General features: G+C 40.1%; 1 protein-coding gene across 3 annotated transcripts; it reads left to right on the top strand.

Annotated features, from left to right (window-relative positions):
• The first annotated feature begins 152,304 nt into the window (after window positions 1-152,304).
• Window positions 152,305-550,704, top strand: FHOD3 (formin homology 2 domain containing 3). Of its 3 annotated transcripts, XM_074146889.1 has the most exons (30): window positions 152,305-152,469; window positions 188,105-188,211; window positions 208,089-208,153; window positions 335,290-335,357; window positions 350,821-350,926; window positions 388,489-388,583; window positions 417,301-417,412; window positions 423,710-423,804; window positions 430,426-430,569; window positions 432,877-433,108; window positions 450,160-450,259; window positions 450,392-450,409; window positions 452,583-452,888; window positions 453,726-453,806; window positions 456,322-456,447; window positions 468,919-469,053; window positions 472,408-472,458; window positions 477,331-477,545; window positions 484,337-484,636; window positions 489,228-490,117; window positions 496,868-497,026; window positions 505,369-505,551; window positions 510,076-510,195; window positions 510,665-510,826; window positions 522,425-522,615; window positions 524,362-524,554; window positions 529,861-529,884; window positions 532,449-532,620; window positions 534,866-535,027; window positions 550,622-550,704. In XM_074146889.1, exons 1-30 carry the CDS (start codon window positions 152,305-152,307, stop codon window positions 550,702-550,704), a joined length of 4,860 nt encoding a protein of 1,619 aa, XP_074002990.1. The 3 variants fall into 3 exon arrangements, with proteins under 3 accessions (XP_074002990.1, XP_074002991.1, XP_074002992.1); XM_074146890.1 differs by lacking the exons at window positions 450,160-450,259; window positions 450,392-450,409; window positions 452,583-452,888; window positions 453,726-453,806; window positions 529,861-529,884 and having other exon boundaries at window positions 432,877-433,115; XM_074146891.1 differs by lacking the exons at window positions 450,160-450,259; window positions 450,392-450,409; window positions 452,583-452,888; ... (1 more) ...; window positions 472,408-472,458; window positions 529,861-529,884 and having other exon boundaries at window positions 432,877-433,115.
• Window positions 550,705-576,716: the final 26,012 nt, after the last annotated feature.

Here is a 576,716-nt window from a genome sequence, read left to right as displayed (position 1 = left end):
AATATCTCTTTCAAGCTAATCAATGAAAGATGCATGTCACATCAAATTCCCTTCATTTTTATACCCTCATTCCCTCAAAGGCAAACATTTGGCATGAAGGCACAAGCATGACTTCACTAATTATAATAAAAAATTGACTTGTGAAAACTTTGTGTTTACACCATAAATAAAGTATAAACATAGGAGATCTGAGTCAAGCTTACCAAATGCTTTGAATTTGTGGCATTTACAAGTAAGATTAAAGTGTGTGGGTTTTTTGTTTCAAGTTCAGTACATAAAGCTTATATTCTAGTACAGTATTAATTGCAGTAAACACAGTGTATGCAACAAAATATGTGGACACAGGTCTTGCCATTCCAATTCTCACAACCTGTCTTTTGTATTGCCATATAGAGTATGTAAAAAAGGCTTAATTTAGAAGTGGTTTTTACTACAATCAGCATACTACAATGTTTCATACTCTTACAATTAAAACAGTACTAAATGGCAAATTTTACAACTAAAGTAAGAAATATTGAATAACAAACTTCACAATTAAATTATCAATTTCAATATGGAGAAAAGAAAGACAACGAACATTTATCACACTTTTCCAATAATTTGCAATCACTTCATTATTTCCTGGTTTAAAAATAAAACGCTTTCAAAGTTATGTTTCTGTCAGCTTATCCACACATGTATGTAACTTCCGAAGAAGCTAAAGCATCCAAACATGTTGTTTTGAAAGTGTTCAGATTGTATAAAATTTCTAAAATTTGGCAAAATGAACTGATTCTGCTGTACAATACAGCTCCACAGAGATGAGCATCACAAATGTCCCGTTAATCTCTCTCCTTTCCGACAGAAGTATTCAGTAGAGATTATTCAAATCATAGGAGAAAAAGAATTATTTAACAGCGGAGAAGTAGTTAGCAAGGAGGCAGGCAGATGTATATGTAATATTAATAGCAGCTGTGCCTGTACCACTTACGCATTCACCATCCTCATTCCTGAGTACATCCTTTGCACCTCCTAAATGTATAAGGGCATAAGTGCACATCTTATATAAGCCAGTTTCCTTTGGGAGGAAATCCAGCTGCATGGACAAAGGAGCCATCATTTTCTATATCTTCTAAGCTAAGGAAATTGGTGAACTGTCTGTACAGGACACCAGGTGGTAGGCAGTCACATTACAGAACAGAGGTTGTCCTTAGCATGTATAGAAACTTATACCCATCAAGCTCAGTGCTCAGAGCAAACAAAAACTCTTGCCACCTTGCAGCATGTTCCACAAGTGACAGAGGAAGTAGTGTACCGCAGGGAGGGATCTGTCAGCTCCAGCTGAATTACTGGAAGCTGCAATTAACTTCTCAGAGTAGGGCTGAGCCAGAGAACTTTACATTCATTCAAGTGGGCTCAGAATGTAACAGGCAATTATAACAGGAGACACGTTTAGGAAAGCTTCTTCAATTTGGCATTACCTGCAGAAAAGTAATGACCAGCAATCTTGCAGGCAATCCAGGTGAATGGAGGGCAGCAGAACTCGAGTGAAAAGCAAGTGACCAGATTAAAAATAATTACTTCTGTATTTCAACTTGCTTACCAATTGCTAACATCAATATATTAAAAAAAAAAAAAAGAAAGAAAGAAAGAAAAAATCTTTCCCTAAAATGATGCACAAAAACTATATTCCAATAAATAATAAATGATCATTTATTACTCGAAGAGGTACCCATACTAGCTTCAATTCACAATTACACTGTGCTCAGATCTGTCAAAGACCAATAGCCTTTCAGTGTATTATTAGCGTTTACACGTTCATCTCTGCCTTCTGAAATCTCTCTACAATTAGAATTATCACTGCTAGACTTGATGCAACATCCCAAGGAAGAAATTTTTACTCTCCCTTCATTTAACACTTGACAGCTCTCTGTCACTGGGACACTGGGTGAGTCTACCTGAACAAGTGTACACTAAGTTCTCTTTTTAGGTATGTGTTTGCCTTGCACCTACGCTACTTCAGTGCTCCCCTCTTCACACTGCACCAGTTGTTAACATACATATACCTTCTCTGACCAGAGATATACCTTTTCAAGTAGGAAATTTTCTATCTTCCCTTGATTTCAGCGGTCTTTAGAGGTTTCTTCTGTGCTTCTCGTAATAAAAGAACACAGGCATTATCATACTCATATACATTGTTCCATTTAACAGATTTATGTTTTCATGTTAAAAGGGAAGCTACAGATAAATTATAAAAGAATATTGGTAAAGCAAATTCTTATATTTTTTTTTAAAGTTTAATTACTTGGAGAGAAACATTTTAAATAAAAAAACCTAAATGATCAGTTCAAAGCAAATTGTAAGTAGCAGAGCTGCATATAATGGGAATATGCAGGAAAAAGAGTAAACTTTATTATATCATCAGTTATAGAAGACCTCAGATTTCTTAGCATCTTACTTCAACAGCAGTAGCATCATCAATACACTGACTAACCACTTCACTAACTCCCCAAAAATAGCTTCATTGGAGAATGGTGTCTGACATCACCTCCCATTTATTTCTGAAATCAAATGGCAGTTTAATGAACAATTGCTTCAGGTAGAAGTTTGGTTTTAAAATGAACAAAGTCACAGCAGCTGTGAAGTTGTTGCACAGAGATTTTAGAAACACAAATTGTTTCAAAAGTTCAAACAACCTAGCCTCCTCAGGCTGTGTCTAGTCTGATAGTTTTTAGCATTATTTGTTAATGCTTTAATTTCAGTCATAATACAATTGGTATAGGCTAAAATTATATATGCGTAAATGTAGGCTACAATTGCCAGTACTCTTAATTGTGAAAATAAGAGAGACCAAATGAAATCATAAATGCAATATAATTGGAAAAAGTAGAAAAACCTGACAGACTTTTCCTTTAAAGCTCAAAGAACACGAGGGAATAGTAATTTAATCAGATGCTCTGTCTCAAAGAAAAACTAATCGCATATGCAAGTCAAATTTGGCAAAGTAGCTTAGCCTTAATGAAAGAGGAAATTTGACAATATTGACACATTTTACAGCAACATTTTCAAAATAGGGCATTTCACTCTGAAAAGTCCAAATGTTTCATTTTTGACATTTTCTATATAAAACATTTCAACTTTTCAAAAGGTATGTCAGCAGGCTGAATTCCTCCCATGAGGTTTTTAGAAGTCAGTCATACAGGAAGGAAAAAATATTATCCAATCCCTCATCCTATATTCAAGTCAAACCCAATGAACACTTATAGAGGGAACGGAACATGAGGAGAATATAACCCTCAGGACACAGTTCTTACATTACCAAAAATATCAATTCAGAGCCCTGTGGCCTTTTTTGGAAGTCAATTCCCACTCTCACAGTGTGCCTCCTTTCGAAGCTATCACTTTTGTGATGAAAATCTTCTGGTCTTAGTAAAGAAGTATAGAAATCCCAAATTATAGGCTGTAGAGAGGAAGGGAAGAAAGAAAGTTTTTGTTTTTTTTTTTTTTTTTTTTTTACTATTTTTCAACATATATGACCAAGAGCACAAGCAAAAAAAATTGGATTTTGGTTCACCTCCTGAACCAAAAAAATAGATCTTGAAAATTGTTTCCCTTTGTTTCTCAAATAAATTTGCATCTGTTTTGATTCAGAAAAAACTACGGCCAAAATACACTGTTTGTTTTGGGAAGCAAAAAACTGGCACACTGTAACAAAGCTGAAAACTTTCATTTTCAGGAATTTGTACTAAAAATCAAAGGAACCCAGAGTTTGGATTAACAAAACTGCCAGAGGCAGTAACAGCAGTGGTAATAGCTCTCTTTTACACTGTAAAGCCTGATGTTTCATGCCACATGGACAAGCTAAATATCACCAACAGGAAAACACTGCCAACAGATACTGGGAGCAACACATTCTACGACACCTGTGTTGGTTGTACCCGAAAAGACCCCACAAAACATCTACTACATGATTAAAATTATACAGTATCACTCCGAAGGCATAGAACATCTGCTGGAAATTAAGCTTTATCAAGGAGAGGAAATATAGGACAAAACTACCCATGCATCAGATTCCTTACTAACAGGAATATAATTATTTTCATCCACCAACTCTTCCCTAGTGGAAAAACACACAACAAAATACAAGTTACTGCTAATCACCTGCTAAGCTGATGCTATAACTGTTGTGTGAGAAAATGGATGTGGAGATGTGTGCAAGTCTAGTGGAAAACACAGCTTAAAATATTTTCTTCAAATATGTTCTGTTTGGAACCAGACCATGTTATTAAAATCTCACTAAAGATAAGTCAGTTTTGATTTAAGTGACAGGATGTAATCTGATGGAAATGAGATAAAGGAGATCTCGCACTGAAGCAAAACACTATAGGAATAAAATGAATGGAAAAGAGATCATGTTTGGGATTATCCATTCACATCAACACAACGAGGGGCAAAGTGTACAAAATGCAGTATGAGTGGATGAAAATGTTCCAGTACATGGCCTATTACTCATTCCCTACTTATTGTGGGAGAATGGCTAGCTGAGAAGGGTTACGTAGACATGATCCAGCTGGCCGAGCAAAAGCTTGAGAAACATCGGATTCAGCCCCCGTAACTACTGGGCTGGTAAAGACACCTTGTCCTTGACTATAATTGTTGTATGATAACAGGGAGGTTGCAGCTGCTCAGGCATGGGAAAAGAGGATGAAAGTAACTGTAAAGAAGGAACCAAGGGTGGAGTTGATCTTTCTAAGAACTAACCAATCATGAGCTTAACTTTTGTAATATGTATGAGCTAATTATGTTAGAACATAAAAGGCTACTGTGTGAATCAATAAACGAAGCTTGCTGATCACTCATATTGAGTGGCCCTGTCTTCCCTCCGTCGCGACAACTTATCATCAAAAAATAAGAACAGTTCCAACAATACACAGACATGTTAATGTTTTTATATATACCACTCAAACGCTGACTCTAATTTACAAATAGATATTGAGATAGAACACAAATATCACATTTAGTATTTAGAAAGCCTGAATACATTTTCTCCTTAAAAACAGAGAGTTCCTATTATCTTCCTGTCATTAGAAGCAATCAATTCAAAGACTCCTTAAGGGACTACTACTTCTTGGGTGACACGCTGTAACTGGCATGCTCCAGTTTGCATGTTTGCGCAGTAATGTCTTTTTGAGGGGCAGAGATTTCTTAAGACAGACATCAATGCAGTTACTTTTAATCCTGAGAACACATGCTAAAACAGCTTTACTTTGCCTACACACAGTCGGTGGGCCAAGACAGACATTACTAATTCTCACAAACAATTGCACAAGAGGAGGAAAAAAAAAAACACAACACAAAAACACTGAGAAGAGAGTCCTAGAGGATGTCCACTGAAAAGCTATTTCATCATCCAGGTCCAAAATCCTACCGCACTGAAAATGAGGGGGAAAAAAAAAAAAAAAAAGGGAAAGCAAACCACAGACCTTAGACTGTAAAGAGATTATAAGTGATGTGGGGAACAAAGGACAGAATTATTTGTAGACTGAGTTGCTCATGAGAGAATCAGTATGGAGGTTTTGCATGGTTTAGATATTCCTTGTACTTGCAAATATATTTTCAGTTTGCTCTGATGCTTTTTCTGTTGGATCCTTTAAAACCTCCTATATAGGTTTTATTTAATGCAGCCAGGACAGCTGATTCAAATTGACCGGAGAGATGTTCCATACCATATAACATAATGCTCAGCTATGAAACTGGCAGAGGCCAGTTTCTCCAAGGTAGTCGTTACTCAGAGACTGGTTGGGCATTGGTCTGCTGATGGGAGGTGGTGAGTGACTGCCTTTGCATCATTTGGTTTGTTGGGGGTTTTTTCTTGATTTACTAAGTTGTCTTTATCTTGACCAAAAAGTTTTTTCTTGCTTTTGTTCATCCTGCTGTAATAGAGTGAGCAAGTGACTGAGTGAGGGCTTAGCTGCTGGCCAGGGTCAATCCACCACATTTTCAAATGGCAAGAATGCATTCTTTCCAGAGATCAAACCTGTAAAACTTCATGGAAATATCAGCTTGACAGACATTAATAATTCATAAATCAGTATTTGCTAGTATTAATTTTTCTGTAACACCCTGGCACAGATTTAGGGTGAAAATACAAAAGTTTATTTTAGCAGACATCTGATCCTGATCTGCACAGCTGTCTACTGTAAATGACTCGAACTACTGCTGTGACAAAGTCAGCAAATAGACATCAAACCCTGGAATAAGTGGGGCATAACACCAGCTCTAATCTTTGGAGTTTCTGCTGCTTAAACCCAGGTTGAATTTAAACAATTTCATTAAAGGACTTCTCCCCTGAAGTCATGTCATGCAACACTGTCACCAAAAAGACTCAAGCTAGACAAAGAAACCAGTTCAAGACTACCTACCTAAGGCTCTGTGATTAATAAAATATTTTCCATGTTTTCTGCAGTATGAAACCTCCTCACTTCAAATGTGAATATTTGAGAAACATTTGCTGTGTCATTCCTTAAAACATCAAAAACATACAGAGCATTAGGGTGATTATATCAGTATCAATACTGTTTTCAAGTTAGCATACATTATTCATACAGACTTCACTTCAATATAAAAGGATACACTACATGCAGTGCTTATCTTACTAATGTTTCCAAGAAGAGATCAAAACAGGATATTAGCTTGTGTTCTAGGGAAAAAAAAAAAAAGAAAAAAGAAATCCCATAATTGTCTGGTATGTCAACATGACTTATTTTTGACTTCACCATCTCTGCATTCTTAATGCAAAACTTATCAGGTTTTCCATCCAAAACTGCACTCCTCTGGGCAGTGAAGAGTTCAAGAGCTTTTTGGATTTATAGGTATACACGCACCAACCCTTACCTGAGCAATCTCTCGTAGCAACATAGGGGTTTTTTTGTTGGGTTTTTTTTTTAACACCACCACACAAAATATATTACGGGCAGCTTTTTACTTATATTATTTTTACACCTCTGTTATTGATGATGGGAAGATGTTTAAGAATAAGCTCACTTGTCTTCATCATACACCAAGCTTTTAGTCTGCTGCAAAATGAGAATGCTTGACAGGAATATACAGTTTACTGAATGACACATCTACAGCATGACGAAAGGAATTATTTGGCATTTATAGTTATATTTACCCCAGAAAGCCAAATGCATCTCGCCAGACCATCCATCACCATTTGTGCACTTGTCCACAGTGCAGAGATTGGTCTTCCTATTGCTCCATCTCTAGGTCAATAAAAACATCCCTTCCTGTAAAATAATCCAGAAAATCCTCAGGATTGGAAGTCATACTTTAAATGCAATAAATTCCATTAGACCCTTGTCATCTTTTGCAAAGTATGTACTCCCATTTCATAATAAGAGTGTTAATACTACTGAGCTATGTAAAAATTAATTTTGTATTTTAAAGTGTTTGGTTGAAACAAACATACATAATGAACCATATTTCATCCTTCATCAGCTGATAAGGAACTATTTCTGGCATTGGGGATAAACAAGCTAAGCAGTACCTGTTTAAATACCTGTGATCCTGTTTGGTGCACATACTTCATCCTTTATTTACAAAAAATTCAGACATCAAATTAACTCTGGTTCATGATACACTGCACAAGTTAAATATGTAGAATATAAACACATATACATAGGTTGTTGTTTTGATGTTCCTCTATACATATATTTAACTACTCAGACATGAATGAAATATAAAAATGTAATATAGCTTTAAACTAGCAAATAATTCTACTTTAATTAGCCTTTCTGGTAACTCCTAGTGGTTTAGTATCACATAAATATTGTTCCACAGGGTTGTTTTTGAAAACTGGCAAAGCCTGACTGATTAAATTTCCCATAAAACCTCCCAGTATCAATTAAGTACAGAAAAATATGTTCAAGTCATTTAAAGTGAGAAAGAGCTAGCCCAAGTGTGCTACATCATCTGATCTCCAGTGACTTTAAAAATACTTGTTTCTTCTGCAACCATGACATATGGTTGCTTTATGCACGTCAATCATTTCCAACAGCTATGCAGCTTTAAATCATAAGATTTTCAGAACAGAAAAATCACACAGGAAGGTCAAAAGGAGCATCTGATCCATAGCAGCATTACTATGGGTTACCGATGGGGAATTTGTAAAGAGGCAGCAAGTCTCTCAACAAACAGCTAATGGATTCTACGTGGTGTTTCACAAAATCACAGAAGGGTTGAGGCTGGAAGGGACCTCTGCAGGTCATCTGCTCCAAATCTCGCTCAAGAAAGGATACCTAGAGTTGCCTGCCCAAGACTATTTCCAGATGGCTTTGGAGTATCTCCAAGAACGGAGACTCCACAACATCCCCAACCTTGGTCATCCTCACAGTGAAAAAGTGTTTCCTGATGTTTTTCAGTTTATGCCTGTTGCTTCTGGGCACCCACTGAAAAGACCATGGCTCTGTCCTCCTTGGACCCTGCCGTCAGGTATTTATATACGTTAACAAGATTCCCCTGAGCCTTCTCTTCTCCAGGCTGAACAATCCCAGCTCTCTCAGCCTTTCCTCCTATGTGAGATGCTCCAATCCCTTAATCATCTTCATGGCCCTTCGCTGGACTCTCTCCAGTATGTCCATGTCTCTTGTACTGGGGAGCCCAGAACAGGACCCAGTGTTCCAGGTGTGGACTCATCAGCACTGAGCAGAGGAGAAAGATCACTTCCCTTGACTTGCTGCCATCCCAGGATGCCATCAGCCTTCTTTGCAGCAACGGCGCGTTGCCACCCACGTTCCACTTGGTGTCCACCAGGGCCCCCAGGTCCTTTTCTGCAAAGCTGCTTTCCAGCTCGGGGGCCTCCAGCATGTACTGGTGCATGGGCTTGTTCCTCCCTGGGTGCAGGACTTGGCACTTGCCCCTGTTGAACTTCATGAGGTTCCTGTCAGTCCATCTCTCCAATCTGTCTTCACCTCTCTCAAAAATTACCTTGCCTGGGGATTTCTTCTTACTTGCAATAAAAATGCCTGCCTGCCAGAACTACAAGGAGAGCACATGCTCACGCATACAGCTAATGCATGCACCAGGTTACCTTTGGAGAATCAGCTCCTCCAAATTTTGGGATAAGTCTTTAAGGGTGTTTTCACATCTAGTCGTCACAGATTTCAAGGAAGTTAAACACCTACAGATTCAGTGATCTGAGGCCCTAACCAGTTCTGATGTTTGTCAGTAAGTTAAAGTGTTATCTTCAATTTCCTTCTAAAAACTGCTGGAGTTATTTGCAGTCTAGCTATTGTATGCTTATTGTAAATTTTACAATAGTCTGATACCTTAGAGTTTTTCACAGACATTCTCTCCTAAACATGTCTAAAACAATAGAATACTGAATAATGGGAACTAAAGCAGGACCAAAAAAATTAGCATCACAGTAGAGCACTTGCTAAGGTAATCCTTAGAATACTATGTGAAGGGGAAAACAATATATTTCTGTATACACTTACAAAGGAGTAGAAAAATACAAAATGCATTGCCATAAAACACACTAATAAACCACATTAAAGAACACTCCCTAATTTGCACCCACAGGCAAAGTGTTCAAGTATTTGAAAGCTAAGTACTTATTTCAACCCAAATGTCTGGAGCAAGAATACAGAAGTCAGTCCTAAACACACATGCATATTCTAATGTCTGGTAACATTTTTAGATGCAGTATTTAGTTTTCTTCATTAAACTAAACAGTTACATAATAACAAGCAACTATGAGAACGGTGAAATAAATATTCTGTTCCCTAATACTTAAAGACATAATTCATGTTAAAAAGACTGTGGTATATCAATGATGTAATAAACCAGGATAACGAAAACTCCATTTTGGGAAAAAAAACCACTGTGACACTAACTAGTATATATACATTTTACCTCATTTTAACCATATTTAGTGATCTACAGGGATTTCAGCTGTTATGGTGATGCTGTATGAACAACAGGATTCCAAGAAAAACATACATGTATGTTGCATCAGAGGTAACTCAAAGTTCTTTTTTGCTGAAGAACAATCAGGAAACATATTCAACTCGTTATTTCCACAATAGGTTGACACCTTGCAACTTACATACAAACTCCAGCATCAGTGTCTCAAATTTCTTAGTTGTGTTCTTGTAGTTTTAAACTATATATGAAAGAAGAGGTGTACTTATAAAAGGCTACTAAGCATATAATACATTAAGCAAGTTAGATACCAGATGCTGAGCTCAAATGTTATTTCATTCCTTGGGTAACTCAAGGATCTAAAATTCAAAGTGATTTCCGAGCTGTTCTCCTATTCCCTTCTCATATCTAAAATAGTACCTGTTTCCAACAGTTCACATGTCCACCTTGTTTATACATCCTTTATAAAGACCTTCCTTTTCAAGTTTTAAAAGTGGATGAAAATAGTTCTGACTCTATACCCTATATTCATCATAGGTAGCTCTTCCATTAATGTTGTGAGTCCCATTTCACCTCAATCCATAACATTTGTTGTTTCCGTGAAACATTATGAACATATATTCTTTTGCAAGCAACTACGGCCATAACACACGTTCACTTAGTTGGATAAGCTCAACCACAACTTACAATTTCAGTATTACTGACTAAATTTAGATCAGGCACTAAAATAATCAACCACCCTGAAGTAGGAAATCAAATTCTGATCCTTTTAAATCATTAAGAATGTGACAACCAGTTTCTCCGTAAGACATTTACCTTAAGTCCTTGTTTTTCCCATAAATTCCTTTAATTCTATTATAGAAAATCAGATGAGGTGTTGAACCCTGAGATACTGTAATATGATGTCAGTTATTTAAGGTAAATTTGTCACACAAAGTCTGACTCTCAAGCTAATTAAACAACAAATAATACCAGTAAAGCAAGATGCTCAGGAAACTGCATCGCTTACGAGCTTCTTCTGCACCACAAGTATTTTCATCCATTGATTTCCATCCATTAGACCATGTCACACCAAGTAGAGAGTTAGAGCAGTAATATAATAGCTGAGGACTGGGCACAGAGGGAAGATGATTTTAACTGGGCAATCCTTGCTTTCAAATCTACTAATGGTTTTCTCAGGCATTTACTATTGTTTCTGCATCCAGCAAAGTTATAGATTACAAATTAAAGTGATGGCCCAATTTTACCACTCTTCCTCTTGGCACAAAGCAGTGGTATTTCTAATCTATAAAGAAAACGTTGGTCTAAATTTGAAGTATTTTTGCAACTCACTTGCAAAATAGACCATGTTCTGAAGCCCTCTTCTGAAAAGCAGTATTTCGTCCTTGAGAGGGCTGAAGATTTTCATTTTCATCTCCTCTGTTAATTAAGCACTAATGAAAGTAAGTAGTAAAAAGCCAGTTTTTGAGAGCTATTCAGGAGCAATCACACTTTGAACAGTTGATTAATGAAGCATTAATAATCTCTTTTAGTATAAAGCAGTAAGAAAAAAAAAAAAAAGCAACAAAAAACTACCAGATACTGTTTTATAAAATGTCAACAGACCCAACAAATACAACTATATAGTTGCATATACATACTGAAATCAACAGTTTTGAGAAACCAGGAAAAGGCTTGAAAAGACATCTAAAAATATGTAAATGTCAGGCTGCAAATAAAGATAAATCTCCAATGACTCTGTACATGGTAGACTAACAAAGGCACTACAGTGTTACATGTGGTACAACTGAGAAGCATAAGAATGGAACTTGGAAAGTACAGAGGTTGTATGCAGAGAAAGCCACCATGTAGTCTGACACGTTGTCCATTAGAGGATTAGCTGCAAGTATTTATCTGCTGCTACAACAGTTTCTCATCTCAAGATTGCCATGTCTCTCCTCTTGATTTCATGCCCTTTAAGTCTGATTAATGCTACTAACTTGCTTTTTCTGTACATTATCAACTTGCCCTGGAGTTTCACTGAGACACTTATCCATCTTAATCGCAGGAATCAAGTATGAGTCCCTGCCATCTCCTGGCAGAGACACTGACTCAGCCATAATGACTAAGCAGTGATACGTACCCTGGTCCAGGGATACGTGTAGCCACTCCAGTGGTAGCAGTGGCAAGTACAGCGGGCACTCAGGTAGAAGCATATGATCTGTGCAGCGTCATGGTGCCTACAAGCAGGTTTATAAGGAGGAATTTTGGTTTTTTCTGTTAACATCTCTCTCTTTTCATTCATGTGCTTTAAATTAGAAGTAGAGTGCACTGGGCTGACCAAAGGACAGATTGTGTGTCTACAAATGCAAAGAACATGCACAACCACTTGGATTATCATCCCTCATTTTCTATTTCAGTCAACCAGAAATGTTTAAACGGAGAGTTTCAGTTCATGTTTAAACGATTAAGCACACCTGACATTTATAGCACTTTCCTACCGGACAATTGTTACTAGCACTGCCTGGCCTAAAGGAGAGAAAAATTCAAACAATGCCACTATTGTGAGTTTGTCTAAAAGATGCAGCCTGATGATGATAGTACAGAGAGGCAGGTGCATTGACAGAACCTCTCTTTTCTGTCTCTCTCCTTGCATGGAAAAAAAAAAGGAAGATGTAACAATACAGGCAACAAATGCTAAGACCACAAAAATGCAGTTATCGAGGATGAAGTGTGAGACTTGCTGAACAGCCTGGATTAATTTAGCCACGATCTCTCTGCAGGCATTGCTAGATATACTTCTACTTCAAAAAGTGAGAAAAGATTTAGAGTTTACTTAAAAATTTAGACTTGACTCAAAAAAAAAAAAAAAAATCATCACCCCGTACTCTCTTCAGAGTTACGATCCTAATGGCTCTTCTTTGGTATTCTTTCCATTAAAAGATTTTAGGTCACGTAATCACAGACCACAAACACCATTACATTTGCTCCAGCCTTAACTACAGAATTGGAAGAGCAAAACACAAAATAATTAGATCTTAGACTTTATGAAACTAATCTTTGTGTTTAAAGATTCTAAATACCAGGAAAATATTGGCTTTTGGGTTTCTCTTTTAACTAACACCAGACAAGATGAGTCAAAAACATCATGTGAAGACAGGTCATTCACCAGAAGAAAAAGGCAATTCACAGAAAATTTCACAAGTATTTGGGCTAACATATGCTTCCATAGCCACAAAGAGTAAAAAAAGATGTACATACCATTGAGCATTTGACTACTAATATTTTTGGCTAATAATACTTTGACAAAAATAAATTTGGCTGTCTTCAGAGAACTGCAAATGTTTAAGTCCATGTGCAACTGTGCAGCAAAGTGAAGCCCAAAAGCCTGTAAATGATAAAGAAAAATACGTAACTGACAAGCTTTCTTAAAGAAAGAGAGCCTTTGATGAAACACTTAGTCAATCTTTGCCTTATGGAAGAACTTTAAAAATAAACACAACACCGTGACATGTTGTGCTATGTACAGAGTGCTTTGTTTCTCTCTGAAGGTAAAAAGGTTTCAAGGTCAAAAATGACAGAACTGTTCTTTGCTTGCCAGTCAAACACAATATGTGCAAAACAAAGGTGTAAAAAAAACTACACGGGGATCAGGAAGTGATGTTGAATCATTCCGTGTAATTGCAGTTTTAAGTTATTGAGTTATTCTCTCAATTTCCCAAAAAAACATTTTTTTTTCTCATTCACTCTTCTATTTTCATTAATAATTATCATTTTCCAGGACAGGGAGAACAATTCATGTTCAGATTGTCTCCCTTGTTTTAAACCACAGTCATTTTATGTTACAAAAACCTTTTCCAACGGATTGATAATGTTCCATAGAACAGTATGATTTCTCCCACTGATCCCAGTGAACAAAAGCATGGTCTATAAATGATCTAATGATCCTGGAAACTGTATTTTAAGGAGTGTCTCAACTGTGAAATAGTCAACAAGCCATAAAGAAATCACTTTTATAAGGTTAGAACATCATGAAACTGATGAAAGAATCCTCAGTAGACTATGTGCAAACATATTCAGTGAGTTTCACATGATATTAAACTCCAATCCTAAGCTTCAGTTATTTCAAGGGACTACACAATTTCAACATTGTTTAACATTTGAACAAAACAGAAACAAGCTCTTTTCATATGAAACTTTCGCCCAATAGAACCATATTTTTTAAGGAAGTCCATAAAGCGCAAGAGGTGCTTCACAACAATTACTAAAGCACAAACCTGGCATAATTTCTTTTCCACACTGCGTTTCTTCTTTACTCAATCTGTCATCTTTACGGCTATTCTCACTCCCACACTCCACAGCACTTTAGCAGGTATGACTTATAACCCACCTTAATCGCTTTCACCACAATACATTTTTAGACATTCTTATCCTTATACTATTTACTAGCCATGAAGAGAGTTGTAAAACTGGAATTTCTAAGTTCCAGTGTGACATTTCATCTTAAAATGGAATGCCTCAGTAGATCACACTACCTCCTAAGTGGCCTAAATATCATTATTAATTTTTAGAGGAAGGGAAGTTAACAAATCAAGGAAAAAAAAACCTCCCAGTCCAGTATGACATTGCTTTTGCCGTCAGCCTTCATTGCCTTCACACTGAATTCTTTAAGCTATCAAAAATCTCCATCTCCTGTGTGTTCACTTGGTCAAGCACAAGTGACATTCCATAGTATGAAGAAGTGCAACAGCCTCAAGACTACCTCTGGAAATATCACCTATAAAAGGTACAGGAAAGAAAACATAGGATTCCATTTCTTTATCATCATCAGACACAGGATAGCTGAGATACAAGGGCACATTTTTTATTACAGAAGTATTGAAATGGTGATGTCGCTATGAAAGAGAAAGAATGATGCTTACCCCACTTTTCAGAAAGTTAACTGTTCCACTACAGCCAGATGGCAAAACAATAATCGTCAGTACTAAAACACTGGTTTACATTTTCAGAACCATTTATAGATCAACATTTCTAAACAGGGAACTAGCACATTCTCAATAGTTAGTGATATTTTTTTTACAAATCCATAAATATTTTTATAGATATCCACAGACAGGTAGTGTCAGAACAGTACAGCAGTAGATTTACTGTAAAGACAACAATAGTTTTTAAACTTCACTTGACAATATGAGAGAAAAATCAATGGACTAGAATTCACAGAAGTGGTAGCATTAACTTCCAATACCAATGGCAGATCACTGCTTTTCCATATAACTACAAGGAAATTAGCCAAGACAGATGTTACTACTGGAAAAAATACACAACAAAGCTTCACATCTACATCTGCTTCCTGGCAAGCTGCTTCTACTTTTTGGCCTTGGATGCTAGACTTTCAGGTTGAGTTTTCTTCAGAGCTTGTGGGGAAAGCATTTAGGCATAGATAGTGAAAGGACAGAATACTTCAATATCTAACAATTTCCTTACTTAAGACAGAGGGTGCAGATCGACCAGAACACCCAACCCCAAAACAAAAAATGGTTGCTTTCACCTTAAGCCATTCTTTAGAATATCACACCTCCAAGGAAACCATCAAAAAGCATAAATTTATTAGAAACCATTATATATTTTTCACATTGCAATCAAAAAAATATTTACAATGGAAATCTATTCATTTTAAGCACCAGAAACAGAAATGTGGTTATTTATAAATAGCAAGCTGTGACTATTTTATTTAGAAAACAAGTTCCTACAGCTGGAGAAAAGTTATACAAATTCCATCATGTAGCTCCAGCTTAATAAATACCTACTACATAGGCAACTACAAACAAAAATTCCCTCTTATTTTAGTGTTTAAAGTACAATTAGAGTTTGCAGGAGAATGGCCAAGAGTTGGAAGATAAATAGGAGAAGGAGCATAAGTATACAAGGGCCCTAAAACAAAAAAGTTATCTAAACAAAGAACAGCAAAACTAGTAACATGAGGATTTCCCTGGGTTTTTTCCCCTCTGTCAGCTATGGGATTAATATCATACAACATACAGGGTTATTTTTATTATGATTTACTGGATACTGTTGCTTTCCTAGCCACAGTATCTACAGAAAAATACTTGTTCTCTTTAGGAGAAATACACATATACATCCTCACACATGTATATATTTGTAAAGGTCATAAACCATATCATCTTGCTAAAACTCACTGGTACATTGACAACATTAGTCATTTCTCTGAATCCCTCAAAGTTCTCATCCCAGTCTCCATGATAATCCTGAAAAATTACATTTTATTAAAAAAAAAATAAAAAAAAAAGTTGTTCCAAGCCATTTGGAATCCATAACCAGATTTCATTCTTTCACCTTGTCTCCAGGGCCCAAGCTGGGGAAGGACTCTATGACGGAGTGCAGTGATAGGATGATGGGTAAGGGTTTTAAATTGGAAGAGGGTAGATTTAGATTAGATATTAGGAGGAAATTCTTTACTGTGAGGGTGGTGAGGCACTGGAACAGGTTGCCCAGGGAAGCTGTGGATGCCCCATCCCTGGAAGTGTTCAAGACCAGGCTGGATGGGGCTTTGAGTAACCTGGTCTAGTGGGAGGTGTCCCTGCCCATGGCACAGGGCGTTGGAACTCGATCTTTAAGGTTCCTTCCAACCTAAACAATTCTATGATTCTGTAACAGGTTCAGTCCACTGAAGAGACAAGGTGCTGACACAAAATTCAATTCAGAATCCCAACAAAGATTTCTTCTAGCACATCAGTATCCATGACCCTTAGATATTCAAATAAACCCTCGTTGACCACCTACATGGCATTTGATTTCAACAAATGCATGCACATACAAAACTGAAACAGATACAACGGAGAGTTTCTAGTGTGAATTCACAGGAATTCAAGCCTGGCCTTTAAAGACCTGTGATGTAGCCTCACCATCAAGCAGACAGGATTGAGTTTTATGCAGTTAATGAATTTGGACAGTTGGTACATCAAAGCATTCCCTCCTCCCTAAGCATTCCTTCCACTGGCAGCTATTGACAAAGTTATTTCAGAGATTAGAACCATGCATTAATGAAGACACCATTACCTGATAACAAAGCCATTAACATGTTTTAGTGCTAATTACTTTTGTCATTAGAAAAAAATGGTCTACAACTAAAAGTTTAACAGGAAGATATCAGCAAAGATGACTACCATCTTGTATTAAGTGTACATCAAATGGAAAATTTTCACAGCGTTTCATAGGGTTTAGACCCTGCGATAGGATTCCAGCAGGGACTATTTTACAGAAAGCAGAGATGAATAGCGAGTAACCTGTCTCCTTGCTATAGTTTTAGAGACTAGTTAATAAACTTACCTAAAGGAACTGCATATATACATTTTGTAGGATTTTTTTCATAATCATAACTTCATATCATAGAATAAAGACTTCTAATGGGAAATTATTTTAACAAGTAATTATTTTGGTGGTGCATAATGTATTGACAGGTGTGCTGATTGGGAGTCTTTTAAATGACTTCTGTGAACTTTGGAATAGATCCTTAATTGTTTTGCTGACAACATTGTGTCTTTTATTTAACATGGCCTTGCTATGGGCCAAGCACATTTAGAATGTATACATGGGACTATACCACAATGCAAATGGACACAAACAATAACCAAAGTTAAGCGTTCAATTCAAAACACGTCAAACCAATAACAGAATCTCATCTTTTCAAGAAGCAGAACTGACAAAGTACAATACTCAATAATTAGAGATTGAGAGGAAAATAAACCCTTCAATTTCTGTTTCTATAACATGATCAATACTGTAAAGTCAAAATCACACACTTTAAGCTTACATTAAGTGTGCAGAAAATCACCAGCATGTCACTTAGTTGAATTTGGTCAAAAAAAAAAAAAAAGAAAAATTTAAAAAGACAAAATGGCTATACTGTGTAACCTTGGGGTTTATAACTACTTTTGGGGAAAAACATTCAGAATGAAAATTCCTACAACCACTCTATCACATACTCTGAAACTAAGGGAACATTTATTTAAGAGCAAGAAAATCTCCAATATGCTTTTAATACAACTCCATATTTTTTTCCCATCTGATTTGTATGTTTAGTTTTCAGGATCACCCCACTCTCTTGTATTTATTTTTTTTTTCCCCCCTTTTGACTTCATGGCAGTTCTGGAGCTCCTGTTCTTTTCCCACAGGTTATCCATATACCGATACATCCATTCCCCAAAGTGCCTCAGAAACATATATTCTGCAGGGGAAGAGTAAAGCCAGCATTTTAACACGCTAGCATCAGTCCCTTAAGACAGATTTGACAAGGCTTTGCACCCAGAGCATTCATTTGCTTCCAGGCATTATCAGCATGAAACACACTGGCATGATCTATTTGCCTGTCCCAGCCCTTTTGAAAAACTACAAATGAAAAAAAAAAAAATAGATTTCAACAGACCTCATCAGTCTGTAGGATTTTAACAAAGGTCACAAATCCCCAATATCCACATCTTTAATGTACGGTAAAGACCAAAATTAAGAATGTGCTGGAGGCGACAGACTAGGTGAATCCTCTAACTAGAGGGCAGTGCATTTTTGATAACAATCATGAGGCTTTGCAGCCTGAACTTCAGACCAGAGGAAAGTGAAGATAGAATCGGCTAACCTGTAGTCCAGAGATGGTAAAGGGGAAGATATATCTTTTGCCTAGAGGCACAAGAAGTCTTGTTTTTTACTTCCTTCTGAAGTGGAGCACAGTACAAGAGAACTCTTTAAAGACAAAACCAGTATAAAAAAGAAAGGGAAAAGAAAACAAAACAGAGCTGAGATGGCAAGTGCTACTCCTAGTCTCCATGCTAGCATCAAAACTGTTTTGGCCAAAACCTTCCCTAAAATTACACTTTGGGCAGACACATATCATGGAAAGGCTTTGCCTGTGTCAATTCAACATGAAATACACATTTCTGTGCATTTCATATATATCAAGTATCAAAAAAACCCACAAAACAAAAAAAAATTAGTGGCACCAAAGTGCCATTATTTTGCTTTAATGTCAAAACCATGTCAGTAGCAGTGTGCATACCTGTGAAAACAAACATCATACTGCATTTCAGCTATGTGATCAACCTGTTACTCATTAGTTGGGAAAAGACATTCTCTCCTCTTATGATCTCAAGTTTTCCTTCATTTTCTCAAGACCAGGCTAGCCGCTAACTTCGTAAGAAGCTTTTTTCTTTTTTCTTTTATTGTAAGAATCTAAGTTTTGTTCATTACACTGTCAATTTATGTCATATTGACATTCAGGAAATCTTAGTGCCCTTCAGAACTTTAAAAAGCAAGAGCTCTGTCATCTTTCTAGCAGGGTTATAGGCTCTATTTCAGATGTTCAAAAGACTGGAACAACCACTGTAAATAAAACTGTAACACTAGAGAGGGTAGTAGGGTTGTTTTTTTTTTTCTATCATCTGACATCATCTTACCCACTTTTCCTCTGCTTGAAAAGTCAAGTTCTCAATTGTCTTTCCAATCTCTCAACATTTCAAGCTCTTAACCTTCCCTTATATTTTGTTAGTCAGCTCTGCAATCTCCAGGCAAATCTACAATTTCTGCAAGCAATTTGAAGCCGTTTCCCTGACTTCAGGACAAATGCAGGGACTTGGGAAAGTTTATTAAAGAGCCCTAATTCACAAAGTAGGGGTTGAACCTTAGTACAGAGGGTTTTGGCTGAACTTTAAACCTTTAGCTCATATACAGAACCAAGACACATAACAGAACAATAATAGTAGTGGGTTGTTGTTTTTTTTTAATTCCTGCCATGTTACTCTTTCCTAATTGATGAAAACTGTTTCACTGACATTGAACCACCTCATTGTTTCAATAAATAAAAATGGTTCATAGTCACCAGTTAACAGTTACTATCCAAATGCTTAGTACATTAAACAGAAAAACAACAAAAAAACAAGAAAAAAAAAGAAATATCTACCAAGATTATAAGTACTAACAGCTCTCTTAGTGTTCTTGTTTATTGTCCAAATGCCTAATGGTCATATTACATACATATCACAGAACAAAACCTACTTTATTTGCTAATCTAATTTGGCACCACAAACTATCTTTCCCAGATCTCATGGAGCTTTAAGTCTTTTTCCACCAGTCCCTTCCTTTGCAGCTATTCTGGCCTTTATCCTATCTCTCTTTTACCACTTTAACTACACTTTCTATTTTTAGCTCATTATTTTGAAGCTAGCCCTTCCTTGCCATATAGCTACGCCCAGTGGAGAGTTTCCCTTTCTTCCAACAAATCTTTATTCCAGACACACAAGTAGTCCTTCAACACAGATAAACGTAGTACCATATACTGAAAGGTATATTTCTGAAAAGAATTATTTCTGAAAAGAATTTAACAAAACAAATGCTCAGAAGAACGCACATTTTTGACAGCATAATTCAGTCAATGGACAATATCAACATTCTGTATAAGAGGTACTGCAAAATGAAACCTGATTGCTTCAAAAGACATTGCGTCTGTTTAAAAATTCATTTGTCCCAGAAAAAATTGTCTTGTTTCATAGCATAACATGAAAATGGACTGACAGTATGGTAAAGGAGCCAATAATGCATCTTCCTGCACAGCACCTACACTGTACAGATTCAATACCTGGGGTGTTCTGTTGGTCTGTCTTCATGAATACTAGCGATTTACTCACCTCCACTCTTCCAAGCACACTAACAGCTACTTTTCACCATTACTCTTCTGGAGAAGAATGGATAAAGTCAGTACGGAAAAGAGATTTCTTTCAGCTGCAGCATTTATGTCTATATTTGAATGGAAAAAAAATGATGTCACTGGAAAACACACAAGGCAAAATTACAGGTCTTCCAGTAAGATCCATTAAGAAGAGAGTGTTTAACCAGAAGAAATGTAAAGAAATCTAAGAAAAAGGCCATGGAAGCATTCAGTGAACACCTGCAACACACACAGGTGAGAAATCACCTGAAAACTCCCATGTTATGACCCAAATTCAGTTAAAATTCTCAGCATAACAACATTCCAACTCTCCCAGTCCTCAGAGAAAGAGATAATTAAGCTAATTACAAGAATGACTAACAATATCCATTCTATAGTATGGTTGCATTAGTTCTTATCATGACAGAATTAAAATCCCTACCTGCGGTAGTTCACACTGCTCACTGGGACAGTGGTGATTCTGAAACTATTTCCTGCTGAATGATGGACTATAACGCAAAGGACCAATCCAAGCTTTGCTATCTACTGCATCTATAATATTTCACAGTAGAAAATCAGATCAGTTTCATAGGCAAAAACAGATCCTGGACACAACTTTTTATCAGGAAGCGAGTCATAGCTTCATGTTTAATACACTAAACATTCATAATAGAGCAGCCATTAAAAAGAAGGAAAAATATCTTTTTTTTATTACCTTATCCTAAGTAAGATTTAAAATTTTATAAGGCTAAATAAGGTGCCTGAACAGGAAGAAATTGCTTCCACTGAGATGACTGAGTAACTAAAGGAAACAAACAACATGATTTTTTAACCATAAAACTGCTACCAGTTCTCATTATTTCGAAAACTGAAAGCATTCTGTTATAAAATTTTAAGCATCTTCTTCTGTAAAATTTTACAATTTGGGTATTGTATTTAGAAGTGGTCTTTTAAGATTTTCCTTTGCGGTTTGCTTGCTCTTTAACACTAGTGCATCCGTTTTAGTAGAAGATGAGTTTGGAGCTCCACCTACAGGTACAAATAGAAAGTTCTCCTTGAGAAACGTGACTCGGGCCAACTAACCGGTTTCGCTTTAGGCAAAAAAGAAAGGGGAAAAGTTTATTGACTGCAGCGAAGACAGAGCAAAGGGAGAGAAAAAAAAAAAAAAAAAAATCACAGTAAGTCCAGAGCCAGAGACAGGATAGCTCTGGCTCTACCACATTGCACTTGAGGTAATTACAGCCCCAGGTTTATTTTCCTGGGCTTGGTGCTACACTAACACAGCTACAGAGCTGTACCTGTATAGCAGGGTTTTGTGTACGGATGGACCTATCCTGGCTATCTCTCTATGTAATCCCACTGCTGCCCAGCAGCAGCCTCAGATGTCTCCAAAAAGGAGGAGCACAAGTGAGACTTACTTTTTCCTCTATACTGCAGCTGTCTTTTGAGCTTTTAGAACCCAGTAAATCTAAAGAGTCACAACTAAATGGTGTAATTTTACCTTGGGCATTGAGCCTAGATCATTTCAGTGGAGAGTAGAACATGTCAACATTCCTGCTCAGCTCACATGCTGCAAACCTCAATATTACAGTTTTGCCATTTGATCAAATATTTGCTTTGTAATTCCTCAAAATAAATCTATTTTTATTCATTTAACTTATATTCTTTTTGCCCATGCAGCCCATGCTTCAGTTAATTTGATACATAACACTAGTTCTGTTGGATAGAAACCATAAAACCAAACTGGATATTTATACTATTGAACGGTTTTGGTGCATGTTTCACAGTTGTGCTGCCTAAAAGCAGATCTAAAGTGTTCTGTTACCCATTTTTTGAACTTTCTGATGGTGTGCTCATAGTAGGATACTATTCCAGGTACAAGACACTGTTCACTTGTGCAGCTGAGTACTGCATGGACTTGAGCAGGAGTGGCTGCAGCTTAAGAGGTCTGAGACTCAGAATTTGTCATGATTGAGACCGCTATTAGCGGAAGTATTGACTCTTCTCATGGGTTTGCTAAAGAAATGCAGTTATTGAGAAAGGACACATGCCAGCTGCCTTGCTCTATGGAATTTAACAAAAATGGCATGAAATTTTATTTTTTTTAGCCTTTTATTATGCTACTGATAGAGCAGACAGACAAATTTGGGCCCTTGGCAAGACTGGCTAGGCCTTAGCACCATCTGTAATATGCTAGAACCTGTGTGCAGAGCCTCTTCACCTTCCCACTGTTTGCTCTACTTTCTTGCACCATTTCAGAAAGGAAGTCCACATGTACATGAAAAATACCCAGGTGAAAAATATGGCATCTTGCTAGTTTCACTCTCCCTGAACACATTTTATACACAATTCAGAGATGTTAAATTCAAAAGGGTGATCTAGTTCTTGATGTTAAGCTCTTTCTTCTGTTAAGATCTTATGCTTTAGAACAGCAAGTTTCTAAACTTAGAGACTATAAAAAGACAGAAAAGTGAACAGACACAAAGAAGACTAAAGGAAGGATGTGATCAAACACCCAACAGAACGTTAACAAAGCAATAGAAGGAGGCTTCAACTGGCCATGGGCTGAGGCTTGACAGATGAATTTTTAAAAAGTGTGATTTCAAATTGCAGTGGCAGGTGATGAGAGCAGAGCAAAGACTCCTCTTCACCACGCTGAAAATGATGACGTCCATTTCAATTCTATACCTTGGTACTCAACTGGCAAAGGAAGGAGAAAAATTTAGGCACCCCTCACCAGCCCAAGGGAAACATACTGTTGAGTGAAAAATGTTAGAGTGAAACAGGAAGTGTCTTCTCAGCTAAATCATATTACCTCTACACAGCTGCTTTAATTTACTTAAGCCAATTAATTAATGAGGTATTCAAAGATATGTCATTGAGCTGATGTATCCTAGGGATGCACCTGTGGTTTTTCATCATAAAGTAATCTGAATACCTGAGCATTGTTACTTATTAAATATCACAAAAGGAATGAACAATGGAGATGGAAGATGAGAACTGTAAGACATGATGAAAGCTGCTGGAACCTGTGTCAGAAAAGTGACCAGCATATTGAATGGAAAAATAGCCTAAAGTGAGGGAAGACCAAACCAGCTGGGACTACTTAAAGGAAAAACACAAAACTAGGAGACTAGCAAAGAAAAGGAAATCAGACTGAAGTGGTAAAAGAATCAGTGAAAATTCTAATACTGACACAACCCAATGACCTTTGAAGGAAATTACACCCAAAAATTTTTAAAAAAAAAAAAAAAAAAAGAGTCAGTAATGAAATTACAGTAAGGACAAAGCAAGAGGAGGGATAGGGCAATCAACAGCCAACTGGGAGTGCAGTAGGCATTCAGTATGGGACCAGGAAAAACAGCAAGCTAAGGCAGGGTGGCAAAGTTGCAATAGAGAACAAGACAACAGTAGAAATAGATCATTATGTATAGAAGACTTAGAATTGTAGTTCTCTTCAATTTCTAAATTGTAGATTAAATATGTTAAAAATTTGGAGACAAAACTTCTGTCAGGTACAGAATAAAGCCCGTGAAGAAGCTAGTCTTTTTTACTTATATGAAGTGATGGATAAGAACTGTAGAACTAGAAGCAGAATGTTGCACATTGAGGTTAATTCCCTCTTTTCAATCTTCCCTTCTTTTCCACATTTAGTGTAAAGTACAGGTCCTCATAATTAATTACAAATTGCTTCCTAAATTACAGTGTACATATCTTGGTGACAGATAACAGGTAAGATATTTAACTGATATGCAGGAAAAAAAAACCAAACCTTACATATCCTAGAATCACAGCTCCTTCTTTCATGTGCTAAAATACAAACTCTTTCCACATTAGTGTTGAGTGCAGCAACAGATTCAGTGTTCTGAAAACAAGTTGGAAGACGTTGGCCCAACTGAACTAGAATTGTATGTGATAATCAGCCCCTATGTCAGTAAATGTCTAAAATCATAATCAAATAGCTTTCTTACTGCAAATATGAAACATCTTCAAATATCCTGAAGACTCAACAAACAGATCATAACAATTCTGGAGCCAAATTGGGATAATAAAAACAACAGAGAAATCTGTGTGTATTTCATCTTACAAGTTTCTTTAGATATTATTATTTAGACCTTGTGGGGAATCACACATGTATTCCTTTTTGCTTTGTATGGTCTTCAACAAATGTACTTTTAATTGACAAGTATAGCTCATTCAACTTCTTTCAAAGTTGAATGGCTTCCAAAATAAGCATTTAGCAGTTTTATTTATGAAGGCAATTATATTATACAATGCACCATTGCTCAAAAATACGCTCTATTGTATAGCTGAGTATTTCTTTTGAAATCTGTGCAGAATCTTCCTACCTGCTGTACTTCATTACAGAATCTAAGATTAGCATGGAAACAAACAAAAACCAAGTTGCCTTTTCAACTGTGCAAAAGTTTTCATCAAAAGTTGCAAGGATTTTTTCATTTTTCTCCCCGCTTTGCAAATATTTTATCAGTTTACATACCAATCCTGAATCACAATGTAACACTGAAGGAGCATGTAATGTCTGGAAGGTATGAAAACTCTGTAGCATACCAACATAAGTAATGGGACTGTAATGAATCATTAGAGGCCATACTGAATAAACACAGCAGATCATGCCAAAGTATCAACTACTCCATCTGGGCACAACATAGCAGTCCAGCTGGGTCTACCAGATGCTCTCTGCTGGATTCACTGGAAGCAGTATCACTGTTCTTTCACTGGTCAAAGCCAGTGGCTCCTTCCTGTCTTACCCCTCTTCATTTCCAATACTAATACAAAAATCATCTGAGATCCTTCCATGCAAAGCAGCTATTCTATACAGGTAAAACATTCTCCCAGACTACCAGGTCTGGGAAAAACAAATTCATCCTGACTGTGGACCAGATGTATCAAATCTGCATCACCAACTAACTGTTTCATACAGAGAGTAACCATTAACAAGGAACAACGGAGGATAGCAGGAATCAGATTTGATGCCAAAACTCCATTTGACAAGGCCTTTGTTCATGGACTTGTCAATAATTTAAGACATCTCTCATTCCAACAGAGCTTTATGCCTCACTATGGTTCTGAACACGCAGTTACTGAATGTATCACACTGAGACACCAGAAAAGCCACTTTCCCCTAGAAAGTGAAAACTACCTGTCAGTCATGTCTGAGAGCTGGTGGCTGGAAATGCCTTCCAGCCAGCCCATTGCAATGAAACATTTGGTTTAGACATCCGAAGAAACAGCAGGCATGCCCTTAAAGCAACTGCCAGTGATAATATATACACAAGAAAAACAGTTTACAGATTTCATACATTTGTATTTCATCAGGTCTATGAGTGGTACACCTCCGTAGCGTAGCCCGTTTGAATAGAAAATCCTTGGCAGAAGTAGTCAACATCAGCCCTGTTCACCTTCCATAAGCTGTTTATCCACATACCTTTACTAAACAGCCCCAAACCTATAGTCCTATATGGCTAACAGCAGTGAAAACTCCTATCAGGAGGCTAACTCCAAACAGAAACACTGTGTAAACATAAGCAATGTATTGGGAGACTTATTATTAAAGCAATTTTATTTTTATACTATTTGCTGTTGTGCCTTTCTTTTTGAGGTCCAGAAAGATCCCTGCACCTCTCCCATGCGGAACAGCAAGCATCTAAGAAACAGCAGCACTGTGTGCAGAACATCACGTCCGTGATCCAACTTCTTCTAGAGCTTTCTGCTGAATAACCTGTTGTCAATGTAAGAAATCCTGCACTAGGTACGCGCGGGAAAACTATAAACCTATGTCTTCCCAAACAGCCCCAAAAATCTCTTTCTAGAAATTACTGACAAGAAACTTCCTGTTTGAGGCTGTTGATACCCTTATTTTATCACCTTGGAAGTGTCAGAAGTCATCATACCAGCTTCCTGAAGATCAGCAACTTGTCATCAGCTCCTATGGGGTAGGCTGCTCCCATCAGGCAAGAAGGAAAACATTATAGGTTAGACATTCTGCTCCCTATACACAGTCCTCCGGCACTTTCCTAGCACTTAAACAGAGGAGCAACCATCAGTCCCCAGAAGAGCTGGCTCCACCCGGGTAGACTTAATCAGGTTGTACTGTTCAGGATAAAGCCATTTATCTTAAAGACTTAACAAACAGCTATATAAAATCTAAAAGTGGTCTTGAACGATGCTTCCAAATGTTGCTTTGTTTTGCCTCTTGTCTTTTGATATTGATATTCAAGTTCCCCCTCCATTTTTTCTTCCTCCTATCTGAAAAATGTACAAACATTTTTCAAGACCTCATTTGAATCTTGCCAACTTCTTGATTTTAGTAACAGCCCATGGCAATAAATTTGATTGTGCAGTTACCTAAAGCCTTGTAACATGATTAGCATTTCCTGTTAACGTTTTAAAAATCATTCTCCTTTGATGTTTCACTAAAAAAAGCATCAACAAAGCATCTTTTTGTTTATTTCGTTCAGTCTCTCACTTTCTGTTCTCAGGGAGTCCAAAGGAGCTTTAAGAGGGATTAATTTCATTCTCTTGCCTCTGCAGTATTCCTTTTGTCCTTTTCAATTGATAACATGGGTCCTCTTTCCACCTTCAAGGGGTGGAAAGTAATCGTATTTGAATTTGCAGGTGGTTTCTTACCAGACTTCCTCTGAAAAGTTTGAGACCCTTCCAGTTTCTCTTGACCTTCACACATTTGCTCTTCTAGCTACAGCCAGACAAGTAGCTCCTCAAATCAACAGCCCAGAACAGAAAGTTATTCCAGCATGAGTTTTACATTTTTCATTGCCCTGTATAATCCTTAATGCATCCCCTTTCATTAATCTTCCTTCTAAAATAGGTGAACTTATTCTCATTCACATCTTTTAACAAGGAGAATTATGTCTTAAACAATTTGCATCATTTTCTCCAATACTCAGTAGCATCAGGGGAGGGAGCTGCCAGTACAAACAGTATTCCAGATGAAACTACATTTATAGTTCAGAAATTAGTAATATTTTCTCTTTTGGCTTATCCACCGTGCTTATTGCCTTCACTATATTAGTCTCCTTCCTCAGACACATCAGGACATTGTTTGCATTTTCTGACTGCATGTGAGCAACTAGCAGAAATCCTTTGCAAACTGCTCATATAGATGTTCAGGTCTATCATCTGACACTTAATTACAGCAGAGGAAGGCATATGGATTATTCCCGCCTTTCCCTCCCCCCCCTCTTTCCACAATACATTATTTTGCCTTTTATTAGTATTTTAAGCTACCACTTCTGTGACACCTCTACTTCAACACCTTCCACACATATACATAATGATACAGTAGATGAAGTCACTGTGTGACCACAGGGCAAGGAAACACCTTGGTAAGTATATATTTGCTTTATAATTATGAGCTAACTATATGGAGATGCTGAAGTATTTCACATGCTAATTATACTAAATTATCATATGATTACCCAGGTAAATTGAAATCTGCAAAGTTGTCTGAATGCCAGGCAAGCCTAGCAGCAACATATTGTATAAATTCACATTTTAACAGCATGAAGCTTACTCCCACAGGTCTGCTATTCAGTTACTGCTCCCAATCAAGCTCTCAGTATTATTTGGTGTAATTCAGATACTTATAGGTATCAACACTGCCTTTTTGCGTCATTCTGAAAGCCAAAAAGATTAGTATACACCGAAACATGTGAAATAGGATTATAAATTCAAGTAATTATACTCTAGTTATACATCACCAATACACTATTCAACTCAAATTCCCATCCTTGTATTCACCTCCTTATTCACTTTGACTTGTCCCTTCTATGTCCTATTACTTATCACTTTCTCTTTGTAAATTAAAGCTGTATCATTTTACATGTCTCTACATGTTATGAAAATTATGCATAACAGCTTTTATCTGCGAGATATTTAATCACAATATATTGTACTCTGCATAACACCTTTTGTGCCCAAGTCCCAGAGAACTTTAGAGTCATCAGCAATGATTTCTAGCCTTTTTCCCCCTCACCAAACTGGGGAAATACTACAAAAAAAAGAAGTTAAAAATTATAGTATCAGGTATCAATCCTGTTTGAGGGTCCATCAGCTGGGACTCCCTTCAGATGTTCAAGGAATTGAAAAGGACTTTCTATGGGGGCAAGACATAATGCCAGAAGATAGTGAAGAAGAAACAAGCACATTTCTTATTCAATCATTGTCCCAGAAGGCCTTAAACTCTCCATGCTCAGTCCTCAAGCAACTTTTGACACCTTTCTCTTTATATACAGTGAAGAGTCTCCTTACAAGTTGAAAGTCATTTGGCTGAGTTCTTCAGTTCACTGCTAAAGGGGAGGCAACATATGTACTAGTGAAGAGGCCCAGTCATATGCGTAATGTTACGTGCTCAATTCAAATAACATATGGGCAAAACCAGGGATAACAAAATTAGTCTTCATACTGGTTCCACAGCTTGTTAAAAAATTGCTTTGTTAGTGGTTGTTGGGCTTGGAGATTTTTTTTAATTTAAAATAATGCAATATCACAGAAAATACTGAAACTTCAAAATCCATTTACCAGCTCCCTCACTTATGTGCTGATTTCTGCATGGTGAGTGGTAACTCACATAGTTAATGCTCTTTGGTAGGAGGGTAAGCGCTAAGAAAAAAAAAAACACTCTACTTAGCTTTATTCACAATCTATACAAGGCTGTGTTTACTCTCAACCAAAGAAATTAAAAAACATCAAAGAGGAGAAAAGCTGATACATTCTTGATAATTGATAAAATAGATTTAATTAAAAATCCCTCAGCAAATAGACATACACCCTTGTCTTCTACCCTCCCAAACTCCCAGTACATCCATGCTAAGATAATTCTCAGCATACAAATTGTATCTCAGCTCCACCCTCAAGTCTTCAACTTGCTTTTGACCTTTCTTACATAAGTTTTCACAGATATGCCCACCTGTGGCTGATGGGATCAGCTGTGTCCTACAGTGGGTCCATTGCAGAGATGACTGGAACTGGCTGTGTCCAGCCTGGATCAGCCCCTGACACCTCCCCACAGAGGCCACCCCTGCAGCTCCCACCACCATCACTACCAAAACCTTACAATCTACTCCCAATACAGCAAGAAATATTACACTCTGAAACCAGCAGTTTCAGTTTCCTGGTAATTCCTGCCAAATACTTCTATTAAAATGCATACACAAACATATACACACAAAGGAAGCAGAATCTTTTAAGTGAAAATGTAATGAGAAGTTTTCCCATTTTCTCCAAAGGGAAATGCAAGCATTAAACAGTTTAAAATGGGATCAAACTTCATAGTTTCCTTAGGATGGATAGTTTGTTTTTTCAAAGTCAGATTTAACTCCTCCTGGAGTTTTGCAGGAACTCCATTGCAGAAAGGTATCTGTCCATTGCCTACCAATAAGAAAGGTAGGAAAATTAAGTCTGCTTCAGCCACTGAAATATGCCACCACTAAGCCAAACCACATTTGTGTGTGTGTGTGTCTCTGCACATATTGACAACACAATACCCTTGCTGCCATGGGAGAAAATTCAAAGTGATGCTAATCTGCTCCTAGCACAGCAACCTTTAATCGCTAATGATGTATTCCACAGTGCTTCCTAATTCACTGGAAAACTGACTGTTCTTAACTTAGTTTATGATAGCTGAAAGTGTGCTATGACCTTGTTTTCAGATGAAGGAGTAAAGTTACACCATGTCTACGGGCAATAATCAATCAGCTGTGGGGTGTGAGACTACAAAATTAGGATAGTAGAGAAGAACTGGGTTTAGATAGCTGTGGCCCCTCTGTAACACCCAACTGTATTGACTCGAAGTAAACTGAAGGAAATGAAAGTTATTTACTGTCAGATTCTGAGGTCTGTTGGGAACCCAGAAATATACCTCAGATGCTAACTCTTTGGAAACAGGCATTATGAAAAAGGACATTTTCAAGTTAGGTATCCATCATGAAGCAGCCCACTACTGGGACAGCTAGAACATCGATGGGTTTATACTCCCTGGCTGTGGAAGCAACAAACCCTAAATAGCATCTGACTGGTCTAAATGACCTCAGAAGTCCTCCATCTGTAATTCCTCTTCTGTGAACAGATGCTGGAAATGAAAGCAGATGAGGGAGGAACAAAATGTATTTATTTTCAGACGGTAATCTTAACAGAATCACCTACGCTCATATCCAACAAAAAAGAGTTTCATTTACCAACTGTTGAACAGACATTTGTTGAGACAGTTCCATAGACAGTTTAAAAGATCTCAGATACCCGTATTTGTGTTGTTTCCTATATTTCTTTGTTGGCCAGTATTTGCAGTAAGTAAAGCAACACATGCGACGGTATTCCTAGCTTGACTTTTTATCTCATTCTTGATATGCTTCTACATTCATTTTCATCCTTCACCTTCAGCAGCACTGAGACATATTAATATACAATTACCTTAATGAACATTTCGCATTTACTGTTTTTAGTACAATATATTATTTTAACAGATCAGTCTGCCACTTAAATCTAAAATATCATTCTTCTTAGTACTGTAGTGCTGTGAATTTATTTGACTGGGACTTAAGTCTGAGTTTCTACATTAGGGAAGATTATTCTGTTACTTCTTCCCTTTGGTAAATGGAGCTCATTTAATGTCATCTACCTATAGAGATATGTATACAGAACTAGATAAGGTCTTACAGTTTACCCTGTACTGCTGTACTGAGTAGAATTCAACAGGAGCACAGAGACTGAATATGACTTTTTATGTGGCAAGCTTTAAATTAGAGGTCTTGATCTCCCCTGAATACATATATTTTACTTACAAGACATGATTGAAACTAAATTTCACTCATTCCAAACAAATGATTCAATTACATTCACAGAAAGGTGACATCTTAGAAAGTAAACAAATTCCATTGGGGAAACTGTAAAATTACAACCCAACGTGTAGCGAAATTATTTAGTGCTAGGATAATGGAAGATATATGACTTATCTTGTGAAGGAAAAGCTGAAAAACATTCTTGGTATAATTCAAACAAAATTGATATTCAGTATCAATTGCTAAACATTCAAAAAACCTGTACAGATCCTTAACACCACTCCCTGCCCCTGTTCAAATTCTACTAGGGAACATTGCTTAGCATCATATGAACGTTCACAGAACAGGGAGCCATACACAATGGGTATTTTTTTCCCCCGTTTTCTTCTACCCCCACTTTTTTTCCCACCTATTTTTTTTTTAAAGAAGCAAAAGCCATCAACAACTTGTTTCCATTTGCAGACTTCATTGTCAGTGAACAGGGCCACCTGCAGCTGTTTCATGCCTCTGGTAAAAAAAGTCCAGAAAGGTTTCTAGGACACTGCTGCTATACCATCTGAGCAGACAGCAGCAAAACTGCCAAAGGAAGCTGTTATGATGATTATTTCTGAATTTCTCTAGGCCTCCTTGCATCCTTACTTTTGCAGGAACCCAGCAAAACTGCCCACAAATAGTTCTCCTTTGCTCTCCATGTAACACTTGTTCCTTCATAATGGTCTTACCAGCCGGAGATGACAAAACAATCCTTTGTGCAGTGGTCTCTGCAACATCTCTTTTTGGTAAGATGCAGCAGAGGGGGCAAAGCAGTTTATAAACAGTAGGGAAGGATATTGTTATGACAGGCACAAGGATGGAGAACAGTCTTATCCTCTCTTCCCTGGACAGACAAGTTATAAACTTCTTGCTGTTTACTTCCTATACCCACAAAACAGTAAAATCCCAACTCCTTTTGGCGTCAGAAGCAAAATGGTCATCAACTACTGAAGGCAGGTATTTACCCAGCAGCAACGCTCACCACCAATCTGTTCAGCACACACAGCAGAAATAATTGCTATTTAGATGTTTCAGTGTGCTACCTGAATTTTAGGATGCTTGATCTACTGCTTTGGGTTTAGAATCATGTCTTCAGGAAAGCTTATTGTTTTAAACAAATTCAATTTTATGATTCGGCTCTTTTAAAATAGTTTGCTCCAAACAATCTTAACCATTAAACATTTATTGCACGTGCTTTTTGTTTCACTCCTACATCTCTCTAAAAATCAGTTGATTAGTGTTAGATGGGGCAACGCACTGAGGAAACAAGCAATATATGTACAGAAAAAAAAATTACAAGGACAGAGAGAGATGGCATCCAATGGGAATACTTGCAATTCAAAAACAAAAAGAAAATCTGCCTCACTTAGAAAAAAGCCCACACATCCTAGGCTTTGAAAGAACAAAGGGACGAGCATTGAATGGTACTGCAATAAGAAATGCTGAATAGAGTCTTCTGTAGCAGTCAAAGTAGGACACAAGGAAGATGTTATCTTTACTTTCAGCAGCTGGAAAGACTCCTATGCCTCCAAATTGCCACAGTGTACAAGATGTGAAACCTTGAAGAAACAGGCAGGTATTGATCTCGTCTGTGCTAATAAGAAGAGAAGCCCAAACCACAAAATCCAAATTTAACTTTGTGATCAACTTGCACCTTAAAGGCTGGCAGGGAGGGAGAAGGGAGGAAGAGAAAGTAATGGTGGAAAAGGAGACAGAGGAAAAAGTCAATGAGCTACCACTCATTCAGAGTTTGTTGGAAACTTTCAGTTCAAACATTGTTATAGATTCACTTTAAAATTATGAATGAAAACTCAAGAATAAACAGTTCTGAATTAGACAGAAGAGCTCTTCCCACACGCCAAGGTGAATGAGGCTTGATACTATTATTAATCAGTGGAATTGGTTTTAAATTGGAAGTTTAACCTGGTATTTTGCTTTAACCCCAAGCTATGCACTACAGCACCACACAGACATAAGCCTTCCATACTTTTGTGAATAGTTGTAGCTGTAGCTTCAATTTTCTAGATTTGTTATTTAGAATTACAGTAAACAAGGAGGTAACTAAGTTTAAAAAAAAAAGTCACAAAATTTTTATTTGAAATCAGTAAGTTTTCTACATCGGAATAGCATGACTTGTCATCAGTAGAAGCATACATCTGTTCAGGAGAGCATCGCCTTGGCAAGAATAGCACATAAGAATATTCTTAATTTTATGTTTAAACTTCTAGTTAGGCATGTATGTGATACCACCTCAACAAAAGGCAGATAATGACAATCCCCAATTTAAGGAGTTTCCCACATCAGTGTCTAAGGCTGTAATATACCTTCCTTGTTAAACACAGGAGAGGAATATGAAAATCTTGGGTTACTGATACATTCAAACTGGTGGAATGCATCAAAAAATATACTGGTATTTATCAGCAACTTCACAAAATTATTTTGTTTTCTTTCTCCCTCCCATGGCCGGCAAAATGTGGAGCATTTTATGATGTTGAGGACCCAAGTGAGAGGGTGACAGAGGAAGCAAGAAGGTAAGATGGGGTGTCATATTTCAGGAAGTCCATGCATTCACCACAAAAAAACCCCACCACAGAAACCATGCTAGTGCCCATAGTTTTGTTCAAATTCTTGAATGCCATCATGAGCAGGCTACAAGTAAGGTTCCCTCTCCCATGTTACCTCTGGTCCATAAACCTCGATTTCATGGCTGAAAAACAGCATAGCTTTAACAGGGAAGAGAGGCTCTTCCCTAAACTAGTTTATGGCTATGTTTTCAAGCATTTTATTCAGACTGAAGTCAAATGGCTGGAGAGCACAGGCCACCAATTCATTTTGTACATGAGTGCAAGGAAAAACCAAGCAAAGCTTAGACTCCTGTGTCTTGAATGACTCCTCTTGGGGAGTCATTCTCCCCCTCTACTCTGCACTGGTGAGGTCACAACTGGAATACTGCATCCAGTTCTGGGCTCCCCAATTCAAGAGGGATAGGGAACTACTGGAAAGAGTCCAGTGAAGGGCAACGAGGATGATTCAAGGATTGGAGCATCTCCCTTATCAAGAAAGGCTGAGAGAGCTGGGACTCTTTAGCCTGGAGAAGAGAAGGCTGAGGGGAGACCTTATCAATGCTTATAAGTATCTGAAGGGTGGGCTGAAGGAGGAGGGAGCCAGACTCTTTTCAGTGGTTGCCAGTGAGAGGACGACAGGCAACGGGCACAAGCTGGAACATAGGAGGTTCCACTCAAATATGAGCAGAAACTTCTTCATAGTGAGGGTGACAGAGCCCTGGAACAGGCTGCCCAGGGAGGCTGTGGAGTCCCCTTCTTTGGAGATTTTCAAGACCCGCCTGGATGCAGTCCTGAGTAACATGCTCTGACATGCTCTGGGCAATCCTGCTTCGGCAGGGGAGTTGGACTAGATGATCTTTATGGTCCCTTCCAACTCTAAAAATTCAGTGAAATTCAGTGAAGTAGTGCTCGATGCACTAGAGAGAAGGAGAGAGCCAGGGCCATCACACCACTGCAGTCCTTCAAATAGGCTTCACAAGGCGAGGATAAACTAGCTGTCTACTGAGATACTCACAAAAACTGGTTCGGGGCTAGGTAGGAAACTTCTGTGCCTACCCATGCCATTTTCCTCCTAGAGAAAAACTGAAGTTCAGGCAACTTTCTGCAGCATTTCCCGCTGGCTGACTTGGTACCTTATCTCACTGCTTGCTTCTCCCTAACTTCCCTTTAAATAACTGCCTGTTACAAATCCTCAATCTTCCCTGTTCCTTGAAAAACGATTTAAATCCTTGACTCAGGTATGTAAATGCCATTCCTTTCTTTCAGTTCTATTTTGTCATGTTACAGCAAATTAAAATAAACACAATAATATAACCCAAGCAAATAACTTATTTCTCCTAATCTAAGTTATGTTACTCCCATGTCAGATTTTTAATGTGCAAGCCTGACTTACATCACTACTGAGGGAGAGCAGTATGGAAGAAAGCTACTTGCCCATGGAATACCGCAAGGACTTGCTGGCTTCCGTTGTGTTATCCTGTTAATTCGAAGTTGTGTGCCTGGTCAGTCACTGCTAAAATACTCATTGACCCCAAAATATCTTTGTCTTTCATTCTTGTATAAGTTGATGCTAACCGTTCAGCATTCTACATCCTGTTGCAGTCAGTTATGGAAATCATTGCTATTGGCACATGTGTTTTGGTGCACCTCTACAAAGCTACATCAAGCCTGAGAGACGGTTTCACACCAACCCATGATACTCCATCCTATTTCTCTTCACAGGTTTCCTGAAAACAACTAGAAAAATCCCCTAGATGACATTTTCAGATTTAACATTGAGGTTTTCTTCTAGTGACTATTTTGAATCTTGTTTCAATTTCAAACTTTAAGATTCAGTTCATCTTTAGTCCAGCACACTCTCTTGCAGATCAAGCCAGGTGTCTCACCTTCCCATTACCCCATTACATACCACATGATCTACCCTCCTGAAAAATATTATCCTTTTTCAAAAATAAGACACAAGAGCAAACACCTTACCTTGAAAGCTGTCATTTCAAATCTGACTTTCACCTGTCTTAATTACTACAATTAAAAATTGTAGTAATAGTTGAAATAACATACTACTGAAATGTGGTAATGAGAAGTTGTTAACACAGCTACAATTGTCTGGATAAGGTCTCTCTGCCAGCAATAAGATAAACTAGCAGATTTTCTATCCCTCCACCAGCTTGCAACTTAAATATTGTACAAATTCAGGATCATCAATAAAATAGACACTCAGGTGTTTCGCAGAAGTACTGCTGGCTGAAATGCATTTCAGACACTGAAACGGGACAAGGAAATTAATACTGAGCATTCCAACAAGGCAAACAAAATGCTTTGGCAATAACAGATTTTGCCAATTCAGAGACTGAGGCCTGCAAATAAAGTTATTGCAGAGGGGAGACTGATACTCTCTTGATCTTATTGTCTGATCTCCCAGGAGCAAACAATATAACTTATGTGATGTCACATGGCACAAAAAGCATTCTCCATGCCTGTTGGACTGTTTTATAATACCACTGGTGTCTCACTGTTTTACTTTATTTCATTTTGCTCCCCTTGGAGACTGCAGGACAAAGTCAAAGGTGTTTGAATCCAAAGAACATAACACTTCACTACATTCTCAATTAAAAAATAATCTCAACAACTATTGCTAATTTCTAATGGCTAACCAACAAGCTTCTGAAGCTACTCTACACAGTATAAAAACTAGCTGATCCAGTTAAAGATGTGCCTGCTTACTGCAGGGGGGTTGGACTAGATCACCTTTAAAGGTCCCTTCCAACCCAACACATTCTATAATTCTAATACAATCTCTTTGGGCCCATTTGCATATTGCTGACACCCTTGGTAGGGATTAAAGATATGCTACTCTATTATGGCTTAAACTAAGACACTAAACTGTCTATGCTGCCCAGACAGAAATAAATCGTTAACACTTACATATCACTACTACAAGAAGTAAGACTGCAGAGTAAATTCAGCACTAATCCAATCCTTAACAAACACTAGTGGAGGAACATGGCAAACTGACCTTCTGCATTTCAGACTCCATCTTTCTCTTCCATTTCCTTCAACATTATGGGAACAGAAAATGCAAAACCAAGTACTAATATCACTAGCCTCTTTTAGGCAGGACTAAGTTAGAGAACAGGGATTCAGCTCAGCTTTTCCTGATCATTCACAGGTTCAGTAACAGATAAGAACTTCAAAAGCTAAGATGAATCAGACTAAAGACAGCAAACTGCAAATGCCATAATGTACTTATAGAAATTCGGTACTTGCATCATCACAATAGCTTTAAAGGACAAGATATAGTTTTTATTAAGCCAGCAAGTCATAAGAAAAGACAGCGTCATGTCAGAGTAGAAAGCAGGAGACAATGCCATGGCTTCACAGATCCTAAAGCTTCTTCTGAGGACAGATTTGGAACTACTTGCTGTTCAGAACAAAGGTATACCTTCTTTCAGGAAGCCAGTAAGATTTTACAAGCATTTTTAGGATTTTTGAAATGGCTTAGGCTGTTAAATTTAAATTAAATCCTGAAATTCCAGAGATCTAATGATGGATACTATGCTTACCATATTGAACAGGCATTTTTGTACTCATACACACACAGGTGCACACATCCATATGCATGGCCTGTACATTTTGCAAAAAATTTAAAAAAACGAAAAAATGCAAACATCAATACAGCTTTTTACAAATACATAAACACTCTTCTGAAAGAGTAAACAGAGAATAATCATGCCAAAATAGTTTTAGGTTCATTTACTAGACAAGACCTATATATAATCATAAATTTACCCATCAAGTGTAAGGCAGCCACTACATACTTCAACAAAAAAACAACACACACAACTATTCACACGAACTGATTTTAGTGAATTGTATATATGCAGTACAAAAAGAAAAAAATTATACTGCTAGTAACCTGATGGTAAAGGCATTTTACTTTGGAAACTTTTGTGAAAACTTTGGGCAGCTTATCTGCTAGTGAACTATTATCTCCCCAAGGCTTTTCTTTTCTCTTCACTTCTGTTTTTTGTTTGTTTTATTTTGGCTTTTATTTTACCTCTGAAAAGGCATGAGTTCTACGCACAATTTATTTTCCTCATTTTGCTTAAACCATGCAAGTACCAAGAAACTTGTTTCCATTAAAAGCAAACAGTCAAACACTATAGTAGAATAATTCACTTCATTTAGCTGGGGAGAAGAGACACAATGCTAAACTCTACTCAGTGATTGTCCTGTTGATCAACTTACATGATATAGAGGCATCTACATTGAAGCCTTCAGCTAAAATAACTTTCAAGAACTCTCCTATTCATTATAACTGCAAGTTAAATTAGACCCTGGAACAAGCGCCATACATTTTAGCTATTAATACAACAAATTAAAACATCAGTATTAACTGCAATACCGGTAATGAGGTATCACATTTTTCATGTGCTTCTCACTGTGTACCTTTTTTTTCAGGCAATACTCCTGTCCCCTTCTCTTGTTAGCTACTTTTATTGCCCAATTAATTGGTAATTGGGTCAAAGTAATGCTGTTTATCACTCGCATACCTAGAACACAGTGATCTAATACTAAAACACAACTAGCAAAGCCCTAATTGCAGTATGTCCATTTCAATTAAGCTAAATCTTAGAAACTAATGGGGATGCTTGACTAATAGATTTCTGAAGAAATATTCCAGTTCCTTCTTGTCCTTTTAAAGCAATACAGTATTTTTATCATTTATGTCTCTCCTCTAAAAACACTTGCTCTCAATTCAACATCAAAACCATCTGCCACCTTGCAAACTCACACCTGGATTTTTGAGTAATCTACAGTGAAATGTATTTTCTTTCTGCCCCACAGAACAGTCGGCTGCATAGAGTTGAGAAGGACTGCTAGAAGTAAGGATATGAAAACGTAAGAGACTCTGTACTTAACAAGGAAAAGTAACATTTCCATCAGTGCCTAAGTGGTAGATCCAGTGGCTGTGAACTACTGACATTAAAACTTAACCTACAGTTTTAGTACTTAGCTCCTCATGTACACATCCCAAAGAGGCCATTTCTGTCGATTTTGAATGCCACACATAACAGAGGGCTGACACATCATAAAGAACTAGAAGGGTTACTGATGACATCTTGCCTTCAAGGGGCTGGTGCTGGTATCTTACACTATTTCATCTCTAGCATGGGAACAAAGGAAGAGAAAATTAGCACGCTACTCTAAAAGTTCACTAACTCCAATGATTTAAGTGTTATCTAAACTTTGTACTGGCTGCTGAAGGGAAGAAAGTTTTACCCATAATACATGCCCTTGACTGCAAACAATTGTTCCCATAAGAATATTACAAAGCTTTTAATAAGACTGGCTTCTCATTCTTAGAAAAATCAAGCAGTTCCTAGAAACTCCTTGGAAATTTTTTTTTTTTTTAATTATACATAATCACTATCTGAAAGTATGTCAGATTTTTCCTCATTAAATCCTACCTAAAGTCTATATAGCATTCATAGCCATTTATTTCACAAGTCCAGAACCTAAAGTTTACATTCTTCATTGTTTTCTTAATATTTCTTACATTTATAAGAGTAGGTCAATCCATCCTAAATCAAGTACATGAACTGATTCATTGGTTTTGGTGTTCATTTTAGCTCTCAACAAACTTATGTATTACTTGGCACCTCATAAAACATGCCCGTTGCTTTAAGAGGTGGCTAGATATGAACATTTGCAGCAAACCTGCTTGTGTACACTCAGCAGCCAAGGGTTGAATTGGTTTCATTTTCCAACGATGACATTACATCCAGTCACCCTTGCTATGTACCATCATTATTTCTGAGATGCATTAGGAACAGTCCTGTTCCTTTCTCTCCTTCAATCAATCTATATTTTCACCTCGATCCACTCACATTCTGTTTGTCCAAGATAAAATAATAAGGTTTTGGACATATAGCTAATTATTAAAAGTTTTGTTCGTATAGTAGCATGGTGCTACACTGGTATTATCAGTCTTTTCACAAAGCACATCCTTTGGCACTGTATTATCATCAGTGAAAATATTTCATGCATTGCTCCTATCTATCACTGATTTCACAATTCTTCAATTCATTTTTAGTCCAGAAATATGAAACTTTCTACACACAGAAAGTCACTAAAAGAAAAGCTCCTTTTTGGCTCTACAGTACTTTGATATGCTTCTTATCTGCCCATAATAAACATGGAAAGTAAGACAACAAAGTCTACTGCAGCCTTCCTAGCTGCACTCATACAGTGACTTGGAACACATCAGTACTGTGCCAAGAACAAACTAGCTCTCCCTGTTTCAGAAACACTGTTAAGAAAAATGTCAGGCCACAAAATGACAACCCAGGAAAGGAATTACAAGTCCAGCCTTGGACTCCTCTTGATAATTTGCAATCTTCCAAAAACATTAAGAAGAGTTAGGTTCACACGACCACGTAAAGAAGGGCTTTGGCTGTCTAGCAGAAAAGGCTAGAATTGAAGTCTAACCCACTCTCTACTCAGCTTTGACAGCTGCTCTACAAACATGTATTACAGAGGTCCTTACATCTCACCAAGCCTGCCATAAACAGCCTTTGCTCTTTTTTCCTCTCTCAAAGTTTTACTTAGCATTTCAGGAGTACAGCAGAGTTGGTATTTACTGTAGATGAATTTTAATTCTCGACTGCCTTCATACTGGCAAGAAAAAAAAAGTGGCATAAACAGTGTGAAAAACAGGAATAAGTAGAGCACTGAGGTTAACGCCTTTACAGTTATAATTATAAACTGCCAGAAAGGAATCATCTCTTTGACACAAGTTTACAAAATGAATACGTGGAAGCCTCCAGGCTCTACTGCAACACTAAATACATAAATAATAAAGCTACTATTAAGCAAACTTTACAGATTTGGGCTCAAATGCACTCCTCTAGCCCATCCTACCTGTACCAAGAAAATAACCCTTTGACTTCAGAATAGAGAAATAAGAGTTATTCCCCATCTTCGTGGAATTGTTTTACACTTTGCACCATTTTGCCTATTGTTGTTTCATCTTAAGAAATATGAGGTATTCTCATCTGATTTTTTTTTCTTGTTTTTTTTCATGTAAGACAACATTAAGACCATAAAAATGTTCAAGCTACTGCAGGTATTTTCCATGTAGGTACCCAGCTATTCTGACATGCAAATAAGGTAAAAAATTCAGAGACAGAATACACCTTAGTTTTTCTAACTAGCTTACTCTAGTATATGAAAACATCCTGACTGAAGTCCTACAAAGAAAAGATTTTAGAAACACTGTAATCATTTACATTTTCAGAACACTGCACATAGGGGGTAAAAAAAGAATGTGTTCCTCTTGTGAACTGGTCTACAGGTTCCAGATAGATTTTTATTATTAAGCAGTAGATGCTTTCTCATCAAGTACAAAAAAAGTCATTGCCTTTAATGCATTAATAGAACTATAATTTAAGATATACAAGGTAAAAAAAAATAAAATAATTGTGATAGCTATGATCACAGGTCTCAGAATCACAGAATCATTGAGGTTGGAAGTGACCTCAAGGTAATATAGTCCCAGCCCCTTGCTCAAGCAGTCAGTTACAGCAGGTTGCAGGTCGTCCAGTCAAGTTTTGAATACCTCCAAGCACAGAAACTCCACAAGCTCTCTGCAGAACCTGTTCCTCTGCTTGAGACCTCCCTCAGTAAAACAGTACTTTCTCACATTCAGATAGAACTTCAGATGTGTGAATTCGCACCCATTGCCTCTTGTCCTATCACAGGGAACACCAAAAAGAGCCTGGCTCTGTCTTCTTCATTCTCTTCCTTCAGGTATTTATATATGTTAAGATTCCTCCGAGCCTTCTAGGGCTGGATAGAGGGGAAGGATCACCTCCCTTGACGTGCTGTCAGTGCTCTTCCTAATGCAGCCCAGGCTGCTGTTGGCATTTTATTTTTTTTTTGCTGCAAAGGGGCATTACTGTTATGGTTAGCTTGTTATCCACTGGGACCCCAAGGTCCTTCTCTGCAAAGCTGCTTTCCACAGCTGACCCCCAGTCTGTAAGTCATCTCTGAATATCTTTGCAAGAATGTCTATTTGTTTGATCCCATCCATGCAAAAAGTGGCTGTTGTGATGAATTCCTCTCTAATACGACATCCTCAATACACCATATCATGGATCTTCTGTTGGCCCAAGAAATTACCACAGAAAGAAAGTAGAAAGTATGGAAGCAGAAGACACCAGTAACCAGAACTGCATCAGGTTACTGTGAGCAGGGAGCACATCAAAAGCCATTCTTTCCAGGCAGAAAGTGGCAACGGTCCTTCTGGTCCCGTATGAGTAGTGAGATCAGATAATCAAAGGAGCAGGAAGAAAGCCTGAAACTGCACTTTCTCTATAAACAGGTTGTCTGCAGTAAAAAAACACCAGTCTTGCACAAGAGCCTATATGATAATCACAGGAACTCAAGAACAGTGGAACAACAGGAGAAACAAATGATAGAAAGTGCAAACCTAGAGCCGTAAGATGCAAAGGAGCCCAAGGAACCCCAGTCTGATGCATCAATTGGACAAGAAACTGGTCCACTAAACTGTACCAAGCTGTACTACGCCAAAATAATCAGAAACTACTTCTTGGAGAGCTAAAGAGCAACAACAGGTTTTGACATCAAGATGCTGGTACAGAATAAATTTATCTTCTAGCTCTTTCTCCTCAAGGAAGGAGGAAATCTGACAGGTATCATATGAAGGAAACCCAGCAGAAAGTCTCTCTCACCTGAAGATACTTCTTATGGTTCTTTTGCTTATAACACTTTCCAGAGTTACGCTTAACCTACTTAAAAGTGCAAATGGAAATCTTAGTTTATTTATTAGTGTCTGTGCCTCCACAAATACACTCAACTTCACTGCAGAAGTACTTTTAATGGGTAGCGCTCTCAAAAATACGTCCTGAAAAAATCATCATGAATATAACTATCCTATCTTGAATCACATGGTGATGTAGCTCAGAATTCCCCACAACGCAATGAACATTGTTTTCCTGAATAATGAATATTCCCATGTATTATACATTCCTGGCTACTGAGAAATAGAGTGCTCCCTCTGAGATGAGAAAGACTGGAACGTTCCTACTGAATGAAGCAGGAGGTTTGTATTGCAGTATTTCATCCATGCCCCATAGGGACCTAGCACTTTTTAGGGGTCAGTTTGCATTGACTTGATGGAGAGTGGAGGTTGCATATTGGATCCTTGCACCTAAATATTCTTAGAACCATTTAAATAAATTATTCACCTCTCACAGAGCAGAAATTTTCTCAAGCCTATCAAAATTAAGCCTTGTTCACATTACAAAAAGTGACATCTCTCCAAAACATATGTTCTGTTTTTCTGGATCTTCCCTAATCTCATGTAACATTAGCAAATAGGTATGGTGTCTATTTAAAATAAATAAATAAATAAAAATCAGTTTAGAGCTGGTAGGTAGTCTGTTTAGCCAATACAGTAACTAACCTGTACTTATAAAAAAAAAACCTCCACTTATTTTTTTCATCTGCAATATCAGATTGTATTTTACTACTTAGAAGTAAACAGCGAAAGCTATGTGAAATGAGTGCTAAGTTTTAATATTTATAATTATTTAAAATTTAAAGATTTATCATTATTACATCATGTATCCAGCATTCCCAAGTTGACAATATTCCAAAAAGATCATAAAGTGGAAGCAAAGCCCTAAGAGAACTGACATATTTGAACTGAAGCAATTAAAGGGTTGAAAACTGAAGTGTTACAAAATTAGTCAACGACCAAGTGTGCACATTTAATTTTTGTTAACCTCATTAAGATTGAAACAAATGTATTGACTGTTGATTTCCTAAAAATGAGTAATTTGAAGGGAAGTGCCCTATAAAGGAAGGGCCCTATAAAGTGCCCTATCAAGTCTAACCTCTATTCACAGGCAAAAGCTGTGTACTTGTTCTACCACCAACCTCATCCAAAGCCAGCTTAAGCTAGTTGAGAAACTAAATTAAACCACACTTAGGGAAGATCCTGCCTCATCCCATTTCACTGCTGCAAAGCTGTTTTTAAACCATATTATCTTCTTTTATCTTTCTGGTACTTTCAGATACTTCAATTTAAGAAAGTTGATATGAAAGGGAGAGAAACAGCTGCTCCAGAGCAGGTATATATGGAAATGCATAGCCATACTGAAAAATTCTCTTTTCAAAATCTGAGGAACCAGTGTACTGTCCATTAAGCTTGGTATTTCTATATCACGCTTTTTTGTGCAATCTACATAAACCAAGTAATACATGAGCAGGAATTTTCTGTAGTCAAGATCCAGAAAAAAAAAAAAAAAGGCAAAACTGAATGTTCACAAACAGTTTCTGTCATCTAGTACATAAAGCTTACCATGAAGCTTATCATGAAGATAAATAAGGGCATTAACAAGATCACGAGACTATTTTAAGTTTTACAAATAAATTACAAAATCTCTCTAAGCAAGCAAGGAAGTACAAATCTCAATAATAATTACAGGAAGATACAGAATGCCAAGTAATATCATACAATGCTATACAATTTAGATGAAGAGCATTCTCACATCTGTTGAAAGAAATTTGCTTACTTACTGTCATGTAGATTTTTCATATTTTTAGAATAAATACATAATTATGTACTATTTTTACACAAAATACTGATTTTTGACTATTTACTCCAATTGTTGTCTCCATCCTCCCTCCTAAGTTTTCCCTTCACAACCAAAACAGTATAAAAAAAATCCCTTTATTTGCTCTGATATTAATTTTCTTAAATTGTGTTCTGCCCAGTCTAACTTTGTGATATGGGAAACAGAACAGTTTTAAGACCTACATAGTACATGGTTGAGAAATCACCTGGATTTCTCAATGTATTAATTCTCTCTCTAAAATCCAGATCCCATAAACTAAAGCTAAAATATTGATATTGGATGCTATACTAAGAAATGTAATTCAGAGAATCTGTTTCAATGCGGCTGTTATAGCTAAGCTGACGAAAGGGAGTAGGGAATGGGAAGAGTTGAGAAGCATTAAGACCAGCAATTTGTCAATAAAACAGGTACTACACCTGGTTACAGTGATCCATCCAATGATTCACAGCTGATCTTCATTACTTTTGTAATCATGACATTCTTTCACATCCAGTTAAATGCTTCATTTAAGAGTGCCAGGCAGCCTGAAACAATAAACCTCATATGTGGACATGAAATAATTTAATATATCAAAAATTTGAGAGTAATGCACATGGTATTTACTTGATACATAATAGTGCAGATCAGATAGTCTCACATGGGAGATGTTCCTCAAAAACTGCCTAGAGTTAAGCCAAAGCCTTTAGTATCATACTCAAAGTAAGCACACACACAAAAAAAAAAGGGGGTGGGGCGGGGGGAACAAACTTGCTAAGGTTGCAGGCAGATGGCTAGACCTGGGCCAAGTTTTAGCTAACTGAACATTACATGGAAAGCTACTGGAGGCGACATAAGAAATTGCTGGACATAAATGGATAACATCAAGAACCTAATACATGTTACTGAAAGGACCATAAGGGAGAGCTAGATTTCACAGAGAGTTAAGGGGAAGTTATGTGAGAAATGACCAAAATTCAGTTGGTAATTGGAGGGGAGAGTAGGGAATCTTTTGGGAGGCAGGTCTTTCAAATCCCATCAGTACCCAGGTAATCCCATTAGTAATACTATGGTTACGAGCTGAGTGGGAGTTTTGTGTATTCCACAAGCATACTTGAAACTCAATTAGCTAGAGAGGAGGATCAGGTCAGGCCAGCAGTTTTGTTCATGTTTTATGTGGATGTTGTTTGTATTTCTGCGGATGTCCCCATGTTTTTCTCCCGTCTATTTTAATATCTGTAAAACCAGTTGTGTCTGCATTGTGTGGGTGCACTGGTTTGAAGCACATGCTCAGCCTCACAGGATCTGGAAACATCTAGCAAAGAGCAGAGGATTATCTCTGGGTCTTGAAGCCAAGGTATTTGGCTACCCTTAACAATATATGTGGAGATTTGAAAATGACAAAATGGTTTTCTACTTGAGAGATGAAAGGGGAATGTCAATAATAATAGGATGTCTGAAGTTCTTGGTTTATTAAATGGCCTTTCCAATCACTCACTTATTGCCTACTGTTATGATGCCACTTTCACAAAAAGGTACTGCTCATCAGTGAGTGAATTATAGCAATATAAAGCCAAAGCTATCATCTTTTACAGCACACGTTATATTGGTACACATACTTGATTAAAAGTTTGCTTCTTTACTTTAATACTTGTGTGAGCAGATTCATCCTGTCATATTACTTTGGAAAAACCTAACTTGCAGAAGCATCTGCTGTCACGTTTTGGCAAGTTGTCCACAATGCCTTCCCCTTAGACAGCACAGATCATGCTAACAAAAGCAAAAGGCAAGGGTCTGATGAAATCTGTTTGTCATCAAACCAAATAACCTTTCTTATATATAGTAAGAAAGGCTTACTGGTACTGAGCCCATAACTGCACGTTGCTGGAAGCAAACATTCTGTTCTCTAAAAATAAACACAGCACATTGACAAAACTCCCCAATACTCGGTTTCTGTTATCCAACGTGGAGGAGAAGGCCTTACATTTCCAGAGGCATTGGTTTCTTTTTTAAGATATGGGGCAATCACATCTTTTGAAAACCAAACCACTTGTCCTCAAAATTATCTCAAGGAGCCTAAATTGGATAGTCAATCTTTCACAGAGATTAGAGAATTAGCACAGAATGATAAGGAAGGGAAATGTCAACCTACTTTACAACTTTGCTGTGTCTGGAATCAGCACAGCACAGTGTAAGCCGAGTTCTTATGCTTTCGAGTCTTCGGTAAACTACCACATAAGCATCTAACAAGATTTGGTCAACTACTGATGGAGTAGTTATCTTTTTCAGAGACCTTTTACTGTGTGGCTCACATCAACTACAGTGTTGTTCTGGTCCTTAAAAAAAAAAAAAAATCAGGCTTCAGTGTATTTGCACATTAAATGCAATGTTCTGTGCTCTTCTCATGATGCCTCTGCCCAACTTCCAAACCAAATTGATTAAAACAGACACCACATTTAAACAGATAATTGTTTTCTACCACAAAAGGCAGGGAGAGGACGGGATGGACAACAAACCACAAAAGCAAAATCCTCTTTTAAATGTTGAGTTGTCCCATTGCCAAGTAGAGAAAACTTTCTCCATTCTTTTTAATATGTAAAAATGCCATTAGATTTGTTCAAACATTTTAGAGGTAACTTCTATAGAAATACACTCCTTAATGCTAATGCCTATACGTTCCACTGGCCTACACAAATACTTGTAATACAGAAAACCATTGCCCAAACAGTAACTGACTAAACTAGAATGACACAGAACTGGCCCCTGGGAGACCTACGTGGAAGAACTACTTCAAAATTCTGCAGAATAATGTCTCAGGAAAAAACAGTGGTCAAACACAGTCAGTCAGTCACAGCTATTTCCAAGGCTGCCTTAAATATGCTTTAAAGGGGTTGCATATGCAGCTGAGACAATGAGAAGAGTAATTTTTAAACAAATTAAATTTTATACAACTAGTTAGAAAGCTGTCATTGATCTTACATTCACAAGGCTAATAAGTTCAAAAATATATGAATTCATTTTACCCAAGAAGCAGTCCAGTCTAGTTCAGAATAATTTACCACCATCAAAACATTTTTAGTTATCAAGGGAAAAAAAAAAAAACCCAACACCAAACCCAAACCAAATCATCTGCCACACTTGTCTCTGAATCATAGGAAACAAGTACACATTACTGCAAACTTTAAAAAATTTGTAGGAAAACCTTCAGAGAAGCCTGCTGCGCCTGTGTTTACTAGGCACCCATTGCACTTGCTCTGAAGTTTTTTACTTAAGACGCAACCTTTAAAAGCACTCTAATTCAACAGCTAAATTTAAAATGCTTTCAATGCAGGACACATAGGAAAGAGAACAAGTCCTGTTCTCAGACTGCAGAGAATGAAAAATTCTCTGAGAATTGCTCGGTGCAGGAGAAGCTGCACCTTTCCTAGGCCACCATGAATCAGCCTAGTGAGTGTCTTTCTGGGCTGAACTTACTGTTGCACTCACTGAGGGAGCAACAATGCAAAATGCAGCTGGCTGGGCTGCAGTCCTATTGCATGTCTTGAGTGGAGCACAGAGGCAGCCACAGCGTCTCAGGTGGGCTGCCATGGCAAATTAAACCCTCTATGATTGCTCTGACATGAATTGTCTCCTTGGTTCCCTGCTCCACCCTAATCTGGGCCCTGGTACGCTATGGAGCTGAGGGCAATACTTACATATTCTTAATGCTGGCCTTCTTGTGGCCAAGAAGGCCAATGGCATCCTGGGGTGCATCAAGAAGAGTGTGGCCAGCAGGTCAAGGGAGGTTATCCTCCCCCTCTACTCTGCCCTGGTGATGCCACATCTGGAGTACTGTGTCCAGTTCTGGGCTCCCTGGTTCAAGAGGACAGGGAACTGCTGGAGACGGTACAGCAGAGGGCTAAAAAGATGATCAGGGGACTAGAACATCTCTCTTATGAGGAAAGGCTGAGGGACTTGGGTGTTTTTAGTCTGGAGAAGAGAAGACTGAGGGGGAGATCTTATCAATGCTTATAAATACTTAAAGGGTGGTTGTCAGGAGGATGGAGCCAGTCTGTTTTCAGTGGTGCCCAGTGATAGGACAAGAGCAAATGGGCACAAACCTGAACATAGGAAGTTCCGTCTAATCATGAGGAGGAACTTCTTTGACAGTGGCAGAGCACTGGGTGCTCAAAGAGGTGATGGAGTCTCCTTCTCTGGAGACATTCAAAACCCACCTGCAACCTGCTCTAGATGGACCTGCTCTGGCAGGGAAGGTGGAGTAGATGATCTCCAGAGGTCCCTTCCAACCCCTGTGATTCTGTCATATGTTTAGAACAATTATATTGTGTAGACAAAAAGGAGAAATCTTTCTTTTACCAAATTCTGTCAGGATGGTAACTGTTCATTTACTGCCACCTACAAGGGATACAATCTTGCTTGGTGTGCCTGAGGCAGAGGTGGTCAGAGTAGTGCCATACTTGCAGTTTATTATTATCGATGAAAGCTTTTATCCAAAGCTGAGCTGATACCAATATTGCAGTGTGTTAGAAAGCAGTGTTTCCTGCAGACAACCCTACAACAAGCTCTTCCCAAAGAAAGGAAGAAATTCTTTCTTTCTCTCCGCCACAGTGCACATCCAAGGCAAGTATTACTCTCCCTAGCATGAGCTCACTCCCTATGTCCACCAGCTCTGAAATACAAACAAAAGCAGTTAGGAAGAATTGCTTTACCCTCTCTATCTAGGAGCAGAGTTACCAATTGGAGTGATTTTTGATGTTTTGGGGAAAATGTTCAAGATGGCCAACTGTACAATGTTAAAACAGGATTCAGAATCAAGTGCATGGGTTGAACTATGTAAAGTAAGTGAACAGAACTGGGAAGGGGGAAAGAGGAAGGAGTCTGAAAGCCTGCACACACACAAGTCCAACACACATTACTTACTTCACAGTTATTCAGTGATGGACTAATGGGAAGATATAACTTGAACATCTTTGTAAGTTAAAATATGCTACAGCACTTCTGAATAAGCTTTCTGGAAATTTCTGTGTTACCTAAAAGTGTTTAACTGAGACTTTTGGCAGCACTGGTACAATACAAGCAGCTGCTGTTCTAAAAAAATCCAGATACAAAGGAATAGAGAAGCACTGGTGAATGGAAAAAACGTTGCCTGGATGCATTGCCAGAAATACATTTTGGAAGTAAACAGCCACTTTCCCTTAAGACATTTCAATATCTTGTCCTTGCAGAAGACAGCTAAATTACAACTGCTCAAAAGAGTCAAAGTGAGCCATTCAACAAAGCTATGGACCTTGGAACAAAGTTCCAAGCCACAAAACATTACCTGGCACTTTTACTGTGCGATTCAGGGAGCTGTTTGTTTGTTGTTATTTAGGAGCATTGTAGTAACAAGTTGTGTATAAAAAACACTTGCAAATCCCAAGCTTCTTATTAATTTTTAGAATGAACGCTTACTTACACTCATTAGTAGGATAGTTAAGCATTCCTTTTTTCCGCAAGAGAAAAAATGACAACACAAGAACAAAAATAGCACTAAGAATAGAGAAAAACACCACCAACCAAACCAGAGACAGAGAGTGACTCACACAGATTATTTTGGAGATATCTACCAGTAACTGCATACACTAAAATCAAGAGTTAGAAAGAATGTTAGAATGTTAGAAAGAATATATGAATCCTGATATAGGATTATTCACTGTGTGAAATGAATGAATGCGTCCCAATTTGTCTTCACAAGACACAGAAACACATGGTAAATTCTGTAACCCACTGTATGTTCTTTAAAGTGCCTTCTCAGCTAAACTATACAGAAGATAAAAAGCACACCCTATTGACAACTTGAAAGCGTACACAAAAGATAGTATTTAACTGACTTATGTGGTTACAACCTAGGCAGTAAAAAAACTAACTTGAAATTCAAATGTTACATATTTAATGAGGAGTAAAGTACAGCTGAAAGTACCAGTGACTAAAGTCAATACTTCTAATTAACCGTCGAGTTTTGTACAATCTTAGGACTTTAATCAGATTTACCTTAAGACACAAATTCTTCATTCTAGCAAGAAATCAAGACAGGATTTGTTCTTTGGAGATGGTAGAGTATTAAGATACTGAAGTGCTATTCAGCTGTTTCATACTGCATTCAGAAGGCAAGAAATATGTCCAAGCTCTTCATAGAGCCACCTCACTTATATCCTGCATTTTCTTCCTACAAGAGTCAAAGAAATAATGGCACATAAAAACAATAGGGAAGCAGAAAAAAAAAAGGGGGAAGTTTTTATTTTAAACCAAACATCTCCACATTTATACTTATGAATACAACTGAGTCTGAGAAGAGGTATAGTTGACAAAAATTCTCTACAAGTTATTTGCATTTTCTCTCCTGTTCACCTGCAAACTCTTATTGCTAAGTCTTGCTCCTTCCCAAAAGGGTAGTGAGATCACTACTAGAACAACAGGTAAACCTGGCAAAAACTATTGCCTCCTCATCTCAAATTTGGAACAGTCTTAGATTTAATTCTTTTCAAGGCCTCAATATTATTCTGATTTTTATTCCTCATATTCATTTGCTTTATCTTAAAAACTGCTCAGCCATACACAACTCTTCTATTTTCATAAGGCCATTGGGCAGGTACTTACAGAAGACTATAACTCGCACTAAGAGTGCTGTGCTGGTAGCTTTTACAACACTTCTTCCTCCTGAAACACCTCCTAATTTTCAGTAATTCAGGGTGAATTTGAGAAGAAATATACACATGGCCAAACGACTCATCAACTTGAAGTTGATCATCCTCATAAAAAAAAGAAAAAGCACATAAGGGTCCACAAATTAAGAGAAACTGAAAACCACGGCTCCAGATACTACAAAACCTTATTTACAGAGATGATGTTTAAAAATAAATTATCTTAGATCAGCTTATAACTCCACCTCTCCTTCCTGAATCAAGCTGTTCTTTCAATAAAGATTTTTGTAAGTTTGGTCTATTAAGTATTCACATATCATCTTGTTAACAAATTAACATAAACGGAAGACAGCACCAATATACTGTAGCAATAAGTAAAGAAAACTGAGATAGTTTTCTCAACTCCTGAAGAGAAAGTTAAGTTGGTTTGTTTTTTTCCTGAATAAATAACATATAACATGATCCACTTCAAAACAAAAGGAATAGGACACCAGTGGATTTCTTGTGCTTGACCATAATATGACAGATAATAGCACATACATTCTACTTATATCATTCAGGAACGGCTCTGCCCAAGCATCTCCTCACATTCAGAAGTGATTTTTTCTTATCAAAATCTTCCCCACCAAACTGACACATTTAACACAGCAATCATTATTTCCACTTGGATTTCATATTTGAAAAATTGATCTCTCAGCAAGACATAGGTGCACTAAATACAGAAGAATAATGAGTTATTGATTCCATCCAACAGCACCAATGATTTGAGCAGTAACACTGGATTTGGGGAGTGAGAAGAAGAACTTAGACATTGAGAGTGCACTGAAACAAGTTGGGGAAAAAAATAGCCTCCAGTTCAGTGGCATTACATTTTTATTGCCTATTATTTTACTAAAAAAAAAAAAAAAGGCAGCACTGATCAAATACCGAATTTCTTACATTTAGATACAAGATAGATCAAAGTAGTAAAAGGATTTTTTTTTTCTTCAGATAACAAAAAGAGTTGTGCTCATTTTAAATCTCCCAGTGAAAATTACTTCTTCCCTCACTTAAAATTTTAAGTGGCAAATAGATTTAGATGACCAGCCAAACTTTACCATTAGCAAATTTATTGTGAATCAATTTGTCCAAACCTCTTCCAAGAATACAGAAGAATAACTGCTATTATTGATTCCAGTTACGTTATTAAGAACTCCTGAAAAGTACTAAATGGCATTGCTGTTGTAACGGCAAAGTACCCAGAGTTTATATAACCACTAAAGAAGTGATAATGCTCTATCCAAGAATTAGAACCAGACAACAGACTAAGAGTCAAACATGGTTCAAAACATTCCCAGTACTTTCCCCTCTAGGAGGGCTTGCCAAGAACACAACTGCCTTTGCCTTTTGAAACAACCAGTAAAACCAATGGGATTAATATGTCTCAGACATTTGGCAAAGACAATGTAAGTATTCATGAAGCAGAAAGAAAATTAACAACAAATTAACAACTAGTTCACTCTTAAAATTCTACAAGAAGCCACCTATTATTTGTTTCTTCACTCTAAGGAGAATAGCCTACACTACCATATGGAATCTTTAAAGGAGCATGCTTGCTTACAGATTAGTTCAGTTTATTTGAAGAACCCACCATGCTCCAAACATATATATAAGAATAGTGTTTATAGCTAGGATTTAATATTGACAAGGGCATCCACAACATTCAGTTCTAATATAGAAACGCAGCAATTCAGGCTGCTGAGTCAGAAATTCATTTCTTTATATCACATCTAATTCATAAACATTCCTCACTTCATTTACTTGTACTATTTCTTTTCTTTACCTGGAAAAAAATGCTGAATTTCTAAGTAAAGGTGCTTTGCCATGCCTCAGTAATTACTTCTGTCACCAAGCATAAATCCTTCTACTACATACCAGAGCTGGATATTCCAAAACAAGGTTTCTCAAGCAGAAAAGTGACATTTCCTAGCTAAGCCTTCAAAAGTTTTATTACACAAGTTAGAAAGTTACAGAAGTTGGAATTTCTGCCTTTGAAGTGTCTAGAGGAAAACTTACTGTATAGGTGAAAGAAAACAGTCAAAGTAGATAAGGACTAGGCAAACTAGTATCCAAATAATTCCCCTGGGTTCTGCCCATCTCTACAGCCAACTGGACTCCCAAGATGCTGCCAAATGACTTTGAACGGTACAGAGAGTAGCAATGTCACAATCTCGTTCAGCCATACCTACCAATTGGGAGACGGAACACAGTGTTTGTATTCTTCCTAACTAGACCTCGGTTCTGCATCTTGTGCCAAAAGATTTTAAGAAATGTCACAACAATCTTCCTAGAGACCTGAGATCCATCTCTCAAGAAATGTCATGACCAAATTTACAATTTTCCATGTGGCAGCAATTAATTTGAAGAACATGCACATATGTGTATGCCATACTCATACACTTACTTGTTCATATTCACAGTGGGTGAGATGTGTCACCTTCCTCCCCTCCTCAAGTACTACCAAACACATCAAAAGCTATTTCTGCACCGTGGAATGAACCCAACCAGCAGGGGTTTGCACACTCTGCTTTTACTGCGGTGTCATGGTTTGGGCTGGGTTGGCCAATGACAACACGACAGATGCTCTCCCCTACCTGTTGCTCCAAGGAAAGGAAGAGAGACAAAGAGATTTATGAGTTTAGGAAAAAACTAAACTAATGAAATACAAATAATAAAATAAAAAGAAAATAAAGATACATCACCTATAAATATATACAAAAGCCTATCAAGTTCCCAGGGAGATGTCACACACAAACACTGGGAAAGTTCCAGAATGGGAACTGGGTTCCAGAACACTCTGATGGAGCAGACAAACTCACAGGATCCTCCCCACTAAAGAGGAATCCCTGGGAAGGAGCCAAAGAAAAGCAGACAACCCACCCCCTTCCATCCCTCGGCTTTTATCCTGCGCATGGCAGATGGCTGGGACACCCTATTGGTCAGTTTGGGTCACCTGACCTGCCCGCCCCTCCCCACAGGTGCAACCCCTCCACGGGGTAAACAACCGAGTCAGCTGCCCCTGGTTGCCACGGCAACAAGGATCAGCCAGAGCCTCTCCCACTGAAAGGGAAGTTGGCTCTGCCCCATCCCAAACCAGGTCATGCATTTATTCTGAAGTAACAAAGATTAGCAAACCAAAGGTTAAGTGATTTTTAATAATAACTTCCAGGCTGACTACAGAACATCTTCCAGAACTAGCAACAGCAGTAGCTGGTACAGTTTATGTTTAGCCTGCTATTTATGGCAGGCTAGTTACAAAGTCAGTTAACATTCAGTTAGACTGGGCCAGTACCTTTTAACTGCAGATTCATATGCCTCCTTTTTCAAATCAATAAAAATGAATCATTTTCACATAAGACCTCAAGAAAGTAAGGTTAGGTACTCAGTCCCTTTGGCATAAACGTGATTTAGTCTCTCGGGCCTTTCAGTGAAGGCCTGAGACAAGACCAGATGGCAAAAACACTACAGGCAAGACCACTGCTTTGCTGATGACATACACACAAGTCCCTTTTAAAACATAAAATGATCTTTAAATTATTAGCTCTCTAGCCACTAAGGAATGTGGCCAGACTACAAAGTAAGCTACCCTGACATAAGTAATAGTACCGCTTTCAGAAGGTAATACAATGTCATAACATAGTTCCCACAGTCATCCAATATAACTCCCCATAAAAATGTCAGCAGAAAATATACACCAAACTGTTCCGCCTATGAAACTGACATGCAGGGCAGTAAAAAACAGGCACATTAGCGCACGTATGCCCTAGCATAGTCCACATCCCAAAGTCTTGCTCCATTTTCATGCATTGCTTGAGTAGGGATACTGCATCCACTTTATTAGAATAAACACTGAATTAAAAATAATAATACTCATGCTAGACCCCATCACCTGTTCACTTGAGAGAAAATCCCACATGAGAGGAAGCTGAAATTCCCAAGAACATGTTGGGTCCTGTTGTGGTCCTGGTCTGCATTGCTAGACAGACATCCATGGAAAACAGTATTTAAAGTGCTGCCAGTGCAAGCCAGTCAGACCCATTTTAAGAATTTGCCTCTGCTGTGGTTTAACTCCAGTGGCCGTCTAAGCAACACACAGCTGCTTGCTCACTTCCCCACCATGGAATGAGGGAGAGAATCAGAAGGTAAAAGTACAAGAACTTGTGGGTTGAGATAAAGACAGCTTAATAGGTAAAGCAAAAGCCATACACACAAGCAAAGTGAAACATAGAATTCATTCACTACTTCCGATGAGCAGGCAGGTGTTCAGCCATCTCCAGGAAAGCAGGGCTCTATCACGCGTAACGGTTACTTGGAAAGACAAATGCCATCACTCCCAATGTCACCCTCTCCTCCTTCTTCCCCAGCTTTTATTGCTGAGCACAACGTTATATGGTATGGGATAACCCTTTGGTCATTTGGGGTCAGCTGCCCTGGCTGTGTCCCCTCCCAGCTTCTTGTGCCCTCCCTCTCCCAGGCTACTTGCAGTGGGGGAGTGGGAGAAACAGAAAAGGCCTTGACACTGCATAAGCACTGCTCAGCAATAACCAAAACATCCAAAACATAGCACTATAAAAGCTAATATGAAGATTAACTCTATTCCAGCCAAAACCAGTAGAGTCACCTCAAGTGTATGTATTCCAATGCATGCAGCCTGGGGAACAAACAGGAGGACCTGGAGCTGTGCGTCCAGTCAGAAGGATATCATAGGAGTAACTGAAACATGGTGGAACAACTCACGTGACTGGAGGATCGTGATGGATGGCTATAGGCTGTTTTGTAAAGACAGGCAGGGAAGAAGATGAGGAGGACTCATACTCTATGTTAAGGAGAACCTGGAATGTATCGAAGTCAACTATGGCGATTGTGGAAGTCCTATCAAATGCCTCTGGGTCAAGATCAGAGGGGTCATCTTACAGTAGGCATCTGCTACCAACCTCCAAACCAAGACAAAAAGGCCAACGAAGCAATGTTGCAGTCACTTAAGCAAGCTGTGTGTCAACAGAACCTGTTTCCTATGGGTGACTTCAACTATCCAGACATTTGTTAGAAGAACAAGACAGCAGCTCACATGTCATCCATCAAGTTCCTGGAATGCGTAGAGGACTTCTTCCTCATACAAATGTTAGATATGTCAACCAGGAATGAAACACTGCTAGACTTGCTACTCACAAACCAAGAAAACCCCCTTTATAGTATCTCAGTTAGTGACAGCCTTGGCTGCAGTGATCACAGTATTGTGGAGTTTGGGATCTTGCTGCGCACACTAAAGGTTAGGACTAAGACAAAGGTTTTAGACTTTAGAAGAGCAAACTTCAGGTCACTCAGAGCTCAGCTTGGAGGGATTCCATGGGAAGCTTTCATGGAGGATAAGGGAGTTAGCAAGTGACGCGATTTTTTCAAGAATGCTTTCCTGGAAGCACAAAAACCATTCATCCCCTTGAAAGGTAAGGGAAGTAGGCGGAGCAGAAGACCCCATTGGCTTAACTGCAAGCTTCTGAGTCTGCTTAAAACCAAAAGAGAAGTGTACTGGAGATGGCAAAGTAGATGAATACCCATTGAGAGCTGCCAGGGCTCAAAGAGATGCAGTTAGAAAAGCAAAAGCTCAGTTCGAATTGAAATTGGCCAGAGATGTCAAGAACTACAAGAAAGGGTTCTTCAGGTATATAAACAACAAGAAGAAATAGAAGGAAAATATTGGCCCACTGTTAAACAGAAGAGGTGACTTAGTCACCAACAACACTGAAAAGGCAGAGGTGGTAAACACTTTTTTCACCAGCACTGTTCAGCTCCAGGCCTTGGGAACAACAATCCAGGTTGATGCAAACACAGACACACCATCAGTGAAGGAAGAGTTGGTATGTGAACTATTACAGGAGCTTGACCCCTACAAAGCTCTGATGCTATCCACCCGAGGGTGTTGAGAGAGCTGGCTGATGTTGTTGCAAGGCCACTCTCCATAATCACAGAATCACAGAATATTTTTGGTTGGATGGGACCTTTGAGATCATCGAGTCCAACCAACAAAAAACATCACACCCAAAAAATCCCAGAACACCAACACCAAAACCAAACCAAACGCCCACAACCACACACCACCACCCCACCCACAAACAGACACAAACCAACAATCTCGGGCACTAGAGCATGCCCTGAAGTGCCATGTCTACACGTTTCTTAAATACCTCCAGGGATGGTGACTCCACCACCTCCCTGGGCAGGCTGTTCCAGTGCCTGACCACTCTCTCAGTAAAGTAATTCTTCCTAATACCTAATCTAAACCTCCCCTGCCGCAACTTCAGACCATTATCTTTGAGAAGTCATGGAAATGGGGGGACGTCACAGAAGACTGGAAGAAGGCTAATGTCACCCCCATCTACAAGGGCTTAAAGGAGGATCCAGGAAATTATAGGCCCATCAGTCTTACTTCAGTCCCTGAGAAAGTTATGGAATGAATCCTCCTGGGGGCTATCACAAGGCAAATGAAGCACATGATTGGGAAAAGCCAGCACGGATTCACCAAGTGCAAATCATGCTAGGCAAACCTGACCACCTTCTGAGACAAGTAACCTGCTCAGCTGATGTGGGGCAAGCCTACCTGGATTTCTCCAGGGCCTTCGACTTGGTTCCCTACAGCCTTCTCACAGAGAAACTGTTGTGTTACAGTATAGACAAGTGGTTACAGTATAGACAAGATTTGAAGATGTACTAGAAATTTACATCCGTTTCAAAGGTTTATAATAGCTTTATGCTGATTCTTCCTGTAATGCCACGAAGACTATAATTTTTTTCATATTAGATTCCAGATTGACTTTACAGTGTTGATTTTTGACCTGTAAAATCCTAAATGCTCTGCCATTTTATGAGATATTGGCACAGTACAAGTAGGACAGATCCTGTCAAAGAGGTATTAAATGAAATATTAAATGAAATAAATGAAATAAATGAAATAAATGAAATCTTCAGTACCTGAGGGGGGCCTACAGGAAGGCTGGGGAGGGTCTGTTTACAAAGGCCTGCAGTGACAGGACGAGGGGCAATGGTTTTAAGCTGGAGAAGGGGAGATTTAGATTGGATATTAGGAAAAAATTCTTTACCATGAGGGTGGTGGAACACTGGAACAGGTTGCCCAGGGAGGTGGTTGAGGCCCCTTCCCTTGAGATATTCAAGGTGAAGCTCGACGAGGCCCTGGGCAACCTGGTCTAGTTGGGGGTGTCCCTACTGACTGCGGGGAGGTCGGACTAGATGACCTTTGGAGGTCCCTTCCGGCCTGGACCAATCTGTGAATCTATGAAATGCCCTATCCAAACAATTACTACTTTCCAGCCATGGTCTTGATCCCTCTAGGTTTGTGTTGTCATGCCAATCTCTTCACAAGATCAACACAGTGATGATGCAAGGTAGGACTCACTGACATTGCAATACAACAATTGAAAAAGTTGGTGTAGAAAAAGCCTTTTATTTTAAATTCATTTTAGAAGTTGGTATAGATTCCTGGGGCACCATAACTGTTAGATTAAACTAAGACACCTGAACTTCAAAGTGGGTAAGAACTGATGATGGGCAAGTGGAAGACTAAAACTTTTAACAACATGGTAGTAGTTGCTTGTGGTAAGGCTTAGAGGTACCATTTGGATTACAGCAGCTGGAACTTCTACAGCAAGAGAGGTAACTAAAACACAGTGGGAGGGTTAGTTTGGGGGTTTTATGCTTAAGGATCTCAGACACTGGGATTGCCCCATAAAGGAAAAAAGAAGAAGAAAACAAAGATTAAAATTTAAAAAAGCATCGCACCGCTTCCCACACCTTTCCCTGCTGAATCTTGCAAATGCAGTAGAATACAGAGCAGTCTGTGTCAGTGTGAAGAATCAATGAAGAAGAAGTGTTCATTTAATTTAATCAAAAAACTCTACAAGCACAAAAGAAACCTTTAAAGCAGCCTGCAAAGACTGAATGCCCTACTGCATGAAGCAGTGAGAAGAAAAGGCCCATTGGAAAACAGGCTAATAGTCAATTAAACAACTTGCACACAGCGAACTGAAGAAGCAAAAATTCCTTCCAGCATCTCTCAGATTCCTAATAGAAATAAGACATTACTACTACCTTCAAGAGAGTAAAGTAGCAAGAAGGAAACTAAAAAAATGAAACATCTTCAGCCAAACAACACCCAGCATCCTCCTGTTTAATATAAGCCCCATTTGCTGGCTGTTACTTGGTAACAAGTGGGAAAAAATATGAAGGAACATGGTCAGAGAGAGATAAAAGAAAAGGGCGGGGGGAGGCAAGGTGGGGGGGGAAGGTGAGTCTAACACCTTGGTCTTCAAAAAGGATAGGGTTGGGTTTGTCTCAGTTATCTAACTATCAAGTCAGGCTCATTATTCATAGTAAAGGTCATAAACAAATTCAGTTGTTTTAGTCCTACTTACATTCTTGCCAAGATACAAGTTCATTAAATTCAGGTATTCTTACAGAAAAATAAATTCAAAGCATAGGGCTGCTGCTAACTTGCTTAGAGAAAAGGAAAAACTAATAACCATTAAACTCCCTAAAACCAGAAAGACATGGCATTCTCAGAAAATTAATCTTGTCTGAGAATCTGATAAACATAGGTTACCCACATTTCAAAATATCTCGTCCTGCCCAACATGTTTGTGTAACAGTGCTCTGTATAAACTGTCCATATCCCCTCCTTTTTTCTCTCCCACCACACAGTTATTTTTTTTTAATACTGCATGTTTCTGAGGTTAGTGTAGTGCTTCTGTCAAGAAGGGCACTGTTGCTCCTGTTCAGGTCAGGTTCCACAGCAGCCTACAAAGCTGCTGCACTGAAGCTCAATTTTATAGGGAGATACTCAAAGGAGGGGGGAAGGACCAGAGTGAAGGTAGGTATGCAACAAAAGATGAAAAGAAAGAGACCCATGATCCCTGCCTCCTGGCATCCTAAATTAGTGAACTGAGCATTCAGACGGGGGAATATTTAATAGGGAATAGCCTTTTGGTAAGAATCAGCTAACGATTTTTTTCCCCCCGTATGAGAGGCCCACCTATATTTCCTGATAGGGACCACCTATACTGGGTGAATTGTTACTGCGCACTTCACATTTCAGGGAAGAAGAGTTAGCATAAATAAGTGAGAAGTGCTATTAATATATCGAATAAATCCCGAGAGCATCTGATGAGAAACGGAGTAAGGAAAACTATCATGATGCAGGAAGTAAGTAATCTTTTCTACTAGATACAGTAAAAGAGGGCAGAGACTAGAAGATAAGAGGCAAATGTTGGGCTGTTGTAATCTCTTCTACACTGATGCCTAAATGCAAAATCTTATTATGCCAAAACCAAATGTGCAAGAAGTCAAGGAATCAAACTTGTGAATTAAACATTAATATTACGCTTGTAAAGATTAACACTAAGCTTACTTTATTATATGCTATAACCAGATGAATCATTACAAATATACATTTGGACAATCCAAATTTAAGTGAAAGTTTACCATTCATGAAGGTTTTAAAAAGTAATAACAGAACTAATGACATCACCACAAAATCATGGCAGGATTTGATCTGAGAGGAGAGAGGAAGAAGGGAGAAAATCCACAATTCAAATCAAAATACGCAACTTGAGATCACCTCAATCCCAAACAACAGGGCCATACATCAGTTGCAGAATTTCAGAGACCATAAAAGCATTATTTTCTTAGATCCTTGAAGATCTCAGGCCACAGCGTTGAACTACCTGAGTATTAGTGCTTTAAATAGGATGGTATTTTTCAAGATAAATATTCCTGTATGACAGTTTTGCATAACTAAAAGACTCAAATACTCATTGTTTCCTGCGGAAGTAAGATTGTTTACTATTGTGTTCAAACCTTGAACTCAATTTGAGGTTAGCATGTCCTACCAACTGATGTAGTAAACAAAATTGGAGGAGTAAAGGTAGAAATAAGAAAAACACTGACCACCACCACCCCCCAAGTCTCATTAAAGTTCTTAATATTTCAAGCACAAAGCACATACCTGTTGCGTTTAAATTTGCATTGTTTCAACTCCGGTGACAACAATACATTTGCATTATTTTAGTCATGTTGCATATAAACAGTATTTGTTTATTATGGATAAAACACAACAATAACAACAACAGCAACAAAAAACCACAAAAGAGCTTTGTTTGAATCTGCATCTTTCTCTGTAGAGCAGCTCAACAGAACTGCATAACAGTGTTTATAGTGCCTCTCACAGGAAAAGGGACAAGGGAGAGAGAGGGGAAACAGCTAAGACTGCATTCCAGCCACAAGATTTACTAACATTCTATGGGCAGAGGTAGTCACTCTTAACCTAGCAATGATAGCAAACATCACTGAAGAAATACAGCAATATAAAAGAGTAGCCAAATGGGTGGATTCAGCTACCCTGAGTTACGATCTTTCATCTGTGAGCTAAAGGTTAAAAAGTAGGATCTCTGTCAACCATGACAAAGATTCACTCTGGTTTTCCTTCTCCTCACACTCACCCTGCTTTGCACATGCTAGGACTAGGAACATAATCAGTTTTCCAAATCTCAAATACCATCACCAAGATAGATTTCCTTCCATTCAGCTAGGAGGATACACACATATCCTGCACAACTAGGTGAAAAGATTCCCCTAAATTATTTTTTATTCTTGTTCTTGTTTATTTAGGAAATAATAGTAAATCAGGATGACACGAAACTTTCATAACTCTCCCTATTTTGTCCAAAGGTTTACTGTTTTGTAGTTTATTTGCTTTTTGCCTGATTTTTTTTTTCAGTTTCAGTTTTGAGACACTGGCTCTTGTTATACTTCCAAGAGCTTACTGAAATATTCTGCTATTACTGAGGTTTTCTTCCCTTGCAAACACTTTTTGAATTATCTTAACCTTCTCCTTTTTACAGCAACAAAAGCAGATGATGATAAAATGCTGCATGCAACCACAGGCATGCAAACAGAAAACATTAAGTATTTTCTATGTAAGCAGATCACAAGGGTGTTCAACTGTCACAGCCGTGAGGAGAGGAAACAATTCTTAACTTCTGTTTTGAATTAGGATGAAAATGGAAGTTTGACAGAGCTTCTAAAATCTTATCCTAGAGAATCTAAATATATTTCTGCTGTGGGAATTTAGTTCACTTTCAAATGTTAAAGAATGTAATGTCAGTCAGATAGATCAGTGTTTCCGTAAGGACTACTGATACTACTTTGCACACCTTTTTTTATCTGTTCTAAATAAATTTATTTGTTGTCTTGAGATTAGCAGGGTCATCTTCTTCCTTGTGATATTTTCACATGCAGTGTTATATAACTATAAAGGTAAAGTCATTTATTTTACTGTGTTTTTACCTGATTTGAATTTCGAGTTTTCTCCAGCTTAATTATCTTTATCCTGTGCTACTTCACATCTCCTTCAGATGTTGTACTGCCTTTGTTACTTTTTTGTAGACCTTCACAATCATCCTGCATTCCTCAAGTTGAAGTTCACCAAGTATTAAAAAGTGTCATACTACACACCTTCAACCTACGCTACTGCTTCAGTATACCTAAAATAATTGTGAGTGTTCTAGATGAGCCTCCTACATCTGATTTGGAATTAAGAAAAGTTCTTGAGTTGGAAAAGACAATTTGTTTAGCGATGTTCTTCTGTCGTTGCTGGTGAACATCTTGCCCTTATCCCTGTTACACTACCACATCCAAACAGATAGTCAGGCATATCAGCTTCACTCCTTGAATATCAGGTTACTGTTCACTTCCTTCCCTATGTCTCCTTTCTGATGAAATTATGGCCTGATATGACAGTTTTCTCCAAGATCTAGAAACCTCCCGAGGAAAGAAAGCAACCTCCCACCCCAGAGAAACTCATAGGAATGGAGAGCTCCCTGAAACTCAGCTCCCTTCCAGCACCACCCTTAATTAGGTCGATAATGCCTTTGGTCACCAGAGGAACTCCGCTGAGCAGCTAGAGTAGTTCATGTTGTTCAGAACCCTGGTTCTCCAGGTCTGCTGAACTCTGAAATATTTCCAATGAATTTCCACTGACCTTGCATGTTAATTGTTCACAACTAGAGCATTTTGAAAGGCTGTAACTGAAAGCACAATACCCATTTATTTTACCAGCTACTGCGCCAGAGCAAAATGAGGAATACCCGTTGAGGATTCCAGTGCCTCCTGGAACCCTAGGGTCTTATGCTTCTGCAGTCCTGTGAATTATCTTGAAAGAAAGAGAGAGAGGATTTCATACTAGAAAACTAGTAGTAACAGACTTGACAGAAAACAGCGTTGATTTTCTAGGTCAACACTCACAACACAATAAATGCCTTTCACAGTTTAAGAATACAACAAACTCTGAGTTCTCAAATGAGCAGCTTCAACTGTCTAGCGTGTCCGTAACAATGAAGTCTGAGACCCAGAGTGCAGTTTACACTTATTATCCCAACATGAAGCAATGCTGTTCATTTTTTATAAGTCAGAGCAATCCAGCTAATCAGTTCACTGAATAGTATCAGATGACAGTGTTTTAGTGTTGATAGCACATTCTGTCTTAGAAATTTGCATTAATCATCTGTGGTGACCTGAGCTGAAATTAGAAGAGTTAATACTTTCCTGTTCTCTGGAATAGGCACAGTATGAGCTTACAGCTGTATCATTCCTTTTTATTTTAAGAGAAACCTGTGACACAAAGGCAAGGGAAAAAAAGAAAAAAGAAAAAAAATCCATCTCTAGCATCACAACACAGTGCTAGGAAGTGGAGCTTTTCAGATGACAGCAGATCACAAATCCGTCAGTCAACTGCTCACCTGGTTCTTCATGATCCTTTACAGCAGTGAGAACAAATCTCTGGAAGTAAAGAGAAATCTAAAAGCCTCATAGAAGTCAATTCAAACTAAAGAAAAGCAATTTGAAGACACGACCTTGTTTCACTTTTTACCATACCCAACATACCAACCATTGTAATCTAGGGAGACTGAGAAAATACAACTTTTTTGTCCTGGAAAAAGGTCAGACAAAGCTTTCCACAAATCATTTTAGAGTAAGACAGAAAGGAAAGTTTCAACAAAAAAAAACCCCAACAGGTAACTATGCAAGAAACGCATACAGATGAAGCACTGTGCTATTCTGCTCTGCAGAAGCCTCACATCTGAAAGACCCTTCCTAATAGAAAGGTTTTCATCAGCTGTGCATAGAGAACAAACATGCCTGAAAGTAATCATCTAAGTAGTGGATATAAAGGCATAACCTAGGAATACTTGTGGATTATTCACTTAAAAAAATATGGTACGGGTTTTATTTCAAGTGATTTCTCACTAAAACATCTGTTGAGACAACAACTAAAAAGTATTAGCTAAACAGAAGATGGTTTGTGTAAAGGAATACAGCATGATCAGAAGAGATTTTCTCCTCATCACACACATATCCCAAGAAAGAAAAATGACAAAAGTTCACTTGTGTCCTTAAAGGAATATGCTTTTATCATTTCTTCCCAAATATAAATACAGAGAAAATAAACGTTAATTGTCAAAAAAGAACTTCTATAATACGAAAAGGAATAGATCTGTAAAACAGAAAAGCAGCTAAACAGTCAGAAAAGCTACCAAAGGACACCTACAAAAGGAGAAATGTAAAACTGAAGTGACTTTCACAGCTCATGAGGCATCCAGTCATACTGTTGAGCACATAAACCTTTTAGCCTATAGATCATAATTCCTATGTATTTTAGACATGAATTGTCATAGCAGGAAACTTCAAAACTCCTTCCCAGAAGGAATTTCAGCCTGCATTCTTGCTGAAATGCTGACAATTGTAGAGGTATGGACAGCCTACCCAGTCCAATTGTCAAATTTTTCACAATGAAGAAAGGAGAGTTTTGCAAATAAAAAATGAACTAAATAACCATTTGTTGTTTAACTCACAGACTGAAAGGATCTAACTGATCCTCCCTTTGGAAGATCCTGGTGGGAAAGCAGCTCAAGGAGTTAACAGCAGTTTAATGACAGTTAGGTATCCATAAGCTGTAAATACCTACAAAATTCCCTTGTAACCCTTCCCTGCACCAATTTTAGTGTTGCTATATTGTACATAAATGTATTTCTGCAATTACCTACTTTGAGCTTCAACTTTTCCAGAAACCAATTTCACTAAGCATGAGTCAAAGAACTTAATGAAGTACTGAACAAGCCTCATTTAAGATTGAGACCTGTTCCAACTAAGAAACCAATTTTCCTTATGCATCTGAGGATTCAGGTAATCCCCAGCAGTAGATGACTAAGGCAACATCTGCCCCAAGCAGACATATACACATGTGCACACACACACTTTTCGTGTTATCATTGACAGAATACCTTGCGGAAACATACAGGAGCTTCCACATAAAACAAACTTTATTAGGAGCAAGGTCCTACACCACACATTTCAGAATGAGTAATGAGTAATGCAAGTCCAGCTCCATTATACTCCATACTACAGAAGACCTAAATCAAAGGCTTAATGTCAGTTCAGCTAATAAATGTTTACTGTTAGCCCTCTCTTCAGAAAGAAGAGACCATCTGAACAGGCTGTCAAGTATTTACTAAATCAGAAGAATAAATTCAACTGTGGGACTAACTAAGCAAACCAGCAAATACCCATTCAGGAACAGAACAGTGACAAATTCCTGCCACAGATATATCACAGGTCTTGTACTGTACTTTGAGATATCCAAAGAGGAGACGTGCTGAAATAACAATGGAGATTGTATTAGTTTTTTATTATTTGCTACATTAGTGTGGGCACAAAAAAAGCTTTGGGGTTTCTGAGGGTTCACATTACATCATGCTGCATTACAGTGCTAGGCTTAATTGCAGGCATTCACATTATTATGATTGCATTTCCTTGACTCATCATGAAAATGAAGCAGCCTTATGAAGAATCATGATTTCTAATGAATTAAAAAAGACACCACACACATGCATTCACAACAGATTCACTAGAAGGGAGACACCATCATAAAGTTTCTTCCAGTCTACAGAAAAATGAGTTGCAGAGCTGAATGCAAATACCTACAGCAATCCTAAGCATACTGTTCCATTACATATTTCAGCATGTTTTAAAGTCATTTTCCTAAAATAACACCCTCATGCAAGTGCTCTTGTTGAATGCTACAGAACTGTTTAAAGAGGCTTTTTTATTATTATAGATGCAGTTCATCCCCATTTGAAACAAGTCTGCTTTTGTCACAAAGAAAAGCTTCAGACATATTTACATCTCTGTGTATTTTCAGATAAAATCATGACCCATTACTTACAAGCAAAAAAAAATAAAAATAATCTCAGAATATATCAAGTTTAAATTTTGGTTTTATAGTCACACTAAAATACCATCTGTTTCATCAAACTAGAGAGACTACTAAAGAATCAAGGTGAGCATTCCCATCATAACAGGACAACACAAAAACCTTGCTTTCCTAATTAGTTTAGATTTTGGCTCTGTCCCTCAAACACTGGCTACCGCCTGCGCTATTCATAACCAAGAATAGCCTCAGCTAGGATTTCAGTGGTACAATATGCTGCCATCTCTGCAGCAAGCAAAAAAGTCCAAAGCAGAGGAATCCTCACCATTATTTACTTGACAGCAGCCATATTTTTCCTCATATATAATTAAGAAGTGAGGGTGACAAAAACCTAAGAGAGTGAGTTACTTGAATTTACTTCTACACAAATATAAAATAGGGATTCTTACTTGTCCTTCACATGCCTGCTGAACTCTAAGTACAAGAAGAAATGCAGGTTAGGTGATGCCACAAGAAGTCTTTTTAAGGTATGCGCTCAGACCAGCCATTCATTCTCAGTAATCAGTGCAGATCTGCCTTCAGCCAGTGGCATGAATCACCTCCATTAAGGAAACGAGTGGACAACAAAATAGGGTATTCGTACAAAGCAGGGAGCAGTACCCATACCTGAACAACTAAAAACAGTGATTCCTGATGATTGGAGTCATCACACTAATTTGCACAGGCTGACATGCCCCAAATTTCAGCAGGATTAATTTATATACCTCATGTATTGTGTTGTCTCTACTACCTTGCTTCCTCTTCCATCAAGTCAGAGCTAGAAATGAAGATGCTTAAGATTCTTAAATGTAGGGATAATATTGGACATAAAATGTATGTCAACACCATGCAGAAGGCAAAGTGAATGTTCTTCCACCGAACTAGTGTCTTTTTCAGGCTTTCACTCAAATGGACACCTCTAAAAATGGTCCATCTTCACAGCCCCAGTCAGCTACTTCTTAAGTTGGAGGATATAGTGCATATTCAAAATTTACACAAGTTCAAGAAGAGACTGGACACATTCATGCAAGGAAGTCCAAAAAGGGTTACCTAAGTATAGAGAAACCACAGGTGGCTCTGGAATTCCTTGAGAAGAGACCACTCAAAACTGGACAAGAATTAGGAATATGTATTGTAGATGCTTGTCCTGCTCTTTCACTCTTTGTAAGTATCCACTCTTACCTTATTTATAACCTCCCAGCCATTTATCAGAGATAGGATATGAGCACACAATGATTTGGTTTGAGTCAGTACATATGCTTCTGTGATGTAGATTTTCCAGGGCTCTTGGCATAGAAAAATCTTATTTCCTTGCCACTGACCATTTCAAATAACTAGTATCTTTGCACTAAGAATTAGACTTCTAGACATCAGCATCAGTTCCTGGATAGTAAAGATACTAGCCAGTAAAATTTGATGTTAAAAAAATGTTCTTTGAGTACAGTTTAATTTCTCAGTTAATCCAATAAACAAACACCTGAGAAAGGTTTTTCCCAAAGACAGCATCCAAAAAGTCTTTGCCCACTTCATCTCCAATTAATGGAATTAAACTTGCACATTACTTCTCAAAACATACACCTGTCAGTTCCTGTTTTTCCATCAGCTCTAATGATCACTGAAACTGATAACATGGTTAGCTGTAGTTCACGTCTGCATACTCATATCTGAGTAAGTCCATTAGTAAGACATATCCTTAGCTTGTTTGCAAATGAGAGTCACTCTGTGCATATGACATCATGGTTCTCTAATCCCATCTGGGAGCACAGCCTTTTTTCTTTGACTTTATGACTCTGAAATACGGCACCTACAACCAATATATTTGTGCTGCTGTTGGAACCATGGAGCCCTTTATGAACTTACCTGTAACAACTCTGCCCATCTTTCCTAGCCATCCAGTCACACACACAGAATCACAGAATTGTTGGGGTTGGAAGGAACCTTCGGACACCATCTAGTCCAACGCCCCTGCCAAAGCAGTTTCACCTAGAACAGTCAAATACAGCTGCTGGCAATACCTACTGTCCCTAGCTAGCTCACGTTTCTGCTAAGCCTGAAAACACTACCCTGTGGTTCATCATTCGTATCATTGCAATGAGGTCCAAAACTATCCTTGGATTAGATGCTCTTGAGGCAATATATTAAAACAGAGGAAAGATTTTTCTACACTATCTGACTCAGCTTGTAACAGTAAAGATTAAGGAAATTAGGTTTTCAATGTATATCAATGGTTAAAACGTACAAGGACAACTAAATTCATACTCTACTTTTGACCTATTCTACCTTCACCTCACTGTTATCTTAAAGCAGGTTAAGAGCACTGGCTTGTTTGCACATCCATTCAAAAACAGAGACAAAGTCAGTCAGTCCATTCCAAAGCACATTCTGTGCATCTGTTCAGATACCTGTAAACAGATGCAAGTGCTCACCCCAAGTGGAATTTAACTACTTCTAAGACATCCTTATCTTCATTCGGTTTACTGCTTAAACACTCTTTAAAAATTATTCCCACCAAGTCTACACTACAGAGTCCTACACTCCTGTTGTATTTAGAATTCCAATAACCTGCAAGTTTCTCAATCTGTGTTGTCTCTCAGTTTTTGTGGTCATAAAAAGGGAGGGACAGAGAAGTGCATGTGCATATACACAGGTCCAAAGCATAGCTTTCAGTAGCAGAAAGCAACACATTTGTAGTTTGAGAGATGCTTTCCTCATGGAAAGGAGCAGCCCTGCAGAACAGCTGGCAATGCTCCACAGAACACTTGTCCACAGACTGGAACACCTGAGGTCGTAGAACCTGAAAATGTCTGGTATAAGTAATTTCAGCCAAAAGCTTAAAATAATTACTCTGTTCTGCTACATATAATAGATCTGATAAATTAAAAGTTTGACGTTGGAAGACTACATCTCAAAAATGTCTTTGTAACTACAGATTAGATGGCTCTCCTGGGTGTATTGAAGACTTACCCATTTGTGTGCAGCCAAAGCATTCCTTTGCTTGTAACATAATGCTGAAGTGTCAGTGTCTCAGTGGCAGCAATTATGTTATGTAATGCAACTTTTAAGGGATTCAACTATTCAGAGTATTGGAAAAATGAATTCAAATGACATATGATTTCCAAGTATAAAACTCCTGTGTTCTTCCTGCAGTTAAGAGTGACACTACTGAAAGAAGAGAATGTACTGCCATTGGCACCCAACCCAGTTTTCTGTATACTAGAGAGTTCATGGAAAAGAGCAGGGGTAATTGTTATGGGTTTGGGGATTTTGGGTTTGGGGGGAGTGGGGTGGTGTTAAACACACGCAAGATTCCCCACTAGTCTACAGTAACCGTTACGTGTGATGAAGCCCTGCTTTCCTGGAGATGGCTGAACACCTGCCTACCAATCGGAAGTAGTGAATGAATTGCTTGTTTTGCTTTGATTATGTGCAAAGCTTTTGCTTTACCTATTAAACTGACTTTATCTCAACCCACGAGTTCCCTCTTTTACTCTTCTGATTCTCTCCCCCATCCTGCCGTGGTGGGGAGTGAGCAAGCAGCTGTGTGGTCCTAGTTGCCAGTTGGGATTACTATGACATGGACTTAGGTAATATAAGCAAAAGTCTTGGCCTCACTGGACTGAATAGGACCCCCGTAATAGATTCCATCTGGATTAGAGTTTCACCATTGTGAATGATAAGGTGAGCTGTCCAGTATTTTTTAAGGGCTTGGTCTCATTTGCTAAAATAAACTGCCCTAAAGTGATACTGCTGTGGAAGAAGCACACTAAGCAGTCATATGCACAGAATCCCATGGAGGAAAAAAAACAAAACAAACATCCAAAAAAGACCACCCCCCAAAAAAACAACAACAAACAAACAAACAGGTTTTTGACAATATTTGTGGATCTGCCAATAAAAAACCCAAACAAACTACAGTTCAAAGAAGCGAGGGCCTTCAATTCTGTTACTTCATAGGCATTGCTGCCATAACTTTTCCTCTGGAAATTTCCACATATACTCTTTCCTTTGCTTTCAAAAGCATGACATCTATACTGTAAGAAGACATATGACCAAATTTTCCTCCCTTCTGGCATGACGCTAACAACACAGCAAACAGAGAGCAAGCCAACAGAAAGGGAGGCAAGGGAAGTAAGTAGATTTTATATAGAGACATAGAAAATCATAAAGAAAAAGTACTTTTAGAGATGCACTTAAGATTAAAAGTTATAGAGGGCTAAGTCACTGTCCTTGGAAGAAAACAACCATAATGCATTTCCTCTTCCTCCCAAGTTTATAGAAAAGTTTGAGAGTCCTGGTCTTTCCAACCCTCTACCTAGAGTCTGATGTCCTGTATTTACTGAGGCTATTTTACTCAAAATTAATTTTATTTTTAAAAATATATGCACAGACACTATAGCTTCACTACTGGTGGAGCAGAAAAGCCTCTCTCATTTTCTTAATATTTTTAGTAGCAATCTACATTTTTCTCCTTAATGGCAAAGCATCAGTATATGCTTTTATTTCTTGCCCATCTGTTTCCCTAGGGTTTCTGCAAGAAGACATTAATTTTACTTCTGCGGTAACCTTTCAAGACGTAATCACACAGAAGCCAACATGATATATCTGGACAAAGTAATCAGAGAACAAAGAGCAGACTTTTTTCCATAGTGAAAAAAAATAAGTGGTATGACCATCATCATTTTAGTCTAAAAAAATAAGTTAATGGATTATTAGCTGCAACTTTTTTGTACTATGTTACCCTAGCCTCTTTTCCATTCAAAATACAAAAAGGAGCTAGTTAGGCAAGAGGAAAAAAAAGTTATCCTCTGTCTATTATACATCATAAAAACTGCGCTTCTTTAAGTTTGGAGACAGACGGTAAAAACACTTTCATGGCATTATAACTGCAAAATGCATGCTCAACGATACAGAGAGGGAAGGGGAAGGAAAGGAAAGAACTTCAAAAGACAGTTATTAGGTATTAAGGAATTCTGCCAGAAAGTTATACAAGTCTGCATTTTTAGTAAGACGGCACGTCTGCTCATTGCCCAAGTCCACCATTTTTAAGAAGTCTCTATAGAAGATGCTGCCATTATACATGTATTTAAGTATAGTTACTTAATGCCTAGCTTTGGTATCTCTTCCACAAGACTATGCATAGCAGAGATGCTCTCCGTGTTTTCTTGGCAGCATTCTTAAATATAAACAGGTAGAGATTTCAAATGAATCTGTTGTGGTGTAGACAAGAAGAAATGCATACAATTGTATTGGTCACAATCGTGATGTTAGTAAAGCTACAGTATCACATGATTCAATCTAGGATAAGACCCTTTGGACAACATGAAGGATAAGGATACTTCCAAGTCACAGCACTTAGTCTGAGTTGCTATTAAAACTAATTTTCACTATAGGAGAGATGCTTCTTATAATTACAATTACATATGAAAACCTGTCTTTCAAGTTTACTTGACTGCACTGAAACTAAATAGCATTGTTTTATTCCTTTTTTTTCTCTGTGACAGAGCAAACAGCATTTCCCACACGCTCGAATAACGTAGACTTCAGAAAAAATCTGGGTTTTGGTTTTTGGTTTTTCTTTTATACTGCAAGAAGTATTTTTGTCCTTTGCATGCAAAACTCAGAAGTGAGAAGAGACAATAAATTATTTACCCGTCTGTACCTCAGAATGCTCAGGTAGTTTCTCCATCCACAGCAGGAAATATGAAGTATGTGGTGGTTATGTATGGTGGAATTCATCAGCCACAAAACTTTTATGAACCATGAAAGTCCAGAAATACATTCTCACCACTCTGCAAGACCATTTTCATAGAAGTTAGTCTAGAGTATTCATGCTCTACAGTTGCACATGTTAAAACATTAAAACCCCTAAACATGCAAAAACATGGATAACATTAAAACCCCTCAACATGCAAAAAACCCAAGGATACAGTAAAGAACTATGACAAAGATATTGCTTACAGCCAGTTACAACAATGCTCCAGAGCAGGAGAGAGGTACTATAAGCAGAAATTTGGCATCTCATCAGCAGAATTTTTCCTTTGCAGCTAATCAGGGTCAATTGAAAAGCTTGATACATGAAGTTGTCCACAGCTACCCACAAAATCAGACTTTTTTCTCAATTCAGGCATTTTTTATGTATATGTAATATTTAACTGGCTCTTCAGAGACGGCCTAATCAAAAAGCTCCTCACGAATCAACCTGGAATCTTGACTGCTGCAGAGAGTTTCAGGGAATGGACACCATCGCAAATTTTGGAACATTAATCCTTGAGACAGAACCTACTCCTGTTTGACCAGGGAAGACAGAAAAATTATTGAACATCCCCAAAAATCTGTGCCAAGATGGTTTCCTGACCAATTTTTATGTTGTTTTGCCATTACTGGGGAAGCTCTGTTTTGCTAAACCAAAAGCTATAGAAAAGCAGACAATTTTATTCACAAAGTACCACTTCTGCTCTCGTTCCAATTTTGATATTATTGCAGTCCAAGAATCATACCAGCAGACTGGAACCTAAGAAAAGAAAGATAATCTGCATTTATTCTGCTGCTTCACCTCAAACAACTTAAAAGGACGCACCCAGTTACAACAGAACAGGAGAACGAAAGGGAGAAAATAAGACTGAGAGAAGCAGTAAGAGTAAAGGACTCAGTACAGTTCAGTGGCGCTTCATTCCGAATAAAAATTATGGGTCACAAGATTAGAATGAAATACAGGACAGGCCCTAGATTTGTTTTGCTTTCAAACCCAAAGTTAAATCTCCATGCTTTTAAAAACTGAATTTTAAATTGAAAAGCAGAATTGGATCTTCTCCTCTCAAAAGCTGAGCACTACATGTTACTTAAATAATAAACACATTTTACTCATAATTTATGTTCATGCTTCTGTACTTCCAAGATAGCTGTGGGAATTCACAGAAGCAGATGGAAAAAAGGAGTTTAATTTCCTTCCTCAACATTCAACATTTTAACATTTACCTGTAAATTAAAATCTGTTTATAGCAAATACATTGTCACCACTGTGACTTTATGCTAACTATAGATAAATTACATGATTATGCACAGATTCTGAGGATGCAGAAATTAAATTGATCACTCCTTTATATTAAACATCCGAGTCATTCATTGCATCTCCAGGGTACAACTTGGTAACAATAACTGATCCCAAATTTGTCTGTTTCTTTTGCTATTTCCCTTTATCAGATATAAATATTTAATGCAAAAAAACTAGGAGAAACCCATTTCAGAATTGCAATTAAATTTGACAGATAGGGTTTCAGAAACTGAAGCAAAAAAGAAGAAAACATACAAGTATAAATAAGTTGTTGGAAAGTTACTACACAAGAGAGTAGAACCAAACTTTCTTAATAAAAAGAAGTCATTGTGAGGTAAGAATGAGTCCTGAAATAAAGAATGTATCCAATTTCTTTCATACAACAACAGGGGAAAAAAATAAACTTCATTAGAGCTTTGAAAAATACACAACTATTTTTAAAAATCCGGGAACACTGGCTTTTGTAACAAGAAGGTAGAAAAACTTCCCAGTAGTTTGACATAATCACTGTTTGAGTGGCAAGTAAATAACCTCCCAGGTTTCTGTTGAACTACATCCTCTAAGACTTATTCCCACTCGCCTTCCACTCCCCAGTAAATCTTTATGAAGATTCTGGCAGTGCATTTTTTAGAAAACAAAATCAGCACTGCCACCCAGTTACCTCCATGATACACAAGTAAACTACAGTAACAACTTTTCCTCTGGTGACCAGAATTCTTCTTAGTACAAGCTGAGTGAGTTCAGCAATGCAACAGTTTTTGCACACACACATACACATCACCACCACCCTCTGCCCAACACTGGAGATCAGCATTACACAATTCACCTGCACAGAAGAAATGGATACAGCCCATCCTAGAGGTTCTGTTTTCTGCTCAACACCAGCACAATGTTTTTAATCAGTGCAGAGGGTGGTGGATCCACAAGAGGGGAGGCTTTGTCTGCATGATCCTTACAGTTGCTTGGCAGGGAAAAGTAATTGTCTACACATATAAAAATCATAGAATCATAAAATGGTTTGGGTTGGAAAGCACCATAAAGACCATTGTGTTCCAACCCCCCTGCCATGGGCAGGAACACCTCCCACCAGACCAGGTTGCTCAAAGCCCCATCCAGCCTGGCCTTGAACACTTCCAGGGACGGGGCATCCACAGCTTCCCTGGGCAACCTGTTCCAGTGTCTCACCACCCTCACAGTAAAGAATTTCTTCCTAATGTCTAATCTAAATCTACCCTCTTTCAGTTTAAAACCATTACCCATCGTCCTATCACTCCACTCCCTCAGAAAGAGTCTCTCCCCATCTCTCCTGTAGGTCCCCTTCAGGTACTGGAAGGCTGCTATAAGGTCTCCCCGGAGCCTTCTCTTCTCCAGGCTCAACAACCCCAACTCTCTCAGCCTGTCTTGATAGGAGAGGTGCTCCAGCCCTCTGATCATCTTCGTGGTGCTCTGCTGGACCTGTTCCAACAGGTCCATGTCCTTCTTGTCCTGAGGACTCCAGAGCTGAACATCCTGGTGCACAGATACAGGGAAAGGTGATGCAGGGAAAGGTATTCCAGGTTTATAACTAACCAAGAGGAAAGCAGCTGCCTTTATAGTGAACCGGAGGAAAAATGCACAGGAAGACCACACAAAGATGAAACTCCAAATAGGAAAAGTAACTCTAGAAGTTACACAAAGTCTTTCACCCACAGAGGAAAAAGTGGAAATCCATGGCAAGTTTTTCCACCCATGGAAAACTTGATGTACTAAGGTTTTGCAAAAGTCTTTCTCAGTCTATTACCCCAATTTCAGTACATGCTAATTAGAGCAAGCTCCTTTTCAAGTATTGGTAATCTATAGCTATAAACATGAGTTATGCCCACATTCCCACTTCGTTCGAATAGAGCATACCAAGTATGATGGAAACTATTAGAAAAAGCATTTAAGAAAAAAGAAAAAAAGAAAAAAATAATCACTAAATGCAGTATTTTCTACTCTCATTGTTATTATTCATGGTAAAGGCATTTTCATTACCCAGAAACTGTAGTTGCATCAAGGAAATCTAGTATCTCAGGCACACTTATAGTTCAAATTTTAGACTTAGTCTGTGTGTATGCAAAGTTGTGCCCTTAATAAATGTAGTTTTAGATTTACTTCACAGACACAAAAATAGCATTAATTATAGAGAAAAAAAAGATAGAAATAAGGTTATAAAAACAAGGACATTAGCTGAAATGAACATGAAATGTCATTGATTGCATTTCTTTATGCAACACTTTCAAAATATAACGTTCTAACCCACTGTCAGAGTCATGTTTGATATTCACATTTCAATACACAATTATACATTCATTCATGTAGAATCAACACAAAAAGTAGCATTACATTCAGAGTTGGCAAAGTTTCGAACCTCCACATGCTTTTCCTCACGTCATTAGTCTTTTAGCACTGGTTCAAAAATTGCTATACAATCAGAAATACATGAACACGTACCTAGCTCTCTAGAAGGAATAAATCTTCATTACATACCTTGTATTAATAAATATCTATCATTGGGGGAAAAAAGAAACTGTTAATAGAAGGACATTACAGACCAATCAAGGTGTCCTTGGCCGATTTATACAGAGGTATTTCACATAATGAGGACCATGACAAAGTTTGTGTTCCAAAACATTTTATGTCATCTTAACCTTGCCACAGGCACCAAGGTTGGTGTTAATCACTCCAGTCAAAGTGATTAACTTTGAAAAGCTAAAACCTAAAAAAAGGCGTTAATGAACTCAACGAGATACCAGAAGTTAATACGTAGGCTCTTTAGCTGAATTCATTACTCAGACACTGCACAATATGTGCCATGTGCCTCAGATTAACGGCAGCCTCACAGGACACTGCATTCTGTACAGGACAGAACTGATTCAACTCTGAAACATCCCACATGAAACAAACTGGTCGACCACAGGAAAATTTCAGTTCCCCCACAACACCAACAGTCCACAGTGTTGTAGGACACCAAATGAATGAAGGCAAATGGTCTGTTATTTACTGGTTTAAGTGTCTATTCTCTAGATCAGTGGTCTCCAAACTTTTTGATCATGTACCCCTATCAGTAAAAAAATTGGAGCGTGCATCCCCAATATATGCGTATTTATTTACACAGGTATACAGGTACTATATATATTCTTTACACACTGTATACAGGTACTACTGTACTTATACATTATGTACGTTTTATAACACACACAATAAATAAAAATTAAAACAGATGAGAGAAAGATGAAATAAACATTTTTTTAACTTCTATTTTTACTTATTAATGTTACAAAAAATTGCTCTCCCTCAAAAATATTTTTTTTAATTTAATTTAATTTAGCGGAGTTACATGATCAAATATGCTCCATTATTTTTGACAATCGTAGTTTAGCACTTTGTGATGCAGCAATTCAAAGGGCTGGTTCAAAGTTCAGTTCATTTCAATACCGATAGTTTAAATTTTTATTGGCCAAATTCTTGCCAGATCTGATTATGACATCATTGCTCTTACCTCATAATGTGGCTGACAAAGTACTAGGGAGTAGGAGAAGTGTCAGTTCTGCCATTTTCTTGTTGTTCATTTGTCCTCACATTATTAGTATTATATTCAATCCATGTTTTCTTTGCAGGAATGTTTTTAAGACACTTTTCCATTTTGTGAGGGTTAGTTTAGTTAAAAGTAGATAACACAATCTTTAAATCCACTTAATCAGACACAGATAAACTGTAATGCATCACAACATGCTTAAATGAATGAGTGAAGGCACCACTGCCGACCTCTCCACATTGTGGAGCATCCACTCTTCCCTCAAGATACCTTGTGTACCACATCCCACATGTCACAATCCAACATATGGACCAAGTGAGGGATCAATGCCAAGCTGAATATTAAATACTAGTAAAGCCTAATTTTGTTCTTTTTTTAATCTAAAAAAAAAAAACATAAATAGAAGTTCCAATATTTCCTCCCATCATCTTGTGCACACTTCACGTTGGAAACCACTGCTACACTTCTCTCCAAACAGATGCCATATTGAATTTATTAATAGAGGAATTACAACATATTACCTAATGTACCTACTTCATGTTTGACAGGGATATTAGCTGCACATAGTTCTTCCACAACAGCTGTCATCAGCAGGCCTGGAAAAGCCTTACAAAGGAGGCAGCATTAGCGACTCCAATTTAAAACATGGATGTCATGGTTTCGGCCGAATTTACCAAAACCGGACCAACAGATGGCCCTTCCCCCCCACTCTCCCTCCCCCCAAAAGAGAGAGGGAGGAGAGAAAGAGATAAGGAGATTCAGAAGTTTAGAATGAACTAAACTACTTTAATGAAGAATTAATATTAAAATAAAAATAAAAAAGAGAATAATGAAAGATACAATACATACATAACCGTATCAAGCTCCCAGGATGACAGTCACGTCACCAGCAGGCACTGGGGAAGTCCCAGACTGGACTCAGCGACGAATGGGAACTGGATTCCAGCTCTGGAGTCAGGAACACATGGATCGGGATCAAAGGCAGGTGAACAGACAGAGTCCTCTCTGGACGTCGGCCATCGCAGGCAGAGAGTTGACCCTTTGATCCCTCAGCTTTTATACTGAGCATGGGGCAGATGGGATGGAATACCCCAGTTGGTCAGGTTTGGGTCACCTGTCCTGTCCGCTCCTCCCCACCGATGTGACCCCTCTACGTTTTTTCTGTTTCCGACCCTCTAAGGGGGCAAATAACGAAACTGGCTGACCTTGGTTGTTACAGCAATAAGTATAAGCAAGGGCCTCCCTGCATACCATTCCTTGGCATGGAGCACAAACATTGGTCTTATCATTCTGAGAACGAGCAGTTTTCTCCACAATATGCTGTTAATTTCAGAGAGTTAGAGGAGGCCTAGCTAGGATGTAAAGTTACAGAACAGAAAATTGGTTCAGTTTTACTTCAAACCGGGACAATGGAGAATTAAGGTCCAAGGAGGTAAAATTAATTGAAGTATGTTACCATTTATGCTGCTAACAGGCCCATAAACAACCAATGTAGACTTCTGGGCTGGGCACTGCTGGACAGACACACCAGGCTACTTTCCACCTTTCTCACCTCAAAGGTCGGGGAGGGTTAATCCTGGGGAAAGCAGCACTTTACAACCCCAGAAAAATCTGGGCAGCTCCAAATACCTGTTTCCTGAAATGGTTCCAAAGTAACAAGTTGTCTTAAGAACCTCAATCTACATTATACCAGGAGCTCCCCTAGTCAAGCTAGGACACACAAAGGTAACATATGGAAATCTCCATCCCTTACTGGATGTGGGGGGGAACATTGCGACCAAGGACAAGGAGAAGGCTGAGATACTTAATGCCTTCTTTGTCTCTGTCTTCAGTAGTCGGACCAGCTACCCCCAGGGTGTACAGCCTCCTGGGCTGGAAGATAAGGATGGAGAGAAGAACAACCCCCCCATAATCCAGGAGGAAGTAGTTAATGATTTGCTTATGCACCTGGACACGCATAAGTCCATGGGGCCGGATGGGATTCACCCAAGGGTACTCAGAGAGCTGGCGGGAGAGCTCAGCAAGCCTCTCTCCATTATCTATCAACAATCCTGGTCAACAGGAGAGGTACCAGATGACCGGAGGGTGGCCAATGTGACGCCCATCTACAAGAAGGGCCGGAAGGAGGATCCGGGAAACTATAGGCCTGTCAGCCTGACCTCGGTACCAGGAAAGATCATGGAGAGGATCATCTTGAGTGAGCTCTCGTGGCAAGTGCAGGGCAGCTGAGGGATCAGGGCCAGCCAGCATGGGTTTATGAAAGGGAGGTCCTGCTTAACCAACTTGATCTCTTTCTATGACCATGTGACCCGCCTTCTCGATGTGGGGAAGGCTGTGGACGAAGGCCTTTGACACTGTCCCCCAAAGTGTTCTCCTGGAGAAGCTGGCAAATCATGGCATAGACAAGTGTACTCTTCACGGGGTAAAAAACTGTCTGGATGGCCGTGCCCAGAGAGTTGTAATTAATGGGGTGAAATCCAGTTGGTGGCCGGTCACCAGTGGTGTCCCTCAGGGCTCAATCTTGGGGCCAGTCTTGTTTAATATCTTTATTGACGATCTGGATAAGGGGATTGAGTGCACCCTCAGTAAGTTTGCAGATGACACCAAACTAGGTGGGAGTGTTGATCTGCTTTGGGGTCGGAAGGCTCTGCAGAGGGACCTGGACAGGTTGGATCAATGGGCCAAGACCAATGGGATGAGGTTTAATAAGGCCAAGTGCCAGGTCCTGCATTTCGGTCACAACAACCCCAGGCAACGCTACAGGCTTGGGGAAGAGTGGTTGGAAAGCTGCCCAGCAGAAAAGGACCTGGGGGTGTTGGTGGACAGCCGGCTTAACATGAGCCAGCAGTGTGCCCAGGTGGCCGAGAAGGCCAACGGCATCCTGGCCTGTATCAGGAATAGCGTGGCCAGCAGAAGTAGGAAGTGATGGTGCCTCTGTACTTGGCCCTGGTGAGGCCTCACCTTGAGTACTGTGTTCAGTTCTGGGCCCCTCACTACAGGAAGGACATTGAGCTGCTGGAGCGTGTCCAGAGAAGAGCCAGCAAGCTGGTGAGGGGTCTAGAGAACAAGTCATATGAGGAGAGGCTGAGGGAACTGGGCATGTTTAGTTTGGAGAAGAGGAGGCTGAGGGGAGACCTCATTGCCCTCTACAGCTACCTGAAAGGAGGTTGTAGAGAGGAGGGTGTTGGCCTCTTCTCCCAAGCGAATAATGACAGGACCAGAGGAAATGGTGTAAAGCTGCAGCAGGGGAGGTTTAGATTAGATATTAGGAAGAATTACTTTACTGAGAGAGTGGTCAGGCACTGGAACAGCCTGCCCAGAGAGGTGGTGGAGTCACCATCCCTGGAGGTACTTAAGAAACGTCTAGACATGGCACTTCAGGGCAAGCTCTACTGGCCGAGATTGTTGGTTTGTGTCTGTTTGTGGGTGGGTGTGGTGTGTGGCTATGGGTGGGGTTTTTTTGGTTGGGTTTTTTTTTTTTGTGGTTGGACTTGATGATCTCAAAGGTCCCTTCCAACTATGAAGATTCTGTGATATGCAATATTCAGCAGACTCTTCTGAAGTAATTAACACTAAGTTCAGTTAAAGGGAATTGCCACCTTGCCACAAGGGCTGGCTATCATAAACCTAACATGACTCTCTACCATATATTTCAACTCTATGAATCCTGTGGAAAACTATGATATAACAAAAAAAAAAAAAAAAATCATATCAATTTTATCAAATGCAAGCTGCAGAGTGATGGAGCAGACAGGGATAAACACTGCATTGTAACCCTTGAGCTGCCTCTATATGGAAAGACATGATTTATCTGCAAGCGAGAAAAAAGCTAGCACCTTAACAAAAACTTGATTCCAAAGTCATTAAGGACAGCAAAAGGGGTCAAAAAGTCTCCAGCGCTCTGATCATCTTCTGGACCCATTCCAACAGGTCCATGTCCTTCCTGTGCTCAGGACTCCAGAGATGGATGCAGTACTCCAGGTGGGGTCTCACCAGAATGGATTGAATCACCTCCCCCGACCACACACACACACACACAAAAGAAGTGGCCACACTTCTTTTGATGCAGCCCAGTGCATCTTTTGATGCAACCCAGGAGGTGGTTGGTTTTCTGGGCTGCAACCCACAACTTCCCAAATATAATGGAAAGCGGCTTAGCAACTTCATCCACCAGCTCCCTCAGGACCCATTAATGGATTTCATCAGGTCCCATGGACTTACGTATCTTCAGATTCCTTAGATGGTCTCGAAACTGTTCTTCTCCTACAGTGCGCGGTTCTTCATTCTTATAGCCCCTGGTTTTGCCTTCTGCACCTTGAGTGGTGTGGTTAGAGCCCTTGCTAGAGAAGACCAAGGCACTGAACATCTGAGGTATTGTGACAGAAACAGTCAATCACCAGGATCCAACTGGGGCTGCTCTGAGCAGAAGCCTGGAATTCTGGAGAAGCTTGCAGACCTCAAAGGGTCTCTATCAACCTCGGTGCTTTTGTGGTTCTTTGAACACAAGCTGTCCTGCCTTCCCTAGATGGGAAGGAACAGCCAGTCTTGTGGAAGGCGGCCTGTCCCACTACCAACCAGGCCCTTACTTCAGACGAACAGCTGCTATTGAGCGCGGGGGGCTGTGCCACTTTGCAGGTCAGTGAGGGACCACTGAGGACCCCCAACCCTCCTGGAACACTGTTGCTACCGTCTTGTCGAGAGGACCCCAGGCACGGGATGAGGACGGGGCTGGAGGCCAGGGTTCATGAGGGGAGCTGGAGGGTGGTCCCTGTGTCCAAGGGGCAGCCTTTCTCCTGGGCAAGAAATGTGGCAGACAGGAGTGAGCCCCAGGAAAGGGGCCCTCAGCCCCATCGACCCTCCTCCTTCTCCCAACATTTGGGCATGTTGCAGGCCACAGGCCCTCCATGACCAAACCTGCTGAATTTTGGCCACCCCCACTGGCCACGGTCACAATGGACATCACAGTGGCCTCCTGATGTCACCAGCCACCTCACTGCCTGGTGCTCGGGACCTATAAAAGCAGGGGCCTGTGCAGCTGGCCCACAGTTTGCTGAGCTTCCCGGCCCTCGGATGCCAAGCATGCTTGGAACGAAGAGGAGCTACAGCAGCAATGCGGGTGGCTGCCCACCTTGGCGTGGGATGCCACAGAGCTGCCCCCTGAAACTGCAGATGCGGGGGGCACCTCCCAGGAGCAGGAACAGCAATCAGCGGAGGAGGAGGAACATCACCCCTCCTGGCACGAGTGCGACCGACCTCAGGTCTGCAAACAACGGCAGGCAGCACGTGGCTGCAGGCCCACCAGGAAACAGCATGGAGCCCAAGCGCATCTGCCTGCCAGGGAGCAGCTGGAGCAGCGCGGCGGGTGGCTGCCCACCTTGGCGAGGGACGCCACAGACCTGCTCCCTGCAACCACGGAGGAGGAAGGTACCTCCCAGGAGTAGGAAGCCTGATCAACAGAGCAGGGGGAACAACATCACCCCTCATGGCACGAGCCTGATCGGCCTCACTTCTGCAAGAAGCGGTGTGCAGTGCAGGGCTACAGGCCCACCAGGGAATGGCGTCCAGCCCAAGGGCGTCTGCCTGCCAGGGAACGGTAGGACACCCAGGCATGGCCATGACCTGGCACTCAACGCACCAAGGCACAACGTGCAGGCCACGGGTGTCAATCCACCAACGCATGGCATGTGGCCAACGGCTGCCAATACACCAGGCAGCAGCGTGGAGCCCATGGAAGTGGATCCACCCCAGGACCAGGAAGAACCAATGGAAGTGGATCCACCTCAAAACCAAGAAGAACCAATGGAAGTGGATCCACCTGCACGGCAATGACCTGGCACCACACCAGCGCACCCTGGCTCCTTCCCTGAGATTGCACCAACGGCCTCTCAGCAGCACCTGGCCAGCTTCCTACGGGTGGCCCAGCCTCCACACCCAACATGAGCTGGGAGAAAACAAACTCTATGGACATCCCGCAGGCTCACCTGCAACATCTCCCACAAATAAACATTTCTGTTGTTGATTGTCAAGGGTTGTGTGGGCTCTTCTTTCCCATCCCATCCCCCCCCCCCACCCCTCATGAAGAGGTGCCGTCTCTTCTGCATTGAGCCCCAGAGGAGAGGAGAGAAGAGGGCCTGGCCTCCATCGAGCTGCTGCCTTCCACAGATGGCAAGGGATGCCCAAAACCTTGCAGAAGGTGGCCTGCCCCACTACCACACAGGCCCTTACTTCAGACCATCACCAGCACCAGCCCCACCACTGACCTGTGGTACACCACCACTAGCAGCTGCCCCGCAGGGGCTATTTGTCCTGCTGAGCAGAAGGCAGCGGTCCTCCTACCATGTAATCCCCTTCTCCTGTCCACACGACACTCAGCTGCATACCCTGGGAGGCTGTGTCATGGGCCTTGCTAAAGTCAGGGTAGATGGCAGTGGCTGCTCTGCCCTTGTCCTGCTAGGACAGTCACCTCCTCAAAGCAAGGCTCATGTTGGTTCCAGCAAAACTTAGAATCATAGAATCATCCAGGTTGGAAGAGACCCTTGGGATCATCGAGTCCAACCATCTACCCTACACTACAAAGTTCTTCCCTATATCATATCCCCCAACACCACATCTAAACGTCTCTTAAACACATCCAGGGATGGTGACTCAACCACCTCCCTGGGCAGCCTATTCCAATGCCCGACCACTCTTTCTGTGAAAAATTCTTTCCTAATGTTCAGTCTAAACCTACCCTGCTGGAGCTTGAAGCCATTCCCTCTCGTTCTGTCATTAATTACCTGTGTGAAGAGACCCGCACCAACCTCTCTACAGTGTCCTTTCAAGTAGTTGTAGAGAGTGATGAGGTCTCCCCTCAGCCTCCTCTTCCTCATACTAAACAGTCCCAGCTCCTTCAAATGCTCTTCATATGATTTGTTTTCCAGGCCCTTCACCAGCTTCGTTGCCCTCCTCCGCACTCGCTCCAGCACCTCAATATCTCTCTTGTATTGAGGTGTCCAAAACTGGACACAATACTCGAGGTGTGGCCTCACCAGTGCTGAGTACAGGGGCACAATCACCTCCCTACTTCTGCTGGTCATGCTATTTCTAATACAAGCCAGGATGCCGTTGGCTTTCTTGGCCACCTGGGCACACTGCCGGCTCATATTCAGCCGCTTGTCAATTAGAAGCCCCAGGTCTCTTTCTTCCAGGCAGCTTTCCAACCACACTTCCCCAAGCCTGTAGCAATGCACAGGGTTGTTGTGGCCCAAGTGCAGAACCTGGCACTTGCCCTTGTTGAAACTCATGCCATTGATTTTGGCCCAATGATCCAATCTATCTAGGTCTCTCTGTAGAGCTTCCCTATCCTCCTGGGAATCAACACTCCTGCTTAGCTTGGTGTCATCTGCAAACTTGCTGATGATACACCCTATGTCCTTGTCGAGATCATCAATAAAAACATTAAACAGAAATGGTCCTAACACTGAGCCCTGAGGCACACCACTTGTGACCGGCTGCCAGCTGGATTTAAATCCATTGAGCACCACTCTTTGGGACCTTCCAGTCAGCCATTGCTTGACCCAGCAGATCGTATGCTCATCCAGGCCATGTGAAGCCAGTTTTTCCACAAGAATTGTATGGGGGACAGTATCAAATGCTTTTCGAAAGTCCAGGTATACAATATCAACAGCCTTTCCCTTGTCCAATAATCTGGTTATCTTGTCATAGAAGGAGATCAGGTTCGTCTGGCAGGACCTGCCTTCTATAAACCCATGCTGACTAGGCCTGATCCCCTGGTTGCCCATTATGTGGGTTTTGATGGCACTCAAGATGACCTGCTCCATGACCTTCCCTGGTATCGGGGTTAGACTGACAGGTCTATAGTTTCCTGGATCCTCCTTTTTGCCTTTCTTGTAGATGGGTGTTACATTTGGCACCCTCCAGTCCATTGGGACCTCCCCAGTTAGCCATGACTTCCTGTAAATGATGGAAAGCGGTTTGGCAAGCACGTCTGCCAACTCTTTCAGCACTCTTGGGTGTAACCGATCCGGTCCCATAGACTTGTGTGCATCCAAACGGCGTAGCAGGTCACTGATCTCTTCCTCTTTAATCGTGATGCTGCTTTCTCCAAGGTAAGCTCCCAGACAGTCCTTCCAGCTAGGCTTCATTCTAAACTCGCCTTAGATCACCCAAAAGAACCTTTAATTTTAAGATGTGAAACACAAACACATTACCTGCCCTTTTCCAGTCACAACAAGCAACACCACACATACACTTTTGCTCTTAAATAATCCAACTCCACATGTGCAAGCACCAAGACTCAGAGTACTTACTGTTAAATGGATGGGACCACTGCCTTCTAGAAGTGCCAGCAGGCTGCATATTCCCATGCCTGCAGCTACAAAAACAGTGTAGATAGAAATGCTGAAGCAATTTGAACATTTAGCTATACTTTCTCCATCAGCAAGCCTACCCTTCAGTCTCCATGCAAGACAATTATACTATGTAAAGATGGTATCTGCTCACTGCATATACCTACTTTCCAAGAACATTCAGAATCATCTTTGCTGAATTGACTGATTGAAGTGCTTTCTACTTTTGTATGCGCTCCAAAGCCAACACAGCTACACATGAAGAAAGTATGGTTGGTTTGTCTGAATATATGAATTCTGACACATCATCACATTGCCTCAATTTCACCTGCTGAGCCAACTACTCTCCATAAACCCCAGTCCCACTGAAGATGAGTGCATCTGTGCAGACTCATAGTCATAGTCAATTATAGCCACAGTCATAGTCACAGGTGTAACAGGGCACAACTTCAAACAGGTTATTCTACCCTGCCAGGCCTTCCCATGTGAGAACAGTCAACAGCTGCTCTTCACAAGATGTCTTTTACAGATAGAGACCACTTAGATATTTTTAAGGCCTTGCCCCTAAGCTCTAGCTCAAATAAATTATGCTAAAATAAAAAGTTCTTCTGTCTCCTCTGGACTGGCACAGGACATAACACAGGTCACAGGAGCTGTAGTCATCCACCGTGGTGCCACACAATGAAAACCATAATCCATTAGTACATTTTAATGATACCCCAACTGCATTCAAGTTAGCCTTTCAGCAGTAATTTTAACCTGGTAAGTACGCACAGCATCTACTTAAGGCATCAGAAGTCCCAGTTCAGGAACAGAGTGTGCCTCCAGTACTCTTTGTTCTCTGTCTTTCTTTGCCTAAGGCTACAGCCTATGGAAGCTATAGCTATGAAAGCATAGTACACAGACTAAATGAACATCACGGATAAAGCCACATATGCCAACCACATAGCCAAGGCTTTAATTTGTATAATCAGGGCTGCACAGGTGGAAGACATGGGATAACTATATAACTTTGCCAGTGGAAATTTCTGGTGTTGGCAATGATGCGTAAATTAATGCACCAGTTTGACTTCTGGGTCCAAAAGGGAGTTCTTGGTATGACTAATTCACACATTTTCTTTCTCTCTACTTTAAAACTGAGCACACTTTGTCTAAAATCAAACACTATAAATAAGGAATGCATAATCATTTTTACCACTTCCATTGTAAAGCTTCACTGTAAATCACTTTGCATAGTCTAAGGCAGTGTAGATTTCTTGAGTTTGTCTAGTGCTCCATCAATTTAGCTAATAATTGCTCTCTAAAAATATTGCTACATAAGCTTGTGTTATTCAAAAACTAATTTCCTGGACACAGAAGATGGATACAAAGACGTACACAAACTGTATATCGTAAAGGCTGCAGTGAAGAAAGGAAGGAAAGAGGGGCGATGAGGACAATGGTGCTTTTTCACCAGCTATCTACCAAGCCTTGTTGCTACCATCATCTGTGAAGTCTGAAGCAGTTAAAAGCATTATAAGATTATAAAACTTAGGCCAGGGAGAATAAACAACCTGCTGGCCTTAAAAGAAAATCCACATTTTCCAGGCTTTATATTAACAAAAGAGTAAGTAAAAAAACTACACATTAATTGTGTTACTCTATTATAGCTCAAATTACACAATAATAACTAGAGTCCATAATGAGATAGTTGTGCTTTGAAAGATGTAACAAATTGTTTTATAAGGAGACAAAAATAAAGGGATTACAAAAGATACCAGGTATCTTAAGGTGTCTGAGGGGAATGCTTCATGACAGATACATGGCTGTCATTAAGGTACAATCCATCATTAGCTTAATTATCCCTGGTAACAGTGGTCAGGTGAAAGCATAAGCTTCCTTGGGAAAGAATGGTTTACGTCTCCCCAGGATGCTCCCCAAGAGCAAAACTAAAACCTCCACTAGAAAATGGTCCTGTCCACATATAGCATCTTTTTAGGATGAGCTACTTTGGCTAATTGTTTTCCAAAAGGCTGTTTTCTCACAAAGAGAGAGCCCTAAGGAAGAGGTGAAGGAACAAGGATATCACCAGCTTGCTATCGCCAAAGACAACCCTTACTAGGATACCCTGGGTCTTCTAATCCAATTGACAGGAGATGCTAAATCCTCACAAGAAACAAAAGGGCCTCAATTCCCCTCAAATCCCCACAGAACCTCTGGCCATTTTAAAGCGTTTTCCTCAGACTGAACTCTCTGGATTACTTCAGTCAACAAGAGAAAACCTATCCAGATTGCATAACCAAAACAGTCTGAAAACAGTAGATTGGACAGAATAGAAAACCCAAAAGAAACAATGACAGACACCTATATCCAAAACCCTGCTTCCAAAAGAGAAAACATTAGCTGACATTCCAGTGTCTTCCAAAAAAATCAGAATCACATAGGACAGACCTGAAACACTGTTAAGAAGTGCATCACATCCTTCCTGCTCTGCATGGGGTCACACGACCAAGGTCTGCAGTACACCAAGGCACCCTGAGCTTATGCCAGTCTGTATCATTCTCCATGATGTAATTCCTCCGGGCTCTCTTCCTTCTCATTGCTCTCCATACCCTCTAATTTTACAAAAATTTAAATTCAAACATCTACATCAACAAACACCTAGATTATAAGATCAGGGTTATAGGTAAGTTACTCAAAGTAGATAAGTTGAGGAGCACAACACTGAGAAAAAACAGTAGTTCTCGATTCTGCATTAAAAACAGCAATGTCTGGGAAAGGAGCCTATAATAAACAAAGCAGAGTAGGCAGACCACATTATTCAGTTATACATCATACCATCTACAACAAGAGGACAAGACTTTCAGGCAACCCTCACTCCACAATCTCCATCTACCTGAAAGAGCTGCAACATTTTTGAAAACGTAAGTTATACAATTGTAAACTATTAGCACATCACTTAACTGCTTTGACTTTTCCACTATCACACTGCTGGAAATCATCAGTTAAGTTACACTGCCAGAAGACTGGAGCTATAGTTGTGAACTTAGCCCCCAAACTGTCAAAAAAGATTATTTTGCTGTGTTGTATTTAGTTTTGCCAGGAAACTTAAAAGGAAAAACCTATCTTAAATGCAGTGCCAAGGCTCTCTTTCTAACCAAAGTGCTCCTCTCTGCTGCCTCAGTCCACATCCCAGTACACGGAAAAGGAGGACTTCACCTGCCCTGCATTCCAGCTGGCAAGGCTTCCCAGCTGCTCCATCTCTAAGATCAAAGAGTGTGACCAATGCCGCTCAGAGAGCCCGGCTAGCTGTAAGTATTCACAGAAGCCTCATTTTTCATAAAATGCATCATTTTGTACATCTAATTTAAGAATCCCTGGAAGACAGTTTTTCAAGAAAGCTAATTAGTTCTGAGCCCTCTCTCCCCTCCTACAACCTGATTTTTCTCCTGTCATGTATTTGGGTCCAAAAACTAATGCCAATGGATCTTCCTTTAGGCTTTTTGGAACAAAGTAGTGACTGCCATTCCTGGGAGGAAAAAACTCTGTAAGTCACTGTAGAAGAAGAGCAAAACACACATAAATACACACACTGAAAAGGAAAGGAAGAAGGTTAAAGTCTGTCTAAAGGAGCTTGCATTAAAAGATCAGAGGCCAAATGCAGCATTTATGTCATCACTTCCTTAAATAACTCTAGCAACCGATGGACTGTCTATGGTATGACTTTGAAATAGCTTTCTACTGCTTTTCCTCACACTATTTCACCCATATGTCCTTTCGTGAATATATGTGTGAGTGAGGGGAGAAACTACTACATTACACTTTCAGGTCCTCACTGTACTGACAGACTAGCAGCAAGCTATCACCTGACAACTCAGACACACTAAGCTACTAAAATTCTGCCTTTAGACAAATTTCTCTGTATCTCTTCATGTCCCATGCTAAAAGTGCAAAATCCTTTTTGAATTAATATTGAAGTAGGTTTATGTGAAAGTGGCATAAGTTCCAGCTGCCACTAATGGAAGTGACAGTTTCAGTGTTCATGAGATAGATTCACAGGTTCCGAATACATAATTAAGAATAGGTGCAAGGGCAATAATGACTTAAAAGGGGCAAACTGATTACCATTATCTACTTCACTACAACAGAAATAAGAACAACACTGGATTATTTTCAGCAATCCTTCCCTTGTAAAATGACAGCTTTTGTTGTCTGGTCTATAATGTGCTTTTCTACATTAGGCTGACAAGAAGTCTTTCCTTAGGTTGATAGTCCCATTATTTCTCATTTTAATATCAAAACAGCAGTAGCAGTATCTCAGACGATACTGCATGTAAGCTACTATCTATTAGGGTCAGAAAGTCTTGTGGGTTTTTCATCTGTTGTGATATGGTAGGAGGTTATTTTAACTGGCACCACTACACTCTCTGCAACAGCCTGTAGGAAAGCCATTCTATAACATCTGTGACAGGACAAGTAGAAAACATTTCAATGCCTGGACCTAGATTCCCACCAAGACTAATGCTATACTGTTACCTTGGAAAGGGTGAGATTAAGTTATTTCTAATAAACACCAAGGTAAAAGTCAGTAAAATTAATTGAACCAGTAAAATAAATTGAATTTTCATGGTTTTCTCTTCCCTTTTGAGCTGATCTGCAGTGCCTGCTTCTTTACTTTTCTTTCACAACATAACACACAGTCACCTCTCACTCCTTCATCTTCCCTGGCTAATGCTTTCTGCAGCGTCTGTGCTGAATTCCCTTCTGTTAGCCTGGTCTTTCCTAAACCTGTGTACAGAGATTTTGCAAATTTAATTTTAATAGACAGACTCTGGCATATTTGCCACCCATCTTGGAGTTTGCAAGTTTGGGTTCCTGGAAAGAGGTGAGTGTCCATTTTGGTTTTTGGTCGGTTTTTTTTCCTCTTTGGATAACTATTTCACAGTTCCACCCATGAAGGTCACTTTTAATTTGTGGACCACAGACTTGACAAACACTCTTAAAATTCCCTGCATTTTAGGACTTCACCCCTTTTATAGAGTAGGAGAATGACAGTTTGTGGACTTGCTGAAAAACAATCACCACAGCAGTCCCTGGTATTTCACCCCTCCGTGTTAGTCTTCACCTCATTATTTCCTTCATTTCAGCAAAGGCAGATTCTGAGTAGTCAGAGCATTGCTGTTTTAATTTTTTTTAATCAGAAGTCTTTAATAATAAAGACCCACAAGCAAGCCTCCATGGAATCACTGCCATGGCTCAGGAGAGAACAGAACTCAATGCAACAAATGTTACATCAGACAGATTGCCACTTAGGCAGCCAGCTGTGAAACCGCTGCAGTAGCAGGCTAGTTCCTGGGGGTTGCATTCCCAGCTATCCCTTCTTTTTAATTGTGTAGTTTTAATTGCTTCAGCTCAGCCCCAGTAGTTAAGCAGAAGATTCCTATACCAAACCAAAACCTCCGAAACACAACTCTTAAGGCAATGATTCAGCACCATCTGTGGCAGAAACCTGTCTGCAAGAGCACACCCCAGCAAAATTTACTGATGGGAGAGGTGTTCGGGTAGACATAAGGGTACTTCTCACAGCAGAAAGGCCACTACAGTGCAGATGCAGGGAACTGCTGTTGCTATTTTTGCAGTATGTAATGTGGCATCTTCAGAACTGGACATGACATCTGTAATATAGCAATGACATCTGTAACATAACTCAGTCTGTTTGATACACTTTACAAGCAGCAGTCTGCAGCTCACATGTACGAGAAGTTACATTATTTTCTAAAGCTGCATATATGGGGAACCCTTCAGTTTAGTGCTGATGATTTAAACTCCAAAACGCACAAGGATGAGGAGCGTACAGGAATGGTTTAGAGTCACGTTCACAATCCTTGCCCTCCGTCAGTTACAGGTGGCATTTCCTCATGTACTTCAGGATCTAGCTCCCAGTTTGGATTTTGCCATGAGACTTCAAACTGAAAACCTTCTCAAAAAAAAGATACCAGGATTAAAAAAGTAATCTATTCTAACAGTAGCAGAACCTAAAATTCATTCTATTTCCAGTCCTTGGAGACTCCCTACGGGACAGCATAGATTTTTTTCATTAAGCAAATCAGAATTTGACTAAGCTTCAGACCGCAGCAAGTTCACTTCTAGGCAACCTACCCAACTGAAAACAGAAAGGGGGAGATGCTAAAACATACCAGTCGTATATTTACTTGAAGATGTATTCAGCATAAATACATGAGGTTAAAAATGTGCCATATTTGATGTCTGCAAATCACTGAGCTATGACCAATTTAATACAAGTTTCTCTCTAAGGGAACCAAATGAACTGTGTAGCTTGTATGTTGGCATAAATATTCATGAATTGCTAAGAAAGCTAATAGGATCAATAAGAGCAAAACCTAAAAGACTACATCACTCTTGCTAAGGATCCAATTCTGTTGCCAGCCAAGTCAAGAAAACAGTATGTCATTGCCTCTCAGAGTCCAGACAGGGAACAAAATTGCACAGAACTACTTTGCAGTCTGTATTGTAGCCTGTAGTAGTAGGAAGCACTTAGGAGTTACCAACAATACATAGGTCTAGTAAGAAAAAGTATCTTGCCATCTAAAAACTGTAACAAAAATAATTTTACAAAACTGCAAGAGGAAAACACAAGTATAGATTGTTCCTAAATATTTTTTTTAATTTGAGAAAAAAAATAATCTAATGTTCCCTCACTCCTTTTTACTACTGGCTCACTATTCCTTTTTCACCCCACTCAGCCTTTGAAATGAAACTGCTGTATGCATAGCTCTCTATATTAGGTTTTACCTTTTTGTTTCTGTGAGGATCTTCTGTACCTCACCCTGCACCACTGCTGACCGAGAGCTCCCCCAGTTTCCCTTGTAAATCCTCTCAGTTCCTCTCAGATCATGAAATCATAGAGCTGTCTAGGTTGGAAGGGACCCTCAAGATCATCGAGTCCAACCATTAGCCTAGCACTGCCAAGTCCACCACTAAACCATGTCCCCAAGTACCATGTCTATCCACCTTTTAAATACCTTCAGGGATGGCAACTCTACCACTTCCTTGGGCAGCCTGTTCCAATGCTTGATAGCCCTTTCAGTGTAGAATTTTTTCCTAACATCCAGTCTAAACCTCCCCTGTTGCAACTTGAGGGCACTTCCTCTCGTCCTATGGCCTGTTACTTGGGAGAAGAGACCAACCCCCACCTCGCTACAATCTCCTTTCAGGTAGTTGTAGAGCGCAGTACGGCCTCCCCTCAGCTTCCTTTTCTCCAGGCTAAACAACCCCAGTTCCATGCACATTCTCTGGCCCACGGAGGAAGACACTCCTCCGGCCGACCCTAGCAACCTTTGGCTCACCCTCCCCGGAGTGACAAGCATGTCGGTGCTAACCTCAGGCAGCACCATGCCCCACACGCAGAGCCACGCTATGGCATAGCCCGCTGCAGGGACCAGGGCATACTCTCTGCACCGGGAGAGGAGCCGGGGGAGGCCAGGGCCGGCCTTGCCCCAGTTGCAGCCGGTCGCAGTCAGCGGCAGCCGGCTCCGCCCCCGACAAAACCCACTGCCGCCCTTCCCACCCTCCACCAATCAGAGGAGGCGGCTGAGGCACCTGAGGAGGGCGGGTGCCAGGAGGCGGGGCAGGGGCAACCCCGAGGGGACTGTGACCCACAGAGGATCCTACAGCAGGCCGGAGACTGCTTCACTGGACAGCCCGTTCCAATGCTTGACAACCCTTTCCGTGTAGAAATTTTTCCTAATATCTGCTCTAAACCTCCCCTGGAGCAACTTGAGGCCATTTCCTTCAGTCCTATCACTTGTTACTTGGGAGAAGAGACTGACCCCCACCTCGCTGCAACCTCCTTTCAGGTAGTTGTAGAGAGCGACACGGTCTCCTTGCAGCCTCCTTTTCTCCAGACTAACAACACCAGGTCCCTCATCTGGTCCTTATCCAGGGGGTGGAGGCCGGGAGGGAGAGAGGGCTCTGTTGTACTGAAGTTGAGCTGGGAGAGCCGGTTGGGAACAGCTGGAGATGGATGCTGAGCTTCCCCAGGCTGCTGCCAGGGCAGCCAGAGAGGTGGGAGAAAGGGAGGTAAGGACTCACCCCAAGGAGCACCCTGACATCTCTGGTAGGGAAACAGCAGTCAGCAACAGGCTTGAAAATTGAGCCTTTTCAGGCTGCCCTGCTTACAGTGATCAAGCAGACCTATGGGAAGCTGCTCCCCAGAGTGCAACCACATGTCAGTCCTTTGCTCAAAATCAAATTACAAAAACGTGGGATATATGGCCACCATCCCAGGGAGATGCTGTTGCAGTGGCAATGCTGGGGAACTGGTGCTGCTGGGATACAGGTGATGGCTTTAAGAAAGTATTGGTCTGCGTAACTTCAGGGCTGTGCCCCTCATAAACACTGCCCTGCAGAATACAAGGTGGCTTTAGGATCAGTAATGGCCTGCTCCTGCTGCTCCTGCAAAGGAGACACCCCCTTGCAATGATAAAGTGTGGAATTTGTAATGCATGTGTAATCAAACTGCTGTAGTGTTCTTTGCTGTGGGTCTTGCACGGAGGAGGCTAAAGGTTTATAATGCACATTTGATTATTATGTAGTCTGGTCTGTAGAAATAAGGGGTGGAGTTTGTAATGGATATTTATTCAAACTGTTGTTACCTTACAGGTTCTGCATTTTGTGAGTAAGATGCGAGGAGAAAAAGAGTAATAAGCAGGAATAAAGAAAGAATTACGCACTGACCCCAGCCTCCAGCACCAGCTGTTGCCTTACAGAGGGAATCAAGAGGGAACTGAACATAACTCTAAGTGAAAACAAGAGGAATTGAGACTAGAAAAGGACGAGGAGAGGTACTGGACTGAAACTAAGCCTAGGGAAGGGAGAAGAAAGATTTTTTCTGTAAGTGTTAAATTGTTTATCATCTTGGGGTTTTTTCAATACCGAAATCAGTAACTTAAAGTTTGTTAATTGGTATTAAATTAAGTGAAACTCCAGAAGTCAAGACTGTCTTGCCCATAGCAATGGTGTTCATCCCAATTCATAGACAACTCCTGTAGTCCTGGACTACAGGAAAAAGTGGAAAGAGAACCCTCTCCCCACCCCACATTCCAAGAATTTAGCCCTGATGCTCTTTTGTTTTTCTTTCAACTCTCTGGATTAGAATGGTACATTCCTAAACAAAATAAAATTTTAGGTTTTGTTTTGTAGGATTCTGTTATTTGTTTTGAGTTGAATGATCAAACAGAAAAACAGCCACACAATCAATTTTTTTTTGTGCAGCTCTAGTGTCAAGTGTATATTTTACATTATATATATATATATATATACACTTTATATATATATATATATATGGTTTACATTTCTGTAGCAGCCCGAGTATATTTTGCAGACTAACACTTTGGACTTTTGCAAAATTAAAGCTGGTTTTAGTTTGGTTTGGGGAAGGAAGGTTGTTTTGTTTCTTATGTCAGAAACTCATATAGGCAAGAATAATTGGAAGAAAAATATCCAAATGGATAAAATAAGCCCATGTCAGACAAGTGTTGAAACTGGTGGGGCAAGGATGCTGGTTATATAAAGTAAATGAGACCATAACATTGACTTAAGAGCACTGAAGGAACATAAGAACAAAAGAGGGAAATCATTTACAAAAATGTGTTTCCCATAGAAATTGACTGCTGTAATTAGGAACAGAGGGTAACAAGTGGTGCACTAAACAGATACACAAAGCAGAGGGCAAGTTCTCTTTGGTTTTGTATTGGGTTTGCGTGGCAAAGTTTTGGTATTGAGGGGGCTACAGGGGTGGTTTCTGTGAGAAGCTGCCAGAGGCTTCCCCCATGTTCGATAGATCCAATGCCAGCTGGCTCCAAGATAGACCTGTCGCTGGCTAAGGCCGAGCCCATCAGTGATGGTGGTAGCACCTCTGTGATAACGTATTTAAGAAGGGGAAAAGCTGCTGGCCAACAAAAGCGGCTGAGAGAGAAAAGTGAGAATATGTGAGAGAACTCTGCAGAAACCAAGGTCAGTGAAGAAGGTGGGGGAGGAGGTGCTCCAGGTGTTGGAGCCTGCTGCCCATTGTGAAGACCATTGTGAGGCAGCCTGTCCCTCTGCAGCCCATGGAGGTTAATGGCAGAGCAGATATTCACCTGCAGCCTGTGGAGGACCCCACACTGGAGCAGGTGGATGCACCCAAAGGAGGCTGTAACCCTGTGGGGAGCCCACACTGGAACTCGTTCCCGGCAGGATTTGTGGACCCATGGAGAAAGGAGCCCATGCTGGAGCAGGTTGGCTGGAAGGACTTATGACCCCACAGGGGACGCAAACTGGAGCAGTTTGTGAAGAACTGTAGCCCACGGAAAGATATGTGTGATGAGCTGACCACAACCCCTGTCATGGTTTGGGTTGGCTACTAAAATGAATGACAGATGCTCTATTTAACCACTCCCCCATTCAGAGAAGGGAGAGCATCTCCCTCCAGAGAAAGGAGATAAAAAGAGAGAGAGCGAGCTACATTTATGAGTTGTAAAGAAACTAAACTACTTTAATGAAATATTAATGATAGAAAGAAAATATTATAATATTAATAAGAAAATAATTAAATACATGCAACACATATGGTGCTCCCAGATGATGATTGTGTAACCAGCAGGCACTGCGAAATTTCAGACTGGACTCAGTGACGGCCAGGAACTGGATTCCAGATCTGGGTTCAGGAGCACATGGATTGGGATCAAAGGCAGACAAACAGACAGGATCCTCCTTGGACGCCAGCCATTGAAGGGTCTGACTCCTTTGATCCCTCAGCTTTTATACTGAACGTGATGCAGATGGGATGGAATACTCTGTTGGTCAGTTTTGGGTCACCTGTCCTGTCCACTTCTCCCTGCAGGTGTGGCCCTTCCACGCTTTTCTGCTTTCAACCCTCCAAGTTGGTGCATAACAAAATGAGCTGACCTTGGTTGTTATAGCAATAAGTATAAGCAAGAGCCTCTCTGCAGATTATTCACTATAAACATCAGACCTTATCTGCTAGAAGTGTGCACTATCTGAAAAATATGCCGTTAATTTCAGAGAGTTAGTCAGAAGAGGCTTAACTGAAAAGTAAAATTACTGAACAGAAAATTGCTTCTGTTTTACCTTCAACCAGGACAACCCCGATTCCCCACCTCCCTGTGCCGCTTGGGGAAAAAAGGTAGAGAACTGAGGAGTGAAATAGAGTCTGGGAAGAAGAGAGGGGGGAAGGTGTTTTAAGATTTGGGTTTTTTTCTCATTACTCTGATCTGATTGGTAATAAATTAATTTCCTCGAGTTGAGTCTGTTTTGCCCATGACGGTAATTGCTGAGTGATATCCCTGTCCTTATCTTGACCTATGAGCCTTTCATTATATTTTCTCTCCCCTGTCCAGTTGAGGAGGGGAGTGATAGAGCAGCTTTGGTGGGCACCTGGTGCTCAGCCAGGGTCAACCCACCATAGTGTTCAGAGAAACAAGTAAGCCTCGCTGTGATAGCAAATAAATTGGTTAAAGTGTAAGAGACCCTCCCTCTTCTGTTGGGTTGGTTCATCAAAAAATAGTAAGACAGAGTCAAACCTTCCTTGTTTCAACCAATGAAAATATTCTGGTCACCAGCAAGGGATCAGGCCCTAGATATTTCATCAAAACATATTAGGAAGCATTCAGGCACAACTAGAGGAAGGTGGACGACCTCGTATTCTGACCTGTTGCTGAGACAGGCCTTGAACAGAGTGTTCCAGCATTGGAAAGCTAAAGTAAACGGGTTTCCATTAAAAAAGCTGGTTAACTGGGTATGGGCAGCAGCTTTCTAGGCCCCCCTGAGAGGAACAAATTTAGGGTTTTTTTTCTTTTCTAAGTCTTGGTTGCCAAAAACGATAGGCCCTTTGGCTCCATTTGCCAGTACTGATAGAGACGGTGAAATGTTTTTCTCTGTCCTTCCTTAGGCAAACTTACAGCAATGAGAATTCATCTCTAAAAATCTGCTCTTTTCATGTCCTTTCTATGAGGCATATGAATATTATCTTGCTAATGGGTTTTAAATGCATCTCAGTAGGATATTAAATGTGGATCTGCATGGACAACTTTAGTGGTTTTGAAGTGACAGTTAATCTCTGGTAACCACTCAGAATTCAGTGTCAGGGTCTGTGTGCATGCACATGGATCCCAGCAGCATCTTGGATGTGTCTCATCTAATGGTACTTTTAATTCTTTTGGGCCCATTTTTTTCCTTTTTAATTGTCTTATTTTGCTTATTGAAACAGATGCATACCATTTCCCTCCTCAATATTGTTGTTTGTTGCATGTGCAGTAAAAAGGTCACTTTTCCTATTTCGTCTCCCCAGTCCCAACACTAAAGAACTTAGACAAGAGAAGTCCCTAATCTTTTAGCTCTCATACCAGTGGGAGGGGGCTCCCACGTATTCTCGAGACCCTCTGGCCAGCATCCACAGATTTTAAATGACTCCACAGTGAAGAGTCTTCTGACAAGCAGTACCAGTTGCCATAAACCAGTACCTTATTAAGATTTTGTGTGGACAGAGGAATATAATTTATAAATAACAGCGGCCAAGATTTAAAAATGAATAATGATTTCTGGGTGGTCTTGTCGGTAAGAAAACAGCAGATCTTTGAAGATCTTAGTGCTTTTAAAAAATCCCAGCTAACTCTTCAGAAGTCAATGGCTACTTTCAAAACTCTAGGTTATATGCCCATTCCCAAGTAGTACAGGCACTTCTCTAAGGTGGTCCTCTAATTGTGGTAGATTCAGTGTCACTCATAACTGAAGTGGATCAAGAAAGAGCACCATATGTAGAAATTTCTAGCAATGAGATGCTTTGGAGTGATAACACAAACCTCAACCAAATCCCATGTGGGCATACAGATGTACCAGCAGCATAAAGCTTATGGTGTGACCTGCCTGTAGAGAATTTGAGAGCAAAGAAAATTAATTTTCTTCCATTGACCTTTCACATAAGGCTTGCCATGATGCTTTAATCTTGGTGCCCCATTAGTAGTCTGTAGCAACTGACTTACTGGAATTTTTACTGAAAAATACTTTATTTAGATAACATTCACTGTGTTTCAAAATTCTGAATTGAATTATGTTCGCCAAGCTCAAGTCCAAGAAATGGGTGGACTTTGGAAGTTTTATCCTCAATAATTACACATATTTACACTTTTTATAAAGTTTCACATACTAAGATGGTCTTAGTTTCATTATTTTGGACAAACCTGAGTATAGGTAAGATCTCACAGAAACTTATCCACAGCAACGTGAGTATAAGACTTAATATGGTAGGAAACTTGGTGCCCCAAATTCCCTAGCCAGAATTACCCAGAATTACAGAGAAATTAATTAATTAATTAGTCAGAATTACAGAGAAAAATCTATTATGGACATGCAATAAGAAGCACCAGGAGACTTGTCTGTCATGATAACAGGACATGTGACTTAAGAATTAACAGACTTGTAAGAATTCTGGACATAGACAATCTGCAGATTATACTAAATCCATAGAAAAATGATAAACAGCATATTCACAAGTTTTTTTGGTTTGTTTGGGGGTTTTTTTGTGTTTTTTTGCCGGCCCTTATAAGCCAGAAAAAGCCACTTTTAAAGCCAAGAATTTATCTGGATAATTGTCATCTCGCTAGATGTTAAAACTAGCCCCCAGGTTGCTAATAAGGTAGCTTTAGAAGTGCAGTTCAGAAGTGGAACAGATACAGAGACACCATAGATCTCTCAAAAGATGGACTCCCTTGCCCAGATAATTTAGCATGTCCTCTAGGGAACACAGTCAAAAGACATTTGCAGAGGATATCTTCAAAGAATTCAACTGTACATGCAGAGTTGGACCCATGTCACAATGGGCAATCTCATACCAGTCACATGAATAGTTTTGCTAAGTTGGATAAGAGGAGAGCAGAAGAGATATATGACAAGCAAACCTTGCAATGTTTGTTGGAGAGAAGAGAGGTAACTGCAAATGGAGCAATAAACAGCAAATAGAGCCTGCAAAAAGGTTAAAAAAAAAAAAAAAAAAAAGAAAAAAAGAAAAGATGAGGAGAGAAAGGTTGAAAACTCTGATAAAGAACTTAACAACAGAAAACTTACTCAACTTCAAAGCCTGGAGGCAGGACCATCACAAAGAATTTCCCAGTGTTTCCTCAGAGCAGAGCCGGAGTGACAGCTCCCCCAAATTCTTATGGGAAACCACTGTGGGTCATTGTCATAAAATACATTATTTAATCCCATTCATAAACTGATTAAAGTCTCTGTGAAGGTTGCTGTTCTTTTTTCAGACCGCTCCTACTGAAAAGCTATTGCAGAATCTAATACCCTTTATACATTATTTTCATAGCTAGCTTATACCTATTGCTATTGTGCTGACATCACCTTCCAGACTATTTCATAGTTTACTCTCCCTGGTGCTTGTTTCCTGCTGAATTTATGGACAGCCTACCCATCTCTTCTCGACCTCCTTGTAACCAGTGCTAACCTAATTTTAAGTCTCGCCTATAAGTCGGAGGCTCCACTCTTTTGACTAGCCTTCTATCTCTTCTTGTTTGGAATCTATCTTCCCCAAGTGCAGTAACAAAACCAATATACACTACATTACAAAGATCACAGATGTAGTGCATGTGACCAGTGGAAATACATGTCTGGGCACAACTTAAAATTGCTTCCAAGAATCAGAATCATTTAATGAGTATATACATAGCTTTTTTTTAATAAATGCATGGCAGAAATTCTTGTTCATGACCTTGTATTGTATCCCCTTTTTATCACTTCAAGTTCTTCTAGGTCATCTTAGCTCTTCTCTGTTTTAATCTCCTCTGTATTGACAGTAACTTCCAACTTCAGTTCATTAAATATATATATATAATGCATATGCTACATACTTTAAATGGAGATCAGTCCCAGAATTAATCCTTGAAGATCTTCTTTAGTGCTCAGGGAAAGATTATATCTTGGAAGTGTAATATGATTATTCACATAATACAAAGCACTGTCAATAACAGTCTGAATGCCTTTGGGGCCAGGATGGGGGTGAAACTGACCCTTTAAGTATTTTATTTAATATGTACCAGTTATAGGAAGTTAATACACAACATAGGGCCCATAAACCTATCATAAAGGATGTCTGCTGTGGTTATGGCAAAGGTAAGCTCACGTGTCAGAAACTGTCCAGCCCTGTTAGCCTTACTTCACGCTGACCAGTTAGGCTTAAGTGGAACAGTACACACAGACAGCTATACAGCTTCCAGATGCTTTCTGCTTCCTAGGCAGGTTGAGCCTGGTCTGCTTTTTACTGTAAAAAACATGTATTCCTTCCCCCTTCCCCCTCCCCGTTTTGTTCAAACAAATAAGCCTGTAGTACAACCCACTGAATTTCTTCATCTTTATTAGGTTGCAGAATTCAGCAACATGCTTATGCAGAGACAGACAATGGCAGCACACCTGAAGGTGTATTTAGAGTTTCAACTCCCTGCATGAGATTCTGAACAGTTTATTCAGTTTGTTTTGGTAAATTGGTGTAATCTGAACGGACTGAAAAAGATATAGACTAAGGTTAAAAGGAAAAAGTAACACATGTTCCTAACAGCGCCTTTATGTTAGTCAAAGATTCTTATTTGTTAGTTGAGAAAATTCCCTTTGTTGTTGAGCTGCTACAGTAGGAAGCAGATGGCTGTTTAAATCCCAGAATTCCCACCAGGAAATATGAACAGATGTCTGTAAGCAGGAATAGGAAAAAAAAAAATCTTTCTGTAAGTCCATATGCTGGGGACAGAGCTATTTATGAGATTTTCTAAAAATCTGTCTGCTTCCAGAAGCCAATAAAACGTTTTGTCTTCCCTTACCTTTTCCCCTTCTTCCCCCACACTTTAAAAGTAGACATTTGTAACATGGATGGGGCTTTGATAAAGCACATCAACTTTTAGGAGTGTGGGAATAGTCCCGGTAATACACCTGGCAGCTTTGTATGTCTGTCTTCCTCAAAATGATAGCTTCTTTTCCAGATTTGTTGACATTACAGGCACAAAACCTGTCATTTACCCAAGAGTTGTGCTGCAAAGCAAGGCTCAATGCAAAATGCGGTTCACTTCTGAAGGCCTAGCCATTATAAAAGAGGCAGAGGTGGAGTTTGACAAGGTTGAATGCTCAGCAGAGGATTTGCTAACAATAGCCTAAATCCTGCGTCTTTTTCAAATATTCATTTTCCTTCCTTGTTTTTCAATGTTTTATATGCAATACACTAGAAAGGAATACTGCTTACTCTTAATGACACCATTTCACCTCTAACACTACATAAAATTTAATGCATGAACAGGCAGCAAAAGATTGACAGCTGCCTATAGGCACTGTTTAGTGTCATGGATACATAACAAAAGTTCAGAGTTTTGAGAGGAGGAAAAGAAAAAAGAGAGAAAACACTGACTTTCTAATATGACATCCCTTTGAGATTATAGAATATAAAATCAGCTTAAAATCGGTTCTTGTGCCCGTAAGGATTCCTCTCTGATTTTCTCCTACAGTTGACTTTCAGCCCTTGAAAAAAAAAGCAAGCATGTCTGAGCTTTCTCATGAAGTTGTTGAGAAATAAAGTAGCTTTATTACAGTTAAAGAAACATGAGGAAAACAGTCCTATATTTACATATAGAACAATGGGTTTCCAGCCATCCGAATGTGCTCTTAGGGTTACTATCAACTCAATGCTCAGTAGCATTCAGAAAAGCAAACCAAATGCTAGGTATTATTAGGAAAGGATTAAATAGCAGAATGGGTACTATCATTCTCAAATTGTGCATCGTCATGACTGACATCATATACAACACCGGCCTTACTTTTACCTTCAGAGAGGGTTCTGAGAAGGACAGTGCTTATGACACAAAATATGCAATGGCTTCCAAAAGGAAAAACAGAACAAAAGTCCTAACAGGCTTTTCAGTTGGGAGAAGTGACAACTGTGGAAGGGTGTGACAGAGGTCTGTAAAATCAGTTGCTCCCTGTTCCTCCCAATGTAAGAGCTGCAGGCCTTCAATAAAGCTACCGGTTGCCTGGTTCAGAATAAGCAGAAGGGCCTTATTCCTCACACAGCATGTAGTTAAGCTATAGAATTTACAACAGTGTACGGTGGATGTTAAAATTTTACACCAAATGTATAAAAATATGACTGGGTGAGTTCATAGATAAATCCATTGAGACATTATAAATGCATATAACCCCTAAACTAAAATGTTAGACTAAAATAGACTAGACTAGAATAGACTGTTTCAGTTTAAAGGGACCCATAGTGATCATCTAGTCCAACTGCCTGATCAATTCAGGGCTGACCAAAAGCTAAAGCATGTTATTAAGGGCGTTGTCCAAACGCCTCTTAAAGACAGACTTGGGACATAGACTACCTCTCTAGGAAGCCTCTTCCAGTGTTTGAACATCCTCTTGGTAAAGAAACGCTTCCTAATGTCCAGCCTAAACCTCCCCTGGCACAGCTTTGAACCATTCCCACACATCCTGTCACTGGATACCAGGGAGAAGAGCTCAGCACCTCTGTCTCCACATCCTTGTCTCAGGAAGCAATGAGGTCACCCCTCAGCCTCCTTTTCTCCAAACTAGACAACCCCAAAGTCTTTAGCCACTCCTCACAGGACATTCCTTCCAGCCCTTTCACTGGCTTTGTTGCCCTCCTCTGGACGTATTCAAGGACCTGAACATCCCTCTTAAATTGTGGGGGCCAGAACTGCTCACAGCACTGAAGGTGAGGCCGCGCCAGTTCTGAATACAGCAAGATAATCACCTCTTGACCAGCTTGCAGAGGGATCTAGTAGATTGGAGCATTGGGCTATGATTAATGGGATGAAATTTAACAAGTTGAAATGCCATATTCTGCGCCTAGGACAGAGTAACGCTGGGCACAAGTATAAACTGGGAGAGGAGTGTCTGGAGAGCAGCCCTGCAGAAAGGGATCTGGGGGTGCTGGTCAACAGCAGGCTCAACAGGAGCCAGCAGCGTGCCCTGGCAGCCATGAGGGCAAACCGCATCCTGGGGTGCATCAAATACCGTATTACCAGCCAGTCAAAAGAGGTGATTATGCTGCTGTATTCAGCATTGGTGTTTGTAAAATGTTTGAAGGTTGAGAATACATCTGAGCTTGTTCTGCTCTCATTCTCTGACATTGTCAGAGACAAGGTGCTGGACCAAACAGATCTTTGGTCTAGCTTAGTTTGGTTCTCTGCCATTCTGTCCCCACAGCCTAAGCAGGTATCTATTGCCACCACAGCTAGACTGTAGAAAAGGTTAAGTACCGATGTTGTTCCATGCAGTGAGGAACTACAGACATCTCCCTTATGCTGTAGAGAGGAAAAGAGAGAATCAGAGCAATGGTAAATATAAAAGATGCATTTAAATAATTTAATTTTTAATTATTTTTTTTTCTGAAGTTTATTTGGCCCCAGATGTATCCTTTTTGGACTCATATCTTTCAGATACAGACTTATATCTTAAAAGAAAATACACACCTTACATGTAGCATGCATAAGAACTTTAAACAGCAACTGCATGCATTCAGAGATAAAAGAAATAGATGTCAAAACAGAACTATTTCCAAAAGCACAGCTAGAAGTAGCCATCTCATTAGATAGAGCATCTTTAATTTTTTAATAAAATCAAGGGAAATATTGTAAAAAGAACAGATATCGACCAAAATAATGTCTCAAAGCAACTAATTTTTTAACAAAACATACAAAGAAGCATTCTCTTTTTACTAAATATTAACCTAATACATCATGTTTGGCAAAGCTGATAATCTGAGTGGAAACCATTGTCATTGGCAAAGACTCAAAAGATTATTTTTTCAAGAATTTTAGCTTTGCACTGTTGGTACCAGTCTTAGTTTATGATGAAAAGCTGACGCTGTGAATCACACAGATCAAGGTTTCTTTGTATATGATTAAATGCAGATCATGAATTTATAAATCCATGCCAATCCAGTGGTAATCAGAAACCCATAATTCATTTTACAGCAATGAATTCCAGTGGCGTATGCTTTTTAAAAAAATGTTTTATCATATACACCCACAGTTCCAGAGTAAGTCTATTCCTGAACAAGCAGGAGGACACAGTCAAACTATCCTGTTAATTCTGATTAACTCATAATTGATTTCTATGCAACTTACCTAGTCTACTATTTTTTTTCAGCTATAGGCACTTCCTAGGTTTTGACTTTGATTAAGCACCACCTAATACTGCAGAAACTATGTTCCTTACTTCTTGCTAGGGAAAGGAAACACTGAAGTCATCCATAAAATGAGGGGGGTTTTCTGCACCTTGCCATCTCACTTTCCTCTGGGAGTCTTTCAGTATTTATATTCAGTTATTGGCAGCAGCATTAACTTAATATAGCCCCATCATTTCTTTTATTCCGCAATCAAGAGATGCCAGGATAATATTTAATAGAATATGCTTATTTAAAGCAGATTTAGCCTTTAACACTTTTTTTGTGCAATTTCTTTGCAAAGCAAACTAACCACACGGAGAAGTAGAAGATGGATATCGGAGTGGGAGGGAAATACCCAGGCTTCCTAATAACCAAACTGTTTCAACCTACCAACAGCATTGTTTACTAAACTGATGATACTCTCCTAAAGATTTTCTGACAGCTATCATATGTCTTTGTCACAGGGCCTAAGTGACACTCACAGGAGTGTAAGTAGTTCTTTATCACTAATTAGCCATGCCGTTGGCATGCGAGATATTCCAGCAAGGGCTATTATTTTGAGAATGGGGGTTAATATACAGTACCCAAATCTTCAGGGTTCATTGCAAGCCAGACATTTATTTGGGGAAGAGGTGTCATAGCAGGAACATATATCAGGTTATGAAACTCATTGAATGGAAAAGAAATGGGCAGTAATTTCAGCAAATCTATCACTCTTGTTAAGTAGATGGTCTAAGCTTCCATGACAAAGCATTCAGTTTTAATGCTTCTGTAAAACTGAAACCAATAAAACCACAGCTATGCTGATCAGTACTCAGTTCCCCGTTTCCAGGCCATGGGCAGAACAGCTCTTTAGAACCTCAGAATTAAGATGGTTGCATTTTCCAGAAATGAAACAGTTCTTTTGGCAGCCTTCCATTCTGGAATGAGCACTGGGTGAGAAAATAGAAAAAAAATAAGATGTTTACATTAATGGAATTAAGATTTAAAAAAAAAAATAAAAATAATGCCATCATGCTGGAAGGCACTATCCTGTTTATACAACAATGTAGCTTTGTTCAACTTCATGCAAAGTGCAAGATGTCTGGGAATTCGCCTTCAGCTGAACCCAAAATAAAAGGTTCAATTAGTCTCAGCCAGATTTTCACAGGGTTAGCATAAGGCAAAGAATTTCCATCAGATTAGTGGTCTGACTGTCAGAAGGCCAGCCTCAAATCTGAAAGCACCAGTCTTTCAAATTCCTATTCCTTCCTCCTACCCTGCCAAACAAGTAAACACAATTCACTTCTCTCCAGCCCGAAATTATAATTTTACTTGAATGAAAACAGGAGGGTTTTCTTCCAAGAAAATTGCCACCAGAGTGCACCTGACTTTACAGGAGTCGTACAAGTCAGCAGAGCCACTGCTTCACAAAACACAGATGCTGCACGTCAACAGGTGCCCAAATACTACTTTGCCCTACAGGGAAAAAGTACATGTACACCATGTGCACTTGCAGGAATCAAGACAGTACTGGCACCTTCTTTTCTTTCTGCAGATGCAGGAAAGAGGCAAGGAACAAGTTTTTAGACAGAGAATATAATGAAAGATGGCTAGGACTGGGGGCCTGGCTACTTAAAGTAGGGTCATGAGAGAAATTTCCTTACCTTCAAAGTGCTGTTCTCTCTCCTCCCCTTCCTGAAAAAGAGCTCCACAGAAAGTAAAACAATGAAGTCAACTGCTTCTTTTAGGATCTGCCTATGTTACTTTCAGAATGAAACGTTTGTTGTAAAGGATGCTTTATTTAAGATGTGCTATCAGGTGAGCTGGAAAACCTATATGAAATATTTCTCTACTATTAGCTTATGACCCCGCTGCATTCATCTCCAGACATTTTATGCTGGTAGGGGCAGTAATTTCTTTCTCCATCAAACTGATTCTCTAGCACACCATGAGGACTTCCTCATTCTAACTTCTGCCTCCCAGGCAGCCCCTCTGAGTCTCACATGCAGTGCTTTCCACAATAGCAAAGTGGCAAGTCATAGTTGTGAAAAAGTTAAACAATATTGCAGGGCAAAAAACGTTTTAAAGAAAAAAAATACCAAAATCTAGATTCAGGTAGGGGTTTTTTTTGCATTTTAACGACTCTGAGAGACCTTGTTGAAGGATATTTAGTGCATAGTGACCAGGTTATTTTGAAAGCACAACTGTAACACCCAGTATCTGGTTCTTTTCCTCCTTTTTTTCATAATACAGTGACCATCATGCACAGAACTTTGCATCACTTAAGAAACGGGGCCACTAGCAGTAAGTGTTTAATTTCTGCCACTGCTGTAATTTCTTGATGCCTGTCTCCTGAACTGCTAGTTGATTTCCCATCTGCTTCTGTGTGTGAAAATCTGCACCTCGTTGATGATCTTACATAGGTTTGTCAAGCTGCCTGGAGTCCTGTGGGTATCACCAGAACACAATATTAAAGAGGCTGTCAAATGAGCATCAAATATATGTCATAAACATCATATACAAGATATGTTTTTAGCAGGTTTTTTTTGTTTAGGTGCCTATTGGATACACCAAGACAGACTTTAAACAACAGAATTCAAGTCTTGCCTTTTGCATCTAAGACTGGAATGAACAAGCAATGACATAAAAAAAAAATCCATTTTGCTTGTTCTTTAAATGAAATTGCAGGCATGATCCCAGCCTCCAGAAGTACAATGTCTGTATAAACAACGAGCTGTTTCATAAGAGGCAAATGAAGACTTTTTTTGTGACAATATAAGGCCAGAGTGAGTTTTTTTACAACATAGCTCTGAAGATCTGGGCAAAACAGAACTGAGATGTAAAGCTGTGTCACAACTGATCAGCAGAGGAGTTCTGTGGAACTATTCCATATGGCTTTAGAGCAGCCATTTGGGTGCTCTAGAGTTTGCTCCCGCTCATTTTTATTAGCATCTGAATTCAAAATTAGAAGCAACAGTTTGACATAAAAGTAGCTTTCTGCATCCTACAAAGTGGAGGTCAGTCACATTCACATATCTGGGCCAAAGCTGGAGACAGTAATAGCAAGTCACCTGCATTGGAAGTAACAGTCTGCCCAGTGCTGGAATACAGTTGTACATTCTAAATTCAGGTTCAGACAGTGTCTCATTTAAAATACCTTTTGGGCACACTAGAATTCGGGAAGTAATGAAAAGTCCACCTACAGCTGCAGCAAGCAGTAAAACAAGGTGAATCAGGGCTGTCCTGGATGGCAATGTTGCATTTGATAGTGGTTTTCTCACCACTTCAGATCCAAGTAGAAAAATACTGAGCCACCTAAAAATTAAATTGGAATTTGTCTGCCAGTCAGATTAAGTGCTCTTTATATTCTCTTAGATTATGCTCTGCAAGGTATCTGCCACTTGCTACATGTTTTCTGCCTTAAAAGTATTTTCCATTTATGCAAAGTTTTGCATATTGGATGAAACACATGAATGACAGGAAAAAATAAGGGGTACTAAAAAGCTTATGATAGGTTTTTCTCAAGAAGAAATAAAATGTAAAATTAAAGAAGATGATGCAAAGAAGTGGAAAGAGAACATGGAGTGATCTGCCCATATATTCTGCTCATGTATTACTTATAGTTCTTTTATGTTGAAATCACTTCAGTCACCACAACTGCCTAGGCATTAGATACACAATAAATATTACATTTGGTTCTTCTTTAGCTTTACCATTACTTTTTATCCCAATCCTGCACAGCACTATAGCACATATATCACCACCGCAAAATCCTGTGCTTGAAGTCAAAGTATATGCTGGATATAATTTGCTGCTGTAGTATGTTAATGTTCTGGTTGCTAAGGTGATACACTTAACTCTTGGCGATCAACTTAACTCTTGACGAGTAGCTTGCCTAAATAACACGGCGATATGAGTCAGTGCAGAGCACTGTACAATGACAGGTAGATAACTCCTGATTTTCAACTTGGAGTCCTTTAAAATTAGTAGAGGCATCCCCAAGCTACACTGCATTTTGCAGCACAGCTTTAGATATGCTTGATTTTCTATAGTGCCATCAGAATATAACTAAAATACTCCTCCCTGCACATCAGAAAACTGTATGGTTTTTTTTCTACACACACCCTCCCCCACCCCCAATGATAGCAAGAATGTAAGATTCTGGACACTGCTTTAAAAGGAGAGAGAAACAGATGTGACACTTGTCTCTTTGTTCGCTTGCTATCCATTCATGGCTAAATGATGCTAAAGCCTCAGTAATGAATCCACAAATTCTGGATTCTTGAATCAGAAGAAAGGCTAAGGGATTGATAGGAAAACAGCCTTCTTGTCCTCTCCTGCCCCCATCTATCTGTACTTGTATCTCTGCTCAGCCAGAAAACATTTCAGTGAACGCCCATCCTTGCAATTTACAAAAAGCATTTAGTGACGCTATCATCTTCCTACTTTGTACTTCTAGCCACCTACAAGTGACATTGTGTTTCTCTAATAGTCATTATGTTGTCTGCTTGAAAGTATTTGTTTGATATAATTCCTTGCAAATCGCCTAGAAAAGTCCCATTTGTTTCTTGCTTTCTAAAAATATATTTCAGATGTTTAATATTTTTTTTTCTTTTTTTTTAATGGTGCTACTTTCAAATGAAAGCAGCTATCTACCTGTAACTTCAGTTCTGTTCTCCCATTGTATGGTTGATCCTTCCTAACACTCAGGAAGGCCACAGTTAAGTCATTTGGTTTTAACACTCTTCCTGAATTGCTATACAAGAAGTCCAGATTTATGAAAAAAATCCCTCCAGCTGTCACTATCCCCAGGGAGTCCTGGTTCATTCCCACTGAATGAAGGGGAGCAAGTGCTTTAGGATGGGTCTGCTTTGGGAGCCGACAGGCTTTCAAGAAGAGCTGTTAACAAGAACTGAATGAGGAGTAAGGGTGTTCAGAGACCAGCTGGAAGAAAACAGTTCGGTTCTTCCTTTAAATTGCAAGCAATTACAATTTTTTAAAATTATTTTTCTTACTCAATTATTAGTTGCCATTAAAAATCAAAAGTGAAATCAAAACTCGTCTGTGTTCTGGGCATAACAGTTGCATGTTCACGTTGAAAGCAGAGGGACCTTTCATTTTATAACCTTATTTTGTAGGCGTTCTACTTGGAGGTAGCCTTGAAGATCAACAAGAGGAGCCAGTTGATGCAGTCTGGGAACTGCAGACCACTCCAAGCATGTGACAGAGAACAATCATCAAGATGAACATTTATAGATGCAGTGAGCTCTAATACTGAAAGATATGAACAGCCCAAATTCTGAGCTATCTGCATACATGAAGGTCACTCTGTGCCAGCACTAGGTGACATTGATTGTAGAGCAGTGTATATCAGTGAGTAAAAGGTTGAAGGGAAGATGAGGCTGTTCACTCTTCGCCCCCTCCATTTTAACATTCAACCTACAAGTGATTTCTAAAGGCGGAGATATCCAAAGGGCATCAGTCATACCAGGAGAGTGCCCAGCTGGCTAAGGAATTACTTTCTCGCCACAAGGACAGGCAAGAGGTGGAACAGGTTGCCCACTGAGGTTGTGCAGGCTCTATCTTTGGAGGTTTGCAAGATTCAACTTGATAAAGCCCTGATCAACCCCGTCTGACCTCAGAGTTGACCCTACTGGGGAATAAGATGTTGAATTAGAGAATTCCAGAGGTCCTTCCAACTCAAATGGTCCTAACATCCTTTGAAACACTATTCAGAGAGCACATGCCAACGTGGCCAGTGTTCCTCAGCGTTCAGAACTGTCATATTAAAGACATTAGGGAACATATACCCATTCCCTTTTGCCTATGGACCTTTTGTTCACGAACCTGGCTAAAACCCCTCCCCTTCTGCCCACCCCTGGCCCCACAGATATTGTGCATATGATTTTAAAAATACTAATTTTAGAACAGTTTACATGTATTCCCCAAGCAGAAAGAAACTAAATTTGAATTATTTTGGGAATTATTTTCCTGCCTCTGGTAGTCACAGTAGCAGCTGAACTTTTAATCTCCAATTCCATAAATATTTTTAAAAGCAATTTTACTGACTAAGCAGTCCATCCACTTTTATTAGGATTTGTCATCTGAGTAAAGTTACACTTATGTTCATGTTTGCAAGAGTAGGCAATGAATGCCATCTCTCCAATTTTGTCTCCAAGCCATTGGAAGGAAAAAAAAAAGGCAATTGCTGTTTCCAACAAGTTCCATAAAAACATTCTCTTTCTCTGGAGATATTCAAAACCCGCCTGAATGCTCTTCTGTCCAACCTGCTCTAGGTGAACCTGTTTGGCAGGGGGGTTGGACTGGATGATCTCTGAAGGTCCCTTCCAACCACTATCATTCTGTGATCCTGTAATATCTCTCCATAGCAATCACTTCACCCAGCTCCCCAGAGCTCAGGCGTAGACCAAATATGGAGCACGTCTGTAGGCATGTTGCCCCTGCTGACAGTGTCCTTCCCTAGGCACACCTAGTTTGCCAATGCTGATGCCAGCCCTATAAATATATTTTACTTTTTCTTTTCCTCCTTTGAATACTGTACCCCTTGAAAATTTCTCAGGATGGGATTCCAGAGCTTAAAAGCCCCTTGAAAGAAAAGGAAGAAATCCAGGGTCACTTTCCTGGACTACAACGGTGGATTTCTGTCTCTGCCCAGCACTGTGCAGTATTTATTTCATCTTCTGGCTTTCTTGCTCTTTGCTGTGAAATAACAAGAGTTTCTGGATTGGCAAGAGCACTGATCAGCCCAGTAATAATCTGCTTACACGCTTCACCGATGAAACAGAGCTAGGCTATAGAGGGCTTGTGCTGCGCATCGTTACCATACCCATTGGGGATTAGGATGCTTATAGCAGTGATCAAGGTCATGGAAAGGATTTTGGCCTGACCGTGCTTTTCCTGCTGACACACTATCTGTGGCAGCCATTTCCCTAGTCAGGTTAATGAAACCCCCTTTCATTTACGTTTTCTCCTTTAAGATGACAACTGCTATAAAAAAAGATAACCTCTCTGACCTCAGCCGTCATCTCACACTGTGGTTTTTCATCCCTGAATCTGTTAATTGAAACTACAGAATCACAAAGAGAAGCACTCTACATAGTTTAGCCCCTAATCATGTGAAGCCTGCATACCAGTGAGGAATTTATGTATAACACTAATTATGACTGACATTGCCTGTTAGGGTGGGAGATAAAAATCACATCACAGTGTAGCTGGAATGGTCTTGCAACCTCTCTACAGCTGGCTTAATGTTTCTACACAAATAGCTTGACCTTTAGAAAAGGAGAGGGGAGGAAAAGCAGGAGATGTTTTGAGCTTTAAACGATTCCCATTTGTAACTCTATGAATGGCACATTTCATCCAATTTCCAGTCTCTGGCATTTCTAAACTGCCATGTTACAAACAGGGAGCAGGCTATAAACTTCCCCCTGCCTCCCGAGGGAAGGCAGGCAACCAAGTAGGTACCCCAGCCAGCAAGCCCGCCACGCTGCCGTGTCAGAAACCCGGCACCTACAGACAGACTGTGCAGCAGCAGTTCCATGGGGTTACAGCACCGGCCCGTTAGCAGCACAGTAAATACATCGCGCTGGTTCCTTGTCGCTGTATTTAGATTGATGATACCCCTGCAAAGTGATTCTAGAGAAAGTACAAAGGCGACAGCGAACTGGGACTCAATGCCTTTTACCCACACTGCATTGCTCTTAATTCACAGAGGTACTGCAGAAGGCGGCTCCAAGACCAGCAGTATTTCTTCCTGTCATTCGCAAATGCAGTAAGAGGGACTGGGAAGAGAAATAAAGGGAAAGAATCAATGTGGAAAGAAAATGGAGGCTTTGAAAGCCACATGAAAAGTTTTTCACCCTGCAAGGCTCGCCTTTTGCCAGCATCACTGCCAGCGTAACTGGAGAGATTATTGTTACTCCAGTGCATACACTGAATTTAAGGGGTAGTCACCAGTCAGCAACTTTACAATCTAAATAAGTAACACAGGTGAGGACTTTGTTAGAGATTAGTTGCTGTTTAGGAACCAGATCTGATGGTTTGATGCAGATTTGAGTTTATTCCTGTTCCACCCACAAGAAGTATTGAACATTGACCTACAAGTGGGTTCACACAGAAAAAAAGACATCTGACTTGGGGGCTGGGAGGGGGAGAAAATCAGTCTGGGCCTTCATATCATCTTCTAAAACCAGGACACTCTCAACTGGTGTTACCACACAAGAGGTTAAATAGGGAAGGACAAGGGTGATTCACATCAAGAAACAAAGACCTCTTATTTCAGGCAGGTGCTCTACCACTTCTTCAGCTTCTTTCCATAAAGTTGTCTAAAACTTTCAACTCAAATACATTGCTTCCTTTGTTTGCACAATCTTAGCTTCACTGTTTTCCATATGCTAGAATTAGTTGGCAGAACAATTTAAACATATTGAGCAAATCATATAAATTGAATGCCTAAAAGGCTATTGAAGCAAAAAATATGCCATGGATTTGCTAAATTGGGGCTCTCATGAAGCTCAAATGAAAAATTTTATTCTCATGGTTTTTGCCATACTGATTTAAGTAACATCTTAGGAAGTGACATATTCAGACTTTTCAGTATTTGATTGTGATGACTTAAATAGTAGCCTTGATAAAGTTTGCATGCTAGCTCCCATTTGGCACCTTACAGCACACACAAGCTACAGCAGCACCCTTATCATGAACCTTGGGACTAGAAATGATACAAGACTGTCATCACACCCAGCAACCAGGAAAATGAATGCTGCATGAAGGTACATTCTCCATCAAACCATTAAACATATCTGTGAAAAAAAAAAAAAATCCTTTGAAGGGTGCAAAAGAATAAGCCTTCGGAAGGACAGCTGTCATGGTTTGGGCTGGACTGGTCACTGAAACGAACAACAGATGCTCTCTTTTACTTCTCTTCCCTTCAGAGAAGGGAGAGCATCTCCCTCCAGGGAGAGAAGGATGAGAGAGAGACTTACGAGTTTAAAATAAACTAAACTAATGAAATATTAATAATAACATAATAAAAAGAAAAGATAATATCAAAAAAGACAATAATGAAATATATATACAAGACCAGTATCGAGCTCCCAAGGTGATGATCAAGTCACCAGCAGGCACTAGGAAAGTCCCAGACTGGACTCAGCAACAGACAGAAGCAGAACTCAGGAACCGGATTCAGGAGCGCGCTGATCAGGGTAAAATGCAGATGAGCAGACAGAGTCCTCCTCAGACGTTGGCTATTGAAGAAAAGAGCTGACTCCATTGATCCCTCAGCTTTTATACTGAGCATGAGGCAGATGGAATACCCTGTTGGTCAGTTTTGGGTCACCTGTCCTGTCCCCTCCTCCCCACAGGTGCGACCCCTCTACACTCTTCTGCTTCTGACCCTCCAACAGGGCATATAACAGTTAGCTGACCTTGATTGTTATAGCAATAAGTATAAGCAAGAGCCTCTCTGTATAACATTCCCTAGTATAAATTATAAGCAATCAGATCTTTTCACTGCTGTCTTTAAAATATGCCATTAACTTCAGAGAGTTCAGTTCGTTAGAAGAGGCTTAGCTCAAAAGTAAAATTACTGAACAGAAATTGGTTCTGTTTTACCTCAAACCAGGACAACAGCCCTGTTGAAGATTTTAGTAATACTAGGCAGGTATATGCTATGTAATCAGCATTGATGAGAAGGCTTGCTTTTTGAAATGTTCACATTAGTCATTGCTCCTAGCAGCATCCACCATTCTCAACACAACTGTGGAATCTCTTTTATAGCCCCTGTCTTCACACCAGGCATAAGCAGGATCCGAACTCAGTCTCACATTCAAAACAAACTACATACTGGCAGGCAGAGTGAAAAATGAAAAGTTCTGCAGATTAACAGTTTTCTTAGACAGCTACACAAATATTTTCAGATATTTAACATTTACAGGAATGGGTGGGACTGCGCATTAAAACTTTAGTTTCTCTCTCTACCTGGGGACATGGTTTGTAATCTTGAAATTGCAAGCTGTGTGAATATATGCTTTAACTGGATTGCTGAATATTAAATCTGAGGAATCATGAGAGCAGCAGGAGTTTACATTCCTGCATATAACCTAGCTATGGTATGCTCCATGCATCACATGTGTCTGTAACCAGTGCTAAGATTACATGGCAAAGAAAGTGTATTCGATGTGATACACGTGGAAACAGCCAGAACTATAGAGAACGGGGATTCTGCTTCAAAAGCCATTGTGAGAGCAGGGGTGCCAGCAGTAGGAAACATACTTAAGTTTTGCCAGTTCAACTAGCAGCTGAGTGGTGGGAAAATAGGTTAAGTGTGGCGGAGAGGGAATACCCACACGTGCCAAGATGTTTTGCTACACCTTTGGCAGCAGCTTGAATTTTTATCTCTAGCTCTGTAGGGCAAAACCACAATCTCTCAGCTGTCTTGTTTGCAGAACAGGTGGCAAACAGTCACCTCCAAGGGTGCAGTATGAAACTGGTATCCATAGGTGCTGCTCTGAGGGGAAAGGAATTCTTAAATCAATGGTCAGAGACACAAGGAGAACTTAGATTTATGGTCTTGGTTTAGTGACCTTCCTGGGAAGCAGGACACTCATTTACACCCCTAAGAGTAATTAGGAACTTTCTGCAGAAGTTATTACAATAGCTTAAAAATAGTTTTAATAGGGAGAACTGGTAGCATTATCTCTGTGTCACTTCTACGAATCAAAGAGCCCCAGAGGCAGAAAAGCTAGTCTCCCTCCCTGGGCTGTGTGCATGCCAGCCAGGAGCACAGTGCTGCTCCCAGCTAGCCCAGGCTCCTGAGCATACCCTCCCTGCTGAGCAAGTGTACTTGGCTCTGGGCCTGGAGGAGCACTTACAAGATGTCCAGCTGGAGATCTCAAAGTGTGTAACACAAGAGTGCCAGTACAGCTCGTAACTCTCCCAGCCGTCATTGGGAGCACCAAGTAAAATTTCAGTGGGAAAGCAGTAGAGAACCTGAAGCAAAACGTGACATAGTACAAACCGTGTGCTGTGTCAGCACTCCCTGTCCTTTCCACAGAAGGAAAGTAGTTTTCATTGTCACCAGCAAGCCAGATTCAATAAGGAGAAGCTACAGCAGCAATCTGTCAGGTGGCAGCTATTGACTGAAGTCATTATTCTCACAGGAGCTGAAGACCCTAATAACTGCCTACAGTGCATTGTGGCTGCAGACACCTGACTCGCATCTGCGTGCCCAGCCAGCCCATGCACTGTCTGGGTTGTAGGAAGAGCGTTAGTCAGTCTCTTGTATTCCTTGCCAGATGGAGATGAAAGGCCTGCAACATACCCACCATCCAAACAGGCACCTCTGATGCTCCCCAGATGGACACCAGCTGCTGGGTACAAACTTGACTGTCATCCTCAAGTCAACACCCCAGTTGCCATGTCAAGAGCAATTTATATGTTTCTCTGTTGTGCTGGGAATGATTGCTCAGTATTTCACTGGGCTGAGCATCACAGGTACGAACGATGAGCTGACAAGTAACTGCAAGATACTTCTCCTGTAAGTATCCCACCTTTCTCCAGCACCATGCCATGCTCATGTCAATGGCAATCAGAGACTAAACTAAAGATGGGCTTCTTTCCTTTCTGACCTTGCCTTCCTAACCTTAAACATGCAAAATCTGCTCCCTGTTCCTTTGGAGCTGCTGGAAGCTTCCAGGAATCAGCAATTCCTCTGATACAGATCTTGCTAGAAAGAGTCCCAGACAAATAGAGGGTAATAACTAGAGACTAGCAAACTACTTCCAGTAAAATATCACACAGAAGCATTTACATGTTGAAAGAAGGAATGTTTCAGAGGCTGGGAGGAGCAAACATTTGGGGTCACAAATTTGCATTAAACAGCTGCTCAGTTGAAACACTACAAATGTACTTATTTAAAACATATTAAAATGCATGAGAAAGTAGCATTAAAACAAATAGGTGTCAAGAACGGTTGAAGCATTTGCCCACTACAGAAAAGGCAGGCAAACGGAAAAGATGGCCAAAATCAGTTGGTAAGCAAAAAAAAAACCAGCAAAAACTATATGAAACTGCAGCCACTTTTTTATAGTTCCCATCAGCATAAGGCCTATGGTTCTTCGAGACAGAGTCATCTTTTTTTGATTGCTTTAACCCCAAAATACTCTTTGGGTTCTCAATTTTAGCTAAGGCAATTAGATTTTCTGAATTTATCCTTCTTTCCCCATTGTGGGGGAAGTTTAAACACCTTAAAATCTTCCTAAAGCCTCTTATATGAGAAGGGGAGTCTCATAAACCTACTTGAAGTTAGGTACAACTGAGAATTTAAATTCAATAAAGAACTATTTGGAATTTGTACTAAAGAGAAAATTCAGAGAAAGTAAGTTCAGAAGTTCACACTTTAGAGAAAACCAGAAGCAGTATATCAGTGCATGGGTAAAATCAGTCTCTAGGAGACTGATTTTTTAAAAAAGCCTCTAGGAGACTGACTTTTAAAAAGAACTCATCCCTAAACAAAAGGGAAGACACATACAGATATGTAGTAGAATTTTTAGAAAGATTCAGAGTGAAGTATTTCCGGTACCTCTATCAAAGAGCGAAAATAAAAATGAAGGAGTAATTACAGAGTCATTGGGGAAAGAAGAGGGAATGCTCACTAAACAAGTGACAATCAGCAGGTATCCATCTATTTAGCTACAGCATCACGGTGTGCCAGAAGCACAGCTAGTATGCTTTCCACTGTAGTGTCTCTTTTTGCCTTTTACTTCAGATCATTTTTCTCAAAACTCGTATGGAAGAGAGGTGTTTTTTCTTTCTCTAGTGCTCCCAGCAGACTTTAAACCATCTGACTGGTACCAGCTATCTCCACAAAAGACACTGAAAGCTATCTCCACTCCAAGACACTGAAAATGCGCTCTTATGGAAATATGCCTCTCTTAGCACATTGTTTGCCTCATCTAAACTCTCTTCTGTAGAAAAAGTCTCTCATACTAGAATTTAGGACTGCAGGGACCGTGCTCAGACCAAAGGACTTTTTGTTACCATGAAGTGCTATGTATACTTGTGATGCATTGGGAACAGCATCCCCAGCAGGTGGCAGAAAAACACCTCCTTGGAAGTGACAGAAGACACTAATTACCTTCAGTTTAAAGCTGAGAATACACAAATTTGTATGGTCTTACACATTACTAGTCTACTCCATGTCATTAGTCCTTCCGCTGACTTCAAAGTAGAGCAAATTTCTTTCACGGAGAAGCATACTTTCATTAGTGCCGTAGTGACAATCCCTCCTTCGCCCTCCTATCCTGCCATTGCCATTTCCCATTGAACAGGAGACTAAATCTCAAGTCAGCTTTCCCATTTTCCTTGCACAGGTGCTCAAGAAAGGCCTCAAAGAATAGCTGTTTAGGAAACAGCAGGAGAGAGCAGTCTTTGAAAACATGGAAGAACCCTACTGTGAGTGCCTTTCTTGATGGATCAAGAGCTGTATTTACAATAAGGAAATTAAAATACTCCTGCAAAACAAAATGCTCATTTTCAGTACCTCACCTCTTGGTCACATGCGGAATTTAAGTAACTGTATGTATGCTACAGTATAATTAACAACTCCATTGCACTTACTACACAACTTCTGCATGTAGCTTAGAGAACCAATTTGAGGATAACGTCTTCCCTACAGCGTTCAAAACCCGGTGGCCCAAAAAGCAAGTTTAAAGCAAAACAGTAATTTGGTATCTGCATGCATTCATATATGAGGCCACTTAAAATTATTTTACTAAGCTTGACAGACAGCAAGATTGGTTCCTGAATCAGATTTCCCTCTTTTCTTCTCACTTCAGCTCATCAAGAAATCCATTTTTCTTCTCGGCCAACAAGGGGGAAAGGGGAAGAGAAACATAAAAAGAGCACTCTTGTACTTCTTCAAAAGCATTTGGAAGAATGGGGGCTAGGGTGCAGGAAAGTAATTAGTCTGTTTAGGCTGTCCAAAGCAACAACAAAAAAAAGTCTATCCCATCTGTACATATCAATACTGCATTTAACTATTGAAAGAACTTCCTGGTAGTTTTGGCTTGAGCTGGCAATAACTAGAAGCCAGTATTTCTCTTTAATTTTTTATCTTTTTAGAGGGAGGCTAGTTCAGCTCCAGTGTCACCACCTCTGCTTCCACAAAATGCTGAAGATTATTTCATATTAAAACTTACTGGATTTAAATTACACCCCACGTCATTTCACAAAGCAAACAAGAAAAATGGGGACTGGAATGTATTTGCAGAAGACAGACAACATAACCTGGCCTGTACATGCACTTTAGGTTTAATAGCAGTTTCTCCTGGAACCGTATTTGGATGTATTTCAAGCTTGAAATTACAGCTTTAGCTATTTACCTCATACAGCCATAACACATTCCAAGAATGTAATTAAATATTAATGAATAGAAATGGCTATTCTAACACTTGGGCTCCTCCACTTAATTCTTACAGCAAAGCCTTTTAGGCAGATTTCTATAGAATTTAGCAAATCAATACCTCAGATTGGCAAATAAATTTGATACAGAAAGAACCATTGCTAAGCAAATGCTTGGCAGAGGTAGCTTGACAGGAAATGTATTCGTAGATTCGATCAGGAACAAGGGGACATGTGGAGATCCGAAAGAACAATGTTGGGCTTGGGACAGGTTCGGACCATATATTTAGTTGCACTTTTGCTTGGACCTACAATAAAACTTTACATGTCAAGTTTGGAAAAATTCACTTAGCTTTAAATATCATCCCTCTTTCTGCTCATTAATTTCTTGAAATACAGGCATCCATACATGTATTTTACCAAATCTGCCACAAGTTTTACTCACAGACAGATCAGTTAAAGGTTTACTATCTTTTTTTTTTTTTTGCTGACAATTGCATCAATAGAATAATTGCACGTAGACAGGAGTATACCAGACTTATTTATTTCACTTTTCCAAATACATAAGTTATCATGGTATAAGTGGCCACAGTGAGAGATAAATCAGGGAAGATTACAGTTAAAGGCTCACTGCTTTAAGTACAATATTACTTCTCTTAAGAGTAGGTAAAGATTTAGGAGATTTCCAAGCTGTATCAACTAGCTGTATGAACTACGTGAGGGAAGATTTCTATCATTTACTAACATTTCTAAGTAGTAGGCCAAGAAAGTATTACAAATACTTTTACTTAGCTCTCGAAAGGTTTGTGTTTTCAGTAACAGAACAGGTATTAATACATGAATGTTATTATTTTAATATACATCACAATGTAACCAGCTATTAAAATTTTTTTTCCCCTTTTTCCCTCCTCCCCAGCTTAAAAACAAAAGGAAGAGAAAATAAATCATATAAAGGCATTTGTCTCACTGAGGAAAGTATAATAGAGTTACATTCTCCTTCATATATAAAGATTTTAGATGGTGCTAGAAGTGCTCCAGGGTAGCTCTGACATATGGTAAACACAATTTCAGACTTCGCATGAGAAGAAAAAGCAGAATAATATGTTCTTAAAAAATAATGCAAAAGAATGGGGACATAAAGGACTGAACTGAATACTGAAGGAATAATTCATTTGTTTATTACCAGACCATCAGATAATTTTGACTATTTGCAGTCATTTTTAAAGGTTGTTAGGTGGGGTTTTTTAGCAAGTTCACCTTTATGCTGTTTTACTTCTGTTTTTTTCTAGTCCAATAAAAACCACAAAATTGTTCATAAGTGCTATGCAGCAGGAATATGTAGTAGACATCCAAGTTTCTGCAGCCAGCTTGAGTATCTAACTCATCTCAATAGCTGCCAGCATTTATGTAGAAGGAGCCATGCGGGAAAGCCTTCCCCATCCCCATTTACTTTGGGTAGTGCTTTACAAGAACACAGTTCAGGAAAGTGGCTCATCCTCTGCAAGTAGCCATTCCAGGGTGGAAAGTGCAGCAGCATAAACTGAGCAGCAGTGGATGAGGAAATAAGGTGGAGAGAATACCCATTTTCATGGTTTATCTTCTGCTACCTCTTTTCTGCTTGGAATATGGCAAAGACACCTCTTACTCTTACAGCTGCCTGACTTAGTGGAGCTTGATGCAAATTCAACTATAGATTTCATATTAATTGATACCACACCATGTCCATAATTCATATGTAATTATAATAAAGATATAATATATTAATCTGTATATTATAAATCATAACTCATACCATAAGTCATACAATAACCATATATTTCTTATTAATTTCATATTAATTCAAACCTGAATGTTTATGCCTGGGATTTTTAATTTAAAAATACTATTCTGAGAACCCAGATACCCAGCATGTTTAGGTACTTAATTCCTATTGAATTCAGTGGTGTGGGATTTAAGCATTTTCATATTTCAGGGACTCTTGAAAAAAGACATCACCCAATGAATCTCTACAGACTTCAGGGAGGACAGATACAAAGAAAGCAAATACTCAGGAGGCCTTTCTGTAGGAGATACAATTTCCATAAACATCAGGCATAGAGAAAGATTTGTTACGTCTGGATAATGATCACAGAATCATAGAAAGGTTAGAGTTGGAAGGAACCTTAAAGATCATCAAATTCCAACCCCCCTGCCATGAGCAGGGACACCTCCCACTAGAGCAGGTTCCTCAAAGCCCCATCCAGTCTGGTCTTGAGTAGTAGTATAGTAGATATCGTACTATATCTAAAATATCACACAATTACCTACCCAAATTTCATAAGCTAAGAAGTGATTTTTTTCTTCTAACAACATCCCACATTTCACTGCTGTTCAAAGTTGCTAGATAACTCTGTTCCCCATATTTAATATGGGTTTGTTGTCCTAAGTTATCTGCCAGGGACCCGGCACACAGGAATTCTCTCCTTTGCATGCCTCAGTGACTTACCAATGAGCTACTTTTCCAACAATTATAAAGGCATTTACACACTTTTTTCATACAGAGCAGAGCACAACTGAAGATGCAAGATCCAGACGGTGGAACCCATGGGTGACAGGAGTATCGGCTTGTTCCACCAAGGTACACCAGTTCCCCACCCCAAGCATTTCTAAGATCAGTTGTAAGCACAAAAATAGCAAGTGTACACACTTGCAGCCAGAGAAAAGCTCGATTACTTCCCAGGATTCATGTGGATGCACCATCCCTGGAAGCGTTCAAGGCCAGGGGGGTTGAAACTACATGATCTTTAAGGTCCCTTCCAACCCGAACCATTCTATGACTCTATGATCTAACTGCATAGCAAATAAGTTTCCACAGGGTGGTATTTCAAAACAATCACGTTAACAGTAAGACCCAGTTCCATTTGTACACTGAGCAGCTTCAAGACCCTGAGAAGGGAACATATGAGAAGTCTAATTTTCAGCCATGCAGATCAGCAGTTCTTCACAAAAGTAGTAGAGTGGCATTTTACAGCCTTCAGGTCAGTCAGTGAAGCAAGACCTCTTTCATCTAAATTCACCATAGGATTCAGAATCCAAACACGTTCAGTGTTTGCTAGAAGCTGAGCATCGACCATCATAGCAGCATCTTGGTACCTGGGCTTTCTATACCATCTGCAGATCAGGTGCCAAGAATGCAGTACAGAACAGATAGCCCACTGAAAGCAGAGGCTCTCATATACCTGAGAGGCAACGCTGGAGACTGTACCTTGACCCTAGCTCCAACCCAGTAGGTACCTAGAAAAAAGGTATCACTTGTCCCAGTGGTAATATAGAAGAAAAATAAATTTTAAAAAATGCAGAATTCAAATGCCAACATTATTTTGGAAAAGGAAAAAAAAAAAAAAAACGGCCTTACTGAATACAGCCTTGTGCAGTGAACTAGGAAGGGAAGGCAACCAAGGCCAATTTCTTTGCCTCAGAAGAGATAACAAAGGGGAGTCTCAACCCTGTCCAGTGCTTCTGATACCTGGCCATGAGCAGCACTCCTTACATCAGCCTGAGCAGGTAAGACCTGTGCTGCAATTCTTGTTGCTCATCTGAGTGCCCTAAGCACGGAAGTAAATTTAATTTTCATTCTGTCATGCACAAAATGAATACTAGTATATTCCAAGCCCTGTTTTCCCTTAAGTATCCCATTTCCTGTAAATTACTGCTTTTTCCTGTTAGTTGGAAGCTTCAAATGCTTTCTGACAGAGGAGAAAATTTAATCTAGATCTTTCTGTATTCTACATCAGTGATCTAACTGCCGGTTCTCAGTTTAGGATCAAGCTATCTCTGGTCCTGGTCCACTGAAGCACCTTGTATTAAGTGACTTCACTCATTTGCTACTTTTGCTCTGCTTCTGTTACTCCCCTCAAGCCTGGAAACTCTTAAGCAAATGCTGCTATTTTTACTACACAACTAATAAGCCTGATTCAATACCAGAACTCCACTAACAGAGGACAGCGGAGCAAGAGACAAGCTTTACCCTGAAGACAGGCAAATTAAACTGCTATCTCCATTGTACAGACTAAGCAGCAGAGAGGGAGATTAGGCAAATTGCCAGAGGTCTCAAGAGGAAATGTCTGCAATAGCATAAGGAGCTGAGATGCCTTGAACCCCGTTCAGAGCTGCAAACCATCGCTTTGCTTTAGCCTTATAACAAAATGACAGGGAAATCTTTGCCTCTGCAAGCCTGGAAGACAGCTTTTTTTTCAGGTTTTATCAAGTTTGTGAGTAGTTTTGTTCATCTGCCTAGTGACATTTCCCACTGCTGCTGCTTGCAAGGGTCTAGCACTGCAGCAGGGGAGAAGAGATTGCTGTTTGCAAAGCCAGGAAACACGAAACCTTAAGGAATTGCCAGAGACCTGACAGGCAGACAGAGCATCCTAAACCACTTAAACTCAGCTCTTAATCAATTGAATTGCCTTCTAGCTGATTGGGCCCCTTAGGCTTTCAAATCTCAGCGTACAGACCAAGTATTAAAAAAACTACCTTTTGGTTTGCATTTGTTACTGTAGGATTCAAGGTCAATTCCAAGTATGAAATCTTCACACAAATCCTCAAGATGATGGCAGAAAAAGCTGGGAAGAAAATTAACCTCCCATGAAAGCTGGTAATAGTCTTGACTTTTGACTCCTGATGCTCTCCACAAAGTGAAGGAGGGTTATTATTCCCTCCCATCCCCTTAAAAGAGGAAATCCCAAGCAAGAACAAAAAAAATAAGAAATCAGTTTTTCTGAGGCGACACTGCCACCTATTGTCACTGCTACGGTTTGCTCACTTTTTAATTAAGCTTCATTTTACAGCCTATGAAATGTCTAGTCAAACCCAAAACTTTCCCCTTCTCCCTCAATTCGAAACTGTTTGAATTAACCCCAGCTCTTGTTTTCTGCTGAAGATATGGCCCCCAAAGACAATTCAGAATTTTATTACTGGCTTTTGTGGCTACAATTGACAAAACAGATTTAACCATGAGCAAGTTCATCTCCCAATCCACGTTCTGCAACTTTGAATCCTTTTTGATTTAGTTACTCTTGTCTTTTCCAATTTCTAGTTTATACAGCGGACAAACTAGAGCTTCCTCTTACAATCAGACTGCAACATTTTTGCTAATTTCCTTGTACGTATTCACACACACATTTTATGCTCAGATGGCAAATACTAGGATAGTCGCAGAAAATACCTAAGGGCACTGCACAGGTCCATAGTCCATATATAGCCCCTCTTGGTAGAACTGTGCATCATTGCTACTCCTACAGACTGACTTCATTAGAAAAGTTGACAAAAGGGCTTATGCAGCCAACACCTAGCTCCCAAGACAGACCTTTAGGTCTGCACCTACTGAAGCCATCTTACTTGGAGATATAATGGTAAATAACACGTATGTCACTAAAGGCAACTAGTATGGCCACAAATGAATGAGTGACATAACTGCTAAAGGCATATTTCTGCTAGGTAAACATCTGTGCATTAGCCTAAATTTATACATGAGTAGTTCCAAGTTAAAGTGTATATATTTGTATTGCTATGTGTAAGCACTGAATAGGTGAAAAACAGTGAATGGTCATGTGCTTAAGATAATTTCCAGAACTGTGGCTTGCTTTCTTCAGTTATTTTTGGTGTCTGGGTGATTGTACAAAGAATGGTGCTTAGAGATGGTCAAAAAAGTCACAAAATGCAGTTAATAATCCATATTAAAAGTCAGTTTAACACGATTGCTGCCATGAGAAGAATCAAGTAACAAATCCCATTACTAAGCTAGAGTTTTCCTTTTCAAGGGTAAAATGTTCCTTGCTCTAGCATTAGAAACCTCACAGAATCATATTTACTTTTGCACAGTTTTACATGTAGAAAAATACCTCCAATACAAGAATGACTATTTTCAGCCTTTGATGTCAAAGAAGCTGAACGGAAAGAATATGCATATTTTGAAGAGAAAAAGAGGAAAACTTACTTTTTGATTTTCTTTTTAAAATTGTGGACACTTCAGAGGTTCTCTGGAGATCAAGGTGCTAGGTTTAGTGGCAGAAAGGGGGCAAGAACAGTTAAAGGCGGCAGAATGTATTTACTTTTTAAGTGGTTCCATAGTTCATCACGACTTCCACATGCCCCTGGTGGAGGAGAACAGCAATGAGCAGGGCCACAATCCCTTCCTTGGGGCAGCCCAGTGGGTCCCTGGTGTCCTTCTCCAACCTGCTCTGGTCAGAGTTCACCAGACACTCGAGGTTCACCTAGAGGGGGAAAGCCTAGCTGCTTCTGCCTTCTATTACACTTCTAGAATTATGATGATTTTTAAAATTATTTTTTGCTTGAGCCATTCTTGGTTGCTTTCAACTAAGGTGGCTACTGCTCTGGCTGGATCTAGCCCCATCTTTTCCTTGAAGGTGCTGAAGGTATCTCTCCTCCCACCTTCAGGCCCTGTTTGTCCATGCACAGCCCCAGACAATATGAGCATCAGCTGTGGCTACAGGATGCACTCCCTAAAGGCCCTTAGGGGGATACAAGGGTCTTAAGTGTAATCCTCCCCCTCATACTAAAAAGGGGAGCCTGTTTGGTTTATTCTTTCAGAAATAGACTAATGATTTCACTCCATAGCAAATTTGCTAGAGGCAGTTATTACAACAGCAGTTTTGAAGGGTGTGATCATTTCTTGCAAGTTGTTTTTCTAATGTGCTTTAAGTACTGAAAAGTTCACCACCAAAGGAAGTTCTTGGCAAGAGGGAATCATTCAAGCATGAAAACTCACTTGAAAAATAATTACTTCAAGTCAAGTCAGTCCTATATATTCACCAGATGTTAAACCCTCCTAGTTAACAAAATAACAAATGAACAAACAAATCTGGGGGAATAAAAATGGAAGTATTTTAACAAAGACCCAATATTAAAGTCTAGGAGGGAGCTGTTTCAGCGCAGTCAGATGTAATGATACTGTGATGTGGGAGCTATTTTCTTCAGGTTTCATGAGCCTTTTAGTGGTTTTAACTATACTCTAAAGAAGAAACCACCAGATCAACATGATACATACACAGAGCAGCCCCATTCTGTATATATTCACTGGCAGGGGAAAGTATTCCAGCTCCATGTTTTTGCTTTTTCTGGACTACTTTTTTTTAAATGGGAAAAGATATTGCAATTTAGAAAACTTGTGGCAGATCTCAGGCTGAATTTGGGTGGTTTTAAGAAACCTTTATCACATGGAAAAAAGCATTTGATATGAGTAGAATGTACCATATGGTTGAATTGTAAAGCCTGTATAAACACAAGCCTTGGGGAGAGATTTTTTCTTTACTATAATCACTTCTGTTTGTTTCTTCTCCCTATAATTCCAAAATTCCTGCTCTTCAACATCTCTGAGCTACCAGGGGTAGTGATCACATGCACAGCCCTGACAATTAAACAGGAGCCTGTGAGATGGAGTGGCACAGGGCTGTGAGGACATCAGAAAGCTGACCAGACCCAGAATCATAGAACAGTTTTGGTTGGAAGGGACCTTAAAGATCATCTAGTTGCAACCCCCCTGCCATGGGCAGGGACACCTACTGCTAGACCAGGCGACTCAAAGCCCGATCAAACCTGGCCTTGAACACCTCCAGGGGTGGAGCCTCCACAACTTCTCTGGGCAACCTGTTCCAGTGTCTCACCACCCTCACAGTAAAGAATTTCTTCACAATATCTAATTTAAATCTCCCATCTATCAGTTGAAAACCATTAGCCCTTGTTCTATCCCTACACTCCATGATAAAGAGTCCCTCCCCATCTCTCCTGTAGCCCCCCTTTAGGTACTGGAAGGCTGCTATAAGGTCTCCCTGGAGCCTTCTCTCTCCAGGCTGAACAACTCCAACTCTCTCAGCCTGTCTTCACAGGAGAGGCGTTCCAGCCCTTTGATCATCTTTGTGGTCTCCTGTGGACCTGCTCCAACAAGTCCATGTCCTTCCTGTGCTGAGGACTCCAGAGCTGGACGCAGTACTCCAGGTGGGGTCTCACCAGAGCAGAATAGAGGGGTAGAATCACCTCCCTTGACCTGCTGGCCACACTTCTTTTGATGCAGCCCAGGAGACGGTTGGCTTTCTGGGCTGCAAGAGCACATTGCCAGCTTGTGTCCAGCTTTTCATCAACCAACAGCCCTAAGTCCTCCTTAAGGCTGCTCTCAATCTATTCTCCACCCAGCCTGTGTTTGTGCTTGGGATTGCCCTGACCCAGGTGCAGGACCTTGCACTTGGCCTGGTTGAGCTTCATGATGTTCACTCAGGCCCACCTCTCAAACCCTGGATGGCATCCCTCCCCTCCTGTGTGACACAGCTTGGTGTCATTTGCAAAGTTGCTGACAGTGCACTCAATCCCACTGTCCACACCTCCAACAAAGATGTTGAACAGCTCCGGTCCCAGTACCAACCCTTGAAGAATGCCACTTGTCACTGGTCTCTATTCGGATATTGATCTGTTGACTGCAACCTTTTGAGTGCGGCCATCCAGCCAATTCCTTATCCACTGAGTGGTCCATCCATCAAATACACATCTCTCCAATTTAGAGGCAAATATGACATGTGGGACAGTGTTAAATGCTTTGCACAAGCCCAGCCTTGTCCCCTGTGCCAGGGCCTATGCCCATCACTGAACTTGGAGCAAGGACAGTCAAGGACATTGTCACTTCTCTGAAGCTGGCAATAACTAAAATACCAAGAGAAGACCTATTTTCATTGTATTTTTCTCTTAACCTTTCTTCAGTGATTTAATTGTCCTGTTTTATATTGGCTGTTCAGTATTTGCTACAATTCCCTCCCACACCTCACACCTCTACTTTTCCTAATTATTGCATCCATTTACCTTTCTTTTTCTAGCTTTTCCTACCACATGAGATCAAATTCCCCTGCTGCCCTCCTATTGAGCATGAGAGTCCAACAAGCCGCGTAAGTATATACCCAAGTAAAGCCATTAACTTCTAGCAGGCTATCTAATATTAAGCAGTCATTTACTGGCAGGGGCTAGTTTTTGTGGAGCTCTGACCCCCAGGATCTCATTTCATAATCTTTCCATCCCACTCAGATGACGGGGAGCTTTCAATAGTACATGGGCATATTCTGTGCTGCAGATAACATGGAGAATTGATATGCGCTGCCTATTGCTGCCTTTATCTCAGAACTCGGGTTGCCCTATGAAAAACTGAGTGAAAATAAATTGCATCTGATGAATCATATTGTCACCACCAACTCCAAACACAGGCCCTGGAATCTAGTGCTATTTTAATAGTTAAAAATGCCCTCTTGTGGAGATTCTAATCTTAGATTTTCCTATTTTGAGACAGCCCAAAATCAGCTGTTCTCAGAGGGATAGTTTTTTTTCCTAGAGACTCAATCAACAAACTTCCCCACAGCAGCAACGTCTGGCTCTGTCTCCCATGCACTTGGGAATACCTTGTGCCTCAGAGAAAAAGGAAAGAGATGGGGACACTGCTGATGATGGGTTGTGGGTTTGGGAAGGCCAAATGGCATAAAGGACATTTATTACCCATCTATGGTGCATGGACTTAAGTGGCTTAAGCCACCCAAGCCTGCCTGGCCAGTCCTTAAACTGCATCTTTTGAAAGAGAAACAGAAAAGCTTTCTGGGTGTCTATCCTACCTCAAACTCATTACCTTTCCACAGAGTAAACTGGAATTAAAGTCAAGTGTACAAATCACCACAGTCAGATATGTCTGAAGTGTCCTTATCACAAATTTAGGGTTTTCTCTGTAAGGTCCCACAGGGGTAAAAGGGGTTCTTGTGTTTCAAGGCACATTATGCATACAAGCCCCTTCATAAATATCCCTCAAAAGCTTAAGGAGGCATTTCACAATTTTCAGTTCAGATGGAACACCTTGGAGGCCACCAGCTGTACCCAGTTGCTACTGACTTCACAACTCAGGCTCACCTACAGTGGCACCAGCACCCCAGCATAGGGACCACCATCACAGCAAAGAGACAGAGGCAGGAGCCCCTCCCAGCTTCCCTCCTGTCCCTTGCCTGGGCTGAGGTGAGCCTCAGCAGCCAGACCCTGGGCTGGGCAGGAGCCACCAGAGGTACCAACAGCAACTTCTGCAGACAGACCTTGGCAGGGAGGCTGCTCTGCCTCTGGAAACCCACTATCCAAAAAAGGCTTCCTTCCAGTCTCCTCCTTGAGTATTTTCCTGTCAATATTTCCAGTGACAGAGTCTCTGCCAACTTTCATTTTGTACCCTGCCCCCCTTTTCCACCATCGGTGCAAAAGATTGAGCTATAACACTACTATGAGATATTTAGATTTTAATATTTTATCTTCCATCTTCAAACATTGCAGTTACAGGTTCCTTAAATATTACCCAACATAATGCAAGTGTGTATATATATATAAAAAAAGCAGTATGCTAAAATTTAAAGTACAGGAAGGGAAAAATGGTAAGTATTGCAATCTTCCACAGCAAATTCCCCTTGACTGCATAACAGGGACTTTTTTTTTTTTTTTTTTTACAATTGAAAAACATTGATAAGGGGTCAGAAATGCAAATTGCTACGCTATATTACCTAAAGATTTGCTCTTACAATTCCAAAGCTTTCTTCAGAAGTGACATTACCCTTTTCAATCCCTCAAGAACAACCTAAGTCCTTTAAATAATTAGACATATAAGATGTGTCTCTATTCTTGATAACACCTGTGTTAACTGTGACTGACTTATTTTGAGTAAATCAGCCATGCCTAATAAAGTTAAGAAATAGATGGCATTTTTAGAAACAATCCATGTGTCAGAAGTTCGTTATACTTCAGTTTTAATTTTCCATTACAGTTTAAGGGGTTTTTTTGCTCAATTTGAAAAAGTAAATTCCTAACCAAAAGAACAGCCATGTCCCTAGTGTCCTCTTGACTTATTCACAACACCTAGCTCCCAAGATGATCTTAATGACCATGTTTTTCTCAGCTTTTTTAGCCCAGAAGCCATCAGGAATATTGTCTTTTTAGTGCTATTTTCTTTGAAAATCCTGCAAACAGTATTTCAGAAAAAGTAGAAACTTGTACGAAGTGCCTCTCAGGATAATATTTCTCAAGAAGTATTTTTACAAACAAATATCCTTAAACCTTGAGGCTGAAATTTGTTTCTGAAATGTAGTACTTCTGAGTGCTTTTGTTTCATATTCTGCTTTTAGGTATTTTTTTCCTTTGAGTACAGCAGCAAAGGAGTTTTGCGTAAAAAATGAAATTATTATTTCATTCAGTCCTAAAATACAGGCCACTTTCTTCACCCTTGAACCTTGATAATAAAATAATTTCTGGCCTTTAAACAGCATTATGTCCAACTCAGGTTGATAGTAAATACAGCAAAATTGCTTAAAGCAATTCCCAAGGCCACCAGAGTTTTTCAGGGTTAGCACGATACAGTCCTCCTAAGGTCTTGTATAAACCCTTAGCAATGCACTGTCAGCATCTGGGAGCCATGACTGCAGCCCAACATACATATTAGACTAGTGCTTTTTCATGCTTTTCTAAGACACATCCAGCCCAGTTTTGCATCCAAAACCAGAGATACGATGGTTACTAGGCACCATTCTAAAGATGCCAGAGCTGCTACCACCATCTGCCTTTTTCTTTTCCATTAGAGGCTTCTTGTTCCTCTTAGTTCTTGAATGATCAGCTTCCACCTGCAGATGATTTTAATGACTGCATGCACTACTCTGTTAAAGTGTAAAATATGTTTGAGATGTTTCCAAAATTAATTTGTAAATATTTTAAAGTTAGCTTTAAAGTCTAAATCCATAACAAGCTTCAATTTCCTCAGATTTCAAGTGCATGGAAATATGGGATGGTAGTTTGTCCACATAGAGATGAGCAACTATGAAATCCATTGAAAATCTCAGTTCCCATCTAACTACTTAAGAATTAAGGAGTTTCCATCCATTTCGGTGATGAATACTCAGGATATATTTGCAAATACACTTTTTTTAATTAGTAGTAATCAAAGTGTAAATTTCCAAGTCTTAAGGAGTTTTAAAGGATTCTTAAGTACTCCTTAAAATAAATTTAATTGCAATATATATTTGATGTTCATATGTTTCTGGATATATCCCACCCAAAAATTCACAAAGTATTTTCATAAAGAATGTACTGGCTTTATCAATTCATTTACTCATTTTCATTATTCATTAATTTCTCAGCAGCATTTTAAAGGCAATTAAGAGGCACCTTAATTTTTCCAATTTCAATCCTGTGGATTTGTCCGTTACACTATTTTATAATAAAATTAGATTCAGTCCAGCATGGCTATGGTTTTATCGTATCTCATTTTCGGCTGCAAACTTGGTGCTGTAGATGGCACCCTACACCTAGTAAAGAAATCAGCCACATTCATAACAGTAATGCCTTTCTGGTTCCCTTTTTTCCCAGCACAGTAGCTGCATAAAGCCTGTATTTAATTCATTAATTAGCAAATGACAATGCTTATTTAAAAAAAGAATTTATTACAGCCTTCTCACTTGCAGTGTTACTCTGCGCATGTAACTGATCTGAAGTAACATGTATGAAAGACAGCATTTGGGGGTTTACACTGGTTTTTAATAGGTTAAGAAAGCTGTAGCTTCTGTACTTGAAGCTTTGGGAGCACCTAGATCTTGATATGAATACCCAGATTTTTTAAACATTTTTCCACATTTGAAGAGCAGTGGCAGTTTGAATGAGGAGGCTGCTTGGCAGGTCTCATATGGGTAGGTAGACTGTTGCCTTGTACAGTAGTTACCTGAGGATGTAACAGCTTCCCAGTATCCCCTTTGCATGCTAACTGCTCATGTTTGCTGAGCACCAGAAGGAGCATCTGCTTCCATATATTTTATTTTCTATTTTGTGTCTACTTTAGCTATTTCATTGTAATCACTTCAGTGGAAGCACTCTGATACATATTTGGAAAAAGTCTTACAGCATTGGGACCCCATTCTCCACTGGTATCTGGGCATTATTATGAAACTAAGCATTGAAGGCTTATAAATAGCAACATGATCAGGAAAGAAGATGTTTCCATAATTTTGCTTTTTTGCTATTCTCCAAAAAAAATAGCTGATTTATAATTGAGTCCATCTGAGGCTCTAATTTACCATTCTATAGGTAAAGTGCAATCTGAGGAAATCAAAATCCACATAACGGAGAGGCTGCCTTCTGATAATCTGTTATTCAGAGTATAGCAGAGTAAAAAAAGTGACATAGAAAATAAGCAGTAAATATATTTATATGGATATAACGCCTCCAGGAAGCACAGCTATCAGATGACACAAAATCAGAGATTGAATAAGAACCTTGGATGGGAATGAAGAAGTTTATCATCTACATCTAAAGGTAAAAAGTGCCTTTCCTCCTTCTGAAAGAGGCATATTTCAATGAAGACAATACAGAGCACCAATATATTAAAGGGAAAGCACGTGAAGGCTTTTGCAGCTACTACTCTGATATGATGAAAAGGTTATCAAACCAGTAACTTGACCTGGACAGAGTAAGTGGCATAACAATGAGAAACTCATCCTCCCTATTTCACATGAAGCATTTGGGTGTGTTGCAGACCAAACTCAAATTAAGTTCTGGGAACAAAGCAGCAAGTTAGCCTGTATAGTATTACAGCCATCTAAGATGTAACAGCCAAGCATATCCATGCTTTTGTATCCTGTGAGTTTGAGAACATTGCCTTCATTCCATCCATATAATATGAACCACTCAAAGCATAAAATTAAGACAAAGTCACTGGCATGCTTGAATGTCACATCTTAGTGAGAAACCAGTACTAAGAAAATACAAGGGAGCTGATCTCCCCGAATTTACAGAAACATAGCAATGGGCTCAAAGGTGGCTGAGGAGGATTACAGATATAGTTTAAGCATGACAGCTCTAAATAGCTTTTCAGTTGACTTTCAGAAAAAAAAAAGAGCCATCAGCATCATTTGTCTTTCCTTCATAACCATCAGTTTACTCTGGGGAAGCCCAGAATCTTGCCAATGCCCTAATTGTCCTAATAGGCACTAATTGCCTCATCAGTAAGGATTAGAGAAGCATGAGCCAAAGCCAGATTTTGGAAGGAGCTCCAGGGTCTCCTCTAAGCATAAACCCAGCTGTCCTCATTGCACCAACCCCAAACTATGTTCCTCATTTGATGTATTCAAAAGCTATCTGTACATAGGCCTGGGCAACCAGCTGTAGGTGGCCCTGCTTGAGCAAGGGGGTTTGACAAGATGACCCCCAGAGATCCCTTCCAATCTGTTTTGTGAAACCAGCAGACGGGCAGACTGTTTTCAGTCTCTTCTCTGTTTCATTCACAAAGAGAGTGAATGAAATCCTGTAACAAGAACCTCTAGCATCACACCAGCTTTCTCCAGGATAGCCGGGTTGCCTCCCCCCAACAGGCAGAGTTCTGCCTACAGCAATAACATCCATGTACCCATGCCACAGGCTCCATCCTTTGCTAATTTCAGTTTCTACTGCTAAAGTAATCTAGCCCCTTCCCACATGCTTAGAGCCTACTTACCCACTTCCACCAGGTTCATGCTCTCCTCAAATGAAGCCAGAAGTATCGGTGAGAGGCAAACCAGGCACACAGCCCCAGCCAGTTCACACCAAAGGCAGCCAGGTTTAGTTTTCTAGAAAACACAGCCTGACTATTCGCCTTGTTGCCAAACTAGACCCTTGTTATCTGGGGCCTTTTCCCCCACTGTTGAGCACCTCAATCCAGTAACCAACTGCCTTAAGCACCCACAGCACCTACAAATTGATTTATTTATTCTGTATTTCCCTGCTGAAGCCTTAGCACTCAGATCCTTTCGTTTGCCAGCTCAGCTCATGCACCCCAAAACCTCAGACAGAAGCATCTAGAACACTAAATATAAAATTTATTCCTCCAAATTATTTCAAGAGAAGCTCTGCTACTTCCACAGCTGGTAAGGCTACAGAGTTGACCAGTACCCTTAAGCCCAAGAGGACACCTTACACACTTTCCCAAAGCATCAGACAGCAAGACTTCTTCCAACCCCACACTTTTATAAGGAGGGGACACACCCAGGTGGGAGGGGAGTCTGTGGTCAGGGCCCTGAGGGCACTAATAGGCTTTGATGGCCCTGACCATGCTCACCTGCTCCCCCAGCCCTGCCCAGGGGGCTGGGGCACATATTTAAGCTTGGAGAGCCCTTTCCCTTTCTCTTTCCTTGAGCTGTGGGTATGTCTGTTCCTAGTGCTGCTTCCTGGTCTGTTCAAATTGTTGTGGGTTTTCCTGAGTTAGTTTTGGACTTGACTTTTTATTTCACATTATAGTGCTTGGGGGGGAGCTGATAAAGCCTATGGCTATCTTGCCCTCTGCCTTTCCCTGCTTAAGGGCTGAGTCTCATTGGTGAGACGCTTGTCTGTGTTGTGGTCATCCTCGGCTCCCAGCTTGTTTTTCCCCATGGAGGAGCCCTGCTCTTACCGCTGTCTGGTGAATCCCATTGTCTTTGTATATGCTGTCATCTCTTCCTTTACACAGCTGACTTATGCGTGGGGTTGTGAGTACAGGGGTTTTCTGAGAGAGTTTGTCCCATGTATAGGAGAAAGACAGATGTTAGCTTTGGAAGCTGGTACTGCAGGTGGGATCTCTATGTGTGGGTCCATTATAGGTCAGCTTAGATGCAAGGCAAGTTCTTTTGTGGCCTCTTCTCCCAAACCCATCAGTTCATGTACTCTCATGTAAGTCTCGCCTGGTTGCCTCCCACCCTATGAGCATTGTGTGGGATTGTAGAGGGGAAGTATCGCACCCCTGAGCTGTGTGTGGCTGCTGTTGGGGTTCTTCATGGCATATAGTCAGAGGGCTCTCTGAAAGGCCCATTCTCTGGATAGCAGCATAATGTTAATTCCTCCTCCTCCTTCATAAGACTCTGTGATTTACACGTCTGTGGCAGAGCCAAATGCCAGACATCTGCCACTGCTTTTTCACATAATGCAAGGAAGCAGAGAGGTTTGCCTGTGGAAAGGCAGCGGATAAAATGTTAGGTGCAAACTGCAAATACCATAAGATATCCCACTTGGCTGGCAGCAGAGCTGTGGGAGCCTGCCACTAAGACCATAAATGTGCTGTGCATGGGGCAGGAACTGGCTTATCACTTGATCATAACACTTATTTCTGGAAGATGTCAGTCAGAAAATATGACAATGTTGTTTTTTGTATTACTTTAATTGGAACAGGTTGAGATGTGGAGCTGCTTGCTCCCACCCATGAAGAACAAAGATTTAAGAAGACAAAGAGGGGAGACTTAAAAGACAAGAAAAGCATAAGAATGTAAAAACTGAGCTTACATCAATATTTTAAAGTATGGAAAAAGGTAGTAAAGCAAATACTAGTTTTCTTCATTACATTCCTGGTGGTTTATGACTGTTAAGCTTCAGTTAATTAACATACCTAAGCAAAGATGTAATGTAAATACATTGTTAATATTTTAAGTAACACATAGAAATTAAAACAAGAAAGTTGTTAATATTTGTGTAGCTAAGTTTATTTTACCCAAACCATTTACATATTTATTATAACCTTATACCCTGAGATCAGTGAATTCTCACATATCTAGTGACCAGCACTGAGTGCCATAGAGGAATTAATTCTCTGGCACTGGTGATCTGGAACACGAAATTTATTAGGTAGTGTCAGTGCCAGTGTTTTTAGTACCCTTTTACCCCACAGTAATTAATTGCAATGCTAACTTGACCTAATAGCACAATTGCAAATGCTAGTCTGGATATTCCACACATTTTTTCTTCCAGGACTCAAATACTTGTGGTTTTTCTTCAGAATTTCCTGGAACAAACATTTGTGGCATGTCTAGACCAGCACTTAGCATTGAATTCGGTTAACTCAAGTTAATTGGTAATCAATTAACTGGAGGTAAAATGGGACCAAAACCTCTATTCTATGCATATTGCAATACATCAGGCAACAGAAAAAGTCCTGCTGGCTGACTCTGCGTGATCCTCATTTTTTCTATTTAAGTGTAAGATTCATTGAAAAACATTAGCATTAGAAAGTCGGTAGCACAGAAGTTATTTGTATAACAGTCTGGCATCTGTCTGTGAGTGCAAACTGCCGCTGAGGAGTAACTTTCTCCAGCTATAATGATCTCCAGGGTATAAAAACAAAGCTATTGAACGACGGTCTGCAACTGGTCTGAAGAAGTCATGTGGTGGAGGTGTATGTGGGACACACAGCTGTACGCAAACGCATCTCGTGGGAGCTAGCACTTGATGCCAACGGTAGCATTTGGTGTCCTGGCTGGAAGTTGTGCTTCACCAGCTGCATGACACGAAGTGGCTGGAGCATTCGGCAGTAGCCAGGGAGGCATCCCCGATTGTTGGGTGGTTGCTGTTGGAGGCCAGCTAGCCATAAACAAGGTTCAAAGATCTCACTGGAAATAGCTCTCTGTACGTGTGCCAGTACTTGTGCTCTCAGTACTGTGTTTGTTTAATCAAAACCAGCTGAAAGTGTTCTCCAGAACTTGTGGTTTCTGACCAAGTCCCCCCACCAAAGCTGCCCAGCAGAGCAGCACATTGACTACAGCAACTGCACTGGCTTGTCTTTTTATAATACCACGTTCTTCCTTGGTGCTCTGTTGGGTGTTCCTTGACAGTCCTCTAGACTTCAGGACAGAAAAACAGTTTTTCAACTGAGAAGTGACTGTACTACAGCAGTAATTTTGTTCATGCTTATTGCGCATGCTGAGAACCCAGATCTTTGTTTTATCTCTTACTCTGCAAATGAGGCGAGCTAATCTATTGACAAGATGCTGCCTGATGATCTTGTGGAAGTTGCCAACCTGAGGGCTGTGTTCTCACAAACAGTAGCAGTGCTGTTTACATAATATACACAGAAATGTATGCAATTGTAAGGTTTCTGCAGACCTATCACTATAACATGGCTTTTTTTTAAGATTTAAGTGGTCATTTCAGTACAAGAAGTGGACTAACCACACTGGTGTGAGTCTCTTCAATAACACTACAGCTGCATACACAGATCTATCTACTTATGCTGCTGCAATGATCTTGTTTACAAAACAAATGGTCACAGGCAAGCATTCCTGTGCATAATAATTACATCTTCAGAGTTTTCCAGCAAAGAGACTACCTGATTTATTTTAATCACTAAAATCTGTTTTCCAATCACTTTGGCAGGTTCCCAAAACGAGTCAGTGTTTACAAGGACAGAAAAGGAAATGTATCCAATATTGGAGAACCTCTATGACTTTCCATGTTTGAGCTATGTATTGCAGTTAGATATTTATCCTTTGGTTGCCTAAATATGTTTCAGCCACTAAAAGAAGCGAGCACAGCTCAGTTTGCATTAGCTCTTTACTGGCAAGCTTCAGCTGCGCATCAGCTTTAGTGCTAAGTGATAACATGGTGGTTGCTCATGCTTCAGCTATTTGCCAAATCTCATTATATTATTTTGCTAATGCATTCAGCTTTGCCTTTCTCGCTGCACAGAGAGAGCTGGTGTTGTCTTGCTGCTAATTTCCTGACCCACAGGATCCTTGAACTGCTTTTCGAATATCTGCTGGAGGTGCAGTAGCAGTTTGTCATACCCAAGGCTGTCAAAGCCTGAGGTTAAGCTTTGAGGACTATATTTAGGCACTTCAACAGGTGGCCTGATGTACAGAAGTGCTGAGCCTGCAAGCTCCTACTCAGCTACTTAAACACTGAAATCCATGGACCAGCTGAGAAAGGTCAGGACTCCTGAACGTCCAGACATGGGCCTGGGTATGTTCACAGGAACATAGTACGCGGTATTTCCTTTTAATTCTGCCTGTTGTATATTTTGAATTAGAAACAGTTTTATCTAGGTAATCGTTATTTTCTTCAGTGTTGCACAAAAGCTGATGCCTGACATCCTCCGTCAGTTCTCTCTTCCTCATACAAGTGTCAAGTCAGTTCGGTGGCCCCGAGGGACACTGGCCGATTTCACATTTCTTTAGAAAATAAACAAATAGTAAAATTCAGTGTTAATTTCTAATCAGTCACTGTTTCATGGTCAAAAGGTAAATGATACCTTAATTTCCCCTTGTGCGAAACAATTACTGCCCCGTAGGGATGGCTTATGGATCACTGCTCACTGTCCTGACGGGTTTTGAAGTTTGGGCATCTATTTCTGCTCATAGTGGGCTGGTCACAAGCCTTTGGAAGAATGTCACAGAACGAAGTTCTCTCCAGCCACACAAATTCTGATTATCAAAAAAAATCATCTTCATCTTTCCAAAAGCTTCAGATAACACATGATAAAATACTTGATTTAAAGTGCCGTTAACACTGACACGTCTGCCTGAAATGTTTCCATGTAGCTGAAACAGCATATTTTAAAGACATAAAGGTTCTTCAAAAAACAATAATCAAGAGTCTCACCGAATTCCTGAGTGTTTGAATGAATCTCATTTTAGTCTGTTATTGTTTTCCTCATGAATGTTATATATAAAATTGCTTTTTGATACATAATACAGCTGTTGAAAGTTTAGTGATCTTTTGGCACGTGTCAATTTAAGCCATTATACCTTGCAGACAGTTCGTAACTCCTAGACAAAAGCTAAATACTACTTTATCCAAAGTGCTTAGATGTGGCCATTGCTTGGATCAGAAACTCCCTTGTTTGGTCTAGAGGCAGATCTGAACGGGGACCGATCCAGCGCAAAACAGTGCTGCCCAGATTCTGAAATCTTATGAACAACAGATTTTGCCTGTAGTGAATAATTAAACAAATGAGCCTAATGTTCCCTGCCTGTGTTGATTTTGGCTTATTAATTGCGTGTGTGATCCCGTGACCCATATTTTGCTGCAAAGAGCAACCCCCTCGCTGGCAGCGTGTAGGGCTGCCTCCCCGGGAACGGGCTGCCTCCCGCTTTGTTCTCCACCACTGAACAAACACAGCATTTCTACTGTATTTAGTTTAACACCCCGATATAAGCAGGCTCAGGATTAGACCTTCTGTTTATAAGACTAGGTTTAAAACAAGTTTGTTTTCTCTGCTTAATCCAGATTAATACGAGATTTGCATTTTGTGTCATTCTTCATTAGCTGTAAAGCCCATTAGGATATATTGCTTGCTGTGTGATTGCACAGATACTACAACAATACTCTCTGATCGTGAGCTCAGATATAAGACATTCTTTATAATTAAGCACAGCGGATCTTTTAATTGATTTAATACAATGGCTCTGCTTTGCCATACATCTAAATTCAATTGGCAGACCGGCTCTTTGTCTTCAGAGTTATCAGCTGTGTTTAACCTTGCTTTACTTTTAGAAACAGCAGGTAGGGCAAGCGTAAGAATTTGTCGGTCATAAATTGTAATTGCATGTTTCAAAGAAAAAATATATCTGTACCCTCATATTACTATTGATATTGCATCACTTCTACATCAACATTTAAGATCTTATTCTTTGCTTTGTTTAAGCTTTGTAACAAGGTTACATGTTTTCACAAGCTCCTGTTTTTTTCTTTCAGGGCTGAATTCTGCTGACTTCTGCTGTCAAGGAATCTGATTGCAGATCTCCTCCAAACATGGAGCTGAGATTGTGCCCTAAGAAAGGAAAGCAAATCTAATATCTTTTTAAAGCTTTTTAACACACATTCAAGGGGTTATTTTCTTTTTTGGAAGAAATACAACCACGTCAAGGAGCGTATTCCAAACTTGCTTGGACTACCAAAACCCAATAGATGGACTATTAGCCTGAATGCCACAGAACAAAGCAGTGGTTCATGTTGCAGGTATGAAAGCCAGTCTCACCACTGAGGAGGAAACAAACTCTGTGTAATTAGGAGTTTATAATTCTTTTCCCCACAGACTTTTGCAATACTAGTTCTTCATGGATTTTGACTGTTGCTTTCATTTTTGGTACATAGCCCATTCAAGTTAAGATGAGGACAGAAAGACAGGAAGGATGTCTGTGATAGCTCAAGGAATTTTTTGATCAAAGAAATTCAGTGTTAAATACCCAGATTCAGCTTAGTTCAAAGAACAAAAAAAAGACTGTCGCTGATTCTGCAGTTCCAGCTGCTGAATGCCAGATAGTCCACGATCAGTCATCTGGCTAAGCCAGTACTTTCCCTCAGTGCAACCTACTAAATCGTATTAAATCTGTACATCCTGCAAGTGTCATATTTCGTCATGTGGGTATGTCCAGGGATGGCCTGGCTGCAGCAGTATACAGCACAGGGAGTGCAGACGCTTGGGTAGTCTTTATGGCTCAGGCAGTGCTGAAAATGAGCTGTTTCATGCAGTTTCATGACTAAGCCCATCAGCCTAATTTGTGGGAATCGGGACTCACCCCTCTTTGTCTACATCCTGGCTGAACTTCATTGCCAGCTCCATATCCTTATCAGGAAAGCTGTTTGTGATCCTCCTCAGCCATCTGTGCTTCATCCATGATCTTACACGTGACTTACTCTAGCTGCAGCCTAATTAACTTTCAATACCCACAGTCTAACATGCACTTACTTGGGGGCTCGAAAGGAGAGGGAGGGCAAGGTCATTTTCTGAATCTTGATTACATCATTTAGTAGGAGCTGCCCAAGTCTGTTTGAACACAGTGGCCTTGAGCAAAAATTCCCTTCGCTACTCTTTATCTCAGCAGAGATCTACAGGTTATTTGCACTGTTCAGCAGTTAAGGGGGAAAAAAAAAATCAGACCTAAAGAAATCAAACCTAAAAGCCTTTCATGCAGATAACGTTGAGAAGTACTTTTCTACCATAAAGGAATAACAAGCAGAGGGCAGCATACTGATGCAAACGAGTTTCCGGCCAGAGGAGATTTTCAATATCAATAATAAAGTAAGTTGTAAAACGAATGTTTCATGACGTGAGGAGAAAATGCCCTTGTTCTGCTAAATGAGATGTGTCCATTTCTGCCCCTTGCCTCAGACGCGCGCAGATTGCACTCACAAAACGAGGACTAGCCCAGCAGAATTACACATATTGTGGGTTAGGTTTTAGGGTGCTTTCAGATGCTGGAAAGGAGGAAACAGTGTCACATGGAAGTATAGGTTTTAGTGTCTTCTGACTTACTTAAAACTTCAAGTGGTAAGCTGGATACGGGGGTACCCATAGTAGTTTTGGGAATAGCACGAACAAAATAAACAGCTCCTTCGGGGAGTTCTTTTCTCTTGATTAAAAATGCTGTGACTGTATGATAACAATCAGACATTAGTTTCAAAAATGAGATCTTCCATACATATATCTTTTTAGGAGATGAATTTTGGCATCGCTGATCCTAGAAACATTGCCTCTGTGTTTAGCTCAGAGCCTGTGTAGTTCATCGGGATAAAAGACTTCTCAAGTGAATAGAATAGTTCCAAGTTTTGGGCCCAGAGCATATCTAAAGCTTTCTAATACTGAGTCCCTGCCCAAGCTGAGAAGGAAGATGTGCCACCTTCTGCCCTAGGTGAGGGCTGCAGAGTGAAGAGCCTGCTGGAGAAGAGCCTGTTGGTTGTGACCATCTGGCGCTGCCAATGCCTCTAAGGAAACTGTGGGAGAAGTGTGATTGTTTTCCCTCTTTACCTAATACACTTCAAGGAGACAGACAAGCAACCTCTCTGCAAGTTTGTCCCTTTTTTTTTTTTTTTTCCTTTACCACTTAGCAGAAGTCCAAAGGACTGAGTTGAGCAGTAAAATCAAAAAGCAGACCCCTTAGCTGACTGGTGTCAAGTGGCACAGGTCCAAGGATCAGGCCTGTAAGCTTTAACCAGCAGAACAGGTTTCTATCCATCCAGAGAGTACGTGGGGATGCCTGCATGTTTCTTCAAGGAAAGAAAAATGGACATTTTCTGAATTACAAGCCACAACCTCAGGCTACAACCCAGGTAGAAGACTTTTTAAATTAGCAAAACAGAAAACATCTTGCTGGCCCAAAGGCAACAGGATTCTTGCCCTATTCAGCCCTCAAGGAGGAGATTTTAACTAAAAATCCTAGTAATGAATAATTTTGCAAGTCTTCAAAAAACCAATGCTCAAAATGGCCACCTGCAGCCTGAGAGAGACATTTAATTGCTCCCATAAGCATGGGATATGCATGAGTTCTCTGTTTGCCTATGCATACAAATATTTATGATCAAATTTACATGCACATTGATGTACACAAGAGAGATGAGGTAAGACCAGTCTTTCCGACAAATTTTCCAGAAAACTTAAAATATGCAATGTGTATCTGCTATGCATTGGAAGAAGCGGTATGCATCTGGTACAATGTCTTATTAGGTTCTATAGTAACTGTGCCCATTCCAGGAAAATATCATGATTTTACTGTGAAGAGTTAGATGAAAATTCTGCTCTGTGTACACCAGGGGCTGGAAAGGCAACAAATTAATAAATACAAATCTTTGGATGCATAAAGAATGGGATGAAAACTAATACAGAAAGTATTACAATGGCTTTGTAGAGATAGTTTCTTTTTACTCTTACAATTCTCTGTCCAATTTTCATTGCTCCACTCCCCAAAATATAAACCAAACATACAACGTGTCCAGAGATGGACTGAAAAATAGCAGAGGAATGTCAAACTTCCATTTGAAGAGAGGAAGAAAATATTATACGTGTTTATTTTACAAAGGAAGTGAATAAAAATGAAGATGATAGAACTATTTAAAACAATGAATGCTGTAAAAAGGAAAAATATTAATATCTGTGTAGTTGTCTTAGAATGCAAGCTTTCAAGAAACGTGAGAATAGGGGAATTCCAAAATGATGAAGGGGAAGACTTTAAAAAAATATATATTTAAGCCTGTGGAATTCATTGCTGTGAGACTGTGGTGAGGTCAAGTACATGCCAGCATTCAAGAAAGGAGGGAGTGTTTACACTGATAAGAACATTTGAACTTAGAAAAGTGTATTAAAGAAAAATCTTTAAAACTAAAACAGTTGTGGAATATAGAAAATCATCTGCTAGGTTGTGTTCATCATGAAAACTGTATGTACAAATTATCTTGAAATTCTTTATGATGAAATCTCTTGCTCTTCACCCTGAGGAAGGTGATATTGGTTCTAAGACTAAGACTAATATTCTCCTGATTTAACTGTCCCCAGCAATATGTTTATGAAATTGTGTTTACAAAATTAGTAATTTTGTGTTGAGAATGTTTATATTAGCATAGGACTCTCTACGTCAAAATAAATAATGCGGGATTATCTACAGTCACTTCACATGTTTATAAAAGTTGATACGAATGCTCCCCTGTGTTTTCTTCAAATCACAAACATTTATTCTTGGTCCAAGCCTGGAATACACGTTGGATGTGTACACACCGACTGAGGAAAACACATTTTAAGTAGTATCTTAATTAGCAGCTAACTAACCTAAGGTGCAAAAGCCCAGCCATAAAGACAAGCTTTAAATGCCCATAGATGCTCATTTTGTTGACAAAATGATTGATGAACTGTCAAGCACTTTCAAACATTTGTGGTCTTCTCCCAAAAACATTTTTCCCCTTGAGTCATGTTTATGTTAACCTTCCTATTTTCTAGACCAATTTGCATTAAATGAGCATCCACAATGTACAGTGGATACCCAAAATGCAAAATGACAAGCTATTTTTTCTCCTTCAAAGTTTAGTTTATACAAGTCACCAAAGCAAAAACTATGTTATGAGATATAAAGTGATGTGGTAACAATTACTTAATCAGTGAGTTCATGTTGATTTGTAAGATACAAATTCAAACAAATTTCAGACATTCAGATTCCAAACCCAAGTGTGCTCTTTCCCTCAAGAAAAGGCTATTTTTACTTATGTTAGAAAAGACTTTAAAAAATGAACTGGTTCTTGATAGTTTTTCAGAATTTCTCAGCTATGGTCATGCGCCAGGAAATGGCCACCGTGTTTCTGGCTGTTGTGTGTTAAATGTCTGTAACTGCTTGTGTCCAGTCTGGCATTTGTTTCTCTTAAACTGAGAAAGCAAAAAAAGGTAATCACGGCTACAGCATTTTGGTAAGCAGGTTACTTTATCCCCATTTCCTTCTTCTTGTTAGTCCTTTAATGATAGAAGCTTTCTGTACAAATGTGTGTAAAACATGAGCTTTTCGGCTTAGAAGAAAATTAAAGAGCGAGCAGTGACATGAATTCCACTTGAAAATCTAATTTGCTTGCTAAGTAATGTAAGCCTTGTTAGTCCGCACATCATTAAACTGCATACACACTAGATGTAATCCATGGCAGCGTCTTCCCACTTTCCAAGAAAGCCTAATTACCTGAGTTATATGGCAAGATCTCATCTAGCAAGATATCATTATCTTCGATAAAATAAATTTCAATTTATATCAAAATTCAAATGTCAAGGAATAAGCAGCATTTTACCAACCATTGTCACTGCTGCTTTTGACTTTTTTTCAGTTCATGCATATTTTATACTGGAGAAGGAGGACTGTGCTTTATTCTTTATCCCACTGAAATGAAGTTATCAACTTCCATTGCCGAGTCAAAAATAATCAGTTTGAACAATGCTTTCAGCTGACTATCGGGCAGGAAATGACTGAAATTTTTTGGGGGGGGTCCTCACAGAATTTGCCGTACAGGACAGACAACTGGTTCATCATAGTCTCATCTTGCTTCTGGAAATAGCCTTTGCCTCACATCCTCTCTGAAGACAAAGTTCAGCAAACCCCTGTAAGCACTGTGCTGTTACCCATTAGTGTAGAGCGTGCACCACAGACCGAGGAGGAAAACGAAGAGAGGTGAGCTCTGTCTATGCCCTTCCCTAGAATGAACTTCTCAAAATGGATCAAATAGCTTTCCAACTCAAAAGCCAGACTGTGTTAGAGTATAGGCTAGTATATTTTCAATAAACTCGAAGAGAGGAATCCAGAACAGAAATATAAAATGCTTGTGGCAAAATCCTCCTGCCACGTTCTTGCAGCGTAGATTTAGACCTTGCTTCCAGTTTTATTGGCAATCAATTCAGCAACTTTTAGAGGCAGCAAATTCTGCAGCCTCCCCTCTGCTCCTTAGCAGGTTTTCTTTCCAGCATTTCTGTGGCCTGACTCAGCAACCTCTCCCTCTGAGCATGATGTCCAGGCTCTGGGGTCTCTCCGGTGACCCTCACACTGCCTTGCCATACTGTTCAAGCTGTGCAACCTCCTCCCACTCATCCTAATCAGCTGCTTTCAGGAAAGGAGCAACATTCATGTCCTTTGGAAGAATCCACCTAGCTTCTCATTTTTTAAAGGAGGAAAATGGAAAATGGACAGAAAATCTATACAAGACACACCACAGAGATGAAAGGAGGACATTGATTTGTAGCTTGAGTTTTGTCTGATTTTAATGGCCAGCTCTGGAGAATCAGTTGTAATTTCAAAAATCACGTATGGTTATGGCTCTGTAACGTTATTAATGATAAAAGGTCCTACAAGCAGAAATAGCTGTTAAGTGATGCTTGTTTGTTCCCATTGTCTCACATCTGTGTCCTTAGACGGCTTAGACACGTTTGTGGCCTCACTGACATCCATGAGCTTGAGCAGCTACAGTTGACTGTGATTTGATAAAGCGTGGATGGTTCTTGTTTGGAGATTTGATGTGTAGGGTTATGAATAGTAAACAACAGGAAGAATTTCCTTTAGAATCAGAGAAAATGGCTCTGCACACAAATATACATGCTGACACAGATGCAGAATAAATTATTTTTGGATTAAACTTTACAACTTCATATGTTACATGTCTTTTCCATCTGAGAAAGGATCAGGACTGATTAGCACAGAAGGTCGGTATCTGCAAGGTCACTCCCTCATTTGAGGCACTTAAAGTGAATGAATGCAGTGGCTTGAGGAATCAGGCAAGAAGATCTCATGATAAAGCCCCATAAATGCTGCCACAGTAAAATTCCAGTGCAATGAATCCCAGTGACTTCTACAGAGTCTCGCACGTGTTTCCTCCTCCTCTATGCAGCCTGTTGTTAGCTGCAGAACATCCATCCAGCCTAAGCTTCAGTCACTGGCAGCTGGGCTTTTAACACGTAGCATTCTTACAGGTTTCAAAATTTGGTTGTAGACAGCTCAGACTTGGACAGCCAACAGCAGCGCTTACTTTTGACTTTGTCTCCATTTTGTCTGGTAACACTCCATCCATAAAATGGGGGTAAAATGACTGCACTGTGAAAATTAATAACAAATAGTTGTGATGCATTCGTCTGTTGTAGTACTGAGCCCTAGAGGAAATCTCTTGAGCAAATTAGTTCTGTCATCAGAACAGGGTTTAAGTAGCGTGCAATGGATGAGGCAGGAGGAGGCCTTCAGCATTAAACAGTGAAGGCGAAATAAAGTATCTGTGTGTATGAATTAAGCCCCCTTACCTGCGTGCCGAAGGAGGCAGGAGTCCTGTACAAGCCTGCCAGCGTGTTCGTGTAACCAGAGACTGTATTAAGTGGCACTGTGCAACGTGGACATCTCAGGAACCTCACTTTTCTGCCCTCTCTCCAGTCGTTATGTCTTTCAAACCTCGCTATCTTAGTGGAACACCTTGCACAGAAGAAAGGGAACTCTGTAGGACCACCATCAGAACATCAGGTTATTTCCTAGGATGGTACGATCCATGGAAAGATACAGGGCTTGGCTTTTCCAGATTTTTGCAGTATCCTTGGATATTGAGTGATTTTGGGACTGTGTACCTCCAACTCCCCTTCACCATCAATATATAGAATTAGCCAGTGTTAGTAGCACACAGTTATTACTTCATATACAGTATTAACCAGACACAACAGGAGAACAATTTTCAGTAGCAGTCTACTCAATTTGAATGTGTGATGCCCCAATTAAAGCTTCATTCAGACTGCTGACAATCCTTAGGGCCATTACATGTCCTTACCTCCCAAATAAAAGGTTTTCTGTTAAGGTGGGCTTTATTGTTCCCCATGGAAGACGTTTTCTGTGATCCGGTGATATGATACCCGATCCAGTTCCTATTGCCATCGGTAGAAAACCACTTCTGCAAAAGAAGCGTCGTATTGGAATTGTGTCCCTGAGCCGCTGACTGCTCCCTTTCCCCATCTGCGGGGGGTGGAATAAGCAGGCAACATTTAACGGTGGCAAAGTGCTTTGAGATGCCTGGATGAAGGAGGCTGAGATCCACAGTATTATTCTTGGTCTCGTGACAGACTGGATTTCACTTAGACGCCGTTATTCTGAGAAGTGTGCAACGTTATTTGCCCATCCGTGCTAACAATGAATCACTCCCCACGCTTCACTCAGAGAAATAAGCGTCATTTACAGATTATAGTGCGGATAAGGCAGAAATACTGTTCCCATCACTACAGTAAAGGATCTGTCAGCACTTTCATTACCATGCTTTAATTCCAGTGGTTTGCAAGCCCGTTTTGATTACCCCTACCAAATAGACTGCTATTTTTCAGCTTTATTAATGTTAAGTGAATAAATCATGGAAGTTAAAATTCCTTTTGTTCTCCCGTAACTAAAATTGGCTTGAAGTTGAAAAATGAAATTTGGGAAGCAGTTCCAATTTGTCCAAAAGAGAGAGATAAAGAAGTTAAAGGACTGGCCACTTCACGTGCTCACACTGTAATCTCATGATCATGCGTCTACATCTGTATTGACATGACGATATACCGGAAAAACTAATACTCCTGTGGAGATATTCCAATTGCTCAGATATCTAGTACCATTTCTTAAAACAGCTGAAATACATATTTATGTTGTGTCTGGGTGGTCCTTAGGTTAAAGAATGTGCCTTCAATAACTTTCCATCAAACATATATTTTTTATTTTTAATAAAAAAGAGGAAATTAAAGACAAAAAATGATGTTATTTTAACATTCAGGTTTCAACAATAATGAAATTCAAATTCAAGCTTGACACACCATCTTAACTCATTCAACTATGTATTTTTAAGAAATGCCAATAAGGGGATGAGTTAAGAAGAATAAATCAGCCCTAAATGAAAACTCCTAAGTTATGTTTCATTCCTGAAAAATGTGTGCGCGTGAAGGATTTTCCCCTTATGTTTTTGTAAAAAGAACTCAGGAGCTTAAAACAGTGAACTTTCACATTCAGCCCTTGTTTTTTGGAAAGGGCTTGTGAGATGGACTCGGGAACCCCAAAGTCAGCAAGTTACACGGCTCCTCTCGGTTGCCTACCCCAGGAAGGAGACTCAGTAGTCCATGATACCTCTGGCGGCAAAAGGACCACAGCTTGGGCTTTGCTGAGGATTCCCCAGAGCTCCCGCATGCTGACTTCCTTCAGCACGACCAAGGAAAAGGCTCTCTCTCTCTCTGTCTCTCTGAGAAGGCCTCACCTTCTGTTCTTCTGTGACGAGGAATAGGGCGGACAACCACAGATGCTGTTCTTGTTGTGTCCCTGATTGTCTTCCCAGACACAGTGCCGGTGGTGCCTCGCGCTGCGTACCGCTGACAGGCAGTATCTGGCTGTTCACTTGCATTTTACTGCCTGTCAAGGTCTTTTAAAAGCCATCTATGCTCGTTTAAAAGGCTGTTGTGCGACAGCAAGAAGGATAGTTGCCGGCTTGCCTTGTTTTAGCTGCTGCACTGGATAAATGCAACCTTGTGGAAGGAGAGGAAAGAGCCCCCTCCTGCAGGCTGCAAAGCAGACCAACCAGGGGTGGCAGAAGGACTTTTCAGAAGACAAGGTATGTCTCTGCAGCAGGAGCAGAAACTGCTGGCTGCTTGGAAGAGGAGGGAGCAGATTATACAGGGCCCTGGCTCAGGCTGATGGAAAGAGACTGCAGGTTTGGAAGGCCTCGGGAGAATATGTCGAAAGGTGGGAAACCATGAAAAAATGGAATTTAAACCCATTTCTTTCTCTCCCTCTACACACACTGACCTTGTAGTGTTATTCTGTTTTGTCCAGCAGATCTGTGTCTCCTCTTTCCACCAATTTGTTTTAATTCAAATTCAAATAAAATCCAGCTTCTGAAATTCAAAGGTCTATAGTGGTTCAGGGATGTTTCCAATAAGGAAAAAGTAGATGCACCTCAAAGCACCTCCTGGGCTGACTCAGGATCCTTTCACGTTTGCATCGCTCTATTTTCTTTCCAGCAGCCTGGCCACAAAAATTATCTCCACTGGCCACCTCATAGTTGGAAGTCCAGTTGAAGATCATAACATACAATGTCTCATTTTTCCTTGTGGGATTTAGAGTCTGTGGCTGGACATTTTGATGTTGAACCTTAGAGCTACCTGATATCTACAAGGATTGCACTCATCCTTTACTTTTGTTTGCTGGTATTGGAGGAAAGGTAGCTGACGCTGTCACATAGAATCTCTACAACACCTTGGCCTCCGTGATTTATTTAAAATTGCTCTCCAAGTATTAACGCCTCTGTAATGAGACAAATGCCATATATTAATTAGGAAAAGTCAGGATTAATCCAGTGAATAGCAATTTTATGCCACCCCATATTGATCATTGATTAGCAGCAAATGTACAAATTCATTTTACATAATTGGAAGCTTAATTTAAATGCTAATTAAGTAAATTATGATTAACAAATCCAAAGTATCCTGTTTAATTTTGACTTTACATGGCAACAAAAACATACAACTTAAATAAGCATACGTGCAGCAATACTGCTTTCTCTAGAAACTAAATTGTTGGTACTAAAGCAGATACAAAAATATATTTCTTTGTAAAATATGAACTTTCAATTGCTTAGATACAAAACTCAAGGATTTCATGTGTAACTTTTAATGGTGCATGAGAATCAAAACTGAGAGACAGGGATGAGAATGGGGTGAGGCAGCCCTTGGGCCCTTTTTCCTTGTCCAAGCTGAAGGAGAAGAAAAAAAGAAGTGGATAAAACATCATCTGTGAAGTATCTAAACTGGCAAGATAGCTTCTGAGTTTTAAAATTCTTCATTTTAGCAATCTTTAAGCTAGATGGTCTTTTCTGAAAATATGCATAACTGCAGGCAAAACTGAATCATGACAAGTCAGTCCTGAGAATAACAGAAACAGAAGGCCAGACCACGTGTGGACAGAAATCCCCTTTTGTCCCAGTGCTGACAAATACTCCCAAACCAGTAATCATTTTGGGAGGAAACAGTTGCTTCATGCAAACACTATGATCTAGAGGTCATGCTTTCTTGCTTCAGACATATCATTTCTGTAATAAATCCCCCGTTTCTCACAGTGCTATAGCTCTTGTCCCACAGCCCTCTCCATGACAGATGAAAGGATAGGCAGTCATGAACCACAGCCGTAAAGTACAGTGCATCCCCTCGGGTATATGATCAGCCTGTGGAAATGCAGCCATTCCCCCAGGACAGCGAGACCCTTTGTTCTCCCTATTTTGCCTCTAATTTATTCTGTGTTCCTCCTCCTGCATCTGGTGCCTCCACGAGTGAAGAGACCAGGGTGCATGCACTCTCAATGCCCACAGACAAGGCTGCAAACTTGGTGACACAGCACAGAGTCATAGAATCATGGGATCATAGAATGGTTTGGGTTGGAAGGGACCTTACCTTAAAGATCATCAAGTTCCAACCGCCCTGCCATGGACAGGGACACCTCCCACTAAAGCAGGTTGCTCAAAGCCCCATCCAGCCTGGCCTTAAACGCTTCCAGGGATGGGGCATCCACAACTTCCCTGGGCAACCTGTTCCAGTGCCTCACCACCCTCACAGTAAAGAATTTCTTCCTCATGTCTAATCTAAATTTCCCCTCTTTCAGTTTAAAACCATTACCCATCGTCCTATTGCTACACTCCCTCAGAAAGAGTCCCTCCCCACCTCGCCTGTAGGCCACCTTCGGGTACTGGAGGATGGCTGCTATAAGGTCTCCTGGAGCCTTCTGGAAGAGCACGATGCTGTGCTCTGCTCCTGCTCCAGGCGTGTTGTCCCACTCCTCCCCTCCAGAAGGAAAGAGCAGGCCCAAGGCAAGATGATAGCAGTGGTGCCAAGGCATGGAGTGTCTCCATTGCGGCGTGAGGAGACCACCCAGGCCGTAAGCTCCGAGAAGCCAAACGAACCTTGGGCATCTACAAACCTAACGGCAAAGAAGGTTTTGTGCACATACAGAGAAACCCACCCAACAGTCTTGGTCAAATACCCAGGTTTCAGGTCCGTTTGTAGAATTCTTTCTTTTCTTTCCCGAAGCAGGTATTATTTAAAGCTTCCTTTTTGAACTGGAAAAATACCGCACTAAAGATTTAGGATGTTTGTGACAATAAGACCGACCTCAGCACAGCCGCACCTCTCGCGGGAGGGACCCCGCCGCGCCATGCGGGGCCGGCCCTGCCCGCCCCACCCGCCCCTTCCCTCAGGCCGCGGCCGCCTCCCGCGCCCCCTCCTCAACCCGCTGCCCCCCGAGGGGCCCTGGAGGGGTGCGGTGCCCCGGGGCCGGCGGTGCCTGCCCGGGCGGCGGCCGTTATTGCGCCTGAGACGAAGGTCTCTCGGCCCGGCGAGGGGAGGGCTGCGGAGGAAGGGTCTCTCCCTCTCCCCCGCCGCAGCGGGAGGGGCTAGCAGCCCCCACTCTCTTTCTCTTCCCCCTCCGGCCCGGCCCGGGATCCCGGGCGGACGCTCCTTCCCGCCGCGGGGAGGTCTCCTCAGGAGAGGGAGGAGGTTGCCGCCCGGGCGCCCTTGAGGGCGGCGGCCGCGGGGGGGCGCTGGCCGCCCTCCGCCGCTGGGCTGCCTGCGCCGGCCGCGGCAGTCCCGCTGCCCGCTCGGCGCGCAGCGGCTGGGCATGGGGGAGCTGGTGCTGCCGCTGCTCTGCCCGCGTCCCCGGGCTCCGGCGCCGCCTCTTTTTTGGGCCTGAAACGCGCCCGCGCTAGCGGATCCCGGCGGCAAAGGGGCCATGGGCCGCCTCCCCGAGGCACGGCGGCTGTGAGGCGGCCGGCGCTCGCTCGGGGAGCCGAGGAGGCTGCCGGTCGGCCAGCCTGCGCCGGGGGAGGCGGGGGTGTCTGCGGCCAAGAGGGGAGGCGCCGCTCCCAGCCGGCGGCGGGCACACCGGCGGACACCCAGCGCTTCGGTGCCGGTGACTCGGGGGTGCCCGCTCGCCGTCCGCGCCCCCGCCGCCGCGGCGGTGGATGGATGGATGCGCCATGGCCACGCTGGTGTGCCGGGTGCAGCTGCTGGATGACACCGACCCCTTCAACAGCACCAACTTCCCCGAGCCCACCCGGCCGCCGCTGTACACCTTCCGGGAGGACATCCCGCTGGCCACCCAGCTGGCCGGGGTGCACCGCCTCCTCCGCGCCCCGCAGAAGGTACGGGGGAAGGGGGACTGTGTGTGTGGGGGGGCACCGGGCGAAGGGCATCGGCGTCCCCACGGGAGCCCGGCAGCGGGGAAGACGGCGGGTGGTAGCCCCGGCTCCGAGCTCGGCGGGGAGGGCGCCCCGCCGGGCTACCCCCTGCCCCGCCGGCGCTACCCCTCGCCCCGGCAGTATAAATATTTCCTTAAGTCCCGGAGAGAGGCTCGGGGGACACACGCTGAAGGGGCTCCCCCGCTGCTCTGGTGTGTTCCCCAACGCCTTCAAGGGCAGCTGCCGCCTCTGCCTTAGCTGTAGCTGCCGTGCGTTTTCCTCTAGGAGGGGAAAAAACCCCACCAAACCAAAGCCGGAGTTGAGTATCGAATGCTAAACGCCTGACCCTTGCTAGTAACTTCTCTGGGGGTACTGAGGAATAACGTGTTGTTTAAGGACAGCCGAGGTGCGAGGAGCGGGGTCGAGCAGGCAGGATCCGAGCTTTGCTGTGGTAAGGTTTAATGAGCTGGGCAGTTACAGCAAGGGCTTCGGTAAAAATAGCAGTGTGTCTGCTGCCCTTGAAACAATTGGTACTCCTAGTCTCTCCTGCGAAGAGCTGCAGCATTGCTACTGCCGCGGCCCCTGTCAAATCTCACGTATCTCTTCTTGCATACTTCTAATACGTGTGCTGGCATCTGTAGCTCTGCCCTTGAAGTCAGGCACCCAGGCATGATCCTTGAATTTTCAGTTTTCAAAGCAATGCTATTGATTGACATAATAATAATGTTCTTTCATTATTATCTTGTATCTGCACATAAGTTGTGCAGAGCGCACCGACGAAAAAAGGAAAAGTGCCCACTTCTTTTTTTCTTCCCAGAAGAAAACAAAGTAGAAGTTGTAAAACTTTTATTTGCTCTCTGATGGAGTGGGAGGAAAATACTCTCTTAACATCACTTGTTGTATTATATCTTGCTCTTGGGAGCCTGCGGGAAGGTGACAAAGGGCTGTGTGTGCCCTTAGATTTAAGGATATCCAAAACCCCATAAAAGTATTTCAGAGAAAAGCTCTTGGAGCAGACAGAAGTTTTGCATTTGTAGAACGGTTTTTCGCATAATAGTTGCCAAGGATACAGCATCCAGCGAACAGAGCTCTGCCTAATGCACAAAACCTTTGGAAGCTCTTGGTGCACTGGGTCAATTCTGTTTTCATGTGCTCAGTTGTCCCCAATTCAGAGACTGGTCCCATTGTTTTCAAGGGAGGCTTTTTTTTTTTTTTGGAGTTGGAGCTAATTAAAAGAAGCGCAGGATGGATTCTGACACTTAGTGAAGTAAATACAAAGATACTTTAAAATGTGTTTTTAGTTAATTCAGCCTTGTTTTCAGTGGTATTCCACTGTGTTGGGTTTTGCTTTTACTTTGCTTTGAATACTGTCCTGGCACTTTTTTTTATAACCCTATACTCACCCAAAAAACCCCCCAGGGTTTAGTGTCTTAGGAACCACCCAAAATCCATGGCCACTTCTTTACATTTAACTCCTGCCCAGTGTTTCAGCTTGCATCATGTTTCAGAAGTTTGTTTAATGTTTGGAAACTGGACTTACAGCCCTTAAATGAAAGATAGCTTAAGTCTCTAGAGGTGCTGTAAACCTGGTTACTGAAAGATAGCTACTCTGCTAAAGGCAAGTCCTGTCCTAGTGACTTGTTAATCTAAGGTTCTCACTCTTCCATACGTTTTATTTCTGCTGTTTTAATGATGTGGGAAGGCTCATTGAAATCTGCTTACGTGGGTACAGTTACCTTTGTGTTTGCAGGACCTATTTCTAGAGTCCTTAATTATGTCTCTTGGCCTTCTCTTAGCTTCTAAAAAGGAAAAAAAAAGTTGATTAGACTTGTTTACTAGCTAAGCTGAAAGCTTAGTTCTTTGTGTGCATTTGGAGTTAGTGCAATCTATCTGTGTTTGGCATTACATCTTTGTGTGTGTGATTTTGTAGAACCAATGGATTTGTGTCACTTTTTAAGGACAGGCTTTCCATTTTCCTTTTTGGAGGTGAGGATATTCTTTCTGCAGCTTTTCCTCAAGACCGTAGTCACCCGGTCGCTAGCAGATCACCACATTAGTTCACCGAGAAGAATTTTGTTCTACTTCTCCTAGACATCAGGACAAACTCCGTGATCTTGGAGGAATGCAGCTGTCAAAGCAGAGCATAGGTTGAAATTCAGGTGTCAGTTCACGTTAACACATTTGAGGCTTGATTGATTAATTGCTTTGAAAATTAGTGAGCTAATGGATTGATGGTCTATTTAGTACTCTGGTGGTGACTAGAGAAAAATACCCTGAAACAGACTCAAATAGATAGTAATGCTGATGACTAAATCATTCCTGAAACCTTCTAACTGTTGGCCTTTTTGCCAGCAAGTTCAAATGATCAATGCTAACTTTCTTTCATCTGTTTTTAAGTTATCATCTTTTGACTTGGATGAATATTCACTTATCCTCTGAATGGAGGTACCGACTTGCTGCCTTCAAATCACCAGCTGGTTTGTGCATCTCTGCGTAGACGATGGACTGCTGTGGGATGTACTTGAGAGACTGAAGTCAGTAGCAGGAATCTGGCTCACTTCAGTGTCAGATTTCGCCATTGCTGAGTTCAAACTCCTAGGGACGATGGTATTTTTGTAATTAATAGAATAGCTTGTATATTGCAAGTCACTGTAAGTTAAGTATTATAAACAATTATTTAGAAAGTAATTTAAAACTCAAATGAAAAATGCTTTGAAATTCTGACCTGCCATAGTATGACGTTAGTAGCTTTTTCATAACCAACAAATGTTATAATTTCACTATGAAGGGCAGCATTCCTTTAGTCCAGTTCTTTGGAAATACAACTGTTGATTTTGTATGTTTGTTTTGCTACTTCTTTTTAAACTCACAAGTATACTTGAGTCTGGAAACAAGTCTAGTTCTATAAAGTATCTTCAGAGTGGCAATGTTTTTAGATCCTTGTGGAGGAGCGCAGTGAAATTAGGTGACTGAAATCCATACGTACTGGCTAGGATGGGCACTGCTGTCAGGAACGCTCGCCTTGCGTATCCCCTGTGGATTCAGGTGCCTTGGAGCTAGATGGTCACACACCATCTTAGTTGCCAGTGCAGCACAGTACCACAAATTCTGCTAGCGGTATTTTTAGCCACATCTACAAATTCTTGCTGAGTAACCAAGTCATGTTGCAGAGCTTTTTTGGGTTGCCCACATTAATTTGGTTACCCAAGGTGCCATTTTGGATTTGGCTTTTACTGCTTTGTTTCTGAGGATTTTAGGTGTCTCTTACTGTCCGCTGTATGAATAAGAACTGAATCTAGTCTGGGCTCTGAATTCAGATGTCCCTTTTGCCCGTTTCTGTGAATGCTGGGAAAATTCAGAACTGGATCTAAATTTGTGGTTCAGGCACAGTGCCAATAATGCGCTTTGAATCTAATTTGGTACTTTGGGTTTGTTGGTTTTGAATTGCTTTGAGTTACTTGATACTTCTGACTTGCTGACACAGGGTCGCTCAGGAGAGTGGATATATATACATGGCCGATGTCAAGTGGTGTGCTTTTTTTAGAGGTCTTCTTCATTATAACTTATTCATATAATTACAGCATGCTGAGTATGTTTTTGCATCCCACTGTACCGTTCAGTGTTGGGGCAGCTCTGTAAGAAATATATGCTCATTATGATATAGGAAATCACACTGTCTAATTTATGAAGAAGATGTAATGGAAATACGTTGTGTAATAATGAAAAACAAAACAAAAAAAAAGTCACAGTGTGTGACTTTTACATATGGTGTACTGGTGGTCATGGTGGAAAGGGGAGGTATAGTGCTATAAGGATAGTTCTTTTGACCTCCTGTTCTCCCCGAGAAAACTGGACGCAACTTCTGTGTTTAAATCTCTTCCAAGAATTTGTAATTAGGAACAGTATCGTTCAAGAAATAGTGGCATAAGCAAATAAATCCAGTGAGCACTAGAGGGATTTGGGAGTTTCATTCATAAAGAAACCATCCAGATTTCTGGCTTCAGCTGCTGTGATTTATCCCTAAATTAAAGCCATGACTGACTCTGGGGCATGGTGTGATGTAAACTGATAGCAGGGACTGTTCTATCGGGTGGTGTCCTGGCACGGAGCTCAGCTCTGGCCATTGAACTCAATGCCAGGCTGTATCCTGGCGTCAACTTCAGGTTTTCTGAGAGCAGAAAAACTACCAACTGGCTCCTATTCCCTGGGTTTCCTTGAAACACTGTGGCATTAAGAAATGCCTTGGTAGACAGAAGCTAGGCAGAAGCAAGAAGACGAGAGAATAGTTTGGATCCTGATCCTGCTTGGAGGTAGGGGTAAATAGAGTAGCTGTTCTCTGAAGAGAGCATTTTTGGGTTGTTTGTTATGCTCTTTGTGGGAGCTGAAGAATAGAAGATGGAAACTGGAATATCATCAGGGAAAATAAACCCACGCGCAGGGGAAATGGGCTGATAACTTCTGCAATTGTTGCTTCTGAGGATTAGGGAGTATTTTAGTTGTGGGCTGTTAAGACATCTAGGTCTTTCATGTTCACCGTGAGGGAGGTGGACATCAGCCCTTTCTCATCTTTCAAGAGAAAAGGGCACTTAACACAGCGGTTATTTCTGACAGGTTTCCAAAGTATTCTGGATCTAGCCAAGTATTTCTGGAGCTGACAAAATCCTGTGCTTCAAGAGATTGACCCTGTAGTGGTCATGTGTGCTTGAATTTTCGAGGGTAGTGTTTATGAGGGCCAAGGTGGTAGGCTCCATCTTCTGACTTGAAAGCACAAGCTGCATTAGAGTCCTGTGTGAAACACGCTCTTCTGGGGGAATATAAACATCTGCCCAAAAGCACAACTGTGAAAAGCTGACCAGTCTCCAGCAGCTTATTTTCTTCTGCAGTCTGGGCCTTCAGAGAGGCAGAGATACCTGTGCAGCAGATACGTGGTGACTGTCAAACACTGGGCTTGAGCTTCAGCAGTTTAACATCTTGAGATTCTTGCAAGGTTCTTTTGACAAGTTATAGTTTGGGCAAGTTACAGTTCAGTTGTTTGATCTAGGCTTAAAAGCCATATTGTAAAAGGAGGGGAGTAGACCTATCCTGGAGGTCTGATTCCTGAATTTGACACTTCTGTCTTGCAAGTCTCTCGGATTGGCAGCTCACAGCTCAAAAGTCTTTGTAGAGCTCAGTGTCAAGAATGATGAGAGGCGAGCATGACACTAGCAGGTTGTTCTCAGGGTATCATTCAATTTTGAAATCACATATTGGTCAGATGCAGCGTCTGGAAAGTCACAGCACCATGCATTTACTGGAGATTTGTAATCAAACAAAAGAGGTGAATAGAAAAAAGTTAGACCTTGCTTCCAAGTGTTGTACTTGCAGTTACAAATGTCAGTGTTTTGTTTCAAAACCAGTTGCAGATACCTCCTTTCTTCCAAACTCTTCCAGAATTGCTCTATGAAGATTGCCAGTGGCCTCAGTTAGCAAGAGACGAAGACGATTTCAGCCCGTGTCTGTGTTGGTGGAGGAATGGTCAGAGAAAGATGTGGGACCTGGCACGTTGCAATCTCCTCTTCTTCCTTTGTTGTCCCAAATAAGAACAAAAGTTCTAAAAACTTTCAGGAAGAGTTTTCTCTTCCCAATGCTTGCACAGCCATCCTACCTCGTCAGTAATTAGGGTCTAAATGAGAGTCTCTTTTCTTTCTGTCTGATCTCACTCACTGAGGATGAGTGTTACATCCCTTGTGCAATTGTACGCAAGGCAGTTGGGCGATAAGTTGACCATCTATCACATTATCACCCATGACAATGCTACTTGGTTTTACAGCCCACCTCTCTGACTGGAATTCAGCCAGGACAAGTTGGTACATCTACTCTTTCAAAAAGTGTCATGTATTTTTCGGTGACCCTGAGTGGTCAGGGCTGGGTCTGTAGACCTTCTTTGGTAAACAGTGCTTCAGTAAGCTGTACCCGTATGCTAGGATATTACTTCATTACCGGCTCAGAAGAAAGAGTGCCAGCCACTACACCTCTATCATCCATCACTTTCCACACCACCTGGATTGCATTATATTAATATTAACTTTATATTGTATTACAGTTATTAATAAGACAGCAAGGAATGTTGTTACATATTTTTAGCAGAGGAACAAGTTGGGACAAAAGTAGCAGTGCTCTCTAGTAGGCCCAGCTACCTAGAAACATCTGCAACCATCTGGCATATGAAACTATTGAAGTAAAAGTGAGTGAGACTTGAAAGTTCACTTTCCACGTCATCAGCTTAACACATATACATATTAAAAAATGCATTGCAGTTTCCAATTCCAAACACTTAAAAAGAAGTAATTTTGTCATTCCCAACATTTTAAGAATGCTTTAAAAAAACCAAACACACAGATAAAAAAAGAAAAAAAAACCCTTAGACATTTTCCTTTACTTTCATTATTGCTACTTGACTTTAGTAGTCATACTTCTAAACTGACCCTCTATCTTTTTTGTAAGTAGGAAATTTATTTAAATTACAAAGTCCTGGCAAATTGCTGATTTTGATTCTGGATGCCTAGTCCCTATGGCTAAACAAAAGCAACACATTATTATTAATCAATTATCATTTTAAATGGTAGTGCTCATAGGCTGAATAGCAAAGAGTGGGGTGGCTGGAATAGCAACTTCATCTCCTTTTAGTCATATTAAGGCAAAGTATGTATACTTGGGAAAACGAGACTTGGACAACGTTGCCTTGTGTTTACTAACAGTTCAACTCTTGGTATCAGGAAGACGAGAAAAAGTTGTATAAATAAACAAATTGTAATACAAAGTCAAGTCAGGTACGCATCATTACATGCAGTAGTGGACGGGTGTGTATGGTTTAAAGATTTATGGTTGTCAGCCAGAAAACCAGTAAGCTGTGTCTTGTGCTTTGTGTAGGTAAACCAGTTGTATTGCTTTAAGACTATTGACACAGATAAAGCAAGACAATTTTCCTCTTGTATGTAGCATGCATGATTATATTGGAATAAAATGCACTTACAGATAACTTTCTCCCCTAAACAGGGAAATACAAGCTATGCCGCCTTCATCTAGGTTTCTGTGCTGTCTTCTGCTTTTAGAAACTAGGGACTACGCCAGTTAAATAGATAATTGTAAATAATGTTGATATTGATTAAAAAATGAAAATAGGAGACATTTCAGTGCCGTTCTTTGAAGCTAGCTGCCTCAGATTTACTGATGAGCCCTTCAGCCTTTGTAAGTCAAATTGTGAAAAATAAGTATTTTCTTTAGAATTGTAAATATACTATTGCGGCCATATGTAACAGCTTCAGAGATTAAGGAGCTGCTTTAGTTGCTGGTGAACTCCTTGGGGATTTTGCGTGTAACTTCTTGTGATGGCTCTGCTATCAGCAAGGAGAAGGTGAAGTTCCGGGTCCCTCAGCTCTGGTGGGGCTGCTTAGCATGTTCATTGTGAACCACCTGGCATGGTTTAGGGGGCTGGCAAAGGAGGCAGTTGTAGCTCTCCTAGCTGTGCTAGCTAGGTTGCTCATCCAAGGGTCATATGCAAAGTAAGGCTACCTAAAAAAGCATGTCCTGTCTGTTTTCTTACTTGATTACTATGAGGCTATTTTACAGCAAGGTTTGCAAGAAAAGTAATAGCAGGGTGTGCAAGACACCCAACAGGAATCTCATCTCTGCTAGTGAAAAGCCAAATGGGGACTTGTGCCTGGTTTTTGTCAGGGTGGAGCAGAAGTTCTGAATTTTCTCCAAAGCACCAGTGATGACCCCATTCTAGCTGTGGGGTAGACATAAATAGATTTCTAGTGCTTGGAAACACATGGTATTTTATGGGAAGTGGAGGAATCGAAAGAGCTAAGTATCTACCCTCTGTTTATTACCATACTCCAGCAGCTGTCCCTGGAGTGTGACCTTTGGCTCCATGCACAAAGGGGTTTTTTTCCCCCCCCTTCATCTCTAGCCTTGTGAGGGAATTAGCTTGCAAAAATCTGGAGTTCTTTGCCCTCTTTATGGGAGGTCCTGATGTCTCTGTCCTGGTTTGGGATGGGGCAGAGCCAACTTCCTGTTCAGTGGGAGAGGCTCTGGCTGATCCTTGTTGCCGTGGCAACCAGGGTCAGCTGACTCGGTTGTTTACCCTGTGGAGGGGTTGCACCTGTGGGGAGGGGCGGGCAGGTCAGGTGACCCAAACTGACCAATAGGGTGTTCCATCCAACTGCCATGCGCAGGATAAAAGCTGAGGGAGTGGAGGGGTCAGGTTGGTGCTTCTTGTAGGGCTCTCTTTTTTTGATGACTGATGCCTGAGGAAGACCCTGTCAGTTCATCTACCTTCCATCCTTGTCAGTGTGTTCTGGAACTCAGTTCCCATTCACAGAGACCAGTCTGGAACTTTCCCAGTGCCTGCCAGTGACATCTCACTGGGAGCTTTGAATGGTTTTATGTATATTGTATCTATTTCATTATTTCTTTTTTACTTTACCTTTAATGTTTTATTAAAGTGGTTTAGTTTTTCCTAAAGTCATAAATCTCTTTATGTCTCTTCTTCCTCTCCTTGGAGCGAGAGATGAGGGAGAGTGTCTGTTGTGTTGTCATTGGCCAACTTGACCTAAACTGTGACACTTCGATGGGGGAGACACTCTCAGCTTTGCCAGGCAGAGAATTAAGGATACCTGTTGAGCTTTATTCTTTTCACCTGAGAGATTTAGCAATCCTGCAGGGCCCGAACAATTAAAGGTGATGAGCAGCTGGAGAAGAGGGAATAAGCAACAAGGGGAGGAAAGAAAAATGGTGCCATTTCCTGTGACCCTTGGAAGAAAGGGGAGATTGCTGAAACTGTGAGGTTCGTGTGTGCTAACCAGTCTCACAGGCAGTAAGAAACTCTGTGGCTGACCATTGCCTATCAAAAGTAAGTTAATTCGTGGGAATTTTTTTTGTGTTGTAGTCTGGGGCTTCTTTTTGTTTTTTGGGGGGGGTTTGGGGTTTTTTTGTTGTTGTTTGGATTGGGGTTTTTTTGTTTTTTTTTTTTTTTTTTTAAATTTGGTCACTTTCAAAAGGGTACAAGGGTTGATGAGTGCTAAAGAAAAGAGGTGAGCTGCAGACTTACCTGTGTCTGGTTATGGAAGTGCATTGGTCCTAAGGCTAGTGCCTTCTGAATTTCAGAAGCTTCCCTCATGAGACACATTTCATCTGACCCCTTTAGGCATATTTATAGGAACCTGTAATGTGATTTGAAGTTGGGCATTTTTTGAAAAACTGTGTGCCTGAGGAAGAAAAGGTTTCTCGGGCAAATTCCGCTATTTGTGCTTTTCAGTCTCCGTGCAAGTTTCTTCCCCGTTTTTGTCATTCTTTCTTTTAAATACTCTGTGTCAAGCTTCTCTTACAAATGCAGAAGGCCTGTAACTCTCGGGTGACCACAAGTAAAGTAGGCAAGCTTTATTCACAAGTGGAAAAGCAGGGTATAAGTAAAACATGGTATTTTATTTCAGACAGACGTGACTGATTTAACCTGTGTTAGTATTCTAAATGATTAATGTATTGCAGTGATCGTTGCTGGTCACAGTTGAAGGACTCTTATTTTACTGTGAATTTTTTGTTCTGGTCTGATTATAATACATGAGACGTTTTGTCTTGTGACTGTAGGAGACAGAATGAAGTGCAATATTTAGTATGCACTGTTTTATTTGCCTGTGACGCAAGCATTCCCTTGCTGTCTAATGCAGCCTTCATTTTATATTGTAATGCTTCTTTGCTTGATTATGAACCCATTCCACATTTTTGAGCACAATTGAACTTAAATTATTGAAAGCAATGCATTTAGATTTGTTATAATTGTCTTGTAGATGGTAACATTCTTGTTTAGGTGCTGAGTTCAGTTGCTGCTTTTTTTAGCCTAATTAAAAAGTTAACTTGTCTGCAGTATTGTTTCAGCTTCTGTATGGTGGTTTTACTGGGTGTTACTCTGCTGTATGTGTTGTTACTGTAGTTAAGAAGCTGCTTTTAGACTGAATTTTGGCTTAAGGAAAATGAGCCATTTTTCTGATGAAGCTGAATGTTGCGGGGGAAGTGGTGGAAGAAAATACTAATCTTTTAGAAGGTAAAGGAGTATAGTTTCTGAGACTCAGGCTGTATTTATCAGTTCAGATGCTACTTAGTTAACTGTATAGGTTTCCTGTCTTCTTGATGGACTTTTTTTTTTTCTTGGATTTTGATTTTTTTCTTTGATTTCAGGACAAAAAAAGCTACCACAGTTATGAATGTGAAAATTCATGTTAAGCCTAGTGTATGCCCATATCTTTGAGTTTCTGGAATTACTATTCAGATTTTCAGAGTTCAGTTTTCCTGGCACTTTTATTTTACTTGCTGAAGAAAAATGGTCAGTGCTTCAAAAAGTGCCCTTTGGAGAAACAACCACCTGTATTAATTTTGAAGTGTGGAAGCTTGCGGTAATGCAGAGAACTATCTCAAGATGCAGATATTCTTTCTTTGTTAATTAGATGTGCCTTAATTTACGTATGTTGAGCTTGAAAGTTGTCAGAATGTGTTCCTTGTAGTCTTTCTCTCTCTCTCATCAAGAGCTCTGAAGGAAATAGATAATATTCATCTGGATAAAGATGAAGAGAAGGCTGTTGAGGCTAGTTTTCAGAAGCTGTATCAAAAAAGATTAATGGTTCTGGGAAACTGGTAATGAAACACAGTCTTGCTCTTCCTTACATCATTGCTTAGTATTCAGCTCCAGTTTTAGTATACGAAGGTCACTTCTGTTTAATAGATCATTTAGCTATATCCTAGAGGATAAGTGATTGTGTTATGCTGTCACTTTTTTTTTTTGTTTTGATAGTCTCAAAACATTGGGTCCTATAGGTCCTAAGTGCAAAGCTGTCTGTTACACAGCAAGATTATTTTTTTTCATTTTTTAAAGAAGTCTGTATAGTTGCAGGGGAAAAGCCTGAAAATGTGACTTCTGAAGATAAAAAGACAGTGAGAGCTTAACATTTTTAATTAAGAGTTAACACTTGAATGTATAAAAACTTCCTGGCTGAAGAAGAGAAATTTTAGTTTTTTTTTTTCATTGTTATGATAGATATTTAAAAGCATCCTTGCAAATGCTGTTTCAAAACAGGTCCTGTAACTGCTGCCTCAGCACAGAAGTTCAGGAGCACGCAGGGTGAGAACTGAGTTGTCTCCTCATTGGCAGCACTTTCAGGGCAGGACTGAAGTGGGCTGCTTTAGCGTTGACAAAGCTAAGTCATCTGAACAGCTGCCAATGAAGGTAAAAGGATATTGATTTTTCAAGGTTGCCAAAATGTTGTCTGTCTTTCATGAGTGCTAAATCACACTGAAAGGAATTGGAGTAAAACTGTCGTTTGTTTTAATGTTTTCCTTTGTGGACTATTAATCGAGACGGGCGAGATGCGAGTGTATGTTCTGCCAATGAAGACATCCGCTAGCACAGAGCAACTGTCTAGTGCTGCTCCTCCCAACCTTGACTCCAGTTCTCTCGCCATCACGTTCTCTCAGCATGTTTCAACATGTAATTGCATTGGCCTATATACAGCAGCGTGGCTGTCTTGGGCTTTAATCCTAGCCGTTGTAAGAGTGCTGATTGAATTGCAGGCTAAAAATAGGCTTTACTCAGACATGCTGTATGCTATCCGTTGCGCTCTGCTTTGGCAGTTTGTTGGTAGCATGACATAATTAAAAGTTGACAAAGGCAAGAGGCAGAATGCTGTCCAGTGACTTCTAGGATTTTTATCTTGAACAAGGTATTTTCTTAACTTCATCAAGTTGGCTAGTATGGTTACACCTCAAATCAGTGACCTACTGCATTAATTTCTTTGATAGTTCTGGTAGGCTGCTGAAAGAATGCTCTTGCTAAAACCATTCTTTAGATTGATGTTGCTTCTGTGGGAAAGCCACTGGTAACAGCCCATAGCATTTGGAAATCATTACGGCTAGGTGTGATGTGAGCGACAAAAAGGAGATTAGAAATATTTTTTAGTGAAGTGTAAGTTGAGCTATATTTACTTCCTTTATGTAGTTATGGTTTGTCACTGATATTCCAGCAAATATTTCAGAAAGATATAAGCAGCTGACGAGGGGAGAATAGCTTGCTATCTCACGAGTAGTCATCAGCTAGTGTTATTTTAAGAAGTCTCAGAGGAGATTGATTAAATTTATGCTCTTGTGTTCTTCACCCACCAAATTAGATTTCTTGAAATGAAAACAGTAATCTAAACCTCTGAGATAATTGAGCACCAACTCATAAAATACAGTTTGGAGAAATATTCAAATAAAAAAAAAACCCTTTTTCCTCAGTGAATTCTTCTGAAGGAACCGGCATGGGATGCAGGCTGCCAAGTATTCAGTCTCTGTTTAGATATTAAAATCAGGGAAGGGAAAATAAGCTAAAAACAATTACTGTAAAAAGGTTATTTTCATGGACGATTGTGTGTGTATATAGGTGCAATCAAAGCAATGCTATACCTACCTCTGTTTTCTCGTGTTGGTTATTTGTCCATTTCATCTAAATAAGTAGAGTCAAGACTGAAGCGTGTTCCGTAGGTGAGTCATGGGAGGTTAATACTGAAGTTGAAGTCATGCCTGCATGTTACTTTTTAACAGGCTGGCTGTCCGACAATTTAAAGTAAAAGTGACTGATCTCATGCTGTATTTCCATGTGGCTCCTAATAATTTCTGTGGTTTGAGTTATATCTAAAGGCAGATTCCTAAGAGAACCAAAGGCTGATGGAGTTGGGGTGATTGTACATGAGAAGAAAAAAAAGAGGGAAGGTCTATAAAGTTTTCCTGACCCAGAAACAGGAATACAATCATGAGCAGGCTGTTAGCCAAATTTAGTATTTCTTGTAGACTGTTTTATCAGTTGTAACTTTAGGAATAGGTGTTATGTCAAGATACTCTGCAGGAGAATCCGTTCTAGAAAACTGAAACCCCTCTTCATTTTCAGGTATTTCTGTTACATATTGGTAGGATTTGTGGTGAGAAATTGTAACTAGTTGCTTGGGGAAATATATGAAGGACTTGGCATGAGTGTTCTTACCATAGCCTGTAACTGCATACTTGTGTAGCCTTGTGCCTGTCCTGCCAGGGAATTTGACTCTCATATTTGCTGTTGCAAATAGGCAACCTATGGAACCTATTTTGGCTTGATTGTAAAGCTGTCACCACTGAGCAATGACCTGAATGGTGCTCATATTAGTGTCTGCTTTTATGAGCTACTAATGGAAACGGAAAAACCGATTTACTTAATCAGATGCTATTGAAAATAATTACTGTGTTCAGTTTGTTGCGGAGAAGGAAGGTGAGTGTAAATCACCAGCCACAGAATGTTTATACAAACACATCATGGTGTTTGGACAATTACAAAGACCCATGTAGCAAAGCAATATTTGTGCTGTCTTTAATTCTTCCTACCCTTCCCTGTGCTTTTTTGTCAGTATTTCAGCCTGCACTGTAGCAGAAGGCACAAGCTCAGTTTACAAGTGATGGTGGCTTGTGGATTGCTGTGAGTCAGCTTCCTCAAGGAGACAGATTTTGACAATTTATGATAGCTACTTCGTTATTGATGAATGAAACCATGGTGATGTGTATTTTGTGCGTGGGACAACTGTCTCACATAACCAGGGCCTGCTCCTTTCTTCCTCTGTAGGTAAGAGTGGAAGAAAACTAGCTTGGAGACAGGCTGTAGTGTTTCAAGAAAGTGCTTGTTTAAAACCTGGGAATACTGGTATTGTAATTTCTTGATTCTCAGAGGCAGTTTCTGGAGGGCTGTCTATGAAAAGGGTGCTGCCGTGACCTACAGTGCTAACAAAAAGATAAGCTAGTAACGAAATTGCATTTTAAGCTGTGTATTACAAGCTAATATTGAAAGCCTTGTGCACTCATGCCCATATTCCTTAGTTACAGTTGGGAAATGTACTGTTAGTTGCAGAGATGCTTGCAGGGGGCAGCATAAATTTTTGAGGTCACTTAGTGAAGAGCTTCTGTTTGGAGTTGGGAGTTCAAGCTTTGAAGCCCTTATACAAAGATGCATAGATCTGGTAGAGCTACTACAGTAGTGTAAAAGGAAAAAAAAAAACCCAAACAAAACCCTTTTAATACAGACAAAGCCTACCTTGCCCTTGGATGCACACCTACATTTGTGGCAGAATGGGGAATGCAAAATAAATATTCTCTTTTCTGTATTAACTCTTGGACAATAGCCATTCCTTCTTCCCAGAAACACAAGAGATTTTGGAGCCTTTGGCTCTTTGGGTGCAGAAGCGAGCGGGTGGGCAGGGGAGAGCGGTCCCTGGGGAGAAGCTTCCAGGAGAAGCTCTTCAGCAGAATGTCTCTTAATGGCAAAATTGGCATGAAGTTTAAATACCAGTGTTGCTGCTGGCAAATTTTAGAGTTAATGTTTTGTTTTGTTTATGCAGTTCCTTTGGGTGTTAACGTTGTGCCCTTAGCATAGTCTCCTAAAGCCCTACAAAGCAAAACAAAGTACTAAGCTGATGAGCAAGCTTTTACTGGCAGCTTGTTTTGTTCTTGTCCAGGAGAAAACAGGTTTGTGTTTACACCGTTATTTTATGATTTGGGGGCAGGGGAATTATTTTACTGTCTTTAAATTCTTCAAGCTTCTGTAAGTGAAAATAAGGTTAAAGTAGTACGTCTGTTGCTTGGAAAAAAAAATGTTAAGTCTTTCCAGCTTCTCTGAAATACTGAGCCAGCCCTTGAGAAAACTTTCACAACTCATTTCACAAATGAATTAGTATCCAGCTATTTTATTGGTTTGGAGGAAAAATACTCATGTTTCGGTCTCATCAGTGTCATAGCAGCAAGTGTCTAAATTTGCTGTGAGGAAAACAGTGTCTTTTTAAATGTTTCTTAAATGAAATATGTTCAAGTTATTGTTTTAATATACTAGTTCAATGTAGTAAAAATGCCCAGTTAGTGCAATAAAACTGTATCGAGATGGACTATTTTTTTTCAAGTGTAAACCTCACATATTTGAAAGTAGCTAGTTGAACCTTTGTAGGAAAATTTTTTTGGGGATAAAAGATTTTACAGAACTTGTCATTTAAGTGATCTCAATAAGTACTTGATATTTAAGCACTTGATTTGGAAACAGAGGTCTTGGCAATGTTCAGTCTCCTCCTTTGCCTCAGTGGACCTATACCTCCATTTCTCACCTCTCAGGAGAGGGCTGTTACTATTAAATGTGAGTGGACCATTCCACATTTGTATTAAACATAGAAATCCAATGTACAGGACAGTGGTGATATTTGACAATATGAGGCAGGCTGTGATAAACCTAGTTTTGGCATGTTGAATTATATAGTTCACAAAGGGAAGGTGTTAATGAGACTTGCCTTTGGGATCTGCTTTTTAAAATGGGCTTAGGAGCCTTTTAACTGTTGTATTTCCTATTAGAATGCTAGTGATATTTTGAATCATATTAATGAATAGGAACTCAGTTTAAAAAACAGTATAAGTTTTTGCTATAGCAATTTAAATCATTTAAATTGGAAGAAAGGAAAGAAGGAACATATAAATGGGAACCTAAATTAAAAATATCCTATTAATCTTAACATTTGATTTGGGAACAAGATTTTTTGAGCCATGGTCAGTTTTGAGGTGAAACCGTAGAAAATGAATAATGGGAAGAGATTTGCTTGCAAAAATACTTGTTGTTGAAGAACACACCATATTGGCATATGTAGTGAGAGACTCCCTTGATGTATAAGGTGCTCTCAATGCAAATATATTTTAGTTAATTTTAATCTCACCAGATTGTATTGGGACAGTTGTACAGAGGTGAGGATACTTTCTCCATGCTCTTGATGACACAGTGCTGGCTAATACTTTGACTCCAGACCAGACCTTACAATAAGTAATTTTGGTACATTCCTGTGTGTCTCCGTAGCACAGTGATGGACGACTGGTACTTGGAAGCCATTTTCCTACTTGCTTAGCTATTGCCACTGTGATATTCTAGATATGGGTCAGAGGAGGCAATTTCCTTGGAAGTTTGAGTCATCTGAAGTGGATGCAGTGGATAGTGGGCCATGAGTACGGCCTTAATGTGCAGCTCAGCTGGACTCTCAAACGTTACTTTTCCAAGAGCTCTTTATAGTGAAGCAATGGCTTAAGCAGTAAGTCTCTGTGGTAACACTGTCCTTGTGTAAATTACAGTAAATGTTTTATTATCCAAAACCAAGGTACTTCTTTCAAACATATTGCAGATATTGTTTGATTACTGAACAGACAGTGCCTTTTGAGCACAGCTGATATGCATCCTTTATCCTGTTTTTTCTGTTGTGTCCTTCTGTTGTCCCCCCTTTGTTAGTGTGCTTTCATGATGATGTCAGATTATTCGGTCTTCATAATATAAGACTAAACAGCTTCTGTTTTGTACTTGTCTGTTGAACTTGATAGTTTTTCTGCTTTTTCTCCTTCCTGGAAAAAAAATATGCCCTACTTGGTATTGGAATGGCTCTTTTGTCACGAGCCATCATTAAGGCTTTTGTAACAGTCATCCAAGAGCTGCTATAGGCTTTGCATGGAATTTGTTGCATTTTTAATATTGTTTAAGGTTTGCCTTGTTAACAAAGATTATAGAGCTATGTGAAGCTTGAGATGTTTAAGAGTAACCATAGAGTGGTTTGTAAACGGAAAGTGCTCTCAGCATAAGTTTAACCATAGACAATAATGAATATAGATTCCTTTCTCTTCGCGTCCTGTTGAGGTTTCTCCTTTTCCAGCCAAAGGAGGGTCAGCTTGTTATTGCGACACCGTTGTTTAGCAATCAGGGCTGACCCTTCAGGAATGGAAATAACTGAATGACTTGATACCACTCTTTGGAAGATCTTCATAGTGTACCAAAAAGGTCTAAGACTGGGAAAAAGAATCTCTTGAATATTTTGTGCCAAATGTACCACTGTTCTCAAGTGTGACATTCGCCTGATGCTGAATTCCACCCAAGGCTGTAGTGGGTGGGAGGCAGGCATGCCTGGGTCAGCCCCTGATGTGTCACGCTTTCATTTATAAGCTGAGGTGCTCTTATGTGCCTTTCTGTGCTCTAAAGCTAAGTAAGCTTTGTTATTTTATGGATTCAGTTTTCTGGATCAGTTTCCCACCAAACTGAGTGACTGAGAGCTGTTTCTGTCACCCTTGCTGGGACAGTTGCCTTTGCTTAGCAGGGAACCCCGTTCCCCCCACAGCTCACAGGGCCATTAAGGCACGTAATGTCTTTAATATCTAGACCATCTCAGTACTGTTGGGATAAAAAAGTTACTGCATATGCCTAGCTGCTGAAATCTTTAATCCTGTGATGCTTTAGTTCTCCAGAGGAGCCTTGTTGGTCTTGATGGTTGTGGCACAGGCTGGCCTCTGACTGCCCCTCCTGTAAGAATTGACAGGAGGTCGCTGGGGACCACATCAGCGTTTAAACCAAAACATGAGCTAGTGAAGCGAGTCTGCTAAAATTCAAATGAATTTAAAGCCACCCAAACAAAAATGTAGGTGGTGGTTAGTTTGATGTGGCATTACACCCTTGTCGTGTGGGCTGTCTCCTCCCCCTTGCTGCCAGCTCTCCGGAGGGGGGTGGCCAGCTGTGCCTGTATAGCCTGACACTGTTTCCCACTCACAGCTTGATCATCCCTGAACAGAGGTTGAGGTAGTTGCAGCTCTGGTTTCTGCCCTGGCAGCCTGTGGTGAACGAGACTGGAGATGGGAAGGTTGCTTTTGGGACAGGGACTGTCTGTGCCAGGATCCACTAACCTCTGCTTTTCTGGCATTTTGGGGCTATGTTGTCACAGGGTGTCTTTCTAGGTTGAGAGTAGCAAAGAGGTAGGAGGAGGGAGGCAGGCAGGCAGGCAGAGACCAGGCAAGGTCCTGAAACTCCAGTGCCTGTGGTGGCCAAGATTGCAAACGCTGTCTGTAGGAGAATTTTTGCTCCCCTGGTCTACTACAGACAGGGAAACCAGCATTGCCAAAGCCAATGCAGGGGAGCCTGATGCTGGGGTTGAGAGAGCCTGCTTAGACTTAAATAGCAGAGCTTCTCTTGCAGGATTTCTGTCTGTCATGTACTGGCAGCATTGCTGGTTTTCGCATGCAACACTGAACTTCATGTCGGAGTTCCCCTCCACTGTAAGGACAAGGTTACCACTTATATAACAATTGCAAATTATAGTAGAAATTGACTGCAGATCTATACCATAGGCTGTTTACAACCCCCTACCCCAATTATTTAATAAGTTGTTTCTAAAGAAGGACTATATTTATTCAGTAGTAATCAATATTTTTATACGGTTTGGGAAGGGCAGTCGGGACAAATGAATTGTGTGTGTTAACTTTTCTATTGGTGCGTAGGTCTTGCAGTTACTCATCCAGTTATTCACCAGTGCAATTTCTTATTATAAACATAGTGCAACTTCATGTCATAAACATTATGTCTAACTGGATAAGAAGAGAGTAAAAGAGAAATACCATAGATTTCATTCACGTACTGAAGGTGTTTTGTGCCCAAATAAACATAAAAATCAAGATGTTTAGATTTTTTGCTAGTGCAGCTCAAGATATGACTTCTTACAATTAGTCTCTTTAAAAAAGAAAAAAAATTCTATTATTCTGTTAAAGATTATCTTCTCTGTATATGTTCAGGGAAAACGGCTAATTGAGACAAGAACAAACTGCCTTCAGAGCTAAACAAAATTACATACTCTAAGCAAATCCTTGAAAGCTCTGGCAATCCAGTTTACTACTTTGCCCTGAGATGCAGGAGGTATTGAATATGAGTGTCTGTGCAGATTTGTGGAAGAGCTGGCCTTACGGTGGGAATGGGGAGTCAGTGTATAGCCGTCATGATAAGGAGATCTGACTCTCATCCAGTGAGGGAGAAAACTTACTTTTCTGTTTGCTCCCTACAAATCAGGACCTTCACCTTTTCCTGTTTGGTATTTCCTAATATACTTTTTTGGCAGTCTGAGAAATCTGTCTGCGCAGAATCTGTCCTTAAAGGTGGCCATGTGCAGGCCCAGTATCTTCTTTGGGAGTTGTGCCTGTTTATCTGTGAGGAGTAGAAGGTGTTGCCACCAGAATAATCAGACAAGAGAATGTTAAATAAACCTGTGAACCCAGTCTTGTATACTGCTGCCCAAGGTGATGTATTTCCTATTTAACAAAAACCACAGGATACTGATTTTTCGTTCCAGCTTTTCTGCTCTCTGAGGAAAAAACCTCTAAAATAAGCAAAAGACAAAGCTGCAAAGAGAAGTAGCATTCTTTTCTTAGGTGGGTATGTGAACCTTTACTCAAGCCTGAAATAGAAGTAGGAACCTTAATGTTGGGAACACTTGCTGATAGCTTAACTGGATCATGTTAACACACTAAACAATTTGAGAGGAAAAGATGGATTGTAACTGCGGTACAGAGACAATGTTTGCAGAGGTAGGAAGTCCCTGTCTTGGCTGTTAGGGAGAAAGAGGCAGCAGTTACTGCCTTCAAGACATTGGGAAGTTCCCTGTTGATGAGGAAAAGCAGAGAGACACAACATGCTGGCTACTGAAAAATCATGACCATCAGGGGTGTTCTGCATCTTATTACTTAAAAGATACTTTAAAGGTCTTCACATCATTAAAGCTACAGCAAGACTGTCAACTCAAAATAGTAATTTACAAGGTTTATAGAAATGGAAACTAACAAGCCCTTGTTATGACCTACTTCATGTAATTGCAAATAGAGATTATGGGTTTTTTAAATTATATTCATTCTGCCAAATTTTGCTTGCCTTAGTATGCCAAGCAAGGATAGAGAATATGCAAACTACTTCTAAGATGCAAGGACTAGGAAGACTTAATTGCTGCTCACTCTGTTAAATGATCCTAAATCCACCTAGTGCAGTCTGTACCCATAACCTATGGATACGTTTATAATAATCCCATAAGCAACTTGTTGGAAAGAAAGTATTCATGGCTGTCATGTAGGAAAAATAAGCGGGGACTATTAGATATCAGAGACATCTGGAAGGGCCATGAGTTTCCTGGTGGAAAACCTTCTGAGTGAAACATCTGGGGCTTATTTCTCTGTCTAAACCCAAATAACGTAAAACCTGTTTGAAGCATGTATTTAAACATAAAAGCTAGCAGGACATTTGCTCTACCAGCAAAGAGCAATGAAATGCTTCAGAAAAAAAAGACACAAAAAACCTAATGAGAAATACTGCTGCTGTAGAAATTAAAGTATCATTTTCAAAAAAGGAAGAAAGAGTAGGAGTGTCTTCTTGTATGTGTAGTTGCTCTTTACACTGAAGTAATGCTTAGAGAAAATGTTTTCTGATTTTTATTTTTTTTTTGGGGGGGGGGAGGGAAGTGTATTTTTAATTTCTTACTTTGAACCTTCTTCATGCATGACAAAAAGGTGCATTCCTCTCCTGGGTTAGGATGATTGAGTCAGCTATTCCTTGCCTGACCAAGCTGAACAACCGTAGCTGTTGTTTTCTTTTTAATTGGGCTTCACAATGGCTTTTAGATCATCAGAAACTTCCTACTACTTAGGTTGTCAGCAGTTTTCCAATCTGTGGATCTTTGTTGTTGGCTTGTGTTTTGTTTGGGTTTTTTCCTTTGGACCACTGCCAGGATGGGCTTGAATGTTGCCTCTTGCCTTTTCTTTTTTTTTTTTTTAATTTATTTTTTTGCTCTGGGAAGTGAAAGGTCATTCAGGGGGACCGGAGGCAGGAGAAGCGTGGGTCTCCATGGCCACAAGGATGCCCCGGGGTGCCTGGGGTTGCCATGGCCATGCACCAACCAACTACAACAGCAAAATGCCTGCGGAGAATTTAAAAACTCTTTCCTCTTTCACGGACTGCCTTTTGAATGCACCCCCAATACTCAGTCCGTTCCCCCTCCCTCCCCCCCCCCCCCTTTTAAATAGAGCAAGGCTAGTTTATCAACAGGGGTGGGTTTGAGCACTGAAAACCAAACAAAAGGTTTGGGGCTTCTTGCATGTTAAAAGGACCTGTTTCTTATTTCACTGACACGCTGTTGGAGAAGATGACATCATCCCTGCAGAGCCGATGGAGTTACACCGGTGTATACATTGAGGTTAGAATGGCACCAAAGACCTTAATGCTTTGCAAACTGCAATTGTTCTTATTTTTTTTTTTTTACGTAACGGTTTTGCCTTCATCCTTTTACTGTGTAGTATAAGACAGCAGCTTAACCGAGCCAATCTACTCTTCCCACTGTAAGAATTGCTTTCAAATTAATTGGCAGACAAAAGTACCATGAATAAAACAGAGCTTGGTGCTTCATATTTCAGAGTTTTTGATTGTAGCTAGCTCTTGCTGGGAGTGTGGGAGCTATGTGAGACATTTGCCCGTAGTGAATGAAACTGGAAGGATGAATAGCTACAGCTCTGAGGTAAAGCTCCATTATGTTATTGTGGTGTAATAGTGGTTAAGCTCATACTGAAAATAAATTAGTTCTTGCTGTAATTCATAGTAAAGTCAATTCTGGAGAGAGAGTAATGGCTATTCTTTTTTTATTGAACATGTTTTTTACTTGTTTCTGTGTTTTAGGGCTGTGCTACTGGTTTGGTTTTTTTTAAGCCAGTGAATAGAGAGTATCGTGATTATGGTGGGAATATGGAGAGTGAGAGACGTGCCTATCTTTCCCCTTCCTACTAGTTGCTCAAAATGCATGCTGTTTTTATCAGAGAGGAGAGATTTACATTTTATTTGAGCCAGATATTTTTAAATGAGATTTAAAACAATCTTGTGGAAGGGAAACCTATTTTATTAATTGTTATTAGTTAACACAATACTTTTTCTAGCATAAGGTAGTATATAATTAATTCTCATGTCAGAAGAAAGTATATACTTTTGTTTCCAGACTTTTGAGAATGCAGCAAGTACCAAAAGGCCATGTTTGGAGAGGAGGGATGAGCTTGTGATGAATGCCTTGATCTAAGGCTTGGGAGAACATTTGCTCTTTCTGAATGTGCCAAAAGCTTGCTGTGTGGCTGTGGGTTAACCATCCTGGGGTTGATTCTGCTGTGGGAAGTGTGATTCTTCCCACTGTTTTAAATTTACTCCTAGCTTTGTTCCAAACTGCAAGTATTGGGCATGTTTCTCCTTGTGAAAACCTTCAAACTCTTTTCAACTTCTAGTGTTAAAGGTGTCTCCTCTACTTACAGCTGCCTTCCCTTCATAAACCACATCCACATTCTCATTCAACTCAAACCCATAAATCAGTGTGTTTATTGCAGCTTTTGGTTTGGTTTTTTTTTTTGCCAAAGAAGAAAGTCCTTCATCACAAAGTTAGGAAGTGCCTAGTTTTGTGATGTTCAAGTATGGTGTCCTTGCCCGCTAGTCCCTACAGCTTCAGGGCATGCATGTGTGTAATAGGGTATTCCAAATTACTTCACTACAGGCAGCTGTGAGGAGGACTTGAGCTCAACCAAATGTTTATCAATGCTTATCAAAATGTTACACCAGTTAATTTGGGAATAGAGAGTTGTGTGTAGTCTAGGCCAGCTCCTAAAAGCATACTCCTACGGGCCAGATCCCCCCAATAGACTTGGGTATCTCTCAAATAATTTTGACAGCTTAGTCTTTATGGGCATCTTCCCCTTCCTCACTAATTCTTAGCTACCTAAAGGTTAGTTCTGCTGCAATACATTGGCTTTAGAGACAAGTCTGCATCAGACACTTCCAACCAGCTGCTCCTGGGCTGTTTTGACAGCTCGGTGCCCAGTTGCAGTGCAAGGAAACCCAACCATTTGTCCTGAGGTAAATTGTCAGTGATCTATGTTAAAAGTAACTACAAGTAACTACAAAGTTGGTGCTACTTTACTGTTGCAACAGGGGACTAGAGGGCATACACCAGGCTATTTGCTCTAAAGTTGACAAGTGCCAATTTGGCTGACAACAGCTTTAAGTACATAAAGGTGCTGTGTATGTTTGGTCTTGTAGGTGTCTGTGAACATTCCCATCATCTTTTCTGCCTGCAAATCCATTTGGAATTGACAAGCTAGACATTTATAAGATTAATTAATCAAGTACTGCAGAAAACCATGTGCAATCTTAGTGGGTGTGACCCATGTTACCTGTCAAAACCACTATATGTGTTTTATTTTGGTCATTCAAATGTTTTTTAAAAATATTGGGAGCAAGCACTGAAAACAAGGGTCACAAGTAGATTGCTTTATAGAAGCTTCTGTGCTTATAGCAAAGTACAGGTGGTTCTTTTGTGCATAGAAGAAAGTGATAACTATGGCAGCAATCTACAGGGGCTAATACCAGATGGTTTAGAGGGATACTTGAGTACTGCCCTAATAGACCAATTTAAATAATCGATATTGGAGGGCTAATGTCTTGAAGCATACATGTTTTATATGCTCTTAATTACAAGAAATTAGTCTTCCTAGTCTTAGAAGTATTTAATTGTACTTGATCGCTAAGCTTTGAACTCTAATTATGGGCTTTATTGGCCCATTATGTGCTGTATTTAAGTCTCACTTTTAAAGTTGTGGATTTTTTCATTTATTTATTCCTTTGTTCTGGAAAAGGCTAAGAGTGTAATTGACTTTTTTTTTTTTTTTTTTTTGTTCTTGAGTACCACAATGCTTTTTCTTCCTATTTCCCAAACTGTCTCAGTCTTTTTGTTCTCTTATGGCATCACCTAATCCACTGCCAAGGAAAACAGATCAGGAGTTTATTACTAAAGCCATTTGTTTCTAGTTATTTTCTCTCTCTGTGTCCTTAGAACCATGGTGATGAGAGTGTAAGCAAGGCATGAATACAGTTGAGATATGGCTGGTAATGCTACATTCATTCTTTCCTTGCAAACTTATATTTCATTTGTAAGTGAGTTGGAGAGTGTGGTTTTTTGTTTCAGTATTGTTCAGATGTGATCCTAATGAATGCAAAGGTTCTCTTTTGTTTGCCTATTCTACTCTTGACACCTGTTTTAAAGGTGTGGGTTGAAATTGCTTGGCAGCTAATCAAACAAGGAAAAAATGGATGATTTAAAAAAAAAAAATATGCATAAGTGCCAAATAAATTCTACTCATGGGTAGAAAATCTGACTTTAGATCCCGCATGTGCTTTTATAAAATCTGGAAGTAGGAGTTAAGAAGAAAGTCTGCTGAGTACATGGCTTCCACCATTTTTTCAGTGTTCTTGTATTGAGTTGCATTCTCGTAAACTTTTTAATCATGCTCTTTTAATGACTTCCCAATTGATGTTTGGTTTTGAAACCACAAAGCCTTTAAGAGGCAGTCTAAGTATCAGGAAGAGTTGATGACTGTAGTCATTAGAATATTCTTAGTAGACAAAATCTTTCATTTAAACCTCTGAGAATCAGGCTGTGTCTGAAAAATGATTCTGTTGACAAGTGTGTGATGTTCTCTTTGATAATCCTACTATGCTTTATTTTCCTTTAGTATTTCACACAAACCCTTGGTGTGAATGTGCTTAGTGTATTTTCCTGTTTCTTGATCAATGGGTTTGTGCTATTGTTTTGTGATGAGGTTTTTTTGGGTCTGTTTTGTGGGTTGGTTTTTTCTGAGCTTTCAGATAACTAACGAGAAGCCTCTGAGTCAAATCTTGATTATAACAAAAGATAATTTACCCTGGGCTTCCTGTTTCTTTTATTGACTGTCTTTGAGTCTTACCAACTCCAAATTTCCCCTTCACTCAAAAGTTGTTGAATTTTGACAGAACTGCAATTTTCTGCAGAACTGCTACCCGCTCTTCTCCCTCTGAAGCTCTCTTGTTTTCTTTCAAACCTCCCTGCTCTGGGTTTCCAAATGGCATGATACTTTGTCTCTAGTTTCTCTGTTTTCCTTAGGTTTTGGTTTGGTGCTTTGTTTTTGTTTGGTGTTGTTTTTGGTTTGTTTCTTTTTTTTTTTTGTAAAGGAAGGATCATGGATACAAATAACCTCTCCTCTCCAATACTGATTTTAAGTATAGCTTATCTTGGGACTGATACTCCAGCTATGCTATTTTTAAAAGGGTACCTTTTAAAAGGTATTTTTAAGAGTCTTATGGATGGAAATGCAATCTGCACATTAGGTTAGGGATGTGGTATATTGTCTTGTAGGTGTTTGTTGAGCCACTGTGTCGATGAAACCACCACTGCTGAAGATGGATTGCATTTATTGCGTACTGTGTGCTTGCTGCACCTCTGTAAATGGCAGGTGGTTCTGCAGGAGTCCAGTATTTTAGTTTTGTGATAGGGTAGTGAACAACCTACGGTGTTCTAAATGCAATTAGAATAGTGGTAGAATTCTTAGAAAAACTGTGCCTTTTAGCTGCTCAAGCAAGGTGAAGGAAACTAATAGAAAGCGTGCTCTCAGGGATGTGCACTAAGAATAAAAGGATGCAAGTCATAGATTCATTCTGCTACATCATTTCAAAAATAATTTTTCAAATATGAAATACTTCACAGTTTTCAGCTTAACAGAAGTACAAAAGAAGCTAGATAGATTTGTTTCCCACAACTTAAGTATGATTTTTGCTTTCCTGGATTACTATTTAACTTTAAAAGAATGATTTCTGAGATTTTTAACTCAGTGTTTTTCCTGCATACGTACACTCTGAACAAAAGATTCCTCAGATGATGAACTCCATTGAAGCTAATCCTTTCTCTTCTTCTCTCACTTTTCTTGACCTGTCTCCTTCTTAGAGATTATTTCCATTTCCTTGGATACCTTCACAGTAATTCCAGCCAAATGGTAATGAGAGTGTGTCAGCTGTAGGCATCCTTTGTGTATCAGCCAAAAAAGCTGTATATACTTCCAAATAGAGGGTCTTGTTCTCATGGTCACTCTCCTTTCAGTTCAGCTGAAGATACACTTAACCACAAAGGTGAGAAGAGGTAGCTTTTTGTCTCCTTAGTTAGGAAAAGCTGAACACAGATGGGGAAAGGGAATGGAAGAATCTGGGTGCCAAATGTTAATGACAGGATGCAAACGTTAGGCTATTCTCGTCCTGTAGGTTTATTGTGTTTACTGTGAGAAAACTAGAAAATGCACTAGGTTTTTTGGGTTAAAGAACTAGAGAGGTTTTTGTCTAAACAATTTAACTTTGCTAAATTCTACTGTTGACTGTTTGATTTGTGAGTCATTTAAAATTTTACCAATTTAACTTAATAATTGAAATAGGTGGGGAGAAAGAATGTGTTAGTTCCCCATGCAGCATGGATTTCTGCATAGCTTTTTGTGCAGAAGGTCAATTATTTTTAGTGTTTTCAGTTAGCTTTTTAAAGTTTATATTAAACATTGCAGTAACCCCATCTCTAGATGAATTAATTTGGCTTTCTTGTTCCATGGTTGTTGACATTGAGCACTCGTAGGCTTTCGAACAATGCCTGTGTGGCTGTGTTGGAAGCCATGGTGTCATATTTGGACACGGATACTCTAGCAAACTCGGAATTGTTCCCTGTGGAGCACTGTGTTAAAGGGAATCATGAAGCAAAAGGTCTGCAAGTTAGTGACATAATTGTCTAAGAATAGCAACAGGTAGGCACCTATGCATTATGATTTCGCTGTGGTGTGTTGCCTGTATTTCAGAGACCCCTGAAATGGCAGTTTCAGAATTTTGAACTCTGAACTTCCTTTTGTTATTCTTAAGTCAAATCCATAATATTAATATAACAGCTTTCTGTGTTTGTTTTCAGTGTCTTTGTTATTTCAGCAGAATATTTTTATTGGCAGCGTATTGTTCCAGTGGCTCTCGAGGATCTAATGTGGCATTAGTGTTTCACTTCATGCACTGTATTACCTGACCCCACGAGTATTTTGTGGCGTCTACCAGGCCAGAGATAAAAGCTGCTGTTTCAGACAAGGAGTGCAGGCTACATACGAAATACCAGCACTTTCATATCGGAGTAGCAGTTCCTTTTAAAGTAATTGTGCTCTGACTGCCCTACGCCCAATTGTGCAAACCTTGGGATTATACTTTGTGTGTAGGCATGGCTCCATCAGCGCAACTCCACATGAGCTCCGCAAAGCGTACAAAGTTTGTGAAGTAGTTTGACAATGGTAATTACTGTGCTAAAAATAAATGAGAAGTGCATTAGCATTAATAACTACTCCCACAAGCTATGCTAATCACTGCTGAAGAGCTGCAAACTTGGGGGATACATGCTACATTAAGATTGGGGAATGCATGCTAAACTACTTCTTATAATGTAAAGTTACAGATCTAGCAAATCAGTTTCTTTTTTTATCTCCAACCTCTCAGTGAGTGTGGAAGAGTGAGTTTGCTGGAGTTCAGAAACCTTGCAGACTTTTGTAAGTGTGGATGACTGAAGCTGGCACAGCTGCCTTCTCCATTAATGGCCTTCTATATAGAGCATGTGTCTGACCTTACTTTTAAAACTCTGACCTCATAGAAGTATTGGGTTTTATTGCAATTTTTAAAGAATTTTTAATAAGATACTTGGAGTTGCAAAACTGTATTTAAAAGGAAAAAAAAAGTAGAGGTAGAAAGAGTATAGTTTTGTTTTAAGCAGTTGCAACAGAGCCACTTGGAGCATAGGGACTTTTAGATCAAGACACAAAGATTGTATGTTGGGTTGCTGTCATGCTTGAGCATGAGAGCAATTTTTAGAGTAATTGAGTACTAACATTTCACTTATGTACAGATTGCTTACTTTCATAGTATCACAGAATGGTTCAGGTTGGAAGGGACCTTAAAGATGATCGAGTTCCAACCCCCCTGCCATGGGCAGGGATACCTCCCACTAGAGCAGGTTGCTCAAAGCCCCATCCAGCCTGGTCTTGAACACTTCCAGGGATGAGGCATCCACATCTTCTCTGGGCAACCTGTTCCAGTGTCTCACCACCCTCACAGCAAAGAATTTCTTCCTAATATCTAATCTAAATTTCCCCTCTTTCAGTTTAAAACCATTACCCATCGTCCTATTGCTACACTCCCTGATCAGACTGGATGTTAGGAAAAAATTCTTCACGGAAAGAGTGGTCAGACACTGGAACAGGCTGCCCAGGGTGGTGGTTGAGTCATCATCCCTGAATGTGTTTAAGAGTCGTTTAGATGTGGTGTAGGGGGATATGGTGTAGGGGAGAACTTTGTGGAGTAGCGTTGTTGGTTGGACTCTATCTTGAGAGTCTTTTCCAACCTGAATGATTCTAAGATAAAGAGTCACTCCCCATCTCTTCTGTAGGCCACCTTTAGGTACTGGAAGGCTGCTATAAGGTCTTCTCAGGAGCCTTCTTTCATCTCACTAATGTCAAGCTTTTTACTTGTGATAGGTCATGTGGCATCACTCCTGGGTTAAATGCTTTGGTCTTTCTCCATCACGTTGCCCAAAGTGATGATGACTAGGACATGTATAACCATGTCACAGACCGGCTAGCACCTACTCACACGAGGAGAGAGAGGCTGAAGCCCTTGGTGAGAGGGCTACTGGTGGTGATTCTGAAGCCTGGTAATTATTCTGGTGGGTTGGCTTGAATATTCACTTCAATAAGGAGCAGGCCACCACTAATGAGAACAATTACTACCTAATAATGTATAAATGAAAGATGAGCTAGGACAGCAGAGTAAGATAAGGATTTTCTGAGTCTGTGCCAGAAGCTAGAATTGAAGAGGGATTTTTATTTGTGGAGCTTGATATACTGGATTAACCTCTCTCTCTCTCTCTCATTCCCTTTCCCTGTAATTTTGGAAATAACCAAATGAGCAAAATAATCTATCCAGTAGCTCTGGTTTGAATTGTGGGAAATCTGGTGAGAGTTGGTTGTACTTCCAGCTACTGGCTGCAGGGTTGAGTGGTTCTGGTGATTTGTAGTAACACCAGTAAACAAGCGTATCCTCCTATCTTGTAATGCAGGGCCCTTGATCCTATGAATGTGATCCTTGATCTCCATCTGCACTGATTTTTTTGACCAGTGCCTACCTTTATTTAAATGGAAGATAAAATCCTGAGAACGTTTGGCTTTATCTTTGCACACACTGGCTGCTGACTTGGTAACATCTTGGCATTTGGGAGAGACTTGTCCAAAATACATTCTTCTGAATGGACTCTTGAGGCAGGAGCTTGGGGATGAGGAAATAGCAAATCTGATTTTGAAAACCAGAGAGTTGTATTTTTCAACACAAACAAGGATGAGGAGAAGCATTTCTAATGGCTTGTGGCTCTGCTGTGCCTTTTGAAAAGGCATGAGGGTGCATCTGGCATTCCCCCCCCCCTTAACCTCTGCCAACCTACTGCTGCCTTGGGACACAGAAGTTAAAACAAGCCAAAGGAAAGTCTGCTTTGGATGTGTCTAATCTAGCAAAGCCTTCTGGAGGAAAAGAAAACAGAGTTGCAGGAGTTTCTCTTGGCGTGGTAAGCTGTGTGTTGCCTCTGGGTTGGATTATTTACCCACCGGACTTCTTGAGTGAGAAGAGTGGTGTGTACGTGGAGCACTTGCATGTGTGAGGAGGAGCGGATGGCAGTACTTGGTCTGTGGGTGGATGTGTGGGTGTTGTGTGTGTTTGGGAGCAGGTGCTTTGTTCTTCTCACACCACACATCCTCTGGTTTTAGGTGTTTCTCTTGGACTGTAAGAAGCTAAAGGCAGTAAATGAAAACAATGACTGAACTCTTTTTTTTTCTTTCCTTTCTATTTGTTCAACTAGTTTCTGAAAGCAGCAGTGGTCATTTAATGGCATCAGGTAACCGGCTGATCATCATCTTTTCTTGCTGCTGTTCTTGTTTTTTTCCCCTGCTGTTCCTTGCTCCTTTTGGTGATGTGCTTCAATTCTAAAATTTGGAGAAATTACGAGTTTTCCTATTGCACCACAACAAAGGCTTCTTTATGAGGAGAAATTGGTGTACCTCTTTCTGAGGGTCAGTGTTTGAAACAAGGAAATTCATCACTGGTATACTACCGTCAAACTATTTTTAGTCCTCTTAAGCTTGACAGCCTTGCAGTACAAATTATTTTGGCCCTGCAGGTTGAGGGACCAGACACTACTAGTTAGATTGGGTTACCTGTAAAAGATGATGATAAACGGAGATTCTGCCCTCTGTTCTTGATTTCCTGGCAGCCTATAAGGAACACTTGCATGAGTTTGTTGCTTAACTTTCCCCAACCTCTGTGTGTTTACGTGGCAGGTGGACGTGTTTCAGCTGAGGGCTCTCCGGGTGCTGGTGAGGTGGGGACAATCCCCATGGCAGGGAAGAGCCCGAGCTCTGCAGCTCTGACCTTGCTGTGCCTGTTTCTGGTTATAATCGAAGCCGGGAGACCCTTCTCTTATATGGTACAGTTTCATTCTGTAATGAGTTGAACAGGGAAGGATGAGGGAGTAGTAAGCTCTGCTTCTGAATGTTCTGATACTTTAACCGTTTAATCAGATGTATGTTTACTTTTGGATAATTAATTGTATTTAATTTTTTAGAGTGAAACTTATAACAGCATAACTACAACCTTATAATCCCCTTATAATTATAATCAACCTTATAATTCCCTTACATTTTCTTACATTTCCATTCTTCTGTTGGCAAACTATTTCATGGTTGTTCAGAGTTTCTAACTGGTGATGACTCACAAAGGCATCAATAAAATTTCTTTGCTGAAACTGTAACTTTGTTTCACTTTTTAAAGAAGTGCTTATGTAGAGATGATGATTAAAACTTTTATGGTATGTAAAATTGTGACTGTAACCTTGATTCCCCACCCCCCCTCACCTTTGGCATATACCATATGATTTGGTCATTAGTGTTATGATCACATACTTCTTAATTTTTGATGTCTTGCCTTATTAAAAGCACAGCACGGTTCTGCTCTGAGAACGCCTGCAGAGAAGCATAGGGTGTGTGTGACCTGTTTCTTTTCTTGAAGGTGCTTGGGAAGTGAATGAAGCAGGAATCTGTAAGAAAGAAAAGTTTGCTGTGGTTGCAGACAACGATGATGCTGTCCTAAAGTTCTGGCATTTATCTGCACTTGTTTGGCTCTGGCTTCTCAAAGAAAGCTGTTCCTTCAGAGAGGGCTCAACTTTTGGTTCTGGGATCTGACTCTCAAATTCAGTCAGTTGTTGCTTTTTTTGAAAACTGTAGGGAAAATATCTAAACCAAATATATGCGTACTATATATGCTTATATATGTACACCTTTATATACACATAAGAAACTGTTGGGATGGTGTAGTTTAGGGGTGTGTGTGTGCATGATGCTGCTTTGGTTTTCCATTTGTGCCTGTTAGGTTTGTAGCATAGGTGCTATAATGATTGGATGGTGTGGGGTCAGTTGCCACTGCATGGATACGGTCTGAGAAAGTTTGAACATCTCTTGGTTCCTGTTTTGGAATATATGTTGCAGAAAAAGGTAAATCTTGGACTAGTTTAATTTAGTGGCTCTACTTGTATTTCAGTAGCACTATCTTGTCATGGCAGAGTACAAATCTTAATGTTTCAGTGAGGTTTCAGTGTGAAACTGAAGATGATAATTAGCACATCGGTTAGATTATAGTCAGGAAGATGCATAAGACAGTCTTATTATTCTTGCTTCCTTCATGTAAGCCCAGTGGGAGGGTGGCTGCTGATAGCTCTGGCTGTCCACAGCTAAACTGGACTATTCTGGCTAAACCCTGTGTTTTAATGGCCGTTGCGTGTAAAAGCTTTTGTTCGTTCACTCCTCTGAAAGGCAGCGCTTCTAGGTAGGTCCAGTCTTCATAGAGATGAGAGACTTGGGCAATGTCCATAGGGACTCAAAAATATGCTCTGGATACTTTCTCAAGAAACTGTTATTTTGAGAAGATGAGAATGTAAATGAAATTCATGCATAGTTTTTATAGCTGTACAGAAGCGTATATGGTTTGATACTTAAGCTGCAATGAAAAAACTTGAACTCTTGCAGAAGACTGAAACTGGAATAATTTTGTGTTTGACTTGAAGAATTAGCATTACACTTGTGTCATTTGATGGTGCGTCTCCCTGTTGATGTTTCCTTGATACCTGTCATATTCTTTTAATGTGACTGTAGAAAAATTTGGAAAATTGCTGTAATGCTTACTGGATGAGTTGCATTTAAATGACTTGTATCAATGTTTTGGCTCTTCTGAGCGATACAATGAAGTGTGATACAAAAATGATTAATGATTTGAAGGGGTTGGTAAGACAGATTTTAGGAAATAATGGGTTTGTAAGCTTATGAACAGATCTTGGAGAATGTGACCTTGTGGCAATAGTATAAACTGGTTATGCAGTTTAATAACAAAATGCTGATCTGAATTTTGAGACCAGTAGGGAATACTGAAGAGAATACAACAGGATTGTGAAGAACAAAGTGAAATAAATGGAATTAATTTCAAAAACTTTGAAAAGTTGAATAGCAGTCTCATTCATTATTATGGAAATAGCTCCATTAAATGTGCTTTGGAAGACTGTCTTTACTCATTCTGCCTTTTGACTGTCCTAAGAGAAGGACAATATGGATTTTAATGTGTTAATATGGATTCTCATGTGAATTATGATCAATGGGAAGAGCATGTTGTGAATGAATTAGATGGGGCCATTTGTGGGGGTCTCCAGAGATGAGAGAATTGATGTGTCGCAGATAAACATGGGCTTAACATTGAACAGAGGTGAGAGACCAATGCCCTGAATTGCTACTAATAAGCACTAATGAGTGAACATCAGCCATCCTTTGTGTTGAAAAAGGCAGGCAATTTACTGATTAAACATAATTCATAAGGTGGCTTCTCTTCTTATGTTCTGCTTGTAAAATGTGTGCAAGTGAAGCTTGGAGGCAAAGTAGCAAAGTGATCCTATATGAGGATGATTTTAGAGTTCATTGCTTTAATAATTACACTCCTTTAAAGAGTGTTGTTTTCCTCCCATCTCTGTGTGTACACATTCAAGAGAAGACAAATCTTTTTGGCAAGACTCAGTGTTAAGTAATGGAAATAAAAGATATTGCCGTTTCTCCCATTACCCGAACACTCGTATTAATGGATACAGCCTACAATGTACAGAGCTTTAAAGCCTGAATGAATACTATATTCGGCTGAAACTATGGAGATGAGATGAAAATAGGTAGAATGTACTTATTTTTCTTTATTTTGTACATGAAGTACTTCCTGTTCTCATCTTGCTTTTTATACACTAGAGTCATAAGATATTAGTAAAGCACAGTTCTTTTTCCCTAATTATGCAGTATAATTGGAAGTTGTGGGCAAATCTCCTAATCTCCATAGTGACAGCAGAACATTTATCTAATTAGTAGTTTGCCTTTTGGCATTACTCTGAATAAATTAGCATTTCATTAGATACCCTGGACTACTGGGAAAAAGTTTCCCAGAGTAGTATTTAGTCTTTCTTCTCTGAGGAGTGTATTTTGAATTAGCATAGGTTAATAATATCCTTTGTAACTGGAAAGATACAGAATAGTAATACTGTTGTTATTCTTAATATCAGAGGGCTGTGCTTGGAAGTTCTTTGCTTTCTTTAATCCCCAGGAGTCAGAGTAAAAACTTGTTGCCTTATTCGATGACTTACTTTTTCCCCAGGGGGAAAAAAGGAAAGAAAAAAATGGAACAGGTTTGAAATACAACTTGACCTTCTCCCTCTACCCTTTCCCTTTCTCCAGAGGATGAACTTTTCTTTCAGATTACAAACAGTGCAAAGCATAGTGGTTTGGGCTAACCCAAAAGTCACACTCTACTACTTGTTAATTATAAATGAACTCTTCTGCAGTATTTGCAGTGCAGCTATATAGAATAATCAAAGACTATTTGTATTCTTTTCTTGCGTGTTTAAATCAGTGACAGAAACCTGGGTGTCTAAGTTTTGGTATTGACTGCCAGATAAGAAGTGTGGCTGCTTATTATGCTTTCCTGAACAGCTGCTGGGTGTCCATAACTTTGATGGGAAGTTAAAACTGGTAATTAATCAAAGATGGAGTCTCATTGATTTTTCTTTCCTCATGTTACAAAGAGAGGAAAGAAAAATCCATGGATGTGATAAAGTGTTGTAATTTCCTTTCCTTGAATCACTGGCTATTTCAGACCCTTGCTTACCCCTTCAAAGAGTTGTTGGCTACCACCTGTGGCAGAAGATTGGTATGAAGTATGTTGTTAAATAGTCTTCTCTTTCCAGAGTGGCCTTTGCAGCAGGGATGTACATTTACACCACCACTGTCATGGTTGCCTTTTGGTAGATAGAGGCCTGCAAAGGACCTGCCAGTTAGTTTTGCCAAATCCAGAAGAATGAAACATCTTCTGTTTGGCAGGCCAGTCTGAGACTGGCTATCAGACTGCATTTTATACCTAGTAGCACAACACATCCAGGGCTTACAGCATTTGTGAACTTGGAACTGGTTACAAAAGGACCCCCAGTGCAGTGATGACACATGAAGATCCGCAACAGCCTGTCCAGCTGGGCTCTGTGTTGGCAGTTTCTCTGCTTCTGGGCTGGGTTCTTCAGGTTGTCCAAGATGGATGGTCAGTTACTACCTAGTGGTGAGGTAGAAGAACCCTGTACTTTCACCTGCCCTTTGGTAAATGCTTTCTTGTTTCCTTGCCCTGAGAAGGCTTTTTTCCTCATTCCTTGTGATTTGACACCGGGTTATCTCATGGTAAGAGAGGAGCTCATGTTACTTCCTAGCTCTTCTCTTGGGTTTCTTTGGTTACCCCTCTCAGTCCAGTAGTTATTTTGTATTCCTGTGTTATGAATTAGCCAGAGTTTTGGGGTGGTTCTTTGTAGACCTTCTCCTGTGAAGAGCTCCCTATAAAAAAAAAAAAAAAAAAAAAAAAAAAAAAAGAAAGACAAAAAACCCCTCAAACAAACAGAAAATTCTTTTTTCTAACTTTGATCAAATCTAGCTTTTTTTTTTTTTTAACAGCAGCTGGAACAATTAGTGGAAAACTTGAAGCTGAGGGAAGACAGGATTGAAATAAAGAGGGTTTATTAATTGTGCTCTCCCTGTTCAGCATCGTTGCAGGCAGGTTCCTGCTTTCAGGTCTGGTCCTTGGTGACCTCAGTACCTTTATAAGAAGCTGGTACGTGTGTCCAGTCCTTCACCCAGTGCCTAGGAAGGTCTTCCCTGCAACCTCTGAGGCAGGTTAGTGCCTACCCCTAAAATGCGAATGTCAGAAAATCTGGATCTTGGTTGACTCCACCCCCCCTCGCTGCAGGACCTCAACTCTTGGCTGCCACTGTCCCTTAGCTGTAGCCTTCCTCACAGGGGATGTTCAGTAGCTCAAGAAACAGCTGCTTCTTCCTTCTACCTCCATCCAGAAGCCCAGAAACTCTACTTAAATATACTGTAAGAACACAGAACAGTCATTCATATCCTAGGTATACATTAAAATTAACTTCTCTTTTCTTACAGGGTTCTAAAGGCTGTGATAAAACCCTCTAATCACCTCCTATACATTCAAATAAATATATTTCTCTGTGTGTTAGTTGTGTTGATGTTGTGACCAAGCATGGTCTAGTGAATATGGATGTGGGCTTGCATAAATTGCCAAACAGCACCCAATTTCTTAGGCACTTGCTACATATGTTTTGTTTTAGGGAGATCTTGTCTGGGGACCTGGAAGAGGGGAAGGTGATGTTAGAGAGAGTGACAGCTGTAATCTAATGATCTGAATTTTTTTCTACAGCTTGATGACTGCACCCTGCAACTATCTCACAATGGTACCTATCTGGATCTAGAATCCACCCTAGCAGAACAAAGAGATGAATTGGAAGGCTTCCAGGAGGATGCTGGGTAAGTGTTTACTAAATTTAGATAAATAAGCATATTTTTCTAGAAGCATTGAGGTTTTGGGAGTGTGCGTGGTTAACTTGGTATGTTCAGGTCAGCATAGGAACAGAAAAGGTAAAATTCTTTCCTCTGTAAGCACATGTCTCCCCCCTTCCGTGATTAAGAATTTTGACTTTTCTGTCTATGTTCACTCTTACAGTTTCTCTAAAAGAAGATGGCATACTGTAAGAAATCTATCAAGATGGATGTCTTTGACTAGTGTAGTCATTTTTTATAGTTGTTTGGAACTTGACAAATGAGAGTGGTTGCTTCTGAGAACTTTCTTGTACAATAATAGTTCGTGTAGAAGATTATATTGGGGTGGTTCTCCTAAAGTTATAAACTCAATTTCTATGTGCCTTGAGGTTCAAGTCCTCCTCTTTTATATTCTTGAGGAAAAGACCTCTATTGATTTCTTTTTTACTCCTGGAATTGATTTAGCCAGCCGGGGATGTGTGTGTGGTGGTGGTGATGTTGTTTTTTGAATATTCTCCCCTCTGGTTTTTTTTTTTTTTGTAGGTTTTTTTTTTTTAATTATTGTTGGCACACATGAATTACTATGACACAGATTTCTCTAAACCATCTCTGATGAGAACTGAAAGTGAAAACATAAGTTAGCATCAATGTGTGTCCATGATAATACATGTGTAAAATTTGCTTTTTAGAATAATTTTTTTTTCTGGGCCTTTTAGGTGATTGTCTTATTTAAGATATAAAATGAACAGACGGTCTAGAGCTATTTTTGCCTTGCTAGTTGCTATATTGGACTGGATAATTGTAATTAATTTAATGGGTGCGTTTTGGCACGGACTTCATGCATGTGAGTAATCTAGCTGTGCCAGAAGGAAATTAACTGCATTCTGAATTGGTCAGGGCTTGTTAACACTAAAAGATGCAGACCTTTTGCTTATACTGGTTTCTCTACTTTTTGTGATAGCTGTCTTCGTTTGATGTTACAAATTTAAGCTGTGCCTCTGAAGAATATGTTATGTAGAGAGAATTTTAAATAACGCGTTATAGATACTCATGTATGTGCATTTGTGTATGTCTTCATACATATTAATTTTGGGCATGTTTTTGTAACTATTGGAAGATAAAGAAACCCTTCTATTGGAAATTAAATTAGTTAAAAGTTCTTCAATACACAGACTAGCCAGTACAGCTGCACTGAGCCTCCCTTCCTATGCAATAGGTGTGTTTAGAAGTCTATCTAGTCTTCAGTTTTATGCAGGGGTGATAAAAATTGCTGCAAAGAACAGCAAGTTCTTATTTCCAGCTAACTTTATAATTAATTGAAAGCAAGTAAGATGGAAGGAAAAACTTTCTCTTTTGATAGTTTTTTGTAGTAGTATGCATGAGTTGTTAACTCACACTTTTTTCTTTCTTTTCCATTGATGTGTCTGTGATAATTCTAGTAATTTTAACTTCATTGCCTTTGATACCCCACAGTGGCATTCCTGAGCAATTTGACAAGCTGGAGGCTGGTTGGTGCTTTTTCTACCAGACTTTACTCTTGAAATGGCAAGCTACCTTCCACCTTGTTTTAATTTGTGCTTCCTTTGGGGACATAAAATCAGTGATATGAATTGTTCTGAAACATGACTCTAATTTTCTCTGTGGTGGTGGCTATTTTAGGAAAAATACCAGAACATGTGGAACTAACTGTGCCGCTTGGAATTGTATGTCTACTGTGTTGAGCTGAATAATCAGGTTATGTTTTTGTGTTCTCTGCATGTGTGTGCAGGCCTCCTCATAGTTGTGCAACCTATTGTCAGTTGAGTAATTGCTTCTTCCAATGGCTTGTCCTGCCAGGTAATATAAAGTCTGCCGGGAGGTCCTTCATTCTTCTGCAAAGATGGATAGGGAGGTATGAAACTGGGTGTATTAAGGTGCATCACAAAAGCTTGAGCTACAAATTATTATGGCAATTATCTTTTGAAACGAAAGAGAACAACTTTTTTGTCTTCTGTTGTCGTGTGTGTAGTCCTCACCTTCACTGGTCTTTGCCGTGCTCTCTGAAGTTGTCCCTCTGAGTAACTGTTGGTCAATAGGAAGTGCCATGTTTTCATGTTTCGGTTGCCTGCCGTAGGGCTGGCTTCAAGGTGCTGCCATTGTGGCTGTTGTGACCCTTCTTTCTTTGCTGTCTTCCCACCGCAGTCCCCCTTCAGACCCCGCTTTCTTACCTTTATGCAGGTGGTGGTAGCTGCGAAAGGCTGAAGAGGAGAGAATGGAGGGAAGGCAGAATCAAGGGTGTGTTGGGGAGTAAATCGGCGAGTGAACCCCACAGATGAGCATAAAAAGACACATGCCCTTCTGCAGAGGGAAGAGGGGACGACTGCCTGAGGGGATGCTCCCCTCAGCACCTCTTCTGAGGTGCCTGTAGTTACAAGCTTTATATTTCCCTTGGCTAATCCTAGCTTGTGCTTAACCTGCAGTGTTGCCTAAGGATACGGGGGCTGTGCTTTAACCCGATTGTTGTGGGGTTGAGGTTTTTTGGTTCCATCTCCCCTACACACGCGCACCCAATAACTTGTAGGTTGGAGCCTTGAAATTCTTGTGTTTTGCTCTGCTGCAGTGGGATGCAGCTCACTCAAGTACAAAACCTTGCGTTTAGAAGTTGTTGGCTGAAGGGCAAGCGTGTAGTGGTCAGGCAGAAAATGAAGAAAGAGGAACACCTGACTTGTCAGCAGCCTGGCAGGAAAGGATCTGACATTTTTGGGAACAGCAAGCTAAAAGCAAACCAGTGATTACGGTGCTGTGAAAAAGGTGAGGGGCATCCTAGGGTATAAAGCAGGAATTTAACCAGTGAAATGCAATGAACTTGGTATCTTCAGCACTAGTGAGGCTTCTGCTGGATTTCTGCATCCCATTTTTGTCCATGTTTCAGGAGAGAATAGGAGGATGATAAACAAGAGCAACCAGAACTTTAGGAATCTGTGAGATGGCTTCCCTGTGTGATTGATAACATTGTCACTTGTTTGAGTGAATTCAACTTCTATGATGTTATCCAGAAAAAAAGGAATATTCTAAACATAGGGTTGCAATGCAATCAGGAATGTTGCCCTCCATAGTAGGTTTCTAGCAAACTAAACTCTATTTTTGGGCCTTGCAGCTCTGATCTTTTGCCTGTGCAGAGACCAAGGCTCAGAGTTGGAGTGCTCCTGAGCTGGAGCTGCTGGCTGTGGACACTGGGGGCTTAGCAGCCCGCTGTCTGGGAGGGACTGGCCACAAAAACCACTTAGTCTCTCTCTTTCTCTCTGGGTCATTTCAAGGTCCTGCTCTTAATCTTCAAAGCTTTTAATTTTCCGAGATTAGGCTACCTCAGGACCTGCCTCTCTGCCATGCCCAGGCTGCTGTGCTTATCAGGGTCACTGAAGCTTGCTGAACTCTGAAGGATTTAGTAGCTGGATATTCATGGCATTTCTAAAATTTTAGATCCTAAACTGTGGAAACTCCTATTAAGAGTGTCCAGAATGTCTCACAATCCGGCTATTTTCAATGACTTTTTGCAAAATGTGCCTGTTTGCCCCGGCAAAACTGTGAAGATTTTTTTTCCTCTGAACACACTTTGAAAGGAGACTTATAAATAAATAAACCGTGCAGGAAACACAATCTTACAAATTATTATTGGTGTGAGAGGCTGCAGGTATCTGTTTTCTCTTGGAAGGATTGCATGAGTGAAAAATGAGAAGGATTTTTCTTCAAGAGGGAAGAGGAGGATGGTAGCAGTTAGGCTGGAGTTTTATGATGTGTATCTGTAAGCGACAGGTATGAGAAACACATGCACTCATACACAGTTTCAAACGAATCCTCTTCCGTTACTGAATATAATGAAAAGAAGCTTTTGGTAGTTGCTGCCCGCTCCAGCAGAATCTAAACTCGTGTTTAGGGAAGGAGAAAACCCAACACTTATGTCCTCTTAGCCTGTAGGGCTAACTCTGAGCAAGACGTGGACAGGGATGGGACTGTTGTCCTGTGTCCACAACTCTTGCTGCTGCTATTTGCACCTTTGGCAATGGGTGTGGGATTCAGGAGAATTGGATTACTTTTATATGGTGTGTTTTTTTTTTTTTTTTTTTTTTTTGCGGGGAGGGGACAGTCAGGATGAGCAGCTGGCCAGGCAATGGTGCTGGCCCTGCAGAAGGTGTCACAACCAGGAAACGGGTCAATAAGAGCACATAGGAAAACTGCCGTTCTTTTAAAGTCTGGCATGTATTTGTGCTTTGTTTTCTAGTTAGTTTTGTGGTGGTTTTTTGTGATTTCCAACACAAGTTACTTTGTGGATGCTTAATTGTGTGAGGACCTAATGTGGAGGTAATTTAGGTGGGCTGGCTGTTTTGTTAAGGTGCCTGTGACAGGTAATGCTTTTTTCCTTTGTCTACTTGTGATTTGCTACCTTGAGCGAGAATTGTCAAGAAGTTTATGTATTTAAATAACCATATTATTGCCCGAGTACTTTTTATGGGCATGTCTTAACAGGCCCTAATGGTAGACCACAAGGTAACACAGTCCTAAACCACGGAATGCAGAAGCTGCCTCATACAGCACAGTGCGTTCAATGGAGATTTCCTCTGGGAATAAGTTTTTCCAAGTTTTTTCTGTTTAGCGGCTAAATTGTCTTAAAATACTTCTGACAAATCACTTCAACACTGATGTTTTTGGATTCCTTCTAAACACCCTCTCCCAAGTAATTTTTGTTGGGTGAGTCCCCTTTAAGTTGGATGCCAGATGTTTTCCCTCTTGATGCTGCTGTTCTTTCTGGGCTCGATTCAGAATTTGCTGAGGGCAATGGAGCCTGGCAGGGTTCTTTACTGTTCTTTTCCTGCTTATGTACTGTATTTTTTGCCAGCTTACACTTTGTGATTAGCACAATTGTGAGAATGAAAACATTTTGTAGCCTTTTTATGTGAAGAAGTTGGGGATGCATTTGAGGGTTAACTTGTTTTTTGTCTAATAAAAATGATGTGGCTCATTTCTTGAAGCAGTACTGCAAGCTGGCAGATCCTATGCTGATTTTGTGTTACTTTGGACAGAGTGTATTTGTATTAGTTGACTGCTGGAAGATGCTCTCAACTTATGACAGCTTTCTCTCCATGTTTTGTCTTGATGTTGTTTCCATAATGTTTCTGAGTTCAAACAGCAAGAAAAATAAAGGAGGTGCCTGTGGGAGATTGTCATGGTGTTGCTGCAAACAGTAGAGACTGTGATTTACTCATTGTAGTGATTTACTTGTGTTTAGAAAAATGTATTAGTTCATCTGAATATTTTTATTTCTGTGATATTTGGTTATTAGTCTGACCAAATGCTGAATCTGAAAAATGTGGTGGACAGTCACAATAAAAACATGCAATGAAGGAAAAAAAACACCCAACTAAACCCCCAAACCCACCAAACCAAAAAACCCAAACAAACAAAAAACCCCAGTGAAGACAAGCTTCTTTCTATCAAGAAGACTGAATTAGTTTAGGAAGCTGGTGCACACTTAGAGCAGGTGGGGTGTGGGAGTCTTTCTCGTGTTTTGCTCTTTGTATGTTGCGTATCATCATCTGTACTTATCCAGGTGCAAGGACCAGAAAGGTTCAGAACTGTAGAGAAGCATGATGTTGCATGGGGCTGAGCCACAGAGAGACTCAAATGATGCTGCTTTTGTTCTCGGCTCTCTCAAACCTTGAATAGCCTAGTGGATTTCCTAAGGCAAATTTCAAGGATTTCCCTAAGTGGGACGCTCCTGCTGTGTCTCATGCTCTTTGGTTAGAGTCTATATGTATTCATGTTGGCATATAGCAGAGACTTTATGGTAGACTTTGGAAGATAAAAGACTTTCTACAGGGCAGCAGTATTCTAGTCTATAATGTATCAGATTCAGATGTTGAACCATGTTTTGAAGTGAATGATTAGCTAAAACTTTACTTGTTGCAAGATAAATGGACATAAAGGTTAAGTTTCTAATGAAATAATTTCTAATGAACTAAATTGGTTTTCTGGATGGTTAAGTTGGTGCTTTTTTAATTCCCTCCCAAAGCTTGACAATAATGGCTATTACTACCCATGTTTTCAAAACTTTATGCAGCTTTTTAACTCCTTAATTTTTAATCCTCAGAAACTGTCTTTGTCTCTAAAATAAATATTAGATAAAATGTTGGAATTAATCTTTAGGTGGAACTGTAAAAATTCATTTTCATAGTTATCTTGCGATATTTCTTGACAGCAAAATGAAATAAAGTAACGGTCCCATACACTTTCCCTGTGTCAGAACAATAGGCAAAGCATCTCTGAGCATTCATGCATCCAAAGCATGTAATCAAGAATGATTAAGCAAATATGCAGGTATTTCATAGAGCCTGACAAATGAGACCTCTGACTTTGAAGGATGTGCCCTTGAAGTAGGACGAAGGCAATTAACGCTTTAATGTCCCACCATGCAAATTATCGACCAGTTATGAGATGAGGCTTTCTTGTCAGTGGATCTTCTTGACAAGGTATCTTGAGAAGATGGTGGTTGTTAAATTAAGCTTTTCTACTAGTAGTGAAATGCTACTACTTCTGTAATTAAAGAATGAGCACTTGTATTGTAAAATACATTGAAAATGTATTTAGAAAATCAGCATCTGAATAAAAAATAGCAAACTTGAATAAATTTTACTGCAGACTAAGGCTTGTTTTCTTATGGACTCTCAGCTTTAAAGCTGGCTGGATGGTATGGAAGTAAATATCTTCTGCATATATCTAGGTCAGAGACTACAAGCTGCTTTGCTCACACCAGAATAAACGAAATGCAAGATCAGTCTGGGCTTGTGGGAAGAACCTGTGATCACCTAATTTGGTGGTCTGGCCAGGAGGGAGCTGGAGGGCAGCAATAAGCATAGAAATTACAGTGATCACAAGTATCTCTGGTCTGCAGTTGAAGCCTGGGGACATCTAACGGGGTTTCAGTCAATGCACCTTACAACTTCGTTCCTGTCACAACAGAGAACCCGCTGGCAAGCGGCTTGGAAAACAAGTTGTGAGGGACTCCATAGTTTTACTTTCAATGGTGTGCTGATATGCCCTTCACAGGGAAAGAGAGTTGGGTTTTCTCTTCTCCCAGTGCTCCCAGTCTTCTGAGCTCTGCCATGTTCCTTCTAGCTGAGAAGAAGCCAACATCTGTAGTGGCACCTTCCCCAGCTTGGAAGAGATGGCAGGTGGTGGCTTCACGAGCTCTTTCCCTTCTGTGCAGTTTTGGTTTTGGAAGAGCAGGAGCCTGGGATAGGTTGACCTGACTTGGGGAGGTCATGGGCAGCTCTTGGAGTTGATGCTTGTGAAATGCCAAGGGACCCAGTCATCTTACCCCATGTGTCTTAGAGTAGCATGAAAAAGCTTATGCAGGCTTTTGGGGTGTGTGCCAGCATCTCGAATCTCAAGCACCGAAATGTTCTGTGGTCTGGCTTTGTTCTTTGGGGGTTTTTTGTAGGTGTGTTTTTGGTGAGGGTGTTGTGCTGTTGGTTTTGGGTTTCTTCTTTTTTTTTTTTCTTTTTTTTTCTTTTTGAGAGCTTGACTCATGACTTTATAGCTTGTGGTTGTCAATACTGAAACAGCTGTGTCTCTTTCTCCCCCACTTTGCCCCAGAGTTTATTCACTGCTCTCTTTTGTCGAGGGAAAAATCTACATCTGTACCAAGGTATCTGTGGAAACATTTGAAGATTTGCTATTTTTGAATTTTAATGATTACCACTGGCAAATGAATGCAGTAAGAGCTCTTTTCTTCAAAAATGATTTCCATTGCAAAATGTATTGCAAAAATACTGTTGTGCTTAGCTCTCTCCAGCCCATTACATACCAAATACAGTGCCAAACCAAAAAGCGTGTGAATAATTCTTACAGTTTTTCTTAGGACAACCTTGTTTTAAGATAGTGTAATTTGGCATTCAGGTTTACATGTGAAAATAGCTGAGGAGTCCAATATTTTAGGGTGGAAACTTAAATAAAAACAGCTTATAGAAACAGCTGATGCCAGATGTTTTATTTAAAAACATTTAATTTTATTAACATTGAAGCTCCTTAATAGCTGTGTTTGCACTCTGCCCTCCTCGTTGATGATGAGGTTATAAGCTAAGTGAGCAGCTCTTGAGGCTTGGAAACGTGTTTCTCTTCAGTTTGCGAGGAGGAAATCCCTTCCTCTCTCCATAAACAGATCATCTGTGGGGCTTCAGGTAGGACTGCCAGAAAGCGCTGTAAGACTGCTCTGAACTCCACTCTTCTTGTGAGTAAAACCGTCGATTTTGAGGATCTAAACCTCGAATGCCACCACCACATCCACTGTCTGCCTGTGCAGCTTGCAAATGGACATAGAATTGAGGTGTAATTGCCCAGAGAGTACAGGCAGCTGAGTGAGTTTGTGCTGGGTAATTAGTAAAATCTGTGAACTTGCTATGCTTCCTATTCCACAGCAACGATTCATGTGTGTGCTCCTATTCTGTGGTAAATGCAAACTATGGGCAAGCTCTCACTCTGTTTATCCTATGGCAATTCATCTGTCTGTGCGCTTGGTGTGTGGTGTGTTTGTTTTACCACTGACTAAACTAAAGTAATAATCTGCTTCTGATAAAAATAGGTGTCTCCAATTTAAACTCCAGTGGTAAACTAACAGCTTAAACCACTGTAAATCTGTGAGTAGCCCAGGATCTCCAGTAATGAAGCTGTGAAAACTAGTGACCTCTGCCAGTGTTAATACCACAGCAGTACAACAAAATATTATTTTATTTGAAGTTTACTGCTCAGTAATTGTGCTCACTACCAAAAGCATTGATGGCCCAGCAATAAATGCAAAGCCCATTTCCTAAATGGAATTAATTTGGAGAAGTGAGTGGCCTTGAGGGCAAAGCGTTGTATTTAAGAACTTGTATGTCAAGCTACAAAGGAGCCCTTGCCAAATATGATGCTGTTGGAAAACTTCCAAAAAGCTGAGAGACCCAAAGAAGCATATAGATCATTGCAAAGTAGAATTTATTTTTATGTACTTACATACACGCATACGTGTCTTACTGCAAAGTAGGACAGTTTTAAAATAGTTCTTGCTGAGTCTGGTTTAACGGATCACATCATGAGAAAGAGTGTAATTGGCCAATTAAGCCAGTAGGACATTGTTTTGAAATGTGTTTTGTGTTGCTTTGGGAAATCTCTTATTTCGATTGTTGTCTTTTCAGTATTATCAATTACACCGGGAAATCATAAACAATAGGGTTTTTTTTTCCCCCAAGGCATGAGGGGATGATTTTTAGTAGAAGGGAAAAGTTTATGAAAAACTAGTAAAGCTACTTTTTCCAGAATATTTGTCAGGTTTTTTTTTGTTATTTTAATTATGAAAAAATTAGAGGTCTTTTTGATAGTGTAAGTAAGAGTTAGGGTCTGTGAGAAAGAAGTGATTGTGCAGGTGCCCTTTACTTCTGCTCTGTGACTGTGGAATTTTTCTAATGAAGTTGGTCTGGCACTTTGTTCTCCTGCAAATAAAACTGTGGGTCCCACAGTGTGGCTGGGAGCACCTTTACCTGAAGAGGTGGAAGCATCAAGTGACACAACTGGAGGATGTTAATTTATTTTACTTTCCTCCTTGCCACCTTGTCCTGAAGGTTCTTGCTACTGATTTTTTTCAAGGCATTCATTGATCCAAGTACAATGAGGTTTTAAATGAAAATCCAAATGTACCATAAACTTCAAAGTGTAGGTGATGGCAAAACCACATGACCAGAATGTACCCAGTATAAAGATGCCTGGGAGGGATGTGCAGCCAGAGTTTGGGAGCTACTGACAGCGGTGGGAAATACATAACCTAAGAATTGGAAAGCACTAGTCAAGTGATGTGTCATCTCTTCAGAAGTATGAGATGTAAGGTTGACAAGAAGTGTGGAAACAAGCCTTCTGTTTTTGTGTTTTACCCAGAGCAATGTTATTGTTAAAATAGCACTTCTAATGCAAATCTCTTCACCATTTGCCAACTCAAAGTTTGTGTTTTCTTAATGCAAAAATGTGAGGTGGAGATTTAACTGATCGTGCCATCAATGTTTCATAAAACAACTGAAAACAATTATACATGTTTATATATGTTTTATATATATTATATATATATATGGGTTGAGCTTTTGGGGTGAGAAGGGACAGAGCTTTGCTCATGAGTAAGGGCAGCCCTTGAAAAATGGTTACTTGCTGACTGCAAAGGCAGCAGTCAGCCCTCAAGTATTTTAGGGGCTGTTAGAAGTTTATTGTTTTAATGTGAGGAAATGGAGCCATTAACAACTGAGAAATAACCAGCATGATGATTCAGAAAGTAGGGGAAGGGGGTGGGGAGTGGATTCTCATTTTCCAGCTTCTGAGGTTTGCTTGCACAGAAACTGCTAGAAAGGACAAATGGAACAAATGTTCCCCCCATTTTAACTTGTTGCATTTCACAGTGTGTGAAAGTGATTCATTGTCTTTTGGCAAAAATCATTGCCTTGTGGTGAGATGCACAGAAGACTCCACCCAGACCTTTACTGACACATACTCAGAATACATTAGTAATAAATAATTAGGCACTATTAATGTGGCTTATAACGCATACTTGGTGAATCCCTTGAATGTTTCACTCAACCCTTTTGAGTTTCTCATTTTTGTCCCCCTTCTCCTTCCATCCTATTTCATTTCCATTTAAAAAAGGGAGGGGCGGGGAGAAGGATGAAAACTCTGGCCTGGTCAGTGTTGCACTTGGGAAGAGTAGGTGGGTGTAAAAACCCAGCACCTGGTAGTGGCAGTCTGTATGTGGTCCTTATTGGCACAGTTACACAGGCAAGGGTTTTGTCAGCCAGGGTGCTCTTCTTTTCCTTGGCATTCACGTGTAACTTTTTGCATGGCATAGAGGTTAGTAGGGAATGAGGCAGTTAGTTGTTAAATTCATGTTGGCAAACACAGAACATACTGAAATAAATCCACAGGGAAAAAAACATGTACAAGTCTCAGCATACTTTGTTCCTTTGCATACTGTTGCATACACTAATAATTGGCAAGACTTTGCCTGCCCAATTTTTGTTTAGGGAATATGCCATTAGGATTATTTCTACCTGGATCAGTCAAGTTTTAATTAATTTTTTTTTTTAATGAAGAGTGAACAAGCATTTGAATAGTCTCTGTTTACTTATTTTTATCCACTCTTGTCAAATGATTGTTACTTCAGTAAATGTGTTATAGTCCAGGAATGTTCTGAATAAAACCACTACGTTAAATGATTAGATGACTTGTAAGTGTATCGCAAGAACAGGATGCAGACACATTCTGACTTCATCCTAGGTTTTTAGATGAAAAAAACTGAGGTAAGAAAGGAAAGTCCAACGACTTCATTTGAAGATGAATGTGTGTGTTTGCCTCCAACTGCTTGTCATGTACCAGAAAGGGCTCTAGCACTGCCAACCATTTGAAGTGTATTGGAGGTGAATCTTAGCATTTAAAAGATCATTTTTTTTTTTTTAAAGTTTCCTGAGCTCCCTTGTTTCCATTATTTAATGAGAATAACATGAGCTTGAACATGACAGTTGGATTGTTGGATGTTGATCTGTGAAGAACTTCAAAAAGGTTATTTGTTTGGATAAGATTTTCGGATGGCTTTCAGAGAGATGCTTAATTCCTCTCTCCATGCACATGTGTGTTCTCACTCTTTCCAAAGACTTGGCTTTTATACAACATTTTTTTAAGTGTCAGAAATTTTTTTTTTTATATCTCCTGAATCTGCAGTTGAATGGAGAAGCACATCATATTGAAACTCCAGTCAAACCATATCTTAACAGCTTTGAAATCAAAGCCTAGGATTTATGCTGTCTGATGAATAGCAGGTTAAGAAACACTTCCCTTATTGTGTGTGTGCTGGCTTGCAGATATTTTTCACAGGAAACCTGATAGACTTGAGTGCTTGAACTCTGGCAAAAATTTTATCCCTTGTGCACTCAACAAGGAATAGTTTGTTTTCCACTGCTGATGTGGAGCACCTTAAACTATGAAGCAACTGATGCTTAGGCAATACCCCTTTGCAGAAGCATTTTCCGTTCTCTGGAAGGTGTGTGCAAGCGAAGATGGAAATGCATAGGTGCTGAAATGAGAATGTGAAAGCCAGTTGCAACAATAATGTACTTTAGGGCAGGTCTGTTGCCATACATTTGCTTCTGGTGGCATGCTATTGTCCAGGCTTCTCTTGTGGGAATCAGTGGCTCTTTCTTGAGCTTAGGGATTGCTGTTGGTGTTCTTATTAAGCTACTCCTCTGGAAAAAACAGGATTGGAGGAGGTTAGTGGTCCACCAAGGAACCTGCGTGCTATGCAAGGCTGTAACCAAATGTGAAGCATGTGTTACGCATGTGTGCTTTGAAAGCTTTCCGTGAAGAGCAGCATCTGTGTTAGGTTTTCATAACAGGTTGTTATATCCGGTGGAATTAGATGCAGAATTGTTACAGGATAAGTTGTCAAGTTAGGCTGGCTTTAAATGCTAGCCAAGTTTGAAAACATTTTCAGTGTTACCAAGTTGAGGTCAGTTTTCATCCGGCCTGTGCCCTCTTTGGGATAAACAGGCAACAGCCCATGGTGTTAGCTTAGCTTCGTTCAGCAAGCTGTTGCTTTTCCTTTGCTGGTGGTTGTGAAGGACGATGAAAATATCATCTGATTATTTCAAGAGATGCCTAGCTGATCTGACACCACCTGGTTAAGAGTTGGCCTTGCTGTGAGCAATTTACAGGTACTGAACCTAGTAACGGTGTGAAAGAGTGATTGGGGATGGGGGCTTGAAGGCTGGGGGGTGAGAAACTTAGTGTAACAACAATTGAAACAAACAAAAACGCAGGGTGCCCGTAGTGTTTGCCACTGTCTGATTTCACCTGTATTTTCCCTGATTTGGTTAAACTGAAGAGGGTAAACCTTTATCCAACATGTAGGTTTTTATGTAGTGTTTCACAAGTTACATGCAGGCTACAAGCATGAGCTGATTGCTCTTTGCAGTGCTTCTCGGAAGCAGGGTGAGGAAGAGTGGATGTGAGGAGGGAGGATGTAGGCTCTGCTGGTAGCCCAGTGCAGTGGAGCAATGGAAATAGATTTCTGGACCTCCAAACTTAGAATCCCTTTTCTGCTGTGGCCCGTTTAAATTGAAACTTTTAGAATTTGTTTTCTGTCACACCATAAACTCAACTGGGATCTGAAGCCTCTTAGTTAAAAAAAACCAAAGCAAAATCCCCTCAACAAGATGCATCACTCCTAAAGAAAAGTCCAGTCACCAGTGTGGTTGTTTTAGTGGTATAATCCAAATTATAGATCACAGAGATTTCACTTATTTGCTGTGTAGCCACATGAATGTGTGTAGCACTTCATGGAAGATTCAGATCCAAGTTTGCTGTTATGGGGTTAAGTTTTCTTATATTCTTTAAATATTTAAAATATGGAAGAATGCACAGACCCTAGCAAAGAATAGAACTTAGACGCTGTTATCTAGGTTGGTTGAAAGGCTCCAAGTTGTTCATGAACTAAAATTGTGGCTTCTAATGTCACCAGAATGCTTCCACTTGTGATGACCTTTTTTGTGATTTGAGTAGCTGTGCTACAGGTGGCTTGTTTTGTGGTTGTTGCGTTGGTTTTTTTTGGTGTGTGTCTTACTATGAAGAATAGTAACTTTGCTTGGCAGCCAACTATGTTGCTAGACAGTGTTAGAACGCTTGCAGTTGGTCTGTCACTGTGTTATAGATGTGTGGCTTTTTCCACGGTTGCAGAAAGTAGCCTGTAGACGGTGAAACAGGAGGAACCGAGAAGGGTGTAGCACGACCTGTTCTTGTAGAATTAACACCTATCTGATGATCTCTTATTGAGATACAAAGTAATCCTTAAGAAAACTTGACAAGCAATTTTCTACTTCAGTTTTAAATGATAAAGTGTTTTCAGAAGCATGAGATTGTTTTAAAAGAAGCTAAATTTATTGAATTGAAATAGCTAGGCCTTTAGCAAAATATTAGGAGGCCTGAATGGTTGTCTGTCCTGAAAGAAAGGTTCATCAGTAAGGAGAGAAAACATTAAAATAGAAAATGTATGCTAATTGATGCATTCTCTTATCATACAAAAATGAACTTTGATAGGGGAGTGACTGTGGTCTTCCTTTTACTAATAATGACAACAAATCATAATTGAATAGTTACATAAAAATCCCATTTTTGATACCAGTATAGATCTGAGGAGAAGGGATGTCTGTGTTGTAATAAAATAAGCTCCCTTAAAAATCTCTTTCAAAGCTTTCTTGAAACATTAAGAGGAAAACTGTGTGAGTTTTGCTTTGGTTTCTTTTTTTTGGGTGGTGGTGTGATTTTTTTTGTTTGTTTGTTTCTTTCTTTCTTTCTTCCCTCCTTCCCTTGGAATTGCTAGGCTTAAATACACACTTTACTTTGGAACAAATAACTAAGGCAATCTAGGTACTATTTTCAAAATGTCATATAAATTAAGTCTTGGAAATGTATAATTGAATGAAACAATTTGTAATACAGTACATAATGAAAAAACAAAGCATTTATATTCTAGAAGACAGACAGTGAGCTGTTGGCATGTGTTTATGTTAACTTATTAGAGAAGTTGAATATAGAAAACATTCTGTATCTTGGTAACTCCAAAGACTAGAAGTTAATCTAGTAGCAGTAATGATTCTGATATCAACATAGATGTCAACAGACTGATGTCAGCACAATACATGAAATTTACCTACTCGAATGCTGCTAAATTGCAGGTATTGAATTAACTCTATTAAATACTTCTTGGCACTCAGCAGAACATATATTGTTTTTTAAAAAGTCATACCAGAAAACTACAAACCATAATTAAGAGTAGATTACAGGCTTTGTTACATGCCTAGGTTTTGTTTTTAATAAATGAAGCTTGTTTGTTTGAAATTTTCCCTAGTGTATTTTGGAACCTTTTCTGGTTTTAAAGCAACTGTTCTGTCTGTCCCATGGCAACTTCTTCCCCTCCCCCCCCCACCCTCCCCACCCCCAAGGTATCAGGACAAACTCGCCCACAGGCATGCTTTTTATTGCTATTTGGCCAGCAGTTTGTGAAGCTATGAAACCATGGATGGATTTCAAATTAGCCCTTTTTTTGGTGTTTATTATTGTAATCTACTTGCCACTAAATTGGTGTGTGTGGAGTTGTGGCTGTAATAGTTTTCAGTGGTGATCTTCCTTTTGCAAAAACATTGTTCATGCTGTGTGCTAGTGAAGAGCATTCAGCAGGGAATTGCATAATTTTTGATGTTTTAAACGTTAATAGTATTATTATAATTAGCTTCTGTGTGGGAAATCTAGCATGTCTAAACCCCATTAAATGTCTCTATGGGGTTTCATCATTGTAATTTCTAGGGTCGACTAATATGGCTCATTATGTAGGCTTCCTTTTCCTTTGCTAACTTAAGCAAAACTGATCTAGGTTGTCCTTTTAAAATTACTATTCTGAGATAAGAAAGCAAACTCTACTATTTTTTTTTTTTTCTGATCTTGTCATCTTGGAGAATTTGTGTATGTTGGGGGTCCCAGAGTTCAAAAGTCTGGTTGACTAAACTCTGAAACTTATGAGGTAAAAGAAAGGCAATTAGAAAGTTGAAATAGATTGATAAGCTGAATGTTGGACCTTTGGTGTTAGAGGAGCTCAGTTTTGGATGCCCCAGGGTTTAAAATGGTCCTTCATCCAGCTAGCGGAAGTTTTGGGAACGTGTCAAAACAGCACTGTGTGCTTTCTCTGTAGCACTTCTAGCTTCTGCTGTATGAATAATCACAACAGAGAAGAGGCAAAGCAATCTAAAGGAATTGAATGCAGTTGACAACGTAACCAAAACGGACTGTTGGTAGCAGGGTGTATGCTGTGAGACCTTTTTTATTTATTAATTTATTTTATGGAGAGCTGGAGTACTGTTCTGTTCCTTCATTATGCAATACCTGGTTGCTGTTAACCAGAAGTTACACAAATGTCTCATTTGTATATTTAAAATTGAGATTTTTAGTGAATTATGGAAGAGTAATAGGACAGTCCTATAGCACATGTGTGGAAACTAGCTTGAGGATGCTTTAAGCTGTTTTGCGGTTAGTCTTCAAAGCAGTTACCACAAAACTGCTTCACAGAAATATAAAGAGGGGACTTCCAGAGGTGGGATGGATACTAACACTTACATTGCTTTCAAAAATAGCTTGAAAGTGTGCAAAAAAGTATTATCAACTGGACATATCTACCAAAGTGTCATCAATGTTATTTTTAGCTTCCAGTCATTGCAACAATAAAATACCCTATACACTTCTGACTCTTTATAGAAACTTGCTGAAATTAAACCGGAAGTGATATACTGTTTTGTATTTTCTTGTAGTTTGAAATACTTATCTCTAGGATTTTGGTCATTTACAAATTAAAGCTGAGTCCTGAATTCTTTGGAAATAAGATGGGTTACATGGTAGCTTGCAAATGGTGTAGGGCAAGGATGGCAATGATTTATATATTTGAATTTCAGCATAATGGCCACATCTCAGGCTTTAAAGCTTACAATTACATGTGCTAAAGGTTTGGAATCAGTTCCTCTACTATATATCACACATCAGTACCTAGAAAGTCAAGCTGTGGATATAGTATCCAGCTTTTCCATCTGTCTATGTAAGTAACAGGTGGCAGAACATTGGGCTTTTTCCTTTCCCAACTCTCTATAGGGACATAAGAGTTGTGGGTGTTTTTCTGTGTGTGTTTTCTTTTTTTTTTTTTGGCTAATTCCATATTTTTATATGCTTTCCTGAATACATGCTGGAGCTAATTCTATTCTTAATAATCTCTCTGTGATGCCAGGAATTGGAAATTAGTCTGCCTGCTGCTAGTCAATAATTTGTGAAACTGAAAGAGATGAGCTTTACATTATTAGCTTAACTGGATTTATAAGCTAGATCTTGGAGAGGAAAAAACAAAATGTCAACCACTTTTTCTTCATACTTATTATCTACGCAAGGTGGGTAGAAAGGAATGCAAACAGTTTTACGTCTAACTGAAAGACCTCAAACTCTTATCCTTCACACTTGCTCAGTGTAAATATTACTACTCTTATTAAATGAAGAAAGGTTATTTGAAGAACATCTCCAAAAGAAAATTGTCTTGTTTTCAATTAGAAATGTGTCAGCGATGTAAAATTTTGTGCCAGATACTAGGAAATACAACTTTACACTGGGGGAATTCAGTGGTGACTGCCCTGAACCAGCAGGTTACCGTGCCACTGACTTGGTGGAAGGAAATAAGTGTTTTAAACAAATCTTCCCTGTGCAGGCATTGAAATCTTGTATATAGTGCTACCTTTACAGTTAAGTTGTTTACAAAAACCTGATACTACTTTATATATATAATCATTATGGCAAACAGTCTCTTTCCATTCTCTGTGGCCTGCCATTACTATTTACTGTTGGTTAATGGCACCTCCAAGAAAAAGGATCAAGTTTCCATTGTCTATCTGGAAAGCCTCACAAGCCTTTGATTTTGATAGGAGAGCCTATGCTTTAACATAGAGAACTGGAGACAGCAACAGGAATATTATTAAAACTAAGCTTCACATTGGCATCAAATCAATGGATAAGAGATTTGGTATAATCATACAAGGATCATAAAAGAAAAACTGCTCAACTGCAGCAAGGGCAAGTTTTAAAGCTCTAATCTGCATTGCATCTGATTTCCTTGTCCTTTAGTAGGATTATGTAGTAAATGTAATGCCTGTCCTGGAAAACTCATCCCAAACTGTGGGTAGAGCCTTTTGCTTGGTGTACAGAAAGCCAGGCAGAATTCAGCCTTGTTTCTCCCATGCTGTTTTGTTTCTGGATCAGCATAATTCCCGAAACCTCCTTCCTGCGTCACTGTCTCCGTGTTTTTCTCCTGACTTGTGTTGCTGCAACCTTTGCCATCAGCTTCTTCCTCACTGAGTTTCTTTCCCTTTAATTTTGAGAGACTTTCCTGGTGTTTCTGAAGAATGGGGTTTCAGTTGGTGCTGTGAAAAAAATGGGTCTGAAATGAATTTTTGGTGTGGAGTGCAGGCAAAGGCTGTGTCCAGCTCAATCGGCAGGAGGAGTTCAGGTGGGCAAGAATCAGTCCTAAACCTGGAATTGCTCCAGGAGACTTAAAAATCCAGACTGCCGGCAACTCTTGTGGGGGAATAGCATGTTGCTGCTTGGCACTTCTAAAGCCCTGCACACCAGCAGCAGCATTAAGAAAAGGTTCACGCTTTTCCTACTTTATCCTAATGCTGTTCAGGCAGACGCTACCAAAGAGCAGTTTCATTTAAAATTTGATTATTATTATTGTTTTAACCTATAGAGGAAGGTTGCTGTACTGAAACTGAGTCCTTTATTACCAGGTACATAGTTTCACATTAACCTATGTTTTTCAGGTGCTTAGTGTCATGGTTTGTTTTTTTTTTTTTCCAATATTCTTCTCAGAGAGGTTTGTTTTGTTTTTTTTTAAATATTTGTCACTGCTTCACTGACCTGCCTTCCCCTGCAAATCTTTTGTGAGATGGTACAAAACATGTTCTTTTCTTGCTGAAACTAATGAAAAATATTTTTGTTCCTCAAAATAACTGTGGACAAGAATACAGCAAAATGGGGAAGAAACTTTGTTGTCTGGAAAACAGTGGGTTTGTTCTGATGAAGTGGGAAATTCTGCTGGGTGTCTTTGTGAAAGGGTTGGCCCTGAAATCTCTCAGCATAATCATAATGCATGTAACTCAGGAAATTTGTGCTGGTTTTTAATTTGCTTTTAATTTGTATATAGAAGTGGGTCTAGGGTTTGTATGACACAAACAAAGCTGCATCTGAACATGTTCTAAAAACAGTATTGCCTATTGCGTGTTTTCCCACGACAAATTCACAGAATCACAGAAGGCTTGAGGTTGGAAGGGACCTCTGGAGGTCATCTGGTCCACCTACCCTGATCAAGCAGGGCTGCTTAGAGCTGGTTGTCCAGGAATTGCATCTTGAGTTTCAGATAAGAGAGAATATGCTGATGTACAAATGGAAGAGACATTTGGCTTTTCTTACTTTCCTGCCTTCCATCAAGTGAGCAGGTTTGCGTGCAGAGGCAAAGTGTTGGCCACGTCCTGATGCCAGTTTGTGGGTGGAGTGCCTAGAAATCAAGAATGGTGCTCTTGTCCAGATTGAAAAGATGCATCTAATACTACTTTGTCTGAAAAAAAAAATTAGAAATTTAGCAGCTAATTAAGATCAAGGCATTCTATTTAAGACCAGGATGAAACTGAGACAGTGCCAGAGTGAAGGAGGACTCAATTTTGCCTCATTGCATGAAAAACAGATCTTTCATTGTGCTTTCAAGACCCATTAGTGTACATGAGCAGATTTGTGGAAGTGTAAGCACCCTTTAATTTGACCTTGTGTTTTCTTTTCATGCTTTACTATGCCAGGCTTTAAATTTTTTCTGTGAAAATTAAAATGTGCAGTCATCTAATACACATTTCTAGAGAGTCATTGTGGTGGGTTGACCTTGGCTGTCTGCCAGGTGCCCACCCAGCTGCTCTCGCGGTCCCTGTCCTCAACAGAAGGGAGGAAAAAATAAGATTAATAAAAAGTTAATTGATATAAAGATAGTAAATGGTAAGTGATCTCCCTATCGTAAGGCTTGACTTGTGGAAAATCATTTTATTGCCAGTTAAGATAGAGTTGTACGATGAGAAACAAATATATAATTTGTAATACCTTCCCTTGCTCCCCACCTGTTTTTTCTAGGCTCAACTTCACTCCTTCATTCCCAACTCCTCTACCTCCTCCCTACACCTTAATATATTTTTCTTCTGTTCTCTTTTTAGGAGGGGCAAGAAGCACAGTATAATTCTGAGGACCCAGCTGTCAGTGAGAGTCCATGCCTGTATTGGTAAGTGAAGTTCCTCGTGCTTGAAAGAGAACAAATAAACAGAATCCATTTCTGAGAAGCAAATGTGGGGAGTATGAGTCAGGCTTGCTGTGTTCCAAGTTAAATCAATTTATTGGCTATTATCCTTCTTTGTTGTGTTTCTCGCATGTTTAAAATTAGGTTATATTAGTTACATTACCCTTAAAGTATGTTCAACATTCCAAGGAAGTATAGGATTTGACAGTGAAGTGTGATGATTGGGGATGCTTTGGAGAATCTTGGATTATCTGTCTTGCCACAGCCTTTGTGTGTGCCTGAAGAAGACTCTGTTCTGAGCTGGGAAGGGGATCTGAAGAATTGTTGGCTGACAGCTAATTACTGCATTTTAATAGCATGTAATGTTTATTACTTCACATCTTGCAGATCTTGACTGCATATTTGTCATTATCACAGTGTCAGTGTCTTAAAAACCCTGGTCAAAACAATGCTGTCACGAGGAAAAGTCTAATGAAAGTCATAATGTGCGTGTCATAAGAGCTTTAAGGTTGCATAAATGGAGGCTGATGTGCTATGATGGTGTGAATATGGTCTCTAGCGTTCTGCAGAGCAGCATGTTTCACTGAGCATTAGCAAAGCTAATGCTTATGTTCTGGTGATACTATGATAGATGTTATGGACGACTGGTTTAAAAAAAATAATCCTATATGTATGTGCCACAGTTGCCTGTTTTGTTTTCAACTTCTCCGTAGTGGATTCAACACCCTAATATGTTTAGCTTATAGTTTGTCTTGTTTCAAGAGATCATAACTGAAGCATTGGAATATAGATACTTTCCTTAAAAGGAGGAGAAGGTAGTCTAAGTTTTGTATTATTTCCACAGTGCTATTGCTGTTGGAGGATTCAGGCTTTAAATACAACTAAACCTCTTTCCGCTGCCCCCAGGATGTGTTATGAAATGGCCTTTCTGGGAATTTGAACTGAGCATAAGCAACCTACAGAATTCCTCGAATACCTCCCATTGAGAGCGAGCTCTAGGCTGCAGGAACAGATTCTCCTCTATTACTGTTAGTTTGAGGGAGTAGAGTAGAGCGAGCCTACGTGTTAAGCATTAGAGGAGAAACAGAGATGCTGCAAAGTCTAGGCTGATTTTATAAATGCAAATGAAATTAAGAACAGCCTGGAGAAGCTTATTCTTGTTAGGTCTGGGAATATCTTTGGCAAAACAGACCAGTGCAGCAAGACAAGATTTCATATGTTTCCTGGATTGAGGTTTTATAAAAACAATTTTCATATAAAAAATTTTTGTCCAGAGTACAGCCATCGAGGAATTGGAGCACACCAGATTCTGAGCTTCCACATGTGGTTGCTTTGCTGTTACCTGTTTGCATTCAAGCTCTGTGGGCAATTAGGTGTATTGCCGAGCATGTATTTTAATTGTTCGGTATGAAAGTGTGTATGAAGGTGCTGTTACTCTCCAGCAGCTGTGATGCATTCAGCACTGAGTACAGTGGAATCCAAGCTGCAAAACTTGAGTCCAGATTTCAAACTCCTGGAGCAGAGGTGTGTTTGGATATGGGCTTTTGGCTTGGTTCGTTGCAGGCAGAAAAGCCAAATGCAAGATCTGGTTCTAATTTCCAACCCCCCTGTTAAAGTTTAGATTTTTAGGATAAGTTTTTATTTCAGCCCATAGCTTTATGTAATATAGTTTATTTTCTTTTCTATTTCATTTCTGCATATCAAATGTATCTTACTTTTTGGTATGGGATAGTTTGAAAGAGTTGGGGACTCTGAGGTTTTTAGTACTGGCTTCATTTGGTGACCTGTGCCTGGCAGTTACACTTGTCACAGAACAGGAGGGTTGTTTCACTGGCACAGTGGGTATTTTTCTTCATCTTGTGCGTACTTTCACATCAGCTGCCTGTTATTATCTTTTTTTTGATATATAAGGATTCGGTTTTGAGGTTAAAAGATGTTACGTATTTGGAGCAGAAGCCAGGAATTAGAGCAATGTGAGATGGTGTTATATGGAATACAAACATCTTGCATTGGCTGTTTGCTCTGAGTCTTCACAGTATCCTTGGAAAGCATTGTGGTTAGCAATGTTACTAACTCTGTAAAGTCCCTCGTAGGTACCTAGGAGTGCTTTATGAGAAGATAAGTGATTTTTTTGTTTCTGTAGTGCCCTTGCTGCAGAGCCTCCTGTCATCCTTGCATTCAAGGTTTTACTTTCTTCTGAAGAGCTGAGAGGTGTAAAGAAATACCTTTCCTGTCATAAATGCTCCCATTTGAAAGTTGGACCAATATTATTTTTTTTTTCTTCCTAACATGTTGTACTTTTAAATTGTGGGAAATACACCAGTGTTTATGTTCAGATGTCTAGATAAAGCTTTCCATCATCAAAGACTTCAAATCTCCAGGGAATTTGTTGGGTTTTAGTGTCAGAGAATGTATTGACTACAGGACAATATTTTATGAGACTTGGGAAGCTTTAGCAAGTCCCATGTCAACTGAGGGGTGTGGGGTTTTTTTTGTTTTAAGCAGGTCAGGGAAGGAATAAAGCTTAATAACTTGAGTGCGGAAGTTGTTAGTGAGTGGTATTTTCTGCATACCAGTCACTCTTAAGCATCTCATTCAGTTTAATGCATTACTACTTCCCCCCCCCTCAATTTGAGTTCTTGTCTTATGTTCACACTAAGGACTTTCAGCATGGAGGAACAAATTTTCTTTTAAATATCCCTCTACTTCTTTTCCTGTTTTTGGCTTGATCCTGATTAAATGTCAGGACTAATTAGAAGGTAATTTCAAAAATAAAATTTAAGTGGTTTTAATACAAACTGCAATATTTACAATGTGTTTTTTTTTTTTGTCAAAAGACTTTTGCTGAAACTGGTTTTGTTCATAGAACATAACTAATTGAAAATTATGGATTTTCTTTTGTACTACTTGATGTTAAGATCTCAGTGGAGGAAGATCAATCCAAACCACACAGTGTCAATTGGGTTTTTTTTCCACAATCTGTCAAATTTGACCTTTTATTTAAATTAGATTTATTGTGAGTTAATACCCTGTGGGAAAAGTTTTTTTCTGGTATTTTTGGCAGCTGTGTGAGTGACTTTGTATTTAGTTGTGTCTTAACGTAATTTTAATTAGTATCTATTTAACAATTACAGGGCTCAGCTGAGGCCTTGATAAAGTCCAGTGTAAATGAGGATGGAGCTTTAACTCCATCAAACACTAACAGTGCCAAAAACTTTAGCCCCTATAACTAAATTGAAAGTTTTAGTCAAAGCAACTCTTTGTCAGTGAAGTTTTAAAGATCTTTAAAAGCTCCATTCTTCCTGGAGAGTGACCTGGTTTATTCATTATGTCTGTGCTTGGACAGCTCTCTTTGTGGCTGCTGCTTCATTTTCTGTTCCTTGTTTCTCGGTAGTTTCCTCTCAAAGTCTGAGGTGGTCTCTGAGAGAAAAGGCACCATTTACTTATACATATCTGGATGCAGTATCTAGCTCAAGAGAGTCCCATGTCCTCTTTTAAAACACTTATGCCTGTGATGGGGAATCAGGAGTGTTGCTCTCAACATTGAGAATGAGGTGTGGTCAGGGACTCATGACAATGACTTAGAATGATTCTGCCAAAAGAAGTTTGACATAAGCTTCAGGTGTTAATACAATGTAATACAAGAAGAATGCAAATAACAAAAGGTTGATGTAATTCTGAATGCACATATTAGCCTGGGATTGCTTAGAGTACTGTAGTTGGAAGGTTAGCAAATGCTGCAAGGTGTATTTTAAATTTTATTTCTCCTTTGTGTCAATTTATTATTTAAAAAAATAAAAAAGCATCACCATACACCAAATATTCCCCGCAATTGATTATTTAAAATGTTTCTGCATTAGAAAATTATGTTTTTGCATGGTTATAGCTCCTTCCTGTATTTATGCAAAATTTATGTCTATAGATTAAAAATAATTTGCAGAGATATTTGTGTCTTAGGTTGCCCCTTAACAGTGTGCAAGAGTCTTGCTAAATTTATAATCTAGCTTCATTATTAGTTGTTATAACCATTTTATAATTCTGTTCTATTGGCTTTTGCACAAGGGCAGTTGCAGATGTACTGGAGCATGGTGCTGAAGTGACCTGCAGAGTGTCAACCCTTGCCTGTCCTTCCATGGGTGCTGGTGATTCCCAAGTATGTGACACAATAGCTGCCGTGCTGCACGGCGGCTGTTTCTAGCCCCTGTTATTAGGGCATCTGCTGTAACCAGCAGTGTTGGCACCAATAACCCAGCCTTTCCATGCAGCTCTTTGGATTGTCTTTTTGACATCCTCTCACTCTTGATGTCTTGTATGAAGTGTAGCTATAACTATCTTCTTGAGTTCTTTTTGTTCTGGGATACCTGAGGGAAGCTGTAAGCTAATTGTAACTAAGAGGCTTGTAGAAGCCAGCTGTTTTTATTTGTCCTGTAATGGCTGAAGTATGCAGCTAGTCCTTTTTTCCATGTACAGTTTTCCCTTCTGTTATTCATTATGTGGACTTGCTGCATGTATTACAGTAGATGTGATTAGGTTCTGCAACTATTTATGTATCTATTGAACCTTCTGGTAGGACCTGTCCCTCCAGGTGCTTGAGATGCAAGTTCCTTCCCAGTGGAACCACAGTGCTGTCATGAAGACTAAGTCATGTCTTGAGTCTGTAACTGTATCTGGCACTTCGTTGTAGAGAAGATAAGATACAAGGATAGAAGTGGGGAAAAAACATGGTTTGTTCTCTTAGGAATATGGTATTGAAGTGTAGAAAAGCCAGTGCAACTCTGGTTAAGCAAACATGTAAAACTCTGTTCATTCTCTGAGGGCAGAATTAAGCTTGTGCCTACAACCTGTGTTATTGGTACTGTCTCACCTGAGATGCTTCTCCTTACAAATACCATTATCAAATTGCATCTCTGGTGTATGTTTGCAGGATGCTGAGTGCTGACTAGAATTCTCATAGTCGTGGGCGCTCTGCAACTCCTTTAGCTCATACTTTAAAACTTTCTGATCTTTTTTTTTTTTTTTTTGAAAGGCAATAGTCTATTGAATTTAAAATAAACAGCTTTCTTCGGTATTTCTGAATACATTAAGAGAAAGAGTCTAATTAAAAAACTTTCCTAAAGGAAGGTTAATTTTAGCACTATGAGCTCTTCATTTGGGCAAGTAGTGATTGATATGTTCCAATGAAAGTCTCAAGAAAGAGGTTGGGTACTTTGGGTTGTTTGAAGGGCATTTTACAGTTTTCTGTTCAGTGTTAAGCATTCCTAATGGAAAACATCTTCAGTTTGGAAGAAGGAACATGTGGAGAGCATTAGCAGTTCAGCAAAACGTGCAACCGATTCGGATTTAATTTAAAGGGAACAAAAGAGGTGCCTTGAGAATTTGTCGGAAGCGCTGTGGTTTTGCCTTCTTTGCACTCATGGTAGAAGAGAGAGGTGAGTTGAAATTGCTTTATTGAATATCTTCTTAGCATAATTGGGACAGAAAAGACAGTGATTAATGGATTTGATGGTGCTGCACAAGGATCCTGCATGCGTTACGGATTTGTAATCATGATATGCTTCCTATGACTCTTGCTGTAACTTGGTAAAAGTCCTGGCTTAAATGAAGATAATAAACAACATGTTTATTAGATGTAAACTGACATCAGAGAAATTGAAAAAATCTGAAAAGGAATGCCAGAGCTTGGGGATTTTTTTTTTTTGAAGGATTAGGGTGGGTTTTTTTAATAGAATAATTTGAGTTCTATTTAAGATGGGGTACGCAGCATTGGGGCCTGCTTCCAGATGTGATTGGAGATATCTGGTTCAACTCTCTTTCAATTTGAATGAAACATGAAATAGCTGCAAAGGCTGTGACAAAAATACCTTTTTCAGCTTTTTAGGATTATTTAAATTTTCTTTCCTGAGAATGTGGAACACAGATGCTCTAAGTAAAATCCCCTGGTTCCCAGATCAGATTACTTTGTGAAAATCTATCTGTATAAATAACTTGTGGTTTTGCTCTAAAAACGTACACCTCTTTAAACTGAAATGTTAGACTTCTGCTGTACTCCTCGTGCATGCTTTTAGTCAGCCTCCTTTGTGGGGATGAGCCACGGTACTTCCCCATAACCTGTGATTTGCCTTCTGTGACCTCACCAAGAAACCTCTGGACCAGTCCCATAGGATTTCAGAAAGTGTTTGCAACAAAGCAGGGAAATTTCCAAGATTTGTCTCTGCATTTAAATTATGAATTTAAATTATAATCCTTAAAATAGGCTTTGCAGCACGAAGGACCAAGAAGCTGCAGAGCAGATAAAGCCTCTATTAGCGGTGGGTCGTTGCTTTTAAAGCGGTGGATTCCTGCTTTAAAGGGGCTTGTTCCAGGTTTGAAAGGACTGCTGTGGAGTGTGCTAGTGGGATGCTTTTCTTGTCTTGGGAAGCTTTGTGTTAAAGTGTGAAAGCTTATCTGACTTGACTCACACAGAGAAGTACTGCAGAAATCAAGTGAAATGTCTTAGAATTGGGATATCCTCTTTCTGGCTTTTTTTCCTGTCAATTTAGATTTCCATAATAATTCCATTTTCTTACAGTATGTAAAAAATATGCAAGGGAGAAGGAATCTACTTTGGACTCTTAAAACATAGTGAGATTTAAACAAATCTCATTTCTGAACAAATGAACAAAAATCCTCAGTCATCAAGGAAAACATCTCCTCATAAACCCTGGAAGAAAAATAAGTAGATACTTTGCTTCCCACCCACCAACACATTTAGTGTCCATTTAGACTTGTTCAGTTATTTTTAAAAATGAATTATAAAGTACCATATTACTGATATGTGGATTTTCTTTTTAAGTGGATAGTCTTTTTCATGCAGTCTAACTATATGCCTTTTTGAAGACTAAAAAATTCTAACAAAATACACTAATGCTTTTATTCTTTGCATATTGCCATCTACCCAGTGCTTTGGAAGGACTGCACATTGGCTAATTAAATTTCACAAAATTAAGTTATTTAGTAAATTAACTTGAAATTACTGGAGTATATGGCAATTGCAGTTTCTAAAATTTCATGTCTAAAATAGTCATGTTGCTATTGTTAGGACTAGTTTTACCACCTTTTTGTAATCTAAAGAGAAACAGACATTGTAAGTTTAACCTCTGAAATGAGTGAGAAAAATATTGTAACATTTTAAACCATTTATAACTGTTTGTTGGTAGACCCCCAAAATGGGGAAATTTTTGGAATACCTGGAAATAAAGGGTAACAAGAGTAGTATTTACTGGGATGAGGTCTTTGTGGATTTGTGTTTTGTTTATTTGTTTATAAAAGCAAGCAAATAGTTGATTATTTTGATAGATGATTTATGCATTTTTGAATGACTTCCATGTTCTTCAACTAAATCTTGAGAAATACTTGCCCAATAATAAATGAGCGCAGCCTATGAATTGTCTCTAGATGTTCCTGTTGCAATTGTAGAGCAGATGTTGCCAAGCCTGGTCCTGCGAGACCTGTGGGAGCTCTTTGTGGTTCAATGTTTCAAGAAGCCTCTGTGTGTGATGGGTAGGGGTGCGTTTGGAGAAGAACCACACCAATTTCAGAACTGCAAAATGCCATGATCAAGGCAACCTCATCAGCTTGTTCTGCTGCCATGATGCTATGTAACTCAGGTTTCACATGTCCGCATTGAGGTGAAAACTCGCCTTCAGCATTGCTTGTCCTTGATGTTGCCTTTCTCTCATCTTGGGGGTTATCCTGGGCATCAGTCTCTCCAAATCACAGCTTGTGACTCTAGGGTAACCTGGCTGGGACTGGTGCAGCTTGCTGGTCCCGTGAGCGGTGTGGGAGAAGAGGGATGGCTGTAGCCATCCTACAAAGGTGGGAATATACAAAAGTAATTACTGGTGTATAGCTAGGTATGAATGTGACAAACTTCCATTTACTACTTCTTAACAGTCCCCACATTTTCAAGGAGGTATCCTACATTTCATTAAATGTAGGGGTTTCTTGCAAGCTCTTACATCAATAGCTGTTATTAGTTTTCATGTATCTTCGTTTTTTAGCTATTTGCACTTCCCACTTTATAGATCTCTGTATTGACAGGTAAAGCAGTTCTTAGGCTCAGACAGCATTCAGACAGTTGAATTAATTTTCCTGTAGATAGAAGTACAGCATGTTCAAGCTCTTAACTGGGGGGAAAAAGGTTAAGTTCATGTTAAATAACTTCAAATAAATTAGCGTTATGCTCAGAACAGAGTGATTCATCTCCTGCCTCTGTCTAAACCTGTTATATATGGAAGATACAGGCTAAAGAAATGAACGTGGTTCAGATTAGTTTTCTTGAAACCGTGCACCGCTCAAGTCTGTTTTAATCTTTACCCTGAAAAACTTGAGGTGCATCAATAAAACAAAATTAAGGCCTTACGCTATGGAAGAGAAATTAGGAACTGCTATTTAAAAGCTGTGGGTTTGGAATAGAAAATGTTGATATTTCTTTAGGATGTCATTCTCAGAACTGCCACTGATTTAGCCTTGTTTGTAAGGAAGGTGAAGGGATGCTGATTTTACTCAAGTGGGATTAGGGGTAAATACAGTTCCTACCTCCCTGAGATGTTCTAAGGTGCTTGGACAAAACTGGCTTTGATATACCAATGGTCTCTAAGCATATATACTAAAGACTGCATTAATATTAAATACACTGGTTTCGTCTACTAGCTTTTGTGTCTAGAGTTGTGACATTCTTTGTCGTATTCAGCTGTAGATTTTAGCTCTGGATTTGCTGAAATTTAAGGAAGATAATGATTCTGGAAGTAGCTGCAATGCAAGCTGTGAATCTTACTTCTGCAGGCGCTTGGGTAGAGAAAGAACTGGATTAATGATGTTAATTTTTCTATAACTTCTAATGTACGTTATTACATTAATAATACAATATTAATTGACCAGAATTGGTGTTAGTTCATAAAGCAAGGAATCGTGCTACTATGGAAAGCAGGCTTCTCTTCAGGAATGGAAACTCTGCAAAAGGGTGGAGTTTTAGTATAAGGCAAACTTTGTATATCCCATTTAGTACTGACAAATTACTAAACAAATCCCTCTACATGTCTAGAGAACATCTGGACTGCTTTTTTCCTCCCAGTCAATTACTGAGGGAGTTGCTGGGCAATAAACAATTAAACACTTCCTAACTGGATTCTCTTCTCTGTGGTGGGTTTTTCTTATTCATTGCATGTCTGATTTCTGCTCTGATGGACAGTTTTGATCTCTTACTTGACTGTCATGTACCACAGATGAATGCTTACTCCGGTGTGCCTTATAATGATTTACTTCATATTAGCTTACAAAAGAGAATGTATGCATCTCATTGAAACTCAAAGTCAGGAGATTCGTGTCTGAACGTTATCAGTCTGCTTATCTTAAACAAAATATGTAAACTTACGGTCAACAATGCTTCAAATGGATGCCACTTGCTAACTTTTTGTGAGTCCACTGCAAGGCCAAGTATATGTGTATCATCTTTTCAGACCAGGGCTACTTTGTTTCAGTCCTTATAGGTACTGAAAGGAGGGTTAAGTTTTGTTACCAACTCAAGATCTTACAGTGGAGAGAGATATAAAATTACCTGTGGTTTTGTAACACTGTTGGACTGATTTTCATCTGATTTCTTAGCTTTTTTTCACTATGTTATGTAACATTAAATGCACTATCTCATAATTCAGCAGTCAAGAAAAAGTTGCTCTCTGTTGTCGAGTTTTCATCGTGGCATTCAAATAATGTGTACTTTTCTTTCCTTGCCTTCAGCTATCCTATTCCTCTCTCATTTAGATCCTTTTCATCTTTTTCATGTGCAGCTGCTTTTATTTCTGTAGAAATTAAGATGATTTAATTTGTAAATTGGGTGCCTCTCAATTTATTTCTTTCTTGAAAGAAATACTCCAAAGCCTGAGGAGCTTTATTGAAATGAGTGGCATGATTCCCTGATGTAACACAGGTTGTCTTCTGCAAGACTTTTAAAGGTGATATCCACAAAATCCATCCAGTGTCAAGAAGAAAATGTGTGGTGTAATGCAAAATATTGCTATGGTGCTTTCAGAAACATCTAGTAAAATGCTCATTTTGGGATCAGAACAAGCCACAATCAGTTGTGGTCAGCAGGGATGGAGAAATCCCGCCAATCGTTATCATTATGGTTTTGTACTTGTACAAGCTTGATGAAGTTGAGGGCATCATGAGCTGCCCTTTTCTGTTTGGGGGTTTATGTACAACATCTGTATTTTAATAACAATAACATCTCCTTTCATTCTCTTTTTTTCCTGTTTAAGACTCAGTAAAGCATGTAAAAATTTAGGCTCCAAAGAGATGAAGTTACAACCTCTTAATTTAAAACCCCAGCAGAAGTTACTGTGGCTGAGCAGCATGCTATTGTAAGTGGTGGGATGTCCTAAGCCATGTCAATTCATATTTAACAGTTTGAGATGAGTCTGGTATGTATGAAGTTTCAGACATTAAATATTTAGCTCTGGTCTTACTATTAAAACATGAAGAGGAGTGTGTTGGTAAACTGTGTACTTGAAAAAAAATTAAAACCTGTTTCTGTGGTTTTCTTTCTCCCTGTGGCTATTGACAAGGATTACACTTCAGCTTTAAGGGCCAGTTACAACTTCAGAATGTCTAAAACTAGTGTATCAAATTAACTTGTTGATGTGCTGAGGAGAAAAATACAAATGTTGGGTGTGTTCCTTACTACTTCCATAATCCTAAATTTAGGTTCACCGGCCATTTAAGAGCCTGTTCAGCATCAAATGCCACTGGAGATATTTGCTTACGGCTTGACTTTGTGTGAAACACAGACAGCTGTAAGTGTGGAAAGCTTCTTGCAGGTTGGGCACAGAAGGAGGCCTGGGATTGATCTCACCCGTGCCCGAGGGCTGGGGTTTTCCTCAGCCCTTTTAGCAGTAGAGCTTATTCTGCTGGGTGTGGGGGCTGGATGAGCTGTGCCAGGCAGGGGAGGAAGGTGATGATGCTGGCAAGGCAGCAGCCACCTGTCATTGCTTTTCTGCCTCTCGCTGCTTAGAAGAGCATGTGTGAGTGGTTCCCTGTAACTGCATCACAAACACATCGGAAGGTTTTCCTACTTTTTTTTTTCTTTTACTGTCCTGCTGAAATTCTTGGAGTTGCACTGAGGAAAAACTTGCTGTAGAAAATGTGGGTGTATTTGCGTGAAAGGTCCAGCATCATATGTAACAGTATCCTCAAAAACTTTGGTTAAAACCCCCATAAAGGAGTTTTGCCATATGTTGTTCACTTCAGTGTTTATTAATTCCCAATATATTAAAAATATATGGGATCCCAAAATAGTGGGTGAGGAAATCAAATCCTCTTTGTGTCTTTGCCAGAATAGTCATGTGCTACTGTAATACTCCCAGAGGTGGTGTACCCTGGGAATGGGGAGCCCCCAGGGATGTTCCCTAAAGCCCCAGGTGTGAGCACGTGCTGTGCTTCTGTCTAAAGGTTAGTATGAGTGATGAGTACACAAGCACCTGTGGTTACCCTGAGTCACACACCGTGGGGGCACTCTGATAGCAGTGATTGGGTCTCCTGGATTTTCATTCTGAGGTTAGTGGCCTGTGCGTTACTGTCAGCATGATCTCACTGTTTTATATCGTGTATCTGTACTTCAGGTGTTGTCTGTGGTTTTTTATTCTCTATGTTGCATGTTCCAGGCACCTTAGTCAATGTTCAGTCATTTAAATATCTTTACTAGGACTTCAGGGGAAGTCTTCCTAGCCTAACAGCTAAGAGGTTGAATCTTTTTGTTTTAAAAACAGCAAAATACATATAATTTGGTACCAACTCAAGGACCTAGAGGACTGTCTGTGACCTGGCAGTACCTCTTTGACTAGCTGCCTGTTACCTCAGGGTGCTGGGTACCATTTCCAGCTGGTCCCTGGGGATGCTTGTCTGGGAGGCAGGAAGTGTGAGCAATCCTAACACAGAAATACCCAAACAGTTCCTGAATTTTTCTGTAGGGAAAACCAAAACAAAATGCCAAATAGAAAAAGCACAGGCTACACAGAACAAGGATTTTTGTAATTGCATCTGTTTTATGAAGACAATTCTTACTCTAAAAAAGTATAAAAACCCAAAAGCAAACACCCCCCAAAACCCAAACACATGGATTTAGTTCCTCCCTTCTTCTGTGCTTTCCTCTTCGTTGCAGGAAAGGAGTAGGATCCTTACAAGCTTAATTTAGCTGACAGGGAATGTTAAGGCACTGGCTGTAGTTCTTTTTATATTGCTTGAGTTGCTCTTAACCATGTGGCATGTAGGAAAATTGCTTGTGGGAGAAGCTTTACTGCTGTATCACTGCCGGGAGTCCTCTTCTTGTCAGTCTCCCAGTCACGCCAGGCATGCAGCTTGGCGGCTGTGATAGCCACTAGGCTCCCTCTGTCATCAGTGAGCAGGGTCTGTCTGGAGGGCACTTGAGAGCATCTCAGTTATGTTCCTGCCCTGAACTGCTCATTCCATTGACCATAAAGGGAACAGATTAGGGAGAGGAACTGCCTGGCTGAGAGGTACGTGTACTCTCCATTGTCTTTTTCTGGATTGTGTCTTCAGAATCCTGATAGTCATTCTTGGATGACAACAGTTTTTAGTGAAATCTGGTACTTTGTCAAGCTCCGAAAATAGTTGTGCTGATTTCTTTTTTCCTAGTTTCTGTCAAGATCTAACTTGTAATACGTATATGTAAATTTACTTATTGGAATACTATTGGAAGTTATGCTGGAATGAAGTTTGGTAAGAGTAAGTATGATTCAGGGATTCAGGCTAGGAGTTACCTCCATTGGCTCTCAGGCCCATCGTATGGGCAGAAGCAGATGGAGACAGTGTCTGCTCTGTGGTTGTGCCCAAGCACTTTGCTAGAACGGGTTCAGAAATTCTTGATGTTGGAGCACAAGTGCCTTTTTGGGGCAAATCCTCACCTCCCATAAAATGGTTTAGGGTGAGATTTGGTCCTTTCTACCCTTATGGAGTGCTGGTCTTACACTTGAATGAGATAGTGCTTTTTGATAATTTATACTGGCCTGTTTCCTGGAGACCAGATGTGCAGGCACACCCATCCCAGGAGAAAGGGAAAGTTAGTTTTACTCTGTTTCCCAGCATGGTGTTTCTGACAAAATCTCCCTCGGAGCAAGTGAGCTGCTTCCCCCATTGCAGAGCCTGCCACGTTAACATGCTGAGCTGCCAACACTGAAGAGAAGGATTTCTTTTCTTGTTGTGTCTCTCCTGTGTCTGCTGCTACTTTTTCGTATCTCCCTGAGCCTGATGACACACAGCTGGCAGTTTTCCGAGGCGCCTGTTGGCACCTGTTGACGGATGGGCTGGTGGCAGGAGGTCCGGCAGCCCCAGGCACTGCACACGCAGGCTCTCGCCCATCCCTCCCTTCAAGGCTCAGGTCAGCTGTACTTTGGCATTAAACTCCCAGGTGTAAAGATCTTTTACGTATTTCCTATGAATAACAAGGAAAAGAAGACGACAGACACTTCACAGGCTGCAGTTGTACCTGCCTTCTCCCTGCTGAGAAAACAAGGGGTCTATTTTCAGGCTGGCTGCACGTCCTGGGCATTTCAATGCGATACCTTATCAGAGGCGGCTGTGGCGCATGTCAGCATTCACCCCTTTCACACGGGCTTCTTGGGAGATAGTGAAATTGTGACTTTCACTTATCAATTCTGCCTTCATTACACAATACCACAGCCAGCATTGCAGCGACCCCACTATGTCCTAGTGACTTTATTGTATCTCTCAGGGTTTTGTACCGCTGTTCTTTACATGCTTGCACACACGTGACAGTGTTGCTTTTCACTTTTCTCTCTTTTTTGCCTTGTTGATAGGATGTTAGAGTGTATTGCAGCCTTAGTATTTCTTATCAGGGATAGCTTGTTTTCTCTAGGAAGAAAAACAGTAGCAGAGTTTGGACGAAGAGCCTGAATTCCTATCCACCCGCCCTTTCCTTTAATGAATTCCTTGGGGTTAAGTAACATCAAAATTATGCAGGAAAACTCATACTTACTTTTGTCAGCCTCTAATTTCTGAATAAAAGTAGCTGCTGTGGATGGGGTATTTGCTCACAGTTGTGTTTTTGCCATTTTGGAGCACCATATCTAATTCGGGCTTTGAGTATTTTGATGTTAGAAGGAAGTACCTGGCTTCTTCCCCCCGAATCCAAGTCTCCTGAGCCCCTGCCTCTTGACTCATAAAGCAGGCAGCTCGCTTGTTCCTTTCAGGGGTTTTAATTGGACTGAACAAAGTGCACAGAGGAGAACACGGCAATGTTCATGTTCTTTCATTGATTCCTCAAATGTCCTGCAAGTGACTGGTTCAATTCTTCTTTTTTGAGGTAATTAAAATTACGTTTCTCAGCCTCACTGCCTTGACAATCTTGGTCAAATACAAGAAAATTAAATTTCTTGGAAAAAGAGGTTCTCCTGAGGACAGGTATTTCTCTTTCATTTTGATTTGGAAGACTTCTGTTAAGGACTTGTTAGTGAATAGCCCAGTTTTCTCAGTCTTACGTTTATTGTCCCATGCTCTCTTGAATTAAGTAACCACCCAGTGCTTCGGGTGCTCTGAACTGCACAGGTAGGAGGGTTGTGGTGTGCTGCTTGTGTTTGCAGAGAATGAATGAACACCTTTGGGCGCCTGCAAAACAAACATTGGTTATTTTAGGCACTTAATTCTCTGCTTCCAGCTCTAGTAACTTCTAGCTTGAGTATTTATTTTCTTTTTTTTACTGCCACCTTTCTTTAAGTATACTTTCTCTCTGATTATCTCATGAAACCTATTATAGTGTTCCTTCTAGGAGATGAATCACGTGCACGGTGTGACTAGTGTGCCTGGTGACTAGTGTGCAGGGACTCTAGAGGCAGAATCTATGTGAGCGTTCCTTGGTAACCAGTGAGATAAAAGCAAAAAAACTTATTCTGCTTTCTAAAAACAAAATAAATGAAAATGCTTCCTAATCCCTAGCAACCAAGTAGAAAGAATAAAAACCTACCCACTGCTTGCAGCAGGTTTGCAGTTTTGTAAAAATAAATGGGTAACAATTTAGTTGGAAGTAAGTCCAAGCATTCTTAGGAGGCAGCTGTTTGTAGGGAAGGTGTGTGTACATTGTCTTGCTATTGTGCTTTAGTGAAATACAGACTTGCAAGCACATATGGCCAACAGGTATAGTGTAAGTAGGTGCAGAGCTAATTTATGTTATCTTGCATGATCAAAAGAAACTGTGAAGGTGATTGCTTTACTTTGTAGAGGATTATTTTCAAAAAATATTTAGGTTATTCCCAATGGATAACTTCTGAAAGATTTTTATCTTTACAAAGAGTGGGCAAGCATGAAGTGAATCACAAATGAGCTATAGAACAAAATTGCCTGGCTGGATCAGATCAAAGGTCCATCTAGCTCAGTTCCCCGATCCCCTCACTTCTTTCTTCAACAGCTGCTAACAGTTGCTGATTTGAAGAATATAAGAAGAGTGTGAGAATTCCACCAGATTGCTTTTCAGCCTCTGGCAGTTTTGTACTTCAAGGACTTTGAGGTGGTGTCTTTACAGCTGGTCACCCTCTGTGGATTCTCCTTCCAGTAACATGCCCAGCTGCTCTTCAGACACCCTTCAAACTCTTAGCGTATAGAAAATACCACAGGTATGAGTTCCAACAGTTCAACTGCACTCTGGGTGAGGGACCAGCTCTTTTTAGTTATTTTGGACTTGAAACTTTAATTTGGTACCCTGTAGCTGTATTGGAAAAGGAATTCTCCATTCACCTTCAGCCTTCTGTTGAAGGTTCAGTAGCTGTTTCTCTCTGTTCCCCTCCCATCGTGTCCCCAGATCATCTCTTTACAGGGTAGAAATCCCTGTAAAGGTTGAGAACTCCCTGGAAAGGATTTAGGAATGACCTAAGTGGCCATTCCTCCACGGTCTTCACTGCGTGGTGCTTCCTTAAAACACTCCAACAATTATTTGCCATTAATCAACCTGTCACAGTTCTCTCTACTTTTTCCAGTTCTACTATGGCATTTGAGACTGGGGGCCTCAAATGCATCTGCTATTGAAAATGTGGGTGCACAATTTCTTTAAATAGTATTGTAATGATGCTTTCTGCTTTGTTTTGTATTCCTTTTAAAACAATTCTCATGGTCTTTTAGCTCTGGAGCAGTTAAAAAGCAGAGTAGCTACAGAACTGGTATTAACCGAGTACCTTTCAAGTGATAAAATTCAATGCAAAGACATAACTAGATGGGAAATTTGGGTGATTTTAAAGAAATCTGTAACAGTTCTGGGCACTGAACTTCATCTGTCGTTTTTATCATTCAGTCAGTATTGGATGGTCCTGTGGCATTCTTTATGATTGTAGTGATCAGCACAGGCCCATGCAGTGCTTCAGTTAGCTAGACTCCGACTTAAAAGTTTGGAAGTATCAATATATAATATTGGATATAATTTTAGCTCTGGACTTTCTGAGGTGTTAATGAAGGTCTGAGTTTGCCCTAGTACATCCATTCTGATGTGAAAACAAAGGTGTAACTTGATGCAGATTCAGGTGTATTCAAGAAGCCAGAACTAACCTTTTATGTTCATTGTGCCAGGGTGGCCTTGTCTTAACTTGAATGTGATTAATCACCACACATCTGTTTTCTATTCTAATCAAAATGTAACTAATACCTCTTTCTGCTTGTTCATCATTGCTGGTTTTTCATTAATCCATAACAGACTCAAGAAAAAAGTTTGATATATTTGGCTGAAATTTGAGATCATGTTTCTCCCTCTCAGTAAAATGACTTGAACATGACCAGTAAATTTTAATTAATGTTACTTAGGAAGCATAATGACTATAACCTGACAGAAAACAGGTCTTTCCTATACGAGCTCATTACCATATCAGAAATAACAGCACTCCTCTCTTACTATGCTTTTCCCTCCTTAGTATTTTTCAGGTAGATGCTAACCTTCTGGGGATTAAGAAAAAGCAACCTGCATCACTTGTGCAAGCTGGGAGTATGTTTTCCAAACAGTAAAACTGTTCTACTGAGAATTTTTTTCTTCTGTCCTGCTTTGTCTACCACATAGAAAATGTCCTGATCTCCTTGGGCTCTTGTTATTTACATTTTGAAAATGAAAAGATTTTTCCTAAGTTTCTAGCCTGAAACAGTTACATTAATTTCTCTTGAAGCTCTGGGTGTTTCCCTTGTCTAAAAATCAGTCTCTTGATTTGTCGAATACTTGTATTTTTAAGATTAATTTTTTTCCTTTGGCTGTAAATTTTGAAATTGGACCATAATTATCCTTAGGTCTCACATGAGGAAAGTGGTAAATTCCTTCTTGTTGCTGAAGGAGAGGTTTGCACAAATGAAAGAAAACTCAGTAAAACACTGATCCGGAAAGGTGAAATCTGACCATCCATCCACAGAAGAAAGTGGGGGAAAAAGCTGATCCTTTCTGCTTTGCAATTTCTTAGAGCCTACACACTTCAGGCATTGGTACTTGTTCACGAGCAGGCAATGTGCTGATGACTTCAGTTTTATTACTTAGTTGCTCAGTAATTGTGAATTTCCATTTGAAAATGGTTGAAAAATTCTAAGTCTGTTTTCATATGTAAATCTTTCCCACAATGGCGCAAAAGAGTATGAGGGTGTTGAGGGCAATTACCAGTAAGCAGAGAGGGCAGCAGATAGACCCTTTATACAGAAGAGATCAGTTTACTATGGAAATTCTCAAAGTGTCTTTGCAAATCTGCTACATATGTCAGAAATATAAAGCTACTAAGGAGGTACAAGCTTTGCCTTCCACAAGAAAAAAACAAATCCTCTGCAGCTTTAGTTTTTATGCACAAGAGTGTTTATGGATGTTAATTTGAAAACTTGTGTGTGTTTTCAAAACTGTGTGCTATAAAGAATGCGCTCTGGGAAATCAGCGATATTTTGCACTGTTCTATATTAAACTTAGTTTACTACATCACATCTAGTAAAAAACACTTTAGAGCAGTATTTCTTTTCTGATGGTCTCCATGCAGGAATTTAAGACTGGAAAGGGCATCCTGCGAGAGTAGTCCTCTGCTAGCCTGCATTACGTAATCTCTATAAAGTTCCTACCTAATACACATGAACATAGAAATAGCCACTCTTTGCTTTTAGTTGCATTTACGAATTGCTAAGTTCACCCTGCAGATCCTGGATAAAATTGAATTTCTGCTTGCCATGCAGCCTGAGATTTAATTACTGCTGACCTCACTTGGCATCCCAAGTTTGGGAACAGCTGTGTGTGCTGAATCAGATCTTCAGCCTGTGCAAACTAATTCTTCTGTAAGTCAGCTGAGAGGCTGGTACAGCCTGTGTGTCGTTTCTATCACGTATAGATGCAAACCGCTTATGCTGAGCTGCTTATTGCTCTATAGATCCTGGGTTCAAAGCAGCAAGGAGCTTCCAAGGTGGAATGAAATCAATATAAACATGCTTAAGGTAGAGATCAACAGTCAAAGAGTAATTAAGGTCTCATGCTCAAATTTTGGATTGGACATTTCCCTCAGCAGTTCTCCTCCTTAAGAGATTCTGCAGAGCTTGTTTTACGCTGGATATATTCTTATTGCATTGATTTTAAACAGCAGAGCATTGTACGTGGCATGTGTGCATTGAATATTGACAACTTAGAAACACTGTTTCAGACTAGAAACTTAGGAAAAATCTTTTCATTTTCAGAATGTAAATAACAAGAGGCCAAGAAAACACGTAGGCAAACTTCTAGAGTGGCAGGAAGGAAGAGGCTACAACTTGGTAGCTGAATCTTGAGTTTCTGAATCTGGACAATTTATGTTAAGCAAACTGTGGTAGGGATTGCTGCTGGATGCTGCTGTGTTGCTTACCCTGCAGGTTTCCAAAGGAGCAGCTGTGAAGGCAGATAAATTTGGTGAAGACTTTCACTGGTATTACAGTAGGGTATTTAGCACCGACAGTGACATATGAGGATACAGAAATACTCTCGAGGCTACTAAGCAAACTCAAGGCAAAAAAAAAACCCCATCCCTTCCCTCCCCCACTCTCGCCCCCCCAAGCTAATCCCTAAGGGAATGCCTGCCTTTGAGATTGAGGAATACGTAAGTGGGTGTATATATACGTTAGAGTGGTTTTGGTCACCATCATATCCAAAAGGAATGTGGATTTCCTCATTCTGTTAAGAAAAAATGATGGTGTCACTGGGGGGAGATGTGACAGGGCTGGTTGAGATGCCCTGAGCGCTGCTGTAAGCAGATACCTGGGTTGAAATGAAGCCGGGTTAATTCAATACAGACTCACTCCTAGAGGACAGGTCAGTTGAGCAGAGGTAAAATACTGCTGTAACAGATGGACAACTGCTTGGGAAAGAGATTGAAATAGAGTAAGGTAATTAGGGCAGGAGACAAAAGTATTGCATGACACTACATACATGACTAGGGGTGGAATCATCAGTTAATTTCCTGGAGGTCTTTGGCTGTAACACCAAAAGGAAGGAGTATAAAAGTGGAAACAAAGCAATATTTCTATTATAATTTCTTTTATATGCTTACATGCAAGGTACTTTCCAGATACTTGAAAAGGATAATCCTTGCTTCAAAACACTCATTTTTTGACTACAGAAACATAGAGGTTAGGGGAAGGGGAACTAAATAAGGAAAGTGTATGTAATTTGAATGCCTAATTACACATCCAGAAAATATTTTAAACAGTCAAGGTCAAGAGTTAAACCCTCAAAAGTTAGGAAATGCTGGAATTATGGTAGACTTCAAAGCTTTTATTATGGTGTATTTCAAAGCTGTTGTATATGTATCTCTCTTCTTGGCCAGGCAGACTATAGAGGAAAGGCAGGCTGAATGGGGATACCTGTTTACGGAGTTCTGCTCCTGCTATTTCAGGCCCCTGTGTGCATTAGATGCTGGGTGAGAAGGACCTGCGATGCACATGTCATGGGTCATGGCACACTTCTCACTGTCCTGCAAGCAGTGGGCAGTACCGAAGTACTGAAAGGTGCAATTGCAACCTGGGGGTGATGGTGGGCAGTGCAATTCCCAGATGTGGTGTTACATATTCCTTCATTAAATATGGCATAGAACTGTTAGGGGAGTTTTGTGTTCAGCTTGCAAAGCTTTGTGAAAAGGTCTCTGACAAATTCTGCAATGTGGCAGCCAAGGCTGGGTGCAGTGCTTCGGGTGAGTCTTAGGTCAATGTGTGTCGTGGACTTCTGGGCACTGCTGGTACTGCCCTAGTGAATGGTACAGGAAGGTTGATGTCCTCTGCAGGAACTCATACTTCGCCAGTGGTTTTCTTGGTTTTTGCTCACATCAGAAGTATGTTGACATTGACAAATTCAGATTTAACTTCAAGTGCCAGAGGGAATTTGCTTTAGAAACCACAAGTTTTCTGTATTGGTAGCTAGATTTTTCTAACTAATGGTAGAGGAGAAAAGGGACAAAGCAGTGTTTCTCTGTTCTACAGAGTGAACCATTTTTGCCCTCCTCATCTTTCCTCAACTCCCTCTTTACCTCCCAGGAGGGAGAGAAGAGCGGAGAGACAGCAGACCAGGTGGCTAAAGTTTGGCTAAAAAAAATGAACAGTGGAGAGTAGGGTCTTACAATAACAATTGTTAGGTGACATTAACAAGAGGCAGAGCTACAAGACTGACTTGTAGCTAACCTACTGATGTTCTCCTGGGCCAGAAATGGCACTTGGAGATTGCTAAGGATGACTGATAAACCAGCTGCTTCTTCGATCAGCATGTAGGTCTAGGGAGAAAATTCTCATTAACTAACGATTAAACAAATGCAATTTTAACTTTCTTGCATTTCCATTACTGAAACGGAGTTGGTTGGTGCAGTGCACCATTGAACTCTTTCCCCCACTCTCCCCTTATTTTTAGGACAGTAGTTAGTGGGATAATGTACATCTTTTGGTAGAAAGATTATACAAGGAAAGCTTTAGCAATAGCATATGCATTTGAGCTGTTTTTCTGAGTCTACTTTCAAGACCATGTTCGGCTGTTCAAATATCTTTCCAAATTGGTAATTGCCAAGGACTTGTTCTGGAGATATACCATGCGTGACTGCCAGTACCTCTTGCAGGCAATTTAGTGCAGGAGAGCTGCCACGTTAAATCCCAAGTTCCTCAGTTGCCAAACATTGCATTTTGGACCTTAGTGTTCAGAACTGCAGCTCTATGTGGCCATTGTATCTGCTGTGTGTTATCTCAGAAGTCCATTTCATTCAGGTTAACCTCGCTTACTACTTTTCCTTCTCCATTCCCCATCGCTTCCCTACTGTTCTAATCACCATCTAGAGAGGTGTACAAGTCTCTCTTCTCTGTATTGATACACAAGAATGGTAGTCAAAATATTCTACAGTTTAATATATATGAAAGAATATTCTCTACTGTATAGCAAACCATTCAGGAGTGGAGATATGGTATATGTAAAATATCATTTGCTTGTTTCGTCATGCCCTTGTCTAGAGATGGTTAAAACATTGGAATGGTTAGAGGCGTTACTGTCACTTGAAATAAAATGAGTGATATCATATGTGTGATCCAAAAGTTAAATGTAAATAGATGATATTGCTAAGGAATTTGCAATCTAAATTTGACCTAGTTGTATTAATTTTTTCTTTTTTTTTTATATGATAACTTCATGTGTTCAGGTATTTGTAGCTCACTAATTGTTTAGGTATCTGATTCTTCAGAAAAAAAAAAAGTATCTGTTCAGCTTTTCCCCCCTTTTTAGGAGCAGTACACAGCAGTGTGTACATCCATTCTCTTTTTACTTCTACTTCGATTTAGTTACCTTTCGGGGCCTTTCAAAGAACTGGTTTCTATAGAAGTCTTAAATGAGAGGCTTAAATGTGAGGCCCATTTACTTCTCCAAAGCTTAATTTTCACCTATAAGGCCAACTTCGGGCTGGCTCCTTGCTTCTGCTGTAGGTTGTGTTTCTGTGGAAAATGATCTGGAAGACCAAACATCCTTTAGGGGCTTGGGTGAGTAAGGATTTTGAAGAGCTGGGCTGGAGCTTTGAAACATTTCTGTGATCAGACTGGCAACCTGTTTGAGGTTGCTGGATGGTATTTTGAGCGTGTGTCATGTTGTGTGTGAGCTCCTGTGCGCTGAGCAGCCACTTACTCATCTTTGGAGGAGCACATACCTCAGAAGAATAGCGTGTTGCATCACGTTATTAAGTGTCTCCTTGGACCACCTTGGCAGCGTGGGGACATGTACAGTCAGTCTGGCTGACACACAAGTTTCCGCTGTTGCCTTTGAGTAGCTTTCTTTCCCTGCCCATGTTATTTCTGTCTTAACAACTTAAAGAATAACAAATAAAAACCAAACCCCATAGGACAAGGGATCCCTAAGTTCTATTTATAAAAGCTGCTTACTCAACTTGACATTACGCTGAGGCAACTGCATGGTGAAACTGTTATACTATATGCACTTTAATTATGGTATTATAATTTAAACCCCTTTGGCTTTAGGATACAGTGGTTTTGTGGATCATGTTTTGGGAATCGGATAGAAAATACAAAGTCATCCACCTACAGGAAGGGTTGTGACTTTAAAAAAAAATAAATCACCTGTTCACATGGGTCTGCGTACATAGCGTACGCAGTTGTATGCCAAGTATTGTAATCCTACTTGCAGGAGGGTGCAACAATGAAAGAAGTCAGCGAGCAAGTCACAGAATCACATGGGGTTGGAAGGGACCTCTGGAGATCATCTAGTCTAGCCCCCCTGCCAAAGCAGGTCCACCTAGAGCAGGTTGCACAGGAACTTGTCCCGGTGGGTTTTGAATGTCTCCAGAGAAGGAGACTCCACCACCTCCCTGGGCAGCCCATTCCAGTGCTCTGCCACCCCCAAAGTGAAGAAGTTCCTCCTCATGTTTAGGTGGAACTTCTTACATTCAACTTTGTGCCCATTTCCTCTTGTCCTATCCCTGGGCACCACTGAAAAAAGACTGGCCCAGTCCTCTTGACACCCACCCTTTAAGTATTTATAAGCATTGATCAGATCACCCCTCAGTCTTCTCTTCTCTAGACTAGAAAGACCCAAGTCAATCAGCTTTTCCTCGTAACAGAGATGCTCCAGGCCCGTAATCATCTTGGTAGCCCTCTGCTGTACCCTCTCCAGCAGTTGCCTGTCCTTCTTGAACTGGGGAGCCCAGAACTGGACACAGTACTCCAGATGGGGCCTCAGCGGGGCAGAGGGGCAGGATAATCTCTCTTGACCTGCTGGTCACACTCTTTCTGATGCACCCCAGGATGCCATTGGCCTTCTTGGCCACAAGGGCACATTGTCAGCTCATGGTCATCCTGTTGTCCACCAGGACTCCTAGGTCTTTCTCCTCAGAGGTGCTCTCCAGCAAGTCAGTCCCCAGCCTGTAGTGGTGCATGGGGTTATTTCTCCCCAGGTGTAGCACCCCACACTTGCCTTTATTGAATTTCATCAGGTTCCTCTCTGCCCCACTCTCCAGCCTGTCCAGGTCTTGCTATATGGCGGCACAGCCTTCTGGTGTGTCAGCCACCCCTCCCAGTTTTGTGTCATCAGCAAACTTGCTGAGGGTACATTCCATCCCTTCATCCAGGTCATTGATGAAAATATTGAAGAGCACTGGACCCAGTACTGACCCCTGGGGGACCCCACTTGTTATGGACCTTCAACTAGATTCTGTGCCCCTAATAACAACCCTCTGAGCTCTGTCTTTCAGCCAGTTTTCAATCCACCTCACTGTCCATTCATCTAACCCACACTTCCTAAGCTTACCTATGAGGATGCTGTGAGAGACTGTGTCAAAAGCCTTGCTGAAGTCAAGGTAGACAACACCCACCGCCCTCCCCTCATCTATCCATCCAGTCATGCCATCGTAGAAGGCTATCAGGTTAGTCAGACATGATTTCCCCTTCGTGAATCTGTATTGACTACTTCTGATAGCTTTCTTTTCCTCCAGATGCTTTGAGATGATGCCCAGAATGAGCCTTTCCATCATCTTTCCAGGGATGGAGGTGAGACTGACTGGCCTGTAGTTTCCCAGGTCCTCCTTCTTGCCCTTTTTGAAGACTGGGATGACGCTGGCTTTCCTCCAGTCCTCAGGCACCTCGCCTGTTCTCCGGGACCTCTTGAAGATAATGGAGAGCGGCTCAGCAATGACTTCTGCCAGCTTCCTCAGCACTCGCTGGTGCATCCCATCAGGACCCATGGAGTCCATCAATTAAATCTCAGTATTTGAAGAAGGAATGGTCCTCACCTACTTTTTCTTTGTTGTTCTCTAGAAGCTAGGGGCAGTCAAGTGTTTCTCTTGAGCTGAGCAATCAAAGCCAAGTTCAGCTCCTTGGAGATTCTTCTAGAAGAATTAGTAAGGCAGTGACGTTGCTGTTTGTTTTCACTGTTTTCTGGGTTTTTTTGTGGGTTTTTTTTTGTTTGTTTGTTTGTTTTTTTTTAAAAAAAAGCTTAATTCATATAAATTTCAAAAGCCTTTTTCACTGTAAGAGAACCTGATAACTAAAAGTAAGGAGTCAGTAACTACTATAAACTGTGTTAAAATTTACATCAGTACGTTTCAACTCTGATTATCTTGTACATTATCTTTTGTTAAATCTGTTGGTTTGTTTGTGTCATAATTTTTGACAAACTTTATGGTAGGTCATTAGACCCTTATGCCAGGTGAAGATTGGTCTCCTTTCTCTGAAATAGTTCGTTCTTTTTTAGGTAGACTAGAGAGCTTGTTGCTCCTTCAGAGTCAATGAGCTTCTGAATTTGGAGAGGCTATATATTGGTGCATCACAGCAATTCAACAGCTCTGTAAAAATTCAACTGGTAAATTTTCTAAAGCATTGTGGATTTTTTTTTTGGTCAATGCCACACATCAGACATCCTAATTACCTGCTAATTATATTACTGAAGTTCAAGAGAGTCCTATTACAGCTTAATTGCTTCCTCCCTTACTAGCTTTTCAGAACATTAGTGAAATACATCCTGGATTGGAGTGAGCAGAAAGAAACAGCCAAATTAGTATGACATTTTTCTCCTTTGAACCCTTTTTGCTTTCCTAGGGTTTTGATAGCGAACGTAGGTAACCAGATTTGGTTCCTTGCTGAAGCATTTAGCTGGGTACTAGTGGGCTGATCTGCCTGTCAAAGGAAATCAAATCTCTCCTTTTGTGTAAGTAGAAGCAGGTTAAGTTGGAGGAAGTGCAATTACAGTTAAAGTTGGATGCAGCATTGATGTTGTCTTACATCTTCTTTTATAATAGGTCTGTTCTTTGTGACTGCTTACAAGCTCGTATGTGGAAGAGCTGCCATAAGGGTTAACAGGTTATACAGGTGGTCTGCGTACAAAAGGCAGTTGTTTTCTTCCTTGCTATTAACAGTCACTGAAGCCTGCCAGGTACGACTGCTCTCAAAGCTTGAGAGGATACAGAAACAATTAGAGAGCTTGTACTTAGCAATTTTATCTAAAGGAATCAGGTAATAGGTAGAACAAGGTTTTAAAAACCAGTAACAATATCTTTCCTCGTCTTCTTGAGCTGAAGTCAGGACAGCCCTTTGGTGTTCCAGTGCCCCATTTGCAGGAGCGGAGCCCTGCCTAAACTTCAGTTTCAAATGTCAGGTCTTCCTTCAGGGCAAAGAGACCTTCAGGTATTGCCACTGATGCTTGAAAACAGACTGTGTAGTGGCTGAGACTGTGTATAGGCTATTGGAAATGGTGGGGACAGGCTGCCCCTTAAATCTCAGCCTGTCCTGTGGTTCGGGCACTCTGTGTTCATGGGATATGCAAGCTGAAATCTGCCCGTGGTGGTGTGTGGGGTTAGTAGGTCTGGAAGGCTTTTTCCAGGTACAAAGCAGGGATGATTCTTTGCTTCTGATGTGCAGTGGGGTAGTGATAGGGGAAGGGCCTGCTCCTGGTGGGCTGGCAAGGGCTTGTCTACCAGCACCTTCTGACAGATCCACATGGGCAGCCCTCAACAACAGGAGTTTAGTATGTCATTTTCTTTTTTAAAGACAGTATTTTGGTCTATGTCCTTCGGTTGTTAATTTCCCTATTGAGATTTTGAAAATATTTTTTCTATATAGTGTAAGCATTGCACTTAATTACATTACTTATTCCGTAATATATATTTTTAAATTACATTACTTATATATTTTCTTTTTTGTCTTTACATTGGTAACTAAGTAGAAAGTGTAGCCTCCTCGTGTGTGTGTATGTGTATACATACATATATTTAACTGAATGGTATGTGAAACACAGTTTGTGTCTCCTCTCTTGAGATTCCAGTCCTTTCAAAGGAAGGGGAACATCTAAATCCCAAGTTATTACTGTCTTTAGATGTGCTGTATCACTTGGTTTGCTTTAAGAAGTAGCTCCCTTGTCACAGTGCAGCTATAACCTCATGCCCAACCAGGGGGTGAAGCCATCTTCTTGAATAGAAGAAGGAAGAGAAAAAAAATAGTAGTATGAAACATTAATAGTAACCTGCAAGCCAGTTACCGGGTACTTAATGCTTACTAGATATATGTTAAGAAAAAGAGCAATAGCTGTCCTGGGTCTGTCTTTGCTGAATGAAGGCTAACAGATCTTTCCAGTGTTGCTGGTTAGGTTCAGGTTTCTCTTCTCCTACACTAGAGAAAAGTATACATCAAAGAAATACTAGTTTGACTTTTCTTGCTTCTCTCATCTGAGCGCTGCTAGTTAATAAATCTTTGTTTTGATGCTGGCATGGATTGGGAAGCTTCAAATGCCTCATGAAATGAAAGTTACTCATGGTAAAAGAGCATTTGGCCTGAAATCGATTCTTTCTGCATTCTTTTGCTGCTTGAAGACTGCATTCTGCTAGGCTAGCACAGCCTGTATTGGGGCTAGTGGTGAAGTTCAGGTTTTCAGAAGCTTTGTGTACCTTTCTGTATTCTTTTAAAATAAACAAAATAAAATCAGCATCTCCCTTGGCAAATAGATGGTGGTTTGTATAAGAAAGCAACCGTGGTGGTAGTATCTAGCCTCTACCCAAAAAAAACTCAGCCAGAAGCTATGCTTAATTTGCAAGATTTTCACATTTAACATTTTCGCTTTGTCCTTAGGAGTTGGAACATAATTTGGTGTGTGGCTGAAGCAGGGCTTCTAGTTTAATTTATCTCCAAAAGGGGAGTATATTAGCATGCACCAAAACTGCTCTGTAAACCAAACCAAGGAATGGTTAATGGGAATGAGCGGGGGATTTTTTTGTTTGTTTGTTTTTTCTTCAAAACAGCTGCAGCTGCTATCAAAGGCTAATTTAGCTGTCAAGAGAGGTTCCAGAAATTCAACTGATGGAAATGCTCTGCTGTAGTCCTCCATCCAGCCTGTCATGTCTAGCAGCACCGCTTATGCAACAAATTAAAAATAAATGCAGTTCAACAAAGTGCTGCCGTTGATGTCTTTCCTTCTAGGTGTATGGTAATGATTTGCCATCAGCCAGAAAAACTTACATTGCTGTCTTAAAGGTGGTACCATCGTTGAGTGAAACAGGGAAGTGCTGCTCATTTACATTTCTGGCTACAGCTGTTCTCGGGCTCCATACCAAACAGAGATCCTGTACCATTCAGTGCCAGGCTGTTATTTATAGTGATTTGTGGCAGTGGGTTGTGATTGCTGGGTAGGCAACATGACTGGAAATGCAAGTACACAAACTGGAGTGTTATTTCAGAAGTGGGGTTTCCCGCATGCCTACTGTCCTGTGTAAGAGCAAGCTGGGTGTACATTAGCACCCACCCTCTACCAGCATGTTAGCATCAGCCAGCAGGTGCTAGGGAATGAGACAGACCTGAAAGCAGTTGTATTCTGCTTGGCTACCGAGTTGGAAATGCCTGTTTATGATAGCAGTAAGAAGTCAAGTAGCAACTGAAAAGAGTATTTTGAACTAGTTTATTTTCATAATACCATAGCAATATATTCTTCATAAGTTTGTCTGCAATGAATTTGATTAGTTTGTCCTCTTGTTAATTTTGGCTGTAGTAGAGAAGATGCTTGGAAGCAGTGTTAACTCCCATGTTTGTGTGTTCTGTTTTTTTTTTTTCCTTACGTTTTTGTTAAATCTATATGTATCCAACAGAGCAGATCTCTACCTATGTGTATTTATCTTCCATGTATTTTTCTGTATTAACATGGGGGTTGGAGCAAAAATCTCTGAAAATAGCACACAATTTATTGTATATGTTTCTGTTTTCACATCAGCTTCATTATTAAAGGATTAAAGAACTGGAACAAGATGCGAGATACTTGTTTTCAGTTTTATGCCAGAAGACAGAAGTTAATGTTGGTTAATTATAGTGAACATGCCCAGAATTTCTATGTTTCAAGTGAACTAGTTGTCATCATTTCACTGCGTAAGTAATCAGAGAGATAGCAAGTGATCTATGTTATAAGTCTAATCCCTCAGGGCACTGGTGCATATAGAATCATAGAATTGTCTAGGTTGGAAGGGACCTTTAAGATCATCTAGTCCAACCATCAACCTAACTCTGACAAAAACAAAACCACACATCCCTAAACCATGTCCCCCAGCACCATGTCAACCCGTCTTTTGAATATCTCCGGGAATGCTGCCTCAACCACTTCCGTGGGCAGCCCATTCTAATGCTTGACAATCCTTTCAGTGTAAAAATTTTTCCTAATATCCAACCTGAACCTCCCCTGGTGCACCTTGAGGCCATTTCCTCTTGTCTTATTGCCTGCAATTTGGGAGAAGAGACAAACCCTCGCCTCTCTACAACCTCGTTTCAGGTAGTTGTAGAGAGCGATAAGGTCTCCCCTCAGCCTCCTTTTCTGTAGGCTGAACAACCCCAGCTCCCTCAGCCTCTCCTCATAAGACTTACTTTCCAACCCATCACCAGCTTCATTGCGCTTCTCTGGACCCAGAGTTATTTATATAACTTTAAGCATATGAACTGACCTCAGTAGTTCTGTTTGGTGCACTTTTACACAGCAATCGCTGTTCACTGGTCCAGGGTCTCAGAGGAGTTAACAAGCCAGCCAACTGCAGTGATTTTGAACCTCCCAAGAGAGAAGTATTGCTTGGTAATGAAGAATACAGTCTTCATAGTTCCTAATTAGTTATATTTATAAAATATATGCATTAAAATAATTACTGTTCTGCCCTTCATATAGCACTCAACTCTTTAATATGCTGTGGCTTTTGTCTTCAGAAAGCTTGAGAGCATAAAGGATTTGTATTTGACTCCCCAGAAGTCCACATGGTGTGCAACAATACAGAGGTTTTGGGCTTTATTACATTAAGCATTCCTGTAATTTCAAACAAATGTGTATAATGTGGAGTGGGAGTACATCCTAAGAGAAAACCACATACCAGATATTTCCCAACTACTGTGTCTTTTATTCTGAATAATCGCACTATTGCATCTCTTCCAGTGTCTTAATTTTTAGGCTGTGCAGTTTGCTCTGTGTATAAATGTGCAACTGTAAATTGTATTAGAATGAGGTAGAAGTTGTGAATAAAAGGACTACACCCCTAAATTCTGGACCTGCTTCGTTCTTGCACACTTAAATGTATTATTTTTTTTTAGGGTGGTGGTCTTTTTGATTGTTTTTTGGGTGACTGTAAATCTAGAGTGAATTCAGACTTGCACAAATTTGTTCCCTTTTAGGGATATACACTCATATGAACTGTGATGCCTAGGCAGAATGTCAAGGCCTTTGAATTTCTCATCTTAGTAAGTTTAATTGTAGGTCTAAAATATTATTTTTATGCATTGCATTGACAGTGCTGATATGCTGTCAAAGTCCAGAAATCTTGAAGTTTAGGGAAAGCTGGAGGCTGAAATGTGATGCAGAAAAAGGCAAACAGAAAACTCTTAGCCAACCTACATTTGCTGTATCCAAGGTGAATAAAGGATACAAGTTCCATACCGGTCTTTCCTAAGTCATGGCTGAGCAAATTGTGTACATAGTTTGTGACCATGCCAAAATGCAGGGTGAGTGGAAAATAAAAATTAAGTTTGTGACTAACTTCTGAATTTACAACATGAATCCTTTCTGTGTTCTCCTTACATTGATGCCTTTGATCGATCTCCATAACTGCCAACTGAATCGTGAAAATCACACTGGGAAGATACCATATCATTCACCAGATAGTTGCAGATCTTTTCTTGATGCTGAAATGCAGACATTTGGTTTGTAAAGACGCAAGATTAGCTGGTAAGGGGGACTCCAGGAAAGCCACCTGTTAGCCCTTTTCATGAGTGTTGTAAAGTAAAAATACCAGATGTTTTTCTTTGGCTAATGTAGTTTTTTTCAAGGAGATCAGAAGCCATTGGATCAAGTCACTTCATATCTGGTCCTGTATATGTCTCTGTGTTCGTATTCTCCTTAGTCCTCTGTATAGTTTTATTCTTACCCGTGCCACTCTGAGATGAAGATAGCAATTTCTCTCTGAAAATATGGGGGGTTATTTTCTGTCCTTCGAAACCACTTTAGCATGGAGGTTTTATCTGTGCATTGTGTAGAAAATGAAGAGTTTTAACATAATCAAATGAACTAAAAAACCGCTTTCTTGTGTGATATTGTGTAACTATGAATATGTGTGCAGAGTTAATCAGAAATATGAATTACTAACATGAGTTAAGTATAGTGTTGTCACTTCATATTTCCTGTTGCTGTCCAGTCATACAGTGTAGACTGTCACAAACAACTGGGAAGGAAGAAACCTCTGGGCCTCTGCGCTTCCAGTATAGGCTAGTTTTAACACTCCCTTTTAAAGTTTCCAGTCCTGTAAATAGCCAGTGGCACAGATTCTACCTCTTTCTTTGTGATAGCAATCCGTGTCTTAAAACAGTTCTTAATTTCTTCCTGGTATTTTTGTATGTTCTTTCATTATTTTTATTGCATTTAAATACCTTGTATTTTGCTAAAACTTTATTTTCATCATCTTCAGAAACATGGAAACGTTGTATCCCTTTGATATTATTTGGCAATTATTTACCTTTATTTTTCTTGATAATTCAGTGCTATTTCTCTAAACACTTTAATCTTGGATTTGTTAACTCATATACTGATTCATGAGGTGATGACTGGAGATGGAAAGAAGTTTCATTCATGGTGCCGTTTATTTTTTCCCCCCCTACATAGGATACTTGCAATCCTTCAACTGCCTATTTTATTTTTTCAAACCTATCAGATGTTTTTTTAGTAAAACATGTTTTTTCACTGACTAAATATAAACCTGCATTGCCAATCTGAATACAACTTACTGCAACTCAGCTGTGGGAGTGGGGACTCTGTCAACTTTTTAATTCAATAGTTTTGTTCCACTTGTTTCAGGATTTCATATTGTAATTATGTTAATACTGCTAATCTAACAAATATAATTTCATCGTATCTTAGCAAGCCTTCCTATTTTTTGTTAATGAACTAAACTGTTTTTAACTACCAGCTTTCATTTGCCATTAATAAATAATTCATGATTTAAAGAACAGAGCTAAACAAGCCGGGTATTGTAGTACGTTCACATAATGCACTGATTTGTGTAGCAGCTCAAGTGCCTTGTTTCCCATTTGCAGAGACTGTCACAGCTAACACCAGAAGGCTTTACATTTCTGGGGCCTATGGTTTGGTGTTTTGTTGTTGTTTTTTTTTAAATAAAAATTTCCATCTTGCTTTTAGTGTTGAAGACGCCTGTTTCAGTCTGCCATGGGTCAGCTAATTTGAGATATGCATGTGATTCACAGGGGGTAGATGCGTGCTCGCTCTGTGTGCGTGATCTGGCATAGTTATGCTCCCTTTCAGTTACTGCTTTGATTTGCTCGGTGCTCATGAGACACTCCCTAAGACTGTAGCTTCTATACTGTGTTTTAGAAATAGCAGTACTTGCTCATTAGCATTTAAAATAAATGATGCTAAAATTCGGTGCATAATAAAACTATGTTTAGGATTTATTTAGCGTACTTAAATTGTTACTGAGTATTTGGCAATTACAAATCTCATTTTGTAGCCAATTATAAAAGTTGTTTATGGTATTGTATATCCAGTTGCATGTCTGGAAAACTGTAATTATGTGTACATATTAAGAGTTACACATCTCACAATGGGGCTATTTAGGAGAAACAAGGAGACTTCTGCAAATTCTTGGACAAAAGTTTTTTTTGTACCTTCTACGTTTGAACACGAAAGAAGTAAGAAAATAGGAAGTGCTTTGTGGGGACATCCTACTTGTTAGGAAAATTATAATGAATGTTTTCATTTTTTATCTGTGTAAAGACCTGGATTTGTTGAGGCCCAGGTCTTCAGAAAGCATCCATCAGGATGGATCCTTTGAAGCCAGTGAAGCTGTTCTCGTTAAATCCAGTTTAGAGTTGAGTCCACAGGAGGTGTGTCAACTGTCCTGCATTTGACTGCCTCCTGTGCACCTCCCTGATGCATTTCTAGTGAAGTCCTGTGCTGGTGTTTCTCCTTGCTCCTAGGCTCCTGCATCTCTCTGAAGGACCTGTACCAAAAGGAGCCCTCCTGGAAGGAGTATTTTCCAGCTGTGCTGTTGTGTTGTGGCTCATACCAAGGCATGGGCATTCATCAGTGCACAAGCCAGAAGAAAATTTAGAGGTTTCTTGTGGTTTTCAGGGGAGTTTCAGCATTTTTGTAGTATTTTTCAAACCAATTGACTTGAGCTCAGATTTGAGGAGCAGGATGGCAAAAGGTTTGAATTTGGCGGGGGGGACAGGGACAGGGGGGTGTAAAACAAAAGGGAAAAATGTCTTCTAAGTGACCTTGATCAACAGTTTATTTTTTTAGCAAATATGTGGGTACTACACTCAAAGGCAAAAAATAGGGAAGCTTGCTTTCTTGCTGGAATGGACACGAAGAGCATTGCCATGGAAAGGTGACACACTTGGCCTGCATTGAGAAGCTTCAGTGCATTGACTGTTCTTGTAAACATGGAGTTGCATAGCAATATTGTATTTCAAATTAGTTGCATGTTCTTGAAAGGGAAATATGTACATCCAAAATGCTGGGTGAGAAAGAAGTGTAGTCTGCTGTGTGCTTTTTGAATGGAAAATTAACAGTTCAGTTCTGTTAGATTTTAGCCTCAGAACTGTATGTGTTTGTGCTCTCAGCACTGTGCCATTTGGAGGAAAGTCATGCTACAGATGTTTGATAGGTGGCAACTCCATATGCCTATGAATTTAGGAGACTCCTTGGAGTGAAACCCTCCTTCTCAGTCAAATCAGTGAGAAAATTATGATTAATTGAAGAGTTGATGTTTCTACTGGAGGGTTTTGGCTTATCTGCGAGTTCCTCATGTCAAAAGGGGAAAATAATAGTAGTCTGTTTATGCAATTTAAAAGTTCCTTGAAGAAAATAAGCAAGCATGCATTGAATAAGGAAGCTCTAGAAGTTTTCATCTTTAGTGTTTCTCACTCTTTTCACAGTATTAATGTCTGTAGTAGATTACTGTGCCTAGTTCACTGCTGCGGTTTGATGCTAAACTTTCCCTTTTGTTGTTAAAAGTTAGACCTTCAAATCTGTCTACAAAACATCTAATATTTATGGCAAGAGGATGTTTGCATGTGAATAATGGGAAAGATTTTGCATATTAGTTCAGAAGTTATTACAAAGGCTTTCCTTTTAAGTTGGGCTTTTTAAGGTCTTTGGAAAGATTAATCTGATAGATTGAAATCACTACTGTACATTTGACTTCAGCATAATTGCTTGATACTTCTTGCAGAGTCCGTGTGTGAGCTCTTTTGCTATTATCTGTTTCTATTCCTTAATTTGCCATCATTACGTTTTGTGTTCTACCTTAAGAAGCGTGTCACAGGCAGAGAAAGGTACGTGTTTCTAAAGAGATGGTGTGTCAGGCTAAGTTTTTATTTTGAGCTGATAAATAATTGCTGGGGCTCCTGGCTCCTAGGGAAAGCGCTCATTTACTTTATTTCCTTCTGGCTCTTATAGTGTGTGAATAAGTTGACCTTTAGTTTGCTTTGTGTACGTCTCATCCGTGTAGGAGTGCAGGTTCTGATGAAGAGCTTGATAGTTTGATGCTTCTGCAGAGGAGAGTGCAACCTCCGGCTGTCCCTCTGATTTCACACTTCCTTCCTTTAACCCGTCATGGAGTTAGTTCCAAGTTTTAACCCCTGGGCAAATGGAGACATCACTACTGACTTTCGGATTCTGCCATCCAGAAAGAAATTGTAACATGAAAAATAACTGAAAGAAAAATCAGGGTGTGGTGGAAAGGTTAAGGTGACTTGCAGTGTTACGTATGCAGCGTTGTGCAAGTTACCTGCGTAGCTGGAAGATAAATATTTTTTGTTAGATGTACACATTTACACAAACATAATTTACTTTTATATCTCTTCTGTATATCTCAGGAGCAAGCAAGAAAAGTGCTCTTTGAAAGCTGTGTTTAGTATTAAATCCCAAGAAATTAGTCGCATTTTGGTTTGCCATCTGATTTTGGCATTAATGTTACAGAGCAGCAAGTCATGTTCAGTCCAGTGACTGAAAAATGATGAACAGGATATGATAATAAAAAATTAATTTTCCTAGTGTTTTATAAGTAGCATGCATTTTTTTCTAGATTTTCTATTTCTTTGAAGTCTGGAAAAGGAGAATAGTTGAAAGCTCTTTTTCCAAAAGGAACTGTGATGGGTAGGAATTGTTCATACACTCTATTTCTGCTCCCATCATTCATTCTTTTTCACACTTGGGTGTTTTTCCAACTTTCAGAGTTTACTTAAACCTAGATTCTCTCCTATGTATTCCTGTATTTCTGAAGTTAGGCTTCAGAACGTCATTATTTAACGTATTGACATCATTATTTGGCAAACTAAACAGAAGAGCTTTAATTTCCAAACCAGGATCAGCATGTGTTCTTCTGGTTAAAATCTTGGGAACACATCTGTGTATTTTGAGGGTCTCTTTTATTTCAGGTAATGGTTAAATTTTCAGCCTCCAATTTGAAAAATTTGGGTTTAGATTGTCATATTAAACTGGAGAGGAAAAAACTGCAGTTTGATTTTTGGATGTGTTTATAATAGAAGAGAGATGAAGCTTGTTCAGGTTGAAGATAAGAGTGGAAACTCTAGAAACCTCGTAAACTACCTACGGCGTGAGTTATGGATCTGTGAATTTGCATAGCTCTACAGTCCTTGATTTCCACTGAAACTGATTGGAAAATACTAGCACATGAAGCCAGATTGATACAAGAAAGAATTGGACTCTATAATTCAGATGTGCCTTTTACCATTTCCATTGGGTCTCTAAATAAAATGGAAATGTTGGAATAGCACGTATGTGTGTATATATGTATATTTAAAGTATTTCTGTATTCAGGCATTTGGGAAGCAGACAAAAGTGACACTTTTAAGATATTCTTTTGAGAAAAAGAATTGTATCCTGGAGTTACTTTCTCTAATTCCCCTCACTGGTTTTCTTCATGTTTTTCACATAACCTCCAGGATGGTTTCTTCGTGCAGCAGTGCCAGCACCCTGAAGAGATGCAGGGATGCTACTCCGGACGCAGAGCTCCTGTGGGAGCTGCTGCCTTTATCTTACCTCCTTAAGGTGGGATTGAAAGATCTTTGATGCCATTTGCATGTCAAACGGCAGCTGGGAGCCCCCCGAGCACCCCGTGAAAGGCCTTTGCCACCCCTGGCTCAGGGGGTTGTGGGAGAGCAGTGAGAGCAGTTAGTGCTTTGTGCTCCTGGCTTTGCTAAAGCCCAAGCCCTGTCAGCAGCCACCAAACCATACTGGGGACAAAAAGGTAGCAACCTGAGAAATATTGCACTTAGATGAGCACTCAGGCTGTTTTTCTCCATCCACACCATCACTGAGAACAAATCAATATAAAATTGTTTGAAAGTAGGTAGTATGAGTGTTCCCCTGAAGTTCAGATGCTTTATTAACGGTGATTTTAAAAACAGTTTCTGTTTGCGAATGTATTACTGCTGTTTTGTAGTCCTACCTGTAAATGTTGTAGAGACTAGACCATTAATACTTCAATTATTTTGAAACTGAGACAGTACAGTGAGCAGTTTCACCATTTTGTGAATCATAAAAAATTAGGAAAGTTGTTGCATTTCAGACATTGAAACATTTAAAAAATCTAGTATCTTTGTATAATGTACTGTATTAATCAAATTTCATAGCGGAACTGTGATATTAGGTAACTTCATGTGTCTGGAGAGCTGCCTAGTCCACTAGAAAAGAATTCCAGCATCGATCCCGCACTCATCTGGGTAGGATGAAGAAATGTGGCTTGGCTGTAGTTTGCAGCGGGAGCTGTTCCTGTGCAAAACATGGTCCATGCTTCTTCAGTCTAACCTTTCTGCAGTGCACTTGTAGTCTAGAATTCCTGAACTAAGGCGTTCTACCTTGCATATTAGAAATGATTTTTCTAAAGTTTCAGTTAGCTCTCAGAAAGTTTTGGGTTGTGGTTTTTTTTTTTTTAGCTGTGAAAACCTATTCAATGGTGGAGTGTATTAAGATACTATTAAAATGTTTCTGGATTCAAGACTAAGAGCAATTCATATGTTTTAGGGATGTTATTTGTGAAGAATATCCTTTCAGTAGTTTAGTTTTGGTCATCAAAGCTTGAAGAGCATTGCTTTCCACCTTTTTTAATTTTATTTCTGGGGTGAGATTAATGCTACGTGTTCCAAGTTTTTCATGAAGTGCAATCCTATAAGGAGAAAAACAAGTTTTTATTTCCTAAAACTAGTTTTAGACAACTTAGCACTTGAGTGAAATCCTATAGACTTTGTATTTGGCCACTTGACACATTGATGCATCTCCATTGAATCTGAACATCTCTCTCTTTGGGAGACGTCTTTAAAACAGAATTTAAGGGACTGTAATTCTTGAGCTTGAGTCGCTATGGGTAGAGTTCCAACTATTAGCTGTATTTTCTGGCTGCTTTGGTGTTTGTTTTTCTAGTCAAGCCATCTTAAAAGCTCATTTGTTTATGTTAGTTAAGGAATACAGTGTTGACTGCGCTGCAGATGAAGCATGTATCTTCTTGTAGGGTTTCCTTGTTCAGTGCTTTTGGGTTAGCACTGAAGAATAATGAATAAAGAGGAATAAGTACTTGTAGCTCTTTCTGATGGAAGTTGCAGTAAGAAGGTGTCACTTGGGACTACAGTTCCTGGTGGTGGAACAAATTTAACTTTGTCAATGTTTGCAAATACTGCCCTCTCTATGTTTTAGGACCTCACCTGGACTTCAATTAATTTGAGTTTTGGAAAGTACAGTACTGGCTTCTTCATAACTCTTAAGATCATTTAAATTAATATTTTGGTTTGGTGGGGTTTTTTTGTTTTGTTTTTTTTTTTTTTTTAAGTGAGAAGAGGGCAGATGCTTGCCAAGGAAGAGAAGGAAAAGAGTAAAAGAAAAAAGAATTTTATATTTTTGTATGCTTTAAATGTCAGGGGAAGGAGGCAACTGAGTAGCAGTTTTGTCTTAAAGTCTTTTTAGACTGTCATTTTGATCAGTAAGGTTATACATGCTTTCTTATGGCATGTGTTGTATTTAATATAACACCTAATGAGGAATAGCTGTTGCAACTGCAGAACCCAGTCCAAAGGCTACTGAAGTTAGTTGGTCTCTTTCCACTTGCTTCCCTGAGCATTGGATCAGACCCTCCAAAATCAGCTTTCAGAAAGGCTAAACCTGAGAAAGCTTTGAAATGCAAGAAGTTGCATTACTGGGTCCTCTTAAGAAATTGTCAAGGAGACCATGCTGTCAGAGGAGAAAGCCATTTCTGAGTCCTTTGTCAGCAGTGGCTTAAATTCAGCCCTGCGGCGAGACCTCTCATGGGACTGGAGTGCCCCTTGGACGCCCGGTTTAAGGCTTCAGAGTAAGTTGTGTATAAAATTGTACATAAGCCAGCTTGGGCATTTTCCACAAAAGCTGGGCAATTGGTATTCATGCCTTGTCAGAAGTAGATAAAACATCTTCAGTCTCAGGGGTTCAGTGAGATTGAAGTGATTTTTTTGAATTTTTTTTTTAAGCTAAAATTTGTCCTGTAAAAATGAAAACCAAAATTCATATGCAATTTCTGGATTGCAGGAACTGGGTCTTCCAAGAAAGAATATTCTCTCAAGAGTGAAATACTGTGATTCAGTGGGGTGCAATGTTGTGCTGTTAGTTTTAGCTATGTTTTAACCTTGCCTAAGGCTACAGTTTTTCTATGTAAAATTTTATCTACCTTTGATGATTCCAAATTTTTGTTTGTAGTAAACCTGGGTACCCAACATATTCGTTTTATACTTTTTATGTTATTTTATGCTAAAGAGAGAGGTTTATTTTCTTTCATAATTAGTGTATGTATGTAGAAGTTAAACTTAGCAGGATCACCTGCAAAAGATGTTACCTCGTTGCTAACAAGGAATGAGCCATGCCATAACCGTGTATGACGTTCACTCTCTGAAGATGCTACAGAGCCCAGAGCAGTAATCTGCAGGGTGAATTTAAGCTTGACAGCAGCCTTGCTCTCCTTAGCTGCTGTTTGCACACCCCTTTAATATGGTCCATGGACCAGAGCTTGAAAATTGGCAGTAAAATGTAGAAAACGTGAGAGAGCCTGTACCACAGAGCTCTTGCAGCAGGCTGTAAGTACAACGGAGTGCAGCATAGGGCTGGGTGAGGTATAGCCTGCATCGTGCAGCACAACGTGGAGACGCTCTTCGGATGCTCGCTGTGACGAAGTTTGGTTTCTATTTACGGCTGGCTATTGTATAGCCTGCATTCCTGCCCAAATCCCTCCATTGCGCTGGAGTGCTGCTCTTGGGTTGAAGTCATCAGAGAACTGCTTGAAGAGCTCGCTTCTACATTCTCCGTATAATTTTAGCAGCCTGCTCACAGGCTTAGTTATGCCAGGCATGATACTGAAGAGCATTTATTATCTTTGGAAACCGTTGACATGACAAAAACATACGGGCTGGAAATTGTTCTGTAAGCAGTTGAAGTCAGACGTAGATAAAAATGTCCTATCTTTTCTCTGAGTAGTCATTTCATTGGTAAGTATTGTGAAGCTCTAGTTGACTCAGAGGGCAAAATGAAAGAAAATTAAGCCATACATTCCATTTTATTCTATTTCTATCATAATATTAATCTAGTTACAAAATAAATAAAAAAAGTTGCAACAGTTTGTAGGTGGCAACCCCATAATATCACTTGCTGATTTTAATTCCTAATTCTCCGTTGAGCCCCATTTTGCAAAGATCCTCCCATTCACTCTAAAGTTCAGGAAGGATGAAAACCCATGGTATTTGTGCTGAATGCTCTTTGAGTGTTGGCCAATAATGGTCATTTAAGTTGACTGTGGAGCTGAAGGTCATACTGATGCTAAAGGTAGGACAATTTCAAGGTGTTTCTACTAGTCAAAAAGGAGTTAAGTGTCTTCAGTTCTCAGAAAAAAGAAAATCTTCTTAGGTGATTTCTAACTGAAATCATGACCTTTTTGGATGCCAGTGTAAAATTAGCATCAGTCAGATAAGGGTGGAGATTGAAATGTGAGGTCACGAGCATTATTTGGTCAAGTAGCAGCAGATTTAATGTCACAGTTTAAGGGCACTTTGAATTCCCAACTTATTCTGGTATTTAGTTCCATTTCTTTATTTGACAAACTTAAGTAGAATGTACAAAAAAGGGGAGGGGGGAGATGTTTGTGTGGATGGACGGACGGACGGACGGATGTACTCATGGTAAATACACGTATAAATGTGTTAAAGACAAAGAGGAAGCCAGAATCTTGGAAAGATTAAAAATGTACTTCTGTGTAGTGTTGAAAGAAGAAGCTATTGTTAGAAATACAACACCAAGTGGGATTTGAAAATGCCTTTCCTGCCAGAAACAAGAACGAATTCCATTTTATTTTCTTGTTCTTATTTCAATAGGAAGGATTTCTTCCCATTCCTGTGGGAATGGTCACACTTTTGAGCAGATTGGTCTCTCTTTAACTAAAATCTTGGATGTATTGCTAACCAAAGTTTCCATGTAACAAATCCTTCTTAGAGAAATGCGGATGCTGTTTATGGGATTTTATTTCAGCATGAGCTTGTGAGAGAAGGTTACAGTGAAGACAGAAGGTCAACAATGAAGCGTAGGATGTAGTTTGTGTTCCTAGGGAAGGGAGAGAGAATGAAATAAGATAATTTTAGGCCTGTTTATGTATTCCATTTTGTGGAGTTTGTGTTATGTTCTCCGTTCCATAAATACAGGATCAAGCCCGTGTCTTCAGAGCTTTTAGTATTGCAAGTGGTTTTACACCAAGAGGTTCTGAAATTGTATGGATACTTCATGAAAAAAGCATCCCTTTTCACAGGTCAGTTAGCCAGTGGAATGCAGAGTGCATGTTGAAGAGGAGGTTTGTTCTGTACCATAAACCTCACTCCATTCTCTCTCCTATACATATAGCCTTCATAGTATTTTCACACAGGTCTTTTTATCTTCCTCTTTTCATTTTTCCTCATATTTGCTTTTTTTTTTAAAAAAAACAAAACAACAAAAAAAAAGAAGAGAAAGAAACAAAACAACCAACCTTGGGAGGTTTTGGGGTACTAATGAGAAATAAGTGTTGGTGTTAGGGTGTGTCACTTGTGCCCAGGTGCACAAGCCTGGAGCTTTGTTGCTGCTGGCTTCGTTCAGTAATCTGTGCTGTAGTGCTTGTGTTAACACTAAAGAAAGTATCTTTGCCCTTTTTGTCTGCTGTAATGGCCAAGGGCCTGAGTTTCAGGTTTGTCTGTAAGTAGTTTGTGGATATCTCATTTAATTTAGTCCTGCTTTGCACAGATTGGAGCCTGCTACGAAGTGCAGGTTTGGCTTTTGGGTCAGCATCACATATGCATGCTCTTGCAAAATGACGACTGAAGTGATTTCAAGCAGCCTTTCTCGGAAATGAATTGTCCACAGGCATACTGCACTCGTAAGGCACTTCCACTGTAATGTCCTGCTTCAGATAATGTTTTAACTTCACAATACACAGGCCTTGCCAGGGTGAAACTAAATATTTGAAATCTCAGTCTGAACGAGGGGAAGCCTTTTAGAACAAACCAAAAAATTCATATCCCCATTTTTTTTTAGTGTCGGATGAAGTCAGACTCTCAGAGGGGGCATAGTTATATGTTTATTACATTCTATGTGGCTCATCTGTATTTTTCTTAGCTTTGAAACATGCCCATCTAGGATAACCTTCTCTGCATCAATGCCTATAACATTTTTAAAGCTAAATTTTAAGTAGGTAGTAAGTATTTTGGCAGATAACTTCTATTTGTGTTGTTTCCAGACCTTCATTCTCTAGCCAGCCTAATCAGTAGGGTGTCCATGTAGCATACTGCAGAGGTGTTAGATATGATGCCAGTTGTTGGTTTTTATGAAGAGAAGTTCATTCGCAGGTAGCAAAAGTCTGTCTTGACTTGCAAGAAGCAGGTGACATCCTCTGGCATGTGCTATTACCCAAGTGAGAATTGCTACTGAGATTTTGCACTGATTGGTGAACATAGCTCGTCTTTCCTCACCATGATGTTCGTTCAAAGCTCTAACACATTTTTTAGTTTGAGGATCCCAGTGTTGTTTCAGAGACCATCTGCTGCACATTTCCCACTTATATCTGTGCCTGACTTCACTGGATCACCTCAAGAGCTGGGGCCATAACCAGATTGTGAATGAGAAATCTCCCTCTGCATGATGGGTGATTATTCTGTGAGCACAACCCACCTGTTTGATTCAGTTTTCTGTAGTTCAGGCTTCTTATGTTGTTAGGATGCTATGATAAAATGTTAATAATACTTTTGCATTGGTTTGTATTGGGACTCCTCCACTTTTGATGGTCATAAAATGCTAACAACATTAAGAATATTAGACTAGAATAGACTATTTCAGTTGGAAGGGACCTATAATGGTCATCTAGTCCAACTGCCTGACCATTTCAGGACTGACCAAAAGCTAAAGCATGTCATTAAGGGCATTGACCAAATGCCTCTTAAACACTGACAGGCTTAGGGCATCGATCATCTCTCTAGGAAGCCTGTTCCAGTGTTTGACCACCCTCGCGGTAAAGAAAAGCTTCCTTTTGCTAAATGTCCAGCCTAAACCTCCCCTGGCACAGCTTTGAACCATTCCCACGCGTCCTGTCACTGGATACCTGGGAGAAGAGATCAGCACCTCCCTCCCCATGTCTCCTCCTGGGGAAGCTGTAGAGAGCAATGAGGTTGGCCCTCAGCCTCCTTTTCTCCAAACTAGATAATCCCAAAGTCTTTAACCGCTCCTCATAGGACATTCCTTCCAGCCCTTTCACCAGCTTTGTTGCCCTCCTCTGCATGCATTCAAGGACCTGAATGTTCCTCTTGAATTGTAGGGTGCAGAGCCTGCACACAGTACTCAAGTTGAGGCCACACTAATGCTGAATACAGCAGGATAATCACCTCTTTTGAGTGGCTGCTTGTGCTCCGTTTGATGCACCCCAGGATGCGGTTTTCCATTGTGGCTGCCAGGGCACACTGCTGACTCCTGTTGAGCCTGCTGTTGACCAGCACCCCCAGATCCCTTTCTGCAGGGCTGCTCTCCAGCTACTCCTGTCCCAGTTTATACTTGTGCCCAGCATTACTCTGTCCTAGGTGCAGAATATGGCATTTGAACTTGCTAAATTTCATCCCATCAATCATAACCCAATACTTCAATTTACCTAGATCCCTCTGCAAGGCCTCTTGTCCCTCAAGAGAGTCAACAGCACCTCCCAGTTTGGTATCATCAGCAAATTTGGTAATGGTCCATTCAAGACCTGCATCCAGATCGTTGATAAATATATTGAACAGAACTGGGCCTAGAATTGAACCTTGAGGAACGCTGCTGGTGACCCCATTTGCTACAACCCTTTGAGCTCTGCCCTTCAGCCAGTTCTTCAGCCAGCGCGCTGTCAACCCCTTTATCCCACAGTTGGACAACTTGTCCAGAAGCACGCTGTAAGGGACAGTATCAGAAGCCTTATGAAAATCCAGAAAAACTACGTCCACCACCTTCCCTTCATCCATTAGGTGAGTGACCTTATCAGAGGAAGATATCAAATTAGTCAAACAGGACTTTCCCTTTGTGAATCCATGTTGACTGTGATTGCATAATTCTTTAAATTACTTTCAAAGATTTGCAAAATGTATTTAAAATACTTGCATGCAGAAGCAGAAGTTGTGTTAACTATCCTGATTCACCAGGAAGAGAATGTGACAATCTGGATAAAGATTTTTATCTGAGACAGATGTACACCACCTCTCTTCCCAATTATGTTAATTGTAATTAATGTAAGGCTCTTTTTTTAACACTTAAAACCTCTTCTCCAAAAGTCAGTTTTAAATGTCCTGCAAGCTGGCAGGGTGTGTTGGTGGGATGTGTGTGTGTAATTACAACATCTACAGGATAAACAAAAAGCTTGGGCAGTGGTGGTCAAGCCTTTGAATGGACTGTGTAACCTTTTAGTAAGATAGCACATGGAACGTTTAAGTGGCCATTTCTTTTCTTGGTCTGTTTAGAGATAGCAAAAGGCTGCTTAAAGGACTTCTGAAATGTGGCGCTTAGGCTCACTTGTGCAAAGTATTTGGTAGAGTCTTTTGTTCGCTTTTTTTGTTTACAGAGTTCATTCTGGTTTTTGTTGGTTTTTCTCTTGGTTTTTTTGTTTGTTTTTTTAGTGTGAATACCAGGAATAGGTAATTCATTGGTTTGCAAGAACACTTGTGGGAAGATAATTAGGAGTTGCTGCTTCAGATGTCTTTTTAGTTCTCCTACTTTAGTTGAAGGAAAAATAACCTTGGCCAATTTGTATTTTCTTGTGAAAGTGTTGTTAGACGCTAGAAATAATGTGGAAAGTACTGAAACTTCAAATTCCTGGCAAAAATATCAACTGTTCTCAGTTGTTCAGTTTTATCCTCTTTATTCTTATCATACTCTCATTTTACTACCTCCTGTTCATCAGGACGTCTCTTATGTCAGGCAAGATTTCTGGGCGGTTAGAGGCAAATGCTAGTCCGTAATGATCCTGCAGTGATTGTAGTGAACCTGCGTTTGGCCTTAAGTGTGTTTTTTCTCACTTGGCTTATCACATTTAGTGAGTGCGTTTTTGAAAAGATGAAAAGGTTCATAATTTAATAATTAAGAACTCCAGTCAGTTTGTTCACATGCAGTGACTTGGTTAAAAAAGCTTGGAAGTCTTTGCTCCATTTATTTCTGTGGTGCCGGAAACTGAGAATACCCACTTCGTTAGTTGATCGTAGCATCTTCCTGCCTGCAGTAACTTGGAGTGGGAACGGGAACAGTTTTAATTCTGCTCATCCAACTGGACTTTTAAAAACTGCAGTGTCCGCTTGTCATGCAGAAAGAAAGATGCAAATCTTAAGTAAGATAAAACAATAGGAACAAAAGGGGCGTTAGACAATTTCAAGCAGTTCTTGAAAATGAAATATTATGTGCCGAGATTTGACACATAACGACTCTGTTGCTATTGCTCTTCCTTGCAAGGAGGAGAGGAATAAAATGGGGCAACGTGGTGAACCTGCCATGTAGTGTTCCATATAGCTGATAAGAAATATTGTGAAGGCAGAGAGAAGAGAGGGAGTTTGGGAGGGGAACTTGGCAAGACTGCTGGGATGTTCTTTCCCCCCTGTGTGCTGTGTGTCAAGGAGGCTGATGAATGTTTGCACCTCTCTTTCACTAGAAAGAAAGGGGGTTGTATCTGCCACTGCTAAAGGGGAGCTAATCAGAAAAAAAAATGTCCACTGAAAAACCTGACACGTAGTTGGAATTTATTTATTTCGTTGGTATATATCATATATATATGATGAATGACTCCTGAAATTACATTTTCAAACTGCAACACTGCTAAACTACAGTGCTCTCAAATCTTTCTAGAGACCACAGGACAAAACAGAAGCAGTAACTCAAGCGCAGATTTTTAGCATAGTAACTTGTGTGTATGTGTGACAGAGAGAATGAGCTCTTGACACTGTTTAACAGCTGTTAGCGTGTACTTATGAAATCAGGTAGTATTTCCTGCTTCTTCCTGTTATTTCTCTAACTGCGTATACTTACATTACAAGGAGAAGGAAGGAGCTGCTGTACACATGCTGGTCGTTCATCCTCCCTGTTACTCATGTGCTGGTGTGGAGGTGTTTGGGTGGGTTGGCTCAGCTGGGGTCTGGGCTTTTCTGCGCAGGCTGACTTGCTGCCACGAAAGGTGTTTTGAGAATCATGGGCTGACATTGATTCAGTGCTAACTGGAAGTGGAGAAAATAATTTACTGATCAAGCCATAATGCTTTGAAAACAAGTTCACTTTTCTCGTATCTGCATTTGAAGCTGACCTTCGTAGGGAAGCATGTGAATTTTGTGAGATTTGTTCTCTTTGGAATTTCTTTTCCTGAGTCCTCTTTGTATTTCTTGAAAAAGGCTGAACCGTTGCACATCAGCCAGCTTTGCTTTGACTTTCTGTGGATTCAGGGCGCTTGCAATGCAGCTGGCTTTCCAGTGGTCTGGAGAATCGTCCTTGCAATCTGCTACAAATCCCTTTATTTTCCATACATCTTCTTTTCAGTGGGAAGACAAATACTGTTGTTGGTTTCCATGAGTCTGTCAGAGGTTGGCGAAGATGTCCTTAGTCTGGCCCTTAGATTGGCATCAGAGTGATGAAGCAGGTCTACCAGGAGGTTTCCAGTGGTACCGGCCTGGCATGGCCAGCCTGGGAGGGTGCCGGGTCCATGCAGCCCAGCTTGAACTGCTTGTCGATAGCTCACATCCCAGAGGTTCGTGTAGGGGCTTGGAGAGACATATATGCCATCCTTCTTGCTCCACTCGTGTTTACAGAAAGAGGCTTGGGGCCTAAACATGTATTTCGCTCTCATTCCTTCTTATTTGAAACACATGACTATAATTCAGTTAAAGACTTTGTGGTATTGCTCTCCATGCCTTTTACTCTAACATAAATGTGCTGGTTTGCAACATGACTATTTGATCTATATAAAACCAAGAAAGGGATGGGGGGAGAGATGTGGGATGGGGTTGGAGGGAAGGAAATCTGGCACAAAGACAGCAGGTGTAATACATTTTTGCCTACTCTGTTAGATAACCTTGAAAAATAACAAAGGGTTTGGGGGGGTTTATTGGCTGTGTGTCTGCTGTGAATAGAGATGTAGTGCTTAGTGACATGGTTTAGTGATGTTTTTTTATCAGATTTAGGTTGATGGTTGGACTAGACGATCTTAAAGGTCTCTTCCAACCTAGGCAATTCTACGATTCTGTGATTCTATTTCTTTAATCTGAAGGTGGATTACATGCCTTGCCACAAAGCCCTTCGTGTTCTTAGGGTCAGGCTAACTTCTCCTGACTGTGTCCCCCCCTCCCTTAATGCTTGCTTGAGTGAAGGCAGTCTTACTGAGCCAGAATTTGCTTTGGTACCATGTGTCATGGTTTACTGTTGCTGCAGTACACTGGGGTCTATTTTTTTTTTCCTGGTGAGTGAGGGTTTTCAGTGGGTTGTTTGCTTCTCCCCTGCCCTGAGACATGTATTCCTTCTGCCCGATTTCTCCCTTACTCAAGCACCATGATGTTAAGGGTTAAATGTGAGACAATATTTCTGCTAAAACAGTAATACAATGTGTTCATGTTTTATCTGGTCTATTGCGAAACACTTTTTTTTTAAATATCATAGTCTTATAGCCTTGTCCATTTCACTGGTGGTTTTGATTATTTTTTATAAGTTCCTTAAAATGACAAAACTAAGCTACAAAACTAGGAGAAAAACCAAACAACAAAAAAAAAACCCAACCCTTTTTTATGTTCTTATTCTGTTAATGGCACTTTGTGGAACATGTTCAGAGCTACTTGGCTGCAACAGCATCTTGCACCATGAAGGTGGTGGGACTATTTAATGAGTGACTGGTCTTCCTGTCCACATCTTGCTTTGAACATACAGCCTGTGTTAGAGGCTGAATTCTTCCTTGCTTTAATGGGTACCGGGCTCCATCACCATTTTAATTTCCTTCATTTTCTCCTTTGTCAAAACCCCCCATGATTTTTCCAAGGAATCTAGTTCCCCCCAAAGTAAGGATGGGGCTTGCACTGCCGGTGCTTAGCTATTGCCTGCAGAACAAAGAGGGGGAAAAAATCTAAACTAAATACCAGGGCACTGATATTTGTTTCATTATTGTATTGATGGTGTCAATTTAAAACAACAAGAAAAAAAAGCATGTTAATCTGTAACAGAAATACAAAAAGTTAAATAATTTTTCTCATTTTTCCTTCCTCCCTTTCAAAAAGATGTTAAAACGATTCTTAAAAAACTAGTCACGAATGCCTTTTTTCTCTTTGTAACTTCACCCGGCAAGAGCGGGACAATTTGTATCCCCGACTCTGACGTTTTCTCCTGCAAGGGGCAGGACACCTTGTGTGGCTGGAACCTGGCAGGGGTAAAGCATTTGGCACAGGGTGACAACCAAATCAGGTGCCTGCTGTATTACCTACCTTTTGGTATTGTTGCTTTTGGGTATAGGCAGCAAGAGACCTTTTTGGGTTAGCTTCAAACGATAAATTCTTTCAAATCATACTTGCTGAAATTGTCCTTCCATGAAACATTTTAATGAAGTCTTTGTGAGTTTTCATTGGGAGTGTGCGCGGTATTGATGGACCAGGCTGCCACTTTGAGAGAAACTGAAAAATAAATCCTAATCTTTTTGCCACTATTAAGCTTTAGTAAGAGTTCCAGAAGGAATTTTGTTTTTTTCGTAAGTAATTAAACCAAATTTCTGAAAATCATTGCAAATGGACATCTATGGCAATCTGTGTAGCTCATCATCTGCAAGAATGATTAAATAGCAAGAAATGTCAGTATTAGCGGAACACCACCATTGAACAGAATATAGAGCAAATGTTTATTAAATGCCTCGTGAAATTATTGGTGAAAATTCAGCTGAATGTTGAGAACATTGAAATAAAGGAAAAATGAAGCAAGGCAGTTATGGCAGTACTTTGGTTTTGATGAACTTCTCTCCTACGCCCTCAAGGTTTAAGTTATCCACGTTCTTGACTTTCAAAACGAGACACAGTTCTGTTATGTTTTTAAGAAAGTTGCCTTTGAGTTCAAACTGGTAAACTCTGGGCAGCCCTGACATGTGCTGCAAATGGTGTGAGTGAGTGTTAAAAGGACGTTTTGTTTGGTGCTTCCTGTGTACTATTGTATTTGTTTGCTGCTCAGTGAATGGTAGGTAGGCATAGAAAAGAATAAGCTAAAATGATGAACAGCAGAGAAGTCCTAAAGAAATTGGTTAATGTCTCAAGTAGCCGAATGGCTCAAAAAATGCAGGCTTGCTATTGTCAATTTTAATTTTCTCTGGGTGCATTTCATATGTTACTTGCATCAGTCATCATACAGAATAGGGCACTGGGTGTGCCTTAATTCTTTGTGACAGTGCATTTTCTACTTTTGTGTATTCTTTGTACTTTCACTTGTTCCGCCTTCTGAGATCCAGGCAACAAAGAAAGATGCCTGACCTCATCAGAGCTTAAGAAATTTCATCATTCGGATCCCTTCTTTTACTTTCTCTAAAATATCATGGATTTTTTTGCATGATCCAGGTGATGAAGTTCTTTGGTTCTTATTTGGAAAAATGTGCTGTGGTGAGTTTTGGCTACTCAGTGATAAATATGTAGACAGATGGAAGGCTGCTGGTGCAATTCCTTTTTTTTTTTTTTTAAGTAATATTTTAATAAATACAACCATTAATAATGATTTATTAAAAAAAAATAATTTCATTTAGCAGCTTTTTTGAACTGGTCTCTTTGCTTTCGAGAAATATGGTCTTAAAGTATGTGATAGCAGAGGTATCCACACGGAGTGTGCCCTCAAAGAATCAGGTGGAATATGCTTTGGTGGCAGGATTTAGGAGCAGTTGAGATACTCAGAGAGCGCCCATATTCTTGCACTCTAGACAGTACCCAAATCCTGCCGGAGCTTTGTGCCAGCCTCTTTTAGGCTGGGCTGTAAGTATTTTCATAACTAATGATGAGCTTATCCATATATAATGAAACCGTGTGCTCCTCTGTCTTGTGTCTGAGAGCTATTTCTTGATGAGGTTGCTGAAAAGCTCATGGTTAATACCGCTCGAATGTAATGTACTCGAAATGATTTCAGACAGACACAAACCCCAAGAACCGATGGTAGTTTAAGACACACAGAAGACCCAGTGTCAATGTTCACTCTCGGTGTCGGTGCTGTCGGTGGTGCCAGTATCAATCTGGATGGGCTTTCCCAAGTCTCTTCATTACAAGTGAGCACCGGGCAGCTCATTTGAGTTGTACTATGGCTGAGTTGTCTACCTTCTAATCTTTTTTTAGTCTGTGGAGGAGCTGTGTGTGTGTCAAGTTTTTGCCTGATTCAGGGCCAGTAGAAATACAGATTCTTTAATTACTGATAATTTAGGTAATTTGCATTATCTGCAAAACTGACCTGTGGTTAATTGAGTTTTGATGTATTGAGAAAAATATGCTGTAGAAGAGTGTGATTAAAAAACCGTAGGGATATACCTATAGGCAACAAATCACATACATTTAGAGGAACTTTTGGCATATCTTTAAAACACTGAGTGGTTAAGTAGCTTTAATATCATTATGCCAGAGATGAAACATGGGCTGCATGTTGCTGTAACTTAATACGGAGAAAGGGAAGGTTGATTTCATGACTATGCAGCAGTGGATACACAAGGCTTGAGTCTCAACAATTCACTGTTTACAACAAATGCAAAGAGTTTTATGAAAATACACTATGTTTAATGCAATTCAGCAACTCTGTAAAATCGTTACCACATATTCTCTTGACCACAGTTTGCTAATCACTGGTGAAGCAGGGTAGGGGATCTAGAATGGAATGTGAAGTATAGTATTAGGGGCTCCTTGTTTTTCGTTCATCATTTATAATGTTAAACAGCAGGAAGGTTTCTCATGAGAGGCTCAGATTTTCCTTGTTTCCAGATATCTCCAATGCCATCAAACTGCTGAGCATTATAAAGGCATTTTTAATGTTGTTTATCAAATTAAACTTGAAGCAGTTATTCTCAAGCTGTTTATCTTGGAAGTTTGTTACTTCTATTTTAGGCCTGAAGAAGCATTTGAATTTCCTCTACATTTCCTTGCGTCTCTTAATTGACTCCATTGCTCTGTTATCATTCTCTCCAAACCCTGCTTTGAACAATATACTGCATTGAAAGGAAAAATAACAGCAAAATCACTAATAATTGGGTGCATCAAAAATTTCTTGAGAAATCATACACACTTCATTTTAAGAAAGTTTAAGGATTTTGCTTTTGAGAGCCTTATTTCCAGTGAGGTGTGTCCCTAAAACTGAAGTGCCTAAAATCTCACTTCATTTTCTAGCTCTGTTGCATCTAGACCAGTTGAAACAAATTTTATAATGTAAGTTAAAATACTGAAACAAAATCTTTTGAGCAAAATGGAAGCTAATCTAACTTCAGACATCCAAGGTAAATGCTCTTAACTATGCTCTGAGGGTATGTGCCATGCCCAGTACACGCATAGGTTTCCATTCTTATGTTCCAGTAATCCTCAGAATAAAGGTTGAGCTTTCATATATTGAGAAAATGAGTTTTCCAAAGAAGCCTCAAGAGTTTCTGCTTGCTAACTTTATAGCTTGATTGCAAATTATTGTCTTCATCATCATCTAGCAGGTCACTTTTCATTTCTCCGTGAGTTGAGTCCTCAAGTAATTTTTTTAAAATTTTCCTGATTATTTTTTATATCTTATTGGCGGTGGACATGCTTTTGTTCTTTTTGTTCCATTAATACATTTATACATCTCCTGGAAATAATTTATGCAATAAAAAACAGTTCTCACTGCAATAATCTTCAATTTTCTTAATTGTATTTATCATCAGTTACTTATGCAAGTAGGGTCTGTGTAATTCCTGAAGGTAGTGCTTGTTCTCCAACTTTTTTGTGAGAAATTCAGTGCAAAGAGCAGTATTTCACATTCCAAGCTGTGTTGTTGACCTCTAGTAAAGCCCATGAATTAGGTGGTACTCTGATCCCCAAAATAAGAGCACTAGATTGAAGTGCTTTTATAGTATAAATATTTATATTTGCTTTCAAAAGTTCTCAAAATAATACTCAAAAGCATTTTTTCAGAAAATTCCATCAAAATCTTAACTAGCATCTCTATGTAACACAACTGATACAAGCTCGTTTTTCTTGAACCTATTTGAATGTCTCCTTCCCCATAATCACCCATGATATTATATCATAACTAAATCTACAGGTTTTTATTATTATTTTAAAAGTGTGATGCTTCAAAAATTGTTAATTTGGGTCTAGTCATCATGTAAAGAACAATTAATTTGAGAAACTTTTCAGATATTTTTAACTGATAAAATCAAATGCCTGGCCGTGGAAGATGGCTGAAATGTGGGGAAGAGTTTCCAGTGCTGGGTTTGTGGAACAATTCAAAAGAAGCTGTGAAAAGCTCCACTACTGCTGCTCAGTCAATGGTGTCACCACAGTTATTTCAAGTTTAGACTCACCAAGATGTCATCAAAGATAGCTTCGTTTACAGAGGATTTCCAGAATGTCGCTGGAACAAGGAGATCATTCATTTATTTTCTCTTAAGCCATCTACAGGCTAAAGAGCAGGAGGAAACTGGTGCTTTTGTTCTGCGGTTGTCCTGCAGAGGGTTTTTGTATACGAAGGCTCTCTCCTAAGAGCATCTTGAACTGTGCTTTTCTTCCCCGAACAGACAATTCCTTGCTGCTGTGGCAGATGAAAGCCTGGGCATCAAAGTGAAGCAGGTACTTAAGGATGTATAAGGAAACCCAGGATGCCTAAGGAAGCATGTGTGGATAAGCAGCAGCAAGCACAGGTGTTTGGCTAAGGACAAGTGGGCTTCTGGTTTGGAGGGAGCGAGAGGGCAGTATTTCAGGTGAAGGTCCTGGGTGTGGCATTGGTGCCATTCACGGGCCATCGCGGCAGCAGAAGATGCTACAAAGCTGGCCCATGACCGAAAGTTGTGAAGTTCCTTTGAACATCTGCGTATGAGCACACAGGTGCATGCACTCAGCCATAGGGGCGTTTGAAACCAGATGGAAGGTCTGGTTAATGTTCGCATCACCTCATAGCATTTCACATGTGGTTTCTTCAAAGCAAGCAGTAGTAGCAGTACAATACAAGTAAAGATCTTAGCTCAGTCACAGACGTGGCTTTGCTTATTATCTCAACTGGATGGTGCAAACGCCTTCCGGCAGTAAATACACGGCAGTGCTACGTTATGTGGGATTTGCTACATTTGCCACAGGAGTGCCGCAGGCCGCTTGCCTCCAACAAATGAAAAAGACAAAGCAACATCAAGTCTATTTCTACATGTACAAATAGGCCTATATTTTACTTACTACCTGATTTCACGCTTAATTAACATGACTTTGGGGAGGAAGGGCAGGTAATAGAGAGAAACTAACTTAATTACCCCTTGGAGTTCTTGATACAGAGCCTTGTCTGCCTACCTACATCAGCAATTTAAATTTAACTTGTTGGCATACGTGGCTATACTGAAATCTGAATGAACCTCCCTACTCCCCTGCCAGCCACAGACACTTGAGGAGCACAAGAGTAACTGCTGCAGTCCCGCAATCTGGTTCAGTTACTGCAAGAATATTGCTAGCGTGGACTCGGCGTCAGCTGCAAGAGTCTCACATGGAGCGAACTGTCTGAAACTTGATTTGTCCTGCCCTGTGGGATGTACATTTAGTGGTGTCAAGGAATTTGTTTAAAAATGGAGATGCTAGAAAGCCCACCTGTTTTGAACACACTGACTTCATGCACACGCACGCAGACACACACGTAACTGAAAATACACAACATCTGGAAGATGGCTGTAAATGCCATTGGCTTTTCCAAATGGTAAAAAGATTGGATAATGGTTTATGTGTGCTTCTGATAATATCACTTCTAAAGAATATTATTCACGTCTGAATCATCCATTTGTTTTCATGCTGTTCTCTGTCACTACAGCTACTTCAGGACTTTCTCACATGAGCTGCCAAAGATTAGTCACCGGCCCTGTGACGTTGTGTACAACCTCCCCTTCTCCCAAGGGCCGAGGATTTTATTCCAGTTGTATTGTGGTGGTTGTGTGGGTCAGTGCTTTTGTTGTGGATCTCTGGAGATGGGTTCTCAGATTTTGGCTGCTGTTTGCTTTAGGAACTGAGAGGGTATAAAAAGATCCTGTTGCGGTAAAACAGTAGAAACATCTGCTGAAGAGTGGGAGGAGGAGGAAGAGGTTGCCAACCAAATGCAGCAGCAGGGAGCTTGCAGTTCCTCCTCCTCTGCTCTCACCGCTAGATGTGGACCTGCTGTAATAAAGGGGCTGGCACCGCAACACAGGCTCCAGAGGGAAACAGGTCTCAGGTCAGCCAGTGAGAGAAACCTCAAAAGAAAACACTGAAACTGAATTAAGCGTTGGAAATAGTTCTGGTAGATTAATTCACTCCTTTTTGTCCCTAACGCAGTTTGGAAGTTGTGCATAAACTCCAGGGAAGGAGAAAGCAAGGAAAACTTCTGCAGTCTGCTACTTCTGAAAGTAATGTCAACCTTTATGCATCAAACTTTTGATTCCTTTATTAAAAAATAAGGGAAACAGATAGGATCCCAAACTACATATTTAGAGGTAGGTTTCAAGTTGTAACCTGTAGTAACCACCTGAAGCGTATGAACGTCTTGTTTGCTGCAACTGGGTGCGTGTGGCCAGTTCCCTCCTTGGCTGGCTTGGGGGCGAGAATAGGTTGCGGTTCTTTTATGTGCAGCGTGCAGAATGTTTCATCATCCTCTCAAAAGCAAGCTGCTGATTAAATTAATGATGATTTATCACTTTTACTAGGATCAGAAGGCAGAAAATTCTAGGAAGAGGTAAAGAAGACAGGGAGGTAGGTTTCTTATGAAATGAGCAAGAATCCCGATCTTAGAAGTTGCGGGTGCAAGCTTCCTACGGGAATAAAACAAATACACAGTAGAAACTTTGTAAGCAAATATTAGATCATCTTACTGAGAAGATTTAAAAAATTAGGTGAAAGTTTTAAGTTCCCATCGTCTAACTTCAAGGTCAAATTGTTGGCTTTCATAGCTTTACCACATCCTTTCAACTTATTGATTTAATCAGTGTTCACGCTGTCAGGACAAGATGCCGAGAGCCAGCGTGCAAACCAAGTAGCAGTCTGTATGTTTGATCTCCGCTCTGAAAACCACGTTTGCCCTTAGATCTGAAGCTCTCTCTGCTGCAAATTTCTTCTTATGGGATTGAAAGGATGGGTAGGACAACTGTTCTGTTTCAGTCCCACCCATCCTGCCTGGTACGTCTCTGTGTTGGGTGGCAGGGGAGTTGGGAGGAGTGGAGTGGTGGTGTGCTGGCTGGTGTTGTGTGCCCTGTGAGATATCCAGCTGAGGTGGCAGGAGCTGCCCTTGCCCCATGCTCCCCATCCAAAACCAGGTTTTGAAGCCTTTTTTTACCTGTGTCTGATTTTTAACTGCTGCTGTCCAGAGGTTGAGGAGGAGGGTGTTTGACCCTGCCACGCTGCTAAGCTTGGACATGCTCAAGAGAGACTGCCTGCGGAGTCTATACACCAGCAGCTACAGTGAGGCATCCGCCAAAGATGCATTTATATTTCAAGTACTTACCCGTGGATGAAGCTCAAGATTGCAAATACTGGCTTTTTGTAGATGGCTCCACAGAATAAGCGTCGGAGTGACTGCTTTCTGCCTTTCTTCAGAAAGGCACAGTCCTTGCATAGTCATCTTCTGTAGATGCTGTCAAGCAAGATGTGGTTGCGTCTCATTGGGAAAGCTCTTGTGAGGATCAGTGTCTTAAATCTATGATTTTTAATAACATAAAGCATTTGCAGTAGTGGGAACTTACGCTTTATTAATTATACTCTATCGCTGTGGTCTTTTATGTACAGTTGGGGTAATACGCATTTTGGATCAAAACTGGCTTAGAGTCTTGCATGTTGGCTGCGAAAATAGCACACTGGATTGTTGCCAGATATCATAGATTTGTCAAGTTTTACCTTTAAGTGGTACAGCCAAGATGCAGAGCTTCTAACGTGAATGACACTGCACTTCTTGGTAGTGCCTCAGTAATCGGGCCCATGTTTAGAGCAAAGCAGAAGGCGATATGGGCTTAACAGCATCAGTACCTGTCCTGCCTGGAGTTTTGGTGAGCATTGCTGCGCCTCCGCTGTGAAGGACAGGAAGGAGAAGGGTCATCCTTGATCTCTGGGGATTGATTTGCGTGCCCGAGGAGGTGACACACATTATAATGGGTATCTCAGCATTGCAGCCTTTTGTTTTTTAATATATTAAAGTAAGAATTATTGTGTGTGGAATTTCTTCTTTTATTGTCACTCTCTATATTTCTTTGTAAAAGGTCCTTTGAAGTGAATTAAGTCTGGATTGCAAAGGAGCCCTTAAGTCATATATTTTCTCTTATACTTCTGTTGGTTTTCTTTCTCTTTGCCTTAAATAAAACCTAAAAGCTCATTGTGGTTTAACTTCCCTTTTAAGATAGTTGAAATTACTAGTCATCTTTTGTTTGTGAAGGCATTGTTTAGTTTGAAGAGGAAAGAGTATTTAGGGACAGTAATTTGTGACCCAGGTCACTCAAGTACTCTTGCACTTTGAAAGTTTAGTACCTCTAATTTCTTGACAATTTTGGTTGCAATTTTCCTGTGTGCTTTTTATTTTGTTTTGATTTTTTTTTAAACTTTAAAAACTTCCCCCTCCTTTTTCTTGTCATTCTGTCAGAAATGTTGAGGAACTGAAGTTCCTCAAACCCAGCTCATGGAATCACAGCTTCCTACCGGAGATCTCAGCTTTGGGTGGGAGCGTAAGTTTATATTTTGTTTTATTTGATTTTTTTAAATGAGCAGCTTTGAGTTTTGATCTGCCTAAATTGAGCAATAACCTCAAAAAGGAACTAAATCAGTCCACAGTGTGCTGCTCATATAGAGTGAAAACTGTTAGTAATTTTTAATCATCTGGGAAATTTTAGTTTGAGTTTAATGCAACATGTTTTTAACATGCAAGTTTACTGCTCTTTGTTTATTTTTGCTTTTTAGTCTTTGTATGCAGGCATAGGTGCTGATTTAGGATTTTTCCTCCTATAGTTCTGAAATATTCTTTGATACTTTCTGGAACACATGTCATTCTTTTCTCATTATGTGTCGTGAGGTAAAAGACCATCTCCTCTTTCAAACTTCTCAAACCATCAGTGATGAATATTCGCCTCAAAGCTTTCTAGCAACAGAAACTAAACTTCTTCAGATGATTGACTAAAAAGTCCGTGTAAAGTCTGGCTAGGTCAGAAAATGTTGTGTTGTGAGCTAATGCTCTGGGATGTTTTTACTTGGTTTGAATCCATTTTTGGTTATGTTTTATACTGTGTTGGCACTGCAGCAGGAGACCACTCTGTGCGCACAAGTAGTGTGACACATGGATGCTTTTTGCTGGTGGCTCAAAAGGGCAGTTAAGGCTGTAACTGATTCCTGGTCACCAAAACATGAGATAATATAAAGAATGAGAGTGTACTTTGTAAAACCGAGCTTTTTTTATTTTCTTGTTTTCATAGTTATTCTTTTCTGATAGCATATAGAATAAAGGAAAGAACTAATTTTCTGGAGCTGAGCAGTGCTGGGTAAAGTGGTTGTGTTTAATCATTGTAAATATACCTGACGTTAAACAGGGTTTTATTTCGGTGGCTGGTGGTCTTCTGCAAACACACGGTGCTTTCAGAGTCGCATCCCCGGCGCCCACCGCCAGGCCTGTCAGCGCTTTCATCTGAGCTGTCCTTACTCTTTCCTGCTGTGAGAAAGGATGACAGCTCATTTTATCTGCCTTGCGAACAAACACAAAAGCTGGATTTCCTGCATGTTGTGTTTTGGTTTTTTTCTTCTCCTCTGTGGGGATGAAGGCTTGTATATGAAGAGGCACTGATTAATTCCAGCTGTTTCATTTCCAGCTGAGGACAGGTCACAGCTGAAATGCTGGAGACATTCACCACTGCGAGAACCTTAGCCCAGTTTGAGATCTGAAGCTGTTTGCCTTCCATAGGCTTTTCCAAACCCAGAGTTTGAGCACTTCAGACATAAGAGATGGAAAATCTAGATCTTAATCTTGAGGCTCAGTCTTCTGCACGGGTTATCTAATCTGTGTTGTGTACCTAATCTGCGGAAGCGTGATTAAGCCATTATAACACTAATACTAAACTGTTTGCTGCAGGTTTTGTAAAAAGGAAGTGAGATGCCACTAGAGATCTGAGACAGCGATGTCTGCAGAATGAGTGACTGATAGCAGGCTTTTGATACAAGAGCTGAATGGAAGCTGGATTGGGGAGTTTTGTACCAGCACTGATCTTCCCTTCTGCCCCTTTTAATTTTACCTCATCTCATCCCTCTCCTTTCTGGAAGAAGCCATGAGCAGTATGTGGAGAAGAAACAAAATCTTGGCAATGGAAGAGATTTTTAAAAAGCTATTATGAGAAGGGCATTTTCCTAGGCAAACCTGATGTATTTTACATATCCTTTCCCAAAGGGAAATGGACTCTGAAGAGTGCACTAAAATTGATTTGTAAACTTGATACTATGGGAAGGTCAGGGCAGAGGAGAAGGGGACAGATTAGGGGCAGGGGAAAGAGGATTAGATGTCCAGCAAATATTTAGATAATATAAAGTGCATCAAAACTAACTTGAACCTAATGGGATATATCTATTTATGTGCTTCGCTTTTTGTTTGTTTGTTGGGGATTTTTTTGCATAATTTGTATTCTAGAAACTTGTGTGGAATATGTATGTTACTTGGAGCATGAAATTCTTTCTCCAGTTTTGGTGACAGGTAATTGTTGATACTTGCATGGGTTATTGCCACATGCTGTAGGCCAGGAGCAGGGAACTAGCTCCTTTGCTAAGGGCCAGTGAAGCCTTTTGAACACTCTTTTGCAGGCCACATATTAATGCCTATCTTTGTTATCTGATGATAGCGTACAGAAAATCAGCAATTGGTCATATGCAATTAAACTGTAGACTATATACAGCCCAAGAAGTGCTGGCTGCCGACTGTGGTTTATGTTCTGTCTTAATTTGGTTCAAAAAATTTAACTTGGTGCTGCGTATTCTCATGCTACACAGCAAAACACATAAAATGCAGTGTTTTTCCTTTCAGCCTAGTTCTGCACCATACACTTTTTTCTAAAAAGAAAGAAAACCTCTTCGTGTTTATGTTGATTGACTTGATTCTGATGTAATTTAGGATGCCTGATTGAAACTAGCAGGAGAGGGAACTGTGGAGTTAATTATTACCATACAGGTCTGGTTCTCCAGACCCAGGTGACTGCACATGGTGCTTTCTGAAGACCTGTCCATGCTAAGAGCAGATGGAGCATGTTCACGTTTGAATATTGTAATTGTTTTTTGATACAAGCTTGAAGTTTGGCTTAGGACATTTTTACATATTTTCAGCTTTGAAAGAGAGAGTACAGTCCTGTATCATTTTTTGCTGTAACATTTAACATTGATGTGGTATATATTTTGAATTCCACAAGATAATACTTCTTTTTACAATGATACTTTTAACTTGTTTTCTTGACGATCCCGTTCTGCTCTTTCTGCTTTCCAATAGTTATTTGGCACACTTCACAAAGAAGTTGAGTATCTTTAAGAGAATTGTATTTTGCAATGTGGCAATTACGGCTGGCATGGAAGTGGCTCACAATTATTGGTTTTATAGATAGCCTGCTTGGTTTGACTTTTTTTTCCTTTTTAGAGGGGCTCTGATTACTCTTTACCCATGATGTTTACAGTGATCTATAATTTTCTTTCAATCAGATGCTAAGCCAGCTGGATTTATGTTTCAAAACAAATTGCCATCTTTTCTTATTTTAAAACTTTTTTTAAAAATTCCCCTCTTTTTAGAAATTTTATAACTTGGCAGGCACTTCTGATTTAATAAAACTCTTTGTTCTTTTGGGGGTGTTGTGGCCAAAATCTTTATTGTTTTTTCTCCGTGGGAATAAAATCTCTTTTAAAATTTTATTTTTCATTGTGTATGCAATTGAACTGTAGATAAATTTTGCAGAGCTCCAGTTTCCTGCAGAAAGTCCTCAAAGATGATGCTGTCTCGCATGCAGCTGCATACTTTGTCCAGCTACCTGCTTTTGTGCTGCTCTTGCACATTGGTTGACTTTTTCCTGTGTCGTCTTTTGTGGATCTGCTGTGTGTCCTTTGCTCTTTCCTTCCACTTTCTCGGTAGCTCCCTGCACCTAGTTCCATTGCAGGCGAAGGTTTTGCAGCTATTCTGTCTGCTTTCTCATATAACATAAAGCATCGTAGATGACTGTGGTCTGTTTCTGCTACTTACAGCACTTTTTCTTGGCAGAATGAGAATAGAGTTGGGACAGAGAAATGTAGATTTAGTTATAAAGAGCTGTTAAAGGTGCAATGTAAATTGGTACATGATGTTTTCAGAGTGATTTATAAATGTTGTGGTTTAACCCCAGCCGGCAGCTAGGACCACGCAGCTGCTCGCTCACTTTCTGCAGTTGGGATGGGGGAGAGAATCAGAAGAGTAAAAGTGAGAAAACGCTTGCGGATTGAGATAAAGACAGTTTAATAGGTAGAGCAAAAGCCTCACTCACAAGCAAAGCAAAACAAGGAATTAATTCACTGCTTCTTGTAGGCAGGCAGGTGTTCAGCCACCTCCATGAAGGCAGGGTTCCACCACATGTAATAGTTACATTGGAAGACAAATGCTGTAACTCTGAACATCTACCCCTTCCTCCTTCTTCCCCCAGCTTTATATACTGAGCATGACGTTATATGGTATGGAATATCCCTTTGGTCAGTTGGGGTCAGCTGTCCCAGCTGTGTCTCCTCCCAACTTTTTGTGCCCTCCAAGCCTGGTCGCTGGCAGGGCGGTACGAGGAGCAGAAAATGCCTTGACGGCTTAGCAGCAACAAAAAACATCAGTGTGCTATTCCCATCCCAAATCCAAAACACAGCACTATACCAGCTGCTAGTATGAAAGTATACTCTATCCCAACTGAAAACATACCAATAAAACTTGTAAATAAACAGGTAAATATTTGGTTTCCTCGAAAGGATAGCTGAGCCTCTAAATCATTGATGTCAGCAGATGCTGTTTGTAGGGACTTCAAGAAGCTTTAAAGCGGGTTGTAAGAGAAGGGTGGTGGGAGAGTGCCGAAGATATGGAGGTGATATGGAAGAGGATGAGGTGAAATGAGAAACATGACAACAGCTGTAAGAGTGGCCACGTGGTGATGAGGCTGTCCTTGGGGGAAAGCCGAGGCTTTGTGAGCTAGTTGTCTGCAGGCCTTGTGTGTGGCTGGGCTTGCACACAATGGCAGACTTTCTGAATTCTTTATAAAATTGTAACAATAGAATAATTTTTAAGGTGCTCTAGCAACCAGAATTAGTTTTTACATAGTGTGTGGGGAGTTGTAAGCTCCTTTGAGACAAGAGAACACCATCTGGGATGCGGTGCCAACTTGCAAAATAAAAGTAGTTCAGGATTCTCTAGTCTGCTTCTCAACGAAGGATAAGGTTTCCTGCATAATTTCTAAAAAACAAAGATTCATGATATGTGGACTAAGCTATCCCAATGAATATTATGTATTATATGTGATTATTTTGTTCCATCGAGCAGAAATAACTATTACCTTGTTTGCAAGGTGAGGCCTAGAAAGAGGTTTGACTCCTCCCCACTCCCAAGATTTTTGTTTGAGAGAAAGCTTTGTGAAATTCCTGATTGAAGGATCTTTTCAGTTTCCATGACTGATGACTGAGCGCTTGAAAAAATATGTATTATGGCATAGATGTTGTTTTGAGTCCCAGTCTCTGCTCTGATCTTTGGTATCAGCTTTTGCTGTCCCTTGTGGGTGGTAGCACAGCCGGCTCCCTGGGACTCTTCCAGTTGCCTTACAGCAGATTTCTTTTGGAGAACATATTTTAGGGTAATTGCCTCCAAAAGAAAAGAATAGTCTTTGGCCTTCTCTAGTAAGCATAACTGTTGGCCTGACTTAGGATCCTTGAGGAAGAAAAAAATGGGAGTGCTGATTGGCATTGTCAAGTAGTGTCTTTTGTGCAAGAGGCCCTTGGCGCGTTACAAGCGTCTTGTCTTTGGAGAAGCCTCTGCCCAATCAGTCAAAGGCTGCTGCCAGCCCAAATAGCTCCGGCAAGGAGTCAGCGAGCACTCTCGCGTTCCCTTTGTCTGGCCACGTTTTAACAAAGGCCCTGTGTTTGGCAGGGAGGTGGAAATGCCATTCCTTGCCACAGTAAGCTAAATGGAGGCTACATGAAAAATTTCCATCTTTAACTTTTCTTAAAATAATGAAGGGAATTGTCTGAGGCCACACTGATATGAAGTGAAACTTGGAACTACTGAGTAAATAAAGCCACTGAATTTAAGTGCTTTGAAGTTTTGAAGAAGCCACTGTGAAACAGTTGGGATTTCTTCTTGCCTCTGCCTGGAGCTAGAGATGAAGTTAGCTAAAAAAAAAATAATATTTTTTTTTTTTTAAAAGCAGGTGTGGGTTCTTTGTGCTTGTCTTTAAGATAATTAAATTAACGTTGCATCGGACATTTAAGAATCAAAGCTCATGTATGAGCAGATGCAAAGCTGTAGAGGAAGTATTTGGGGAACTCTGTGGCCTTCCAGGTGATCGAGAGGCTCCTGGCTGCCAGGATCTACAAGCCCCTGGCCTCCAGCCCTGCCTGGCTGTGGGCTCCGGCTCCCTGGGCTGTGGGCATCCACCCCATCCCAGCCTATGGGTGCTGCCTGTGCTGCCTCCTCGCAGCTCTCCCTGGGTGCCGGGCGGGGGGAGGTGAGCTCGCTGTAGCCCCTGGCCCCACTTGTGCCAAAGTAGCCCCTGTTGTCAGTCCGTCCCCATGACAGGTTGTCCTCGTGGTACCTCCTGAGGGGTGGGGAACGAGGGAGGAGAAGGCTGGCCCTCCTTGAGTTGGCATCAATTACGTTTATTTTCTTGGCAGATTTAGGCTGTTTATAGTACCAATTTCCTGACATTACAAAATGTAGGAGCTTGGGAAATTTGCAAATTGGCGAAGGCTAATAAATATTTTACTTCGTATTTCCTTGCAAAAACTTTTTCTTGACCTGGAATGAGTCAAGTGTGTGTGTCAGAATGTCAGTTCATGAAAATCCTCAGGATTTTGGTGGTTGTTTTGGGTTATTTTTGTTTGTGTGGTTTTTTTTTTATTATACACATAAAGCTATGAAAATGTATGAAAAGTTGATTTCCTAGCAGGCTTCACTTGCCATTTAAATCAATATAGAACAGGTATTTCTTTGACCTTTTTTTTATTTTTTTTGGTAGACCTAAAATGGATCAAAGTAGTACAGATTATAGAGAAATAACTGCATTTGTGTCAGGTTATGTTTTGGTGGAACACGCTGACGTCTTAGCTAAAGCAGATGGATCAGTGCTCAGCATTGGTGTTTGTTGCCTGGTATGGTGTGTATGTCCATAAGAAAGATGAGAACAAAAGAAGGAAAGGGAATGCAGTATATAGAAGCCTGGAGAAAACTGCATTTCCACTTAAGTTGTGTAAATTTTGAATACTTTTTTTCTTAAAAATAAAGATAAAATCACTGGTATTCATAGTGCATTGTTTTATTTTTTCAATTTCTGATAGAGCTTGTTTGTGCTTTCCTGAATATTTACTTGCAAGGAGGTTTTATGGTGTTTATGGGCTTATTATTTTGTGGTGTTTATTTATGGGCTTATTATGTTACAGTATTTATGAGCTCCATGTCATGCAGCTCAGTGTTAATTTCTGTATTCTTTCCCCTTTCCTTGTAGACATTCCCCCTGTGCTTCAACTTCCATGGCTGCTGTCTGACAGCCTTCTTTTTATATTCCCCGTTTCATTTGAGCGTAGATGTCGTTTTCTTGTTATACGGTATAGATACTGAAAGGAGAGCAGAATTACCACTTCTGAGCAGTAGCTGGTAGAGCCAGAAGTCTGGTGGCAGCTGTCAGTCAATAGAGTCGGGAAGATTTTCCTTGTGTGCAGTAATCTTGAAACTGCTGTGCGCCAGTATGTTCTGGTTTCAGTCCTGGGTTTGAGGGTTGGTTTTCTTTGTTTTCTGCGTGTTCTGCACGTGTGTTCTTCACATACCATGTTTTGTTTCGTGTGTGAAGCCTTTCTTTTGGATGGGTGGTACCCGGTTCTCACTTTTGCTGTTGAGGGCAGTGGGTGGGCCTCTGCCTCTTGACCATCCACCAGCTGCTGAAGATGAATATTTTGGTGCTATTGTTTAAGTCTTGAGCTTTGCATTCAGAAATCTCTTGCATGTTTGGTTAAGTAGTCAAGACACTCAAAGCAAGATTTGCTGCCATTTCTACTAGTGTAATTAACCAGAATTTGCACTGACTTTAATCACGCTGGACTTTCAAGGGTGTGAGTGAAATCTGAATCTATCTCATCTTTTTCTGATTTCTGAATCTTCTGGAAATTGCAGTAAACAGAATGAGTAACTTCAGAGTTTATTGTTTTAAACTCTGCAGACTCACATCATGGGTATCTGACTCGCTGTTAGGAACCGTCCCTGGATTTGAAGTGTTATCGATGGGAGGCGAGTCAGGGGTTGGGTCCTTGCCCCTGGCCCAGGGGCTTTGGTGGGTAGAGGGGATTGCCCCCCGTTCAGCTGCAGCGCTCCGGGGATGGGTGATAGAAGTTTTTTTGTTCTGGGGAAAACAGGGAGCTGTGGTAGTACATGTACCACCTCCACGCCGAGTAGGCATTGCCATTCATTCCTTTGAATACAAATAGCTTTATATAATATAGACCGTGTAACACAGATAGAAAGTACTTTCTGCTGCAGACAGCTAGGAAATGTGCTGAACAGTACTTAGCATAATGCACAGAAAATAATAAATTTGTCAAAAGCAGCCAACACACATTTGGCACCTTTTGCTCTTCTTCTTTTGCATTCTTTTCCATTTACTGTTTTCTCCCCTCAGGCTGTGCTCTGCAGAGGAAGCTTGTTTCTAAGAAACAAAAATGGTGCTACGGTGTTGAGGAGCAGTGCAAAACTCGGCACTAACGCCGCTCAACTAATTCTAAACTGTCAGGAAGGTTCATTACTTCACATTAAATAAGTTCTTTCACACTAGGTTGCAATTTCCTACAGGCTTGTTGCCCTTTCACTAGGGGGGGTATTTTTAATTATCAATAAAGTTATTAAACTCCATACTTGACACCCTCAAGCAACATGTTGTTCATTCAAACCGAGAGGAGGGGGGTGTGTGTATGGGGGAGTAGAACCCCAGGTGATGCACAAGTGCCACAGACTTTGAACCTCACTCTCCTGGAGCTGCTGCTGACCCCAGCCCCAGAGAGATTGTGGGACCAGGCATGCCCTGGGGCTGGCTGGTGTCCCAATTCCCTTCTTCCTAGAAGATCCAAGAATAGTTGATTGATACTCGTTGGTAATATTAACAAGTCCTTTAATAAAGCTTGTTACTTTTAATAAAACCAGTCTCAGGAGTGAGGTGATTGGATGAAAATTTTTATTAGAAGGGAATTTTTAACTGTCAGGGTCTTGGAGGCTCATGTGAAAATGTTTCCAAATGTCTCCAAAGACTTGAAGTGAAATGGAAAGTAATATCTGTCATTTACTAATTTTAAGATGCTTTGATTTTTTTAAAAAAAATCTTAAGATTTTTGAGCAGCAGAGTTTGACAGCATTTTGGGTAAATGGCTTTGAAGGTGTCGAATACTGTCACTGTCATGTATTTTTGTCCAAAAGGGGAGTAAGAGGCTGCAGCCCATGGCTGGTCTCAGAGTCAGCACACATTCAGAGAGAAAGCAGGGGCTGTAAATGTGGGAACATTCTTCTGACAACTTGGTGTTGTGTGACTGAGCTGCAGCAATGCCAGATTTAGCAGCAGCTTTATTAATCTATGATAAATCTTATACTCCCTTGAGTCTAGACAGGCAGAAAGCTGTAAACTGTACAGTGGAGGGTTGAGGCAGCATTATTCTTCTGCTGAAGTTAATCATACTCTGCTCCAGCTGTTGGCGTTGCTCTGCATTTAATGCTTATGAAGACAAAGATGGAAAAGAAAACAGAGGAGTGTTCTTTGTCACACTCAGATTTATGTTATGATTTTGTCAGACGCTTTTGGACAAGCATAATTATTTTTTTCTGTTGCTGAAATTTAGGACCAACTTAAAATGAATCTGCTCTTTCTCATATTTCAAAGCAGAACAAGAAAATTTGATTTGACCCAATCCCTACTGTTTCTTTGAACCACATTTCAGACTTGTCCATTTTTTTTTCCATGACTGAGATGCAGCCAAGACAATATCTTCTTCATTCCTGCCATTCAACATCTCATTGAATTTTGACTGCAAAACCCTAAACTAAAATTTATCTCTGAGTTTGCCTTCAAGCCTATTTATTAATTCAGTTTCATTTGTGTCCAGATATTGTCTTCTGAAACCAATACACTTGAATTGCTTAAGTGGGAGAAATACAATTCAATGATTCATGTCTTCTCTTGAACTTGCTGTCCATCGGGATTTAATGTGGTCTTACAAAACAAGGCAGGCAACGGTATCAAAGACTTATAGTGATTCCAGAAAGTATCAAAAATCCCATATCTATTTAGTATTGAAAACGTATCCACACACCGGCAGCATTTTCTGTTTATTGGTGTGGGATGCTTAACATTTCCACCAAGTGTCCTGAGGCGAGAGCGAGTGAAGCAGTGTTGGGACTGGTATTGCCACTTGGTTTGCAAAAGCTGACTGTTTTTGCAATCCAACTGCATATAAAGGAAAATGCAGTTAAGAAATCAAAACAAATTGAACCAGTAAAGCTGTGTAGAATTGGTGAATTTATGAGGGTCCAATGAAGGTACAAGTAACTGCTAGTTCCCCTCAGAAATTTCATGCAACTCCACTTCTGAGTCAGAGGGGTAAAAAAAATCTAGTCCCTTTGAGATACAGGGGGAGAGGTAGCTGGCTGAAAATAGAAAATGGAAGGAAAAAAAGTGCTTTTAAATTAAGACTCACTCTTTGAGTAGTGCACAGGAAGACCAGGTGAGCAGTCCAGGAGGCCTGCAGAGTCTGAGGTTGTTGACCATGTGCCAGAAGGCCTTCAGGCATTTTGGAAGGGGCCAGGAGAGTGACAGGAGACTGAAGGAAATATTGGAGGTCTGCGAGTCTGGGGAAATTTTAGAGCGGTCTCAAATTTTTTTATTTTTTTATTCTTTAAATCAGCCCAGAACGGAATCCAAGTTTCTAGTCTAGTGTCAAATGTGCAGATAAAGACCTGTACAGAAATCTGGCTCGTAGCTGCTCTTTCCATTTATGCATATATAGGTGACATGTTTCAGCCATTTCATTAACCTTTTCTAGTCTAGTCCTGAAAAACTTAACACTGCAAATCTCTGAAATGTTACTGCATACCTTAAAAGAGCAAAAGTAAAGCCAAATACAGGTGTCTGGGTGGGAAGCTCTGGACCTCTAACTCCCCGTCTGCCGCTGTAGGGGCTGGGGAGGATGCCCTTCATCCCGGGCGTTGCGGGTTAATTTTTGTCTTAGTTAACGTAAGTGAAAAGAAATTTCAGTTGTCAAAATATCACTGAGTGTCAAATCAAGGCCAAGTTTTTGTTAGTGGTATTTCAGCAGCCAAAACCGTATTATTTCCCCATGCCTGTTGAGCTTGCAGGGTAGAAGAACGCTACTGGGGCTAACTGGAGTCACCAATGTTGCCAAAATCACAAGAAGATTGATCTCGATCATTGATTTTTCTTGGGCCAAGGGTCCCTTATGGCTGCAGTCTTGAACACAGGAGCTGGAGGAAATTTTTTTTTTCTTGACCACGTGAGGGGTGAGATGACCGAGATATTTGTCCAGGGGTGTTAACAAAAGTTTACTTAATGCAAAGTGGAATTCTGATCTGCAGTTGCCTTAATCCGCATTCCTCCGTTTTCACCCGACTGCAACCAACCACATACCAGCGCTACAATAACATGTGCTGATTATGGCAGTGCACCTGTGTTGGGTAGTTTTTCTGGCCAACTTGTTGTTATTACTTTCCACTGATTTTATCTTTAGACCGTAATTATTTTATTCCTTGTAAAGATTCTGTATCAAGGTAACAAATTTCTTTTGGAAAATGACTTTATCCGGATATGTGCAAAAGTAATCCCGTTTTAAAATAACTTGCTGTTGGTCTGTTTAAGCTCCTCCTAAGAAGTTCAGTTAGGTAAAATGTCTGAAAAAGATAATACTTTCAATTTTCATAGTTGTAGAACTGTATCATTAAGCAATAAAAAAGGAGACAAAATTGCTGAAACAATGAACAAGCTATCGAACTGTGCGCTAGTGTTCTGACCGCAAACCAACAATTCTGCTGCTTGAATGCATTTTATGTCATGAGGACTCTGAAATACGAGCAGCAAAAGAAAGCAAATTTTATTGAAGAGTATAGGTAAGGTCTGCTAGAAATCAAGGCAAATCCTTACTGCTGGAATTGCAGTGGAGCTGGGGTGTAATCTCTTGTGCCTTAATAAAAGAATGTCAATGTTGCCAAATAGTGAATGTGAAATGAACTCTTTTTATTCATTATGTTCACTTTTTGAGTGCTTTATATCAATATGTGTTTTAAATCATCAGTATGCTTACAGAAACTGGTGAAGGTTTCATTCATTTTGTTAATCATTACTACTTTTCACTTCAGCTCCTTCTGAGTGAACTCAGCTGCCCCTCACTCAGTTCTTGAGTGGAGCCAAACTGTTCGCACTTGTCATTGATTTTTAATGTATGGTGACATAAGCGTCCAGTAGCAGATGAATAAACTTTTTAGGAGTAGTCAGAGTAAATGTACTATATGAGAGCTTGTACTCTTTTGTTTGACTTTCACTTGGTTAACAGATTTATTTAGTTTTGTTGCTATTCTGTAAATAATTATACTACAACACAAAACTAAATTTAGGAATTGTTCAGCAACAAAAAAAATTTCTATGAATTCCCATGTCCATTTGAGCCCTCCTGAAGTGGAGCACGCAACGTTTTTTAAGTTACAGTAGACGGTATTTGCACAGGTCTTTCTGAAGTACACATACCTGCTTTGTCTGCCATGTGAAAGTTCTTTCTGTCTTGTAACGTTACCTACCTTGCAGAAGTTCAAGCAAACACCTTTTTTTTCTATACATAGTACAAAAGTCAGATCAGAAAATCAGTGGCTTATAACATCTGTCACTTCTGGGCAGCCTGGTGGTGTTGGTTCACTTAATTTCGTAAAGTTTTCTGTTGTAAATTTTGTGAGAGGGATTTTAGACTTACAGCCTACGGATTCATGTTTCATTTTTGTTCTTACGGAGTCTTCCCATGTTTGACCTTTCTTCTCCCTTTCCCTACACGCTTAAAAATCATGGGTATTATTTCTGTATGTAATAAATTTCACTGCATAGATTAAGCCTTGAGTACCACACAAATAGAAAATATGGGTGGGGAAAAAAAAAAAAATCTGAGTCCTGCCAACCTGGAGGACCCATCCATGGAGGCGAGGCTGATGATCAAGGATTTAGGAAATTTGTTTAAAGTTTTGATCTGGCTTTTTAGTTACGAAATCGTTTGTAGAAGCAGATGTCAGGATGATTGATTTGGGATCTGTGTTTGATGGTAGGTGCAGCGAATTTGGCTTCTTCCCTCAACATGGAGGTGCTAACACCTCCAGCTGTGGCAGTTAAATTGGAAAGGAGACTGAGGAGTGTCCTCTTCTTCCAGGATGTGCTATGGGATACACACAGTATAGAGAGAAGCAAGTAGATCAAGTGCAGTGGCAGGGAAATAAAGAGAAGCATCAAGAGGAACCATAGAGAGACATCATAGTAGGGGAGACTTCATAGACAAATAGGAATAACAGATGCAAATTACATAGTACAAAGTAAATATCTGTATTGTAGTATATTTCAGTATGTTGTTTTATCACCAGTAATAGTAGTACTGCTTCCTGGCAGTCAGCTGTCATCTGTTGTACCACCACCACCCCCCCCCCCCCCCCAAAAAACCATCTCCACGTTGAAAGAGGGACATTTAATTTTAATGCCTGTGGAAATCCCTTAAAGGACAAGAAATTTAATTATTTACAGCCTGGATAATTATCTGTTTATTGATATTCAAGTGTTGTGAGCAAGTGTAGTCACATGCTCGATCTTTATAAAAATCTGAATCATGCTTACTACCCTAGGCATAAAAAAAATCAAAGCACGTGATGTATTAGCTCCAGTCTATGGAAAAAAAGATTTTGTGAATAAAGAGCTAGAGAATAAGGTGCAGCTTAGACATAGGCCAGTGACTACACAACAAAGATTTCTTCTGCAGAAACCTCAGAAATTATAGGTGTTGTTTTCCTTAGTAAGAAGCCATTAAAATGTGCTCTGAATCTATATAGATGTACAGGTTGGAGTGAAAAAGTAGCATCGCTTCTCTGTTTGGGCCATCATTAATTTTACTGAATGGAAAAATTTCTCAGAGAGAATGCTGCCACTGGTACCAAAATGGCATGTATTACAAGACCTGCAAAACAAGGACTTCTTTGAACACAGTATTTTAAGTATTGTGATGTATTTTCGTCTTTCATTCTATATTTGACCAGGTGATACAGTTCCTAGAAAATTGAGTTTTATTTCACCTTTTGTTATAAGCTGATAAGATGGTCTTCATCCTTCCTCTTCCCAACTTATGTAGGTGATAATAGTGCCAGGGCATCAGTATTCTGCTGCTGAAGCAATCTTAGATCTTGCTTACGATTAAGAAAAAAAAAAAACGTGGTAAAATAATGAATAGCTGGCAAATTCCAATAGAAACATTTACATTGAAATACTTCGGCTGGGAAGAAGGGAGAGTTTACGTCACGTTTGGGAATATAATTTTGTTTGCATGGTTTTGTTCAGCCTATATTATTGTTCAGGGGTTTTGGAGACTATGTTTTGTATTAGGAAAGCATTAACTGGAATGGTGTTTTATGTGGTTGATTCTGTATGAGGTATTTCATTCCTGGGTATTCCAGTCATGACTATGTGCAAAATGCTGCCATCTCTTAAAAATCAGAAGCAACGAACCAACTCCCTTAAAAACCCAAACCAACAACCCCTCTCCCCTTAATTTTGTTTTACTTTAAAATGTATACAGTTTATTCCTAACAAAATATGTGTGCATGCACATATATACATATGTAGAGCCTACCCTACATAATTGCATATACGTATGCACAGAAGCACGTGCATTAATAGATCATGAAACAATTGCACTAAAGATAAAGCCTGTATATAGATTACGTTTTGGTAGCAGCCACTCTCTTTTTGTCAGATTTCTGGAACTGCTGGTCAGGTATCATGGAAGACTGTATCACTTGGTAAGTGATACCATCATTATTTATAACACAAACATACACCCCTACCCTTGTGGTCTTTTGACAGATCTTACTTGAAAAATTGAACTCGCGTAGAAGAGATTCCTTAGTGAAAGTATTTCCTTAACACTGTTAAAAGTCTCTTCATGTAAATCTTAACAGTATGGAGTTCTCAGACCTTGGTATAATGTTGAATTTATCATCTTTAACTAATGACTAGGAGCTTAAAAATGAGTATTTATCTATTTTAGAGCACTGTTATGTATTTCACAGTGTAAAAATCAAATGCCCCTCAAAAGTTGGTATTAATAAATCTTTTGAGAGCAGAAAACTGTTTTGCTGGAAGCAAAATGTATGTGTAAATCATATGGGATATAAGCTATACTTCATTTTTCTGTCTTCCCCCAGCCAATCTCTCCCCTCTGGGCCCCCTATTTCTGTGTCACTAAATTCTTAACTTTCAGTTTTCTGTATACAGTACTCCTATGATCCTGGTGAGGATTCAGTGGAAGTAACTAATGAAACTTGCCTGTCAAATATCTATTTAAATCTTACTTACATGCAGTGACTGACTTTATAAAGGGAGCTGTATTTGAGCATCTGACCCTCTTGAGGAGCTGACAGAAGACTTCTGGCAGAGAGCAGCAACGTGTAAATGCTATCAGCTGAAACGTTAACTCATAGCACTGCAGAATAGAGATGCAGAGCTGAGACACTGGCTTAGGTGGTGCTGTGATGAAGATCTGGGTATGAATGCAGCTTTTAATTACTAATTCAAGGAACAATAAGTAATTCCATTGTCTTATTACAATATAAACAGCGAGGAGGGGATTGATGAGGGTGAAGATACAGTAATAGTCTCTAGAACCTAATGCCAATTCTAAATGTGTGAAAAATATCTAGGATGATAATTGTTACATGCTTATCAAGGGATTTATTTTTATCTCTTTGGATTGCTATTATGTAACTTGCAGATAACATTTCAGACATGGAGAAAGAATTACATGGTGCTGTCTCCTGGAGGACCAAATATATAAAAGACAAGTAGTATGCTTTTGAGACTTGCATTTTGTCCTTCAACTAGATTGCCTTCCTGAAGTCAGGTAATAGGGCCAACACTGGGATGTTTCGCTTCAGTTTTGTATTCGCTATAGCTGAGAATATCCTGCAAATCCTTTCAAGTAGAGAAAAAGAAGCTTCATTTTTCAGTAGGCTTAGTTTCGATGGCTTGAGTACCAGAAGTCACTTGATTTCTTCAGTTGTTTCCTCTGCTTGTTTACTAGCTTGAATAAAATACCTCTGTATGTGAGAATGAATTTTTGCTCTGGTGCTTGGTTCCAGACTAGAGGAACCAGAGGGCAGGGTTTAGCTCATACCTACCTTATGACTCCCCCAAATAAATTTGGCTAAAAGGTTAAAATTCAGACTGGTAACACTCTGAGTTACTGAAGATGCAGCTTTTCCACAGATGCATCATATACCCACTTTATTCAGATTTCTTTATCCAATAACTCTTCACTTAGCTGACCTGAGAGAAGTCTTAGAGTTACCTTAATTTGTGAGGAGAGGGCTAGTGGTAAAATATTTTACCCATTTGGATGCAAAAAAATCTCAAACCAACAACCAACCAAAAAACCCAACCAATCAATCAAAAAAATTGTGTGATTTAGTCCCCTGTTCATTTGATTTGGTTGAACCAAATTTAACTTTGTCCCCTATGATTTCTTAAAGTAGAGGATAGTGAAATGCTGAATTTGCAGGAGAACAGATTTTATTGATAGCTCAAATTGGGAATCTCAGATGGTCAAGCTAATTTAATTGAAGAATTCAGAGGCATTCCAGTTTGCATATCACATAAGCAATTCATATTTATTTTATAGTATTACAATTAACTTTGCTAGTATATTTGTTCATTTTGGACACTAGGAAAAACTCAGTGTTTTGAAATTAATTACTTTAAATTTTGATTACTAGGACGATGAATGATTAGATACCTAGGTGAAAAGGGAAGCCTCAGCTTTCTTTAGGAATTTATAAGCATTGGAAGGACTTTTTTTTTTTTTTAATTTCCCCTCTTTTATTCCTAAGAATCTTTTGCTAAAAGTCCTAAAGAAAAGCCACAGATCTCTTAGAGATTTACTGGTACTTATCGCAAGAATGGTAAAGGTCTCTTATATCATGACTGCCCTTTTATTTGATGTTGAGTGGCTATTGGCATAGACCCCAGATACTGACTGAAACTCTACATGTGAAACCAAATAATTACTCCTGATAGGGATAATATATCAGCACTAGGACACTGATAGTGGTAATTCTCCATGTCATTTAGATAGTAGATAACAGCACTACAGCAACTGATAAATAATTAGCTTAAGTCATGAAATGAGGCAAATGTGTATTTTCCTAGTTAGGTATGTGAGAATTACAGTTAATTTTTATTTATGCAGGCCTGTTATTTAGACAATTATTTCACATAATGGATTTAGTGAGACAGGAAGAGAAGAATGTTTTTTCAGGTCACTGCTAAAGATACCCTTCATTTTCCTGAATGTAGAGCATGTAGAGAGAAGAGGAAAGCTCTACAGGTCTTACAGAGATGTCCCTGAGTAAGACAGGAGTTACATATAACTCCCCCTCAGTCTGTAATGAGTTTCCAGACATCCTAATATTCATAGGATGCTCTTTCTTCTTATGCTTCTTCCAAACCTGAATTGGAAGGGAAGGGGAAGGAAATGTCCGTCTTTTCTTCTTGCTTTTACTAAGCTTTTGGACACATGGAAATACCCACGGAATGGGATTAAAGCTTTCTCCCCTCCAAGAAGCCTTCTCCTTCCCCTATAAATCTGTGACTGATTACTGGTCATGAAGGTATAGTAAACCATTATCTGTCTTAATCCATTCTCTTATCTGTTAGAGATCAAGATGCGCCTTGGGATGCTGGCTGATTATCCCACATCTGTCTGTGATGGAGGCTCTTGAGCAGCTGGGCTATGCAGCTGTCAAGCGATAGTGCCTCCACTCTGATTTAATATGGCTATTTCTGTCTTCCTCAATTTCAGTTTTGCCTTCTGTTGTCAACTGATTTTTCATTTAATTCTGAAATGATGAGCAAAATCATGTATAAAATATTCATCGTGCTTTCTTTAGTGGAGCCAGATGTACTTCCTTAATGAAAGCAATAAGCCAGAGGTAATGAATTTATTAACAAGATAGAAAATCAATTCTTTGCCATGCAAACTACCTACTTGCATACACTTGGGGCATGGAAACTGAGTACTTTGTATGCCTTTTGCTCCCTGTTAAATGATTTGTTCTGCTGATAGTCACTGATTTTTGCTATGAATTTGAATGAGTTCATATGAGGAGAGTGGTAAAAGGCGCATGATAAAACTTGACATTAAGCCAGGAACGGATGTTCTTAACAGGGGTATTACCTTCATACTGTCTTTTTTATATATTTTTTTTCTTCTCCTAAAACGTGGCTGGCTTGGGCTTTAGCAACCCAGTCTGAAAGTCTGTCTGTGTTTGATGAAAAACAGAATATCCTGTGAGAGACATTGAAAAATTGCAACAAAAGAAGCGACGTGGAAGAAAAAGCAGATTCAGACAATTCTTTCAGCCACCCACACTGTCACAGCAAAGCTTCAGGAGGGGGAAGACAGAGGTAGTGGAATTAATGCGGTTTCGTGCAGACCTTGGGAAAAAAACTATATAGGTTGTATTAGAAGGGCTGTGTAGATGCTCGTGGTGCCAAGAGTGATGCCCTTATCCATGTTTAGTAGTGCCTTCCTCCCTACTAAAGTTACTGGGGCTGCTTAAACAGTGCAGCACTCTTCGATTTTTCAATGCATTTATGAGTATTAAAGTCATACTTACGGCTGTAGAGGTAGTTTTTGGCAGAAGCACTGCTTTTTGAATATTTAGGGAGAGACATGTAAAAATGGTGTGCTTAGTCCAAGCCACCCAAAAGTGTAATTACAGCTGAAGCAGAGAGCAGCAGTCAGACTAGACTGTATAATCACTTCTTACACGTTTTTTTGGCTGGAAATGTGATCAGTCACCATAAATCCCATTTTATATAAAGATAATAAGTAGAACTCATTACAGCTTTTTGGCTGTTTATGTTTCGCTGCTGGCTATCGATACGTGACAAGGCACTGTTAATCTTGTCTCTCTGGCAGCCAGTAGAAGAAAACCGCACATGGGCATCCAGAGGCTGCAGAGGAAGCACAGAAATACACACACTGGAAAAGGTGGAGAGGTCAAGTTTAGCATTCAAACCCTGCTCATGACTAACTTAAAATATTACCCTTCAGCTGCTAAAGGCTGGATTTCAGCAGCAAGTTTGACCAGACGGACCACACAATGAAGTCATCAGCTCTGAGACCCACCAGCTTGAAAAAACAACAACCCCTGGTGTTAAGACAAATGCTTTGAAGAGTGGTTGATATTAATCAGGTGGTGCTACTGGTTTGGAGTTCGTTAGTCATTCCGTATGAATAAAAATGCTGATAAAGGACACAATAACATTACAGAGCCGAGGTGGTTTTGTAACACAAGAAGCCACAGACCTGAATCCTACGTGGGGGGAATTGGTCAGGGTCCATTTCAAAATTCCTTAAGCCAAATTCGTCTCTGGGCTAACTCCTTTGAAGTCACTGAGGTTACACAAGGAATTAATTTGGCCCTTTGTCTCTGTATGATAGCAGAGATCTAACTAGCAATCCTGCTCACCATGTTGGAGGTTTATTGTTTCAGTGCAGTTTCCTCAGAGGAACTCCCAAGAAAACCCATCGCATTCCCACTGTGGGCAGCCCTCATCTTCCCCACCCTCTTTTCCCATCTGTTTCTTAATTACTGTGTTAACAGCTGAACATTTTTATTTGTTAACTATCACGCACTATAAAAATATCTCCTTTTTGGTTTTGAGTGTTTTCCTACAACTATATTTGGTAACCTGAGTAGAATTTCTAACATGTCAAAGCTGGGCATGGCCTTGGCTCCATGGGAGAAGTTAAAATTCAGTGTGCCTGGCTGCACTGGGACTGCAGGCACAGCTGAACCCTGGTGACATGGGGTTGGATCCACAATTGCTTTAATCTAACGGAAGTGTGGTGTCTATTTCTGTCTTTCTCCTCCTCACAGCAAGCAGTGTTTGTCCAGCCATGTGGTGAGCTGAATCAGGGAACCAAAAAGATTGAAAATTAACCCAGAAAATCCATGTTCAGCCAAATCCATTAGCTGTCCTCCAGCAGAAGAGGATGTGGTAGCAGAGGTGGAGGGCTGAGAGCTGGCTGGAGGTGTCTGGCAGCTCTGGGCATAGCCTCCGATGCCCTCAGTGGCCCTTCTGGCGATCGAGAGAAGGGGAAGAATGTCAGCTACCTGTGTAGCTGAAAAAATGAAGTCTGTCAGGCCTTTTTGGAAGAAAATTACATAATCTGTTCCAGTTATTAAATCAACATATGCCTTTTTTCCTTTCCCGTTTTCCTCCAAAAGAAATTGTTTTGGTTCAGTCATGAAATTAATTGGTGTACATATTTTGATAGGAGTAAGACATGCTTTCCGCTTTACACTGTAGCACCATGCAACTGAAAAAATGCAACTTGTTTTGTGACTCTTGAAGGGACAAGGCAGCGTGATTAGGAGATGATTAGTTAGAGGTTGCTCACTGGGTTGGTGGCTTTGCCAGTGACAGTCTCTAATTTCCTTGTGATGAACCTGCTCCTCAGCCCTTGAGGTCCTCAATGGAAGAAGCCTTCTGCTTGCTGTCTTGCGTGGCACGAGCTGGCACACTGCATGCTGTCTTCTCTGTAGGAGAGCCCCCCGGTCCCACACCCTGGCCCCTTCCGGCTTAGTGACTTAAAACCAAGGTTTAATTCATACACCCATGTCCTAGATTAGATTTTTATCATTTGATCTCCAGCTTCATAGCATATGTGGTATTCTTTTACTTAATACAGCGCAGAAGAAAGTTTTTGATCAGACTGAAGGATTTTGATAAATGGAAGTGGTTATTGCTCAGTCATTTCGTTCAGCATTTCTACTGTGTTGCAGAGGATAGCAGGTAGCTGACTTGTCCAAGCTTCAGAGTTTAGAAAATGCGTTATTTAAAGTAAAGCACGCTTCTGGAATGTCTGAGTAGTATAGCAGATGTTACTGGAAATAATATGAAATAAATTTTTCTGCCATTATACGATAGGTAGAACACCTGTAGAACATCAATTGCACAATCAGAACTGTTGGTTTTAGTCCATAACTTTTCTTGCTTGGGACGTAATGATTAAACCATTTCTTTTTTGATTGGGATGTCAGATATTTAGTTGGCATAATAGGGGTATCCTGCAACTGTTTAATTTTTTCCTGTATAGTTTCTTAGGGGACCAATTCAGCTTCATCCTTTTTTTTTCTTCTTTTTACAAGAAAGGATGGCTGCTGTCTCACCTTTTTACAAATTAGACAGAGTACAGGTTAATGTTTTGGCTTTTCCTGAGAGAGTAGTCAATTGAAAAAAGAGAGAAGGGTAGAATTGGTAAATTGTAAATAAAATATCTAAGTGAGAAGAAAGATATGATTTTAAAAGAAGCCTATTAATCTTCCCATGGTGCTATCTTGTGTTTCTGCAGACTTCAGATCACTTAAATTATTCTCCTTTTTTGCATAGCAAGTATTTTAGGTCTGAATAGATTTAAGCCATTTTAAACACAAAACAGGATTACGCATGTGCATGCAGTTCACTATGCATGTAGATCATGGAGCTCTGTGTAGGTTTAAGGTAATCGGCAATCATCTGTGCGTGGGGGATCTCTTGTGTTTCCCTTGAAGGCATCTTTGCAGAGAGTGGACTCGTATGCAGGACCCAGTCCTTCACTTACTAGCCCAAGAAATCTTTCCTTAACACAGTCATGTTGAAAGGACAGTGCTGATCTGAGATTGGAGCAATGAGCACAGAGACAAGGTTTACCCTCATTTCTGGACACAGCTGAGCTCTGTGTCTTTTGATTTTTAATGTTTGAGTGAATCTCTGGTGAAAACCAGAACATTTGCATCTTCCTTCTGAAGACAGAGAATTATAGAATGGTTTGAGTTAGAAGGGACCTTAAAGATCATCATGTTCCACCCCCCACCCCCCCACCCCCTCCCCGGCATGGGTAGGGACACCTCCCACTAGACCAGGTTGCTCAAAGCCCCATCCAGGATGGAAGGAACATTTAGCGGTTGACAAAGCTCCCATCCTCCTCTGCCTGGCTTCTGAGCTTCCAGGGGAGATTGAGCTCTCCCTTGGGATCTAGGCAGCTGGGTGCCACCAGATCTTTCTTTGGGTCAAAGTTTGTTTTGCTCGCCTGGGCCTTGTCAATGGTGGCGGCAACACTTGCAAGGCTATAGGGCTGCAAAGTGTCAGGACACGTTTATCTGGACTGAGTGAAACCTCTAGAGTTTTGTACTGCTTCCGGTTTTCCTGTGATTTGATCCTGTGCAGTTCCACATTCAGTGTTGCGGACATTTGCCAAACCCCTCTCAAGTGAACAGAATTGAGTGATTTCAAGAGAAGCATTGGGGCTTTGAAGGGATGACGGTAAGAAACCCAGTCAAATTTTAATTTAGAATATTCAGGTTGCAAGTTATCCCCAGTCTCATTGCTGGTGTTTAGCTTGGTACGTTCTTGCTTCCAACTGAATTATAGATGTTTTTGCTGACCTTGGAAAACATGCAGAAATAACACAAGAAATGGTGGTTATGAAAGTATATCTGCAAAATCGTCTTTTAGATACAAAATATACAACATGAGCTGGATCAAGTAGGGAAAACTTGTGGAAAACCAGCTTTTAGTTATTGCATAATCTTTCGAAGGTTCTTCCTACCTGGAAGGTAAAGAAACCAGACTATGTTTATTTTGATACAGTTTTTACCCAATGACCCTGGGCATATGTGACAGGGAAATACACATGCTGGGAGAGAGAACTGTGCCCTGCCGTGGTCTAATGTGGTGAATTTCTGTTGGTGTGTAAAGACCTAAGTGAACTTGTGTTTTCAGAAGTAAAATGTCAGCAAGCGACATCTGAAGCAAAGTCGGGACCTGGAGTTCAAAGGGCTCTTACAGAGCTGGCAAGAAATCCTCTGGCAGGCCTGTTTGCTGTGTTTCTGAGGAATTTATAGACAGTAATCGAGTATAGTAGTGCATTTTTTAAAAATTAAATGCTCTGCATAGACATTGGAGAGTATATTGAAATTAGAGGACAACCACTAAAAGATATAATAAAATACTCACTGATCAGAGTTTTTCAGGATAATAGTTCAGTTTTCACGGTTGATAAGCATCCCCTTGTAGCGCTGGCTCTCAGAGCTCATTCTTCCAGTGCTGCTCAAAGCCCAGACTAAATGGACCCGTTCTCAAAGGAGCTGAGCTGGCTGTGGGTCAGTGACTGCTGCCCACTGGATGCTGAGCAGTTGAAAATGGGACCATCGTTGACTGCACCAGTATTTGCTGAGGTTTCAGCATGTCTCAGGGTTAAATGTGTTTTTTATATATATATATATATATATATATGCCAAGGCATGAGCTTTGCAGTCTTTGCTTCCCAGGTAGGACCTGGTGTCCCTCCATTCACACATAAACTATGCAGACAACAGCATTCCTTACATTGTAAGAGGCATTAGTGCGCTCTCCCTTACTGCTTCGGGATAAATACATATCCCAGATTCAAGTTGCAGCAGGTATTAAAAAATTAAATAAGGTCCCTGAAATCGTATTTATTAAGCACATCTGCACGTTGTCTTTTGAAGACTGTATGAAAGTTGAGTTAAAGGTTTGTGTCCTCAGGTTTTTGTTTATAAGAAAAACCACTTTGGTTCACCTTTAAAAGGGAATGAAAATGAAAGTATCCTATTGCTGTCTCTAATTTTAGTGTTCCTAGCATGGTTTGTCAAGCTTTGTGTGGAAGCTATGCGAAGTTGCTCTAATTTTATTTTACATACGTGCTCTGCAGAATATTTTTTATTTAAGTTTTATTAAACAAATGATAGAAGGAATTTGAATATAAAATAAATCAGCATGAATTAATATAACTTTCACCAGAGCAGCGTAATGGGGAAGAGAAAATCATTGCTGTTACCTAAGACAGATGGGCTTGGAAGTGTAATTTAGTGGAATGGATGTATGCAAACCTATGGGTATTGGACTGAGACTCAGTGGACCTGGATTAGCATTCATGAAATGATTCCTTCACTATGTCATTTCAGATCATGCAGGGACAACGTCTTTCCATGAGAGGTGTTTTAATATATGTTGCTTTCCTTTATGGGTAACAATTACGAATATTTTTAGCAAGTCAGAATTTGTTCCTCTTGAGAAAACAAAAGCAATTAAGGCAACAATAGCTAAATTAACAAATGAGTACTCAATTATCCATAGAAGCCAAAGCTGGAGAAGCCCAGGGGGATGCAGCCTGTGTTCGTTCCCTGCCAGGGCACCATGTCAGTGTGTGAAACTCTGTTATCGGAACTGCGAGGATAAATCCAGTTTTCAAAATCTAAACTAATTTATATATGGTGTCTTGATGCAGAAGCCTCTTGAAATGTGGGTACTCAATTTTTCTTCAATAGTCCTTTGCTTGTGAAATGTGTAGAAATTTATTTAGGAGAGCCTTTTTGTTCTAATTCTGCTCTCTTGCCTTATATGGCTCTTTTGCAACTATATACTAGATTGAAATCTTAGACTATACTTTAGTTGTAACCAAAAAGGAATGGCTTCTTATCTTTTCTGGAACTGACATTCTGTTCTGTAGCTTACTGTGTATTTTTTTGGAGACGCTATTAATCTTCTTTCTGTGCTCTTTTTATTTTTTCTCCACACTTGCACAGTGGCTTTCCCTGGACCCAGTCTCATGTTCAGCTGCCGACACAACCCCTGCCTGCTTCAGAGAGAGTTGTGTGAGGCCAAACAGGCTACTAAACTGTACATGCTATCTATTTCTTTGTTTTCGTGAGGTTTTACAGTCATTTTCTTACTGTAGAACTAAGAACCTTTAATTCATAAATTATTTATATATATTTTTAATAAAAGTTTTGACTGTTCTGACCCTAACCCAAAACTTTGGGGATGATGGTAAGAGATGTCTTTTAAGAGAGTAGGTGTTTCAAAATGACACTGTAATATAGTGTACTGTATATGAATATATTATAGTATGCTATAGTGTAGTATAACTCCTGCAGTTGCCAAAGCCTAATGCTATATATAGTCAATAGCACAGTAACCCTTCTAACAATTAAAAAACAGGAGAGAACATGCTGAAGCCAATTTTGCAGCATTGCACGCTGGAATGACCAGTTTTTGTGTTCAAGTATGACATTTGATGAAGTTATCATTACTAATTAATCCTAGCTGGGTTGTTCAGGTCTTATTTTGGTGATTTAAATACATAGTCTAATCAGAGATCACATTTAAGATGCAACTAAAGCAACTATCTCTTGTGACATGTTTTTATAAAGTTTTATTTCAAGTTGCTGTAATCATTATATTTATCTACTGAAAGGTAAAATCTCAGGAGATCAATTTTCTGTCATTACGAGATAAAATCTTGTGCAACTTTAGCTTACCTGAATTGGAAAGAAGACACTTCCACCCCACCCTGGGTCCAAATTCAGAAAAAAAGGTTTGGTTTTACGAATTCTAATTACAGCTCATCCCTCCTAAAGAAAATATTTTTGTTCCTATATTATATTGTATGATTTTTTTTTTTCCTTATAATTCTCTCCCCTCTAGAAATAGTAGTTCCTCCTGAGAGTTGTTGTTGCAGTAATTTTGGAGTCACTTAATTCAAGGTGGCTTTTGTCCCTGCCAAAACCTTCTGACACAAATCAGTTTTCTAAATCATACATTTTCTGAACCCCTTATACACATTGTCAATATGTGTCCATCATCTTCCAAGGTCTTTCTGTAGTATGCTCTAGAGCCCAGCCAAATCGGTCAGGTCTGTCCCAGTACTGAAAACAAGAAAATAAAAAAAAAGCCCCCCTTTAATTTAAAAACAGAGGTTAGAAAGAGAAATAATACTGGTAGCCTTGGGGGTGTTCCCATCTCAGTTGCCTTCACCCCTCCCCATGCAGCAAGGGAGGGACCTTCCCACCCACAGCCACCTCCAAGCACAACATGGGCTACAGCCTGGGGAAGGACACCACCGTGCAAACCACAAAGAAAACCGTGGGCTGAACAGCCCATCCAGCGCTGCCAACTGCACCTCAGTTTCTTTGCTGATTTTAGAAATGGCCAGTGGTGCTGTTGCTCTTACTTCACCCCTTGTCAATTATACTCATTCCCGTTGTAAGCTCATGAAGGATCTGGGCTAGGATCAGTACAGTGCTTGTCACCGTGAGGGAGATAGGATAGGACCACGTACGAAGCCTGGCTCGGTGGTTTGGGTTCATCTCCAGTCTGTCCCACAGTGAAGCAACCCATCAGATGGACACCAGTATGGGTTCAGACACCGAGTCACTGGACATGCCAGTTTCTCCTGACGCTGCCTCCCTGTAGCAGTTGTTGCTGAGTCCATCTGAGGCTGTTTTCATTTGGCTTTGGTTTTGTCTCAAGAGGAATGGTGAGGCTTACAAGAAAGGCTGTCTTGAACTAGGATGGAGAAAAGCCACTCGGCTCCCTTCACAATATCTGGCTGTAAAAAAGATTTTGGCTGTAGAAGTTTGAAGTATCCCTGAGCTTTCAGAAAACGAATGTGTTTCACAGGCGCTACAGACCCTCCTCATCAAGCAAAGGCTTATGCTGAGAGCTTGCACAGAGATGCAGAAGTTGACATGTTGGCCCTACTTAACTGGATCCAGTCCACAGTCTTCACATCACTTGGTCTTATTAAACATTTATGTGCATCTGTGAAAATTCCCTGCACTAATTCCTCGTCTAAATATTTCAGACGGAACAAGTAATAAATGAGGCTGAGGAACCAGTACTGACTAATGAGATAAGGGTTAGATTGCTTGTGCTTGGCGATGAGTGAATTGTGGTTCACAGGGTGGTGAGACTGGCTTGCTGATGACGCACAGTGAAATTGCTGCTAAGTGAAGAAAAAAACACTTTTAAAAACTCTTGTTACAGATAATCAGTGGCAAAACAGCTTTCGTGTGTAAAGGCCTTCTCTTACTATCATGCTGCAAAACAAGACCTGTGTAAACATCTACGTTTGGCCAGAAGCAGTTTAGAGAAGAACAACTCACTCAACAGAACAGAACTGGAAACAGTTAAATAATTTGGTCTGGCGGAGATGGTAAGCTGGTGCTATGTTAGGAGAAAATTCTGGAGAAGAGAAATAGTTTGTAGTTATGTCCATTTCCCCATTTTTTTTTTCTTGTAATAGAATAGGCAGTAGTTATTTTAGAAACATTGCAGTGTAATACATATCCATCTAGTACACATTCCGCTGTAGCAAATGACGCGTTACAGGCATTCTCTCTGTATGGACATAGAAGTAAATGATAATGATTTCAAATTTAAATTCCGTTTTCAAAGTTGAATTCAGTTAAGAAGCAAATAGGGTAAGGATTGAACAAAAATAAGAAATGCATATCTGTTGTCTTATTGAAAGCAGATGATTTTTAAGAGGTCCTGAAGACACTGGACACACATCTCTTTGGTTTGTAGCATTTCAGATGCTGAGGGATGCACCTAAGCTGCAGGTACACAGCATTTGGTCACCGTCCAGCTGATAGTTTTGCTTTTCCATTAGCCTCCGGTGTTAACAGTTGATCCTCTCAAAGCTCAATCCCATGGCTGCCTTGATGGGTGTCACACCCAAATATGTATGGTTGTGCTGTGCTGCTGAGAAGTCACCCAAAATGTGTTAAATAATTTCATTCGTAATCTGTTACACTTAAGATATATTAGTGTTACACAAGCCTTAGAGTTGCATGGATTTTTCTTCACTTGAGCACATCAATTCCCGAGTTTTGTATTCTTTTTTTGCCAGCATTTGGAAGGTTTCTGAAGACCGAGATAAAAGCTGAAGTAGAATTTTGTCAGCTTCATAGAAGGTGAAAGTTTCTCTGCTTTTGCAAAGAAAAAAAAAATTTTTTTTCCTCCTATTTTTAGGGAGCCACAAAAGATAGTACTTTGATTTTATGTTTTACTTGCAAGGTGACAGAAAGCCCTAGGCGGTGTGCCCCATCTGCCTCAGAGGAAAGAGGGGTATTTACTCACTCCTCAGTCTCCTCTCCCTTAGGTAACTAAATGCACCGTAAATGTCTCCCAGCCATGACTAAACCAGGCATCCCAACACGTCCGTTTTTTGGTTTTCTTTTCCCTGAGGAGAGGGGATTATGAGGAAGTACTCAGAAACGAAGGATTTTTATTTTCAGAAATGGGACGAAAGAGAATATGAGAGGAAAAAAAATGTAAAAAAAATTTAGCGCTCCATATGTTCTCTTTGTATTCTGTGTAACTTCAGCTAGAGTCTCTTTTGTATCTAGGTGCTTCCTTGAAAGTTTCTGCATGTTGGGGTGGGGATGAGGGAGAAATAAAACCATTCTTCGGAGGAAGACTTGTTAAATCCTGAGCAAAATAGGCCTACAATTTTGTGGTGCCTTTGTTTACACTCGCCATGACTTTGGGTCTGAAAGCAGTGGCCGAAGTGCTCTGCGGTGGAACGGCGACTCCAGTAAGGGTCTGAGCGCACCTTCTCTGCGGTGCAGGCTGTGTGCAGAGTCAGGTCCAGAGGCGAACATCAGCTGCAGTGACATTTTCTCTCTTTCCATGGTTTTTTTTCTTTTAATTCTCCTCTGTAGCAAACACTTAGAAACTTCTTGCAAGATAAATGACCTGGGATAGCGAAGGGAAGCTGAATGCTTTCCAGGATTTAAAGAAGAGGTGTAGTATTTCAGATTTACAGAACGCTTTCTGAGAGAAAAAAACTGGGTGTTGTGAAAAGTTGTTGACTGAAATACTTCACGTATGTTGCTGCTATTTTGCCTAAAATCCAGGTGGAAGGCTTTTGTTTAACTTACAGAAGAAACCAGTAGTGTTTTAATGTGGAGCTCTGCACAAGGCGCAAGGTTTGCAGTATATAGCCTAGAGGGCTAGGTCAACAGAGGTTATTTGAAGGATGGAAAAAAACAGATAGATCAATTAAAAATGATTGTTTACTAGCTTTATAATGGTGAGTGACGGGATGGAAAAAACCCATTGGCCCCTCATTTAGAAAGCAGCACCGAGTTCTGTGCGCTTTCTGGTGGTGGTGCTGGTGGTGGTAAAATCAGTGCCCTTGGAGATGCAGCCCTCTCTGTCTGTCCTCGGGATTTTCCGTGGGGTTTGTAACTGCCGCACTCCTAACTACGATGCCTGTCCTTCTAATGCTTTGCCAGCTTGCAAAATTGTTTGCTACCCGTGATTTGCAAAGGAACCTGAGTTCTGGAATTGTGCTGATGTGGTGATTTTCTCTAAATTACTGCAAGAGCACAGCAGACCAAACAGGACAGCATCCAGGTTACCTTGTGCTGCTTCCAAAAGCAATGCCGATAGGAAAGCTGAGGGAAGCACTCTCTGTGAAATGGAAAAGGACATTGGGAATGTGTAAAATGCAATTAAACTCAAAAGTAAGAATATATCGCTAAAAGAATCGCTTGTTTTATTTTTGGCATATGCGGTGGTAAAAGTGCTTGTCGTTTGTGCTCAAAGAAGCAGCAGAACAGACAGTCGCCATTAGGTGGAACGACTTCTTTCTGGCTTCCTTTGCTTTTCTCTAGTCAAAGCATCCAAGGAGAACATGGTACCAGAATCGAGGGCAGATGCCTGTTCCACCTATACCCTCATCTCCCTTTTTCAAACCTTCTCCCTATCCTCTCCCAGCCTCCCGATAGCAGCTTGCTTGCACCGAAGTAGATGGTGCTGTCATGTCTTTGGGCGAAACATTGATGGACTCTGTGGCTGGTGCATGGCTACTGATTTAGGGCAGTTAAGGATTTCTCATTGTTTTAAAAGGAGCAGCTTTAATCTTCTCGCTAGATTGAAAGCTACTTACTTCAGTCAACATGGATTTTGCTGTCAGAAAAATCAGATCTTCCTGACCATGGCAAAGCAGTAGTGTGAATCTGCCAGACCTCATTGGGAAAGCAGAAAAGAGAACAGTGAGCCCTGTTTGCCTCAGTGAATTACCAGTTCATTAGAAGGGTGAAAAGGGCTGGATTGGATTCATGGCTTGTTTTAAACTGGTGCAGAATTAGTCCTCTTTCTAATTTTTTTTTTATTCAATAATATTTAAAATTATTATGTTCGCTAAAAAGGTGGTAGCATTACTGTGTGCAGGTAAAAATACAAGACCTGTTCCAAACTATTATGCAGGAATATACAGGAACCTGAGGGCATGAAAGTGATACCAGGAGAGTCAGATGATTATTTGAAATTTCACAATAGCGTAGTTTTGTTTCTACATATTGATTTAATTATTTTATAACTTTGAATGTTTGAGAGTTGGGGTTTTTTTTAATTGCAAGCTTTCGAAAATTGGAGCAAACAAGTTGACAAAGAGAAGACTAAAAAAAACCAGATAAAGCAATACCACTGATGGTAATACTCATTGTGTGACAGAGGTCTACTGATAAACCAGCATATGAGACTATGAATGCAAACAGATTGTTACTGCAAATAATAATATGCAACATATGCCTGTGGTTAACAGCATGGCTTAGATGCCATGGGAGGTTGTGGTACGTTTACTGTAAAGAAGCAGTCAGTGCTAGTATGAACATAAAATTTCTGACCATACCAGAACCTTTCTGAATGCTGAACTTCCAAAACAGTTGGATGGATTTGGTTTTGAATCAGATCTAAAATGGATAAGGATGATGATCTATTTCTGATGTAGCTGAAAATCTTCTACCATAATGAACCATCTCATGAATTCTTTGTTCATGGTTTGACCTCCAAAACTTGGCCATCCTTTATTAGCTTTTACTGCATAGCACATATTTTTCAAGCAAAAGATGAAGGTGCATTCTAGAAATGTTGTGAACTCCACGTGTGTGCATGGCCATGAAAAAACATCTGTAATCTCATTCTTCAGTATTTCCTGCTCCTGCTGTAGAGATAATGGAAGCTGAATCTGTTTATTTTAGAATATGTTCTCCAGTTATTCCGTGGAAATATGAAATTGTTTTAATCGTCAGAAGGTTCTGAGACATTTCTGTAAGCAGCTGCTGAACAGATGGTAGAATATATTTCAACATACAGCTATCTTCTGTGAGTTCTGTTGTTCAACAATTTAGAAGTACTTCTGTTTAAGGATTTTCCGTGATTTTGCAGTCTGACAACTTTCCTCATGCTAGTGTTGTTTTGTTTTGTTTTGTTTTTTTTTTTTTTAAATGATTCACTGACCACTGGTTCTGGTAAGTTTTCTGTTGATGTGATTTATCCTGTATTTTTAAGAGCAGATATACTGGTTTTATAATGCTTTAGATGTAGTAAGCAGGAAGGCTAAAAAACATACTACCACCTCAGGAGTTTAGGTTGTAGTGTCCTAGAAAAAAACCAAATTTGCTCTTATTATTAGACTTCTTGGAAAATACAGTCCTACATTTAGAAAAATGAATGCCCTCCTTGCATCCTGCTGACTTAGTGCAGGCACAAAAGCTTGAAGAGGAGACTATGAATGTTTTGTGAACAGTTGTGTCACTGTTGCATATGACAGCATTCTTACTGCATAGCAATTTTCTTAAGATGAGTTGGAAAACTTCAAAGCCATTGCATCTCTAGTAGAATAACATCTGTATTTAACCATACCTCTCTGTGTAAGCCCAGTCTTGGACGATGATGTCTGTCCATGGCTCAGAAAAGCTGTGTTTTGGGATCTACATTACTGTCTGAACTGCATCTGGTTCCAAATAGTTTGATGTTTTTGCTGGAGGATGGAGAAATTGTGGTGGAAACCACAGAGCTGGTTAGGATACGAGAAGTAGGATGTGTCAAGTTTTGGAATTTAGTTTCCTCTGAGTCAGTCTTTTGAGGTTAATAAGCACTTATACTGCTTTCTGTGGGATAGCTTTCTAATCCTTCCTTCTGTACTCTTTGACCGCAGGAAAACATTGCCTGGAAATAAGGGAAAAAAGAATTTTATTATTGGCTAATTGCAGAGCTAAGATACAGCTAAGGATGCAGTAAGCGGTCATGTTGATGCTATTTCATAATTTATAGCCAATTTTTTCATTATTAATTTATTTATCTAAGAATGATGCTAAGTAGTCTGGGTTTTTTTATTGCTAGACTGGGGTGTTATTTTTACAAGTGTTTCAAATTTAGAGGTTAGCACTTATATGGGCATAAGATGTATAAATTCATAAAGATGAGTACAGAACATTGATATACTAGACAGACAATTTAACCATTTAAAAACCCCCATTATCTATGTTCCTCAGAAGGGACTTTTCAAACAGTTTTCTACGAGTGGTAGTCCAGCAACTGGACACACTTATCTATTTCAACTAAAAGTGGCTTTAAAAGGCTAACGTTGCAGAAAACAAATAAAAATCAAGGACAATCTTAACATTGAAACCAGTTTTCATCTCTTGATAATTTGACGTTGGCAGAATTGAAGAGTTTTTGGAAGGGATGGCAGCCCTTTTTGCCTCTGAAATTGCTCTTACTGTGAACTTCATTGGTTTTGGCTTTGTGATGAATTTGCTGATCATCAGAGTCAGTCAGACAGGACAGCTGCCACACTGCTCCTGTGATTTGATTTATCTTAATATATTACATTAGGAAAAGGAGAAAGTCAAAGTGATTGCAAGGTCTTTCAAAGACATAATTGCAGGAAGGAAAGGCCAGGTTTGCACCTCAAATGCACATAAAGAAAAGCTAATGCAGACTAAGACTTTGGAGAAGAGAGGACACTTTAGAAGTTGCAGAAGGCATAGCTAAGTCTGATCTATGGGCAGTAAGATTAGATTTATAGACCACAAGGAAACAGTAATAGATGTTCATGTTTAAATTGCAACTTGAGATTTTTCTGCTTATTTTCTTTAGGGTGCTGGCAAAATAAGTATTTTACACAAATACTTGGCTCAAAATGTTTTACTTTATTCTCTTGAGGGTCTCGGAGTATATACTTGAATTGAGCAAACTATTTGGCCCCTGAAGCTATTATACGACAGACTGCTAACATATCTGCTAATCTGAAATACAGTAAGCATATAACTGAAGTGTTTATTGCCATTACAAATATGTTCTTGAATCTTTTTTTGGAAAGAATAACCCTTGGGTGATTGCAGTCTTTGTTTCTCTAAGGTTTTTGCTTTCCTTTTCTCTCCCTTTCCCCCTCCCCTCAAGATGCCTTACAGTAAGGCTATACATGAATTCTTGCTTTGGCACAGAATTGCATAGACATGGCAAAAAATACTCGACTCCTACCAAGAGGGTTTGCAAGGAAACTTTTGGTCCTGGATTGCTCTCGAACACACTCAGACGTTAGAGGAGAGGGCAGTACTTCCCCTTGCTACATCTCTTGTTGTGACCAGTGTCCTGGGTGGGAGCCCTGCTGCTTTGCATCCTTGTCGGCATTGCTACGTGCAGCCTTTTGGGAAAGCATATCTGAAACAGCATGCATAAATAGGGTTGGTAATTGAGAGAGCATTATACTTAAAGTTCCTAAGATAACTGCTGTCATAGCTTGTTAGGACATTGGTTTTATGTTGGGCTTTTAGTCACCTTAGGGGATGAATCCTTCAACTCTTCATTAATGGACCATGGCTGTTCGGCTGCAGAGCCCTGCAGGTCTGTGTAATTGCTTCAGCAAGCCGGGCTTTGGCCCAGCGTTTCCAGCCCTGTATTTCTCGGTGGTTGAAATAGAATTGCACAACAAGCAGCCTACTTTTACAACACAAGAGAATAGTTTGTGCACTAGGTTTTTGCAGTAAGTGTACATTTATACAAGTTTTGTTGGGTGCTTTTAGTAAGCCTTGGAAACTCAAACTTCCAGAGTTTCTCATTGCTTTCCCTGAATCTCAGCCCCCACTCACTGTTTTGTCCGTCAGTCTCACGTCAGCCAGTTCTTAGCTGGAGTTCCCTTAGTCTAGAACACAATGGTATTTTTTAATACACTTTTAGGTCTTTTTTTCTGGTTCACAAAGTCTGCCTTATATCCTCTTTCACATGAGAACAGCAGTGGTCTATTACATTAATTTTTACATTGTAAGGGAATTGTATTAACTCTTGTTCTTGGGCCTGGGCCCTGGTCCAAGCTTGAGAAATGAAGCCTTATGCCCAATTATCAGTGATTGCTTCTGCTTTTTTCCATGTATTGCAGCCTGGGTCTTAGATTGGATGATACTCAGTAACTGCATTTCTGGAGCTTAGTCTTCACCTACCATTGTCTTAATTTTTGCAGAAACCTAAAGCATCAGCATGTCCAGAAGGATATACATAGCATTTACACAGGGAAAGGCAAGTCACAGAATCACAGAATGGTTACGTTTGGAAGGGACCTCTGCAGGTCATCTGGTCCCACCCCCCCAGCTCAATCACCTAGAGCTGGTTTCCCAGGACTGTGTCCAGATGGCGAGTATCTCCAGGGATGGAGACTCCACAAACTCCCTGGGCAATCTGTGCCAGTGCTCAGTCACCGTCACAGGATCCTGATGTTCAGATGGAGCCTCATGCATTTCCATTTGTGTCCATCTCCTCGTATACTGTCACTGGCACCGCTGAAAAGAGCCTGGCTAATGGAGACTAATTTGTCTTCATGTATTCCATTATTCTCTTGAATTGGCTTCCATCAGTGCTCTAAATGCTACGTAGGTTATCAATATCAACCTCTTCCTGTTAAAGCTCAAAGTGCTGATTCTGATCTTTACAGTTCTGGGCCATGCAATGTTTTTCATATTTTTCCTCTGTAGTATCAGTGCTGAATCCACCCTTAAATACGACAAATATCGACCTGATTCTCAGGGTAGAGTGTATCTGAAAAATGATGACATCAACATGGCTATCCTCCTCTTAGTCTAAACAACCAAACTACAGGTATGTAATATGAAGTATGACATACAAGGAGCTTCATGCCCTACACCTACTCTTGGTGGCTGAAATGAATTTCAGTGGATAAGAGGGTACAATAGCCGAGCTTGGCCTAGGCAGTTCTCGAGTGCCTGCCAAATTACCATCATGAGCCTCTGCTACTGTATGTCAGGTTATTCTTGATTAAAATTTCACATAACTTTCATCCTAGGCATTTAATCAGATGTTGAAATATAAAAGAAACCTTGACGTTATGTTTTTCTCCCACAGACACAGTCTGCGAGTCTGTGATTTGTCTCAGACCAAATACTGCAACGCTGCACAAAAGCGAAAAGAGAATTTTACCATGTTTTGTCCATCACTAAAGAAAAGTATTAAATTATAGTCTTTCTGTTAATGGAAAGCATAAAAGAAGGAAAGGAGGTTAGAAAATTAACACTCATCTTATTAGAAGATTTTATTTGATTCTGTCAAAAAAAGTCCCACCAAAGATGGACAACATATCAAAATAAGACCGTTTATCTGGGCTTAGTTTTCCTTGCAAGTGAGAATTTCCCAGTCTGTAACATAGAGAGCTGAGAAGAGTTTGCTGAGTTGGGATCAATAGACATCGCCCTTTCCGTTCACGTTTGCAAGTCAGTGTGCCTTCCAGCAGTACAAAGAAAAATCTGATTTGTAAACCGAGCAGCATTCCTTGAATAAACTCAGTTCTTCACGCTTTTCTGTAAGCATTGTTTTTCCTGGAAGATTCAAGTGCCAGAAAATTAATTTAACAATAGTTGAAATGCAATTAGAAAATACACAGACATGTTCTTCACCTCTTTTCTTCCTTTTATGGTCTTTCTGTAGAACGTCTGTGCTCAGCTCCCTTGACATGGAAGTAAAATGATTTCTTTATTTATTTTTTTTTTTAATATTAGCTGTAAGTCAGCGGGCTGAGACTTTCTAAGGAGTCTTGAAAACCAGTGTTTAGTGAGAGCCAGAGGCAAAAAATGCAGATATGTCCCATACTGTTTGGTTTTTCATTGTTACTGACGTTTGGCAAAATACTGGTTTTCATGCAGCTTCTTTTCTTAACCTCAGAAAACTCAGGTTCTTGTGTTTACTTGTCTTTCAGTCCTGTTGGATTTTTCAGAGTGAAAGCTATGTTTCAGTATTAGTGTTGTTAGAAAACAATTTGCTAACAGGAATTAACCCCATGAATACTCTCAAGTTGGTATTTGCTGTGGGAATGGAGCAGCCCATTTCTCTCCATCCGTTTAAGGCCTGAGACCTCCTGCCTCTTGGCTGAGGGCCTGCTGCTCAGGCAACCCTATAGAAGCATCTTCTATAACAGGAATGCACAAGAGCTTGGGTTTGGGTACTGTACACTCAAATTACTGGGCTTAATAATGTCTCTGGAGCACAGCATGATTTACTGGAGGTCTCACGTCCTGCAGGAGGGAGTGTGGAAGCTTATCCCAGGGACTGGGTCCAGATCCAGGGGTGCCTACTTGGAGCAAAGTGTCAAACATAACGTGACTTTCTCTCACCTCCAGCACTTCAATCAAAACATCGGTGAATTCATGACAGTATTGAGGCCTGAAAGCAGCAGAGTTGCATGAACACAGGAATCTCCGTTTCCCGTTGCAGATCGCCAAGTTGGGGTCGAGAAGCTGGGCACGGGCAGCGGTGCCTGGGTAGATGTTGTGTGGCTCAGCAGATCCAGCGCTGCCCTGGGATGTGGGGTGTGAAGCACCTGGAGAGAGGTGTCAGCCCCAGGAACTGACTCAGCTTCTGCTGAGTTCCTATCTGCATGCTCTATCACTAGCTTGGAAAAGAGAAATGATGTCTTTGATACTGCCGCTTAAGCATTTATGATCTGTATCCTAGTTCACTTTTTCAGAATTTGACCCTGGCTGTTAAGTCACTTCAGAGCTTTTGAAAGCTGTCCCGAAGCCTACAGCCAGGTTTTATTGTACCAGGTTTTATTATACCACTGGGCTTTGGTAAATCCTGGAAATTGCAGGTCAACTGTCAGTTTTGCTTTTAATAGGAAATAGAAGCAAGTAGGAGTTCGATAAGTACATGGTTAAGATATGCATGCCTATTTGAGCTTTTTGTTAATTTGTTGGCAAAATGTGGTCAGTGGAGTCACGCAGGAAAAAGTGGTTTATAAATGAAGATCTGTTTGAAAATTTGAGTAGCTTGTAATAGCCTGGACTTGTCTGCTCTAGGGAATGAGGTGCCTGTTCCCACAATATTGAATGCTGTGGGTCAGAGGGAACCAGGATTCCCCAGGTCATCTTGGCAATGTGATTAAGCGGCCAGCTTTCACCTCAAGAAGTGACTGCTGGCCCTTGGTGTAGGCATCTTAATGCTCCATGGGTACTTCTTCTTTGAATTGTATTCTGAGAGCACTAACTGTGTGTTTACTTCATATCTGTTGTGGTAATCGTTTTTGGTAGGTGGTTGGTCTGTGAATAGCCTGTTCTCCTCGGTCCTTCCTGGTCTGTGCAGAGTTGGCGCAGATAGCTCTTTACCCCGGGGCCTTCTGTATAACACAGCTCCTTGTTCTTTTCTAGTAAATTTGACACAATTTACTGTTAATCTCTGTGCTGGAAAAGATGTGGGGAAGTGGAGTCACAAATATTTGTATTTTTGTAAATCCACCCTCAGCCCCACCTTGGCTGTCTTCTCAGGTTTTCATAGCGCTGGAGAAAGCATTGCCGGTTTGAAGTGTTTTCCCAGGCTGTGCAAAATCTCTTTTCATAATTTATAGCTCTGAGGTAAAACTTTTCTTGGTGTAGTCTCATGTTTTACTAAATAAGAGAGATGTCTGTTTTTTATTTCCATACCTGGAGAACACAGGAATGCGATCAATGTAAACATCTTGGGATACCTTGCCACTTTGCTGGGAGACACATTTCAGTGAATTTTTCAGGCTGATGCTTTTTGGCCTTGTTAAGACGGTGTGTTTTAATGATGGCAAACAGACACGTTTCTCCGAACGGCGACCTGACTGTAGCAGTGGCTTTCCCCAGGCCCTCTTCTGGGGAAGGCTGATGAACTGTGCCTGGGCTTTGTTCTGCTGCGGGCGGTGGAGAAGGACAAAAGGTTGTGTGTAACTGAGGGCTGAAAGAAATGGGTCAGGAATAAGGAGAAGATTGATTACCTTCCAATAAGGGTTTGTGCCTGGGAAGTTTCCCAGTATTTTCCTGTCAGTCTCTTGCATCTGGGGGGGGTCTCGGACCATATTTCAAACCTAAGGCCAGTTACAGGTACACAGTGATTTTAGAGAAGACTATAACTAAAAATTGTATCTGTGCTGCAGATAACTCTTGGAGCCTAAAAGGTGATGAGAACAAATCGTATTCTTAGTCCTCCTGTGGAATTTACCTAAAGAATACAGAATACAAGATTAAAGAAGTAATACTGAAATATTTGGTGTGGTTTTATATTGAGTCTTCAGGCTGCAATTCTTGTTCAAATTATTATAAAAAAGAAAAAGTTAAATTATGTGTAGGCTACTTGCCCAGAAAGATAGTGTTACACCCATGATATCTTTTGCCTGTTTGGACAGAACAGTACGTATAGAAGAGCCTGCTTTGTGATCAGAAGCAATGTTTTACGAGGCATAGGAAGCGCTGCCAACTGCCAAGCTCTTTGTGGTAGGGTGTTATGGCTAGCAGAGGAGAGCAGCGTTGTGGTAAGGCTCTCAACGGTCCTAAAAATATGTCATTAGGGCTGTGCGCTGAATGCTGATCAGTGTTAGCTGAGCTTCAGGCATGGAAACTGCACGCAGCGTTGCTCACATGCGCAGTTATTTGGATATCAGCAGAAATGCAAGAGCAGATGCAAGGCACGTCTCACCGTCGAGCTGAGTCACTTGAAATTTCTGAGTGACATTCATAGCTCCCTGAGGAGGCACAGTTCAGCTCCCCGACTGTAGGATGCCTGTGCTATGGTGGGGTCTGTCTTATTTTCAAGGGAACTGAGGAAGTTACAACATTTGTGCAAACTTACTTTTGGTTTGGGGGAGCTTCTCCTTTCAATCTGCATTATTGCTTGAAGTGCCCAGGTATTTGAAAACGTTTTCTAAAATAGGTTCTGAATTCTCTGTATTAACTCTGCGTTATTTGTCATTTCTGTAGAAGTACAAAAGAACTCAGAGGGTGAAAAAACCCTGAAGACCCTTAAATAGTTCAGATCTACAGGATAGAGTGTTCAGTTTAAGGGCAAATCTAGAGGCATCTGTAGTAATATCATTTTCTGTAGGATTAAGAAAATGAAGCAACAGCTGCAAGCTGGTAAGTGTACACAAGCTATTTCACAGTTCAGAAAGTTGTAATCCCAACTCATGTTGCCTTTATGGCAATAATTGCATCTTTAAGACTTCAAAGGTTGGAATCATATTGTTGTCATGATAAGACCTTGTAGGTTAATCTTGATTACCGTTTTACTGGAATATTTAGATATACATCCAAATAAAAGAAACATCCTTTAAAGGATTTCAAATTCTCATGAAACATGGGAATTTCATAGATGAATTTTCATCAATGGAGTTTCACTGCTGGTTTGATCTGAAATTGTTAAGTAACAGGTATACATCAGATTTACTTTGTAAGAGCTTGCTTATGGTCAAGCTCTTGATGTCAGCTTGTTTATTTTATGACGTTAAATCTTAACCACTTAAATTGAAAAGATGTCATAAATGTAACAGACCCTGGTGTCTACAAAGTTCTAAACTCACATATTTTACCTTGGCATGACTTTGGGGTATTTTTTTACTGTTAACATAGGTCTAGAATATGCCTACCCAGATAGTTACTCAGCTGAAAAATTTTTTTTTTCATAGGCTGCACTCAATTAAGCAACATCCTTACTTACTGAAAAGGGGAGATATCAGCTGCAGGATGGGACTGATATGGCTATGTATAAATATCTGAGTGCAGATAGTCATGTGTTTCTTCTTTTGTCCCTCCAACCTGCAATCTCATCGTGAGACACTTGATCTCCTCTTACCATGCCCCAAGGAGACCTTTCAAAAGGGGGCATTTTAAAAAGGTGACTTTTTAAGCAATAGATAAGTAGCAGCATTCTGTTGTGGTGCTTAATTATGGCTGAATATACCCTTTCAGCAAACAGCAAAGGTGTTACTGCAGCATTTCTGGTTCCACTTCATCTGGTGGTGTTTAGGATGATGTGATAACATTCACTGTCTCTGCTCTACAGGCGTGTCGGGTTGTTTTCGCTGTGCTGGCAGCTGTTTGAGGAGGCTGAACCTGAGTGACCAGAGGTTTATTTTCTGTAAGGAATTACACCATTGGCGTTTTGGCTTGGGCATGAATTATCCTATCCCACTGCCTGGAGACAGCAGGGTCCATAAGCGGAAGAGGTGGACATGGGCTTTTTGTTTCGGTTACAGTCCGTGTCACCTCCTGTTTGGAAGCCACCCCTTATTAAGGGATCTGGCTCATCCTTTGGGCCAGAATACACACTCCCTGTGGCAAAGCAGCCTTTGGCTGAAGGTCTGTTGCTCTCATTAGAGTGGACACTTGGTAGAGCAGACAACGGTGAGAGAGACATCAGGAAGTAAGTCTGGGCTGTGGTAGAGGGAACCATGGAGTTAGTGTAATTACATGGTTTGTCTGAGGAGTACCTTAGGAAAGCATCTGTAGAGGGAAATCACAAAGTCTGGTTGGTGTAATAAGCAAGGAGTATAGATTACTCTATTTCAGTAAACCTATTTTGAGATCCAAAGAGATGTACGGTTAAAAGAGTAATTGGCAATACAGTAATGAAGTAACTACTACCAGGGTTCATGCAGAACTCAAATATTCTTATAGGACAGAGAGAGGGAAAACTTCAAATAAGTGTTTAAAGCAAATCAAGTAGGCAGATCAGTAAAGCAAAACAGATATTCATGGCTGTGTAAAACCTTTTGGAGCAAATGTGAAGCTGTCCTTTGATTTCCAGTGAAAGCAAGATTGCATCGCTCATTCTGCCATTGGCTCAGCCATTGCATGCCTACAGAAAGCCCGTGTGGAGCACTTGAAATGTGACTTCAATAATCTTTGCAAACCGTTGGAACTGCTCACTTGATACGGCAATGTGAACAAGTCCCTGAAGTCCCAACCTTTTGTAGCACTAAGAAGCGCTGCCATTTTAAAACTGAAACTCATCCAGTGAGAAAGAGAAGGACATGAAACAAGAACCATTTATTTTTAAAGTACCCCTGTCTTTTAGTATTTACTCTAATGCTTTCAAATGCTGGAAACAAGAAAAGATGATGTCTTGCTCTTTGTTTTTTCTTTCTTTTTTTTTTTTCCCCACCCATAATTTGATTACTTCCTACATTTTTCTTTCAATTCCAGAAATTTATTTCACATTACTCTCTGGTCAGCTTTCATTTTCAGCTTGAGCAAGATGGTTCCTAGTGTATGTATTCCCCCGCCTTCCCCCAGCCCCATGTAAATTTGGGCTCCCTTTTAACCACTGTCTGTCTCAACTCTTTGCTTCTAAGCAGCGTATTTCTGAGTAGCCAGGCAGAGCTATTTCAGTGTATGGATTTTAACAGCTGCAGATTCTTGAGCGTAATGGATGTCTTTGGCTAGAAAATAAAGCCCTTGCATTTGAGAGCAATTCAGTGGAAGAAAAAGGATTTGATAGTTTTCATTAAGGTAATGGAGATTTCACAACTAGATGAAGCAAACTGTCTCCCCATTAAAGCTAGTGCTGGAATGGAATGTCTTGGCATCATCTGGTTTTATTGCATACAGCAGCTAGCTCACATGTAGCTTTCCAGAACCCTGCTTTGAGTGGGAAGTTAGACCAGGTGTCCTCAACTTCCCAGCCAACCTAAATTATTTTTGATTCTGTAACTTCATAGGTTTCTTGCTGAACTCAGTGTAGAAGCAGGTTTGCACCTTGATTGCTCATAGCAGGTATGATAAGCTAAAACCGTGGCACTTTGTAATTAAGGTGGTTCAAGACTGGAATGATGCAATGATGATGATTAGAGGAGCTCTTGATTGATAGCACTGATCCATTGTTATGAGAGTCCACTTCTTTCTGCACAGCACAAACAGCGATCTGCTGCTCCCTTGCTTTCCTTCGCCCCTCAGCAGACTCGCTGCTTTTGTATCTGCAGCAGCCCAGAACTGAGCACAGGAGAGAGAACCTCTGTGAAGGATGGAGCTCTGGTTTCTGAGAATCATAGAATGGTTAGAGTTGGAAGGGACCTTAAAGATCATCGAGTTCCAACCCCCCTTGGAACACCCCCCACTAGAGCAGGTTGCTCAAAACCCCATCCAGCCTGGCCTTGAACACTTCCAGGGATGGGGCATGCACAGCTTCCCTGGGCAACCTGTTCCAGTGCCTCACCACCCTCACAGTAAAGAAGTTCCTCCTAGTATCTAATCTAAATCTCCCCTCTTCCAATTTAAAACCATTACCCCTTGTCCTGTCACTACACTTCCTGACAAAGAGGCCCTCTCCAGCTCTCCTGTAGGCTCCCTTCAGATATTGGAAGGCTGATTAGTTCTCAGGAAGTCCAGTTAGCCAGGTTAAAGTCCACTTGTGACTTAACGCAAACCCAGACTTGTGTTGGAGGCTTTTTAATCCCATGTTCTTCATATTGCATGCTCGTATGCTAATACGAGAGTAGCTTCTCTGAACTAGGGCCTGAGAATGTGCTGCACAGCAGTGTAACCAGTGTTGCTCTTAATCTAGTTAGCAACAGGGTTGGATCAGGATCAGGAATCCTTTTTTGATATACTGAAAATAGTGGTTTGCACAGCTGAGTTCTGCACCCCTCGTGTAGATATTGTAATTTTGGGACCTGTGTAAGAAGCTGTTTGGGAGACAAAACTGCAGCATTAGGCCAACACAACCTGGGTGTGGAATCCATATGGAGGGCGGATATCTTGACTAGTTGAAGAACTGAGGAAATCTGAATTCTTTTGCTTCATTGATGGAATAATTAATTCCTTTACAATTTCTGCTTTCCAATGACTGCACCCTGTAGACACACTGCAGCTAGTTTGGGGGTTTGCTTATTCTTTTTCATGTTTTAGGCTAGCTGTATTTTTGTATGGCTATAGAGCAGAATACATTATTTGTAAGTGTGGTTTTTGCTCACAAACGGGAGTTTACCGCTATCAAAACTCATAATATTAATAAGAGAGAAAAGCTAACTTTTGGTGGGATTTTGGTGCTCCATTTAAATGCAGCAAAGTAGCCAGTAGTGGCTATAGCAAACTCTGGTGTGGCTTTTTGTTTGCAGCACCTTTGTATTGAGCTACCTACCTCCTTCATTTGTCAAGGAGGTAGATCCCCCAGTATTTTGAAGTTGCCTGGAGATGCTTTGAACTCATTTAGGCATCAGAATAGCTTTGAAAACCTGACATCTGCCTATAAATATTTATTGAGAAAACCAGATTAAATCTCTCTGGTTTTGTTATTCATAAGCAAATTAAGCAGATTGTGTAACCAGCTCAGAGATCCCTGGACTGACTCCGTAAGGACTGGCTTCAGTCAAGTGGGGCGCAGTAGCTCAGGCATCAGACATCACTGTCTTTTCTTCTTAACTTGAAACTGAATGCAGTGGTGAGTGTGGTACAAAGCTGTCTGAGCTTGATTCCCTGAGAGAAAACTTGGAAAGTAGTAACGTCATCCATATTTGTCCTTCAGCAACAAAATCAGTGTCTCCCTTGTTCCACATTAGGACAACTGGAAGTGGAGAGTTGACTTCAGCAAAATATGCTACTTAGACCTAAAATCCGAACTCTGGGGTCTAAAAATAACCCCCAAACCTAAATACTAATAATGTTTGTTGAGTGTGTGTGATTCACATCTGTTCTGTACAATCTATTTTTTTCAGTGTCCCAAATTTTGCAAGCTATGATTTTGAAAAGGGAGTGTCTTGGGATTAAGTTTGGGGAAAGAATCACTGCAGGGCTGTGAAAATGTCTGTTTCTGATGAAAGATAGGGCTTGATAAAGTAGGGTTGTTGATCAGTCATCAGTAATTTTATTATGTGTTATGGGAGACATTTATCCAAGAGTTAATAAGAGACATTCCAAGGTATATGATACACTGAAGACCAGACAAAAGACTTGTGATATCCTCCTCAGCATCTCTTCCTCTCTTAATGGTGTTCTGGTAGCGCCCACAGGAGAGTAGTGTTCTCTTCACTAGTGTTTGAAACCAGTCCAGGCTCAGTGTCTTATGCTGCAAGAAGATAAATGATGGGGGAAAGCTGAAAAGATTATTAAAAAAAACTTAGTCAAAACATGTTGTTCAAAATGTAACCTCCAAACCTGGACACTATTAGTGAGCTAACTATTTTAGGCACCATAGCACAGTAGGGTTTTGGTGAGAATGTCATTCCTTAGCTAGAAACATAATACAAGTCTTATAAAGAATTTCTGGTCTGGCTAACCAAATGAGATACATTTTCATCACAGAGGGACACAAGGTGAAAAGTTCAGGTCTGGATCCGCTTTGGGTTCGGTCTGTTTATGTGGATAAATGTGATAAAATGCAGCTGTAAGCTTCAGATTCATGCTTTTCTAATGTTTAGGGGAACTCGGAGTCAGTTGGGTTTTGCACCTTCTGCAGTTTCTAGGCATCTGCTGCCAGGGAAGCAGTGGTGCCACTGAACAACAGAGCTCAACTTCTCATGCTGGACTTGTGTGGGAATCATGCTGGTTCAAAAGTAGATTGAAATCCTAGATCATAGACCATCGGAGCTAAAGCATCTTGACAACTTGTGCTGCAGCCCCCCTTGCTACTCTAAAATTATTATCAAGTCTAAAATCTGCTAAGTAATAAAGCAAGATGTCATTCAGGTCTCTGATCTGTGTCTGGATAGCAAGAAAATTGCTGGCCGTGCAGTGAAGTCAGGTTCCAAGTGGAACAAAATTTGTGAAGTGATTCAGCTCCGCTAACCAGCTGTTGGAAAACCCAGGTGTAAGTGGTGCATAGCAGCAAATCACTTGCCTTTCAGGCTGGAGATTGACATTTTACATAATTGTGTAGGATGCATTACATCTGCCTCTGCTCTCTTTAAATTAAAACTAATCTGTTCTGAATGTAACAAATGTTGGGTGCTGTCCTGCATCCGTTAAGAAATCTTTTTATGTTTGACTTGTGCTTATAAATCTATCATAAACCAACTTAAAGTAGCCCAATGCAAAGGCATATCTGAATGTCTTTAAAGCATGAAAATACTATTCTGCCCATTTTAAATATGAGAAACCAAGCAAAAAAAAAAAAAAAAAAAAAAAGCAAAGATTCTGCTGGACTGAGCCTTAATCTTTGCACACAAACGGTATTTCTGACTTCGGGGCTTCATTCACAATTAACAAGATTAACAAGTGCTGAGGAATTTATTAGGTTAAGGCATAGCCTACTTGCAGGAGTAGGATTGTGTCAGGGTTGTCCAAGTGCAAACCAGTTCTTCAACTCCAAGATCACTTTCTTTGTTATTGTTTCTGGTCTGGAAGAAAGGATTGTGAAGATAGTTATGATATAAGAGCCGGGGAGGTGGTGGTTAATACATAGAAGAAACAAAAAGACATATGTGTGCATGCAGATGTATCTTGCACTTCTCACCTAAAAGCTTGAGCAGGTGCTTGCCTCGACAGGATTAGCTTGCAGCTGGCAGAAGCTATCAGTGGGGATACTCAATGGGAAGGTCCTGATGAGACTTAACAAGCACTTTAGTGTGAAATCAAAACTTATCCAGAGTGTATTGGGATGCTTGAGAGTTGTCTCAGCCGCAGTTCCTGTCTCCTGTGGAGTCTTGTTTTGTCATGTGAAGCACAAGCTGCACCAGAATAGAGGAAACCTTCCTGACTGTAAATCCTCTATTTTCCTACCTTTCCTGCATGAAGAGTGCTGTCTAGAGAGTTCTAGTTAAATTTAATACCAGTAACATGATACTTAGTACTTTATATGGCACAGTCAAAAAGTGGGATTATCGGTTGAAACACAACCTTGACGTTGTAGTCCCAACAGTTGCTTTGTATGAAGTTCAGAGAGGCTTATCAGTTTAAGGGTTGTCAGTGACAGTGAATTCAGCCTACCAAAAAGCTTGAGTTGAGCCTCAGACCATTCTTAGCGAAGGTGAGTATCCTTAAGTAAAGCTCAGATCTTTTGGGGAAATCTGCTGAGAAAAAGCAATCACCATACATATTTATTTGCAAAGTTGTTTTTTGGCCCATTTGGGCTGGGGGAGGGCAGGAGAAGAATGTGGATAGATTTCCCTGCATGTTCCCACTACAGAGAAATGGCATAGCTGCTGCTGCCCTTGGCAGGAGAATTTGGTCCTACCAGGTCCCTGGTGTGCTACAGAGCCTCCAGGACCCCATGTGGGTCCCAAAAGGCCTAAGCCACGGGGGTGGCCGAGCTGGAGCTGTCGTATTTGTCTCTCCCCGTGGCCGAGCTGGAGCTGTCGTATTTGTCTCTCGTGTTAGAGCTTGGATCCTGAGGCAGGTGGGAAGGAGACCCAGCAGGCTGTCCGTTCTGCAGTGCAGCATATGGACTGGGCAGTCCAATTTGTTACCTAGTGTTTCATGAAGAAAACAGGCTTTTTTTAATCTGATTTTGTAACACCTTGGTTATTTTTAGGAATGGTCAGGGATTTTATCTGTTAATTTTGTCTACCGCTATCGTTCCTCAGTGAATGTATCACAGTAGGCCACGCTGGGCCTGAAATAAGCCTTATAAAGACAACAGCTTGTACCCGTCATAACAGTAAATGAACACTAAAAATGGGTTTTGCTAGTTACAATAGCTGAATCCCAGCATCCCCCAAAGTTATATTCATATAATAATAAGAAATTTCACACTTCTGCGGAGGAAATAGGTATATCCGATTGGGGATGGCAGGACCGCAGAGCTTGTTTGATCCCTGCTACACCCTCCCCTGCACCTGGGTTGCTGGCATCTGCATTGCACTAATAGGCAATATTTATAAAATGTATTTTCTTCAAAGCCATCTCCTTGAGATATTATTGTAACAATGCCAAATCCCAGACAGCATGGCATACCAAGTCGTCTTTATAAATTACTTCACCAGAAAAGTTTCACATGTTATACACATCCTCATCTGATAGTTGAAATCCGTACCTGCATCAGCATAGGATAATCAGATTCTGGTGTGCATGGATATCTAATACAAATTTCTTGTGGCTGTCTTGGTCCCAGCTCATAAGCAAATCTGTTCCATCTAATGCACTGATGTTTGTGTGAGTTACTAATTTAAAGCTGTACTTGCAATTTCAGGGAAATGCTTAGTCTGTAAATTGTACCCATTAGTTTTCCAAGGGGCCTAACAGTTATACTAGTACTAATAGGCCTTAGTAGTAATAATGATTATGGAGCTGAAGGGAGATTGGGGCACCCCAGCACTGGGTTCAGCACAGATGAAAGCAAAGCTGACAGAACGGAGAGGTTTGGTGTCAGATAGAAGGCAGTCAGTGAATCAGTTCAATGAACTAATCCTTGCTGAACCAGAGGAAAAAAACCTCAAAAATTAACTACATGGCTGAAGCAATACACAATTGAGTTTCCCCAGCCAGGGCCAGGTAGCAATGATCTGATAATATCAGTGAGTAATTTATAAGAGGTTTGGTTCTTCTTCAAGGAGCCCTTTTCTGCATTTTATAAAATAGAGAAAACTGCCTAAGGTGTCAGCTGGGTTGAATGACAGAGCTGTTTGCATTGCCTCCAGAAATATATAAAATCGAAGACACATTCTGCTTTCTAAAATATATCACAAACAGCATGAAGGTTTTATCATAGATAAAGTAATCACAGTAAACACTAGGAAAACCTCATTTTTATTTCTTTACAAAATATGCAATGAGCCACACACTTTTCAGTTGGAGGAATGAGGACCCTGAAGGAAACCAGTGTTTTAGAGAAGCGTTTTTATGATCGCCAGATGGGGAAGGAGTCCACATTTTAATATTTGTGCACATCTAATCCCACCACTGACAATGGGATTTAAAATGCCTACTAATCAATGTGATACATATGGTAGATGTCACGGGGTGAGTAATGCGATGTAATGCGGTAGCCACTGTATACAGAGAAGCGTCCCATGTGGCTGTAAACATCTGCTTTTGTTATCAGTGACTCTAGAGCCGTCATAGTTGGCAAGTGAGAAAAACAAAACAAAGGGAGGTTTGCAAAAGAGACTTCGAGCTTTCATCTACGTGGGGGCCCCTGAAGTGAAATGCCCTGTTGGGAGCAAACGGAGCCATGTGTGTCCTCTCTCTAATAGGTATCAAGTAGCTCCCTCTGCCCCCATCAAATGGTTATTCTTAGTCGAAGGGTCCGGGCTTCTACAAACAAATCACTCTGATGCGAAGGTGACAACCAGCCAGTTTTTGTGCATGTGTGAGAAAGAGGAGAGATTTACAATATGAAGATACCATGATTTGTTCTAAATGAAGGCTCCTGCCTGCTTTAATGATATTACTTGCTGCTGGCAGTGCAGATTCTCTGACCCAAAACCCACATCTTGGGCTGCTGAGTGCAGTGGGTGCATGTGGTGTGGGCTCATCACACTCCCAGCTCCTTGCATTGTCTGGCACATTGCAGCACAACCCAGAGTACTGTCTTTCCCAAGGGTGGGTATCGGGTTATTGACTTTAGCATCACTTGGGTGCATGCCATTATAATCATAGAATCATAATCCTTGCTTCTTGTCTCAAATCTGCCATGCCCGTGTCCAAAAGGTGAACCAGCTCACCCCTGAGATGCTGTGGAAAACCAGGTTTCAAGCACAGTGTGTGGACTGTGGTGCTTTGGTGGCCTTTCTGAAACAGCAGGTGAAATTTTTACGGTCTCTCATTTGCAGAGTGGATCCTTCAGAGGTGAGGTGGCTCCATCCAGCTGTGTTGTGTTGTCCCATGCAATCCCAGGAGGGACGGACAGAAATGAGCCCACATTGATTTACTTCCCAATAACGTTTTTCCTGAAGCAGGCATAGGAAGATAATGCTGCTGTGGGCAAACACCCTTGCTGGCTTTGGCAGATGGAACGGTATGAGGAGAGAAGGTAGCCTCTGGGAAGTTACAGTTCATGGTACCTGAAAACCTGTCAAATATTTTAAACTGATGCTGCAATCAAAACATTGACTTGTCATAAACTGTTTGCAAACTCAGGCACAGGCATTGACAATTGTGGCAATGATTTGCCCCCATAATTTTCATCTGTTTCACTTCTGCTTATAAAATTAGGCTTTCTGTTATTTTGATAATACACGCTGACAAGAATTGTGTGGGTGTGATATTTTAGTATATTTGCTGCTTCTCATTGCTTAAGCAGCAAAATCACCCTGAATCCATTACAGTGCAGTACATAGATGGAAAGCATGATCTAAACTTTAGCCACGGCATTGACATTATTATTCACTAATCACAGAATCACAGAATATTTTTGGTTGGATGGGACCTTTGAGATCATCGAGTCCAACCAACAACAACAAAAAAAAACCCACCACCAAAAACAAACAAAAAAACCCCCCAAAAATCCCAGAACACAAAACACCAAAACCAAACCAAAACAAATGCCCACAACCACACACCACCCCACCCACAAACAGACACAAACCAACAATCCCGGGCACTAGAGCATGCCCTGAAGTGCCACGTCTACACGTTTCTTAAATACCTCCAGGGATGGCGACTCTACCACCTCCCTGGGCAGGCTGTTCCAGTGCCTGACCACTCTCTCAGTAAAGTAATTCTTCCTAATATCTAATCTAAACCTGCCCTGCAGCAACTTCAGACCATTTCCTCTGGTCCTGCCATTATTCCCTTGGGAGAAGAGTCCAACACCCTCCTCTCTACAACCTCCTTTTAGGTAGTTGTAGAGGGCAATGATAACGGGATGGTCTTTGTTATTCCAAACTAGTTTGCAGAAGTATACAATGTCTTATTTGAATACAGACATGTAGATAAAGTGACTCCCTTTTTGAGTGTTTTGCCCCATTAGTAGTTCAAGTACCTATTCCCATTTTACATGGTATTGCTCAGATACTGTAATGCAGTCAGAAGGCTCTTAAACGATAATTTCCATGTAAAAGGTTACAGCTGGAATTGGATGCAACATTCTTAAGAAACTTTTTTTTTTTTTTTTAAACTGCATCATTACTTTTCTCCCCCCACTTTCCCTGAACACACATGCGTGCAAGTTCTCTTTCTCATCTTCATTTCTATTGGATGTAATTGTTTCCGGGTAAATCCTGTCTCTTGTGAACTTTTTTTGATATATAGGCTCTTTGTTTTAAGACAGCTGTAGTGTCAGGCCCACCCACACTCTGCTGTCCTCGTTGCTTTGAAGCCAATATTTCAAACATAAAATAGCTGTCAAGTCTTTGCCTTGCTTCCGCTTGCTGGGGATGGCATGAAAACAAAAGTTTTTATGTTCTGGGCTTTCATCTAAGTGAGCCAAATGAGTAGAAGATTCAAGGATTTCAACCTCAAGGACTTGTCATGAAAACTACTTTTGACTCAGAAGTTAAAGAGAGGAAAGTGCAAACTCTGTGTGTGCATACAGTATCTCTGTAGCTTTACTAAATTCACATCAGCTTTTGAGGGGTTTTTGTGCTTGTTTTGTAGATTGAAAAAAAAAAAAAGTTAATTTTTGCCTTCCCTTAATCTCTTCAGATTCAGACAGAACTTTGTGAATTCTGCAGGTTTGGTGTATAGGGAAAGGGAGAGCAGTTCGCCCACAGACAGTGTGAACTGGCGTGAGGTCATATTGTGCTGCCGGACCAGCGCTGTGCTGCCCCACCGGGGTGGCATGGAAATGCTGTCGTGTGAAATCATTCCCATGCCAGAACACTCACACAAATGTATTTGCAATCTTTTGCTTTGCCCTTCAGAAAGCAATCTGAGAGAGGACAAAAACGTGACCAGGAGACATGCAAACATCAAGTGGAAAATGTTTATCTAGCGGAAAATGTTTTTGGTGGGTAGGTAGTGCAGTGATGCAGGCTGGGATCAATTTCCATCTACCTGCAAAAGATTTCTTTTTCTTAGGATTTTCATAGGACAGCATCTCAAAAGGAAAAGGAAATACTCCTTGCAGTTTACTGCTAAGGAAGTAACTGCCGGGGAAAATTCAAGCCAGATACTAGGCAGCTGGCATTCCCAACTGATTTAACCTGCCTCCGACAGCACATGTAGCATGGCTAGAGTGCTCCAGCTTTCAGGAATGTTGATTTCTTTAGGCAAATTCTGATGTCATGACAGAAAAATGGAGCTTGATTTTAATTGCATAATAAAGTCTCATTTGTTTTGATAATCTGTAGAAAGAGCACGTTTACCATGTTCAGGCTCATCTATGAATCCAGGGCTCAGGGAGTAACTGAATCTGAAGTTCAGGTCGTGGGTCGCTTCTCACAGGAACTTCGACTTCTAAAATTTTTTATTCCTTTCATTACTGTTTTCTAGCTTTAGAGATTTTGAAGTGAGCCGATTTTCTGATCATGTATAACTAGCCAACTTGTTTAGGGAGGGTATTTTACTTACAATCTGTAAACTGTATCTGTCTGTTGTCACATCCGTTCATGCTGGGCAGAAGGCCAGCATGCTGAAAAAAAAGCAGTTTTACTGGGTATTGCTTTGCATCTTTCAGGATATGTAATTTTTCGGTGAAATGTCTTTTTTTGGTATTCAAGTATTTGATAAATTACCAGCCATATTATTAGTGGAGGAAAACAACAGTGTATTTTGATCAAAAGCGTGACTATAATGAAGATGCCGGAAAGATATACTTTGATGATTTACATGTGGTTTTATGTGTGTGTATGTTAAGCATTCCCCCCAAAATTCTTGTAAATTCATCTTATATGATTGCTTAGTATTGATGATGGGCTTGATGTAACACAGAACACAATTCCAGGTAGTTCCTGCCTATCTATAGCATTTATGTCCTCTGTAAGGTGTATTATGCCCTTGAAAGAAATGGAATGTGTGGAAGTATTTAAAAATCTGACTATATTTGGCAGTGTAAGCACTGTAATTAATCCAGTCCTACAGCAGCTAAAAGATCAATATAAAAACACACTGCTGGGCTATGGGAAGTGACCTTGTAGAAGTGTCATCCATAATTATGCCTCTTGTCCTTCATTAACTTCTAGGTTCAATCAGCTCTGTTCTCGTTGGATTGGGGTTTAGTTCTGGTTTTGCATGGTTGCCTGTCTTGTCATGAGCAAGCTTTGCTAAGGCTTGAAGAAGCACCCCAGAAACTGAAAGGATAAATGATTAGTGGCTAATAAACTAGGTAGTAAACAGGTTTTTGGATAGCACCTCAGAAGTTAGTCCCTTTCCCTCTGAATTCCTGTCCAGGTCAATAGCAAGTCAAATGTGATTCTCACTGGAATCATGGAATGGTTTGGGTTGGAATGGACCTTAAAGACCATCGCGTTCCAACCCTCCTGCCATGGGCAAGGACATCTCCCGCTAGACCAGGTTGCTTAGAGCTCCATACAACCTGGCCTTGAACCTCTCCAGGGATGGGGCATCCACAACTTCTCTGAGCAACCTGCTCCAGTGCCTCACTACCCTCAGGGTAAAGAATTTTTTTCCAGTATCTAAATATCCCCTCTTTCAGTTTAAAACCATTACCCCTCATCCTATCACCATACTCCCTGATAAAGAGTCCCCCTCCTTTTCTGTAGGCCCCCTTTAGGTACTGTGTGTTTTGGAATTAAGATAATACATACAAAATTCAGTGTTTCAGTAGAGTTACGCTTTTTAACTTGTTTTGAATACGGTTGTTACTGCAAACCATGCTAGTGGAAAGGATGAAGAAGTGCTGCAGGGTTTGCTTCTAGGCTCATCTCTTCCCTGTGCTCCATCAGCATGGTCTGTTGTCGTGCTGTGTCTGCAGGAGAAAAAGTGGATCGCAGGAGCCAGCGACGGGTTTTTGCATCAAGCCTTGTCATATGTCTCCACTCTGTCGAGGCTCAGTTTGTGTCCCGGCAGCCAGGTCTTTTACTCTGGATCGTTCCCAGCCAAATGTGCCAAGGTCTGTGGGTGGTCGTTGGGTGGCTTGACAGAGACATGTGGGAAAATAGGTTAATCTGGAAAACAAGGAGCGTCACGGCCAGACAGCGATGGGCAGTGCTTGGTAGATGGCTTGTGTCAATTGAGAGTGATTGGGGAATCACAGAATGGTAGGCATTGCAAGGGACCTTCGGAGAGCATCTAGTCCTATCCCCCTACCAAAGCAGGTTCAATTGCTGTTGAGGGCACCACATGGAAAACCAGGTGGGGAATGGCCGCCCAAACCACATAGGAAGAGCGGTTGTCCCTTTGGCACCAGCAGGCATCTCCCCAGCGAGGGCAGAGGCTGTTTGCATGGCAGAGCTGACACTTTGGGGCAGGACCAAGCCCCTGGCAGCTCTGCAGAGCTGTGAGGAGCCCAAGGGAGCATTGCCCACTTCTCTGCTGCAAGCTGCGACCCGGGGCGTTGGGCAGCAAGGGTAGCACAGGGCTGACATCGAAAGCAGCGCACGGGGTCAGGGCAGAGCTGCCTGCACACAAGCTCCTCGCACAGCTCCGGTAGCCACCTGGTTGTCCCCTCCTGCCTTGGGAGCACAAGGTGAGCAGATCCCCACAGGCAGCGAGACGTGTGAGGGGCTTTGCAAGCAGAGGGGTGAAGGTGGGGAGAGGGGAAGCACCTCATGCAAGATGATGGGCTCTCTGAAATGTCCACCTCTGTTTGAATGATGCTAATATGCCCGTTTATGGCTAACGTCCATGCTTTGCAAACGGGGCTGAAAAAGCAAGTGACTTTTACCGGCCTCCATCTATCTGAACATTTGTTCTGGCCAAAGATAAAAGTGCTTCACCCTGCAGAGCACGCCTTGCTTGTAAGATGGAGAAAGACCTGACAGCTCCCCTCTCAGTTGTTACTTCTCAGTGGATGTTCCTGAAAAAAAAATGCCTGGATGTTATGTCACGGGAAAAGGACACTTTTCTCCATATGGTTTATCTAATTTGATTAGTTGTTGTTGCTGTTAATTAAACTATTAAATACTCCAAGAGGGAGGCCAGCTGACCTTCCAAGGCGTGCACGACGAAGTGGAGGAAAAATAACTGTCCTCTACTGACTCATGGTCTCTGAAAGAATAGAGGAGGAGATGTAAGTAATGCAGATATGCTTTATAAAGACAACAGTCAGAGTAAGCCAAAGTTGCCTCCCATATTTTTCTTTAATTGTGTTATAGGAAATGGTTTTGAATTGGTTTATTTCCTAATAGTCACATCCTTATTAGCCTCGTGTTTTTCCTTCCCATACCCCTCCTGTAGGCTGTGTTGTACGTGGGAATTTCTAGCCTGTAAAACCTAAAACCTTGTTATAGAAGAACAGTTTGTAATTTATGGAATTGTTAGACATTGGTAGTCTGTGTTCTTCCCCACTCGTCTATGTGCACATGCTGAAGTATCCCATGTTTTATTGTTGATGTGGATAAGATTTGAGAGGATTATGTAGACTTTTTAACTGGCTATTTATGATTTTATTGGTCTTCATAAATTAAACGCCCTCTTTATTTTAGGAAGGACATTTCAAAAGGCCAGAATGAAGGGACTGAGGGGAAAACTCCATTGTTCCCTTCAGATGCAAATTCTTTTCTCCTTCTTTCTCCTCTGACTCTGTGGGGTGAGTGGCATAGCACAGCTTGTCTGAAGTTTGAGCCCCCTGTTGCAGGGATCCCTGTGACGTTACCTTTGTAGTTAAATGTGCAAATTCCTTTTTTTCTTTTTGCCGCTCTCAGAAACTGATGAAATCATAGCAGATTGTTCTCACTTGAACCCTGGTTTTGTTTTGGAGAAAAGTCCGCTGCTAATTTTTTTTTTCTTTCACCATTAACTGTATACATTTTCAATAAAAGCCATCATCTGTGTGCTTCAGAGATTATTCATATTCGGTTTGTTTCTCCGTTTTATTGGTTTGATTCCTAAATGTTATCAGTGAGTTAGAGCTGAGCCTTTTAATTCAAATGGCATAATGCCCAATCCTCTGAGATTAGCTGGCAAGTGATTCTGGGCATGATGCCACCTGGCATTTCTCAGAAGGGGGCTGCTAATAAAACACCGGAAAAAAATAAGATTGTTCCAGACATGCAAACCCCTGAAGTTGCAGGGAGCGAGGAGTGACAGAGATTTCACAAACACACCCAATATTCTGTTGCACAGCTCGGAAACTGCTCAGGAAATACCATCGTAATACCTCTGCAGAAAAAAGATATTGAAGTGAAGGTACTTTGAGTACAAATTAATTTTTGCTTTCTGAAATTTGTGGCTGAAATGCGTGTTTCTTTTTTTTTGGCACTTTGGCTCCAGGTTGGGCTCTCTGGGATTCCTTCAGCAAAGCTTGGGCTCCGCAAGCTCTCAGCCTTTTAGGACCTGGAGTTTGTTCTAACTTAGTGACTGACATTTTCCGATTATAACTTTTTTGGAGGTTTTCTGATGAAACAAAAACTTGATGCCTGGATAAATAGGTCCCAAGACATTTAGGGCTTTATAGGTCTAGACTAACATCTTAAAACTAGCAGGCTCCCCAAGCAGATTATGCATCACGAATTTAATATGCTCATGAATTAAAATGGCACTTAACAAGCAAGTTGCCAAATCCTGCACCAACTGAAGTTTTCTGTACACACTCGAGAGGTTGTCTCATATACAGCATATGGCAGTAGGCTGTAGGGCATTGATTTGCAGAAAAGGCCTAGCCAAGAGCAATAAAAAAGAAGTATACAGTAAGAACTAGTTCTTCAGTCCAAAGAAAAAGGATTTTTTATTTTCTTAACGGTGTTTTTGTCCCTGCAACTGTCTACTTTCTGCAGGGGGGACTAGTACTGGTTGCAGACCAGGAGCGCCACTAAGGCCATCTTGAGAAACTGGTTGTTTCTTCATGGTTTTCCTTCTGGAGATGGTAATAACATTATGTCCTTTGTTTCTTCTGAGAAACCACATTTTCCTGTTTTCTGAATGTAATAGAGTATAATCAGATGTACAAATCCAATTGTTTTCTTGCTGGAGCTGCCTTCTGTGCTCATCCCTCATCATCATCCTTATTTTCCAGTGGCTCTGTACAGACTTTAGATATAATGACAGGGTGGGAGGTGGAGGGAGGCAAAGGGGCCAGATCCATATTAACCCTTGGAAGGTAAAGACTCACAAAGGCAGTGGCAAAGATCCAGTTGACTAAACAGAAGTGGAGATTTTTCACTTTGTTTACTGCTGTGGCTTCTTCCTGGGCCTTGCTCTCCCAGGACACTTCTGTCCTCATGAAAGTCCCTTAATCGAGTATAACCTTCTCTGTGTGTTTCTCAGCCACCAAGTAACATTAACACAGCGTATATTTAAAACTGTACAAAACTAAATCTTTTCTTTTGAAAAAAGTGATCCAGCATTCCTTTCAGATTTAGTCTGACAACAAATACGTTTGTGTAGGATTCCTGAAGTGGGAAAGGGTAGGGAATTATTTATTTACTCTGAGGTCTGCACTAACCAAGCTGTGCTGTCAAGTGAAAATGTGGTGATGTAGTTTATAATGTTGTTTTAAACAGTTCTTCAAGGGAAGAAAAATGAACATATGAGACAGCCAAACCATGCAGCAAACAGTTGTGAGTTTGTCAGGAACAGTGAATGGATCTTGAATACTCTTAGCACATATGACACTTTTTTAACTACCTCTTTTTTAATCTGGAAAGCTTATTAGAAACCCTGAAGGGAGGATCTGGTCCTTGTTCTTGCAGATCCTAGCTGCTCGCTTGCTTCTAGTTTTGTGGTTATAGACTTGTGTCAGTATGATTAATGAGCAATGTAAAGTATGCAAAAAAAAAAAAAAGGAACAATGAAAGATCTTCTGGAAGAGACAAGAAGTAAAAAGGTAATACAGTACTTGTGCTCAGTAGTCACAAAAAGCAGAACCGTTTTTACTTTCCAGTTGCAGAATTTGATTCCAAACTGCATTGACTTAGTGCACGTGATGCTTATATTGAGTGAATTTGTGAATATGTGGATTTTATGTCACTGTGTTTCTTTATGGCTGGGAATTTAAAAATTTCACGTTAAATAGCTGATTGTGTGTAGCATGTGTGCTGTAGTATGTGCATGCATCAGCTCTGTCAACTGTACAAGAAACTATGCGGAGCTGTTTGAAGACTATTCACACAATCATTGAGGTTGGATGGCACCACTGGAGATTGTCTTGTCCAAGTCCTCTGCTCCAAGTAGGGTCAGCCAGAGCAGGTTGCTCGGGGCTATGTCCGGTCGCATATTGAATACCCCTAAGTGTAGAGACTCCACAACTGGCTGATTCTTTTAATTTATACACAAAAGACATCTTTATGTTTGATTTAGCTGAGCTGATAAGAAATATGAAAATTGCATGTTAGCTGAGTAAAAGAAATGGTAGCTTCATGCACATCATTGTCATAAATAAATCCATTTACGTAAAAGTCATGTTGAATTTGTCACAGTATTTTCTTGGTGGAAAGCCCTCTTTTTTTTCACAAGGGCTACATAAATCCACTAGAGCTTGGGAAGGGTCAACCTTGAGCAACCCCCTGGTGTTCATGGTGCCAACTGTTCTTGTGTATTTTACCAAGTCAGCTTTGCAGTTCAAGAGTGGTTATGTAATGTGTAATTCTGCAGCTGACATAGGACCTGTAGTATCAAGACCTTAAGATTTAGGAGGGAAGCATTTAATTCCGTAGCTAGGACAGGAGTTCCTCTTCTTTGAGGCGGGACAGAATTTGGGTCAGAAAATTGGAAATTATTCATGTTTTGTCAGAGGGACTTCAAACGTTCTGCACTGGGAGACTGGCTTTTGCTTCACAGTAAATTGCTCTTTTCATGGGGTTACTTCCCAAGAAAAAATTATTTATAAGTATCAGCAGATAAAAGGGGTAGAGAAGAGAGTGTGCTATCCTAGGTGAGAAATGCAGGATCAGTTGAATCACTTGATGTAGCACATCAGGAAAGACTGAGCAACACGCTGGTGTATGAATCACTCATATCAGTATCAGTGCTTGCCTATCTGTTTCTTGATGTATTTTAGAGCCAGCCCTAATCATGACATTTGTAGTCTTCGAGCTACCATTTGGAAAATGGAAATGATGGTAGCTGTAACTGAGAAGGATAGTAAAGCGGAGAGAGTTAATTGTAACTTTCACTTGCTTATAACCTGTGTAACTGGTTATCACCCGAGATTAGATTAGATTAGCAGAACAGAAGGGCCAGAGCTGTGGCCTCGATGGTCACTATGCTTCTCTGGCTCTTCATAAACAAGAGGCTCTGATGTGGAAAGACCTTACATTTTGCATAGAGAAACACTTTGCATAGCAGCTGGCTGTATTTATATTACAAATGACAGTTTCCAATCCATGTGGCAATTAAGCTTTCTTATCACATGGATCCTCCTAAAAAGAAACTATTGCATTTATACGTGTATAATATGTATAAAATATGTATTTATAACATATATATATTATTATATATAACTAATGTGTGTATATATAGTATGTGTATATGTATAGTTGATATTATCCTGATTAATTAGATAAGTAGAGCTAGAGCTTTTCCAAGCCAGTGATTGAATCGATAATGAACAGAGAAAAACTTAGTATAGCTGAGTGCTTTCGTGTGGCTTTGGTCAAATTACTTTGAGGTGGAAATAATGAGCAGTTGAATTAAGCAAGAGACCTGATACATACTGGAAAACCTCCATCCTCTGTCAGATGTTTTACAACTGTGATGAATGAGTTTGAATAAATAACGTGAACACGTGTTAAACAAGTTCAGGCCAAGTGCCGCGCAGTACGGTAAACAGAAATTGCACTTCAGGAATGTCTGAAAATATAAATGAATGGTAGGTGGTATGTGGAGAGTGCTGGGAGGGATAGCCTTTCCTCTGGGGAGGGTAAAAGAAAAACTCTTCTTAGGTGCTTCAGAAATAGCTTTTTATTGTCTTACTTTTTTTAGCAAGTACAGATGTAGAGGTTTGCTGGTACTAAAAATAATTGTTTGGGTTGTTCAGCTGTTAAACTGCAAACATGGTATTCCGTGCCCATTGCAAATTTGCCTGGAAACTGCCCTGAACCAACCAGCACAGGACCAAGCCATACGGAAAGGAACCCAATAGCTTTGAGTGACTTTTCATTTAAATTATATTTGTTAGAAAAACTGTTGCTGTGGAGGTGTTGGGGAGAAAACTTAAGTGGGAAATCAGTCTAAGTGAGGCGAGATGTGCTCCAGGGTCTGTCTTGCCTCCATCTCTGCTGATGGACGATGATCGAGGTGAAGAGCTGGTGCCCCAGTGGGCACTCCCCAGTGTTACTTGGGGAGGCATTGGTCAGCTTTTGTTTCGAAAGGGAAAATCTCTTGCCAGAGCAGTGGGTGACTTTGTATATAAGCTTCTCTCATGCTGCTGCGTAGGACCTGTGTGGCTAATGCATTTAAGCAAACACACTGATTTCCAAATGCAACTGAGAGGAGTATTTAGCACAGAGGTTTTTATTTGTCATATGTGTTAATGGGCATGAAATAATTGCTCAGATATTTGCTTTGTATTTTCTCTCATTCCAACCATACTGTTGTGGAGCCTAGCAGCATCGTACATTTTGTTCCTGGAAAATCTGGGATATTTTTCACCTCTGAAAATGGGGGAGAAATCCCAAAAATGACATTCCCACTGGATGAACATTATCTTTTATCAGTAATTTCCTGATTTTAGTATGTGCAGCTTTGGGCACCTCCCTTCATCCTAATCGTGTTACTTGGAAACTGGAGCAGTACCCTGCTTTTACGTAATTTTTATAAGGATGTGAAGTACCTACCTGCTTCCACTGTTAAATCTTTGCAGTCCAATGTACAGGTCCTTAAGAGGGTATGAAGGTATGTCCCCACTTCTGGAGAAACCGTTATATTCACAACAATCTGGGTAGTAATAAAAAATAGCAACTGAAGGACAAATAAAATGCTCAGGAGTGAAGGACAGCAACTGCAGAGCTATCTTGCAGGGCTGTTGGGTGCGACATGTGAAGCTTGGGACTGTTGGCTCCCCCGAGGTGTTACCTCTCTTCCAAGCATTTTAAGCTTATCGCAGTGCCTGTGCCACGTTCTCGGGATGCCTGTTCATGTCCCTGTTGCTGTAAAGCGTGGTATGGCAGATGATGTGCCAGCCACCTGCGCCCAACATGTGCCAGTGTGACCCAGGAGATGATGAGGTACATGGTGCAGCAGTGGTAGAAATGCTGGGAGGCGAGTTATCCAGCAGATAGTGGGGACTTCCAAACCTCCCCAGGCTACTGTGTGGGGACTGGCCATGCACTTGACCTGGCATGCACATCAGATGAGATTCATGCATTGGGTATGGATTTAACTCGAGATCTTAGCAGTTCTGTTCCAGTTTATTCCTGGGATTTTCTTTTTCTTTCAGTTGCTGCATTTTTCATGTGTCCCAGCAATTTCAGAATGATGGGAAAATTGCTGACCCTGAATTACTTTGACATCTGCTAAAAGCATTTGTGCTGCACTCTGTTCTGCACGTCTGATATTTCTTCATTCCCTCTCTGTTGCAAATCAGCCTCTGTTAACTTAATTTCTGTTAATTTAACTATATCCTTCAAGTATCCTAAAGAGACATCCTTCAAGAACCCTAAAACACATAAAGACAAATGGAAAAAGACGGATCAAGTTGTTTGAACAAAGCTGGTAAACTAGCCTAATGCCTTTGAGATCACATCTGCTAGGAACTATGAGACCATTACTTAAGGGATTGGTCTTTGCTGTGTGACTCTGTAATACTAAATCAAAACCAAGTCTTCGTCTGTTGAAATGCTCTTTTTCCTCTTTATTCAAAATCAGTAAAGGCTTAGTTGAATTGCTGTGTCTGGGCATTTAAAGATGCAAATTCGTTAGAGGATGTACACAAGACCAAGAAAGACTATCAGAGGTTTAGGAAAGTTGAGCTGCAAGTAAAGTTATTTAATGTAAGGAAGAGGCTGTTACATGGAGACATTACAAGAATTTTCAGACTGGGGAGGTCTGAAAATTAAATTTAAATTTTAAAAAATTGTTTTAGAAATCAGTGTTATTATCAGTAAATGTAATGAAATACTGAAATAAATATCCCAGAGGTGCTGTGGCATTTAAGTTGGAATTCTTTGCTTTTCTGTTTTTTAATTAATTTTGGGAAAAAAACAACCCAAACTATAGATGAAGCTCCACAGGAGTTGGATGCCCCGTCTAGAAGTTTTCCAGAAGGGATCTTCATGACTGTGCTGAAGCTTCTGGGTGATGCTGAAGTGCAAATAAATGTAAACCCTTAATGTATATTGTGTGTCTCACGGTCGCATCTACTGTTTTTTGTATGAGAGGACTTTGTGGTGGATGCTTGGTCTTGGTGACTCCAAATGGTCAAAAAAACCCCAACATTGAGTTGGAACCCATTGCCCTCAGCAGCGTGGCTGTGAGGCTGGAAAGTCTCAGCGTGCATGTAGGCAATGCAGGCTCATGTATTTAAAGATGCACACACCACTGCAATCACTAGCAGCAGTCTGAGGAGAAGCAGCTTTATCAGATTTTCACTATCAGCTGCTCCTGATGCTCTTTTGCCTTTTTTGCCTCACTGTAAGATGAGTGGTCCATACTTGCTCTCTAAATTTTTTAACAATCTCTGATGGGATGGAATGCATGCAGTTTAATTAGGAGGCACCATCCTCTGGGGTCCGAAGGCTGGTAAATGCACTTCCTGAGGATGGACTGGGATCACTGGAACAACCTAGTTCTTGGAGATAGCCTCTGACGTATTTTGGCATGTCTTGCACAACAGTAAAACTTGGTCTGAACTTGAAGCTCAGGAGCTCATTCACGTTCTTGGCACAAACCTGTGATGTTTTTGCGCTCGGATGTTTTGCCTCTTGCCAAGCTGTAAGCACAGATAAGGCTTCCATAATTCTAGGGATAGCGGCTGTGTGCCTAAATAATTTGTCCTGTTTTTTAGTGATAGATTGCTATAATTTGCTTGTTGGTCTTTGTTTACTAATACTGATGGAGCATGCAGGGCAATGGGTTGGCACTGTATTTAAAATGGAATAAAACCAGAGACCTCAAATCATGACTAGCATGTTGTTATTAAGTACTTGTAATCCAAGAGGCACTGATGTGCTTGTTCAAGCACAAGCACACAGGTCAGCAATTCAGAGGCCTAGTTGTAAACTGAAATAAACATTAAAGATTGGCCTCAACATACTTTTTTTATGATTATTTTTTAGCCTCAGATTGGTTACAGTAATCTCTAAAGAAAGCAGTAAGTTCTTCTATATTATTTTCTTTTCTAGCAATTTTCCCTGGCCCCATTCTCCTGAATTATGTAACCTGTATTTTAGTATAACAGCTACTTTCCTACTGTATTACTCTCTAGGGAACAATTTTGCATTAGTAGGGGGATGAACAAGATGACCTCTTAAGTCTTTTCCATCACCACTTGCTGTAATACGGTGCTGTAATATTTGACCTTGTTACGCAGCCTTTTCCCTTCTGTAACCCTTTGACTTTTACAGAAGAGCAGTCACGGCATTTTTTTGGACATGCAGAAGTGCCCTCCTTTGAAGTTATCAACCCGAAGTACTGTTTCCTGCACTTCAGAACTAAAGAGCATATTAGTGCCTTTTGCGTTCAAGTGGAGAGGACCTGTATAAATAAATCATTGCAGGGGAAGTATGCTACGGTGCCTGTTCCATAGCTGGAATTAATAGGCTGAAGAGGCAGAGGATCTTTATTTTGTTAATATGTTGGCAAAGCTGTAACTTTTGAATATGCCTTTCTAGTGTTGCTTTTTATTTCAGGGAAAGAAGGAAGACCAAGCTGCCTGAGCAATTTGTTCTAGATCAGTACTGTGTCACGGCCCTACACAGTATACTTACTTCACTGCTGTTGTTTCCAACAGCAGACTTTCCCTACATGTCCAAAGTTATCCATAGGCATCAGACTGGATGGGAAGTGTAACTGTAAAAGGGAATTCTGTGTTCTAGCTTGAAAAATCAGAAAGGATACAAGTGAGAGAAGGAATTTGGAAATAGAAAGAAAAGCTGCGGTGATATTCAAGTGAGAAATGGATTCAAATATTTCCTGGAACTGCTATTCCAGTTTGTTCATAGCTTTTCAGCTCAGAGGGCAGCAAATGCTTTTTGTGGCAATAATTTCTCCAGCTCCAGCCCGACCATGAATGCCAGCTCTGAAAAAGATTTTTTTTTTTGCAATGAACACCCCCTGCATTTTCTTTATCTCTCCAGAGACAACTAATTTATAAAGCCTGGGGATTTTTAGTCATTTCAATGCTTGAACCATGCTTGAGTCTTGGAGTTTTTGCTGCTTCTTTCTGTGCAGTTAAGTGATTCCTTCTTGGTTCTGGCGTTTAATGTCCCATACTAAGTTTTACTTAATTATTTAAGTAAAGAGCCTGCTGTTGTGCTCTCCTGCTGTTGGGCTTTTTTATTGCTTACGTCCTTTTTTCCACAGCATCAGTAAAAGACAACTGAGACAGGTTTCTGCAGTATGGAGTTGGGAAAACAGTAGTGAGCATGGAGGTATAAAACCAAGGGAAAAAGTACCAGCCCCTTTCTGTCAGCCAGCTTCACCCTGCTCTCAGCCCACATCAGCTGGTATGTCCTTATTTCACTTGCTTATGAGTAAGTGGGACCTTAATAACTGAGTTAGAAATGGAAATAGTGGAAAGAAATTTTGACACTGTCAATTTTTAAGACCTTAGCATAATGCAGTGCAACATACAGAACGTACCAGCTTCCGTAGTTGTAACCCTCAGGATCCAGCAGATGAAAACTAAGGTTTCCTTTTGCACTTAACTATATAAACACTTGCTGCATGTTAGCATCTCCCTTTGGTGTAAATCATTGGCATTTGTTTGCCATAGTGTGTACAGATAGTGTGACAAATGTTCTTCCTAGTTCCCACGTGCATGTGGATGGGTCTCCAGAAGAAAGGGGTAGTAATTTAGAGCTTTGTGAAGGGCAAACTCTGACTAATGGTTTATCCTTGCCACATGGCTTGATTGAAGCTAAGCAGAGTAAACAGAAGTTTGGTAGAAGTGGTTGAGAGGAGAGATCACCTTAGACCTGTTAGGCTCCCAGAGTGGAGTATGATGAAGACTGGGAAGTCCCTTCTACCAGCTGTATGTATAAAAACCTCCTTCCTTTAAATCTCACAGAATTACTTAGATGTTGCTGTAGTTTATCTGTATGTTGGTAATGAATCTTAAGCATTGACTAAAACTTGGAACCGAGGGTGGGGGGAGTCTCCAGGACATTCAGGAACGATGTGTTCAGAAAGAAAAGGACCTATGCTAAAAGGATGATTTCTCTCTTTCTGTTTTATACAAGTGATTCAGTTCATCGCTCAGTATTTCCATGCTTCCTAATTCTTAAGTTTAGTTCTTCATAGGTGATCATTTAAGATTAGTACTTTCTTTAAGCGTTATTGTTTTCGTATTAGTGGCACTCCAGACCTTCACCTTTCCTGCTGTCTGTTCTCTCTCTTACTGACTCCCCTCTTCTCTTCTGTACTTCTCTTTGCATTGTTTCTCTGTTGTTCCATGCCTCTGATTCCTCATCTTCAGGGTCATTGTTTTTCTTCTCGGTCCTCTGGATTTTTCTTAATTTACTCCTTTTCCCACAAATGATTAGATCTCATTTCATATCTCTTGGAAATATAGGAGGAAGAATCAGGGTAGGCTTCATGGGGAGGATGCTTGCGGCCGGAGGAATGGATATGTTTGTCACTGAATTTAAGTGTATAATCATTCTTGAGCTGACAGTATTATGTTACATCCCTTGTGACAGAAGTTAGGAATTTTAGCACTTTAGAGAAACACTCAAAAAAGGTTAGCTCAAATCCTTCTTCCCAAAGTGGGGTTTCTGCCCTGTGTGCTCTCCCTGTGGAAATCCAGGGGACTGTTACTGTTGGTCACTTCTTGCAGCATTGGGAAAGCAGACTTCTGCCCTTGAAGAGGCAGGAACCTCCTTTAAGTGCGAGTGTACAGAATTGCTCTGAAGTGCTGGCCGTATCTGCTATTTTTCGTTCCTAGTGGAGATCCCACCATGGAGTTCTCCCTTCTTGCCTGTCCAAACCCACGGGCTCCCTGGGGTTTGCAGGTGGCTCTTTGCACCCTCTGCTTTAAGCCTCTGCCAGCGTGGCTTTAGGGTATGGAGTAGGAAAGGACATCCAAGGCTATTTTGTGGCTTTCCCTCCTCCCACTCCCCACCTGCAGGTCCTTTAGAGAGAAAGGGAATAAGGATGCAGGCTTGAAGGGGAGCTCTTCTCATATGCAGGCGTAACAGGATCCTCTCCCCACAAAGGATCCCCCGCTCCCAGCGGGGGCAAAGGACCCTGTTCACTGAGAGGACCCGCTGTCCCAGATAATTAGCTAAGCAGCTGCTGTGTGAGTGAATGAAAAGGAGGGGAGGGAGGCTTTGCTCTGATGGGGAGCCGGGGCGACATTCCTTGGGGGCAGCCTGCACATTCCTCCAAAGCAGTCGGCGCTGACGGTGACGTGGGCTCGGTGTTGTGCAGCCAGGCTTCCCAAAATTTGTACGCGGCCACTTGCTTGGCCTCAGGTCCTTTATTGTGAGAGAACTCCTTTTCCTCGCGAAGTGCAAATCATTTACCCCTGGCTCAGTGGGAGAATACTTAGCCTGAGTTCACATGTGATGTGTTGTGGTAATTAATGCATAACAAATTCTTTATAGAGAGGAAATAAGATTAAATTCGAAGAAAAAAATAAGATTCATAATATGCAAAATAAAGTAATCTCAGCAGAAGCAGCAGTTGTGTTAATGAAACAGTGGGCAATGTGCCTGTGAATGAATCCCTTCTCTGTGTATTTTCTAGGGGGTCTGGGAGGAAAAGGAGAGTGCCTTGTCTGGCCAACACATTTATGACTAGCTTTTGTGGACAAAAGCAAAACTATAAAGAGAGCCTATTCTTGGCACAGGACCAGGTCTTTTCTTAGAGGACTGCTTTAATTTGTTTGACATATAGTGAAAGACTGGCACACTGCACTAATTAGATTTATATTCAGTTGTTTTATAGAACTGCAGCACTGCATGTACCTGTGGGCCCACTGGAGTAGCCCAGTAAAGTCTACCAGGCTGCTTCCTAAAGCCTGTTCACAGGATTGGACCCATGTGCCCGACTTCTTGCTGTGCTGCTCAAATTTTTACCTAGTTTTATAATTGTATAAACTCATTCAGATAGAATAACACCCATTTAAAATTGGAATAGTGTAGGAATAAATTTTGAATTGTCGTACTTGGCATTCTCAGAAAGAGATTTTTTTAGGCAGTTCATTTAAATTCTAAAAGACTGTTAGTATTACTTCTATCACTAATATTTCTTCCTAGTGAGCGGTTAAAATAATATTTTATTCATTGTAACAGGGACAAGATGTAATTTTTTAGTTTCTAAGTACTATGCAGTTTACAAGTGGCTAGTGGAAGCCAGAGAATATTGCTACTTCTGTCCCACACAAGGACGTTAGAAACGAATGGCAGGAAATGTTTCAAATGTCGTTTAATTAGATCTGCACCAGGTACCCTGCTAATGTAATCAAATGTGGAGTTAATCTCCCTTTTATGTTATTGTAAGTAGAGGAACTTCATCTTGAAATTATAGTTTAAAGAAAAGAGGCATGGATGGGAGACGTGGAGGTCATTCAGGCAGCAGCAAGTGAAGCAGAGCAACTCCCATTTGTGCTCAGCCAGATGTTCATGAGCCTTTGCCAATAGCTCAAAAGGCTGATACTACATAAATTACTATATCCCAGGGACTAATTCAATGGGTGTGATGGAAGAGGAAGGGAGGAGGATGGTACCCGGTCGGTCAGAGGTCAGGTGTAATATGTGGGACTGAACCAAGCAATATTCAGCTAGTTCTGTTTTTTCTGTTATTATTATGGATTGAAAACACTCATTTTCCCATAGAAATCAGAAGAAAAGTCAATACTTTCATTAGGAATATAAAGACCAATTTTCTTAAAAAGTCCATTTCCCATGCAGTTGAAAGAGTTGAATACCCAGCGGAATTTGAGCCTTTAATGGTTGTCTTTGAAAATATAGAATCCCCTTTGAAAGGTACCAGTGGTCTGATAAAATAAAGATCTTTACAGGCTTCTCTTGCTCTCCAAAAAGGTGCTAGTTGCTAACCAAGCTGCCTCTCCTCCACCACCACATTTGTACCAAATTCACCTAGAGAAATCCCTTTTCACCTAGTGTGAGTTGTTTTCCTTTTCTGTCTAGGAGAGTTATTTTTACAAAAGTAAAAGCAAACAAAATCTCTGTATTAAAGAATGGTTATCTTTCAGAGCGTGAAGCCTTCTCTCACCCAAAGTGCTGCCATTGCAAGAAAATAGGCACTTACAGGTTGCTGCTTCTCATGCACGTCTGTCTGTATCACAAGCCTGGTTATCTTTGACACTGCCTGTGGAAAGAAGCGGTGAGCTAAGGGAATCTCTTTGTCTTTCAAGAATATGCACCTACCTATTATGAAGGATAGTTTAACAAATGTGACTCCTGCTTGTTACAGAAAGGTAAATAAAACTCAACCAGTACCTGGTTTTCTTACAGATAGTTTCAAAAAGAGTTGGCTCTGATTTTGAATGTTGGAGGTTGGCGGTGCTGATGCTTTTTATTTTCTCAGGAAAATTTCAGGAAGTTTCTTTCGGGAAAATTTCTAGTGTCTACAGAATAAAGCAGAGTTTCAAGGTTAATGAAGTACTAACTCAGCATCCCAACTCCTATTGCTTAATCGGTGGGAAGTTCATGGAGGGACAGAGTGCCTTTTCTTTTATAAAATAAAGAAATAAGCAGTGCCCTCTAGTGTTAGTTAACGTCAGAGCGAACCACCAGCAGAATTTTCTGTCATCTAGGTATCTGCAATTAAACCTATTTTGCAGCTGCAGATGCAGCTTTTTATTTCTTGAAGAAAAGTGGTGAAAAAGAGCTGCAATGGCATAGCTTATCAGGACGTGTCAGAAATGCAGTCTTTAATAGGTAGATGTGGTCAGATGCCTCAAACTCCCTGACCTGTTTTATCTTCTCTAATCTTGAAGTGTACGAGTGTAGTATGTCTCCGACCTGTGCCTGACCTGGGGAAGGGCGGGAGATGTGTTTTACCAAAGGGCCAGAGATTCGTGAAGTTTCAGGGAGAGGTGTAGCAGTGAGTGTTCCTTCTTGAAGTTCAGAGGTTCAGTTTCTGGAATAAAGCAGTCCTGGTGTACGTATTGAAGCTTATCTATAACATGTTATAATAAGGCAGGAGGCAGGTAGGTCTTTCGGACTGTCCTTGGAGCACCTCAGAATTTTTTGATTCTGGGGATAGTAGCAGGCTGGACTCTTGTTTCAAAGCTGTAGGCATCATTTGTTTCAGTTACAGACAACTCTGCCAAGGATGCACCACGGGAACTACAGGCACCTCTGTGCTTTAGCATGGAGGGCTATCCGTTTAAAAGAGGGCAACACTTTAAATTGCTAAAGTAAAACAGCAAGTGTTAAAAAGCATTTCCTATCTGGTTTCTGAATCTTCTTCAGTTGTAAGCAAACGTGCCTTTCCCTCTCTGTTTAATTTTATTTTCTACCGTAGAAAAAGAGCTTACAAGTGATTACTGCCTTTTAGTTACTGCTGATGCATTTTCATAGCCTTGGTTGCAGTCTGGGGCTTTTGGGAGGAGCCCCAAGGTTCCTTGTGGTCTTAAAGTTACTGTTGACATATGGGAATTCTGTAAGGCCTTGTGAGCATCTTACCAGGTGTCCCTGAGCTGTAATCTGATGTATGCATTTACCGTGTTCTGAAAAACAGCACACAGAAATACAGGAAACGCACAAGCTTTTATAAGGTGACCCATGCAGAACCTTGGCTTATGCAGGCTCTCCTGCCCTGCATGGGGTTTGCCCTGGACTGCAGCTTTCTAAACCAAAACATCTTCTGATGTAGCATGACTCCGAGGAGTGACCAGCTCACTTGCCTCCTTGGGTTATGCTCCATGAATGTTTCCGATGGCTGCCAGCACTATAAGAAGTGGGTGCCAAGGTTTACGTAGACAGTCAATATACTGCCCATGTGTGAGTATTTCGGGTGAAGAGGTTAGGAGCTTGTATTTCTGAGCTGATTCAACAACGTTAGCTCCACGTGAGGAGGGATCTGTGCATGTACATTGTCTCCATGTAGATTGCTGTGCCCTGGTAGTAGATGTCAGCAATGAGATGACTTACCTGGAGTGTTGCTCCTCAAAAGGGGTTTCAGACCAGCTCAAGCGTTTTCTGTATGTGTTGCTGTCTTGTTAAGGCTGCTGTTGCCAAACTTGATACTTTCAGTAGTTACTGATTCTTCAGCTCTGCTGATAGACCCCTTTTTGAGCTGCAGTTAATAACTTCTGTCCTCTTTGCTACACGCGAGCAGGGAGAGCATTGTTTGTGCCGATTGCCAAGGATGATGTTATGCTCTGTGAAAAGACCAAGAAGAAAAATGTTCGGCATTGTTTCTCTGAGACGTACCAAAAATCTGCACGCACCAATGAAAGCAACCAGCATTATGGTATCATAACAATGGTTCATTAGGACTTTACCCTGGGCCGGGATGATGATTGTTCCTGTTTAAGACCCAGACCAACAGATGGCATTTGTTAGGACATCGATATTTATGTACAAAGTTGCCAGCACTTTAAGAAATGGTGCCTGTCTTAATTAAGATGATAATGTACTGCCTTGTTTGGAGATACTCTGCTTGTAATGATGCTAGTGAATTATGAATAGAGAGAAATTAGTAATAACAAATGCCAGATGGAGGTATCTTTCAAAGAGGAATATTTTGTGTAATATGGCATGTAAAGTTGACAGACTGGGTCTTAAAAGACCTTTATTATTCTTTAAGCTTTCCTGACAAAATTGCTCTTTATCCTGCCAAGAAATGTAGTTTCACATGCCAGTGCGTTTTTAAGCTAGAGTAATTAAAGTATGCCTCTAAGTTTATGGCTTGAAGTGAAATCTGTTCCTCCAGTGTTTTGTCAGGAATCTATAAACAGTGCAAGGAAGGAGACAACTTATAACAACAATAGTTTTGCCAATTCTACACGTTCTGCCTTTGAAATCAGAGGCAATTAGGGATGAACAAAACTACAGAAAAAAGTATAAGTTTTTTCTGAAGTTTTATTTCACATTTTTCCTTTGGTTGAAGATGACTATTAGTAATAAGAAAGTTTCTTTCAAAAATTAAAACCTGCCTTCTTTGATTGAAGTGAAAAATGATTACTGAGTTATAAATGCATGGAATCCTTAAATGTTAGGCCTTTTTTGTAACTTCCTGAGAGAGGGAAATAAAATCTAATTTGATTTTGTAGTGTAAAGTAAATTAAAAGAGAAATAGACAAGGGAAAGTAAGAAAGAAGACTTTGGGGTTTGATATTTCATTTTCTTATAAGAATTTTCCCACTCCATGGACATTCCAACTTTGACCTCATGACCTGCTGGCTGCTGTCCATTGCAGAGGAGGTCCTTTCATGATGATCTGTGGGTGAGACCTGTCTGTGTCACGTCAGGTGACCATGAAGATTTGATTTTCCTTTGTAATTGTCCTCAGATTGCATTAGTGTAATAAAGTACAGGTTAGGACTGTAGAATTATTGAATACAGTCTCTGTCAGATACATCAAATGTAGTAGACCAGGAAGACTTGAAGAGCATACCTTCTGCTCCATCCACACATAGGGACACAAATCGCTTCCAAATACACGATAGTAAACTTGAGACGTACTGTCCAAGACTTCTTCCAAAGGCACAACCATTGTGGCAGGGTTCAGAAAGATAGCAGAAGAATTGCTTTTGTCTTCTTTAAATTATTTCTATGAGTATGCTTTAGTAAGGGAATAAATGAAGTAATATATTTCAGTATTGGATGATGAAAAGAAGGCTTCTGCTTCATTTAGAAAAAGATCAAGATCAGTTTTCATGAGAATAAAACACTGTTTTGAATTATGCTTAGAACAGACTGTCCGACTATTTCTGGTATTAACGTTCATTGCCATTGCAGAAAGGATTTAACAATAGAAAGATGAGAACATGAGAAAAGAATGTCTAGAGGGAAGGCAGTCAAGGATGGGATTCAGTGGCTCTAGCTTTGATAACAAAAGCAAAGAGTGCTCTCACTTGAGTCTGTTGAGACTAATCTGGTACTTTCAATAAACCCTAAATTCACCTTAATGCAGAAAGAGCAGTATTTCAAGGCATTTTCAAAACCCCCTTAGAGCATTGTTTCTCACTGATTTCATTGAAGCTATTGTGAATTTACCTGGGAGATGCCATCTGAAGTTATGGACAACAAAACTCTGGTTTTATGCACACTTTATTAATGAGTGAGTCCTGTATATGTGTATATATATGTATTAAAAAGCTGCTTTTTTTAACAGCAGTCTACCTAATGGGAAATGGGCACTATGACTCTTACACTCCAACTCTTGAAATCTGTACTGCTTTTTTGCCATGTTATCAGTTTTGTTTATGCTGAACTTCTTTCTGTTGTCTTTTTTTTTTTTTTTCCAGAAAAACTTTACAATTCCAATGGACGGGAGCTGAGACGGGCGCTTTTCTCCTTGAAACAAATATTTCAGGTGAGCAAATAATGGCTTTCCATTCTGTGATTTGAACATGAATTGAATTTCTTTTTTTTTAATGTAGGGAATATCACAGTTTCTGGCAAAAGAGAATTTTAAGACTTCATTTGTAATGTGCAATTAACCAGTTAGTCTTTTCTGTTTAAGCTCTGCAAGCCTTCCCTTGTTCCTTCAGTCTGTCGGAAGGCAGGACCAGATGTGGAGTAATGACAGATTTAGTGGTTGGAACTTGCCAGGAAAGGAGAGAAGAAAATTGGGACTCTTAGATGGAAACTTAGGCTGCTCGTTAGACAGTGGCTTAGTTCTGTACTGGAAAGACTGGGATGGGGATGTGAAAAGAGGAGCTAGGAAACCATGGGTTGGGGTGATTCCCCAACTTTGGCCTAATAATTGACAAATAGAATAGCTTTAAGCCACATTTAAAACTGAAAAAGGAAGCTAAAGACATGGGATAGATCTGATGAGGAACCAAGATATACTGGGAGGGCTCTGAAGTTGTTAGAATTTAGATTGATGTTAGAGGAAATGATTTATTGATTAGCTGAAAAGATACTTCGTAGATCTGAGGAGGGTATGGTAGTGTCTGAACAGTTTAAGTTTAAAGAAAGGCATGGATTGGAATGTGAGTTTTCATTATGGAGGAGACCTAAAATCAGCAGGGTTTTAGGTCCTCTGGGGAAGTAGCCAATGTGAAAGACGTGAGGTGTGGATGATAAGAAAGTGGATTGGATGAAAAGCTTGGATTTTAGGTTGGTTTTACTGGATAAGGAGAAGGACTCAGGAAAGTTGCAGGACTGGAAGGAAACTTGTTGGAGAGAAGAAGATCAGGAAAAGTGAAAAGAAGACATTGGTGAGAACTAGAGTATATTGCCAATGTGATCCTAAAATGAAATTCAGGATGACACATTACATTTCTATCAGAAAAAGTGAAATCAGTAAGAAAAGCACCTCTCCTCCTTTACTAATGGATCCAAATGGAGAATGACAACCTATAATGTTTTTTAGTCACAATAGGTAGGTGCCAGTGTTTAGTTTAGCATTTTTTTTGCTTTATTTTAAATAGACATTATTCTAAGAAGATTAACAACATTTAACAATTCTGCAAGACTGCAGAATTGTAAATTTCCAAAGCACACAGTGCTTTTTGCTGGTTTCAAAGTAAAACATTCAGAATTTAGAAAACGCCAGAATGCAGATTTTCTGAAAAATAGGAGTATATGGGGAAGTGTGAACTATTTAATGGAAAATTTTAGTAGTTTAAGATGTTTTCTGTATCAGAAAAAAATTTTTGAATCTTGAAATTTTTGGACAAAGAAGGAGTTTGAACTCCAAAACAGTCTGGTCATCTCATGTCCACAGATTGGGAAAAATCAGTCCCTTCAAGGCATTCCCAGGGGAAGACTGAGAGTCACAATGATGCAAGTTGGGTTTCCCTGTGAGCTTGCCAAGTGGGTGGACTGTGTGCTCAGAGGAAATTAGGCAGGTTTCCAAGAGTATTCTCTGGTTTCTTCTCTTTTTGTTCACTTCAACTGTTTCTGGGAAGTATTTGTATTTCTGTGAATGTATATATTCCACAGGTTAATCTGGGCACTCACACATATTTAGTAGCCAGTGCTAAGCCTCTCTTCCCAGCTACCCCACACCTCCCATCCCCAGTTTGAGTATTTTATTACTTTTGGGAGTATTATGACTTTTACCAGTTTGGATATTAATCAATGTTCTCTTCCATATGGGTTGTTTGAAGTCTCATAGGTATTTCTGAGCACATAGTGCTCAGTGCTTTCAGTGAGCACACCAGTAAAATCTTAGTCTTCCATCTGATCAGCTGTTTTCATGGAAATGTTGTTTAAATATTTATCCTAATAAATATAATCGGAGTTGACTGCTTTGAAGAGTAATGAGAGGGAAGGGAAAAGCAATGCACACAAACCCGTATCTGTGTATGAATTTAGGTATTAAGCGAAGTCTGTCTGGCAGTTTCAGAACATAATTTTCCTTGAAAAATTCCATTTTCCTGTTTTCTAATATATGGAAAGGAATTTGGGAATTATCTGTTACCACTTTAAGTAGCTACTTCTGGTAGAATTGTGGCTGTTTGTCGAACAAACATAACCCTTCAAAAAATCTTCATATACTCTCAAAATACAGGTTCTCATTAACAGATGATTGAGAAGTCTTTCTCAAGCTGCGGAGTATTCATATCATATGCTCAAGTATTTGAGGCAGTACACTTCAGTCTGGAAAATGAGACCCTGTCTGATGTAAACTCCCATTTCCCTCGCAACCTCTCTGGCCTTTACAACAGTTACCGGCATTGCTAAGGGCATCTTTTGAGCATGATTTTAGTTTATCTTGTAATGAACCACGAGAGAGAACGTAGGATGATTTTTATATCTGTTTTAGAAAGAAAAGCTAGTTCAACTTTTTAGTGAAGAAAAATGCAAGTTACTATGAAAAGGTTATATTATAGACCAAACACTATTGTGCAAAAGGTTATACCTAATTTATTTTTTAGTCAAGGACATTAAAATGTTGTTAGCATTAGAAATCTATTATTATATTAAAAGTTTTTTAGAAGGTATGTTTTTCAACATAAATATCTGTTTGATTTTGTTAGTATTTTAAATTCCTTAAGAGTATAATGTTTCAGAAATGAAATGTTGACTTCAAAACCAGTCTTTATTTTAATTTTAACAAATTTTCAGAGTGTTATGGAGACTTCATCATGTCTTTAAGTGCCAAGACAGTTCGTAACACTATGTTTTTATAATCATTTCATCATAGCTGAGTTAATTTGGCACAGTTCTGTGTCAGTATCGGTTTTAATTTAAAGAGCTTCAAGGTAACGTGCAGTCTCTTATTTGTATTAAGTGGGAACAAGCCCAAGTTTTACATCAAATATGAATTCCAAATAGTCTGAGCTCTTGGTTTTCCACGCGAGGCCTCAGCGAAGCTTAGCAATGTTTGGCAGAAGCAATGCCTTTGTTTCCAATTTTAAATGAAAGATTCATTTGTCAAGTCCAAACTTGGAGTTTTTCTTTGGTTTCTTCTGGTGGGCTGGTTTTGGCAAAACGATTAAGGTTACGTGGAGTATTTTTCTTTGACAGTAATGCCATTCTGTTCCTGTCATTCATTCTGAAGGGTTAAGATAGCCACACTCATCATCTTTTACTGGACTGTACTGTAGTATTCTTTTGATTTACCGGTATGCTTTTTGATGATCAAACTTATGGAGTAAGGAGAGTAATGTTCAGACTAGAAGTATATGAAGCACTTGACCTTAAAAGAACTGGAAGAAGAAATACAGATATAATTGACAACCTGTTGGAGTACAGTTTAGCTGCCTTTGAATGAATTCTGACTTCACTGGTTCTTGTGCTTGTCAGAGATTCGTGAATTTTGTGCAAAGTGCTAAAGCTCCCAAAGGCATCCAGGGCAGAATCCAGCTGAACATTACACTTAAAAAATCAGGGTCGAAAAACGTTCTTGCATTTCCTGGTTGTGATATCGTAAGAGAGATAAAAATACAGCTGCTTAAAACATTTAACTCCATATCAATCTTAAAAGCAGAAAAATTGGGTACGAGTGCTATAATATAGGTAAATAGTGCTGAGCAATTTATGTGATATTAAAAAAGGTTATTTAACAAGACTTTTGATCTGACTAGATGTAATATAAAGCAGGCATGTTTTAGAACCTATAAACAAAAGTGTGCCTTGTAGTTACAAAACATGGTTTCCAATCATGCTGATTGCATCATTTCAAAATACGAAATTACTGGATAAGAATATGGTGATGTAAGAAAAATAAGAAAGCTATAAAACATGTTTCAAGTCTGTCAAAAACTATAATCGTGTAAATCTGCTTCTTAAAGTTTTGGAAAATATTTTTAATCAACCAATGTATTAGGTTTTCTGGAAAGCGAACCTGAAGGGTTTTTTTTTTTAAAGTGTTGAGGAAAAAAGCCAGTTTTATTTTAGGACTGTGTTCCACACTAAGTGTCATTTGACAAATGCAGGAGATCTCCCACTATTTTTCTTGAGGAGCCTAGACTCCCATTTTGTGTCGTGATCAGAATATCAGGCAACACAGTTACAAAAATTCTCTTACAGATTTTTCTTCTATTGCTGAGAAATTCATTAATCATTGAACAATTGAGCTTTGTGTAAAACGTCACAAAGAACAGCTATGTAGGGGCCCTGGAAACATTAACTAGAAGGTGTTTGGATAGACACAATCTTATCAGTGAGTGAAATCAAGTGTCACACACTTCAGCTGCTAAGGAGTCATCAATCATCCTTAGGAGAGCAGAAGGAGTATTCTGTGTTTGCCTCACTGATCTCAAGGAAGGAGGCTGCTCCTTCCCCTCTTGCGAGCATGAATGATGACTCCTTAGGGTTTGAAGCTGCGTGACACTTGATTTAGGAGCTGCTGTCATCACTTGTGAGGCAGGCTGCCACCTCTCCCCTTTAAGAGCCCTCTTGGAAGGGTTCTTGATTAAGTCACAAAAAAGAAACCTTAATTTCCTTCCCAAATGGAATTCACCGTAGTTCTGCATAGCAATTTACATATCTCTTTAACTCTATTTTGCAAATGATATGTCTCATTATTGTTTAGAGATTATAAATAAAATAGATACGGCACATTAAATGTCAAAATCAGTTTCTCAATTTCATTGGCAAATAGAGTGTCTTCTTCATGCCTAGAGGATGTTATGGGGCTGAGATCTAAGTAGTTCTTAATGGAACTATAATATGTGAACTACTTCTACCACAAGGATAGTGTAAAAATGTGGGAAGCCACCATTATTCATTCTCTAATTTGTGCAAACCTTTGCATTGAAACAGGAAACCTTGTTTTGTTTGGAGCCTGTCTTCTTGAGCTTCCTCAGGTATGCAACGCATGAATGTTGCTTGATCCGTTGCTTAGTTGCCATGAGGAATATCCCTGGTAGGGTCTGGTCTGGGTGACTTTCCTAGTAATTTTTAATTCTGCTATTAACTGGGAGGAAGGAGCTACGGTGTATTGATATATCTGCTGTCTACTCAAGGTGCAAAGGATGAAATTCTGTCCCTGTAACATCAATGGCATAAAATGTCTTCAGTTTCAGTGTCATTTTCACTTGGTGGTTGAGTGCATACAGGTAGATGGACTGTTGGTAAACAAACAGAGGCAGCGACAGCAGGATTCTTTTGTTCATTTCCCACTAAATGCTTTGTCTTTACAGGGGGAGGCAACCCAAGCTTTTCTGGCTAATAATTGTATAGATTAATCTGATACTGAAATACGACTTAGTTTTTCTTTTTTGCTTCTTACACTCACAGAGAAAAAAAAGTTACATAGGGAAAAAGATCCTGTAATTATCTGAGTGTTCATTAACTGAAATAATAAAACATTGAAAGCAGAAAGTTCCTTTCAAATGGTTCAACTTGCTGAAAATAGTAGTGGAATTTCTTTTCCATGTTCTTTCTTTCAACCTGTTTTAAGAATTGTAGTACGGTTCCTTTCCTTCTCCTGAAAGACAGAATGTGTCAGTTTATTGCTCGGTACAACCCAAGCAGGTGCCCCACCATTTTCAGTGGTAGAAATGGTGATGGTAGCTCTGGGATCTTTCTCAGGTGGACGTGGCATCATGCAAGTACAAGGTTAAGTGCAGTGAGAGCACGAGAAGCAAGCATTATAGTGTCACAGTAAATGGCTTTCTACCTGCAGCTCCCTCATCTGCTACAGGAATCAGGCAGGTTATGTGAAAGTAGGGAAGTTAATGACCAAAGTACTGATGAAGCAAAACACCATGTTCAGAGTAAAGGGGAAACAGAACTTTCTTGCAGGAGGTGGTGGTGAAGATCAGGCAGGATCACAATAATTTGATCTTGGTAACTGATCTAATAAAGCAGGGTTTGATTCTTATCCATTACTTATTTCTTCATGATTTTTTTTTTCATATGCTGCAGGACAGCTACTGGGATAGCTACATGGCTAATGCAGGGTATCTTGGATGTCTGTATACCTGTCATTTGAGGCATTTGAGAAAGACTTTGAGAAGTCTTTGCATTAGTGAAAAGTTATTCATATAAATGTCTTGTTTCAAGTTTTAGATATTTTTACAAATTTGGACAGATGAAAAAATATCGCTTCCTAATATCCTCAAGCCTGAAGAAATTCTGTCTGTAAGAGTTGAATATTTGTTTCAAGGTATTAAATATTGGATATGTTTTCATGTGTTTTAATTTGTAAAGTACTGTTAAATATTAAAACATTTATTTTCCCTCCATGTATTCTTTCAACTATCCAAAAGAAAGTTCAGAAAGGCATACAATTTAAAACGTGTCCCTATGTAAAGGAGGTGTGAAATAGTAAGTGTTGCAGCTTCTCTGCTTTGCTAATGGGAAACACCAGCAAATGCTCTGTTGTTTTGCTGATATTTTTAGTGCAATACAAAACATGTCCTTGAGAAACAACAGAATATTTATTTTCTGGACTGGGAGACTACGGAGGATTAATGGCTGTGAATTAAACACTTTACTTTTGGGTGAATTTCTGTATCTGTTTATTGGTGCCAAGGTGGGAAACCATAATAAGCAATAGCGTGGTACTTATTTGAAATGTTTTTGTCTTGGAAAGAAAGAAAATTTATTTTTAAAACTTCATTGGCATAGTATTATCATTAGCTGGGATAGATGTGTTTAAAAGGCTGGCAAAAAAGTGCTGGCATTTGGTGATTGCTACTTAAGCAACTGACTCATGGCAAGGATATGCAATGGAATTGATACTTGAGCATAAATTCTCATTATAATCATCACTAGAAGCCAAACTTTGGATTGCAGGTTACTTAAATATGTTACCCTGCTGAAAATAAAGGGGGATGGTCATTTCCGTGCATGCTGTTGTAAAATGTTGCTCCTTGTATATAGATGGGAGAATAGGGAAAATGGGAACAGTGTAAAAATACTGGTGTCTTTATATCATGTTATGGTCATGCTTCTACAGGGGTGTGCATGTAATGAGTTGGGAAGGTGTAAAGGCTGGGGGAGAGAAGGAAATAAGGAGTGTGGAGTCAGCACAGAGTGGAGGGAAAAGCTTGGAGTGCAGAGTGGAAGCTGCGGCACAGCCAGGGAGGGCAATAGAGCAGCTGATATGCGTTTGCAACCAACAAGGGGAAGGAGCTTCCACTGAGGGACAAACTGGCTGCCTAGTCCCGAAATACCCTTCGTTGCTAAAATGCTTCTGCCACTGCCTCAGTTACCTCTAGCAGCTGCCTGCAGTTTTGAGACAGCCCAGTTCAGGGCACCCTTGTTCTCAAGGAGTTCTTCTACGTATGCTAGTAGGAGTGTGTGGGAAGGAAGACAACAGCTGAACTTGGCTAGCATCCGTGTCTTGAGGTAGTTTCTGAGTTGCCAGGTATCAGGGAGTGAAAATGCTTGTCTTGGATAGATGGACTGCTTGTGACAGGAGAAGACTCTCCTTCTGCCACCCCTGAGAGCTGTGTTTGATTCATCTTCTAAAAGTAGTGTCCTGACTCAAAGTACAGCAGTGATTTCATGGTTTAATATAAGACTTGCCTGCTTAACCACCAGCTCATCTGATCCGTACATAGAATTGTTTTGTAGCTGCTTTACGTTGAAATGGCAATACAGTCTTGAGGGACTCATAGGACTTAAGTTTATGTATGTATGTATGTATGTATGTGTGTGTGTGTATGTTTTGGGGATGATTTCTTTACAGATTTGTTTGCAATAGATGACTTGGCTCTTAAAATGGACTGAAATAAACAGTGACAATTGACTTATATAGTATCAGGCACTTCTGGATTGGCAATCTAGTATTTTAATTATATCAATAATTTTGGAGTCCAAAGAACAGAACTATAGTTTAAAGTGTGGGAAAGTAACTATAAATTATATCTTGGCTGTCCATGCTCCTTCAATCACTTCCTGACTATGTTTACTCAGTTTTCAAGCCAAAATGAGCATTTCTTACTGCAAACATTGCAAGCCAATCTTGATCTATAAAATGCAACCTGTTGCTTAGCCAGTAAAAAAAGCTGGACTCCAGAAATGGTCTGGGATTTCTGTTTCTAATCGAGCACGGCATAACTCTTTTATTACTACATCATTGTAGTCTTGTCAATGGGAGTAATTATTTTGCTGGTAACTTTAGCAGATGTGATGCATACTGAAGGCAGGTAGCAATAGTTAAAAATATTCTTGTGGAGACTTTATTTTGGTATATTTCTAATGTAGACTCTGGTGTCACAGAGCTAGGCACCTGAAAGGAGAGGCGAGAGGAACTGGCTGTTAATTTTGCATTGTATAAGCATTTGAAATTATGTGGGGAACCTGTGGACATGAAGGTTTTCAGGTAACGGAAGTGCATTCTGGTCATAGCCCTGTGCTGCCACATTGCTGCTGCTACCCAGGGCAGTCAGGTTAGGAGCAAGCTATGGGGTTGTTTGGGGTTTCTTTTTGTATACATAAGGATTGCTAGAGCCAGAGAAAGGCTTAGGAAAAAAAGAAAAATAGTAAATTTCTATTCTCCTTGTACTATTTGGAGCAGGAAATATGGAATAAGGACCTACCCATCATTGATGCTAACGGAATCCCAGATTGCATCATTCTGCCGTTATTCGCTTAGTAACAGGAGTCTTTTCAAGTATATTGGGCAATAGTCCTGCATTTTACTTTCTTGTGGTGGAGTGCCAGATGTATTGTCATTTGAGATTTATGCCAGCAAAAGCCTGCAGTCGCACATGCTTTGCTCTTTGACCTGCCTCCTCCTTCCTCCCTTTCCTCACCAGTCAGCTGCTGTCCCTCTGCCGCTAATTTACATCCCCAAATGAATGAAACTTAATCCCTAAACCTTAATCCTCTTGAAACCAGCTGAACTTTGTGATCCTATCTTGACTTTGCAGGAGATCTAAAAAAAAAAGAAAAAAAAAAAAAGTTTAAAAATGTGGGGTTTTTTTTCGCTTTTAAAGAGAGTGGCCATCATTTATATTTTGGGGGGGACTTTCTGCAAGCACACTAGCATTTTAGTGATCCGTGTATTTTTCCTTGTTGTTTTATTTTTTTCACATTGAGCATAATCATCTGGGGTTTCTGTTTCAGTTCTGCCTCCTTGCTGTGCAGCTTGGACTCCTGGCAGGGGAATCTGAGGAAAGGGGGTTTCCAAGGAGACCTTGCTCTGATGTATTAATGTGGAGTGGGGACAGCGCACTTTCCCGGCACACTGTTTCACAGACGAGCATAGCAACGAGCGAAAATTTCTCTCGCTCACCCTCTTAAAAAGTAGTGATTTTTACTTCAGGAGCCAGGCAGTGTCTGAATGAGCCGTGCCCTTTCTGTCTATAGGACTCTGTATTGGGATGCTGCCAGCATCTTGTCCCGCAAGATTTCAAGCAGCAGAGGATGCTTGTCCTATTTGACTGCAGTAGGGTTTACATTTCTTCTCTTATGCTACATTGCATGGTCAGTTGGCAATATTCTTCTTGTCTTTTGCCTAGGGGAGTTATCACAACGTTCAAATGTGAATGTAGTACATCTTTGTGAAGTTACTGTTTTTGATCTACAGACAAAATCAGAGCTGACCTGAGAATCATTAGTTTAAATCTCTCTTAATTGGGATGTTGTAGAGTGACAGAGCAGAGAGGGAAGCTCTTCTCAGACAGAGGGTGAAGTGTGTCAGCTGCTGGAGCTCAGTGTGAGTGCAATCCCCTCCTGTAAGTCAGTAGGCAGTTTAGCAAGAAGATTCTTGTGACTGTGGCTGGTACCCCGTCTGCCTGTGCTGCTCTGACTTCTAGGCTGGATTATTGCAACTTTTGCACTTTGGAAAGTTTGGTCAGTACAGAATGTGATTTCTGGCTCACTCATGTGGAGAGAACAGGCTGGGGAACCCTATGGTTCCATATTTAAAGAAACGAACCTTATAAAATGTGCAATGTTTGACTGTGTAACAGAAACGGGAGAGAATTGTACAGCATAGGATTAAATATGGGAATGCTTAAGCAACCAGAAACAATGGGATGTCTTATGAGAGGAAAGGAAAAAAAACCACATAAAACACATAAAAATGGTAGAAATCTCATAGACAAGCATCTTGTTATAATTCCTTGGAAAGACAGTACTCTGCACAGCTGTTAGCCACGTAAAAGAGAAATATGTATGTGCGTATCCAAATGTGAATATTCAGTTACTAATCCAGTTTTCCCAAATACTTGGAATCGAGCTTTCCGCAGTACTTGTTAGCTTAGAAGAAAAAAACAACCCCCCCTTGAGAAACTGTGTTCCAAAACCTTGATTCTCATTAGGAAGCAAAACAACTTTCTTGTGGCTTGAAAATAATAATCATGCTTTGGGTAAAAGTTTTCAAACATATGGCCCATAGAAATACAGGCTTCAGAAAGATTTATCTTTAACAGTACATAAACAATTTATCTTTGCATGTGGAAGATGCATTTTCCCAAAGTGCCATTCCTTGAAAAGTCTTCAATCTCCACCTTCAGATAAGACCCTGCAAGACTCCATTAGAGAATGTATCAAATGGTACAGAGACAGCAGAACGGGGAAGGAAAGACAGGAGTCCTGCCTAAGCTTCTTATCTTGCTAGTGGCACACGAGTGTACTATATAGACTGCTTGATCACAGGGTTTGTGAGGTATTTTTAATAGCTCGGCTGAGTTATGGAGGTGAAAGTATGATTTGTACATTTTGTCAACCATGTAAGCTTTAATCTTACCATTTTGAATATATTTAATGTCTTTTTTTCATTATACATTGGACAAAACCAGAGCTCTATTACAAAGCAACATACATTATCTTGTTTTTTCTTGCTTCTGAGATGCCTAAAGAGAGGAAGAGACATGATCTATTCCAGGTCTGTGAATGAACATGTAAAATATAGTTATCTGACGAGGGCAATGCTATCTTTTCATAAAGACTTTAAGTAGCCAGCCTTTGTGTCACTGCACAATCTTTATGGTTGCAGGAGCTTAGCAGGAAGCTTAGAGACCTTTGCCTGTGTTTTGCTGCTTTTCTCATCAGTGCCTTAATGCCTGCTGATTAAGGGATCATAAATCTCTGTGATATTAGCAGAGGAGTCCATTTCCATAGCAAATGACAACCTTTCCCTGCCTCCTTTTAGCTGTTATCACACACATGCGGCAGCTACTTGTACGTATCATTGTCACACACACTGTATATTCCCTACAATGAATGCTCTCTTCCTGGAAACCTGAACCTCTTACCACTGCTAGAGAGTCGCCTTTACTCTTGAGGTCACCTAACTTGGCAAGTCAGTGAGTTAATGGGCCTGAAAAGATTATCTTAGACCAAAATTGATGTAAACATTCTCATTTCAATGTAGAACGTATGGGCTTGGATGCCTTTCATCTTTCTTCGCACATTCCAGATGTTTGCTTCTTTCCTCTCATCGTATATACATGATGGGATAGATAATGTACTGAGTTCAGATTTATGTCTAGAGCATGATGTGTTTGTACTCCGCTTCATTACACCTTCTTTTTCCCTTTTATTTGGGAAAGGAGAAGTACCTTAAAAGCCTTTTTTTTAATTCAGGTTTGATTTGTTTATTCAGTGCTTTCCAAAAGCGGTCTGGTTAGAGTCCCTCATCTCCTTCATTTCCTCTGCTGTTCTCCTGCAATATATCTCCTCTCAGTCAAGGATGAGACTATGCTGACGTGATTTACTCCTTTGGCTGCTTTGAAAAAGTTCCAGAAGTCAGATCTCACATTTTGATTTGGGAAGGTCTTTGTTGGTTTTTTGTTGTTTTTTTTTTTTTTTTTTCTTGTATTGTTTTGTTTTGTTATTAAATAATATAAAAAGTCACCAACATAAACCAGGTCTTTTGCATGAGGTATTTTGAGAATTAAATGCTAATTTTCCCCCAGGTGATACTCTAATATGCATTCACTATTTAAAATTATGGAGAACATGTTAAAGTTATAATGGGTATTTCAGTTTTTATCCTTCACTGAATGTCAACTGCCCTTAATGGCTATGTGCTGTTAAAAATTTTATTTAGTTTTTGGGTTCAGCCTGAAGGTCTCTGAAGTTGAAATACTGTTAACTTCTGTAGCATAGGGAATATTTTTTTTGTATCATCCATATGTCTTTTATTTTTCCCGAACAGGCACGTTAGGTCTATTAACAAACGTCAGAATCTGCAGACCGCTTACTACTTTTTCCTGATTTTCCAGTCTTGATTATTTGACTGTGAGTCAATCCAGACAGATTTATTTTTTTTTCTCAACTCAAGGGTGATGCAAACACATTTGATGCAAAATCAAAATGTCTACTCAAGTATCAACAAAAGAACAAGGAGGTGTGCTGTGAGCTAAGATACTATTATCATCTGAAAAAATAATTATGGTTATTTCATTCAGTAGTTTAGATTGTTATATATCTTGTTTCTTTTAAATTAGACAATGGTGTTGTCCAATAAAAGATCCATCTATTTGTTATCAGACTTGGAGATGTTTTGCCCACAGCTTTCTTGATTCTGCACTATGCTACCAATTTCTGTTAGTCTAGATTCTGCATACTCTTGTCCTTTCTGTACCTTGCCCTCGCTCCCACCACTGCCCACTCTGGGTAGGGGAAATTTGGCACCTTCTCTCTTCAGTAGCAGGGAATTTTTAACCATTGACCTTGGCATACAGAGTAACTTACTTTCTAGGCATGCAAAGTTCTTGTGAATTACCACGGTGTGTGGCCTTAGTTTACCTGAAACCTGAATATACTTTGCTTTAAACTTAGCCGATGAATTCCAGGGATGTGTTCCTCTCTCTTGAGTTTTAGGAGAAACAAGATTCAAAATTCTTGAAGAACAAGAGATTATTCAAGTTTCTTTGACTTAAAAATACCATATACAAAGGGGTATTGAAACATTCAAGGTCAGGTTGGATGGGGCTCTGAGCAACCTGATCTAGTTGAAGATGTCCCTGTTCATTTCAGGGGGGTTGGACTAAGATGACCTTTAAAGGTACCTTCCAACCCAAACTATTCTATGTATGGGAGGGAGTAGTTGCCTGGCTCCGAGAGGTGGCCAGGGAGGAGACTCCTCTGGGATCTCTGGGTGTGGTTCTGGAGGTGGCCCTCTATCTTACAACGTGAGCTTGAACGGTGCTTGCTATCCAGTGTGATTTGGATCTGTGTATTGCATGCATGCGTATTTACTTATGTATTTATTTGCAGTTGCTTGATTTTAAATCAAGTACCCCAAGTTTGGGGGAATGAACTTGAGATGTGGCTTTGATCATCAGAAAACATTTTATCTCAGGTGCTTTTCTTGTTTTTCCTAGAATCCAGTTGTTCTAAAATGTTGTTCTGGAAGGTCACCATGTGAATTTTGGCATCGCTTGGTGCACAAATTAACTTGAGATAAACTGCTTCAGGATTAAGAGTTCAGTCCTCTGACTGGTGGCATTTGGGAAGGGGTTTGCCAGAGGCCACTGCTCGGCATGGGACAGGCAGGTCCACGAGCCCTCGCTGACCATGCCCCTTCCTAGGTCCCCATCCCATGCTCCTTAGGTTGGCGGCTTGGCCAAACATACAGCAACCTCAGTGCCAGCCAAAGGTCCCCTGCTGTAAAGATGTCTTTAGGTGCTCGATGTAAACAGTTGTCTTAATTCGTCAGTTCCCTTCCGGAATGGCAAAGGGAATTCCCTGCTGGGCTGCAGTGGAGGAGGATCTGTGCATGCACCTTTAAAACACCGATACGTACAACAGAGGAAATCAGGATGTAATTAGTGCTGTTTGTATTAACAGCTATATTGTCAACATACTCTTCCTCTACTCTACTAGTAATCCCACTGTCTTTTGAGTATGGAAAATGGGTAGAGGAAATTTGTCATCTTCATAAAATCATGTGCTTGGGTCTGTAGTGCCCTGGTGCGACGTAGGAGTTGGTAACCTTCCTAGCTCTTCAGAAAACATTATCAAGGCTTTTATCTATATACAGAAAAAATATAACACCCTCAAAAAGTAAAACATTAAGACTAAGAAATAAATAAGTTTTTTAGCTCGTGTGCCACAGTGGTGGATTTTTTCTTACGTATTTTGGGGTTTTACTATATACTTTTGCAAAGATGTGGGGAATGATTGTATGTTTCCTCTTTATATATATTTTTAAAGGATAAATCACCTGTATCATGATAAATCTGTGTATCTATACATGACTGTACAATATACATATATAATTTTTTTAAAAAAAATTTGACCTTCTGAAACATTAAACAATTTTTTTCCTCGTAATTTCTCATAAGAAATAATCTGTCAGACTGAAAGAAATTTACAGTAGGTGAAATTCACAATAAAAGGCACTTGATTATTGTATTTCCCTTGGCAGTTTTCTAAGTGTTTGCAGTGAATTCAGGAATCGCTCTCAACAAAACTATCTACTGTCTGGATCTTGGCTTCTCAGGGCTGTCATTGTAAAGCCGAATTTTTTATCTATTACACTGTTGTGTATGGAAACATATTAAAAATACTCAAAGAAAGGACTCAGTAAATATGATTGTCCACAGAGTGTTATCTTTCATTAATGTTTTTAATTGGTTTTGTGCCTAAATTGTGTGGCTAATTCATTAAATCCTGTTTGATCAAGATTTTAGTAGCCTCCTGTTTGTCTACATGAGCCTTCTGTAAGAGGAGAAGGCAAGCTTTGGATACAGTGCTCTCTAATCCCTTGGCATAGTACTATGCATGTAGCACCCAGCAGAGCCCTCCTCTCCCCGGTATCACATATATCTGTGATAGGGGGTCATTCTCCTGCACTGAGTAAAAGCTTGACAAAAAAGTGAATCACTTTAACAAGTATAAACTCCCACAAAATACCGAGGAGTATTTTGTCTTGTATTTGCTGTGTTTTCCATCACAGTGTGGGAATATAATCTACTAGTGTTCTTATATTCAACACTATACTTTCCCATTCTAGATATAATGAATTAATATTATTTTAAGATAACAAATATAATACTATGTTGCAAGAAACACCAGTTTTAAAATTTTGCTGTGTGCACTTAAAATACTGAAACTGGAATTATGCTAAGGTATAGAGATGACCTTCTCTTGTTTCTCCTGACACTTTAAGTCTTTAAGGATGCCTGTTTACGTGATAAAATGAGATTATAGTATCAGGGGGAGAGTCGGCAAGCCTTTAATGAAAAAAATCAAAACTCATATTTTACTGATTTTAATGTTCCATAGTTGACTTAAGGGTAAAAGCTTGTTTTTTCTTGCTTTACATCGATGTATTTAATTCTGATTTTAAAATTCAGAATTCCGCATCTGGTCTTCTGTATAATAACTTTCATATCGACTTGCTTACATCACCTGAAACATAAAGTCAATGTTGCAGGCATGTATGTAGTTTTACATTATGATATATCCTGTTTCTTTGTCTTAAAATATTTTAACCCAGCTTTTCCTTTCTCCTTTGGCAGGATGACAAGGACTTGGTTCATGAGTTTGTTGTCGCTGAAGGTCTGACTTGCTTAATCAAAGTGGGAGCAGAGGCCGACCAGAATTATCAGAACTACATCCTGAGAGGTAAAGGAAAAGCATCCAAAAGTTGTTTTTATTTCTCTGAAGCTCTCACGGGTCTGCTGCAACTTGCCATGTTAAGTGTCTTGGAATGTGTTTCTCAGTTTGGTCCTGATTCTTGCATGTTATGCAAGAAAATTAAGGGGGGATTAATATGCACCGCTGAGTGGGATGAATTGGAAATTTCAGATATTGATAGTCTCTCCATTGTCCAGCTTTTCTTGTAGATTATACTAAAAATCTGTAATTCTAAGAAAGAAAAGGCATGCCATAAGCTTTTACCAGACAGCACAGAGCAAAATAACTTCTTGGAGTGTGATGAGTAGCTATGGAATAAACAGTGAGATGGTCATATCTTAAGGTCATTTGGCTTGTAGCACTTTTTAGCCATCTGACATTCTGGAGTTAAACAGGTAATCAGAAGTTTACATTCTGTTCTTTGCACTTAAAAGATAACTGGCAAAGGTAGGGTTTGGCGAGTGATGCAGAAAAGGTATGTTACTGGATTAGAAAGCTGACTTACTGTATTGTGGCCCAAATGAATGTGTGCGATTTTCATCTAACCAGGAAACTCAGGCTACAAATTTGGAGAGTTCCTTCAGTATTTTGAGGCTTTATGAGCCAGGGAAGAATGGGCACACCAAGGGATCTTTGCTGCTGGATGATATCATAGTAAATAGAGAGTGCTAATGAATGCATAGTTGTGGTGGATCGCTCATTTGAATTTTCTTAGACTGACGTATATAGCTGTCTGTAAGAATGTCACTTTGATGTATTTAGCTGCCAAAACTCAAACTGCAAATTGAGGAGTAAAACAAATACAAAATAAGGAGAAGGATTTTCTAAGAACCAGAAATGCTAAGTTGTAGAAAGCAAGGATGCAAGTACTAAGTGTGTATTCATGCAAAGAACTTGAAGATTAGACTGCACAAATACCAGCTTTTGGGGGTATAAAAGAAACCAAACCAGTACCACAGAATTATGTTCTATATCAGTAGTTGTGCAGTGATATAAATGTACTTGAATAGTAGCTTTTATGTACTCAAAAGTCTGTTAACCACAATGAAACCAGACAAGGACGCAGAAATATGTGAACAAAAAAGACTTTCTTTGCAGCTGAAAGAAAAGTTTCTGGGAGAAAACTGGCCAGAGATGCCTTCAGAAAATTCAGACTGGAAGGGAAATAAAGGTGCCGTATTGGACAGTCTGGCTGTCAGTCTGGGGGCTTATTCCTTTATCACCTCAGCATTGACCTAGTGTGGCTGGATGACATCTTTGCCCTTCAGTTGGGTTCTGCAGCCAAATATTGAAAACTTAAAACAAGGAAGTCTGATAGGTGTTTACACTACCTGAATATCCGAGTGGCCTCAAAATCTAAACACTGGATAACCCTGCAGCTCTGCTGCTCCAGTGTCTGATAAGGTCCAGGGCACTGGATTGTTTATTTTTCTTCTCTTTCCCCTTTTTTTTTAAACAGGAATGAAATGTTATCTGTCTGTTTTATTAGGATATACCCTAATGCATCCAGAATTCAGGGAGATCAGAGTGGTCTCTTTCTTGGTGTGGCTTCTCTAGTTTTGCTGTGTCTGAGAGCTTGGTGTCTGTGATCCGAAGTTACAGATTTCCCACTGAATTCAATGAATGATAAAACAGAGCCTTATTGCCCATGTCTACGGCATCATACAAAAGGAACTGCAAACTCATCTTGTTGCATTGTTACTAACAAGTGATCAGAGCTTGTTCAAAATAAATATAAAACAAACAAAACAACAACAAAACCTAACCATGTAAAAGTATGTCATAAAGCCAAAAACCTTATTTTAAGAAGATGATTTTAGGGCTTGGTACCTTCTGAAATCAGGGGGGTTTTTTTCCCCTGTTTTGCTGGTGCGTGAAGCTGAAGTTTCTCTCTGGGTAGTGTATCTTAGCATCTTTTACAGCAGTATGATTTGTCTGTGTGATGTGGGGTTTATTTCAGAAACTAAATTGGTCTTGATTGTCTTTCAGGAAGTTCAAAGCTTGTAACAGCTCTGAGATTATGTCAACTGGTTTGCAGTTCCAGGAGCCAGCATGTACTTTCTGAATAGGTCTGCGTGTGCAATGAGATAAAGATAGGCTTGGAAATAAAGTGTAGCCAGACAATCTTATCCAAATACATTGAGAAGGGTGCTGAAAAGAAACATTAAATACGTCATGTAAGAGTGTTTTTGTGGTGTGTTATTTTTGGAAGACCACAGTGATTGGTTGGATTTTTTTTGTGACAGTCGTGTGTGTTATTGCAGTGCTGCATATTACTAAACCTGGAGTACTGGTGAATAGGTGAATAAATTGCACTGGAGATACATCACAGTTAACACTGAGGTGGTCTCGTAAGCTTTAAGATCAGTGTTAAACTATAGAGATTAAAAATAAATTTTAAAAAGCCATCTTTGTCTAGAATTTTTATGCCTTACTGCTGTGCTGTCCTTGTTCTGCAGATCCTTTTGGAGTGGAATATATCCTCCTCCTTTCCACTGCATTTAACCTGAATCATAAAGGGATGGGATTTTTCCTTAGTTCCATGTTCTGGTTGCATTTCTCCAGCACCTTTGGTGTAATTCGCCGTTTTCCTCTTGTGATCCTAACCCAGCTTGCGGGGCTTGTGACAGTAAATGGCAGCTTTAGGTCTGGCGTTGTCTCCTCCGCCCCCAGGGCTCACCCCCGTGGGGTTCCCCATCGTCTTGACTGAGCGGTTTCCGACTTTCTCTTGTGAACTCGTTTGCCTGCACTCTTCAAGAAATAGCCTTGGACTTAGGAGGGAAAATAAGTTGGAAATACATATACGCGTGAGGGTTGTAGTTGGTTCAATATGTTCCTGGGTACAAGTTATTTCTTGAGGATATTGCTTTCCGTTTTCCAAAGGTCTGTGTTGTTTCACTCGAATGTTTCCTGGTTGTGAATTTCTACTTAGCAGTTCTGACTTGGTTCAAGCCAGACCAAGCTGCCAAAAATATGACTAAATATGAGTCACGAAAGTTTTAGTTACATGAATGGGTAAGTGAAGAGAAGTATGGCTTTTACATACAGTACTGTGAAATCCAGACAGTTTATTGTTTAGTGCTAAAGAGAGACTTTATTTCTGCTTGGGTCGCCTGAATTAGGGTTGTTTGACAGTACCTTTCCTAAAGTGTTCCTTTTTGTCAGTGTATAGCCTATAGGCCCTAAACCAACAGTAGCCAGGGCTTCTGTCTCGAGGTATTCTGTTCCTCCATACTTATTAGTTCTTCACCCTAAATTTACTCTTTGACATTACATTTAATTATTGTGGAAATGTGAAGAAACTGTGTTTTGAGGGATTTCCTCCCCCCAGAAACAGGCTTGCTTGCTTGCTTTTTCTTTTTTTTTTCTTTTTTTTTTCTTTTTTTTCTTACTTTTTCTTTATTTTTATTGTCCCTTGGTGACAATTATCCATAAGAATGATGAACTTCACTCATAGCACTGAAGTTGTGTTTCTGCCCTACTTACAAGATTGTAGTATCGTACATGTTGCCTAAATATTAAAAAATAAATGGAAATGGGTGAAAGATTAAAATGTCCACAATTTATGAGGATTAAAATAAATCTTATTGTAATTTTGAAGATGCTTTGCATGTATTTTTGAAATCTTCTGTTTCTTGCATAGAATGAGAAAGCAACATATGAAATGCAGCGGCTGAACACAGACTAATGAAGTAATTGGCAGCGGCTGAACACAGACTAATTAAGTAATTGGTACAATTATGGCAGTCTTCATGTTTTCTGTTAATTTAGCCAGTGCTGTTGGAAAGGTGGGAAAGAAAAGCAGCTTGTGTAGACCAAGGCTTAATTGTTTTAAAAATAAACTAAATAAGGGAGGTATGGGAGTTCAGAGGTGAGTCCTCTTACACCATGATGTGAGAAGCTCTGCCTGGTGAGATCCTGTCCCACCAATGACGTCCTCACATCCAATGATGAGGTTGTCAATAGGCCATCAGCCTTTTTTGGCAGATTGTATTTGGGTACCTGGATCCCTGATTGCCTACTTCTGGATTCAGATCAGTATTTACTGGTGTCCATAAATAGATGAAAGCTAGAGTTTGTTCTTGTGGTCTGAAAGCGCAAGCCAGGTGTTCAGTCCAAGCAGGAAGACGCCTTGTCCTTGCTGCAGAGCAAAATTTCTAAGAACTAAGGCTGAGAAAAAATAGGACATCAGTCTGTGCTCGTACTAGACCATGTTTGAATCAAATTCAGCTTTTGGATGGAGCTCTCTGATTTAGTGAGAGCTGTGTGCTTATATGGAGAATAAGAATTTTAAAGTCTGGATGAGAGATGGTTTTAATTTTGTTTGGCCGTTTTGGATTTGTAGTGGTTTGTTGGTTTTTTTTTTTTTTTTAAGATGAATAAATAAAAGAAAACAAGTGCTTGGAAAGAGCCTTAGAGTTATGATTTGAGGCAATACTTGCACTTTAACTTAACTCCTTTCCCCCAAAACCCCAAGTCGTTATTATAATCTAAAATTAAAAATGCATAGAATCATAGAATCATTAAGGTTGGAAAAGACCCTTGAGATCATCGAGTCCAACTGTTAACATAGCACTGCCAAACTCACCACTAAACCATGTCCCTAAGCCCCATGTCTACATGCCTTTTAAATACCTTTATTAAATACCTTAAATACATTATAGCCAAAACTTCAATAATCTATACTTAATTCAATAATCTGGGCAGAAGACTAGGTTGCAGGAGAACCAGTTGTGGGTTGTTCTTTCACAGACCCACTGCACTTCTGATAAAGTCCTGTTGGTCTCTAGAGATGTTGGTGCAAGCACAGAAGATGAAGGTGATGGTTCTGGGTGAGGGATCTTACATACCGTGAAGATGATGACATATCATTTAAGAGGATTAAAGGTTCATAAGTTCATACACAAAGTCAACATTATCTTCAGTCTGATAGAACAGCAGCTTTATTGTTATGCCTTTTTTTTTTCCTTAGAAATATTAAAAGTGTTTTGTTTTGGAATTGCATTTGTACAAGCATGCTTTTATCTTTATGCAGGTAGAATGAGTATATAACAGTGCTCTTATTTTATTTTCTCTCCTTGTTTTGTAAGACTTTTGAGGATTTTTAAATAATTTCAGGGAGGACTTTTACCAGAAAAGTCCTAAAATGTAAAAACCAAATAACTAAATATCTTAAAACACTGAATTCATGTGTGAAAAATAACTCCAAGGCACATTCTGATCTTTGCTATATGTTTAAATTAAGTAGGGATCCATTAAAACAATTTCCTTCAAGCTTGATATCTGTAATTTGCACAATTGTGAACTGCCAGTGATGACCAAGTTCCCAAGAGGAGCAGCGACTTCCCAAAGTACAAAAGTGGGAATTGAAGAGCCTGAAACTTTCCAGTCCCACCCTGGGGTATGGGGATGGGGGGACCTTTTTGATTCCTCGCCTTTCTAGTCAGTAAATGGGAGCCAATCTTTGCCGAGGAATGGATGGAGGGAAAGGATGTAGCTGTAGCTGGATAGTTACCCTTTTAGTAACCTCTGCTTCCTACTGCAGCAAGGTAATTCTAAATGTGCGTTTTGCATGTGCTTTTATTTAATCAGTATAGTGTAGCTGACAACAACAAGAAGTGGAAAGAAATCGCTGTAAGAGCTACTGGTTGTAAAGCAGAAAGCGATTTTGCTGTTGGAATCAGGAAGCGCGGAGCTGTTTCACAGTCGTCAAAACATGCCCACAGTCAGTCAGAATTGCCGATGAATGCCCAGGCAGGGGATCAGTTTTTCTAAACCAACAGGCGAACGGCTCAATCACAGGTGTGTACTAAAGCCACCGATGGTTAGGCCTATTTATAAAGCCAGAGGCATGCGATCCCACCTGCACGCCAACTTTAGAATGAAGGGATGTGCTGCTTATTCTGGGAAATCAGATTAAATGCCTGAAACGACTCAGTGCTGAGTGGTAAAAGATCATCTGGTTACTGTCTGTCACCGGGACACTGTGTGCCTGAAGATGTCAAGGAGCTAGAGGAAGTCGAAGGTGAGGGTGAGGTTTTGCAAGCGGGTGGTGGAAGCTGCTACTGATAACCCTCTCGTTCTGAAAGCCAGACGTGAAATTATCAGCAAGCCGGTGGTATTTCTGCATTGAGCCAACTGCTACTAGGAACGCTTGGGGTTTATAAGTGTGCTCCCTGTAATGGGGGGGATGATCCAGTTCCAGGAATTGGCTGGCTGTTTTTATCAAAAAGACCCCTCATTATTACAAGGACGCAAATGCTTCCAGTGCTCTTGAATTTTCCTCCCTCACCCTGATAGATTATGTGGCTTTGGCCTTTTGCAGTAAAGGTTAGGTATTACAAAGCATTTAGCATGTTCTTCTGTGGTAAATGTATGTGAAGCATTGTATCATCAGCAGGGTTTGTGTAAATATCGAAAGACTAGAAATGAGGTCTGTGAGAGGCTATGTCTGTACTAAGTAGATGTGTCTTGCTGGGTCGGTACTGCAGCAGTAAAACAGATGGTAGTAATGTAAGTTTAGTAGTGAAAATGGAGCTATGGAGCTAATACTGTGTATCACGCATGCCTTTGTGTTATTCCTGTTTCTGTGTGCGCTGGAGAACTGTTTAAAGTTTTCCAGCTGTAGAAAAGTATCCCAGCCTCAAGTAAATAGGAGCAGACAGCATACGATTAGGCTTACCTTTGCATTTCTTTCTTTTCCTGGAGCCAAAGATGAAAATTTTCCTGACTTTTTTCTCTTAACCTTCAGTGTGCAGCTATCCATTTGTGACTGTGAAGTTCTTGCACGTATCTCTACATATTCAAGTTGGCTTCTTATGTGTAGTCCTTTAAAATTATGTAAACTTCTCAGTTGCTCTCACAGTAGCTGTAGTAAGAACCTGTGCTTTAAAGAGAAATGAAGTGCCTAAAGCTTGATTACATAGGAGTGTTGCTTCTGAGAGGGACTTGCTGGCTCAGTCTCCCTGTAAATTCAGTTCTTTGATCTTTCTGCTGAGTCCATCAGAAAGCATATCAGAGTTGAACGCTTGTCCTGTGGGGATTTGAACATTCATGTCATTCATTTTACACTGGACGTCAGACTGCAGTCCCAGGAAACCACACCAACAGATGGCAACTCCACTTGGAAGCTGTTATGCCCACAGAGTGTGGGGCATCTCCACATGGAGATACACCTAGGTTCCCGACCACCACCACCAAAAAAAATCCAAAACAAAACCCACCAAACCAAACAAATCAACGCTGTATTAGCAAATTAGTGTGCCTGTGCTAATAAGACCTGTTAATCAGCAGCACTGCTGAGCTGGGGTTTGGCATCACTGTGATGCAGCCATGCCATCTCCCTTTGTGAAATGAGTTATGCTGCCAGCTTCCCATCAGCAAGCTTTGTAGGTGCCATTTGTTGTAGTTCATGTGAAAAGTAACAGGCCCAGAAAAATCAGACCTATACCTGATGGCTCAATGCCTTTTCTTGCTACAAGTGTGCAGAAACCTCAAGATGTGCCTCTTTTTGTGTTGTGAAAAGCCATGGAATGAAAAAATATGAATAGATTTGGCATCCTGGTTCAGGGACTCTTTAGATTAGAAACAATGATAAATTATTGTTTTAATTAGAAATTAAATTAGAAGTAAATAAAATAATTAAAAATTAAATAAAATTAGAAACAATGCTTTTCATTGTACCAGAAAAGAGGGCACATAATGCGATGTCCTTGATTAATAATATAAACACTAAACCTCCCCGACTTGGTAGCTGAATCCTCTTTCACTTCTGCAAATATCTCTTTAAGACTAAATGCATTTGTTTGCTCATGCAAGGGTAGTTGGGAGAGCTTGACCTTGGAAATGCAGTTTAAAAAGAGGGAAAACATCCTCTATGCTTTTCTCTCTACGCTGTCTCCATTTGTCATCTGCATATTTTAAAATTATATTTATTAGACTCGATTTATGCATGCATTACACAGAGTTTCCTACCAAACACAACCTTAAGCATTCACTTAGTTTGTGGAGTGAGCACTGCCCTCTCCTTTCCCTTCCTTCTCACTCCCTTTTCCCTGGGTGTGATTCTGATCCATGATCCATCTGGAAGCAGAGCCAGATGGTCCTCCCAGTCTGGGATGGGAATTGGCACTGAAGCAAATTTGAGTTCAAAAGTTTAAGCACCCTATAGTAATTTACACATCTACAAATAAACGGAGCTGTTCCTTGCTCTGTGCGTTATGTGAAATGGCCTTTCATGTTGGGACTGCTCGTGAGGAGGATATAGGGTTCTCATGGTCTATGTGGAATTCAGCAATAACACCACCATAAAATTATGGATTTCCCTTGTTTTGAAAGCTGACAGAGGCTGGGAGGCTTTGGGTTGCTTTCTGTCTCCATGAAAATGAATCTTCAGGTTTTGTGTAATTTTTTTTATGCTTTATGAAATTCCCATGAAATGTGACACCTCAGGCTATGCAGACCCCGTGTAAAACGAGGAACTGAACCATGAAAAATGCACATCCTTAACTACTAAGCAAAGAATAAGTACTTGGGAAGTAGTCCCAGGGGCCTTTAAAGCCATTGTGGATGTTATATGATTTAACTACTCAAACTTCATGAACAAGCCTTGAAAACAATGTACCTATTCCAACTGGTAGGAGGATATTACAGGGTATTTCTGGCTTTTTGTAGTAATCTTTTAGCCTGAAAGTATCCAAAAACTTGATTCATTAGAGAAGGAGAAAATGTGTGCAAAATAAAGACATTTATAAGCCGGCAGAGACATGAACGCTTATACAAAGTACACAGCTGCTGGGGATTTCACCATGAATTACTTGTATTGAAAATACACACATGAAACATAGTAAAATACAGTTGGGAAATAGTGTTTGATTGTTAACATCTCAAAATTAGATGCTTCCGCAGCTATTTGTGACAGTGCCACACAGAGTGCTCTATCCTGATACAGAAGCAGGGAAAATTAAGGACTTGAAAAGAGGAGAGGGGGAAGTAGGGTCAAATGTGGAGCATAATTAAAAAGTGCTAACTGTTATTCCATGAAGGTGATTATTGTGTGACATAAGGACATGTCAAAAGTGAGATTCTTCACATGTCTTTAGAGTTAATTTCCATATCCAGATATGTCTGATTTATTTTAAGCTACATCTTAGCCCTGTCTGTCTGGATTTTTTGCAAATGTGCACGCATGTACATTTCTATCGATCATGTTCTCATAAGTGCAGTAAGAAAATGGGAGCAGTGGACTATAAACTCTTAAAATACTTATTTTCATTACAATGAGGCAGTGACCTGCTCTGAGCCTCTGATTGCTACTGCGTCAGAGTATTAAAAAAACATGGACAATTCAAGAACGTAAAGGCTAAGCCATAAGACTTGCATGTATTAGCACAGCATTAATTATTAACCTATCATAAATGCTGTGTTCATACATATGTGTCTAAGAAAAACTGTACAGTATTCATAGGCTGATGACAGTGAGGGATAATCTTAGTGAGCATATGGGAATATTAATGTTTCTGTCTGCTGCTGTGGAGGGTTTGTGCTTGCCTGTTCTTCTGCATAGCCCTGAGGAGCACAGGAGTAGCAGCAGGTGCCCCTTGGGGAGGCAGAAGTAGCTAAGAGCTGCATGCTTACACAGGTTGAATGAGAAAAGATGGAAATTCTTTTTGGTGCTTTATAATGAAGTATAAGGACCAGTTTGCCATCTGTCGGTGCTACCTATCACCCTCCTCCTCTCCTCTCTCCACCACCTCCTATACTCAGGACTTGAGTCACTGATGGTGGCATTGGAGTGAAGAGGAGAGAACATCGGCTGGCACCCTCCTACTCCCCACATGTATGTGAAGGTTGTCTGTGGCTGCGCGGGAAGGGGCTGAGCAGACCTGGAGAGGCAGCAAAGCCAAGACGCCGTGGAAAAGCAGAGAGGTTATTGTGTCTTCCCTCTGCAAGCCAGAGGGAGAAGAGTTGTGGTTTGGGGTCCCTGCCTGCTAGTTGGGGGGCAGCACAGGTTTATCCCATTCCTCCAAGTTTTACAAGAAGTGGGGATTGATAAACTGTGAATTTATTAATTGTAACATGATTTCTTTCTCACCATATTTCCAGAAAAGAAGGAGTTTTTCACTCCTTTCACTCCTTTCACTCCTTCACTGTTTTCAGTGTGAGAGACGTTTTTGGTTTTTTTCCATTTAAATTCCTGATGTTAAAGCTGGTGCTGTCAAGCCAGGAGAGGAGGCTGTGCCCACCTTCTGCCCCCTAGCCATACCAGAGCTTGCACTAACTGCTAGAAATACTGTACCTCTGTTATTTAGGATGGGGTTTTCAGTAATATATCACTCACTTTGAAGTTTCTTCCCAGAGACTTTAGTGAAGTGTTTACTGTTTTAGGTGCTGTGCAAAATAAGTCACTTTTTTCCTTTACCCCTTTCAATTTGTTGACAGCAAGAAAACAAGTCTTCTTCTCTTTTCCAACCTTATAAGTACTTTAGTTTTTTCCCACACACACTCCTGGGGATGACGAAAGTGATTATAAAAAAAAGGGAGGGGGTATTTAGGGTGTACAGGAGTGGGGAGGACCACAGGGCTGTGAATGTAAGACCAAGGCTGGAATGTTTCAGTGCCACAGATTGGTGTTTCCAAAAAGCAATGAGTAGGTTAAAGGAGTGGGGCAATGTATTGAAAGTGAATTTGCTCAGTAATATAAAAATCTCTGGGTAGAAGAGAATATAGAGAGGAGGAGTTTAAGGTTGGCACCTGAGCGGCCCCACATTGTATCAGGCCTGAAGGGACACATTAAAGGAAGGAAAATAGTATGGGAGCTACTGAGAGATTCTCTATAAAGAAAGGTCTCCCTGCTGCCAGGAAGCCAAGGAGCATTAACATCCCACAGGGAAGATCACTGTTTAAGGGCAGATCCTAAGAGTTGCCTTTATTAAAAGGCTGGGATGGACAGGCTTTCTTTTGGAGTTTACTATTTTTTCTTTTGACATTTCACAGTTCCCTGGAACATTAAAAATACTGCTGTTTTCCAGGAGTGCCGTCAGATGGTTCTGCTGTTACAGCATACTGACTTTAATATGAAGTGCTACTCAGGATTTAGTATATCTATAGTGTGTTTTAAGTGGGTTTATTTAAATAACAGGTGGGGTCTTAAAAGACTTCTGCCAATACTGGGCAACATCCTGTTTCCTCCTACTTAACCTCCCTCCGATTATATGTTATCACCTGCCTAGACAAGGATATCACCTTCCTTCATCCCTGTCTCTCTTGTCTCTGTCCCCATCCCCTGATGCCCTGATTTCCTAATTTTGTACTCCAAATCCCTGCTTCAAAAAGAGCTCTGTTGTTTTTAAAGTTACACCCCAAATTGGCTCTGGCTGCACAGCACTTACTCCTGACAAGCTTCAAGTATCTGGAATAACAAGGGTCCGTGTCTGCAGACTTTCACCCTGGGTGCTCTGAATCTTGGTAGCCTGCCCCTGCGTGCAGAGAGTGGTCTCGATGAGAAGCTGCTCAGACACTGTTTTCTTACCTGTGCACTACAGTGGGCCAAAAAATTTGCTTTTAAAGGCAGCAACATTGAGACATGGTTCCCAACTTCTCAAAATTCAGTAGTGGGGTCACCATAAGCTTGCTTTTAGTATTTAGGTTAAAATCTTTGATGGAAACATTGATTGTAGCATTTATTAACTGGATATATTGGTTGTTAGGAATATTCTTTTATATATGCTTTTGATAAAGGTTTCTTATGTTCTCTAAGATGATGATAGACAAATGCACTAAGAATACTGTTAAGGCTGATTAATGAAACTCTTGAAAATTAAGAAATAGCTGTGTGATCTTACTTTGCAGGCATGTGTGCCCCTTTGTGTGGAAGCTGATCCAATCTTTGATCGCACAGTGGTACGGCTTTCTTCACAGCTGCTCTGCTTCAGTCCATGAGCACCATCACACCTGTGCACTTCAGGAACACTTTTTAGATAGCTTGTCATATCATCAGTGCTTCCCAAGGCTTTGGGATTTATTTTATGCTATGCAATCTCGGTTACATTTGTTTCCCTCATGGGTTTTTCTGTGGTTTGTCACTAAATGTCATCCAAGAGCTGAAAGGGCAGCATTGTCTTTGTGTTGCAGATAAGGAAATGAGGCACTTAAAACCAGACATATTCTGAATTCAGAAAGATTTAGTAAGCTTAAGTCTGATTTTGGGCTTGTCCTTGGGCTGGTTGTCATACTTGATATGGTACTTTCTGTTCATGCCTTTTTAATCTTTACTCTTAGGGCTTCTTTTCCCATTTAGACTCTCACCCAGCCTGTCCTAGCTTGCTTTCTCTGATCTGTCTATACATTTTCCCCTTCCCTCTTCAGCTTCCTTTAACCTTCATCAGTTTATCGGGTCATTTACTTCATCAATCTGTTCATCAATGTTCATCAACTCTTTTACATTCATTTGTTTAACAGTTTAACCTGGCTTAAGCATCTTTTCCTTCCATCACCTCTTCCCATTTCTTCACTGTGTGTCCTGGGTTCTGGCACTACAGCTGTGTTTGTGTGATGGTGTAATGAACTTGACAGAGGAATGTGTTCCTCTGAAAAATAAGGATGAAAAGGTGGATATTTTGGGTGGGAAGAAAAGGTGGATATTTTGCTGTTGTTTTGGATATCTTTTTTTAGTGCTGTTGAATTACCATTCTGGTTCTCTGTGTTGGGACACAAACCCCTGTGCCAGAAAAACCCTGAGTTTGGTCGGAGACAAACCAATAAGGGAGAGTGTTGCAGTACCACTATCAAGTATGTAGTCACAGCTTCGGTCTCTCATCTATTACCTATTTCTTTCCTCAACATTGCTCACATCAGTTCTAGCCCCTATGTTCCCTCCAGCCAAATAGCTTTTAGTTTTTCCCATTATTTCCCTCGTTTATCCCAGTCACTTCATCTCTTTTCATAACTCTCAGATGCTCATCAGGCTTTCTGTCAGAGTTCCTCCCTTAACTCTTTCATTTCTTTGAACCTCTCTGGGTTTAAATTTTGTTTCCTTCAGTGTTCAGATCAGAATTCTCCCCCTCACCATCTGAGTAACAAGACAGTTTCCTTAAACAAAACAAAACAAACAAACAAACAAAACCCAACAAAACAAAAAAGAACAAAAAAAAAAAACCCTCACAAGCTGCCTGCTCTGACTTTGAGTGCCATGTCCTTCCTTGGTGGGCAGCAGCTGGGAGCATTATGAATCATCTAGAAAAAGAGCAAGACTCTTTTATGCTATTTTAGTGGCATCTCAGGAAGACTGGGATCTTGTATTTGTTGTCCGAAGTTATGTACTGTGAATATACCTTTCCTCTATAAACAAGTATGAAATGGAATACATGAAAGAACCTAAGATTAGGAGCTAGCTTTGTAGTTTTATACCCACAGGACATGTACTATGCAAACAACAACCTCTGTGTAATAAATACCTTTTAGCCATGCAGATTCCAAAAGGAGAAATTGGGAAGGACATTTGAATAACTTGTAAACTCAGACTACTGGAACTTCTATGACTTCCTGCATATAACCATGCAGGCATGCTTGGGACTGCCAGGCTGGACAGGACAGGAGTCCCACAGGACTCAGTAGGAAGAAGACTCATGTTCTCTACTTGATTCCATTGGGACTGAATGGCACCTAAGAGCCCTGTATTTTCAAAGGCTGAACTTTGTTGATTTCCATGGCAGCATTCATGAATAGCAGAATTGTCATTTTGAGGGGTTGTAGCCTCATTGCCTCAGTTCAACAAAGACATGAGTAGAAAGACTTGAGCTTTCCAAAATCAGGAAAGCAAGCAAGAATCCTATGCACTTAATCCATGCCAGCAAAGCCAGCTTTTGGCCAACAGAACTACGGTGCATGTCCTTCCAAATCTGATGTAACAGCTGTGTGGTTGGATGTGCCACCTAGAGCCAAGGACATTGGTGCATGTGGTGGCCCGTGGTGGCCCCAGGGCCGGTTGGCGAAGTACCATGGACAGGGGTGGCTCAGTTACAGCCTGCTCAGGGCTTGAAGCTCAACAAGGGTGTTGGAAAGGTTGTAGTAAGCCTGCACCGTTGGTGCCAAGTCAGCAATTATTAATTGCATGTAAAATAGATAAGCCCTCCCAAACTCTTCTCACAGGCGTTTCAGATTCAGTCCTCCCGTGCAATTGTGTTTGGTCCAGAGCTATTCTAGGCCCTTAAAATGCTGTCTGATAGATAAAGAAAACTATTCCTAGCTGACACGTTGAGAAAGCAATGCAGATGTTTCCCACTTGGTGCCAAAAAAAAACTTTTTGGTGCCTATTTATGTAGAGTGAATTCCAAGAAGGCATGACCTATAGTCTTTATATGACACTTCATTTGAACACAGCAATGCTGTGATCTTAAGCAGCCTTTTCCTCGAGTGCCCTTGCAAAGGTTGTGGCAAAAAAAATAAGTTGGTTGTTTGTTTTCTATCCTAAAATATTTCACTAATGGCAGTCAACATCATCTGCTTGCCTCAGACAAGACCAGGTACGAAGAAAAGAAAAACATGATAGATTTGGGTCAAGAAAACAGTGTTAACTTTTGAGAGACCGAAGCTTCTTATTCCTATAATATTATAAGGATACATGTACAGTGCTAACCATACTGAAGATACCTGAAGCAGAACTAATAGTTGCCTTCAAGAATCTGTAATTTCTTGGCATATGGTCAGTGTGAATAAGGCTACACATGTTCTGTCCTTGATTTATGGGTTCCTTCCCCATGCTGCACTTGTAATTGTTAGGGAATCAGAGGAGTGTTATGGCTGCTCTTCCCTTTGTGTGTGGCGTAGGGGAGAGCCATGCACCAAATCATACTGGATCCGGGGAAATGATCCATACTTGAGCACAGGTTCAGCATTGTAATCAGCATGTGGGCTCTGGCAGGGTGCCTGAAAATGTTATTTCTGCCCAAGCCTATGGAGGGGCATGACAATGATGATCTTGGCCTTTGAACATGTGTATAAATTAAGGTGAAAGTCAGTTCCCAGGAAAATTATTTTATAGATAGGTTGCTGGTTTTCCTTTTTTTTCCCTGCAAAAGTGAGGGAGAGCATGGTGAACACCAATGCTCTGAAGTTGTAAGACAAGCTTAAATAACATTGAGTTATTAGAAATAAAACATACTGGATTCTTTGTATTTGCAGACTGATTTCTGCACATAAAAGGTATAATATTTTAAGGTTTTACTCTGCAGCTTGGTGGAGATTCTCAGCTAATGATATCACTCCACACCTAAGGCTTTAATTAAACATAAACAGATTGCTGTGGAAATGCTCCTTATCAGGTGATGGAAACACTGTTCCTTCTGAATGTGAATGTCCCTTGGAAGAGCAGCAGCTGCTGCCTACAGGTGTGATGTGTGTGCATCATGACCCAGCAGGCACAATTCTGTCTTCAAATATTGTAAACCAGAATGGTTCTTACCAGCAAGGAATTTGCAAAGTTTTGTTGCAAACTAGGTTAAGATATGGTGGCCTTGATTGCACTTTTGTTTATCCTGCTGACATAAATCTTGATATGGGTGTGAAACACACAAATTGGATCCAGAACTCTTAAATAATAGAAAACATAGGAGTCTCTTTCATAGTTATTTACCTATCACTTGTAATTAATGTTCAAGCAAACAAAACCACAATAATCCTGAAAATGATGTTAATATTGAAAAAGTAATCTTTTTTTTCTACATGGATTTATGACGTTTACTGGCCACTTTTTATTTCAAAGGCACCATGATAATTCCCTTGAAACACAATAAATTTTTATGCAAATGTGCTGAAATCTTTGTAAAAGTTCATTTAAAATGATCAGAGTGAGGCAGTACTGCTTTAGCTGAAGAGCTCATTTTTCAATAATACACTTTCATGCTTATTTATAAGTTAAAAAGTCTTAAGATTAAAACATCTGATTGCTGGGTTATCCGCTAAGAACCACAAACGCATCACTGTACATCATGAAATGCCAGTAGATGTCTTACTATATACTTCATATACATTACATAGGACTGTGGTTTCTCTAAGTACAGTGATTTTATTTTTTTTTTGGCATTTCTACTCTTCCCCTAACTGTTGTGTGCCCAACAAGAACCACATTGCATTTGAGGGCTTTTTTTTTATGCTTTAATAACTTGAAAGAATTTTAAATCTATGTTCTTCTTGATGCTAATGAAGAACACTGCATGCTACATTTTTGGAAATTATTTCTCTTTTGTCTTATTTTTCCTGTCAAGTGAAATTTGGAGAGCTTTCAGTCAAAGAAAAGAAAGTTTCATTTTTTAATTTCTTCTTGATGATTCACATCTTCTTTAAACCACCATTACTGCCAGGAGATAAGATCCAGCAAATCAAAATTGTAAAGACAGCTTTGCTTTTACAAAGCAATATTCCCATGTTAACAGGCATCACTTTGCAACAGTGTAGGCTATTATGTATGTATGTCAGTGAAAAGATAGCTTCTGCTGTCTTTATTCTCGCTGGAAGAAGTGAGAGAAAACATTACTTTCTAATCCAAAAAAGCACAACAAAATGCCAGTACCTCCCTGTCCTCCTGCACTATTACTGTTTTTTTTCCACATCCCCCAACATCCACTCCATTGGTCTGGAATGTGGAGCTGGTCTGGGATAAATTCACCGGTTACCTGGTTTTGGTGGGTCAGTTGGACTTCTTTCATTTCTCAGTCCCATTATTCATGGGTGTGTATAAACAGCTGCAGCAGCACAAGGGTAAGCAGCTCCGTTGAGCAGGAGAGCGCCACCATCTTCCAGTGATGGCGTTGGCTTTTTCAAAGTGCAAGTGAAATTCTTACTCGAGTGACTGGGCTGAAACAACTTTGTTTTTTTCTTGCTGTTACTGGCCTGTGGGTTGATCTTACACAAGGCATTTTTGACTCCAACTGTTTCAATATGACCACCCATAAAATCTTGTGCTATTATATTTACTATTTGAAAATATTTTTTTTTTTTCAGTTTGTGGGCACAATTACATACTTACGGTGTTTTCTTGAGCATGCATGGAGAAGACGTGAGGCTTCTCCCTGTTGTGGTCGGAATTGGATGATGATGCTTGAGGGCAGAATCACCAGTGCCCTTTCTGCTGGGGAAGGCTGAGCTGGAGAGAGCTGGGAAGTGACCTGGAGAGCTCTGGTTGCTGCTGCTCCAAAAGAGATGGAGGGGAGCAGCAGATGGTTGCTACTGCTTGAACACATCTCAAATAATAACTACCACCCTTTCAGCCTTGCCTCTTTGTTTTGTTGCAACAATCTGAACCAACCTGGCTTTTTTAGCACAGGGAAGCAACAGACTGGCTGTTTGACTGCCCTACTAGTCTGCTGCCTTAGGGAAATGCTCATACTATGGGTGTATGCGCTTATCACTGTGTTTCTTGAATTATTTCTTATATGTCAGTGGTGCTATTAGAGACTGAATAGAGAAAGGGAAGATGGAAGAAAATCAAGGTAATGTTTTTCTTGTCTTTTTTTTTGGAAAAAAGGAGAGATATAGTATTCACACTATTCAACATTACACCCCTAACTTAGTTAAGTGAAGAAGCTGATTTCCTTAGGGCCACTGCGTAATTGATAGGGACAGACTTCTCAAGACAGTCCTGCATAGCAAAGCCCAGTTTTTATTCATTTACTTTAGGAGACTAGCCAGATAATCACTTAGGTACCTAAAGCCAGCTGATACCTAAAAAGACAAGTACTGGGAATGAAGGGTGGAATTCCTCTAAAGCATGCCAAAGAAAATGTAAATGCTCTCAAAATAATGGCACAGTTCATAATAGGCATAATATTTGTGTTAGAGTGTGTCAGAGAGAGTGTGGGGTGGATATCCACAGGAATAAATATACCTTTTTCTAAGTACTAGTATATGAAGAAGGATTAAGGTTGTTACAGGATTGCTTTCCTGTATCAGGATAAAATGGAACAGTCCAAAAGTTATTAGTGTTTGTTATGAGACACAGATTAGAGTGAAGATCCATTTTATTTGCACTTTAACTCTTTTCTATATATTATATTCAGGAGCCATGGTATTTGAACGGAATCTCATTGCTGAATACAAAAGAAAATTGATACCCCTTCTTTGAATCCAGTTTTATTCAGGTGTTTGAGATGCAAAATATAAGAAGAGTGAGTCAATCTAACGCATTACAGATGTTGGCTAGGAAAGAAGGCAAATGTAATTCCCTTCCTGCCATCCTGATTACCATGCTTAACCCATCCCCTCCCTTCAGACAGGTTCCACCTGTGCTCAGTTTGCCTCCTGGGAATCAGAGGTTTTGTTGTCTCATGGGAATTGCTAATACAGTGGAGGGTCAATCAGCTCCTGCCTTTTCAGTTTTAGTGCATTTTATTTCAGAGCATTTTAGTTTCGGAGCATGGTGCTGCTATGCTGTACTGGCTGGAGAGTTATGGAATACTTCTCCAAGATTACAGGGATGACTGCTGTTCTCTGTGTCAGAATGATTGTATTTTAGGTCTCAAACTAAAGCTATTATTCAACAATCTTTTTTTCCCGTAAGCACAAGGTGACTTATAAAAATGGCAGCTGACTCTCTTCTTCAGACTTTCCTTTTGGTTTGCACATAAAAAAATAAAGCCCAGAACTAAATTGCCTTGAAGGGAAAAATTGTGTTTATTAGTGCTGTATTCACGTCACCCTTGATTCTGCCGGGCTTCCTACTTCCAGTGAAACAGGTCACATAGATGAAATCCTGATTTCCAGCACTGAGTGCTAATTAGTGACGTAGATTGCAACAAGTAATCATCACTTGATATCTCATCTTGGGAGATTAACAACGGATTCAAGTGGCATCTGGAGTACTTAAGTGAAAGCTAGTCTTAATTAACTAGGTTGTTGTCCCTTTCATTAGTAAAACAAATAAGTAGAAGAGGGCTGGTCTTTGTAAAGCGGTTTTTTTAAATTAATATAAATAAATTGTGATTTTTCATTATAGTCTTGACCTGAAAACACTGGCACATCTTTACCAGGCCCATGAAGGTGTGACAGTGCCCTTTTTGTCAATCTCGTCAGTGAAATTTATTTGCATGTACTTTGGCAAGGTTATTGTAATGATCGCCCCTTCTGGTGTTCTAGTTAATTTGTGCCCTTAATCAGTGAAGCTTCTGTCTCATGGAAGGGAAAAGGTAATTTAGGACCCTGGCTGTGACTTTCTATGGAAGAATCTGCTTCCTTTACGTGTCTGAAGGTCAGGGGGAGAAGTTGTCATAAGCTAATAACTGCTGGAAGTTGTCCAGAGGAAAGGCCTGTCCCTCTTCAGCAGGAAATCTGTTTTCTGCTATATTACAGATGCTGCCATAATTTAGGTAAATTAGGCTGTCTGTATAGTGTTGCTACTATAATTCTCTCTCTTGACAATAAAGCTTAATGAGAAGGTGCTTCAACTTATTAGGAAGCAGTAGACTCATGTTGTTTACACTTTTGACATTGCCTTTATGGCTTGTTATACGTATTCTGTAAGTCACTCAGAAAAAGTCAAGAACAGGGAGATGATGTGCATTACTTCAGTTTTCTGCTCACTGTTGTTTCTGTAATGATTAATCCATTAATCAGATGTTTACTCTAGCCAGTTGAATCAAACATGCTCCATAGAGTCTCTCCTCTGTATGCGTGTACCTATTTTCAGTGGATATACTCAGATTTCCAGTATCTGTTTTGTTCTTTGGTTTTGCTGCTCTTCAATTATGTATGTCGTTCCTTCTGCTTCTTATGAGATCATTGCAAACTGTGTTCTTCCTGCTTACAGAAAGAGTTGTGTGGCAAAATGCATCCTTTAGGCCTGTTTAAAGCAAGAAATCAGAGGTATTGCTCACGTTTTCGTATTCCTTCATTTGGCTACGGAAACTTCTTGTGGCAGCTCCTCTTGTTTACTTTGTAAGAATGACATTAGCTGTGACTTTGATTGAATTGACTTTTTGATCTTCAAAATTCAGGCTATCAAGACTCCTTGCATTGAAACTCTGAAAAGGAAAGCAGCAGAACCATTGTTCTTTCTCTAAATACTATTAAGTTGTCATAAACAGTGATTTAAAATTTAACTTTGATAAACTTCGTAAGTGGGAAGAAGAAAAGAGGAAAATATTTCTAGATTGGTGGGGAAAGGCTAAGTTTAGAAATCAAATTTCCTTGACCTTTTCTGGGTTCTCCCTCTGCAGCCACTAAAATGATATTCTAGTAGGAATCAGTGATGAAAGTGGTGTGAAACATAAACTTTTCTCTCCACGTACATCATTATCTTGGACACTAAACAAGATGACATCATCTGTTGTTCGTAGCATGCATTTTGGTGTAAAAATAGAATTCTGAAACCACTGTGAAGGTCTGGGCTTAGAAAACTCCATATGAAAGATCTTGTACAAATAAACAGCAATCCTTTTTAAACTAATTATACACACATGAAAGCATTTATCATGAAGTGGCTCTGTGGCTTTTTTTATGATACTGAAGACTTGAATTTTGAGAGAGGGATGTGTAAATGCAGATATATATAGTTAGATAAATTTATCTGCAGATATGCATCTGTATACATGATGTATATGTATAAGCAAAAATATGTGCACAAACATACCCCAAACCAACTATGTGTTACTGGAGGATGCAAAGAGAAAAAAAACATTGCCGAACTGTAGAAATGACCTCGAAGAAGTACTTTACACTGCAATAATGCATTTAATCTCCGTTTGGAGTTTTTCTAATCTTCTAGCTCTCTGAAATTTACTTGCTCAGTCATAATTGTAGGCTTTAATATAGCTGTGTTTGGAAAACTAAAAGGAGAATATCATCCTATTAGGAAGGCACAGTTCTTTGCGTAGGTCTTGACTGACCTTGCTAGATCCAGAGTGTTTGTGACTGACTGTGCAAGGAAACACATGGTCAAGAAGGTGCAAGAGGAAAGCACCATGACAGCCCGTCACACAGAGAATAAAATATAGCTAGTCTTTGAGTTCTTCTTTCTATGAACTCCATATTCTTCATGTAAATTAGATGAGGAATGTGTACAGTGTATGCTGTATGCAGAAGGCTTGTTAAAGTTAGCAGTCTAGATTTAAGAAAAAAGGTGATGAAAGAAGACAGAGGAGGTAAATGCAGCAATATCTGATTTCAGCTTTGTAGTTGTCCAGGGCTCTGAGGGCAGGCAAGTTCAGTGTGACCTTGGAAATCCACCTGGGACTGATACCTTGATATGTCTCTGTTTTACATTTTGCTCTCCATCTTTATGAAATGTCATGTAATTAAACCCTCAAAGAAGTGAAAGGTGACCACTGAATCTTATCAGTTTAAACATGTCTTTTTTTTTCCCCGCCTTGAATTTCACTTTTTAGTGGTCAGAAGATAGAAGGTTGTAGAGGATCTGCAACTTTTCCATGTGCATTTATGAATAAGGATTTTTAAGTAGTTGGTAAACACACCTCAAATTAAACAGTTAGCTCTACAGGTTCCCGTGAAATGGCCGCTTTTCATGGAGCACGTGAAGTGCACGGAAAAGTTTTGCTTGTTTTGTTAGTTGGATCATTTCCTTCAAGCGTGTTCTTAAAGCCCTTTGACAAATGAGAAAACTATAAAGTGTTTCTTTTGGCAAGAGATAAAATATCATGCTGGAAATCGTCCCAAAAAAGAAGACATTCTTGGTGTTCAAGAAAATGCCATGTCTCACCTTCTGAAAATTTCTGTTCAGAGAACAAGTAAAAACTCTTCCTTGTGTTTCCTTCTACAAGGTGGGTGAAGGAAGGGAGAAAAGTAAAGAAAAAGGGCAGTATGTATGTGATCAACCCAAAATTAATTGCTTTGCTAATGCTACCATTCCTCTGAGTGACCTTCCCAAGGTGTTACCATGTTTACATTATAAGCTGGACCAGCTGCCTGAACTAGGTTGCATGGTGGTAAATGCCGTTCCCTCCCTCTGACCCTGCTCAGGAATTCAGGAAGGGAATAAGGGAATTAATTGGGTCTTTCTCAGAGGTGGCCGCACCAGCAGTGTGGGGTACCTTGTTGCTGTAGGGTTCATTGCAGGTTTAGGGGCTGATTTCCATTTCCATTTCATTTAATAAACACATTGCAAGGATGGAGAGTCAGTCTTCTAAAGGAAGATGTGGTAGGAAAAGATTGAGTGAAGATTTGGTAGGAAAAGATAGCTCTCCACTGTCTTTCCTGCTGAAAAGCAACATGAGGAAGAATTGGAAGGTTTTGTGGGGACGGAGCTGTATAGTCTGGAGAATATGTCTAGAGATTTATGTAGTTTGGATAAGCATTCTGGCTCTGAGCCTTTCTGTATGTTAAACTTGAAATGAGATTAAGGAAGGCGGGAAAGAATAGACTTTATTTTTTTAATGCTTGCACCAGCAATGTTGATTGTCTCACCACTTCATATTTTATTTCTTTTTGTAAAGTCACTTAGATTGGATGCATTTTAGGCAACTTATTTATGTAACCAAGTTAGAAGCTCTCTCACAAGTTGATATACAAAAATGGAGCTTTCAGAGGTTCACACAGAGATGTATTTTGGAGTCTCAACGCTTTCTTGGAAAGATGTGGAACAGTTTATTAGCATTTATTATGCAATGGTCATGAAATAATTTTTTACAGGTTTAAATCAACTATAGTACTGCAATGTTGATTTTGTAAGACTGATATTTTTTTACACAGTAGCAAGTAGCTGTCCTTTTTTAACTGATAACTACTGTTTACATTTATTTTTTATGCTGTTGGACCACAAAATGTGAATTACTGCCTTTTAGGCTTTTCTGTTGCTTTTGCACTTTGCGCTAACAAAAATTTATTTTGATCGAGCAGTGAATCAAAATGAGTATATTTCAGTTCCACTTTATTTTCTTCAGCAATAAAGCAGCTCTGGTATTTTATTTAATTTTTAACTTTTCCATTATCTGTACTGTATGAAAAGTGAAAGACTCCTTTCTGCCTTCAGTGATCAGAAAGGATGAGATTAGGGAAAGTTAATTCCCAGTTACAACTATGAAACAAAATTAACAGCCTTAGAGATTGTGGCAATCATTTTGTGAAGAGGAAGAACTCTTTCTACTGAAGACAGCATACACCTACTTTACAGTTTAGTTTTATGTGGGTACAAATAAATAATTTACCCCATTTTGTTTGACAACCCTTCATTTTACAATTGTTCTTGATGGCCATGATGATCACAGGGTTGGTAATTGCTGCTTGCAGCATTCTCCCAGATGTAAGGATACCAGCCCCCCAAAAAGCTGAGATGTTTGTTGAACAGATGCTTGGAGCTAAAGATGCCCTTCCAGGGCACCTGGGAGGCTACAGGAGCAGGTGCCTGGAGAAGCAGTGGTTTGGAGCAGGTCAGACGTCAGTTGTCTCTCCACATCTCATAATCTTCCCTTGTTCAGAGTTTGGTGCAAAGAGCTGCAGGATGGTCTTCATTCTCAAAGAGTTTGGTAGAATGATGAGGAAGTTTTGGAGTTTGGTGAAATTTCAAGTGCTGCTATTGAGGAAAAAGAGATAAAGGGGAGTTGTCCCAAAAATGGAAAATAGATCAGCGGATGACAAAGGCATGTGTGATAGTTGATGGGTGGTTTTTTGTGAACATAGGAAGTGGCTTGGGGACAGGAAGACTCTTTGATCTGTGAAGTGCCTCTGGATGTATCAACTCAAATTATTGTCCATCTGAAATAACTCTTGCTTCTTCGAACTCCAAGTATTGTTGCATTGATGGCCTGAACTTTTTACATCATGTCTGGTGAACCAATGGAACTTCTATTATAAACCAGAGATGGTTTGTAGATTTGTTTGTTGTTTTGCTTTAGGGTGTATAAACAGTTAATAGGGGAAGTATTGATTCTGTTGAATGGCAAAAAAAAAGTGGTATGAATCTAGCCATTTCGTTCCAGTTGGGCATGATGTGGGATTTTTTTGACTTCCACAGCCCCACCTCCCCTGGAAATAAGGCTGCCAGTCCTCAAAGTTCAGGGGGGAAAAAGGATGGTGGTGTTACTCATTTTAAGAAAGTATTATGTTCCCTGTTCACGTATGTTTGTTGTTTTCTGGGGGGCCACCATACTGCACAGACCTGAACCTAAACTCAGTTGCAGCTCTTCCGTGGATACTTGAAGTACAATTATATCAAAAGGTATTCTCAAAAATCAGATTGTCAGGTGTCTTAGATGTGACATCGAGCTAGTGGAAGCCTCAACTTCTCTGCAGAACAGAACAAGATCGTTTCTTTATCTCATTGGTGTGCTATGCAGAAAATGTATTTAGACCTGTGAAGCACTCGGTATATTGATGAACATAATAGAAAACCCTGCAGGAAATTAAATACTCCGTCTTCACAGGAGTTTTGCACTAAAAAATTCCGAGGACCACACACTGAGAAAGTGCTTTTTAGACAGTATTTTCCAGCACTTGCTTTGAATATAGTACTCCAAAGCTCGGAAATAATGTTTCTTGAAATTGATTTTGACGTAGTTAAGCTTGTGCGCAAAGTGTGCTGAACGAAGTTTTCTACAGGAATCTTAATTCTGTCATTTCTTAAATTTCAGGCACTTGCATTTTGTACAACTAATGGGTTTTTAACTTCTTTCCAAGTACTCAGAAAATGTTAATTACCCATGGTGGATTTGTCTTGATCGTGGACTAACTATGCCATAGATACATAGTCTACGCCGGTTATGCACAGATGGTTTGGGTTCAGTCCACATCACTTACTGAAGGAGTGTTGTACAAAAGTGTCCATGATACTTACAGGACTGGTTTGGGTCTGGAAGTAATTTAGCTGCTTCCATGTGGAGCCCGAGGTTATTGCTCACAGCGCAGACCTCGGCAGCCTTGTCTACCACAAGGAGCTGTTAAACTCCTGTGGCTCCAAATTGCCTCTGCACCATCTTCTTCAGTGTTAGTGTTACCCGGGGATCCCGGTCCTATGTAACTCCTGCTAATGGGCTGCTGACCAATAAATAATACAGTCGCAGAAACATGCATGCATTCATACTGAGGATTACCAATAATGCTGTGGTCACTGAATTGTAATAATATCAACAAAATGGAACAAAATCACCCAAAAATAAGTTTGAAAATAAAATATGATTGTGCAACTGCGTTTCTCATTTACATAGTTACTGGTAAGTAAGAAATGTGAGCTGTCAAACTTGACTGAATCCACCACCTTCATGTTCAGTCAGTACATGATTGTCTCTCCCTGCCACCACACAGGTGACAACTAGTCACCAATGACAGACCTCATATTTTTAAGTTAAACAAAGCTTACCCACCCAAACATTTTTCTTTTGTTCTGAATATGTTTTGTTCACTTTTTTATATCGTAAGGAAATAAAGTGAGACACACAGGTTCTGTAAACTGTCTTTCTGTAAATGAGAAATTAGGATTTAATAAATGTTTGTAAATGTATCTTTGCCTGAGAATTTTGAGAAGCAGGGAAAAATGGGATTGGTGTGCATTCTGCATAGCTATTCACCTATCTAAATTCAGTCAGGAGAAAAGTCTGAGCAGGACACTGACTAAGATGATTTTGCTATGTTTCTCCTTAAGAATTGCTGTAATAAGATGGGATTCAGTATTCAAAGGAGTTCTCACTGTCACCGTGCTGAAGGGGAAAAAAAAGAATAGAGGGATTAGAAGAGAATTACAGTTAATTTGGAAGGAATCTTTGCTCATTATCTGAGATGAATGAGCAGGGACACAAAACAGCATTTTCAATCAATATTTTGGAAGAGTGTGAGCTCTGTGCTTAAAGGGATTTGTAATGATGTCTCTTCCCTGCACCTTTTTCTCATGGGAAGTCCACTTCAAATGAGAGATATGAATTTGTGACTTGAACACATTCTTTACCATGAGATTTGAAAGGAGACTGTATAACTCTAAATGTCACATAGCAGCAGACATACTTGAAACAAAAAGAATAAAAAGCACATTTAATGAAGTGTTGTATCAGTTTGCTTTCTAGTGCTGACTTTGGCTTTGTTTAGCCAGTTCTTAAAGAATAGAGTCTTTCATTAATTTGCCCTAACAAGCATAAATTCAGGAGATGAAAGCGAATTCTTTAATGGCACGCACGTTACTGCAGGGTGGAGACTATCCGAAACGCTAGAGACAGGCTGAGCATGCTGAAGAGCAATAAATATCTCAAGTACATCAGGAATTCAGTTTCGGCATCTGTCACGGTGTAATTATGATGAAGAAAATTAGAAGGATATACTCACTGCTGTTTTTTAAGGCAGCTTAGTGAATAAAAAGTGACAGATGCTTTTTTTTCTTAAAATCACTCGATGTTGGGTTGCATCCCTCAATAGACAAAGACACAGAGATCTTGATTCAGTCAGCTTTGATTTTCAGGCTGTTTGATTTTAATCTTTTGTAGCCAGCACACTATGGTGAGGAGGCTGGGACACTGTGAGACTTCCAGTCTTTGCTTTAAACAGACGTGCTTTCTTCTCCCACTTTGCTTAAGAACTATTTTAATTTAGTTGCTGAAATTAAAGCATAGTGAATTCTTATTTATCCTCCTGATTGCTGCTCTTGAGTCAGTCCTTCCTGAGCAGGGGGAGGAAATCAATGATTTTGGATGTTTTAGAATATAGGTAGACAGGAAGCACCTGACTTTCTGTGCTTCTCTACAATGACCTTTAAATCAGTTCATTTCAAGATGACAAAAGCATTGAAGAAAACTTAAGTTTATATTGGAAAAAAAAAAATTAAAAAATAAAGTTTCTTTACCTTTTTGCCACTAACATTTCAAACATTACTCAAGTGTCCCCAAAATGATTTTAATATTTCTGTGCTGTCTGTTCACTTGTTGCATTTCTGTCTGTTGAAATGAAGAAAGCCGACGCTTCATAGGAACATTCAGGCTTGTCTGAAATGCTGTAGCTGTTGTCGCTTTAGCAACAAGTATTCAGAAATGTTAGAAGTGATACCTACTTGAGGTGTCTTGTAGTGCTTCTTAAAATAATATTTCTTCTTCTATTGTGAGACTTATTTATATGCATTCCCTTATTTTGGGAGAAGAGGGAACACCATTTGGAATACATTGCCAGGTGAAGAAACTATGTGGGAATTAAAAACCAGCATAATATAGAAAGAATATAGCTGGAGAAATTTACTTGTATATTTTGTTCCCAGTGTAACTCTTCCATGGTATCCCCCAAGCACACTAGCTAGAATAAACAGTGTTTGAATTTTACTGAAAATTGGAAGGCTACCGAAGTGTCACTTTTGGCAGCACACTTTGTTTCCTGCAAAACTCTCTGCGGGAAGTGGTGTGAAACATTGATGGTAGGATTACTATTTTCATTGACTGTGATTCACCTTTCTTTTTTCATATTCTGTTCTTCAAGAATATAGTGTGTATTATTTTTAGAAGTCCATGGTTATTGAGAATATGCTGCAATATATGAATTTTGGAGAGTGTCTTTTGGGTTTGAGTAGCAGAAGTAATATGCCCACTGAAATTGTTTTGACTCTCTGTAAGTCTCCCTGCCAAAGCCTAGTTTTAAGTGTATTTAGCCGCCTTACCAATTTTAATGCTGTTATTTGAGAATGGTAAATTGGGCCCATGTTTACCTGCCCAGTGTAGCACCTTGGAGAATGAAGTTGAGCTTAAAAACCAAGGAACTGCAATCTTGGGAAATATTAGCACTCCTGATAACAAAAACACGTTACTAAATGACAACAAAAGATCATTCATCAATGTTTGTGCTTTCCAAAGGCTGTCCTGAAGTCTGTGGGGTAGAACAATGTTTAAAAGTACAGGAATTTCTTTTTTTTTTTCCTTTTATTCCTCTTATTATACAATAATGCTGGGAATTCTTGTGTTTCCTCTTTTTTCTTCCCAAGAATCTTTCATTTTGTTGAGGAAGAATGTAAATATTAGAAATGTGGCTTTTTTGCAAGAAAAACAGAAAGAAAAAAAAAAAAGGCAGTCAGTGAGAATCTATAATTTGTTCACTTAAAAACTGACAGGTTTCATCCTGGAAGGTTTACTGTTGTACTAACAAGAAATCCTGTTGATGACCGAAAGTGCTCAGTATGTGAACACTTTTACCCTACCACATGTCCTTTTTCTGCTTTACTGTGAATCCATTTGTTAAGCAGCCCAGCTGTGTTATCCCTTGATTCTCTTTACCTTCCACATCGGACAGGAACCCCAAGACAGTGTGCTTTTTTCCATAATCAGCACAAAAGTGCCTGACTGCAGTCAACAAAGATTTTATTGGCATATAATAGAAAAAAAATTATTATTTCGTGCACTCCCTCAGTTTTCTCTGCCCCAGGTGCAAAGGCACGCAGAGTCTGACAGTCAAACTGTTTTTACTAAGACTGAATCTTGATTGCATTTTCTTCTGAACTCATATCTGACTCTGTGGTGTTTCCCGGTCTGAATGCTGAGTTCATTCTCAAGGCGTAGGTTTTTGGCCTGTAAAGGAGATGCTGGAATTCCAAACTGATGTGCTGTATGTAATTGATAATGATTGATAAAAGACATCTAGCACCTGCAGGACCTTTCTTTGTGCAGGATAAATAGGTGTCTGAGGAGTTCAAGAAAGGGAGCTGCAGAAATTATCTTTACCATTCTGCAAAGGTTGGTTTGTGTTTCCCTCTTTGTACCTTCAAAGTCAGGATTAGTATTGTTTACACAGACAGAAGGCTTACGTTCATGATGATTAATGAAGAGGGAAAGGCCTTGAAATCCATCACATCTAGCACATCGCCAGACTAAATTACTCAATCGGCTCCCAAATAGAAGGGCTAAGGCATCACTTCTTAACTTGGGAGTCTCGCTAAGTTTCCCTAGTTAAATTCTCAATTTAAGGTAAATTTTCTTTTCTGGCTTCTAGTTCAGTGTAGTTATTGTTTTTTGACTATGGATTAATCTTCAATTTAAATTCAGTTTAATTTAATTTAAAAATTATGGGAGGGATTAAATACATGATTGGAGGGAGCAAAGAAGACAGAGCCAAACTTCAGTGGTGCATAATGAAGGGACAAGAGGCAAGATATAGGCGCTAGCTGAAATACAGGAAATTCAATTTAAACTTAAATAACAAACAAAAAAGCCTTTGAGGGTGGCTAAGCACTGGCACAGGTTGCCCAGAGAGGTTGTGCAGTTTCCACCCCTGGAGATATATTCAACACCCAACTGGACAGAGTTCTAAACAACCTGCTCTGGATTTCCCTGGTTTGAGCAGGGGCTTGGACTAGGCAGTCTCCAGAGGTGCCATCCAACCTCATTCGACCTGTGATCCTCTGATTCAGTTTTACTGCTGTTGTAAAGCACTTGGATGCTTAAGCATAGTAAATCCATTATTAAAATTTTAAAATACATTTAAAGATGAGTCCTCTCTGACATTGATGTGTGAACTATTTTATTGGAGATGAGAAGAGACACCTAATCCTTAAAAACAGATCTTAATTTCTGCCCTAAAACCAAACTACTCCTCTTTTGCTGCAGCATCAGTAATCGGCGCAAGAAGTCATAGCTGGGTGTTGGGTGTAAACCCATTGGAGTTAATTCTTTAGTAATTTCATGGGTAGTGTCCTGCACTGGCATGATGCTTCTGCAGAATACCTCACCTTACAAGAAAATCTCTCTGGCAATCTCACCATAGCGTCCTGCTCCTTGAGAAATGAAGTTCTGTGGGCCAATGTGGAAGTCTCCTCAGAAAATCCTATAAGACTCTGGAAGTCTAAATTCTTAAGAAAAATGTGTAACTTCACAGACATGATGGAAGAACATTCGTCAGTGTTACAGCCTGTATTTATTCAGTTAAGAAGCAGCTTCCTTAATTCAGCTCTATATATGCATACATTATAATGTGTCGTCTTAATTCAGGGCTACCACGCATTCTTTTTTTCCACAGGAGTTTTGCTTCATGAAGCACCGGTCATCTTTTAAAATCATCTGGTTAACCTTTTAGTTTCTTTTTTTCTTTTTTCTTTTTCCCTTCTCCTGTCTTTCTTCCTTAATTCTTTGTTTCCTTTTTTTCATACTTTCATGCTTTTAGTCAGCTTGCAAAATAGTGGTCTAATGCTGGAGTAGACCTGCTCATTTATTAATAAGGTATTTTAATTACGTATTTCTTTTTAATGTGGAAATGTTTTTGCCTTTTGCTATATAAGCTTTATCCAGCTTATTGTACATTGGTAAGTGTTATTAATCTTGTAAAGCTTGCTGGAATATACTGCATTTAAAATGTGAGGTCTGCAACATAAAATAATGATTAAAGCAATTACGACTAATCATGCAAAGATTTTATATGTGTAAGCCAGATTTCATCTCATATAAAAAGGCATTCAGCAGGTTAGCTGCTGACAAAGTCAAGTGAGAGTCTTTCTTTGCACTCAAGTAAATTGTAAGAAATATCACAAAAGAAATTTTGGAAGAGGAGCAATTTGGATGTGCTCCTTTGGCTTTGGTGGGGCTTGTGCACTGCCACAGGCGTTGCCTGGTGTGTATAGAGGACCAGCTTTTGCTGAAACACTTGAGCTGATTAAAGCTGCCTTATGCCCTTTGACCTTGCTGCGTGTGGGTTTTTAGAGAGAGAAACACCAGAGGAAAAGGGTGGCAGAGGGAACATGAAGAGGAGAAAATTCCTCTGTAAGAGGTTTCTGCGGTCCTGGACTTACCATGTGTTGGCCATGGAAAGGGCTGCATTGCTCTTCATTTGAACCTTGGGGACATCGAGAACTGCTGGGAAGTAGGCTTTAGGGAGAGGAGATATGCATGTGGGTGTGAGGTTGGAAGGGTAACTAGAGCCCTCCTAATTAAGGAGCCTCAGGACAGAGAGTTACGGAGGCACTGACTGTGCAGGTACCTTTCCTTAAAAAAAAGAGGAGAGGGAGAACCTGCTACTCCCTCCCAAACCACAGTCACAACCTGCTTTCAAAGTGGGTATAGATAGGCTTGTAAATGCTCTATGTTCCCCACGCCTGCTTTATTGCTGAGGTGTTATTGGCAATTGATTTCCGAGGACCAAAAATATTTGTCTGTGTTCTTTGTGGATGACTTCTGAGTACCTAGAGCACAAATGACTGTACATGTCATTGAGGCTTCAAAGCTTTGACACGTTTTCCCAGACTCTTGGTCAGTTAAAGCTCTGCTCTGAGTCCAGAGGTGGCAGCCCTGTTCACCTTTGTTTTCATGTAGCAATGAAATAACTTTTCTTTGCTAGCAGCCCCTGACGTTCACCAAAACAAAGGTTATTGTTCAAGACAGACAATTAGGTAGAACAGAATAATAATAATAATACCCCAGATCTAAAGGTCTCTCCTTTGTGCCAGGAATGTCAGAGTTATAAACCCCCTCCAGTATTTCCTGTGGGTTTTGTGGACAGTGGAAACTATTGCTAGGCTGTGCCATTAAGAACATGCTGTTAAACATGGAGTTTTAACGGACTGATTAAAATAGTGTCAAAATACACAAGTGCTGTCTCTTTAGAATTAAAATAACAGCAAAAGCATGTTTTTAGCTGCCAAGTAAAGAAAGGATTGACTCAATGATCCTTATGGGTCCCTTCCAAGTTGAGGTATTCTATGATTTTTGATTTTTGGTGAGCTTGACCTTGATTTTTAAATAAGATGTTCTTTTAAGGGCAAGTTACAGCATGCCGCTGTTGCACCCGCTCAGGCAGCGGTGTACACTGCAGGGCTTGAGCGTGCTGCAGAAAGCTGTATTGATTGCAGAGGAGGGTGACGTGTCCGGGCCTCCTGGTTTGTTGGGTTTTGCCCAGGGGTGACCTCTGTACTGCAGCTTCCTTTGAGACTGTAATCTGAGCCTGTAATCCAGGGAAAAATTCTGGTTGTCACTTTTGTCACTCATTTTCAGTATTAAAAATAGAGTTTTATCGTATCTTTGTATATTTTGCCATTAAAGAAGATGAGGGAAAAAAGAAAGATTATGTTTAATCTAGAAACCCATTTTTTTCTGCATAAGTCTCAGCTTTGAGTAATACTTTAGGTCTGAAATTAGCATGCAGAAGTTTCCATATACTATTGAGCTACTGAAATACTGCGTAAGACTAAAAGCTAGGCTTCGAATAGCGTCAGCTAGCACAAAAACTTCAGATTTACATTAGCTACATAGTATATTTACCATCTTTGCAATTTCAGTTTATAACTTTAATTCTATGATGTGTTTTTTGTGAGCAGGTTCAACTCTTGGTTAATCCAGTTAATACAAGTTCAGTACATCGTTAATATGGGAGCTCTGAAAATTAATTTCTTAACATGTTTCAGCCATGTTGTGTGTGATAATGGAAAGAACAAATGAACAGGGAACTAAAAAAAAAGGGATTAAGCAAAGAGTGGGGATTTGAAGAAACTTTGATAAGAAAGCAAGTATTCATGTATTTTTGGCCAGGAGTAAGATTGCTTTTATCTTCTTAGATGACATTAGAGATATCTTTGACAGGAGTAAAGAAATGGGAATAGGTGTAGAAAGAGCAGATTTTGCATTGGCGCTAAGAGCAACCATACCAATAGTAACAGCAGGGGGGTGAAGGGGGGAACCCAACTAAAAATTTTAGCTGGTTCTAGCCCTGTGTAATGAGTTTGAGTCACACGGTTTGGCACAGTGCTGCTTTGTAAGATCATTTTGACAAGCTGTGGAGAGGGCAGGTCATCTGTTTTATCTCATCTCACCTCTTAGAAGCAAGGGGCTCTGCTGTGATTTTGTTAATTTTCAAGTAGCTGGATGGTACAAAAGTTGTATTTAATAGTGAATTCTCATCAGGAAAAACACTATACGATATCAGCGGATATTATGGAGACGGTAAGCTCTTCCCCAAGGGTGCATGTGTAATCACCCTCTGTGGGAATATGCTACAAGCAAAAGTAGAAGCTCCATACATCCAGCTTGTTGGGACTGAGCTGGAGATTTTTGTGTTCAAAATCAAGGCAGTCACAATTGGTAGCAGAGCTCTTGCCTCTCTTCAGTGAGGAAACATGGCCAAAGAAATTTTGAAGTTGTTTTTTTTTTTATTATTTCTGATCAATTCTCTAGTGATTTGTAATAGAATAACAGATAACTGTATTATTTCCTTCATATAACTGTATTATCTTTCTCCTGGGATCCCTCACTAGACAGATACTGAAATTTTGTTCTTGGTCGGGACCTTTATTTTGACAGGTTATGCCTTTTTGGTGCCCAGGATAGCATACATAAGCTAGTAATTTGTTTCGAAGTGGAATGAAGGCAATCACACAGACCCTTAATTTCTCATTAAATTACTATGGTAAGATTTTATCTGGCAATGAGAAAGATGACTTTTAGCAGCCTGTTCTTCCCCGTTACTTTCATCACAGTTCTCTGTGTCATTCATGCTCACCCATCGTTGTATATGTGCACCGCGGCTGCTTGTTACAAAGTGCCTGATGAACTTGGGCCAGGAGCTTTCTCAGGAGCTGAAACCTGCTGTAACAGAGTCTGGCTTTGGCCCACTTCACCCTGTTTGCTTATTCTGATGGGAATAAATGCAATCAGAACATGTATCCCTGCCGTAACTCTTGACATGATGGATGGTTTGGACTCACAGGAAACCGTAAGAAAATAGTGCTTCTGCTCATTGAGTGCTGTTGTTTTCTCTAAGTTAGTCTTGTAGTAAAATACGAAGCAGATAGAGCCTATGAGAGAAGCAGGTGTGTGGGCAAAAACCAGCTTTGAAACGTCTGACACTCTGGGTGGGAAAAATAGACTTTTACTTAAAGTGATGTTCATCATGATGATGTTTTGTGTTAGACTTTTTCCCCTTTGGTCCTGTTAATTTTATATAGGAAAGATCCCAGGAGAGTATCAGTGCCAATACTGGCAAGTTTTTAGAAGCTCTCTTAAACCTCTTATTTCATAGAAATCTATGAAGTTTCTGGCTGGTCTGTCCTTTTCTAGCCTAAGCCTTTCCTAAGAAATCCAGCAATTTTCCACTTGAAAATAGCTATGGGTAAAGTCACACACTACTTTCACATAAGATTAAGGGTTTGACAAGGGTAGTGGGAACAAAGAAATTCCAAATTAAATCTGCTTCATATTTAAACCCTCCTCTCCCAGCCCCCTGTTGCACAATAGCAAGGTTTCCTAATGCAAGTAGGTTGTTGATATACTTCCAAAAAGAATTCCAGTTAGCTGAGAGATGGGATTAAATGGATTAAATAGCCTCCTCATTTTTCAGTGATAAAAAGGAGTTTGGTTGAAGGCATGTACAAATGTGAACTTAAATGATTTTGGACTAGATTGGCCTTCGGAACAACCTCAGATTGCCTTGCAAATTAGCGTGCCTTTTCTTGGTGATGATCTGTGTGTTGCTGGTGGGTACGTGCGCATGCAAATGTGGCCATGTGGGATGGTGGGCACATGGAGTTTGCACTGGAGCTGTCGCCATTTCATCAGACTGTGATCACATGTGGGAGAATGGCTAGCTGAGAAGGGTTACGTAGACATGATCCAGCTGGCCGAGCAAAAGCTTGAGAAACATCGGATTCAGCCCCCGTAACTACTGGGCTGGTAAAGACACCTTGTCCTTGACTATAATTGTTGTATGATAACAGGGAGGTTGCAGCTGCTCAGGCATGGGAAAAGAGGATGAAAGTAACTGTAAAGAAGGAACCAAGGGCGGAGTTGATCTTTCTAAGAACTAACCAATCATGAGCTTAACTTTTGTAATATGTATGAGCTAATTATGTTAGAACATAAAAGGCCACTGTGTGAATCAATAAACGAAGCTTGCTGATCACTCATATTGAGTGGCCCTGTCTTCCCTCCGTCGCGACAATCACAGATCAGGAGGTAGGCTATCAGTTGGGTAGAAAAGCTGCAGAGAATATAAAACGGTGCAGGGTGCTCTGTGACTGGTCTGTCTCCTCCTAGCGTGACAGTGGTATGCCCCACTCCACCAGACCCGAGCCCCGGGAGATCCCAAGCACCTCCAGCCACCAGCCTGCTCCTACCTAGCGTTTTTGTGGTCTCTTCTATTTTGTCGTCATGGTATGTGGTTGCCAGGTGTTACCTTTTCTTCTTCATGATATAATCCCCAACGTTCTCCTTTTTTTTAACTCTTCTCATGGACTTCTTTTCCTAAGAATTTATAAAGCATCAGCTTCGTACAAAGTACATACAGGTTCTCCCTAACTTACTCTTCCTCATAAAGAAAGCAGATTTCTCTTCAGCCTTGCTTATAATGTCTTGCTTTCATTTTTCTGACCCCTGAAGACAGGAAATAGCAGTATGAAGCTCTACGCCAAGGTCTGTCAGCAGCTGATAACTTGATGTTGGCAGATAATTACTGGAGTAATGACTTTTATGTGGACAGCATGACTCCATAGCAAACCTGCCTTTCTTCTTGGCCATTTCATGGTGTTCCTTCTTTGTCCTGTGAAACTTATTGGCCACTTGTTCAAGTGGCAATAGCAGTGTATTTTTCATGTGTTAGTAGTCTTTCACCTATATCCAAAAGACCCATTCTGTTGCTGGAAAGATACAGATAGTATCATATACTTGGGATAGCATTGGTAATTACAAAAAAAAAAGGTGGTGAGAGGGTCCGGGGGCCCAAGATTAGTGGTAGCAGATGAAAATTGTCAGGAATCCCTAAAACTTTTTTGTGGCTTCTTTCTGAAGTCTACTAATTTGCTCTAACCTGTTGTTGTTATGAAGAGTCACGTCTAAGAGGCTGAAGAGTAATGCATCCCAGATCTCACTTACACATCCAGTCTAACTGGTCTTAAGTATAAGCAGTAGAGTACTTTTGTATAGTAAGCATGTTTTCCCTTTAAAAGCAGATTTCTTGCTGTCTTTGATTTCTATATTAATTTGGAAAGCAAGTGCCAGGAGTAAAATTTGTTTCACATTTGTTTCAAATTCAAATTAAATCCCTTCACCCCCAACCAAAGAATTTGCAAGAAAAGAACCAAAGGGATCGGTGACCTTATCATGACTGGATCTCATCCTGATCAAGGGACGAACCTTTTTAGCATTGAAAGGAAGTAAAATAAAGAATTAAGAACTTCGATTACTGCTGGGATAGCAGTGTTCTCCTCTTTCCTCTACCTGCAAGGAAATGCTACAAAGCGGCCATTTACTCAGTCAGTACACTTCTTATCTCTTTTCCCTGACTGGCTTACATCTTCTGTTTTACCTTAATGCTTGGGCCTGTGTCGCTCCCACCTGATGTTATTCACCTGAGACACGCATCCTCAGAGGGTGGTGAATGATTGCTTCCTGAAGAGGAGGAGCAGAGAGAGATGGACATACCCCAGTGGCAACCCAGCCTGCCTGAGATACGAGTTATCTTCTTGCCGTTGCCCTCCTGCTTGCATTTTCTTCATCTTCATTCGCCATGTAGGGTGACTTTGTTTCCAGCTTGGTGTAACTGATTAGATAAGGAATATAGGTGCCTAAAATTAGTACTTTGGGTTTTTTAACTGTAAGTAGACCGGCAAGAGCAAAGGAAAAAGGAGGAGACTTGGTGTAAAAAAGAAAGTTAACTGCTTAGCTAGAGGGGTCCTTAAGTGCTTGCCTAACATTCATGTCTTTGAAAATCTGCCCTCAAGGAAAACACTGCTGCACTGTGCACAACCTGTGCAAAACTTAGCAAACGTTCGGCATGTGTTTGGAAGATTAATAATGTCGTAATTTTTCTCACCCTGTCGGTTTTTTGCCTTTTATTCCCCCATAAAGTGGCGTACTAGGGGCTTGTCAGGTTGTGCGTTAGGTAATTGAGTTGTTATGCCAACAGGCTGTGCTGAAAGGTGTTACATCAGTGATGTCTTTTTCATCCCACTGTGCTTTGATCTCCTCCTATAAAGCAGAAGATCTAACAGTGGAAACTTTTGAACATGATAGATGAATTTTGCTAATCCACTTTTCATAATCCTTACGAAAAATGTCCGTCCTAATCAGTCAGAAAAGATTTAATAGCTGTTGTCTCTGTAAAGTCTTATATTATCAGGATTGCAAACTATGGAATTACCATTATGAGTATTTTATTAGCGTGTTTTGAAATGCTGTTGTAAATGCTTTAGAATAAATGAATAAAGATGCTTCTTTGTTAAATGTACTTTGTTGTATTTTCTCACTAAAATCGAAAACTCATTTGCAAAAGAGCACTGTGCAATGGTGAATATATACTAATTCCAAACATTATACGATGCTGAAGTAAATGGTAAAAGGCTTGGCTCACAAGATGCAAAGCACTGTAGATGATGGAACTGTTACGACAGTAAGCAGTATCTAGAATACTGTTTGGGGCAATAAAATATGGCATCTTCTAGGAAGGAACAAGTGCCTGTACTGTCCCTGGATGAAATTCACGCTTATATCATCCAGATGAAGTCAGTAAAGTTACTGCAGTTGCCCAGAATTTCATCCAGCATAGTCTTGCCCATTATATGTTTTGTTAGTTGAGCTCCCCACGTCTCTGGAAAACCCTGCTTCTAGAAAATTGCCAGCAATGCTTAGGATTATAAAAAATATTCACCAAGTCTGATTATATTTTATCTCTTTTCTTTACAATAGCTCTGGGCCAGATTATGCTCTATGTTGATGGCATGAATGGCGTAATAAATCATAATGAAACCATCCAATGGCTGTACACGCTTATTGGGTCAAAGGTAAGACACTCTCCAAAATTCTCATTTTACACTTTTGGTGTTCTTTTGTAAATTCATTTTATTTGTATTACGTGTGCATTTAGGGTATGAACGGACTGCGTGTTAGGTTCTCAATGAGTACACAACACTCTGCATGGAAACCAGGGTACGCTGAGCTGTTATTTCTTTTCGACTGTTTTTTCTACTGGTTTGTGCTGTTGCCACATACTCTGCTTTTAAAAGCAAAGGTACTAAAGATGTCCTCATTACTGTCTCTGCTGCCATTGCAGCTGACCACGCAGAGGATATTTTAGTCTTGCAGTTGTAATTCTCAAGACATTCTTTGGAACCATTTTTTGGGGTGGTTTGTTCCGCCTTTCCGTTCTACAAATGCAAATCATTTTCTACGGTTTCACCATTCTGCACTGCTCAACTTTGCTGAGCACTGGGGAAGGACAATTCAGAGTGACTTCCTTCTAGTGCCCGAAGAACCTGAGAAGATGAAGTCTGGTACCTGCCTTCAGAAGATTCTTTGTTGGTCCCTACATACAAGGAGGCAAAAGCTGGAGGCCAGAGTATATATATAGCCTGGGCTGGTCTCCTAGAGTGGAGTGCAGAACCCACTTTTAAGGATATCTTTTGTAGGTAAAGGCACAAATGCACCATTCACCAGTCTGTTGGCTCTCCAACTTCAGGAAGTTCATTAAGGCCCACAGGGATTGCTGGCGCCCTTGCCATGTAGACCTGCTTGGGACAGATCTGTATGACACAATAACTGGAGCCAGGTATGTTAGCTATTGTTAAGAACTCAAAAGTTGCCATAATTGGTGGAATTGAATCCGTAGTTAGAATTACTAAGAAATTTCCAGGAACTTTTCTTCGTGTGCCTAAGTTGCAGAAAGTTGCTACTGGACACTGCAGGGATAGAGATGCTGCTGCTCCCCCCTCGTAGCTTTTGTAACACAAGGAGAAAAAAGAGTTCTGTGTCCCAAGGGTCTTTTTTGACCACTAGTGATTTTTCGCAACAATGCGCAAACCTCGCTGCTGCAGCAGATTATCAAGTCAAAGAACTGTTTTATCTTGGGTTGACATATGTATATTGACAGTTAGGTAGAAGTAAGATAATTATGGTTATCAAATCCTAGGCTTGTGGGTCGGGGTTCATGATTGAGAGAAAATGAGAAACTTATCTTCCATGTAAAATGTTTCATTGTTGGCTGGGCACTCTGCTGGGCAGTTTGCCCTCTTGAAATGGGGAATGTTAGCTACAGTTGGAAAAACTGATGCCAGATGAGAAAGAAATGGTCTGCTTCATATGGATCCTCATTTTCTGTACAACAGATAAAAGAGACAAGCAAGAGAGGAAAAAATATTACCACGTCCATGATTATTTTAATTCTCTAATGCACCTAATGGGAGTGGGGTAGGGGAGAAACACAATTGTATTGCTAACTTGCAGATTAAATTCTGTCTAGATTTTCTTGACCAAAGTATTTCAGCTCTCTAGTCCTTAAGCTCCTTTCTCCCTCCCCCATCACCAGCCCAAATGATTATCTCCATGTCCTGGCTTGGTGCCTGCAGCTAAGGAATGCAGGCAATGTGCTTTGAATAGTTTGGTTTCAGGTAGCATCAAAGTTGCTTTTTCATTATTCTCTGACTGTCTTGGAAGAGATCTAAGTCCCTGTCTGTGTGCCAGAAGTTAGCCAAAGGTATGGCAGGCTTACTCTCAGAGTGTGGTGGGACAGCTGCTCTATGCACTTTAAGGTGGTTTTGACTTTCTGTGAAAAATGAACCCCTGGAATTTGCAATGCACCTACAGTCTAATTTGCAGTCCTGCTATGCTGGTGCCTTCTCCGCAGCAAAGGCAGCGAAGAATATGTTAACACTGCTAAACAAAAAAAGAGTAATAAAATTGCCAATTAAGTCTTAGGATAAATCCCTCTAATAGCATGCAGGAAGAATACAGTCATTCAGCCACCACAGCTGTGACACGTAGTTTCTTGCCCTCTCAAAAGCTCTGACCATACACTTGGAGTAGCGTATTGTTGCATGTGCTTGTCCCCTGCAGCACACGCGTTCAGCAAAGAACCTTAGGATCGGTCACACTCAGCACTGCAACAGCTTTAATTTTGGCACCCAGCTCCAAGTTCACTTTAGGCACCCAGCAATAATTCTGTACAGGAATATACGGGAAGGGGGCAGGAAAAGGAAATAAAATTTGAAAATAGTGAGAAAGAAGGACTATAAGCAATTTACTGAAAGCCTATCTAGATTGTTGTCATTATGTTCCCTACTATTGCTAGTTCTGCTGCAGTTACAGCATCAATAGCTGCTTCGGTAGAAGGATTATCAGCAAACGCTGATAATTTTAGCTCTGTGGTCTAAATTTGTTCTGAACAAAAGTTACTGGGGAGGTGATTAAAATTCCAGCAGAGTGGCTGCGCTAGTGCTGCTGCCCTTACACTGAGTAAGAGGCACCAGTGGTGTCAGGCTCAGGCTGAGGAACTGAAAAGTGGAAAGAAAGTTAATCTTAGATGACACATTTGCTAGTGGACAGAAAGAGGCTCCTGTTTCAGATTGGTATTATATAGGTGTTAGACTGGAAATTAGAAATTAGCAGTACCCTTCCTCTGCCATGTCATTTAATGAGAAAGCATTATCAGCAGATCCCAAGCCCTTAGGAGCACTGCTAGTCCTTTGCAAGATACATCCAACTGTCTGTGACCATGCCAGTGTGTGCCAGTGGCCTGTCACAGGCTGGCTGTAGACAGCTTTCCAGTCATCAATGGCTAATAGATCCCTGGCATAAAACATTTTCAGCGTAATCCCAGTTTAAATCTACAATACTACTATTTCATCATTAGTTATATAGGCAGCAATTCATCAGTCTTTCCCTGTTTAACAAAGCATTCAAGTATGTACTTAATTATAGGTGTATGGTTACATACTGTTGGCTTCCAGGGAACTTTAATGCATAACTGAGGTCAGCAGTGTACAGCTGTACGAGTACAAAACAGGGCCATAGCAGGGCCAAGGCTCTGACCATCTTATATAAGCTAGAAGTTACGTAAATAGGAAATATCTATGTCAAGGAAGTTTTCTTTTAGCGTTCATTGGTAGCATGCAAGATGGCTTACTTTTTAAAAGCCAAAGCTAGTAGTCAGTGCATGTCAGTTAACAGTGCTGTCAGAATTACTCCTTAATTTTTATGTTTTTTTAAAGCGCGCAAGCTAATCTATCAGGGATGTTGCCTTAACTGACCATATACCGTAACACAAACCTTGATTCAGCCTCACAGCATCTGCGAAATGATATTTCACCACTTTCTCGGTGTTTCTGCCAGCTGTACCTTGCGGCTGCTGAAGTTGGAATTAAGTTTTTGCAATGTATTGCAAGTTATGTTTAGCCTGGTTGTAAAGGGACCTGAGGCATTTGTTCATGCTGGCAGCTGTCACCCAGAGCCCTGTGGAGCTTTGTGGTGGATCACCTGCAGGTAGAGTCTGGGTTTGATGGCGATGGCAATGACAGTTGGAAAATTTCTGTTACCCGGAACAAGGGACACCAGGTTAAAGACATATATGCACTAAGCCGTATTAAGTCCCTACAATGTATTTTTCATCTGTTAGCATGTATGAGGTAATGTATGTATTATCTTTCGTATGTGTTGGTATTCCCTCTGACCTGGTAATAGAAAGTGTACAATACTGCATCAGTGCCTTACCCTCTCCAGGACTAGCTCTCAAGTGTTTACAGAAAGTATATTTCTGACCCAAACATCTTGGAAAAACCCCAGGTTTTTAAATCATCCACTAGAGAAGCAAAGGTTCCTTTGCATCACAAACCCACCCCAGCTCAGTCTTCAGAGGAACGTCTAAGGCATTACGTGGTCCAAAACCTGAGTCTGGTTTCACCTTTTCTTTCCTCCCGTTTCTGTCTGCTACTGATAATCATTATTTTTTCCCATTTTATGATCCAGGCTGTTCTAATTTCCCCCAGGGGAGCTAAAGCCCCTTTTTGGCATTGTTTTCCGTGGAAAGTAATCCATTTTCAAAGTGGTGCTGGGTAACCTCAGAAGACAGGGTGGAATCTTGGGCCCAGGCTGATACAAGAAGTTTGATTAAAGATTCCTATCTCACATCTTGTTTTAATTTTGTTTTTCCTACTTTGCTTCTGCCTGGGTCCTAGATTGCAAGGTTGAATACGAACTTTAACTAGCAAGTTGTTCTCTGTGCCTTGTGTGAATCTTTTGCTTCCTTTGGTATTAAAGTAGGGACTTTTGGAATGTTTTAAATCTAATTCAATCCAAAAGAAGAAAAAAACTGTCTCAAAGCAAAAGGAAAAAACCCACAACATTTGAACGGAATGTAGTTGTAGTGGGTGAATTTGTTGATTTCAAAAGGAAAGTCCAGTAGAGCTGCTTTTCCTGCACGGTCCCGGTGACCTGTTAAAATGTGCACACACTTGGTAAGTCATTTGGGCAGAATTTTGAGAGAAAAAATGTTCTTAATCACAAAAAGCACTAAAATTGTTTTTACAAGCGAATCATTTAGGTATGTAGAGGCAAATACTCAGTTTAAGAACTTGATTAAATCAGTCTCCATTTCACAAGTCGTTTATGCCTGTGCTCAACTGAAGTCATAAGCAGAGCAGAGAATACCATATAACTTGAATTTGTGCTTTTCTTTTCCTCAGAAAATTTCTCGCCAAATCTTGGGCAAATGGATGTCTAAGTGGGTCTACAAATACATACTGAAAAATGGCTTGTATTTATGGAGGAAGTTACGTTTGTAAGGGGCTTAACAGATGTGAATAAGACTAAAATAGTAGTGTTACTAGTACTAAAGCTCAAAGCATGTTGAATTAAATCACCACCAAAACTGGGTGGTATATGGTCTTGGGAATATGATGTATTTGCATCTCATTCATTTTTCCACTGATATATTTTGAAAATCGCCGCGTGCACAGATGGTCTATCCTGAATTACCATCGCCTGGATGATGAATTACCATCCCCTGGAAGTGTTCAAGGCCAGGCTGGATGGGGCTTTGAGCAACCTGGGCTAGTGGAGGTGTCCCTGCCCATGGCAGGGGGGTTGGAACTCGATGATCTTTAAGGTCCCTTCCAACTCTAACCATTCTATGATTCTATGAAAAGGAATGTATGTAGGAATACACCTAATCTTTGTGAGTAGGAGGTTGCACTTTATTCTTAATATGTTTGGAAGGTGATCTAGAACAGCTGGCCCGCTAAAGGAGTTAAGCATCCAAGAGAAATTGCACAGCTCAAGGACCTACTTTGATTAATTTCACGTTGTCCTCTTCCCAAACTGCTGCCTCGGTGGTTAACGAACTCTTCTGCAGCCTCTGACAAATGAGACTCCTCATACAGCTAATGCACAAGCTACATAGATATCATCATCTCTCTTCCCTCCAGCCACAGCTCTGATAAGCCTGTGGGTTTGTTCTGTTTTCAGGTTTAGCCCAGGTAGAAATGTCAGGTGTCAATCTTACAGGCTTTCAGGCTCCTTTTCTTCCTGGAAGGGTTCAGAACAAAGCTGAGATCTCCCCTCGAGCCCTAAAATCAGCGCAGTCTCATCCATGGGCTGCCTGCACTCGAGACCTTGAGCTGTGGTGAGCAGGTACAACTGCTTTGAGTTCAGTGAAACCATGAACATTCATGTCAGCTTAGCAGCTGGTTCTTAAATTCAATCAGCTATGCATTTGCCCGCTAAACTATTGTTATGAAAATGGTTGTGTGAGGGAGAAACAAAATCCTGGGTTTATAGGAACTTAACTTTCCTACTTCCTGCCTCTCAAGGGCTTGAGCCAATACTCACCCAGGTCAGCAGAGAGCTTCCCCCCATCTCTCACTCAGAATCTGTAACAGCACTGTTGCACGAACGGAGTTTATTTTGAATTGTATTTAATTAGTGCTTTGAAGATAAGGATCAGGATGTTGCAATAAACTTGGAATAGGATCCGCCAGCCAGTGCAGACTACATTATGCACTCGCTTTGGTCTGTCCAGCTCAGGAGACAGGCTGCAATGGGCGCTGCTCTTCTTTAGCAGCTGTATATGTAGATGGGTTTCAAAGCTGTTCCATCAAATGTGAGAGTTTGCAGACTCCTGCAGCAATAGTTATTCCTGTATCTCCATCTGTTGCATTCACTTCTGAGTATTTTGAAGGGATAAATGCCCTTTTTTCTGTGTTCAAAATGAACTCTTGTAGATTAAGGCGATACTAGAAAACACACAGTTCCCCCATATCATATCAGAGATCTGATTTCAATTTGTTTGAAGTGGAGAATGGGGAAATGTAATGATTAACTGCCAACAACGTGGCAAATGTTCAGGCCCAACTGTCTCATCTGTTCGAATCTGTATGAGAAAATGTCCTGTTTGCGATGAGTGAAATATGCCCAAACGTTTCCGGCAAATACCATGCATCTATGTAGATGTACAAATTTCTTGTTGCAAAGGAAAGGCATGAAGAAAGAAAAAACAGGGGTTATACTAGAATTAGGTAGGAGAAAAAACTGAAAAACAACCTAAAAATCAGTGCTAGCTTTTAGAATTACCTTGGTCTCTCTCACTAATATAGTTCAGTGTCACAGATCTGTTGCCATTCACATTTGTGAGCAAAGTATTGTGCCTCAGGCCCTAGCTATCAGAATTTTCTATTAGCTAGTAGTGTTTTCTAACAAGCATTAAGTCCAGCATTCCTGTGAAAGGGGAAGGTGCAAGCGGAAAGTTATTAAGGGATGAGACTAAAGAAAATGGAGCCTACTTGTCTTTCCAGCATGCTTGAAGCCAACAGTGTGAAAGGTCTCTGACTATAAAATCAATTGCCTGAACAAGAAAAATTTTCAATTGTAAGTTGTCAGAAAAGAGTGAAGAAATATGAAAGAGTGGCTCCAAGGATGAAAAGCAGCTGGTTGTAATCCAAGCGTATAGTACACACCTGAGATTTTTATGCATATCCAAAAACAGTAATCAACTTGGCCAATATAAAACACATTGTTGTCATTATGCCAAACCTTTTTGGGGTAGCTAAGTAATCATATTGCAGGGTAGAAATATCATTAGTCCTAAGTTAAGAGTTTAGTAAGGTGCAGTTTAAGGGAATATACCTCGTTTTAAAATTAAAATAAACAGTTATGTCTGAACCTTTTCTGGAAGCGCTGTTTTGTGAACTCGGATGCATAATGCTTCAGTCTGTAGGGTTGCCTTTGCGGGGTTACCTGTTTTCTGGTCTCTGCTCTTATGTGATACGAGGGAAAGCTATTCTGGTGCATAGTCAGTTGTTGAAATGCCACCAAACTCAAATTTGTTAGCTCGTCCTTTCGCAGAGGTGTAGTGATACAGTGTTTTACACTTTTGTGAAATAAGTGTATGGAGAAAGTTCAGGTAATGCTTCAAAATGAAGTACTTCCTCTGAATTTCCCCATGTTTTTTTATTATCATTTCCCTTTTGTCAGTCCAGCTGCGTTGTTTTTACCACTGTCACAGAACTAGGATTCAAATTGTCTAAGTGCGTGCCTCTTTGTGCAGGCACCTACGTGTGGCCTTAAGTGTAGGCATCCTGGTGATAAGCCCCTTGGCAATCCTTCCTTGCTTCCCCAAGCCCTCTTCTCCAACACTAATACCTTGTGCTGCCAAACTGGACAGCTTCTGACATTGGAAGAAGACTTTGGAGGTAATTTTCAGTCTGATATGACCACGTGTGTTATCAAATATGGCTGTATGTAAAACTAGCTATTGTGCCAGTTTATTGGATGAAAGATTCTGGCTTATATGTTTATTCTTATCAATACATGGGTATCAAAAATCAAAGTTGTAGGCTCATGTCAGTAGCAGATATCCTTTGTACTCTGTCCTTGTATCCCCATTTCAGCAAGGCACTGGGCAGGTCCCTCCAGGTGCGATCAGCCAATGTACTTTTATGCAACAATGCCCTGAATCATGGGGAGTGGGGGCCGTGTCTGTGCCATTTGTGGTACATGAGATAGACCAGTATGAAAAAAAAGAAAATGCACCATAGTGAATCGGTATGTTTCCAGAAAGCACTGAGTACTGGTACCTTACCTGTACTTACCGCCAAATTGATATATTGTTCTTCTTCCCCTGCGTAGTGAGACCAGTCTAAGAAACAAACCCGGCACCCACATCTCCTGAGGCTTAATTAATTGTCCTGACTTTTAGATAGAGCTTTTAGTTGTTCTGCCAGCAGAAAGTCCAGGAAGAAAGGAGCTGGCCAACCTTTTTGCATCTTCGGTGTGTATTAATGTTCTGGCTTTTTATGACTGTTAAAAGGCATTATGGTTAATTTTGACTTACTTCCTTGTATTTGAAGAATGTAGGTAGTCTTTCCTTATCTTAACAGAGTTTTGGGCTTACCTTACATATTTATCAAAATACCCTGTGATATTCATTCTGTGACAAGCATAGGTTAATTAATTTATAGGATATGGGTAGGATGCTTTAGTTAATGGCTTCATTTTTCTCATTGTCTATAGTAAACATTTGGAGACTCAGACTTTGTACCAAGTTGCTTTTTCCTCTCACTTCTATTTTGATGATTATTGAATTGTTATTAAAGATTTTTGAGAACTGCACTGTTGGTGTGAATCCTTTTTAAAGGATTTTGCAGAAATGCAAGTGCAGTTTGTGAGGAAACAACACCAGAAATTCCACACAAAGTCTGTTTAAATTTTTGGCTGTGCAAGGATCTCGTTCTCCTCTAAAAGTATGAATTGAATCCACTGTGTACTCTGTGTCTACTCTGAGGCATATAGGATCCATCTTTTTCTGCAGAGCTGTGCTGCTTAATCTTCTCTCTCAGTTTTTTTTCTGAATGTCCTATCTTTTTGGAAACTCATTGACACAGCAACTGGATTAGTCAATAAGCACTGCCTTTATTTTTCTTCTTAAATTTGTCTTCATTTTCTTCTTAAATTAGTCTCTGTCCTGGTTGCGATCTGTATAGTACAATAGCAGAATTCTGCCTGCGGGAAAGAAGGTGGTATCCAACATTTTTCACAGCGTCATGTAAACCAGATCCAAGGCAGCCAACACAGCAGTTAATACACCAGTGTTTTGCTTGTAGCTTAGCCTGGAAGAATGACCCATCTAGGGAGGGAGTCCATACATTGGGAGACCCAGGCTGAATCCAGCTTCCAGGCACATTCTTGAACCAGTCTCCAAATCCCTTTGTGCCCCAGTCCCTCATCTGGAAAATTGGTGTTTGTATTTTAGAGCCCTGGGGGAAGAACATGAGGGAGTGGAGGGAGACATTATACGTGTTGAAGACAGATACATAGGTGAAAGTTGAACCTAATACTAATTGTTACCATATCTTTCCTTCTGGCATCTCTCAAAAATGCTTGTCATTCCTTTATTTAGCTATAGTCGTTCTTTAAAGCAACAGCTACTAGCTAAAGGTACTTGGATAACAGTAAAAAATATGCTGTATCAAAAATTAAAACCACCAAAACGTATATGACTCACCCCAAGGAACCTGTTGGGTTGCAACCAGCTCAGGTCCCTGAAGTTATCTCAGCAGGTTATTGCCCTATCGTGGTTACCTCATATGGTCTCTTCAGTTACAGGACTAGTCCTTAGAAAGGAAGATGTCTGGTAAAATGTGTGGGCTTCAATTACTTTTCATAAGATCAAGATCAAAGGAAAGGTTCTCTGATGTGTTTTCTTTCTTCTTTTTTTTTTTCTCCACAGTACTCTAGTAGTGGTTTATACCATATAAAGTCTTTTCAGAATAATTTCCAGTGTACCAGCAGGTTCCTTAGCTGGCTGCCATGCTACATTGAAATGAGTCTCATCTGGACGTGCTGTGTGCTCTCTTTCCATATTCTGATCCTCTTTGATCACAGCAATCAAACGAGGAGTTCAGATGCTTCCTGGTTTGCCCCCCTCTATCTTTCTACTATTTTCCTTTTTGAAGACCATGTTAATGAAAAAAAAGACTGTGGTGTTCAATATAAAAAATACTATTAATACCTCAGCCAGTGTGGAATTTTTATAGATTGGAATTATTTTATAGAATCTGATTTTTTTTTTAATTTCTTCTTATCAAAAAATGCAGAAATACAGCAAATGTATGCTTTGTCTTTTTTGTTTCCCGCAGCATGTAGCTGCTTCCTTCTCTAGTTAATTAAGAAAAAGAAAAGCAACCTCTTCAGAAGCCATTTTTTCTCCACTGCTCTTAAAATTTCACTGTGTGGTTCTCTAAGCAGCTTATTGTTATGATTTTGGAGGGAAATGCAACTCTTTACTAACTTGCAATTTGAAAGCTTCCCCAGTCAAGCTTTGCATATGACAGCCTTTCTTGCAAAATATAAATGGAAAGAGTAAAATGGGACAAGAGACCACTGCAGGTATAAATCTGTGGAATTGCCTCAAAATTGTTAATCCCATATGGGCTGAGTTTCCATTCACCTTGTTTTCCCTTAAATAGAGGGAACAGAATTCCACTTCTTTGTGTTTTTCTCTTCAGTGTGTCACTACCACTCTTCATGGTTTGCAGTCCTCTATGCTCAGGTCGCTGCTTCTTTTTGTCCTCCTCATTGTGGTCTAGCTTCCCCATGTGCACGCTCTCATATTTGATGTCTTTTATGCCACTCTTCCACGTACAGGGGAACTATAGAGCCCACTATAGTAAGGATTCTGTGTGGCTGTAGGGGGAAAGACATGACAGACCACCTGAAGATAGATTTGCTTCCAGATCTGCATTGCCTGGTGATTGCTCAGACAGACGTCTGTACTAGCTGTGGATTTGACAGTGAGATTTGTGCCAAACTTGCTTGGAATCATGATATACCTCAACTTTCATCCCTGGCCTGCATGATGTCTCTTCTTGTTTCCTTGTCATCCCTGTTCTGATGTGGGCACCCAAGGCGAATGCCCGTGTTCAGTTTCTGACAGTGGAAGATCTACATTCAGAGCAGAGCATCGGACAGAAAATATTAGAAACTGCAATATGTATGTCCGAGAGCCTTGCCTTGCCATGTACTAGGGTGAGTTTTGTATAGAAACAGAAAGTGTTCAGAGGGTGTCCCACAGCGTTGGGCCATGGCAGAGGATCTGAAAACGGAGCAGAGGATTTTCCTGACGTCATCACCTGATGTAGTAATACTGCGATTACTCATCTGGATGATTGTTTTCTTCTTCTTCCCTTTTGCTCAAAAGGGTGGGTTGGGATTATTCGTCATCTTTGGCTAAACTGACACAAAGTTATGTGGAACAGATGGACATCACCAGACTGCCTTTATGTACAGGTTATTAGCACAATATGTTTTCACAGGTTTGAATAGTTCAATCCCAGTCTGCACCAGTTACAATACTATGGATGTTAAAGCACTGATAGCGTTTTGCCATTTCAGTTATTCTTTAGCTCCTGGACAAAAATGAAGCCTAAAAAAGCACTCTTCCCAGTACCTCCCCTTTCAGACAGTTGCCTTCTAAAGTTTTTGCGGTAGGTTGCCTTTCCTTGTGGACTTGAGTTGTAGTTTGAGAGGGAAAAAAGAAGATACATCACTTGTTGGAGCTTCAGGACATTTTAAACTTACCCTTTAAAACCATGCTATTAATTTGTGCATCTGCTTTAATTTTAAATCCCGCTTTGTCAATAAAAATAGTTTGCTTAAATGTTCTCTATCTTTAGAACTAAAGGGAAATGAAAATTTTGAAATCTTTAGAGTAGATTTTAATACCTCATGCCTCCTTCTGAGGTTCCTGCTTTCCTGCATGGGTATGGATGTATGCAGATGAAGGCTGACACACACACATTTTCTCTGACTTCTCTGGAGAAGCAGCATCATCAGAGGTGGCCACCACATGCCTGCAGCAAGTAAAGAACAAGAAAGGAGACCAGACAGGTCACATCTTGTATGACCAAAATGCAGAAAACACTGCAGCTGTTCTCATGTAGAAGAAGAAAAAAAATCTGACAGGGAAAAAAAAAGGCAAGTTGCCTTTTCTGCCTTAGAAAAGCCATCCCACAGCACCACCTAGCAGACACAGATGGATATGAGTAAACAGACTTAAGACGAGCAAAATGCTACTGGGAGAATAGGATGTTGAGCAGGACTGTGGGCTATACAACAGCCGGTCCACCTAATACGTAGCACAGGTCATCGATAGGAGCTGAGTTGTGCTGTCCTTCCCTCACGTAGCTGTAACCCTTTACCATCTGATATTTGTAGCCTGATGTAGCTAATGAATCTCTGCATATTTGATGAAACACATCTTCAGTTTGGGGTTTATTTGGGTTTTTTTTAGCTTTGGAGTCATGCTCTTTGGCCCCATGTATTTTTTAATGCACCTAGCTTAACTGGAGTGATGGCAATCTCAATCGTCTTCCGAATTAATGTTCTTGACGGCGTTAGTGCAAGGTGCCGGGGGAAATGGCCCAGCAGCCTGTTGGGAAATACTGCCAGGGCACAGACTTTGAAGAGCATAGCAAGCACAGCCTGGTCCAACCCCTGCAGCTGGGGAAGATGTGTTAGAAATAGTTAAGCTGCAGCTGTTGGCTGCCTACGTTTTTAAAAGTAGTTGTTGTATCTGTTTGCTTTTCTAGGGGACCAGTACACAAGCTTGAGTTTGGGCTACAAATGTGAAGTATTTATTTGTGAAACTAGCAGATTTCAGCCTATGGCATTCACTTTGTTACTTGATTAATCTTGCTCATCTCTGTACCTTAAATTGCCTTTTAGCATTTGTCCTGCCATCCTAAACAGGTGGGTGTGAACGGCTCTGGCATTGCCCACTTGTGGGAGGCTGTCTAGGAGCTCAGAGGAAGTAGTCAGGGCTGCAACGGATTTCAGAGCACAAGTTGCAGATGGTTATGCCAAACTAGAGCAGCACTGCTCCTCCTGTGAATTGTGCTGGGGATGTATGGGCTGGAAGTAATGGGAAGGAATAGTTCAAACTTGCAAAGATTTTTACTTTGATATTATGTGTGTAGGCAGATCTGCTTTACTACTCAGAGGCAGTACAGAGAGATCTCCGGCAGCACGACTAAAATCCAGTCCCTTCCAGGTTCTGAGGTCTTATTTTCCTGGTTAACGTGGGGGACTGGCTATCAAGACTCTTAATTTGCTCTGTAGGATTTAAAAAACTTTATTATCATCACTACTGTTGTTGTTATTATTATTCAGAGCCAAGAACTATACAACTAAATCTGTATGTGGACACCTAAAATACTCTTTCAGATATTGTGAGACATTTTACTTTTATGAAAGGAAATGTGCTTATGCAGTACTTTGGAAAATTTTAAAAAATACTTTTTTTTTCTGGCATTTCCATGACCACTGTGGTATATCTTTCAGGGCCTTCACACAATTCCTCCATGATATTTCTCATCTCTTTTGTGCAACTATTTAGATGTTAACTATTTAAATGTTCCTTGTCCAGTGCTGTGAGAGCCTACCATGAAACATTTTCTAAAAGCAGGAAAAATTACACCAAAACTAAGAGTTCAGTGTTATTTTAGTACTGTCAATAAACTCACTTCTTCAGAAATTGTGCTCTACTGAGTTGAAAGAGTCAAATCTCAATTACATTTGGTTTTGGCTAAATCCATAGGAACCATTCCTGTCAGACATTACACAGCTACCGCAGTGCATTTCAGGTGAGCTTTCTGGGATGCCAAGGATCATGTTCCGCAGCAGTTTATTTTACTGCTTTTGTGAACTGCTGCCCCTCGTTAGGGCATCACTGTATTTACTGATTTTGCCTGCAGTTACTCTTGACTTCAGAAGAAAGTGGAAGTAATCTGTTGCGGTTACTTCAGGAAAAAGAAAGGCTTGGAGGTGGCTTGTTTTTTAGCTTCTTCTCTCTCTCCCTCTATCTGTCTGTACTGCTCCCAAAGAACTGAAACAACAGCCCCAAATTGATCTATGATGCAAGTCAAATCACTGCTGGTTATGATCTCATACTTCTGTGGGTTCAGCTCTCTGAATGACCATGGCAATTACTTGGCTAAAAACTGTGCCAGTCCTAGATGCTGAATAATTCTCAAATACTACATCTCAAATATATTTCATTCTGACAATAATGAAACTGAAATGCCTTTTAAATAATGCCACAATAAAGGCACATCTGACTGTACAGTGGTTTGATCAAATGCGTTTAGTCTTCAGGTTCAGAGTAGGACACTGAGAAGGGTCAAATAAAGAGAAATCTGGGCTCTGCTAGCTGCTCCCCTGTCCTGGTTACCACTGCTGAAAACTTACCTGTAGCTTGGTAGCTACAGCCTCCTGGGGATATACAGGCATATATTGGATTTCACTTATCTTACTACGTTGCTGTTTGGTATTTTTAGACTTGTGGCAAGAGTGGTCATATTTCAGGTGAGTTTGGAAGATGCTCTGTGGTACTTCTGAGGCTCTGTTATCTCACTTGGGAGATAAGAAACCTGGTCCAGGCTTGTCTTCGGACTGCACATGTAGGTTTCCAAGAGAGCAGGCTGTAGGGAGGGCTGCACACATACACGTGTGTGAGCTCAGAAGCCCTGCTGGACCTGTCACTTTTGAAAATGAGTTTCTGAGCCTTAAATATTGTCATAGCCATGTTCTGGGTCTCCTATATAAGAAACATATTTCTAACCCTCAGTGTCTGCTGTCAGACTAGACCAAAAGTAAGGAATGCTCTCACTGTGGTACTGATGAGGAACCGAAACGCAAATTCTGTGAGTCTTAGGAGGTTTGTTAGCAAGCCTCTCGGTATTCTCTTAAGTGCTTGGGAAAATTAAGTCACTTCTAGAATATCACAGGTGGCTACTGTAATCCCCGACCACACCTGGTGTGCAGAGAACTGCTAGAATCTCATTGCATAAAAGGTCTCATCTTCAGGTGATTCGTGAACTGATGAATGTGATTAGAGCTTGCCCCAAGTTGGGCTTGGGAAGCCATTCCCACATTACTAGGAGGAGTTGCTGTATAGAAACACTTCCATTTTTATTATCCAAGCAGGAGTCTGAGGGGTCTCCTGGCACCTCTTTCTCCTTTCTGCTGTTCACACCCAACCTACGTCTTTTCAGTTTCTACGTTTGTTTGATTTGCAGTGAAATTGAGGGTGGCTGTGATGAGTTTGGTTGATAAAAGTCAGAGGAAGGAGGTAGCTTGAGATGGAGGAATTGCATTGTCTCCCTGGACACTGAACTTTGTATCTCTTCCAAAATAGATATCACCATGCTATGAGTACTGTTTCCTACCATAATAACATCTCATAATCTTGCCATTCTTCGTCTGTATGCAGAAGTTGCATACCTGCTTGAGTTTATGAAAACCAAAATTTAAAATCTCTCCATCTCTGTCCTCGTTCAATGAAGTTAGAGTTAGAATAATATGAAATTACTAGGGCTGTGTAATTCAGCAGTGCCTTAGCTGATACGCAGTGACTTGTGCCCCCATAAGTGTTAGCTGTGTGGAAGATGCTGCCACTCAGCTCAGAAACCCACCACATGGGAAGCTGGGAGTGTGTCCGGGTTCAGTTACGTTTTTGTTTTCATCATGGAGTCCTGTGGATCTAGGAAAAAGCATCTGGTCTATAGTGATGATGTGAATTAGATTTGAGGACATCCGCCTTTTCCAGACTTGGGAAAGCTGTGACAAATAGGTGATTGCTGGAGAAATGTGACTGCTTCTGTTATGTTTAGGTGTTCCTCAGAAAGCAGCTTTATTCATTAACTTTATTTGGCAAGTTGTCCAGAGGTAAATAAATGGGTCTGGTTTTTCAATCAAAGCACTGATTCTGGGTTCCTTTCTGTGCTTGATAATACTCAAAAGTTTTAGAATAGAGAAAAATCTTCAGTTCGTGCATATAATGAAATAGTAGTACTCTTACCGTTCTAGTAATAAGTGGAATATATACATATATATCTCCTTTCTCTAGTTTTACTTTATTAATTATTCTTTCAAGAGGAGTTTGTGGTGGGTTTGTCCCATGGTTTTATGTGTGATATCTGTTCTTTCAACAGTTTTATTATTTCAGTAGTTGAAACCACTAGTATGTTGCTTTTTAGGGTGACTAAAAAGGATAACCTGTTAACAGTTATTTACTTAAGAAAGCTGTTGCAATAGATAATATATTATAGTTTGGACTCTTTGTTAGCACACTATCTTCAACCATTTCCACAGATTTTATACAAAGGTTGTTTTGATTTTGAGTTTTTGCTGTTGAAATGTTGTCTGTGAGATTGTACAGTGTTGGGAAAGGACTGCCAAGCATATCATTAAACTCACAGGGGTTTTCAGGTGAAGTTATTTAAACCCAGCCATAGTTTTGGTATTTAATAAGAGTATTTTTTAATGGAACTGTTGAAAGAACAAATTTCACATGCATAAAACCACAGAATAATAACAAAGTAGTTTTCCACTGTACTTGCAGATTCAAATAGTTTTGTCCTCTAGGGCCCTTGAACTCAACCTTGATATTATTTAAACAGGACATCGCCAAGGCCACTAACTCTAGCAAGCTGTTTCATGAGCGGTAGAACTAATGAGGCAATTTGTTATCTTTGTTATCCTCCTTCCTTGCTTTTTCCTTCCCATCCCACATGCTCTCGGTACCATCAGTTCTGTCATGTGCCCCGTGCCTGTCTTTGGCACAACTGGCAGCCTGTGGTGTGGTTGGTGGAAGGCGAAGGCTTCATGAGGACTAATTTTTTAGCTGGCTCCCTTTCAAAATGGCTGGAAACTTCCTTTTCTCTGATGGGAACTCCAACTTGGGCGTCTTTTCTATTGCAGTTTTCAATTTGGTAGTAACGTTGCTCAATTGCTGTCAAATATGACTGAATTCAGTGGGCAGATCCCATAGTTACAGGGAAGAGTTAGTCTACGAATGGACAGGGGGAGGGACAGCACAGCTCTCTAAGGAAACAACGGTGAAAATGGAGCGTCTCGTGTTTGAGTGGGTTTGATGTGGGTTTGATTTTGTAAAGAGGCTCTGAGAGAAGGTCCTCTAGTTTCCTTATTTCTGTTTTCCTCTGGCTTTGACTGTAATTCGGCAGCACCACACATTTTATTGGTGATGACTGTCACAGTCAGGGACTGGGTTATCTCAGAGCTCCACCTGGGCAGTTTTGTGCATTGAACAGGAGGAAAACTAACTCCATGAAGATGCTGAAGTTTTGAGATGCTGCTTTGTACACAGTTCCCATGTCAAACGTACTGCAGGTCTGAAGCTTGTGAAGTACGCTCTGACGGTGTCATGAGGAAACTCTTTTCTGCATCACCTACAGGCCAGCCTCTTTTGGTGTGGAAAACTGATACGAAGCAAGTCGACTTCTAATTACTCATGAAAATGGTATAGTAGTGATGTAACCTTACATCTATAGCCTGCATCTGGAATTTAAAATATTTCTGAAAACACACATTAGTCAAATATTTACTTGGAGGTTTAAAAAAAAAAAGGAAAAAAGATGCAATGTTACATCTTTTATTTGCCTTTAACTTCACAGTCCTTCAGCTTTCCCATATGTAAAATGCAGTGAATCGCTACCCACTTCATAGAATTGTTGCATGACATGAGTAATTGTAGATGGCTTTCAGATCCTTAAATGCAAAGTATAAGTAGCACATCAGTAACTTGTCTTAGTATTTTGAAGTAGTAACAAGTTATTTAATCCCTTCTCTCTTTAAAATTGATTACCTTTTGTTTTGAGTACAGTGACATTGTATTACATTAGATGCCTTCACAAACCAAGATTTCACTCAGCTACATACTGAAATCTAGAATAGTGTGATATGAAGGGGATTTTGGAGAAGGGGTGAAGGGAAAGCCCTGTCTGCAATTAAGTTCATAAAAACTCTTTTCCTCTCCCAGTTTTTTTGGAACATAGCTAAGGAAATATCACCTTGGCCCTGCCCAAGGAAAAGAAATTGCTGAAACTCCCATTCTTTCCTGTTGCCAGAGGTTCAGCCCAGTGACCATCTGTTGAGGACAGCATAGTTCAAGGCTAACATTGTACATCACTGCAGAGAGCTAGTGGGAAGGCTCAGCATGCAACTCTTCCATCATTAGAAGAGAAAAAAAAAAGAGAAACATGCCAAGTAGCCTTAATCACATTGTTCCTATGTAGGAACACACCCAGTTCTTGTGATCAATATAATAGTAACCAGTGGTTAAATTTTAGTTTGCAAAATCATCTGTTATGTGGAATTCTACTTGTGGTTTCTTGTTGTTTATTATCTACTTGTCTTCTTTTTACCAAAACATGAAATACCACAGTTGTGTCTGTTGCGGAACAGATCATCAGGGTAGTTTTCAAGAGAGACAAGGTTATTTTACATTCATTCTGCTCATCAGAATTGTAAATTTTACTTAGTAGAAGTATGATTCCTAAAGACCACTCTTGTGTGAAAAGTGGGACATACTCCTACTTTGACTGTGACCTATAGATTTTTGCGCCATGCATTTGCAGTAACTACTGAAAAAACACCATCAGGCAGTATGCTTCCAGATGCTAAATTGCATTAGAATGACATTATACATGTCATAGTATTTTTGTTATATTTGTATAGCGCTAGTTTCATATGTGCCCAACAAAGGTTATAGAATCATAGAATGGTTAGAGTTGGAAGGGACCTTAAAGATCATTGAGTTCCAACCCCCCTGCCATGGGCAGGGACACCTCCCACTAGACCAGGTTGCTCAAAGCCCCATCCATCCTGGCCTTGAACACTTCCAGGGATGGGGCATCCACAGCTTCCCTGGGCAACCTGTTCCAGTGCCTCACCACCCTCACAGTAAAGAATTTCTTCCTGATATCTAATCTAAACCTCCCCTCTTCCAATTTAAAACCATTATCCCTTGTTCTGTCACTACACTTCCTGACAAAGAGTCCCTCTCCGGCTCTCCTGTAGGCTCCCTTGAGATATTGGAAGGCTGCTATAAGGTCTCCCCTGAGCCTTCTCTTCTCCAGGCTGAACAACCCCAGCTCTCTCAGCCTGTCTTCATAGGGGAGGTGCTCCATCCCTCTGATCATCTTCGTGGCCCTCTGCTGGACCCATTCCAACAGGTCCATGTCCTTCCTGTGTTGAGGACTCCAAAGCTGGATGCAGTACTCCAGGTGGGGTCTCATGAGCACAGAGGGGTAGAATCACCTCCCGTGACCTGCTGGCCACACTTCTCTTGATGCAGCCCAGGAGGCGGTTATCTAATGAAAGGAACAGACTTTATTAGACAAAATTACTCTATGATCCATAATATGAAAATGCTTGAAAACCCTTGCTATATATAAACAATTTGAGGTGAATGTTTGTAGAAGAAAAAAGGAAAGATAAATGTCTGTTCTTTATCAAAAGCTGTTTGATAGCACATTGCATGCTAGCATGAGTTTTAGCAGAAGTTGTTTTTCACGTTACTGTGGTGTCTCTCAAGCTAGGTGTTTTACACATTATCCAAGATAATATCAAAATCCCTACCCAGACACAGAAGGCAGGTCTAGATATACTGATGGTGTTCGTTTGGCTGGAATCCTAGAAGATACCAGTGTTTGGGGAAGGGTTAATAAAAGGATCAACAGGTTGAATATGATGAAACTGCACAATTTGAAGAGAGAAAGAAAATAAAATCTTTGTGTAAATCTTTACAAGCGAAGCATAATTCCTGTTCTGGACAGAGGCTGATGGCAAATTTCCAGTGAAATATTTTTGGGTTTTGTTTTGCAATGGAAAAAGCTAAACATTTAATTAAAACCAAATCCTTCTGTTTCAACAATTTCTGAAAGAGCAAAAGAGAAAGGCACTTAAAACTGGGAAATACCTAACAGCTCTGTGGTTGAGGCTCTCAACAATGGTGCGATGACACCATCTCAGGAGTCACCTGAGACTAAAGAAGTTTGATCCTTTAATGTCTTATAATCTCCAGGTCCTATCCTGTCCTCCTTTCTGGCTGAATAATTATATGTCATTTTCACACAATTAACAGTTCTCACAGAAGAAACCAAGGGGACTGGTCGTGTTGTAGGGGAGGAGAACAAGAAAAGACTTCTCTCACTTTGTGATTTCTCCTCTGATGTTGTGAATAGTCCTCCAGTCATCCTGTCATAAAACATAGAAAAATGTCATTTCATGGGATGAGAAAGTCACTTCCCTACCTCATGGGAAGATCATCGTTGGCGTTCCAAACGGGGAAGAAGGAAATGTCGCATCTCCTGTCTCATTCCAGGCCCTGCAGCACTTTAATTTTTAAACAATGCATGTGTGACATGGCTATTGCTGCATGAGAAATGTAGCTACATCCTTAGGTCATTACAGATGGCTTAATACGGGGCTGATTTCTACCCCCAGTATACTCTTTTAAAGCTCCCATCAGAATTGCATGTGTTCACCTGAGAGATGCATTGGCCTATAATATGTTTTGATTTGTTGTATGAATTGCCTGCTTCTGTGTACAGATTTTTTTTCATTTTTCCCCCTTCTGTTTCTGGACTATGATTGATGATGTAAATAATCATTTCCAGGCATGAGCCTTTCTTTTTTTTCCTGTTGACCAGTCACTAATCACTACTTGCTCATCCCTGTGTTTTGTTGGTAAGCCAGATGAATTTCTTTTTAATGGCCTTCTTTCTCTTCATGTCAGAAATCTCACCACAGATAAATGACAGATACACACCAGATATTTAACAGCACGCAGACCTTATAATCATTATCCAGTACATTTACAAAGTTCTGAGAAATTTCATTTTAAGAATAGTAAATGCATGCATTTCTCTGCCATCCCTACCATTACGCACTTTGTAGAGAGAAAAGCTTAAAGGAACATTCAGAATTAAAAGGCTGTTGTTTAACTGATATTTTTTTAGCTTCTTGCATCTAAGCATATAGGGTTTTTCATCTCAATCTAACTTATCTTTCTGCAATCCGCATATTCAGTCCTGAGCCTGCAAAGCACTTAACAACGTTTAATTTGCTTAATTTAAGCATCCCTCTGAAGATTTGAGCAAAAATGGTTGAATGTTGAAATGGGGGTCTAGCGTTATTTTAATTATATAAGCATTGGCATCTAATAAAAATGCCAATGCTTAAAATAGACATGGCATCATGCACATTCTTATGTATGTTACTGGTGTATCAGCCCACAGATACATAGATCGCTTAATAGTTACAGTCTTAATGAAATAAAATGCCTGAGTGTACACAATATTCAGTACCTACAATGGGATATTTACATTCTTTATGCATCCTGTGTTTAACCGTTGCTCCCCATGCATCTAAGCTCTACAGAGAGACCTAGATAGATTGGATCATTGGGCCAACATCAATGGCATGAGTTTCAACAAGGGCAAGTGCCAGGTTCTGCACTTGGGCCACAACAACCCCGTGCATTGCTACAGGCTTGGGGAAGTGTGGCTGGAAAGCTGCCTGGAAGAAAGAGACCTGGGGGTTCTAATTGACAAGTGGCTGACTATGAGCCGGCAGTGTGCCCAGGTGGCCAAGAAAGCCAACAGCATCCTGGCTTGTATTAGAAATAGCATGACCAGCAGAAGTAGGGAGGTGATTGTGCCCCTGTACTCAGCACTGGTGAGGCCACACCTCGAGTATTGTGTCCAGTTTTGGGCACCTCAATACAAGAGAGATATTGAGGTGCTGGAGCGAGTGCGGAGGAGGGCAACGAAGCTGGTGAAGGGCCTGGAAGACAAATCATATGAAGAGCGGTTGAAGGAGCTGGGACTGTTTAGTATGAGGAAGAGGAGGCTGAGGGGAGACCTCATCACTCTCTACAACTACTTGAAAGGACACTGTAGAGAGGTTGGTGCGGGTCTCTTCGCACAGGTAACTAATGACAGAACAAGAGGGAATGGCTTCAAGCTCCAACAGGGTAGGTTTAGACTGAACATTAGGAAAGAATTTTTCACAGAAAGAGTGGTCGGGCATTGGAATAGGCTGCCCAGGGAGGTGATTGAGTCACCATCCCTGGATGTGTTTAAGAGACATTTAGATGTGGTGCTGGGGGATATGATATAGGGGAGAACTTTGTAGTGTAGGGTAGATGGTTGGACTCGATGATCCCAAGGGTCTCTTCCAACCTGGATGATTCTATGATTCTATGCATCTCGGCTTTGCCATACCTCCGCGTGCCCTGCACACCCTGTGACTTGGGCAGTTGTTGCCTCTCTGATAGCAAAGCAGAGCAACTGGCATGTCTTCATTGCAGCCTCGAGAGCAGCTTTTAAGGCCCCAGCACAGATGAACTCTTTCTCCCTTCTAGAGACAGGTGACTACACTCATTTGAGAAGTTTCGTGGTGTTCTGTAGGTTATTTTAAATTTTTCACTGTTCTCCTTCAAAGAGGCTGCTTTAAAGTTTAGACAGCAAATTAAGCTGACTAGAAACACTTGGCTCAGGTGACGCAGAAGGGTCTCATTCTTCTGATGGTTCTGGCATTTGGGAGCTATAAATAGAAAAGAACTGGAATACTAAATAGAGTTGTCACTCCTTTTGGAATGAAGTAATTGACCTCAAATGTCGGGTTTGGAGAAGAGAGTCAGAGAATAGAAAGGGCTTGGTTTGTTTCTTTGTTCTGTAAGGCATTTGGAAGTCCTAGTAATAGGGGTTTCCAAATGTTTTACCCCCTAATGTCTTTCTCGATGTTTGACACTCCCACACACCCTTTCTGATGTATTTTTGTCTGGACTAAGTAGACACTGTACAACATATTTACAAAGCTATTTGCTCTTGCTGTAGATGTTATGGTTCTTTCCCATGTATAGTCACACCTGCATATTTCTGAGGTAGCTGGTGTCCAGCCATCGCATCAGAGGTGGCTCTCCCTCCTTGTGCACCCAAGTGGGCTGACTGGCTGAAATCAGTACCAGTTGGTTTTCTATTGTGCAGGTGTAGGAAAGGCCCAGTAAGATGCTGGCTGCAGTGGAGACGTCCTTGTTACATAAATATGGGTCAGCAGCTTGTGAAATACTGAAATTACATTTTTCCAGAGATTTGGGAAAATTAATATGTATCAGAAAATACCGGGATGTTTTATGTGTCAGTTAAATTGTGCTTCTAAAAGACTGGCTACTGATATGCATCCTTGGCAGAGGGCTTTTGTATGTCAGGCATGTGCATAGCTGGCACTGACTACCTGACAGAGAAAATGAGCCTCCTGCTTCATACACAGCCTGTTTTATGGGCTGTAAATATCTTAATTTCTACTGAAGCTGTGCTATGCAAGGGAATGCCAACATAAGATTATCCAGCTGTCCTTCCCCTCCTCATCTGTTTTCAATATTTCTAATATCAGTCTGATTTCAAGATTGGATTTTTCTCTGAGAACAAGGTTAGAAGTGTTCCAGGTGCATTTTTATCTCCCAGGGATAGAAAATGAACAAACTGGCATGGTTCTGGGATCTGCCACAAAACACAGATGCCTTATGCCAGAGCAGTAGTAAGATAAGATTGCGGTCATTAGGGGCAAACCTTCTTTCACACAAAACAGACAGCTCTCATTGCCTACTTCCAGTAATGCTGAAGTTGAAGCACAATCCTGAGGCTTTAGTAACATGTAAACCAACAGTAAAATAGTAAGCTAGAAGCAAACAAACAGGGAGAGAAAACAAGTTTTTCTTCTAATACATATATTATTCTAATATATGTTCTAGTCTTTTTGTATATGTGCAGTGTGTGTGTGTATATATTTATATATTTGTAGTTTTACTAGGTGGTGAAAAAACTTTGTGACCTATTGGCAACAAGTACAACAGGAAACCGAATAGCTGGATACAAACTCTGGTCAATTCCCAAATTATAATTTGGAAATGTTAGAAGACATTTTTCATCACTACTCTGCTATAGAGCTGCTTTTTTTCTTGGGTTGTTTTTTTTTTTCAGTTTTAATCCTTGCCCATATCATGAGATTCATCCAGAGACGTAAGCCAAAGCTACGCTTTGGTCTCACTCCCCTGTCTGAGCATGAGACAGGTTGGGAACAACAGATAGAGAAAAATATGGAACATATAACTTTGTAAGAAATTCTAGGAGAATCACAATGTTTTTTTGTTTATGTACATCTAACTTTTTGATAGATAAAGTAAACATCTCCTGTACTTATTTTTGATGACCTTGTTGTTAGGATTATATTTTCTCATGGCAGGTTTTAACTGGTACTTTTTGTACATCTTCCTTTTCTACCTCTCCTCTTCATTTGTCTGTGATTCTTCCTTGAAAATGACCCTTAAAGGCTACTGAGTCCTGGTAACTCTTCTTAAAAATCAGGGGAAAATACAGATATTTCTGTTAGCATCACACCATTTAATTCTGTCCACTCATTCTGAATAAGAGAAAATGAGTTTGAGCAAGAGTTAGTAGTGTGTCCTTGTGTGAAAGAAGGCCAAATGCATCCGGGGCTGGGTTGGCAGGAGCGTAGCCACCAAGTTGAAGGAGGTGCCTCTCCCCGTTTGGTGCTGATAAGGCTGTATCAGGAGTTCAGGTGTCCTGGTTTGGGCTCCTTAGTATGAGAGAGAGATTTAGCCGCTGCAGCGAGTCTAGCAGGGGCTTATCACAATGGTTAGTGGGTAGAACACATGATATATGAGGAAGAGGGAACTGGGATTGTTTACCTGAGATGAAAAGGAAGATGATATTAGGTCCATTCCAACTTAAATAATTCTAATATTCTCTCAAGATTAATATTTATGTTTCCTTTTCTTTTCTTACTATAAAGGAAAAGAATATAATAACATAGTTATATCTTTCATTTATATTTTATATTTATTATTATAATAAATTTGTTTTATATATACAATGTATATTATGTATTTTATTTAAATATATATATATTCAAGGAAGGTCTTTCCTCCTCTTGTGAACAGAACATGGTTTTATCCCCTTGTGAAACACAAAACTGAGCCATGTTGCAGGTGCTGGCAGGATGCTATAGCTGGCTGTTTCCACAGCACTAGATCTGAAGTCGGGGACATCTTTGCACTCCACAATAGAGAAGGTTTTCAGCTTTCCTGTGCACCTCTCACCGGTGGCCTGGACACTCGTTGCACTGCATGCTTCTTTAGCTGCAGCTCTGCCTGGGATGAGTATATGGCCTTACAAGGCCATGTCCATGCTTGGATCAGGCCTCGGAGGATTTGGCCGTAGTAAAGCTTTAGGTAAAAATCCAATGCCCTTTTCTTCTTTAAATGTTAATACTGTAAATCCAAAGCAACTATATTGCCCTGAGCAAAATACTAAGTTTTTGTTTTCACTAACTTTTTTTTTAAAAAAAAAAAGAATCCTAAATTTTAAAATCTGAACTTTGCAACTATTGCTTTAGTCTCTAAGTCAGTGAACTTTCTGACAACATTCCTTGTAAAGGCTAAAGCCTTTCCTGGCAAGTGATTAACAACTGAGACAAGCCCTTCCATGAGACATGAATTTTGCAGCCTGTTGTGTGGTCTCTTTGGCTGGATCTGTAACACATTTCCGATTGTCTAAATATAAAGAGATAAAAAGGAAAGGGACTGCCAAACTCCACTGTATAATGTAAAGCGAGTCAGAGGGAAAAGGTTTATAATTTTTCTTCTTCCTTTTACATTGCTGGCTATTTCTTATCTTTAGCCAGAAGATGCCTGCATCATTTCCTCTCTATAAATTGGGTTGCACGTGATACAAAAACACAATTATGACTTTATTTTCTAACTTAATAAAAATTTTGGTACTTCAGTGTTTTGACATTCAAGAACCCTGATGTAATCTCAGAACTGTTAAAGCATCACTTTACCAAGCCAGTATTGCCTCAGTGAGCCTTCTTTTTTAACTAAGCTGTAATATTTAGGACGGAAATTTGGAATTAATTGCAACAGCCAATATTTGCAAAGTGATGATACCAGGACTTTTTTTGAGCTAGCACATCATGTGTCTAGCTCTTCTATTGCTCTTCTGACATCTAGTCGTGTTTGAAGCAATAGCGTGATTGCCCTGCGGATTTTAACAGAACTGTGACTCTGTTGAAGCTGATTCAGAAAGCAGTTGTGCCTCTCTTCAGTACTAAATGAGGGCGGCAGAAACAGCCTCAAAAGACTTCATGAAGTTTTTAACAGTGATTCAAATGAATAGTGATTCATCTACTCATGAATGAAATATGAAACTTGTTTCTGTTGCTCCCGTTGCTGTGCCATCTGGGTATACCATGTGAAATAAAATGATACCAGTCACTGGCAAAAACTCCTGTGGCTTCGCAAAGGGAAGCAAAAAAGTCGATGAATGTCTGCTCTTTTTTCCTGTTAAGCAATCTCCCAGTTTTGAGATTTACAGTTATTTTCTTTGCAGTGTAACTGTCTACTATTTAATTAATTGAAAAGGCATGTCCTGCAAACACATTTTGTAATTCACTCCCCAAGATATGAGGATCTCCTGCTTTGATAGTCAACATAGTTAATCACAAGTGGAAACTTTCTGAATAGCTCTGGTATTTTGAAAGTTGTGAAACAGTCATTCTGGGTCTTGGTTGAAACTCTTCCCGTGGCAATGCCTGACACCTAACATGTCATCAGCAGCGTGCATGAGCTGCTACAGGCAGGTCAGGCCCACAGGGGGTCATGAAGGGATCATTTAACAGGTAGGACATCATGTAAGAGGCCATGTAAGAAAATACACCGTGCTTCACATGAGTCTTGGCAGCAAGTATCCCTGGAACAGACATTTCAGAGACTTCTTGGTGCCATGGTGGATAATTTTAGTTGACTTCAGTGCGAGCATGTCGGGCTCTGGACTGTCCTTGTGTCTGGGGGTGACAGGCTGTCAGATGTCTTGGAGGGGCTTTGGCTGAATGAAGACTTCTGTTTCCAAGGAGCATTGCAGCTGCTCGATGATTGCCTGCTTCTGTCAAGAAGCACCATTAAAGCAGTATTAAAAAGCTCCACTGTAGGATGTGTGCAAAGGTGGTGTGTGTCATAGGTAGCCAGTAAGTCCCCATTGTAGGCATTGTGTGGTTAGTCTAGAACTGCAGCGTTTTGGTTTTGTACTTGCCCGTGGTGTCCAAAGCAGCATGCAGGCTTAAAAGTGCCCACAGGGGTCTCAGATGCCATTTCCTATTGAGCATCAAACAGCGTGTTTTAAATGCACTTTTTATCAAGGCTAGTGGCCGTGCTGACTACCAGCAGAAAGCTGCCATGGTATGTACTTCACCTACAGACACCTCCGCTTCCCAGGGCTGATTGACTGATTTGTGAGGAGTCGGATAAGCCCTGAAAACTTGCAGGTTGGGGAACTGAACTTAGAGTGTCCTTCTACTAGCTAAATGGCAAGCAAAACACAGCTTTTCTAACCCCTCCTTTTCTCCAGGACTGCTTCTGGGTGGTATTTATTCGTTACACTGTCATCTGTTAGGAAGTTGACACCAGCAGACAAGGACCCACATAATCAGCTGGCTTGAGCCTTGGTCTGGTGCAACTGCAGTGGGCTGCCCAGAGGCTCCACGGGATTTGCAGCATGGCAGGTACGAGGTGCGTGGGGACTTGCTCCTTATTACAGCAGCTGCCATGGCCAGCAGGCAACAGTTAGAGCAAAGGTATTGCAGAAGGTCCTTCCTTCTGGAAGAAAAAGAGATTTGCAAAAATAGGCATAAGCCTGGTGTGTCCCCCACTGATTGCTGTCGAATGGAAACATATGTGAATTTTGCCATGGAGTACTTATATGTAAATGCATCCTGTTGTCACCATGTGGCCAAGCCTTGAGGTTTTAAGAACCATCAAAAGTAATATCCAAGACTTCCTTTCTAGGGAAAGGTTCCTGAGTGGATTAGTAGGTAGTACACAAGTGGTTATCTGGGAAGTATGTTAATGTTGGAATTGTTTACAGTAATCTAGTAACTCAAATTTTAGGAAGCAAGGAACTTTACAAAGCAAGTGGAGACTTGTTGGAAATTTTTTCAATATGTCTGTTAAACAATTGAACTTGATTGCTAAGGGAAATGTCATTGTAGAGCAGAAACAGTGTGGTATTGGCCTGACAGGCAAATACACAGATGTCCAGTGCAATTGTGAGGAAGTGATTTGTTGGTGTGTCATTGGATTTCAATTGCGTTTAATTTAACTACCTGCTAAGTGGCTGGTAGTTTTGCTGAGTCTTTGCTGAACTCACACTTCTGGGGTTGTACAAAAATGAGTTTGAAAACTTGCAGGCAGTATGCTCAGTTCCAGTAAATCACACATTTCATGACAGGATGGGATAGTCGGAGATTAAACACACTTTCTTTCGAGTTATGTTAAATAGTAAAGATTGATCTATTTTAATAATTTAAGCAATAAGTAGTAACATTATTAGAAAAGAAGAAAGCATGAGGAGAAAATAATGCTACCATACAGCAATACGATAGCATTAAAAGCTCACAGTGAAAGGGGGAAATAGATGTTGTGTTGAGAAACAGAGGAACATATGCATTCTTAGCTCAGTAAGTTCTGCGTACATCAAGCTTTGGACACCAATGTTGAGGATATGCATAGATGCATGCATAGGTGGGATGTTCAGCCTTTTATTACATGTACAGGCATTAATCTTTCATTTGGATTAATCAGTTATTGAGTCTTCCCTAGGAGACCACTGTCCAGTGAATGAAATTTTCAGCCAACTGGCTACCTTTCATTTTTTCGGTCCTGGCACAGCTTAATCTCTTCCGTTTGTGTGTTATTGCAAGATCTGGATTGCTGCGCTTGCATCTTGCCCAGTGTCATTTAACACATCTGGAAATGCTGTGGTTTGCTGAATGACAAGTCGCACTCTTTTCTTCCAGTTCCGCCTGGTGGTAAAGACAGCACTGAAGCTGCTGCTGGTGTTTGTGGAATATACCGAATCCAACGCACCACTTTTAATCCAGGCAGTATCTACCGTTGATGAAAAGAGAGGTGAGTAGCCTTACTTGGGGGGTGCAAAATCCTGGCACCGCTGAGATCAGGGTGGCATTTCATCACTGATTTCAGTGGTTCTAGAGTTGCTGTTGTGATGCTTGCTTTGTGTGACATACTCTTAATTTCTTGACTAAAAGCATAATTTAAGTATTCATGCAATTTAAGATCGTTTTGAGGAATGAATTGTAGTGGGAAAATGGAGGAGTGAAAAGCTGAGGAACTCAACTGCCTCCCTGGGCACCGCAGTCATTGCCCCTTCCCTGCACTCACGCAAAGTAAGCCCCATCGCATCTTCTGACCTTGGAGGTTCCTTCGGGCCAGACTGTCTTCCCACTTCCTTCTTGAGAAGCAGCAGTCTGATTTAGAAAAGAAAATGATATCTAATCAGTGTAATCCCTTTGAAGAGAAAGACGAGGTCAGTAATAGTACAGGCTTTATAGTAAAAGCAAAACCATCTGTTGTTACATTAAAATAAAGCCCTTGAGCAGATATTATACTGTGAAATCTGTTACCCTTCAGGCTCATGAAAAATACTTGAATATGTATACTGTATTTTTTACAAATAAATAGAACAAAAATGGTTCTTTCTTGTTCTTCCCACAAAGTCATTGCTAAGCTCCCGGGGCATTCTCACTTGATGGAAAACATTCCTTTGCCTCAAGGAGAGTTTTTGAGGTTGGGAGAGCCATTGTTGTGGTCTCAAACACATGGAGGTTGAAAGCAAGATCCCCTCTGTGGAGCAACTGCCTCCATGCTGAACTTGTTTGAGTGACTTGATACGGTAAAAGTGAAACAAAAAAAGTCGGAGGATGGGGAGAAAGGTTGTGCCAGAAACAAGAGAAAATAGTCAGATTTTGCTTTCAGCTATCAGAATGAGTGTGTTGAAAAGACCCCAGGAAAAAAACCCAAATTTTATCTTATGGAAGGGAAGCAGGCAGGGGTAATTCCAAAACAGTGTAATACTTTAAGCAGTGGACTCCAGGTTGGCTTTCTGTTTTGAATTAAAACCAATAAACCTTACAACGCCATAAGCGGAAATGTAATTACAATATTCATGTAATTGTGAGCGCTGATTTATTTTTACAGTCAGTCTTAGTATTTCCTCAGCTCTCTGAACTCACAGGTACTCTCAAATTGCCATCTGTTCACATGCCAGTAAACCTCATTAAAGAAAAGAGAGAAAGGAGAACACAAAACACACTACCATGAGCTGTGTATTGCCTTCCGTATCTGTAGAACAGCCTCAGGCAAACATTTACATATCCCAAAGTAATACAACAACTTAAGTAACAACGTAAAATGTGTGGAAAAAAAGTGATGCATGTATTTAGATGAATACTTGTTAGTAGTATAGAATCATAGAATCATAGAAGAGTATGAAGAGACGGTTTATGGGAATTCTCATACCTGTGGGTTGGTGGATTGTCTCATGAACTCTTGCAAATAATTTAGCCCCGAATACCCAGTTTTCCTTTCTTTCTCTTTCTTTTTTATTTTATCATTATGATGCAGTTACACTTAGCTAGAGATCTTTTTTTTCTGGTTTTATATTTAGTTCCTTTTTTAGGTCATCAATGTAATAGCTCTCACTTTTAGCTGTGCATGTGCTATGTTTTGATTTATATTTTGAAATTAGTGGCTTATAACTGAGTGGTACCTGCCTTTAATGACTGATTTAATAGAATCGAAATACAGAGGAAGAAAAACCGATGTGGCTTTTTTTGAAACGCTGTCATAAATCTTGCAGGTATATAATTAAGTTTAGCACTGCTTTGAAAAAAGTCCAATGTTTCATGTACATACAAGGTGATGAGATATGACATAATTCCTCAACATGTGTACCACACATGATTAACAGAAAGAACCCCATAATAACTCAGCCTGGTTTCAAAGCGATCCCATCTGTGGTTTCTATGTGAGAACACATCCATATGCAAACTGAAGTGCAGAGATCTGTGGAACTGCCGGCTTTACTCTCAGATACAAGCAGACCGTAACTGAATAACTGCATGGCCCTCATCATATAGGAAGTAACTTCTACTTATACTTCCATCTTGCTCCCCCTCTCCCCTGCCCTTTCTTGTTTCAGAGCCCCAGAGGAATTTAATCTCTTTACAGTTTAAGGATACCGGGGCTCTGCGGGCTCTGGAAAGTGGAGCTGGCATTGCATTCTGCTGTCTGGGGCTGCTTTATCACAAGCATTTTTTAAGATTAAAGAGATTAAAGCCCTGTGGCTGACCTGGACACTCTCACATACTGTTTGTGAATTAAGTTTCTGCTACCTGACTTGTCATATTATTTGTAAATGGCCCACATTATCAGTTCTCTGCTTTTTCTGCCATTTCATGCATAGTTAGATATCCACTAAATTAATGCTTATACTGTCGGTGTGATGGAAGGCTCTATGTTCACTCATTTAAATAGCCAGGAGTACAAGATGTTGAGGTCTTCCCAAAAGTATTAATATCTTTCCATCCTATGGTGTCTAGAGACAGGCACTCTATAAATTGGTGGTAGTCCTCATGAACGGTTCTAGCCTAATGCAGGGTTTTTCATACTTTATACATAACGTGCACATCCTGTGTAGTTGTGATGTCAAGATTTTGTGTAAGGCATGAATGACAGCATTAAATGAATTTTTCTCTTTTTTTGAGAGTCATATGTAAAAGCAGTTAGAGGGTAAACTGAGAAAAGACTAAGACTTCAGACAATGGGCAACATTATTCAATAGGCTGTATTAATTTAATATAGGCTTCATTGTTGCAACTCCATAGTTCTCCATGTGTTTATGCACCGTGTGTGACTACTCAGAGTGCCGTAGTAGCATCAGGATTGAGGCTCCTGCCTTCCTGTCGGAGTAGCCACGATAATGAGCTGTTACCAGCGAGAAGCCTGTGAAAGGCAGTCGAGCAGTTCTCGTTTTACCCATTAGAAGGCAGGAGAACACACACAAAGCTCGACCTCTCCTGTTTTACTTCAGTGAGCCTGTTTCATCACTCCCATCAATTTTGCCGCAAGTCCTGCATGGAAGTCATAACCTTATGGAAACATCCCAGTCTGCTCCCAGAAGAATTGCTGGGATGCTACATCATTGTTCTTTTACATCATCATTCTTTTACATCGTCATTCTTCTACATCACAATCAGGTGGAGGAGACAGGTGGAAAGTAAACCTTCTTGATAATGGGCAAGCGTAAATGATTACACTTGCTGTTTTTAAAAATAAACTTCATAACATAGAAAGATCAAATGAATTTATGTTTTTTACTAGAAATACACGTTCATTACCAAATCTAGACTTTTGAGGTGAGGTTATTCAGGATTTGTTATTTTCAGATCATTATACAGAAAATGGAAGCTGTAGCTTTTAGCTCTACGTAATAGTTTGCTCAAAGGTTCTTCTCCAACTATAAATTGAGAGCGTTTAATATTCTTCATAATAAAAATAATTTTTTAAGGAATAAATGTACATCAAGTTTTTCATATCTCTTGTATGAGCATCATTTTTTTGCTATAGCAACCAATTAGTTTAGAAAAGTCACCAATTTTTTAGCATATGATTTTCCAAGGTGTCTTTTATAAAGTTCTTCTTCGTGGTTTGAAAGGAGAAGGAGTTTTTCCACTGAGCCATCTTATCATAAAAAAAAAAAGCCATGAATTTTTTTTTTTTTTTTCATGTAGAATCCAGCCTGTGTTCTCATCTTTAAGTGGTGACTCTCCAGGAACAACATATTTGGAAATCCAAGTTTAGGACATGAGAGTGGATGAGAGCAGACAACTGCTCTAGATCTGCCTATATCCCATGCTGTCTGGATCATAGGTTGGAAACTATAGGCTCTCGTTATATGTTAGCAAGGAATATTAACCCAAGTATAGTAATGCAGTAAGTTTATGGTGCAACTTCCACACCAGAACTGCCAGTCCCCGGGTGGGTAGATGGCCTTATGGCTGCTTCCATGTTCACTCCTTGGCTGTTCAGCTTGAGAACATAATGAGGAAAATAGCATTTGAAAAGAAAGGTTTAATCTGGTACAGATTGCAGTAGCTCTGTCAAAGTTATTGATAGCACTGCCTCCTCTTGATACCAGTTAGGGAACAGATGAAGAAGTTCAAATTTAAAGCTAGGATGTCGGAATTGCCTGCTTTTAATACCAGCACCTTAATTAAAGCCTTTGAAAGATGGATGAGCTATTCCAGGGCTGCCTTAGTAGTAAGTGTGCCTGATTAACAATTTTAAAAAATTGTATTCTGAAACAGAGAAGCAGCATGGGTAGAAGAAGATTACATATCGTGCTTGCAAGAAAACCAGCAAGGTGAACCTGAAAATATTCTTTTATGATAATGGAGAAGTATCAAGACATTCAGGCAAAATATCAAACACCAGGATGATGTCTTTAAAAAACAAAACAGGACTGTTCCAATAAGAATAAAACCTGCATGCAAAATAAAGACATGAGGGACTCTCACTGAATAACGCAGTGGATTAAATAATTAATTTTTTATGTTGTCAACTCACTTTTTTCCAAATGGCAGTGTTATAAGTCAGACTTGCATAGTTTCTCCATTTTCTTTCTCTTTCTTATTTTCTTCCATTTTTATTTTTCACTGGAAACCACAGGAAGACATTTTTGTAGTGAGGATATCATTCCTGCTGATCATATATCATTTGTGAGCCGAGTGAATTTGTTCCACATGTCTTTTGAACATTTACTGCACAAAATGTCTGGTACTATAGAGAATCTGGTTAAGAGGTGTCTAGTGTATTTTCATTACAGCTGTGTATTTGAATTAATATTTAATTAGTAATGCACATAAATACATTTGGAAAACTGAGAGTCAATCCCTCCCTCTTTGATTTTGCTCAAGATAAAGAAGCTCTGATTTATTATTCAGTAGTCAAGATCAGAGAATGTCTCAAAAAAAAGGGAAAAGAAAACAGGAGAAATATTGCTGTCTGCATGTTCATTAGTAGACTGGTTTTTCCACACAGTGCACTGCCATCGCCTTGAAAACGGAGATCCTTGGTTAGCAGGGATTTGATGTCTGTGTAGCAGGATGTATATATATAATATCAGCATGAATAAACAAAGGCCGTTATCACTGTGAGTGTAATGCAGAGTTTTAACATCAGGGTCACTGATCAGTCAGCAACAGGTTATGGTGATGAAACGCCTGCATTTTACTGCCTGATTATACTCACATTATCTTCATCCCCATAGTGTTTAAGGGGTGTGGGCTGTTGGAATACTCTGCATTTTTCCCTCTGAAAGTTATGCTTGTGTAGTTGAACTGGGTATCTCTTAAGTTAGGGTTAGCTTTCTGCTTCATCCTCCTCACCTTTAACTTTAGTCCAAACAAAACACTGAAGTATAATCTTTCATTATTCTCTTTGGTTTCCTAGATAACATAGTTATGTGTTGGTTTTTTTTCTTTAGTAAATGCAACCATCTGCCTTTTAGCCAAATGAAATAGGATGGTTTTGCAAGGTACCTTCCACACGAGGGTATCTTGAGTCTGGCTGGTGTTGCCTGTCTGACGTTTTTGACACAGTAACTCACTAAGCCACTTGGGTTTAGCCATCAGCTAATCATGCAAATGCAAATCAACATGCAAATCAAGCAAATACATCATAACTAGAAGCATTTTGACCTCACTTAGTGGAAAAATGAGAGAAGCGTATTTGAAAGTTCTGTAGAGGGGATTTTTATTAAAATAATTTGAGTAAGAACCACAGCAAAAATCTTTTCCTCTCATCGATCATTTCTTTTATCCAAGACACACAGCCTGTAATTTGAGAAAACTGTGTTTCTCTGCCACACTGTTCTGTTAACAGGACTTATCTTAATGCAGTGTAACTCGGTAATTATCTCTAGGGATGTGAGCAACAAACGCACTGAAAGCATAGCGTATAGGTTTTTGTTGGAAGATTTCTCTAAGCCTATGTGAACCTGTAAGTGGGGTAAAATTCTTCCCACCTGAATGTTAGAAGTTCAGTGTCAGTTGAACTGGGCTAACACACCTTCTTTCATCATCAAGGGAGACAAATTGGTACCTTTGGGGAAAGTCCTCCTGGCATATTTTAGATCCCTGCGTTAGGATGCACTGTAGCTTTCACTGTCTGCATTAATTTCACTCTCTGTGAAGCAGGGGAGACCATAGAGGAAGCTGGGTCTTTCTGCTTGATCTTCCACCTGGCCATATCATTCCACCTTGTTGTACTACCTCTTGGACAAATGTCAGTGCAACAGCTTTCCATTTGGATCACCTTCACCAATGATTTCTGCTTTTCCTCTAGGAGCCAAGCCGTGGTCCAACATCATGGAAATCCTGGAAGAGAAGGATGGGGTTGATACCGAGCTGCTGGTTTACGCAATGACCTTGGTTAACAAGGTTTGTTTGCTTTGTTACCATAACTGATGGAGATGTTAGTAGTTTCAGTTGTATAATGATCTTTCTTGTTGGGAACCTACGACAAAGGAGACCTGTCCCAGAGAAGTTGCAGGAGAAGCTGTAATCAATCAGCACGCTGTTGTTACGTGTGTTGCAGTCACCCAGAGGCAGCAGCTGGGAGCAGAATTGTCATTTTGCTAGATGCTGTGCGGTAACATGTAATGACATGGCTCCTCTCCCAACACTGACAACATAGTGCAAAACAAAACTCATCAAACTAGCTCAACACATTATCCAAGGGGAGAAAGAAAGCAAGTAGCGGTGAAAAAATCAGATGCTCACAAAGGCGTGCATTATGCACAATTTTCTAGTTCAGATAATTATTTTTTTTTTACTGCAAACCAAATATGATGAATTTAACAGGTCTGTATGCTAGTAAGAGTGTTTCTGCTTAAATAAAAATGAGGTTACATTTTTTCTTCTTTCTTTATGTTTTCTGGTGTTCTGTATTACAGGTTTTACAGTAAAATCAAATGCTTTCCAAAGTACTCAGTTGTACTTTGGGAAGGGAGAAAGTGAGAGGCCTGTAAAAGTTTGAAATTTATTAGTGTAAATTCCTTAAAAATTAGCATCTAGTCCTAAACAAATCTTAGGGTGGCTAAAATTAAAATTGGATCTTTTACAGAGCTCAGAAGATCAACATGCTACTAGCAAATCAAAATACCCATGTGGTTTATGATTAAATGTAATAGGCCAGAGTAGTACAGAATATTATTATTATTACTCATTATATTTGGTTAAAGATCCTGAGTGTTGGTGGAGGCCATAAATCGGGCTGCCAGATTACTGTGCTCATGGCTACGTGTTTGGAACTGTGGGTTGCTTTGGATTTTTTTGATAAAATAATTTCTTAATGGCAGCGAAGATGCCTGAGAGGGACTGATGTCACCCAGTGACATCACTGATGTCACTGTAATTTTACTTAGAGCCACCCTTCCTCCTACTTACATGGTAGGAAAGATCCTCTTGGCTTTAAAGGATCACCTTATCTCATAGATGTGCTCTTTCTGAAAGGCATCACCAGCTTTATGTTTTTATGTCTGTAGCTGCTATTAAAGCCAAGGCGACTAGTTTTTAACATCTCCATTTTACACCTCATTGTTTCATGTACCATTTCCTCTTTCTGAGATAATTCTGTTCATCATTTGCACAGTTGTAATCTGCCTGGTGATTGACTTCTTCAAAAATATTTTTATGTGTTGATTCTTTTATCATCGTGTAGTTGATTCCTTTAGTCTGAGTTTTTCACTACATTTAAAGCTATTTTTAGGAGGAGGCAGTTCTTTAAAAACACACAAAAAGAAAAAGCATCTTGCAGTCAAAGGAGCAAGGCAGTTATGAAGATCAAGGAAGAGAGGAATCCCACAATGCCACGCTTATAATTATGATCTGGCTTATGGACAGCTTTATGATGTTTTTAATCGGATTTTTTTCATGATTATAGAGAAAACAGCAAGCAGCATGTCACAGTTGTAATTTTTTTCCCCCACAGAGCATACAAAGAAGGCTCAGATGGTTTCAGCTTCTCTAGACAAGGAAATGTCAAAGTTTTCAGTGCAGGCAAAGTCCTCGCGAGGGATTTGTCTTAAGGAAGCATACTTCTCCTTTTTCTTTCTCTGCGTATACGTTTATGTACAGACTGCTTTCCTTCCTGCTCAAAAGCAGAAAACACATCTGCCCAGACATAAGAATTGCTCCAGTCCTTTTATCCTCTCCCTCTCTTTTGTTAATGCTTAACCAATTTACTTATGCTGACATTTCATTAACCCTCTCTTAATTTGGGAGGATTTAGGCATAATGAGTCTCTGAAATGAGATTGATCCCAATACAGATAGTTCAGGTTATGTATAGTTCCAATATAACCTTTGTTATTTTACTTTGGTTAGTCCTTATGGTCTGTTAGATCTTATTCTAATCTCTACGTTCTTAATTTTTGTTACTGAGGTACAGATAGATTAAAGCCTTTATGTTTTCTTTATAGATGAAAAAAAGCCCTACTCATACATGCAGAAAGAAATTCTGTGTTTGTGAGAACACAATTCACTTTCTGTTTACTTTCTCTTAAACCTCTTCATAATTGGGATTACACTGGAAGCTTTGTAGTTATAAGATTACTCTTGATTTTCTTTTTAACTGTACTTAATATTGCTTGTTCTCTCACATCATGCAATACATTTTTTTTTTTAAAAAGGTAGAGAAAATAATTATGAGGTATATTAAAATTAATACATTTTGCTATAGTTGGACTACACTGAATGTTTTTTAGCAGGTCCAGTATAAGATTAGAATTTAAGCACCAGCTTCCAGGCCAGTGGTTACTAGGGGGAGCTTAGTGACGGACCGCTCACGAGTGGTCCGTCAGCTGTAGCTGAAAAAGTGCTGTTTCAGTCCATTGTGACATTAATACAGCAGCTGGCACGTCGATTTTTGGTGACCTGCCTTAAGAACATCGCAACTGCCACACTGGAACAATGATCTTCTTACATCCTATGTCTGACACTGGCTGCACCAGATGTTTTAGAAGTTGCGGTTCCTGGGGAAACACATAGATGAGAGATGCTTCTTCCTATCCCAAAGCAATTGAAAACTCGGCTGGTGCCCGTAAGCATGTTTACCATCTAGTGCTTTTCACAGTAGCATGTAAGATTTTGATAATGTCTCTGTGTCTGGTGCCTGGGCCTTCTAATGAAGCCCATTCTGTTGGATGTGTAGTAACTAGAGCAGTACTCCTCTATTACTTGGACTTGCATGTAGAACGTTGTGCACCAATGTTCTACGTGCACCAACATTTAGCTGGACTTTCTCTTGTCTGTACCCTCTCTGCACCGTTGGTTTATACTGTGATTGTTTTGTAAATGACAGAAGGCACCATACTTACTAGTTTTACTAGCTAGTATCAGCCAGGGCTACACATTTTAAAAACTGAAAATGAAGACAGCCTTTCAGTCTTGAAGCCAAGCATAGGGTAGCACTAATTAATGACAGGTTTTGTTCAGAAGTAACTGAGGATACACAGTGATAAGGATATTATGCTGTTACGAGTTGAGTATGTTGTCTAATAGTTTTTATCATCTAGGAAAACATTTGGCTGTTATACTCCCATAAAAGTGTTTGTTGGTTTTTTGGGTTTGTTTTTTTTTTTACCCCTGCTACTACTACATCAGTTTCCTTGCCTTTCTTTCCTTGGGACTGTTACAGTTAGAAGCAGGTAAAACATATGGTTTAGGCTTTGGTAAAAATGTGGTTAAGAAGATATATCAAGCTCAATACTCTCAGGCTGAGGTTTTGGTTTTAATTTAGTTCACCATTCCAAAAGCAGCCACTTGAGAGGGAGGAACACAAAGTTGCATGGGCTTTCCCACAAGGGCTTGAGAGCAACTTGTGAAATCACACAACAAACAAATAAAAATCTTAATTCTGGGATGCTGCCACAAACCAAAACTGGTTAGAGGCATAGGAATGTGTCTTGACATTCATTTTCATGCTTCCTTTGTACACCTGAGTTTTGAACATAACAAAATATGGCAAGCAAAGCACACAGTGTGGTTTAAACGTGCTTCTCCAAGTGGCTAAATTTTAATTCTCTAGGCAGGAGGAAATATTTGGGACTTGTATGTATATTTTGATATTGCAGTTTCATTTCGAACTTCAGCAGGTACTCAGGAAGGGGCCAGGACCTTGGATGGTCCTGCCCTGCCCCATTTCTGACCTCTGCTCTGGTGGCTGCAACTTTTGTTTCCTTTATAAAGCCACCAGGAAAATGGGGGGCCACTCGTTTTCCAATATCACAAGCCAGAATTAATCAGTCATTTCTGCAAGTACCTCACGTGCCTTGTGTTTAGTTACTGCAAATATCTTTCTCCTGGGCTAAGCTGAACTGACCTTGTTGTGACACCAGAGGTGCCCTTTTACATCCCATTTTATAACGTTAGAAATTGAATTTGATACGCATTAGGCTCTGAAAATGGATCTGTGAGTTTAATGACAAACCATGGAAAGGAAAAATATTTGATTTCTATACTTGGGAGTTCAATTGCCCAGTTCTGGCCAGTAGCATGCAGTGAAGATTAGATTTCCACTGCTGCATGATTTAAAATTATATTAACCAATAAAAGGCTGCTGACAGAAGCAGGGTTGCCAGTAAATACTACCTTATGCTGCTCTTTTCCCTGTCTACAGCCTGCCTGACCTCAGATTTTTTAAAAAAGCTATGCTTGAAGGCAGGTAATCTGCATATCAACATTAAGACCATTTCCTGATATTTTAAGAGGTAAGATATTTTAAGACCTCAGAAGGTCTGTGCAGAAGATCTGACTATTTGTCCACCCTTTTGCGTGTTAGATATCACATCTTACTGTGCCTGAAGGCACCCAGGTCAGCATAGCTGCTGTCTACTTCCTCCATAAGCAAGAGAAAGTGTGATAGACAGTTTTCTGTCCTAGTATTTCCATATCTGTGTTAAAGCTCCATTGAATTTACAGTGCAATAGCTTCATTTGCTGAATCCTCAGATTTCTACTCAATGCTAGGTGTCAGTTTAGGAAAGAACAGAACGTATGTGGTATCTACTTTCAGCACTGTTCAGGAAAATTTAGTTCCATGGTCTTCATTGGCTTTTTAAAAATAGGCTTAAATACTGTCCTGGACAGAGGCAAATTCTTAACTAGAGCCTGAACATATAACCCTAAACATATAACCCTAACACTTCATTGGTATTTGTGCAGAGCATTCCTGTTGCAGTGGACCTCATCAGACATCAGGCAATAGTCCTGTAAGGACTGCAGAAGAAGCTGTTGCTGTGTTTTGTTTAGTTTAAAAAAAAACAATTACATTTAAAGTACCTTGGTGATGCTCATTTTCCAGTGCCTCATTTCACAGGAAAGAGATACTTTAACAGGGCAGGATATGTCAGCTCTCTCCTTCTCTCTCCTGTTAGTCACCAATTCAGACCAATTTTTCTGAATGTAAAGCTTCTTGTTGTAGGGAGGCAGCCCAGAATGGCTGCTCTCTTCTGCATTCTGCTGCCCAGAGCCGCTTTGCAAAAGCCATGCTCTGGAAAACCACTGTTCTCAGAGTGCAATTCATCCCATCCCAGGCATGAGAAGATGAAACTCTTTCTGAAGAGGGCCAGTTTTTTGCATGTGCTGTCTCTGTCTCTCACTCTTTCCTTCCTCTACTGGGAGTATAGATAAATTCCTTAGCTAATTAAATAGGAGAGAGGAAACGATTTCAGAGTAAGCATCTCTCTGGTAAGCTAATCCAGAATAACTGTTGCTTCCAGTCTGCACTCACACGTATTTTCCAGAAATGGCTTTGTATAGACTGGTTCTTGCAATGAGGTGTATGTTGCTCTGCAAGTAGGTTGCACAGTATGTTCAGTAGTTTCTACTCAACATGTGCAGGATTACACTCACTTTTCTGCATCATCTATAAGGAGCAGTAAAAAATCAACACAAGCTGGGCAGAAGTCAATGGCGAACCAGAATAATAGTGTTTTCTGTTAACTTTGTAAATGTCTGCAGGACTCCGGTGGATGAAGTTCACTTGTGCTCATTGGACAAAGTTGTCCAATGCCCATGTCCTCTTCCCCTGTATCACTCTTCAGTAAATCTGTGAGGGGCTAGATTTGATCCCTCTTGCTACATACACTGCGGTGGCATACTTTGCCATACATGGTATGCTGGAGAAGACCACCTTCCTTTTCTCAGTTTTCTGAAGTCACCAAAAAAATGGGAAATGACTGTGATAAGAAAAGTGCTCTCTCTTGAACACAGAGCAGGTGGCATAGAAAGCTCTGAACTCAAAACAGTTCATTTTCAATAGCTGTTATTATTGGCATTCTTTATCTTCTAATGTGCAAAAGCCCCTCTCCAGTGTCACTGGTAACAACTTACCCTGTAAGCAGGAATTAATAACTCAACATTTTATAGGAGTTAAGGAGTCAGCGTACCTTTAATAAGACTTTTCAAGTTGAAAGGGTGGGAGGAAAGGAGTCGATATCTCTGTAATATAAAACAATTTGTGCACTGGGAGGATGACCTCTGCTGCAGGTGTTGAGGACAGTAGGCACATGGTGCAGGATATTTCCTGCTGTCCTGACATCACACAGCTGTGCATTGGACTTTTTCTTCTTAAGGCCAAATTTACAGGAATCAGTAGGAAATCAGCTTCACTGGTTTTAGCTAAACCATTTTTTTCTCTCTCTTTGCTTTTATCCCTGTGTTTGATGCTTTAACGTTCTCTGTTCTTTAAATCTGTACTTGAATGAAGCCAGGAAGAATCCAACTGTGTATTTTAAAGACCCATATTTTCCATACTTCTTTGTATAAAATAACAACATTGATTTGTTTTGCCAATTACTCATTTTTCTACACAGTGCACAGAGTTGTTTGTTAAAAGCTGTGCCACTTGTTTTTTATTTTCTAGCGGTGTCTCTAATACCACATCATGGGTTTTACTTTATTGAAATCATACGTAGCACCACTTGCCACCCGCTTCTAAAAACCTTTGTTTAATTCTTTTCAAAACAAACAGATTTAAATGTTTTTCCTTTGATTCTTAGACGCTGTCGGGGTTGCCAGATCAAGACTCTTTCTACGATGTGGTGGACTGTCTGGAAGAACTAGGCATTGAAGCTATTTCACAGAGACACTTGAACAAGAAAGGAACAGACTTGGACTTAGTTGAGCAATTTAACATTTATGAGGTAACATAACATGCCCTGTTTTATGCATCTTACAGCTTGTGCAGACTTCAAAGCCAAGAGGAGGGGGGGAATGTAACCTAGGTGAAATTTTGTTATCTCTTTTATTTTAAAAGAAAAACATCTGGTTGCTAGAATTATTACACACATTCATATATGTGACCTGCTACAGTACATACCTGTGTTTAATGCAAATGCATTTCATATTAGAGCTGGGGCATACTCCAAGGCAAACCAACACATTTACTAGCCTCCTTAGAGGCAGTTCTGCCTACAATTAAAACTTTCTCAGACTGCTAGTTACACCTCCTGAAGTAAATTCAAGTTCTTTCCATATGCAAAAGTATTCAGCTCATGAAAAAGGTTCGGCTGAGCTCAGCTTCACAAATGCCACTTGTTCTGCAGCTGAATACCCAGCAAGTCCTTGTTTACGAGTTTACACTGGACCAGATCCTATACAGTTTGCAGCAATGGAGTAATGAGTGACTCCACATTCACCACCAAGGTATAAAATAACTACTTCTGAAGTATTTATAGGTAAGGGTAGGATATCCAGTTTCTTAATAATTTGCTGCTTTTCAGACTTCAAGAAGTGTTGGAGCAGGGAGGTTTAGGCTGAAGTTAATGTAATGTAAATGGGAATTCGTGTTCTGGTGTGATGAAATGAAACTACTTTACCTCCATCTAAGTCCAGCAACAGATTTGGTAGATATGATTCTCCATTTTCTTCATCAACTCTACACCCACGTCACTTCACTAACTTTAGCAGAGATAAGTTTTATATACAGCAGTTTGCAGGAAGAGTCAGGCCAAAATAGGAACATGAGAGTGAGAGGGCTCCATGTTTTTCTTTCTTTTTCTATTGTCAGAGGCACGAGCTCATAAAATCCCTTTTAAAAGATGATATTAATCTTAGCAGGTGGTTTTGTGCAGGCTTAGTTGGGTAACCGCTTTCTCTTGATGACCAGACTAAATTTAGACATGCCTATGCACATTCTTTCTTTTTTCTGCCAATGTTGCTCTGTATCTGAAAAATCTCTTCTTCCCCACTGAAACAGGGTTTTACACTCTAAGCAGGTATATCACACTTACCCCTGCCTTTGATTAAAGTCAATTCTGGTAAGAATTATCCAAATAACAAGACTAATAAAAACAAGAAGATATCGTTCTTCTGATCACCCATATCGCCCTCTTCTGTACCTCTGCGTATTTGAATAGATCTTTCTCATATAAAGATTACTTAAATGTTATGCTGCATTCCAGGTGAGATCCACCAGTAATTTTGTTGTTTCTGCCAGCGATATCTCTCCTCACGTACCCAACGGTAACACTTGCTTTGTTTTTGTTAGTGGTATGTCACATTGACATGCTAAGGATGTGCTGTTGTTCAAGATACTAGGTATTGCACCCATATTTTACTCCTCTACTATTTCCAGCTGATGAGGTCCCAACCTGTGTCCGAAGCTTCTGTCAAATGTCATTGTGGCCATGCTATTCTCAGCATCATTCTTTTCTGATATTATACATACATTCCTCTGTATTGACAGTGCTTCTGAACTGGCAGAAAATACTGAATTTTCCACTGAAAGACATACATGAAAGTAATTATACTAACCTGAAAATTGGGAGACTTAGAGGAGATGTGTGGTCTGCATTTTTTTCTTTTAATCTGTTGTGGTACCAGTTTATAGAAATAGTTTTGTTTGTTAGTTTTTTTCCTTTGTTTGCTTTGCAGGAACATCTAAAAATTTTTAAGAGGAGATTTTTAAGAGGAATGCAGTTACATATACATCTGCTGATCTTTTCCTTGGCAGGGGAGAAATGATGGCAGTATTCTAAAATACTTTGTAAAGTAGTAGATGGTAACTTCCACTCGATCATTACAAGTGTCATGGCTGAACATGAGGAAATGTTCAGTCAGTCAATGCATGAGAGTTTTTTCTGTTGATTTCACTAGACCCAAGACTTCATCTGAGTATTTTGGAAGGAAATAAAGAGAGCGTGGTGTCCAACACTGCTCAGCTTCCTTGAAAATCAAGTCCTACATAAAAAAAATAAAAAGAAAAAAACTAGGAGATATATAAACGTGTTGTTACAGGTCCTGTAGTGTTCTATACATAATTCCGTTATTAGAGCTGCTACACTCCACTAATGGATAGACGGTAACTTACAGGGATAGCTATAGAAATGGTGATGCTAATAGGAATTAATCAAGTTGAGATCAGTGACTTTTTAAAGCCTAGGTGTGAAGACGTGTGGCGCCTAAAGGAACTGGGTCGGAAGCCTTGTTTTTCTTCCTTTCTTTCTCAGATGACCCTGAGACATGAGGATGGAGATGAGAGTGCTGACCCCCCTCCCAGCGGGCGCAAGGATCGCAGAAGGGCCAGTCTTGGTGCTAGCGAGCGAAGGGGGCTGGAGCGCCGACGGAGCCGCAGGCATTCAGTACAGAACGTCAAAAGCACTTTATCGGCCCCTGCGAGTCCATGCGGTCAGTCGAACTCTAGTTTCATGCTGGGCCACGGACAGCGCGTTGAAGATCTCAGTGAGAGGTAAGAGCGTGCGCTGGAGAATAGTTCTTTCTTTTCCCCTATCACTTTATCTTATATTCATTGCACTTTATTAATCTGTCAGACTTTTGTTTTCTTTTTTCTCTCTTTCCACTGAATTCAAAAAGAAAAAAAAGTCATATTTAAAGTTAAAACAAAAAAACCCAAAAAGCATCAAAAAGAAATGAATTTGTAGGTGACTTGATTTATCTACCTAGCTACTTTCCTTGGTACCATCTACCATAAGTAAATGGACCCAAACCACATGAGGTAAAGCGTTTGATGTGGGAACTAACCAAGGTTAATCTCGTCCATTGACAGATTTTATATTCAATATAGCGACATAATAGAAGATTGTAACAAGGGCATAGTCACATTAATGCAGAGCTGTTTGTCCTGTATTTGTGTCATGGTTTAACCCCAGCCAACAGCTAAGCACCACACGGCCACTTGCTCACTCCCCCACAGCAGGATGGGGGAAAAGAATTGGAAGGATAAAAGTGAGAAAACACATGGGTTCAGATAGAAACAGTTTGGAATAATATAATAGTAATTAATTAATAATAATTAAAAAATTAATTAAAAGAAAAATAACAAGGGGAGAGAAATAAAGCCCAAGAAAGACAAGTGATGCAGATGAAAACAATTGCTCACTACCAACCAGCCGATGCCCAGCCAGCCCCAAGCAGCAGCCTCCCCTGCCAGCCTCCCCCCAGTTTTATTGCTGAGCCATGACGTCATGTGGTGTGGAATATCCCTAGGGTCAGTTGCTGTCAATTGTCCCGGCTGTGTGCCCTTCCAGCTGCTTGTGCACCCCCAGCCTACTCACTGGTGGGGTGGTGTGAGGAACAGAAAAGGCCCTGACTCTGTGTAAGCTGTGCTCGGCAATGACGAAAACATCCCTATAATATCAGCACTGTGCCCAGCGCAAATCCAAAACATAGCGCCATTCTAGCTACCTTGAAGAAAATTAACTCTATCCTAGCCAAAACCAGCACGTTCTCCATCCCTTATTGTATAGCATTTACGTCATGCTCAGGTCCCACACTATCCAGTACATCCTCATTAACCACCACCACCCTTCCCATCAGCACAATATGTTACTGTTCATTCTTTCCCTCCTCACACTTTGCAATCAGCATTCCAGTATAAATATTCTCCTTTGAGGCTACACTATAGTAGTGAATATATCTAACGTTTTGTAATTAGTGAAAGAGAGGCAGTAATGACTAGTTGAGCAGCAGTCTGTAACACTAGTCAGTCAAAGCTAGTGGTGTTGCCCATCCCGTAGCACTTGGCTTGGGCTATGCATGCTTAGAAAAAAAGGGAGCTGCAGATCCTCAGCTTGTCAGATTACCACAGAAGAGGGCTGGAATTAATTTTGCCTAAGTTAGATGTCTGATCAGCTCGCCTCCCTTTGATGTCAGTGGAGTGCAGCAAGCACTGGTAGGCCTTCAGTTATCTAACGTATTCTACATGCCTGAAATTTCAGCCAAGATGAATCATGCTCTGAAACTGGCTGTTGACTATGAAGGGAATCTGGCTGACTAGCTCAGGTGAAGATACCTACACTGCAGATAGCTAAAGCTGGACACTGTCATCTCGTGGCTGAAGGTGCAATTTGCAAAACCAAAGCATGCTCCATGAAGAGCATATTTTGTGTTGATTATAACATTTAGGAAGTTCTTTGGGGGTTTCTGTTGGTTAGCACTGGATGTGAACTTAGCGCTTTAAAATCCTGCATTACATGAAAAGCAGCCCTTCTTGCAAAGCAAACAGAGTTGACTAAAGTTTAATAACTTCAGGCAATATGAAAATACAAGATTCCAGATAATTCAAACAGTATCTGCGTGTTATATACCACGTAGTGGCTTTGGGTTTCTTTCTTTTTTTTTTTCTTTTTTTTTTTTCTTTTTTTTTCTTTTTTAATTTTTTTCCTTGCATTTGGCAACACATTCATGCTGTTTTCTGTCACCTTCTGTTGGCTGGGCCCTTAGTGAGCTGGAGGCTGAGAGCCCTGTGGTCTTACAGGCTGATGATGAGGATGACAGTGCATTTGAGGCTGAGTTTAAAGCATCTTCAGTGTGAGTACACCTGGGGGCTTCAGCCGCTCTGCATGAGATGCCTCGAGCATGATCTTGGGCCCTGCTTCATGGCTTAACCAACGTGACTGAGAATCTGTACCCATGGATGTGCAGCAGATATCGTTGATTTGTTAAACTGATTAATTTGGCTTAGAAATAAGGGGATGCTTCAACACTACGAAAATTGTTCATTCTTTTACTGTAGTTAAACAAATGCAGTTCATGCAAAATGACAACCGCTACCATACATTTTCTCACTATTAATGTTTGCTTACTAGCTTTATTTTGCAGTCTTCACTAATTCCTGATGAATTTGTGTTTGAGCTGATCGTTAGTATCAGGGCAGTAGAAACATGGCAGATTAGTTTCCTGAGTTCTTTGAAATACTGTTTTCACTGATGTAGCATAATTTCAATAATTATTATTCATATTTCAATAATTATTTTCAATAATAATACTAATTATGTTCCTTTTCTGAAAAAAATTATCCAGTTCTGGTCTACACCCTCTTTGAAACAGACATAATTTAAAGCATAATTTAAGCTTAAAACCAAGAAAGAAATCTTTAAGCAATCAAATTTAATTGTGTGTTGTCCTTGGTATCCTCTCTAGGAAAATAATTAAATTCTCTTCAACTCCATTTGGAATTTCGAATTTTCTCACCTGCCTCTCTAAGGAAAGAGGCATTCAATTAGGAATATATGTAACACTGATCTTTACTTCACATATTAGTTAAATAAAAAGCCTTTTCCCCATTCTCCAACCCTCATAGCAGGTAAAGACAGGGAGTATTTACTTGTAGCTAGCAAATCAGATTTTTTCCCATTGGGCATTACAGACTATGGAATATTTTTCGGTACTTGAAGATGCAAGTTCTATGCCCAGTGAAATTCTCAAAGTTGCCATGACAAGAAGCTAGTCAATTGTTGGCTCTTCCATAAATCCTGTTGGGTTTCTGGTAAACAAGTATTTCAGAAAAGCTGATTCTGTCCTTCACGTTTTTAGTCTCATCATCTATCCAAATCTGTACTTGTGGTAGGAAGAGGAAAACCAGCATTCCTGCCTATCGTATCCCAGTGAGTCTCTCAGTTTTCAGTGAAATAGTCCAGATGAATGCAACAGTATCTCTACACCTGATAGCGAAGCTGAGACAAAAAAAAAAAAAAAGTAAATGCTTCATGGCTTCTATTCATTAACATTTAAACAGAAAAATAGTGAAGTTGAATGGCTCCTACAAAGTTTTTACATATTTATAAAGTTTGAATTAACCTTAAGTAGAAAGAGGTTTTTCTCTCTGCATTGTTCCTACTGGAATCAATTTTTCAAATTTCAGCACGTGTTTTCTGATGCAACATACTTCTTGAAGGATTTTAATAGAGCATCATAACTTTAGGCCTTGCTGCAAGTTATAATGAAATTTTAAAATATGTAAAAATATGATGCAGCCATCACCTGGTTTTGTCAAAAGAAATGCTTGTTGTGTCTCTTCTGCTTTCATGATTAATGTTGTAGAGAGGAATCTATACAAATAGATAAAAGTTACTTATTACCTCTCTAAACCGAAAGTAACATTTGCTCATCCAGGAAAGATCTGTCTTCTGCTAATGCTCTTCTTTTGGTTCATAATCCTAGTCCTCTGGAGGAAGGAAAAATTTCGCAGTAAGTTTTTGCAGTGCTGTATTTTCTAAAAAGTAGTCTGCAAAAGGGGTTTCAGTCTCTTTATTCTTTCACCACATACTCTTTACCAATAGGAAACACGTAATGATATTAATGATAATCTTACTGTGTTGCTCCTGCTGGTATCTAAGCTTTGTGTGTGGTTGCGGATGTCTGTGTCTGGTTTTAGAGTGGATTACCACCATCAAGTTCAGTGGAATTGCTTCTGATGAGACATGGTTAGAGATTAAAGTCACACTCTTACACTGTAGTACATTGTGTTTTGGGCAATATTCTTGGTTATTTTTGCACTTCACTGCCAAAATCAGTAGAAGGTTCAAGTTCTTCCTCAGCATTCTCCTTCCCACAGTGTTCATGTTTCTTTCTTTCTAACTCCATCAGCTGGTTTGGTGGTTACTTTGCTTTTGTTTACCACATCAAACAGGTTGCCCACAGTCATCTGCTTTCTGTCAACCGATAAGTCTTCCAAAAAGAGAAAAATCCATGGTGCCGGTAAAACAAAAAAAGACAATATTGGCCAAATTCTGTTCTGTCTCACAATGCTCTATATCCAGAAAAGTTGTCTGAAGTCAATGGAGTTGCTCTGATTTATGCCAGGCTAATTGAGAGCAGACTTTGCGTTTTGACCTGGGAAAAGTTGACCGTAAATGCTAAGGGCAACCAAAAGGAAAACTTGCAGGCCTTTTTCATCCATTTGGCAACCTTCTTCCAAACGAAATGTATTGCTTTTTCACTTGTGGTTCAAAACAAATAAAGACCCAAATCTGCTTTGTGTTAAAATAGTTTTCATGGAGAGTGAAACCCAGGCTAATGTGCCTGTTACTAAAAAAATAAATAAAGAAGTTGATAACGACTCCTAACTAAGAAAAGCTGAAGTCTGGTTTAAGGATATATAGCTGCTGCAGGGTACTTTAAAGGCTGGTCCTGACCACCAGCAGGTTTGCTTTGCTCAAAATTTCTTTCTTTTACCATGATGGCATAGAGCACCAAAAACCTGGGGGGAACTTCAGTCCTGTTAACATGATGTTTTAAATGCTTCACTGAGGGCACCTCCTAAGGTTTTCTGCACTGGTCCAAATTGAGTGCTCTCAATCTGCGGTCTAGCATGCTGTTTCTCAAGCAGTAGACTTTTAAATAAGTTCTTCCATGGGGTTGGTTTTTTTCTTTTTAAAGTAAAACTAGCTTTTTCCAACCACACAATGGACAGAGCCAGGGAAGAATGTAAGGAGTGGCATGAACTTGCACTAGATTGATGTTGTATTTTATGCGGTGATTTCCAGCAACATAAGCATTAAAAAACAAATTGATGTCTGTCTGTCTGTCTGTTGGTCTGGCTCTGAGGGAGTAGAAGGCAGGTAGTTGGAAGTTCTCAGTGCTGTCTTGAGCGCTGAACAGGTGCTCTGCAAGAGCCCTATACATACAAACCAGCAACAAGTACTTCTCCCAGTTTTTTAAATTAATGTGTTTCACATTTTGCTGTGCATTTCCCTTTCTTCAATACTGCACTGCATAGCGACCTTCCCGTCTCTCTCCCTGGGATTCCCATCACAGCTGTGTCAGCCAGACTTAGCAAATGTAGTCAAGGGAGCTTCTATGAGATTTACACTGACACCTCTTACCAGCATTTGAGTGAATGGCTCTGTCAAAGCTTTGTGGAATTAATTACATTCAAAGACTGATGATTATGAAGTTGTGAATAGCTAGGATTAGGTATTTACCTTACTGTACTAGACTCTCTGCTTTCTTCTTCTTCTTTTTCATAGCTTTGATTTGTTCTATATCATCAAAAATCGCAAAAGAATTGCTAGGATTGATCATGTAACACTGTACATGTTCCTCTAGAGATAACCAGGCCTTGGTTAGGACTCGACAGTATTCCCGTGTTTGAAACCTAACAAGCAGAAGAGCTGACTGCCATCTTAAGAACCCGTCAGAGCAGAGCCTGCACCCTGAATCAGTGACTGATGCTGGATTTAAGAAGCTACCTTTTCCAGACTGTGGGACTAAAAGGGTATAAAGAATACCAACTGTTCAGGTTCACCTGGGGCTTCCAATTTTTTCAATCTGAAGACATTTGGGAAAAATGTATTGTTAAGGAAAAAGCAGTGAAGAGAGATTCACGTACCTATGAACTGTGGGGTTTTTAGGGTCCTGCCTGGAAGGCTGTTAGGACTCTTCCTCTGAGCAAAGAGTAGCACAGGGAATTCCAAAGTTTCCTGCAAATATCTGGGCTAGCTGGACACAGCACCATGGCACAGGGCACGCTGGGCTCAAGGGGTTTCACACCCTTTACAACCCTAGGGAAAAAAGTTGGAAAATTGTTGTCTAAATAAAGGAAAGCTGTGCTGAGAAGTCATAAGGATTTGTTTGTTAGAAGCTACATGTTTCTGATGCTTGAGGATGGCTCAGATGCAGGAAGAGATCGTGACGCTGTTTTGGTTTTACCAGAAAACAATGAGCACAGCTGAGCCTCTGATGCTAAGCATTTTTTCTGCATAACTTTGGATTCCTGTTGAGTTTCTAACCAACGGCACAGACCTTAGTTTGGCTGCTATGCACTATTAAATGATTATTCAAATTGCTTCATGTAGAGCCAGGCCTGCAGGAGTGGTTTGTCCAAAATACAGCTGAAATGTTTTTGGTTTCTTTTTTACTTATGATTTTCTATATTTTCATACATCCCAAACCATAACTAATCTTTGATTTTTCTCTAGCATTTACTATGGCAAAAGTCTAGTTTTTGTCATGATGTTTCAAGTTCTGGTCATTTTCCACTACACTGTGTGAAATGTTTTGATTATGTGAGTACTTATGGCTGTAAATCAAACTACTGGTTACAGTGGTGGGTGGATTTTTTTTTAGTTTAATTTTGGATGGGTACTGTCCACATCTCTTAGAGTTGCTGTCTGTGGCAAATATGATGAATGGTATGATAAGTATGAAACAGCAAAGTGAGGAGACTCAACATTAGCATTTAATGCAGGGCTCAGGCTGTGATGCGGATTATTAAAGGCCTAGAAGAGAAAAGAAGTTAATTTGGTTTTATTGCTTCAATAGAACAAAACAAATATATTTTATTCCTAGATGTTTGTCCTTGGTTCCTGTTTTTGGATATTCAAAACAACTGAGGCATAAATCTAGACAAAGCAAACATCTCCAGCATAAAGATGCAGCCACCTGTCTGTGGATACGCTAAGGATCCCCTTTAATGCATATATATGTATGTGGTCTGAGCTACCTGGCATTGTTGGTGTCTTTGAAATAGAATGACATATGATGAGTTATGGGGCAGATGTTAACTTTTCACCGCTTGGTTGGTATAGGCAAAAATGGAAATGGGTTGTAAAAGCAGGGGGTTTGAATAGGAGATTTATCCATGAAATTAAAAGGCTTGGTGAGGTCTCATCTGTTCATAGCATCAGGCCTTTATTAGTCATTGATAATAACAACATACAAAATCTAATCTGTTAAGGTGCTGCTGTTTTAGTTTTGGGACAAGGAGGACGCATTTATTTCTCTTGTGCAGATAGGGTTATTTGAAGCATGAAGTCAAGCAGACTTGAAAGGAGGTGAATAAAAATGTGAAATTTGTGATCTTACTCTCTGTAAGAATATCTTGGAAATGCCTGTAAGCAATGCAGTAGAGGAAGAGACATGAAACAGGTTAAGAAAAGTCTTCTTTCAAACCCATACCATAAACAAAAGACTCCATTTATGTATAAATAGGGATTGACCTATTAATGCATGGGTAATAATAACAAAAAAAATTAAAGTTACAGCTTGATGAGTGTCTTGTATACTGGTCCTATTACTGTCTCAGTTTGATACCAGCACTTTTTGTCTGAATTAAAATACCTCAGTGGAAGGGTTCAGATTTTGTAGTAGGGGTGCTGTTTGCTGTTTGTGGATCTTGCTGAAATGAAATGTTTTATATTTCGTGTACATGCAGAATCCAGTTGGCAGCATTGAACTTTGCTGTAAAAGCAGTGGTAGATTTTCCTTGTTTGAATTGTAGCAGAAAGCACTGAGGCTTAAATGAGGTTATAGCTGCATAGCAAATGAAAGCACAGTGAGACTTAGACTATTTTTTTCAATTTTTTTTTTTTTTTTTCACTGTGTGGTGAAAAAAGCTGTAACTCAGCTTTGGTGAATTACCTGAGGAAATGTAATGCCAAACCAGGATTTGAATACATTTCTCCAGAGTCCCATTTTAGTGTCTTATGCGCTGACCCATATGTGCCTTAGAGGATTCACCTCCACGATGTGTTCCCAGTATTTGTAAACATGATCCTCTGAGGCCAGGAAAGTTTTTTACACATATGATGAGATGGGAAGAAAAGAGGACAGGAGTTTGGCAGGATGCCATTTCCAGATCCCTCCCTTTGAAGTAAGGGGCAGTAACTGTGACCTTCAAGTGTCAACCAGTATGCAGTTCCAAGCTCTGAAAACACGGTTTCTTCTCTCTTTCTGTATGTGTTTCAGTATTTATTGCTCCTAAAGTCTCTCTACATCATGATTCTGTTTCTTTACCTCTTCTGTGCATACAGATGTAAAAACAGCAATGCTGTTCAATGATCAGAGAGTTGGGACTCTTGAAGCCTTTGGAAAGCCTTGCCAGTATCTTAAGCAAGATTCTGCCGTCTTGGTCTGCTTTGATGTATCCTATATAAACCAACTGCAGCAATGAAAAAAGCGTGGAGGCATTACCTAGATATTATTTAGGTGTGAAAAGTTGTTACTGATAATATTTTAGGGATGAGAAAATAACAGTAACCTGAAGATAAAGAACATCATAATATGAAGTTATAGAGAACACGCTGACTTTACATTATTTGTCATTTACTCAACTTTTTTTCTGAACAGTTTTCTTTATTTAGGGCAGATATACCAGGATAGTTTTCCTTTTTACCTTTGTAATTATGCATCTTCTTTTCCCTTCTGTGCAGGAGACCAAGTTTTGAGGCTGCACAAGTTGTTACCTGTATCTTTTAATGTATTTTCATCTTCACATCATTGCACCAACTGCAGTGGTGTATCGCATGTAGCAGTGGAATGGAAATGAGCAGGGGGGTTGATAGGTGGTTTTGTTTCTAATGGAGGAGGAAAGTATATTGCCATATCTTTGTATACAGGGTAATAAGTGATGAATTTAAATTATTTCCACTTCTGGCTTTCACATCATGGACTAGCTGAATCTGTTCTAGCAGCTAGGATAGAAGGAAGAAAGAAGCAGCAGAAGTGTACCAAAGCATTTGTTTGTTTTACAAGGACTTAGGAATTTGGCTATGAATTGCGCTGTCTAACCTATGAAAGTGGAATTTCACTCATAAATTGAGGACAATGGCAAGCGATTGCAAAAGAAAATAAAATTACATCCACTGTGACTTATAAAGATCTCTCCTTGATGGAACATTTTTCATTTTCTATTTGTTCACCTGTAAGGGGTTCAGAGAAGCAGCTTTCCAAGTGCTGTGCAAGAGAGAGAACAGGTCAGAGGTTTGAACGGGAGTAGAGAGCAACCTTGAAAGAAAAATTTGAGATCAACTGTAGTATTGCATTTAGAATAATATTGTGAAATGGCTAATGGTTATCTTACTTCACTGCATGTGGCCTGTAGTCCTAGTCAGGAGCTGCTGCTCTGAAAAACAGTGAAAGCTTAAATGAAAGTAATTTAAAGCAGCTAAACTGAAAAGCACTTGACTTAATTACAAAGAGAGAGACAGAACATTCCTCATCAGTAATTAACTGCACATAGGGTGATTTTCAGACAGTGTGGGAATAATGGCCAACAGCTTTACAATTCCCCAGGCCTTTCTTCTCTTGGTCACTTTGTAACTTCAAGACCCCTTTTTTCACTGAAGACCACTGTTCACATTTCTTGGGAATTTCTGTCTAATTCTGTGGGTGGTCGCAAAAGGTTCAGAAGTACACTTAGGGCCTAGTCTAATAACCTGCAAGATTAAGAAGTAAATATTTAGGAAGACTTCAGTAAAGGTTAAATGAGCCCTACACAAATTGGAATCGTATACTAAAAGGGAGATATTTTGATGTGCTGTTATCTCATTAATTAACTTTTATGTGCATTGTATGTGCACATCAGAATGTTGGTAGCCTAATTATGGCAAGACCATCCTTTTTCCTATTGTTCTATATTCAAACATTAGTGGTCAAATTCTTCCTGAATTAAAATGATTTAAAGCATGTCTTACACTTTAAAAATTTCCTTTGATGCCAGGCAGAGCAGAATGTGTTTCTGTGCTCATGCTTATTTTCTGGCTTTGGTGGTGTTTTTTTTTTTTTTCTTTTAGCACAGTCTTTGATTTTTCTGTATCTTTGGGGGGAGGGGGGGGACACAGGGGGAGTGAGAAACTTGTGTTTCTGGGCTACAAGCTAGAACAAAGAAAGCCTGAGTTCCTTCGGGCTGCATTCATCAAAACTCCATGAAGGGAAGAGTTTAGGGGGAAGCCTGGAAAGGGCAGCAGATAGATAACCTTGTACACATTGTTCAGCTCTGGGGACCAGTAAGATGGAGAGCATTTTTTGGTGCTTTGAGTTCTTGTGGAATGAGAGTCAGTGTCTTCACAGTGGTGCCTTAGTTTCAAAATCATCTAGTTGTGGCTGGCTTAGGTATGTATTAGGTATGATGCTTAGCCCCTGCCTTCAGCTAAACTTGTAGATTAATCCCTTGATTATTATTTCCTTTCGTTAATCTGTGTTGGTTAGTGTTTGTGTCTCTGCAACTTAGAGTAGCTATTTTATATCAATAGGATATTAAGTTTGATTGGCACTTTTTAAAAAAAAAAATTCTTTAAAAAGGAGAAAGGTTTTCCATTAGTTCTAAACCCTTTGCCTAGATTTTGTTTTGATGCCCTTGTGGTTCTTTATCCATAAACGTCACTGTCATAGTCTTTTTAAACATGCATATATTTTAAAGAGCTATACTTCCGTGTCAAACTTCAGTTGAAACAACTGAGCAAAAGCTGTGCCCTAGTAGATGCACGTTAGTTGCCATGACTGATGATATACTTTATAAAGATTTGTGGAGTTTTGGGCGTTTGTTTGTTTGGTGGGGGTCTTAGCCTGTAGCAGTAATCCATTTTAAAGATGAAAACAAACGCGGTGATTGTTTTGAAATTTGTTTTCACTGCTATAAAGCTTTTGTTTAAATATTTCTAATCTGATGCTGTTATCATGGAACTGAAGTAACACAGCAGTAGCCTTAAGGTTAGCTGAATAAGTCTGATCCTTCAGCATTAGCCGAAGCCCTTCCTCCCTGCTTCAGGATAAATATTTGCCTTTTGTCAAACAGGATAGGTTCCTCTGTGCTACTGAAAAACATGCTGGGTTCTGCAACCTAGTTTAATTGAAAACCTCCCTATGTATCATTTTTCTTAATTTAATTCTGCTATTGCACTGACACCAAATTTGCACGTGTATGTGGAAGGGAAAGTGAGCTTTTCCACATCATCCCTTCTCTATTGCACACAGAAATCAACAATTAACCCTGAAGGGTCTAGATGAATTCACAAATCTGCTGTTCTGTTTGGGCATCTGTCTGTCTGATGTTCTTAGCTTTACAAGAGTGTCATCTGTCTGTAGTTGGTGTTTTCCTGTTTTAATAAATAGTCAAGTGGAAAATTTCCTTTTCTACCTTTTGGGAAAGATTTAAGTAGCAGTTACTACCTGTTTTTGTGGACAGAAAATCTGTTCTTTAAAACAATACTGAGAAACAACTGCCACTATTGCTTTGGTTGAAAGAACAGCGCACTTGTCCTGCCTGTGAGCTTACCCCTCTCCTCTGATCTGAATCTGATCCACGTCCAGGGGTCTGAAACTGTGAGTTTAGTTGCTGGAAGAGGACTTTGCAAGCATTGAGCATCTCTCCTAAGCATGCATTTAGTTCTATTGTGCAAATTTCCCTTGACCGAACTTGGCCTTCCACAGGTTAAGGAGCATGCCCACCTTCAAACACAATAGGCCTGCAGCCGACACAGGCAGAGCCAGTTCCTTCCGCTGACTTTTCCAGCCAGTTGCCGTGTACCTGCTGTCCTCCTAGAGTTAATATTAGCAGAGGAAGAAACCTTTCCAGTCAAAGCTTTTTCTAAGCTTTTGATCTGGAAGTCAAGGAGATTTGAGGAAAGAGTCTGTGGCCTGACAGGAGAATCATCTGGCTTGTATCTCTAAAATTAATCCACCAGTTAAGGTGCAGTGGTGGACCCACAGACCCACTTCACTGCTACTAGGCAGCTGGAGGGGAGCGAAGACATCAGTTAACTTGCAGCCTCTGTCATAAGAAAAGCTGACTCAGATCCTTCTTTTTCAGATCAGGAAAAAAAAAGTACTTCTCATTTTTTGTCTCCATCTCAAATCTCAGCATCTGACTCTTGTGGAGCAGGCACTGCTGTGGGCTACGAGCAGCCTTGGGAATGCCAGTCCACCAAGCCAGTTGCTCTAATGGATGTGTAACATCTTCTTGGTGTACTCCGTGTGCTCTGAGCAGATGGAGTGTGCATATGATTTGCATATGCTTACTTCTTAGAGCTCACCCTCTTAATTCAGTTTTCTTTTTTATTATGCACAGTTCAGATATATATGAAATAATCAATAAGAGATTGATTTCTAGCAAAATATTCAGAATCAGAATCAGAATCAGAATCGTAGTGGTTGGAAGGGACCTCAGAGATCATCGAGTCCAACCAACAGTAAAAAAAAAAAAAAAAAAAAACACCACAAACAAAACCACCACCCACCACCTGAACACACAACAACAACAACCAAACCAAAAACCATCACCCACCCACACAGCACCCCACCACAAACCAGTAATCTTGGACACTAGAGCATGCCCTGAAGAACCATGTCTACACGTTTCTTAAATACCTCCAGGGATGGTGACTCCACCACCTCCCTGGGCAGCCCATTCCAATGCCTGATAACCCTTTCAGTAAAGAAATGTTTCCTAATATCCAACCTGAACTTCCCCTGGCGCAACTTGAAGCCATTACCCCTTGTCCTATCATCTGTGACTTGGGAGAAGAGACCGACCCCCGTCTCTCTACAGCCTCCTTTCAGGTACTTGTACAGAACAATAAGGTCTCCCCTCAGTCTCCTCTTCCCCAGACTGAACAACCCCAGCTCCCTCAGCCTCTCCTCGTAAGACTTGTGCTCCAGACCCCTCACCAGCTTCGTTGCCCTTCTCTGGACCCGCTCCAGCACCTCAATGTCCCTCTTGTGGTAGGGGGCCCAAAACTGGACACAGTACTCGAGGTGGGGTCTCACCAGTGCCGAGTACAGGGGGACGATCACCTCTCGGTCCCTACTTGCCACACTGTTCTTGATACAGGCCAGGATGCTGTTGGCCTTCTTAGCCACCTGGGCACACTGCCGGCTCATGTTCAGCCTGCTGTCGACCAACACCCCCAGGTCCTTTTCTGCCAGGCAGCTCTCCAGCCACTCTGCCCCCAGCCTATAGCGCTGCCTGGGGTTGTTGTGACCGAAGTGCAGGACCTGGCACTTGGCCTTGTTAAACCTCATCCCGTTGGTCTCGGCCCATCGATCCAGCCTGTCGAGATCTCTCTGCAGAGCCTCTCTACCCTCCAGCAGATCAACACTGCCACCCAGCTTGGTGTCGTCTGCGAACTTACTGAGGGTGCACTCGATCCCCTCGTCCAGATCATTGATAAAGATGTTGAAGAGAATTGGCCCCAGTACCGAGCCCTGCGGGACACCACTCGTGACTGGACGCCAGCTGGATTTAACTCCATTCACCACCACTCTCTGGGTCCGGCCCTCCAGCCAGTTTTTAACCCAGCAGAGGGTATTCCCATCCAAGCCATGGGCAGCCAGTTTCTCCAGGAGGATACTGTGGGAGACTGTATCAAAGGCTTTGCTTTGCTTTTCCAATTCAGATTGGAAACAGTACCCACTGGGGATGTGTTAATGTCTGATTATAAACTGTAAAAACAAGTGTGCCACACAGGGTTGCTGTACATGCATAGTTCTTTTGAAATATGATATTCTCAAATAATATACAAATTAAAGAGCTGTTACTCTTGATGTGCTCTTTTGGAGTACAGAAAGTCATAATATCTGAGAAGCGGGCTCTTGACTTTTTGCTTCCTAAAATGAAATTGCAGATAAACATCACAGAAGACAGAAGTATTTCTTTCATGTGACATTTTTAATAGTTCACGACCCGTCATGAAGGAGGACAAGGGGTAAACATTCCTTTCAGCTCCATGTAGGTCATATCACCTCCTGGTCTAAGTTCTGTTTCTCGTTGTAGGCAGGAGTGTCTCTACCTATAGACTGAAACCAAAACCTTACAGGTCCCAAACTGGTCTTTATGTGATAATGGTTTCCAGTCCAGTAACTGACTTAAAGATTAAATTAATTCCCTGTTTTATAACTTAGCCTTCAGCGCATGGATGTATTCCACAGCTTACCTGAAAGAAGCATGTATGTAAAAAGCTACGGTCCTTTAAGCATACCTATCTTATATATGTTCTGGAGAGCTATTCCTATTTTAATAATGTTTCTAAGTAAATGCTAGTGCTTATGGAAAATATGTCATTGATGGCTCTGGAAATTTAGATGTCAGAGTTCTGTTTCATGGTTTGGTTTTCAACTGTTAACCTGAGCTTATATGGACATTTCTGTGATAAAAGTTTCTTGGTTTTCAGGATTTTTTTGCAGACAATTAGTCCTTCCAGGGTAAGGTGCAGTAAATTTTTTGTGATGGACTGGTCATGTATCCTAATTTTATGAAAGCTATTCTATATAGGCTTAATTTAGGGTGTTTTCATATTTATAATTAAGCTAGTTGTGTGGGAATCCAATTTTCCCAATAATGGATCAGAATGATATTTTGCAAAACAGTAAGAAACCCAGATGACTGTATTTTAATTGATTACTGCTCACATGTAGTATTTACTATATGGTTCATTTGGAGGTTGTACACTTTCTACACAGAAGCTCAGCATTTTCAAAAACGGGTGCCTAAAATCAGAATCACAAGTACTTATTTAGTTCCAAACTGTGGCTGGCCCCAGGGAAATAGGCTGTAGAGTAAAAGTAGATTCAGGCCTCTAGGTACCAATTAAATATCCTATTCTGATAAATACTGATTACAAAAACTATGAACAGTGGGGAAAGGAACCAGCTTTCACTCCTGGTAAATACAAGACTTCGTATCAGGAATTTAAATGGTAGGTTCCGGGTTATAAGCATAAGGTGTAAAGACATGATGACAAGATCTCAAGGAAAATGCCCAGGATGTGTTGCTCACCTGGCAAATGTTAGTTTAGGGGCCTGATGATCCTGTGCTAAGGAGTGATCCTTAACCTTGAGCTCTCAGTTCTGGATGCTTTTTTCTTCTCACCTTCTCTTTCTATTCAGTGCAAATATAACTCTGGTGGTTACCAGTTCAGCCCATGTGGTATAAACTCCCGTCCTTATTACCATGCACTCGTGTGAACAAATAAACTCTCAAAGAACCCTCCCAAATTTATGGGATCCACCATATCTGATGAGTATTTCCGTTACAAATTTGGGCATTTTGAGGCAGTTGTTGCAAGGAATTTGATGTCATCAATCTGGAGCTTAAAATGTAGTAATAAGAAGGCCGTTCTTGTTCATATTAGTGGTAGCCGTGCTATCAGCATCATAGGATGCATTGTGCTCTTATCAGAGAACCGTGATCTCACGGTTCATGAGTTATTTACCAAATAACTCAGAACTTCATTGAGTTATTTACCAAATGTGATTGATTGCTGTAGGACTGGCAGATGCAGACATTTGCCCTTTACAGGAGATAACAGCAAAGCTAGTATTGAGCTGCTCGCTAGTAAGAAGGGATGGTAGGAGTGCTCCTTGGTCATTTCCTTTTTTGGGGTGGGGTTGGGGGTGAGGGTGTAGTATACCAATGTATACATGTGTGTGGAAGTCGAGAGGTGTCTCCATAGTGGAGATATATGTTTGTGGCGAAGACCAGGAGATGAAGAGATGACAACTGAGATGGTTATGTCACTATGATACCTTTAGGAATGGTTGAAAGTTCCTACCTTATAGATGTTTGACAGAGTACTGGAAAAACTCCAGGTGCTACCCATTTCCTGAATATTCTGTAACTAACTCCGTACAAATGCAACAAATTTTGGATAGACCCTTTGCATTGCACTTGATGAGTTCATGATCTCACATTGTAAATATTCACTGTTCTTATGACATGGAAACTAATTCTAAATGGAAAAAAATGCACAAAGCATCCCTTCAGAATTAGAGAAAAGAAAACCAGCTTTTAGGAAAATGCAAGGAATATGAGTGTCTTACAAACTTTATTACTGTTTGTATGTTTTACTTTTTGCATGGAACATAGCCTGATGGTATTCATCATTAAATCAAGTGGAGAACTGGATCAATTGCAAATGCAAAATAAGTCCAAAAAGAGAATATTTTCTAAATCTTCCACAAGTCTGTGTGTTTGGGGAGAAAGGGCATAAATGGGAGGAAGGGGAGGCAGACAATGTAGCCTTTTTTGTTTTAATATAGTTTTCTTTTTTACTTAAGTGGTTTGTAGGTTATGGAGGCTTTATGCATGCCTTACAGTTCTCCGCTGCCAGAATTACTGCTGAACTGAAGCCTGCTTTGACCATACTAATGACTCTTTACTGAAAAAATTCATGTACTGGCATCCAATAACTTAAATATTGCTATTTGCAAATAGTCCTGAACTGATTTGATCTCTCTGTTATTTCTAACTTAATGGTTCACCCTGTTCTGTTTTTCAGTTGAGCTATCGGCTGCTGAACAGGAATGTTTTATTTATGTTAATTTAGAAAGCATGATGTCCAGTGCCAGCTGTCCCATGCCAGCACAGAGTGTACTGTCCTTTAAGCCAAGCAGGCACAGCTTAATGACTAGCAAGTTGAACGTTGGTATTGTCATGAACGTTTTCCATTAATGCCTCTGCAGGTAGGGCAGCAGCAAATGGAAAGCCAAGCTCGAGAAAAAAAAATGGCATCTTTGGGGTCTTAAAAATCAATAGTAAAAAACCTAAATAGGGGAGAGGATAAAATTTTTGTATTGGTAGGTACCATTGCACCCTCACATACTCAGCAAGAAGTTTTAGGTGGCTGTTTGTCTAGTGCCATAACTCCCCCCCTCTGTGTTTTCCTTCCATTTCTAACTTCATCACATTTCTTTTTCTGGGGAGTCACATTGTTTTCTCTTCCACCTTTTCTCTTTCCATTCCACTGCATGCCCCTTTCCTTGGTCTGACCTCAGAGAGGAGGAAGAGTATGAAGAGGAGGAAGAAGAACAGCCAGTCACAGAGCCCAATACTGAGGACGAGGGGGAGGAAGAGCCCAGTAGGCAGGTCAAAGCCAGGTACCAGGATTCAGTGTTGTCCCTCCACCTTTTCCTCACCAGCACAGTGTGCAGCATCAACTGCCTTTTCACTCGCCTTCCTAGATCACCTGTTAAAGCCACCCCCCAAGGAAATCTTTTTGCATTTAAGAGCTTTGTTGGAGCTTGTGTGTTAATGGAAACATGTTTAATTATATAGGTTCAATGCACTAAGATCTGCCTGCGCTCACTGCCTTTGTACCAAATGAGTGATGCTCACCAATCTTGAAAGATTTAGCAGAATGCATAACTTCTAAGCATGGCTTAGGTTTATCTTTTTTAAGGCAATGGTGAAACATTGCAATGCTTCTCTGAGTTAGGATGTTGCTTGGTTTCTTAGGTTTTCATCCGTATTTTCACGATACAGCCTTACTACCAATATCTGTCACTATGAAAAAGATCAGCATTTTTTGAATGCTTCCTAGGATTTCTATGAATTTACTTCATGTTTTAATAGGCAAAAACTACTTAGAGGCAAAGCTGATAGATATATATCATCTTACACGTACCTGCCCACCTGTGTATGTATGGATATAAACAAACCACCTATCAAAACAATATTCTCATGTAAAATTTTCCACTTATTCCACTTATTTCTGAGGAATATATGGATTTGGCATCTGGCAACTTTATCCTAATAAATGGGAAGAAAGAAAATATGTTCTTTCTTCCAGACAGCCATTTGATTTAGGTTAAATTGTTTGGCTTTGCAACTCAGCAAATGAGATTGGATTTTTTTTTTTTTTTAAATAAACCACATTCATGCAGACGCTATACAGCACGGAAGAAAGAAAGGAAACTGTTTAATGTGCAAATTCCAAAGAAAATACTGTACTGTTTTTATTAATATCTTCCAGTCTGCAAATCTTGCCAATGGCTGCCTGAAATTTCAAAATTAAGTGATAATTTCCTCAAATCCAATTCTTGAAAGTCAAAGCTAAGACACAAGTTATTAGTAAATCACATGAATGTACTAAAATACTGTTAAAGAAAAACAAGGAGGAGCCATGTACAGGGCATGATGTGCTTTTAGGTCACATGTCTTTTAAAATAATAGTCACTTGAGATAACTGGGTGATATTCCCCCCTCCTTTCACTGTCACTGTTGTGTAACTGTTAGATGCTGTCAGGATGGGAAGGACTAGCCTGGCTTCAGGGACTCCTGTCATGCCCAGCTGGTACAATAGATGAAGGTTTCCAGATTGCCCGTTGTGCTTCTGTTGTGAGAACGATTACCTGGTATATACCTGCTGATTAACTTCATAATATCCTAACATATATAATGTGCATTACGGTTTTGTTGCATACTTTGTGCCAAACCCACACTCGTCAGATACGGACCATGCCTTGCATGCCTGTAGGTGGATTGCAGAGGTGGTCTCAGGAGAATGAAATCAGCCACCTGCCAAGTGATCCAGCCCAAAGCCCATGCACAGTGTTTATGCTGGAGATACTAGTGAAAACAGATATCCCGGAGTGCAGATCTCATGGCTTTTCACATGCTCTGCTGCTTCTGTCACTCACCAACGCCTGCCTTCACTAGAGTAAAGCAGATGTGTTTTCTGTTGCACTTGGTGCAACTCTGAAAGTCTCTAACATCAACATGGGATGCTGACACTCAGAGAAATCAGTACCTTCATACCTAGACAAATGATCTGACAAAGTGTTGCTTTTGAAATCATTCTCAACCTTAATTTTGACAGAACAGTGCTGATTGAGTATTTTTAATTTTCATTGTTGGTAGATGAGCATTTTTAGTAAAAATATCAGATCACCAGGGAGGATGATAATTAGATATCTGGCCTTCAAGAGGCAGTCATGCAGATTGTATCTTGAAGCATCTAAACTCTGTGGACCGTGTCATCCAGTGTGTTGAGACTGCTTTGTGCTTACAACCTAACTTGAAATACTTAAAAATTATTCACAAAATGTTTGTGAAAAGGTTCATGAAAATTAGTTCTGAAGCCTGTGGGCTTTCATTTAAGCTGAGTCACTTCCATTCTTCAGTAATTGCAACCCCCAGAAGAATCCCACTGGGATACAAAGATGTGGGTTTCCTTACTTTATTTTTTTTTTAAAAAGGTGGTTGTCTACATTGGGAAGTTTTTGTTTGTCTGACTTTCCTAGACCTCATTCTTTTTCCTCCAAGTGGTATGATCTATTGATCTCTCTTTTCCCTCTTTTTCTCTTCTTCCCTTTCCCTTCCCTTTCTCACGATGTTTTCCTCCTGCAGTGGGGTCCCAGGTGCACGGGAGGCTGTGAATGAAAACCTTTCATGGTGTACTGATTCTTCAGCTGTCTCCAGTGCCATTTCTCCAGCTGAGAGGCCTCTCTCCTGCTCTAGGGCAAAAAGCTCTTCTAGCAGCTCCTCTTCTGTGCCTGACTCGTCTGTCTCTCATCATAATTCTGTCCTTTCGACACCATCTTCACCTGTGGCAGCATTGCTAAGCTCTTCACAAAATTCATCAGCATCCATTACTCCAAAGGCATCTCCAACGGTGGAGAAATTACCTTACGTACCACATACTCCTTTTCACCTCTTCTCATACGACTTTGAAGAGCCTCCAGCATCTGTGAAAGAAAAGGAAGCAGAGGTGATGAGGGAAAACAGGTAGATTTTATACAGCTGACAATGTTTAGATAAATGAGTAACACCTTTCAAGATTTTTATAGTGGTAATAATGCACTCTCTGTGTTGTATTATTTCCAGAACATACTGTATTAGTTTTAGTCCTGTAAGCCTAGATTTTGATTTGATTAATATTTTCCTTTTGCCTTTGTTGCCTTCATTTCATCTTACTCCTCTTCAAGGTCTATAGTTAATAAGTGTGCTGGCTTTCTCTATACAGCAGTAGATAAATAACCTGTGATTTGGGAGATCACAGAAAGGAGCACCATTTTGCTCTCATTTACAACAATATAATTTGCGGACATGTTTTCATTAAAAGTAATGGAGCTCTCCTGCTATAAAACCAAGAGATCAGATCAGCACTTGGAATTCAGGGGTGAAATCCTGGCTTCAAAGACTGAATGTCCAAATCCCAAATTTGCTGTTAGATTACAGTGCATATCCCTGTCATGCGCAATTTCAACTCGTGCTTGTAATAAGAGAAGTAGATTAAACCCTATAAAGAGAATACAGCAGACAATTTTCCCTCCACAACATCTGGTCAGTTAAGTTGCTCCTCGTTAATTTCTTTTAGTTTTTAATTTTAATTTTTCATTTCCCCTTTCCCCACCCATTTTAAAAACCCCAAAGAAATTGTTTTGTCTCAATCTGTTTTCAAGTAAAACAGATTGACGATAGGTAGCACTAAGAACAGTGCTAGAGAATCACCTTTAAAAGGAGTTGATGATTTTTAGCTGTCTCTCCCAATGATCAGTGTTGTTTGAACTAGGTGCTGAAAATGTACATGTATATTGTGAGCCTATTTCTTCCTTTCTCCAGCACTCCTTCTGAATTTCTGCATGTGAACAAATATTTTGATTCCTTTGATCCTTTTAATTTTCGATCTTTCTCTTCTAATAGGTGGGTGGGTTTTGTTGCTTTTTCATTTTGCTTAAAAGCCTGTAAATCCAAGTAGCTGCTGAGAAGAGTTCACGCATCTTTCCATACCTGCAGCTTCAGCACTGGGATTCCTCTAAATTTACATTTTCCTGCATAAGTGTAATCGCTCTCTCATTGCTACTGCTGTTAGAGTTATACTTCTTAGAGAATAGATTGCTAAATACCTCCTGTTCCTACAATATTTAGTATTTCTGCAGTGACTTTTTTCCTCTCACCATCCTTGTGCTTCTAGTTACCACATAGGATCAAGGGCATGGTGTGTGGGAGAATTGTGCTGTGTTTATTTGGAGAAAAAGTAGGGCAAAGCTTGCATGATTTGGGCAATAATGTGCTCATAAAAGAGGTGAATGTCTGGATTTCTTCAGAGTGAAGGTTTCTGGGACAAGGCCATTGCATCTACGTTGGTACATGAGACAAGAAGGGAAAATGGATTCTGTACAGGATACAGACTTACCTTGGTGTGCTGCTTTTGCCTTTCTACTCTTCCAGCATCTGTCTCCCTCTTAATTTGATACATAGGGATGCTGCGTCCAGGCCAGTTCCTCTGAATTTGATTTTGTTAATACTTGTAGGTCTGAGTCCATAGAAGGTGTATTCCCTCCATTTTTGTGAGTTACCTGTGGACTGATTGAAATTCCTTGGTCTGAAAAAGGATACTGCGCTGTGTCAGCTTTTTCATGGGTCAGAGGAGAAGAAAAGCAAATGTAAACGTTGATAAAAAGGTCTCCTTTCAGTTGATTGAAATGGAAACGGAGGTTTCAGTGTCAGGAACTTACTGAATCAGCTCTGGGTTGTTCTCAGAGCAATGGAGTTTTCTCATCACTCCCTCAGTAAGGGCACAGGCAGAACATCTTCTGAGCCTGCCGGAGAGAAGACCTGTGCCAGGTCTGTGCCACCAGGGAAGCCCCACACTGCCCAGCTACACAGCCCTCCACTGTGCTACCATCTCCAGTTTCTAGTTAGTTTTCTTCTAGGGCAGGAGTGCCAGGATGGTAATTATTTCCCATTCAGCAAAATTCCTTTTGTAGCTCAGAAACGTGCGTGTTAGCACTTTTTTTCCAAAATTATTCCCCTGGTTCTGGGCACTCAGCATGGCATCTCAAAAACAGATGGTGGTGGTGGGGTGTTTTCTAAAACATAAACCTGGAATTGTTGCCAAAGGGGGCATGTTTTCTAAAGCATGATCACTTCCATTATAAAACCCCCTAACTGAAATCTATTCTGATTTTAACGCGGGCCTTGGCAGGCAGCAATGCTGTTGTACCCTAAGGAATGAAGCTTGAAACTCTGAATGAAATTTTGCATGACTAGATGAGTGTGCTAAATGGAGCTGAAGGAAACCAACCCGCCTTTTCAAATAAAATTGCTGAGTGAAGTTACTGAGTGCTGATGTGTGTGGGAGAAGAAGCAGCAGAGAAAAGATAAGGTGAAGGAGGGTATATTATATCTTATGAATTATAATGAGGGAAATGATGTTGCCCTTTTTCCTGAAGCGAATTTTGTCATTTGGATGAGTTGGCCTTATGGTACAGAGCATAATATGCTTTCCACGTGGGAAAATGGTATCATCTGTGAACAGAAATGTTAACATTTTTCCAAATTGGGAATTTCTCCTTGACATGCTGTTTAAGTACGATGGTTAAAAGGCCCAGCAGAGCAACACGACTGCCTTTTCTATTCAGTATGGGAGCCAGGATGAAGACATTGATACAAGGGACTCTGGGGACGTGGCTGTTCCAGGAGTCCTGGAAACAATTTCTCTTTGATCAGCAAGCTCACATTGAAGTCAAGCAGGTTTTTGGTTTTTTTAATGAAGGGAATGGCTGGTAGAAATTCCTAAAGCCGTGCTTCCGGAGACATGTCTTTTTAACGGTGGTGATGATTTTTTACAGACATTGTAAGAAATGGCACATAAGCTACGGCTTATGTTGGGGGAGAGGAAAGAAAATACTGCCTGCTTTAATTGAAAAGAATGTGGATGCTTTTAATTTATAGTACAAACATTTGCAAATCATGGATGTCCATGTTCGAATCATGTCAGGGGAATGGCGCTGTTTTCCTTAATTTAACTAGATGTGAATACTGCTGACTTGGACTGATTTGGTCCCTTTTCTAATGGCTGGTTATCAGCTCCAAAACCAGCTAATAAATTTGAGTACCTGAGCAGTAATTTAAGTATTCCCGCTCCGAGTTGTCAGTTGGGAGAACCGTTCTAAGCTGTCATTATTTTCCGTATCAGTAGCTCACTATTTGAATCAAGTATGGCCATGACATGACTGATACTAAAATGATACGATGGGTAGCGTATTTTGAAGCTGGGATTAAAGTGATATTTTCAGAAGGTGGATGTTTGAGAAGTTCTGGGGCATGGGATCGCCACCACCCCCTAAACAAGAGTTTTTTCTGTTGCATGCCTGCTTGCTGACGGATTCTTTCTGTCTCTCCCTTTCTCCTGCTTTCCTTCCCATTGCTTCAGGTACAATAGCTATGGCAGCAGCTCTTACTCTTCTCCACGACCTTACTCTGGTGTGAGTGCCCCTGCAACACCCACTTCTCGTTATGGGACAACTCTATCACCGCCTCAAGAGACAAAATCTGACAGGTTTGTAAATTAATCTTGTGTTTTGACAACAGTTCCTTTACAGATGGGACAAAGGAGATAAGTGTAAGCTGTTCTGAATGAGTATTGGAAATATCTTGTAGATCTTTCCTAGATCTTCCTGTAGATCTTTTCTAATGTTGAAAATAGAACATACAGAAATCCAGACATGTTCATTTCCCACTAATTTGTAAGCTTTTCTCTGACTTGGTTTTAAAGGCTGGATGTATTTCCATCCTACTTCTTCTTTCACTTAAATGGATAAAACAGAGTTGTGTCACGTGTATACTGTTCTACATATCAAAAGGTGAATTAAAGAACATTTTATTTCTTCCAATTTTTTAAAGTAAATTCAGAGATCTATTTTCACTTCTATCATCTTAAATCAACTATAAAATGTTGGAAATGTACTTAGCTCAGAATTTCCTAGGCTATAATTTTGTCCCTCCTTGAAAATATATGATATGTCTCATTGTATTTCATCAAGGGCAAAATGTTTCTTGCTGTAGATAAAGCGAACTCATATTAATCTACCAGTTATCATCTCACTTTAAAAAAAACAAACAAACCACACTGGCAACAAAAAAGCAGTATTTCGGAAAACCAAAATACTCTTTTGAATTATGTAAGGTACTGGGGGAAAAAAATGATAGGAAAATGTTATGGATACATGAAATAAATTCTTGGCAAGAGGTTTGAACCATGAGAAATTAGCTGACTGTTACAACCTGAGAGTAAATGACAGCTTCAAAGGATGTCATGCTGATTTTAAGGAGGAAAGGTAAAAGCTTTTAATTATTTAAATAATTTAATATAATAATTTAATTAAATAATTTCCAGTTAGGCCAGATGGGCTTTGGATTGTTTGTTACCAGATTGACATCTAATTCATAAAAATTCCCTCCCCCACCCTTTTTTTTGAACTGAATGCTTTTTCAGGATCCTTTGTCTATATTTCAATTATTTTTTAATATTTCTATAGACATATAGAAATACATATATGTTTTTCTGTGTATGTGTATATGTTTCAACCCACTGAATGCCTCACATCCTTTCCAGTCTATTACTCAGAATGGTTCAAGTTAGGTTCTTCCAGTATGCATGTATTTCTAGCCATGAGGTATTGATTTGATCCTTTTTTTCAAGTGAGTAATTACATTAAGTTTATCTTTGGAGAAAGGCATCATTTTTCATTTGCTCGTCTTCGTAGAATAACTTGCCTCGATTTGTCTTTCCTGATCTGAATTAAATTATTGCTGAGTGAAACCATAATAAAAAACTAAACTGGCATTTTCACCCCCTTTTACATCAGCAAAATAGATGCAAGATAAGCAAGAATTAAAGGTATCCCGCTGCTTTTGAAGTTTCAGCTTTCGAAGCCCCTGCTGTTTTGAGCTTCTGATTGCTACTGCAACAGAGAAACCCAAAAGTGGTCAAACGCTGAGATGCCTAAAGATGGCTGGGCCTGTCCTGCGAGAGGTTGATGGCGCTGGCCCTGCTCCAGTAAAGGAAGCGAGCTTTCCCTGCAGCGTGCGCGTAAGTGCGTTGCTGGTTTGGAGCCAAAATGCCTTGGCCCCACAGGACGAAGCTGTAAAATTCGCAGATTCATGGAGAGTCAGGCCAGAGGGGAGCTCTTGTAATCTTCTGTTGTGACCTGTAATAGGTCTCACAGAAGCTAAATGAAAGCCCCCTGTACCTTTATGTATTTTCAAGTGACGGCACATGACTTCTGCTGGAAAACATTCCAGTATTTATCATTACTGCTAGGAAAATATTTCATATTTTGAGGCCCGTTTGTCTAGCAGCATCTTCCAGCCATTACACCTCATTCTACTTTTCTCTGTGAAACTGGAAAGTGCTGCCTTCAACTGTCAGATCTCTCTTACGTGTTTTAAGTGTCTAAAGACAGTGCTTGGAGTTGCATCACTGTCCTTCCTTCACGTTGCGTTCATGGTTCTTTCCTCTTGTGTAAATTTGCAGCTTTCTATTCACAGTAGTTGAACTCACCAGGATTTCTGCATTCTTATATTTGAGGGATGTTACAGCCGGATGCTTTTTGTATATTAATCTCTGAGAAGTGCGAAAAATGTGTGTGTGTCACAGCTGTGTGTTGCCTGCAGAATAGATGCAGTTATTTCTTGGAAGATAATTAAATTTAGAGCTGCCATTTTGCATCATCTTTTTATTTTTGAATGTGCTGCTGTTGCAGATGTATAGTTTAGCAGGATCTGATGGTGTGACTGCTTTGTAGAATGGCAGAAGCCTGCTTTTATTTCATTTACCTTAAAAACATGGGTTGCAGAAATGCCCACACAAAGATTGATAGATAGGATTTTGCACACTGGAGAGTAGGCTGTGTAGTGGATGACACAACGCTCGGCACTAATTAGTAAGTGAAAAGTATTGTGGAAGTTTTCACAGTCTTCTATCAATGGTGCTTGCCTTAGATTACGTAAACATTATTTCCTACCTCCTGATGGTAAAAATTTACACGGATTCAAACACACAAAGAAGTTAAAAGATGAGGTGGGGAGAGGAAGACACTTGATAAGAAGCAGATGCATGTCTATGGTTAGCTCCAAGGTGAGTTTTCTGCTTTCAGCTTACAACTACAGTTATCCAAAGCATCCACAAAAAGATTTCTGTCTTTTATCATCCAGGGAAGAGCTTCAGATGCAGTTCCTGGTACTGTTTATCTGACCCTCGAGAACAAGGAGGAAGGAAGAGGCAGCATTTAGAGCAATGCCCAGCGAAGTAATTCATGCCCCATTCAGTTACCCTGACAGGCCTTTCAAACCCTTGGCTGCGTTTACTTATGTAAACAAGAGCTACAACTTAGGTGGACAGAAGCAGTGTGGTTGACATTGTGACATTCATACTTTTAAAACCCTCCTTGGCTAAGATCAGTAAGGAATCCAAAAGAGCAGTATAGTTCAATGCAACAGTAACTAGTTTTTGTTCTTTGAAATCCACATAATGTATATATTTCTGATTGTACAGCAGAAGAAAAGGCTTACTTGACTGTTTCTCAGTTTCTAAATTCAGCTGCAGTCTTTTGCCAACTTCTTGCAGTACTGTTGTTCTCTTTCATTTCTCTGGGTCCCCTGTGGAGAGCCATGTTTCTGCAGTGCATATTGCAGCCATGGGAATCCTGCTGAAGGAGAGTAAATTGCAGGGCACTTTCTTTTCAGCCCTTCATTGGGAGAGAAGAAAGGGTATATTGGTTCTCTCATAGCTCTCTATGAAAGTTGCTCCTAATGCATAAGTATAACCCAGTCCTCCTGTTTTCAACTGCCAAAGACTACTTTGCTCCGTAAATACACTGGTCCCGCTCTTCATGACTTAAATTGCCAATTAACTCTTTCCCCAATTCCTAAAGAAAAAAAAAATATCGATCTCAATTTTTTAACCTCATAAATTTTGGTAACAAAGGGGAAGAGCAAGACATGGCTGGAGGACACCAGGGAGAAGAACATTTTTCTGCACTTCCAAGTAACCTTGCCTGGGGGAAGAAGGTGTTGTAGGGCTCTTCTGTATTTCCATGCCTTCTGCTCACACCTAGGATATTTCTGTTTAGCCAAAGATTGCCATCTCAGACTCTGAACCTAGGTGGTCACTCAAATTGAAAGCTGCAGCCTGAAATCTGTAGCTGGACAGCAAATTCATTATTTCCAAAGCTTCACACCCCCTCATAGTGTGTTTTGGTGGTGAAGTGTAGGCATTGTTGGTCATGGTCACAGTTAGAGGAGACCCTGAAGGAGTCTAACTTCTAAGGCAAGAGCTCCTGAATTCAGCACCAGCTTTAATTCATTCTCTTGTCAGAAAAATGTCCTGCTGGTGTGTTTGCTGAGGTAGATTTCTTCTGATGCATTTGCCAGGAGACGGTTCCCACTGGGCTTGGTAGTCAAACAGTAGTGCAGTTAGGCTTGCTCAAAAAACCTTCTTCTCGGGGCACTGTGTGCTGAGGCAGCAGGCGTTCATGGTCCCCATTCTCTTGCCTCTGTCTGTTAAATCAAATGCCAGAAAGTTCAGCTTGCAAACCTCCACTTCTGGATCGTCTTGGCCAGTCAGTGTGAACTTAGACTCCACCTCTGGCTTGTCCCTCTGAAGTTCTTCCAAATCTCCAAGCTTCATAAGGGCCTGCTATGGTGTTTGCAAATTATTCTTGTTTGATGCACTCTCCAACTTTTCCAGACTGTTAGAAAATAGACTTAGGAAAGATTAAATGTGTTTCACATCCCTTAATCTTTTTTCCGTCTTACTTGCTTTATGATCTACAGCAGTACGTTACCTTGGGCTCCTGTGATGCAGAGTGTGGGGGGTTAACCCTGGTGGGCACAAGGTGCCCACTAGAGCTGCTCTATCAGTCGCCCTCCTCAACTGGACAGGGGAAAGAAAATATAACAAAAGGCTTATGGGTCAAGATAAGGGCAGGGAGAGATCATTCAGCAGTTACCATCATGGATAAACCAGACTTGGGAAAATTAGTTTAATTTATTACTGATCAAGTCAGAATAGGATAATAAGAAATAAAACCAAATCTTAAAACACCTTCTCCCCTCCCTTCTTCCTGGGCTCAACTTCACTCCTAATTTTCTCTACCTTCCCTGCCCCTGAGCGATGCAGCAGGACAGGGAACGGGGGTTGCGCTCAGTTCATCACATCTCTGTCGCTCCTTCCTCCTCAGGGGGAGGTCTCTGCACACTCTTCCACTGCTCCAATGTGGGGTCTCTCCCACAGGAGACAGTCCTCCATGAACTTTGCCAACATGAGCCTTTCCTATAGGCTGCAGTTCTTCCCAAACAGCTCATGGAAGGTCCCTTCCATGGGGTGCGGTCCTTCAGGAACAGACTGCTCTATAATGGGTCCCCCACAGGGCCACAGGGCCTGCCAGCAAACCTGATCCAGCATGGGCTCCTCTCTTCATGAGTCCACAGGTCCTGCCAGGAGGCTGCTCCAGCATGGGCTTCCCACGAGGTCACAGCCTCCTTCAGGCATCCACTGCTCCGGCATGGGGTCCTCCACAGGCTGCACGGGAATCTCTGCTTCAATGCCCGCAGCACCTTCTTCCCCTCTTGCTGACCTTGGCGTCTGCGGAGTTGTTTCTGTCACATATTCTCACTCCTCTGTCCCCCTCCAGTTGCACAGGTTTTTTCCGCTTCTTAAATCATGGAATCATGGAATACCGGGTTGGAAGGGACCTCAAGGATCATCTGGTCCAACCTTTCTTCGCAAAATCATGATCTAGACAGGACGGCCCAGCACCCTCTCCAGCTGGTCCTTTACTTCTCTTTCATCCCATAACTCAGAATTCACTTGTTTTTCACTAAATATGTTATCACAGGGGTGCTACCACTGTCACTGATGGGCTCAGCCTTGGCCAGCAGCAGGTCCATCTTGGAGCCAGCTGGCATTGGCTCTGTCAGGCATGGGGGAAGCCTCTGGCAGCTTCTCACAGAAGTCACCCCTGTAGCCCCCCTGCTACCAAAACCTTGCCACATAAACCCAATACAGAGGGCCTTAGATGTTGAGTATTCATCTCTATGTTCTCATATACTTTTTAAAGCATTTATTTCTACAACAGATGCACACAGACACTGAGATTAGCGTGACTAGATTATAGGTGATTTTTTCTCCACTGATTTTAAAGACACTTTAAACACCATACCTGAAGCGTAAACATGAAGTGCAGCAAAAGTCTACAAATACTCTTCTTTTGAGTTTTATTCCCTCTCCAGGTGCCCGAAACAGTGATTTTTCTGGCAATCTGGTGCTTTTTTTCTGGTGATTGTTTTGCTTAAAAACAAAACAAAACAAACCCCTTCTTGAGAATTCTAAACAGCTTTTCAGTTAGACTTTCTACTAAAATTAAAGGTCCCTGTAATTGACAACACCAGGGAGGTGCTGCTAGATGAAGTTTCTTGGCCGGTTCTCTTTTTTCCTTTTCTTTTTTTCATTAGGCACCTATCACTAATTTGCACTCTGGAGTTACCTTACTCCAGCTGTTAAGCACTAAGGAAAAACAAGAAACCTACGACACAAAGCCCACCGGACAGCCTACAAAGCTGCTGCTCTCCCAAGAACAGCTCCTCTTTCCTTGGCTTTCTTTTCTTTCTGCTTCTGCCATCTTCTTTGTGTCTTAATATGGGCTTCTGGGCTCCCAGACCAGAGACTGTGGCTATTTTTTCTTGTGGTAAATGCCAGGCACATCTTTGACTCTGAATAACATAATGAGGAAGGGATAGCTTGGTCGTTGATAATAGCGGCCCAGGGCAAAAGCCTCAACTATATTGCTGAGATTTTACTAGGAAAAATGACCTTCGGAATTACTTGATGATTTACAATTTGGGAAGCAGTGGTGGCTTACACTGGCTTAGCTGCTTGTCAAACTACTGTGTAAGCAGTATTCTTGATTGCAGCTTTGTAGGCTTCATCATAGGGCATATGTTTAAGCAGAAAGCGTGAGCCAGGTTCCAGTTTCAGACTGCAGCGTGCCGCTGGCTGAACACACAGCTCGCCAGGCTGATGCTCAGGGGACACAGACCTTCGCCTGGGTCTATGGGGAAACTCTGCAAGCCGCTTCCAGGCAATTTGTGGCTCTCATGAGGCTGAGAAGCCACAGGTTGGAGAGAGACAGAAACACAATGTAAAACCTGTAAACCTTAGGCTGTGAGAGGAGAGTGTCTGTGAAGGGTCCTCGTGCTTCGCCCTGGCTCTGTGCGGCTCTGCCCTGCTGTAGCTTTGCTTTATGTAGCCCCTCAGGCCAGTTAAAAGTCTAACGTTAATCAGTTCTTCTCTTGGTCATTCTCAGATTTCTTTCTCAAAGGAAGCATTAGTCAGTAGTTTTATCTCTCAATTTTGTGTTTATTTTTGAGAGGAGTTTTGTAAAGATTCTTCAAGTAATGTTTAGTCTGTTTGCAAAATCTTATATCAACACGCTTTTGAATTTGCCGTGTCATGTAGGGAGACATAACACTCAGAGAGTTTCTTTAACTGTGAAAAGCAATATGGCTCTTGGCAGCTTTGCCTACCCTTTTGTCTCTTTCTAAGCTGGAAAGCAGATTTATTTTGTTAAAGCCAAGAGACATTTAGAGTTACTTAAGGCCTGAGTAGGAGCTGCTGACTGTTGTTCCCTCTCTGTAGCATTCCCATGACTGCTCGAGCAGGAGCACTTTGGAAAAATGGGTAATTATTTCTTCCTTATTAAGGTTATTAATGATTCTGACCCATGTTATATTCAAGAAAATCCTGAATATTAACTTTGTGACCTAAAGGGATTTCCTTTCATAAGTCATCTGTTAATATTTTTTTTCTTCTAAAAACATACATTTGTATTTTTTATTCTTTCTATAGATACACATTTTCATTTAGCAAATTTTTAAAATTCAACTCATGGAGGAAAATGCAGCCACAAAAGAAGTGTATTACAGAGTTAAGGTGAAGAACATTTGAAGTTGATAATTGGAATTTTGCTGTAACAAAGTGGCTTAGAATAAGACAGAAATATTTTCTTCAATCTTCAACAAGATTAGAGTCATTTGTGTCACATATTCCCTTTCACAATATATAGTCTGTGGTGGAGTATTGTCAGAAAACTGCAAGAACTTGCAAAAAGTGTGAGATACCTTATGTCTCCCTGAGCTTGTGTTTTTAATAATGATTACTAATTCACTGCTGGGTTAAATGCAGTAGGTCAGGTTAGATGAGTTTTTATTCAGAAGAGTTTTGGCCTACAATCAATGTTTTGGCTTTGTATCCTCTGTCCTGTGTATATTTTTGTTGCCTTCTATTTCCTTTTTTTTTTTTCCTATTCTTTGCTCTTTCCTATATTTTTTCCAACAAGATAAGTAACTAACGACCTCTTTGTCCCCAGGTCCTAATGCAGTTGTATGGAGTTATATTCACAAATTCCCAGACTTAGACATATTCTTGCTGTGTGTTTTCTTTCTGGAATGAGAGTATAATAACAAAGCTTGTTTAGCTTTTGGTGATTTTAACAGCAGGCAGAAAAAAGCTTTTCTTAGTATTTTTGTATTAACAGTCCATTCTTAATAGCCTTGTGTTCTCTACAAGACTAAAAATAGTGTTCAGAGTTAGCATCCTTCTGGATTGTATTTGTAGAATTGAACAAATGGTTGATACTACCAGTTGGTAACATATGATACCAGCATTAATATGCTGGCATATATTAGCTATAACCCCGTTTTGTGAGTGATAACTCTATTATGCTTTCATTGAGTATTACATACTTTTTTCTGTTAAAATCTTTTACCACCTTTGATTCAATGCAAGATATTTTTTTTAGCCTTTTCCTTACCCATTTTAAAAATCATAGAATAGAATCATAGAATTGTCTAGGTTGGAAGGGACCTTTAAGATCATCTAGTCTAGCCATCAACCTAACTCTGATAAAAAACCATCACTAAACCATGTCACTAAGCACTATGTCAACCTGTCTTTTAAAAAATACCTCCAGGGATGGTGCCTCAACCACTTCCCTGGGCAGCCCATTCCAATGGTTAATAACGCTTTCAGTATAAAATTTTTTCCTAATATCCATCCTAAATCTCCCCTGGTGCAACTTGAGGCCATTTCCTCTTGTCCTGTTGCCTGTGATTTGGGAGAAGACACCGACCCCTGCCTCTCCACACCCTCCTTTCAGGTAGTTGTAGAGAGCAATAAGGTCTCCCTTCAGACTCCTTTTCTCTAGGCTGAAAAACCCCAGCCCCCTCAGCCGCTCCTTGTAAGACTTACTCTCCAGACCCTGAAATGCAGCCTATGGCAGTAAGGCTGAAATATTACTGAGGCCTGAAGGTACTGTCACCCTTTAAACAGCACGAAAACACAAAAATTACCTGAAGGCTCTGCCTAAGCCTCCTGCCGGCTGGTTTGGCCAGTCCCACTGCCATTTGCAATTCAACTATGAGTTCAGCAAAAAGGGGAAGCCTTATTGCCGGTGGGATACAGAGACAAAAAAAGAAGATTTCACAGACAAACCAAATATAGGTAAATACGTTTTCAAATTGTTCAGAATATTTGAGGAATACCTCTTGCCACTTACCTTTCCTTCTGGCAGTTGTACAGGTTTGTACAACCTGAAAGTGACAGCTGTTTCCTCCAGGTGTAGTTAATGCACGTGTAGAAAATGAAGGGTAGAGTTCACTAAAGTCTGCTCATTTGCAGTTGCTGTTCACATTAAAGAGAGGACTGAGGCACCTGAATACCAGTTGAGTCACAGTGTTTGACAGCAGCAGTGAAGGTGTGAGTTTAGGAGGGTTTGCAAGGCAAATAGTCTCAGCATTTGGTGTGAGGTGTGGTCTTCACAGAGGGGAGATGTCTCTGGTCGAGTGGCTGGACAGTGCAGGGTCTAACCACTAAGCGATCTACCTCAGCAGTATCAGTGCTGTTTCCTTACCTTTTCTTTTCTAAATGTGACTGAAAACCCAAAACCTGACTATTAGTCTTTTAAGAAGTCAGTGCCACACAAGGAGTCAGGTGGCCGTATTCCTGTCTGTTTAATTATTACCTGTTTCAACAGAACCTTCTTGCAGCTTTGACTGTTAGTTTTGATCATTTGATGCAATAAACTGCTGTATGCAATACAGCAGTCCAGAACTGACTGCAGTTGGGACAAATGAATTGAATCAGGTGTGTGTGTGCGCACTATACTGTAGCTTGTAACTCAGCTGAAGTATGGACTCATAAAATAGCCAGTGGGAAATACCAGGTTTGGGCTAGTTTTTACTGATTTCATTAGTTTCCAAGAGGTGGCAAACTAATGTGGCACATGGATATTCATTTTCAGTTTCTTAGACATTGGCTTTTTTTCTGGCTGTATGCCTGTGGATCTTTTGTTGAAACTGTGAAGCTGCTGTTCGTACATCAGCAAATTTTAGCCAAATGAGCAACACTAGTCAAACTGTGCTAGATCAAACCTCCAAACAAGGTGTTTTGGCATGTGGAGACATTTTACGACCAGGGTCAGTTTAGAATCCCATCTGAAGGACTGAGCTGCACATCAGGATGTGATTCCCCCATAACCCCTTGTAACTGTGGAACCCCAAAGAGCTTAGTCAGAGCTGAAGGTTTCCAACCTGCTAGATACTGTGCAGACATACAATCACTCTTTTGGTCTCAGAGCAACACCCCATCCTTCCCCTTAATTTTCTTTCGGATTCTATTAAGTCATAACTTCCTTTGACTCCAAATGGAGTTTGCATACTTCAGGGCAGCTGGATGGGATGGGACGGGGTGGGATAGCAAAATAAATAAAAGGAACAAACGCGAGCACAGACTTGAGAGGGACCCTCATTTTGCATCTCTTCCAGTTTATTTCTAGATGTTTTCATGTGCAGGCACTGTCCAGTTTTCCCCTTCCTAGAGCAATTTCGGATGATATATCCAACCTTATTGCTGTGGTTTTTCATGCTACCACAGGGATGGAGCTCTAGCTCCTGAATCTTAGCACAGTGGTGCCACTGTTTCTGCTGAGAGCTTTCTCTTGCAACATGTACTAAAAGGTCATAGGTTAAAATAAATTTAAAATATGTTCAAGGGAAAATTCACCACACGTACTTGACTGTCAGGGTTTGGGGATTTTTTTTCCCTTTTCTTAGTGCTGAGGCATATTAGAGATTTTTATGGTTTTGAGTGTGATCCAGCATTGATACTGTAGCTCTGGAGGAGAGCCAGCAGGAAGGCTTACAGAATATCAAGTTTTATACCATCTTATGTAATGTTTATGCGGGTGGGATCTGACATATTGAAATTCAATTTATTGAAATTATTGAAATTATATTCGTACTGCCCTGCTGCCAGTGGGGCAAAATGGCTATGTTTTGTGCTTTTACACTAAAAGTCTACATTGTGCAGCCATAGGCGTGGAGTAAGGGAAAGGGTCTGAGTTCTTAAAAATAATGAAAATTTATTCGGGTTTGCATTGCTGGTTGGGGAACCTCCTTTAGACAGGGTTTTACTTTCTTTTCAGAAAAGGCAGTATCTATTTCTCTCATTAATCCTTTCATTGCAAAACTCATGTTACAACAATGCACAGAAACCACTCTACATGAGTTATGCCTGTTTGATTTTATCAGTCTGATTCAATCAGTGTGGATACATTTACGTCTGTATAAAGCTACTCTGTACAATACAGATTTTTCCTGTCTAAGAGACAGAAAGAAAAACATGTTTACTCTGAGGTCACTGTGTTGCCATGTGAGAGGTTGGTGGTACCAATGCCACCATGTTGGGGGAAAGATGCGTGAGAGAAGCCACTCTCCTAGCCAAAGTAGTACTTGCAGTAAAAAAAAAATAATTAAAAATCTGTGTCAAGACCAATCTAAAGTGAATATAAGTATAGCTTTTTTTTAAGTGTATTTGCTACTTGAAGCTGTTTCATGTCAAAAGAAAAATCATTTATGTTTACATTCACAGTTATGATCAGAGAACTGCAGAGAAAGTCCTATGTCAGACTAATTCTTGCTTAGCCATAAAGCATGTGGTAGTAAACTGTTCTTTTTTGTTCATTGTGGACAGAACAAGAACGAATGGGTCTAAATGACAAACAAAACAAGAAAATAAGATGCACAGCAGAGAAGCCTTTCTTGCTGGCAGGGGTAGTTAAGCACTAGATGGATGTGGTAGGTCCATCATTAAGGATTTTTAAGGCAGGTCAGACAAATAGTTTTCATGAACGGTTTGAGAAAACTAAATCCTGCCCTGAGCAAGGAGAGGAAAACGGGTAATCTATTCTCCTCCAGCCCCATTTCCTCCGATTTTTTTAGTAACAACTTTGATGCCACTTAATGATTATTATAAGTAGCTGTTCTGTCCCTGTGTATTTTACTGATGTATTCCCATACAGGATTTGTTTTGCTCTGGCAGCCCATGCAGCGAGGAAATCACAATAGCAGAATTTGTTAATGTGGGAAGAAAAATATGCCCCTACTTAGGAGAGCATTCAAATTCTGAAGGACAGTTCTGACGTCTTCTTTTACTTTTGTTTTTCTATATACAGGATTCTCAGGTGTTTGTGACATCTGTTTTTAACATCATTGCATAACATGTTTGGAAAATGATGAAAAAATAATCCAGCTTTTTTTTTTTTTTCTTGAAAATTTCAAAAATCCATTACGGGATTCAACTTTTCAGTTAATAGGATTATACAGTAAAAAAATATTTAGATAATATTGCAGTTGAACTAGGCTGAAGAATTATTACACGTACTTTATTTGTGCTTCAGAAATTTGGCAATTTAAGAAGCCTACCTTATCTGTTGTTCTTAAGCTCATCACAGTATCTAAAATCAGTTTAGCAAGAAAATACTTAGCCAGTGCTTTGAAGCATCTGTACATAAATATTGCCATGTCATTCTGTTGGTTGGGATTATGTTACTTACTGAATGATTGCTACTCATTTTTTGCCAGTATAATCAATAAAAGTGACACGGAGAAATCTGATCTTCCTTCTCTGCAGGCCAGCTTTGGGTGGTCTCCTTACATCATCTTTTCGGCAGCACCAGGAGTCCTTGGCAGCAGAAAGAGAAAGACGACGTCAGGAGAGAGAAGAAAGGTTGCAAAGGATAGAACGTGAAGAAAGAAACAAATTCAAGTAGGAACCAAATTTGCTCTCAGTCTGTTGCTTTAATGTGTGATGGATCTGTAAATCATTGAGACGTTCAATTGCAAAATAATTCAATTTGTGAATAGTTTGTGTGTCTCTATATACCTTTCTCGATCTAAATATCTTACAAACTGGTCTATTAAACACATCATGAAGAATTTTGGCATTTAGTAAACCAGGTATTTTTTTAAAAACAACTATGTATTTGTCAGTTATACTGACCAGATATCTGCAGAGGCCAGGTTTTATTAGCTAATTTACTTCTTCTCGAAGTATAATCTCTAGTGAGGCATAGAGTTTGAAGATGAAACAGTGAGAGGAAGGGACAGCACTGAGACATCTTTTTGCTTTTATGTTCTGCAAAGTAAAACTGTTTTGAGATCTCAGGATGTATGGGAGTGTTTCTAAACTGGACTTTTTCCTTCTTTGCTGAACACGTGTCTCTTCCTCCTGGAAGCAGCAACTGCCAGAAAATAATGATCAAAACTGTTGCTCAAACCATGGCCAGACGAAGGCCCCGGCTGAATATAGGACTCTCCATTTCCACATCTGAGCCCATGTGGTGCGCTGTGGGATCCCAGGGTGTGCTGCCTGAGGATAGTATGAGGCAAGTCCTCTGCCCCTGTTAAATCCATGCCTGGAAATCTCAGCACAGGCATCAGCAAAGACTGCAGTGGGTTTATAGATAAAGTGCCTGTACCTGAAGTGGTTTGCCTACTGTCTGAAGAGTGTGCGCTAAGAAACCAATTTGTGTCCTCATAAACAGGAGGGAAAAGTAAACATATTTTTAGTAGTTAGAAGACATAATAATGTTGTAACCTAAAGAATGGTAGGATAAATGTTTCATAGCCTTAGATTTTATATTTATGGAAAAGATGGCACTGGGATTCATGTGAGCTTGTTTATTAGTATGCAGGATTGTTTTCACTGTAATCGTCTCTTTAGTAAGAAGTGGAAATGGTCTGTGTCATAGCGAATTTTGAAAGAGGGGTCACTTAGTAGTGGTTGTTTGGCTGGTTGGTTGAAGGAGATATTCTCCTGGCTCCAGAAGATAGCTAGTTTAGAAGAAAATGAGAGGCGGAGAGAAGGTGGAAGAGCACCATAATAGGATCTTTGGCAGCCAACAGCTGCCCAAGTTCTCCTGAAACAGAAACAATCAGGTCTCAGTCTTCAAGCCTCTTCCAAAAACCTTCCCTCTAAGTGGTATCATCAGGCTGCAGCAGGGTGCCACGGACGGCCAACATGATCTTTCAGAATGGAAACTCCCAGACCGAAAAAGCCACCAGGACATTTGGCAGCTTGACCTGTTTGAATAACAGATCTGCACATTTCACTAGAGGTTGGCTACAGTACTTGTTCTGTCACTAAAAGAGCTTCCTTAAAGTCAGAAAACCAATAATTTTTTTTAAATGTACATCTTCATCCCATTACTCCAGAGTCAGAAACTGGTTAACTAAACGTCATGATTGTGTTGCCTATTTAAGACGACAATTTTTCAATGCCCAGTGTTTTCATCTTCTAGATTTGAGCTCCCTGGTCACCCATAAGTTATAACTTGTGTTTGAGTAGAGGGTCTCCAAAGCCACCAAACTTTGCAGACAGACAGCGTCCCACAGTTGATTTAACAGTCTGGCAGGAGGAGGATAAAGCCACAGCAGTCATGGACAGTTTCGTAAGAGTTCTTGGGATTACATTATCGTATCATCAGTCTGGCTAGAAACCCAGTCTCTGAAGATGTATTTTTGATTAAAAATAGCACTTGCAATTCACAGCCTTTAAACTCGTGAGCAGTACTGGATTTACCATCATGACTCATTTGTTATCTCATTCTTTCCAACCGTGCCTCGAGAACATTGCACTAGGTTCTGGCACTATTATTGACAAATTGAGGATAATTTAAAGGAGAGCATCACCAGTTGTGAAAGAGCTTGGATTTAGGAGAAATGTTAAAAAGCTTCATAAGCTGTTGCTAGCAGAAGGAATGCTTTACATAATGAACGTTTTTCTCAGTAGAAGGAATATTGTACCCATTGCAATATAGAAAAATATAAAAGGGTTATTCTTCAGCTGTAGGGAGGGTGAAAGTTGTCAGAGGGGAAAGAGTCATGTTAAAATTTTCCTGCTGAAAAATTGCTAGATTTTATTTTTTTTCCCTTGGGGTTATTCCCATAGCTCTTGTAATTGCAAAAAATACTCTGAAAATATGATAGAAGTATAACCAGTTCAGGGATTCAAAGGTTGTGGAGATAGCTTGAGACAGTAAAGTGTGTTCCATGTTAATTAAGTTTTGAAGAGCACTTGATAGCAGATGTTTGATAGCTGTTGGTATAGTAGAAGATAAGCAATTCATTTGATGACCCAATAAAGATAAAAAATGTTTTATTCATAAATGGAGTAGTTCTGAAAATCTTTTTGCTACTCACAGGTTACACCATAGAAGAATCTAACAGATAAGGTGAAAGTCTCATCAATTTCGTCCACCAGATTCAACAAAATATTAAAAATATATTGTAAGGAACTATCTTGTTGTGATACTGAGTCAGGCTGGACGCTCACTGGGTTTTGCTGTGCTCCAAGTTAAATTTGCATCCACATTTGTGGATGTGACAAGCCTGCCTGAAATCACAGTGCCCAGGCATCCAGCAAAGTTGACTTGGCAAAAGCTAACTATATGGGTCACTTGAGGAGCTGAGGGAGGGACAGCTGAGATAAAGGGAGGTTTGTATCTAAAACTCCGGGTGAAAAATAAAGAAGCGAAAGGTTGCTACCTGTCTGATGATCCTGCATGCACCTTGTAAGAACAAAGAATTGTCCTACTGGGTAATTGCAGTCCACTGTCCTGTTTCCAACCGTGGCAACTAAAACACACTGAGGAAAGGCATATTAGAAAGAGAGTCAATATGGTATGCTCCCTGCCTTGGTCTAGCCTGCCAGGTGCCGCAGTCACTATTTCAGGACATTCTAGATGGAGCAAATGAGGAATGGTTTAATAGCCACTAATGTGCCTGTCCCTTATGGATGAGTCCAGTTCATTGTATCTAATTTCAGATACCAGGTTTCAAAACATGCTTCAAGTTCTTAACTTTTGGGTTTTTTTTATAATTACACGTTATGACCTTCTAAACTATGTATTTGATGTACACATACATGTGGTGTATGCATGGGTAAGTGCAGACATACTTTTCAGCCTTTTTTACAAAAATAATTTTTGATGACGACAGCCTTCATTGTCTCTGACCAGCTTGTTTGTAGTGCTCTTGGTTTCTCCTACTGTGCTTATACTTCTGTTACCTACCTTGTTCTTCTGGTTTCCTCTGCAATTTACTACAATTGTCTTTTTAGCCGTGATTATTTAGACAAAAGAGAAGAACTAAGACAAGCAAGAGAAGAGAGGTTTGTATATAATGCACCCATCCTTCCCTTTGGTTGTTTGCACTTCCTATATTCTTTACTGTGGAGCTGTCGTGTATTTACATTTTTAACTCTGCATGCACAGAATGCTTTTATTCCAAAGGACTTCTATAAGAAAGTGATTGTTTCATTAAAGAGGAGAATGAAGTCCAGCTGTAAGCACAGCAATAAATGAAGAGCAGTGGGGCTGGAATGCATAAGAATGATTGATGATCTATCTTTTATCTATTTGTGTGGGAAATAAGCTTACGCCATTTGCCTTAGAAGTTTGCCCAAATTTAGTATAGTTACAAATTGAATAAGCCTGTCTTTCTCACCCAGTGGGTCCCAAGCTTTCTGGAGGGTCAGAAAAGGCAACTGAGGATAAAGGAAATTGGGGTCACAAGCATTGCAAAACTGCAGTCACAGGCTGATGGAAACGGTTCTGACCCTCTCCCAGCATGTTTTTATCTTTTAGGGCCAAGTTTTCTTTGCCAGTCTCTCTAACATCAGCAATTACAAAGCTTAGCAGTATTTATCGTTGCAGCATTGTTTTAGTTTTATTTAAATAGCATATTTAAGGGGACTGAGGTTTGGGGTTTTTTTTTTTCCTTTTTAAAATTCAATTAAGTAAGTTTAGAAATTCTGGGCTAGGCTGAGAGCTATGTGCTTATGAAAGCACATTTTTCAAGGAATACTCGATTAAGGACCTTTGCCTTTCAGTAGCTTCATCTCTACCTCCACTAGTAACTACACCCTGGAGGGAGCTCTTGTTTTTACCTGGAAAGTATGCATGTTACTGAACAAATAGTAGATGAAAAATCGTCCAGATTGCTTCAGTTCTGCTTTTATGATCCTCCAGAGGTTACTCTCTGGAGATACTTTTGGATTGTCAAGAATTGGAATTACATTATCAAACTATGAGAGCAGCCAGCTCAGAAATCACTGTGTTGCTACGTTTCAGTTTTGGGTTTTGGTGATTTTTTTCACCAAATCATCATACAGGAGGCAGTTCGTTCCTGCAGACTGAATTCTGATCTGTTGTGGCTGAAGTAGCGAATATTAAAAAATGATTTTGACATCTCTAAGAGTAAGAAAAAGTGGATAGGCTTTCCTTTGACCTTCCAGCCAAACCAATTACAAATAGCTTAAAGCATTTTCTGAAATGAAACGCGTCTGAGCACATAAGCATCATACACTGATCTTAGCTGAGTAAAACCTTTTACAGCAAGCATGCTCATCAGTAAGATTTGAAACAAATTAGAAGCGAGCTCTCCAGCGCTTTCAAGTTGTAAGGGAACATGCCAAGTAAACTGTCATGTATTCGCGAAGTGTTCACCAGCAGGGCATCACTGCTGTGTAATCTGAGACAATTTCACTGGTCATTAGGAATGTGTCTTTATCCTTAGGGCTCTTTGGAATTGAAATGTTAAACTACCAGTTCTTCCTCATAAAGAGGAAAGACATATGTTTGCTTTGACAGCACATAAATATTAGGGAACACTTCTGCAAGTGAAGTCTCGCATCAGTAGTCTGTTACATTTGCCTTCCGTAACTTTTCTTTTAAAAAAAACACCTTTGCACAAATGAAGTTTCATTTCCTATAGCAAGTGGAATGTTGACTTCTTTTAACAAAATGAAAGAAGTGTAAGAAAATGATAGAATCATAGAATGGTTTGGGTTGGAAAAGACCTTAAAGACCATCGCGTTCCAGCCCTCCTGCCATGGGCAGGGACACCTCCCACTAGACCAGGTTGCTCAAAGCCCCATCCAGCCTGGCCTTAAACACTTCCAGGGATGGGGCATCCACAACTTCTCTGGGCAACCTGTTCTGGTGCCTCACCACCCTCACAGTAAAGAATTTCTTCCTAATATCTGATCTAAATCTCCCCTCTTTCATTTTAAAACCGTATAAGCTATACTTCATTTTTCTGTCTTCATCCAGCCAATCTCTCTCCTCCAGGCCCCCCTATTTCTTTGTCACTAAATTCTTAACTTTTAATTATCCAAGGGGCTAAAATTCTAGTTAAAATCTGGATTGTATTTTTCCTCCGTATCAGTTTTGAAAAGTAGGAGGTGATAATACTGAGGCTCTGTTAAAAGCACTGCTTTGTCTAAATTGTGTCAAAACTTTGGAGCATTCTGTGCACTATCAGGTCACCCTTGAGCTCCAGAAAACAGGCACCCACTTTTCCTATGGCTCTGGGGTGGCCTCAATATAATAGAGAAATGTTCCTGCAGTTTCAAGGGGTCTGAGTATAACACAGCACCATTCATTTTACATGTTCTTGCTGTTCGATGATTTCAGGCCTTTTTTTTACTTTGCTTGGTTGAGTATTTTCCAGTGGTGGTTCAAAAATAACCCAACAAAGGTGAGCTCTGAAGCCTTCTCTAGTGTGATTTATAGCTCAAATGCTCTCCACCTGCTGGCTTTGCTGGTACATAAACATTTTAAGTCACCCTCGGGGCATTGCTCAGAGACCTAGAGAATTCACAATAATATTTTTATCTAGTTGAAGATGATAGGTGGAATGTAATGTTCATGAGGCATACCAAATAGATAGCCCACAATTTTTTGCCTCTTTGTCTAACCCTTTGGCTGCAAGTTTCTGTGATTTAAAGGAATATGGTAATACGTACCAAAGCAACATATCAGTCCTGTAGTGGAGGAACTAATTGCAGCAGGGGGGTGGTAGCTCATCCTTTCAACTTCTTCAGATTTTGCTTTTCATGAGACCTTTTGTATTTAATGCTGGCATTCATTCACTGTTAACACATTGGGCAGAAACAAAAAAAAAACCTAAATAAAATTCATTTATCAAGTGTGAATTGTTAATAACTGAATCTTGAGTGATTTTTATTTCTCAGTTAAATTGCTATATCTGCTTATTAGGCTTCCCATTTGATAACTAGTTATGCTGGTGTCCTGCCATGAGAGTTCCTGATCTGTTTCCCTTTTTTCTTTCAGTATAATGAACAGATATATTTTGAGAAGGCACATCTATCACATGATAGTCCTCTGCTTTGCTGGTTGGCTCTGCAGCACACAGCTACAGAAGCTCAAATGTTAAAAGCAGCTGAAAAATTGCTGAGGGCAATAAAACACTGTAGCTCTCCCCGTTATAGAAGGATCCATCCAGGTCTTTGTTGTAGTCTGTTGCCAAACTGCAAACCCCTCCTCGGCAGCAGCCAACTGGGCTGTACCTGTTTGAGCTAAGTGGTCCATCTGAATTGCTCTTGATGAGTCTGAGGTCCCATCTGCTCTGCTTCCAAAGAGGCGGAAGGCGCAATACGTTAAGTGACCAAAGTTAAAAGAAAGGCTGGCTTCATGAACTGTAACAAAACATTATGCTAATGCCAGCGAGAGACTTTCTCCTCTATTGAAAAGGCAAAAATCATTCTTGAGAATTGGCTTCATGTTAGAACTGTAAACAGTTCCTATTTTATAACCATACAAGTATGTGGCTTGTTATATTTTCATCCAGAGTCTGTAGGGGTTCTTTTTCTTGCAGAATTTTTTCAAAGCCTGTGCGTACCTCTGGAGAAATAAAAGAAAATGAGTTTGTTCTTCATTATTGCTGTTTGCAATAAAGCAAATTGCCTCTGAAAACACAAGGACCGCTCTTCAAAGAGACATTTCTATGCTCTATCTGGATGTTTGCAAATGTGCATGTGTGTGTGGCTACCATATGTACTAAGCATGTTTGTTACCACATGTGGCTGACTTCTTTACACTGCCTGCTTTTAATGCACCCTCGTACACTAATTCGGGCTGTCAGTGAGGCAGAAGGGGGGAGGAGAGGTGTTCTCTGTTACGAAGTGTTTACAACAGTGAGTTATAGGAGGATGACCACAGTGTTTCGGGGACATAAGCAGTAGTCTTGATTAACCTGTTTAACAGTTCACTTGTGGGTAAGACAAACAGTCTAAAGCCTGATCCAGCTGTATTCATGAATTTATTCCTTAGCAAATAATGGTGGATAAAATTAGCAGACATCTGGAAGAGGCACATATTTCAAAGTTATTTTGGTCGAAATGTATAAAGCACACTATGAAGAATATGATTGGTAGCTGGTCTTAATAAACAGTTAGTGAGTTCTGCCTGCCTAAAATGCAAAACAGATGTATCTTTGTTCTTTTAAAGTGACTTTGATGAATAAACTACATGTGACGTCAGGTCCAAGCTATTGGATGTCTGAGTCCGGCAGAGAAATTTTTTAGAATAAAAAAAAGAAAACTTTCCATTGTAGAGTCTGGAGAGAACAAAGTGAATTCCAGTGCATTGCTCTCAGAGCAAATAGAAGCAGGTTCAGAGACTTTAGATAGTCAATCCAAACATTTATTATTGGTATTATTTTCAGAGAGATCTGGTTTTGTCTGCTGCACTGAACCATTTTCCTCTCCTTGCAGCAAGTCTCAGACTTTGGCTATTTGCATCAGTATTAAGGGGCTCTGGCTTTGGAGTTTTGTTTTTTTTTTTTTTTTTTTTTTTTTGGTTTTTTTTTTTTTTTCCTCCCGTTTTAGTTTTGAGAGAGGGAGGGCTGGGAGGAGGAGGAGGTGAAGGAGGAGGGTGAAAAGGAGGACAGACAAATGCTTCCAAAAGGAGAAGGACTATGCAGGCAGAATACTGTATCTAAGGACTCTTTAACTCTCCTGGTTTTTGCTTTTGTTTTGTCATGAGCAATTTAACGTTTTTCAGGGCAATAGTCTTTGCTTTAGTGTGCATTTTTTGGCAGATTGACCAGGCAGGCAGTTTAGTGCTGTACCCCTTGTGTCAGGAAGTCAGCTCATTCTCTGCAGGTGTTTCGTCCATAAACAAGCATCAGCCACAGACTTCTTTTTCTTTACGGAAACCCTCTGGAATTTAACTTTCAGATACAAATACTTGGAGAGGTTGGCAGCAGAGGAGTATGAGAAGGAGCTGAAGAGTCGGAGCATAAGCCGAGGCAGAAGTGAGCTGTCCTTGAACCTGAGATCTCCTTCAGTCCCATCCTCACCTGTACCCAAGTGTGTCAGCCCTGCATCCATAGAGTCCCAGGAAGAGCTGAAGACCCCTTCCACCCCTTGTGGGACCCCTCAGCCCTCAGAAGGTAAGTGAAAAGGAGGGCAGGGGAAAGGGCGGTGATTTTCTAACAGTTTCTCTCGGGCTAGCTGTGATTTCTGATGCATGAGTGAAAGAGTATAACCACTGAGATGCCAAAGTAAAGGGTCTTATTATATTGTTTCTTGCTGTCTTCCTAAATTTCCTCTTTTTTGATTTGGATGTCTTATAGTCTATTCAAGCAATGAATACACTTCTAATTGTTGCTATGATTTATATTATCATTGCCTGATGCTATTAGAATGGAATAATTGGAAAATACAGCATACAGAGGGTCTTAATTTTAGCATCATGTTCCTTGTATATTAGAAGTTACTGAATACTAAATCAACAATATTCCTGCCAACAGATTTTGCTTATGTGGATTCTCTGAAAGAAATGCAACAGATGAATGCCAAGATTATAATAACCTTCCAAGCAGAGCACAGACTGAATGGGACAAACAGAAAAGGTCTTGAGTTGAAGGCAGGGAGGGTGTGTTGGTTATTTTTAACACCAACAAAAACTCTTAAAATTGTAGCACAAGTAGTAAAGGACTTAAAAGAGACCACAGACAATTAGTAAAAAGGAAAGTATAATTAGTGTTTGCACGGTTGGTTTGCTGTCATATAATTTATTGGTGTACAGAGCAATATTTTTGGTGTTTGCACGTCATTCTGCCACTTGCATCATGTAGCCCTTCTTCAGTCCTGAAAAAAACACCCACCATACAGATTTATATTTACGCCACATGATGTTGCATTAACATTAGGAGCTAGAATGCATGTTGAGGGTGAATTATCACCATCATTCATTTTTATTTTATTTGATTTCCTGCTAGGTGCTATTGGTGATTAATGCATTTGTAACTTGCACTGCTTGGTTTTATTGAGTGTTATGGCTGGTAGCATGCTATAAAGCAAGGCAATTTAAGGAAAAAGTTAGAAATACTGAATGTTGCATATGCTTATCCTCACTGTACTAAGTAGGTGAAGTTTATTTAATTTAGGGTTGTATATTTTCCCAATTATATTCCCAGTTTTCTGGCACCTTAAAAGTCTCGGTGGAATCATTTGAGCTTAAAAAACATGGATATTTTCCTGTAACACTGATATTCAGAAACATCCAGATGCCTTTTTTTTTTTTTTTGAGTGCAATATTGCTTTTAGTGCAAATAAGCTGGATTTTTCCACCATTAGGATTTCAGAGCTGGGTAGGGAGCAAGTATCTCTTTTATGGTGATTATTTTAACATACTTGTCGTGGAAGCATTAAAAAAAAATATTAAGGCATGAAATGGAGCAGCCCAATCCATTTGGAGAATACATTTAGAGCAGGTGTACAGGGCAACTTCAGGCAGCCAGAATATGGCAAAGCTATCAACACGTGGGTAGGCAGGACATCTCTACTAAAACTCTTGGCAATATCAGTAGGCATCAGAGGGCAGCACTTTGGAAGCCTGGCAAATGGACTGCAAGGAGGGAGCATATGGATGGGGCAGGGTAAGCCTCCAGCCAAGGGCAGCTTCAGGCAGATGGCCAGCACAGCACTGGAACAGGGGCCTGAAATCTGCATAGTTGAGCGGGAGCTGTGCATGAGGAAGGAAACTGCTGTTCCAGGCCTACCAAAAGCACTGGAAAGGTCATATGAAGTAATGGACATGTGGGCAGGGCAGGCTCTCACATCTGCAGGTGGCCAGGTTATTGGATATCAGCCAACAGTTGGCAGGCTTATTTATAGATTTTGTGCCATGGCCCCTAGATGATTATTTGAGTTCTTTATGCCCCATAATGTATTAAAATCTCAGCTTTTACTGTTCTTAGGGAATGTTAAGAATTCCACTTAATAGGTAGGAAACTGAGGCATTAACTTGCTTAAGCCAGTTGTAGGAAATAGAGCTATGGACAGAACATAGATTACTTGTACCCCAAGCTGTTGCTTTGAACATGGGAGTCACCGTCTTCCCAAGCAAGGATAAAACTGCAGAAGGAAAACACTTCCTTGGTTCTGTGCATGGGAGCCTCCAAAGACTCTGCAAGAACAGTGTTAACAGATGTGTGATATTCATCTGCAGAATTCAAAACCTGAAGTCAAATGGGAAGTGTGTTCCTCTACTAGCAAAACAATAATTGATTTTCAGTGTCAGATTTATTTTATGCCATTTGTGCTGAAGTATCCTTTGGCCATCCAGTATCTACTGGACTTAAGCAGGAAATGGATTTTTTCTGTGGAACTTTGTCCCATGCCATGAAACATCCCAGTATCTCTACCCAGTATAAAAATCTGGATTTACTGAGCTGAAGTGTTTTCTCATATAGAACAATTGGTTCCACTAAAGTAATCGAGTCTTGTAAGACTTACTCTTGTAAAACTTGGGGTATGGCATTCAGAGGAAATGAAGGCAGTCCCATAACTGCAAAATGGAACTTAATATTTTTTTTCAGAGCAGCTACTTCCTCCATTGCAATTTCATTGGAGAATTTTTTATGAAGTGCACATGTGCAGTAAAGGAGACCAACAATAACCAAGACATCTCTGAAGTCAATCCACAAAGGAATTGGACATTAGCTCTTCTCTGAGAGGAGCAGCTTTTTTAGCACTTGAGGAAGCGAGCAGGCCAACCCAAGTGGACATTGTGAACAGCAGGAAACCTTCTGAACATACTAGTAGCTAAGCAAGGTTCAAATACTGCCTAGAGTACGATTGGTGAAAGCATCTCGGCAGATGGAGAAGCACCAGAGCATGAGGGCACACTGAGGCCATTGCAGCCCCAGTTGAAGATCCAAAGGAACCATAGTACAGAAAGTCAGAGGAGGAACTGAGGTGGAGGACAAAGAAAGATAATTTCTGACTTTATGAAGAAAGAGTAAGTTCCCTACTAGTGAATTCCTGAATTGCTGTGAATTCCTGAATTTGCAGCCTGAGGAATCCTGTGCTGGAGGAACTGAAGGGAGATAACAACCAAGACTTTAAGCGGTGCCCGAACAATTGAACCGAGAGGGCTTGGGTAGGTATAGCTGTCTTCAGACTTACTGTATGCATCCTCAAGAGACACTTAGCATTTGTATCTCCCAGCTCCAAGTAGAGAACAGAGAAAACAGATGAAGATGTGGTTGCCTAATCTATTACCCTGGTAGTGGATTACATGTGGGCCCAGAGGGGTGTTTGTTCTCTCTGAGGGCTTATAACATTGGGGGCTTGAAGTCTTACCAGCAGGTACTAAGGACACAACGTCTTGTGTCTGCTTCATAGTTCGTTTATAGTTGAGTGTCGGAAGAAAAGTCATTTTCCTCCATGTTCCTGTATAGCCTTACAAGTTCGTAGCCACGTTTTTCAGAAGGGAGCAGCTTGCTGTCCTCTCTAACTTCTTTCTCAAAAGAGGGCTATCGCCAACATCCGATTGGATCAGGTTGCTAGGGCTTTACGTGGCCAAGTCTTGAAAATGCAGATTACACCATCTCTAAAAATTACAGAATCTGTACAAATTTATTGAGGGACCCTGCTACCGTCTCTTTTAGTGATGATGCTACACATCACTGGGAGATTTCATTCTTCCAAGAAGTGTTCGCATTTTTTTCCAGTAATACATTTTTAGAGATTAAGTTTTGGTGGAAAAAGAAGGGGGCATATGACACAAAAATTAGTCCTTAAAGCCACATTCAATTTTCCTTCTCCTGATTAATCCAATTGCAAGTAAAACTTCTGCTAATTTAAAGGCCCCAATTTGCTCATTTGTTTTAGTGGAGGAGGGGAAGGAAAGCTAAGCCTTGAAAGAAGTGTGAAAAATAGTATATACCAGTGAAAAGAGATTACCTTTACTACAGAATCTGGCAATCCCAACTTAGGTTTTAAGAACTGTGTATGTGTAAGAATTGGGTTGTTTTTTTTTTAAAATAAAATATGTTGCTTATAATGGCATCACACTTCTTAATGTCTCAGGAATTCCGCCTTTGTTGTTGTTGCTGCTTGATATGACCATGCTTTGCCTCCCTGAGTCCTTGCACTTTCCACCAGCAGAAGTCTGAAGACAGGGCACAGAGCCTGGTCTGTTATTTAAATTTGTTGCCACCTGCAAGGTTGCCACTTAGAGTAGTGTTTTGACTGGTGTGAAAATCAATGCAGTAGATACGGGACTGAAAGTTCTAGCTCGTTTCAAATAGGCCACCACTAAGCATTTGCTGAGAGTTGTATTTTTTAACATCTTTAGAAGTTCTTATCAATATCAGCCCAATGGATTACATGATGGAACTACAAGTGACAGACATATGTCCAGCTTGCTGGTTTTGTTCTAGCGTTTGCTAATAGATCTGATTTTTTAACTGCTTTTTGAGGAAAGTGCTAGTGGACTTGAAAGTTACTTGGGTTATGGGTGGATTGTTCTACCTGATGCCAAATGATAGAGAGACCATCAAAATGAGTGTCAACATATCCCTGTTTTGTTCTACAAGTGCTTAGATTTTGATACTCCTTGAACTCAAAAGAGCAACCTGTGTCAGTACCTTGCTCTTTATTCTTTGTTGTATATTAGATTCTGCTAAGATACTGCATCTTTCTGGTGTGTGGAGTATTTCTGGTGTGAGGAGTACCCAGAATTCTTTTGAACACTCTCATTTTCTCAACCATTTCTTATGGACAACCTGACTTTATCCTATTGAATCTTCAGTGTAGCTTCATCACAACATAAGTGCCATAAGCATTAGCATTCCTGGCCACGTTTTACTCAGCTTCTTTCTCTACCTGAGCTGTTGAGTTGACCTTTCTGGTTATTGCATGACAGCTATTGGTTTTTAGAGAGAAAAATTTAAAATTCATACAAAACTATGGTTATTCAAGGATGAATTGATGACATTTATATACTTGGGCCATTGCAGCATGGCAAGCTCAGTCTTTCATGCTACAGTAACACATTAGTTCCAGGATCTCCTGAAGAATTCCTAAGCTTGCATCTCAGTTATATTAAAATCTTGGCTTGACTTTAAAATGCTCTTGTGCTGTACCTGCACACTGACAGCTGTGGTCAGAAGCACACTGCTGGGATTCAGAGTGTCTGCCAACTTCTTCTTGCCAGCTGTCTATAATTTTGATTTTCTTGTAGGCAGTGCCCAGGGTACAGTCATAGGTAAGATATATTTAGAGAGACAAGGCACATGCAGAGCTGCTGTATTGTTAGACTTTTAAATGTTCTTTATGTAGAAGAGGGATAAGGTAAGCTTCTAATTGGGAGTGTTTTAAAACATCTTAGAGGGGTTTGAGTGTGCATGGACTATATATTAAACATATTACATGTACATTTATTTCATATATATGCATTATAATTGCATGTCTAGTTATTTAACTAATTATACATTGAAAATCAATTATGAAAGTGAAGAAGCTTAGCTACAATGAAATCAGTGGCAAAATATAATTTGCAGTTTAGTACACTTAAATTACTGAAGATGCATTAGTTGAAAGCTAATGTGAAAGAATGTTATTGTAAAGATAGGCACAGGCATTATTAGAAATCATTGTTCTTTGTATGGGTGTCTCAGAAAATAGGATAGGCACGCAACATGAAGTAGTCTTAAGAAGACTTTGTGACCTACATTATTTTGGCTTATGTGTTCTCAGAATAAATCTATTTACCTGTTCTCTAGAGGACTGAAACATTTGGATTGCATTCCAGTGTGATACTTTTTTTCCTTCAAAGATTCGTATAGTTCTTGAAGACATTCTCATTGTACATCATGCAATCCAAAGACCATGACAAGTCCAGAAGGCTCTTTTGCAATATTGTAATGAAAAGTAGTTAACAGGGGAAAAATCAAGTATGACTTGGTCATTGTAGTTCAGCCACCCTACAAGATACACCACAGAGGGAATTTGGGGACTATGCAGAACTAACATGCATGCCCATTTTTGTCACTCTTGCATGGCCATTTCAGCTTTCAGAACATTGCGAGCTGCTTGATGTGAATATGTGTGGACGCTCTTCAGTTTCTTTGCAGCATGCAGAGAATATTTGCATGTGAAAATCTGCTGTTACAGCTAAAAACCCTAAAGGTGAATGAATGAATTTCACTGTCAATGATAAAGCAAGGAAGAAGAAACCAAGTATACTATCAATGGTGTTTGCTATCGATAATCAGGCTTGTCATACACCATATGCCAACCAATTGGAAACTAAATTTGTGCCGTATGCCAACCAGTTGGAAACTTTGTTCAGTTTTGATGTGGCTATTCTGAAGTAAATGTGCATGAAAAAACATATGTTTTTCGTCAGCCAAATGTGTGACAGTGCCATTTCCAGACTGTGCCATTCAACTGTGTTAATAAAACTAATATTTGTATTTTTTCGTTGAAGTGTTCCTCGTCAGGTGAAAAAAGAATGCTCCAGAACCCAAAGAAAACTCAACCAAAAGCCACAATCTTCCTCCTTTTTGTTTTTTAAAAGATCTGTTCCTTCCTGGCTCTGTCTAGGCACTGAGTTGTCAATGTCCTGCTCAGGTGGGATGTCCGTTTTCTGCTGGTTCAAATCCTTATGCAAGTCCAACACTCCAGCTGTGGAAGTATGTATGAAAACAGCGGGCTGGCTCCAGACAGCAAGTGAGGGGGTTTGCCAGGCCACTCTCATGTGCAATGCTGTCGCCGCACAACATTCATCAGTCTGTTGCTCCTAATGTTCAGCATGCCGTGGACTTGCTTTTTATTTTCTTTCCATAAGGCACTTGTACAACTTTCACATCGCTCTCATTTAGAGGGGTGAGCCTGAGACGACTCCGCTGTTAAGTGAATCTCTTTCTCCCGTTGTTCTCTCCACCAGTGAGTGCCAGTGAACCCGAACCAGAGACAGAGACAGAACCAGAACCAGAGCAGGAGGCTGAGGCCGAGCAGGGAACGGAGACACCCAAGGAAATAGAGGCTACAGAGGTGGGACCAGAGAGTGAGGTGGAGCAAGGACCAGAGAGAGAGCCAGAAGAAAGTGCAATACTCAGTGAAAAAGAGAGGCAGAATGAGGAAGTGAATGAAAAAGACAACTGCTCTGCATCCAGCATATCCTCAGCAAGCAGCACTTTAGAGAGGGAAGAGAGAGAGGACAAGTTAACCAGTGACAATGAAACTGGTAAAGTGAAGCTTTTTCAATAATGAAGGGTTGCTGGTGGAAAAAAAATGTTAAATTAACGGCTCTATTGTTGTCTTAATTAGCTAACAAACGCTTTGCGCCTATCTAAGACTTTCTTCACCGTGGCCAAGTCTGATCTACTTTCTGCTTGGAAATCCACAGACTTTAATGGGGTTTCTGTGTTTGAGGGACAGTAAGGCCTTGATGAAATGAGGTTTCCTTTGATTTGAGACCATTTTCTTCCCCTAAGATTAATATGCTAACTGTTGAATCATCATGTTGTAGTGACTTGCATCTCTAGCTCCCAGAGAATTTATTTGGGTTTTCTGCATGTAAAACAATGAAACGAGTGGCTGTGCTGACATGATTTGTCATGAGATTCCAGATACCTTTTCTCATCCTTTTAGTGGAAGATGAAAAGCAATGAGGGCTGGGATTTTTGTTCCTTCCCTCCGGTTCTCCTATCTTGGTTAGGCTTCAGGAAGCAGAGAGAGAGATGTGGGAGCTGCTGAAGATAGGTCTGGGCTGTGGCCATCTTTTGCTTGTGGGGAGGAGGCACAAAGAGACCTTGTCTGGAAAAGATCAGTTCTGAAGTGACCAGTGTTTCTGGTCAAATATGCCACCAGGCACCTGTAAGGGCCTAGCCTGGAAAACACTTTAAGAAGCAGTTTTCTGCCTGGAAAGATCATGACAACCAGAGCTTGTCATGCAGCCCAGACAGGGAGGGAGTAAAAGGCAGATTTTGACCATTGTTGATTAATTACTCCTTTCCCCTTCTTATAGTGAGGTAAGCAAATGCAATGGAATTAGGGCACTTGGTTCCCAAGTTTTCTTAGGACTGAACGGTGGAGTGCATTGTCCTAAGTTTTCTAAATTCTAGATAAGAAAACAAGAATTGTGTCACAGTGTGAAATAGTCTTGCTCTTTCCTGAAAGAGGGATAACTCTGAATCACAAGGATTACCTCACAGAGATAAACTTTCAGATTGTACTGTTCATGTTTAAACCCTATCATATCTTTTTTCTGGGAAGCATTAAGTTATTTTTATTCTAAATATAAGAGCTCTCCTCTTTTCAACCAGCACCGAGATTGAGTTACTTAGAATTCTGTTAAAGAACTGGTAAAGAATGTACTGTTAAAGAATGTATATGGATATATATTTAGGAAAGGGAGGGGAGGCATAACAGGTGAAGGGTGTTGTTACACTGTGGCATAGTCCAAGTGCAAGTAAGGGAGAACAAGTACAGGTTTTTTTCCCCTCATCTTGCTTGTTACCAGCCTGTTACCACTCTAATTAAGTGCTTATGTACTTTTTGTTAAAATTTAAGACATGTACCGTTATTGAAAAATCAACATCTTAAAATTGACTTGGACAGGCTGGAGAGCTGGGCAAGGAAGAACCTCATGAGGTTCAACAGGGAAAAGTGTAGGGTCCTGCACCTGGGGAAGAAGAATGTTAGGCACCTATACAGGTTAGGTGTGGACCTGCTGGAGTCAAGTTCTGAAGAGAAAGATCTGGGGGTCCTGGTAGACAGCAAAATGACAATGAGCAAGCAGTGTGCTCTTGTGGCCAGGAAGGCCAACGGAATCCTGGGCTGCATAGGGAAGAGTGTGGCTAGTAGGTCGAGGGAAGTCATTCTCCCCCTCTACTCTGCACTGGTGAGGCCACAACTGGAGTATTGCATCCAGTTCTGGGCTCCCCAATTCAAGAGGGATAGGGAACTACTGGAAAGAGTCCAGCGAAGGGCAACGAGGATGATTCAAGGATTGGAGCATCTCCCTTATGAAGAAAGGCTGAGAGAGCTGGGACTCTTTAGCCTGGAGAAGAGAAGGCTGAGGGGAGACCTTATCAATGCTTATAAGTATCTCAAGGGTGGGTTGAAGGAGGAGGGAGCCAGACTCTTTTCAGTGGTTGCCAGTGAGAGGACGAGGGGCAACGGGCACAAGCTGGAACATAGGAGGTTCCACTCAAATGTGAGAAAAAACTTCTTCATAGTGAGGGTGACAGAGCCCTGGAACAGACTGCCCAGGGAGGTTGTGGAGTCCCCTTCTTTGGAGATTTTCAAGACCCGCCTGGATGCAGTCCTGAGTAACATGCTCTGACGTGCTCTGGGCAATCCTGCTTCGGCAGGGGAGTTGGACTAGATGATCTTTATGGTCCCTTCCAACTCTAAAATTTCAGTGAAATTCAGTGACCTACGCTACCAGTAGATCAAAGATTTATTAGGTTGTGCTATGAAGGAGGTTTCATGTAGTAAGTTGTTTGCTCTCTAGTAGGTGAGGAGATTTGGAAAGCAAATGAAAGCGCTTTCTCCAGCAGTTCCCACATTCCCAGTAAGCAGTTTGCCATTTATGAGGTGGCCCATTGGTTCTGCCCAGACACATTCAGGACAAAGGAATAAAGACTTTGGTCCTGTCTCCTCCTTCATTAGCCGTCCTGCTGAATTTGTCTTCCAGCAAGTCTTGTTTCTCCGATGGTATTTCAAAGCTTTGGAGAGTTGGTATTTCAGCCTGTGGAGAGGAGGGCAGAAGAGTCCGTCAAGGTAGCCAGAGTTTTCCCAGCAATAGCCTTTGATTAACTAGGGCAGATGGAGGCAGACTTGGGGAGCCAAAATTAGAGATCGTGTCTGGGTGAATTCTGAGCAGTTTTGCAAAGGGATTAAGTCCTGGAGGATGGCAGCTGGTGAAAACAAGCAAGAGTAGGTCATGTGGGATTTGTAGGAGGACTGCTGGGAGAAGTCTTGAACATCTTTGAAGAAGAGGCTGGGAGTAGGGGCAAAACCTCTGTGGGGCCTCAGCTGGGTAAAATCTATGGTGCGGGGAAGGAGTTGCCTAGTCATGCTGTCTAGTGAAACTACCTCAGAGACAAACCTGAGACACTACCTCAGGTGGCAAATCTTGATGAGAAAGCAATCCCATGGATAAAGTCTGAAGAAAAATAAACAGGTAATGGAAGTAGTCAAGCCTCCCGCAGGAAAGTAGAAGGAAACAGTTTTGGAGGTTGTATCCATTGCTGAAAAAATGTCTTTCCGTTGTCTGGGATCAAACCTCTGGACTCATTTTAAAATGTGGTTTAGAGATTGATCCAAAATCAGTGTGGGAGTCATTGTTGTCCAAATGCTTTGTGCTGTGAGGCCCAGCCTACATTTTAATGTGGTGGTACTTCAAAGGGGAGGGGGGGAGTTGTGGCGCCCTGGATGTGGATCTCACTGAGGGAACTCCTTCTCTGAGCAGAGGGCTAGATGTCATGGTAGGAAAGCAACTCCATTGATGAAGGAAGTTGTAAAGGATGTTTAAAAATCTAAAGTATTGAAAAAGGTGGGAGCGTAAAGGCAGAAACAAAGATAAAATGGAAATTTAAGAGAAAGGGCAACTGACAGGTATAAAAAAAAAATCTTTAACCACAAGGGGCCAAAAGGAAGGCAGGCTAGCAACAAAAATAAAATATGTTTAAGAAATAAAGTTTATAAAAATTATATTAATAAAATATGTAAAGACTATGGGGAAGAGAAGAAATCCCATACAGGAAATACAGTTAAGTGTGAAGAATTATCTGATGTCCACTGGAAAAAGAAGAACCATAATTTTTAGACACATTATCCACATTGGGTAGCAGTATTATATTCAGGGAAATAGTAGTCAAAGAGATGCTTACATCATTTATTTTTACAATTTCACTGCTATAGTTTGTTATTTATGGTGCTATCTCAAACATGTTATTTTGCAGATTATTGTTGAGAAAAGCAGTAGTCAGAAAGATGAAGCTCCATTACAGTGACATGTTAAATGATTGTGATGTGGGAAGAAGGCCATTAGGCTTTCAGTGCTGTCATATATTACAGGGAGGGTAACAGTGGTTGATGAACAGCATGCTGAAAAATCTTTTATAAAGGTGCTCATATTCCTAGAAGTAGCTTTAAAAATCTTGCTTATGCTTATACTCACTGAGTTACCCTGAGAGCTGCATCCTGGGTATGCAACCTGCTCTGGGATTCAAATAGTCCATTGTGAAGATGACCCAGGTACCCAGCCTGGAGGTCTGAAGAACAGTCAACTGTGAAAGCTGTCCTCCTCTAGACAGCAGGGAAGGAGGAAGCAGTTTCATGTTCACCTTTACATCAGCCAGGGAAGATCTCTTTTATAAGGAAGTTTTGCTGGGGTCGTTCCAGTGTATGGCCAGGTGAAAAGTACGACGATAACCTGTTAAGGTTAAGCCTCATTCTGGATTACTATAGGTTCTGAGCATTTACACACTGTATAAGTGAGCTGGGGTAGTAACTACAAACATGAAAACTTACAGATTTCAGGAGAAACCTGAACCTTGAAATCCTGACAGCTACACAATCCCTCACGAGCTGCACTGATTATTTTCCGTTCCCATTCCTTTTTGTGATAATTACTCCCAGCCCATCAAGATTGGGCCATATGTCAGCACTGTCACTTATTTTAAAATTTTCAAAGCTACTGCTTGCCCAGTTTCAGACTAATTGTGCATGTGTCCCCCAGTTTTTTTTCTGGTGGGTTGAAGATTGTTCTTGGTGCTCTGGTTCCTTCTCCTTGACTCTTCCTGTCTGTGTGTGTGTGATTGCAGGTCCGTGGTCACAGACCATTCAGGATGCTGGTGTGAATGAGCAGTGCAGCAACATCCTCAACAACAAGCGGTTTATGCTGGACATGTTGTATGCGCATAACAAAAAGCCCAAGGATGAAGAGGAGAAGGAGCTGGAGGCGAAGGAGGAAAAGAAGGAGACGGAGGAAAGCGAGGAGTCGCTCACTAGCCTAGCCAGTAGGATCTCTGTCCTTCAGGCCACAAAGCAGGCCAAAGACGAAAGTGTCAAAAAGATGGAGATCGGAAATCTGGACAACCAAGGCAGTGTGAAAGCCTTTGCAGAAAAATTCAACAGTGGTGAGCTGGCCAAGGGGACAGCCATGCCTGAAGATGAAATCAGTGAACAGGTCTCCGAGAAAACACCAGCACAGCCAAAGAAGGAATCTGACTACATCTGGGATCAACTCATGGCTAATCCTAGAGAACTTAAAATCAAAGACATGGATTTTACAGACTTGGGGGAGGAGGATGATGTAGATGTGTTGGACATGGATATGGGTCCTGGGGACTCCCTTGTTCCCCCTCCTCCACCTCCACCTTCTTTTCTGGGTTTGCCTCCTCCACCACCTCCCCCGCTGTTTGGATGCCCGCCTCCACCTCCACCCTCTGCTAATTTATTGGCTCCTCCTCCACTGTTCAGCACTCCTCAGGGTTTAGGGTCACCCCAGGTTTCTAGGGGTCAGCCAGCATTTATAAAGAAGAAGAAAACCATCCGTCTGTTTTGGAACGAGGTACGGCCATTTGAGTGGCAGTGTAAAAACAACAAACGCTGCAGAGAATTCCTGTGGTCGAAACTGGAACCCATTAAGGTGGACACTTCCAAACTGGAGCATCTCTTTGAGTCTAAATCCAAGGAACTGCCTGTCACGAAGGTACAGCTCGTATTCAGCTTGCTATTATTTTGCTATTGTATTGGTATTCATTGTGGCTTAGATCTAGGTGATTTATGTTATTTATATGAAAACAGTGGAAATCACTGCATGTGTTTCTAGCTTGGTCTATGACGGAAGATATTCCATAGCCTGAATCTAGGAGATGAAGCTAGGGTGGTGTATGTGCCAAGCTGCCCTCTTATCTCAGGTCTACCAGTTTAGGGATATCACTTCAGGTGGGGAGTATCAACAAATTTTACATTAGGTTGTTGGTAGCTGGGTGCTAAACTGAAATCTGAAATCTAAAATATTTTCTGTTACATTCATATAAAGGTCACGGCGTGATGATTCATATCTGTGTATTTGACAGTTCTTCACTTAGTAATATTTTCCTAATCATTATGTGGAAAGGTTAGAATATCAAACTGGATCTGCTGCAAAGAGCCTACACATGTGCTTTGTTCTGAAGGATCAATTTATCAGCTGGACCGAGTTTACAGATAAATGGTGCAGGGGTGTTGGGTTTTTGTTTTATACTGGTGAACAGGCCTATTTTAAATCCTTAATTTGTACAATGTGGCTATCCAAATTTTAGGATAGAGGCTGGCACAGGAAATACCTCTGTAACTAGGATTCTCTCTTCCTTAGGAGCATTGTCATAAAATAAATTCACAAAGTCTGGTGACATGTCTGTTTAACGTTAGACTCGACAACAAAAGGAAGTCTTTTATAGTTACATTTAGTAGGAATTTGAAGTAGCATTAAAAAAGTTATTAGCTCCAACATTTGTTTTTCGTGGCTACATAAACTCTTTTTCTTCTAAACAGAATAATTGGTACCAGGGAAACAGTGTTTTTTCCAGTTAAAATGCTAGTAAAAGATGTCCATCTCTCTTACTTAAATAAATCGCTTTTATGTTTTCTATGTATGCCTATATGTTTTATAGTGACAGAAAAATAACAGACAGTACCTTGAATATTTTACTTCTCTTTGGCTAGCAAAAGTTGTTATATATATTATGTATCATATCTATTATTGTTTGCTCTTAATCTGTGGAGACTGGATGTCTCACGTTAAAAGTTCTATGTGTCATTTGTTTGGGTTATTAACTCCAAATTTTCTAGTAGTCATTCTTGCTCTTCTTGGCCAAGTGGAAACATTGCCATTTGAACAATCAAGCCCCTCAGTAAGTAGCAAACAACAGGTACATAAATACACAGCTGCTGAATTTTTTATGACACAGATGCATGTAGATGTGAAGCATATGGCGTAGCAGCCCTAAAAACACATTCAGCTGATCATTCATTTGGCCAATGCTGAGATTAATTTCTCTCTCTAATTCCTTTTCTGCTGAGGAAGGAATGCTGGTGACGTCGTTGGCGTTACTCTTCATCTCTCTCCCTGTAAATACAAATCTGCCACAGATGGTTCATAGATGGAAGGAATGAGGGAGTTTTCTTAGATCCATAAAACATTTAATTCCTCGAATTGAATGTGGAATTATGACATATTTGCCATTTCCAAAATTTAGCTTTGTGCTAAATGCCAGTATTGTAATGGATCAGTCTGGCTGATTCTTAAATCTTTTATTATCACCAAAAAATTTTTGATAAAATGTTGAATTGTTGAAATTTTGACTTGTTTACTTTTCCAGTCATTTACTGTGCACGTTCCCAAACTACTTTTGGCCATTTCCCCTCCCTCATGCTTGCTTCCCAAACCTTCCTGGGCCGCCTGATGCTTTGGCACAGCTTTTGGCTTCTGGCTGGAAGATGAGCGAGCAGGTTTCTTTGAAATTAGTGCAAGTCTGAGGAATGATTTAGGTGACTGCTTTCCTCTTGGAGACTAATAACTGCTCTCTGCATGAGACGTTATACTTTTGGCTCTCTTTCCACCCTGTCCCGTAACACAGACATAGAAGTCTCATTGTCTCTGTAGAGAAGACAGTGGTGACCAGGGAGTACCGTAGCGGAGGTCTACTCGGACTTCTGAGACTGATGCCTGGTTTTGGTGAATACCATCAAATCTTCCAGGGTAGGAATGGTCCTTAGGTCAAGTCAGAGTGGGAATAACTAAGCAGACCACTGAATCCGTAAAAGACTTGAGGTTTGGTACAAAGATCGCACTCAAATTAGGATAGCTCTCGCTTTTTCCAGACTGCTTGGTTTATTTCCAGGGAGTACATTCCCCGTTGTGTCTCGTTTCTCCTGTCCAATGGCTGCAGTCCAAAACAGGTTTATTCTATAATATCGTAAAGTCTGACTCACAGCTCAGTTGGTTCAGCTGAAAAAAGAGCGCAGAGCAACAAATCAAAAGTCAAATCTCCAGATTTCATAGCAATAGATGGAAGCAGGTGCATGGAAAAGGAACAGTCCAGAAGGATGAGAGGAAAAGCGAAGTCAGGGTGTGTTGGGGCGAGCTTGGCTCTATCTTGCGCGTATGCTCTTTCATACAGCTGTAACCAATTTTACTCCAGTTTCTAATCCCTCACTGTGATTTCCACAACACACAGCTATAAACAGCTACTTCCTGGCTCATGAGAAGTTTTTCATTAAACACAATAGACGGTAATAAAATAAAGTGGATTTTAAATTGTAGGATATAATATGGGAGTTTGAGGGGGAAGTCTGGGAGGGGAGATTCTTGACTTTAGGAAAACTTACGCCACACTGGACAACTTGCATATTGATTATAGTTAGTAGAGCACCTTTAGTTGCAGAAAGTTTATTTTCTGCAATAGAGGACCACAACATTCTGTGTGCAAATAGAAAGAGAGTGATCAGGTATCCCCTCTAAGCCAGTCTAGAATTTCTTTCCTTCTCACTCCGCCAAATAAAGCAGGTATTTTGGCAAAGTACTTCAAAGTGTTTATTTTTCTGTGAAGAGAAATGAAAACACACAGACACTGCTGAATCAAATGGTTCAGCCCTTCTGCCATCCACTTGGTTCTGCATGTCGTTTGAATATATCATTTTGCTGATTCATCTATACCCTGTGGGATATAGTGATCCATCATGTGCCCACAGACATAAAAAGTTGTAGGAGTGAAAAATTAAGGAATGTGTTTTCATCCACTTGTGTATATACACGCATAGACTCATATTCCTTTTGAAAATGTTTGTTGCAATTTGAATAAATGCCAAGGCAAGCCATAAAAGTGGACCAGAATTTCTTTTAAAAAAAAATTATATATCCTGGACAAAGTCAACAGTAGCTGAGTGATTCCATTTTAAATCCCCAGTGCTAAATCCTTGCTAATTGCGATAGAAATTTAAAAATTGCCATCTCGCTATTAAGGGATAGCCCCCTTTTTTTTTTTCTGTACTAATGATGCAGATTGTTCAGCAAGTTTAAATGCAGGAGATATTTCTGAGTTGATGTTCACATACAATTACTTATTTATATGACCACTGGAAAAGGGATTTAAATTTTGCTGCTTCCCATATTAATTAAAGCAAAGAGCCGTGTTTTAGACTATGTGCTTATCAGACTACAAATTGCCATCTGTGGGATGTTAACTGTTTTTGAATAACCTGTCTGGACTACACAGCCTTCTATAGAGGCAACAGAATCTGACCAGTTAGGTCTTGTAAAGATTTGAATCCACTGTAATTATTAATATATTGCAGGAACATTTGCTTCCCACAAATTATATCACCTGATATATTTGTATTTTGGAATTAATTTTTTATTTACATTTTATAATGTAATATTCAGAAGTTCAGGGCTTACGTTACATACTGACACATTAAAATATAAAATCAAGTGCGCTAGTGCACTGTTCCCTCAAGCATTTGAAGTCATTCTCTGTTAATGAACTTGTAAAGCACAGTCCGGTCACCTAATATTGTAATAGAAATTAATAGTTGTAGCTTATTTTAACAGTCAGACACTTACACATGTGCAATTTCAATGCAGACAAAAAGGAATTCTTTTCTTAGCAGTAGGGTAATAAAGTTCATGGTAGTAAAATCTTTGTCTTTTCTTCATCCTTTTATTCATTTGGAAAGGATTTCTTTGTAACTCAGACATCGTCCCCAGAATGAATTTAAAATCTCTTCTGCCCCTGTTTTTGAAAAGAGTTACTTACCCCAAAGTTTTATACCCCATATGCAGTTATAGCTCTGGAAAATACCTACGTGCTTATATCCCCTATACAGCTCATCTGTCTCTCGTAACTCATTGCTAAGGAGCACGCGCACTGTTGCAATTGCAATCATCCCAGCAGTTAGCATCGTATGTCCCCTAAATGAATATGTCTCTCTTGTCAAACTTATGAGCCTAAAAACAGAGCTGCAAATCTGAGGCTTACTTACCCATTCCACATGTGGGAAACCTAAATATAACTCCTTTCCCCCAGCCTTTTCCCTTCTGCTTAAATTCTTTGGAGCTGTGTAATTCTGTGCTGCAAAGGACAAGGTAAAAAGTGGTGGTTTAAAAAAGGCTTAGTACAATACAGACTCGAGAGGAAGCAGTCTCTGGTGAGCCCTGCTTGTTTTTATGTGGTCTTGGCCACTAACTGTGGTCCTGAAAATGTGATTAATGGCCCTGGAAGTAAATTTGACTGCTTTAAAGGAGAAGCTGCATCTTGGATCCTTCAGGTAGCTCCCCACAAAAAGGAGGACTCCCTTACTCAAAGAAGGGAAAATTCAAGAAGGCTTCAAGGTGTTAAGAAGAGAGCAGTTCTGACAGAACAGACATATAAAAATTGAAAACAAATATTATCTTTGCTCTTCTAAAATTTATCCTGTTTACTGCAAAACTGTTGTTTGTTTTTAAGTTCAAAAAAAACAACCCTCTTACTACTTTCACAGATCATGCGGTAGTCCCCAACTCCTGTAAACTGCACTTGTCTTCAGTGTTGTCTGCACCCAGCAGTTGCATCCTACCACGTTAATTGTGTTGGTATGGTGAAAGGGCTGTGGGGCTGCACACGTGCTGGGCAGGCTGCTGGGATGGGTGGGCACACCTCCTCCTGCGCAGGCAAGAGGCTGATCTATGCCAGGAAAAAAGGCATCTTTGTACTGATACAACTGCATTCCCATTATGGGCTGACCCACAGCCGGACGTACTTTGATAAAGTCGTATTTACCAACTTAGTTCTTCAATGCAGAGGCAGCGTGTAGACCTGGCAGGAGGGCATTTTTTGACTCAGTGGTGGCTGTGGTGCAGACCCAAAGGAAGTGGAGAACAAAGCTTTGTGGTCTAAAAAGCAAGCCTGAGCATAGATCGGGGCTGGGGCAGTAAGTTATGATCTCCAAATCTCTTGGCTTTCCCCCAAATCCACAAGAGATGCAAGAGGCACTGCTGCTGTAGGCAACATGGACGATTCCCTGTTCTGAACAGTTGTGTGGGCTGCCACACTGCAGCCTGGAAAGAGGGATTGCTTAGTCTCTCTCTTTGCCCATTTGAGGCGCATCTGTGCTAAGGCTGCTGCTGCCAGAGCCCCTAAACACAGTCCAGGTAACGGGCTCTACAGGGAGGTCACAGTCACGTCTCTGCACGCTGGACCTTGCTGAAAGATGGGTTTGTACACAGTGAAGCATGTCTGTGCTTGCTTCCATCAATGTGCTGGTCTTCTCCCTGCTCTCCTGTGCTTGGCAGCATCCCTCACCCCACCTCTGGTAGGGCAAAGGAAGGGGAAACAGAGAAAACATATTTCCAAAGTTCATGTCTATGGATAGGGAGGAAAATAACCCTGCATATGAGGAACAGAGTCCTCTCCTCTTGCAGCTGCCTGTTATATGACATATGGAGTTGCCAAAGAGACACCTTTTAGTGTGGGATAATGAGAGAAAGAGAGGCATGCTGGGGCATAAAAGCAAAGACCACGTTCAAAGCTGCATTACGCCATATAAATGGTTTTTGAGTCACCTTGCCTAGTTGGTTTGCATTTTGCCACCATGAGGATGGGGAGAGAGAGGAAGAGATTTCTTGGTTCTCTAGAATGAAATTTAAAGCTTATGTTGTTAGTTCTTTGTGCTTTCATTATTATTTATATTGTAGTTTATACTGGAGGTAAGGTCCAAAGATAATGTCTAGTCTCAAATAAAACTTCAAAAAAAGCAGAAGGGTTGAAATTGTTTGTCACCTGTGAAGGACTTGACAGGCATATCATGAGCAGCAGGGTAGAATACCCTTCCTCTGGCAGCCAGAGGTCAGGAAACTGTGCCAGTGTCTCCAGAATGCCCTCTGCAGCTCCTTTGCCAGTGTCTAAGGTGGATTTAGAACACAGGAGAGTGCCAGCAGGCAGGTGGGAACCACCCTGTCCATTTCCCAGCCAGCCACACAGGAGAAAGGGTCTGTGGCCGCTCCCAAGTTGATGCCTCCAAGGGGGAACTGAGGCCCAGAGCCCATCAGCTGCCCGACTGCTGCCCTGACAGCCCTGTGCCAGCTGGTCCTGCCACACAACAGAGCTCTCCCCTGGCAGAGACAGCTTCAGGCTTTTTTCAGACCAAATCCTGCTCCGAACTGCAGCATTCCCAGCCCTCGTGTGGACTCCTGTGTCTCAGGCAAGCTCGGCTTTCCACAGCATGAGACCGCGTTCAGCTCTGGTTAAATCCTGGCAGCTCATGCTGATGCCAGCAAGGATGTGGTAGAAGAATTCAGGTTTTTTGGATGACTATAAACGAATTAGATTTACATTCAGTGTCAGCACCGTTGAGTAGGGGAAGTCATTAGTGAAAGGAATGACTTTTTCTTTATAGAACAGGCTGGAGGAATAATATTCTTGTTCTCTTCTTTACCAAGAAAACTGCTGCAGATGGGAAGCGACAGGAGATCATTGTATTAGACTCGAAACGAAGCAACGCTATTAATATTGGCTTGACTGTGTTGCCCCCTCCCCGGACCATCAAGACTGCTATTTTGAACTTTGACGAATATGCCTTAAACAAGGAAGGAATAGAGGTAAGAAAGAATAGTCAATGTCAAGTCTGCATTTTCAGTGTTTCTTTTTTTCTGATGTTACACATGGTACAGGCCAGACTTTTGATGGAAGAGGGAAAAGGGAATGTATTATATCATGACCGAGTGTTGAAACTTGTCAAATCAATGCAGTGTGCTCAGAAGCATGTAGTATTCATTTGAGGTGGGGCATACTCAGTAGACATGGATTCCCTGCTTGCTTTGTGTCTAAGTTTGAGTAACAATGGTGTGTTAATTCTTGTCAAGATTTTCTGTTCCTCTGAAGCTTGACTGGCATATTGTGAGCAGCGAGAATAGGCAGTGAGTTACTAGGGCTGATGTAACTGGTACAGGGTTTAATAAAGTTTATGCCCAGCTAGCTGTGGAGTGGGTCTAGATTGTATATCTAATGGAAAACAAATACAGTGACTAGCTCTGCTCAAAATAGCATTTCTGTGTTACTGTTGTTTGAAGAAAAGCAGTTGGTATAAAGATTACAGATGATGTAATTTTTGCCATTACATGCTTGACTTTGCAGATATTCCTACTGAGATCCAAGATGAGCTCTGTTTATTATATTTTTTTATCAAAACATTTTTCTTCTGTGAAGTGTAAAAGAAGCCTGCTGCTCCCCCTGGTTTTTTTCATTGTGGTTGTATTCATTTCAAATCTTTTTTTTTTTTTTTAATAACCCTATATCATCTAGTAAGAGTAATATGCACAACTAGAAATCTCAACCAGTGGCTGAGCTGCAGAGGTCGTGTGTTGATTCACAGTCACCTTTCAGTGGTTTGGCGCTGTGTTTCATGATTTCCCCCTTTCCACCTTCACTGTGCTGACTACAGAAGAAAATGAGAAAAGCTGGCTGGAATGGAAATGGAGTTGCCAACAGTTACATGCAAAAGAAATACTTGAGGCAAAAGATCGTTCTAACTAGAGGCAAGGCCTGATTTATCTCTACTAGAATATAGTTTCTTCCCAAGGCTATATTATTTATTTGCTATATACATACCTTACTGATATTATGAAGGTGACAAATCGGCTAAAAAAATAATTTTTCATGACCCACCCCATGTACCCACCACTGCAGTTTGCAGCACTGAGCTTTGAAAAGTTGGAGAGAAGTACCCCTTCAGCCAAGCCCAACTCACAGACCACCAGTTAGATCTCAGTGCCTCTAGGCAGTGGTTCCATACAAAGTCCAACATAAAATGGCTGATAAAGATACATCTTCATTATCTTCCATGTATCATCTCCTTTAAATTGTGTCCTTCTCTGGCACGCTTAACGGAAGTTTAGCTGCTCTGCACTGCTCACCCTTTCCAGTGCCAAACATCTGTAGCTGGGCTGCCCATCTGCCAACCACCTGTGGTGTCCACAGTTGTGAGTGCCACACCCTCCTTTGGGTGGCCTTTCCATTAGCTGCCAGAAACCCATAATTTCATTTCAAATATATATGCAGGTAGCTTTCAAATTGAAAAATTCAGAAACCAAGAAATGATACGCAGTTGACATACTTTCCCAGTGCTAAAGACAATGGGATTTCTGAGTTCTGTGTCCACAGCTTGAAGCTAAGGATGTGGGTAATCCTGATGTTATAGTTCAGATATTTAAAATCAAGAGAAAGGAGAAGAGGAGCAGAGCCCAGGTACTTTTCATCTTGAGGGATGAAGCCTTCATTAGTTGGGAAGGATGATATTCATGGAGAGAAGAGCCTTTTTTCCTCAATGATCCATATTTATTTACTTCTTATCAGGTAAAACCCTACACTGAAGTGATTCCCTTCCCCAATCCCCAATTTACAGATTTTTCTTATAGCACATTGTTAGAGTCAGACAGACATTGATAGCGAGATAGAGGGCTGGATTAAGCCATGCAGAACTGTCCAAGAGGTACACAGAGAGGTACAGAAATGCATCATTGCAATGCCCACTGTTTTCAGCAGAGCCCTGCCTGTTTTCTGTACTGCCCCTTTGACCAACACTGTAGACAAGCTTTTTCTCCTGTTTCTGTCCTCCACTGTATCCATCTGATCATTGGCTTTAGCCTTAGAGTTAGCTCAGAGGGAACAGGCATCGTCTTTTCAATCTAAATTTTTAGAAAGTTTTCTGGTTCATATCTACAGTTCCTAAATATTAGGAAATAATTGGTAGTGATTGTGAATGAATCAATAATAGTGTAAGCATCAGCTTCGTTTATTTAGAAAGGAAGAGAATAAAGAAAATTGTTTGCTGTTTAATATACTTTATAGCTAACCTGTGAGTTGAGTGAGGCATGACTGGTTTGGAAAAAAAAATTATGCAGTTGCTCTAATTAAAAAACTGTATCACAGTGGGTACTCAAAAGCCTTTCTGCAAAGTTAATTGTCTAGAAGAGATGTCATGGCTAGTAACCAGAAGAGAGAGATTAAGAAGAGCAGGAGAAGAGATGTAATGTGTGCAGTGAGGACATAACATTCACTGCTAAAATTTCAGAGAAGCTATAATTTAGAATAATTTTCAGCTTTTAGTGGATCCAACACAGAGCAGGGCTCCAACAGGGTAAAAAGTCACCTGAGCCATCCGTTGATGTGAGCTCTGTGAGCTCTGTGCTATGCCTTTCACCGAGGAACATCATCACTGTAATGTTAGTGTGCGTTCTACACCTTGGAGGATAAATTCAGATTAAATGGTATCTCAAAACTCACCTTAGCAATACCTTTAAGGACAGTGGACTAAAGTAGTGCTAGCAACAAGGCATGATGCAATGGCAGGCTAGAAGTTTGTGATAGCCCAACCCATCATCGTCAAGTTCATTGTGACCCAGTAAACCCTCCACGATTGTCCTACATTCTGCTGCTTTGCTTGTGACATTTCACTCTTCTTAGTAATCCATACCTAAGTATGTTGTGTATTTTTAGGTCCTGTGTCTGTAGTGATTAGGTACCCCTGAGCTGTGAAAAAGGGCAGAAAGTGGGGCATGGTGCTAGAAAGGCAGATGTAGTCCATTTGGTATGCAAAGCAGGCACAATGTGTGTCTGCAAGCATGCGTCAATCCAGCTAAAAATTTTTTGCCACCTTATGTTTGCCAAAGTGGTTGTGTTTTCCTTTCTTTGAAAGCTTGGCATTCATTGTGTTCAAACAACTTGGAGCTCGCTGCAGGATAAAGATCTGCCTGCTTAGCATGGATGAGGGCTTTCTGTGAGCTAAGCAGAAGAGGCGAGCTTAAAATCCTGGCACCTAATTTTATTGAAGTGTATCACGGGCAACTGCAAGAATGGAGTCCTTGCTGCATGTCTTTAGTAAAGGAAATGAGTGGGTCCCTCTGTGCTTAGTAAGGGAACGTGAATTGAAATCAAATTATACCAACGAGTATGATTAATTTAGCAGAGTAAAATTAGGGTAAAGCTGTGAGGAAATTAAGGTGGGTTGCTTTGTGCTTTACAATATAGCTTTGTGATGCTACACAATATTGATTGCATTGGTAGGTATAGCTTTTAGTAAAACTAGTTAAAATTAAAAAACTCTCCGTGTGTGCTAGACCATCCATACCCATATTTGTTAAGTGCTTTCAAGTCCATATGTGGCTAGGTAGCCCTGAGATGTAAAAAGGGGTAAGAAATGAGAGCCTAATGTTAAAAAGGCAGATGGTGACATGTATAAACAAAAAACAAAGTAGGATTTTTGGAAATGATCAAGGCATTTAAGTTTTTGTTCTGATAGTTGTCTGAGTATGTTGGGGCACTTGCAGTTTCCAATTTGTTTAGTTAGTGCTTTGTAAAAGTGTGGTGGGATGTTTCAAATTATGCTAGCTTGCATGACCTGAAAGAACACCGCTTTTCACAAGCGTAGACAGAAGAAAGAATGGGCTCTGTGGTGCCTTGCTGGCCGTACACCCACAGTCACTGTACCACTGCCCTAAGGAGTTTCAGACTTTATTTAAAGAAAAAAAGCTACACTTTCACTCCTTGCAGCAAACCAAAATGTATTCTACAGTTTCTGTGACCAGAATGTTCATGTATTTTAGTCGAGAGCTGAGGAAGTGGAGTAGTCTGTCCGAGGCAACGGCTGTCACTTCCCGGTTTAGTGTCAGGCATTTTAGATGTAGTCCCTTCTCAGCTTTGGATGATTTTTGGAAGAGTTGAAATAAAAATAGTGCAGGCGGTCTCACTTACTGTGGAGTCCTGACCTTCATATGCTTTTATATTTTGTTAGAGTTTCTGCAGGTAACACAAACCACTGATGTGTCTCGTTAATACCTGCCTGGATACTGAAGTGTGAGAGCCTTTTTGGAGCTGAATCGTCTGCCGAGGCCTGTCAAATATCCAGTGAAATACCCACTAATGTGTATTTGGTTATGCAGCTTACGAAGTTGTGGGCCTGGAGCCACAGAAAGCTTTGGGCCCAACAACAACCAGATACTTAGTTTACTATTTTTGTTCAGGCTCCTGTTCACCTGGTAAAATCAGCTGAAACCAAGTAAGAAAGCCAAGCCACGCCTACAACCTCATCATCACTGAGAAGCCCCGTTATCTCTTGAAAGAGAGAACTTAGAGCACCTAATTTCCACAGAGGCTCCAGGCTATTCCCAGTCTCTGGTTAGGTGCTTTCTTGCATCCCACACTGAGGCTCATAACCCTCAGGCATATGGGATGTGTGCATTTTGCCCCGTGAGCCTTATAAGGCTTTCCTCTTAGAAATTTTTGGAGATCATACATCAGGATGGCCGAGTCCAGGAAAGAAGCAGCTTGATCCCTTCACTGAAAGTTCAAGCAAATGGCTGGATCCAGCAGTCCAGGAGCAGAATAATTAGGATCCATTTGGTGGATGAGAAGCTCAACGTGAGCCGGCAATGTGCACTGGCAGCCCAGAAAGCCAACTGCATCCTGGGCTGCATCAAGAGAAGTGTGGCCAGCAGGTCAAGGGAGGTGATTCTACCCCTCTACTCTGCGCTCGTGAGACCCCACCTGGAATACTATGTCCAGCTTTGGAGTCCTCAACACAGGAAGGACATGGACCTGTTGGAACGGGTCCAGCGGAGGGCCACGAAGATGATCAGAGGGATGGAGCACCTCCCCTATGAAGACAGGCTGAGAGAGCTGGGGTTGTTCAGCCTGGAGAAGAGAAGGCTCCGGGGAGACCTCATAGCAGCCTTCCAATATCTAAAGGGAGCCTACAGGACAGCCGGAGAGGGACTCTTTGTCAGGAAGTGTAGTGACAGGACAAGGGGTAATGGCTTTCAATTGGAAGAGGGGAGATTTAGATTAGATATTAGGAGGAAATTCTTTACTGTGAGGATGGTGAAGCACTGGAACAGGTTGCCCAGGGAAGCTGTGGATGCCCCATCCCTGGAAGTGTTCAAGGCCAGGCTGGATGGGGCTTTGAGCAACCTGCTCTAGTGGAGGTGTCCCTGCCCATGGCATGGGGGTTGGAACTAGATGATCTTTAAGGTCCCTTCCAACTCTAACCATTCTATGATTCTATGATCTCACGTGAACAGGATCTCCAAAAATTACTTCTTTTTCTCCATTAAAAGATGTATGCACTGGTTTTCCTCAGAATGTTAGTCTCTGGCCCAAACAGTTGCGTGAGACTGCTTGGAAGTGAAATAAGTGTATCACACATATTAGAGGATATGGGCATAGGGTTTGTTGATAACCAATTCTTTAATCGACCTGAAGTATGCTTTACTGGGGAGAGCATTATGAACTAATGATTAGATTCAAAGCGATTTGTGATTTAATGGTCACATCAAGTGCCAGTAACCTTCTGCCCTGCTGTGTTTTTATGCTACTTTTACTGTCAGCGGTTTGAAAAAATAATAAAATTTAAAAAAATAATAATAATGAACTGGCAGATGGTGTACTCATCAGTTTCCAGTGCTGAAGAAATGGCTCAAATTAGTCACAGAGTGGAAATCAAGAATAGGAGCATTTTACCACTTGCTCGGGGGCACACTGAGGATGATGACCAGCTGGATCAGAATTAGTTGCCCAAGCAGATTAGAAGTGCCGGTGAGTAAGTCATTCTTATGGGGCAGTTGCACCCTGGATGGTGTGAGACCTGCCAGCAGCTCTGGTCCCATCAAGGCAGGGCTTTCAGCAGCAGGGGTGATCCTTAGCAGCTGGCACCACAAGTAAAGGCTTTTTTGCTTGGCATTCTCTGTTTCACATAGTACAGAAAGCAGCACAGCAGCGTTGCAGTACTTGGAAGCAAATGCTTTTTGTCAGCTCCGTCTGGCTTGTGGTGTTTACATAAAGCTTGAGGAGGAGGAGAGTCCCTTTGGAAATAAAGCTTTCTGTTTCACTGCTCTCTTTAAAATGCCTGAAAGCAGTGCAAAATCTCTGGAGTGAAGGCCCTGCACCACCACAAAATACTTGTGGGATCCCTGGGTAGCTGCCAGAAGTCCTAGTTATTTGTAGGAGGCAATTGAGAATACTGCTGAAGTGTTAGCCTTCAAAAATGCATCAGAAGCATTTTTACATCCATCACATGGCTACTGCTGAACTCTCCATGTATGGGTGTTCATATCATCCTATTTACGAGCTGCCCTGGCTCAGCTGAGGGGGCGTTGGCCTCTTGTTGTTGAAGAGAGGAGGAGGCACTAGGAGGCCTTACTTCTTCAAAGGACAGTCTGCCAAACACCTCTTCTTATGAGTTTCAGACTCCATCTCTCTTTTTTATGAACTTTTTTAGACAAGTATAGAGAAATGATGCTGAGAAATGCCCCGAAGCAGCTATTTATAAATCTAGTTTGATGTTAGATATGACCTAAGTTACAGATTTCAGCATGTGTGCATGGATGGGTAGCACATCTCAAAATTAATCAATATAAAAATGCTATCAATCGGAACAGGTGTACATCAGAATATTTTCCAAACAGTGATCGAGAGGGAAAGGAAAAGCACCACAGTGTATTGAGGGATTTTCCTCTTCTTCTTTTTTCCTTAGGATATTAATTTACTAAGGAAGAAGCTTGCAGTGTCCAAGCAAGGAGGCTTTTTTTTTTTTTTAACTGAAAGGCAGAGCAAGAATTAACAGAAAGAAATGTTTCTTTATTTATGTTTATGGAAATCAGCATAAGAAGATGGACAGCAATACAAATGCGCGTCTGAAATGAAATAAGTCCCAGTTCAACAAGTTAAACATTATTTGCTTGTTTAACTCTTGTTCTTTGCCTGATGGACCAGGAAAAGTCCCTTGTTCTCCACACTTAGCTCTGGCGCTGTACAAAGAGCCAGATGAGTTATCGGTACTTGAAGGGGACAGTTGTGCTACTTTGATGAATTGGCTATGTCCAGTGCTGGAACAAGGCTGTAGTTTGGATTGGCAGGTCTGATAGCTCTTTGGCTGTATTTTTATTATTCTCTCCTCCCCTCCAAAACAGCCTCTATCATTACAGAAGGCCAGAGCAAAAACATGTCCTTCCTCAGGTGAATAAACAAGTTGTGTTGAAAATCTACTGCTTTGTTTTAGTGAGGCATTGATCAGCATGGTAAAGACCTCAACTTATCTTAAGTTGTTTTGCTTTTCTTTTTCATTTTAAAATGCATTTATTGTGTTCAAAGCTAATTAAGAAGCAATACCTTAGAGTGCGATACTTCGAAAAAGAAAGCTGCCACATGAAAACAAGCATGTAAAATCCAAGAATTAAAGGGAAAATTTAAATGTTTTGAGCCATACTGACAGCAGAAACTGAAAATACTGAGATCCTTTTTCATTAATGTTTTAGATTTTTCAGATGAAAAGAGAAAAAGGCCATATGTTATGTAATGCATAATTCAACTTTAAATTCAATGCATGTTCCTTGGGAAGTTGTCTTCAGTTCAGCTGAAATTTTTGGGAGTGACCTAATAAGCTACACTAGTTGTGATGTTTCATAACAAACAAAACAGATTGAACAAAAAATAATAAATGATGACTAAAAGGGACCTTAATATCTAGTCTGACCTGCTGTAAATCACAGGCCACAAAATTGCACTCCTTCTACTCTCACTTCCATATGCAATTTGCAGAAAGGTGGTCAGTTTTGACTTAAACGTGAAAGCTGAGGAGAGCAGTTCTAACCAGTCTCCTCATGTCTCCTTCAGTGTTTCATCCCATGATCAACCGTATCTACTGAGTAGAATATTTAAAAAAAATGCATTTAAATACAGATGTGTTTTTCAGCAAACTGCAGATGTTTGAGATGGCAGGCCTTGTTTTGCTTCCTTGGGCAGGGTGTTAGTTCTTGGTTACTGCAGTGCTGTCCTAATTTACCAGCCAGGGACCTGAGGACATCTGCTGTTGCTGTGAAGTCACACAACATCCAGCCCTTACACACCTCTCAACCCCACCACTGACATCTCCTTTTGTCTCCCTTCTCAGAAAATCCTGACCATGATCCCAACGGAGGAGGAAAAGCAAAAGATCCAGGAGGCGCAGCTGGCGAACCCTGATGTCCCCCTGGGCAGCGCCGAGCAGTTCCTTCTCACCCTCTCCTCCATCAGCGAACTCTCTGCCAGGCTCCAGCTCTGGGCTTTCAAGCTGGACTACGAGATAGTGGAAAAGGTGAGAGGAAAGCAGGGAGGCTGGGGTGGAGACTCTTCCGACGCTTTGCTTAATCTTTCCTTGACCTTGTTGTTATATGAGCATATATTTTGAGGAAACAGTAAATGGGTTGCTTTTGTTTCGGTGGCCAACCAGGAAACAGCTAAAATGATCCTTCATAATCTGATCCTTCTATAAAAGAAAATTAAAGATTATGTCTTCCTTCCTTTAATTAGGCAGTAATGATATTGGAAAAAAGAAGAGGGCTAAATCCTTACCACATCTTTTCCAGATGTTGTTATTCAGGAAATTCTTGCTTCAGAGCAGTAAAAATTTTTCTTTGGATAGAGATTGAATGAGGACTACAGTATTCAGCCTTACATTGTAAAATGAGACTATTGGCCTTACATCCATCTGAACTAAGAAAAACACCATCCATTAAAGTTATTTCTGTTCATATCTCTCTTTCAAAGCTACAAACAAAAGATAAGGTGTCCTTCAGGGGGGCTTTTTTCAGTCACAGACAGTTGTTGCCACCTTCTTCATGGATGGCATTTATTCAGAGAACACTGTAATTGGGTTGTCTGTCATGAATGATGAATCACAGGCAAAAATTTCAAAATGACAGGGTATAATTTCTGTGCATAGGTGAAACAGAATGAAACTCTGCAGGCGATTTCAGCTACTTGCTGACTTTTACAAGCTCTTTCAGGAATCTCGGCACAGGAGCCTTCTTCTGGCTGCACTTCTGGTGCATACCCCATGCATTGCTCTTCAACCAGCTTGCTCTCCTGTATTTATTAATTTTGTATGTGTATATGTGCGCATATGCACATATAAAAAGTCGGTATAACTTTTGTGTGACGTGGATTGTGAGAAGCGGGGCATGCTTCTGAAAATGCCTTATGTTTACCTAGCCATGGTTATTTAACAAGTTATACAACAGGGGATTGATTTGCAGATGATACTATCAAGATTATTCACCCTCTGCTTAATTTTCTTAGATTTTAGGAAATGCAATCACATTAATATTCAGGATTTTTTAATTGTGACATTTTAGTCTTATACATTTACATTTCTTACTTGTAAAACATAAAATCCCTGTATCTGAGCTGAATATTTTTTGCCCTTTTTTTAATCCTGGTACAGCTATTTATTTCTCTTTGAAGTTACCACAAGGCTAAATTGTTCCTTTCATCTGAGCTGAGCTTGCTGTAGCTGCTGAACTATGTCTATACCTAAAATTTGTAGCTTCCTCTCAACCAAAAGTAACATTTGAAGCACTACGACAAGCTAAAGAAATTCTGTTTGTTTTCCTGTTGCTGATCCTATAATGTTTATGCCACAGAGTTAGTGAATTGCTAGCTAAAATCCTTGTAAAATTGGTGCCAGTATAAAATGTCTGAAATACCTAAATTACTGAAAGAAGCACTAGCTGGGCTGAAGGTAGGACCAAGATTTTTATCCCTGTTGAAAGGTGATAACTATGATAAAATAAGAGCAGCATGTGATAAGCAGCCTAGCAGACAAGCATAGGTACGACAGACAGCTTGGGTCTTACTTGGGTGAAGAGGAAGATACGGGATCAGACATCAGAGGTATGAGAGTGGGCGAGGAGTTGGGTCTCTCAAATGACGAAAGGTTGAACTCAGAGTTTAAGTTCCAGGTAATCAATAAACATAAGCCTTATTTAAACTGAGATAAGATACCATGAGCATATCCAATTAAAAAATGGAGTAGTTTGCATTACTGATTATGATAATAAAAGAGTCCCATAACCTGCTAACGTTCTTTTGTGCTTGAAACTGTTTTTGTAGAAGATCCGTCTGCAAATGGACAAACCCTTCCTGGAACTTAGGTGCCAAACCAATCACCTCCACAGTTTTTGTCCATTTTTTTGTCCAAATCAAGCACTTGCTTGATTTTATTTTTTTTATTTACTTATTTTTAAATTAGGAAAATTAATAACAGTTCAGAATTTATTCATATTATTTATCAAGTCACACATATTTTATGTAAGAAATGAATGAACCTTACTATTATTTCCATGATGCTGGAAGTTTTAGATGGTCCACAATATCAACAGTGTGAAATACCCGAGTTGTTGACGTAAGGTTGGGGTTCTCATTCACGAGGCTTGTTTGCTAATCAGCCTAGAACAGGGATTTGCCTAAGCAAATTTGCCCAAGCTCCACCTCTGACAACCTGAAAGAAAAACGGCATTAAATTCTTCAAGAAAAAGTTTAAGTGAGATACTGTTCATGTTTGCAGAAAAGCTTTTCAGGCATAATGAAGTCGGTCATCTTTCTTGGGCTGAATTTAATTAACTAAAGCAAATCAGGGTGCATTGGTAGGGAGCAGCCTCTTACTGTGAGGGGTTGAACTGGATGGATGAATGCTTACTCTTTGCTCTTTACAGGCAGTTATGGTACAATTACAGCCTTTGCTGTAAGCTGTGAAGCGTGCGTCAATGCATTTTTTTAGATGTTCAAATATATGCATGTGAAAATGAAAAAGGAAAGCCCTTTCCAACTGATCTGTTTGATAATGTGTGTAGTGTTTTGAAATGTTAACATGTATCTAAGGTACTGTATGCCTACTGAAGATCATCAGTGGAACAATAATTTTTCTCACCCTTCTTTTAATATCATATTTTAAGAGAATAGGCAAAAGAGATAGAGTTTCAACTTTAAATCTTCATTTTCAGACTTTTGATTGCTCTGAAAAATTGGACTGTGTTACTGCTAATTCTTTGTACTGAACTATTTATGTTGCAGATGCTGTCAAATCTCATTATCTCAAAGGGAGTTTAAAGGTCTTAGGAAGAGAAGTAGAATCTTTAGTTTTTCTAAATCAGCTATTTTTTTTCTTAAGGTCACTGTAAGCAAATATATTCTTATTTCTGACAACTTTAAAGGATCATAAATGAACATAAGCAGGTGTATAAAGGAGAAAAGTAGAACTGGAAAAGAAAGGGGCTTGCTTCAGTTGCTCTTCCAAGCTGAAAGAACTCTAGTCTCCCTGGAGAGAGTGTATTAGAGAAATAAATGTTTAATGCTACGATAAAATAAAAAATAAAGAGTAATTACAAATGTGCGCTATATGCAAGAAAGTCTTAACCTTGGACAACTTGCATGTAAGTAGCTAAATGAAGGGCTACAGTATGGCCTGCTTGGAAGCCTTTTATGCTGCCTTTTTATCCACCTTCAGAATGTTTTAAATTAACCTTTTAGGAATGACTTCTAAACAGGTTGCAAATTGATGGAAATTAAATAGTTCAAAAGCCTGTGTTTACAGCAGATGCAGAGCAATTTGATTCATCCCCATAATGCATCCCCCATATCAACCCTGACTTGTAAAGCAATGCAAAGAATTCTGTGCAGCAGTTTATTGATTTTAGTTTAACTTGATAAAGTCTTGGATTATTTAGTACCTCTCCTCTGATGTACAAATTACTTTGCTCTCCATCTCTTAATTTGTCTCGAATTTGCCATATTCTCCTCTTTTCAAGAAACTAATTGTTCCGTAGTGACTAAAAATGTGTTTCCTTCATCTTTGTGCTCTTATTTATAGTAAAATATCAGTACAGTTATCAAATGACCCATTGTATTTCCCCAAGAAAGTGAATTTCCCAGTTATTTTGCCTCTTGGTCTAAGGTAACTTAATTTTGGCTTCTTGGCTTACAATGAGTGTAATAATTTGGGAAAAGAATCTGCTCGTGGATGCTTAGGATTGCATTTGGAGATAGAAACAATGTGAACTGTTATTGTGTATACAAAATAAATAACCCCGGGCCTCACACAAAGACACAGAAATAAGCTCCGTCGACTCAATTACCCTTGCTCTTTTCCTTTGAACTCTCTGGCATAGTTCACTTCCCGAGGTAATGGAACAGAATTTATGTTTTCAGGTCTTATCAGTTTACATACCTATACTCAGATAACGTGTGTGGATGGAAGGTGCATTAAGTTAAAAGATTAAAATGAGAACACTTGTAAAGCTTGATGTTTACAGTGAGGTGGGTTTTTTCGATTTTAAAGTCACACAAGCACAAATCTTTATCTAAAACTTAGAGGTGGCCATCATTTGAAGAAAGCTTTAGAGTCAGGCTACGAATGTCAAGTCAGCCAGGGTTCTAACTTTTCTTTGGTTTGTTTTTCAAAGTTTAGAAAAAAATAATTACAAGAAGCTTTTTTATCAGTTTGGGGAGGGGGATGTTCATGCATCTAAGTCAAATGCAGCAGCCCCTTTTCTCATACTCTTTCTCCTATTTGGAATCACAGAATAATCCCCAGGACAAGTAAGGCAATTGCATACATAAAGAAGCAACATTAGGAAAGTATTTTATGCATTTCTTTGCTGTCCTTGCGTGTGATTTATTAGCTGGAACATGGAGGAACGCCAGCACACATGGCTAGTTTACACTCTGCAAGACCCCAGTTCAGGAACTTTTTGCAGTAATTAATCTAAACCATAGAACTAAAAATGAGAACCAGCCATAGCCAACAGCAGCCTTCACTTTCTTGTTTCTTTTCTCATGACAGGAAGTTGCAGAACCACTTCTAGACCTGAAGGAAGGAATGGATCAACTGGAGCACAATAAAACTTTGGGATTTATCCTTTCTACTCTGCTAGCCATTGGGAACTTTCTGAATGGAACCAACGTAAGCCTGATGTCCCAGCATTTCCCCTGCAGCTTTTTCCTTCAAAAAACAGAAGTCAAAACTATTATGACAGTTACAACCCAGTCTTTATTTTGTACCAGAAATAATTCAGAAAACAGAATTTGCTTTTTCTTTTTATTGTGTGTCAGGGGATGCTCTTCGCCTCTTTGAGCATAACCTGAAGGAGATGTAGAGCTAGATACTCTTCTGTGTAGCTCCCTGGAGTTTAGTGTTGATGCTCCCCATTCAAATTGTGAGAACTGTGTCATGAGTCATTTCACTGCAGATGGAGTGATTTTAAGCCTACTCCTCAGCAATTTAAAAATAAATAAAAGCAATAAGTTTCTTCTGCTTTAGGATTATTATTCTTCTTTCCCCTCTGCCCCTACTTGGTAATCATTTTTGTCTATTAATCTGTATGGGAAGGAGTAAATATTTTTATTTCTTGCATTTTTTTCCCCCCTTACAGGCCAAAGCTTTTGAGTTGAGCTACCTCGAAAAGGTTCCAGAAGTCAAGGACACAGTGCATAAGCAGTCCCTCCTGCACCACGTCTGCACTATGGTGGTGGAAAAGTTCCCAGACAGCACTGATCTTTATTCAGAGATTGGGGCCATCACTAGGTCAGCCAAGGTATGTCAAGGGGGTGAAAACATATATATATCTCTCTCTCTCTCTTAAAATCCTCTTTGAAGTGAAATATTTAAGATTTTCTTTTATTCTTTGATATTTTTCCTCCCTAGTCACAGCCCTTTTTATGAATGTGGATTCATTGTGTCATTCCCATTGAATTTCAAACATGCCAGTACTCTCTCTTCTGAGTTTTATCTCGTCTGTGAGGTGGTTTGCTCATCAGTGCACTAATAGGCAGCCACATTATGACAACCATTTAATGTTATGTACATTATTAATGTATATAACTATTAGGAAATATTTTCAGGTTAAAACCTTATTACACCAGTGTCTTCAAATATATTCTGTGGTTTGGGGGAATCTCTTCTTTAAGGCAGATGTGTCTCTAATTATATTTTAAGCCAATGGAAGGAATGAACTTTTTTCATAATAAAATTGTTTGCAGAATGAAAATGTACCTGAAATATTTTGTTTAACTCCTTTTTCTGTCCTCCTCCTGACAATAATTTTGATAACTAGGAGTTAGGGAAGATAAATAGAAATAAAGGAAACTCGTGGAAGCACCTCTTCTTACAAAGTGGAAAAACCTTGGCTAATGCATAGGTCTGGTCAGTGGCTCAATTTGGTTTGCAGATTATTTATTACTGCTGCTAGCAGGCATGATAGAAACACTATAACCTCACTCTTGGAGCTCTCAGAGTATGAGATTTCATGGGTGACCCTTAAAAACAGTACATTACTTGATTAATGGAGTAAACGTGACATAATATCATCAGGAAATAACAAACATGAAAATTCTGGTTTGGAGTCATGTCTCATGTGAAAATGGAAATAATTACAGGAGATAATACTAGTATCCATCTAGTCCAGTGTCTTGATTCAGACAGTGGCCAGTACCAGCTGCTTGAGAGGAGAACACAAGAAGCTTCAAAGGAAAAGGAAGATTTCTCCTAGAAAAATTTTATTATTTGAGTCATAATACTCATTATATGCATGAAATGGAGGAATGATTTCTTTTGCAAAAGTCACCTTGTTTGCATATTTTTGGAGAGGGGGAAACAATTTTTTTAAAACTGCAAAAATCAAATCTTATTTTGGCTCCTAGCGCAGTTCTTGTGACAATGAATTCATAATCTAATTTTATCTGCTGTTGAATTTGCCAATTTTAAGATTTACTGTCTGAATATATTGAACACTCAAAACTCTTTTTTTATCTCTCTATTTCATAGAATAAGTTAGTTGGAAAGGACCTCAGAAGGTCATCTGATCCATCACCCTTTTCAGTGCAAGACTAAATTAAACCAGGCTGCTCAGATCCTTGTCTGAGTGTTAAATATCCTTCTACATCCTTTTTTTTAGACCATTTCCACCCTTTTTCTCCATCTTACCATTTAGAACGGGTTAAACGATAGGAAACACAGTGTTCCAGCCTCTCCTTAGAAATGTTATATGCTTACTGTGTTGGTCCATTCTGCTTGTGCTATCTTTTGTTAGATGTCCTGAGATTTTCTTTGTGGTCAAAGACTGCTGCTATCCTTTTGACACTGCCACCTTTGGGCAGTTCACAAGGACATCCTGGCAGCCTCCTGAGCTGATCAAGCAATTCAGAACTTGGCCTGATGCACAAAGAAATCCAACATTGCCTGCAATGTGCACTTCATTGCGATCTACAGTAATGACCATGATCTGCTGAAGCAGATTTACTGCTTATCTCTCAAATCCCTAATGATCTTAAATCAGGACTAATGTGAATAATGTCTTGCCATCTGTAGATTTTACCCTCTCAGTGTGCTTCCTTGTTTCTAGATAATTTTGAAATACAAAGTACAAACCATGAGACACCTGCTGTTAACCATGTCATCAAATGAGAATCAATATATATTCCTTCTTTTCTTTTGCTCTCTTAACATCACACTTCACTGGTGACCTCCCATGAGGCTCTGATTTTCTTTACTTGCTCTTATCTGTTCATTATTTTATAAACATATTCAGAATCTAATGATTATTTTGATGTATTTAATTTCCCATTATTCATCCTTTCAGTCAGATTACCAGGTATAGAAATAAAGCTTGGGAGTTCTACGGTCACCTGAGTCAACCTTGCTGCTTTTGTAAAGTTAGGTGAAAGTTTTGCTTTTCTCTGATTCTTTAAGTTACTAAGGTTAGTGAAAGGATACTCATTTTAGCCAGTGGCTTAATTTCTTTTAATTGCTGTCAGAATTCTTGTCTTCTGCTTATTTACTGCTTTGCAAGCTATCATCTTCCTTCAACACATTTTTTCCTGCTAGCAAGCATTCAAACCTTGCTATTAGTTCGTGTCTATTGAAAAATAAAATACAGAAAAATAAAAACAAGTACCAGAATAGGTTTCTCACCAACATCCTCTGTGGTGAAGTGCCTTCCATAACTTTTGCCTTCCTCAGTTTCTTTCATCCACAGTGATCCAGGACCTCCTACTTTTTTTTTGATACCATAAAGGAATTTGTGGCTTTTGTTTTATATCCTTAGATATTTGCTCTTTGGATTCCATCTCTGTCTCCTAATTTTCCTCTTGTACAGCCTATGTTTAGGCTCTGTTTTGTTGCCTTCACTGAGGTTAGTTTCTCATGTTTGGAAGGTTTTAATTTTTTTAATTTTTTTTTTTTTTTATTTGAGTGTTTCTTCATCTCTTAACATTTAGGTATATTGGTTTCTCATTTCCCTGTTTTCTTCTTTGTTAAGTTATTTCACTTTTATTTTGATTGGGACCAAGTTAACCACGAAAATGAAAATGATCATAAAAGAGTCCTTGTTTTCCAAAATCCACAGCATATACGCTATACTCTCAAGTGAATCTTCCCTTTTTCAGTTTTAGAAAGTGGAAGATAGCGTAACGCAATGCTGTCACTTTTAAAAAATTTTTAGGTCTAAGAGCTTACAAAATAGAGCAGAGTCTTTCAGTCTGTGGTTTGCTGATCTAGTGGCCCTGCCCAAAGCGGACGAAATTCTGAAAAGGCCAGACAAAATCACATTAAGAGAAATTATAGCCTTAACCTTCCCTGTGACGCCCAAGGTCTCCCTCCTTGGGATGTTCCTGCATGTATTATACCACTGATGGATTACTGTAACAAGCTCTATTCCCACTTGATCTTAGCTGCCACAAATCAAAGAGTTAGGACATGGAAGCCATCCAAGCTGCCCTCTTCAAGGGAATGTTCACAGCGGAGGCAAAATCTTGGTTTAGGAAAGCTGACAGGAAAGGACAACTAATATTTCATTGTGGATTAGGCCATATTTTGAGCTCCATTTTGTCTACAAACATCTTTCAGAAACCACAAAGGCTAAACAGTTTCCATCCTGTAGATAAACAGAGATGCCCCTTCCCCTGAGATGTACATCACATGAGAATTTCCTGAGCCTTAGTTCATGAAAAAACCCATAAAGAAAACAGGCTGCTTCACCAGAAAGGAGTTAGAAAGACCAGAAACAAAATGGTATAGTTATTGCAAAACTTGTGGCTTTTTGTTGAAGGACTGAAGTCATAAATGGCAAAAGAAAGCAGACACAAGTGAAAAAATGACAAAAAAAAATAGAATTCTTGATAAATAAAAGTATTTATAGATAAATAAAAGTTGTATAAAAATATATAAGATCATGCAGGGCCACTGATTCTTTAGTATCCCATGATTAAAAAAATGCATATTTTAAGTTGCTTTTTTGCTGCAGTTGTACCAGAACTGATGTACCTAATACTGAAGCAGACCCCCAGATTTCTGCAGTTAAACTCAGTACTGTTCCTAGAAATTTCATTACCAGTACGGCAGGGAAGGGTTGTATCAGCACCAGTATCGTCTCTATTAATGAATGAGAAATGTATTCTTATTAAAAATGTTCATCTTCTTTCTCATCTCCATAAATATTTTTCCCCATGCATCTGAAAGCTGTCCAGCTCCATAGAGTAAACTACTATTTGTCCTTTTCTCCCCCTAATTTTAATTTACTTACAAAATGCCAAACTTCTGGCGGTTTTTTAACCTCTGCAGCAAGACACTTGGATTAGTTGCAGATACTAGGCAATGGAGAATGGTCAGCTTTTAAAAGTAAGCAGTAGGAAATGTTAAAGACACAGGGGAGGGGGGCAAGGATTGCTGGTAGGAAAAAAATTTAGGACAAGACTGAGACCTATGGAGGGGAGAAGGAAGCCTGCAGCTTCCTTCTGAGGGACTTGGCAGGGATGTGTGGGGAGAAAGGAGGTGGCTGAAACAGAAGTGCTGCTCTGGCGTGCTGTAGCTTCTGCTTGATATGCTGGAAACCAGAGAAAGGAGAAAAGAAGAAAAAAAGTAAGGAGATCATGCTGCCTCCTGTGCTGCTTCAGTGAGGTTTCTCTTGTCTTGCTTGACAGGAAGTATTTGCATGCACTTATCATCCAAGTATGCTTTCCCTACATTATTTCAAACAAAAATAAATATCAAAAGTCAAATTATTTTCTATGGAAAAGAGGGGCTGGGGGAGGCAAGGTTTCTTACGGTCATGTCATTCCTTGCAGTGCCAGCTGCAAGGGCTGCTGTTCCTGGCATGGGCCGGTGGGAGCAGAGGTGAAGCCGGAGCTGGATGAGACAGAGGCTGCTGGTTGCAGGGCAGACTGGGGCAAAGGGGAAGGAGCTTCAGCAGCAAATGAAGCCTTCGAGGTTTTGTCTGAAAGAGAGCAAATAAGTTTAGCTCACGTGCCTGACAGCATTGCAGTGTTTCAATAACATCCCAGGTGAAATGACTGCAGTTCTAGTGTTTGCAGATGCCATAACACCATCTGAAGGGACCTACGTCACCACTTACTGGTATTGCTCCTCTTCATCCCAGATTGTGGGAACTGTTATGCAGCATCTGCAAAAAGGTCCCATATTGGTATGTTTATTGTAGATTGTTTAAGAAACTAAAACCCAGTGGAAATATGTATATGTTTGGCTAGATTCATCCGGTCATACCTCAGTAAGCATCTCTCTCCTTTAATTTTTAATTAGTGCATTGATTCAGGTGTTCTCATTTCTAAAATTATTTTGGTAGGATGCCATCTCCTACCCTTGAATTAGAAATGTCTGGCTGCCCAGGGCAGTGGTGGAGTCCCCATCCCTGGAGGTGTTTGAAAGCCAGGCAGACGTGGTGCTGAGGGACGTGGGTTAGTGGTGGCTTTTGTCAGTGCTGGGTTAACGGTTGGACTTGATGATCTTAAAGGTCTTTTCCAACCTAAATGATTCTATGAACCTCCTTTATATTTTGCTTGCTTTTGAGAGCTGGTATCTACTTCACTTAAAATGTGTGACCAAGAGTGTGCAAGTGGGACTAACGTTAGTTTTGGGGTAATTCTTGTGACATTTGGTGAAGCAAGCCAGTGTGGAAATACTGGAGGAGACAAAGTTTTGAACATATGCCACAGAAGGTCGCTGCACTCGGTTGACAGTGTGTTTGCAAGGAGCAATTCTCAGAATTTCCTTTGGCACTGGACCAGCTCAGGAAAAGAGGAAGATTTTATGTTCCCTGTCAGAACACATCCCTGTAATAATGTGAGAATGAACGGTCTGACCCTAAATTATAAACAGCTCAGACTAGGCTGTGGTCTGCTGCAGAACCTGTCTTCAACTTTGGAGACAGAAAGATTTTATATGTGGTTATGCATATCTTTCTGTGATGTGAGATAAAATAATTGTCATTTTATTGTGAATTTAAGGCAACACTTGTCACTTTGAAAGCATCAGTCTTCTGTTTTATGCACCTTGTGGGTTTGATATATTCACCACTAAAAGAAACAAGCTGTAGCAATAAACAATAAAGTAGCAAGCAATAGAAAACGTATACAGGGATATTGAGGCTACGTAACAAGTTATTCATTGGCCTTCAGAACAAAGCTTTGGATAATTTACAGTGCTTGTGAAAAGAAGTGCTTTTTAAGCAGAAACCTCAGCTTCACCAGTTTCCCTTCATTTATTTGTTTTGGGTTTTTTTACTTCAATCCAGTTGTGACATTTTTGACCCTGTTCAAGGGCTGAGTATAAATACAGAAGGCAGGAAACGTGGGTGTAATCAGGTGCAGCATCTTTGATTTTAGGACAGTTTTGTACTCTCAGTAGCGGTGGAGTTTAGCCCAGAGACTAAAGGAGATTTAGCTGGAAGAGGAAACCAGTATGTGTAAAACACATTCCAGCTGAGGGAATGCTGAAGAAAAATGGCCTGTTATCTCACAGCAGCTACAGTTGTTCGCTGTGCATGGCAATGCATACCTGGAATTGTATACACTGCCCTAAGGAGTATAGAGCAGAAGGCACTTCAGGTTTGAGCCAATGCATTTAATTCCCAGTGTCACCTCAAAGCAGCCCTTCCTCCCTCTCCCAGCAAACAACAGGAGTCCAATTCCTGTGTTGCCATGAAATATTCATGGCCACACAGAGAAATAACATCCCAACCTGAAGACCAGAAAGGCTCCCTGATACGTGTTCTGCCTGAATGACTGGGGTGTCGTCTAGTATTTCATGAATTAGAATGGTTTAAACTTGTGTAGGCAGGAGGTGATACTGGTTGTATGGCATGGAATTGAAGTTGAAAATAATAGGCCTTTTAAAGGACTAATGTTCACAGAACCTGAACGGGCAGGGAAGTAAAGGCTGAGCCATTTGATGGTGGTGGTAGCTTTTGAGTCAGGTGAAAACCAGTGAGAAGTCATTTGGGCAGTAGGTGTATCACGCAGTATTGAATTCTGGGCCCAACGAAGTGAGAAGCCTGGTAGAATTCTTTTTTGTGTTATTGTTTATGGCAGAGTCATCTGTTACTATAGTAGCAAGCAATAAATAATGATATAAAGGGATTAAAATGAGTGCTGGCATCGCTGGCGTGAGGTTGGAAGGTTTTATTCTTGGTCTGAGTGTCATTTGTGCAAAATGTGGTGGTGCATTAAATTGAAAAATAAATTACTATTTTTTTTAAAGTTGCCCATTAGTGGCTTATGGCAATGGTTTCCTGAATGAGGGTGACCCTGCAGGGCTTGTGTCACGTAAACTAATCTTTAAATTCGGATAGGCTGTCTCCGGCTACTCCACTCTGATGCAACAGTGTCTACAAAGGCACTTCACAGAAAACTGAACAGTGGGCCTAGCAGAAGATTTCACAGATGAATAACAATTAGTTCTGACTATTTTTCAGCTACTGTGGTTGTGAATGGAGAGGAACCTGGCAGGAAAAAGGAGGAACATATCATATATATCCCAGGAGCATTTAGAAAGTTGCTTTTTCTAAATTGCTTTTCAAATGCAAATAAACACTACACAGTGTCTGAAAGAAAAGTCATTTTTATTTAGCATAACAGCCTTAGACCGCTCATTCTTTTGCCTGAGGAAAAAAAAGAGATTTACTTTTAAAATTGTAGCAGAAGGTTAACAGTAAGCAGGACCAGCAAGCTGTGTGTCTTTTGCACATACCTGTACTGAGTTGAGGAGGAAAAAGAATGTATGTTTCCAGCTTCCTTCAAAACCAGGGGCTGGGCACAACAGCTACCCAGGAAGAAAGCTGAATCACCATTTCAGATTACTGCTTCCTTTTATTCAGTGCAGCACAGTTATAAAATAATGCCACAGCGGTTCTTCTCCAAGCACCTCCTATGCTGAGGTCTCCTGGAGCCACAAGGTGATGCAAAACTCGCCTGAATTCCTCCTTAGTCCCAGCATGGCCTTCCAGCTGCAGGCAAGAGTTGTTGCAACTTTCCTTTCAAGAAAGAAGGAATGAAAAAACGAAAGAAATTGCATCTTTCTACCATTATGCAGCATTAATTCTTTCAGTAAAGTGTTGGAAATAAACACATAAATAAAAAGATGCAATCTGTGCACATAAATAAAAAGATGCAATCTGGGAATGCTGTGTGTGGACTGGCAGGGAGGTTCTATGGTATTACATATGCCTTTTGATGTTTCCTTTACGCGTATTAGATTGAGTAATTATCATTTTTACTCTACACACGTTCTTGTTCTCCTTATCAGACGGACACATAGTTAGGGGATGATTATCATCCTTGTTACTGTTATATTTGTATATAACACTTTCAGTGTTAGAAGATATCTTAAACAGAACAACAATAATAACACAAATGACCCCAAAAAAAAAGAAATTACAAGGATATTGCTGTGCAACGTGACTGCTTTTAAACGTTTGTGCACAAATACTAGATCTAGGTTTGGACCACTGTGCTCATCTTTGAGGTTGGTTGCCTAAGTTAAAGTGAGGCTAAATTGGTGCTTTTCAGATGGATTTACATTTTACTTACATTTTTCACTGATTTAAGTAGCTGCTGGTTTATGATACAAATGTGCATAAAATGAAGAGGCTTGTTGGGCACACAGTCATTGGACTGCTGCTGCTTAGAATACTGTAAAAGTTTCTTCATGTTCATGATGCATTTGGCTTCACAGTGAAGGGAGAAGAGGATCTGAGGGTGTCAAATTCCTTAGGATCCTGCTTTTCAGTGGAATCTGATACTCATAATTAAGGGAATTAGTAGCTGTCTATCTTGGTTAATATTACAACACAAGGCTTAGAAAATATAAGAGTTTGCAGAATAAGACCGTATTACTTCAACAGGATTTTGCTGTATTTTATCAGTTAAAAATACGTTCTGCTATTTCAGATAGCCATGAAAAGCCAGTCTTGTGTGAGGGTTGATACACATGCTTAAGATACACTAATTGCTGGCATGCAACCTGGGTATTATATTCCACTAGCTTAGGAAAAAAACGTCACCTGGCTTCTGTGTACAAGAGTCTGCAATTGCAGGAGACTACAATTAGAAGGTCAGTGGTTCTTTGGCTTTACTGTGCTAGGAGGTTTATAGCTAGTTTCTTATCTAAACATGAGCTCCGAAGGAAGAAAGGGGATGGCAGAGGAAACATGAGGGCAAGGTATGTAAATTAAGGAGAGAGGAGATACAGCGAGGGTGACTGTGCTTGTCGCATTACACTGTTTCCCATTGGAGAGCATCACATTAGTGCTGTTTTGAGAAAAGGGGATGGGGAGGAGGGGGAAAGGTTGCCTTTTGTGATTTGAAATGTCATGCAGGTAGTACTCTAAAGCTGCAAACTACCAAATGTTTTGTTACATTTAGTAGAAGAGTCCAAATATTTTTAGCTTCAGAAATTTCCCTTTGAGCTGATCCAGCATGAACATTTAAATGTTACTTCTGCAAGATCCAGTAGGAAGAATCTCGTCGGCACATTTTTTGGTTGCTTGTGATTTTTAGAAAGATCTGAAGACTTAGCTTTGTTACCTGGTGCTCTGTTGGGAGACCTTGGATAGAGGAAAGGGATATTGCATGGTATATCAAGTGTGAAAAAAGCTTCTCTTAACTCCTTGCAGACTGAAAGGCAGTGGATTCTGTGCCGACCCGCAAAATTTGCATTAGTGAAATAGCACTACGTGAAATATCAGGTGGGGTATGTGGTCATGTCTGAAAAATTTTGACTTCTAATATTTCACACATGGATATTTTTTCTGTAAGTGTATTCCTTTCTGTCCACAAACAATAGACCAAATTCTGGAGAGCTGGCAGCCAGAAGACTTTAGATTTCATGAAGGTTTATCGCATTCTTGCGGGCACAGGACAGTTTGCATGTAGGGAATCCACAGGCACATTATCCTGTATTGGATGTCCTGCTTTACTCCTTCCAGGAGTTTACAATTTTTTCTTGAGCAGCACCAGCTGTGCTCCATGGAGGTTTGCTCCAGGGGAGCTCAGGTGGCATTCTCCTTTTTGCAGTCTCCTTAGGACTTCCCCAGAGATCTGAATTTTTGATCGTGCTCAAAGATTCCTGTGCATCCCTTAGCCCGACCTGCCATCTTCAGACCCTGCTGAAACCGCCTGGCTGTTGGCAGATTTCCTGTGGCAGGGAACCAGCCACATCTTTTCCCTGCAGATATGCTGTTCTCCTGGGATGTCTCTTGAACCTCTACGGGCTTGAACCTCACAGCTTTTTGACAGATTGAAACTCATTCTGTTTTCAGTGAAAGCTGTCATAAAATTAATTTCTCTGGTGCAGGGGCTGAAAGACTTCCCCAACCAGGTTGGATAATTCTTACTAGTAAGACCTAGAGGTACCTCCTCTTGGCTTTTTTTTCTTAGTAGGAATGCTAGTATTTTTCCCCATGTGTGTTTTAGATATACCATCTATGGAGAGCAGCAATGTTTTTATCATCAACAGTGAAAATACTGACCTGGAAAGGACTTTTTTAAAAAAAAAAACAAACATATGCATTGATATAGATATAAGGAAAACAAAAACCCCACAGCTGCTCCGCCTGCAGGGCTTTTCTGGATAGCAGAATGGATCAAAGGATGTTTTTATTTCCTTGTGAAGAGGAAGAATTCATCACTTTATAAATCACAGAAAAACCAAATCAAATCAATACCAGGAGCTTTTTAATAATAATAATGCATTTCTTATGGCTGTGCTCAGTATAGGTCTCAGCAGTGGGTGCAGCACACAGCTAAGAGTAGACCAAAACCTGTCTTTGACACTGGTTTTCATTTAGCATTAAGGAATTAACTGAGTACCAGACTGTAACATCCCAAGCTCTGACGTGTTTAGAATCTGAGAGCTAAATCTGTATTTTATAGCTTGAGTTCATCTAAACTGTGAAGTGGTATTATAAAATCAGTTTTTCCTTTCTTCAGAATTCAAGAACATGTTGGGGAGCTTTACTTTTTTCATCTGTTGTGTGCTGTGGCTGGGTTGTTAATGCACTTTGTCCAGTTGTTAGCAATGCATACTGAATGTCTTCTGTAGACCATTGCAATCTGAACACCTTTTTTGGTTGATGAGTAAAGGAGAAGCTCTCTCTCACCTTCTGTGGAATGTGTTGGCATCTGTCCTGATGAATGTTACCGTAGGATGCAGTCATTTATTTTAACTGTGTTGAGAGACTTTCGAAGTCATTATATGATCTTGTAACAAGCCAGCAAATTCATACAGTATATTAAAGAATGAAAGTCAGCGCTGAGGTCACTAAATAGCACTTACTTTCAATAGAACTTTAAAAAATTCTGGCCCGTAAATTTTGTGATTAGAAGTAGAACATCTATTAACAAGCCAGTTGCCTGGCTAGGGAATAGATCCAAGTGCTTCCTAAATTGGAGAAGTGTTGGCTGGATGCAACAGTGAGCAGCAAGCAGGGTATAAAAAGCTACGAGTGGCAAAGAAAAGGATTAAGAAAAAGAGAAAGTTTTGTATTACCTCAGAAATAACCGAGTCATGCAGTTGCTTGGTGTAGCCATGAAGTTATTAGCAAGGGAAAAAACACATCACAATATTTTATTGTCCCTTCTTTAGGTATTGAACCTCCAAGACTAAAGCCAAATGTATATGCATATTTCTTTGTTTCCAGTTTTGCTTACTAACATTTCATGTCTAGACAAAGTGCAACAGAGAAATCTATTTCTTAATTATTTATTAGTAATTAATAATGTGAATTAATGTTATGCTGCTGCTACATTGACCCTTTCTTATACATACATGGCATTGTTCAGATATCCAAGGATACCACCACAGTGTTTTTGCTTAAAGTGTTCCATTTTCTTTTCTTTTTTTTCAGGTTGACTTTGAACAACTCCAGGAAAACTTGTGTCAGATGGAAAGACGGTGTAAAGCATCATGGGATCACCTAAAGGCTATAGCAAAACATGAAATGAAGCCAACTCTAAAGCAAAAAATGTCTGAATTCCTTAAAGACTGTGCAGAAAGAATCATAATCCTGAAGATTGTTCATAGAAGAATAATTAACAGGTACACAATTAGATCAGTGACAGCACTATCTTGATAATAAATGACTTGCTAAAATTATAAAATATGACATCATAAATGTGTTTTTTATAAGTGTTTAATCCACATTCCAGCAAGTTATGTTACCAGTACATGTGGTGTTTACTTTGTTATACACACCATTTCAGAAAGATTCCCACTCCAGAAAATTTCTATATTTTTGATGAAAAGAAGCAATGATCCAGGCAATCGTTTATTCCCAAGGTGCAATAACTGGGTCTTTTAACATCAAGTCCCCAAAAGCTAGCAGCTTTATGGTTAAGTTGCTATTTTTTCTATCCTTCCCTGAATACTGTTGAGGGGAGGATTATGTTACTGTCTGATAAACAAGAACGAGCTATAGAAAAAAAAATGAAGTTCCAGTGACAAATTTACCATTTCCAGAAGTTGAAATGAGTCTGGTACAATGAGGAGTTCTTATAAGCAGCACCACTCCCATTTGCAGGATCTATGACTCTGTGTTTTATGCCTACACAGCAGAAGACAGAATAAAGATTCCTCTCCTTAGGACTTGCTTTTGGATTTAGTTTCATCCAATGGATTTGGTTTCATCTAGTAACTGTAGTGCTCTGAAATACACATATTGACAATAATTCCACAATACACCTGAGCCTTTTTTTTTTTTTGGATTCACAATTGTAGCTGTCTGAGTTTAAGTCATTTGAGTAATTCATCTGTGTTCATGCTGTTTATTAGCAAAATTTTGAGATATTTTCCAACTTCTGAAGAATTTCCAAATTGCAGTGGTTAAAATTAGGATCTGGATTCCAAATTATTCCAAATTTGTGGATATACACTTGAGAAGTTGATTCAGCTCTTCTTTGTTTTCATGATGACTTGTTTTTCATGCTTTAACTGAGCAGGAATCCCAGTTGCAGTAGTAGGGAAGTGAATTCACCAGTTTTCTTTTGTGTTTCCCTTATGAATTGGACAAATAAGAAAAATACTAACTTTTTCCATTATGCCTTTCAACTACTACTATAGACTTCTCCAAAAATGTACCCATGAATTAGCAGCTTTCTAGGATTGGGAAGACATTTTATCATCAGGGATGTGGATGCTGTTAAAAGGAATTCCCATCCTTTTTTAAACGTTCAGTGTGGTATTGTAAATCATGCACTATAGAAACAATAGTAAAAGTTGAAAATAGTGTGAAAACTCTGAATACCACAGAAGCAGTAAAACTCTGAATTGAGAGTATCCCAAACTAAAGTACTTGGTAGATAATATAATTTTATGGTCAGTTTTGTGAACGAGAAATTCTTTCCTTCTTGTGTTTGCTAGCCTGTAAATCTGCATTCTTCTTGTCTAGACTTTCCCCAACATCCTAACAGCCTCTTTGAAGTTGCTTAATACAAATAAATAAGATTGAAACTTAATAAATATTTTTTCTATAACTGAAATGAAATTGGTCATTCACATGCCAAATTAGTCATATAAAGTAGATGGAGTTCCATAAACATCTTATCTCCTGCATCAGCCTGGGAAAGTGGACTGGGATGAAGTTATCATAGACTTGACTTTCATGGTTTTAATTATAAAACATGCCAATGTTATGCGAAGCATCCATGAAAATTGCGTAGCACAAAAGAAATTATGGGAACTAATAAAGTAATAAATGGATTCACTGAAATGTCTTTTTTTTTTTTTCCTAGAAACCATCAAGAAATATTTTTTTCCCTTTGCATTTATGAACTCATTGTTTTCCAGGTTTCACTCATTTTTGTTATTTATGGGCCATCCTCCCTATGCAATACGTGAAGTCAACATCAATAAGTTCTGCAAAATTATTAGCGAATTTGCTCTGGAATACCGCACCACCAGGGAACGAGTTTTGCAGCAAAAACAGAAACGAGCTAACCACAGGGAAAGAAACAAGACCAGGGGGAAAATGATAACAGATGTAAGTGGCAAAATGTATCTCCCACAGCATGGATTTTTAAAACTTTCTTTCATTGAATGTCGTATATGGAGCGTTGTTACTCTTTTATTTTTATTCTTCAGGGGTTCTCCTACTATACTTAATGAACTCTGTTCTCTTAGAAGGCAAAACTTGCAAGTCCTTGATCGTATATATTTTTTGCTTCACACCAATTTATGGAATGACGACAAACTGAAATTAAGCATCCAAAAAGCATCTCTCTGTGTCGCACAGACTGTGCCCACTGTCTGTTGAAGACACCAGGAGCTGTATACACCTAATCAGCCAAGAATATTTAAAAAAAAGAAAGAAAACTAGAAAGTTGGTCTCCTAATTGAGGATATGAATTAAATGATGAACCATTGTAACCATTCAAGTGGTTACAACTGAATTTTAGATGGATTTTTTCATCCATCTTTTAATAGTCTAATATGCAGTCTTTAATCCTAGTATTTTCTGTATTTTTAGGTATATATATATGCATGCACACATGCAGCAAGTTTAAAACATAGAACAGCCAATTTTATGGGAATAGACTGCTTTGGGATTCTGAAAAAATGGACAAATTTATGTTCACAGTAGGTGTTGCCATGCAAAGTTTTTGACTGCACGCTTGCATACTGATAAAGTGAAAATAAGATTAGTTTTCTCAGCATAGTAAGGTTTAAAATCCGCTTGATTTTTTTTAATCTGTTTTTTTTAAGTTGATGTAGTTTGACTCAATCCAAATAAAGTTTTAAGAAGTGCCAGTACTTAATAAAAGTTTCCAGCTGTCTCAAAATCTAAATCTGGAGTCTCAATTAGATGTGGGTAGGTCATTGCATATGAAGCTACCCCTGCCTTTGGCGTGAAAAGCTCTAAGCTGATTACAATTTTATGACTCAGGCAACATAGGTCAAAATATGTGTATGTATTGAGACTGATATAAATTGAGATTTTATTTAAGTCATTGAATCACAATCATTTGTAGATCTTTCCTGGCAATATCCTCTTTAAACTTGGAAATCTGCCCCATCTAGAGAAAATGTTAAACCTGTATTATTATCTCAAAAGATTTTCCTTTTGATCTGCCCTCAGGTTAAGAAAGAGGCTCTGATTTTATGCAAAATTTTATTATTTTATAATATAGTCATACAAATTTTCAAAACTACCACTGGGGAACTCAGATCACTTTCTTCAATTGCTTCTCAGTTATCCTGCCGTATTCTAGAGGAGCTAAAAGATAGCATTAACCAAAGAGATTAGTAAATTAAAATGTTCATTTCCTTAGGTAGCTTCAGTACTTTTTACTAGTTCAGACAATACTGAGACATGAAGGAGTTACTGTTTTCCTACTGTATGATACAGTGTTTCTGTATTATCTGCCCAGAAGAACTGGCAGGACACAAAGCTTCTCTACGTCCTGTTCCTGCAGGAAACACAAGGGGAAAAGGAAATCCAGTCACTGGCAGCTGGGTTCAGGAAGGGGAGAGAAGGGACCCTTTCAAACCAGAAGGCGGCTCAGGGTTGACAGCTAGTGAGTGAGGAGCAGAGCCAGGGACGATGGCTGTTTTCTGAAAATGTAAGAGAGGAGACAGCTAGGCCTCTCTTGTATTATGGAAAATGTATGATTGGAAGAAGATGTCTTGTTCAGTTCAGGGTAATATTGAGATTTGACAAGAATTAAATGCCATCTGACAGCTAGTGTTCCACCTGAAAATATCTTGCAGGTCCGCAGAAAGGAGTATTTTTTGCCTATCACTAATTTACAATCATATAACGGTCCTATTAACTTAAAAACAAAAAGCCTGCTGGAGTAAAAAAACCACATTCTTTAAAATTCCCCTTACAGAGATGTTCTTTAAGGGAGTTATTCATGTGGCCATATGGCCACGTGGACTTACTAAATCTCTTTAACTGTAGCCCAGTAATATGGCCTCGTTTACCATTGCAGTAAATTTGATTGCAGTACATGGTAAAACAGAATTAAAGTTGCATCAGACTATTTGTCACAGCTTGCTTCGACAACTTCAAAGTCAGGTCTACCTCAAAACAAGTTTCCAAGTCAGCAGGGTGGAAGATATTTATGTGTCAAGAATGATGAAAAAGGGGAGTTTTATTGTAGTCTTGTGTTGGCTGTGGTTTGTATCTGTTCTTGATTTTCTTAGTGTTTTATATTTGAAGGCATTGGAAAGGGAAGGTATATCAGTAATGCATTGACAGTATGTTCAACTAGTTACAAAACACCGAGAGAAGAAAGTTTAGGTCTTGACACTGGAAAGAAACTCTTTGTAGAAAATAATTCTAATAAGAAGTAGTCATGTGGTATTTTAATTTCTGCTTTTGATGACCTAGAAGAATTGTGCTGGTTTTTGATATTTACCTCCCGGACCTTTTGAAAGTTTCCTCAGATCTCAATTTTTATCACCTTACAGTATATTGCTTTCAGGCAGAAGAAGAAGGGGTTTTAGCAAAAATGGGAAAGGAATAAGCCAAAACCATCCCAGTTCTTAACGAGAAGGCACGTATCTCTTAAACCTTGGTCCCCCCTGCAGACTTGGAAGGCAGAGGGGTGCTGGCTTTTCACATGGAGAGAGTCTGCTGGCTCTTTGCGTGGAGAACTTGCATCAGCTTCAGCAACTGCTCACATGGAGTAGGGCTGAGAAACACGATGGGGAATATTTCCAGTCTTTCTTTCAGCCTTTTACCACAAAGATCTTTATGTTTATATGTTTTTTAATAGCTAAACTGGACTGGGCACTGTCAGTTTAAATCTTGGTGAATGTTGTCTGCAAGAGAGAGAAAGATGGAGTAGGGATAGGGAAAAAAAAGGAAAACAGAGAGTTGCCACAGTTTCACAGGGAAAATTGCCTAGTCTCTGTAACCTTATATCTGGTTTTCGCCAATGATAGCAGTCACTCATTTCAGTCACAGTAAAAATAACAAGCAAGCAAAATAGGGAGTAAATGCAATTATAGATAGAAGTCTGAGCTTTTTAATGATTTTTAATAATAGTAGGTAATATAAGCATCTGTCTCCCAGATTTATGAAGTTCTGCTTTTTATGATACTTAAGAGATTCAATTCCAAAATTGCTATGTAATAGTAATAATATTTTGAAACAGCAAATCCACCACATAGAAATGCTAGCCTAAAGGAAAAATGGGAGGGGGGGAGGAAGAGAGAGTAGAGGGAGGGAAGAAGGGAGGTCTCCTCAGATTCTTCTGCAACATCCAATATTTGATGATAGAAGAATGAAGCAGCCCTTTTTTCTTAAAAATAACATATTGTTAGGAGGTATTCAGTATAGCAGTATTCTTCCAGTGCATTTTGGTAACATTACATGTTAAAAATTTCCTAATTTATTAACATTTCCCAGTGTATTTATAATGATAAAAAGAAGAAGGAAGGAAAAGGCGGAATGCACACACCTGGGTGAGACCAGATTCCCATCCTGTAACAAAAGTTTGATTTATTTACTTTACTACTCTGACTCCTGTTGTCAGTATTTGCCGGGGGCAAATGGCTCTCCAGACATGGGAACATGATGGGGATGGTGAACTGCTCCTTCTGTGCCCTGGAGCAGCTTTGGGTGTAGAAGGACAGGGGTTCTAGGTGTGAGCCCCCTCTACCCAGAGCAGGAGGAAGGGAAATGGTAATGCCCTGGATATTGGAGATGAGCAAAGTCAGAGAGGAGTACATTGCCCTTAATTTAAGTCCACAGCAAATCACTTTTAGCTAGATTAAATGGGAAGGAGGGCCAGCAGCTGGGACTTTCCTTGTAAAAATCTAGCCTGATATAAAGTAATAATATAATACACTTTTGTTTGGAGCACACTCTTTGTAATGTGTATACTCTGCTCTTTCACCTTTCCTTCAGTGCCTTTTGCCTACAGTTTAGCTTAACTTGCTTTCCTCCCACCTTTTATTTATCAGATAGATGTACATATGGATTAGAATACAAGTATGTTCTTGCTTCCACTTCTTCTCCTTTCTGTTTCTTATTCATGCCAAAAAGTGGCCTCCAGAAGAATTGTTTACGGTGTGACTCCCTGCCACCCAGGGGATGGAATAAAGCAAATGGATCTTTTCATAATGTAAAGGGAACATACCTGCCGAGGTCCCTCTGCAAAACATCTGCCTGTGTTTCTGTCAGTGCCACTGTGTCCAAAGAAAAATAAGCGTCTCACTCTTTGACTAAAACATACCCTTAAAAAGTAATGTTAATGTGCTGCTCAGCACTCTCACAGCTAATCTTCTTATGGAGATTGTGCTGAAACTAAGCTGAGGGCCAAAGTAAATCAGGCTTTCATTTTTAATGATGAATGTTTCTGGAACAGAATGTATCAATCCCAGACAGAAATCATAGCTGAGATGGAGATAAGGTCAAAAATATGTATTAGTAACACTAGGGAGGGGAACAGAATTGGTGGAATGCTGCTTCTGAAAAACAAAACAAAACACAAATAAAAAAGATGCATTGAATTTCTAGGCTATGTTTGCACTTTATAAACAATCCAACTGAAAATTATGGAAACAAAGAACCCAGATACTTTAGAAACTGTGTTTTACTTTGGGAACCTTCCATGTGGGGCATCTCTACAACCCAATGAAGAATTCCACAGGCATTTGGGAGCACAGCTCTAAATATTTTGTTGCTTCCCTGTAAATCCCCAAATTTAAAAATACTCCATAGACCATAATATTTTGATACACCCAGTGCATTTAATGTTGTGTAACTGTCAAGGTAGTTTTACGTGCCTGCTGTCGCAGAGGGTGAAAGCCCTGAACGACAGAGGATAATTGCATCTCTCTCATTTCCAGAGTTTGATATCAGGCAGCTACTGAAGAACTTTAAGCATTCATGCAAAGGCTACTCAGCATTTGATTTTAGTGTTCTGTTAAATGGAAACTTGAAGTTGAAAAGCCCCAGCTTAAAAAAGGAATTAAAACAAGCACTTAAGTGTAAAGGAATTGCCAAGAAGCTGACTTCTGCACTGGGAGGAAGAGGAGCCAGGACCTCCCTGTGCTGAACAGAGCTGGAAAAAGGAGCGGGAGTCCTTCCTAGTGCTCTCAGTTTCCACAGGGCAAAAAGTGGGCAAGCAACCGCATGACTCGAGGGAGAGAGATAGGATGGTTCGGGGGTAGTTTCAGTTCATAATTCCTTATATGCTTTGTATTTTTATGTTCTCCTATAATTGCATAAACAGTACCATGGTTACTTCTTACTCTGTTGTGGTTTGACCATACTGTCCTTCCTAAATCTTGCTGTTTGTCCTTCTCCACCCTGTCCTTTGTTTTTGGTGGCAGACCGATGAAGAAGAGGATGTTGAGGTACGGTTCTCTGAAAGAGCATGTCATTCCCATGTCCCCTGTGTGCTGTGACATCTAATTTCTAACTCAGTATGGACTGCTCACCTCCATCTCCTCAACTAGAACTATGAACCATGACATTTTTCTCATAGCTTTTTTGTGCAATCATAAAAATGCATTTTTACAGTCAGCTTTAACCATATGTATACCTGCTCTCTCAAATAAGGATATCCTGATCTGACGCCTTAATAATTTTAAGTTTCCTCAAACTGCAGAGTATCCCCACTACCCAAAACATCAGTGATCTGAATGTTATGGGGATCATCAGTTACCTTGTGCTACAGATTACCATGATAATTTCATAGTCATTGCTAAGCTGTGTAAGTCCAAATGGTATTATTTTATAAAGTGTTCAAAAGCATCAGGATACAGGGATGCAAAGCAAATTGTAATGTTTCTCCGTGCTGTATGAATTGTGAATAAGATACTTCAGTCACCACAGAGGTGAGCCATGGAGTAGTTCATGTATTTATGATAAAGTGCTCCTGAAGCTAATGTTGAAAATAAATAAAGGAGTGAATATATAATGCACTGGCTATATTCATGATAAAATAATTTATTGGTTTGAGGAGCATCTATTGTGCGATGTATTTTTTATTCAGCATTAGTGCTTTCTTCAATTTGCTGAACATAATGTGGCTTAATGCTCGTTGTTTCATAATGGCAGTCATGTGCTCAAGAGGCTGGGGTTTGGCCATTTATCTACAGCAACATCTGAAAATAAGGAAGTGAAATAAAACTTCTGGCTACAGAGCTTCTCCCCAGTGATGATTTGTTCTGTATAGCTTGAGGTGCAGAAAGAAAATTACATGAATTAGCCTGTTTATGCCAACTTTTAACTAACCTGTATGAAGAGTAACTAACAGTTATGTGAAGACTTTACCCTTTGGTTTTTTTCTGAGATGGTATTGATTAGCTTTGCATATAAGAGAGTATTCTTAATCCAAAATGGCATGCACTTTCATAGAAGTTTCTTTCTAATGGTTTTCTGTCTTTTAATTTCACATGTGAAACTCTAGCACTTGCACAGTTTCCATATCAAAATGTTGCAAGCTCATATTTTAACAAGAAAATGAACTTCTCACTATCAAAAATAAATCTCACACTGGTATATTTAGCTCCGTGCCTTGTAGGGTTTATTGTTTTGCTACCTAGTTTAACTTGCTGTCCTACCCCAAAAAGTCACTATGTTAAAATAGAATCATCCTTTCATTGATGTACAGATTAAATATTTTCATTTTGCATTCTTGACAGTCCCAGGGACTTGATCAAAGCTCTGAAAGTAGGACTCAGTCTTTTCTTCCAATTTAGCATTATCTGACAGAAAGGCTCTGCAGGTTTGCATCCCTTTGACTGGCTCGATACTGTCAAGTGAATAATTAATGTTGTTTATTATGCAAAGGAAGAAGAGAATGTAGCACACCTTCTTTCATCTGTGCTGAATTGGTAGGAGTAAAAAAGATTAAAAGGAAAACATATTTCATTTTCTGATGCTGGACTGATAGGACTGAAAATACCGAGGGATATTATTATCTGTTGATGCCTGTTTGCTGTTGACAGAGCCTGCCTTTTCTGCAGCCAGGACTGTATTTTAAATGTACTTCAGCCTTTCTGTAGATAAGAGCAGTGGAGCAAATACCAACATAAGCAGAGGCTGGGAAGGGAGAGCAGCCCAGCGATGCGAGCTCTTCTCCTTAGAAATTATCCATTTCTGCTGTTTTCATCTGTTTCTAGATAGCTGTTTTCAGTAACCAGTGGAGCTGCTGCATCTCTATGCGGTGCGAGCCCAGCTACATTAGCCGCTGTTGTTAACGTAGTCGTGGTGACAGGGAAATCACACGGGGGAGGCGAGGAAACAGAGGGCAGATTCCTAAATCTCTTGTAAGGTTTTGTTTGTTCTTCTAACTGCTGACTGCAATTTTTGTGTCTTGGCCATGAAATAATTTGGCTGGGTGTTTTTGGACCAGGGATTTTTTTAGCGTTACTGGTTATGTATTTTAAGGTTACTTGTAGGTATTTGTGGTTTAGACCAGTTTGAGAGTTTTCTGTGCAGCAATGCAGAGAGGCAAGAGGGAAAGGTCTTTCTTCCTAGACTGTTCTCCAAGTTTTGCCTTGTTACTGAAAGGTGATGGTACAGGAAACAACAATTTATTATTTGTGTTGGGTCTCATGCCTTATGTCTTAGTGCCATACCTGACCCCAGATCGGGCCCAGCCTGGGTCAAAGGTTTCAAAGTAAACTTTGTTCATTATACTCTCCAACAGAAGGGCAAAATTAGAAAGCTTATAATGCATCTGGTTTTCCTCTGGTTTTGTCTGCTGCTCTCTCCTCTCACCCTATTTCCAGTTTTTTCTGCTCAGGGTGCATGCTCTGGGAGAGAGCCATGTTGCCTGGCTCTGTTGGGACTATCTGCCCTCCAAATCAGCCTGGGAGGATGCTTCTCTTCTTGCAATTCCCAGTCTAGATGCTGGACTATTCTCTGTGCTGTTTGCTGTTCAAGCAACAAATCCGTTTTCCTCCCACAGTCCGGCAAGTTCTCCAGCAGCTCGCCCCCCTGCCAGAACCAGCCCCAGGGGCTGCAGTACGCTGAGGATGCTGCAGAGCATGAGAATATGAAGGCTGTGCTGAAGACCTCCTCTATCGGCGGGGAAAGCACCACAGCACTCGGGGTCCGCACCCGAAGCCGGGCCAGCCGAGGTAAGTGCCAGTGGTTTACTTCTGGCCACATTTCTTGTGGTGCAGTAGCCACACGGTGGCCCAAATGTGGATCATGGCCCCCTTGCATAGCACTTGTGGCAGAAAGAGTTGAAGAGGAAGGAGAAGACCCCAGTGGTGTTTCCACACTGGAGGTGGTGTTTTGGGGCATGGGGATGTAGGAGAATGTGCCTGAAGTTTTAACACATGGATCACAGCCAAAGTAGTACCTGGGGGTGCCAGGAGTACAAGCCTCCAGAAATTCGCATCTCTTCCCCCCACCCTTGTGAAGGTGGATGCCCACTAACACCCTAATTTTTATTCCTGTTATGAAGGCAAAAAGGGGGTTCCATGATATGGTTTTCTTTTTATTTTCAACAGAAGCAAGTAGAAAGTAGCAATTCAGATTGAAGTGAAAGGGCCTTGCAGCATTTTAGGAATGGCTGGGGAGAGGAAAAAGATAGTGAATCATCTCCCTGCTTAGCTGCAAAGGTAGTGGGTTAAGTGGAGCCTAGGAGCACAAAAAGCTGCTGTGGACAGCCTCACACCCCTTGCTGTCCTGACAGATACCTCTTTCTCAGAGGTCCACAGTGCTCTGCTGTTTCCAAATGTCAGCACAGGTGACTTTTGAAAGCTGACAGAGAGGAAATGAAAACCTGACCCAATCTGCCGATTCCAACACCTAATACTCTGACAGAAGATCTCACTGGTACAACTGTTCTTGGCAATGAGATAGCCTTGTTTTTTGTCCAAGACATGATTCACTGGTACACCTCTTCATTTAAGCAGTCACTGAACCACTTCCTTTATGCTAAATCATTTTACGGACACTGGGTTCACTAGTTTATTTTCTTTTGTCTTCCCCTCACCTCCTTCCATACATGTGATACGTGGAAGACGGTTTTGAAGTAAAGGTGATGCACCAAAATTGAAATCTTCCGTTTTCTGTTCTGGAATTTTCTTTTCCCTCATATCTTACGCTTCCTTGATTCTTTTTTGATACCACTGATAGCACATCAGAGCATCCACCAATAAATCTGTGTGTGTAGTTTATTAAGGCTCGAAACCATGATCTTATCCAATTAAGAAGCAAGTCAACTAGCAAAAGTACAAGGGTGAAATAATTCAGGCTGCAGTGCAGCAACCTGAATAGCTGAAGTAATCCATTGAATGCTAACGAGCAGTGTGTCCTGATAATGGCAGTCAGCTTGTGTTCCCCTGAAGAACAGCAGAGGCAGAGATGGCCGAGCCAGACAGAAGCTTGTCAGGAGCACTATCATAATGCAGCTCTTCTTGATGAGAGCCAGGAGAGAAGCAGCAAAGTGCTAATCAAAGTTGTTGTGTATTGACATCAGGAACGTGATACCGAGTGGCCTCACCCGTGAATTTTCAGCTTGCGGTTCTGCCACACCCACTCTTTTGCAAGGCTTGCTGTTGGTGTTCTCACTGCACACTAGCCTTCAAGTTATCCAAAAACAAAAAGCACACGGAACAGTAGTCTGTAGCGGAGGAACCCAGAGATGTGTCTGAGACAGCTCTGTGGAGTAAGGAGTGCCAGAACCTTGGATTCGGAGACATGGCTCGCTTGTTTGTTTGTGGTTTTAACCAAAATTGCTTATTTAGCTTTTCAGCTTGCCAGCGACTCTTGCTTTTCTGTTCAGAACAGCGCACACAGAGTTGTGCCAGGACATATACAGCTTTGTGATGAGAAGGTGAATTCTTCATTGTGAAAAGGACAAGTAGACATGTCAAACCACATTTTTTGCCCTTTTCGTGTCTTCTTTGCACTAGGCTGTGATACAGGTGCTCAGAAATGGATTCATTGTCTCTTTTGGTACAAAGGACCTGTCTTGCTGATTTGCAATTTCTAACATGTGCCTTGTCTTCTAGTCTCTGTGTAATAGGAGCAGAGGGAAATACGGTTGCACAACGCTCCAGCAATCTTTGGCTTATAGACAGTCTCTAGCAGATATTTGCCAGTTGTATGGTCAAGGATAAGACTCTGAGGCTGAAGGGAATAGAAAGTTACAATTGCATTTGAGCTCTTGGGTCTCTGCTGATACAGCAGAGAGTCTAGGGTATTATTTAAAAATATGCTCCATTAGACAATCTTCTACTTTGGCCAATTTGAAGTAGCAGTGACTGAGCTGTCTGCTGTAATTCCCAAAAAAAACCCAACTGCAAAACCAAAGTGATGCGAGAGACTTCTGTCTTCTTTTCCCTCAATTCATTTGCTGGACTTTTCCAGGACGTATCGGTTCGTGGAACGCTGGCAATGACGATTCACCTAATGCAACGGATGACGCAGCAGATGAGATCATGGATCGCATTGTAAAGTCCGCCACCCAAGTGCCAAGCCAGCGAGCGGTGCCTAGAGAGAGGAAGCGGTCACGAGCAAATAGGAAGTCATGTGAGTATATGGCTATTCAATTTCTCAAAATCAGCCAGTGTGCAAAAATTTATGTGTATCCATGTAGGAACCAGGCTTTTAGTACGCAGACATCCATTGGTAGTTCCTAGTAGCTTGAGTGTATACTGACTGATAGGTGTGTATTGCTCTGTTATTTAAACGATGTATGCCGTGGATGACTCTTGTCTTCTACAGAAGTTGAAATGTCCTTAGCAGTAAGAGAAGAATGTTTTATGGTACTTCACAGCTTCTCTGATGACAGTACTTACTCATAACTAGAGAAGTCAGATCAAGACCTCAAATGGAGACTGTGAAGATACTGTGAACTGGCATGAAGGTTAATAGTTGTGTTTGTAGCTGAATTTATTCATAAAGCAAAAAGTGTTTGAGAGATTCCACCTCTTAAAATCTTTCTCTCTTGTACTGTGTACCATGCTTCCACAGCCCTGAAAACAAAATGTCTACTGCTGCTTGGCTGCAAAGTGGTTATAGAGGAACTTAACTTCCACTGGGAAGAAAAGATAGCGCATTTATAAAATGGTCTTTCAATGGTGTAGTGTGGCCACAGGGCTGAGCTGCAGCACCCAAGTTTAAGCAATTTGATCTTGTTCTTTATTAAATACGTTTAAGAGGTGACGACCTTTCTAGTTCTTTTTTTCCATATGTACAGAGACTGCTACGATACTGTGAGAAGGATAAGTACCCAAAGAACCTAAGATTTTAGTGTTCAATGTCATTCACCATATGTGCTTTTTGACTATCTTTCCATCCATCTTTTTAGCATTTCTGGGAAGTTAGGACAAAGAGGAGACAACAACAGTGAGTGAAAAATCACACAGATTTTCATTTTTTGTGGAATTGTTCTAACCTAGTGGGTGATCAAAAACATTTCTTATAAGCAGTGATTGCTATAAACTAGCATGTGCTGAAAGCCATATTCACTTTCCCCAACATGCTATGAAAGAGACTTCTGCATGTGGCAAGAGCAAAAGCAAAGTGGACACTGGTTAGATGAGCCAGACTCTAAGCAAAGAAAATGAGCTGACACTGGATTGTCTGTCTTACTTTCCATCATACACTGTGCTGTACCTCTTTGTGGCATCACCTTCTGCTGCTGCCCACTTCCCCACACGATCCTGGTGTTCTGCAGGTGCTGACTGCCCAGTTAGTTTGTACGTATCAAATAAACCTCCTTTATGTTTGCCTATTTCCATGGTTTATCCCGTGCTAAAATATTTCCCCTGATAGCAACACTATCTTCATGCACACACACCAAAAAGTTTTATTTCTGCTTTTTACCAGGTACCTTTTTCGCAAGGAAGCACTTGCTGCAGGAAAAACAAAACAAAACAGGATAATGATAATAAAAATACCATATATTTTTCCATGGAGCTGGCTTTCATATTCAGTAAAAACATTAACAGGCATTAAGCATTCGGTAAATGTTTAGGCTAGGACTGATTTGCATTGTAATTAATCATGATAGAGTCCAGCCATTTTGTTTGTTTGTTCTTCAAGATCTGGATGAGGCTCTTAAGTGGATTAAAAGGCAGTTTCAAAACAAACATAAAGTTCAGTAGTTTAGCGTGACTTTCAGTTGACACGCTGAAAGAAAGCGTGAAAGGAGAGTATCTTACCTGAACTGTTTCACTCTGATAGATATTCAGTATACCTGGATGATGAATAAATGAAGTAGTTTAGCTGTAAAATACAGTCAGCTGGAGTGATAATATTGCACCTCCAGGAAATGAACATTGACCAGCTTTTGTCAATGCATGATGTGAGTTGAATGAGCAGAAGATCTTCCAGGTAGAAATATAACACAGGTCCTCCGTAAACATATTAGGAAGTAGATTTTTAGGCGTACTTCAATGATGTAGCTTAGCAGACGCTATGATGTTTATTGTCTGCAGAGTAAAGAGACCCTATTATCTGATGGGTTTGATTCACCACCTTAAATCTTCCAGCTCCTATACACATTCTTTGGCTTTTACCATGAGCTTGGTATTCAATCTATTCATGGACATCAAAGCAAAACTCAGTTGAAAGGAATGATTTTCACTGTGCATTATGTTGCATATGTCTCATTGCTTTCAGTGCCAAGGTGGAAATCTTGTCAGGCTTACTTAGCAATCAGCAATGATTTTGGTAAATCTGAGCTGAGATACGTGTTTTTAGCAAAATCAGAAACCCAATAGATGTATATGCAATTACACTGTAAAATTTCCTGTGGTTCAGGTAGAAGGTTTCATGGGCAAGGGATTATTTTTTTTTGCCATAAAAAAAGACAGAAAAATGTGAAGTGAAAAGCAAGCGGTACTCAAGTAATTTACTATAACCAGGAGAAAACAGAAACATGAATATCAAAAAGGTTAAGTTAAATTCAAGAAATAGTTGTAATGGGAAAATGAGACATTTTGACATGTTCATTTGAACCATTTTAGCTTTTGTAATTGTTGAGCCATGTGACTGTGTCTGGTATGCAGAGAGCTTAGTTAGATCTTAATGACGTAGAAGAGTTTGAACTCTCAGAGCAATCAGCATAGGAGGAGGAAATTGGGAGGAGGAGTAAGGCAATGAGTCATCCCAACAAAAGACAGATGGAAACGTCTGTATCTGTTGGTTGAAGATAAAAAGGATCACTGACAAATCCAGATACGACTGAAGTCTCCTGAGACCTAGTAGGAAGGAATTTGTTTGGTGGGAGCTGAAACGGACTACAGAAAGCTAAGGCACATGGTAAGTGCCTAACAACTGCGTTCCTGTGATGATCTACAGAGAGAGAACTTAATTCTGTGCTAGACCTTTATGCAGTGGAGGTTTATAAAGATAAAATTTGATATTTAGAAGTACAGTAACCAACTGGAAGTCATTGCCTCATGAAGGTTGTTCAGAGACCTGCCTACCAGACATACTGGAGTGGTGTTATGTATGAGAAAACAACATTACGGTTGTATTCATTCATTGGAGCCCTCATCAGAAAGCCACAGTATTGAATGAGTCACAGAAACTGAAATGCTCTGTCACCCCTTGAGGTGGTTGTTTAAAGACAGCTTCAAGGCAAGTTGTCATAGGAAGCTTCTGCTGTTTTTTTCTCTCTGATGTCCTTATTCTCTGTGTAAACAACAGACCCCAGCCTCTAGAGATGTCAGTTTGGCATATTTTAAAAGCATAAAAAACAAATTACCTGTAAAATATACTGTTTCTGTTCTTGAAGACTGAGGACAGCTTTCTGTGAGAAGGGTTTTTATAACATTATGGGGACTTGTTCAACTTAGCAAAGAAATAAAAAATAATAGGATTGTCTGGTTCTCCCATAAGGTTATGATGACCTTCAGAAACGATGCCATAAGAAACAATGAGTGCAAAGGAAAATCTGGATAAGGAAGTTGTAAGAATCACTCGATTTGATAGTCCAAATTCCAATGAGTACAATTGGTGAAGCTAATTTTAGCAGCTTACAGAACAGCATTACAGGCATTACACCAGTGGATTTGGGGAAATAAAAATTCTCTGTATGAGATACCACTGAGATTTCAAAAAGCAGTCAAGAAGGGAGGTTGTTTAATACAGAGAGCTGAATTTAAAAAAAAACACAGTATAAGGTAGATAAGCAGTGAAGATTAGACGTGAGGTAACAGAATAAATTATATGAAGAGGAATAGGGCTGCTTAGAAAATCCTGTTGCTAAATGAGACTTTCACACCATTATGAACCAGCCTGTGCCAACTGCTTCCAACTGGACAAGAAAAATAGGTCTTATAGCCATGGCTGCTTTGAGGCACCAGTACCATCCATACGATTAAAATTTTACTTAAGTACATTTAATTAAAAGAACCCCTGCAAAACTCCATAGTAGACAAGTAGGAATATAATGCCATTTTTCTTCTTGTACTGGCTGTTTATTTAAAACATCTGTCCTCTAACATAATATCTGTTTTCTCAGGATTAGACTCTTAACGGAGGTGCCATCTCTCTGTTGGTCTCATTGAATTGAATGAATCTGTCCCAGGGGAATGATATGATTCCCATGAGTCAGCATCACGAAAAATCATACTCCAGTTTAATAATCGTGAATAAGCATCTGGAAGGTATTCACACTAATTCTGGCATACGCAGAGCAATACTTGGAAATGTTGAGCCAAATTGATTTCTGACCTCTGTGAGTGGCCCTGGCAGGGCTCTGAAAAAGAACAAGAGAAAGTCCTAAGGATTTGTTACCTTGTTCAAGTGCTGATTAAGCCACAGCGCAGCAAAACCAGACCAGCTGACTAGCAAGTACCTTGAGGCTAAAACATGAACCTGCAAGTATCTTTCTTCTTCTTTATGAATTTTTAGTGTTAGCAACCTTCATGCTTGAAGATGTGTCTCCTGGCTCCCTGAAGTCAAGGCAGTGGTCAAAGAGTAGGGTTCCCAACACAGTCTTGCCAACAAATAATTTCAGATAACTGTGCCAAGGAGAAAGCTCTTTAAAGATGGCTTGGCTGCATCTGGATCTTCAGCTGACCCTGAATGGTAAACCATAATGTAGGGCCCAGGTGTGACTAATATTTGATGGTGAGTAGCACAGTGGGGGTTGTATTGGATTCTGCTGGAGATTCTGCATGAGGACCTTGCAGAGTAAGAGGCTTGTTTTCCCTCACATTGTTTTATCTCGGAGCATCTCCCTGTGTGTGCAGTCTTATTTCTCTTAGATTTTATTAAAATTGAAAATCTGCTTTAGATTTGAGTTAGAGTACTGTGTGCAGGTCTGGAGCCCTCAATATAGAAAGGACATGGACCTGATGGAGCGGGTCCAGAGGAGGGCCACCAAAATGGTCAGGGGGCTGGAGCACCTCTCCTGTGAGGACAGACTGAGGGAGCTGGGGTTGTTTAGCTTGGAGAAAAGGAGGCTCCGGGGAGACCTCATAGCAGCCTTCCAGTACCTGAGGGGGGCCTACAGGAAGGCTGGGGAGGGTCTGTTTACAAAGGCCTGCAGCGACAGGACGAGGGGCAATGGTTTTAAGTTGGAGAAGGGGAGATTTAGATTGGATATTAGGAAAAAATTCTTTACCATGAGGGTGGTGGAACACTGGAACAGGTTGCCCAGGGAGGTGGTTGAGGCCCCTTCCCTTGAGATATTCAAGGTGAAGCTCAACAAGGCCCTGGGCAACCTGGTCTAGTTGGGGGTGTCCCTGCTGACTGCGGGGAGGTCGGACTAGATGACCTTTGGAGGTCCCTTCCGGCCTGGACCAATCTATGAATCTATGAATCTATGAAATAGGTTTGGAGCAGATAATAATTGAGTCAGAATATAATCCAATATTCAAATGAGACGACCAAAATTATTTGTGGTATTTAAGAAAGAGAGAGGAGAGACATGATAATGCCTTGTTCTTTTATTAGGCTTTGGAATCACATTAGCCTAATAATATACCCTGTGGCTGACCCTTGAGATATGGAAACATCTCATAAGGATTTATTGATTTATTTGCATAATGACTTGCAGGGAGTAAAAAATACTTACAGTCATTATGCAGAAATGGATCTGAGGCACCACTCAATCTGTCAGACTCATACGAGTGGACTGTGGAGGAGATGGAAATTGAATCAAGATTATCTGAATCCTAGACAAATAAACTCGGGGCCGGTGGATTAAACTTAACTACATAACATCCCAGGTCAGGTATTTCATACTAGATTCCACCTTCAGTACAAGTGAAATAGGAGTTAGCGCACTGTCATCAGATGCCAAAATGTGGGAAAGCTCTGCCAAAGGACGAGGCTTGGAGACAAGCTTTAGGCAAGTTTTAGTAACACGTGCAGCGCTGTTTTGGAATAAACATGTTTGTAAGCAAAAAAAATACTAGATGGAAGACTATTTAAATCCAAAGGTGTGTAATTTTTGTTTGGCATTCATAGGGTGCTTCACTTAACTTTTTCTTCTTTTCTTTGTTTTTTCATTATTTTTCATTCTAATGTCTCTCCACTTACTTTTTCTGGCTATGAAAAGATACAGAAGTGCCAAAATACCAGGAGGGAGACTGTTCTTCTGGTATTTATAGCCTGACTAAAAGCAGGAGTTAATGGAAATTATGCTTTTAAAAAAATAAAAACCTTACAAGAAGAAAGTCTATATAAAATACTTTAAAGGCAAACAACTACACTTAGAATTTGCAACTAATTATTTAGAATTTCACTAACTGGATCCCATCAGGGTTTGAGGAGGGGGCAGAGTAATCTAGTGATGCACATTTAGCAACAATTCTTTGCATTTAGAAAAAGTAAATGTATTACTGATGTTATTCTGTATCAGAGTCTGTTTGTCCTCACACAAAGTACTGAGCCTTGAGAAGCTCAATACCCAGTTAATAAAAATCTAATTATTGAATGAAAATGGAATGTGAGATAAAACACTTAAAACTCTGGCAGCTGGAAGGTTGTCTCCATTAGATGCCAAGATAGCTAGTGTCTTTTGGATACCTTTTAAGTAATACATTCTTTCATCCTTAGGATGGCAAGATCTTTGCAAAAATGACAGAACTAAACTCCATGATCTACAATAAATAAAAACACAATAATTAAAAAATATTATTGATAGTTAATGAATGAATAATAAATACAGTTGACCACAGCAAGCTGTAGAAATTGATGTACCTGATCAGGGCAAGGCCTTTGTAGACCCTTATCTCTGCCAGAGGCCAGCATCAACAGCTGCAGGAGAACAAACAGGAGAGGTAGGATTAGTTGACTAACCTACAGATCTCATAATGGATTTTAGTAGTTGTAAATCAGTGTATTTATTTGAAGCATGAGGCTGAATAGCTGATTCCATATTTACTGTTTTCTCAAGTGTAATGGATGACATATATAATTGTGATTGTTGATATTAATACCATTTCTAAGTAGGTACATATTTATTTATGAGTGTTCAGTTTCTCCTTTACGATGTGTATTACATTTATATTTATAGATTTCTTTTACAACAACCGATCTTGACAGACAGGGGTAGACATTCTGCTTTTTAACTGTTCATATGTATAGTACCTATGTATTTTGTTGGCAGTCTCCATGAGTTTCAAACTGTGTCTTTCATAGCTCAAATTTCATTCAAGAGTATTTGCCTGGTCCTAGCATTGTGAAAGTGAAATTGCCATCATTCTGTACAGTTCTACATCATGTAGCCTTCAAAACAAAAGGTTTTTTTGAAAGCCTGGTTTAAAAATCTAGTAAAAAAAATGTTTGTAGAAGAGGCTTAAATTCATTTTCCAGTCACTGTTTTAAAGGAATCTATGAGTCATTTCTATAATGAATTTTATTCAGATACAGATTATTTACCTGGGGCTCCTACCCTCAAACTTTCTGCTTGAAGCAGCTTTATCTTTTTTATATAAGGAAAGTCAGATACAAAATTAACTAGCCTGCACTATTAAGAACACTCTTTAACTTTGCATTGGATTCTGGTACCAGTATTTAGAGATACTACAGAATCTAGTATTTTCTCACAATTGAGCAGCATTGTTTTAATACAGCAACTGAGAAAACCAGGTGAGAAGTCATCACATTGATCTGGGCAGTCAGAATTAAATATGCGATGTGTACAAAAAAAACCTGTAGCTTTTATCCCTGTTTATTTCAGTTCACAGGGAGAAGACAGAAATGTTGAACACCACACAGACATGCACATGCACATGTATGTTATATTACCCAAGCACAGAGGACATGATGTAGGTACAAGGAGAAAACTGCTGCTATAATGAGTTGTCTCTGGTGATTTTAGAGTGGCTGTCACCTCATGGGATTGAATGCCCACCCAGATGTGCTGCTCTGTGGAGGAAGAGGTAGCCACTGCTCAGGTTTTGGTCTTAGCAAAGAGCACAGCCTGGTGTCAGGTGAAGCCTGTGTCCCAGCAGGACCTCCTCATGCCCTGTCTGAGGCACTGGGAGAACCAAAAAGAGGGGGAGTTCTGCAGCTTCCCATGAGCTTCTAGATAAGGATTTACAAATGCTAGAATTTCTCTGGCCATCTCTTCTTGGCCAAATGGCAGTTTCCTTATTGAAGGAAAGAACAAGCTGAAGGTAACATGGGAGAAACTGGCAGGAGATGAGCAGTTGGTAACAAGCAAGTGATGTCAAAGCTGTTCATGTTCCCAGGTCAGAAAAGATTAGTACTGACATTTTCTACCGAAATACTTTTGTTATGGTATACACTTTTGGTACTTTTTCAACCGTATTTCTGTAGAAAAGTCTAATTTTACCTCATCTGTTCACATCTTGCAAGAGATACAAATAGATGTTTTCACTGTTGCCAGTTTGTCATTCACTGTTTCAGTGAATCCATTTATGTCATCCTCTGTTTTCTTTTTAGTTGGCATATTTTAAAGATATATTTCAAGCCTTTTGAATTCTTGTCACAGAATTCATTCCCTAAATTGGGATAGATACATTTTGAGTATTAAAAAAATAATGTATGTTTGATTGCGCACTGTCAGCCCTAAGTTGACAGGATATTTATTTTGCTTGGTTTCTTTCTGTATTGAAATGGCTTTCAAGTTTACCCCTGGTCAGCAATTTATTCCTTATGTATATCATCCTCCCTTCCTGAAAGATGATTATTTTCAGCATCTGAGTAAGAAATCAGCAGCAATGAGTTGCTGGCTGACAAGACGACAGAGTTGTTATGGAAAGCGCTTCATTTGAGAATGAGAAAAGACAGGGCACTACAGGGTTGCTTTTCAAGTCGCCTTACAAAAGAAGTGCAGTGTAACAAAAGTGATCTCTTGTGTGGCTTTCCAGTAGAGCATCACGATAGCACAGCTGCCAAAGAGAGCCCTCTGCTGCCATGAAGGAGTTTAACACCAGGATCTGCTAAGGCAGGAATTTGACTACGCTTGAATGCAAGCATCAAATGTGTTTGGAGGGAAGTCTGTCTTAGAAAATGAACAGAAGTGGTTCACACAAAGCTACTTTTAATTTATTTTGCCCCAGAATTATGTCAAAAAGCATATATAGATGGCTTTGTGTAGGCACAATTAGAGCACCCGATTAGCATAATTACAAGATTGTTTTTATCATAGTTATATTTAATCTAATGGACTTGTAGAGGTGATGCCTTTTACTGTTTGGGTTTTTTTTCCTCAGCACAGATTCGTAATGGGGGTAATTAATTTGCTCTCCACAGAGTGCAAATGACCACATGAGTGGTCAGACATAGTCACACTTCTCCACCAAGTCACTCTCCAACAGACAGCTCTGCATTCATAAGCCTGAGCTACCCCCTTAGTGAAAGTCTATTATTTAACAATAGGCCACTTTAAAATAGACTTTAAGTCATTTTAAAATTTCAAATGGAACGTAAAGGCTGCATGCCTGAAACACTTGTGTTAGGTGGGTTACTTTCTGTATCCCATCTCTTGCCTTTTTTTTGTCCCGTGCGTTGTTAATGTATAGTCTGGTCTTGAAAATAGTATATAGTGCTTACAAGCAGACTCAGTTGTTGGTGAGCTCTGTGCTTTTGATGCTTTACCTATTAATAGTGGAATCACTTCTGGCTGGTGAAGCTAAGCAGGAGAAATTATGAAAGACGTGGCAGCAGGATTGATTTTAGTAGTGACTTTTTACAGTGGAATTCACAGAAGTCCTGATAATTAGGTTGTTTTTTTTTCATAGATGGCGTTCAAGAAAGGAGTTAAATGTTTTCTGCTTTACTGTTGGGACTACATAAATGATGGTCTGTGAAATACATAAAGTTGGAAACTTTTAACAGTTTCAACTACATGTTAAATATTACTTTAAAACCCATGTGTTCTTCATGCAGCCCAGGTTCTCAAAAGCAATGTTACTTTTTGTTCCCTATAACATAAGCCACCTGGAGATGAAACACAAGTTCAGTTTTTTTCACAAAATTCCACTTTGTCCTTTTCCACTGCTAGACTCCTCTTTATGTCACAGGTACCGTAAGTTACACCCAGAGATGGTTATGAACTACAGAATTTCTTGTTAGGAGAGATTTCTGCCACCTATGAAGCGCTGACAGGACTGAAAGCAAAGCTGCAGAGCAATAATAATACATAATAATACGTTGTTTCCTGGAGCTTTCTATGTGGCTGACCCAGATAAAGACCACATTTCAGTTGTCTGTACTTCTTCAGTGAAGTGCATGATAAAATCCAAAAATTTACCTACAAACCCCTGTAAGAAAATCTCTACACAAAATGTTTTAATATTTTTATTAAGCATTTAGGCCTACTTGTATTAAGCAATGATATGGACACGATTAAACATGTTATATAGATAGTAACATAAAAATACACAAATGCAGAAAAGGATTAACATGAGAGAATATGAGCAAGGCTGTCTGGATTGAAATTTTGACTTGCAAATGGCCATTGCTGGACTTATTGGAGTAAAGTCCAAGAGAATATGTTAAATCTAAATATATGAGTAAATAGACTGAATGTGCAAGCTGGGTGTGAGTAGGTAACAGAAAAGAAAACTGAGATACATGACATGAAATGAGATGACAGAGCTGGCCTGCATTGCCTCTTATAATCTGCCCTTCCTGCTGTCCTCACTGTGTAATTTACAGCCACCTAGAATTTCTTCGTTCCAAATCAGCAACTGCATTACCTTTGCAGCTGGGACCAAAAGGTCATGGACCTGTTGGAACGGGTGCAGCGGAGGGCCACGAAAATGATCAAAGGGCTGGAGCACCTCTCCTCTGAAGACAGGCTGAGAGAGTTGGGGTTGTTCAGCCTGGAGACCTTACAACAGCCTTCCAATACCTGAAGGGGGCCTACAGGAGAGATGGGGAGGGACTCTTTCTGAGGGAGTGTAGTGATAGGACGAGGGGTAATAGTTTAAATTGAAAGAGGGTAGATTTAGATTAGATGCTAGAAAGAAGTTCTTTACTGTGAGGGCAGTGAGGCACTGGAACAGGTTGCCCAGAGAAGTTGTGGATGCCCCATCCCTGGAGGTGTTCAAGACCAGGCTGGATGGGGCTTTGAGCAACCTGGTCTAGTGGGAGGTGTTCCTGCCCATGGCAGGGGGGTTGGAACTAGATGACATTTAAGGTCCCTTCCAACCTAAACCATTCTATGATTCTATGATTCTAAAAGGAAGTTCTGGGGCTGCCACATCATTTTGCAGTATTGCAGTAGGAATGACACTAATTCTGTGACTTCTTGAGCAGGGAACGGTCGTGTCTGATGGGAAATCAGGAGTGCTATTTGCTTTTTAAAAAACAACTGACCCCTGGATAATTATATTCTCTGACAAAGCTAAACTTGGGGAATTACTCTTTTTTTAAAACATTCCCAGTGTACTGTGAGGGCAATGTATCCATGTAGATCTTGACCCAACAGGCAGAATCAAATTCATCGAGTTCATCGTAAGCATGCTGCATTCTGCCAGGATATCAAATAAAATTCCAGATTTCCCAATTAAAAAAGAACATCATGCCCTCTGATCCCACAAAAACAACATTTAGTTTCTTGGTTATGGGATCTCAGCAGGCCTTGCTTGTGACAAGAGTAAAAGTTATTTTCTCTCTATGTTATGTTTCTTTAGCAAATGTTTTAAAAATTGCTTAAAGAACCTAAAAGGTCATTTGAAAGTCTTATTTTTATTGTCACTGCCTCCAAAATACATTCCATAACTCAGTTTAATGTGATCTGCAGCAGGCCAAGAGTTTTACAAGCCAAGATATTATGTCTAGTCCAGTTAGAGACACGACAGAGTTCGGTGAAGAGGGGAGAGTGAAGATCTAGTTTGAGAAATGTAATTTTGCAATGCCTATAAAACGTGGAAGGAAAATCTCTCTCTGCATTCAGTTTTGATGACTGAATGTGCTCATGACCTTTCCTAAGGTGGAGGAACCCTACCAAGCGCTTTATGAGGAAACAGACAAATGTCTGAGGACATCTGTTTAACAGCATGTCAAGACAAGGTTCACCCACCTCCCAGAGTAGTCTCTGCTTCTGTAGATAACTCAACTTTTTTCTGGCTTCATCACCTACAAGCCTCCATAGTCCACAAGCCAGTGCAGAGAATAGTGGGGCGGGAACTTGCTCTTGTATTGCTACTGATACTGCATCCATCCACTGTATCTTCAGATGAGGAAATGTACTGTGAGTAATTTGTGCATATTAGATATAATTTTCATATAAAGAGACCCTTTATCAGGCCACTTTCATCTCCCTAAGTAGAAAATACTTCAAACTGCAAGTGGATTAATCTGTGTCAGAGTGGCCTGTTGCATTGTAGGGCAAGAATTTACTGATTTGAGTCTGGACCATGATTCTGTCAGGTGTTATCCTTCTGGTTGCCTGTTGATGGTTGACAGCTTTAATCTCACCAGTAGTCACCGTACTTCGCAGTATTTGGCCCCACGCGCTTAGTTTATACAAGTCAGCAGCCGTCAGTGTTTTTGGGAACCATTCAGTCAGTAAAAAGTTTCTTCCCATCTTTGCTTTTTATTTTCTTGACAATCTCATTATGACCATCAAAGTCCTACATTGTTTGGAGCTCTTTTCTCCTAACTGCTGGCCTTAAAATTGTAGGTCACTGGAATATCTTAAATCCAAGTCATCTTTTTCTGTATTATAGGAGAGCTAAGATAAGTTAGACCAGTCAACTGAGGGATGCAAAGAGATTGTTTTGTTTCATTACAGCTGCGTATGTCCCAGCAATCCATTGAGTCATTCCTACTTGTTTTGCAGTGCACAAAAAGTACAAACCTGGGGTTGGCCTCCGTTATGTCAGTCATACAGCAAACCCAGAATGGGGCACTTGTCCTTGTCACATGCTGCATACAGTACTCCTTTTTATCAGTCATCCAAGGGTTAATACATGAGGTCCTCAGACTAAGACTTTAGTATGTTTGAGAGGGTGGCATCTGGAGATTCAAAGAGAAATCTTGCTTATGTAAAGGAAGACTCCTTAGTTTTCTACCGTCTTTTTCCTGAAGATGGTTTCTACCATGGTATTTTAACTCCTGATTATGACTTCTGAATATTAACTCCTGTAATTTTCTTCAAAGAGACCTACATGTTATTGTAAATCCATTTGGCTTTCTCTAGTTAACTCGTAATCCTGTTACTCAGGCTGATGGAGGAATTTAAACTACTGTTCTCTGCTTGATTTAAGTTAGAGGCACATGCTTCCCTTTCAGTTGTTAGACAGTCTCAGCCCAGTTATTTGTGCAGTAGTAATTGTACTGACCTAAAGAAGGTTATTCCAAATTTACATTGTCATAAATAAGACCAGCATTTTGCTTATTCCAGTACGTGGCCAGCATTAGCAGAGCACCTCATTTTCTATTAAATGTTTACAAACAGGAATAACAATTGCCTGTTCTCTCACTCGTTCTGTCTTACCATCTGACAAGAAAAATAGCTTTGTTTTAGAGTGGTTATTGTGCTCAGTTTGTGAATGTCAGTGAGTGATTGTGGTCTGAGAGAGTTGGGGATATGTGTGAGAGCAGTCATGAATATGTTCAGTTTCACACTTCTGCAGAAGTATCTAAAATGTGGAAATTGGTTTCACATTCAGTTTTCCAGTTCACTTTTGCCTTTAGTGGGAAGATGTAATGTCATCTAGACAGTCATCCTCTGAAAGTTTGGTCTCCTGTACACATATTTTTTAACTCGGCTCTATTATCTGGTGGCCAAGCTCGCTCTGGCCTGTGTTTGGCTGCATGTTATAGAGGGTACAGAAAAAAACATGTTCGGGGGAGAGGCAGTGCTGCTAGCTAAGCAGGTGAACTGCTCGGGGAAGTCTTTGCTTCTAATGGGACAGAAATGTTTCTTCTGCAGCTTTCTTGGATTTGTTCTTTTACTCCTCATACAGTTCATTTTGATACAGAAATAAGCATTGGGTGATTCACTGAGACCTTAAGAGCCTAAGGTATTTCATAGCTCATGTCTAGAAATTGACATTTGTCACCGTAGACATTTGCATATCAAATTTGAAAAGTATAAAAGGGTGCCAGTGCTGAGGCCTGACTCAAAAGTCTGTATTGGGTATTCTGCACCATGGAGACCAGAAAAAATTTTGACACATATTGCTCTTCTGGTAGTCTTTCTTAATCTTAGCTTTATCAGCAGCATTTACCCTTGTACTGCTTTAAGCTAAGCATTGTTAAACTTGGAAGGTATTGCTGATCAGTATGGCAGGAAAAAGTGGCTATCGTAAAAAGCTGCCATGCAGGCTCCTAGTGGTGTTTAATACATTCGCAAATAGTGTAGGAAAAAGGAGTGAGCCTTGAAGAAAAACTTTCAAGTAAGGGTTTGATAATGGAGGAACAATTACAAATGTACAAATTGTACAAATTACAAATTGAGCACTCCCTGCTCATTTGATAAACCTCAGTAACTGATGAAAGCAATTTGACTATCAAACATAGATCATTTTCGTCCTACCTGCATGGTATCAAATGTTCAACTATGCTGTATTTCCCCTTTCTCTTATCTCCTTGTTTTCTATACCAGTCCGTTCCCTCCTCTCACTCCAGCTAGACCCTTGGATGTGACCACCCAGTTTCAGTTACATGAACTGAATCTCTCAATAAATTAGAGGTCTTAATTGTGCTAGATGATACTGATGCAAGAAGTCCTTAATCACTGTCTGCAAGTGGTTTCTCTAGGAGTTTCCTCTAGACTTCATTGTTTTGGGGCTCCAAATATATTTTTGTTTATGCTTTGCATGCAGCTTAAACTTCTGAATGTGCATTTTTTACTTGAGGAATATTGAAGTGTGAACACCCCATTTGTGTCTTGAACTAAAACCCATCCACCTGAGAATCATGGTGCCAATAAAACTAGGAGGACGCTAATGCTCAGTGTGTGCAGTCACATAGTCACTTGTTCCTGAATAAAAAAGTCAATCACAAATTTTAGAAGTTTTATTTAAGGGCTAGTGTTCAGAACATATCATAGAAAATTAAGAAACAAGATTTTGGCCTAGATTTATCATTTAAATTCAACTGAAATGCTGCAGACTACTAATGGCAAAGGTGGCACAAATGGGGCTAGGATGGGGGAACTTTACAGAAGAAACGGGAGTGTGTATGAAGACGTGTTTTAATAATTTGAATAGGCTATTAAATAGTTACATTTTTAATCTTTTAAGTTTTGGCTTTTTTTTTTTTTTTACACCCTTAAAGGGTGACATAGGATTTAATAGTGATAAATTCAATTGAACCCCATGAAGATCCAAAAGCTCTTTTAAAAAATGTTTATGAAACTATAAAATACTAGGGCAGATGATACTTTCTATGGACTCAAAATAAACTGATACAGTATCAGAGAAAAACAAATCTTAAAATGCTGTGATATTGTTCCTTAAAAGTTTTTGTTGACTAAATGTCAAATGACAAATGTTGTTTTGCCAGACTGGAGTTCCCCGGTACTTGATGCTCCCATGGGTTTGGCATAGGGCATTACTCGGTATTTCTGAACTTGAGGCCCTGAGTACATACCAACTTTTCATTTGACTCGGCTTGCATGGTAAAGGGTTTTTTTCAGCTGCAAGTCTTGTGTAATTATCGCTTCTAATTGTTTGCATTGTCTTTGTTTTGGGATTTCTTTGCCTGCTTTTGGAATTTATCACCATCCAGTGAGAAGGACACTAAAGAGCGGACTGACACCGGAAGAAGCCAAAGCACTGGGCCTCATCAGCACCTCCGAGATGCAGGTTTGACGTCCCAGGGGTGGCAATGAGAAGAGCCATCTATCTGAAGCACACAGGCTGACAACCCTTCGGTGTGGCATTGACCTGCCAGCCTCCTCTGCTGCTCCCAACGTCCTGTCCTCTGTTAATTCCATTCTAATAAGCAACAACAGCGAAACCCCACAGCCAGGGCAGAAGAAGGCTGCGGCGCAGCTCAGCTGGACATCCGGACAGTAACTGAGGAAGCGTTTGAGTGCTTGTAGGTGAACGCATATGGCTGCTTCTTCTCTCATGGTGTGTTGATGTGGGTAGGAGGGGTCTCTCTCTGAGTTATCTGTCATGTGAGCTGTATTTATGTTGGCTTTCCTTGTGCCCTGTTTTAGTCATTGTAAATGTTTGGCATTTTGTCAATGCAAGGAACAGTCCTTAAGGAGGCAAAATAACTCCTGTTACAGCAACCCCAATTTTCCTGAAGCAGATTCATAAGCAAAGATGCACAGTTTGTGCAGCCCTGGGGTTTGGGGTTTTTTATTATTATTATTTTGCCACCAAAGAATGTAAAAATGTACATGTACCTCTGTATATGTACAGAATGAATGTGTGGACAGGTGTGCATGTATCTATACACATACAGTAATGGTGTGAAATCATGCTCCTGCTGAAGATAGCTGGACTATGATTTTCACTCTGGGGCTTTACTGTTCCACCTGGACAGGAGGAAAAGAATGTCTTTTTGTAGGAACTCAATGTTACTCAATGGGATTCACCCTGTGGGGCAGGAGATGGCCTGCAATACAAGTGGAAAATTTAGGGTTGTGAATTCATGTGTATTAATACACACTCATACTGTACATAGCAGCATGCACACAGAGGAGAGGACGCAGAATACCTCCCTCTTGTTGAGCTATGGCTGTACTGTGCATTTGTACAGTTTCAAAGAGATCTCTGCCAACAGTTTTACATACTCTATAAATGCATTCAGATGCTAAGATCAAGAAGTTTTGTTCACTTGTCTGTGCCCTTCATGCTGCTTTTCTCTGCTGCAAGGTAATGTGGTGGTGATTTTTTTTCAAACTAATGGATCTGAATATGAAATGGCCCTGCTAAAAGCCTGCTCTGTTTTTGCTGTTCTTTACTCTCTTTTTTGTGATGATCCTTGATGCAAGTGAAGAGAGTGCCACAGTGAACACTCCAATATGTTTGCCCTTATCTCGCTGTTTTATAACTGACTTTTATAACTGCCCTCAGCATGCGTGTTTGAAGAACCTTTAGTCAACTCATCTGCCTTTAAGTGGAGGACATATACAGCAGAGAAGATGAATTGAACACAGTCACCCTAGCCAGCGCTGAAACACTTTGAGGAGAACTGCAAATAACCGTAACATAAAAGGGAATTTTTTAAGCCAAAGTCTGTATATGACCAGTTGATCCTCAAGGATGCACAAGATTATCTCTTTCCATTGCCTTAGCCTCTAAGATTAAGGGTGTGTCTGCACAGCAGTAACAGCTGAGGCTTCATTGAAGCTAGTTAACTGGGAAAGTGCAGCAATTTATTCATGGTAACAGGGTTTTATTTTGGCTGCAAAACACACTTGAAAAGTAGGATTAATTAATAGTCTATGCTGGGCTCCTAATGCCATAGCTGTGTTGCTTCTGGCACCCAAGCTAGGTCGGGTATGTCAACAAGTTATTCTACTCCGCTCTCATTAAGGACAGGATAATCAATGAAGATTGTTAAAGATAGTTGAACCAAACACAATAAGCCTTTGAAACCTCGGTCATCCATCACATTGCATTGAGCACAGCATCCAAGTGATGAGAGAACCAGGTAGCTGACAACATTGCAATGAGATCTGTGGTGGAACATCTTAGCTATGCTGTCCTTTCCTTGATCGTAACATTTCATTCTTTATTTGCCATCGCCTTGGATCTTCACGTGTCAAAGTCCGTGTGTAAAAATTATGAGCAATGGTTCTTAAGGATAGCATTGAGTTTGATCTGGTTTTCCCCTCAGCTTGTTAAAAAGTCAATTGTACAAGTAGATAGAAGGCAGTAGTCGTGAATTAATAAAGTGGGTTGTATATTTGAAAGCAACGTAAAGGAGGAAGCTGGTTAGGAAACAGAAAGTAGTGGCATATAATTAATTTCACTGTAAAATAAGCGAGACCCATGAGCATCTGGATTTTAAAGTGGATCTTTATGTGCTGCTCATTATGGACTTTTTAAATCTCTCTTAAGGATGCTTAGAACAAAGAAACGAAGGTAATGGGGGTTTGTGGAGGTCTTTGAGGTCAGAAACAAGAGGAAGACACCCTGAATGTAATGGTCATGTTGAACTGTGATACTTGCTAAGTGATAATAGAAGCAAAAGTGCAACAGAATGCATTTATGCTGCCAGAGGTCCTATATTTGATTGGAGGGAGAAAATCAAACAAGTTTTTAAAACTGAATATTTTAATTAAAATATGCTGAATGTGCAAAGTAGGTGGCTGTTGGTGACCACTTGCTAACAGGAAGCAAATTTGTGTTTCATTTAGACATAGTACAGCATCTCTGTCTGAAACATAACATAGCTGATGAATTACTAATAGTTGGGCATATGTATTTTCCAAGAATTGTGCAAAAATTGTGCAAAACTTCATATGCTCCTTATCGAGGAAAAAATTAAATATGGGGAGAGGGGTTAGTATAAGTTCAGGAAAAAAAGCCGATTTCTTTCAGGTTCTCTGGATGCAGGTGTCTTGCGTGTGAAGCATATTTATCCTTGTCTATTTTTCCATTATGTTTTTCTGTATTTTTGCCTAAGTTCCTGCTCTCTATCTGTAAAACTGATACCAGTTTTTCTGAAGGATAACTTGGTCTTGTTTATGCAGTAGTGTACAGTCAGATTAATTCCACTGTCCTCAGTGTTTACTGCAACAAGATGATCAAGCACAGTAACAATGGAATAACTACAGAAAAGATTTCCATTTTGGTTCACGATAAAACTGGCCAGCGGCCCAATGTGCAAACCTGTAAAGTGACAGTATTTCCTCCGGAGTCTGCTAGCATGTCCTGACTGTGGGAATAACATTTGTTCCCCTTCATCTAACTAGTGGATTCCAGATGAAATGGAGGAATTGGTTATATTTGCATGCCTTTGTCTGTCTGTCTAATCAGGTTGTAACATTCAGGATTTGAGTTGCTGCCTGCTCCTCCATCATCAAAAGAGCTGACCATAAGGATGGAACAGTTGTTTTAAAATGTGTGTGAGATACGCAGTGGTTTTGTGACAAATATAAAGGTCTTGGAAACATGATGTAGTAACGCATGTTCCGATTTCTCACTTAGAGATCCATGAGGGCTGTTTTTAAACACTTACAGCCATAATAACTACCTCTCTTCTCTTTCTCATAGTACCAGTCAGCTGCACTGTAGCGCCCAGAGTTTTCTGTCTCCACCAAGCTCTCAGAGTTGCTGCTGGTGTTCATTTCAGCACCCATCTGCTGCCAATAACTTGTCTGTCCATCTACCACCATAATGCCTTCCTGATTTGGATGCTGAGGTAAACTTTAGCATATGAAATGGCCACCAAAGGGAAGCTATCCTAATTTCCTTTCATCTCCCTTGGTGTTTAAAAGCAGACTGCATACAAATACTTTGTATCCCAACTGAGGGATAACTTTCAGTAGCAGTTATGTGGCTGCGGTGAAGGAACAGCCCCAGGGAATGCTGTATGCCACGATCAAGTGTGAAAGATCCCTCACAAAAATTAAATTCATCACTCTTCACCTTTCAGTAAGGCCGGGCATCAGGCTCATGGATTCCAGATGTTTTATAGCCCCTTGGCTGCTACATTTGACCCTTCTGTTTGATAGATCCCTGTCCATAATCCAAAATCAACAAAAAAATGGTGGTTTAGTGAGGGTCTTTCTTGCTTTGATAAATACTGGAAACAGCATCAGAAGCAGTTTTCAAAATACATTTCTTTTTCTCTTTTGACCCCCTTTTATTGTAAATCCCTGTAGTGATTGACTCTGTCAGCAAAATAAGGCATCAGATTTGTAGATAGACAAGACTTTGGCTTTAGCTTAATAGAAAGTCACATGTGATAAGAGTTCATGCCCTGATTTAACAGAAATTTGGAGTCAAGAGTCTTGATGTAACAGAACGGCAAGGGCCTCCTTCAAGGTGCTCCATTCCCCCTCAAGGTACTAGATAACATGGTAGGACAGCACCTTAAATCCCTGGTGTGCTATGCTGTAAACATACCCTGGCGAACGCTAAAAGCCACTGAAAGGTCACAAGTGATGACTACAACATCTACTGCAAACCTAAGGGGCAGGATGCCACTGTAGGTGCAGTAAATGGTTCCTTTTGCCAGGCATCGGCTCTACACCAGCGTCCCCAGCAGCATAACAACAGCCAGCATCCATCCAAAATGCTTCAGAAACCGTTTGACGGATGGTGGCGGTGTGGATTCAGGTGTGCCTACACTGTGTGGTTATTGTTTTTACAATGCTTTGATGTCATTGAGATGAAATGGGGGAAAGGTGGCAGCCTACCAGTCTAACGTCCTTTATCCTCCCGCTACGACTGGGACGTGGCAGGGACGTGGTGTCAGACAACCATGAGCATATTCCTCTCTTTTTCACTCCTGAACGTTCACTACACACGTACCACTCCTCTCGTTACCCTTCAGGCGGGTTGTGCATGTGTGCTCAGGCAGGGCCTGACCTTCTGCCATGTTGGGATGATGGCTCTGCCTTTCCAGCATCGGGATGCAAGGAACACTTCTCTAAGCTCTAAGGACTACGACTGTTGATGCTTCTCCGCAGGGAAAACTGCCAGGTACTTGCAGACCCTGAAAGAAAATAAACCGAAGCATTTTGGAAAGAGAAAATGTTTGGTTATGGGCAACTGTTGAAAGTGATTTGCAAACACTTGAACAACTTGTAAAGCCTACCTTCCTTTTTTTTGAATGGGGCAGCAATTGGCTCAGTTGGCATTTCAGATGCGATCCCAAGAGGTTTTTGGCAAGCAGTTTAATAGTTACATAGCAAGTGATTCAAGGAGTTTCAGAGATGTTGTATAGTTTTATGTTTACTCAAAAAAAATTAAAATTATTTCTAATTAGTCCATTTCACATTGAGTGGCAGATAGATATATTTTGTTTAATCACTATCTAATACAGAGGCTTCTGTGAAAGAAAAGGTTTATTTGTAGCATTGGGTGCATTTCTCCTTTTTAAAGACTGTCTTTGCGCCTATAGTGTCCTTTTATTGTGAGCTGGGAATTGTAAAAAAATGTGAAGTAGAAAAGGACGTGTTTCTTAGACAAAGGAGAAATACTGTAAAATTGTGTAAATGTCCCTACTCATGTTTTTTCGTGTTCTGTGTAGCATAGTGTAAAATAGGCTTTCCAGCAGTGTTATTCTGTGAATTGTAATTTAAAAACCAAGCCATGCATGGTCAGAGATATTATCTACAGGTCCTTCTGTTTGGTTGAGTTTTTGGTTTTGTTTGTTGTTTTCTCATTTTAGGTAAATTTGTTTTATGTTAAATTCAATTGTCCATGAAACTGCATTTTTTGTTTCTGAGTTTTATTTCATAAAGAACTTGAATTACTCTTTTAATATTTTATTACACATGAAGCTCACCTACCGTTTGTATTGATCCCTCAGAAGCTTTTTCACGTTTAGTATAAACCAGGGGGATTCTTTTTAACACACCCCACATTTGCCTCTTCTCCCCCACTTCCCTGTTTTACTGTCTGGAAAGATGCAGTCACACTTCTATTTTTTTTTCTGTGCCATGCAGGGTCAATATGGAAAACCGACCGCAGACCTGTGTCCAAAATTTCTTGATATAAGTAGTTAAAAAGCTCACCTCTACAGCATTATGTAAACACATCTTGCAATAAAGCTTTATAAAGCACTGACTGGGCTGGTTCTGGTTTTGTTGATGAAGCCAATCATGGGATCTTTGGTGGGAAATGGGTGGGAAAGGAGGAGGGGCGTAGGTTGGTTTTCCCATATCCTCTGAGTACCTGCAAAGCCACCACGTGGACAACAAAACAGCTGCCATTAAACTGTCTGGGTGGTCTGATCATAAAAAGCTGATCTTTTACCCCTTGTTTCACAGTTTCAGCCTAATTCCTAATCTTGAGTGAAGAAAATGAAAATGCGTCTCTGGTTCTCAAGGATTTCAGTAATCCAGCCCTACAAATCCTCACTAAACGTACAGGGTTCCTGCTTGCTGCCATTGGCTTGGAGACGGTTCCTGTCTTAAAAATACTGTGTGCACAGAGTACATTGCATGAAGGTATGAGATTTATAGAAGCAAATACAAATAAAATGAAAGACTACCTGTGTGCGGGGGAGCATTTCAGATTGCCTCTGCACCAAGACGTGAAACACTTGCTGTGTCTGCCAGCACTCCATAACTGAAAAGGTGGCCAGTAAACGAGACGTGCCTTTAACTTGGCTGAAATACATTCCATGCATCACCCTGGTATGTAATTTTCTGGTGGCCACCTAAAAGTGTGCCTGGACTGGCAGTGGTCTTGCAATTTTCTCTATTTGCTGGTGTCTGATTCTTTCTCTCCTTTTCTTTTGATGTCCCAGCGCTTGAGAGAGACTGAGTTGACAAAGGGGACATCTCCGGCCCTACGGAGGGTGAGCCGTAGCACAGGGACTCTCACAGCTTCAGTGACTACAGTGAAGAGGGCAAAGTCACACGTAAAACCTTAAAGTGCTCAGATTTCCACTGCTAGTGCTGCAACAAGCTACTCGCAAGTAATTGCTCTTTGGAGTTGCACGTATAACAACGTCAAAATACATTATTCAAAGACAGCTACACGTGCTTATAGTGGCATCCTGAAAGGTAAAGTAGATTAACTGAGAGAGAATTTTCACCTATGGTTTCTGAGATCATAGGAGCTGGTATAAAATGCTAGGTATGTAAGCCTCCGTAGGGAAAAACACCACCTTCCTCCTTTTTAATTACTTTTTAAAGTTATTTCAAATAAAAAAGATGCCTTTTGGGATATGGCTGCATCCCTGAAACAGCTGCTTAGCAATCCAGATGCCTGGTGTAAAGTCTAGAGGATGAAAGGCTACTAGCCAGAAATGTGGTAATGCTTTTTAAAATAAATATATAAACCAAGTTTATTGGCCAGACACTTTTCTATCACAGCATATCCATTAGCAATTCTAAATTCCAGATGTGCAATGACAATGTGTACATATATTTTTCAGACCTGGTGCCCAGTCAGAACTCATATGTTGTCACAGAGAAGGCTCTGGCCTGTAGTCAGGGAACGAGTAAGTATGCAGATTATCCATTGCACAGCTGCATGCCCTGGTTTATAGACCCTTCAGAACAGTTTGAGAACACACAACTGAAGAAAAAAAATACATTTTTTTCCTATTAAAACTTCTCCAAGTTTTCTGATGGGAATGCAGTTTGGAAAAGGGAGAGGGCTGTTCTTGAAGCTTTACCTCGTGCGAGTTCCTTTGCAGGAAATGAAGAACGACGGCTGTACTCCATTAGTCAACTATCTGATGAGACAGACCTCTGCTGGGAAATCCTGAAAGGAACACAGTCTACGTGAGGTGTCACGCCAGTGAGGGCCTCTCTTCCTACCTTTTCCTGAATGATTTTTGAGCAGGACTCAGCCCTCTGCAGAGGTGCTGTGCTGCATAATACTGCTTTGCAGTTCCTGGGAGTGAGAAAGGGCTGTTCTCCTCCCAAGTGCCCACCACTCTCTCACCGCTCCACCAAGCTCACTGTCTTGCTTGAGCCAAGTCAAGAGCCTTTCATTTATTATTTATCTGGATCTATCTGCAAAACACCATGGAGTGTGTCAATGTACAGAAGACGTGCACCAGCACTGTGGAGAGTGAGACTCTTTTGGTGTCCCAAATGGGACTCCCAGCATCACCGGCCACATCCTGTGCCATTACTTCTGTAATGATGACCAGAAATGCTTTAAGCGTATGTTAAAATCTTACAAATAAGTTTATAGCCCTCTGTTGGTGAGTGTTCAGATCTTTCAGCCTAGACAACAGACAAAATGACTAGTCTTAACATTAATATATTTTCCTTTGTTTGATCCATACTTAAGGTAATACAAGAAGAGCAGCACTTAACAAGAAACATCGAAAAAGAAAATAACAGTGAAATCCAACAACACTTGAAACTGGACAAACTTGAAGGCAAAGGTGAGGTCAAAGCCATGTCATAGCCTCCAGTAAACATTGTGCTGGATCTATCTCAAGGCGACATTAGCCAAGCCTGTCTTGGAAGAACACCGCACTTGCTAAACAGCAGTGGTTTGAAATCTTCTGTCTGGTACGGGGACCACAAAGCCCTTCCAGAGCCTGGCAGGGCTCAGGTGAGGAGCCGACAGGTGGCAAAGGCTCTGGAGTGTATCCGTCACTGCAAAGGTGCGGGAATTTATTTGGCATGTGCCGTGACTGCATGTTGGATATAAATGTTTGTACTAAAAACCTTACAGTAACCTGTGAAAATACATTTCATGCTGGTATCCAAAAGCTACAGCAGGGTGAAAATTCTCCTTTTTAATAAAGCAATGAAATATTCAGACTCTTGAACGAGAGCTCAAAAAAAAAAAATGAATTCTCCTTCCATCCTTGTCCAAACTTCCTATAAATATGCACTGGAAGGCTTAAATAATCTTGGCAAGATATAGCAGAGGAAAATTATTGTTAAAAAAGAGGCCCTGAATATCGTTTCAACAAACTTTTTCCCCACATAAACTTATGGAAAATTATTGACCTCATAGTGAAGTCAAGAAAGAAGGAAACCTCTTCCTGCAAAATGCCACAATACCTATTTGAACACAAAGTAACCTGCCTTCACATACGTTTGTCTGGAACACCTCCCAGGTATGCTGTGTTAATTATAGGGGAAAATAGCTGTGCAGGTTATTAAATTAATATCTAAATAATCACAGTGTCAACAGTGATGATCTATATAAAGCTAGCTGTGAATATAATCATAAAGAAAGTGTACTGAATATCAGGCAGTAGTGACCAAAGCCAAATGAAAATTTGATGCTATTGGCTCTGTGAGCAGTGGAAAGAGTCTGATGGACTTCAGTGAGGTTGAATCAAGCCACCGAAGATAATTCTTAGGATGTTAAACTTGATGGAAAATGGAATTGTTTCTCTGACAAAAAGGCCCTAAATCTTTTTAATCTCACCAGTTTCACTTGGGAATTTTCTTTCAAAAAAAGAGAGCACACTATAGCCTGAAAACCAAAAGTGAATCCTTGTTTCCAGAGAAATTATCTCAAAATGTGTTCACGTTACAAGCATGTGGGGCAAAACACAGCTAGCATCCAAAATTATATAGTCTGGAAATTCTACATCTTTTTAGAAGCCAAAACACTGCAAAGTCTGAAAAAAAAAACAACCTGGAGAAGTAAAGCGCAATTTTTTTATTTTTTTTTTTTTCTATGGAACATGAAAACCATTAAAACTCCTCATAGGAAAATAAAATTTTAGTAGAAACTCTATCATTGTTACAAAATTCTTTAGCATGTCTTTACAGAAAGACACTGGTAGATGGGTTACTAGAAACTAGTAAGTTTAAGAATTTAATAACTACTTAAGTCTGAAGAACTACCAGTATAAGAAGTTTCTTGCCATGCAATTTTGCTTAAGGTACTAGTTCCTTCTCCAAACCTGCATCCTCCATCCAATGTTAACTTACACCATCTTTGGGGTTTTTTTCTTTGCTATGATGGGGATGAGTTGGTTGGCATATAGAATGATGTGTTAGTTGCTTATTATTCAATAATATCCTGTAAATCTTTCTAAAGGTAATCAGGGTATTCATAAAATTGTGATTACTTGATATTAGTTAATATGAGTGGGCATTACATTAAGGTATGTAAAAGCTAAATATTTGTATGTTCAAATACCACTCAGCAACATTATATAAACTGTTTGCGGGGAGTGCATCTGTGTGCATATTTATGCTTATGGCACATCACAAGTGGATTTTTAAATATGCAAGTGGATTTTGTAATCTGGTAACTTGTTCTTTTGACTGCTGAGGATAATTTTGCAAGGTGGAAAGGCAATGAGATGGTTATACAAGTGGTTTAACTTGTGCCAAGTATTTATTGGTAAGGGAGATTGACAGTGTCAGAAATTAGCAAGGCTTATTGCTCTTTGTATCTTTCAGAGCATGAGCTCTCCAACCAGCGATGAGGCAGAAGACCTAGTACGCTGGGATATGGATCTCCTGAAGAATGAGCAGCGGTTTGTTACCTGTTTCTTGCACCTTCTTAGTGTTCCTCTTCTTAGTGTTCTTCTACAATCACAACTTTCATGTTAAGATGTCATAAGCTCACAAGGTCCCAGTAAAGGGGAACACTGAGGCACGTGTGAAAACTCAGACTCTATCAAAGAGGGCTCCTCCCTGCGGGAAGGACACTGGGGGAGAAGGAATGAACTAATTTGGGGAAAAAAAAAAAAAAAAGGAAGTAACATCAACACCCATATCAGCAGTACAGGGTAAGAATAAGTGAGAGAAAGCCTTAATGACAAAGACAAGATTCTTATTTTGATATACAGGTGAACCCAACAAAGAAAACCAAAGAGATCATTTTAGCAGCAACACTTCAAGTGTTGGACTAAGTGAAGCAGAGACGCAGTACTAAGTTTGAAGGCCGGGAAAGGGATGTTTAGATGAATATGCAAGGTAGAAAGGCTGTCTTTTTTTAATTCCATATTAATTCCGTATTAATTAAACTACATGAAAACAGGAAGGGGATGGGTTATTACCTGTGTGACTATAAGGAGAGAAGAGTAGCGTTTATGAAGAGAGTGGATAAGAAAGGGGGCATCATACATTTCCCAAGTGTTAAGTGTATTTGCCTTAAGCAGGCTATCTAAAATCTGTTTTAAGAGAGTTTGGTAATTTCCCAGATATCTTTTTTGCAGTGAGTACCAAAAGTATAAATGCAACATAAATGAGGGAAGGGTCACAGAAAGGAGCCCCTCTGGACCTTGCTGCCCTCAGACAATCACAAATTACTTTAGTGTGTGGCAACGAGCGCGTCACCTCTTGGGCTATAGTAAAACCCTGACTGGGGTACAGGGGGTAAGCTGTGGTTCAGCTGGTGTTGCACCTCTGTCTTTGGCAGAAGGAGCTTGGATTCCTCAGCCTCTGGGATCAGTGTACAGGACTCTTGCTGGGTTGAGAATCATCGGCTTTGTGGCTTGTGACTCTCCTGTTGTCAATGTCTGTATTAAAATAGCAGTGGGCACAGAAATGGCCAGCAATTCTCCTTGGTAAAGGATACTCTTCCCTTTTCCTCGTATAAAGTAGCCTTAGGGCTCCTTCAATTAACATTCTGTACCCTTAGGATGGCTAAAAATATTGATACAATGCTACTTGAATTGACAAGGGCAAGGACTAGAGCAAGTTGGAGGCTGCAGACAAGATGCCAAAGACTCTTTTAAGCAAGAAAGCAGAGAGAACCCTCTCATCTCAAGGGGTGTTGAATATTGTGGAGATGGCTGCCCTGTGCTTTACATTGCACAAGACTTTGGTAAGAAATATTTCAGTCATCAGCTGGGAGGATTTTGCAAATCCATGCCACTGAGGTGCAGTGTATCTCCCCTAAACAAGCAGATATTACGTGTAGGGTTGTGTTGGTGGTTCTGAACACTCAATGAAACAGCAGTTGGTTACTCCCCCCGTAGTCAGAGATCTCATAAATGTCACTGACAGAATCTTTGGTTAAACTTGGGATTGTTTTCTCCTTTGTCAGTCACTCCTTCTCCACCCTGATGAAGTTATTTTCTCTCAATAAACTGTCTGGGTCAGCAGATACAGGCGAAGTTTAATGCAATTCATCCCCAGCTGCCAACACTGATCAGAGGAAATAGGAAGATGAGAGTCAAATAGCTCTGTGGTCTCCCCAGTCAGACTGTTAGCAGCTTAGCTTTCTCCTTGGCAGTGAAAAGGGTGTAATTTTGGAGAGAAAGCTGGCTTAATGCAATGCAGAAAATGTGTATGTTTTCTGCATATAAAGACCACAATTTGCAGGAAACTCTGAAAAAGCTTTACAGAAGGTATATTGTTCCTGACAACATTGCCATCTTTACAGTATTCAGAGATAGTTTTCTTGCAAAGTCAGAGTATGAAGAGAAAAAATAGCCCTGAGAAATGTTTCTTACTCCAGGTAGGTAGCAGTTGGCTTTCTCTTTGATCACCATAAAAGTTCCAGGTATTCATTGTCCTATGTTTTTGTTTCTGTTAATTCTTGGCAAAAGATTCCAGGAATTCATTGCACATGACCTACAAGTTTCCTTGTGTGGTGTCTGATGCCACAGTGCTGACCCAGGAGTAAAAACAGACCCCTCAGAGCACACCCCTGATATTTCCCAACTAATACCGCTGTGCCTCCCTTTCTGTGCTTCCTTCCTGGGATCTGGAAATAAGGAATTCACTACAGGTTATTGGGTTGAAATACTAATTTTCTAATTTTAGCTTAATATCTAATACTGAAAATACTGCTAGCAAAAGAGGAAGATAAATAAGCCAATGCTCTTTGCTATGTCATGCAGAATTTTTTTTTTTACTAGGTTCTATGGTTATGTCACAGACAAACATAGGTACATTGAAACGAAGAACTTGAATGTAAAAGTCATCAGGAAACTCAGAATGTTAAAGCGCAGAAGATAAAAAACAGGGAAGCAGGGAGGAGGAATTATGGAAATATGGAATTATGTTATTATGGAATCCAGTCTGGGAATTTGAAGTAACTTGATGAGGAAACTAAAACCATCAGTGTTTGGAAAGGTAGTCAGCCTTGATGACCTTCCTCCAAAAAAAAAAAAAAAGAAAAAGAAATTTTAAATAATATGTTTCTGTGTTTTCAAACAAAATTCAATTTTTTTAAGTGCAAAACATACATTAGTTCTGAAATTCTGATAAATAGAAAATAAAGTGTTAAGAATCTGGAAAAAAAAAAAAATCCAGATTTTCATTTTCAAAAATTTGAAGTGTTTTACTTTATTTATACTGATTAAGACCCCATGACTGTTCTAATACCTCAAAGGTATTAATGGGACATAAAATTCACTTTCTGTTAAGTTATGGAGTGATAGATCGGAAAGCCAAGCCAGTCTAGATATGAGGACATAATGGAACATGAATTGCTCATATAAAGGAATAATTGCTTATTATCTACACTTTGCTTATTGACATATCTTCACTGGGAATTTGAGACCTAGAAAAACTGAAGTTGAAAGAAAAAAGGTCAAATTTAGAAGTCTATGTTCACTAGACTGCAAAACTGTTGATATCCAGCAGCAAAATCAAGTAAGCCAGACTTCCATAAGTCATCTCTTCATTTAGATTAATAAAATATGGAAAACTATAGGTAACACTAGTGCTTCAAAAAGAGTATAAGATGCTACTACTAATACCCATACTCATGGTAAGAGTTCAAGAACTCTCTCAGAAAAAGGGAGTTTAAAACAGATTGCTCTGGTATGTGTTTGGACTATGTAAATGGATGTACAATTTTAGAAAAGGTGCTGGATTAAATTTTGTAGGCAATTATATCTATTCAGCTCTGTTGACTTGACAGATAAGCAGCAAACAGAATTTGAGTTTCAAGTAGTACTCCTCTATTCTGATATCATATGATTCTCTAACACTTTTATGAGCTATAGGTTTAAGTTGAAATTTCACTTCACAGCACAAACCGATGGAGAAGAGGATTTCTTCCTTCTGCTTTGAACCACATTAGACCTTTTTGCAATCTGCCTATTGGAGCTGTAAATGCATTTCAGAGTAGACTGTCGTACCATTAGATAAAGAACGGTTTATATAACGCTTAGTCATGGTTACTTATCAAGAGCCCAGTTGAATCAGACTGAAGGATACTTGCACTCAGTATGATTACGGTATAAATGGCATTTTGCTACAACAATGAGGAAAAGAGGCAATCTTTGCTTGCTCCCATTATAAAATGTGAATGCAATCTTGAGTGCAATTATGTCAGAAAAATTCTGGCTGTTATTAAAGCCTACATTATTGTTAAATGGATTTTCCACTATAGATCCTTTTCTGAGATGTTTTGAGTTTGTAGCACATCATAGCAAATGACTTCTTAAAAAATACGTGATCCTTAAGAGCAGCCCTGTCAACATTTCAGATGTTGTGACCAACCAATTCAGTTCTCTTAATTGAGAGGACTGTGGTTGAAGGATTAACTGCCTTGTGGCATGTGTTTTCAAAGTCTTTACTTATACTTGGCAGAAATTACATTATCCACAGCTTTGGAAAGAACTTTTGGCTGAAGATTCTGGCTGTGATGAACCTCATGAATATAGTTATGCCCAGAGGGTAATTGGAGTTGAAGTAGACCACGAGACTTTGGAGACTTTTTTTTTTTTTCTTAAAATGATGATAGTATTCTCTGTGTGTCACCTCTAAAGTTTTGAAGTTCGTGCATGAGGCTACAAAATATCCCTGCCATCTGAAATGTATGTCTATTAGATTATAATGGTCTGATTACCGCTGATCCGTCAGTGAGAGTAGTCCCAACTGCTACAATTTCAGCATCTGTGTAAACAAGAGGTTTAATATTTAATTGTAGACCAGTTGCCTCTCAATACAATGAGCCAATGGCTATTTGAGCACATAACTGTTTGCCCAGATGTTTATACAGTGCAGCTGAACTGAAAAAAAACAAACCAAACCCAGCCCAACAAAACCAAATAATTCTAGAAGAAGGTCCTGAAAACTCTCCCAGGGACTGTGGGTGTATTTCACACCGTATTATACTGCATGTTTGATTACCTTCTCATCAGGGAGACTTCTGAAAAGCAGAGCTCATGTCACATCTCACGTAGGTGGCAGGACATCTCAAATTCTCCAGACATCACCTGGAGGAGCACCTAGTAGAGACAGGCTAGAGCGCTTAGGCAAGGTTTTATGAAGTTGAAAGGCAGCTGTTGTTAAGTGAGTGGCACTCTCTCTGTTTATGCTGCAGGTCATATTTTGGCCAGTGACAAGCAGGTGACCAAATTTTGCTGTGGGTGTATGTGAGTAGCTCCTGAAAACATGAGGAGAGCAGAGAATGTGTGTCTGAAAGAAGGGCTTAACTGTGGGCTTTAGAGCATGACAAGTCCAGCTCAGAACAGGTAATCAGCATTTAGCATAAATGAATATTGTTCTTTACACCTACTCAACCTCTAAGATGTGCCAGCAAAAGATCTGCATGCATAAAAACACCTTTGAAAACAGGCATCAACAGCACATGGGGCTTGGCACTGTATAGGTAAGCAAGGCAGGGGCAGTTCTTGCCTTGAGGAGTTAAAAAAGATGTGATGATGCATTTGCTTTGCTTTGCACGATAGCCAAAAATCAAGTAACTGCAGCTGCCCTTATTTTACTAGAAGAGCCATGGAAAACAGTTATGGGATGTGGAGTAGTGATGGGATGGTTCAATCCACTTGCAGGTTACGACAGCACCTTTACCTCATATGGCAGGGAATATCGCAGGATGGATATTCCACGTGCGAAATGGATGGGACTGTGGCTCTAACTACCACTGGTCACAGACGTAGCTCTGCGATTTTAATGCTTTGTTGTCAGGTGTAGATCCATGTGTTCACTTTGACACTAATGTGTCAATCACTGCTGCATTGATATCCTACTCTGTTGCAATATGGCACATCAGAAAGCCAGTTCTTAATGCATTTGAAGTGCTCTGTTGATGTTTTACAGCATCCATTTGTATTGAAATGAAATAGAATGCATTTTAAAGAGTTAAATACCTTCCAGAATGCCTAATATAGATTATATCTGCTTCATTACTTTTATAATCCAATCTTGTTTTCTCATCAAGTAATGATCTGTAGTTTGTTTAAATGAACTGATTTCCTAGAAAAAAGCACACGTTAATTATATTACTGTCCTTGAATACCTCCAGTTGAGGCAATACAATATTATTTTTTCCATTTGTTGGGGGGGAGGCGGGGGGAGGGGAGGGGATTAAATGGAGCCTGCTATAGTCCACTGGGTTACCCCCCTTGCCCTCCCTCACTCCTGCACAGTTTGCTTTCTAGAATCCTACTGGTATTCAAAATATTATTAGAAGTTTGTTCCCTTGCACTAAAGATCCCCCAGCAAAAACTTTCAGGACTTCTGCATTCAAGATATTTGGGCCTGATGATTTTTTCATAGTTTCTCCCTTACTGAATACTGCTTAGCAGAGTGTTAAAAACTTACTTTTCTCTTATAAAAGAGTATCTCGTTCTGCTCCTTTGCAAAAGCAGAACAGAAATATTAATGCTATCCTTCTGTCTTTTCTCCATCAACATTCCCACATTAACAGTTTTACTGCTAATAAGCTATCCTGTTGCAAAGATTAACATCTAGTATATGCAAATTTCTTCTTAACATTTGTAGCTCTGCCAGTCATCATTTCTGTTTCTGCCATCATCTTTTTTTTTCATTTGACATTTATCACCTTACCACTAAAAAAATGATGGGCTTTTAGCCAAAGTTATCTTCTTTCCTTTTTGGAAAATCAGGAAACCTAATTATCCAATCAACAGCTCTCACAGTACTCAAAGTTTTCATTCACAGTTTTCGCTCTAAATTTTCTGTTCCACTTTTTTCCTCTTTCAAATTTTTCAGAACTAAATACCAAAAATAATATTACATGGAGCTATTCTTCCTGCATATATAAGCTGGTTATGTTCACAGTGTTTTAATATATTTTTATCTGTCATTTAAAGGTTCAAAAGTTATAAACAAAAGTTAGAACATGTTAGAAAGTTAAAGGGGCAAACAGGGATTCAGTTACTGTGAACATCGAAAAAAAATGATGGTTGTAAATAATGCACAAGGTAAGATTCTTGAAAAAATTTCTGTACTTATCTACTATGAGATTTATTGGACAAAATGTAAAATTGTAAAAATGTCAGTAATCACAATGCACTTTTTCTGAATATGGCTCCACATACATACTGTCTATCATAAACACTGTAACTACCCATTTTTCAGTCCAGTCAGTTAGATTCATACATTTTGTGACCCTATTGACTTGAGGAGAAAGTGAATTAGAGAGAGAAGTAAAACTTTAAAAGATGCATGGAGTATCAGTGTGTCCTTACAGAATGGTGTAATTGGTTTTAGTGGTCCTTACTTGCTTACAGAAGAAGGCATGGTTAAAATCTTACAAGGATATTCCAGGCTAGTATATGGAGCAAAGCTTGAACCTTCTGTATTTACAACCCTTGAGTATTTGAGGAAAAATCCTTTCATCTTGAAAGTTAGAGAGACTAAATAAGCATCTTTAAGCTATTTAATCAGCAGAGAGGGGATGTGGTGGATTACTGGGCTACACAGAACTGCATCATATTTGGAGGAGGCAGCTTTAGGAGAGGAGTGAGTAATATCAGTGCACTCAGGAATTGATGTTGAAACCAGATACAACTAAGATGATCTCCAGGGTATTCTTCCTGATCCTTTTTATTACTTTGTTGTCGAAATTGTTTTCTAATATTATTTATTGTCCCAAATATCACGTTCCCATCTCTCGAAGAAAAAAGGCTGCCCAGTCTTTTATCTTCTTCTGGTTGTATTTCTTTGTCTCATTACACATTTGTTTTTATGAAGTATTTGATCATATTTTCCAAAAATTATTTAAGCTTTGAGTATCTTTCTAAAAGATTTTTTTAGTTCAGCCAAGAAGTTGCGGGCCTCAGGCAAGAGCTATTAAATGAACTTCTGTCATCTCTACAATGACAGAAATCAGACAAGTTAACTATTGTGATGGATGTTGAGCAGGCCATAATAATGTATAAATACATTGCTGACCTTGTTATAGGGTAGTCACTGTTTGAGTACATTGATTAAGTCTAAAAAAGAGGCTGTAAGGAAAAAATGACTCAAGATAAGCCATTCCACAGGAATAGGATAATAGGAGACCAACTGGCTCCGAGAGCACTGGCGTGATTTCCTGCTGAGACTATTGGACTGGTTTTGTCTAGAAGGGCAGCAGCCCAAGAACTGACAAAAACAAAAGGACTCCCTCTTTCCAGGGAGGAGCTGGTTATTCGAGAGGGAAGTCATACTGTTCCCAAGACCCACAAGGCCCCGTATGTAGAAAGAAGGACTGTTATGAGCAGATGCACACGCACTTTTTGCTGGTTTTAAAACAATTTGAGGGGTTTCTTTTTATTCTGTCACGGCTAAGGGAGCTTCAAGCAGGTCCTAATTTGCTGTGGCCTATAAGCACATTCTTTGTTTTTGTATAATTTTCTATCCCCTCCTTTAGTAAATCTTGTTTGTAATGAAACCGCTGGGGTTATTATCTGCAGTGCACCAGCAAAGGTAGGGAGTTTCTAGAACAGCGGTGCTGTGGTGTGCCTCCCATGTGGTGATTTGTGGCCGCATTAGTCGCATGATCTACTTCCTCTCCTGTCACTGAAGAAGGTCTTTCCCAGGAAATTTGGCACCTCTCTTTCACAATTGCTTAGATATGCAAACTTAAACTTGTCCACATACACGACTTTTAAACTCATGTTTCCCAAGTATTGAGGAACTCAACCCCCAAGGAACATGTGTTTCTGAACTGCAGTTGTCCCTTTTGTATGGGACATCAGTATTTAGTGGCATAACAAGTTTGAGTTTTGAAAAAGCTCTGTTGGTACGGTTCATTTTTGGCTGTGCAGCCTGGAAGCTGCCGCCTCAACCTCCTGCTAAACTCCACGTAAAGGACAAGCCATTTCTATATATAAGATAAAAATTTGGAAGGTGAAATACTTTACCTATCATACAACCTTTTTGTATGAGAATTCCTCTGTCAGGTTGCTTTAGTTACCACGAAAAATTATCCAGGTAACACAAGTCTTTAATTGCACTTTCACTGTTAGTTATACATGGTATAATGACATTTTGGGCATTCATGCTCCTTGCATTATTTGACACCTGATAGCCTCCCCTACTGCAGGTGTGTGCACATGGGTGTTGTTTACCTCATTACAAGCTGTGGGGGAAACATTATTCTGCTCATAAGGATGTCTAAAAGGGTCCAAAGATAGAGCTACAGTCTACATCGGCTTTTTTGACAAGTTTTGATCAGACTCAAAATCTGGAGTTGCTTCTTTTGCCCATTGATAGGAGCAAGGCCAGCCACTGGTCCCTGATCTACACCATGCATGTGTCCCAGACTCATCTCAATTTTCACATCTGCGACCTCTCCTGCAATGCAATGCACCCATTCCTGTAACAGCATTACAGAGGACAGAAAAAAATCAGTCTGCACCTCAGAGCCCAGTTGGAGAGAAAAATACCAAGCATCTCTGCAACAGGAATCACTGCGAAAGGAAGCAGGGGCTTCACAAAATCTCATTTTATTAGTTACTGTTCAGAGCAGTAAACAAGTGCAAGCCTTCCACTATCTTCTGGTTTTATGCTAAGGATATAGAGAACCTTGAGTGCCTGAAGTCTGGGGAACAGTACATGTCTAGTATATTCAGGAATCCTGTTTAATTACAGTTGTGTTGTGATGGTCTCTGACTGGGGATTGTTAATCTTCAGCAAACTCTATCCCATCCTTCTAATGCTGTTATTAAAACTCTCACTCAAAGAAATAAAAATACCAAGGAAAAGAATGATAAAATTCAGAGTGTGTATACACCCTTCCAAATATGCAGCTATATTGCAATGTTCTTTTTCTGCTATTTTGACAACAGCACAAAATGAACGTAAAAGTTGATTTAGCTTTCTGACACATATAACTGCCCTGAAAAATGGCCTTGCAATTTCCTCAAAGAACAGATGGATGATCTCAGTGCAGTCTCCTCAGCAAGTAAACAGATATATGTCCTTTTAGTTATTCTACTGTAATGTGGCTTTTGTGAAACTGAACTGCCTAGACTAGACTTGCTCTTTTAGCTAGGTTTGTCCGTACTGCCCATGTCTACTGTTAATTTAACTCATTGGATGGCAGAGACTGTTGACAAACCTACAAGTTGATTTTTGCTATGTTAGTAGCTCACAGACAAATGCCTATTTGTCTTCGTAATACTGACACTAATTGCAGGCGAAAGCTCTGGAAAGAAGTACACTTGAGCCAAACCATTGAAGAAGACAGTGTAGCTGTGGTATGGCAAATGGATCCACAGATGATCCAACTTAATGCTACCTGTCATTTGTGTGAGGAAATTAATACTTCATATAAAATTAGTTGCTGTTTTGAGGTTGGAATGTAACTTCAGCATCAGAAGGGCAAATCCTTACTCCATGACTACTAGCAAAACAGGCCTGTATAAAACCTAGGATTCTTGTGTTAGGCTTTACATGAATCAGGTCCATGATTTCCCTTTACATCTTATAGTTCATTCACTTTAAATTATGATATTTTCTTTTTTGGCAGAAAGTAGATGGTGACAACATGTTATTTTTCAATGCTTGTGATTTCTGTGACAAGTCCATATGCCTGATACTTTTCTCCAGTTCCACTTTAATCAGGCAGCTCTAGCACTGCGAGTAGAGAACAGACTTTTGTTTAGATCAGGTGCTTAAGTCCATGTGTGTAGACAAGAATGTACACACACACACATCACTGCTATCAACTCATCCTGTTGTTGATGCAGTATCATTCCAGTGGGATGAATATTATAGTTCTTTTACTGTTTTTTTACTTCAGACTTCTTCCCTATTTCTACCATGACCAAATCTGGCCATACAGCCATTCATCTGCCTTATGTTTTTATATTGTGTCATAAAACCATGTATCTGCATACCTTATACCATGTGCTGTCCTCTAACTCCTCTACAAGGACCACACCTGGGGCCAAATTTTGGCCTTTACATTTGTTTTATTGTAAAGCCTTCTTGCACGCAAAGGGGCCCTGCTATAGTTATTCTATTCATGATAAGGTAGAAATGAGGAGCTCATATCATCAAACATGTTTGTCAAATAGCTTTCCACAATATGGCACTTTCCCTTTTAGCAAATGCCTGGATCTTGCAGAGCTCTGGGAAAAATTAAAACATACACCAACACACAGAGTCTGGCTATGGTGCTCCAATATTCCCAGCTACGTACATGCAGTATGGAGAAACAGGCCTTGTAGTCACCCCATTCAAGCTGTGTCAGGCAGTGTCAGGTGGGTAGCCAAGAACTCCTCAGAGCAAAAGCTTTTTCCATGCTTAGCACTTTAAAAGTCTGCATAGGCCAAAGATTTTCTGAGCTCTTCTTGAATTCCCACATGGAAGTTCCCTACTGCAATCTATCTTTCCCTTTAGCTTCACCTGCAGAATTCTTGATGGCAAAGATGCATTTCGTCAGGTATATAGTTTTCATGGTTGCCTTGCAAATTTCTCAACTAGAAACAATCCAGGCTGATTTTGCCTGCTGGTGTCAGACCCTCTGTCCTCAGTTCTAAAACATATGGAGAGAAAGAGGAGATCAATATTGTAGAAACTTGTCATAAGACTTACTGAAGTTGGACACCTTGTCCAACTTCATCCCACCAGAAGGATAATATTTTCTCTGAACAGTTCCTAGATTTCTTGCAGAAATGTCCCTAATGTGTCCATGAAGAATTTGAGTTCATCACCATCCTTTGGGCCACTCTCTTACCTGTATCTACTTCAGCCCAGTGCCAGCTTCAATCATTGATATCATTCAACATCTCTCTCTCCAGTTGACTTAGTTATCCTCTCTGGATTTCTCAGTTTCATTCTCTAGGAACTGCTCAACTTCTTATGCCTCTTTTTGGATGCTACAGGTCTTTCTTTTTATTGCAGATGTACTTGGAAATTTCAGACTTGCAACAATAATCTTAAGAAAGAGATATTAAAATAGGTGAAAAAATTGAATCGCAGCGAACAAGGGTGTTTTCCTAACACACTGTGATATACGCTCCTTATAACTTGCCCTGGTAAGGTATTCTTGATTTAGTCATAGTCGACATAGCTGCTGTTTCTGAAAAATCATCTCTCTGACCACTTCTGTCAGGCTTTTGTCTTCTACAAAACCCTCCTCAATTTCATATGCTGTATCATTGCTCTGGCAATTTTTGTGATTGTTAATAAATCATTAGTTTCCTTTAACAACCTCATATAACAGTATTCAAGTAACTTGCATGTTTTCAATATTTTTTCTGTTAGGATTTGGTAATAAAATATGTTGCAGTGCATAGCAAAAAATGCACACATCCAAGTTGTTTTTTACAGAATTAAAAGAATGAATCCTAATGCTGTAGGCAGATATTTCTGGACTCAGGAGAATTTTCATAGATTAATCAGTTCCATACTCACAGTAGCTAGTACATTGTGAAAAGCATCATCATAACATATTTAAAAGTAATTAGCATACACACATGTTTGTATGTGACCATTTATGGATACTATGCTGTAGACATTCTTTTTCTACTGAAGGCGATATTAAGAGGACAGTTGAAGTCAGATTTCAAACCCACCAGTACTCTGTCTTTTTAGTGGCTGAAAAAGAAAGGAATCTAACTACCTGTAAGTTAGCTCTATGAGTTGCAGAACATCTGGTGAACAGCTGCTTTCTAAAGACAGTTATTCAGATAATCTCACTGAATAGCTTTAGGGTGCTGTCTAGCAACAAATGGCAGAAACAACCTTATTATGGCTCATACATAATGATAGCCAAAACGTCTCTCTCTCTTTTTTTTTTTTTTTAAAGTACTTAACACCCAAAAATATGTAGCAGGGCATGTTTCCTGGGCATCTTCACAGCATTAACACTTGCAATCCTGCTGCCTGTAAAAGCTGCTCTGAAATCCATTTACAAAATGGATTGTTTCTCATTAAGGACCTACATTCCCTTTGGTTTCTTGCCATGAAGGGAAACAGCAGGTCACAAGTTACGTGCAAAATTGGTAATAAGCCCATGCAAAGGAAATAAATACACCGCAGCATGTTGCCAGCAGTTTCTGGAACCTTGCTTAGCACTTGCACATCATATCTTCAAAGCTCTGAGGAAAATATTGGGGTGGGGAGTGCTCAGGCATACCTTGGCACACTTGTTCTCTCTATCATTTGTACCATTTCTTTAAAATCTGAAGAACACTTTTGAAACATCTCTCTCCCATTTGAACCTCCTGTGTGCTTGTGGTGGATTGACCCAATACAGTGCTCTATCCTGAATTTCAAGACAGAGTTCTCTTTCCTAGAAAACTTTGGGGTAGGAGATGTAAGCACTTGGCAAACTCTCACCTTGTTATGACTTTCATTACAGATCTGAGAGCAGCAGAAGTTACATGTAACTGATAGTTGCAGTGAGGAGAAAAAAGATGGAGGTGTAGTTTAAAGTGCACGGTTCTGTAGAAGTGAGACACCAGATGAGCAGCTGATTCACAAAACAAATTTGTGAAGTTTGATCTCAACGTAATTTTTTTGGTGTGTGTACCCTGTTCCAGGCAGGTGGTATGAAGTAAATCAGGATGCAGCAGAAGTAACTCAGATACTTCTATGTTGCCATACAGAAAACCAATTAAGTTTATGGAAGCATGAGATGAAAAGTCTTATAAAACAGGAAAAAACCTCCAGAGCCATCCTGTCTAATCCTCTGCCCCACAGCAAGACCAATCTTTCCTGAACAATCCCTGGCAGAACTGTATCTAGCCTGTTCTCATGCTGCAGAGATGTCACAGCCTCCCAAACAAGTCTTTCCAGAGCTTTTTTAGCCTCACTTGTAGAGTTGTGCCAATGACTAACCTATCTTGACTCCTGCAAGTTAAACACATTATTATATTTTTGTTTACTGTAGAGATGAAGATGGTGCATTGCTCTAAGTATCTGAAGACTACTCTCCTTGGACTAAGAAACCACGTCATCACAGAAAAGCAGGTAAGTAACAGGGTTGGTGGAAGCCAACTTCACAAAACGGGACCTACTATTTTGTGCTATAAATCAGCCATTTGCTGCACTTGATGAGGTGAAGACACATTTGAAGTCCATCTCACATACGATATAGTATGTTTTGGTTCTGCATGTAAACATCTCTTTAAACAGGCTCATGTCCTAGTATATAGATGACCTGTAGGTCTACAGTAGTTTTTGTTAGGATACGTTAAGAAGATGGGCAGACGTTGCCTTATACAGTAAAAAAAACAAAGTCCATGTGGCTCCGTTTGTGTCTCAAATCTCCAGAGGCAGGGAAGTGCTGTAAATGCTTCATTGACTCTATGCCAGATTCTCATGTTGAATCTTCATGTGCGTAGCAATGTGATGAGAAATTAAGGCAACTAGACAACAGAGGAAGCAATCAAATAATTGAAAGACAACAAAATGCACACAAAAAAATCACAGTCCAATTTTATTAACTTCTACACAGTGCTTCAATCAAGTGGATATTGTGAGCACATTCATACTGAAGGACAAACTGCAAGTGGAAGAATGCGCTTCCACAGAAGGCTATTAGTGCCAAATTAAAATTTAAATTTGTCCCTATTTCTGTTGATATACTTAGGCCTAAAGAACTGATTTGAATTCTCACCTCCCATTTTCTTTGCTTCTGTTATGACTCAGACTCCATAGTAACACAACAAATGTTTTGGTTTTTTCCAGTACTTTAAATTCCCTTTTTTTACGTCTCTGGTGAGGGATTCTTGAGAACTGTAGCTCAAAGTGGATCAAAAATATTTTCAGAGATGGATTACGTCTTATTTTATAATAATTATGCTTTTTCTAAAGTAAATAGGGGATATACATGAGTGCTGGAAACCACCTGAATAGGCTAATAGACCAAGAAGAAGAAAGGTCCTACTGACTTCCAGCTTGGCCTTGGAGAATTGCACTTCAGTTAGTATTAATTAAGAAATCACAGTAAAGCAATATTTTCATTCTGCTAATGAGAATTCATTCAAACACAGTAGCTTGCTTGAGGGCTCAACCATTTGTGTGTACCCTCTCCTCTGCCATCTCGCTAGCAGCAGAGCTAGAATGACAACATTTGGAGTTGATAGCCACATATTTTTGTTGCTGTGATAAGCCCCATCTAAAAAGTTGGTTGCACAGCAACATAGAAAAGGAAGTATTTACAAGAAGTGTTCATCCAGAAGACAATTCATTTTAGAGCTGCTTTGATCAACTTTCGGGCCATAGGGCTGCTCCACTGCCTTTGCTACTCTGAATGAAGTCCACCACAGGCCATTCTACTCTGTTAACAGGTAGAGAGCCTCATTTTAAAAGTGCTAACAAAAAATCCATGTATAAATTCTAATCTTAGGTGTTAAGAGTATTGGTTGATTCTAATAAGCAGTTAAATTAATGTCCATAAAGGCTCACGTCCTTCAAGTGGCCCTGGTCACTTTGGTGACAGTACAGAAGTGGTGGGCCAGATGCTCCCCACCACTCCATTGCATACTGTTACCTTTAAGAAGAACTTGCCATGATGGGAAGAATTGTACTTCTATTTTGTTGAAACTGTCATTCTTACAGGGGTGACTCCTTTTTTTATCAAAAAAACATATTTTCTTTAAGATCATATTTGCTTTGAAAACTGTATATTTTCTTCTGTGACTATTACATAATGCATTGCAAAAGACTTCTGCAGTCTTCTTCATCTGAAGCTATATGTGTGAAAGAGGTGAAAAACAGCAGTAGCCAGCATGAAAACCTGCCAGATAATCCTTGTCTATTTATATTCATTCTATGTGTATGAGAAGCTCAAGCATTCTCTGCCATTAGAGAGAGATTCACCACGAGTCACACCAGGTGCCAGTGTCATCAATTTCTACCAGAGACTTGATTTTTTTTTTCAGTGATGATACAAAAAGCAGTATTCAGTCTTTAAAATAACAAAAATTACACTTGTATTATCTGCTCCTTCTTTGAAATGAAAAAACTAGCATGACATAAAGAACAACTTTCCACAGTTAGCTGAGTTCAGGGATGTTTTAACAGTTAAAGTTTTCAAACTTTTAAAGTTCAGTATGTAAGCCCTGATTCTGCTGTAGAAGAAAGGCTGGCATGATGCTGATGGTAGGTCCTTCATTTTCACAGACCTGC

This window comes from Numenius arquata, chromosome 4 (assembly GCF_964106895.1).
Source record: "Numenius arquata chromosome 4, bNumArq3.hap1.1, whole genome shotgun sequence".
Lineage (NCBI taxonomy): Eukaryota > Metazoa > Chordata > Aves > Charadriiformes > Scolopacidae > Numenius > Numenius arquata.
Note: the sequence above shows the minus strand (reverse complement) of the source record. Positions and strands in the feature narration are given on the sequence as shown.

Excerpts from the sequence above, each read along its gene's own strand:
- FHOD3 (XM_074146889.1), top strand. The coding sequence starts at position 152,305 with ATGGCCACGCTGGTGTGCCGGGTGCAGCTGCTGGATGACACCGACCCC. Across the intron at positions 388,584-417,300 it reads ACACGCTTATTGGGTCAAAG|TTCCGCCTGGTGGTAAAGAC; the intron begins GTAAGACACTCT and ends CTTTTCTTCCAG. Across the intron at positions 456,448-468,918 it reads CAAGAGACAAAATCTGACAG|GCCAGCTTTGGGTGGTCTCC; the intron begins GTTTGTAAATTA and ends CCTTCTCTGCAG.